Source organism: Passer domesticus, chromosome 4 (assembly GCF_036417665.1).
Source record: "Passer domesticus isolate bPasDom1 chromosome 4, bPasDom1.hap1, whole genome shotgun sequence".
NCBI classification, from domain to species: Eukaryota; Metazoa; Chordata; class Aves; order Passeriformes; family Passeridae; genus Passer; species Passer domesticus.
The window spans coordinates 71,624,344-72,046,756 of NC_087477.1; the positions used below are offsets into that span (position 1 = coordinate 71,624,344).

General features: G+C 39.0%; 5 protein-coding genes and 2 long non-coding RNA genes across 45 annotated transcripts; 3 read left to right on the forward strand and 4 right to left on the reverse strand.

The window, feature by feature from the left end:
• Positions 1–8,839: 8,839 nt before the first annotated feature.
• EVC2 (EvC ciliary complex subunit 2) lies at positions 8,840–75,280 on the reverse strand. 9 transcript variants are annotated; one of them, XM_064418677.1, is made up of 23 exons: positions 74,920–75,280; positions 71,581–71,635; positions 67,131–67,208; positions 64,226–64,386; positions 63,637–63,702; positions 59,707–59,893; positions 57,932–58,041; positions 56,769–56,831; positions 52,752–52,886; positions 51,129–51,280; positions 41,609–41,933; positions 38,818–39,057; positions 37,208–37,383; positions 30,974–31,133; positions 30,038–30,495; positions 26,898–27,102; positions 25,470–25,592; positions 22,415–22,642; positions 20,502–20,710; positions 19,166–19,253; positions 16,768–16,961; positions 15,768–15,869; positions 8,840–15,289 (listed from the first exon to the last, which is right to left on the reverse strand). In XM_064418677.1, the coding sequence occupies exons 1-23, from the start codon at positions 75,136–75,138 to the stop codon at positions 15,016–15,018; spliced, it is 4,008 nt and encodes a 1,335-aa protein (XP_064274747.1). In that variant the 5' UTR covers positions 75,139–75,280; the 3' UTR covers positions 8,840–15,015. The 9 variants fall into 9 exon arrangements, with proteins under 9 accessions (XP_064274747.1, XP_064274746.1, XP_064274751.1 ...); XM_064418676.1 differs by having other exon boundaries at positions 30,038–30,498; XM_064418681.1 differs by lacking the exon at positions 74,920–75,280 and adding an exon at positions 74,544–74,896 and having other exon boundaries at positions 30,038–30,498.
• Positions 75,145–124,162, forward strand: EVC (EvC ciliary complex subunit 1). Of its 2 annotated transcripts, none has more exons than XM_064418685.1 (21): positions 75,145–75,423; positions 78,378–78,482; positions 80,866–80,949; positions 81,453–81,685; positions 82,608–82,692; positions 84,895–84,993; positions 87,140–87,277; positions 89,175–89,333; positions 90,904–91,120; positions 94,343–94,491; positions 97,291–97,389; positions 105,411–105,623; positions 112,839–112,948; positions 113,547–113,757; positions 116,401–116,607; positions 117,373–117,517; positions 118,393–118,498; positions 120,462–120,588; positions 120,836–120,929; positions 122,113–122,224; positions 123,240–124,162. In XM_064418685.1, the coding sequence occupies exons 1-21, from the start codon at positions 75,253–75,255 to the stop codon at positions 123,319–123,321; spliced, it is 2,946 nt and encodes a 981-aa protein (XP_064274755.1). In that variant the 5' UTR covers positions 75,145–75,252; the 3' UTR covers positions 123,322–124,162. The 2 variants fall into 2 exon arrangements, with proteins under 2 accessions (XP_064274755.1, XP_064274756.1); XM_064418686.1 differs by having other exon boundaries at positions 118,396–118,498.
• A 5,264-nt stretch (positions 124,163–129,426) lies between these two features.
• CRMP1 (collapsin response mediator protein 1) lies at positions 129,427–178,703 on the reverse strand. Of its 2 annotated transcripts, none has more exons than XM_064418711.1 (14): positions 178,177–178,703; positions 161,881–161,969; positions 156,534–156,718; positions 154,915–155,079; positions 149,856–149,917; positions 148,167–148,247; positions 144,894–144,962; positions 142,892–143,012; positions 141,685–141,841; positions 137,338–137,479; positions 135,526–135,696; positions 134,127–134,306; positions 131,518–131,683; positions 129,427–130,473 (listed from the first exon to the last, which is right to left on the reverse strand). In XM_064418711.1, exons 1-14 carry the CDS (start codon positions 178,546–178,548, stop codon positions 130,382–130,384), a joined length of 2,052 nt encoding a protein of 683 aa, XP_064274781.1. In that variant the 5' UTR covers positions 178,549–178,703; the 3' UTR covers positions 129,427–130,381. The 2 variants fall into 2 exon arrangements, with proteins under 2 accessions (XP_064274781.1, XP_064274782.1); XM_064418712.1 differs by lacking the exon at positions 178,177–178,703 and adding an exon at positions 175,541–175,930.
• On the forward strand, positions 155,073–175,095 carry LOC135299529 (uncharacterized). The gene is made up of 3 exons (XR_010361508.1): positions 155,073–156,499; positions 158,753–158,923; positions 166,154–175,095. It is a non-coding gene; the product is annotated as an uncharacterized LOC135299529 (long non-coding RNA).
• A 3,777-nt stretch (positions 178,704–182,480) lies between the features above and the next one.
• Positions 182,481–407,138, reverse strand: JAKMIP1 (janus kinase and microtubule interacting protein 1). Of its 23 annotated transcripts, none has more exons than XM_064418701.1 (25): positions 406,977–407,138; positions 406,262–406,405; positions 357,524–357,713; positions 344,744–345,018; positions 336,928–337,422; positions 325,366–325,575; positions 324,606–324,725; positions 322,754–322,900; positions 322,003–322,143; positions 318,826–318,885; positions 311,115–311,243; positions 309,772–309,900; positions 307,842–307,925; positions 304,121–304,183; positions 302,872–302,970; positions 299,797–299,898; positions 296,877–296,930; positions 295,851–295,916; positions 293,432–293,500; positions 290,226–290,303; positions 288,439–288,642; positions 272,999–273,064; positions 270,249–270,293; positions 265,760–267,770; positions 262,946–263,092 (listed from the first exon to the last, which is right to left on the reverse strand). In XM_064418701.1, exons 4-24 carry the CDS (start codon positions 344,870–344,872, stop codon positions 267,738–267,740), a joined length of 2,523 nt encoding a protein of 840 aa, XP_064274771.1. In that variant the 5' UTR covers positions 344,873–345,018; positions 357,524–357,713; positions 406,262–406,405; positions 406,977–407,138; the 3' UTR covers positions 262,946–263,092; positions 265,760–267,737. The 23 variants fall into 23 exon arrangements, with proteins under 23 accessions (XP_064274760.1, XP_064274761.1, XP_064274759.1 ...); XM_064418707.1 differs by having other exon boundaries at positions 270,249–270,324; XM_064418703.1 differs by having other exon boundaries at positions 406,210–406,405.
• On the forward strand, positions 275,824–304,351 carry LOC135299528 (uncharacterized). 7 transcript variants are annotated; one of them, XR_010361503.1, is made up of 8 exons: positions 275,824–280,445; positions 283,572–283,679; positions 288,161–289,445; positions 290,301–290,573; positions 290,754–290,897; positions 292,772–292,871; positions 294,701–294,863; positions 295,473–304,351. It is a non-coding gene; the product is annotated as an uncharacterized LOC135299528 (long non-coding RNA). The 7 variants fall into 7 exon arrangements; XR_010361502.1 differs by having other exon boundaries at positions 290,754–290,872; positions 292,772–292,928; XR_010361501.1 differs by having other exon boundaries at positions 290,754–290,872.
• Positions 311,250–318,816, reverse strand: LOC135299527 (uncharacterized). Its single transcript, XM_064418713.1, has one exon. It carries the CDS (start codon positions 315,347–315,349, stop codon positions 315,170–315,172), a length of 180 nt encoding a protein of 59 aa, XP_064274783.1. The 5' UTR covers positions 315,350–318,816; the 3' UTR covers positions 311,250–315,169.
• Positions 407,139–422,413: the final 15,275 nt, after the last annotated feature.

Sequence of the window (422,413 nt, forward strand, 5' to 3'; positions counted from 1 at the left end):
TTCCCCATATTTTATGGGGATCTTGGAACAAAAAAACCCACAAAAACAAAAAACCCCCAAACTTTTAGTTAGAGATAAAATCAGAAAAAAACTTGATTGTTCAGCCCAGGAACTTAAGTCTATATGGGATAAACAGAAAAATGAGTGGTGCAAGACTTACACTGAGTAGTCTGTGTCAAAGCTAAATGAAGTTAGACAAGTTTGGAACTTGGGGAGACCTGGAACAAGTAGAGAATGACAGAAATAAAATATATGGAACTGGAGATTCAGTCCTCAGATCATGGTTTTAAAATAAGCCTAAACTAATTGAATTAAGTCACTTAATTAAATTAATTGAAGAACTGAAATTAATTTCCTACTGCAATAGATTTTGTAATAGCTTCAGCTGAACAATTTATTTGCCCTGTTTGAGTTTTTATGCAATTGATTGATTAGTGAACAATTTTTCCGTTTAACACTAAATATCTGTAGTGGCTTGCATGATTTAATAGCCAAAGTATTCAGCATTAATTTACTATGAGACCAAGAAAGACAGAAAAACATTGTGTTTCAGTTGCTGTCTGTTGCTGTGGCTGGGCTACATAAACACAGGGGCAGCATCTCTCCAGGAGCAGTGGCAGCAGTCAGAACACTCCTCTGTGCCAGGCCCTTCAGACTGGCTGACAAACTGTGCTTCCAAAAGACCAGAACCCAAATTCTCTGAACAAATGAAAAACCTCCCAATATCATTAGGAAATTTTGAATCAGGGTCTTTGTTCCACTATTACGTTTTAGGCAATCCATGTGTTGTCCATCACATTTCAGAAGGCAGCAATTCTTGGTAAACACTGATTTTGTTTCATTAGGAGTATTTTTGTTCAGGATTCACTCTGCCTAGATTTTAGCACAACAAACTGTCATAAATGTAGCTGGGGTTAAATTAGTTCTGTCCTGCTCTTGCAGTCATTTGAAAATACAGGGGCTGTGTCATCTAAACCCACAGTGCCATTTAACAGCAATAGCTGCTCTGCTGAGAGTTATGATCTCTCTGTCCATGATTGCTATTATTCCTAGCAAGTTCTGAGTATTTCCTATGACTGTTTCAGCAAATTTCACCCAGCAATCCATCATTCTTGCTCATATTGCATTGTCTGTGCTTCTCTGAAACTGCATCCAGCTTTTAAAAGGAATTCAGGAATATGTCTATGCTACTAAACTTTTTATCACTGAATATAAATACAGTAATGGATTGTTCAATTGAATCAGGAAGAAAAAAGGATCAAATAAGTAAATTCACAGTAACCTTGTGGGATATTTCAGGGGAGGTTCATGACACTTTAAAAATGACATCTCATTCAGTATCCCAGAAAAATAAATTTATTATCCTGCAAAGAAAATAAGCCACAATAAGAGCTTTGAAAATGTATCTTCCTCTGTTTGAAAAAACCAAAATCATAGAATCATGGAATAGTTCGGGTTGGAAGGGACCTTTTAAGATCATCTGCCCAAAACCCCTGCAATGAGCAAGGACTTCTTTGACTAGATCAAGAGGTTGCTAAAAGCCCCATCCAAAATAAGAATTAAAATAAGAACAAGAGGACAACTATTCTAATATGTTTCTTGGTCACATATAAACCTCAATTTTACTTGGGTTATTGTCACAGCAAACAAATGGTTAGAGGATTATTTATCAATGGAGAAAATCTGTAACAAACTTAGGATATATAAGCAGAGCAAAATACAGCAGCTTACCCTAACTGGTCTACTTCAAGAAAAGAAAATAATGGTCTGATATTACCAATGCTTTCTATTCCCACAGAAAATGAATCACTGCTCCTTCACCCACTGATCTCTCATTTTGGAAACTGCACTTTCTATCTGATTGCAAATATTAAGCAGAACATACATACCAAGTGCCAAAATATTTTAATAATACTTCATCTTAGAGAAGTAGGTGTATGAGTGAATTCTGACAAGTGAGAACACTCCAAAAAACTGCAAAGATATTGAAAAAGAGGGAGAGAAATGTTCCAGAGGTGAAAGTACTGAGCTGTTATTCTGTTCTCTGCCACAGACTCTTGTCTTGACCTTTAGCAAACAGGTTTGTCATCAGTTTTCTCGGCTGCTAAACCAGCCCTTGAATGTCTCAGCTCTCCCTCCACATAAGAAGAATGATCCTTCTCTGGAAAGGGGTTGTGCTGATGCATTGTGAGAGCTTTAGATACTGTGGTGATAAGCACTGTACAAAACCAAACTGCAGTGAGATAAAACTCGTACTGTCAGTCACCAAACCGTGAGGAGGTGTTTTTGAAAGAGACATTTTCATACTATTTACTCTAAAAATAAGAAATTTTTGCTTTTCTCTTCAACTGCACAACGGTTGCACAGTAAGCATAGTAAACACAGCCAGCTTAGAAAGCAGAGAGGCACGAGTAAACATGTAAACCCTGAGTGGTGTCACACGGTGCTCCCACTCATACTCAGAGCTTTCCTTTGGCACCCACGCATGATGAGGAGGAATGTGGCTCCAAGAGAACAGCTCTGGCCAGAGTAGAAGACAAAGATGGACAGACTGCAGAAAAAACTCATTTTGAAGCAACTTGGCACACTTATTTATATCCTATATAAACCACTGTTTGTATAAAACGAACAAATTTTGTTCTACTTAGGAAATACACCTGTGGATCTCATTGCCAAAGGGTGCTGTAAGTCCCAACATTACATGGGTACAAGGGTGGAGAAACAGATGAAACAGAAACTCACTGAAAACACAGAAAACGCATCACATTGTCAGAGACTTAAACTCTCTGCAAACTGGGAAAGGGTGAGACCTGCTGACCTGGTTCTTCGTTTTGTCTTATCACCAGCACTGGGGACAGAACACTGACTTCAAAAGACTTTCAGATGGATCACTTAATGCCTTTTTGAGGCATTTCAGAATAAACTTCCAAGGACACACACACACACACACTTTCTTATTGCCAAGATCTAAACCCCCCTGGCTCCAAGGAGAGCATTTGTGGTGATGAGCTTAGGCTGCCCCACCAAGGCCAAGAGACCTTCATTCCCACTGACTGTTCTGCTCTTTCTCCTCTAGCACAGAAGCCCCAATTTATGATGCTACCCTTTCCTTTGAAATAAAGATACATTTTAAAATAATCAATAAGATACAGCCTGTATTTTAAGTATGATTAGCCAGTGATGAAAATATCCATGTCACAGACAAAGATGCTGCCAGGTCACATCAGAACAAATGAACATATCACACAACCCCTCTTGAGTTGTATTTCTCCAGGTATCAGATTTACCTCAGGAGAGAGCATAACAAATACACAAGCTAAATCCACTGGTACTAACTAAACAAAAAACACTGCCATCAGCTCACAAATGGAGGAACAGTAAAGTACAAATAAAAAGATGTACAGCTATCAGAAACACAAGCTCTTGCAGTCAGTGGTACTCATTCACGTATCGGTGTAGCTCAACACATCCTATAGAAAACAGCAGCACCTTTTAATTCCACTGCAGTTCATTAATGCAAATTTGAGCCCTGGCCTGATGGTGTGTTTAGAAACATATCCATCTTACACTATGACTTCAATTTTAGTGTTTAAAAATGCTATTAAAATAAATTAATTATTAAAATAACCTAATATGTCCCCTGATGTGCAAACACTGTCAAGTACAGCATCTGTCATGTCGCTCTGCACATGCATATTCTGAGTTTACAAAAAACTTGAGAAGTGTTATAAAAAGGCCTGCAGACCTTTCACATTGCATTTATTCTGCATCTTCTCGAAGCAAAACCAAGCACACATTCTTTACCAGCTGAGGTGCACTGTGTTAATTTTGATAGAGCAAATAGATCCAGACAGACAAAGATGTAAACATGTACAAGACCTAACCAAGGTTCAGAGGAATGAATGCAGATACCTTGATATGAGCACCATAGCAACAGCCTCCAGTAAATCTTTTTAACTCTCTCTTGAAGATATAAAGGAGAAGAAAACTCTTAAAGTGTTTGAAAAGTGAAAGCCAAAGTGAAATTAAATTTAACAATGCCACTTACCACTTTCTCCTTACTTGTACAGAGGAGCTCTATTGAATGAAAAATACATTTATTTGTCACTCTTTTGAAGGGCATGAAAACATTTAGCTATCTCGCCTGCAAAAAGGAGAGAAATTAGAATTGTCACTGCTCTTTGAGGCTGCTTTTGTTTCCCAAAGGACAAAATGGGAGCGGACAAAAAACTAACAGAGCTGCTCAGTGATTGTCCAGACCTGATAAATCTCAGACTAGGGGAGCACTGCAGAGAGACCTGCTTTTGCTGCCTCTCTGGCTGTACAGCTGCTAAAGATACCTGGCCTTTTTATTTCCTTCCTTCCTTCCTTCCTTCCTTCCTTCCTTCCTTCCTTCCTTCCTTCCTTCCTTCCTTCCTTCCTTCCTTCCTTCCTTCCTTCCTTCCTTCCTTCCTTCCTTCCTTCCTTCCTTCCTTCCTTCCTTCCTTCCTTCCTTCCTTCCTTCCTTCCTTCCTTCCTTCCTTCCTTCCTTCCTTCCTTCCTTCCTTCCTTCCTTCCTTCCTTCCTTCCTTCCTTCCTTCCTTCCTTCCTTCCTTCCTTCCTTCCTTCCTTCCTTCCTTCTCTTCCTTCTCTTCCTTCCTTTCTTTCTTTTTCTTCTCTTTCTCTCTCTTTCTCTCTTTCTTTCTCTTTCTTTCCTTTTCTCTTTTTTCTCACCCTCTTTCCTAAAAGAAATCCAAAGGAGATGGATGCTGCAATCAGGGAACAGTGCAGGGAAGGGACAGGACATGAAAGAGGGATGATCCAGGTAAGCAGAATTCCAGGGCTGGGGCCAGGGTGCAGATGGTGGCACACACAGCCTCAAAACACACCCTGCCTGTTTCAGTCACCAGTGAGGAGCAAAATGATGGTGTGGAGATGCAGCACAGTGGTGATCACCAAATATGTCCCAGAGATGGGCTTGCTCTTGTCAGCCCATATGTCTTCTTCACCACCTGAAAGACTATGGACCAAGGGAAGGAACTGAGACAGGGAACAATATGTTCTCTCAATTTTTCTCTCAGTTGAGCTTGAATCAAAGCTTGATTTTTTTTTTCATGCTGTCTTCCAGGTAACTTTTGATCATAGCTTGAGCAGTAGCCTTTTGTTTTTTTCTGACAAGTTCAGAAGTTTATACTCCCACCAGAAACATTTATAGAAAAAGGACTCACATTTTGGCCAGATTGGATTTTAAGCCGCTCTAAGTCTTCTTTGCCCAGAAACCTCTTTTGTCTCACTTTGGTGATATGCACAGCCCAGCAGTGAAATAAATGCAATGCAAATGCTAAAGTGTGGAAATCCTTAAAATTAGAGGGTTTTGGGAAAGCTGCAAAGGCAGGCTTTAGAGATAGAGATTGCTTTCCCCTGTTGTCAAGTCAGGAGCCCTACACAGGGCACAGGACAATGACTACAGCCCTGAGCAACAGCCCCAGGGTTGCAAGCAGACCTATTTTTAATAAAAGCACTTGAAGTTTGAGCAAATGCTACTTTTGTGATCTTTCTGGAAACAAATCAAAACTTGATTCAAGAAAAGGCAACCAGAATAGCTATTTTCCCACTATCAACTCCAACCAACAATTATGTTCAGAGAAAACATGAAGTGTCTAATCCAAACCCATGTAAGCAGTAACTGAAGCCATCCCCAACTCCTGCCTCAGGATTACTTCTGCCAGGCCAGGACATTCATTGGTATTCAGGAGCTGCTGTGTGAAACACAGCTTCAGGAGGGCTGTATCCACACACATATTTTTCAAGCTGTTATACTCTCTGCATGCTGATTGAAACCCTTCCTGATGAGTCTATCCATGCTCCTGAATTTTAGATCTGACATTATATTTCATTAACTTCATGGCAATGTGAACAGGTTTCTACTCACTGAAAAGAAATGGGCATCTCATCCCTATCTCCTTCTCCACACATTTCACTGAAATAGTAGTGGTAGAAATGGTTGGATAGCCCTTAACTCCACACTAACTACTTTGCAATCATATTCTTTTTAAGAGATTACTTTCACAATAGAATTGAAAATAAAGCACTTTTGAAATGAAAATTATTCTCAAGAAATAACTGAAAGCCTCAGTAATAAAGGCATTCTTTTTAATGACAACTCTGCATTATCTGAAGGGAAAGACTTTCAGTCCCTCATTCAAATTGTTGCAAGCTCAAGAAATACATACTGATGCTTTTTCCCCTCAATTGTGCTCCCAGTCCTTCATGTTTAGGGCACTTGTGAAATAGCATCAGCTGTTCTGCACCCCATGCTGGAAACTGATGGCATCATCTACTCCTAACCAATGTTCATGGGATAAATGCCATGGAAAGACCACTCTCCCTTTCCTTAAATCTAATTATTCTGTACTTCATTTCCCCCTCCACGAAATTATAGTAGTGGTATTTCCTTACCATTTTTAATCAAAACAAATGCTGAAGGAATGGAAATATTGAGAAGTCCATATTGCTAAAACACAAACAGTTGTTTTATAAAAGAATAACTATCACTGAAAGTGAGTAAAAGGAAGAGATGGAAGTTATGCTTTGATGTACTTGCCCAGAGTGTGCAGCACAAGGCTGGTAGTTGTCATCTGGTAGCTGTCATTCCACCTGCACTTCTGTACACCCTGAAAGGCTGCTAAGTGCTACCAGACAGGCTGAACACAAAGCAGCTAGAATTGTGCATTTCAGCTGTGGTGGGGATCAAATGGAATGAAAATTCCCTAGTCACTGGAAGGGTATGCAAGGATGAATAGAGCAGACATGGGTTTCAGGTTTAAGGATTTGTTTCCAGTTAAAATGCAGAAAGTATGCACAGATGTATTTATTCCTTGTATTTATATGTTTAGGCTAAAGCAGAAAGAGAAATTTCTTAAAAACCAACAATGTAGCAGAAACGTATGAATCAACAAAAGAGCTTCAAGGGGTACCAACCAGGAGATATCTGTTAAAGTTGGTGGATCTGTGCTCAAGATCTGGCTCCAAGTGAAACTTTCACAAACATGTAATATAACACCAATGTTTCACCAAGCACATCCATGTTCTTAGCTTGCTGGTTTTTTTAATTCAAGCATCAGGAAGAACTAAGGAAAAAAACCTGCAAACCATAAAATTTCCTGTTGGGACTGATGGAAAGAAATGAATCAACACTTAGTTTCTGTAATACAATTGCATGGGACATGAGTAAGTATTTGCCTTTCAGCTCACAGCAGCAGCAGTTCCTGCACACAAAGGCATCATCCTCAACCAGAGGGAGCAGATTTCTTGTGTCTTTTCAGCAACAGAGCTATGCACTCACTCCCAGACAAATCTATTTCCAAGATAGCCTTACAGGCTCTGTAAATATTAACTGCCATGAGTCTAAAGATTTGTTGGTATTCATTTTGATTAACACAATCTCTAGCAACAAAATCTAGCAACTCTCTCCCAGCACAGTGAGTTACAGCTGAGCATGGCAGCATCCTGACCACATTGGCCTCACAATACCTTCAGTCTCCTGTAAAGTGTCTGTACCTGATTCCCGCAGGGCTCAGCCCCAGTCCTCACTCACAGAAGCTGGAAAAGGAGCAAGAGCTGTTGGTCATGACATCCAGCAGCAATAAATTAAATGCTTTCATAAAAAATGTATTTCTCAGTGTGACAATGCCAAAGTTCAACTGTTTGCCAGAAATCTTTCATTCACTCAAAAATCTCGTTATGATGGTTATAAAGTGATAGGCTAAAGTGTTGCTTAACATCAGCAGGTAAAGAGCACAGAGGTTACTCAGCTTCCCTTCAGAGTGACTGCTCCAAGGGTCCAGATCAAGTCCAATGCAAAGTCTAGATGACTGTGCTGCCTCACTTTCTCCTCTCACTGAAATCAAGGCACTTGAATGACTGGAATTTTGGACTTCAGAACAACTACACTAAGGATTTTGGAGAATTTAGACAGTTTAAAGGCTACCTCTCTGGCAATAACATAACAGCCTGGTGGGCAGGAATACCTCAGCTTTCAAGCTTACAGTGAGTGCTTCCATTCATACAGGCAGAGAGGGCTATGAAGTTGCATCTTCACATGATTTCTAGCACTGTTTTTTATGTATCTGACTGTTTCTAGAGGATGAAACACTAAAATAGTTTTATTATGTTTAAAAAAACTCACCTTGTAAAACCCTGATGACTCATTAGGAAGGCATTAGAAAGAAAAAACCCAACTCTTAACTAAGAAAGTACATGTGACTCTATGATTTCTCTAGCAAGTGTGCTCTGTGTCAGCCAGCCAGCCACCCCCCTGGCCAGCCAGCCCCTCCAGTGATCCCACACGAAATGCTGCTCTGGGAGCAGCACACAGCTGGAGAGCCTCCACTGAGCCACCCCCACCTAATTTCTAGATGACAAACACATTTAGGATCAATGAGACACTAAGCTATGTAGTTCCACTGAGACTGGACTACTTTAGGACCACTAGAACATAAATGATAATTGACATTTTGGTAACTGTGGAAAATAACAGTTAAAGGCTTCTGAAATGTAGTTGTCTTTAGAGAAGATCATTGAAGATCATATTTTGGATGTTGGATCCCTAAATATGTATCCTATTATTAGTACTAATACAAGGTCACATGATTGTGGATTTAGCCATAAAGAACTGGATTAAAATGAACACTTCTTTCATCCAAGAATTTTGTAATATGTTTTGCCTCTATTAAAAAAAAACCAAACAAAACAAAACAAGTCCTATTAAAATAAAATCAGGGAAAAAGGAAAAATATTTTCAGTTATTTAAAAGAATTGAGTAAAAGGGTAGGAAAGTGAAAACAAACCAGCCCAAATGTTTTTATTTAATTTTGTTTATTGTGTGCTAAACAAGTTTTGTTTTAAATGAAAGACATTCCTTCATTATAAACATTGACCAGTTCTAATACTATATTTGTTTGAAATTATTACCACAGCAACTGCCAAGAGCTGAAAAGTTCTGGTTTTATTTGAAAAACAACTTAATAGCAGTAAAGCTCCTCTGCTTTGCCCAAATGCATTTGTTAGTCTAATAAAACTTGTTGTTCTCTCTCCTAACCATGATGTCTGGAAGTTAGTATCTGTTCTGCAAAGAGTTTCTGAGATGCACAATGAAAATGCATCTCTGCCCTGCAGAAGCCATACACAGCAAAAAGGTCCAAGGGAAGGAGAAAGCATCCCAGGGTAGTGCCTGTACCTATCTCTCAGTTATGAGGAAAGCCATGACATTAGCTTTGATTAGACACATTGAGATGGTCAAAATATAGCCAAATAAACTGCAAGACATACCCTGTGCCCAGAGCGTGCTCTGACAGCCAGAACATGCTAGCAGGATTTTGTGCCACACTGAATTACTCTCTAGAGGTGTATGACACTGAATCACTGTCTGCAGGGGTTGTATTAACCAAACCCTGACAGCCTTATTTATGTAAATTGGATCACATTTAAGGAACTATTCATACACATAAAAACTGGAGGAGCCAGGAAGATGCCCAGTCATTTCTGCAGGGTTTTTTCCTCCGCAGAATTAATAGGGTTTTTCATATCATAATTTTCTTATCACATGTCCCTGCCAAATATTACTTCCAAATTAAGTGCTTTCTTCATCTTTCTTCAATTAGGAAGAAAACCTCAAACATAGACACAAAGGCAGCAATACAGTTACTCTCAGAACAAAGTAATTTCATAACCTCATTGTATTACTTCCACACTCTGGGCTTGATATAAGAAATTAACTTTACTCTTAACAGCAACATACAAGATGCATTCCAAGATCTTTTTCAGCACATGAACCATTAGCTACAGTTTGCTGCTTTGCATCAGAAACTCAGAGGAAATCTGCTGACTCCACAGCTTTGCTATGCCTGCTTTGGAGAAGACAGCTCATAAATCCCCTTTCCACCACTGTACTGCTGTTTGGGAGTGAATTTCCATGAAGGGCCATGTTGCATATTCAACAGCTGGCTGCAAACTGCCTTATTCCACTGCTGGTAGGATTTTCACTTGTTCTATTTACAAGTGAAATGAGGTGCATCAGGGCCTCGATTCCCAGATCTTTATTCATCCACCACTGGGATTCACATGGGCTTCTTGTTTAACTCTCTCATGACAGAAAACTAAAACTGAATGAAAGGACTTGACAAAAAAGCCCATAGCTTTTCTTAGGTTTTTGGATCCCGGTACATGTGACAAATTGTCACATCTCCAGTCAAAAAGTCTGAGACTCTGGAGAGCAAGGTAGGAGCTGATCTGTAGGGAATCACTTCATCCTGGATGTTTTCTGAGCAGAGATGACACAGAATGACTCTATGGGTTTGCAGACACCAAAGATAAAACCCTGCTGTATGAGCAACTTCTTGCAATGACAATGCTTGGTCTATTTTCAAAGATTGCAAAGTAAACCTACATTTATATATTGTCTCTTAGACCCTGTTAAAAAAAAAAACAAAACAAAACAAACACACAAAAAACCTCCAAAAACAACAACAAAAAACCCCCAAAAAAACCCAAAACAAAACAAAACAAAAAGCAAAACAAAAAACCAAAAAACCAAAAATAAAACCACCCAAAAAACAAAACCAAACACATCCCCAAGGATTACCTTCTTCAACTGGGAACACACAGAGTTTCTAGAAAGCTACAGACTTCACTAGCTGCTGCACAGAAACATTTTACTTCTCTTGGAACACTACATAGGGATATCTTTGTGCAGTTGAGTAACTATAAACCATTCACAAACGTAACCGGCCGTCATTCTCAATTACACAGTATCAAGAACTAAACTCCATCAGCAATGCCCAAATCTGCCAACTTCTGTCCTCAGATTCTGAGTGCTATTATGGCTTGGAATGATACGTGCCACTTCCAGGTTTTCATTTATTTTCTTATTTGGTCATCTTTTTTCAAACAAAAGTGGTTGAAAGTACACAGCCCCTTTTGTGAGACAACTTCTCTGGCATAATTGAAGAAGATGTTCCAACAATGTTGACTTCTTCAAAATTCAGTTCCCTGCAAATATCTGTCTTCTGCTTTCCAGAGGAATCTCTGAACCTTGGAGAAAACAAATTGCTTTTGTTCACTGTGACAGCTGAGGTGAGAAAAATAACTAGTGGTTTTAGATAACAAGACTGCTCAAATACAGAGATGGACATTACCAGTTCTCATGGAACATATTAATGAGATTAACATTAAATTTAGGTCACGGTTTGTCTGCAACACAAAGGCAGACAGTGAGCCCACTGTATGCTCTTTCACAAGGGTGGAGTCTGACTGACTTCTCTTGCCTTGCTTCCTGTGAATAACAAGAAAACAAGCAGGAAGACAGGACTAAAGACCTGAGCTGGTGGCCTTTGCCAGTCATTTTTACAAGAGATCTTGAGTGGAGAAACAGAATGTGGAAAAGGCTAAATCCTACCTGGAGCACTCAGCTAGAAGGACAATGTTCATCACTCACACAGTATTGCTATTCACAGGAACTCACACAGTTCTCAACAGCCTGTGACAGTACAGCTTTACAACTCAGCAAGGAAAATAAACTTTATCTGGTACACCTAAGGCTGCACCAGCTACATCAGCACAGCACGGGGCAACAGATGAGTGAACTTGGCATTTGATGCTTTGCAAATCCCACTGTCAGTCTCTTGGGAAGCAGGAGCTGTTGACGAAAGGCAGTGTAATTATTGGCACTGGGCTGTACAAAGGTAACAGCATAAAATCTTAACATTCCCCAGAAGAAATGAAGGTGTTAAAATAGCAGCTGGGTAAATACCAGATAATCAAAGAAAGCAGCATGAGTTTCCCAGGTTCAAATAAGGTAGACAAGTACTTTGCAGCACTGACCTTATTGAAGAGACATTATCAGTTTAAAATTCATTTAAACCTGAAACAGTTACAGTATCAGAGAAGATAAAAGTTACCTATTAAACATAACAATTATTTCCACCAAAGTGTCAATCCTTTTACTTTCATTTTTACATTTTTCTGTAATGAACTGCTAGGTCCACATAGGTATTCTTGCTTTTGTTTACAACAGATTCACTTTGACACTGATAGTCTCTTCCAGAACATCCAGTTATTCACTCTTGGTATGAATTATTCTTCATTAGGCCCAGCATGTGTATTCTACTCCATAATAAATTAATACACAATACCAAGGTTAAAGAAATTAAATATAAATTTATGATAAGAAATCTCAACCAACTTGTTTCCCAGAAGCTTTTTCACCTCAATCACTGCAGGACATTTTTAGTACATCTTTCCCAAAATATATTTCATCATGTAGGATCCTTTTTATTAAAAAATCACCAACCTTCAAAATGTATTCTTTTGAATAACAACTTGACAGAATGGGGAATATGTATTGCATGCTAATCCAGTATCCAGGTATCCCAAGCCAAGGTGAGCAGAAAGGTGGGTTGTTGACAATACTGAAGAGCCTGTGCATAACTAAGCCTCCTGAAAATCCTGAACCCTGGGCACGAAGGCTGTTAGCTGCAAGCTGACATTACTGAAGCACATGCTGAAAAAATCATAACAAAGCTACAGTTTATTAGTCTAGCATGGAGAATAATTTCTTCAATAAAATTTACTATTGCCAGTAAGTTGTTATTTACTGTATGGATTAAATCATTGTCCAAGGACAGTTACTTTTGCTTGTTCTTTGTATGTTTTGGCTCCTTGTCCAATGGCATCATGTTGAGGGAAGACAACAGTGCAATGGAGATGGGAGTACACAGGAAACTGTCAAGGGCAACAGGAAAAGCAAGGAACTTCCAGGGGAACACAATTGATTTGGACAGTTTCAAATACTGAAGAAGTTGCCCTTCTATTACTTCTTGTATTGATGACTGTGAAGTCAAATAGGATGAATTGGAATGGCTTGTCCAGCACACACCTTCTTTGGGACACTTCAGCTGTGAAATAAGGCTGGCAATACCTATGGCACACACACAAAACTGCACAGTTGACAGCTGGCCCTCTGTCCTCTTGAGTGGCTCAAAACTGAATGTAAGTTAACTCTTCACTGAAGTGGGCTATTTCCTAGTTAGTACTTCTTTCACAAGGCACAAGAGATGTTAAGATCTGGATGTTTCTTTGAATATGTATTGCATGATATGAGAGTGACTCATAGCAGGGAGTGACTTTCCCTGCTAGAAAGTTACAGTCACTGAACTGCTTCAAATTTTTGATGAGGTGTGAGAGAGTTACAAATTAGCTTTCTATTGCTAGACACAGAGATTATCTATTAAGGATAATAAATTGATATTGTCATCAATATTCAGATGTTGCATTTTATTATTGTAACCTATTAGAGCTATTGGCCTCCATGTCATATCTGTGATGAGTTGATGTCACTTCCCCCTTATATTGTAACAGTGAAGAGTCTGGGCTTGCAAAAACATCCTGGAAGGGACTGACATTCAAGAAGGTACTTCAGCTTTCAAGTGCTCCTTGTAGCCATGAGCTGTGCAAGTGTTCCAATTGCCTTCTTGCCTCTTTCTGAAACACCTGAGATTACTTCTGTGCAGCTCTGGCCCACTTCCAAGGCAGGACAGACCCTGCTCTTTACCCACTCGTGCCTTGGGGATAAAATACCAGACATGGTTAAAACAGCAACTCTGAACTCCCACAACCCTGAGAGACTCCTCTTCCTGTGACAGCAAATACTTCCATGAAAAGACTGAAGAATGCAATCAAATAATAATTAGGACTGTCAGTCTAATTACTACATACATTTTCTAATGCTAGTAGTGATAGGAAACACTAATTGTCTTCTGTGGAATGAATATTTAAACTTGTCAGAGAAGAAGGGGAAAAAATGCCAACTGCAGATACACATATATTGTAACATTTTAATTTTTAAATAATATGGCACCCTATTAATAAAAAGGTGTAGAAGATCTGTACATGAAAAAATACAAAATATATGATCACAGTGGCCTCAGAGCACAGCATTCAAATACAGTTACAACCCCCTCAAAACAGGCTTGAATAATATAAGATATTAACAAATACATATGGTTATTTTAATTAGCTTTTCCTGTTCCTCTTTTTTGGATTCATATTTACAGGACTCTTTGAGTCAACTAGACAGGTTTAAAAATTAACTCTTTCTGAAATATAAAATTATACTCTCATCAATTTAGAGAAATTCAGGAATAAAAACTTCAAAAATATCTAAAATTGTGAAAATTGGCAGCACTGCAATCAAAAGAGGTTCTGAAGGCATTATATGTCCACTTACATTTTTCACTTTTCTACTGAGCAAATGTGATGACACTGCTTCACCAATGAAAAGACTGCAACAGGTTGTAAATATGCAACAGTTTGGAACTGTAGCCACACTCACAGCTCAACTGAAGTAAGTTTAGAAACAGCAAAATGTTGCAGTTACTCCAGGATGTAAGGCTCAGTATACAAATACATGCTAAAGATCTAGACTACCAGCTGTCATTGCAGAACACAGACTGCAGAAGTAACATGCAAGTTCTATTAGGAACACAGTGTTAAACAGTAAATTAACTAGAATAACATAAAATCAGAGAACAAAGGACATGTGGTTCATCTACTATATCTCTCCATGTCATCTGCTATACTGCAGCTTACCACAAAAATATAAATACAAAAATAGTAAGTCAGTACCTACTATATGTAATAAATAACCTTTCTGTATAAATTATGAAAATAGAACCATGGTAAAATCAGTGTAAAAATTACCAAAATGTAGTGAAGGAACACAGAGTCCTGCCTGCCAGAATGTGCATCATAGAACACCCATATTTACCTAGTGCAACAAAGCACTGACAAGAATTAAAAAATTCAAGATGCACATCACTAACTGTGCCATTCTAAAATTACATTTATTTCCAATATCAGACAAATCAGATTAAAACAACATACATGTCATTTGAACTGTACACTTCATTCTTCCTCATCATTTAACTGAATTTTAAATAACTTCCTCTTTCCTAATTGATACTCTAAATGGAATTGCTCTTATGAGTCCATGTTTGCATGAGCAGCCTTTTTAGAATTAAGAAAGTTCTTTTTCTTTTTCCTTGGAAAATTATGCAAAGCAAGTTTTGGATCACTTGGCTCACGGAACAGAAATATCTTCTCCCCTGTGTCTGACAGCTCTATGGCTTCAGCAGTTGCAGAGTTCAGAGAAACTGGTGGATCAGGCTGTTCCACAGGAAGGTGTGCAGGTGAACATCCCAGATGAATGAATGCTGCTTTTTCCAAGACAGCAAGTTGCTTCTTCTTTGTCAAACTATATTAATGAGAAAAATTGAGTTGAAAAATGAGAACTGAGGCAAAAAATGCACAGATTCCTACACCATACCTTGCCACAGAAGTGGTGATTTGGAAGCTAAAGAAAATCATATTTCAACAAAGAGAATTTTAGTTTTCATTCTAATCCCAATAATTCACGTATCATTTTCTGAGATACAAAATTGCAAAAGGAAAGGCAACCTCATAATAAATAAATATAGGGAAGATGAGCAATGTATTTGAAAAATATGAGAATTTTGTGGATATATACTGAAAAATCTTTTTAGGTATTTACTATATTGCTCATTATGTGTAAACATGTTGTAGAATAAATAAGCACTAGAAAGAACAGTGTTAGAAAATACATACTTATGAACTAATTTTGTGATTTCTAAGAGCTGTCAGAAGTATTTTGGGACATTAAATAAACTATGAACAAAAAAACCCAGGTATGTTTGTTCTGGTTTTCTCCTTACCTGTCTTTTCTCTTGTTTAGAGAAGGGATCTTTTCTAAACTTCTGTTTATCAGATCTTGCCTTATTTTGTTCTCCAGTGTTTGCCACATCTCCTGGCTCTTCCTGAAGGAGCAGGAAAGAAAAATTCCCAGCAGCAAATCTCCAAATATACACATTTTTATTCCCTCTCTGACTTTAGCTACCAAACCCATGACAGCAACAACACAAATGCAGTCAGTAAGAGTATTCAAGCACTTTTGCTGCCCTGCCACAAATCATTTAAATTAGTTAAGATCACACCTCAGGGCATGGTACCAAGGACTCTTATCTGTTCCTTGAGAACCCACACCTGCCAAGGACTGGGCTCAGTGCCACAACATCTGCTCTTGTCTCTGCCCATGTCAAGGCAGGGAGTTGGGAGAGCAGGTCCTGGAGCATCCCTTGGTGGTACTGCACAGATTTCAGCTCAGGTTAATGGGGCTAAAGGGGAGTGACAAAGGCCCTGAGAGTCTACCAGTCTCTGTGAGAAAAGGGAAACTCAGTGCCCACTTGGAACCTCACTAATCAGCTACAAAGGGACAGACATCTGCAAGGTTGTAGCTTTCACTATTAGGAAGGAGGATCTCCTTTACATCTTTACAAGCTACAGACACCTAAAACCTGGTGTGTCATGAACATTATTAAAAAAAAGTAGAAGTAAAATATTTTAACAAACTCCAATTCAGGAAATAGAAAGAAAATTACCAGAACAGGATTTATAAATCTATGAAATAACCGTTTAATTCACAAACGTATAAAATTATTTTAACTTTTTATCAATAAATTTATTATAGTTCAAATGTTTCACAAAATAAGGAAGCAGTTCTAAAGTATTTTTACCCCAGAAAAATAGTTCAAAAGAAAACTTATGCACCTGTGATTTTTTGATATAGCTGTCAATCTCATTGTCCAGCAAACAGATATAAACATAAAACATAAAACAACAATCTTGCAGTGGTCTACCAGAAAACATCACACCTACCTTTTCTTACAGCTGCCAGACTCATCTGCATTACTGTCACTTTCAACAGCACCATCTGAATATTTACTGATGGAATCAAGGACAGAAAGAACCTCACTTTGTGAGCTGGAGGGCAGCAGCAAGTTCAGGGCCCTGTGCAGCACCCCCACTGGCACCCTCGTCAGTTTAGCTAAATAACCTGCCAGACGGAGCTCCTAGAGGGTCACATGAGCGGAAGACAGACAAATTCAGCATTGAAAATAAATGTTAACCAACCTTAGTTACTGTTATTAAATAAATAGTCATTATGGAAAAAAAAAATAGCACTGAAGATTATTTTAATCATGACAATTTTGGCATCAAGTTGTCAAACTTTCATGTTCACTGTTTCTACCCACAGTGGCCCATGTATGTCATGGTGGTCCATTTCATTTGGGATTTTGGAAATGTAAATGCTACATAACCAGTTGATCTTGGTATATTTGCTTAGGGCATGTACTTGATGCCCTTTGGTTTGAAAAATCACAAGACAATTACATTCTAACATAAAAGGCTTAATTAATTTATGGATTCTACTACTATAAGGAAATAATTTCAAGATAGCAAAGAAGCAATAGGACACTCCTGTAAAATTACAGAGAGAAAAATAGCCTTGAAAAACTTTACAAGTTGTCATGGTTGATCACTTCATTTTTCAGCTTCTCTTAACACCAAATTCTGTGATAAGCTCAGAGAACAGCTTATTAGGAGGTGAAGGAAAACATCTGCTTTTCTTTTGGTAGTATTTTGTTATTTCCAAACTTCCTGCCAATTTTTTTCCCCAAAGGTCAGTAGTAAAGCACATTCATATAATGTACAAATTGACTTGAGTTGAAATTTATTTGTTCCATAGACACTCAGCCAGCCCCATTTCCCGCCCTACTCCAAACACCAGAATTCCATTGCTATTTTCGGCTTTGTTGTCATAAATACAGTGTCCCCAGGGTGTTTCTGCAGATGTCTTGTGTGTATCAAACATGAAATGCATACAATATATTGTGGACTAAGTGGAAAGAAAAGAGAAAGGTAAATGAAAGCAAGTTAAATGTCTCAAAGAATGTCAGAAAAAAAAGCTGCTGTGGTATTCAAGCCATACATGTAACTCAGGTAGCTGAAGTTAGGTAAGACATGCCAAACACAATGACTCATGACAGCTGAGTTACCACCACTCTGCAGACCCTCCTGTAAGTGTTGATGGAGGGGTGACTAAAAAGCCCATATCACACAGAACCCCACAAGGTCCCCCCATGCAGGAAGACAGCCAGGCTCTCTGTCCACAGTAGTTTCAAAAAGTCACAGCAAATGTTTGCCTCCTTTTCTGTACGACAATTTTTCAGAGGAGTGAATTCACCTAGGAGATCCCTGGATTACCTGAATCCTCTTTGAAAGAAACAAAGCAGCACCAGCAAGGTACTCTTAAGCCAAATTTAGACAGCCATACAAAATAAAGAAATCAATTAACCTCCTTTCCCCATAATTGTCCTTCAAGCAGAGAATTCTCTCTGAAAGGTAAGAAAACTTTCCAAAATTTTCTGGCCTCTTCAGTGCTGGCATAGACTTTACAGGGAAACCACTGAGATCACCCAGAGTTAACAAGACAATATCCTAAGACTGAGGAGAGATTAGTAAATTCGTACAGTTCTTAAAGTATTTGCAGCATGATTAGGCACCAAAGTTGGACACCAAAGAGATGTTTGCTCAGGCTAATAATTTCTTAGTGAAAGAAATTATTTGATTTTTCTTTGGAGAGGAATGCAAACAAGGTCATAAACCTTAATACAGACACCTAAGTCTAATTTCTATAGTACTTCTGGTCTTTAAACTCTGTTCTTCTCCAAACTTACAAAATGCAACATTAAGTGAGAATAAATATGACAGATCTCTGAGACCTGTTCTGCTCTCTTTGGCTGAATGTTCTCAGGACCTTTAAATCAGTTTTGAAAACAAGTATGAGTAATGATACTAGAAAATATAATTAGCAGTCCTGCTATCATTTAATTCTGAAACATAATCAATGCAAATCATTCTTAATGCTCATCAAAATCTAAACAAGACCCTTTTTTCATTACATGAAGATTCAACTGTAAATCTGTTAATCAGAAAATCAGGCACTTCAGCTCTCCACAGAATGAAATGCAACAGGACAAACACTGAAAGGATTTGTAAACGAATAAACAGAAGTATAACTCAGAAAAATTCAAAAGGCCAAAAGTAGCTCAGAATTAGCTGAAGTGACTGACAGTATAGGCTGCAAACTGGTAGCAACTACTAGCAGAGAGTAACTCTAAATACATCTAATGGTTCCCAAAAAAGGAGAAAAGCTGATATCCAGATACAGCTGTAATTTAAACTTGGAAGCTTTGTTCAATTTCATGCTTACCTGACTATAAATTGCCAAAAATGCATTCGTTTCTATATTTTCCAGGAGATCTTCAAGCACCACGCAATTCCATTGCTCATCTCTCAAGCTGAAGTGAAAGACAGAATTAACATTGAAATCTTCCCAGGTGCAATGAGTGTATTATAGGGAACAAAATTGGAAGGTCACCCATTCGGGAAGCATATCTGTCTGTCAGCAAATCTGCTGCGAGCAGCCTAACTTCTAAAACATGCCAAATTCTCTTCCCTGCTTCCCTGAACTTCCAAGCCAACATCAGAGCAGAATCTAAGGCTATGCTCTTGCACACAATTCAAACCTGAAATCACTCCAAAGCAACGTCTACCTGTCCCCATCCTCTTCCCTCCTTTCTAAATTTTATCACCACATTTTAAGGCAAGTTGTGGATCGTTTTGTAGCTGAAATATGATATTAAACAGTTAACTTCCTCATTGCTGGTGATTATTTTTATTTTCTAGACCAAAACATGATGACATCATATACAAATCCTGCAATGTAAAAAAGTACAAAACTTTTTTCTTCCAGTAAAATTTTTAATGTATCAGTGGTTTATGGAAAAGCACATTCTAATGGAAAGCACACTTTGAGGACATTACATGAAGTTTGAAATGTGCTAGGCTTTTAATATTGGGCAATACACATGGAAATGTCATTTCTATCTCCTGTAACCCTAATAAAAGTAACACAATAGGCTGCAATTTTGCAAATTATCACCCATTTTTGCTAGGCAGCCATTATGACAAGACAGATAGTTCTATATACCTCCCAAGAGGCATTTTATTTGTCGCTGATATCTTTACTTAAAAACTGGCCGGGGAAAATTGAAATTGAAGAGCAGTTTATACATCTCATCAAAAATAATTGTGTGCCAGGGAATTCAGTCTACAGTACGGCAATGGAAATGGAAATTCAATTTAAATTGTCTCAGCTATTTCCTCTGACCCTAGCAGATCATGTTGCTCTGAACTCCCTCCCTATCTTCCTGGGAGACAAAGTAATAGGAATAAAATTATTTTCCTCCTTAATGCTAAGGAGTATCATTATTTTTCTGCTATCCCTGTCAAAAAAATGGTGACTACCATGCAACACACAAGCACCATTTATATGCTACTAAGTTATTATTATTTCATGTTTCTTATTTCAATATTCCCAACTCCTCAGTTATGCTCTGGGCCACAGCACAAGAAGGCAGAGTTCAAACACAGATGCATGGTCCCTCCCCAGTGCAGCAGTACTTTCCTCCTGCTGCTTCTCCAGAGTATCTTATGGTCCATAAGAATTGCAGTAACACAGTAAAACCTGAGACCAAAGAACTTACCTTTGTTGGTACAGGTTTATAAATTGTCTACATTTATTCATGGCCTGTCTTAACAGAACTGTCACATGTCTTTCTGCATTCGTGTCCACAGGTTCATTTGCGAGTCCCAAACCATCCAGAATCCACCTCTGCCTACTCATTAGATGCTGCTGTGCTGACTCCTTATGCAACATCTCATACTCCAGCTTCTTTTCAAGTTCTTCAATCTCCTAGAGGTTGAAAATGCATGAAGATAAGAAGTTAAATTATAACTTGAAAGAATGAATTTCATTTGGAGTGAGGAAAAAAGAAGATGGTATCAGATTTTCTGATATTACTTTATTCATTTCTTATTCTACCCAGCCACTTGCAGTCATTACACTTTTCAATTCATTGCACAGCTTCAGTAAACATGACTGGCACGTTATGAATATCAGAACAATGAGGAAAGCTATGACTCAATTTTCATTGTGTTAAAAGTCAATGCTCTCTAAAACCTTCCACTGTAGAGGACATCCAGCAACTGGACTGCCAGCATGACTGAGATCAAAACTAAGGAACCATTTCTAAGCTGCACAAATCTACTGAAACAGCTTGAGAAACTCAGACTGTTTTAATTTTAGTTATTCCAAATTAACAGCTAATATCAAAAGGATTTAAGTTAAAAGGCAGTAATTCATAACTAGTCTGATAAAGTTAGGGTTAAAATAAAATGCTCAGAAAATCAAAAGGTTAAAATCCAAAGTCTTCAGGGGACTGGATCCCCCATGCTAAAAATCTCACTTTTGTCAAAAAGTCAAACTGGACACCAGAAGGAAGGCTTCATACTCCCATTTCCAATGTCACTGCTGTCTCACCTCAACTTTTCCATTGCTTACTATCTCAAAGCCCCACTTCCTAACCTGTACCTTGGAGAAAATGCTGAATATTCCACTGCCTCATCAGTTGCATTTAACCCAGTATTAAGCTATTCTAGGTCTCGCTTCTGCCCCTTCTTCAATCCTTTTTCTTCACCTGTTCAAGAACAGAAAAGGTAAAAGCAATTTCTCTGAAAAGAGCCCCCACACTTATGGCATAAAAGGCAAAAATACTCTTCCTACATTCAACTTTCACTATTTCCTACAGCTCTAACACAAATTCAAGTAAAACTGGAGGCATATAAGCATTCTAACTGCCACTCCATGAGAAATTCTGTAGAGATGACCACATTAAAATTTAAAAAGGAATTTTCACAGCAGTAGCTGTCTAATGATGCCCTCTAGCAAAGAGGTTTTTCTCAAAAACCCATTTTGTTTGTTCTACTCCAGTGCTCTCCCCAAGCCTCACTTGGATGGTTTCAAATAGCAGATGCAGAAAAAAAAGTCCTTGTGAAAACAGAGCACTGAAGTATTAAAAAAGGATTAGAAAATTGGCACATATCAAATATGTAATAAATATGGTGAAGGGAAGAGGTTTTTCCAGATTTTTTGCTATTAAACTGCATGAGTGTGCCTGGAGTGAGATAGGTAGGAGGCTGTATAGATAATCTCTAAAAGCTTGACAATTGAAGCATATCATGTGGTTATGGATTTTGCATATGGACAGCATTATAACATGAGTAATTCTCTAAGACAGACACAACAATTTACTCTTCTGTCAGGAGTCCAAATCACTTCTCAACTGTCTTTCTTTTAATCAATAAAATATTAAGTAGCCACCAGAATACTACCCTTTCTGCCTGCATGCAACTGTAACAAAAATAAAAAATACTAATACACAATCTTCCTTGGCTGTCCTTCTCTTTATGTCTTTTACTGAATGCACTGAAGTGCACATACTCACAGAAATTGAAGTCTGGACCATCAGAAGCTGCAAACCAGTAGCTAAATCAAAGATACTCTAATAGTGGCTGTTTCCTAACAGGATTTTTTTCTTTTAATAACTATATTACTTACAGGATTATGTGCTTCTAAAATCTGAATACATTCCAGTTTTGACAGGGTTTTTGACGTATTCAGTTGTTCAAAGAGCAAAGCTTGCACATTTATGATAGCAGTATACAGCTCCAGCATTCTGGATTTTTTAACACTCTTTTGAAAGGCTAAAGAAGCACAATACTCTCCAAGTTTATTTTCCAGATTGCGCAGGTGACGCTCTTTTTCAAGCTGCAACTCATACTTAATCTGAAAAAAAAACCAAACCAACAAAAACCAAAACTCAAAAGATAGATTAACACAGACTTTTACATGGATACTTATGATTTTAGTACTCTGTAATTAACAAGCAGGATTATGACAGCAAAGAAATCAGTGCTGTTATCTTATAATGTAATACACTGTTTTAAGAAGTGCTTTTAACCTTTAATTCCAAGTTTTTACTGTAATAAAAAAAATACAGTACAGTCAAACACTTTAAAGCAATTTCTTTTTGAGTAGTTAGAAGTTCAATATTAAATGCTAACCCAAAACAGAGGGTCTATATAATTTTTATTATAATAAAATTAAAAGCTAGAAACACAAATAAATCTATGGTTACCTATGGTTAAATGGAAAGATAAAATATGCCCTTTTGCTTAGAAAAAACATGGAACTTATAGAAAGACTGCATTTAGTTTCAAATTGGCAAGTGTCAGTTAATGCTGACTGATGACATTCAACATACTGTTCTTTGAGCAAATAATGAAAAACCTTCTTATATAAAACAGAGTTAAACTGTAAATCAAAAGTCATTTGGCAATGGATTTCACATAAGATTAGAACTGGATTGGATCAACATCAAACAGCATAAAATCAAAGTGATTTAACTGAATAACTGTGTTACTGCCACACGTTTGATGGAACATCCACAGGAACGATTCAAGGGTGAAAGGCAAGTGCAGCCTCACGTGCAGGCACAGGATGCAATGCACGTGACTGATGAGCTCTCCATGCTGTGCCACTGCCACTGACAGCCAAGGACACTGCACTGTGACTATTCTTCTGGGGGACAATGTCTACAGCAGCCAGCTGCAATTCCCTTCTTTAGGTGCTTCCATCTGAGCTTGTCACTCTAAGCTCCCTTCACACTCAAAGAAAAGGAAAAGATACTTCTCAGTAGTTTTCATATCCTAAAATATGGATTTCCACTGACATGTAAGGTGGATGTCTAGGTTAGGCATCAATGGCTACACTGCATATCTAATATTTAAGTAGCTGAATCTTCAAAAGACTACAGTAAACAATTACCACTTTGTTTTTATTCTCTCTCCCTGTACTATTCATGTGGGCCCAAAGAATTGGATTGTAAGAGAGAAAGGACACAAACAGAGAAAGCAGATGCAGCCAGCACATGCAGCCCTGAGAGCTCCAACTCTACTACTTGGTGTTTTAGAACAGTTAGAAATATTTAATCTTTTAAACATATTTACTAATGCACACTTTAAATTAATATTAAATTAATATTAAATTAATATTAAATATTTTAAAATGGGAAGAAATATTTCACAGTATTTTACAATGAGGGTGGTGAAACACCTTCAACATTATACAGCAAATGAACTCCCCTTAAATAAACAAAATGCTACATCACTCAACTGGTATTACTGTCTACCCCTAGCCACATGAGTTTCTTTCTGACTCTTGCCAGCTTTGAAACCAGCTATACAATCAGAATGACAACAGCTGTGCCAGATGGTGCATATAAAACTGGAACAAAGAGGTTTAGAGAAGCTAAATTTCCGATTTTAAAACAAGATTCTAATAAAAATGTAAGACAGTGTTTACTGCCTTACACTTACCAAACAAGTATTCAGTACTTTTTTGCCTATAAAGCTTAGCCCATAATCTGATGGGAAGAGTAATCTTCAAGGAAGAGTACCAAAACCACCTAAATTTTCAGGACCAGGACTTTAGATATTGAAGTCAAAATTACAATGCCTCTATTAAAGGATTAGAACATTCTCAGACCACAGTTATTAAATTCATGAACAGTGCTGGAACACATTTGCCTTCTTGTTGCAGTCTTGCCCAAGCACCTGCTCTCACTTTCAAAGACTGGGTGCTAGACTAGATAAACATTTGCTTTTATCACCTGAACCAAATCAAACGATGTGTTGCTCTCACACAGAAGAGAAATTATTTCTGAATCAACATGTTGACCCATTATTTTTCAGTTTTCAGGATACAAGTATGAAAAGCATAAGAAAGAAGTATAAAAATAGCTTTTTGTCCAAATTGGTACTAAAATTTATATTGAAATCACTTTTGAATTTATTTTTTTATCAACCAATTTTAATTACTAATGACACATGCTTGTCATGCATAAATTCTACAGCTGTGCACCACCTGTGTTTAACAAACTTATCACTGCAACGTCCTCCTGACATGCAAAACTAATATGATCCATACTGTACACATGTGAAAGATCTCTTGGAACATCTACTAGCAGGGAAGTAAAAAGCTGTCAAAATCCCATATTAAGATTGGCCCCACTCATTTCTCAAGGATTAACTTTAGACTGGAGCTGGGTGTTTTTAAAAGGTACCCACCAGAATCAAGACTTCCTTTCAATCAGCTCTGTACAAAAAAACTCAGACCCTACCCAAAAAGCTTTTGGATCTAAGAATCCGTTTTTGGATTTTCAGCAGCATTAGCAGATGTCCAGGAACTAAATGCTGCTCAGCTGAAGCACACATTGAAGCACCTTCCATGTTTTGAAAGCCTTCCTAGAAAAGCACAGGACCTAGGGGAGCCTTGCAATCTTGCACACACCAGGCTCCAGAACCATTGGAAGAAAAAGGGGTGAGACATGAAACCAGTTCTGTAACTAAGACGCAAAAATTAAGACAAAGCAAAAACTATTAAGTATGAAATGCAACATCTTGATAAATGCAGGCTATATTAGGGAGATGTATCATGTCACAATACCTTACACCTTTTTTCTCTGGTTCTTATTCACATTGATAGAATACTGTCAATCTTTAATTACTAAAGATCTAAGTCTTGACTTCAGTCCAGAAAAGATTGTACTTACCCTATTCAAATTTTCACCTTTCACTGAGTCTTCATAAATTAAAATTTTGTCCTGTAAAGATTTCTTCAGAATATCTAACTTATTTCTATTCCTGGATCCTGTTTTTCCCATTTTAGAATGCAGCTGTAACAAGATGAGCAAAGATGATTTATATTTAAAAGGCGTATGAGGATGCTAATGTTAAAATTATTACTTGGTATTATTGGTACATCCACCAAATAATGAAAAACTTGGAAAATATGACTTTCACTTACAAAGTACATCTGAAATGAAGGTACTGCCTATTCATTCAGAACATTCACTTTGGACATTCAGGCAAAGTTACAATTTTTTAAAAAATTTCTTTCAAGTAGAATTATATATTCATCCTTTCCATGAAAATTCATAGCATATAAATTTGATTTTAAACAAGCTTTAGCAGTGATAATAAGAGAAGATTTTAACTGATACGTTGTCTCCTCAGCACGGTTAAAAATGAACAAAGAATATTAATTTAAGATCTACATTGTTTTCAACACACAGTCTGTGAATCACAAATGAACCATGATAATATTAAGAAGCACCGTTCCATGTAATCAAATTACTCTTGACCTTTCTATTTCTTTACAAGAATACCAACTAAGTATATGTACTCTTGGGGAAATGATAACATCTGTTCAACTGTAAGGTTTTGCAAAGTCATTTCCCTCCTTTAGTACTTTAGAAACTATTAAGGCTTTGAACCAGGCTAATTCCTAGCACAATTAACCCAGCACAGTTTACATGTTTAGAAAACATAACTGAACCAAAACAGAGCAAGGGCAAGTCCTCCTTTTTAAGATGGCAACAGACACAACTAATACAGGAAATATTTTTGGCTCCCATACTTTATAAGAACTGAAAAACATTTATAATTCCACAGCTTTTACACTTTACTGAAGGAATTAAACGCCCCTCACAGGGTTCTTTATGAAGGGCTAGATTTGATAGGCAGATTTTCCTTGTTGGAAATATTTCTCTAACTTTGAGTATGCCTCATCTTCTACATATTTAGATGTGGACAAATAACCCCAGTCTGCATACACTTAAATCTTTTGGGAACAAGAAACATAAATCATGCCAAATTTATTGCCAAGAAAGACTATCTAACTAAGGAACTTTACATTCCTAAACAGACAAAACAATGTAGAAGTGTCTTTTTCAGAAACTCCCAAAACTTTCAAAAAAGCAACAGAAATACACAGGTGTATGTGAAAAAAAATCCTATTTATCCAACTGCTGCCCAGACAGTTATCTTTAAGTGCGCTGGTCCATGCAGACAGGAAAATTGTACACTGCTGTTGCACCTATGAAGAAGCTACAGACCCAGACCTGCAGCCAATGCCTGCAGCCACAGGTACCCCCAGGAACCCCTTCCACATCCCCACACTGATCCCATGCTGTTCCCACCTGTTCATTGGTCATTGCTAAATTCTGCTCCACTTTCAGCACCTCAGCGTCCCTCTGCTCCATTTCAAAAGCCTGAAGCAGGGTTCTTGCTCTTATCTTGGGCCAAGCCAAGCTGCTGTCCACCTGGGAGAAGCAGCAGTGCAACTCCTGCCTCATTCTAAGCATCTCTTCTTCTGAGAGTGACAGAGGTAAACTTAGAAGTTGCCTGTTTAAAAAAAAAACACAAGAGCCTTTTGATGTTTAGTGATTTAGGCAATATTGCATAAAATATAAGAGACATGCACACAAACACTTTACTCAGGAGTGATCATCCTTTTTTGGTCTATTTCATATATCAGTTAGTGATACCACACACAGCAATGAACTGCTCAGCATGTACAAAATGCTCTTGAGGATACCTTAAATTTTGCATATAGAGCTTCCTGGACTGTAAACTTCATTTTCAAAGTCAAACAGCTTTTGAATATTTTAAAAATAAATTAATATTTTTAGCACATTTCCTATGCATAGAATCATTCCACTTCTTCAGACAATACAATCCCTGAACTTCAGCTGAAATCAAGATAAAAGTTTCCCATAAAGCCTCCCTGTGCTGTTTCCCAGCACTTAGCAGCCATAGCTACTGAGAAAGAAAAAATAAAATCTCTCTCTATTATAAATGCATATGCCATCTCTTCGATCAACAGATAACAATGGTTGCAGCTGTTAATTGTAAAAGGTACTTTGCAGTCTGAAAAACACAATGTATTTTAAGAGTAATTTGAATTACCCAAAGTTCCCATTTTGCAGAAATAAAGTTCTCAACACAGACCTCTAAGGAACTGATCATCGGGTCAAGACGAAGTTGACTTAAAAATAAAGCATGCTCAGTTCTGATTAACCACAGACTACATTCATCTTCTTACCTTGTGTATCTTATTTCCTTAAGAATATTTCACAAAAAAACTTATACTTTTATTTGTTTGGAAATTTCTTTTATTCCACAAAAAAATGTTTGTATTTAAAATATGAACAGCATGTTTTTTAAAGAGGACTTTTCATTGAAAAAAGTATTATGCTGCATGTTTCATTAGTACTGATACTTTTATTTAATGTATACCAGGCCTATACTGCCTCATCATTTCACTAAAATATTTGAGTTTAGAAATTCTTTTTTCTTTCTACTGAATCAGCAAAGAACAGTTAAAAACTTCTAAAGCATGAGTTTTTTCCTTCAAAAAGCTGTTTACTTTAACACAAGACTACTCCAAACTACTCCAGATCATTTATAGCATACTTAACCATTTGTCATCTTGTCTTAAACTCATCAAAGAAAATCCATGCCATAAATCCACATACATATATATATATATATATATATAGAAAGAGAGAGATGAAATAAAATACAGCAAATAGAGTTTTGCTATATTTAAATAGGACTGTAAGCATTAACAATCTTCACAAATATTTTGGGCTAACCCATGGTCTCTTTAATAAGCAACAAAAATGAAAAGCTATCATTCAAAATAATGCTTTTTGAAAACCAGACAGGAGATGAGAACATGAACACGAGAGCTGGCATCTGTCATCAAAATACCATAACTGACAGACAATGGACTGGAAAAAGACCGTGACTGATTTTAAGGGGCTATTGATAGGACAGCTGTTGCTACATTTTTTGTATATATTTTCCTGCATTTTACTTAAAAAAAAACCCCAAAAAACAAACAGCTTACTGCTGCTTCAAATACTGATAGCATCTAACAAACAGGCAGGTTGGAACAGAGTTATTATGGAATTCTAAGTTAGAAACAGTTAAGTCCTGCTGGGTCATACAATCTACCTCCAAATTCTTGCAGGTCAGCTCTTGGCAATGTAAGTAAGAGATAGTTAAGACAAGCTAGAAAATGCATAAATATCTCACAGAAAAGTATTTAAAATGCTGAATAAAATACAAAGACCTTGAAATCAGAACCAAAACAATGGGAAAAAATGGAATTTTCTTCTTTAGCAAAGCAAATGCAATGGGTAAAGTTTCTTTTTATATTCCTGTTATATTTTTTATATTCCTTTTACAATATGTGGCAGGAAAACTTACTTTGTCTGGATAAAACTGCTCATACAAATCTATTTTGCTTTAAAGAAGAGGTATGAAGGAGAAACTTTTACCAGTGTCTTTTATTTTTTTTCTTCTTTTTTCTCCCTCCTTGTTCAATCTCTTATGCCTGGTACATTTCCTTCAGAGCCACACAGCTTATTATAGGTTTGCCTGTTCCACTTGCTTCCCCTAAAGCTGCAATTTTATTTTCCCATGTTCCCATGTCTCTAACAATGTCTCTTATTAAATAGACATTGTATAGGAAATGTAGTACTGCAAATATTCAGACACTCCAACAACCAGAGATAAATGTACTTGAAAGCTAAGAAGAAATGTTCACCAACATTCCCTGATCTCTCAGGGACCTTGCTGCCCACTGTGAGAGGCACAACCACTCCTGGCCACAGCCAAGGGCTCTCCCTGTGCAAGGTCTGCCAACTGTAGCAAGGCCACCACCTGCTTTCCCACCTCCCCAGGGTCACAACACTTCCAGGGGCCAGAACTCCTCTCTGCAGCACTGCCTGTGCCAGTATCTGCCTGGCTGGCTCAGGGCTTGGTGCCAGGGACACTGTCCACAGGCCAGAGCAGCCCATTCTGACACGTGGAGCCATGAGCTGGACAGACAGCTCATGTGTACTTAGGGACTACTTGTGCCAAAGCTTAAACCAAACCTGGTGAGTAAGGCTTGACTTGTGGCAGAAGGAATATATTCAGCCTGGACTTGGGTCCAATTAGGTCTGACATACTGATTGGCATTTCCAAAGTGTGGGAGCTCAAAGAAGATACTAACAATGAAAGATGTGTAAGTGACACCCTCCATGGAATGAATGGAAGTATAAAACCTTTATTCCACATTTTTAGCTTCAAGACTGCTGCTTCCTAAAATTTCCACTGCAGTGTTCACCCACTGGTACTGCATGGGCTGAGTGCTTTGAAAAAAAAAAAAAATTTCCTAAGTGCCCAACAGAGAACTGATCATTAGGAATTACAACTAGGTGTGAAAGTTCCCAGTTATCTTTTATTTGCCATAGTAACTAAGAAAAGTGTGCAGAGAGATACTTGCATGAATATTGACTGTTCCCAGCTCCTTATTTTCTTTTGTTCTGAGATGCCTGTTTCCAGCTCCTGGCTTAACTTCTGCCTGGTGAGCTGAAGCAGCTCTTCAGCAGCCATGCTCTTGTCATGTTCTTCCCTTTCAAGCTGTGCGTGTTTAACCATCATCTCTTTTTTGTGCTCCTCCACAGCTTCTAGCAGGAACAGCTTTGGCACATTGAGCTTGACCAGCTCTTGCACAAACACTCCACACTGAACACGTTTAAGCTCTTCAACAGCTTTCTCTGCTAGGCTAAATAGAAGCTCCTTCAGCTCTTCACTGGCCTCATTGTCAAGCTTTTCAGTAAGTTCTTCAATTTCAATGGTGTGATCACTCAGAAGATTTTTCCAGTGTCTCAGGTAGTGAGAGATCTCATCAGTAGTTTTGAAGGGGTCTCCAAGTGACAGCTGCTCCTTCTGATGCTCTTTCTGCTGATTCATTTACCAAAAGGAGGAACAAAGTTAAGAAAAAAGAACATCTTGAATTCTAGCTCCTTAAGTATGAATTTCATAGCAATGCAAAATTTCATACATTTGCTTTTCCATGTTCTTGAAACTGCTTCTCAGAGTTCAGAGGCTTACCCAGCCCTCAACAGATTGGCTTTGTGAGCACCTGGGAGGTCTGTGATAACTCTGACTATTGTTAGATACAAGAGATGTGATAATACAGACTGTTGCTAGATAAAAGAGTTAACACCTAAAAATTGCATCATCATGTGGTTTGACAGCTATCAATTACTGCATGACTAATACAGAATATGGGGGTACACAGTTTAAATCAATTGGCATTTATTTTCAATCCTGTCAGTGTTGACCTCTGTTGTAAGAACTAAATTTTATTTTTCAATTAATTGAATTTCTAATTCACGATAAGCCCTATGAAAATAAAAACATTGAAAATAATTACCTTTTGCAGCATTTCCTGCCTTCGCTTGGTAATGAGTTTCTGGCAAAGCTTCTGCTTTTCTTGTTTTAAATCATGATCAAATTTCTGTTTAACAAAATTAATTTCAGCCTCAGCTCGGTCCAGCAGGATTCCCAAATGACTTTCAGGTAGATGACCTGCTCTGTAATAACAGTGTTTGAAGCCTGTTATCCCAAATTCTTAAGAGCAAAAGGATATATGAGGCAATTAGCACCATAAAAAGGCTCAGCAAAATAGACACAAAGAACAATCTTTGTTTCTTTAGCAGTGATACCTGGGAGAATCAAACAAGGAAGGGGATACTCAAAGGACAATCTCAGAGATGAGCACAGAATTGAGGCAATTTGTGAAGGTGTATAAAAAGAAATAAGAAGAAGGATGGATGGACAGGAAGGACAGGCAAGTGCAAAACCAATTATAGATTGGTTTGTAATGTAAGTGATATTCAAATGAGACATTTTAAACCTTATGTATTATGCATATTTAATTTTTTCCATTTAATGCCCCTGGAATGCCATTTTATATGTCTTTTACAACTCCTTCGCCTTATTAAAAAGAAATCTCTCTCTAAAGTATGTAATCAAGTAAAAAGAAAAATTCTTTTTAATAGACAAAGCAATCATAGCCACAAAATACTTATATGCATACATTCTACTAATTTTACATCAGAAGAATTATAAAAATTCAAAATAATAAAAAAATCCAATTATCAGAAATAGCAAATTGTCAGTCATAAGCCCACAGGGCTTTCAAGTGGAAGTTCAACACTATGGTCCACCTCCAGTTGCTACAGTATTTAATGTCAAAGAGAAAACAAGATCTCAACTGTGCAGCAACAGTTAAGAAAAATCTCCACCTCCACAAACTCAAATTGAATTTCAGGACTGCTATTACATTTACACTACAAGTTCCCCAAATCCTTCTTATTCAACAGAATAATAAAAGAATATCTTAATTCAGACCAGGCTGTTGGATATTTGTGAGTTATAATTTCTATTAAGCACAGTGGACTTACAAAATGTGGTGTTGAAAAAGTCAACACGAAACATTGAATTGAAAACACCAATTCTTGACCTGAACCTGGATGTTATACAGATACCTTTTAATTTACCTATCCAGTCACCATTTTGTCTAAGATTACAGAGTTAGGACTCAGATGAATCCAGGGCTTTCAAGGTTTCATTCCAGTGTGATACCTGGTCCAATTAAAGTTGTATTTAAATGTGGTAAGCAAGCCCTTCTCCAGAAAGGAGAGTCTTATTTTGGTTTATTAGAATTTATTGCTACTGTGACAGCTTAATTCCAACCAAAATCCTCAAAACAAGAGCTAAAATAAAGCAGAAGATTATCAAATTAGATTACTTGCACCACTGCACTGTAACCAGGGTGGCCAGAACCCACAACTCACAACTCCAGGTCTTCTGCTCAAGCATCCACAACTATCTGAGCAAGCCATGAAACATCACTCCTATATAATGTATGTGCTGGATAGAAACTCAGATGTGCTTTATCACAGTTATGTCAACGAAACAGATCCTCCTTTTGCAGAGCTTTTTCAAAGTCTATCTATTGCATTTCTTTAATCTGCAAAGATGATTAAAATACCTTTTAGTATTTTGAGAGTAATCCACCAAGCATCATTCTTGGCCACGTAATTTCTGCCTTAACACTAACCAATGTTAAAATTCAGTGTTATGTTAAAACCTCCCTAACAGCACTAAGTTTTTTTTTGGTAACTAAGTACTCCCCCTCCTTTTTGACTCAAGCCAAGGCAAAATATAGGTGAATAAAGGTAATTAATTATGGTGAGGAAGTGAGGAAAGATAATAACCAAGATATTATTTTTAACACCTTCATCCTTTCTTGTACTGAGGACATAAACCCAGGCTTGCTGCATCCAATTAAAATCCCTGTCCAGAGCACTGAAAAGAGTCTGCAATAGAAAAAGATAGATGTGCTGGAACCACACAGCAAATGAAAGTTTAAGAAAAGTCATGCAACACAGAACCATAGGAAGATGATATATAGCTACCTATTTTTAGGATTAAAGAAAGGTCTACAGTGTTTCAGCTGGTTTATTTAGAGATCCAGCATTTCCACAGCTAAAACTGTAGGTGATACTGCAGTATCACACCACAGAAGCCTAGGTCTGTTTATGTGCCAACTTACATTAATCGGTGTTATGGTAATTCCTAAAAGGCTCAATCCTGGCAAGATACCTTCATTTCTGGTTTCATATAAATACAATATAAAAACAACTACTAGGAATAAAAAATGTCCTAGTCTCAAAGAACTCCAGAAAGAAATGCAAAACAAAAGGAGTTGAGAAAGGTAATGAGACAGTATAGACTGTATGATAAAACTGCCTGCTCTCAGCATACCAGAAATTTAATCACTGAAGAAATATGCAGGTACATATCTTTGAACAAGGTGAATTTTAATGATGGAGAATACTGTGGTAATGCCAAGGATGCTTAAAGAGAGACCCTCCCAAAGTGAGCACCAAGGAAGGTACAGAGGTGAAGTGTGTGGACAACAGCAGCCGTATCACAGGTCAGTCAGAGAGAGACCTTGACTTCTCTGTACTGAATGAAAGCCAGCAAATTAAGGAGCAAATACAGAGTGAGAGCACTGAAGAGAAAAGTAGGACTTTGTATTTGATGTTACAGGGAACCAGTGTTCCGGAATGCCAGACCCCAGTAAAGGAAAATTATTTCATGAAAGCTAGAAAAGGAACAGGAGCATCACTAAAGCAAAAGGGAGATCGATTCAGCTGTACAGGCCTGAATGTACATGGAGGTTGACTCACATCACTACAGACAAACTACAGAGAGAGAACTTGCATGACTCTGCCCATGCTACTCCAGCTACATCAGGATTTCACCTGCAGAACTGGCACCTTGCTGTTTTCCAGATCACAATTCATGTAAATAATTCAGGGCAATAAATGCACCCCCAATATAGCAGAGTGCTATAAGCAGAGAAGGTTTTAAGAGATTATTAGAAAACTTCATACTGATTCACTACTGACAAATGTCCAGCCAAGACATTACTGGAAAACTACTTTCTATGGACAAAGTCCACGTAAATGGTGATTATTAAGAAGAACGAGACGAGCATAAGGTGCTTGCTTTAATCTTTTGAACACTTTAGGAACACAATACACAGAAAATCCTTGAGGTCTTAAAAAATTTAAGTTTTGGGAGAAATTTATAAAGGAGCTTGCAACTGTTTGTATCTAATGAGTCAGAAGAATTGAATTCAATTTTTAAGAGACTGAAGAAGAAAGATATTTCTTGTGAACAAGAAGATACTGGCAAAAGAATAACACAATGTTTTACCAATGTTATAGTTTATAACCATCAAGAACCTTGTGCCTCTGTTGATAGCAAGAACAACCCAAGATAAACACTGCCTCAAGTATTGCTCTTTTGCCCATTATTCTTCAAGAAAAAAACAAGAGCCTATGTACCCATCCCTCAAATCCATAATTACAGATTATATTTTAAATTCTCCTTTCTTGCTTTTTGGCACTGCAGTCCAGACTTGATTTTTCAAAAGACACAGAATATTCAAAAACTAATCCAGACAAATGGCACATTTTATTTAAATACAGCTTGAAAACTCTGGCTGCTCTATTTAATTTAAGATGTTCACAGCCCTCCATAGAACTGGTTTGGGTTTATTTTTCTTTTTATAACATTCATTTCTAGCCCCACAGAATCCTTTTCATGTTAATTTGAAATTGCCTTGCTATTTGATAAATTTTAAACATACTATTAAAGCTTCATCTCAAAAAGACTTCTCCCCTCAATATGTACCTGCTGGTTTACCTGCATCTATCTGTGGTATATCTAATCTATATCTTTTCTCTCTTCTCCATTTGAGTTTTGTATTTCAGAATTCCATTTATAACAGTAAGTTTAAGGTACTCTATTAAAAAGCTGGACAAAATAAATTAAGACAGACCTGTACCTATATTTAGCAAGCAGATTCAGTGGTAAAGTGAAAAATAAGAGGATACTACAGTTACAAATTTAAGTACCGTTCAGATTGGACTGCTGCTCAAATTTTAATGCTCCAATTTGTAAACACTTCCAAAATCACTTTCTAGTTAGAAACTGAAATACAAGCCTATGTTATGTAATTATTAATTTCTTATGAGTTATACTAGGCTATTTCAGTTTGCCATAGAAAATAAACTGAGATACTACATTCTGGAGTTTTACAATCACACCATCTAAAGAATGAATTATAAAAGTTTGGCCAACATTTGTCTGAGAGGAACTACTGAGGCAGCAGGTGGGGGAAGTTACAGGAAAATAACTAGTTCTAGGCCCAGAAAGCCAAATGGGATTGCTTCTATACAAATGCTATCTCTAATTATTGGCACGTGTCCTTTGTCCACAGACAACAAACCAATGCATACTCTGAAAGTTCAATATGATAATGCTAGAAAAATTTATTTTTCATCTTCGTAATAACACTTTCTGCTTTTGGAAGTTTGGGGGTTTTTGGAAGGTTTTTTAAAATGTTTAATACATTTTTGGGGATGAGATCCATGAGGTCTTCAATTAACTAACACTATGCCTTTCCTTTCTGTTTAATAGATGATTTGTTTTGTGACTGTTAGGTACAATAATAGGCATTAAACAATTGGTGAAACTAATTTTTCAAGCTCAAGAAGTTGCATTTGTTCACTGCAATGGTCACACAGTGAGATTCTCACTAAGGCTGTTCACGTAACCACATCATCTCTGAAAACATCTCAGACCTTACAATACAATTCCAAAGAGAGGCATGAACTGATGGAAAGGAACTCTCTGTGGAAGACATGTCTGAATTATATTCCCTATTCCAGGACCTCTTTGTCTTTGAGGCACACAGCTGCAGACCTTAGCAAAACAGTGCAAGACTACTGGAAGAAGCTCTCTCCAACCAATGGATCTGGGAGCTAAACTCAGGGTGATTCAAGCTAAACTTTGGGTATGATTCCAATGAGGCAGATCACAGGACAATCAAAAAGAAAAGCAAGGAAGATACCTAAACACTCTGATAAATTATTTTGTCACATCAACAGATGCAATCTTTGATGGCTTTTAATAGACTTCCTGCTTCCTAATATTAAATTATTTTTAAATTAAGTTAACATTATGGAATAAAAAACACACCATAAGGATGAGTGTTCATCTAGTTCTCTTAATGCACATTTCACATATTGTCAGTGACTGACATCAATACAGACATCTCAAATATACAAATAAAGCTGCATGCACAGGACCAACAGCAGCAGTGCTAGATTGTTTTCCTAAAACACTAACATGTTTTGCTGCCCTGGCAGACTCCTCACTAATCTCTCCAAAAGCCAAACTAACACAGTTCCCTGGGTGGCAGCACAATGTCTCCCTCAGTGCTCCTCACAGCCACACAATTCTAAATAACTACATCTCTGTGTGTCTGCAGAGTCACCATTTCTACCCCTCTACCTTGATTCTGAGCATTCTATCTCAGAGTACTCAGTCAGCCTGGGTCTGGTATGATATCCCAAATAAATTGTGTGTACTACAACAGTCTGTTTCCAAGTCTACTTTTTACTTCCCTGACGTCAACCTTATAATTCTCTGCAACAGGTGTATTCCTACTAGTCAAAATCCTCCAGTTAAATTATTTATAATTAATCTACTTTCTTTAGAAATATTCATGATTTCCAGCTCAAAAAGAGAAACTATATGTCCAGCTCCTCAAACACATTCAATCACAAATGAATCAAAATAGTTCTTTTCTGTTAAATCCAGATATCTGTGCACAAAGCATGTAGACAAATGGTCTTCACTAGTACATGTTGCAATGGACTCTGGCATGAGTTTTCACATGACTGATATTTACACAAATTATGGATGTATAAAGAAATTGAGAATCTTACATCAGTCTGGTTCCCACTGAACTCAGAATTACAACCAGGTACTACATATGTTTCCAGCAATTCATCCTGTGCTGTACGAAGTGGACACAGACAACAAAACCTCACCTTAGCACCTGCTGGGATTTAACTAACAAAGTCAATCAGTCACAAAATATTTTCTTAGAATCAACTAAAATATAACATTTTTATGCAACTCTCCTGCTAGATAACACAGAAAAAACACTTTTGAAGAGTCTGTTGTCTGCAAGATAACATAGGCAAATGGCTGACGAGGAAAGACTTGAGTGCTTTACCTTTCTGTCTTGTTAATGAGACTCGATATCTGGGCTGCTGTGGCATTTATAAGAGCAGAGACACGAGAATCCCTTGACTGTACTTTACTTATAAGATATTCTCTGTAAGAAAATCTTTTACTCAGGTGATATTTCTTGCAAGCTTGCAAAAAATCCATTAGCTCTTCAATGTCACCCTACAGGAAAGAATGCAAACAAATGTGAACATTTAATTAGAGGTAATGCTAATTTCAGCTAACACCTGTGAGTGTCAGAGCAGATTTGTTCATTAATAGGGTAAAGTTTAAAAATTCCTACAAGTGTGAAATAATAAGCTTGTATCAACTTAACTCTAATTATCATATCAAATTATTATGGTTATTTCAACAAAACAAAATAAATTATGTTCAGAATTCTTAGCCTGATACCCTCAATGCTGTGTGTAGTTTCCTGAGCAGTTAGTGCACATCCTGAGTGCCCTGAGTTAACAGGTCATTTGATCAGATATTGACAATTACATACACATACAACCCTACCAGTGCTAGCAGAACTGTTCTTTATGATGTACAGTATGATTACTTAAAGGGTCACATCTTCAAAGGTGTCTGTAAGTTGGCTTCAAAGCCAACTCTTCCATGTATGCTGAGTATAGCATAGGGAAAGCCAAGCCCACTGCACACAGGCTGGCTTAGAAGCTCCCCCTTCCAACAGTGGCAAACAGGAAGGGTTTAGATACCCACAGGTGGGTCTGGGCAGAGATCAGAGTTAGGCAGGCAGTGCTCTATAGCAGACATTCTGCTAGCATAAATAGCCAAGACAAGGTTTGCTGGTTACAGGACCCATATCTGAGCAGCCAAAACATAGTCAAACCTTTTTTCACTTGATCTACCTCTTTGACCAGGCTCCTTAACTATCTTCTGCACAAGGCGCTTGCTGCAGCTCCCTCTGACAGTGGCCCACGTGTAGCTTCTGTATACAAGGTTGTGCATCAGGTTTTAGGAGTGGGCCTTACATGCTCTAACACCTACTTTCCAGTGTTGCTTTTTAACCTCCCCTCCCCCAAACCTGCAGGAGCACAACAATCAAACTCTTCCTCAAGAAGCAGCCAGTAAGAAAAACTCCCAGAACTTTTGGAATTCAGAGCACTAACTTTCAACACAATGGAGGAAAAACCAAACAAAAAAAGCAAACCATCAGGAAACAACTCAAGCTATTCTGTTGCAAGAGGCTTAAAATGTAACTGAAAGCAAAACTTAAGTCCTGAACATACATGATATCAGCACCCCTCAATCATATAACCTGAAAATACTGAACCCCTCTAAGTACATAATCAAGTACTTCAGACACATCACAATTTCAGGAATCTTCATATTTGGATTGAGGAGCTCAGTACATCTTCTGAAGTATATAAGAGCACTTGATGCCTAGGGGGTTTTGAACATATGCATATATCTCAATATACAGTTGTGTAGATGTCTAGATGTGCATAATGAATGCATTATAATTTTTTAAAATACTTTCTACAAAAGCTCATTATGAAAGTGATAACATTAATCCTGAAACATTTCTTGAAAGTTACTGCAGGCTTGTATTCTGTCTTTAGGTTAGGAATAGATATGTCATTCTATTACCTGTACTTTAGAGTAACCTTCCACTAATGTTTTAGCTGCTTCCACCTTCAGTTCTCCCTTTGAAGTGGCACTTGTTATTTGTGTAAAAAAGATAGTATGGAGCTCCTTTCTTTGGGTAACAGCCAGCTCTCTATAAGCCTTTGCAAAATATTCCTCCTGCTTTACAAAAAGGAACCTCTTCAGGCAGTCCTGCTCCAGCCTGTGAAGTTTGTCCAGAAGACTTCTGTATTCTATAGCAGGCTGCAGAAAAGAAAGAAATAAATGCATCAGAAATGATTTTCAGAATTCAACATATTTTAAAGTATCATTGCTACTAGCTCCTATAAATTTTATAAATACTTTAGTTACTTTCATTTCAGGTTTATGTGAAGACTAATATTGAATCAATGTACACTTTGTATAGTTTTCACCTGTTTGGATGGCAGAGTTGTACAGTTGCCAGTTTCTAATCTAGATAACACTTCCAAGGCATAATAAAGTCCTTTTAAAATTCACAAGTCTTATATAACATAAATGATATAAAATGCCATGAAATTCAACACAAAGACTATATATTAATTGTTTAGGTTTCATCAATCCTGAAATCCTATTAAAATTAAACAGACTCAGACTCATATAATGCATACCAGTTAAATAATAATAACCATAATTTTAAAAACAACATACATTAGGAAAAAAACCCTATTCTACTAAAAATCTTGAGAAGTTTTTTGTTATTGGTGACCTACTTTAACCATCAATTTCTACAAATTAATCCAAGAGCATTGTTTTAGATTTACATCTACAACCATGGAGTAGAATTAAATGGCAATTACTTTAAAAGCTTCTTTGCCAGAAATATTTCCTCTTAGTTCTCCAGTAAGACTTACATATTCATAGTTTTAACCTCAGATGGCATAAAGTCATTATAGAATCAAAACATACATGTCCCACAGAGCAAAGAATGCTTCTTATGCCAGCAGAGCTACCTAACAGTCACAATGTCAGTCTTGTTCTAAATTTCATGCCAATTATCTTGAGGAGAGCTGCCCTCTGCACTTCACTTCTCTTTCCCAAGAGACACACTGCAGGCAACAAATAATTAATCAAAAAGGAATAGAAATTCAGTGTCTTGGCTGAGAAGGGGAGGAGGTTACTGCTCTAGTTGTTTTCCACTGCCATCCCTTGGGTGTCAGTACACCTGCTGCCCAGGAGAATGGCTGTGAGCCAGCCCTCACACTCCAGAATGCCCTTCTGCACCACGTACTGTGGCAAGTATAAAATCAGGTCCTTCTACAGACAGAAAAGTCAACAGCAACAGCAATGACAGGATATGGTAAATGGATCAGGACAGGTACTGGACTGGCCTTAATTGTTTGCTTGACTCCTACTATTCAGGATTTTCAGTACAAATCAGACTGACTCAACACCAATATATTACAAAGCAAAGCCACTTTGCTGAGAGTATATTTAGTGTGGGTTCACACACTGAGTTTAAGTCAGGCCCCTCTCTCTGCAAAGGCTGGACTTATCTCAGTGAGGTCTAGGCTCCTTCTATATCCAACGGGCGAAAGTCTCCAGCAGAGTACAGTTCACCTCATCCTTAAGAAGGTGTCCACAAGTATCTCTTCCTTCCCACCTCTTGTGTCTCTAGCACCTCTAGGTGCTAGTTCAGGATAGGCATATCCTACAGGTATGGAAAGCTACACAGAGTCACAATTTAAAATCCACCTGGAAGCATCAAAGAAATTCTAGTGGCTCACTAGCCTTGTGCCATTAATTTTCTCTATGCAACAGCCTGACAAAACAAAGTACTTCCTGAGAGCCTCAACATACTGGAGTACTTTTAATGGATCACATTCAGCAAAAAAAAAACTCGTGTCAAAAATTTAATCATGAATTGTCATAAAAGACCTAAAGAATTATGGGTATGTAATATGCAAATACCACTTGTGGTCCAGAAGCAAAGCCCCACCAGTAAGTAACAAACTGCACTATTTGCTCCCACCCTCTTAACAAACATGCAACATCAACTTGGGACATTTTGGCATTTTAAGCTTTCAGAGATGAAATATTCAAAACTTATCAGAATCCTTCCAAGCCACACTTTATTATTAAAAATAATAATAAAGAAAAAGGGTGGGGGGAAATCAGTTTTATTGTAAACATTCAATATACTCACAAAAATACATGGAAGACTGGAGCATTGTAAGGAATCATACTCTAACTTCAGTTATTTATTTATTATAAAGAGGCTATTTCCAAGAGAAGTCCACTCCTCACTCTGTCTAAAATACAGATTGTTCTGCTTGCCTTCACTCATTTCAGAGGGAAATCAGCCCTTGGTTGTGCTTATATTCTAATTTTCTTCAAAAATAGAACATAAATATTGGAAGCTTTTTACCTAGGCTGTAAGATTTATGATGAGGGAGTTTGTTCTGCTCTGAATATGCAAAATACTTCATACAGTGTCTGAAATCTCAAAAGTGCTGCAGTAAAACACAGTAAATAAAAATACACCACTTTGCAATAGTATAAGTGATTATTAAAAAAAACCCAAAACAAACAGGGTAATGACAACCTTTTGTCTTCAGATGCCACAGACTGTCTCCAGAAAAATTCCTTTTCTGGTGAATTAAACAAAATTTCTTCATATCAACTACCCTGATTATGACATCTGAATTTCTGAACACATTTTTTTGTAGATCTTTACTCTTTTAGGAGGATAACTAAGCTGTTCTAGTCTAAAAGAGAAACCATCTCCATAAATCTACATGGGATGCAAAATATCTTGGCTTAAAACCAGATGTACCTTTTCATTAATTTTCTTCATTAATTCCTCAGCCTCTTCATTTGCAGCTCGTGCTTTTTGGCATTGAGCCTCCATTGTCTTCCTAGTTTCTAGATTACATTCAGCTGTTAAAGCCACCATCTTCCTTTCATACTCCTCTTGAATCTCTTCCTCCATTGCAAGAAACTGCTTTTTGAAAACTGAACTTATCTTCTTCTCCACATGAGGAACGAGGCTGTGATTTAAGACCATGTTCTTCAACATCATAGCAATCACTTCTTTACAGATCTGAGTTCGACTGGCCTCCAGATCAGCATCTGCCCGTGTCAGGCTGGCAACCTCCAAACTGTGCAAAGGTAATCAGCATTGTTAGAAATATCAGATTATGGGAAATTTCTGTCAGAAAACAAGATCAGTGTATCTAGAGCATTCAATCTCTAGATTGCATCTAGATTCACTCAATACTGGGTAATGAAATGGCAGTCACAGATGTGCAGGAATATCACAGTATATGAGTTTATTAATCATGATAGTAATCATTCATTAAACAACAGGGTGAGTCAACTTCTACTACAGCAACTTTAATGAAGTAGATCCACACTTCCATTTCCATTTCAGAGAGAAAAAGAAAAATCTTTTCTTTCCTAATACTCAAAACACTCCCTCAGATAAAAGCCAATAAAAATATCTGACACATCCCTCCCCCCCAAAAAAACCTCAACCCGCTATCTCTGTTGGGAAGCAGATCAAATGGGCACCTAAATAGACTATACATTTTACTGACTTTGTAAAATAGTTCTACACTCACTGACCCATCTAGATTGACACATCACTGTTTCATATTCTTGGCTGGTGTACTCCCTTCTCGGCAAGGAAGAGGGGACAGTTTCAAGTTTATGCTAATACAAATAAAATAGCTGGTACCCGTCTCTCATGAACATTAATAGAGTTCTAGAAAAGAGATTAAAACCAGATGGAAATACAAGAGCTTTTAGAAAATGCAATATGTCATGTTGCATATAAATACATCCTCATTTATCTGTAGAGTTAAATTGGAATTATAAATTACATGAATACACAACACTGTATATTTCTGTGTGTGGCCCACGTATACATAAATTTCTTTATGACTTAAAAAACATACTTTTAGGAGCTTAAACCCATTCATTTTTTTTTGCTTATGCTAAATTATTGGTCTAATTTTTCTACAGAAAAATCTCAGAATAAATTTCAAATCCTTAGCAAAGATCTCGGTAAGAAAATATCTTGGTAATAAAAATTGCAAGAGTGGAATGATATTGCATTCAGAATTGTATAAATGAAGACATGCAGATCTAGAAACACTTTTCTTTATTGTCAAACTTTCCTTATCAAAGCAAGTAAAGTTTAATTAAAAGTAAACTACTGACATATCATCATTGCCTCCCTGACAGCACAAGAGATGTATTCTCTCCATCTTGAAATTGATGGGACGGAATTGTTTTCTTACAATGACTCAAATACCTGAAGTACTTGGGAGACTAGCTTTGGAATGTAATCATCTACCACACTCTGATTTTCTGTTGCAATTTCCCAATACCACAGAAACACAATGGTGATGGCTGTCCTCATCATGGCAATCTGCTGCAGGGCTGGCTGGTTGGCTGCAGCTGCTAAACCTCCTCCATTTTACCCCCTCTTCATTATATACACGAACCCCTCTTCCTTATATATAGAAATTCCTTCAATTGAAGTACCATGAGCCTGAAACATTTCTCACAGTAATCTGAAGATCCTGTAGGAGCTAATATTTGCTATAATATCCCCAAGGCACCATTAGCATCCAGCTTCTCTGTCCTATCTACAGATGAACACTGCAGCTGGAGGTACACAGCTTTCTTGGTAACATTTCACCTACATTCATACATTCAGGAGCCTTCCTTATTCCAGGACAGAGGGCAGGTGATGGCAGGATCAAGGTAACAGGATGCTGAAGCAACACAGCAGATACAGATGTCTGTTTTCTCTTAAGTCATTTTGCTTACAGTTTCAGGACTTTTGCTGACACACCCAGCTATTATCAAGCTGTTTTTGACAACTTGAAAAAAAGAGTTGTGTAAATGCACTTAAACAAAAACAAGGAATCAGAGAATGGGAGCTTTTTGCTATAATATTTTTCTAATGACTGTGAGGCAGTGGTAGGAGGCTTTCCTTCATAGATTCACTAATTCATTACTGGCCTGTAAAATCCAAGGCACCAAATTTATTTTCTGTTTTACTTCCTGCTTTAAGTTCAGCAGCTCTAATTTAATTGAAGCATATCTGTCTTCTCCGAGAAACATCCTGGCTTTCAAGCATCCCCCAACAAAGAACTAACATTTTAATCAATTGTTCCACTAGGTAATTTCTCCAAAGAATGCCTCATGCTCAGAATTTTATTAGTTACAACTTTCAACTCTCTTTGCTGGAACAACAAGTTCTTTAGTCATTACTTTTCTGTTCTTCAAGCATGCAATGATAGATGGTTGCCACAGCACCTACTAACCCTTTCTTACTGAGATGTGAAAGACTGAATTCCTCATCCCTCTCCTTGGAAAATAACACTTCACAGCTCTACCACATTGTTACTTACTTCATAACACATAATTTATTCCTTATCACAAATACAGGTTTTGTTTAAAGCATGCCCCAAAGATTAAAGCTATTCCTCACCCACCTCCCTGCTACTTTTCCACTCTTCTTCATCAGTGATCCCAAGAATGAAAACCAAAATGAAACACCATCAGAACATTTCCTGTTATCTTTCCCTCAGTCTTCCCACAGCACTTCTTCCTACTTGCTGCAAGTCATTACAGACTCAACCTGATTCCATTTCCAGCAAGATTCCCATGCTCCTTTTCACTCTCAAGGAGAACTACAGTACCCCAGTAAGTCCACATGATGCAAAATGCAGGAGGAGCAATGATAATAATCACCTGATGCCGCTGTGTCAGCAAGTGAATAATGAGGCTCCTGGGATCTCAGGTGTATTTAACCTGCAACTCACATTCTTATTTTCCTGACAGCACATTAGTGAAGAAAGCAATGGAAGAGAAGTTTATGAACTCTTCCACCAAACCAAGGGTAACAGCAGAGAGAAAATTACATAATTACAAGCCATAGCTCTCCCAGGTCACATCTTTGAAGACAGCACCCACATCACCTTTTGGCAGTGGCAGCTGAAGAAAGGTTGTGGCTGTAAAAACTTGAAAGCTCCCTTCCATTTGATGTGCTCTGCTTCTGGTCCGTGATCTCCATACAGCAGCCAGCAGAAGTTCATCACACACATCAGAAACCTTGCTTCAAGCTCTTTACTCAAAACAGAGGTTGAGGGCACCCCTAGCATGCTGCTTCACACTAACAGTCAATAAATCAGGAATCCCGTACATATAATAAACTGAATGCTTTCATTTGGTTTCATTTAAGTCCTTCAGAAGAACACTGTTTACAATCAACCAGATTAAATGTTTCATGACACACAGGAAAAAAAAATTCTAGCCTGACACTGCCTCCTCAAGCCATGGTGCATTTAATAATTTGCTTTAAATGCTCTGCACTCTGCTTGTTACAGTAACTGATGTTTAAAAGGTCTTGCTTCACTTCCTGAGCATATTCAGCCTCATAGAAACATGAAAGCTAATGAAGTACAGGTAGCTGATGGCAACCTTATGATAAAAAAGTTGAAAGCTTTTGTTGGACAAAGCACACAGAGAAAGGATGAGAAGAGTACAGAAGGCAGGTGGCACAAAAGGGTGGGGGAAGGAAAGCTGAACAGACACATGGAAAATGAAACTTCAAACAGCAAGTGTAAAGCTTTTTCACTCACTTGAAGAGAAAGAGGTTTTAAAAATCTGTTAGAGAGATCTGGAAGGGGAGAATCCCAGACGCCAAACACAGAGAAGCAGAAAGAGTGCCTGAGCAACTGATGTCCTCCACAGACCTAATGAAAGAATACAGGAAAGCAGCTGAGGTCAGGAAACCAAATACAGTTAATTCAAAAAAAGACAGACCAAAACACAACACACTACAAAAAATGGAAACCTCTTATTAATTATCAAGTAAGTGTGTCTTTAAGTGTTATTATTCAAATTACAGACCCACAGAGAGAATTTCTGAACAGGAGAACTTATAGCTGCTGAATTTAACACTCCTAAAAATAACTAATAGCTTTCAAACACATTTTTAAAACTTTTTTCTGAATTTATAAAGATTAGAAACTACTGTGACACAACTGTCTGAAGTCTAAAAGGGAGAGAAGCATTAAACAAATTTCCCTTCGATAACATTTTCTCATCAAAACAGAAAAGCCTGTCATTTCCAGAAGGCTCATCTCCCCTCTGCCAATGCAAGCTACTTAGTAGCACAAGTATGACAAAAGTATCCAAAGGAGACTGGAGCTCCGTGGTAACTGTTTCTGCAGAAGTATTGCTTCAAACACACAAGGCTCCTGAAAAGAATGTAATTCAGTAATTCAGAGCCATTTGTGGACACTTTGTCTCCACTGTTTCCACTTCAGCAGCAACTCAGAGCCCCAAGACACAGCAGCTGCACCAACTCCTGATGGAGAGGAGAATGGAAAGAGAGAAGGACAGACAGCCAGACAAGCACCCCAGCCCAGTGGCACCCACTGTTACAGCCAGAGCAGCACATGCCCTGTACCCACGGGCACAGTGACGATGGGACAGCTGCAGCAAGGAAAGAAATGGGAGGACAACATCCAGACATTATGGTCCATGTTGCCTTGTCACACTTCACAGGAGTGAAGATGGAGAAAGAGTCAGACAAGAATAATCAAAAAGAAACCAGTTCCTGCAGTGCTGGCTTTAGTCACAGGAAACAAAGCCAATTTGAGTGTAATGGGCATTAGAGGTCTTCAAAAGCTGTTGATGTGCTTTGTTTCACAAATTATCCATTTATTGAGGGATTAGTAATGCAGTATCAGTAAACTCAGCCATATTTTGGGGTTTTGTCTGTTTAGTTTGTTGTTGTGTTTTGTTGGTAGTTCTTTAAAGAATGTCAGTGTGACCCCTCTGTGCAGCTCCCTACCTTCCTCCCTTCAACACCTCCCTCCTTTTTCCTTCCTTTGCATTCCATGCTCTTCTACTGGGTCCAGTCTCAACAGAGGCTGTAAACACTTCAGGGCTGGGATTTACACAGCTGCAGCACAAGGCACAAACCTCTGCAGGAGATTCCAACTGTACTAAAGTAGAAGCAGAGGCAATGGCATGAGGTCTGAACACCCACCCACAGCTACTGACTGCCCAAGCCCAAATTCTTCTGGCACTCCAGAGTGGGATGTGTTGCATTTCCCTGGTCCCTGCCTGCTGCCAGGCTGTGTTAGCACAGGGCTGAAGATATTCTGTGATACACCAGTGGCTCCACTGGCCTGCAGCCAGCTCTGAACTGGGGGAGTTCATCCATCAGTCCTGTGGCACTTACACAGCCAAGTGTGAACTCAGCACAGCTCAGGCAGCAGCCCACAGAGAATACAAACATCAGTAAATGAAATTGCTAAGAAAGGTCCATGAGGACTATCTAAGGATGCTTTTACATGGGTGAGTCACAGGTTAGGTTTAGCTTTCCAGAAGTCAGAATGCTGACAAAATCAAAAGCAGGATTCCTGATATACAGCCAAGAAATAATATATAAATAAAAAAATGGAAAAAGATGAAAAATTGAGCTGAGAGACCAGAAGGTCTTCAGAAAACAAAGATTCATGAAAACTTGATAGAAAGTCTAAGCATTATATCTGGCAGCAGTTTCACCTACCAAATTCCTTTAATTCTCCACAGCAATATAAAGAGAGTATTTCAATTCTTACATATGTTTAGAAAACATTTTTAAAATGCAGCATTTAAGACACTGAGAACCTCTGCATTGCTTCCAGAAAATAAGAAATATGACAAATCAATGATCTTCAGAAAATCAACTTTAAAAATACATCTACCTGCAATACTGCTGTGGCAACACAGTACAGAAAATGGTTATTTCACTCTTTTGCTCAGAAAAGCAATGATGCAAAAAGAGTGTATGAAAGATTCCAATTCTGCTTCTGGTGAAGACATCACCACTGACTTCAAAAACACCAACTTCAGCCTGGATACTAACAAAATAATAAATAAGTATTATTGCTATATGCATTATGCATTAATGCCTGAGGAGCTTCCAACTCTGCTATGATCTCCTCAGATTCTTCTGATCTATCCATGCAGCGTGAGTATTCAGATGACAAAAATGGTAGGAGATATCAATCTTCATTAAAAATGATATGGAATAAAGCATCAGGCACAGCACAACTCTCAAAAGAAGACTCTCTTCTGGATGAGATAAATTGTTCCAGGTAAACAGCAGAAATGACCCTTACAATTCTAAACACTTCACAGTTAGCCAACATCAAAGAAAAGTGGCATTTTTAAGATGAAGATACGTATTTATCAATTTTAAATTACTTGTTTTCTTCAGCTCCCCAATCTTACAGGCTCCTATCAGATATTAAGCAGTTGATCTCTGATAAAAAAAGAGTATAGTTTACACACTTGTGAAGTTTCCAGCAGCATTCATACAGAACCACAAATGCAGGGTTTGGACTTCATACCATGAGCATTCACTGCATCTTATATCAACTTGATTACTATTTAGTTATACTCCTGCATTGTACACATTTCACAAAACGGAAGTACTGAATATGCTCTCCCTTCAAAAATTCTAAACTTTTAATTACATTCTTTCCAAGTTATGAAAAACAGAAATCTAGCCCCTCTTTTTTTTTTTTTTTTGTACTAACCATGTAACCATTTCTCACTATTTTCTGTGTAGGAATAGTCAAGTCTAGCTGCTATGACAACATGATCATCTATACCCCATCCCTGGTGGTATTCACAGCCAGACTGGATAAGGCCATGAGCAACATGGTCTGGTGGGAAGTGTCCTTGCTTATGGTGGGGGGGTTGGGACTAGAGGATCACTAAGGTCACTTCCAATCCCTTAAGATTCTATGATTCTGTAATTCTTACTTTCCATTTAAATTCAGGGTTTAAAAAAAATAGAACATTTGCTCCATAGCAAATCAAACTGGCAGGTACAGCAAGAAATTTAGATTTTAAAAGAAAAAGTGAACTTCTAAGATCATGGTAAATAATTTTTATTTTTCTATCAAGGCTTTCTGGAGACAGTTTGATCCTGTTCTCTAGTACATTGGCCTCAGTTTCCTCTACCACAGGAAAAAATCAGCTGCAATATACACATATTACTTACTCATTTACTAAAATAATTGGTATTGTGTACCAGCAATTGGGTTCAAATTCAGCTAGAGCTTTGATAAACTCAAGGAAGCACAGCTGTACAAAATGAAGGTTAAAAAGAAAAGGTGTAGTAGTGGAAAGCCATTTAAAGAAATTAAGTTCTCTTTAACATATCTGCATCTTTTGAGACTATGAGAATGGTTAACCTCCATCACACTGGACACAAACCCAAATTGCTCAGCTTTCTTTATATTCTCCTGTAGACATACAGAAAAAGAGACCCACAACATTTTGGAACATGATCTTCTAGTGTGCCAGTCAAATACCCAAATCATATAGCTTCCCCTCATTAGTGTTCACTGCCCAGAAGCCAATATTCAGTAATACACACAGGAAGGAACCCACTGAGAATAAAAGCCAAGCTATTTTGCTGCATAATGTACATCAAGGATACAACTTATTAAGACAAAATTCACAAAATGAGTAACCAAGAAGCTTCCCTATGAAACATTAAAAGTATGTTTTGTTCTCTAGCCAATCCTCCTGACACTGCAAACTGCCTACACTCCAAAGCTGTCCCTGTCCATAAATATTGAACACATGCTCCTGATGTACCTCCTGAACGATTTGGCACTGTCACTTCTTAAAAAAAAGATCAGCTTTACGTTGCAAAGAAGAAAATAACATGTGGCTCTTACTTTTCAGAGTATTTTTCTCATTTGTATCTGAAAGACCAAAATGATTCCAACTATGAGAGTGCAATGAAAAGGGTTATCAGTTATGCTGGCAAGCTTGTATGTGTATCACATAGACAAAAATGAAACATACCTGCACCAAAACACCCAGAAGGAATTACCAAGCTAGTATACAAGCAAGATGATGTTGGTTGAAAATACCTATCACCCTTTCAATCATCTTTCATAGCAGGAATCACTGTAACTCTGGATACCTTTGTGGTCTATCTACTATCCTCACCCTGGAAAAGCAAAAGATAGCTTAGAAGGTGAAGCAGTTTAGTGAGTGTTGACTAATGGGCATCTACTTTATTCACTGCAATGCTCTACCTATTTAGAGGTAAACAAAATAAAAACTGAGGAAGAAAAGGAAGCAAGAGACATATGCTCTAACTTCATATAAAACATTAAAAAACTTCAGCCCCTGGACACATACTCAAACAAGGATACGAATCCTGTTTTATAGATTTAGAAATAAACCTGTTATAAAAATAAACCTTTAGAAAGGTCTGCAGGAATATTTACCTTTCAAATCCATAATGTATCTGAAAATAGTCCAGCAATTTTTTTCAATCTAGCTAGATCCTAACTATCCCTGAAATAAATTAATGCTAAAGTGAGTTAAAAAAAATGTTTGATCCTGTTCTTCATAATATTCACGAAATTATTTTCAGGATAAGCCTTCTCAAAGCCTGAGTTGCTATACAGTTATAAAAGCAAGGACCAATGTGCAATTTATAGAGATAAGTTCCAAATTATCAGGGAAAGGCAGAAAATAATAATGCTGTTAGTCACCCTTAAAGAAAGAAAATTCCATCCATGGTCCTGTAACTTTTCAGCTTCTACAAATTTTATAGTTGCATAGCACTGCCTTTAACCTCACTTACCAGGAGATAATGGTAAGACTGCATAAACAACATCTGCTCATCCTCACATAAGACCTTTTTATAAAATTCAGCCAAAGAACAGATGACCTTTAACAGTGGCATGTTTCTGTCAAAAAGCCTTTCAACAGTACCAGGGGTGTTTCTCTGCTCTGGCCAGTGGTCCCAGAAATCACAGGTACACAGTATCTTTCTGGCAATACTACAAACTGTCACACCTTAGACTCTGATCCAGCTGCTGAACAGTAATACTGGTACTCAGCAGGAGCTCTCCTTTCTAGGGCAAAAGCCACCCTTCTGAAAGCAGAACGTGTTAAGCAATAATAGAAAACTGTTTCAGTATTTTCTTGCACACCAAAAAGTTTCCCTTCATGTAGTGAACCTTCATGTAGACACAAAGCAAGGTGTTTATTTGGATTGAAAGACATGCATGTCTAAGGCCTAGATGGTGTTGTGACTTCCACAAGTGAATCAGTATGAAATATGATGGCTTTCTGTTCCCATAGATGATTGTCTAAAACAGTTCAAAAACCTAAGGTAGTGCTGTAATACATGTAAACAAACACTATAAAAAACAAAAAAAAGAGGAGATACTCAAAACATATTCATAGGTCTGGCTGATGATAAAAATAAAAAATGTGATGTAATAGAAGTGAATTCTTACTCTTCTAAAGCCTGACGCATGTTCCCAGGTTCTTCAAAGGACAGAATATCAATGATTTGGTCATTCATAATCATATCTTCACTAAAGAGATCACCTGAATTAAATTGAGAATGCTCCACCTTGTGATTTTGGCTGAGATCAGGCTGTATGTCCTAAAAAGAAAAGGGAGAAAAAGTAGCAAACTTTAGATTATAAAAAAAAATGTATAGTGAGTGTCTGATCTAATTTTAATGCAGTTTAACTCTGGGTGAGAAAGTTTCTACTTATCATCAAACTGTAACACTGGAAAGAGTAGAAAGACGTTGTGCAATTCAGATATGTATCTGAAATCAAAGATACTACTTTTATTTCAGACTCATTTTTTTAGCATATAACTGATTTGGAATACAGATTAAGAAATGGAGAAGAGAGAACACTTGTGAAAGTCATCTAGGAAGTTGTCTTCCACTTCAAACTTCCTAGGTAATTTTAAAAAAAATTACCATGGCATACAAATTACATATGGCAACATTACAGTATTATTAGGTGAACAACATGGAAAAACAAATCCTATCCATGATGGAAGTGATTCAGTTTGCAGAGACTTCAGACTGAGGGCTAATAATATTGTGTAAAAATCCCACTATAAATATCTGATGCTAGACCAAGCTGGACCTTTTCTACTAATTCATTATCACTATTTCCTTTGTAAAAGGAACAAGTTGCATCCTTTTCATTTAAAGAGATTTATTTTTCAGACCTAAAATAAATAAAAGTTACTGATGGTGTAACTTTCAACAGCAGAAAGGCTATAAGTGATTTGTGAGCTACTCTGGTCAGTGCAGAGTGATGAGAGATCCACCACCCTTTCTGCAGACAAGGAGTTCAAAGCTCTCAGCATGCCTTTCTTAGGACTGCTCCAATCACTGTAATATTCTCACTAAGGTCTTGAGCTCCCTCCCAATGAAGTGGTTATAATTTACATAAATACAAAAAAATTTAACAGTCGGAATGGCTGAAATTGCACCAACTTGATTAATATCTATGAGATTCTGTATTTTCTTTCTCTGGGCAATATATACTGAAATACTTCAAACTGGGACAGAACAATGAAAATACTTCATCCTCAATCCTATCTGTTTTGCTTAATCACTGAAGATGTTATTGCACATTGAAGAAACTAAGACCAAAATTCAAATCCCTATTCCTGATAATCAGAAAAAAAATCTGAACCAAAGTTCCTGTGTTCAAAAAAAGTTGTTGACTCCCTTGGCTACTTCTTATAACCCAGAGACATCCTGCTTCTAATTCTGAGGGATGGAGGGGAGGAAGAGAGGAATATGAAAAGAAATGAACAGGCAAAGGGTAATCCCCCTCTAGAGGATTACCTAGATCTAGAGCCAACATCCAGGTACTAACAGCAGGTTTTTTTTGATCAGGGTATCATTCTTACACTCACCTGTAAACCTGACCACACTAAAGTTTAGAGGATGTAGAGATTACATTACCCGTGAGCCAAATCCACCACTTGGTGGCTTCTTATTCATCTTCAAAAACTCTTCAGACAATCTTGGCAAGTTATATCATCACACATGATCAGTGACAAAAATTAAATAACCTAGCGTGACAGAGAGTACAACTCACCTGGTTTTTACTACAGAAACTCCATTTTAATATTTGGGTTCGGTAAATGATGAAAAAGACAGCACATGTCAACACGAGGGAAACAAAAAAAGCAATGAAGAATGCTGAAGCACTGATGGCATGGCTGTATAAAATCTGAAATGAAAAGATCATTTAATTAAAATGTTATTTTTAATATATAAAAAGGTCAGATCATAACTGTAATTCAAAGACTGCAACTGTAAGCAAACTGTAAATTATTTTTAAATGGCTTCACACAACTTCAGTATTTCTCAGCTCTATGTTATTACTACATCTTGATGAATATTTTCAAACAAGTGTGTATTTTCATTAGGTTTCCAAGTCAGCACGGCTTGCTATGTTCACCTTTGTCCAAATTAAATTTGCTCTGTTCACCTTGTCCTGTGTAATTCAAGCAAGAGAACCCCACAGACTGTATTTTTTTGCTTTGACTTCTGGGTGCCCTGTACTCAATAGCCTATTTTCCATAGCTGTCACTCTCCTAAGAAGTCGCATTGAAATTTCTGGCATTAGATGTTGCTCATAGGCTCTGGAAAGTAATTCAGATGTTGGCTACTTTAATTAATGGCCATTTCTTGATTCAATGAAACTGAGTAAAAAACATAGGGAGAAAGCACCAATATGAGTTCAGAATAAACATGCAACTGACACCCACCCAATCTGTGTGCAGCCTTGCAGCTTCTGCATTAGCCTGAGTAAGAAAAGGCTGGCAGAACCATGAGCCACAAACAACTTTTCAGACCTTTCACTTTAGCTCTTAATCTTTAAATTGAATTGCATTAAAAATTAATTTTTACTTCATGCTCTCTGTAGCAAAAGTTAATTCTGTGTTTGTTTAGTTCTATGAGATCTTTCAATGAAAAACAGAGCACAGCTATTAGTGTAATGTTTCACCACTGATCATTCTGCTGGGGCTAGGAACTGTAAATAATTAACATGCTGCTTGCAAGCTGCGTTTGGCTCTTTCTTGGAACAGAAACCTGACAGCATTCCACAGAGTCAATGGTAATTCTGCATAGGAAATGATATTCAAACATGGCCCACAATTTGAAAATAGTTTATTGAAATTGGACACCTCTGTCACATCAGGACTCTGACTGAGATCCCTCCATTTTCAGGGAAAGGAGATGCTATAGATAATACTTAGGAAAAAAAAAGCTGCTTTGAAACCACTTCATCATTTTGTCTGAACCCACTTGCATTTGTCTAATTTCCATGCACTCTGTGAAATTTAAGGATCTTTCTGGGCTTCTGGGGAAAGCAAACATCTGGTGAGGTTAGGGATTCAGCAAAGCTGAAAAGAATCTGCTTAAGAAGCTTTTCTTTTGGTGAAGAAAAAGCACTGGCTATGGAATGACTCTGTGCTTTCTAAGTAAGAGGTGAGACCCATGGTGGGACAGTCAGTCTGCATGAGGGCAGGCAGTTTTGTCTGTGCTTTATACTTCAAGAAAATGGGCTCTGGAAGGACAGTCCATGTCTTTGGGGGAGCTGTCAGTCCAAGCAGAACACAGCAGGTGCTTAATGGCATCTGAAAGCACCACAGCAGATGGTGCAGGGGAGGTGCCAGAGCCCTGGCTCAAGTCAAGACCAGTGCTGGACCTGCAGAACGACCTTCAAACCATGACACATCAGCAGGCCTCAAAAGCCATTCCCTAAGCCAACCTCTACAGCCATCCCAGCAGTGGGAAGAGGCATTACAGGCCCAAGCTTCTTTCAAGAACTGATATGCTCCCACTGCTTTGCAGGATGCTGAGGGAAGCAAGCCTCATAGAAATCAGTGTAAAGGAATTATTATCATCTCTCCCATGCAACAGGCTCAGATGGGAGAACTTCCCTTTTCACTAGTGTCCCATGCAGCATCAAACTCGCCCAGCCAAGGGCACAGGCACAAAGTACTGACAGGCCCTGAAGCACTGTGGGATGACATCTGGCATGGATACTCACATGAGCAATACTCATATTTTTTTCATAACCCACAAAATTACCTTGTTCCAGGAAAACAAGCACTTTCTTCCAGTGGCACAGAAGAGAAAGGGTTTGTAAAACGTTAAAGAACAGCATAGTATCAAGTGTTCAAGCAAATCATGTGAAAGTTGATGGGACCAATGCAGCATGACACTGTCATTACTATGTAATTAATTCTTCCTTTGTCATTCCCAAATACTGCCCACTTAGTCATATATGTGCATTGGCTTTAACATATCCATGAACAGGCTTAAATAATTATTTTTAATAAATAAATCTGAAATGGAGAGCATTTATGATAGCTGACAATACGAGTGAAATAAAATATATCACACCTTCTCCAGCTAATCCTAATTTCCTTGCACAAACTGGTTTCATTCCAAAACACCTTATGCTTGGCCAGAGCCCAAAGTCAAATATTATGCATGTGAAACATGATGTGTTAAATAATTTCTAAGCTTTATTTTTCAAAAGATTTGTGGTATTTTCCACACATCTTTACCACACATTTTAGTTACAAAGCCCAATTTCAAATGCAGCTGAGCTAATTTTACCTATCTACAGAACAGTTCACAAGAACTTTTCGAGGTCTAACTATCAAGTTCAAATTGGAAAAAATAATAAGCACAGTAAAAAAGTTTTATGTATAATAACAGATGCAGAAATTTTCATGGTCAGTTGAGACCAATGCAGCTTGCAGTCTTGGCTTAAGACATCAATATCTGCTGCAAATCAATTCACACCAAATTTAAAAAAAAAACATTTATGAGGTTATTTTTCTAACCCAGTCAGCTACTTCATGGTTTACACCTCCAATAGTTTCCAAAAAATAGATTTAGCAAGTCCATTTGTAATTCTTAGCTATACAAATGTCCAATCATTTTAAATATTACTAGATCTTTATCCAGGGACTATGAGTTCTCTAGCTTATGTATAGTTTTAGCTCATGTCATGTTTAATCATGGCATTCATTTTAACAGAATGGGCACTTGATCTTCAATTACAAGAAAGCCACGTCTGGACATGTTATCTATTACAATAATAAAAGCTGAGAAGGAAGGCAGAGATCCCAGCAGAAGAGAATACTGGAACAAGAGGCCCCTGTGCCCAATCTCCAAACAGACTACTTATTCTAAAGGCAGAGAGAAACTCCTGGGACAGGTCCATAGAAGGAATGAGTGGTCTAGTGCTCAGGACCTATTCAGGCAAGCCCTATCCACATGCACAGCCATGGCAAAAATGTTCTGTGGTGAAACAAACTCTTTGCTTCTGCCTGAAGACAAATAATCCCAGTACTTTTGCCAACCAAGCCACAGCTTCTTTAAAAACAACCCCTTGCAGCAGCAGCCTGTCAAATTAATGAGAGGCTGGGAGAGAAACAAGTTTGGTGAAGGGATTACTCTAGCAATGAAACTGATGGATGAAGTAGAGAGTTTTTTAATAAAAAAACTATCTACAAGAATAATAGTGCTGCAATCAATGTAATTTTGAAGGTTTATTTGGCCTGTTAAAAACGACTTTTCAGCAAGAACAGAAAGTCATATTGGAAGAATGACTAGTTAAAAAATGAAAGGAAGCATAAACTATGCCACTCTTTCCACAGTTTTGTCAGGCTTGACTATCAGCATCATACAGAAACCTTTCCTCAGTGGGTGGAGGATACTTTTACCCTTTTGGAAAAACAAAAAGCTTTCTCATGGTAGTTAGGCACAGCAGCAGGTGAACATAATCCTCATCACCGTTTCCTATGCCTGGATGATTCTTCAAATGAAAGAACATGGCAAGGAGCATAATGGCATTTTTAGATTTTTCTATACTAAATATTGCTAGTTTAAGACAGAAAAGAGTTATGTTGAGTCCTGTTTTCTTTCTCTTAAAATCTGTGAAGGCAGAACCTGGGTATGATTACTAGCCAATAGCTGAGTGATGAGACACAGGTACACAAGTACATCCTTAGCTCCTAGGATTTACTTTAGATTGTCCAGAAGCATAAGCAGAAGAGTCAATGTAATACCAAATCACAGAATTTACCTTGGTCTTTTCTTCTTCTGTTATGGTAAGTGATGCTGTCAATGATATGAGATGTGTTCTATTCTGAGAGAGATACAAAAAATTACTTGTATTAAAAAAAAAGCAAAATCCACTGGCAAACAGCCTAGAGTCTCTAGAAAAGCCTAGAAAAGCCTCTCCTTGGAATATTAGCTACACTTCTTATTAAGCCTAAAGCTGAAATAAATCTGATAGGAAAATGCAGTGTACTTAGGGGTAACACTAAAATACATGGAAGCAGCTGCTCTGTGGGATACACTCCCCATATCCCAGTGCACAAAGTATTACATTTTTCTTTGCTGTAAAATCTGAGAATGCACAGAACAGGAGCCACAGTCAGTAAGTACATAAATCTCAACTTTTACCATGCCCTGTTTTTGTAAGTTTTCCTCTGCACCATTCTAGTACCACTCCCCATACACATGGAACACCTTTTCCTCCAAAAACAAGGAGAAAGGCAATTGAAAGCAAAATACATCTGCAAGTTGTAATTACATATAAATATGAAAACCACGGAAAAACCATCAAGTTGTATTTAAGAACTGAAAAATTTTACTTTGGCAGAAACCACTTGTCCTGTTTCCTACTCAAAGCCAGGCTAATTCCACATTAGACCAATTGTTTCAGAGCCTGATGTAACAGAGTTCTCAAAATCAGCACGGATGGAGATTTCTCAGCTTCTCTGAGAAATCTTTCAGACACAGAAAACTCCTATACCAAAAGGTGTCTTTCTTATGAGCAACGAGGCTTTTCCTTTGCTGCAACTTGTTTTTCAGTTAAAATAAATTATTTTATTATAAAAATATGGCAAAACTTCCAATCTTTCTGAGACTTCAGGAATATACATGTAAGTATGTGGGACACTTATTTCCAGGACAAAACAATAAACTGGCGAGAAATATGAAAAGTATAAAGAAAGTCTACAAGACAACACAGAAAAATACTTTACTTAAGGAGGTCTAGGACTTCTTTAGCTATGAAGAATAATTCATACATTTCAAAATTCATGGCAAACAATCAGAGAGGCTAAGAGTTTCATTTCATTACATGATGGCCTCATTGTTTAGGCAGGCAAGAACCACTTTGGAGACTATTTTTTTTTTACAAAACTTATGAAGAGCAGAATAAAATTGTGAATAAAATACCTGTGATGAACTCCTGAAAGTTAGCTTTGCAGGCAGTGTCAAGACCCTGCCATGCCACATTTCTTCTGCATCAAGAAGTGCAGTGTAGTTGATTGCAAAGTGTTCTCCACCTATTAAAACAAGGATATGGAGAGATTTGCTTTCTTCCATGAAAATGTCTCAAAGATCCCTGGGGAAGGCCTGGGACAGCACTGGTGCTCTTCTTTTCTGACACAGCAGATGCTACACATCCAGAGTAGACCCTTCATGGCCACCTGAGCTCAGCAACATCCTGCATATCTGCTGCCTCTAAGAATTCAAGCAAATTCAGCCCAGGATCTGGAAACTACATTAAATGATGCCCTGACCTACCCAAAAGCATTACTTTTTGATACCAAAAGTCACATGAGATTATTTTAAAATATTTTCATTACAAAATGGACTGCCTACTTTTTAACCACTAACTTGCTGATTCTCCCCTTGTTGAAACCAAAGAGAAATCTAACAGATTTCAGGTGAATTTTCATGCACAATGCACTGAAGCATGGAAAAATTACGATGGCCAACACTGAGCATAACAGTACACACTCCAGTGTAGATAGAGCCTTGCTGCCCAGCCCCAGTGGCAAGGTATGGGCTGACTCCAGAATTAATATAGTAATGACCAAACCTCAAACTATGCAGAAATCTGGTCTGTTGCATTTTCTTCTACTGCAGTATTTGTCACACTGATTTGTCTGGAATAGCTAGCTTCAACTCCACATTCAGTAATTATAAATAAATTATATAGCAGCTCCAACTTGGCTTACTAGATCAGATATGAAAGCCATTTTTCTATTCTTTTTCAAGGATAATTGTTTTCAGGAAATCTCTGTGGAAAGCCAGCAAGTCCTTGACATTTCCAAAAAGGCCAGCCCTGAAACCACTGCTCACAATCCTGTTAACCGAAATGGAGTTTGGCTGTCCAACTGCAATCAGACAGCAGCTCCAGGTCTACTTATTTCCCTTTTCTATGTGGAAATCTTTCACCATAAAACTATCATAACCAGAGCTACTTCCATCATAAACAGGAATCAGTGAACACTTCTGAATCTCCTGGAGAAATGTCGTGACTCCCAAAAGCAAGCTGCTAATTTTCAATGTGCTTGTAATTAGAAAAAAGGAGATGAAGAAATCAAGAAAGATAAAATTTAATGCATATGTACTGATTGAACTGCTACCAATTAGAAAAGGAACAAACTGACTTCACAACTAGAAGAGGTTTATTTCTCTACTACTTGCTTTGACTTTATAATTTGTTCAGTTTGGAGAAAACACATACTGAGAAGAGCTGCCTTATTTCTGGCGAATCATTTTTCCTGTTTGTACGGCCTTTTGGAACTCCAATGCACCTCAATACCTCAGCAAGCTGAGCTGCTACACTTGGCTAAAGAAGCCTCAAAACATGATTAAAATGCCTTTTGCATAAATTTTTAAAAAATACCCAAAATGAACCAATACAGTTGTGAAAGACTCTAATTTTTGATGGCAACTTTTACAAAGTAAAGGAGACTCAGTTCTGTGCCTGGAAGACTGGAAGCAGTTCAAAGGTGGGAGTGAAAACAGTTAAGAGTGAGCTGACAGAATTGGAAACTGAAGCCTAAAACCTTTCCCAGACTTTTTTACCTGTATTAACTGATAATCAAATAACTTACACCACTATAATTAAATAAATAAATAAATAAATAAATACTGTGATTTTAACACACGCACTCTGACATGTGTCATGAGGGGTATTTTACTGCAAATTTTGTTACCTTGCAAGAAACTTTTCCTGTAAATCTGTATGCCATTTGTGGTCTTATTCCCACTGTTTTTTTGAACTTGTAGACCAGTGATGTTGTCCATGAGGATAAGATCTGTGATGTTTGTTGAGAGCAATGTGTTGGTATTATTAATCACAAGTGTAATGTGTGCAGTTTGAGGGTCATGTTCAACATCCACCTGAAATCAGAAACATAAGCATTAATGGTGCACAATGCTGTATATGCATCTTAACAGCAAAATTCATAGCCTTGATTACAAATAAGACTTAATTGTATGTGCAAACTTATTTTTTTGAAGGTATTCTGAGTGATCTGCAAATGAAACTACACTCAGTTTGATCTCGCAGTCCCAGTGAGATTTTAATCTTTGGTATGTCAAGCTGTTGCTTGGAGACAGTGGCAGAAAGCCAGAAAGTGGAAACCCAGCTCATACAGGACCAGAAGCATAATCAAATTCTGAATATCCCCGTGATAACGCATACAACACAAAACTGGATCATAACTTCATAACCAGAGTTTGGAAAATTCATACATTTGTACCTTTGTGCTACAACGATGTTTCTTTTGCGAGCTTCCTCACTGCAAAGTAATTCTCTCCATGCAGTTCTGGTCTCTATTTTCCTTTCTTTCACAGCAACCCCATTCTCTGAAGGATGCCAGCTGTCTCAACTTGCCCTTCCCACGTGAGGGCAGATGGAGCCACCAGTGAACTTGGGAGTACATGGCTGTGCTTCCAGTTAGCAGTGATGGTCATACACTAATCACCAATCTCTAGCAACATGCACTCATGTGATTTTATTTATTTATTCCATTAAGCCCTTAAGTCTCATTGAGCAATTATACCCCCTAAATGAAATTATTCTGAACACAAGAGTTGCTTACTGACCTCTAACCTTCCAAATTGCCTTCCTCTACAACTCATATTAAAGCAGAATTGTCTAAATCTTTATAGCATCTATAATAATATGGTGATCTATATTCACAATGATTTATGAGGTTTAAATAATGACACTAAATTAATAGTCCTTTAACTGACAGAATTATGATTCAGGCTGAACCGTTCTCTTTTTAGGGAAATGTCCACACTATATCTGGACACCAGCCAATATAAAATAATAAAGGAGTCCTCATGAAAAGTGAGTTCTAAAAATATGAATTGTGATAGACTTCAGAAATCACACCAGAGTTCATGGTTTTCATAGGGTTCAATACATGTAGCTATGGTCTCATTGTGCACTGATCTCTGTATTTCTACCAATTCAGCATAGAACCAGATGACAGTTTTAGAAATTAAGGGACAAAATTCCCAACTACTTACTGTACTAGAAGCTGCAAGCAATGTATAAAAATGTACATATTAAAGCATGTATAAAAATAGGCTTAGTTATCTTTCTGAGGAAACCATTTTCAGTATCATATGCTTGTATATAATGAGTTATACCCCAACTTCTGGGAGTTAAAATCATCAAGTATTAAAAATGTGTTATATTTTGGTCAGATTTTCTTTCTCCTGGTTTCTGAACTGGCATGATGCAGTGAAAATGCCTTTCAACATTTCATGTGCAATCACAAAGGCTAGATACCTGCTTTAAAAAGCAAAATCAAAACGAAACAAGAAAAAAGTCTCAAAACCCCATTTCCCATTAATATTAAAGTCATGGTTTTTATTCCTTATTTTTGACTGGCAATCAGAATTTAGCTCAATTGCAAAAGGGTTGAAAGAATTTGGATTTCTTTCCCTTGGAATCAGCAGATGAGAATCAAGCAACAGATATGGTTTGGCTGCTCCTAGAAAGAACTCCTCTACAAAGTGCTATCCCTGTGATCAGTGACCACTGGTTACCTTCTTTAAATTGCTTCTCTAATTTGCCTGAAGATGTTTTTTCTTGCTTTTGGAGCAGATGCTTAGGCTGCCAGGCACCTACATGAGCCAAACCAAACGGAAGCCACTGATGATGCATAAGCACCTAGTCTATTTTCTCTCTGCTGCTGAAGTGCCCCATGTGTGTCATCAACCCCTGCAAGAGATCTCACTTCAGGTCCCCGGGAGAATGGCATGAAAGAATCACAGCAAGAGCATGGACACGACAGCAGAAAAGAGAGAAGGAAGGAATCGCCATAGAAATTGAAAGGAATGGAGGATCCTTGTTAGAAGTAAGTCAGAACAACTAGAAATAGAAAAGGAGAAGAAAAGATTATAGGATCATTGATAATCTCCAATGCATGAATGCTTAGGAGATTAAGAAACAAGACAGGCAAAAATGTTAGAAGACAAGCAATTAAATTTAAAGATTTATTTCAGCTCTGCTAAGGATTATTGTCACTGTGAAGTACTGTTATAGAAAAGTTCAAGTCATACTATGGAATGAAGCTCTTAAAGAAACACACTTCTGGAAAGAAGGAAGAAGTGTGTGCTGGAACACTGGTAAAATTTAAATACCTCAGCTTCAATAAGGCTATTTCTACGTTAAGATGTTGGAAAAATCCTGACTCCAAGAAGCAAACATGAAACACCTCTACACTCTGAGGAGCGACTCATTGCAGGAGGAGGAAAATGTGCAAAATTCACTTTATTTAAAACAGCTAAAGAGGACCATATGGCCAGTCTGCCTCTTAGCATGAAAGCATTTGTTCATTCGAAATAAGACTGAGGCAGAAGACAAGGTAAGCCAAGGAAAATTAAATGTGAACTGCATTTGCAGGTGGAAGACAATCACATATAATTGTACAGCTTTCAGTAATTTACAACTAACAGCGCTACAAAAGTATTTTGTGATAAAGACAGCACCTCCAACAGATTACCTTTAATCTCCTACAGCAGTTATTTTGCAGCTTTTAATGAGCCTGTGTGAGGCTGTGTTGCAAACAGCAGAAAATCAACATGGGACTGTTTCACAGACTGTTCCTGAGAGGCTCTGGTATAAAAATTGGGGATCCACAGATAGAAACGCAGAAGATTCTGTGTTATTACTTCTTATGTCTGAAATGCTTACTATTCAGCCTCATTATACATTATATGGTGCCATTTCAATAACAACTTCAGAGGTAATTAGCGCCATGAGATGTGATGCCTATTTATTCTTCTCTACACAGCTGATCTGGTTGAAGGTTATAATGTCACCTCTTCTGTACTGGTTACTGAATCCTCTACCCTCATAGGCACCACTTCAGTGCATGAATTCAGACTGGTCCTAAAGTTGGATGTGTTCTCTCTCCAGGAGACAGCTAAGATGAACTGACTGTAATTATAAAAATTCATACCTACTTCATCGGATGCAAAGAAAGGGAAAATACAAAAGGGAAAAAAAAAAGAAAGAAAAAATAACAGACCAGTAAAAATAAAACGGGAAGTTAGAAAACTCTCCTACAATAGGGAGGTCTTTGCTCCTCATAAGCATTTACACAAGTCAAATGAAATCTTTTTTCATTAAATACTGTGCTGTAGGTGAGTCCCACTGAATATGCAGACTATTTGGCACAATGGTTTTTCTATGATTGTGTGTTAGGATGCCCAAACACACAATGGGCAACACAAGGGTCAGTGCTTCACCCTTCAAAAGAGCCCACATTTGACCCAGGTAGGGCACCCATGGCTGGGCCAGGGGAATATCTCAGAAGACTTATCTCATCTATCTCTACCAAGTCTCTTGGCTGATTTTACTTGGGAGTTTATTGGGATTTGCCCATTTGCAGTTTTAGAAATTGATAGTCAGGTTTTTACTTCAACCACAATCCAAAATGCCCTGACTTCTGTTTTGAATCATCATTGTAAAACAGTGCCTCTCAGAGAGTGGGACCATTGTACCCAAAATGCACATGCTCCCAAAAATTCAATATGGGCACAATCAATGAGGTTCCCGCTCTTTAAAGGTCACTTGGGCACAAAATTCCTACCAACAAGAGAAATGTAAGAAAACTTACCATGCCACATTTCTGAAGGGTTATTCCAAATTCAGAAGACACTGACATATTGGACACATCTTCAGGCTATGGAGGAAGGGGAGAAATCTACATAGTGTATGAAAACACAGTTCACAAACTTCAGCAACAAGTTAAATTATATAAATAAATAGAAAACATTTAGAGGTACCAATCGCCTTCAAATTCAGGAGTTTTATTATCCCAACAGTTTAATCTTTTATCTAGTCCAAATGTGTAAAAACTACTTATTCCCACAAGTAAGTATTAGAATCTTATTGATATATTCAGCTTTTAACTATCATTATTCACAAAAAACAACCACACTATGCACAAAGTTCACTATAGTGTTTCTTCTCATTACTAAGTGTCCATCAGAATTTGCACAGCAATCACACAGCTGTACTTGTCACAGGAATTCTTGGGAAGTCCCAAAAATAGTTGGTGTTGCTGAAGTCATGTCAAATGAACACAATCATCTGAGACAGAACTAGAAATGTACTAACTGGATAGTAAACTCCCAACATTCAGTTTTTACAGAATTGCTACAGCCCTTACAAGCACTGAATCTGGCAAACCATCTTTTACTGACCGGGAGGTGGCTGGTGTCAGACTCCCGTTTGAACACCGCCTTCTTCGTCCAAGAGGGCATCAAGGCAAACAGCGAATGGCTCCACTGGCCGTCCGGGGCTGCAGAGGTCAGCAGCTGGGCAGGGGCTGTGCTTGCCTCAACGACCACAGGTAAGGGCACTGCTGAAAACCAAGGCAACATTCAGCATTACAGCTAAGGCTGGGGCCTGCATGGCAGCTGGACTGCAGAGTCCAGCCTGGGAGAGGACTCGGGGCACCAGTGCTCTGTGTGCAGGCAGAGACAGATTCTCTCTCTCAAGGCACTCAAAATCATGACAAGCAACAGAGACTGAGGCCAGCCAGGAAACAGAGATGGGATTTGTTCTACAAAACCCTGCAGGAGTCAGAACAAAACTGTTTCCTCCCTAAGGAACTCCCATATACCCCACAGAAAACTTCCTGCCATTTAAATGTAAAGCACTTAATGCATGAATTAAAAGGTTTAAGCCATAAGTCAACTGTTAATTTTTTCACCACAAAGGAACTTTCAGCAAAGCATAAAGAATTTAAATAATCCATGGTGCGAGGGACATCAGTGCTAAAGGTGTTCTGCTTCAAAAATGCAGTCTTCCAATTAAGCACTGACCTTGCCAGTACATATTCAGAACTGAAATACTTCTCAGTTCAAGAGGGGTCTCAGTTATATTTCGGTTAAGTGCCATCAAATCAAATGCTCATAAATTTAGCAATAAGCAACATAAATGCTATCTTATACTCTTAAATTTTTATGAAAGATTAGTCAGTGATATTAAACAAAGCAACAGGCATAGTTTTGAAATCCTATCACTTTGATCTATGAAAGTAAAAGCATTTATGGCATTAATGAAATAAGCTTATACTAAAAATAAATAATTTAAAATGTTAAATTACCAAAAGATAAAGCTGCTAAATTAAGAGAAATATGTTATGAAAATTTAAAATGATGGCTGGTTGTCTATGTTCAAAGAAGTTATTTTTTTCTTTTTTGCTTAATATTATTCTCATTTATTACTTATTTTTAAATCAATTTTCAGCGATCTACATTAAAATGAACAAAAACTCCCATTAAAAAGGCAAGTAATTTTTTTGAAATGACTTTTCTATGAAAAAGCCTATTACATATTAATAAAATATGAAAAGCTGAAGACACTAAAATCTCATAAGTATGAATAGCAGCAGTTTTTTTGAAAAGCCACTGCTCTGTAAGAAGAACAATACAGGGAGATACAATTAGTTGCAAATAGAAAAGCATGGACAGAGCAGTCAGAACTGGACCCTTAAAAGGAGCCTTAAAGCATTAATGCACATGAATCACTGAAAATAATTCTGTTAACAGAATGAATGAGATGCAATCCTGTTGCTTAGAAAATCCAGGTGGACACACACTTGGGGAGTTTCCCTGTCCTTCCAATGTTTATTTGGAAGGACGTAGCATATTCACTTGACAAAATCGTGAATATATAGGCCAGGGGAAGTTGGTGTCTATGTTTTATGACCAGTTTTAATTAAGTTCTCTAAGTTTTACTTAAGTATTTAAACCACTGTTAAACAATGTGACAGACTTGGACCAATTTGGGGACTGTAAAAACAACATGGCAAACCCAGTGAGAACAGGAACATGTAGAATTACAACAAATGTCCACATATATTTGAGGTTGGATTTTTTCAAGTCAGTCATGCATGGCTTATTTCAATTTCAAGACTAAGCAGTGGTGCAAATCACTCAGAATGAAACCACTGCTGAATTTTCAGTGCAGTACAAACCTGCTAAATATCAATTTGAGCTCACCTAGCCCAGCAGGTCCAAATATACTGTATCTCATCTCCAATGGCTTTAAATGTGTTTCTGGCTACTGAATCAAGCCTCTTTGCAGTTTTGCATAAATATATTCATACACTGAAAAAGATTAATTTTATATATGCTGCATCTGTCATACATTAATGCAACTGTCAACCCACTCCTGTGAAAGTGGGGCACCAATTCTCCTTTTTGTTTTCTTGACTACAGGAAATGCACTTTCCTTTACAGTAAACAGAAACCCTTTATGAGCTTCTTTGTAAGTCAGAATTCAAAATGACAGAATGTATGAACCCTTCCTGTTTAGCAGTTCATTTCCTTCTGAATTTGGGATGAGGGTGAACAAGAAGTGTGCAATTGCTTGGTAGGGTATCTTTTGATCTTATGTCCTGTGTAGTATCACATCTCCATGAACACACCCAACTGCACTCTACACGTGACAGCAAAGCCTGATGCCCTCCCTCTAAAGAGTATCAAGTCCACAGTAACCAGTTTAATTAACTGATCATGTTCCCTGACTCTGAATGAATCTCAGTATTACTAATTACACAGATGAGTCTGTTTTCAAGCCATGCTTTGTCATCACTTACAATCCCAAGACAATGTTCCCAACTCCCAGCAGATGTCTCCAGGCATGTCATTTGGCTGCTCCATCAGAGCAGCTGAAGTAGCTGAACTTTTTATGTTAAGTAGCCTCAACACTGATGATGATGACAAGGATGTTTCTGCAAATCCACTTGTATATTCCCAGTGGAAGGTTTTGCTCAAACAGACTCAACCAGTATGATTCATGTCCATACAGCAACTTACACGACTGCTTTTCTCCAGAATTTTTCTCATCTTTCCTTGTAATTTTTAACATGATAGTCTGTTCTATAATAACCTGGATCCACTGCCAGTAAAGCTGCACTTTTCTGTGGCATTCTTGTTTCTAATATTGACTGTCAACTAAATAAAATAACTTTTTTCTGATCCATACATATTTGACTGTCACTGGAACAGCTAATCTACAAGAACTTAACTGCTTTTCCATGTAACTTGCTGCATACTCAACATCAGCCAACATAACTGTATTTATCAATTCACCTACTGTCTCTTTTCAGGTAAGCTCCTCTTGTAGATGCAGGATTGTAGATATATGCTGGGTGCTTGAAAAGCTGAACTCTATCTGAAAAAGGATGATACAGGCATAATACATTCTGCCTTTTTCACATATATTCTAGACTTCTGAAACTTTTTTTTTTTAACAGACAGATTCAGACTTTGGAAAAAACTAACATTTGACTGCTGAAACCTTTCACTGAAAAGCACTGGGCTTTCTTTTGGATGCTGCTCAGAAATGCAATTTGTTTCCATGGTGTGTTCAACACTGCCCCTTCAGAGGGGCAGAGCATCCCAGTGCTGACAGCAACTCTGAGGTCTCCTTGTTCCTTCCACTCTTTTCTTCCTACAGCTTCAATCTTTGTCATTTTTCTGGATGTTTTCAGAAAAACCACTATTAGGCTGCAAGGCCATAATTTTCATTGGTTTCTGAACGGCAACAAATCCTACCCCTTTTTGGAAGAAAATCTCTGCAATGCAGGGGAACAGTTTCAGCTTTTCACACAGCCCAAGCAGCCCCCTGTCAGCTGGGCTTGCCAGGCTGCCACCAGGCACTCCCTGACTACAGCGCCTCGGGCCAAAACATTTCCCAGCAAGCAAACTACCAGAGCATGGGGCTTCATCTGGGGCTTTCCTGTAAACATCTCCAAAGATGCCAAATCAAACAGTTCATCAAAGAAAGACAGTAATGTCACTTTCTTTTGAGCTGTGAGACAAGATCACAATCTTTAAGAAAAAAAATTTTGTTTTGTTTTGTTTTTTTTTAAATTAAAAATTCCCCTGTTTTACAAGGCATTATCAAGCTGTTAAATATTTTATCTTACTTTTAATTAGCACATTAATAAAACGTTTTCCCCATGATTTAATTCTACATAAACCCAATGTAAAAGGATACGTCAGATTCCTGTCTTAAACTGCATACTCCTAGCTAACTACCAATGCTGGTCAGTAGACCTTGTATTGAATTTCAAAATGAAAACACAAAAAACATATCAATATAGCTGCAACAACTGGAATATTGGTGTAACATTTTACCTCTCACATTCCTGTAGTATTCATTCAGACCCCCACATGTGAATTCCACCACCATACTAAATGACCAATGCACAGTTGATCAGAGCAGTCTCTGCTACTAACTATTCCATTTTGTTTGCTGTTCTCCCTAAGTTGTTACTTGCAACTCCAGCTTTGTGCACCATTGCCTTGGGTGGTGACATATTGCTCTCCTGGGCTTCCAGCTGCCACACTCAAGACACAGGCAATATGCTTAGGAAGGAGAGCACCCACTGCCAGCCCTCACTGCATTCACTTGCTGCTCAGGGAGTGCAAATACTGAGGATGTGACCTGGTACAAAATGTACCTGCTGCATACAGAATGTGGTGGCAGTGGGTCTGTGTTCATGCAGACTGGGGGTGGAAGGAAGGGTATTCTAAGAAAAGAAATTTTCCCCGATTGCGGTCAGCACACTGTCCTTTGCTTTGAAGTTAGTTCTGTGTAAGGACATGGACCTGGCACAGCACAAGCCTTGACCACTGGACTCAGGGGGCTGAGTCCTGAATGTGTCATGGGCATCGACCACCCACCATCAGAACTGCACATAAAACATCACAATAGAAGTTAAGGTGAAGGTTACTCTTGGCTACAGCAATTAAATAGATTATAAGAAAATTAAAATAATCTTACATCAAAACTCCAGTATGTCCTTAAGGCTCCTATGCCTTTACAGCCCATTCTAAGTAGTAGAATGTCATATTACAGTAGGACACTGTAATTGTCAGCAAAGACACTGACAAGTTTGTGAAATTTCAAGTTCAGAATTAAAAATAAGAAAAAAAAACCAATTTAACTAAGACATTAATTCTAATTTATGGCTCTCAAGGGCTGAATATTTCAATTCAGATTCCAGAGTCTCACTTGCTTACCCACCACAAATTTATCAGCAAAGCTTTCAACAATTTTGCTTTATTTCAGTGGGTAAGACAGGAGTTAAATATACTCGCTTGCTATATTTTTGTTGTTATTGTTGTTCTAAATTACTCCCTGTCTTGAAAACCATCCAGGATACAAGATCCAATTTGAAGTCCTTTCAATTACACACAACAATGAACAGGCAAAGGTAGCAATTTACGGTATTCAGTTTTGAATGTTGCCATTAGCTTTTCTTGTTACAATGTCAAAGAAACTATGGGCATCAACAAGAAAAAACAAATCCACTCTCCAGGTCTGTTTTGAATAAATCAGAGCAGCCTCATATATAGCTCACAAAAATCCACTGTGTTCCTCAGTCACAGGAATATTCTGGGGTTGTCTTTTCTCATCTTATGCAGAAACAACTCGAAAAAGCTTCCAAAAGAAACTCTGAGATCAGTGTGCTGTCACAAACCATTTCACACTTCAGCACACTGCCAGGCTCAATGACAAAGGTTTTATGTATCTCTCTGCTTTCATCAAGAACTTCTCCAGTAAAAACTAAAGAATGTAGTACTCTGATTAGGCAAATCACTAAAACCTTACATTTTAAATATGTTAAAAATTGATATTTACTAGAATGGGACAGTTTTCAGTCATCAAATCAAGCATATAAGTCAGTGCTTGTAGCACTTGTTTAACACATATATTTACTTACTAACAAAATGCCAGCATTTCACAGAATCACAATAATTGAGTTTGGAAATGACCCTTAAGATTAAGTCCAGTTGCAAACCTAGCATCACCACTAAACCATGTAGTGAAGTACATATCTTTTAAATACCTGCAGGAATGGCACGGCGATTTAACCACTCCCTTGGGCAGCCTTTTCCAATGCCTGGTAACCCTTCCCATGAAGACATTTCTCCTAACATCCAAACTAAATCTCCTCTGGCACAACCTGAGACCATTTTGTCTCATCCTGTTACCTGAGAGAAGAGGCTGACCCCCACTTCACTACAACCTCCTTTTGGGTAGTACAGAAAGTGAGAAGGTTCCCCTGCTGAGGCTCCTCCCCAGGTTAATCAACCCCAGCTTCATCAGCTGCTCCTCTTAACACTCATTCTCCAGACCCTTCACCAGCTTTGTTGCCTTCCTCTGGACACACCCAGCATCTCAATGTCTGTCTTGTTGAGAGGGGTTGACTGAAGAGAAGATTTGAGGTGTAGCCTCCTCAGTATCCAGTTCAAAGGGATGCCACTTCCCTCATCCTGCTGGCCACACTATTTTAACCACTAAAAAACTGATACTGCAGATCAAAATCCTCAACTTTTTTTTTAAGGCCAGAAGTTTTTTCTGAAGTATAATACCACACTCATTTCCTCTCTTGGTGGATGGTAAACAAATAATTTGCAACCCATCACAAAGCAGGATGCACACAGCAAAGATGACATAGAATAAATACTGAAAAAAAAAAACAAGCTCAGCAAATCTGAATTACGTGCTTCCATATTTAAATTAATAAACTCATTTGTGAATTAGCCACGGCACAGGGCAAAGAAATTAGAGGTATCTCACTTGATAACTGCTTCAAAGCACGTAATTTCTAGGCAAACACATGTCATGAAATAATCTCTTGGGGAACCATAGTGATGGAGAGGTTTATTTAACACACTGTGTTGCCCTGTTAATGTGTTATATGACAACATCCTAACCTTTCAGGCTATATTCATCTCTACCACGCTCAGGTGAAGTAGAACACTATTTATAATACATACACAGAAATTAAAGACTCAGAAAAACAGAGTGATTTTCTCAAATTTACATAAAGAGCCTGTGGCAGTCAGCCCTCAGATGTAGCTACACCAAACTCAAAAGTGACTTCTCTAAGTTTCTACCACTGGAGACATCCACCGTTCCTGAGACCACTGACAAGAATACTTGATATCTGTTGTGAAGATTTACCAGCATCCCAGCAGTACCCCTAGATCCACTATATCTATCAGTCTTTAACCCACAACATCTAACAGTCTTTAACAATCAGTCTCTGGTCCAGGACACAGTGGTCCAGCCATTGTAGTTCCAGAGGTCTATAAAAACAGCTTCAAGAACAGGTATTGCAACACTGCTGGTAAATGCACAGGGGCTAAGCTAGCTTCTGAAAATGAACCACATCTTGATCATGCTTAAGTAGTCTGAGTTTTTCATAAACCTGGGAACTCTGGACATCAGAGGGTGCTCCCCTCCACATTTATGTTTACTACTAAAAAAGGGCTCCTCCTGAAAATGATGCACAGCAGGGTATGAACTGAAGCCTTCTCACAAGGGCTTCACTCTAGATGAGCCTTTTAGGGAACCTAAAGCACCTTTGTTCCTCATTTCTGTGCAAACACCCCCTCATAGCTCAAGACTGAGAGCCCCACTGATGCCACCAGGGTGCAGTCTCCAGGCCCCTGCTCACCTTCACTCACATGCCATGTGAGTCCTGGGACCCCACAATGCTGAAAAGAGAGAGGAAAGAGTTGCATACCTGCCATTCCTAGGCATCCCATCTCTTTCTGAAGCCACAGATCACCTTCAAAAACCTGGAAGAGAGCAATTATCAAAAAAACTCTTTTCATAAATACCTACTATTGAACTTTTACACTGAATTTATGCTTCAATTACACAGAACCCTATCCTACAAACCCTTGAGTTTCTCCAAAATTAACTACCAGAAGAGACACAATCTGACTCTAGAGGTCTCCCAGAGGCTGTTAAGCAGTATGAGGCTCTGCTGCCCAGCGTGGATATGCACACTTGGGGCTCAAATTGTGCTTACACTTCATATTATCAGGATGAGTCCCTGCACTATAGTGGAGCTGGGCTGGCTGTCAGTTTGCTTTCATTAAATATTCTTTCTTTGCCATTTTTGTAGGCATATTTGAGCATGCAGGAAAATCTGATCACTAGGAGGCAGCAGGAATGTGTCCATATTAGATGATCAAGTCCACTGACATTACACTCATTTTTCCTCCAGAAAACTACACAGAGCCTTTCAAAGGGGCAACATGCTAAAACTGCAGCATGCAAGGCAATGTGTGACAGCCTCCTGCCTGTGTCTGGACCACAGAGACTGCTACAGAAATCACAGCTCACAACATCAGTAGAAGAAACCAGTGTTTTTAAAGTTTTATTACCCACTGTTTCGATGAAGATGTAGTAGTCATACAAGCAGGTTCTCATTCATCAAAAATTCTTCCTTGCAGGAGCTAATAGAGAGGTAGGAATGTGGGCTAATTAACAGGGATCTAACTCTGCCTGATGACATCAGCCACATTTGCTGTTTATGTTTGCTACCAAGCACTGCATGTGAGTAATGTTAAGTACTGACTTATGTCAACACCACTGTTACAGTACAGCATGTCAGGGGCAATTTTCTTCTTTGTCTGCTCAGGGAAGCAAGCCATCACTGATTACTGCTAGAGCTGTAACCTTAGTTACCATTAAATGAAAATACTTCTCACTGCAGACAGGGCACTTTCCCTCAACATAACAGAAAATGCAAGATATCTCACAAATTCAGATGCACCAGAAGCCCTGGGGTTTAAGAAGCCTCTGAAAACATGTCCATACAGCACTGGAAGCAACTCTTTGAGAGAAAGAAGGGACTCAGAAACAAGCATTAGCACGTACATGCAACAAACTCTGAGCAGCTCTAAGAGACTCCAGGCACTGAGCTCTCCACTAGAGGCTATTTCCAAATACCTAGCTGTACAGCTCTTCCTAGTCTCCAGAATTCTTGTACATAAGCTGAGGTATGGTGAAGTTCTTTAATGCCATTATTAATTTATTGTCGCTGGTTAAACAATCTGTATGACCACAACTTTTGAGCAACCAAGCACCTCAAGAACACAGAAAGAGCAGGAAACTTCAGCAGCAAGCTGAAACAAAAAATTGTCCGGTGGCTAAATCAGATAGTATTATTATTATTATTATTATTATTATACACAGAAAGAATCCCTTTTGAGCTAGAGGGACCCTCGCAGATCATTGTGTCCCACTCTTGAATGAATGGCTCGTAAGGGGATCAAAACTGTGGTTTGTGTGCCCTTCCATCTATGCATATGGATATGCAGCAACAGAAATCACATTAAAAGGGTATTAATCCCTGCCAGGCATTGCTCGAGCAGTGTAGGGCCCTATCTGCACCAAAGAAATGTGTACCAGCCCCTAAATTAATGTAATAGCAATTTAGAACACAGATGAAAATACAGACCACCAATATAGTCTTTTATGTTAAATGCAGTCTTGTTAGTAAATATAAATCCCAAATATTATTGTTATGAATTAAATCAGCATATATATGAATTTCAGTGTTGGATGTCAACAGCTGCATCGTGAACCTGCAACAAAAGCTGACCATGGCTTAAGCATGTATAAAGACATGCTAAAAATGTGGCTTTTTAGCCAATAAGCTTTTTTCCCTACTTTCTAGGAAATCAGTACACAAGTGGCTCCTGATTTCCACACGCTCCAGGTTTTTATTGCTGTGTGGTTTTACAACAGCTGATGCACAACATCTATGGCATTTGTAGGTCCATGTGTGTCAGCTACAAGACATAATGGCACTCCTTGTTTTTCCTTCTGCCATATCTGACATTCATTTCTCAGTGGAAAATACATCCTGAGTATTCAGCAGAAGCCTTCCACTCTGCTGCAGAGTGCATCCACAATATCAGAGAACATCACAAGGGGCTCCAAATCAGCATGTAGTGCCAATTCCATGGACCTGCACTCACGTCATGCTTCAAAAGTAATTAATTTAATGCAATATTGTCAGGAAACTTTTCCCCAAGTTTTACATAAATTTATTCTTCTGGTAAAATAAATCAGTGTGCTGTTCGTTGGTTTTGGGGAGGGTTTTATTTGTTTTCCTGCAATACTACTTCCTGTTTATTAGTCTTTCTGTAATCCTGCCAACAAACTACTTTTGTGACTCACTCTAATCCCCAATGCACAGTAAGGTATGGGCAAAAGATAACTATGTCCACACATTTTGAGATGCCTTGACAGACACAACCCTAGATAAGGAGAAAGAATAAACATAAAAGCTCCATCCTAAAAGCTATTGCACTCCTAATTGGAGACTGACACCAGTGAGCAGAGGTGCTGTGACTGGATCAACACCAAGGGCCTCTGCAGCACAGCGAAGCACAGACACAGCATCACTGGGGCTGGAAGGGAACTCTGGAGATCATCCAGTCCAATCCCCCGCCAGGGCAGGGTCACCTAGAGCAGGCGACAGGAACACATCCAGGTGGGTCTGGAATGTCTCCAGAGAGGGAGACTCCAAGACCTCTCTGGGCAGCTGTGCCAGCACCCTGCCACCCTCAATGAAAATAAGTTATTCATGTTGAAGTGAAACTTCTTATGTTTTACTTTATGGCCATTGCTCCTGGTCTTGTCCCTGGCTACCACTGAAAAGTTTGGCGCTATCCTCTCGACACCCACCTTTGAGATATTCATACGCATTGATGAGATCCCGATTCAGTCTTCTCTTCTCTAGACTACACAGGCCCAGCTCCCGCAATCTCTCCTGGTAACAGAGATTCCCCACACCCCTCATCGCTTTCGTGGCCCTCTGCTGGACCCTCTCCAGTGTACCGAGGACCCTGTCCACAGCCTGTCGGCTGCCTCACCACGCCGGCTCCTGGCACTTTCCGGCCCGCTGCCCCAGCCGCAGTGCCGGGGAAGCGGCCGCTGCCCGGCCGGGCCCCGCTCCCGAGCACAGCCCGCCGCGGGGCCGCTGCACCGTCCCGCGGGCCCGCCCGGAGCCCGCCATCGACCGCCGCGCCGAGGGGCCGCTCACCGCGGGCACAGCGCTTACCGCAGCCGCCGTCCGACCGCAGGGCTCCCGGGGCGGGCCGCGCCCGGTGCCCGCTGCGAGGGGCTGGGCGGGCGCGGAGGGGCCGCCGGGCAGCAGCGCCAGCAGCAGCCCGGCCAGCGGCCACCGCATGGCAGCAGGCGGACCCTCCGCGGGTGCGGACGGCGCCGCGGAGGTTTTCCAGGAGTTGCCCCAAATCAGGCCCGGCCTCAGCCGCCGCATCCACCCGCCATCGGTCTCCTCCCACCGCGGCGAGGGCGGGGGGGAGAGGGCCCCGAGCAGCGGGACCTCCCCTCGTGCCCTGCCCTCTCCTCGCCGCGGGCCGGGCCCCGTGCGATGGCGGCGGTCGAGGGCTGCCTGCGGGCCGTGGGGCTGCAGTTCTGGGCGGACTCGCTGCAGGCCCTGCCCGCCCTGCTGGCTCCCGCCGCGCTGCTGGGGCTGCTGCTGGGCGCCGCCGCCGCCGCCCTGCTCTGCCGCTGCGCGCTGGGGCCGCGCCGGGGCGGAGAGGTACGCGGGGCCGGCGGGAGGGAGGCGAGCAGCTCGGGTAGCAGGAGCGGGGCGCGAAGGTTTGAGGGGCGGAGGGCCCGGGAGGGGTCGCCTGCCGGCTTTGCCCGCTGCCCGGGACAGCCGGGGGTGCCTCGGGCGAGCGGCGCGGCGGGGTGCGCGCTGCTGCGGGCGTAGGTGCGGAGCCCCGTAATTCCTGCCACGCCTCTGCTGGAAAGGATTTCGCTACTTCATTTTCGAAGTTGCGGAAAGAAGCTAGTTCTAAAACGAGGCCGGTGGAAGTGTTCAAGTGTTCTGATTGTTGCCCCCCTGGCCTATATCTCTAACACATGTGACCTGCAAGTTGCCACCGCTTCGTGTTCGAGGCAGTGTTGCTTTTGGGGATAGTGGAAGATGTAGGTGGTTTGCGGAAGCTTTTTGACATAATTGAAAATAAACTCTAACTTTCATCCTAAACCAGTGATTTTGTTTCCAAAGTATTTTACAGGCTTTTCCAAAGTTCGTGTTACAGCACAGCACAGAGTATTAGTTACCTACAGCAATAACTTTGTACTGAGGGTATGCAGATGGATACCTAAAGAAATAAAGGAGCCTGAGCAATGCTGATGGTTTGCTTGATGCCAAACTAACAGGCAAACACTTCCTAAAGTGTGTGATTTTGTTAATAACACTCTTGCTGTTCTGTTTTAATTACTGTGGTTCATATATCTTTATATTATAATGTTTGCTTGGACTCAAAAGATAGCAGACACAGCACATACCCACTGAACTAGGCAGGCATCCATCTACCAGGCAGGTGTATTTTCTGAGAATTCTTACTGATTTATGCTTTATTCTCCCATCCCACTTAGACCCAGGTTATGCTGGACTGACTGGATGTAGCAGTGGTTGGCACTGGCAGCAGGGGGATTTGGAGCCCTGCAGAGAGTTCTGCCAGCCTGCAAGTGCAGGGTCTGGTCCAGCTTGGTTTTTCACCACACCTTTTTTGACTTATAACAGCTCTGCTGCATGTGTGTATTTGCTAGTGTTGATCATCATTAAACATTACATAGGAGACAAATTCTCTAGTTCCCAACTGCTTTTAAGTGGAGGATTGAAGTTCTGTTTGAAGCCAGACATTAATCTAGTAATGGAGGCACTTCACATGCTGGATCAATGCATTCTGTGCAAGTACAAGCCCTTCTGATTCAATTCCTCATTTTCCATGCCTTAATGGGTGTATTTTTATTGTACTGCCACTACCAACTCAAATGTAGTCATGTGCAATTTTATCCTTTATGTCATATGTGTCAATAGGGAATAGAAGCTGTCAGTTCTCCCTGGTCTGGATCTTCAGATGCATTTAGATGTTTAAACGCTATTAAAATCAATGCTGCTGCCATAAAAGGGTTATTTATATTGAAATAAAAATAAACTGCATGCTGGTGCATACAGAGCACATTGCACAGTGGGAAGGTTGTATCCTGTGGGTCTGATTTCCCCAAAATGAACAGGGCAACCTTCCCTGTTCCTGCTTACCATTATCTGCCCCAGCAAAGCTAGGGAGCAAGCAGGTGCTTGCACCTATGGCAGCCTTCTGTATGCAAAGTCAAAGCAGGGATAGCTTCTTTGAGTATATGTTCCATCCCAAGCAGCTACATTATCCTTAGCATGGTAGCAGGGCAAGTACCTGGAGCCTGAAGCAGCCTTAAGCAACACAGTGACAACACATTTGTCACTCAGCCCCAGTTAATCACTATTTTACAGATCACAGCCCAAATCTGTGGGACTTAAATACATGGAGGATGAATAATAAGTTCCTTATTTGTTGGTTTGTACATAGGATACACTGGGATAGTTTCAAGAAGAAATCTTCACCATGATGACAAATAAATGACAAGATTGATGAGGGAGATTTGTAGCTGTTCTTTTCTCATAAGTAGATTTTTAGGAACCAGTATCTGCACTTCAGCATATCTAAAAGGCTAACTCAAAAATATAATCTGAATTATTGCACCATCTAAGATTCAGAGAGGTGTCAGAGGCCAGTCATACAGGCTTTAGTGTGTTCCAAAGCTGGGCTGTTCTCTGTGTTCTGGGAAAATGGACTGCTTCACATACCAAATGGCCAAATAATTTGGGTGAACCTTTCCATAAGAGAGGGACATGAGTAGTGGCTGCAGCTCTATCATTAGCCTACATCCAAAAGTAGTCAGTGGATGGAAAACGTGAAACATAATTTAAAAAGTAGTCCATGTAGTGTGGCTGCTGTATTTTCCTTCACTAAAAAAATAATCCTTCTAATGCTGTGTTTGGAGGGAGGCACATCAGTGTTGTTTCCTGATCTCTGTAGTGTGTAGGGAAGATCAGGTGTAGCAGAAGGTTTCATTGCCACACAGTATCTGTGTCCCTGCCAGTAGCTTTTTGTGTTTGTGAAGTGAGGCCAATAATATGGGCTGCTTTTGGGGATGGAAGGTGATGAACATTTTCTGGTAGTTACTTCTCCCTAACAGGAGCTTGCACACACATAAAGCTTCATTTAGGAAGTTTGTCTCATGGCCAGGGACAAAAAAAATACTTGTCATTCTCTTTATTGCTGGTAATTAGAGACAATTTTAGTTAATTTGCTGTAATTGAGATGTTTGAGCTCAGACCATGAGGTTGACTCCAAAGTCTGCAGTTAGACATTTTGAGAGCAGATGGATTGATTTGACAGGGTCACAGCCTCTTAAATTTTTTTAGATTAAAATTCTATTTCTGGAATGAAAAATTTAAAAGTTAATTAGTTTTAATGATTCCTTTCTGAATATGTAAAATTTTCATCCATTTTCAGATTGTATTTTTCCAAAATTTTCAGCTAATACTGGAATAATTTTCATGATGGAGACATGAATGTATCCAGGCTGCAGTGGAAGATGTTTCCAGTTAACCTGCATGATCTCAAGTGTTACATTTTGTGTTTTCTCTTGGAATTTCAGAAAGATGATTCTCAAAGACTTCTGGAAAGCTTCAGTGCTGATGAGTACACACTCATGAAAAGTAAAGCAGAACCCTATACATCAAAAGAGGAAATGGTGCTGGAGGTAAAGCTCTGCTCTTGTCCATTTTGCTGCATGTAGCAGTGAAGATGTTCAGGGCCTGCTCTAAATTGTCTTAATTTTAGTGGGTTTGGAGAGAGGCTTTAAAAAATGTTCAGAAAAAGTGTAAGATGGAGAGTGGGAGTTGATTGCTGCTTATGAATGCAACCATTTCAAGCACTTATTCCCTTATGAATTCCGTTTCTCCTGGGGCACTCTGGATATTTTAATCAAAATCCTGAGTTCTTTTTGGACAGAGACTTCTTTGCTTTCATCTCTATATCATCATTAGTTTCAAAAGGCTGATGGGATAGATTAATACTATTAACATAAGAAAAAATTTGTAAGTACTGAAAGACCTCTGTGGTGAGCTGAGATTCAAAGACAATTCAAGAATTTGTGAAAAAAAGTAGAAATATAAACATAACAACCCGCTCTCAATGAAAACATCAAGTAAGTTAAGTAACTTTTTTTTTATAATCCCAAAATAACTGGAGAGCCTGTCCTACTGTATAGTCATTAGATGACTTATCTTTAACCCAAAGCTGATTGGACTGGTCTTGCTGAAGCTAAAGGTTGTGATTTAAACTGCTCATTTAAAAACGTGCAGTTCAGCTGACTCATTCAGCCTATTATCCATAAATTAAATACAAGGATAAAATGACAGTCATAACCAGCCATTCTAGTGCTTAGCTTGTAATAAGAACTGATTTCAAGAAAATGTTATTGTTAACATTGAAACTGTTGGTTTAAATCCTGACAGGTAATGAATCTTCATTTCACCTTTGTGGTCAGGAGTGGTGACAAAAACATGCTTGGTCATTTTGCTTGAGTTAAAGTAGAATATAACAAGTGAGCATGGATTAAGTTATTTTTTGAACTGTAAATGTTGTGGGAGAGCTTACACAATTTTACATCTTTATGCTTATTACCAGTGTTTTTGAAATGGGATAACAGTCTTTTAAAGGTGATAATTCACAACTCTATCCATTTCCATAACATGGCTCATTTATAAGACATTAAGAGGTAACCTTGTTATTTGAGAGGACTTTCTCCCACCTATCTGTCTAACTACTGAAATTATATGTATTTTTTTATACTAACTCGTTCTGATTTCCAGAGGCTTTTGCTGTTACTAGCATCAAATTGACATTTTATGAAGAGGCATAGATGGAAAATGCTTTTAATTAGGTTAGAGCACTTCAGAAAAACAGGTATTTTGATTCTGAGACTTCACATTGCAATAATATCATAATTGCTGTATTAATAATAATTGTGTGTTACTTATGCCTGCTGAGAAGCAGGATGTGTTAGTTCTAGCACACTGCAATAGAGCTTTCCAGCTTTGCACTGGCTGCTCTGCCTCCAGTCACTGCAGAGCAGTGGCTCTGTCCACTCCTGTCCTGATGGCACACTGCAGTGCTGAGACTGCTCACTAGGGGCAACTTCATCAGTCAACTTTATCAATAAACACAAAAATGGAAATAAATGAAATGGAGATGAAAAAGTGCAATGGTAGAAGTCTAGTGCATTACATAGTTTACTCTTTTTCCATTTCTATTTTTTAGACTCTATTAGTGCTTTGATATTTCCTAGAAAAAGCTGTATGAAAACCATGTGTTTTGACAAATCAGAGTCTTTCATTTCATATCACAAAACCAAGAGAGATAAAATAGGAAATCCTAGTGCTTGAATTTACACATTTTATCTGCTATTGGTAGCCAACCTTTTATTAAGCCATACCTAGCCTCTCAAAATAAATGATGATCCCATTGTTCCAACATATAGAAAAAAGCAGTAGCAGAAAGTCAGATTATGTGATACAGAAGATTGTGTGAAAAGAATTCAGTATCTAATAAAAGTTCTTTGGAAAAACATTGTTATTTTCTCTATATTTTGCATAAGGGTTGTATTATATAAGTTTTTCCTGGGACTAAATGATGACTGTGTTTGCTTAATTTATTGTTTCTTTCAATTAAAATTGAAAGACAGAATTTATGGCCATGATGATATCTGTGGAGTTTATTATCTTTTAGTAGTTTTTATTATTAGTCTCATTTGTAAAATCTTTAGCTGTTGCTAAGGGTCTGGAGGAGGGTGACAAGACACAAAATGAAAATGTCTTGCAAATACCAGATACTACCTATTTTCTCCTGGAGAATTAAAAATATTTTGTAGCAGTGATAATGACAAGAGTTCCCTTTTCAAGTTTTCCTACTTGGAATGAGCCTTATGAGAAGACTTCTTGCACTGAAGCAGGGACAATCAATAAGCAGTTATCAATAGGAACATTTAAATTGTGTAACAAAAAGGAGCACATGATACTTAAAGTGAAAAATTGCCAGATCTGCTGCTGTTCTCAAATGGTTTTCTGTTCTTTTCCATACAGGAAAGTGAGTCTCCTCTGAACAGTAACATCACAGCATTTGCATTAAAGGCCAAAGTGATCTATCCCATCAACCAGAAATTTAGGGTAAGGTTGTAGATTCTACTTGTAAAAATTAATGACAATCATTCTGTGTCAAAGTAAATTGCAGAGTCAAGTAATGGAAGAAAATTTAATGCCTATCTGCTTAATAGGGATCTTTCTTTTTTTTATAGTCCATTGACTCAGGGCTTATTCTGTAAGGTATCAGCTGCTTTCAGCTGCCCCTGAAACCTGCAATGTTTTACATGGTGTCCAGTCAATTTTCACTGTATTTAAGAGAGCATGTCTGCCCCTTAACATTAATGGAAGTTGGATCTGTCTAAGGAGCCATAAGAAAAACACCACAAGGATCTAAAAGGAAGAGAGGAAGCATGCACTCTGCAACTAACTACGGCAGAAGAATGCTTTCCTGGGCAGTGCAAAACCTTTTTGTATATATGGAAACACTCTTGCTGTGTATACTGTTTTACAACACTGAAAATTGATGTGATGTTTGTCTCCTTATTGAGTTGTATTAATTGACCTTGTGACTCTCCTTTGACTTGTAGCCTTTGGCAGATGGCTCATCCAACCCATCTTTGCATGAGAATCCAAAGCAGGCAGTTCTGCCTAATCAAGTGGTGGAGACATCCATGTCAGGCAGCCTGGGATCCCTGAGCCAGGGAGACAAAGAGGACTGTAGCTCCTCCACAACAATACATTCCACAACAAGCGATGACAGGTTTCAGGCTCGAGCCTTTCTGAAGGTGGCCAGCTTCCCTGAAGTGCTGACATGTGAGAGGTAAGCAGAAAACCTGCCTTGTTTGGTCATTTCCTGTGTTTTTAGGACAGTCACTAAAGGTGAAAGGCTGGGCATGAATGCACACAGTCACCACATCAGGACAGGGTTATCTGCTTATAACCCTAAAAAAGTTGTTGGGAGATTAATACATTAAGCTGTTGGAAGTAATCCTGTTCTTTGTGAAATTTTGGGAATCAGAACTGGCCAAAAGCTGTCTGATAAAAGGTGTATCACTGTTAGGACAAGGAGATGTCTTTGTTACACCTTGTATGCTCAGTGTGCTGGGGATGGAGCTCTGCGCTGTGCATTGACATCTCACACTGCAGATGCCCTGAGAACACTCAGTGGTCTGTTCTCTCTGTTTTAATGGGAACTACTCATGTCTTACTCTGGGAAAACAGTTCCTCTGATGAGGAACACTGCTGATGAGCAGGTGGAGGTAATGGAAATGGGCTGCCACCTCTGATTTCCTTTCAGCTGCCCCACAGCAAGGTACCCCTACCTGAATACATGAATACATGTGTCTACACTCTCATTAGCAGGAATAAGAAAATCATATTTGTGTTCCAGAGACTGGGAAAGGTGCTAGCAATGAAGAGTGTTTACAAAATATCCACTCTTATTATGGCTGTTTCAGTTTAAAGCCGAGCTTTCCCTGGTTGTATCCACTCATGCCCATGTTCTCCTTGTCTTTTTCTAGAGGAAACTGCAGCACCAACTTAAAAGTTTTATGTTTTGTGTACTTTTACATACAGAAAACTTTTCTGAAAAAGGAGGCAATGTAGAAATAAAGTGACTTCACTTCTGTTTTGGGGCAGTGTTTTTAGGAGTATCTAGTGGTTAAATGAAACTTACATTGTGTTGTCTTTTGGTGGAACCATCATTTAGACTGCTATTAATGCATTTTTAATCTTTGTTTTAGTTTTGATGTTAAGCTCTGCCTTTGCAGTCTTACTTTACAAGATCTCATGCTTCTTGATACTGAACTCAGAAAAGAAAAATATGTGGTAGGTACTTATATCTCATTTATAGCTCATTGTTTTGAACATCTTAGTTGAATATTAGTTTAGGGAATAACGTAAACAGCTGGCTAGGTGAGGTATTGTGCAGGAGAGTTGCATTTCCACATTATTGCCTTTTTTTTTCCTCCTATACTGCATATATATGAGCTTCCTAAGGAAATAAAATATGATGAAGTATAGTGGTCTGTGAAATACCAATATAGCAAATACAAAAAATTGGTTTTAAACATTACTCCAGAGAATAACATACAGCACTTGAGGCTCATAAGAAGTAATAAATTATTTAATGGGTGAGTTTGTCTTAGGGACAAACTTGCTTGTTTGTGTTTTGCGACTCCAAAGACTTAAAGCTTTTGGAATAAATGGAAAATTCAGTTCATCTGCATCAGTACCATTGTGGTAAGTACAATAGTTCTGAATTTTTACAATTGTGGGATTAAGGTACCATTTAAACCATATTGCATCAATATGACCATGCATCAAGTCACAGCATCCAAAACTGACAAGGAAAAGAAAAGAAAAGAAAAAAAAAGTACAATTAAGGCCATGGGATATTCAGTAATGATTGTTTGTGGTGCCTAGCTATGATCAGCACCATTACTGTTGCTGAGGTTTAGCTCAGTAAATATGTACCTGGACATAAAGTCCTAACTTTTTCCTCCCCTCTTTTCTTGGGCTCAGTTTAAACAAATTGGTAATTTCTGTTACAATTTACTAAATCCACTGAGAATATTTCAAAGAGTGGGATTTTCTGAACAAATTTCTACACAACCCAAAGGAGGAAACAGGAAAGTAAACCTGGGAAGCAATTTCTTATCTTATTGTGGGTGGATTATCCATGTCTAGTTAGATGAGAAAGGGAAATTGTAATCAGATTCCAGAAGGAAGTTTAGCTTGATTATAGAAGGTTGAACTTGATGTCAAGGTTAATAATCAATTTCTAAAGGAAGATAAGTAGCAACATAGTGATGTAATCACAGAAACACAGAGAAAATGAGCATTTAACATGCTTTCTGGCCCACCAGGAATCACCACAAAAAACTTTGACCATTAGCTGAATATTTAAATAGCTTTATATTTTTTGCCAGAAGGAAAAAAAAGGGAAAAAATAAATCAGTCTGAGAATAATTTCTTCCTTTCCCACTCTGCTTTCTCTGATTTCAGTCTTTCTTGGCATCAAATCTAAGGAAATACATCCTTTTCTATCAGTTTTCTCCTGAACCCTTTTTTTTTTTTTTCTTTTTCTGTCTATGGTATCTTGGTAGTGTGTTCAAAACTTGACAAACTCCTCTCCAAAATATTTGCAAGTGAGATCCAAAACATGACTGCTATATGGCAGTCCATATGTTTTCCAGATTTTGCTCACCTGACGTATTGGCTTCAATAATTGTTTCTATATGTAAATGTGTACTTATATATGTTTTTATATGTTTCACTCTGGCAAGTTCTGCATCATCTTGTTTTCAAGATTATGAGAAACAGGCAGTGGCTGTTAAACTTCATGTTTTTTTGTTTCCACACTGGAAAATGCTGCAGCAGTTATTAATGAAGTGAATTAATCTTACTGAAACTCTAATTGAGGCAAGAGGGGAAAAGGTTAAGCAAAAGTTTTCCCAGTGTTAAAAAATTCAAAAACATATTTTTGAAGACACTAGTATTACAGTCTTAAAAAAAAAAGGCACACAAATGGAAAATAAGTATTTTTCTTGCAAGAGAAGCTAGCTAGAACTTGAGGTAGTTTCTTTTGGGTTGTATATAGAAATGTTTGATGTATTATGTGGCTGACTACAGTTGAAGTCAAAGTAATGAGTCTTTGGTATCTTTTGAATAGTTAATATCTTCCAGTTTAGGGGTTCATTAAACTTTAGAAAAATAGGCTTTGTACTTTCAAGTGATCTGCATTTTCTCCAGTCAAGAATAGTTTAAAATGTGTCTGTGTGGTTACAAGGATATATGAGATTAGGGATTATCTGGATTATCTTCCAGTATCTCACTGTAGCCAAAACCAGAGAATTTTTCACAGTGGAAGTACTGAGAGTCGCTGATGATTTACCTGTTAATTTATCTGCTGTTTCTCTTATGATTTTGCTCTCTGGGTGATTTATATCAGCCAAAGTTATCACAAAGATCTCCTCACAATGACAAACAGGCACTTAATCTGGGTGTTGTTTTCTTCCTTTTAAACAGATGTTTATTCAGATTTTCAAGATATACCTCACAGACTTCTGTCGTAAAAAGAAGATTACTGATGGTTTGTTGAAGAAGATCCTTTTAAATCAGGAAAATGTAAGTGGGTTTGTTGGTTAGTGTTTAAGACCACACAAAATAAGAGTTAATTTTATTCCCACAGCAGGCCATTTCACCTACTCCTTTTGAACAGCCATGTCATTTGTAATCTATTGCTGAAGAAAATGCAAAGAAACTCCTTTGTTAGTTGATTTCCTACATTACCTTGTATGCTTTTCCTCTTTGTTGCTGTATGAAGTGCTCTATGTAATCTGTTAAACTATTTTGTAGTTGAATCCATTTAAGCAGACAGAACATTTTGAACCTTATTCACTCAAATTTAATAGTTTCTAATTATCAGGAGCTTTGGTCCCAGATATCTTGCTGATAATAAAATAGCAGGAAATAAAGTAGCAGTATGATGCTCAAGGCTTTCATCATGGAAAAATATACTTATTTTCCTCATAATCCTTTTTTCTTTCATGTACTTGTATTGTAGTCCGTATGCCACTTGTGAACTGGAAGACATATATTGACAGTCAATGTGCATTTCAGGTAGAGTCACAGTACTATTGTTAAGGTTATGAGAAGGAACAAAAAGCTTTACAAAACTATAGAAAATGGGAGAGTTATTGTTTCCACTTTCCAGTTTAGAGTCACAGAAAAATCTGGATTGAGAAGCACATTTCAAGATTGTCTGGTCCAGCCTTCTGTAGGAAACTTTGTCTTGTGAAAGGTTATCCAGTGCCCTGCCAATCCAAGTCTTGAATGTTTGTACTGAGAGCAGCCTAATCACAGCAACAATTATGCTTTTCTTACGTGTAGATGGAATTTCACATCTGGACATTTGTCTATCAGCTCATGAGCTCTAGTGGTTGAATACTTTGTGCAGTCTCACAGTCTGTGAATTACTATAAGGAATCTCTGTAGTTGTACCCTATTATTTATATCAGAAGGTATTTTGCCTTAAAGCACTCTTCTGCCTTAAATCCTCAGGTTTTGTATTCAAGCTTATAGTATTTACTAGATGAAAAGTGAGATTAGATGTGCAAAATCCTTTTACTGGTGGTCTTCTGGTAATGACTTCAAACTATAAACAGAGCTAATCTAGAACAGGCATGTTTCCTAATAGAACCTAATCCTCAGTGAAGTCTGATGGCATCGGTGTCCTCATGCTCCTAAGATGCTGCAAGACAAGGACTAAATCCAAATAGTTAGATGCAATAATTGCCAGAGAGTCCAGTTGTTTAAGTGCCAGTATGGTGTCCTATGTGATGGAGAGAAAGATCTTGTAAACCTGATAGTCTTAGAGGTGAGATATCATACAAGGAACAAGGCTGGTTACGACCACCATGTAAAAGAGATGTTACATGTTTTATTGAAGACAATATTTTCTACTTTTACTTCTACTTATCATAAAAATGCATGGGATTTTGATGAAATTGTTAGTGAAGCTTGTCAAACTTTACTTACATTTCTTTAAGGGTATCATGTTAATGCATTGATAGTCAGAAGTGGATGGTATTAGAAGTCAGTGCTTGCTGTGTAAGGCATGTTGCAGCGAAGGAGGAGTCACCCTTTTTGGTATCAGCTTACTAAGCAATGGCAGCAGACTAGTATTTGTCAGCAACATCAACTTTCATGAAAAATCAGCCTGGTTTCTAAAGGACTGAAAAACTGTGAAACCTCATGTAATCATGCAGCCTATAATTTGTCCCTTGTGAGCATTACGGGTGTGTTCATCCATGTGTGTTCATCCAGCACTCTGCAGGAATCACTATCTAATTAACACCTGGATACTTATCTGAGCTTTTAAACACAGCATGTGCACTCATATCAGCCATTTGAGATGGGGCACATGCATTAAAAATAAAAAATATTTGTAGATAGATTCCAGGAGTTTTTAGTGTAAAAGCTCATGAAGCAGTGTTTACTAATGAATTCAGCAGAGATGGACTACAGTCTTGACTACTCACATCCTAGTGGAAATGAATGTATTTGTATTAAGTTTGCTTCAGAGCTGCCATATATCTGGAGATTTCCTTGCTTGCTACAGAAAGTACATTACCAAGAGACAGAACTTTCTGAACATTCCTGTTCAGCTTCCTTAGCCATGAGCCAGAACTGACATACAGATTCACTCCCAAATTTAGAAGTTATGTCTGTTTTTCTGTTTAAGAAATCACTTGATTTTTTTTCCCCCCAGGATTTTGAAGAATTACAGAAACAACTTGAATCTAGACTCCAGAATACTGAAATGTCAGCAGCCCGTAATTCAGAGTTCCAGACTCTAGAAGACCTAGAAAGGAGGGAAAGGGAATATTCCGAGCACGTAATAGATAATGTAAGTTTCTAATTTTTTCTAAAATTTTGTTTTAATGCTATTATTTTGATGGGGAGTTCTTTAGTGCAGTGGTTTTGTTGAGTATTCCACAGTTAGTATTTTTTATGTGTCCTGAAAATATTTTTCTTTGCCCCAGCAAAATATTTCCAACTCCCTTTGGGTGTGAATATGTTTTTATAGATAAAACATTTTTTATGCTTTTTGTAAAACACTACTGTTTTATCAGCTGAGTAGTGTCTGGTGCTTGTCTGATGATAAGATTTATTTCAAGCCTATGTATAGCCTGATTTTTAGGAATGTTATCCTCGCATCTTGCTTTTATCAAGGGAGTAAGGGAGTAATAAGAGCCTACAATTTTTTTCCAGCAGAAAGAAGTACTAAGACTATAGTTGCTGGGCAATGTTTTAGTATGTTTTTTTAATTTACTTCAGCAAAGCCTTTTTCTTTAGCAGCTTTCTGCTTGAGAATATATTTGCATTTTTTGATGTGAAAATACAGTTTGATAGCAGGCATTTGGGTTTTTTTTTTCCTCTAAAGTAGGTTCACTGTGTCAGTATGGCTTTCAGGCTAGAAAACTGGAGCTTAAGAATATTCTATGTCCTGTTCTCCAGTAAACTGAGTCCCAGCCCTGTTTTTGAAGTTTGAGCAAATTGACTGCTGATGAAAATGAGAGAGTGACAGCTCTGTGAGCTACCTGTGCTGATTGACCGTGGCACTTCAGCCCTGGACCAAACAGCCCATCATCTCAGCCTTAGGCCTTTTTCATACAGGAGTTAACATTTTTTAATGTCTGGTGCTTAAGTGCTTCCCTGGGAATTTTCTCTGCTTTCTCTGAGCCCTTCGCTTTATAGTGGAAATCCTGGTAACATTGGAACATCTGTGTCAAGTTTCTTTTGCACTTTAACTTTGCTCAGTGGAAAAAATGATTGTTTAGAGTTTTCCAGAGTTAGTCATGTAAAAATAATTGCTGGCAACCTTGCTGAGCAGCATGAGGCATTTATTCACCAGCAGCGACTATCCTTCAGTGGGTCTGTCACTCTTGTGCCTGCAGATGCTTTTCGTTGTACTGAAAATAATTTCCCTCTATGCAGATTTGTATAGCTCAGTACCTTGAACTAATCCTGTCTTCCTCTGGAATATAAAGGGTTTTTTGCCATGCTCACAGATGCCATAATCACTTTTTTTTCTCTGAAATTCATGGGTACTTAATAGAAATTGTGGCGATGGATGATTTTTTTACCTTCATGTGTACGAGTAATCCCACAGGGCACAGAATATTGACAGTGTGCACAGTCATGTTTGTGGAATCAGAACCTAAAACTAGGGATTGTCCATACAATAATCTATCAGAATTGGCACATGCACTGTGTTGGCATAAAGTATTTCATTCCAGCCAGCAAAATGCTTACGTAGCATCTATCTATGAAAAGCTTTGATGGTGTAAAACAGTAATAATTTTCAGTTTTTCTTTTTTTTGGTAACAATATTGTTTGACTAGAATACCTGCTCCTACAGCTAAATAAACTTCCCAGAATAAAAGGGATGCAGTTTATCTTCTGGGTTTTTACCATCAATACAAAAAAATATTATAGGCTCTTATAGATGCAATATGTAGAGAATTAACAAATTCTTAGCTAGTTAAAAAGAATTACTACAGTTATTTTAAAGGTCAGGTTTGACCTACTGGTTATGTGCCACCACCAATATATTATATATATATAATTTATATATATAAAATACATAATAGTCTCTTTAGCTTTGCAAATTGTTCAATATAACTAATACTGAGAGCTGTCTGACTTATATTTCAGTAGACTCCTATATATGCCTCTTTCTGTAATGAAATACCAGATGATTAATGAGGGAACATGGGTTGTTTTTGATTCATATTCCACAGATGGAAGCCTTCTGGAAGCAGACTGACAAAGCCCAGCAGGATTTTTTGGACCAATCAAAATGCTCAAGTGCCAAAGCAACGAAGATAATGATGGATCTGACTGAGAAGATGATTGCAGTAGAAAGCTTGTTAAGTGAATCTCAAGACTTGCAGGCAATGGTAAAGTAAAAAAGAAATAAAAGTTGAGACAGGTTTAGTCAATCTGAACAGAAAGAATTATGTCAGTGCAGAGTCTGTCAGTCCTGCCTCAGGAGTGACGTAGATTGCTTAATCCAGTTGGTCTCTTTGAGCTTTATTGTAAAGAGCTCAACTTCCATTGCACTTTGGGAAGATTGATAGGAGAATGATCTCTCTGCACTTGAGTTCTACTTCTCAGAATTCCATTTAGCTAGTCATATAAGGAAAAAGTGTTATTAATGCAGATGGTTAACCAGGAGCGAGAGTACAAGATCCAATCGATGGAGAATTGTTACTGTGGGCATTACAAAATTTTGTTTTATTTCAAAATATTTATTCCACTTTGACTGACAAATCCTAATTTAAATTTGAGGGTGATTCTATGTGTTCAGTGACTATAATTTGAATTGAAAATTGTTATCAGCTCTTAGGGATATGGTCTGAAGAGGGAAAACTGTGTTCCATCACCAGCACTGTGCTTTATGTTGTGTTAAATCTAACAGATCCTTCCTTGTTTTTTGCACAGGATATGCTGAAAGAGTTACATGTAATTTATAGATTAGCATACAGTTGGAATCATTGCAGTAATTTGGTGTATAAACAGATACAGTAATTACTAGCTTGTTAGTTTTGCACTGGAGCAGCTCAGTAGACTGAGCTGGCCAGGTATGAAAAAAGCCTTTGCTGCTTGTCACACTTGACCCAAACTGGGCTGCTGTACAGTAAGTTCCTTCAGATGGGCACACTGCAGATAAGATAATCTGGATACAGATACGGGAGATATTCCTGCCTGAAGTCACTGTGATGATGCTGCCATCTCATTGCAGAGTTCATTGTAGGTGCATCTCTATTGATTACAGTAGGTCAGAGAATCATAGAATCATTTGGTTTGGAAAGGAGCCTTGAGATCGAGTCCAGCTGTTAAGTTAGTACAGCATTGTCAAACTCTTTCTAACCTTGCAGCATTGTTTAAAGCAGCTGCACTTTCACCCAGGAAATCTTTCTCTACTGTGATCGTGAGCTGCTTCTTTAATAGTGCCATAAAAGCTGCTAGGCTGTAGGCAATTACACTAATTTTTAATATATGTATTGAACTCTGTCTGACCATGTGTTTGAAGGAATCACAGCATTATCAGAATCAGGTATATGTCCTCATTTCAAAATAAGTACTGGTGTGCCATATAGTAACTTGAAAAGAGGTCCAGGATTTCCATGTTGTCTTCTGTCCATCTATCCTTCTTGAGTATTTAAGTTTTTTCTGCAAGACTGTTAAAATATTTTCCAGACTTAATGTCTTCTTGACAGCTACAAATAATGAAAAACAGCAATAATTTTAGATTAGCAATTGCAACTGAACATGCAGTAAACCTACTGCTAGCCTGCACTGATCAAGGCTTCCAGAAGTATTTAAGTACATGAAGATGGTGATTCACATGGTTTTGAGAAGCCTCAGTGGTTTTCTTCGTGTTCTAGGAATCAGTAGTTCAAAGAAAGGAAAACACAACCAAAGATACATTCTTGGTTTCTAAACAGGACTTTATGTTTGGTTTAGGACATTCAGGAAAGGTTATTCAACTGGGAGCTTATGGTGAAAATGATTGATTCACTGAAGTCCTCTATACCAGAAGAGTGTAAGGGTAGATTAAATACTGTGTCAAATATTCTGGACCACTTAACTGTAAAGAACAATCTTTCAGTCCGACAAAAGGAAGAGCTTCTAACAGACCTGCACAAGGCCTTCTGGGAACAGCTGGCACATTACAGTAATGGTGAGTACTTAGACTGGAGCTCATGACTTACATGAATTCTCATTGCTTTAAAGAGTAAAAAAAAATTACAACTTCAGCTGTATATACCTCTCTGTTTTAAAAAGATACTAATGAATTGACCAGGATCAGTTTTATTCTGGAGGGTATATGTTTGGCATGGAAACTTTGACTTCAGGCCTTTTATGTCTTGTTCCAGGTGTTACTAGGTACTTACTCTATAGTTCATATAATCTAATTCCATTAATTTGAATTGTACTTGCTACAAGTATTTGTGATATTTGTCCATTTACTGTTCACATACTTGGCATTGCTGGTCATACTGGCTGACATAAGACACTGTCTTAGGATTTCCTGATAGCATGTAAAGCCAGAAGCAGTTGTGCTACATACAAAGCAGTTGTGCTATCACTCTTCTGAAAAGATAATGCTAAAGCTTAAGATCTTCCTATAAATCTCTCTTTTCTTATGTTGAACTAAAATACTTCTAAAATGAAGTATTTTCCTCTTCCTTTTGCACCTCTTCATATTGCCTATCTGAAAAATACAAAGTCATAATAAAGTCTAAGCTGACTGACCACTGATTTAAGGTTCTCCCTGTGTCATTTTGTATGTTACCTAATGCCCAGTGTTGAGAAATATAGCCCCATCTTCTCTGATAGGTGCTGTTTCAGGGCTCAGTGCCTCCCATCAGCACTCACAGCAAATAATGGTAAACATCTAGCCAGAAGGAAAATAATGCAAACCACTTCAACACAATTTCCAGAACCATTTCTGCTATTTTTGGACATATTTAAAGAAAATTGTCAGAGCAAAATGGCATTAGGTTTAGAGTTCAGTGAACTGAATAGTCAGAATGAATGCAGCCTTGTTGCAGTATATTCTTGCTGCAGTGCTGCTCACTCACTTTGGGCTTAGTGGTGATAATTTGTGCCTTATCTTACAATCATCAATTCACAGAATCACAAAATGGTTAAGGTTGAAAGAATTTCTGGAGGTTGTGTGGTCCACCCTGTCTGCTCAAGCAGGTTGAGCTACTGTTGGTTGCCCAAGATCAGGATCTCCATGTCTCTCTTTACTTGGCTGTGGAGCCCAGAACTGGGCACAGCACTCCAAATGTGGCCTAACCAGATCTGAATGGAGAGAAAGGATCCCCTCCCTCTACCTGCTGCCTTGTCCAGAACCCCAGGTCCTTTCCTGCCAAGCTGCTTTCCAGCTGGGCAGTCCCCAGCATGTGCTTGTGCCTGGGGTTGTTCCTCCCCAGGTGCAGCACTTTTTACTTCCCATTGTTAAACTTCAGGAGATTTGCATCAGCCCATTTCTTCAGCTTGTCAAGTTCCCTATGCATGGAAGTACAAGCATGTGTGGTGTATCAGCCACTCCTCCCATTTTTTGTGACCTCTGCAGACTTGTTAAATTAGCACTCTGCTCCATCATCCAAGTTTCTGAGCAGAATTGCCCTCTGTATTGACCCTTGGGGTACACCAGTAGGTGCTGGCTTCCAGGTGGACTTTGAGCAAGTTTTCATTCCATCTCACTGCTCATCCATCCTCTTCTCTGTGAGGATCTGTCAGGAGACTGCATTGAAAACCTGCCTGAAGTCAGGGTAGCCAATATCCACCACTCTCTGTCATCTACTGAGCCAATTATTTCATCACAGAAAGTGCTGCAGACTTGATCCTCTTTCAGAACATCTAGCTGTGTGAACAGTTTGCTGATATTCACACATACAGGCATATTGTGATGTAGTTTCTTTCATGGATGTTTGTTTCTAAAACTGTCTATGCCTAGTTCATAGTTTTTACACAGGTTCAGCCACTAACATTCTTTAAGCATAAATGGTTGTCTGTGGGTGATTTTTCCTTCTTTTTGTCAACTTTTACTTGTTCCAAAGCAAAAATACCTCTGTCAAGGCCTTTTTATGCAAAGTAGGTTTTTATAGTTATATATAACTATATATTATAGTTGGTACATCCTGTGCAGAAGAACATTATCAGCCTCCTGGTTTTAGATAGAAATGAAACATGCTTTAAAAAAATTATCTGGAGTGCAGCATTTATTCCAATAGAGCCTTATGTTGACCTTTCTTATGAGCTTCTAAATACAAAAGTTAAACTGTACCTATAATTCACAAACAGAGCACAAAGCCAGCAAGACTGTGCTCCTAGGGTATAAAATAAGGAAATAGTAAAGAATCAATAGTGTTTAAAAGTAAAACACTGCTACATTTATTTAAGTGATATTTTCATTACAGGCTTTCCTGTACTTTTGGTGCACCTTCAAATGTTCCATGAGTGCCTCATCAGCCTGTAGATAAGCACAACAAATTAGCATGGAGAATAAATAACATTCTTAATGCTGCAGTACTGTGCTCCTTTTGTTTCTCTACAAAATAATTTCTCTTAGTTAAAGCAGCTTGGTGTAGAGGCAGAACAGCAGCCACAGGTAACTGTTCTTTTTAGCTGCTTGTGTCAGGAGTGTAGTACTGCTCTGGGGCAGGGTAACTGGGGGAAATTAGTAAAATTCTTCTTAGGTGGACAGGCAATGAGACATGAAGTGGCAGAACATTTAAAGCAGTGATTGCACTCAGCAGCCCAGGATGCAAATAGACTCGTTAATTTATATATCACTTGGAGCTACAGGGGGAATGAAGTGGGGAGGAATTTAATCCCACATTAGCAGCACGAAATTGGAGGGACCTTGACAACTTTTACTGCAGGTTCTTGGATGATTCACTTTAGAAGTCTGGTATGTATGGGCTGCATGCCAGTTCAAGCTAATCTGAACTAGCACTGCTTTAGACCTTTTCTTCCCACCATATGTTACTGCCCCTGTCCTTGCAGCAGCATTTGCATATCTTCAGTTAGGTAATGAGACACTTACCGACCTTCCTGAAGCAGGAGGGGGAGGTTTGGGTGCTGCATGAGGCAATCTGTTTCTTGGACTAACACACTGCCTTTGCATAAAAAGCAGCACCAGTGAAAGGGAGGGTGCAGGATGGTAGCAGTCCAAAAACCTGATAGATTTAAGCGCCATGTAACAATTTAGAAGTTCACATCTAAAAAGGCCATCAGGGTAAGAAGCAAATTTCAAATCCTGCATGGTGATTACTTGCCTATTTCACTCACTAACAGATCTCCGTGAGCTTATGTTGTGTGACAGTAGCAGATGCTGCTTTCTCCCTGTGGAGTTGTGGTGCCTAATTGTTTGTGGTTTATGTTCCAGAGTGCATGCAACAAAGTAAAGACCTGATCTGGAAACGGCTGGAGTGCCGTGCGAAGAAGAAGGAAGAGTTCAAACGCAGACAGGAAGCTGAACGTCAGAGTCTCCTTAGCAAAACTTTTCCTACTGAAGATGTTCATCATTTTCTCAAGGTGGACAAGTAAAAGCTTATTTTCCCTGTTCTATTAGTTTTTAAAGCCAAATGTATTGCAGATTTCTCCCAGTTCTATAAAACTGGGAATTTAGGGTCCTTGTGAGAATCATGTGTGGTAGCACAGGTGGGCAGGGTCAGAACTTCTGCTGCCATGGCTTTTCCTGCAGCATTGGTGTTGGTGCATTGGAAGAGAATGCCAGTGGGGTTAATGCAAAATTGCATGTTTCATAGAAAACATCTTTTACTTAAGTACTGTGAGTTGCTTCAAGACAGGAAATACCTGGAGGAAAGTATCCAGCCTGAATTACAGAAGAAAACAGTCTGCACTGATCTAATTGCTTTTCTATGAGTGGGGTTACTGAGGCTCAAAAGACTTACCAAATTTCAGAGAAGTAGAGGAAAAACTAATTATGATCTCTGGCAGGATGCCTTAGAGAAGGTTTGCAATTGATAATTTAATATGGTATACAATGGCCAGTGTAACGTTTTTGTGCTCATATTTTCTATAGAGATTTGTTATTATTGTTCCAAATGAATATACAAAATTAGAGTTCTTGGCTGTAAATGCTGAGAGCTGCAAAATTTGAGTAACTGCTGACAACTGCAAACCCAAGTTATTAAGAATTTAAAAAAATCAATACTCAGTTTTTGTGAAAGTAAATAATTTAAGGTGAAACTGGTTACATCCAGCAGCATTAAACTTTTGATGAAATCTAATAACTTAGATAAAATTACTGTATGAGAAGACCCAGATTCCATCTGCAGCAAACTATCAGAATTTATTGGTCTTAACCCTGCAATTTTGCACCATGGGGCCATATTCTTTAATTATATTGTATGAATTGGATAAAGCAGTTACTGTTTCTGTATGCACACTTACCTGGCAACACCTCACTCCAAAACGACTAGAGCACTTTTTGTATCTTTGGCTTTTCATAACTTGAGACAAATAATTCTGTCACATTTTTGTAGCCAGTGTACACTTGTGAATGTATTTTCCTTTTAGACACCATTGGACACTCTTGGACACATCCCAGATTCATTGAACAAAGCTTAAAAATTTTGCTGTAAGACCCCTTCCCTACAAAGGTACAGCCACACAGCTTTGTGCAAGAGATGCTCTGTTCAGTGCACCTGATGAACAGACCATTAGTCTAGAGTTTAATTAAGCCTACTCAACACCTTTCTGTCAGGCTGAGCAGGGAGGGGCAATGTGCACTTCATGCTGCAGGACAGAACACAGCTGAGCTTTAGGATTATGAAATGCCTGTGTACAAATTATGAAAGTCAGAAACGTAAGCCTTTCTGCTGCACAGTGAGAAAGTCTTTTGTCCCAGAACAGATGGGGTCTTAAGTGTAGAAACTCTTCAAAGAATAAGAAAAAATTGTACCTGCAGCTCCCATGGTTTGACTTAAATAGTACAGTAATTATTTTGGGAGAACAATCCACTTGGCACTGAGGAGCTATTTTAAGTTTGTTTCATAATTTCACAGCCAGCCCAATAGTAAAAGAATTGATTACAAAGCCTCACCATGAGCCCAGAGCTGTACCCACCAAAAACACTTCTTTTCTCTGCCTTTCCCCCTTTATCTCATCAAGGGCTCACACCACCATGGTAGCAGCCTTGCCAGTAACTGACCTTACTGCTGAATTTTAGGTGGTTGCCAATTATGATTTGCAACAAACTTCATTCACATCAGATTGCTCTGAACACAAGTAGGGTGGTAACAATTGAGTTGATGCAGATCTGATTTTTTTTATAAGACAGAATGAGTTATATAGTAAAGGTTGGAGTCCCTATATCCTTCTTTCTCCTTCATCTATGTTTCTGTTGGAAAAGGAGCATTTTAATTTTGTCTTTTACTGGTAGGGAATGATCAATGAATGATCAAGGAATGATCAATGAAGAACACAAACCATAAAGTGTCAGTTACAGTAACCCAGTCTGGCTCTGCCTACCCACGGTGGAAATACAAGTTATAGCAGTTAATTTGTCAAGTTCTATCATAAAGTATGACTCCATGACATGTGTGAGCTTTCAATCTACCTCTACAAGAATGCTGAAGCATTTATGGGCACTTTGGTTTTCTTTAGCAGAGCTCTATTGACATTCCTAATGAAGAAAGCCATATTTACCATGGGAGTGAAAGCGAGCACTTGGCAGATTAAATCAAAATCTGTAATATTTATGTGTAATGCTACTCAGTAGTCTGTAAATTGAGGTAGTCTTTGTCTGTGAAATACAATTTTCCATGAGCCTGCCAACACATCCACAGTCACAGTCCTTGCATGAAGAAAAAAAATTCATCCCTCTTAAAACTGTGACCAAGGACCAAGTCAGGACCACATCATAGACAGCCTTTTAGGAATCACCATGGGTCCTGGTGACCCGACCTGGATGCAAAAGCCCTGTACAGTGGGATACAGCTGTAACTCAGGTGTCTCATGGTGATGGCAGATGGCTGTTCTGCACCTCATAGTAATGGCTGTGATGTAGTGATATTTATACAGTGGAAGGCAGGTTTCAAATCAGATCATTTCACATGTTTTCTAGTAGGATTTACATATTATTTAACCCCATGTGGCTGGGGCTAAGAAATTTTATACTCAAGGCTGGATAAGCTCAAATTAAAGTGGTAAGGCAAGTTCCATTTCCCTCTGAGTCATGGTTCCAAGTAAACAGTTACTGTTGTAGTGATACCTCAGAAGAGCATCAAGGAAAAAAAGAGAAGGATCACAAGAAACTATTAAGATCTTCTCTGCTATTTAAATATACCTACTATGTTTCTTTTTTAGGCTTACCATGACCTGATGGAGAAACACTGGCAAGCACAGTGGGATCTGGAGGAGGAGGATGACTGTGAGAGCACAGAGGCTGTCGCCAATCTCTACAAGGTGCCACTTCTAGTGATAAATGTCATTTGCTAAATTAATTTTGAAGATTGTCTAACCCCACTACAGTGTCAGGCCTTGGGGAAGATTGGGGAATTGCAGGAAGGATCACCTCCAGGAATTACAGCTCCAGTAAGCTGGGTTGACGATGCAGAAGTTGGAGGCAGGACAGTCTTCCATATTAGCTTGCCTTTTCCAGTATCTTTCCAAAACACTATGTTTCCTAACCTCATGTTAGTCAGAAAATGTCTGCATGGTCTGCCAAAACATGCTGCCCAGGTGGCTGCCAAGGTTGCAGTAATGTTGAGAGCATACAATGTTATTACTACCAGGAGGGAGATTTCATTAATGTGGCATAATTATCTCTTCTGCACTGTCACGGGATGATACTATTCTAAGTGAACTTCACTACATCTCCAAAGACAATCTTCTTATTCGTTTCTCACAGAGAAATTTTTTTATTCTAGTTAGTTCCATGAAATAGGTTCAGATCTTTGGTGTAAGTAATATTTTAACACTTCTTTTTTGTTACTGATTTGGAAAATTCCAGGAGCTTCATGCTTTTGCATCATCTTTAATTATTTTCTGCCTATGCAGAAAAAATATGATAACATGATCTGTCTGGTGAAGCCCAAAACCATAGTCAGTAGTGACCTTTAATTAGGCTGGAACGAATCACTTTCAGCTCAACAGGATCTTTGTCATGATTAATTATGACCAGCTCAGGATATTGTGGAAACTTGTGGTCCCTATCACATACGGCTAATATGCCCATACAATCTCAATTAGCAGTAGTCCACATGCACTTTTTCAAGTTCATTTGATAAAAAAATGAAGCCAGTGAATCAGAGTAGATTAAATGTACAAAGCTGTGTAATGTGGGAAAAATCAACTTGTTTGCTGATATTACTGTGCTCAGTTCATCATCCATAGTTACTAACTTCTCCATCCCCTTCCTCAATTCATGTGAAGTCTGGAGACGAAACAATTTATTTTTTAATCTACACAGTTCCTCCTCATTTATGAAATTTTATTGCTTTCCTTTATTGTGTACTCTACTTTAGTAACACTAAGACAAGACTGAAAATCCTATGTCTTTCAGTACTAAGCTAAGTTTTCTTTCCCACTAAAGAGAAATTGGTTTGGCTAAATTAGGTTTTTCTAGAATTGCCAGGTTGCCAGGAGAACTGCACAAACTTGAATTCTGCCAGTTCACCAAGCTCTAGGCCATTATATTCCATATTACAGCTACTCTCCTATGACTAGATCCAAACACTGCCAGACATGAAAAGCTGCAAGTAATGTGATTCAACTGGCATCTGTTAAATGTGGGTCCACAAATCTTTATTTCTACTTTCTTTTTTCTGCAATAAAACATTTTTACTGTGATATTTAATATAATGAGCAACTACACTTTCTCCCCTTAACTCCAAATAGAGATCCTATGAACTGTTTTAAAAGAGGAGGCTGCTTTTGAATATACCTTATGAGCTAGAAAGAAGAGATAATACGAATGAGCATAGCCCCACTGAAGGTAAATGGGGCTGTGCTGACTTCTGCAGCTGAGAACAGTGCAGTGGTTACATGTTTTCCATAGCCAGGGGCATAAAAGCAAAACTAGACTTGTTAAAGGAAGGAGGAGCATCTCACAAACACAATGCCTTTGCTTCTCTCTCTGCTCCACCACACACCCAGAGCAGAAGTGGAGCAGGTACAAGCACAGGTCTTTCCCTGGGCAGCAGGACTTCACCTCTTCACTTAGTTGCTCCAGTTTTGTCATAGGAAGAAAATGCAGGGTAGCAATGGGAAGATTTCAGAGATTTGAGATCCTCCACAGTGCAGTTGTGTGACTGCAGCTCAAGTAGAGTTAAACAAGCAGGCATTAACAAGCTGGGTACCAGCGAGCCTCACATGGCAGCATCAGCTCTGTGCTACAGATCTGTGTCCCCACTGGGTTTGCACTTTGTAGAAGCAGCTAGTTTGGGCACTTGTGTAAACACTGCAAAGCCTGATGTTGCCTTTCCAGAAGATCTGCACTCCCTGAAGCTTAACTGACAGTCATTTGCCTTGCAAATGGAGAAGCTGAAACATGATCTCAATGAAAAAGGTGATGTTAAAATATAAGGAAAAGGTCACCATGTGGCTGAACAGGGAACCAGTGAGTATTCTCAGGACAGAAGAAAAGGTGTTACTAACCTCTAAGAGCCACTCCCTTGTGGAAGATCCTTAGTTTGTTCCCACAGTGCTCTTCTAAGCCCTTCTCAAATTTCTATGCCTTTTCCATTTTTTCATTTTTCACCTTTTAAACAGATCAGGATAGATTTATATAACCCTCTAGCACTAGGGAAGTCTGTACTGCTACAGTACATGGAAGAATTATCCAAATTGGTGAATAAATATGTAAAAATTCAATGATCTGGAAGCTGACTGTGTTTGCATAGAATAATTGAGTAGGTTTGTTTTGTGTACGCATGAATAAATCAATTAAAATGATTTAACCAAGGTCAGTGGAGTCTGTTGATGCCTGAAGTGAATGAATGAGTTATATTTGGAGGATTTTCAGCCACACTACTGGATTAAAATAGTGTGCTGTAGGTGAATAGTCTTGTGTCTAGACACAGGCTCCATAACTAATTTTTGAAACGTGTGTGAAAAATGAGGGCAAATTATTTTGATTATCACAGTATATCATAACTGAAGGAAAAAATGTGCAAATATAATTGGATGGATCAAGCTAATATTTTCTTGAACACGGTCTGCAGAATGATCCTGTATACAAGGGATTCTGTGCTGGTTTTACCATTATTTTCTATTACGTGGCAGTAATAAAACACCACCCACCCCACTCCCTGCCCCCGTACATCCAGTTCTGTTTCCCTTGAACAGGTTAATGGCTAGGTCAAACCTGTCTCAAGTTTAACATATCAGATAGTCACCAACCTTTAATATTTTCCCTCTTTTTGTTGTTGTTGTTGTTGTGTGAGCTACCCGTGTATTTCAGTAGGGAAAGGAGAAGTGAAGAGGTTGGGGGGATAACACTGTTATTAAGAAAACAGACATGCAGATTGCACAGAGGAAATCAATTAACAGCTAGGAATTACATAGTACGTGGTAAGATAGGTCTTTTTCTTCTGCCTTTATTTCAAAACCATAAAAACACAATTTATTCTCATTTATAATTCCCCTTTGCTGATAGCCGTTCACCAGAATGTTATTTCATTTGGCTTGACATGGGAATAAAATGCACAAGAATTTAGACTAAAAGCTATTAAGTCATGAGTATTATCAATGGGCAAGGCAGTAGACATAATTGTGAGTTTGAGGAAAAGTATTTGATTTTTTCTATTGTTAGTAAAAGGGAAAAAAATATTTTTTATAAAAAGTAGAGATTCTCTGAGACTTGGTCTTTCATTACTTTTCATGTGTAATTTTGTTAACATGAGATATGGTTAGGGATGCTGCACTGCATTTTTGGGTACCAAGAGCTGGCATCTTTTTAGGGGGAATCAGTCAGTTTGTCTCAGGTGGAGATCTCTATCAAGAGACCTCCACCTCAAAGGCTCACTTTTGAAATTTTTGCCCTGTGACTTACCCCAAAAATACAGCATCATCTAATAGATTAAATCTGTGAACTCATACCATGAGAGCCCATTCTAATTCTGGGTTTGGGCACTATTAGGTTTGTTTTGGTTGCTTCAGTCAAAGCTGATACAAGATGTCTGATAGGGGTAGCCTTCATTCTGAAGTCATCCTCTTACCTTACTGTATAAGAAAATGGATTTTACCACTATACAGATTCACAATTGGCTAATAGTTAGATCTCATGAACGATGTAACCTTGTCTACAAAGGCATATTTCTAAAAAAGGAGTTCCAACAGAGAAGATTGGAACTGCCTTCTGGGTAAATCAAAAACCAGTGAGGGGGTGAGACTGAAATTTCAATAGACCTCCATTTTAAATGTGTGGAAAACAAGTAGTGGAGCTTTTTTATTAACTTGTGCTAAGAATGACTTCAATGTCACTGTGCTGTTTTGATGTTAGGATGCTTAAAATCCAGTAGACATTTCGTTTTCTAATTGACTTTCCAGAATTCTTCACATGGAAGAGAGAAGTACGTGCAATCAGCTTTTCCCTGTTTCCAGTGGTGTCTCTTCTGAGTGTATGTGGAGTATCTTCTGGTGGCCAGTGGTGTGTGTGTCCAGTGTCCCAGAATTTTGGATGTATTTATGGGATGTATGATCTGAGTATTGAATCTCTGTCCTTCCTAAGATACAATATGGTTTGGGAGATGAATCTCTTACCCCCTAACCAAGTGTCCTAGCCACTGAACTTCTGGGGGCACATGCAACAGTGTTCCACAGCTTTGATCAGATACTTAATTCCTTCAATAAAATGTTCTATCACAAGTTAACAAATAGTTGTACAGTTGCCTCCTTGAGGCATATATACTTTTCAGTGGCTGCTGGCATGTAAAATAAACTACAACCAGCCTTTCTAAATACATTTTCCTGCTTCACAATTTCATCTATATGTAGGAACCTTTTAATCTTTTAGGTTTAAGGGGGAGAATTAATATTGTTCTTTGAGTGAAATCTGATAAGCTTTGTATTTCCCCAGGTTTTTGACAAAATTATATATTTACTGCCTTGTTTAAAATTCAGATGCACTCAGCATTTTAATCTAAGCCCATTTTATTTCCGTGTATACCCCATGGTATTTCTTTATGTATTTCTCTGGGGATTTTTTGAAAAGCTTTGAGATTGACTGCCAGGTACTACAAACAGGTTCATTCAATACTGCAATCAGCTGTTCTATCAATAGAATCAATTTGAATAAATTTCATTAAGTCAAAGCTCTAAAAACAAGAGATGGCATATCAGGAAGCTTGTAAAAAATATTTGTAGAGGCTCTAGTCCAAAAATAAGATCCTGGAAGCAGTACTTTTCTTTCCTGTGAAAAATAACTTTTATAATACATGGTGTGCCATCCCTGCTCACAGACAGACTTTATTGCAGTTTGAAATCAAGTACATTCCTTAGAGTACAAATAGTTTTGAACTATTTTGTTAGTTTGAGTCACTGGGTAGAATTCAGCCACATCTGCAATCGTTCTTAAATGTAGACTTAGTATTTCCCCCTCCCAAATTTTTAAAGGCCATTTTGCCACATTTTTTAAGTGCTGCATTAAACAGCATGGCCACTGTGCTGTCCCTGTGGTGTGGCCTCTGGGTACAGCATGCTGTCCTCTTAGGTCTAGCATGCAAGGGCTGCCTGGGCTCTGATGTCCGTGTGATTGTCACTTTTATGAGGTGATGACTTATCTATAAGTCATTTTGTGGGAACCAGACCTAATCACATTTTTCTTCAGTAACTGTGGTAGTGCCAAAGGTAAGCATACAGTATAATTTGAAGGTGCAGGGGGTACAGGGAGAACAAAATGTCATTGACAGCCAGGAACAAAATACCATATTTTTGTTCTGTGCAAAATATTTCATGGCAAATAACAGAGCTGTGAGCTGTGCTGGGGAAATGCTATCAGTTCCAAAGCAAAATGTGTTCAAAAGGGATTTAGCTGCCATTGTTAAGGAATAGAATTCCTTAACACCCTGCCTGAGATCTTTTGATCTACTGCTGTAGAAATGCCACAGACTCCTCTAGACTCCTTCTGAACTATTTCAGACCCAATAGAGAAATTCTTGTATCACTAAACACCCAGTAAAGGCAAGAGAATTAATATGTCCTGAAAGGCTGGTAAAGCTCAGAGGAGAGATGGTTTACAGAGATAGAGCCATTATTCTGTAAAGTTGTATGGGATATGTAGATTAGAAGTGCAGTATCTTTGAGTTTATGTTAAATCTGAGAACTTGGAGTCTTGGATTTTAAAATAACAGCAGAAGAGAGAATTCAAGTTAACCATTTGGCATTGCTTTTGGCAAGCTAAGCCAGGCCCACAACTACACAGATTATTAGGATGATATAAATTGTGCCTCTTGTTGTAACAGGAACTTGTAACTATAATAATTAAGGAGTTAGGGCTATAATACTTCAGCACAGGATGCACCTGTGCAGCAAATGTTCCCCTAATGACACTGCCATGTCTAGATTGTGAGCAATCACTAGAAATGGGAAGAGTATTATCAGAAGTTGGATATTATGTTGGGTCTTTGGCTACTAATTCTCATACCCAGTACTCATTTTCAAAAAGCTGTAGTCCAATTTGCAAGAATTCAGAATACTTTGAAATTAAAGAAAGCCAGTGGGAGCTGGATTCTGAAAATCCTGCCTCATTTAAACAGGTAAGAAAGTGGAAAGAGCTGAGATGGCTCATCTCAAAGGTGTAGTGAACATGTTTTTTAGTGTTGTGCCTCAGTTTTATCCATAAGAAGAGGTTACTGCAGGGAGCTGTTAAGCTATTTATTGTTTGTGAAACAGCTAATTAATATGGTGATTAGCATCCTAGAGGGATCATAGGAGGAAAATAATAATTTAGTTCTCAGTGCACAGCTTGTATATTTTACAGTAAATGAGAAATATTAAAATGTTTTGCAGAAATCAATCACTTCAAAGGGTGTTTATAAACCTAAACATGGAACAGATAAAGGTGGTGTGAAAACATTACATGAATCCCAGATGTGGGCACAGAACTATATTTCTTATTCAACCTAAATTCTGGTCTTTATTTCTTGTTCTTGTCCTTGCACTTTTCTATTATTATTTTCTAGTATTTTGTATTTTATAATTCAATGTCTAGCAGTTAGAATGGAGTCTTACACATTAGTACATTATAGCAGTGTTTGCCCCTCCCAAAAAAAATTCCACTAGAACTTCTGTTGTCTATAAGCTGCAGACAAGCATATTTGACATCTAGATAAATATCCCTGTTTCTGTTGAGAGTTTCTATTTTTTGATCATCTAAGAAATGGTAATTCAATCTGTATTTAAAAGAAGGCAGCATCTAGAAGATCTGACTTGTTTTTTTAACAGGAATCCTTAAGAGAGTTTCAAAAGTATTATCAGTATTTTAAAGAAAATAAATATATGTGTTTTCAAGAGGGTTCACACTGGTTTGCAATGAAAGCAAGCCCAGCTAGACAGTAAAGCTTCTTGAACTGGTAGGATTATGCAGAACTCACAGAGAAATAGCTCATCATCCTGCAGGAATCCTGCAGTGTCCTTGTGACTTTCCAGTGTGGTTTTGTTCCCTTTTCAGCTGGGAAAGCTACCTGTCCCCACTCCTGCCCAGAAATTATCTCAAATGGCACCCAGTTTGCCAACACAGCTTCTATCACCACTGTGTATTTGACAGTGAAACTACAACTGAGTTTTTAGCTTGGATGTCATCTGACTAAATCACCACAGTGCTTCTTGTGAGTGAAACAGCCTCAGCAATTTAAAACTGTTCATATGGGACTAGTTTCATTAAAACCACTAGAAGATGTTTGTTTTCCTAGACTTGAAACTATTCTGCATCAGGAATGAATTTGAATAATTCTGTTCTTCAGGCATTAAAAAGTGTCATATTTTGAAGTACCAACTACTGACATGACTAATGTTACTTTTGTCTAGCTAAAAGCCATAGCATCCTTTTTAATCTTCCCTCTTTCTTCATTCGTTTCATATCAGCACCTGAGAAAATGTGCCTACAAGTTGTGCTACACTGGATTGTTTCCACAGCTACTTTCAAAATAGGTGTTTTTATAACACATCACCATAGCCAGTAAAACAAGATGTTCTTTTCTACTGCAGTCACATGTGAGCAACAGCCAGGGCACAGAGTCTCATGTGCTCTTGCCACTGTTGCATTTTAAATGCCTTGTGTAGCTTGAACCAAAACATTTTGTTGTTCCATCTACAAAACCTGGTCCTTTTAACTCAAGCCTTAGTGGCACTGGATTTTAGCTCTAGGATTTGGACACCAGCCCAGTTATATTCACATGGTTCCCACACTGGCATCAGTCAGGGAACAGCTCCAAGGGGCTGGGAGTTCACTTTGTCACCTGTTTCTCTCTGTCCCTCTCTGTTAGGAGCTGTACTCCAAGGCTTCCAATGCTTTAGCAGAGCTGGTGACGGAGCTGTTTCTTCAGACCCTGCCTGTGGTGACCAGCCTCTCTGTAAGAGAATGTGAGCTTCTGAAAGAGGAATGGCAGGAGAATTTGGTCCCTCAGCTGGAGAAATGGGAGAACCACCGCCAGAGACGCTGGAAGCTTTTCCAGGAACAGCTACTGCAAGAAAAAGAAGTAAGATCCATGTTATGCTTTGAGATCTCAGTGTCTTAAAAATGCAATACAGAAAAAAAAATCAAGATACTTATCTGTGGGGATGTTTAGTATATAAATATGTAGTCTGGTCCAGACACAACTCTAGGCTGAGGAGGAGCAGTTTTATCTGCAGCATGGAGTGGGTATGTATGCTGTGCATGTAGGCTTGCATAGAGGAGTCAGAGAGTAATTACTGAACATCTGTCCACAGTGTTTGACAGCTTTGTCAGCACATAAACACTCTCTGGCAAGGCTGCTCTCTGATGTCCTCGACTGTTGGCATCTACAGAAACACTTCAAAAAAAACCTTCACCAGGTCTGTTTGGAGAGGGTACACATAAATACAGTTTCCAGGCAAGGAAGCCTGGCAATGATAAATATTTCTTACTAATTTTTATATATTAATACTGTAATAACTGGAAACATATGATACATACTTTTATAAGCTTACTCTAGTCTGCAAAGGTGAAAAAACACACGTCCAGCTTTCCTGCTCTGTGTGTGCCCAGCATAGGGGGCATTTACTCCAGAGGAGAAAACAAGTAAATGCTGAGACAGGTGTCTTTAGCATCAGACTGGGGCTCAAATATACCTTTGGTTTATTCATGCAGTGCTGTGTCTCTGTTAACACTGCTTCTAACACAGCTTAGTCAAAGAAAGGCCTTCTCTATTCAAAGGTGTGTCCTTTCCTAAATGTTGTGTGCTGCAATGTATAGAGTAATTGGAGCTTCTTAAAAAAACGGTTGGCAGATTTCTTTAACACTGGCAGAATGGTACTTTCCCTTGCCCTCATTCTCCAAAGTGCCTAGAGAATCCAGAACATTGTTAATGAGGTACTGAGCAAGTCCCTAAGTGTTGCAAACTGCATTAAGGTGTTCAACTTTTTCACCTACTCACATTTAGGATTCTGCTGTAAAACACTGTGATTCAAGAAACTGTGCGCTCCCTACAAAATCTGGTAGAGTTGTTTGCTAACCAGTGGCTTTAGAACACCCTTGGCAATACAAAAGTAAAATTTTTCATTGAAAATTCTGAGACATTTCCTTTTTTTCTTCTATATTTTCCTTAATCTGGAGTTAAGCAACATGCACCTTGCTGATCTTTTTATACTTCCATTATTGTAACTGACCTACTTTGAAAAACAATTTTGTTCTTCTGGTGTCACAGGGCTATTTAGCAAACTAAACTAAACTGTGCTTAGGACCAACCACTGATGCCAATGGGTCTGCTCACATGCTTAGTTGCATTTGTATTTTCCAGGACTGTTGGCTGGCATTTAGTGTTTGATTTTGGATTGCTTGTACCTTTAGTGATTATTGAAACAATGTCTGACCTCAGTTTTTAAAAAAATTCTTTTGCCCCTTTTAATCAAGGATTAGGTTAGAATACCTAACTTGTCAAATTTAAACCTTGCTGTTGATTTTCACATTCATCAAGGGTGCACAAATTGCCTGTCCTCATATGTGCATGGCCTGAGCAGCCTGGTCTGGTAGGTGAACTACAAGCACATCTTGTAGCACACAGAGCCCTAAGGAGTGTGGTGGGATTCACTGTCACTAAAAAGCACAGAGAAGCAGGAGGTTCTGGTGTGCAACTTGTGAATAATGTCATGTCAGAGTGCACATTGGGGCACCTCTGCTGTGGCCCTTACACTGTCCCATTGAAGCTCAGCATTGTTCAGGGCTGCAGAGGATGTGTTTAACAAACAAGACTCATCACAGAGGGGAGACATCTCTGATGTTTTGGCCCAAAAATGCTGTTTGTACATTTCTCTATTGCTATCATTGGGCACACTTTTGAGTGCAAAAACCAAACCCTGGGAATTTTTCTCAAAGGATGGAAAGGATTAGTTCATCTCAGGTGCTCAGCTGCTATTAGCATTGGTCTTTGGGCAGCACTGTGTGATGGATTCATTGTATGTGAATTCAGTGTTCTGATCATGCCTAAGCATAGGTTATTTAAATTAGAAAATTGGCTTTCCATCACTTTGTGTACCCTGGCATGCATAATGTAAAGCAGATGACTTCCTAGCTGGAAAAAAAATAAAGGGTTTGCTGACATCATTAACAGTAATTACTGAGATACAGAGCTATAGAGGAATTAACTTAGCAGTGACAGAGCTCTCGCATTGGTCTCTGAGTCACCAGCACTGCAGCTGGGCTTTATTCAATACAAAAACTTCCTGAGTGGCAGACAGAGCTGTCCTAAGGACAAGTGATTCTGCAGGATAAATTCCAAGAAGAGATAAGAGTTTCTCTTAGTGAGAAATTCATCTTATGAGTTCCCAAAACAATATTTTGTGCAGGAGCCTAAGCACCTTTTTTAACTTAATGCTTGTGGCTTTTTGGAAAGGATTTGAACTGCTTTGTCTCCAAAGAGAGCATGCAGGGAGATAACTATTCCACCAAAGCTAGGCTGGTAATATAAAACAGCAGCATGAACATTTAAGCAATAAGCTGACACTTGCGTCCTACAAAAAGGAACACTTGGTTTCCACCTTAAGAAGAAGAGATATTGGACATTTGTGCCAGATGATTATGTTGTTTGGGAGAGCCCATAGATGTTAGAGTTCTGGGTTTGACAAAAGATCCATAAATCAACAGTCATATTGACAGGCCTTTTAAATTGTCAGGCATTTTGCAGCAGGAGATATGTCTTTCATTTGCCTCTTGATAAATGTGCTATGCTGGGAGTTACACAGTCACCTGCTTTACAGGCTTGGGAAGTCAACACCAGAAGACTTTTCACCAGGGTATTTATGTGTGCTTTTCAATGTGGCTCTAAAAGACATTTTTCCCTTTTACTTGAATCACCTTTTTTTTAAATGATCTTTCCTAGCACATTTCTGGGATATGATGTCCTTTGGGTGAAAAGAAACACTTTTACAACTAAAAAGAAAAAATCAGTTTCATATATAACTTTGCCTTGTAGGCTTGAGGATATGAGTGAGGCAAATGGGAATAACTGACAAATGAAAATAAATTTTGAGCATTTTCCCACATAGTCCCTAATTCATGATTTCTGTAGAGAGCAGTTCCAGGGAGCAGCCTCCTGCACCAGGCTGAGACTCGCTTGGCAGTCAGTGTGCATCGCACCCCATCTACAGGCCGAGACAGAGAAATCACTTTCCTTTCATTCCCTGAATAATCTGTGCTAAAGATGTCAAAACAGAAAGGAGAGGCATATTCCTCACCTTTATTGCCAGAGAGTAATACTTAACTTCAGCAGTGCTTCAGAAGATCTTGTAATGCACCTGTGACTGAGAAGCAAAACATTTGGAAGCCTACAGAATAAAAATGGGATGAGATTTCCATCCATTCCCACATCATTGCTTGTCACCCAGAAAGTTGGACTGGCACCTGCTTACCAGTTTTGACAGGGTGGGCATTTTATCACTTTCTCTGATTAATTTTTTCATAGCGATTGGAATAACACTCCAAGAAGCCAGACATTCCTTAGAGCTTTACTCCCTCATTTACCATACTTTTGTCACTGGTTTTACTGGTTGAATGCAGGGATCAGAGAGCCTGATCTCCATTCCAGCCCCTAGATTCGTGCAGGAGCATGAGTTTGTCCCCTCCATACAACATATCTCTGAGCAAAGTGAGGCTGTTCCCAAGAACTGGAAAGCTGAGAGATGTGCCTGGTGACTTGACCCAGGAGTGCAGTATTGTTGCAAGCACCAAGCCTGACCTTGCCACCTGGCCTGAAGAAGCAGTTGTTTCTGTTTTGCTGGTTTTCAACCACATGCCAGCAGCCTCAACATTCCCAGAGAATCTTTGCTGTCACATTTCTGCCTCTCTCTGTGAGGTTTTCAAGTAATTTGGAGGTAGAAAATACCCAGCTCTGCTACCCCATCCCAGTGAGCTATCTAGGTGTTGTTTCCAATTAAACATTCCATTAAAAATCCTGTTTATTCCAGCTGATCCTTTCTATCTTGAGCATCTTCCTAATGGCCTCTCTGAGATTAAACACTGGTTTAGTATTTGGTCTAATTCTCAATCTCCCTTATTCATCCTCTCATCATAAATGTGTAATGATTCCCCCTCCTTTCCTCTTGTTCTCTTACTACTTACATGACTGAGGTACTTTTAGTGTTCAGTTTAATAACTGTGTGCTGGAGGAATTTCTGCTGTATTGTCAGTTTCCCATTGGTCTCAGGGAGGTGCAGAGTCATTTTATAAATTGTGCGTACGGACTACCCCAAATGCACTCTTAATGGAAAAGGTGACTCATTCTTTATAAGGAACTCCTCACTACTACAGAACTAGGCTGTTTTCATAAACAGAAGTAAAGAACAACAGCAAGAAGCACTTTCACTGTTATCACTGAGTGATAGGATATACTTTTGGGTAGAATAGACTGAGAGCAAGCAAGGTGCTATATTTTGGGTTCTTGGCTGCAATATTATATCATTTACCATTCCAACTGCAATTCAGGTATAATCTCCTGAAGGTGTTCTGTCTTTTGGTGATTTATACCTTAATGCTGTTTGACTTGCCCTTCAAGAGCAACTTCTCAGTAAATGATCAGGTCTCCAAAAATGATGGAAACCCACAGCTGAACCACAGCCAATCTCTCAATGGAAATAAAATTACTTCTGGAAAGTAAAAGGTCGTTTTCAGACTTTCTTTGAACTGCTGAAAGAGACATTAAAGTACACAATGTGATGGATCTACAAGGCATGTGCAGAGAGGTGTAAAACACTAGGAGCTAAATCCACAGAGCTGCTAAAGGGAAATGCTGATAACAATTATTACTTCAAGCAAGTCTTTGCCATCTGTCATGATGATACCTGAAGACCTGATAGACCTTAATTTGATGCTTGCAGCATGCAGTCAGAGAAAACACTGTGCTCAGCTGTGCTCTGTGATTATCAGACTCACCTAGCCTCAGATCAGTTGAGTTCTGGATACACAGGTACATCTGAGGCTCTTGCCAAGAGCAGCCTGGTGGGTCTCCAGTGCCATGCAGTCTTTTGGGCTGTGCTTCACATGCTCAGCTGCACTCTTCCCATCTGTCACTTGTTGGTGACTGCCTGCCCTCCCTTCCTTGTCAGGCATCCTGCTCAGGAACATGTGTTTTGGTAAGGTTTTCTGCATGGAGAGAGGTCATTTAGATGTGTCACTGTGTATTCCACAGAGAAGGCACTAGCCATGAAAGAAATACATTTTTGTTTTGAAGCCAAAACAGTTTTTGATGTTCTCTGCACTTCCCAGGGGAGTTCATTCTGTGCTCACGGAGAAAGCCTCTCTCCTGCACAGACCACTGCTTCCCAATGAAAAAACTCATATCCAGCAGAGAGGCCCAGTATCACTCCTAATTTCTAACACTAACAATTGTGCAGTTATACATTTGTGCTGGCTTTAGCACCAGATAGAAACTAAACTGCAAATGAACCACTCCCCTTCCCCTGCCTGTTCCAGTAAGGCAGTGGCAAGAGCAGAGACTATGGATTGAGATTACAATTTACTGAAAGCACAAAGCCATGGAGTAAGAAATTCACAATAACAACAGCAATATTAATAGCAAAGGTGTACAAAAAGAGAAAGTGTTTTACCCAGCAAAAAGGAGTTCACCACTGGGAAAAAACAAATAGATGGCAGATGGTCCCTGTAGGTTGTGTCCACTTGGTTCCCCAGACAAAGGTGATAATGGAGACCACTTCCACTCACTACCTACGTGGCCAGCAGGAACAAAGGCAGGATGGCAAGGGAACTCCCATGGCTAACATTTCCCACACTCCCCATCCTGAAATAATTGAAGTGACAAATAAACCCCTTGTGCTGCTGCTCTGCTGGGCTCAGTGCTGCACAGGTGTCTGTTACTGTTTCTCCTGTGCTGGTCCTGCAGGTCACTGCCACTTTTCCAACCATTCTGCCACCTCCTTTCAGCTCAGCTCAGCTCAGCTGGCCCAGGCTCAGCTCAGCTGTTGTCAGTGGGGCTCCCCTCAGCTGTTCTGGGGTTCAATCCCACCAGTCCTTCCCCATGGCAGCCTCTGCTCCGGCTCTGTCCATTCAGCCCTGCTGGTAGGAGCGCTGTTGCCGCTGTCCTTTCAGCACCAAGTCCTGCAGCTGTGTTCCTGCAGTGAGAAAATGGGAGGGGGAGCAGGGGTGCAGTGGGGCCTGGATCTGCAGGGGCTGATGCTGACCCCTTCCTTCTGGAGAGAGAGGCAAAACAGTGCCCACTTCTGAGGTGTGCTCATTTTCACCCCAAAACGACTCCCACATGTATGATGTGGGTGGTATAGAATAACAAGTTGGATGTGCCCGTGCTGCACTAAGCTTCACTCCCTTCTGCACATCTAGGACAACATCTAATCCTCTGCTGGACATACTGATCTAGTGAAACCTACCTGTCTGCCATAACTGAAAATTTAGTCCCTCATATTCTGAGTGATGCTGAAACACAAAGTGAAACTGTCAGACACCCCAGGTATTATATTTAATTTAGGGTTCTGGATACATCAGCAGGTAACCTGCTTTTATTCATCTCTCAGTAGCCTAAAGTATACTCTTCGTCTTCCAGTAAGAGTTGGGGCCTTGCAAATATTTCAGCTTATGACTTTATTTTTCCTTAAATACTGGCAACAATACTAAACAAAATCTTAACTTCATATCACCAAAAGTTTACAGTCTAATGGCAAATCCATCAAAATTTATTTAAAGATTAAATTCTTCAGTCTAAATGAAGGAGCTGTAAACTTGCAGTCCATATATTTACCTAATCACTTAATCTCCATTTCCAACTATTAGCACTGTTTACTGTGACAGAAGTGTGATGGAAGATGATACCTGTATTTTGTTCAGTGAAAATATAATCTATATTCTCTACTAGTGAAAAGAAAAAAACAAATAAAAAGCCTACTGCAACTTGCTGATAAGAGTCAATGCAGTATTTTGTGCCATGTTGTTATTTTGTTTCTTGTTCCTCTGTTGCTGAAATCAAAAAATCTGTAGGAAACACAGTTCAGGGCTGATCCAAACCAGTGCAAAGTTCTTCTTTTCAGTGAGTTTTGTTTAAAATTTTGATAATTAAAAAAAATATTCCTAAGTAGAATAATTTTAATTCAGCATGAGTATGTTTTTGAAAGCAAGGCATGATTTTTCTACGAAAATAAACCATTGTTTCTTTATTCAGTGACTGGCTGAAATCAGAGTATCTTATATTTGTAATTCTTTTCCCTGCTTTTAGCTCTGGATAACAGAATATGCTCTGTCTGCTGTGATGCAAGAGCACCTGTCTGAGAAACAAGAGAAGATAATGCAAGGTGTCGTGAGCAGACTAGGATGCCTCAGTGATGAGTAAGCATGGTTTCATCCCTGAGCAGTGAGGTAAAACTTCACTGTTGCATGCCCAGATAAAAACTTGTGTACATCACATTGTGGAAAGCAGTCTTGAGGGATTATTAGCACCTTCAGACAGAGAGGCAATTGGTCTAGTTTTTTGTCAGGGTATCAAAAGCAAATTTAAAAAATAGACATATCATGACTCCTGGAAATTAGGAAAAAGAGTCTTATATGATTTGTCACTGGTGTGCTTTGTGAGCATCTGCTGTGTTTGTGAGTGGCTCCTAGTCTAGAGCCAGCCTCTCTCTGTGCTCCCTATGTCACAGTGGAGTTGCATATTCTGCAAGATAAAGTGTTCATTCCAGCAACATATAGATGGTTATTTAGCTACTTTATTTCTGTTTTCATTTTAATTTAACTCCAGTGTGACAGAATTAGAAGTGTAACACAGCAGTACCCATTCCTTACACAGAGCAGTTTTCCAAGGCATGCTTTGTACAAGAAGACGTTGCACAGAGTGAAGAATAACTCTTGTCACCTTTAAGCAATGACTCTGCTGAACACAGGTGTGCAAGCAGCTTCACTGATGGATTTTTAATGGTCCTTTTTACAGGTCTGTTAGCTATATATTGCAAAAGCAGCAGCTTCTGCTGTGCTCAGTGCTCAGAAGGTTAACCTTGCGAAGAGCGGGGGTGGCAGCCCTGGCACGCATGCGCCTGTCCAGAAAGAAGAGCTCGCTCCAGGAGCTGAGAGAGCAGCACACCCTGCAGAAGGGATCCTCCCTGTGCCAAGATGAGGACCAGTGGCAGTTACAGAAGGCAGTGGTAGGTATGGTGTCCAGGTGGGTTGTCTCCAGAGGTCTCATGTGCTGTGATATTTGGCATTAGAAGTGGCCATTGCAGACCTAAACTGCAAAAAAACCCCAAAAAAACCCCCAACAACAAAAAAAGTCTAAGCTCCAATGAGAAAGAAAAATATTCTCTGTCAAAAATATGTTTGTTTCTCCTGTTGCTGGCATAGGAGATCCCTGAGTGTGCCTGTTGTAGTTTGGGCAGACATTTTAAAATCCCTTACACTTACACTATAGTGAGTGTCCTAGCAAGCTTATTTGGCAATTTATTTATATGGAAATACTATGCAAGGATGCCAACATGTATAAAGGACTTCTGCAAAGCTACTGCTTCAGGGTAAGAGAACCTCCTTCTAATTCTGTTGAGGATCTTAATATGCACTTGAGAAGTTCTTACTGGACCATTAGGAGAAGTTCTTACTCCTACCACACCAGTCAAGTTCCTCTATACTGTCATAATTTTTCATTCTTTTTTCTCTCTCTCTGTCCATAAGAAGATCAGCATCCATGCCCAATCCTCCTAAATTACCTGGCTACTGTAAGTCAAGAACACAATAGAAAGTTTAAGGGATTTTTAGACATGATGTTCCCATAGGTCACTTTCACGTATGTTCATGACTGGTTTTTAGTGTTGATCTATTAAGTGTTGTTGGTTATTTAATTACCTGCACTGGATATTTATGTAGAGCAACACCACATTTCATATTTCAACTTCAGACAACCCTCCCAGCAGGTGTCAGTGATAGCTCTGCCCAACCCACTGCTGCTTGAACCCATCAAACACTTTGCAGCTCTGTGCTCCATGCTGTTGCTGTGTAATTAGCTGAGAGGTAAAATTCTTGTACCCCTCTAATTTTGATTTGCATCATACAAACCCTCAGTCTCCACATGGAAGAGGAATAAGGAAAATCTGTGTCCTGCTGTTTTCATATTTGCAAAATATCAATTGAAGCAGTTTCTTTTAAGTTTGAAAATCTGAAAAACTCATTAACCTTCAGAAGAATTAAAATATAAAATAATAAAATAAAAATGCATATCACTACATTCCTCTTGCTTTCCACTGCTCCCTCTCACTTAGCTCACATGGAGACGTTAATTGATGCAACAATCACTGCCTTCCCTAATGAAAATGAAATGTCCTCAGGTATCAGTGTTCCTATGGCCTCTCTCCATTACAGCCTCTTTGAAAGTCCAGCTAAAACACATCTCACAAGGAAGTGTCTAAAAATACCCTTGCTAGATTCTTACTGCAGAAAACATAGGGCATAGGCGTGGAATTGGGAAAAGTCAAGAGAGAAAAAACATGTTACAAACATCCTCCAAAACTAAAAATAATCTTGAAGGAGTTCAAGAAGAGGTTAATTTACAGACATTCAACCAGATTTTTAGATATATCGTGTTATTTTACCCAAACTTAATTTTTGCTTGGGCCAGTTTAATACTGGTGGACGATGTCATGTCTGTCTATTGATTTCATATAGAATGTGAAATGACTAGTGAATCCTAGCTTGGGCATAATCACATGACATTGGGTCTCTAAAAAAATGAGAAGCAGTTTACTGACATTCCAACTTTCTCAAAAACCTCAAAAACATAAGTCATAGCTATCAATATAACATGTGAGAACAAGTCAGCATTAATAAGGATATTTCTACAGATGAATGTTTTCTACTTGCATTTCTTATTTCCAAGAAGACATCAAATAGGTACTATCACATCTTCCAGAATATTTTGATGCTATTTAGCCTTAACTGAGTGTATAAATATAAGAAAGACAACAGAATAGAAGGCCATCTGTGGCAGACTGCTACACTTGAGGGTGACAGAACAGACCATGCTGGTAAGCAGATACTACTGTTCGCTAAAGAGAGCTTAGATGAAAAGTGTACACTTTTCTTGCACAAAAATGGAGGCAAGGATGGTCCAAAGACCTCAAAGGACTTAAACTCTTTAGCCTAAAAAATAGGTGCCTTCTGGAATATCATAGGTTTTAAAACTGACATCAAATACATGAATAGAGAACCATTTTTCACGTTTCTAATGAAAGAAGAGAGCATCTAGCAATGTTACCAGATGGCAGGTTCAAAATTAAGAGATATGTGGAAAAGCTTTAGAACTCATCAGCAGAGGATGTTGTGCAAATGGTTTTCAAGTGTATTACCCACCTTTGTGACCTGTCCCAAGGGCCATTGGTACTCCCAAGGGTATTGGTACTCCCAAGTACCAGCAAACCAAGTTTTTCTCAGGTAGACCACACAGACTGTGCAAGCATTCCTGGTGCATAACTGTACTTGCCTTGCTCCTGTGCAATTTATCAAGGCATCCACAATTGTCCCTTGCTGGACTCAGGATATTTCACTTATGTGGGAATGCATCACTTAGGAGAGACTAATAGGACAGGATGCAGATTTTGCTGTACATCTCATGACAGAGGCTATAGTAATGTTGGAAAAACAAATCTATTAAATGACTGTACAAACTTCCTGTGTAAATTATATTATTATAATTACAAAAACTGTAACATTCTGAATGTGTGCAGGACTTTCTTTCAAAATGAAACTGTCTACAATTGTTAACATATTTAAATGGCAGTGCTGTCTTATTTTCTGATTACTAGGAGTCCCACATTCGTGAAGAGGAGGAGAAGCTTGAGGAAGAAATGCAAGAAACCAATTTAGAATTTCACCAGCAGCTAGTCACAGAAATCCAAGAAGCCCTTCAGTTTCTTCAGCAGCACATGGAGCAGGTGATTGGGCAGACCCTGCTGCAGTATGCCCGAGGGGAAGCTGAAAAAAAGAGTTCAGATGATGACCAGGACTTCAAGGTATGGAAATGGTCAACAGCAGTTTTCCAAACAAAACAAGGGCTACCTTGCACAGATGGAAAGCAATTTAATGTATGCATTAACCTAAGCCTGGGAGTATCAGTAGAAAACCCTTAGGACCTGTGTTAAAACTGAGCATAATTTGCAGAGCATTTGCAAGCTAGCATTTATGTAGCAGTACAGTATTTGCTACAGCAGCCAAAACAGGTTTTAAGTCAAACACTGGAACAGGAAAAAAATTGTCACAACTCTTGATGACAGAGAATAACAAAAGAAGAAAAAATTGAGATGATTATCTATTGATTAAGGGTTTTTGACTAATTAATGATTTTCATTCTACCAGCTTACTATTAATTCAAAGATAAATAATTAAATAAAATTAAAATGTACATCATAGATGAATAATTTTTTTCCAAAGTAAATATTTGGATTTTCTGTGTAATGGAAAGTCAAAGCAGAGCTACACATAGATTAGCTTGCTTTGCTGGCAGTTAGCTCAACTGTTAAAATGGGCTGTAGAGATTGAAAGGATAGGGGAATGACCTCTTCCCAGATGGAGATGAGGCAAATTAGAAAGATTTTGCTGCAATTTTTCATGTTGAAATGTTACATGATTTTCAGTATCTTAGTCTACCCCATTTTTAAAGCCACATTTAAATTCATAACTGTGTGTGCACATACCAAATTAGGTATGGGGTTTTTTTAAACAGATCAAAACACTTTTGGGCATGGAAAATGAATTGTGACTTGTACTGTGTGATACAGGAGAGACTGGTGGAATCTGCTGTTGAAAGTGTATATGGGACCAGCAATAATATCAGTAGACTGGTGCAGAAATACTACCAGCAATTAGGAAAAATCACAGAAGAGTATGAAGGAAAAAAGCTTCAACGTCTGAAATCCTTACAAGGTTCGTATGGTACTGACAACTATGAGACAACTTTGTTTCCCAGTAAGTGTGCTTAGTGTAAGGTTAGAGGATTTTGCTTCTTGTGGCATCCCTTGGCCTAGTAAATCTGACTTTAGTGTGCCAGGCACAGCCACAGGAGGAAAGGTGGGGAGTACCTCCCCTCTCACAGCCAGCCCAGCCCAGCCCTGAGTACCTTCAGTAACAGCTCCCTGATGGTGCAGGTGGTAGGAAAGGTGCCTGTCAGCCTCTCTGAGTGTTCAGAAAAGGTTGCTTGCTCCCCAGATGAAGGTTACAAACCCATCCATCTCCCTCCTGTTTAATTAAAAAAGAGTGGTGTGAGGTCTTGTCTGTCAGATGTGCCCAGGCCCTGCTGCCAGGCAGGACTTCAGGAGCAGAGTCAGGAGCCTGGTCAGCAAATAAGCACTCAGTCACAGAGTGTGAGCATATGCAAAAGTAACCAGAACAGTTTCCTGTCAGGGGAGAGGACATCTTGTGAAGCTGGGCATACCCAGGAATAAGTCACATCTGAGTGGAGGGTTTTCTTTATAATGCATTTTTTGTTTAGGTAATACAGTTCTTGCTTAAGGCATCAAGGTCTTTTCAGAAAATTTCTGTTTTGAATTCCATGTTAATCAGTTAGCCTAGTGGGAGAAGTAGGTAAACAGGAATTCAGTGACATTCCTATCTCAGCTAAATGATGCACTAAGTATTCTCTTTGCAGCAGATCACAGTGGCAGAGTGTGTAAGAAATACTTGATATCCCTAAGGAGCAGTAAGTTTGGAAAGACTACCTAGAATCAGGATTAATTTGTAATGAAGGTTGTCACAACTCAGTTTAATTTTGAGCAGAAAATTTTTCAAAAACGTTATTTCAGCAGAAGGAAATGAAAGGACCAGACTGAAGAATAAAGAGAATGAACTGGCATTTAAAGAGAAGCACACCAAAGGCCTCCTGAATGTGTCATCCACGGTCCACCAAAGGTTAGACCAGGCAGCAGCACTGCTGTCTATTTAAACTTTGTGAGTTATTGCAGATCTACATGAATGTCTAGCTGAATAAATGTCTTGAGTTTGCATTTTATACTTCTCTTTGATGGAAAAGAAATACCTATTGCCAAATGATGCCCTTTGATCTCAGAGAATTACTTTCTTATTAAATAAACTTTTTGATGCTCATTAGTTACAGATTGAAGAACTATACTTAGGCAGTTTGAAAAGAGAGAATGAAATACAATGCCAAAACATCTGCCAAATTTTAAAAGAAATTCAACATAAATGTGGGATGGGAACCAATGCTGAATGTAATTCATTACATTCCATCCTTTATACTCTGAACATCAAAAGTGTTTGTTGGTTTGCTGGGGAGAAAACATATACCATAATGAAGAGAAAATCCTTGAAACCCAAAAAATACTCAAAGTGGAAAGAAAGCATCAGTGAATGCCTTGGAAAATCAAGATTATTTGCACTAAATTTAGAGTGGAATCCCTCAAATGTTAGTTAAATAAAAATCGTATTTAATTAATTACTGATTAAATGAAAATTAAGTCCAGACAAAAAGCACTGCAATTAAAAAGGCATAAGTTATCATAAAAAGTTCTATGGCTTGTCATGTACATTATACATTTTTGTAATCATTTGATCTCTTTAGTCTTGATTTATTATCCAGAAAAAGACAACAGCTTCAATTTTGGCATTGTAAAGAGGTTAAATCTTTCTTTAGACATTCTGTTTCTCCTAAATTGAAAGATATCATTCCCCACTTTTTTATCCCTGTTTGAGTTAGTAAAGAAATGGATTTGTGTAATAAAGGGTTTCATAGAAGATCTGTTAGTTTTTCATCATCAAATTTATCATTTATTGTGACATACAAATTCACTTTCCACCTGTTTTCTCATTTGTTTTTTTCTGCTGTAATCTACTATCTTTAAACAAAATACAATGAAATTTGCCTTCACACAAGCAGAAGTGTGGTATTGAAGAATGTAGCTGTGCAGCATCTAAGCTGATATCATAATAATCAGTAATCAAACCCATTTTCCTATTGCCATTATGATTTCTTTTATGGTCTAGTCCTTTGTAAATTAAAAACAAAGTTTACATTAATTTGTCTAACTCCTAAGAACTCAATATTGTTTTATTGTTTTATTTCTTTTTTCCCTTGATACAGGGTTAGGAGTGTGAGTTCAAAAAGCAAATGTTGAAAGGTAACCTCTGTAAGCAGTGAGCATTACAATAGCAACTTCATTAAATGTAAATGTCAGAAACAATTTGTATTACCTCCTTCCCTGAGGAATTTGATGGGTGATTGGCAGCATTGCTTTAAGATAGATCATGCAAAAAACCAGAAGAAATACAGATACAGCAAAGTTGCAGCCATTCAGGTTGTACTGTAATAATAATAATTTTTAACCAGAAAAGTAAAACAAGTGAAGAATACAGTTGCTAATGCTTTCAGTTCCCAAGTTTTGAATAACCACATTGATGGCTCAGTCTGGTTCTGATGATGGCTCAGTACAGAAGAGGCCTGGATGAAATGCCTAATTCTTAAAACCTTATTCTCACACCTGATCTTTGATCATCGTTTGCCTGGCCCCTTTGGCAAGCAGACAGTAAAAATGATCCTAGAAACATACAGTGGTTTTGAAAGCAGGTTTCAACTTTAGAGCTGAATTCCAGTTCCCAAAATCCAGGCATGGACACTGCAAACTCCTTTAATTCCTACCTCCAAAAGGACCTTGTATCCTGTGGACAGCCAAGGCAGGTTATTAAAATAAGTGAATCTAAAAATCTACCACAAAATTTTCTGTCCCAGTGGAATCTGTCTGGGCCAATACTGTTAATGAGCCTTTCTCTCTACAAAACCTTCTGAATAGACTTTGACAGGATTGTATTCCTCCCTTGCACTGAACAACATCTATACATTTCCATTTCTCTTGACCAGGATGGTGCTACAGCAGAACAAGATTTTGGCTCAGTTTGAACTGCGGCAACAAATTCGTCTGGAGTCTCTGAAACAGAAGCTGCTGGGATTGCAGCGCCTAGGAACTGAGCTGGAGACTCAGCTAAGGGTAAAATGGTTCATGGATCTGAAGCATTCAGTAGAGAAACATGGGACATATTGTAGGGGTCTCTTTGCTACCCTAATTGAAATCAGTGCTGAGATTCATCTCTGTCTTGTAGGAACACTTCCCTGATTGTTTCCCTTATTGTTTCCTGGGTTTCTGCAGTGATGTGCCTGTTTAGTTGTGCCACATGTAATAAAATAACACAGAACTGAGCTGTGTTGGTTGATTGCTGCTCTGTCCTTGCATGCAGGAAGCAGAGCAGGACTTTGTGAGTGAGTTGGCTGTGCTGACCCGAGTTCCACTGACTGTGAAGAAGAAGCCTTCCAAAAGGAGGAAGCCAGCAGGTTGGTACTATCCTGAATTGTTCTGAAAAAAACCCACAAAATTCCACAAATCACTGCAGATTTTGCAGAATAACACGATGGAGTTTCAGGAGGGATTTTTTATCAGTGGCATTTTCCTAACTGAGACGTAGAAGAGTAATGAAAGCTTTCAATGTCACCCAGTTCTCCAGCAGCACAGCCACAAACAAGTGTCACCTTTCCTCACTCCAGAGCAGCCTTTAACCTATAGATTGCATTGTGTCCACTGAGGTAAGGCTTTGCCCTGCTGAAACCAAAACATTTTTCCTGTCTTTGTCATGTCCTTTAGAAATTACTGTGTTCACCTCAATTGCTGAATCCATGGGAGAACAGAAGAGTTGAATCACCCAGCTTTCATTCTCATGGCAGAATGGAAGAATTCCCTCCCACTCATGTACTCAAAAAGACAACCCTACTGAATCAGGAAACTTGATCTATTTTTATAAATTTGCTGTAGTTTTGACAAATTATACTAATTCATTCTTCAAGAGATACCTGGGGACAAATTTTTAGAATAGCAGTCATGTTTCTAGTCTACATTTCAGACACAGTGTACAAGTGTCATCCTTTGAACCGTGCAATCTTTCTGTCATTATCAGAATGAAGCGTATGGTGCTACGTTTGAAAGATGCTGAAAGGCAGGACGGGTGCCTGAAAGGGAAAAGCAGGTCACTCCCTGCACAGTTTTGAAGTCTTTCTCCCCAGCTGTTCCTTCTCAGGTGTGCAGAATTGTTTGCCTTGGTAGGCACCGTGACCGCACAGTGAGGGCTCTCAAAGCGGTGAATTTTTAACATCATGTTCTGATTCATATCACTCAAAAATATGAACTGGCTTTTCTTCTGCTTGGTGGTAATAAAAAGCCATTTTCAGTTACTTGCTAAGAAAATGTATGATAGGACTTTCAACTGTTGCACCACATGGAAAGTTACTTCAGTGTTGAGCAAGTGTGGCAGTTCAGAGTCTGCTGTGTGAGAACTAACCAGTGGTAAAAAAGCAGTGTGCTGGGCTAATGCAAAGTGAAATGATTTCCTTGGAATAATGATAGGTATGTATGAAATGTTAGAGTGTAACTTTTTGCTTCAGGTTAATCAAAACCAAACAAGTTCTACTATTTGTGATTCTTTTTGTTTTGTTTTGTTTTAATCCACTGCATTTGGCAATTCAGGTGAAAAAGCAAAGTCCAAAAGACAGACCTTCCAGTCACCCAAACCAGCAGAAAAAGATGATTCCCATGAAAATATTCAAGAGCCCCATGGAATAACTTCTGGCTTATGCAGGTATGTTAGAGACTAAAAATATGGTATGTGACAAGCCGTTTATAAAAAAGTCCTTTTTTAATATAAAACCTGCAAAATCTACTTAAGGAGGTATGTCAGTCAAACTCAAAACATAATGCCTGCACTAGCTGAGCTTACTTAATATTTCCTTTCCACATGTACTTAACCTTTTTTACCCCACAATCTTTTTTAAACTTAGGAAATTCATCTGTATTTTGCTTGTCTGTGCTGCTATGTATTTTATAAATAGCTTTGATTAAAGGTAGGGAAATGAGAAATACTGTTTCCAAATTTCCTTTATTTAGTTTTATTTAAACCTTAGTCACAGACAGCATAAATCAGCAGAGACAAGTGAATTCAATGGAACTAGGCTGAAATGTAGCAACCAAAATATGGTCTGTGGTATTTAGGCTTTCAACTTGCACCTTTATTTCAGGAACAAAGGCGAGCGCCAGTCTTTGGCTGATGAGGGCAGCAGCTCTAACAATGATTTTCTTGATAGATGTTTCAGTTGGCTTATGCTGGGGTGCTACTAGAGGAGAAATGGCTACAAACCTGAAAGATGCCAGCTGATCACTACGGGCAGATCAAACCAGCCAGCTGGTTGCTGCGGCTTGATATATTGAGCAGAGAAAATCCTGCTGACAGGCAAAGCAAACAGTTGGTTCTCAGGAGCCACAGGCCTTTGGGGAAAAGTATTTATCCCCTGAGTGACCTCAGCCTGGGACTGACTTCAGGAGATGGCTGCTTTCCCTGATGGCATCAGCCCTTTTCACACACTCCTTTCCCACAGCCAACGAGGGATGCGTGTGTGGGGAACAGGGACCCAACAAAGGAAAGTTTATGGTTTTGCAACTTTGTTTTGGCAGCCCCAACAGAGGCAGTGAAACCAGTGAGTGCAGAGTTATATAGCGAGAGCCTTTCTTTTACCAAAATTAATTTCCTTCAAGAGAGAAGTAGAGCATTTTAAAGACTGTCTGCAATTTTGTTTTCTTTCTCTTACTTATTCTTTCAGAGAGATGTCACAGAGTTCACATGAAGGGGAGACTGAACCAAGGAAAAACTCAAAGATGTTAAAAAAGAAAGGCAGCAGGTAGTAAAAGCTTTTGTCTGAGCTGTCTGAACACAGTGTACCAAGGCATCCTTCTGGGGAATCTCAGCAGCTGTAGGTACTTACTGAGCTGCTTTGCTGAGGAGCAACCAAGAAAATCAATAATAACTCATAAATCTTTTTTTAGCTGCAGACCAAGAATCAATCCCAACTTCCTTTAGCTGTTAATAAAACATTCCCACTTGGTTTTGGTAAGGGGGAACAAGGAAGTCTTTAATACAAGATCTTTGAGACTGCTTGGGTAATACGCTGGGGAGACAGTTTTAGATTTGGAATAAACCTGAGGATAGTGCACCTGTAGGAGAACAGGTGCACACTGGGGCCAGGTCAGTAAGGTTTCATCCCAAGAGTGATGGACTGTTTACTTTTGAGCCTGAGATGTGGTACTTAGTAGCATTCTTTTTTGTGAATGCTACTTTGACCTAAGGAAAGGAGATGAAAATGTAGAGAATATGTAAACAGGCTTCAGATGGTACTGGTATATCAAAAGATGACTTTTGGTCTCTCTTTTGTTATATTTTTGTGCTTCCAGTCCTATGTAGGCTTTTTAAAATTTGTACAAAGATGTTTATATATCTATTTCTATGCCTTTGTCTTAGAATTCAAATTGTTACTTTTAGAGAAAATGAGAGAAAACTGGTTTACTCTTTCACTTTTTATGCTTCAGTTTCTGATCTTCTTCCTTAAGTGCACCGTTTTGTTTCCAATGTACTTTGTTATGCTCATTACATTTCCTATGGGAAATTCTTGTTATGAAAAGCAGTTAATTCTTACTGGCTGTACAGAGCACCTGTATTGTGTAATAAATTGCCCCATAAGCAATCCGACAGCTTTCATGAAGTGGGAGTATTCTGCCTTTTCAAAAATAAACATATATTTTGCTAAGAAAAGGCTGTCCTGTGGTGGAAGATGGAAGGTACCACATCAGTTACTCAGTTTGCCTCAGACAAAAGTGCTGCCTACAAACAAGTTCACCAGGCCTGTTACACATGTGTGTTAAATGGTTAGTTTTCATCTCAGCTGTAAAAAAAAATTTCTAAATTGTACCCTTTCAAGCATTTGATTCTGGTATTTCAGCACTTCAGCTCTGTGGTGTCTCTGCATTCCCAGTCTGGACATTTTAACATTTTAGGTGCTGCTTGTTCTTTTTTTTTGGGGTGGGATATTTTTTGGGGTGCGTTTTTTGTTTGTTTGTTTGTTTGGGGTTTTTTTGTGTGGTTTTTGGTTTGTTGGTTTGTTTGTTTTTTTTTTTTTTTGGGTGTTGGTTTGGTTGGTTTTGGGTTTTTTTTTTGGTAACAGAATCAATATATTTACATTAAATTGACCCCATTTCACTGCAGTGCTGTCTGTACACAGGGCACAGGGAGCTGTTGCCATTGGAGAAGATGATGCTCTAAACCCCTCAGGGCAGCAGTAGCTCCTGCCACACTCAGGGTGCAGCAGAATCACTCGAGAGTGTTTCTGGTTACCCAGGAGGAGTCTGCCCTGTGCTGTGCTTTGGCCAGACCGGCTCGAAATGGCTTTTTCTCTGAATCAGGAAAGGGAATTGTCGCAAAAGCAGGGCAGCAGTGCCCTCTCCCGGGCAGCTCGCGGTGCTCTCATCCCCTCGCAGGTGGAGGAGGCGGGCAGGGAGCTCCGGGAGGGAGCCAGGGAGGGTCCCTGTGCCCCGTGCGATCCCTGCCAGTCCCAGGGAGGGTCCCTGTGCCCCGTGCGATCCCTGCCAGTCCCCAAGGGGGTCCCTGTGCTCGGTGAGATCGCCGCCAGTCCCCCCAGGTCCGATTGTGGGCACCCCCCAATCTTCCATCTGCCTGACTTCCCTGGGATTTCTTTTCTCCCTGTCACAACACCCGCTGGCTTGTCCCCGTTAGGGACTCCCGTCCCCTTGAGTTTCCCCGTGGTACACCAAGTTCAGTGTCATGTGCAGGTGGGCAGTGTGACACTTGCCATCACTCTCTGTCAGTGAGGCAAATATTGAACAAGACAGGGTTTAACTGGACCAAGAAACAAGTGCAAAAAATGCCAGACAAAAGTCAACCAGTTAATATTTGACATTTCATGTTATGTTAGAGAATCATAGACTCAGACTAGGGGGAAATGGGATACCTAGGCACCAGTCACAGCTCAGTTTATAGTGTAAATCCAAAAACTCAGTTTATAGTGTAAATCTATAGAGCACCCTCTGTTTATTCTGGAAAGGATAACATGGAGGTTTGATCATGCTTTACAGGTACATATCAAAAATGCTGCAGAAATTCAGGGGAAATGTCATGCCTTTTTCCTCCCATTTTAAACATCAGGGGTAACATTATTCCATCTCACATATACCAACAGCCCTTACTGCCATCACTGAAATTTATCTGGAAAGTTTGTGGAAAGTTCATCACAACCATGATGAAAAACTCTCCTAAAGTCAGTTTTTTTAGATGAGTGAGATTTATTTTTATACCAAGAGTAGATGAACAAGGATTGGTAGCTTAGTAGTAAGTGCAGAGGGAAGGTAATAAGGAACAGAGCATGGTAATAAGAAACAGAGCATTCAGATATTCCTGATTTTTTAAGGGAGGTGAAAACTCAGATGCAAGCAGTGAATTCATGGACACTTCCTGACCCAAAATATAAAAAATGCAAAATCCAGTGTTCTGTTGAGTCTGTAATGAAAACACACTTTGTTTTTGTGCCTAGAGCTCCTTGACAATTACACAGGATTAAGATACAACTTGAATTAAATCACTGTTGTTCCAGACTGATGTTCTAATTATGCAGAAGTCTCTATCATGTAGATCTATTTTTAATATTAAATTGTTTTTAAATGTAACACCTAACAGTATTACTAGTATATTGTATATTTAGATACACTGATAGATTAATATCTCTGCAGATATTTTGTACCTTAAAGAGTTTTCCTTTGACAAATGTTTATGTCAAGAAGATGGAATCATGGCAAACTAGTGAATTCTGCTTGCCACTCCCTTGGGTCTGTAAGGCTGTTGCCATGTGAGGTCTTTGAGAACCATGATAGATCTAAATGGCAAGAAATAGCTGGTGCCAAGAGGACTAGATCAACACTTTGCCATTGTGCTTTAAGCTGTGCATTTCCTTGCTCCAGGAAGACATTAGTGGCAGGATTTCACATGGGTTTAAACACACTTTGGCAAATGCATGGCAGAGAAATTCACTGAGAGCTACAGGTACAAGGATGTTGCTACTTCTCAAGAAATTGTAAGGCACTGGAAATGGAGCAGACACTCAGAGAAGATTAGCATTATATGTTTGCTCTTCTGACCTCCTCCAAGCTTGTGTTGTTGGCTACTGGAACCCAGAGCAGATGGTCATCTGACCTGGTCTAGTCTGAGATGTTAGTTCTTGAGCACAAAGACCAGTATATTGCCAAAGGAAACATTTAAAGGCTGGGGCAGCTGTCAGTTTTGGTGCAGTCTTAGCATCATAATTAGCAGGCTTTGCTATAAACACTAGCATTTAAACATGTAACTGCATTGCTCTGGTAGCAAACTGTAGCACAAGAGAAACTGGTCCAAAATATGCTCAGAAATCAATTTGTGGATCCAGCCTTCCCTTCCACAATTAACAAAGATTGTTCCCAGGCTGGTCATAGGGACTAATTTTAAGCAGACCATTGCAAATAGCAGTAGGGAAGAGCAGCTTTACATCATTAGAGCTACATCAGGCATTGAAAGGCCACATAGCCTGCTGCAGATGTTTAGAAGTTTGGCTATTCAGAAAGCCTGCAAGCTCTGCACTGCTTCCAGCTGTAGTTGAGATAACAGCTGCTCCTCACCAAGCTTACATCTCCCAGCCTGGTGTTCCTGCAAGGAAGCAAACTCAAGTGCAGTTTCCTATTCTGCAGCATGCACTCAGGAGCACCAGCTAATCCACATTTTCTTTACCGTAGTGTTTTATTTTCTTAAGGACAGGTTAGTGATATAGGGACAGGGACATTGCTATGAAATAGACTCCAGGTAGTAAGAGAAGCACCCTTGGTTTGTTTTGCCATCCATGGGGAATGGCACATGCCATCTCTCTGGTGGAATGACAGTAACCATCCAGGTGAGGCATCCTTCTCCTCACCTGTGAGGTGCAGCTCAGGATCCACACCTTCCTCAGCAGTGCCATGGCAGGAGCAGCCAGGCTGCAGGGGATTAGGCTGCTGCTTCTTGGGGACATCACAGGAGACCCACATTGACCTGACAGGCACAGTCTTGTTCACAGAGGAGCACTGAACCATGAAATGCCTCTCAAAACACCCACACGTATTTATTCACAGACACTTCACGGTGAAAAAATAAATGCATGTTAACAGTGAATCTTTGACCAGCTTGTAGGCAAAGGGCTTTTGGTTTAAGATGCTGTTAAGTGTGTAGGAAAAGTGGAATCTCAACATGAGTTACACAATGATCATTTCTGCTACCTCAAGAGTGACAAGCCTCATACATTGAGTGGAAGCTTTATTTGAAGGTGAGCAACTATTGCTACTTGCACAAAAACATGCAAGAAGTGCAACAGGGAAATTGTAATCAGCCATTTGGAAATTTTCACGCTGTCAAATTTGCCACATAGCTTCACAAACCAGCTGTATTTCTGCTGTCAGGGTTACATCACCACAACTGCTGCTGGCTGTCAACACTCAGCAAATGGGTTGGAATAGGACAAGGCAGATGGAGACTTGACATTTCAGGATTGCCTTACCTGCTAGGCTGTAGGTTATTCCAGGGCACACTGTCCTCAGGCTTCTCTGCTAGTGTTATTTTACTTCCTATAAAAAACCTGAACCACAAAATGAGCAAGGAAGCCTGAGAATGAGGGCACTCTCCAGGCAATAGAAAATGTGAATTTGAATTCTTAGCAGAAGGAATTGTTGATGAAAAGCTTTTCCTTTTTTTTGGGAGGAAGCAATTCAGTTCACTGCAGACTGAATTGCAGAGTTTCTGCACTGGTTCAGCTCAAAGCCAAAGGAAAAGCTGGCTCTTCAGACCAGTTGTGCTGCCAGGTTTCAGACCAAGCTGACCAAAATGGATTTTTCCAGGGTAGCAGTTCCTTTCCCAGGCAAGCTGGAGGTGACAATGTACTAGTTTCAGAATGACAGGCTTCAGGTGGGCTACTTCCCAAAACTGTTATGGCTCACGTGCACTTGGCATGCCCCACACGAGCTGTGCCAACCCAAGTTGCTGTGGCGTGGGTGAGATGATGGGTGCTCAGTGGTCAAGCAGCACAGCTGATAAAACCTCTCCAGTGCTGCAAGACTTTTCCTGCTGCAGCTTTGTAGTGTGGATAAAGGCAAAGTAGCACAAGAGGAGGGGTTTGTTGACCTGCTAATCTCATAGCACCCCACCTCCACTGCAGCCTACACCTCCCACAGCATCTGTAACACTGCCAGACAAGCAAAAAGTGACAGGAAACAAGGTTTCTTTACATAGTTTGTGAGAGAGTCAGAAAGACAAGAAATAGTTTTTCACTCTCAGAGAACTGAAGTCCTCTTCCCTCACCTTACCTGCAGCATGTTCTTTTCCTGCCATGTCTGGACACAACTCAGTCAGTAGAGAAAATCATAAGGAAGTCAAATATGGCTTAGGTCAAAGTGCAGCACTGGGTACTGGTCTGTACTACAGATGAAGGTGACAGCAGTGAATTACCCCTTTTTAGGCAAATAAGATGTAGATCTAAGGTCTTTGGGAGAAAGTTACTTTGTGTCTCATTTGGGCAAAACTGAGGCAGCTGCAATGCCATAGAATCACTGACTTGTTACGTCTGTGAAAAGACTTGTTAAGTCTCGTTAAGTCTCCTTAAGTCTCTTGGAAAAGAACTCTTAAGATCGAATCCAACCATTAGTAAGTACATTTTAGTCAACAGAAAGTAAATTTTTTAGGAAATACATTTTTACTGTGAGCACTGTCTAATAAGACATACTATATCATGCTATAGTATGTATATGCAGACCTATACACTTCCCAACACTTGTCATCTAAGGAGGTTCCTTCTATTGCATGATGTCAACATGAAAGGCAATTTCTCTTGAGTTCCTCCATTCCAAATTTTCAGTCATTGAGTCACAGCACTGGAAAGCAGAGCAAGACGCTTACCCATCAATTAATTTCCTTTATTTCACAAGCTTTGAATTCAGAAATTGAACCACGACTAGTAGATCTTGATACGGTAGAGTAAGTAAAAATGCATGTGATTACAAAGGAAAAAATTTGTACAAAAACTTTAAAAATCTGACAGCAACTTGGATTATCTGTAAGTACCAAAAATCTCATGCAGAAGGAGAGCACTACTGCCCAGGTGGAGAAATCCCTGCAGGGGTGGCAATGGCATTGGTATGTAAAACATGGCTCTGTCTAAAATGGAACAAGAAGGACACAGACTTGGAATGTACCGAGTGGGAACAGACAGGTGCTACGGAGACCATTTGTCATTACGTGTCCCAATGAGTTTCTGTGTCTTGAGAGAAGTGCTTCTTGGGTTTATAATAAATTAAAGATTAAACAGAAGCTGCCTATACTACTCTACTGCTTACTTTCCAGATGGCCATTTTCTTCCTTCATTAGTGTTTTTGGTGGTGTTTCTCAAATACAGACATTAATCTTGGCATTGTGTCTAGTCAGTTGTTGGCAATGTGTTCTAAAGGGACTCACTCACAGAATGCAACTTGCATAAATAACTCAGTAACATGCATTAACTACTCTAATACAGCGAGAGGGTGCAAAGGAACCATCATTCAGTTACGAGACAAAGCTAAAACCTGTAGTCACTAAAGGGGCAATGGAAGCACCATGCTTTAAGGTGACTATGGCATGAAAGCACAATTGTGAGGCAAGTAGTTCCAAGCAAACACACCACACTATTATCACCTCTTTCTATACAAAAAAAAAAAAAAAAGAAAAACAAAAAAAAAAAGAAAAAAAAAGACATTTCGTTTTTTATTTCTGTTAGTACCAAATAAAACTGTGGGCTCGATAACACAGATACTGAAGGGAATGGACATTATTCCCATGATCCTTCATCCTTGTGTTTCTGTCCATCATCATTTCTCAGCCAAGACTGGTAATATTGGAGCGCCCACCAGGAGGTGCCACGATGCGGTGGCCAGTACGACGTGGGTTGTTGTCATCAATCTGAGCTCCTGCAACAACAGAAAATGAGGAAACAAAGCTGTGAAAAGGATTAAACCATCAGTAGTGAGGTTTTACCTGGCTATGCTTCCCTCACACCACCATCAGCTAGTTTCTCTTGAGCCTGACTGAAGTGCTGAACAGACCTTCAAGGCACATTTCTGTATGCTTAGGATCAGACTAATGCTCACCTTACACGGAGAATTGTTTTCCACTGACTTGAAGGGACTTTTCAAACCTGCCTCACTGATTTAAAACAAATATACTTCACCTCATTAGAAGGGCTTTTTAAATATTTGCTCTCCTAGGACTTTCTTAGACAAATTTCATTTAGTTTCTGGAGAGAGGATCTGTGAAGTAGGAAAACTCCACCATCAGCTCCCACAAGGGAAAAATCCAATGACTTTCACAACATCATATGAATGTACTATTCACCACTGGGGCTGTAGACTTTTGAAGAATAAGGATTTGACACACTTGTAATTGTCTTCAGAGGACAAGAATTATTTCCAGCACCCCAAAGGATGATTTTCCAGTCCGTTTCCTTTGTACCATGGAAAATGTTTTGTGCACCAAGAGCAGAGGATAAGAAATACTCCAGTCTGCTTATGAACAACTTCTGCACATAGTTTATGACCATGGACAAGGACAGTTGCAGTTTCCATGTCCAGTTGCTGGTGCTGCAGCCTGTGAGGGGTCTGAGACTCACAGGTTGCACCAGAGCCAAGTCCCGTTAGCTGTGCACACCACCAAGGGGCTTCAGTCACATCAACCAGACAACTCAGCTAATGGCAATGGGCCAGGTAAACAATAGTGAAAGATTGACACAGAGAAAATTTCAGATTGAAAACAGTTTGAATATTTGGCAATATGTAAAATATCACTAGGCAATGAATGAGTAAAAACATGTATATACTTATATATATGTAAGTATATGCATGTACATGACTATATACAGTCCTTTTATATTTGACTAAAGAATTATAATTGAAATTCATCACCAGTAATCCATACTCATGACTTTAAAAGGTTTCTCATTAGTCAGGCTGACTTACCTGATAAGCTGAAATTGGATTGATGGAGGTTTCTGATTGGTGGGGGCTGGTTTTTGGCAGGGGAAGATTTAGTTGAGGGTGCAGGAGTTGCATATTTTGGCGTAGCTGGGATTTCATACACAGGTCCATCATACATTCCTCTGGAGACTCCTTGCAGTCCTCCCACCTAAAACAAGAGGAGAGTAAAAATCCAGACACTGAATGCTCAGAAAATGCTGCCTAATTATCCTGTAGGAAGAGAGCAGTGAGCACAAAGCTATATTCTGCACTGGATGAATTAACAACACATCTATACTTTATATACAAAGCAAAGTGCAGTCTGGTTTATATATGAAGGAAATTTTAAAGCTTGCTCCCTCCATATATATATATATATATTACAAAAGAGTTTTTTATCAGGCTTCCTTCACAATCAAAGGGGAGAAGTAGGATTCAAAAGAAGAGGTGTGACCTGTTTATTTTACATAAGATCAGTCACAATGACCTCTTCTCTCTCCATTCAGCTGCCAAGTCCCACTTGGGTTGTAGCACAACTGATACCCACTGTACCAACTGCAGCAATTTCTGTCCTACCTGTATTTCCTCTGCTCCTCCCCTCTGCAGGTCTCATTCTGCAGGTCTCATATTAGAACTCACTGGAAAGCAGTGGCAATTTTTACATTAAATTTCCAAAGTTTCCACTTCCTGTCATCAACTACAAAAGCAATTGTATGCTGGACTGTGGCAGGGGATCTATCTTACAATATTTGCCAATAAAGTATCTGTCATTTGAGCTCTGATTTCAGTTTGAGATCTCTAGATTTTTCTCTGTATGCTTCTTACAAGGAATATTAGAAAAGACAATCAAAAAAACTTCCCTGACCTTAAAATTGTAGGAATCTAGGAAATAATATTTTAATAAGAACAGTTCCAGTTTTCAAAAGGAGCCTGAAGCCATTGAATTCAGAATGCAAAGCTCATCAAAGAGATCAGAAATCTGTGTCTTACAAGATTATAGTTTCAGAGAAATTTCCCCAACAGGTTAAAAGTGAAATTAAAATACTGAATAGAAAGACACTATTCACAGGGGTTTGATCCAGCTCTCAAAGCAATCAGTGCATTTTCCTTGCTTTTGATGACAGGGACATCAGGCTCAGAAGAACCACTGTCTTACAGGCTGAGCCAAAACTAATGCCCAGAAGAAAGGAGCTACCAATCACAGCAATGAATCCATCTTCCAGGGACCCACAAAGGCATGAATTTATACTGCTATCTCTGCTCCAGGGATAAGTTTATACTGCCAACCTGTGCCACTTCAGTTTTGCAGTCCCTTGCCTGAAGTTTTTATATATTCCTCTGTTGTGCACTGACATGTTCATACAGCAGCTGATAAAACCATCAATGAGTTTTTCTGAATACTTCCAGTGAATAAAATTTGATAGTGGGAAAAGAAGTTTGGGCATGAATCTGCTGTCCCTCTTGGCAGGCAGCAGAGGGAGCTGCAGGAGCAAAAATACCAGTCCCTTTGTCTGTTTGCAGACCTTGCCCAAGGATCAAAGGTCTCCCAAAATCTAGGCTCACTTGCATGACACAGGTTACTTAATCCAGGTAATTTTGTTCAAGCTCCTGCTACAAGACACCAATCTATGATAATTGTTTCTATCGTGCTGGTTTCACTATTTTGATGGCTTTGTCACTAATTTATGTTGCAGTCCCAGGCACTGAAGCCTTAGGCAGTGAGTGTGAAGAGAAGGCCTGTATCATCTACATGGACAATGTAAAAAAATGCAACACTGATTGGTACCCTGCAAAATTTTTGTGGCTGCATTTGCCTTTTACAATGCCTTTTCTTCTAAGAAGTGCAGGCCTTTCTTCTGCAGCTTGATAGAATTTGTATAATAAATGATGAAAGATAAAAGCTATCACAGACTATGGTAAATGCCTGGCTGAACAAAATATGAGGTTTAGTCATTTTTTCTCATTACCTGTGCTCACACAGTGACTTTCCTGCTCAGTGACAAGAAGCAATTTCCAAACAACTCCAAACTGGTGTCCAGCCAATTGGTTTTCAACAGACAAGCACTGATATAATTCAAAACCAGAGGTGACACAGAGGTGGAATCTTGGTCATTTCCCAAGCTTTTTATTAAACAGAAGAATTTTCTGAGCCATTAATGCTGCTAATACACAGCTCAGCAAATGCACTAACAATAGTTCAGAAATGCCCAATATAATGAGAATCTCTGGCTGACATGCTTTTCTTCTCTGCAGTGTAGCAGTTCAGTATGCAATTTAAAATTCTGTTTTTACTCTGCCTAACCCTCCCTCACAAAAATCTTTCTCTTTTCCTGAATTTTTAACTGAAAGTAAATTCTATCACTATTCCACCTCTCTTAAAAAGCCTTGACATAAGGCATTGCTGGACATAAGGCAATTATGTCAGCTGGCAATTATATGTTCTACCTGCTGAAGTGCTAATACTAAGTTAGAAGAGTTCACAATTTCAACCAGTTTTGAGCAAGTCATATACAGTCCACCTCATACGGACTTTTAACAATATTAAAAACAGATGCTACTGTGCTTCCAAGAGGGTTTGGCTGCAAAGAAGATTCAAGAGGATGTGACATTACCTTATTCCTGATTTTGATGCGCTGGTACAGATACTCAGGGAAAGGTTTGCGAGGGATGAAGCGGCCCATTCCCTTATTGACGTGCAGGTTTCCATCCTCAAACACAATCTTCCCTTGGCTTATGACCACAAGTGGGGCACCATGGCACTCCATTCCTTCAAAGATGTTGTACTCAATGGCCTGAGGATCAACCAACATACTCACTACCAAGACCTCTTTCCATTAGTAATTTACAATATGTACATTTGTAGTCATAGTTTTAGACAACTGCCATTAAGAAGTGTATAAAATTGTTTTGTGTGAAGGAAAAGCAATGCATTTTGATATGAAATTATTTTAAAGGATCTTTCTGATAAGACTCTCCTGGACGAGACATTTCCTTCCAGTTTTTCATTTTCCATCAAGGATTTCACTTGTTTTTGAAAATTTGCTGTACCTAACCAGAGCATTTAGAACACTGATAACCCTACTAAGAAGGAAAATTGTGACTCAGGTTCTGGATGACCACAGCACGTGGTCCCACCGTGCATCTGCTGTTATTGTGCAAGCAAATTTCAAAGAGGCCAGCACACATATTTCTGTCTGAAAAAGCCCAGAAAAGCCCAGGAAGGTCTTGATCTAAATGGGAATGACAGGGCAGTTATTACTTTCTTGAAAATACAGAGAGATCCCAAGACAGAGAAACGGAAACTGAATCACCCAAATTTATTTTTAAAGGTTTATAAATGTTTTGGTCTTTTAATATAAAAATGCAATACTGGATATCCAGTAAAACTTCTGGAAGAATTCCCCATACAAAGGGCCAAAGCACTAAACAGTAAAATAACAGCTTTGGGATAGACAACACAAAACCTATCAGAGTCAAAATGAAAGCAACTGTCAGTCATTGGTTCTCTGCACTGGGAGCAAAGAAATATGCAGCAAAGATCTGGCATTAAACAGAAAATTCCATCCATTAAGTTGATTAGAGCTGTATTATCAAAGTATTTAATCATCTGTCATAGTTTAGAATACTGTTAATTTAATTGTGCAATTTATAATTTCAGGTGCTTTTTAAGTAAGAAAAAAAAAGCTGGTTTTAAATTTATTCTCACAACCTTATGAACCTCAGCTGCAGAGCTGCTGATTCACACCTCTTTACAGGTCTGCCAAAAAGCATGCAAAAAACAAATAGTGCAAGGTATATGTAGAGAGAAAATAAATACTTCCTGATCACAATGCTTCCAACATAGGACTTCAATACTCTCATGTCCTGAAACATTTACCCATTTCAGAACAGGAGTAGGCAGTTACCCCCTCCTCAGCATCCTGTGCTATTGGTGTTCACATGATTTAGGTCAACAGCTGAAAAACAACAGTGACATTTCTTTTTTCTTGCTGGTTTTCATTTCCTCCTTACCGATTTATGGCTTTTGGCTGTTATAGTCTTCACCTTGTCAGGGTCCCAAATAACAACATCAGCATCGGATCCTACAGCAATCCGGCCTTTCCTTGGATACAGATTAAAGATTTTGGCAGCATTGGTGCTGGTGACAGCTACAAACTGGCTCTCATCCATCTTGCCTGTGGCCTAAAAGACAATGTGATTTGAGCAAAACATGCTTATGAAATCACGATTTACTATTCAGAGTACTGAAAGGTCAGGGAGATATTGGAAAGCATCCCTTATAGATATGGTGATCTTGCATGAGCCAGAGATTGTACCACGCAGGACTTTCTGTACAGCTCTTTAACTGGAAGTTTCAAATAAATGAGTGTATTACTGCAGGCATTGCAAAGGACAGCCAGTGAAACTTTAGTGCACATGATACCACCAAGGTGCTCAGCTATCTGGTGCTCAGCTATCAAGATGCTCAGCTACCCTTTCTCTACACACTGAGGCCTAACAGTTTTGTTGTTAGTCCTAGCAATTTCTATTTAAATATTTAAGCAGTTTTAAATCAGAGAAATGCATATGAGTGTTACGAGATGTAACAAAAGATCAAGATTACAACACTTTTGGGAACAGTTATTGCAATTAAGTCCATTCTATTAATTATCATTATTGTCAGATCTATACATCTAAGTAATACAACCAATTATAAAGTCCTTGCCTGGAGAAATGTCATCACCAATAGAACTTAGCATACAGTCAATGATAGTAATTGCAACTGTACAGAACAGCATTTTGATTTCTCAGTAGAGTATTTTGGGGTCTGCCTTGGCAATGAGCAAGAACAATGTTCTAAGGAAGAACAACAGTGCCAAGCCTTTTATTATTAGATAAAAACTTATTTCCTGCTTGGTAAAATACAAGGTTTGTAAAGTATAAGCTACTCAGTGGTGCAGGACTGAATGTTATCACTTGTAAATCTCATGTTGCAGCCTATCCTGCAGTTCTTTCCCATTGAAGGAACAACAAAAGAAAATATCAGCAGCTGGCTGTGCTTTGCTTGCTTCCCTACTTTGCTCCTACATGGCAGGTATCTGAAGCTGCTTCTGTGCTTGGAATCTCAATAGCTGTCCCTGAATAAAGTGGTTATGAAATAGAGTTTGGGAGACGTGCTTATCACAGCACTGTACATACTGCCACTTCCCAGTCTGCAATGTGCATTTGACACAATGCAGTGAGTGTGTGTGAGCGTGCAGGGTGTGCACGTGGAGACAGACAGTAAAGGGAGAGTATCATTATACATTAGAATCCATGGAACTGTCAAAAATTTCCTGACTTATACCGGCACTCCACTGCAAAGCATGCCAGTATGAATTACGTGCAACGCTCTCCTTCAAAGCATTTCATCACTTTGCCTCAGGCTCAGCTGCCATCCATTTGTAATTTTTCAAAAACGATGAGACACTTCCCAAATTCAAACAATTCATTCATCACGTTTATATGAGGTCCACTTCAAAACCATTAAATTGCTCCAGATACCACATCTCTCAGAAGCCTCTGCTCTGACACTAAGGGAAAATAGAGCAATGGAGTCTGGGAAGCCTCAGGTCTAATGAAAGACAATACTATTGCAGTATCAGAAATTAAACACAGCCCTGAGTTAAAAAAAACTGGAAGAGGTTTTTGAAATAAGCAATTCACCTCACAGTAGCATTCTCTCAGGGAATTCTCAGAAATATATCAGAAAGTCACTTAAGCAATGGCCAAGAGTCTCTTGGCTTACATTATTCAGCCAACACTCAATTTCCTTTTAGTCTATAAAAGGAAGTAATTACTTACTACAGCCTTGTCCCAGACAACAGTCATCCTTTCCTCAATTCCATTGACCCCTTCAGGAATCATAGTGAAGTTGTCCTTTCCAATGGCTTTCTGGGCAGTGCTATAGGGGCAATGTCCACTTCCCGTCACCTGCAGGTCCCCACTGTGGAGTTAACACACAGAAGGTTTAGACCAGGCATCACTTGGTCTCAGACAGGCTGTGAATGGACCTTTCAAGCCACCAGAGGCACAGGCAGTAAATCATGCCAGCAGCCTTTCTGTGCTGGCTACAGATCACTGGGAGTAACAATGGCACTGGACATCTCCACTTTCCCCCAGGAGCATCCTGGACTCCAGGATTACAGCCCCCTCCAGCTCCAGGCTGCTTATCACCAGAGATCAGGCAAAAGCACACTAACCAGGGCTAAGGATTACTCCAGGATTAAGGAAATGATCAGAAGCTTCTATGAAATGTCTGCCACTCTCAAGATAAATTAATTCACAACCACATTAAAAAATAATGGCAAATTTCACAGTGTAAAGTCATGAGTTTCAAACTCCTGCATTTCTCTCCTACACATGTATTTTTCATGCAAAACTTACATGAATACTTCTCATATGACCTTCCAAAACAGAAGCAATAAAATAAAAATATTTTTATCAGGTAGTTTTCTAATTAAACACCAAAACACATAGTGCAAGTCAAACACATGCTCTGGATTTATCTGACTTAAGAGTCTTACACAGAAAAAGGCATGGAGAAAAATGCTAAAAGAGCTACCATTTATCATGCTTTTATTTAAAAGGTTGGGTTTTTCAGCCTAGGGAATTTTTTTTTTTTTTTGGCAGAGAGCAGAACTGGATCACAGCTGCTCCTGAAAATAAGGAGGAACATAATCAATATGCAGAATCTTGCCAAAATAGAAAGTCAAAAAAGAAGATTCTCCAATATCCACAGGAAATGTGATATTTTTAGCTCTTGATTAAACTTACAAGAGGTAAGCACATTAGAACTCACTATGATTTCCCTTCCATCACTCCATAAGTCCTCAAGAGCCTGTCATCTTTTTCTTTAACTGGTAATATAAATTCCAGCTCTAAAACTGAATTATTCTGGTCCACAAATCTAGATCCAACAAGCTAACAAATAGACAAGTACAGAAGAAAAAAGTGTCACATGTGAGTAATTCTAATGCCATTTTCTAGGCTGCCAGCCCTAACGATTGCTGATAGAGAAGAGTCCTTGGTCTCTTTTCTGGTTCTTCACCATGCTCACAAGCCATCCATCCAGTTTTCAGCAGAAGCCAAACCATGAATTCAGTACAGAAAAGGCTGCTATGCTTTAGCTGGTCCTGATTGTTAATGACTGCCTGGTGTTACTACTAGGATTAAGCCAATTTCATCAGTTAAACATTCATTTAATTTAACACAATAAAGTCAGAAGGTTGCAATGCCATTTCTTCATTTTTGATGCTTTTATAATCAGCAAAGCTTCCTGTGGCATCTCTCCTTTCCACACACTGATATAACCATGAAAACCTGACTGTCACAGCCAGGCCCTGTATCACTGCCCACTTCTCTGAGGTTATGCTGTGCTTCTAACACCACACTACAAATTCCCAAACTTGAAAGATAACATGGGTTTGCTTTCTTAACTCCATATTCCCTCTTCTCTGACATTTAATGACATTATTGATATGAACTGCCCTCCCCAGTCAAATCAAAAGAAGACTTCTGAAACTGAAGTGTGTCACTTGAGAGCTTCCCATGCCTGGTTAACCCACAAGCACTCCTCCTGTGTGGGCACACTCTACTATCAAATGGGGGATAAGCATTACATCAACTAAAAAACTGAGAGACAGCAAGGGATCACCATGAAATAAATGCCAGATCAATACCTTGTCATCTTATTCTTCCCCTTAAACAAGATTTTCGTGGCAAGTTGCATCTTCTGTGTAGCACCAAGATCTCACATCTCTGTTTCACAAGAGGTGGCACATCACAGCTGCAGCAATGCAGCAGCACACCATGCAAGATCAAAGCTAACTCAAGTGCATGGCCCACAGATGACACAAGGACCTAATCTCATGAGGCAAATTCAATCTGCAAATCCCACGAGACATGATGGGGTTTTATATATTCAGCTCTTCAGTGGAAAATCAACAAATCAAATAATTCAGCTTTCTGTGGAGAAGAGCACAAGCAGTGTGCGGTATGCTTGCAAAGGAAGGATGTTGTAGGGATTTTTTAATGAATGTAAAATATTGGTATCCAAATCAACAGTGTAATAGAAACATGAAATACTGTCTTTACCATCATCCGTGCATAAAATTCCCCATGAATGCAGAGCAGACTGATACAATATACAGTTCTTTTTAGTTTCACAGTATGGATTTGAAGTATTAAAACTGAAAGCAGGCTAAGCTGCTGTCATTTAAGATCTAGGACTTTAAGCCACTAGAAAAAAAAAAAGCCATTTTTGCACGCTTGGAGAATAATGAAAACTTCTGTAAGTCCTCGGTTTGTCTTTCTGATGTTAGTTTTAGAAAGTCATTATTTGGATTCCAATTCTAAATATGTTCTTGCTAATCTGCTTTGACCCACATACTATTATTTTGGGACCCTCTTCTAGAAAGCATATATAGCCACTCTAAGAGAGTAAGGAATCAAACATTTTGATACACATTTACATGTGCTGGCTAACAGCCTTACCCTTACACAGTGAGCTTCACCCTTTACAGTGCTGATAGTGATGAATCAGACCAAGAAAGTAATTTTTTTCTCAGTCTTTATTTGGAACAGAAATCTCAGCTATGGAAAAAACATTTTTGCCATCTGACTTCCAGAAGAGAACTGCTGTGAATTCTTACCAGAGCCACACGTAACTCAGAACTCAACTGCAGCATCTTTAGAGCAGTTGAGTTAAAGCCTGGGTAGGCTCTGGGCTGCACAGCCTGACCCATCATGTGGCACTGACTGATGGCATCTTCCTGTCCCCTGTGTGTGCCCACCCAGCTCCCAGGCAGCTGCTCTGAAGATGGTCACTTTCAAGGTTCAAATTTCACTGTCCAGGGCATGGGAAACCCCAGAAAGGGGAGGCTGGAGCTGAGGGGGGTACCACCACATGAAGGTAAATAAGGATATGAATGGTAAATTGAGTTCCTCACTCCAGCCCTAGCAATCTGACCTGGTGGGGCTTCAGCTGTGAATTTCTATATCATTCCAGAGCAGATGGTCTTCTGCTTAAGCTAAAGACCCACAGTTGGCTACAGGCAGGAAATACTTTCAGAGATGGGTTTACAGTCTGGGTTTCTGGCAAAGCATTGCTGCTATCTTCTTTTCTATACGAGAAAGACCCTTCTTCCTCTGCTGTCCACATTCCTTTCACCTACCTAGTGATTAAATTGTCCCTGCCAACCTGAAGGTAGTCAGCTCACATCCCTGTCCTGTCAAGAGATGGCCTTCAGTCTCCAGCTGTCTCCATCCAAATCCCTCACTGTCTCCTTTGTAATTCACTCTGTTTCCTTTGTAATTCACTCTAGCCTCTTTCTCCTGACATACCTGCTCAACATGTACCACTTATCTTTGCCTTTTTCCAGCTGGAGGACCCCAGAGCCCATAAAGACACAAGGCAAGCTAAAATAAGAAGCCTGCAAAAACTGGATACGAGGAAACTTGTATGATTTTCGTCCCTCCTAGATGAAGGCAAACTACCAAGTCAGAATTTTTCAATATGCAGGAGATAAACCCACCAAATTCTGCTACTAACACAAGTTAGTTTAGAACAAACCAATTTTCAGAACTCACAGCTGAAAGCTCTGCACCAGCTTTGACAAAAATTGCCCCAAGAAATTTTTCTTGGTTCTAGGTATCTCTGCATTCAGGAACAGCCCTGAAGCTGTGCTTGTCAAATATGACTGGGGCTTAAAACTGAGTCTGTTCTCAAAGATGGGGATGTATCCACCAGGCTTTTGCTTATGCTGGACAGTGAGGATGCCATCCCCTCATATATCAACAATTCAGCTAAAGAAAACTGAAAACTAGGGAGCAGGCCAATTTGAAATCCTGACAATCTAGTTGTACAACTAGGAATCACTTGAAAAGCAGAAATAAAAAGAATTAATTCCTGAACAGCCAGCAACTGGCTCTTTATCAAGACAACCAGCAACTGGAGTGTCCATGACTGCTCACTTGACTGACAGCCTAAGCATAAGGATATAAATATCCCTGGTTTTCTATGTCCTTTCTCTGCTGTTTCATGTGTGAGTCTGGTCTAAAGGAAACCAGGATGATTCCCAGATGCTTCATGCCATATGGCTTTTGCACTTGCCTCACCATCATACTGTTAAAAAAAAAAGGAAGTCTTACCATGCTAAGAGCGAATTTAAGTGGTCTGGAGTGGTAGGGTCAGGGCTCAGAGGTGGTGAGGTCACAAAAGCTGCAGCCTTGGCCCAGTTTTTGCTCCAGTAATGTGTCCCATCTGTCCCCAGGCTGGCAGTGATCGGCTCTCCAAAAACAAGGGGACCTTGGAGAAAGCAAGGATATACAGGAACTAAGTACAGCCCACTCTCTCTTCAGCATGACACTGCCTGCTGCATGCAGCCATGTATAATTCACACATTGCTACATGGCTAGCACAGCTCCCAGGAAATTAAACAGCCCTGGCTTTGTCTGTATGATAAAAAATTAATCAGGAGTCTCTCTGAGCTCTACATGCTTTTGATCAGCCTATTTACAAATCTTTCTTTCTAATCCAGAAGGAGACAGTTCAGACCCACTTTTAATTTGTACTGTTTTAATCACAGCCACGCTGCTCCAATTTGGAGAGCACTGGATGGTGGATCACTTCAACAGGCAGATGCCTTTTTACTACTCCCAGGTTGGGCACAGCACCAACAGACAGCAGCATATGGTCCCCTGCACCACACTCCAAGTCTCCAAGAATACAAACATCAAGACAATAATTTGCTCTTTGGCTTCTCCATATTGCTCACAAGCTTTGTAGTCCCAGCCAGCAGAACAGTCCTGACTTGTAAAGGCAGCTTCAGAAGCAGCTGCCTTCAGGCTCACAAGGCCCTTTTGGGTGCTTTGTAACCTGGATCCCACCACAGCCCCAGCAAGCAGGGCTGACCTGCAGTACCCATCAGAGGGGCTCACTTCCAGCAGCAAGGCCAGGAGTGAGCTCCAAGCATCTCTGACAGCGGGGTCACCGCCCAAGCCACATCTCAGAACAGCTGAAATACTGACATGGAGGATGTGCCATTAGGAATAAAGTATCTCGTTCCCATGAACAGAGATATAGCAATCTAAGGGAAAAGTAAAAGGCAAAACAGGATAGAGAAGAGTTACAATTCAGTCTTCAAGAGGACAGTTTTTGGGAGAGTTTCTCAACTTAAAAATATAAAAGGATTTTCCGTCATCCTTCCCAGCCATAAATATTTAGTCTGCAATGGTGTTGCCATTGTTTGATAACCTCTCCCTATAGCCTGTCATTTGGGTCCAGACATACAGGTTTTTTCACTGAGTTTCTATTCAACAAAAAAAATGAGTTTGGGGAGCAAAGAAAGTCACTTACCTCTCTTCCTGGCCAGTGCAATGATATCAGCTGCACTCTTACTCATCACCTTAGTGATGTACACTGGGCAGTTGATTCGACTGGCAATCGTGATGGCACGGAAAACTGCTTCTGCTTCAAGCTGAGCAAAACAAGGAGGGAAAAGTTAACTGCAAATGCAGTCTGAAGAAAAAATCAGCTGGAGGACTGTGCCTTATTTCTAACTGTTCAGCAACAACTCTTCAGGGGTTGACTCTACTTTTTCCATACAGAGAAACACAGTGCTGGGAACTGGGGAGCTAACCCAACCCCAAACACTGGGCACCAGCAGTAACCACAGCCAGGCTGTACTCACTAGCAGGGTACAGCTGCCCCAGCACAAACACAGTTTCCTGGCTCCCTGCACCCCAGGAAAGCTCATGCCCAAGCAGCTGATGCACTTTCCTCCTTCTTACTTTCCTCCCACCTTCCTGTTTAAGACTCCTACCCTGCAGCTGAAAGGAGAACTAAGCAAGAAAACTTTGGCCCTGCTTGGAGACAACCTCTGAGCTCCCCCGGCAGCTTTCCCTAATCTTTACATAATGGTGACAGTGAATGTAAAGAATTCTCTAACAGCAACTTCAGCACTATGGACTGAATTTAGCCCATAATCCACAGAAGCCTTTGAAGCAGTGCCCAGCAAGTCCCCTCTGTCAGCAAGAGTAAAGGCAATCTCCTCCCAGGGAGCCATCTGGGACGTAGGCACACAAAGAAAGCATCTTCAGATGGAGGAGCAGTGTTTCCCAGCAGCTCTGGAGACTCCTTCTCCCAACCATCCTTCCCAGATGGACTCACAGTATTGGCATTTTAATACGAAAAACCCCGTTGCAACTGAAAATAGTGACTTAGTGGTACAGAAATTTCTGTGCCAGAATTTTTCTAGAAAAGTTGAGCTTCTTAGACCTTCCAGAACCACATGGCTTAATCTTTTACAGTTTTGTATAATATTTTTTCTTTAAATCAGACTGCTCCACTTTGTCCTAGGACTTGTATCAAAATATTTCCCCTGGAAACCCCAAATGCACCTTTAGAGAGCAGGGAATGAGGCACAGCCTCTGCACTGCAGCACTAAAGCTGAGCAAAATTCCCTTCTGAAAACTGCAAATGCAGATTTTCCTGAGGCCCTTGTTTTCATTAAAAGGAAACAACTCAATCCTTTTAGAATAATTTTAGTAGAAGTTAAACAGCAAAATGAAAAAGTACATAAACAGTCCAATAGAAGAATGTGACCAATTAAGCTGATTCCTTTTGCCTTGGGGAGAAGTTAAATAAAGATCTGCAAACCACAACAATCTCTTCAAGTTCAGCCTCAAACCTCCAGGACGTCGTCTCTTTAGTCTTCTAGGAAAGCAGCCACTTCCCACTACCGCCCTCCCCATCCCATTAACGGTCTGAGCTGTGTACTTTAGGGGGCATTCTCATGTCTCCACATTTTCCTTGGCATTAAATAAACCCTTTCCAGATGCCTGAGATGATCCACACCAGAGCTCAGATTTTATTATAAGGGAGTTGCTTAAAACAAGCTGCCTCACAGCAATTTTCCATTCTCACGTATTTGCATCTCTACAGCCTGCATTTCTGACACCATATATCTGCCAGCATGAAAGTAGATCTGCATGTGGGTGTATGCCTATGCACAGTATAGATGCTATAGTTTTCAGCCAAAGCATTTTAATAAATGCAGTTACTCAGGACTAACCCTCAAGCTGCACTGCTGATTTTGAGCCTGATAAGCCTATTTTTTTGTCATCACAAATCGAAACACAAAGGTCACACTTAAGTACATGGACATCCATGCCCAGGGCAGCAGGAGCTGAGACTCCTGAGTGCACAAGGACACGCTTATCCCTGGACTCAGGGAATGCACCTGGCTGCAGCATCCAAAGGGCTTTTCAGGCAAACAAACATGTTGAAAGGACCTGAACTTTTCAGACTTTAATTAATAATGGAAAAGGCAATGGGAGAAGCAGACATCTGGCCTTACCTCTTCTGGCCTGCTCAGGGCATGTCCCTCAGGTCCAGTGATTCCCATCTCCAGAATACGCTTTTGTTCCTGCAATGTAAGAGATAAATGCTGACCCAGCTCCAGGATGAGAACTGTGCACCCAGCATCCTCAGGGAGATGAACAGCCACATGGTCTGACTGCCCCTTTCAGTCAGTGTAAGTGCAGCTGCAAAGCCCACTGAACACTGAAAACACTGGCTCTAAACTGGTGCCATGCCACACCAGCACAGCCAGCAGTGCTCTCTGTTGTGTGACTGAGCATATTTGTGCCCCAAGCCATTGGTCTGCACCATCAGAAACCTCCTCTGCCCTCTGAAAAGTCCTACTTGACACCACAACACCAGCGCAGGGAATGGGCTGCAACCAATACACTAAAAGGTAATTATGGGTACTTCCAGCCTGCCATTCCCTATTTACTTGCTCAAGTTCCTCTCTGGTTGCAATCCACAAAGCACTTTCTTAAACCTTCAGCATTGCTGACACTTTCAGTTTTCTGTAACACTTTCTTCTTATACAGTGAATCACTAAAATTATGCTTTTATAAAACAGAACAGTGCCCTCCAGTTGCAAGGGCACTGTGTTCTCATCAAAGACCCCATCTCAGGACCAATGGGGACTTGTCAGAAAAATAATCTGCACTATCCAGCTTCATAGCAGTGAGATATTTTTTTAAATAGAACATTAAGGCCTAGCAGTGTTATTGGAATAAATTTCCCTTTTTGCAGAAACTGGTGGTTAACCCCTTTTTCATCTGAGACTGGTCCAGGCCTGACAGCAGTGCAGAAGTGGGACCAGAGCTGCTGCTGTACCTCTGACCCTAGCCTGGCCTGGCCTGCCCACAAGGCTCTAATGAGCCCAGCTCAACAATGTAATGGCTCTGTGACACAGAGAAATGTCCCCTAGAGACCAGGAGGAAGTTACTGAACATATTTGAATGGATCAACTGATATATATCTGATATCCCAGGTCCCTGAGTGTGAAAAGCTCACACATTACCAACATACTCTAGTAAAGCTGAAAAAGTTAACATTCATATATGCTTTAGCCTTCATTGCTATCAATCAAGGCTGAAGAGGCATTAACAGGAAACACATTAATCTGACTGTGTAAGAACATTTTGGTTAGACAAACATAAGGTTTCATAGGTGTTATTAAAAACAGCTGTTCTGGATCATTAACGCACCACTCTGAACAGTGCCAGTTAAAGACATCAGATAATTAAAATACCGCAATAAAATGAAGTTACAGCCATGTAAAAAAATAGCACATTGGCACAGAATAGATACACAAAGTAGGACAGATTTGCATCTTGAAGGAAGTAATAAAATCAGATCACATGATAAATTACCCTCTGTAAGAGGACTTGATAGTGCTAATTAACTAGAATATTTGTTTGACAAGATCAAATTTGTATTTTTACACAGGGCAGTCCTAAAAAGCCTATGTGCAGGCAGCTTTCTTTTCATTATCCAAATAATTCTTCTACGTAAAAGCATAGAAAAAGACTGATTTTATGAAACATGGCAATGGTGAACAAATAAGTTGATGTATAACATAACTTACATTTATTTACTGCTTTCCCTTTATCTAATAATTTTTCTGTCCTGTTTGTTCATATTCCATGGCTGTATATTAAGGCTGACCAGAGAAAAATGTAACTGAAATAGATTTCTATCAAATATGCAATTCCACAAGTGCGCCTTGATTTTAATGGGCAATGTATCAAAACACCACAGATGCCATTTGATTTGTTTTATTTTGCCATTCCTACAGTAATATTGACTTAATCATGCCTATTAATAGTAATTTTAATTCTACTAGATATTTTATGTTGTATTAAAATTATAAATCATGTATTTAGTAGTTTTTATTCATGCTAAACTTCATGAGAAATCAGATTTTTCCCCTCTTGAATCCAAATGGGGGTTGTCACCTAGTTTCAGTGGTGGAAGGACACAACCACACTGTATGTGCCTACTGACTCCTCACTAGTAACTTTTGATCCCAGTGGTTATTTTGGTCAAAGTTAAAGGCAGATCTCAAAGGGGGTAAATTCTAACCAGGCAGATGGAGATGTGTTTTTCTCCCAGAGGAAAAAACAAAATACACCCAAGGCAAGAGTTCTTATACACTGCCCAACAACTCAAACATCCCCTTGACGTTCTCCCTTAGACATGAGACAAGGTGGGTTGCCTTGTCCAGATCTCAAAGACAGCTTTAGCTGCTGTAATTTCCTTGTCAGCTCTGCAGCCCAGTCCTTAGCAGATAAGCCAGCAGATAAGCAGCTCAGCAGATAAATCAGATGGCTCACTCAGATCCTCACTGACCTAAGAGGGGCTCGATGCACGTACGAGAGATCAGGGGAGTGAGACGTCTCTGCAACAGCCTTCAAAGATTCATCTGTCATAAATGTAGCGTCAAAACAACACCCACCCAAACCTGCCCCTTCTGTTTCAGAGGGGGATCCTGGCCTCTGAAAGCCCACTGGGAGGTTTGCTATCAACTGCTGTCCTTGTGTTGCCTCTTTCCATGTTTTGGCACTGATCAGACCATGATCAGTCCAGAGGGAGAACAGCAGCTCCCAGGGCACTTGACCTGCAAGGACTGCACTGGAGGTGCAGGGCACTTTAATGGAACATTCTGAACTTGAGCCCAGCTTCCTGGTTCTGAGTATAATCCATGCATCTTCTAAGAGCATGGATTATACTTAAACACACATTTTTGAAATGTCAACAAGATCACAGTAGTTCTTATTCTCAAACTTCAGAGGTTTATAAGAATATTCTCAAAAATAAATAGGTCTGTGAGTTTTAATACCTGTTCCAAACTCACTGTGTTGCTTATGCTGATAGCTACAGCAAAAGACTTTAGTATAAAGCTTTCAGATCAGCTTTTTATACCCAAAATCTGTGAACAAGGCTTTACATTATTCTGCTTTACTCATGTCTGCTGGATTCAGAAGAAATCTTCTTGCTTCCTCCTGCCCTCCTTATCTAGTCCTCATTTGCTGCCAAGGCAAGGAGCTGCCTGGACCATTGCCCTGTCTCAAGGATGTTCTGCCAATTAATGCAAAAGGATCCCCATTCTCTCATCCTAGACTTTATACCAACGGTGTATTGAACCATCAGGTTCAATTAAGTCTCTTTCCAGGGAGTTCCCTTCTTCCTACCCATTCTCTGACTGGCCTATTTAGTTTCTCCTCTCTTGTATCTGTCATCTCACAAAGTGAAGCAAAAATGATGGTTCACTCACCTGAGCTATCAAGTCTCCATTTTCAGCATGGACCAGGATAACAGCCCCAAGACTCTTTAGAAAGGTAAAGGCTTCATAAAGCTGCAGGTAGTACAAAGAAGGAAACACTGCTGAATAAGGAAAACACATTACTTAACACTCAGACTTCTCTCTTCATCTCAGTTTTGTACTTTCTATGCTGGTAATTATATTGGTAAATAGTAAATGATCTCTTTTCTACACAGAACCTGAGCTTCACTGATTGGTGCTGACTTACCCACCCCTGTAAACACCAGCTGCACCAAGACAGGGTCAACAACCCCGAACAGGGATGAATTTCCCTGGGACACAGAGTGTGCCCCAGCCCCTGCAGGGCCACCTCCCCATGCCCTCCCACACAGGGCTAAGTTTAGAAGCCCTTTAGTTCTGTAGTTTTAGCAAATGTAAAATAGAATTATTGCCATGTACTATGGGCACTTTTAGTATGGTTAGAACATCTCTTTTCTGAAGTGCAGGCATTTTGCACCATGTTCTTAGAGCCATCACTGCTGAGCTTTCAGCAACATCTTTAATTCAGACATTAAAAGTTGAAATATTTTCTCTAGAGCATCCTTGTTTTTTTTAATTGCTTTCTAAGATTCAACACCCAACCCTAAAAAAGGGAAGTAGTTGATCCTTTTGCTTTTACTGACAGTTTCTGAGCACACATCTACTGAAACACAGTTCCCTTCCCAAAAGCTATTCAGCTTATATATCTCTTTTTTAAACCAGACTTCAGTAACATGGGAGCCCAGTTTTCAAACACAGATAAAATATGGAGACAAAGGTTCTTCAGTGTCTACTTTTGCACTAGGGCACTTCAGGCAGCATTGAATGGGCTGTGATATACATCTTGCAACATGGACATACAAACAAGGTAACAGCCATTACTCCAGCCACAAATTAAACATTTTGGCAACTCCAACAGGGATTTGAATTTAAGGCACTGCCTGTCAGAGAATATGTATAAATTTTTATGTCTAAAATTCCAATTAAAACCACATTTATTGGAGGTGTAACAACAGTTAAATAACAACAGTTATTTAAGAGATCAAGAGCTGTAGCTCTGGGAATAAGTAAGACAGGAACATTTTATCAACTGAATAAGCAAACATTATTATTACTAACAGATGCCATTGTCCATTTACAGTGGCCTGATATGAATGAATGGGAAAGCTGAAGAGTCTGGAATCTGTAATGAGCTCTGGACAAACAAGCTCATTGTTATCTCCAGCCCTAATGAGAAAAGGCCACCTCCCCCAAAGAGCAACTCCATTTAGCTGCTTACACAACCAAGAAACTCTTGAAGCCTCAGAACTGCCACTGCCTCGAGTGCTTCATCTTTTTCTCCCTCTCTGACCTAGAGTCCTTGAAAGGTTGCTGCAAAATAAAATGAGTGAAATCCTGAGCAGAGCTGAGTGGCAGCAATGTTGGGAGACACCAGAAGATCTCTACAGAAGATGAATGCCATACACTTGAAGAAACACATGCAGGTGTTCTGCACAGCTCAGAACTGACCCTCCAGAGAGTAAACCACCACTGCACATTTCTCCCAGTGCCAATCAGGCCAGTGAGAATGTTTCTCTGGGATTCAACCTTAGCAACTCCTCAGGAGCTGGGAGATGAGACAAGAGGACAGCTCACAGCAAAGAAAAGCATTCAGAGCAGTACCTGGCTGTCGGACATTTGGTAGAGATCTTTGTACGCCATGTAGACTTGAAAAGAGTTCACACCTGTTCCAAGACAAAATTCAAAGGTGTTGCCATGTAAATGTATTCTTAAATTATATTTGAACAAAAACGTCAGGAAAAGTAAGTAACAGAGTATGTCTGGACTAGGCTTTTCACTAGTGATTGCCAAAAATCAAGCATGGCTTCACAGCTGCATTACAGCTGCTAGGACTAGAAGCCTGGATACCCTCTATCCTGGGGGAATTTTTTGGCTGCTGTGGGTAGCCTGTGTTCATCCCTGGAGTAACCCAGCCACCACTGCAAAGAGCATTGCTTGTAACCAAATCACAGACAAGCAATGGTGGCTAAAGCTAGCATGTAAACTTTGTGAAGTTTAAAAAACCTTGTGTAAGGTTCTGTGTATCAGTGTTTTTCTTTTTAGGTTTCCTTAGCTATTCAGGAAAATGTTGCAGCTTGATCTAAACGGTGCTTTTTGGTAGATAAAACTTCTGGTTAGGTTGCCCCAAAGTGCTGAGAAGGTGTAACTTAAGCTTAGCTGATGGTAGACACTGGGAAGGAGTGGAGACAAAGCCTGAAACCAGTTTCATATGCAGCTCACCACACCTCTTCTTCTGCCTTCCAAAGGAAAGATTTATGCTGGCAGCCATAAAAACCAAGAAAGACAATAGTTTCAAATTTCAGAAATCCCTAAGAAATGCTAGTGTTGAGTGTCAGTTGTCAATAACCCCCTGTATTCAAATCCCCATGTGTTGCTATTTATTTCAAAGATTTGGTTATTTACATGGCTTTGTATTCTTACAGAATACAACTTACAAATGTTTTCTGTTCATAATCTCTGTACATATGAATTCATATTAGTATATATATTTGTCTTACCTTTTAGTCTACTGCCAAGACCCCCAGTTTGGTCCAAGGACCAGTATTGTACTTTTCTAGCTCAAAAAAAGAGTAAATTCTAAGCTACCTAAACTGTGTATGCTGCATTTCAAAATGGCTGTGATGAAAACTGTGTTTCCTGGGGCAAGAAGAAAATGTTCCTGTTGTTCATGTTGTCTACATGAATGAATAAAATGAATAAACCTCTCTGATGAAGATATAACTCCTTCATGAGTCTAGAATGAGCAAATACATCCTCAAGCAGAGGATATGACTGCTCACACACACACACACACACAGAGAATTCATTTGTTTACAATTACAGGACTAAAATACCCCAGGATACAAGATAAAACATTGAAATGATCCCTGGTATTATGTCTTCCTGCTAAGTCCAGGCAGCTCAGAGAGAAGCACAAAGCAGGAGCTGGCCCCTCCTTGCTGACTTCCACGCTGAACGGCGGAACCCTGTCAGCCTGTAAACCCATCCTTTCTTCCCATTGTCCTATTTATCATGTTCTCAGAAGACACATACAGCCTTTACTAACTGTAATCCCTACCTCTACTCCTCATCACAATTTCAAAGTACTCAGTACTTGCTTATTTTAAAACCTGAGCTTGGCTGGGCCTTCCCTGGGGCCGATGCTTGCAGCCTCGTGCCCTGAGCCCCTCTGAGTGCTCACAGCAGGGCCCAGCACACCCACCCCACCTGCCTTAGAGCAGAGCTCCATTTTCTCTGCACAAACCCACCCCACATGTCAGATGTCAGCTGCACCCAGGAGCCGCCTCTCTGCAGGGGTACCCATGCCCACACAAAGCAAGGAGGACGTGTCGGGCCTGCTCCAAGCCATGCCGACTGCCTCGGGATGGCGCGGGACTGACGCCTCACACGCTTTTCTCTGTGAGCCGAGGGCTGAGGTACCTACTGCTCTCCCTTATCCACCAGGCTCTACCAAAGGTGATTCATTGCATCACAGTCCTGCAGGAGGTAAGGCAGCTTTCCCTGACTGCTGTGGGGGGAAAAACACATACTCTGACCCAAGTAATATGTATTCTCATCCTCTCTCTTTTATTGCCTTGCTATCTTCTTAAGCCCTCTTCTGACGCTGGCAAAACGACTGAGTTTTGCTCTCACTCTGTTTAATGTTCTCCCTGAAATCAATGGGAGCAGAAGGGATCCCAGCAGGGAACCTGTCACAGGATCTTGAGCCTGTTCCTTATGACAGTGCAGAAGCAGAGTTCTCCCTTGTAAACACACACTCACACCCTCAGCTGCCACCAGACACACACAGAGTAGAAGAGCATTTCAGGGGCTGCCTTTACAGCTAACAGGAGAGAGGGTGTGAACAATCCTGCCTTGCAAAGAGAGCACCTATACCAGATACCAAGACAAATAACACAAATTTACATATACAGGTATCCAAGATTAGACTCCTTGCCCTGGCCTGGTTCCTTGACCTACTCATTGGAATTATGCAGCTTTTCAAAAGCCCTGGTCCGTGGCCTATTGACCTGAATGCTTAACATCTGTTACACACTACATTCTTGTTAATGTCCTACTACATTCTTGTTAATGTCCTACTTGCTCTCACACTAGGGATACTCTACAGAATCCTCTCCAAATTTTAGACAGGACTACAGTGTACTCCTGAACTTTCTGAACAGTGACAAAGTCAAAGGAACCAGTGAGGCCCCTGTCAGCAATTTCAGGCTCTTGCTCCTTTGCATATACTGAAGAAGCTCAATCCCAAAATAGCTGCTGAAATTATACAAGTCTGAGTGTTTATAATCAATATTTGGCTCTACAAAATCTTCAGGCACTTCCAAAGCCTGTGTCTCCTTAAATTAGCATTGTATTGATTTAAAACTGATTAATTGTTCAATTATACCTTATGACAAGGCACCTCAACAGCCACTCTGTGAGCTCCCCTGTTACTCATGCTGATTGCATTAGGCACATGGAGCTCTGAAACACAATGAGCTGAGCCCTGTCACTCAGCTCACTCACCCACAATCAGCCAAGAACCAATTCAATCCAGATTCCAGCTGATGAAAACCAGGGTCACTCCACTGACATCAAGTCTATTTGCACCAGCTGGCTTAAATGTTTCCAATTATCAGGAAATATTACCCATTAATTTGAAAGCCCTTGCCACGCTGAATTATTTCCTATTGTGTTTGTGCATTCATACCCCCTTACCTTGTGTCTCCAACATGTGAGACTAACTCACACTGCCTGCCTGAGATGTACATGAGAACAAAGGTGACCTCCTAATGCTCTCACCACTGAAGAGGCCACCAAGACTCCACCATAAATCTCAGTTTAGGAGCCAATGAACAGATTTGTGCTTCCCCTGATGACTCCAAGGCAGGTCAGATTTACATAGAAAACTCACATTTCAATAGTTAGAGAAAACTATTAACCTAACTGTCTGCACCAGGCTTTTAATGTAAACCCTTGGGCAAATTTAGGAGTGCTGAGCCATATGTGGTCAGGGAGCTCTGGAAAATAATATCCAACCTTTTAAACAAGGCACAGTATACTTGTCTTGAGAGAACAGTCAGCTAATGCACAGCAGCAGATTCATGTTAATGCTGATAGCAGGGAAACAGCACAGATTTAGCACAACTTGTGTTGACAGATGTCATCACCTTGTAAAAATCCCCTATACTAGAGACCTATGCAAGACCAGCTGCAGTTTCTCTAATTATGTGCAGTCTTGCTGATAGGAGTGTTTTCTTGCCTAAAATCTGGTTACACAGCACATGTACTATTAGCATCCTGTGACATGGAATAAACTCCCCCATGCCCATAACCTCCATGGCATCTCAGCAAACAACTGTTCACTCAAAAATAGCATTTTGCTTTTTTTTCTACTTTGATAGTACCTTTATAAAGAGAACCTTTCACATCTAAGTCAACACTAGCTCTATGCATTACAAAGGATGCTGCATATACTATATACATATACATATCACTTAGGTTTCCCAAGAGAAGAGTCATTCTGATTTGCCCATGGAAACCACACGCCATTTCAGAAAATATTCCCTAATTAATATCCATACATTTTCAAGGAAAGTAGAAGATGAAAAACATGTGAAAATATATGATTCTGCAAAGAAAATACAAGCTGTCAGGCACAATTTCAAGGACCAAGATCTAAGTTAGGATCTTCTGAAGGCTAGATCCCATTGCCCACACAGAGATATCTGGTGCCACAAAGATGCCCTCCATATATGAGACTGCCACATTGAGCCTGTGTGTGTGGAAATGCATTTAGGAGAGGTTTCATCTGTGCTATTCTGAATTGGTGGTTGGAGTCCAGGTAAGGTAACCTCTCATGATAGCATCTCACATGATAGTAGGTCTGATAATTGAACACCATAGAAGTGTCAAACCCATAGAAGTGTCTTAGATTCCTAAGTAAGTGACTTTTTTTTTTTTTTTCCCCAAGTGTTGAAACATGGCATCTTCTAGTAACTTCAGGGAAAGCCAGCAGAGAAGCACTTGAGAAAATCAGGGCATTTTTTCAATATTAGATACCTAACTTTAGCATCTTTTTTTCTAATAACTGGATTTTTTTTTCTAAAAATACAGGTATGTTTAATTTTAAAAATCAAGTCTCAGCAAGTAAATTATTCCAAGTCACAGCTGTGAAATGAGATCTAGCCTGTAGTGACATTTTCACAGTCCCATGTGCTCTTCATATTCAGATTTAATTTGAGGCAGCTGAATCAAATCTTTCAGTCTAGTTAAAACCTGAACCACTACTTTGAAATGTTTCATTTTCATTCATTCATTAAATAGAGGCTCTAAGGTGACTGGGCTGATTATCCTAAATACTGATGTTTGAGTTTTACCTTCAAAAAAACCTACCTATGCAATCTCTTATTTCCACATATACAAGCAAGGATAAAATAATACATTTTTTATGACAATGTAAGCATCTTAATCTTCCAAGTCTATACTGGAAAAAGTCATATATATCCACAAAGTTTTAGGTCCATTTTACACAGCAGCAAGTGAAAATACAAGTTCAAGGTAGTGAAGAACCTTAGCCATCATAGGCAGTGCCTAAGCATTCATTAAAATACTTGAAAATGTCACCTCCATATGATATTTCAATAAAACAAAAAAATATTACTACATTTCACTCACTAACCTTTGTCTTGCACGAGTACTTCCAGCTCTTCTCGAATCCCATCATACCAGCTGGTGATGTCCACGTGGAGAGCATAATCACAACAGGATTTGGTATCAGCTGCCTCATGCCACTTCTCAAAGGAGGTCAGTAAACTAGATCCAGGTTCTGGAAGCACATGATCAACTGAAAAAGAGATTGAGTGTCTGTTAGCAGGACAGTATGCACACTGTTCATATTTCTCCAGAGTGAGCAGTCCTGCAGCTCCTCAGCCAGAACAGCAGCCTTGGAGGCAGCCTGTGTGCTGACTGTAACACTGGGGTGTCAGCCAGGTCCTGCTGCAACTTTGTGAACAGTCTATACTAAAGATGAGTCTGGCAACCTGCTTGGTGCAGCATCAATAGACACACAAAGGGGGAGCCAAACACCTCACAGTTTAGCAAACATTGGTGTTTCCCCTTACTGGATTGTAAGAGACCATAGGTTCTGGCCCTCACTGTAGTTCTTGTCTGATGTGTCCATTTCTATGTATTTCACAGTAAACACAATAATTAACCAGTGCCTCACAGTCACTGAACTGGCCCACTCTGCCCTACCAACACATCAGTGCAGATGTTCAATGTTTTCTCAGCAGCCAAAACTGGGAATACAGCCAAAGGTTTGAACTGGAGTGGCATTGAGCACAAACACTATCACACTATACAGTCCATTGAATGCCCTGCCTCAAGGCTTTCTGCCTCTAAGGGTGCCACACCATCCACTGACACCAAGGCATGACTACTTATGCATAGGTACTCCTCTCTGCAGGGCTAGTTAGTATGAAAACAAATCAACATGGGCTTACCAGTGCCACCTGCAAGCCTAACTCTGCACAGGAATACTCAACTGAAGAGCACAGACTGAAAAAAATTATTAACAAAAGGAATGAACAGCAGTGCATTTTGTGCCTATGGCCAAAGAGTCTTTCAGCTGATGCCTGAATATGGGTAATAGGTAACAAAAAATCCAAAAAATCCACATCCCAATTCAATGGGAGTAAAACTCCACTGGGAAGCTCCTCTCCACAAGGAAGCCAAGACAATTTATGGCACCTGAACAATTGCCTCACAACATCTAACCAAAGTCAAGTCATGGCAGAAGGAAAGAGATAAATCTTGTCCCACCAGCTGTAGACAGAAGAAGAGTCTTTAACAACTAGAAACACTTCACCAACAAAGATGTTCCTCTGGGACCTCTATTAAGGTCTTCCTCAATTCCTGCTGCCAAATCCAAGTTCATAAAAAAGCATATCTTCTTATTTCTATGCCTCTTGAAATGGCAGTAGGTGGGAACAGCAGATCTTTGTCAGATTTTCTGTGCATATACTTACAGAACTACCTACACTGCTTCCCAAAAATCCCAAGATTACATACATTATCCCTCAGTGCTTGTTCTGTATTTCAGAGGAAAAGCCAAGAGACAATTCCACATGCTGGTATTTCTTTCTGAGGATAGGTTCATTTTCAGGCCAACCCTGGTTAACAATGATGAATGGATCTCAAACACAGTGCCCAGAAATTTGAAGATTCATTGCAGTAGAACTCAGAAAATCAGAATGAAGCCTCTGGTACCTATCCCCACATAGCTCTGCTGGTACTCACTGATCATGGTGGTGCCCCCTGCTAGTGCTGCTTTTGTGCCTTGATAGAAGTCATCAACAGCAGTCATCCCCTGGTAGGGCTTTTGTAGATAAGTGTTGACATCTATTCCCCCAGGAATAACCATGCGCCCATTAGCCTCTATGGTCTTGACTCCTCCAGGAACAATCAGATTCTCTCCTATTTGCCTGCACAGCAAGGAAAGCCAGTATTACTTTATTGGAAAAGCACAGAGGACAAAGCTATTTGAGGCATGTAGGGGAGAGGGAGCCTGGGCCCATACAGCAGGAGGTGGGCCCCAAAGGCAAGGTGAAGCTCAAGCACACGCTCCCTCTGTCCTGCCCAGCACAGCAGAACAAAGCAGAGGAGAGCTGACGTGCTGAGCCGTGAGCTCTGTTTGCTTTGCACGGCTCTAGTGGCCAATAAAGGAGCTGTAATGCACCAGCATTAAAAATTGATTATTTTTATATGATGTCTATCTTTAAACAATTCAAATTATGTACACTTAATGCTCTCTTGGGGGCTCCAGTTTTGTATATTAAGTTCTTAAAAGAAAATAGGAAAACATAGATCAAATATGGGAGCAAGCTGGAATTATAAAAATATATGGCAGAAGCAAAAGGCATATAGTAATTTTATAATTACTTTGTCATCATGCAATGCAAATTTATCCTTAAAAAGAAATTTAAAGATACAGAAATACACAGCTAAGAGACCTAAACATGTTTAATCTACCATATCCCATATTCTTCATCCTCGTCTTGAAGTTAAAAGTCAGTGAAACATTCTGCATAACTATGTGGAAAAATTATAATTAGCTGTTGCCATCTTTTTCCCTTCAGGTCTTCAAAGCAGAATATTTTTTTGTCACTATTAAAAATATTAATCTGTCCCCCATACCAACATCAAACTCAAGATATTTATGATCAAAATACTTGTATTCTTCATGGACTCAATTACAAATAAATTAAACTTTAACTTTTAAAGCCACACTAGAATTTATTGTCTACTTTGCATGGTGCCAGACAGGAAGAGGGGTCTGTGGGGAAGCCATGTCTCTGCACTGTTACACCACAATATATTTGGGCTTAGAGGTAACTGTAAGGTAGTTAAAGTTCACTCAGTTTATCTCATATTACAGACACTGAGTCCCTGGTCCTAATTTTCTTTTGTCTGGATAAAACAACTTTTATCCACAGCTAAATAAATACCTCAAACATCTGAGCTGCTGAATCTGCTTCCCCATATTAAAAGGCAACTCCCACCTACAGTTCAAAACACAGCAACTGATTAACAGCCAACTGTGATAAGGTAGAACCAGAAGTGAATATAACTGTTCATTGAAACCAGTGGGAAAATTTTTAAAAAGGGGATAATTATTCACATTGGAATCTGGCCAAACTGGCAGAGTTAATAAATAACCCCAGGAGGTCAAGAATTTGTTTCATATGCTATGCAAAAATTTCACCTCCAGCAACTCGTCTCCCCTGGTGCCCTGGGCGCTGGCTGGAGGGAAGCACAGCCATTCCATGGGCAAATTCCTCATGGGCATCCCAGGATGGGGTCACAGCACTGAACAAATCCAGGAGGGCTAACTGGAGAGAGCTGGCACCTGCATGTCTGGCACCTAACAGTCATCAACATGTGCAGCACTGTCAGAGCCTGTGTGCAGCTGCACGGTGTGAACAACTCCCTGACAAACAGGGAACCAACCTGGATGCAAAATACAGCAGCTGCCCAGCACATCCTAGTGCACAAAAAAGCTGCAAGCAGCTCCTCGGTTTTAAAATGTGCCTCGCAAAGGCATATCATAAGGCACTGCACCCCTGAACAGATTCAGTGCCTGCATAAAATTAGGTAGATCCATGTGTAGTAATGGTGTTGCACTAATTTTCGTTAGTCAAATCTATCCCCAAGATTTTAATCAGAACAACCCTTTACCTTTGTAAAGCATTTATGTGGCCAAGAAATGGAACTGGGAAAAAAATTAACTATGACCCATCTCCTTTGAGTATGTCCAAGAAGTAACTGAACTTCAAGTATTAACACACCTTCTGAGAATAATATTAATAAAAACCTTCACAAAAAAAGCATTTAATTTTTATTTTCTTCCACAATCAGTATCTACCAATTTCCTCTTCAAGAAGACACGTCCTAACAAAGTGAAAGTGTGCTAACTATATATTGAAATTTTTTGATGACTCAGTGCTCATTATTTTCAGTGTATGGTTGAGTAACAACTTACTCAGCTGAAATTATCCATGTTGAAGTGACACGGGACCAAAGGCCTTTGTGGATGATGCTGCACTACTATCTGTCAGAAACCTGCCTCATCTCTTGCCCTGGCATCAAGATTAAGGCTGGGTGAAGTCTGATCTTCGCTGCTGCTCAAGGTTATTTTTATTCTGTCCAAGTAGAACAGAGAGTAGGAGATAATGTGACAGGATTCCTGAATTGCTCACTCATTAATGCAAAGTGTATGGGAGCAAGAATGGAGTTCTATTTCTTGTGGGTGAAAAAATACAACAGTGCAGATAACTGCATTCTAGACTCTGGTCAAATGATTGAGCTGGTTTCCTCATATGTCAGCAACCAGAAAACTCAGACCCACAGAAAACTGATGCTGTCTGCCATTTTCAGTGGAACAAGTTGGTAAATTCTGTTGTACATGGGCTGATTAAAGCACAACAGAAACAGTAGGCTTCAGCTCTTCCTAAGCTTCATCCAAGGAAGCTGAAAACCTCTACCAGAACTCTGTGGTGGTGCTTCTGCAGTTATCAAGCTCAGACCTTTTTTAGGCATCTGAAGTTCCCCCTAACTTGACTCATCACTTGCCCAGCTCTGGAGATCATGCCCCCAGACCCCACCCTGCCACTTGTTTGTCCCTCCAGCCCAGAGGGACCCAACCCTTCCCCTTGGCAGGGATGGAACAGAGTACAGCAAGCACCAGACCATGACCTGTCACTTGGCACAGGGCTCACTTCCTCATGTGATAACAGAGGCAGGAGAGATGTAGGCAAAATACATTATTTATATGCCAATTTAAATTACCAAATATTTTAAATACTATTTAGATAATGGAGAAGTGCCTCTCAGCTGCCATCTGAGTGTGCAGGGCTTAAGTTTCAGGTAGGAAAAATCCACATGCACTGCTGCTCCTTGTACCTAGGGAGCCAGTTTGAGCATAGATTGGCAGGAAGAAACATCGACCATCCTCCAAACTATAGCTGATCTTCAAACACACTCAAGGTTACATCTGCTTTCCTCTCTGCAGAATGATCTGCATTAAAAGCATTAAAATACCCAAATATTTTCATTAGGCTGCAAGAGAAACCCAACCCTCTCTTTTCCAAACAGTTTTCATTTCAGAGTGAGAAAAATAACCCAGATCTTTTATAGCCCGGTAAAACCAGGACACTGCTGCCTATTCTGGGCTGAGTGGTTTGGTGTCTGTTCCATTCTGTGTTAGAATTCTGTATTATCAGCAGGATCTGCAGCTGGAAAGTTGTAGCATCAACTGAAATGAGGATGACTGAGTTTCAAGGTCCAGCTCCAAACAAGCTTGAGCCACATTTAACAATGATGTTAAATATTCAGACACAATGGGCAGTTCCACCTGAAGAAACAGAGATCAAACAAACCCAGGGCTTTCTTAGGTTGCAAAATTTATCATCTGAACACAGTAAGAACCCAACCCCATCTCCTAGCAGGCTGCCCTCACAATTTATTTCAGAGCAGGACTTCTTGCACATTTTTCAAAGAAAAATCTTGGGTCATCTAAATCTAGGGCATCAGGCATAACTCAGGGTGCTAAATAGAGAACTTGCCTCCTTGGGCGAAGATAAATGCTTCTTAAAAATTAAGATCTTGCCTGTCTGATCATTATTAACCCTAATTAGCTTGGGCAGCTGAGATACTTCCTGGAGGTATGGATCCACACACGGATTTCAGAGGGAGTCTATGTACTTAATAAGGGCAGGTGAAAGACTGGCATTGCTAACGTGCCTACTAACTACCACTGCATTTCTGGAATCAAAGCCAAAATGTCACAGCAGTTTCAGGCTCTCAGCATCTCATGCATTTAGTTGTTTAAATAGTTCTGATGCTCACAAGTGTTAATAGAATATTTGCACATGAACTAACAAAACCACAGAAAAACTCAAGAAAAAACACACATCAAAGAAACTACAACTTGGCAAACTATTGCTTTAAAAATAGATACATGTTCAAAATTTTGTGTCCTCACCACTTTTGCCACTTCAATTAACACTACAAATGGAAAGGCAGAGCAAAGTATTAAAAAGAAAACTGCACAGTCCATGGATGAAAGTATTCAGATTTTTTTCTGTTATAACAACCTGAATCATAATAACATATGCAGTCACAGATATATAAAGAATTGGACTTTTAATCTGATGTTAAAGAGCTCTGAAAGGAGTTTAAGGAGCTCTGAAAACAAGTAGGCAATTAATTATTTACCAGATAACCATAATTATATTTCTGTGCATCAAATTATAGCCGCTTTAGATGAAGCTTCTTAGGTCACTAGTGAAAGTGTTTAGCAACCATGAAAAAGGCTTTGATCCTTGTGTACATCACAGTGCTCATACACTACATAACTTTGCAAACCTTAGAGACCCTCATCTCCACTCAGCCAAGGCAGGACCAGCAGAGCACATGGACATCTCTGTTACAGTTTCCCAGGCTATCAGTAACACATATTTCAAATTTTTCACCTAACAAATACTTTCCCAGTTCCTGTATTTTATAGCCTGATAAATCAGGACTTTCTTTCTAATTGTGTAACAATGCATAACAACATTATAGGAACAGAACATGCTGTGGTTCAGAATTAACCAACAGGCAACTGTGACATGGCAGGTCCTCATTTGCACCATGCAACATGGGGCATATTTCAGATTTCTGTGCCTTACAAGCCTTAAGAGCATGGCTGCAATTGCACTGATTAGGTATAGGGAGAAAAGCTGTAGAGAGTTTTCTGCCATTCATAGACTCAAAAGGTTTCCATTGTCCTTACCATTACTTCTTTTCTTGAGAGTGCCTATTTGCCTTAACTATTTCGGAAGAAACTGTGATTGAACTGTTTGAAAAGCAAATATCTTCAATTTACAGCAAAGACATTTTCTACTTATCTAATCTTAGTGAAGATAAAATGGCAGAATTTAATAATTAAACACTCCTCAACTACAGTCTCACATTTAGAGGTCACTGAGATTCTGCCTACAAAAGATTTTAAGTCAGTATAAGATTTTGAGTCAGCACTATGAAGAAACCACAGTAGTCTATGTTAACACGCATGCAAAAAAAGCAATATTTAATAAAAACCAACTTTATAAGTCCATCTTCAAGGTACAGGTCTGCATAGAAGGAGTGGTCATCATTGATAATTCTTCCACCTTTAATGAGCAGTCGGTCACTCTGGAGGAAAAAAAAGGGAAAATATGGGTTTGTCAAAATAAATAAACGTAATAACGTATATGATAACCAATATGCTCATATTATAAAGAAAGCCATTAATATCAAACACTACTCTATATAAAGGTGGGTTCATGTGGGTACACAGATAGTGGACAGGGTAGTTTCATTGATTGTTTCAGTGGATATGATAGTGTCATCCTATTTCAGGAGAGTTTCAGTTTATTCCTGACTTTTGAAACATGAGACCTCATCGTCATCTCAGTTCATTTTGCTCAAAGCAGCAATCACTGCACATAGAAACATCTGAAATACCACTGCATTCCTCTTTTACCACCCCACAGTGCAAGGGCCAAAAGGGAAAGAGAAGCCTGCAGAAGCTGCCCAACACTGCAATGGCCAGGCTGAGCTCACTTGGCAGCCTTGGCACCTCTGGAAAAGTAACCAAGCTTTGAATGGGGAGGCACAAGGTCCTAAGAGGCTGCTTAGCCCTGCCACTTAGAAATTCCTCATCAGGGAAGCTCCTTCAACACCAGCTCAGCAGGAGCAACTCCTGTGCAGCAGCCAAGTGACACAGCCCACAGCTCCTGTCTCCTGTACTGTGGTACAGACCCACAGTTGAGCACAGTTTGTAGTGAGCATGAAGAATTCATTGTAATCAATTTGTGACTTCTGCAGGGCAAAGGCTGTTGGTGAATTGGGCACACTCTGTGCTGAGACTGCCCATGTCATATCTCACTCACTCCATGCATGAGAACAGAATGCAGGCTCCAAAGTTTGGTTCACCTGAAATATCACACAAACAGCACAAAGACCCACCCCCTCCTGGTATTTTCTAAAGTGCCAGGAAGAAAACTTTTTTTTTTCCAAGAAGGACTGTTCAAAATATCCAGTCTGCAAGAGTTACTGTTCACAACAGTTGTCTGCTTATATTCTTCTCTATTCAAATGGTTCTATTCTGCTCTCAAAAACTACATTTTATAGGAAACAGATTTTACCAGAGCATATTTCAGAAAACCAGTACTTAAACTCTCTTATTGAAGATGTCATACTGGAAATGCCAGCCTCCTACCACCTACCCAAAGATAGGACAAGTCCATAACTCTTCTGACTTCAGCGGGGGTAGTTAATCTTCCTCACAGCAACTATGGGGCTGGATTTGTGCTGGAAACAGTGCTGATAGCACAAGGATGTTTTAGCTGTTGCTGTGCAGAGCTTAGAGAGTGAATGTCCCTGCTCATCACCAGGAAAGAGGCTGGGTGAGCACAAGGAATTGGGAGTGGGGATAGCTGGGACAGCTGACCCAAACTGACCGAAGGGATATTCCATACCATATGGCATCATGCTCAGCAATAAAAACTCAGGGGGAGTTTGATGGGGGGAATACTGCTTGGGGACTGGCTGGGCATCAATAGGAAGGTGGTCACCAACTGTATTGTGCATCACTTGTCCTTCTTTGGTTTTTTAATCTCTCTTTTTTATTTTCCTACCAATTGCATTGTTATCATTACTATTATTATGATTATTCTATTTCAATTATCCAAGTGTTTTGATCTCAACCCAAGAGTTTTTTCACTTTTACCCTTCCAATTCTCTCCCCCATCCCACAGTGGGGTGGGCTCAGGGAGAACTGAGCAAGTGGGGCTGAATTGCCCGTTGGGGTTAAACCATGACAAGTACATAACACTTTTGGAAAGAATTTTACCAAGTGACTGTGAATGCTGGAAAACTCTTAAAGCAGTCAGAACCATTTTTTCCCATTCATACATAAAAATAGCCATTTATTATAAATTATTTCCTTGGCTCACCAGACAATAACTCAGAATCTCCAGTTTGTCCATGTTTTATACTACTTAGTCCAGATTCAATTCCTGCTTTAATTACAGCATGACTCAGGCATATAAACTATGAATGTCCTGAGTTCCCACTTTAGAAAACAAACAAGTTTATATATTCTTAATCTACAAAACCAGAACAACAAAACCAATAAATTTCTAAAAAAACTGTTCATGAAAAAGAGCTAAGGCAGAGCTAGGGGTGTTACAATGTAACCTCTGTTATACAATGCACATTTACTTTTTAGCTTGTTCTTGAACAATTTTGCAGGTTCAAAGCTTTTATTGCCCTCTGTATCATTCTAGAAAAAGGAAAAAGGGAGAAACAGACACTTTTAAGAGAGGAAGAAGGGGGGGAAAAGACATTTTAAATACAATGCACAACAAAAGAGTAAGCACACAGCAGGTCTGAAGCTCTTCTCCATGTGCTGCAGAGCCACATGACCTTGGGGGGGGGGAACCAAGGCACAGAACTGTGATGACATATGTCCCCAGGACCTGCCTCAGACATTGTCACCCTCTCATTAGAGAACAGAGATGAATGCAAGTCCTCCATCTGGAATTTGCCAGAGCAGGCTCCCTGTTTTCTCCCCAGCCCGTCTATTGTCACTTGTAATTGCAGCAGGACTTGTGAATCAGCAGCAGGAATAGGAATAAGTTACTTGGCCACGTGCTGGCAGTTGCACCTCCTCACTATGATGATTCACTACGATGCCTGCTGACCTGCAGGGACCACCATCTTGTGAGCTCTTTTTAAGCTCATTCAATTGCCTTCCTAAACATTAATATGGTCCAATTACAAGAGGCACAAGCTTACTAATAGAGGCAGGCAGTGTTCCCAGAGCACTGCATCTGTCACTGCTAAGGAGTGAAAAAATCTGCACCCTCATCAAGTTCTACATTTCATTTATTTTAAATAAGGAGAAGATGCATAATAAGTAGAAATAAATGTAACAGGCAAGGAAAATAAAACAGACTAAAAGCTGAAGAGCAGCTCCAGAAAAATAACTGTAGACATAAGGATTTTAAATGTTTTTACATATAGATATAAATATGTAAATAACAAAATTAGGTATTAGAATAAGCTAATCTAAAAAAGATACAAGTGCAGTCTTAAGAAAGAACTCAAGTTATGGAGCCAGCTATTAAACTAGGCCTCGGTCTATAAAGGATTACTGAACATTCAGCTACAAATTCTCACCTTGTTCAGAATTTTGGAGGGTGTGAGAAATTCTGATAGAGAATAAACACCTGCACTTCATAGAGCCTTTGAAAATTTTCATTTTTTACACCTCAGAAGAAAATACAAAAAATTCAGAATTGTTGCAAGAGCCATCCTGCACCTGAGGCTAAGGTTCCTTCCTGCTCCTGGGCACAGGAAGTCATGGAAGACTAGGCTGCCAAAAAACCACACAACCCCAGGTAGGCTGCCAAGCCACTGGGGACAGTGCTGTGGAGCCCTGCCCAGCTTTCATCAGAATCTGAGAGCTGTGGAAACAGCTCTAGCATGCTTCCATTCCAGCATATCAGCAAATCCAGAAGAAAAATAGTTGTGTTGGAACATCTCCCAGCCAGCTTGATCTGCCAAGTGTAGGACACATTACAGATTGCTGCAAAGTAGAATACCTTGAGACAGATGGTGCTGATGGGCCCCAGCAGCCCAGGTGGGGTTTGGGTGCCCTGTGGACACCTCAGCAGCACACTGTGCCCAAGCAAACCAGCACTGCCTCAAACACCCTGCTCCAGACCAGGGCTGGCTTGTCCTTAGCCAAAGCAGCAGTACCCAACGCCTGGATGCACAGACCACAGAGATGCACTTTCATGAATAGGCTGGAAAAATGACACAAAAATAAATTACTAGAAAGGAGGCACAGATTAATATTGACAAGCAATTTGTTGTATTCTTTGTGAAACAAGATTTCATACAAATGGTTGGCTCACATGCAGTATTCATTCCCTGCTACAGCCTAAGCACAGGCTTCAGGGACAGCCACAGGAGCCTGGGTGAGCCTGCACTGGTTTAGGTCACTGGTCCTTGCTGCAGTGAAATCCTGAACAGAAATCTGGGCACACACAGGCTCTGGGAAGTGTATTAACCTCCCTGGGCATGCAGAAGGCTGTGTGTGACATGGGGCCATTTATTTACCAGGGCATAATGTCAGGCAGACTGCTTGCAATTTTCTTACCAAGTGACAAATGTTCAGGTAAACTAGGGACCAGAGTCCTCTTCTCCCCATTTCAGAGGAGAGACACACTCTGCAGTGCCCTGGGGAAAGCAGTGAAGGAAGGGAGGAGTGGCCTGAAGTTCCTGAACTAATCCTGGCACTGCTGACCTGTATTTCTCCTTCCCAGCTGTAATCTCCATGAGGAAGAACACCCAGCTCCCAGAGGTACCCTCAGCCAGTCACTGACCCTCAGGTGCTCATCACTCAGCTCAGGAAGTGACAACACTGCCAGCCTTTCTAGAGTGGCTGCCACTCTTCCATTCAGCTGACAGGTGCCTCAGGCACTGGTTCCCTGCCTGCTGAGCTCCAAGGGCTCCATACCAAGCCTTCAGTGCACTGCCTGGCACAAGAAGCTGCCAGCCCACCTCTTCCCACTGCAAGCCAAAAGAAGCTGTCAGGACCCTCTCCTTGCTCCAGACTGCCAAAGACAGACAGCAGGAACATGGAAAAACAGAGAGGGAGAATTACATTGAACAGTTCATGGGATGCCAAGATGCAAGGGGTAAAAAGCCCTGCTCTCATTGACAAGGGAGATGCAGAAAGCACACTGTAAACCCATGCTCCGCAGCCACTGCAGGGTGTGGGAGCCAAGGTGTTTCTTCTCCGCCCATCACTATTGCAATGATGCAACTGCATTGCTGCAATGCTGTTTGCCTCGGAGTTCTGTGCCTGGCCATGACACAGCATCAGCTCAGCCACGATGCATATCTGCTGTGCCCCCTGCAGCTCTGGCACCTCTCGCCTCAGCCCACTGCCGAGTATGATACAGCCATTCCTGCTACTCCCAGCCCTTCACCTTCAAACCCTGCACACTGCTTCCCTGGGGATCTTTTCCTAATCACAGTCTAGCTTCTCCTGCTTAACCTGGCAGCAAAGCTGCAGAGCTTAGTCTGTGACATGACAGCAATTTCATGGCAGCAGAAGGAGATGCCACAAACGCGGCTCGTGTGCTGCAGGAGGAGGGGCGGGCTGCTCAGACTGGAGGCGGCGGCTGTCGCTCCCTCACAACTATTGTTTCCACTACAGCAAGAGCAACACGGAACATCTGTAAGCTGGAGACTGGCACACTTTGTACAAACTGACTGTTTTGCTGGGGTCTGAATCAGCTTGGCTCAGCTCTTGTGAAGCGTGTCCACATTTTCATGCACACCAATGGCAAAAGGCCAGCAGAGAGAAGCAGCATCTGACCGACCTTCAGGACCACGAGCCTGAGCCCTGCCGTGGTCCCCAGTCCTGCACAGGGCTCCATGCAGATACAAATGAAACCAAATTCCCTTGGGCGGAAAATCGCTTTGCTGTGGATTATTCGAAATTACAAACCAAATGTTAGAGCAAGAACAGTTGCAAAGAAATTTAAAATTAGCCTTTTCCCATTCACCCACTCCCCCCAGAGCTTGTGGTATCTAAAAATACACAACAAAATTCAAATAGCTTTTAGACATGCAGTTCTCAAATCTGCTTCTTGGGACTACTAAAACACAGTAACAGAAAAAATAAAACTGCCATAAGATTTACCAAACAGTATTTAAAATTGGTGCAGTGTGTCAAAATACAATGCAGCACAAGTTATAGAAACCACACACTTCTTCACAGCATCGATACCTATGCAGGAATCTTTCATACAAGATGGAGCTTAAAAAAAAAAAAAAAAAAGAAAGCCATTATGTATTCTAGGCATACAGAAAGATTCCAAGAGAGTCCAAGAAATGGAATAGTGTTTCCATCAAACAGCAGCATCTGTCCAGACTGCAATTCCAATATATGCTATTACATTTTTCCTTTTCTTCCACAAATGGAACATCTTCCTATTAGATCTTCATCTCTAAATCAAGTGAACCATATATTTTTAATTATTTACAGTTTGCTTTACCATTTATATACAACTCACTTCAGATAATTTATTCAGCACACAGGTCTAAGTGCTGTGCTGCTTAATTCTTGGTTTGGACCTTTAGAATTGCTGCATTGCAGCTTTTGCCAACCAAAAAAGTCTTTGCAACACTCAAACCCAGATTTTCCATGCTTAGAGGGTGAGGAAACACTCAGCAGTGATTTCACCCACTGTGTAATTGTAAGGACTTACTAGAATATAACATTGTCCATACATCTCTAGACAAACAATGGCTGTTTTCTCTAAAAGCCAGATTAGTCAAGAGCCCTGAAGATGACTAAGGATTTTATGCTAAATAGCCATTCGAAAACAGTTTAAATTCTCAATCCACCTGCACTTCAGTTCTCTGTCTATAAAGGCACGTGGTTTAAAAGGCATCAGACCAAATGCAATAGACATAAAAAGCCATTAAGCTATGTTATCACACTTGCAAGCAAGACATTAATTTTTTAGCATTTGAGAGGCAGAATTCTTTGTTACTAAGGTTTTAAAGAGTCCACCGAGAGTTACAAAAGACACAGAATTCAGTTCAGAGGGAAGGTAACAAACACAGGCTGATATTTCTGTTCTCCTTGATTATCTAAATCTCCACAAGAATCTTTGCAAGGAAGTCATTATTCAAAGGCTGAAGACCCACTGGCAAACAGTGGAAGAAGACACTCAGAGCCCCTCTGTGCTTCTATGTACTCATTCTTGCAGACTTATTTCCCACAATATACAATATACAAGATTTATTTTTTTGAGTGTGTGTGGGTATATTTGGTGGTCTTTTGTCAGAGCTGGTCAGATTCAGACCCAGCTGTGATACAAAACAGTTAAATTACCTCACTTTAAGCAAAGTACTTACAAATAAGGAACACTTTAAAACTTAATGGCAAAAGAAGAAAGATATCCTTCCCAAGAGGAATGTTTGCTTAAAAACCTTTCATAAGGATCAAAGAGCTGTAAATGGGATTTCATGAAGTACTGTCTGCTTATAAAAGATCTGCTTTTAATCAGCAATATCCCTCTTTTTGAATTTCACATCTAGATTACCCTCCATTGGAAGTGGCTTTTAGCGAGGGTGAACCCTGAATAAACTCTGGGAATTCCTTGTAAAACACTCCATCCTTGAGGCATCATTTCCGATAGGCCACTAATGGAGAATCCTGCTTTTAAGGCTCTTTTCTTAACAGATCCACTCTACTATATGGCAATTAATTTAGGAAGGATTATGCTGATTGTAGTAGTGCTGTATCTTGGTCCGTAGCCAATGTATTCATTCATCTTTATTCATTTAAGAGATCTGATGTTCTTTTGTTTCCCCTTTTGAGACCTGGCTTCCTATTCAGCAGGCAGTTTCATTGCTTAATCACCCACTCTAAAGGGGCTACTCCTACAGCTACCAACTCCATGGGGATTTCTTCACTGAAAATGTCATCTTTGCTTGGCTTTTAGAAGGGAAGGACAACAAACATCTTATTGATGACAATATTCATTGGCATCAGCAGGGGTTTCATTTAAGCAGGGGCTGGAGGGTTGAAACCATTGCATCGTATATTGCTATACCCATCCCTTGGGTTACACAGGTTATGTCAATTAAAGGGGATCTCAAAATCCCAGCAAGCCATTCATAGGAAAGCTTAAACTTGGGAAGAAAATAACAGTCATTTACAGCATGGCTGACTTCTCTAGGCCACTGAACTGAAAATGTGTTTTATCTAAGTTCTAATCAGAAACCTGCATCAGGTGACTGGGACATATCTGACTTGGCACCAATCACAGTCAAAATCCAACTAAGAGACCATATGGAATCCCTCCTCTGACAGAGCAGGTGGATGCACAGGAAACAGAATAGTAGAAAATGCCTTTAAGATGATGTTAGCAATGACAATTCATGATCAGCTAAATGCAGTGGATACCATGTGCATTGTTTGCACTCAGACACTTTGTGCTGTCATGTTGTGTCACATACCTACTTTTTCTGCCAGTGAGAGCAAGTTGTGATGCTTGCTGCCTCACTTCACATGGCATCAGCCCTGACTTCCCTTCCACAGCCTCTTCATTCTGAGCACTGCCTACTTCTCTAGCCAGCCACCGGGGTCCTCACTATTACACATAGGAGATTTTACAGAGTGTAGACTTCACTGAAGTCAGCAGGAACATTTATTATTCATAAACAATACCTTACATCTTAAAACTCATTAGGACATGAGCCACAGATGAAAACTTTTGTCTTGTGACAAACAAACAATCCCAAAGTATCTCTGCTTCAGGGGACAAGGCCACCATCTGGACATGTAGCAAGATTAGAAACCTGCAAATTATTTTGCTGCTCATCTCTATTCCTTCTTTCTCATACAAACAAAAGCATTTATCTCTCTCATATGTACAAACCCCAAGTTTATCTCGACTAACTCCCAAGTGCTTCACAAGCCAGTGGTCTCTGCTGGCTCCTCTAAATGAAAATGGGAGTTTCACGCTTTTACCACTCAACTAATTCTTGATTCTGAAAGAAATCAGACAACAGATCCTGGTCTCTCATCAGAAAAGTGGTTCATTGGCAGCAGTTCTCTCAGCACTTGCAAGAAGATTCAGACAAGCACCCCACTGCATCAGATGTCTTCACAGACAGCCACTGTCCCCTTTCCAAACCTGCCTGGCCTCCAGCAAACCACAGCTCAGTTCTGATGTGGTGGCACTTATGCCCTGCTGAGGGCACTGACTGATGAACTTGCTTTGGCAGTTAAAGGAATCACTGCCCCAAACCTTCCTTCTGTCCCTCTGCTAAAGGTTTCAGTCTCCATAGAAATGTCCCCAGAAGGACCTACTCTGAATGTAATTTAAGTCACCATATGGAACTGACAAAGGAAAAAGTAGCCACTTTTTCTCCTATAGAAAAAAGAAAGGGAAAGATGTGTCACAGAATCATGGAAATGGTGGCTGGAAGACCAAAAACTTATAGTGAAGCAGCTAAAGCATCCCCAGAGCTGCCAGGCTGAAGTCCAGTCCACTACACCATGTGAATTCACTTCACTGACAGATGAGTAAACTGAAAGGGGACAAGTCTGTTAAACAGACACACGTGGGAACGTGTAATTTTGAGGATTAAGCAAATGTTCAAGAGTAAGAAGGCATCCAGAAGTCCCAGGCCTTGGTGTTTTAAAACAGGACAAAAAGTGCTGTCTAAATCAGCCAAAATCTTGCACCAAGAGCAGAATAGTAACATGAGGCAGTGTTCCCATGCCCAGCCCTCAGGAGGCTTTTCAAACACCTCTGGCAAGTAACAGAGCAATCTGAGTGTAGCTTTTATGTAGCTGTGTTAAATAAAGGTGGGTGGTAAAAAAAACACAGGGGAGATGCAGAATAAATCCAAACCTAGACACAGACTTTGGTCCACCATTCCAGGTACTTACCACGTCCTGCATTAGTAGGATTTGTCCCCTCTGGTGTCCAAAATGAACAGGCTGGCAGCTCTCACACTGCTGTTGTCTCACACCAAAACACCACACATTATCCCAGCACCTTGTTCAGACCAAACAGAGTTTCCATCCTGAAGCAGTGTGTCACACAGCAGAAATCCAGATTAATGAATTTTTTCTCTCTCAAAGTATTCTGCCATCTTCAACTGAAGCCTACTTACTTCTCATCTTTCTTCATACCAATTCTAAATGTAACAAGCAAAATTATTCTCAGTGGCACTCCTCTGAATCTCTTCAGTCTCCCCATTTTTCTGCATCTGTTTTTTTTTTTTTCTCATGTAGTGCCAGATCTTCTATTCTCTTTTCTTGTTATGCTAGTAGTGAGATCCTTGGTCTGTAACATCACATTTTTATGCTCTCTGTCTCCCTGTGCTTTACAGTCTGTCAGCTCAGGACCAGCAGTGCCTTTCCCCACTCATATGCCAATCCTTGGACCATACCCAGAAAGATGATTCCCTTTTTTTTTCCAAGGGATTCAGGCACCATTTTCCTCTCCCAAATGCCTCCTTGCATTTGCTTTGGTGACTAGCTATTCTGCCTTTGCTCAGTAGAATTGTGTTCACACCTCCTCTTCACTGATCTCACAGAGATTATGTTTTAATGGGTGCAGTTGCTGCTGGAACAAATGTGTCCTGTCACAGGCATTGAACATGCCACATGCCTTTTTTAAACCATGGTACAATTCTAAGTTCATCTAAGCTCAGGCCTTGCTTGAAAATTGCCAACTGCTACCAAAACACAGAAGCCAAAATAATTTGCAACAGGTATTTCCGTGTCATCATCTCCATTGATTCCCTGTAATACGTGGCACAAGAGGAGTATAATAGTGATGTTAAAAGCAATGGGCTGGGGGGTATATCCTGAAAACTCTGGTCTGCATGAGAACATCCTGCACAACCAAAGCACAAAAGATTGCCACCTCTTGCACAAAAACACCTCGGCAATGGATGTGGTGGCTGTCCATACTACAAGGGCTGGGAAAAGTGCTAAGTGCTCCTGCATTCCTGACCACCCTTACACCATGCACACCCTGCTCCACCCCCAGCTAACACTCCTGAACCAGGGGTTTGAAACCCACCTGCCAAGGACTTCAATACAGTGCAGAAGACATCACTGAAGTGCTTACACTTACTGGTTCAATGCATTTCTATTATACATCCCCAGACTGCTCTGGTGCTTCAAATACAGAGGTCCTTCCCCTCCCACTGCAGTTACACACAAGGGCCCAGTTTCTCCAGTCTGGCTCACAACTGAATGGGACCTTACACTGGCACAGTGCTGGTGCTCCACTAACAGCAAACCTGGATGCTGCATGGGATGCATAACAGACAGCAGGACAAATGAGATAAAATGCAAGAAGAATGAATTTTCACACTGAAATGGAAAGAAAAAAAGAGGCAGATGAAATTACAACAAATGGTGCAGATTGGTAAATGAGAGCAGGGAGATGCCCAGGGCCAAAAAGGGATGTGCGCAACAGTGTCTTTACCATGAGCAGGGGGAGAAGGGAAAGCAGGAATAAAGCTGCTTTGGGTAAAAGAGGTGCAGGGGCTATCTATCAGTCAGACCCTGCTGTCTGAAGGACTCAGGGGGCAAGGCATAGTCAGACTAAGCACAAGGAGGAAGTTACGGCCACATGCACCAAAAGCAGTAACCCAGACAGAATATCACAGGGTTGTCATCCCTGGTATCTGCTTCCACACCGACCAGAGGTGAAACCAGCTGCTGCCTCTTCCTTCCTAGTTCCTGATGCTGCAGACCTGATTCCAGAAGGAAGTTTTGGCCAGGTACTGACTGCTGACTGCAGTGCCTGTGGCTGGATGCTGTTGCTGGGTGTTGCTGTTGTGTGCTCAGGACAGCTCCTGGCCCCATGCAAGTAACACAGACTTGGTACTGGAAAATCCACAGCAAAGTATCAGCACCCAGGACACCAACACAAATTAGTTTCTCACTTCTCCAATAGAACCCAGGAGCCGGTGTAGCTCCAAAACCCAGGAGTGTGAGTGGGGGAATGACAAATGACATTTTTATATTATTTCATCATCACTGTTGTTGCATACTTCTATAGAGCTATCAAATTTCTTAGAGCCCAGAAGACTTGAAGCTACAATGTATTTCCTTAGTGGCCGGATGAAACATCTAATTTACCACACTGGAATGGGGCTTCAGAAGATACACACGGATAGATGCTGTGGGTTCTTGTGGGACAGGCAGTGTGTACAAGGTCTGACACAAAGTGCCTGATTTGCTTCTGCTGGAGGAGAAGGGCCAGAAGTGTAAAAAAAACCAAAAACAGTCCAGCCCCTGATGCCTGCCAACTTCACTAATGTTAATTTATGCCTTTGATTTGGTCACAAAACTCAACAGTAAAGCTAATGCATATTTATTTATAGAAGCTTCAGCACATCCCATTTTGAAGAGAAAAGGCTGAGGTTTGGGCTTTCTTTTTCACAGCAATCCTCTCCACAGCACAGAGAAAAAAAAATTTTGTGAGAAGTGATGAAATTAAAAGGAACTGTTGATTCTAAGGCAGACTCCTAATTCTTCCAGTTTCTCATTCTACTCCGAACTGAGAGCAAAGAACTTGCTATGGGTGTGACCATGTTACACTCCAGGTTCAAATGAAGACTGAGCCATGCACAAAGCACCTGACACTCACCCAGAGGGTAACCAGGATCTCCCCCGACCCAGACATACCCTGAGTAACTGTAAGTCACACAACGCACTGAGGAACGAGGCAAGAGGAGCCATCACCCAAAAAGCCACTGCAGCACCCAGGTTCAGCCCTGGCCACCAGGCACTGCTGCCTGTTGATAGTGGAAACCTGCATAAATGCGGCACTTCGCTATCATTAAACTCAGCTTTTAGAAGGATGTCGTTTCCCTCCCGATCAGATATTTTGACTGAAGGATGCTTTTATTGTACAGGAGAAAGGCTCGAGGAGCTTACAGGCTTTGTAGCACTGGCAGCACTAACGCCGAAAAGCGCCGGGTTTGCTCGGGAAGGTGCCACACCCACCCGGCAGCCCGCTCCTCCAGACACCGAAACTCGCCCCGCGTCACACCGTGCCGGCTTTCCAGGGAAAAATCCACGAACCCAAGCAACACGGGAGCTCACCCCGCTTCCCCGCTCATCTCTACCCCAGGTGCCACAGCAACAGTGACCCCATCATCCACTGACCCAGTCCCCCAAGAGGAAAGCAACACCTGGAGACCAACACCGGTGCTGGGGAAAACCTCTGCCGTGCGGGCAAGCTCCGGCTGCGATTTCCCGCACCACACCCCTATCCGCCAGCTCTGCCTGTTCTTTATCTCAGCCCCTATATACCCAGATCGTGTGTATTAAGGGAAAGCATAAACTGTATGAAAGAACCCAAGTCCTTTCTTTCTGGCATGGAAAGCACGCCCTATTGTAGCTCTCTCTGCTCGGGTACAAAAGCATCTAGCGGGAGACAGGCGCCGATAGAAGAGGATGGTTATGATTAACTCTTTGACTTCTGATTCCCACCACGCCTGATGTATTAATAGCGCGCAGAGGTGTTGGTGCCGGCATCATGGCGCTCTTTGATTTTCCACGCTTCCCCCCACGCCCACGCTCGCCCACCTCCCATTTCTCCGCACCCTGTGCCTCCCCCCGGCCCACCGCCCCTGCCCCGCCGAGGCTGCGCTGCCCCTGCCCGCTGCGGGGGGCGGTGGCAGGGGCACGTTGTGCTGCGGTGGTCCCCTCCCTCTTTTGTTCTGCCTCGCCCGGCGGCCGAGCCTCCCCGGGCCCGGCTCCTCGGGAGGGCGGTACCCCCGGCCCCGGCCCCGACAGCGCCGGGACGAGCCCCCCGCCGGCCCTCCCTCCCTCCCCGCCCCGGGATGGAGCGAGCACGCAGCGCTGAGCCCCGCCTGGGCGGCGGGGGAGCAAGTGGAGACAGAACACAATAAAGAAATAAAATAAAAATATAATAATGAAATACTAAAATAAAACAAAATTAACTCAGCCCTCGCCCAGAGCTCCAGCGGGAGGAGGACGGGCGGCGGCGGCCGCACCGCGCCGCTCCGGGGAGCCCCGGCCCCGCAGCCTGGGGGCTGCCCGCGGCCCCGGGCACTCGCGGCCGCCGCTCGCCCTTCCCTGCCCCGCGAACAAAGGAGCGCGGGCAGCGCCCGGGGCCGCTTACCGTTATGTGCGGGATGCTCTTCTTGCCCTGGTAAGACATGTCGGCTCTCCCTAGCGCCGGGAGCACGCAACGAACCCGAGGAGCGAGCCGAGCCCGGCGGAACAACACCGGCGGTGCTGAGACGAATAATAATGCGAAGCCCGGTCGGGTGATGGGGCGGGGCGGGGGCGACCCGGCACAGCGGTAGAATGGGGGCGAAGTTCCGTCGCCCAGAGGAAGGGGAGCCCGGCAAACCCGGCACCTTTTTTTTTCCGGCTGCAATCAAACAGGGACGCGGCTCCCGGGGGGGTCGGCGAGCGCTGCCTCTGCCGGCGGCAGCAGCGCCCTCCCGGCTGCAGGTCGGAGCAGGATTCGCTCAGCGCAACCCAGGAAGCGTTTCCTTCCCTCCTGTCCCCCACCCCTCCGCCTGGCCCCCCTTCACAGCCCATCAATCCAGCCGGAGCCTCCCTCCCTCCCGCACCGGCGCTGGGAAACGCCGCCCCGCCGGCTCCGCCGCCGCCCCGCTCGCACGCTGAGGTCACCGGCAGGATCCCACGCGTGGGCTGCCGCAGGGTGGGGACGGGGGATAAACCCCCGGCGGTGGGTCCTGCTGTGCTGCACACGGCAATGGCACTGCCTGCCCCGTCCCCACGGCATGAAGCCTGGTGGCAGTCGGCACGGCACTGTCCCCATAGCACTGACCCTGATGGCACTGCCCTGCGCTGTCCCCATACCGCTGATCCTGATGGCATTGCCTTGCACTGCCCCTGATGGCCCTGCCTGCTCTGTCCCTGATGGCACTGACCCAGGTGGCACTGCCTGCTCTGTCCTCACCAACATCTCTGACCCCAACACCACTGTCACGCTCTGCCCTCCTTGTCACCACCCCACTGTCACACACCTGCTCTGTCCTGTGCCCATGGAGCTCATGGGGGATAACACAACCAGGCCAGGCCAGGCAGATGCTATATCAGCAGCTGCTGGAGAGGTAAAGTGGCTTCTGTCTTTTCTCTGTCTCACAGAATGCCTCCCTCCACCCATGGTGCTTGAGGGTAAAAGGCACTACAAAGCTGTGCCCAAATTAATCCCGCCCAGGACAGGCACTCTGGGGTTCCTACCACACCCACCCCTGTGATACACACATAGATAAAAGCCATTGAGCACCCAGGCCACATCCCTGACACATCTTCCCAGAAATCATTGTTTGAAACTCGTAAAAAACTCTGGATGTCACGGTACAGGGGTCACATGTATCTGCTGCTTACAGTCCACTTTCCTAAGCCGGTGGCCAAATCTTGCCTGCTTTACCCTTAACCTCATCCTCACCCAGCTTTGGTCAACTTTGCAAGCACAGTGGGATCCAGAGAAGTAGTGTGCAGTGTGTGCTCACTACCCTGAGTCCCAGGTTGAGCTAGAAAGCAGGGAAAATAGGGATGCAGCACCATGGATGTGCTAGAAGATGGGGTGTGCTGTGCCCTCCCACTGCCCCAGAGCCCTGATCAAAAAACACTCAGGAGTTCAGGTGAGCTAGAAAAGAGAAGACTGCACTGCAGCTGGCAGCCTCTGAAGGCAACCCTGGGGTTGTTGCAGGGAAAGCAGCAGCATCCCAGGCACAGTGTCCCACCAAGCCTTGCTTGGTCACTGCAGTGTCCCAGCACAGCAGACACACACTGCTCGGGAGGCCATGTGGCACCTGCACACAATCCCCAGGCCGGAGCAAACCAGCACCCCGTTCATGCTCAAATTGAAGAGGGGTGAAGAGAGTGGAAACTCTCAGTTCAGCCTGTGGAAAGAGCAGAGTGTAGACAAGCCACAGAGGCTCCAGGCTGGGTACTCAGGAACAGGGTGTATCCATGCAGAAGCATCACTGCAAGGCCGCATTTCTTTCTAAGGGGAAATCAATGACAGCCCGGGATCCCATGAGAGCCATCCCCCCGGGTCTGCCTGCAGCCTGCATGCCACCGACAGGGCTAAGATGGAGATGCACAGCCGTCAGGGGCCGGCCAGCCCACCGGCTCACTTCTTCCCTGAGCCACCAACACGAGTCCAGGCTGCAGACCCGGGGCAGAGGTTTCGGATCCTCCCGCCTTCCGCGCTCCCTGCCGGGGAGACAATGAAGGCGCAGAGGGAGCCGGGGGAGCAGGGGCAGAGCCAGGGCGGGGGTTCGGGGCAGATCCTGGAGCTGTGCCTGGGACAAGCTCCGCGGAGTTTCCCCGGCGAGTTCGGGAGTGCAGCGGGCCCGGCTTTGTTCCGGGGGGCGGCCGGGAGGTGCTGAGGGACCCGAGCTGCCCTCCAGCCCCCCGGCACGGGCAGGAAGGCAAACGGAGAAAACTCATCGCCATCACTTACAAAGGAAAAGGATTCTGGGGTCGCCCCCTCCCGCCCCCGCTAAGCTCTGCCAAGTGAGGTAGTTCAGGCGCCAGCCGGGCTCTTCCCAGAGCATCAGCGTGCCCGGGAGCAGGGGGCCGTGCCTCCCCGACCTGCCGTGCTGAAACTCCCCCGCCAAGGCGGCCCCCAGCCTGCTGCGCCGGCGAGCGGGGCTCTGCGGCACGGCACGGCACGGCTCGGCACGGCTCCGCTCGGTACAGCAGTCTCGGCTCGGCTCGCCCAGAGAGCGGGGGCGGCGGCTCCCACCTCCCAGCCCGGGCCCCGCTCACCTGTCCATTGTCCTGGCCCTGCAGCAGCTCCTTCCCCGTGGGGTATTTGATCTCCACGCCCGGGGTCTTGTCCTCCCGGTCTCCCGGGGAGCTGATGACGGAGCCGGAGATCTCGCTGATGTCGCTGGCGGTCTCGCTGTAGTTGTCCCCTCCGTCCAGCATGTCGTGCCGGCTGCCGCTCCGCGGGGTCCGGGACCCCTTCTTCCCCACGCTGTAGGCATCGAAGTCGATGGTTTTGTTCTCATAGGCCCCCTCCACGGAGGCGAACATTCCCCCGTATTTCTGTCGCGGTGTCTGGGCTGTTGTGCCCGGCCTAGCTAGATACACAGGCAGGTCATCTTCTTTATTCCAGTTCCTCTTTCTCTCGGCCATTCTCGCTGTCCGGATCTCTCTCTCTATCTCTCTCCCTGCCTCCCACTTCTCTGCACCTTCCACTACCGGGATAGGCTGTTAGTGACCATAAAAATGAATGGATGGATGCAGCAGTGGCGGAGCTGGGTTGGCTGGTGGGATCTTTCCGTTAGGGACCTGCAAACGTTTACCTCCCTCCCCCACCCACCCCCCCGAAAAAAAAAAAAAGAAAGAAAAAAAAAGAAAAAAAGAAAAAAGGAAAATAAGGGAGAAAGAAAGAAAGAGAGAGAAATAAATCCGAGCGGGATTTAAAAATAGCCGTGTTAGTAAAGAGCACGTGAAAATAAAGTACAAAGAGCGGAGCGGAGAGGGTGGCAGAGGCAGGTGATTGGAAAGCCCCTGACGAATGGGAAGAGCAGCAGCGATTCCCCGAGCAGGGACCGCAGTGCACAGCTCCCCCGGTATAGAATGATCCGGGGGGCGGGAGGCAGGGGGCGGAGGCAGGGAGGGAGCCCGCCGCATGCACACGCGGCCGGTGACAACGGGGTCCTGCCCTGCGGCCGGGCGGGCGCCGCTCACCCGCTGCTGCGTGGCTTCGGGGCTGGAATCAAAGGGAGGCGAAAAGAAAAAGAGAGAGAGAAAAAAAGAGAAAATCTCCGAACCTCCCCAGCCCCCCCGGGCGAGCCGGAGGGAGTTTCTCCCACTTTGCTCGCTCACAGTGCTCCCGCCCCCCTCCGCGGGAGAGGCTGCGGCGGTGCCCGGGCGGGGCGGGGGACGGGCCAGCGTCGCTCGGGATCGGTCTGCGGCCGTAGGGGGAGCGGTGGCGAGAAGAGCGAGGGGTGGCCGGCGTGTGGGGGGAAGCAGAACCAGCCTCAGGGCAGGGGGGCCGGCGCTGCCCCTGCCGCAGCAGCTGGTGCCCGCGGCGGTGGTGGCGGCTCTGCTCCGCCCCGCCGCCCCCGGCCGCTGCTCCCCCGCTGCGGCGGCATGGAGGGCGCCCGACCCCTTCGCACGCCGCGGGGGCAGGATGGGGCTGCAGGCCGGGGGCTGCAGGAGGGGGCTGCAGGATGGGGCTACAGGCTGGGGCTGCAGGCCGGGGGCGCCGGCCCTGACACGGAAGTGATGGCGCCGAGCGCTGCCTGAGCCGCCGGCCCCGCCAGCGGGCATGGGGCGCCGGCTCCTGAGTGTCCGTGGGCTCACGGCCCCTGAGTGTCCGCCGAGCCCCCAGGAAGGCGGGGAGCCGAGCGTGGCCCCGCGGATCCCCCTCGGAGCGGCTGGAGCGCGGCTCGCCCCCGGAGCTGTCCTTCAGCACCGCGGGAGGCTCCCGGGCCCGCGTGTGCTTGCCTGACTTGGCCTCGGCAGAAGGAGACAGACCAGGGAGGGCTCCGTTTCACCGTGAGGGATCCAAGCTGCCAAAAAGCAAGGGCAGGAGGAGTGGAGAGGAGCTCCCCTCAGCACAGCCCGCTTCAGAAGGTCCATCCTTACAACCCTGCCCTACAGTCATCCTGAGATGTGGCGCCTGAGATCATCCACCAAATTCACAAGTCCTTGGACACTGCTCTCCTGCACCTGCAGACGATCTCTGCCACGGGCTTTGACTGCACCAGTAGTTACATAAGGGACATTTTCTGTTGCTCTGAGATAATATATTGTAACAAACTGGTCTGAGATTGATCCGGTGACTAAGCAAGTTTGAAACAGTGGATCAATCACAAGGCCTGTTTGCTGCTCACATACAAAGCGATGTTTGAATACGAGCCCAACCACACTGCACTGTTGTATTTGGCCACAGGCATACCTGGTGGTCCCAACATGAGAAAAATTGCAAGTTACTAATTGGAAATCAGGAAAAGTGGGAGGTTAAAGAGAGAGGTCCCTGGGATTTCATCAGAAATGAGTCCAGATAACCATCTTTGTCATTAACAACTACCCATGGACCCAAACCATACCTGAGCAATGCCAAAATACATCCAAGGAAAACATTTTTCTTTTCTGCATTTATAATCCAGTGGGACCTGCTGTCTTAAATGCTGTGTGTGCATAAACACTATAGGTGTTGTTCACATGAGAGGAGTTCAGTAAGATAGTCAAAATTTCATTTATTATTGGTTATCAGCACACTGATTTTAGTTAGCTGCCTTTTCTGAGCATATATCACCCAGGATTCTACAGCTCACTTAATAAACTGGATTTCCACATTAACACATTAATATACAGAGGCTTCACTGGTGCATGTGAAAAAAAATAACTATAGCTTGTAGGACATTGCTTCATTGCTTCCTTAAAGTCTTCTCTTGTATGGACAAATATTGATTTTTTTTGTTCCTCATGGTAACACTGAGATTTATTGATCATATTGGGGGGGAAAAAAAGTCAATTTTTTCCTACACAGGGCACCAAGCCTTGTCAGTTAGTGATACATGCAGGTGGGACATAGAGTGTGATGTGTGACTTGCCTGTCTTTGCAAGTATTGGAAAAATATTCATTTTATGAGTTATTTCTTTGCAATCAAGAGATTAATTTGAATTTCCAGAATAAAAACGTCTGAAGGTCCCATAGTAGGTCTGATATGTTGCATAGTGCATACATCTGCTAAATGAAGAGCATTTTTATCATCTATAAAGCTAAGAAAGATGGACTCTGTTTATACTTGGGATCTAGTTAGATAACACCATTCAGGTTTCCAGAGCACTAAGGGTTAAAAAAACAAAAAAAACCTTAAAAATAGCATTATTCTTAAGTCAGGAGATTCATATTAATTCTATACATGAGGAGATCACAAGACTGAGAGAACATGTCAGATCAATGCCTTAGAAAACAGCATTAAACTTTCTAGTTAGAAATAAACATAAAATAATACCAGAGTCTGTCTTTGCTTTTAAATGTTTTGGGTTTTCTTCATACCATAGCCCTTAGTTTACTAAAAACTATTCTCAGTCACCAGATGCATACTGTTCCTTTGTTAAGTAAGAGATCAAATTGCATTTTTAGGGGCTGCAGAAGCAGACTCAGATGCATCCTGATGCCCTGGCATCCTGTCAGTTTGCCTAAAAGCAAGTATGCAGCTTTGGAGAAATATATTGCTTTGGTATATTCTCTTGCAGACAGTGCATCTCATCCTGTTTTGACATTGCTTGATGAAAAGAGGACTGAACTTGATTGAAAGTGCACCATCTTCCTATAGGACCTTTATTCCAAATAGACTAGATGAGTGATAGCAGCAAACCTAGAGACATGTTTCACACTACAAAACCTACAATGTCTTGCTGGATAAAAGCCCAACGAGAAAGGTGTCACATACCTTGGCTTCATTTGTAGCTGAGCTCTTCTTCCAACAGCATGAACATCATGAGTTAGAACAGGACTTCCCTGGTGCAGGGCCTTAGAGAATGTGCAATGTACATGTTGCACCTATTTTTTGTTATTGTGTGTTTTACAACAGAATCCTTGGACCAAAAAGGCATGAACAATCCAAAGGGAATGCATGTGAGAGACACGAGTTCCCCTTCTTCCAGAGGAGTGACTGGAGTTGCCAAGTCGCAGTCAGTCTCCCTGTCTGCTCTGTGGGACTGCTGTACCTCTGCCAGCAGTGTCCTCCTCCCCCCACAAACTCCATCCCATGGATTGGTGATTTGAACTGTCTCCTGACATATAGCAACTGTGAATCCAAAACACAGCTACGAGCTGGGAACGGCTCAGGTTACCCACTTCATGAGCAGTGATACAGCCCATAGCGTTCTGCCAACTCATATTCATTCCACTAACTCAGCAGAAGCTGAATGGTGGCATCTCCACCAAAAGGAGCAAGAGCTCGGGTGTAACAATTTCCTTACCCTGTTAGAAGATCAGGTGGCCCCTTCCTCAAAACTGAGACTTCCTGGGTTGCTATCCATGGATACAGTTGTATATAAAACTGTATTTCAGAAGCTCTGTCACCATTTTAAAGTTAAAATAATAAAATTATAATGTTTTTAATTTAAAATATGCATACATTTAATATACAAAATTATACAAATTATACATTTAGCTAACATAGAAAAATACATCTTGTTAACAAGATAAAATGTCAACATATCTTACATAATTTGTGAGAGTTACAAATCTGTGATCATCAAGTAGACTTTGTGACTTCATTACAATTCTGTATCCTCCTAGTTACACTGAATATTAATACATATGTACAGTTGATATCAATGGCAAATGTCTTAGAGTGGAAATCTTTGCTGAAGAGTTATCCAGAAGGTTTTAATGAAACAGTTAAAATATGAGTGGCCTCTTTTATACTATTGAAGCTTCTCACATAGCCAGAACTAATGTGACACCCAGTGGCAGGGTGGTCATGGGTCAGAGTTTAAACTTTTTGCATTTATTTACAAACACCCCTCCCTCCCCAGTCTAACTGCTACACCTGCTCAATAAGTATCACAACATAAATCCCAGCTTTTTTGTGCATTCTTTGGTACCTCTTCAAATGGATCCAAATTTGTGGCCCTAACAACTGCTCTTCATGACTTCTGGTTACCACTCCTCTGTTGGCTGTTCAAAAGTGTGAAACAGTTGCACAGCACTAGAGCTCACAAGGCAAGATCTCCATACATTATTCATCCCAGATTAGTCATAAATACCTCAGGAGGTGGGGAAATATTTTTGTTTCAGTCAACAAATATGTGCAGTAAGTCTTCACTCCTTATTTAATTTACATGGTTTCCTTTTCCAAGTTCCAAACAAAAGACAGAAGTGTAAAGTTATAAATGAGCTATAAAAATCTGTTTCATGCTGGGCCTTGTCTTACATACTGCGAGCCACGTAATGATTTTCTTTTAACTATTTACAAATTCTTTAAAACTTGCTTGTCATCACAGGGAGCAAAAGAGAAGACCACCAGCAGTCTGATTTTTCAGGCCTTCTTTTTTTTTTCTTTTTTTTTTTTTTAATTTAGCTCTGTACCAACAAATTGTTCTTAACTCCTAGAAGATAAAATTCACTCATGAGTTAAAAGCTTATTCAGCTTTTCCTAAGAGCTGCTTAGGACCATCAGTGAGTGATATATGAATTGCCTCATGCTGGCTTTTTTGGCACTGGAGTGGTTTTCATCTGTTAGTTACATTTTCCCTCTTTTTGAAAAATACCACAGTTCAGAGAGTAGAGAAATGTAGTTGTTTGGCATCGGTTCGTGCACACTGCACAGGAACCTCTCACATTGGAATTTACATTTGCATATTCATATTCCCAAAGCAAGAGTCCACATTACACAGAGAAACAATAGTGAACAGAGATTTATACCACAGATTTATACCCAGAAACTCCAAATCAAGGCAGGTGTCCAAAACTACTAATCTCTCTTTTCCTCTCCTACAACATTAAATAGAACATGATACCCACATATCTACCACATCTGAGAATTTCTTAAGCCAAGTAGAAGCAAGCATGAAATCTTGGTCCCAAGAAACCCCATGGAAATTTGCCAGTCACTTCAATGAAAAAGCATTTAGTCCAGTATATTTAAGCTTTCTCCATTTTTTGTGGGTTTTTTCTGCCTTTAACTGCAACTTGCAACTTTCCTAGTATGGATTCCAACTGTAGAATTTAAGTCAGCTATATTTTTAGATGATATCCTAGACAAGAAATAGTATGCTCTCTTTCCTAACATTTCTACAGGGGCAAAAATTCCTGTCCATAATCCCATGGCTACTGATTTCTAATGCAAATATATTTAGAGCCAAAGGCACAAGATATTTTAAAGGAATTCTTCTAAAGCAGGAAAGAGGTTTGAACAAGTTTCTGTAATCCTAGGGCCTGTTACCCCTCTGCCTCCTTAAGGCACTAAAGGATTTCCAAAGGATTAGTGGCAAAACCCAGCATGCACATGTCCCTCCCTCCACCCCATAACCACAGTAAATTCAAATATTAAAAACCTTCATCGGCAAATACAGGTAGATTTATGAAACACAAAAATCAGAGTTTCCACTTTTCAAAAGGCCACAAGGACAAACATCAGCCATGCTTTAGCAGGCAGCTTATCCTGGGAACTCTGCTGTGTATGTGACACATTTCCCAGCAACTCCATTATTCTGAATATAACGTGATTATCACGCCAGAGTCAATCATTGTACTTGCAGCATTTGCCAACCATAGTGGTGTGAAGAATAGAATTTGGGATTTAAAGGTCATTTAAGGAGCAACCTGTAAGCTGTATTTTCAATATCCTCCAATGGTCTATACAGTAAAGTATACATAAATAAGTGAACTGCCAAAGAAACCATATTTTCCATGTAACATTGCCCATCTTGTCTAATTAGGGTGACAGAAGGAGATTTCATTTACTCACAGAACTTAGCAGCATCTTAATTTTGACTAAAGAATTTGGCCAAAACAATGTTGTGCATATAAAGCAATCAGAACAAAGCGCCCAATTTTTCATTCTCTGAAGGTTTACCATGAAATGACAATACACATAAAGCTCTGGTAACTCTACCACAGACAGCACATTAAACAAGTTAACTTCTGCTTAGTGAAAGATACTCAGACTCTCTAACAAGTAGACAACACTTTTCACCGTAAGGCAACTAGAAAATAATAACTAGGCTCTCTGTCTTAGCTAGCAATCTCACGTGAAAAGTTTACTGCTTTCTTCCAGTGATTTGAGGTAAAGTTGGGGTTTTAGTTCCCAATTCTCAGCCACATGAAACACATCCACTGGTCTATCAATGTAATTAATAAGAAGACTTTTCCAATATTGGTTGGACAATTTTCATATGAGGAGGTGGTAGAATTTCAAGATATATGTGGCACAAACCACAAAGAAAGAAGAGTGTTCTACATTCCTTACACTAATTGTTCTAAAATGAAACCAAAAGGCAGAAAGCTTAAGATGTTACAAAATGGATGGCTTCATTATCAACATTTATAATTTATAGTGGGAGATTTTGCATAAATACTAGGAAAGAGGCCTGATATTTTAGTTCAACACTTAATTCAGAAGAAAGAAGTAGGGTTTAATTGCCTGAGTGTTGTAGAAATTATGTATGTTTTCATGTGGATAGTATGCAAATGGATAGAAACCTACACATATGTCATTGCTTTATTTTAGGAACTTGTAGTTAAGCTTCATGTTACCATGACAACATGTCATCCTGTTACTAATTGTAATCTAGAAATGCACATTACATTAATCTGATTTGGGATTCCACGGTTTATTCTTCTTCTGCTTCCTTTCAAAGGATATCTGTAATTACTGGGCAACTATGCATTGTAAAGACAGCACATCCTAGCAGTTAGCTCGTTAAAAAAGAAAAAGGGAAATACAAGTCATAAAACAGTTATCAAAGCTGAAAGTGCATCACAATGTAAGAGTTGGAGAGCAGCTGCTGCCATCCAGGTCAGCACGAGTATTGCCACTGACTCAACTGCCTGTGCCTCTAGTTACAGAACAGATCCACAGGACTCCTTAGGTCCAGGTCTGGTGCCTGCACTCCCATCTCCTGCCTTCCCAAAGGGTGCTCAGAGGTGAACAGTAGGGCTGTGGAGTGTAATCTGTATTGGGCAGCATGGTTGCAAAATGTGTTTGCGTCATACGTGCTGCTGCCAGCCAGAGTGCACAAACATTCCTGTTTCAGGAGAAGCATGTGTGCCTGCAAGTGCTTTATCTGAAAGTTAAATTCAGTGTGGCCTATTCATGTGGTTGAAATACTCAGAGTATCAGGACAGAGCACTTTGATGTTCCAAGTGCCTCTCAGCACACATGAAGTTCATTCCCAATTCCAACTTCCCCTTGTAAAAATGCCGTTCTGTCTCATTTGCTAAACATGTTTGTACCCTCAAGTATCACATCCTCAGATATACTAAACATCCCAACTCAGATCAAAGGCTCTTTCAGGAATGCTCAAAGCCACACAAGGCTGAAGATACTGCATATCCACATAAGCAGACCCATGAAGATGGAGATTGTGCTTAACTTGGTAATTGCTTTAAAATGCAAATACTGAGATCCCAAGAAAACAAAACAAAACTCAGACTCAAACCACACTTTGGATTGGTGTGCATGGCCAGCTTCCACTACAGCAGGTGGCTAAAATGGCAACGCAGATGGCAACTTAGGACAACTTCTCACTTTTTCCCATAATGGAGCAGCTGCAGTCACCTTCAGGCCAAACCACATTTCATCCATCCTTCAGAGCTCTACTGCTTCTTCTGTGTGACTGATACATTCTTCCCTGGACAAGAGGAAGGAGGAGAAAAAAAAAAAGGAAGGGAAAAAAAAAGACAAAAGCGTAAGGTAAGTATCTGTATTTTCACAATTTAAGGAATTGTGTGTTATTCATCCAAGGTCAAAATAAAGCATTTGGGAAACAGTGTGCCCAGGTGCTTCCATACAAACACAGCATAATGGCAGCACATTGTAGAAACTCAATATGTTGAGACATTCTCCTATCATTTACTGATTTAGGTGAAAAGCACATCCCATGCTTTTTTTCCCTTTTGCTACTCCTTCTTATACACAAGACAAACTTCCATTCATCAGTATGGAAATAAACATTCTCTGCCATCTTCCCAACACCATTCCATAACCCACTTGGCAGGGATCTACAGAAGTCTCATGGATAAAGTTCAACTCATGGGATGACAGCCATCACAATTCCAACTTTCCAAGCAAGTCCTGTTTCTATGACTCTTCTCAGAGAAATACTCAACATTTGCATCCTTCCTCAGATATTAAATTTCAAAGCCTGCAAAACATTTTTTCAGGCTTTAAAATTGCCAGTGTCATTATTACTGTTGAACCTCACCAGTGATCCACTGCCTGCATGCTTATCTCTGACTAAAACTTGATATCTACTGGAGAAATACACATCTTAGTACATCAGGAGTACAGGAAATCATAATAGCATAGAAGATTTTGTTAAAAATATTATATTGCAATTATTATTACAATAAATGGCTGGTAATTAACTGTCATTACTAAAATGCATCCCAGTCACCAACATGCCCCTCAAAAGAGAATAATTAAAAATCAAGAAAAAAGAGAGTCTTTATGGCTTATACTTCAGGATGGAAAGATTGTTCCAAGCATGAAGAACAGAAATGAAGAAAAATCCTGAGGAGCAAGGCAAAGTAATAAAGGGGAGGACATTATTTTTGGAGAAGCAGCTAGATTGATTATTGTAGGACATAAAACCAGTGAGATATGCAAGAGTCAGTCACTGATCCAGTGGAGTGTCAGCTGGGCAGGAGTACATCAAGGATTCCTAGGGATGAGAGGCATTTAGAGCCCTTGCATACTCTCTAGTTCAGCTCTCCATCCTGGATCAGAAACTGGTAAATGTTCAGTCTTGCTTTTCATTCAAAACAACACCAGAAGCTTTCTGCAGCCTTCATAAGACATCGTACATTAATTTTGCTTCCGTTGTAGGTGCATCCAAACAAAATTTGTTTTGGAATTCCTTCTCTTTGCATCATTTAGGAGAGTCCAGGCTGTACTGCAAACAAAGAAAATCCATTGCAGTTCATTCTTATCTCCCGGTAAAGAAAGGGAACACCACTAGAATCTCCATAGATCACCTTCTTTTTGATAAATGTCTTTGTAGCCTAAGTGCAATCAAAACAACACACAAGACACTTGCAGCTTTTGCTGTCCACACCTTCCAAGGATTTTTCAGGACATCAGGTACTTTTTAAATTCTAATTAACATCACAAAGAGAAGTATGGGTTAGTACCAGCAGAGCTGGCCCTGTCTCTTCCAGTCATACATAAGTCTTTTTCCTGTGATCCTATTGCTGTGCATAGGCTCTGGGGAGGATCAGGAGGGCGAGTCTCTAGGTTCTCCTAAAATTTACCTTCATTTTAGAAGACAAAGAGGTTGCAATTTTAGTTCCTCAACTGGTTGCAGAGGAGCTAGCCACTGTTACCAGCTGTCAGTTTATCAACTTCAAAAGCAAGAATGTCCCTAAAGTATGACGGATAGTTGCCATGGAAAACTATGCTTGAAAAATCTATCACTGAAAACTGGTGTGGCCAGAATAATGGAAATCTGATTCAAACGTCATTAATTCAATGAACTTACATTTTTTTGCACTTTAGTGATCATAACTTTTGTTATCCATCAATTTAAATCTAAACTAAGTTCTCTAATTTTCCAAAATTGGGGTTAAAGAATATTTGTCAAACATGCACTGCTAGACTAAGAAAATTTACAAATGTAAAATCATTATTTGCATAATATTTCCTTCAATTTTTATTACATTTTTCTTGAAACATTAACTGCCAATTATTCTGCCTCATTTTGTCAGACTCTTCACTTTCTCTTTCACATTCTTTTAATTCTCTTTTTCTATCCTTGCTCCTTATGTGAATTATTCACCTCTTTCTTTCATTGTCTACCCAAAGCCTTTATGAAACCTTGTGCTCCTTGCAGTTTTTATTTCTCTGACAAATTTATCCTCCACCATTCTCTTATTCTTTTTTTTTCATATCACTTATCTAACTGAGAAGTGTGGAACATAAACCGCTACTGAATTGTTTTGTAATTACTCTGGTCAGGGAGGAATTCTCTCTTGTGAAATGCTTGAGGAAAATAAGAAAGTTCTTCATGATGTTACTTTACCAAAGAAAAGTATTGATCAAGCATTTCCAGGCCTCAAGCACAAAGATGCAGTTTCCAACCATGCATCACAGAGATTAAAAACCAGCTGAGTCTTATCAATACAGCACCTAAGAGTTTCAGCATGGGTATTTCTGATGCTCAGACATTTGCTGGCCTCCCCTTCTTTGGTAGGACTGAAGCACATGGGTGATCAACGATGTGGAGGCTGGGCTTGTGCTCCTTCACATCACAAGCAAAATCAAATTTAGTCACCAACACAAAAAACTGCTAATGTAGAAGGTCACTAAACAAAACTGATTTCTCTGTGACTTTGGAACCTCAAAGGAAACCTTGAAACATAAAAGTGATGACTGTGCACTGCTCTCTAAGCCAGGACCAAATAATTTCCAGCGTAACAAAGATCAGTGATCCACATTCATGCACTCATTTGATGTTCCCCAATCTTTTACCACCTCTGGGAAGCACCAGCATGTCTTTGTTCTAGCTGCTGCCAGTCCATCACATCTGTACTTGTTCATCCTCTACCGAGTATCAGCAAATTGTAAAACCACAGGTAAAACCTCAGAAGGTCATTTAGATCAGCCTACTCAGAGCAGAGTCAGTTCCAAAGTCAGAGCAGTTTGTCCAGGGTTTACCTAATCAAAGTTTGAAAAACTCCTGGGATGGAGAATGCACAGCCTTCCTGGACATCCTGTCCCACTGCTGGGGTGTCCTCATGAGGGAAATGCTTTTCCTATATGCAGCCTGCACTTCTCTTGTTTCATCTTATGCCCACTGTGTCTCACTCTCTCACCACGCATCACTGTGAAGGGCCTGGCTCTCTCTGCTCCATGGTTCTGTTTCCCAGTTGCTTCCTCACAGTTTCAGGAAGGCTGTTGTGAGGTGTCCCCAAAGCTGGCTCCTCCCCAGGTGAACCAGCCTAGACTCCTTGACCTCTTCTCACAGGACAAGCGGTCTGCTCCCTCAAGTATCTAAAATACCATTTTTAAGGAAGCTCAGAGAGCTCATACTGGTGGAAAACAACTATTGCTGACCACCTCCTAAATATAGCTGTCCTGCTGGACTGCTCCACTCCAATCAGCTCCCTGGAGAGCAGAGCTCTGTGCCCACTGCCAGGGGCCATGGTCTCCATCCCCTGCAGACCACAAGGTGGATGGATGTCATCTTCCTAACATTAAGAAGTCACAGCAGTAAAAGCTGTGCTAAAACTTTCAGAGTGTGCACCAAAGTTGGAAAAGAATGAGCCAATATAGAGACTTTAAAGACAAACAGCATCTGGAAGGAAGAAAACTAACAGCTGCAGGACTGTACACACAATCCTAAAATCTCTGTGGCATCTTCAGAGAGCGCCTATGTTCATTTAGATTGGAAAAGACTTTTCAGATCATTGAGCCAACCTGTAATGAAGGCATACAAAGGATTTGAAGTTAAATAGTTCCTTCCATTTAGAAGACACAGATAGTAAAAGGAGTTTATTATTTTATTTTGGTCATCTGAAAGAAGACATGAGACATGGTGATAGCACTGTAAAAACACGCTTAAATGATGCCTGATATCTGAAGTTTGGGTTTGGGTGGTGGACTATCATGCACTTCCAACTGTCCAAGTGTGACTTCAGAATATCAGTCAATGCATATTTGGGACATTTCTCCAGTGTAACCCAGCATCAAAGATCTCAAATCAGCAGTGGCTGCTCAGTACCTCAGCCCTGATGTGCAGGGCCAGAAACACCACATTTCCACTGGTTTGTAGCACCAGAGATATTTAAAGTAAAGAAACAGCAAAATTCAAGGAATTAATAAAATTTCTTTATATTCAACAAATAAATGCATATTTTTGCTATTTGTGAAAAAATATTTGAAGAAGATCCTATGCAACACTTAAAAATAGTTTCTGCTGTAAATATAAAAGAAGTACTCTGCTGTGCCTCTGCCCTTATCAAGGGTCACGAATTATCCTTTCTTTAAAACCACTGAAGCACCACTGGTTTCTATCACTATGTAGGAGCTACAGTAGCACAAATGAGAGAAAATGCCAGGCAAGAGGGCTTGTGCTCTTCTTTAATATATTATAATGTAATAATGGATATTTTACTTGGTCTAACTTATATAATCATTAGCATCCAGTCATTTTATTTATTTTAGTAGAAATTAATTACAGAAAATCAATGTGTCTGTGGCAAGTACACACTTTAATACAACATTATCTACCATAAATTGTTTAATATGAGTTTTATAGTACCTTGTTTTAAAATATAAACATCTTCATTTAGAAAAATTTTGATTACTTGCAAATCGGAAAACTGGAAAAAAAGAAAGTGGTTACAAGAAAAGAAAGGTTGCAAAGCTGCATTTTGCAATAATACACATGGATCCCACAGCTGTTTGGTAAAGAAATTATATATAACTAAGAGCATGGTCTTTACAAAAACATTTGATTTCTGTGCTTGTTAAAAAAAAAAAGAAGATTAAATAGTATTCAGTGTCATCTTCTCATTCACAAATTGCTGCTTCTAAAATGCATTTCTACTTAATGGATTCACTTTGCAGCTCAAGAGGTGTGAATCTCATTAAAGTCTCAATGAAGACGTATCGATCCCAAGCATAACCAATGGCCAACAGAGCTTGCCTATATCTCAGAGGAAAGGAATTGCATCCCAGGGGAAAAAACCCAACGACCAACTAACCAACCATGAATGCTGAAAGCCACAAATAAATTATGTTGTCTTCTGTTAGAAAATAATATTATATATTTCTGCATTCTTGTGCTTAATAAAGGCATTAAATACTAGAAAAGGTTACATATATAGATCTCATTCAACATAATTTCTCTGGCTTTATGTCAGTTTCTTTCATGTTAAACTAATGGTGTAATTCTGGAAAAATGCATTCATGAATGATAAATGAGCCTTGTCTTACTCAACTCTATGGAAAATACATTATTTTCATTAACAGTAGGATATGGTTAATATACAACAATAGCAGTTCTGCTATTTAATGCTACAGAGCTGTTCATAAAAATGTCACACACACAGAGACTCATTTTCACATGTCTTGGAGAAGAACAACTTAGGAGTCTCAATTAAGGCTGGGTAGCCATAGTGAAGAGGACCTGTAAATGTGAATCTTAGAAATGTGCATGGACAGTTAACTCACTGTTGTGATGAATGTCACGCTGGGAGTTAATTTCTTCTGTTAATGGCCTATCTATCTATCGAAAATATATTTACTTTCAAAAATGTCTTCTAGAACAATATGCCTGCAATCCTTTGCAGCTCTGAGTTGCAAATGCTTACAGAAGATCCCTGATGTCTAGCCTCCAGCTCATCAAATATTCCACAACTTTGCAGGCAGGCAGCAGTAACATACATACACCCTTCTGAGATACCCAAAATCTCCAACATGCAGCCAAGGACAGCTAGCTTGCCAAGAGGCTTAGGGTGAAACGTGCTGATATGAGGCAGTTCAGCAATTTAAAATGACAGACTAGGAAACTTTGATCACAGATTGTTGGAACACACACATAAAAAAGGAAAAACCAGCTGGATTTTTTTTAAGATAGTCTTCACCCAGTGCTAGTCCTTACCAAAGAGTGGCCTTATTCCAATTTAAAATAAGAAACAATTAAAACATCTTTGTATCCAAAGGAACTTCCACAGGACTCCATTTACTTTGCTGATCTGATTTTCCTATAATGGCACTGCCTCATTTAGACAGCTTGAAGCCTTTATTAGCCTTGAAAGCATAACAGCATTTATTAAATGCAGGCATTTTTTTGTGGTAAATTATGCATATGAACTTAATGTTATTTACATTTCTCCCATTAAGACAATCATAACAGATTTAAAGGCTAATGTAAATGAGTTAACATCATACTACAGAGGCAGTAACAGTGTGACAGGTCCAAAAACAATGGCAGAGTGGTACCTTCTGTGTATCAGGCACATTGCTTTTGAGAACCATCTCCCAACAATAATGTAACCCAGAACAATGAAAAAGCAAATTCCAGAAGGATTATCTTATCAAGTCAAAAACGAAGAAAACCTCCATCATGTGCATGTTTTGCTGAGGTTAAAGAAGTGATTATTATCAAGAAATTACCTACAGTAACAGCCAGAAGGAACAGCCCACAACAAATACTTCATATCTGATATAATTCACTGTTTGCCTTAGTACTGTAATACATCCAGTTACAACACGGTGTTCCTTCCAGTGCTGAGAATGTAACAGACAGGTTGACCCAGAAGAGTCCCACAGCCTCCCTTCCTTGAAAAAAATACAATAAAAGTGTGTTCAATTTAGTTAATTTCACATCCTTCCCCATTCGGTTTCTCAGGGAGGCACCTTTAACCAAGAAATCATCATGATAAGATGTGTACAACACATCTTGTGTTCCAATTCCCCAAATATACAGACTGCAGCATCAGTCAGCAGACTGACCTTGCATCATATTAATTGCCTCCTCTCCTACCTGCTGGCAATGTGCAGTATCAAGCTCACAGAGCAGCTGTGGAACACCACTGGAACAGATATTTGCAATAGGTAGCAGCCATGAACCTTGTAAGTACAGCCATGATATCATGAAAAACCTGCTGGGATTGAAGAGCACAAATTGTGAGCAGGACAAAATAAGGCCCTTGGAAGTGGGTGCTGTTTGAACCCTTCAGTCTCTGGAACATTCTACCTCCTTCCTAGATGAGCCTGCCAGGCACTTCTCCTCACATCTGCATGGTAACAGCTGCACACAAGACTGAGGGCTGTACTCATCTAAGGCACGGCACCCTTTGGGCCAGAGGGGCTATCAGTGATGCTGCAACTGCAGACCTGCCCATTGTCCTTCAGGAATTTTAATTATCTGAAAAGCACTGCAAATATCCTACAGAAAACCATTAATTTAAATTATTTGATTTATGGGAAGTCACAGGCTTTTTTTTTTTTAAGTCAAGGTCATTAAGAATAGCTCTCTCAATATGAGACAAGACTTTATGACTCACAGGAGACTGGAAAAATCAGCAGCAACACTGCATATTTAAAGTATAATGTTTAGTCATCAAAGACACTTCTAGAGTTATTGCCTCCTCCTTAGACACATTTTTTTTAATTGCCACAACAGAGCTGCAGCAGTAACAAAGAAATATCTTTCCCTAAAATGCACAGTCATAGGAGTAACTGATCAGCAGGTCTGCCTTGCTGCTATCAGCCTAAGAAAAACAGGCAAGTGAATTCACATTTCAGCAATGCATTTTTCATCTCACAGCCTCTCCAACCATGCAGGGAATAATGATGTATATGCACCCAGAGCAAAGTAAGCAACATCCGAAGACGAGCATTTCTAGATGCTCTGCATGCCATAGCAAAACCTTAGGAAGACACAAATATTTGAACATTACTGCTTTGTTTTGTTTTCCTTGCCTGATCTTTATAAAGTCCTGACAAATGCCAGAATAACTGCTAGAGTAGGTCAGATTTTAATTTTTTAAAATAGTAATCAAAGCACTATCATTACATGTCTGTGAGCAAATCACAGGCTTTCTGTTCCCAGATGAACCCACTGCAGATCCGTGTGTCAGCCTGCACAGCCCTGTCAGACACACACAGAGGATGCACAGCCATGGCTCCAGGATCAGGAGAGTGATGGTGCTTTTGAACACCCCGTGGCAGAGCCACACACCCCCCTTGTCACTTCCAAAGCCTCCAGACCAACAGTGAATCTTGCTCAGCCACAGAACTCTAAACACTGCAGAGTTTAATAACTGCAACACATTGCAGTTAACTTGCACTTACTGCAACATATTTTAATGTACCACCAACAGTAAAAGCCTAGATGGTTTTATCACTAATTAAACTCCTTGGAAATTACTCAGTAAAAGAAAAACATCTGCTACTCCCATTGATATTTACAGATGCAAATCAAGTTTCCCTGGTCCAGCTTTAACCCTGTGATGGAGGATTCAGCATGCAGCATATGACCTACATAGCAGGAATTCGAACTTTGTTATAATGCTGTCCCCCTGAGCACTGAAAAATTTAGAAATCAGACAAGATGAACACAGTGGCCCAGATTCTCTCTATCATTTGGGCAATTTTGCATTGCATCATTAGTCCTAATTCACCCTGCAGGGGCCACAGTCATGACAGTGAGCCACAGGGCCCATCATCCTCTAGCTCTGTGTCTAGGAAAAGCAAGAGGATGCCCACCTTCCAGGGCTCCCCAGCTGCTAAGACATCACTCTGTAGCTGTAGATTAGAAATATAAATTACAGCAATCTTTAGGATGCTATAACTCACATCAGCATTATCTACTGAATTTTGAGTACACACTTGGGGCTAATGTGTGCCCAGAAAATTCTCCTGTGCACACTGTTTGAACCAGTATCTCTACTCAGACACAGACCTCAGGGTCAATCCTAAAACAAGCATGGGAAGAAGGGAAAAAACACAGGCTACCAACATGTATTTCATCTACTTTGCCAGCACCATCATTCTAGCCACTATGTCAGTCAAGAGCCTTCCTGGAATAATAACACCTTCCAATACCTTCAGGACAGCTGGGGTTTGTAGGCCATCTGACTACAGGCAGCCTAGTGCTGTGTGAAGAGCTGCAGGTGACCCACATCCCAACTTCAAAGATACTGGAATAGTGTAAATATTTCTTTGTCCTCTCCTCTGCCTCACTGAATTTTATACCCACGATATCAGCGACAAAGGGGTGCAGGACCTCCAGGAGCAGATGCTGACACATCAGGATTTCTGTGTGGGGTTACTAAAAGTGGTCAGAAACATTTTTAATGGCACATTTGACTTTGATGACACTGCAGAAATCACACCCAATTTCCTGCCAGGTTCTTTTCCCTGTACTTCAAGTGTATTCCTGACAAGTTGACAGAGAGTGGGAGTTAGAAAGAAGTTATTGCTCCAGGATTATCTCAGAGATTGCAGAGCTCCTAAGCTGCTGGCTCCTCTACAGATCTCATTAGGCAGGATGCCAAGAAACTCACAGCAGAGTATCTCTGCCCATCAACTCCAAGGCTGCCAGCTCTCTGTTAGCTCACCAGGCAGAAAGAAAAGAAGCAAGAGCCTGGATGCCCTGGAAATGTGTAATTCCTTGGCACCCTGGGCAGCCAGAGGATCCAGACAGAATTCCTCAAGCTGGGGACCACAGAGCCTGATGTCTCTAGTTCTAGATAGCATTACCTTTGGACTAGATGATTGTCGTAGGTCCCTTCCAACAGAAAATCTATTTTATTCACTAAGAATGAAAAAAATACTAATTTTCATTTCAAAACAGAATATAGCAAAATTAAACAAATACATCAAAATCCTCTGCAAATTGGCACGAACTTTTTTCATGCTGCACCACTTGAATAATAGGCTGTTATGGCTGGTGTACAACACCACTTGTGGTCCCATTCCCCAAATATACAGACTGTAGCATTAGTCAGCAGACTGACCTTGCATCATATTAACTGCCTCCTATCCTTTTTGTCCCAAGTATGTGAGCCCTCCTGATTTAAATTTAAAAAACAAGGCCCTAGGGAATAACATGTTTTGTGGAGTTTCCCATTGTAAACATACCTGGATTGTCTATCTTCATGTAAGCCAAATTGAATAGGATTTATTTTTCTGAAACTCCTATTACCACAAAGCCCCATATGCAGGTCAGCAGGCTTATGTAACAGTGATGCAGCTGGCTCTCTGTCCCACATAAGTAAGGCACAATATGCTGTGACTGCTACCTAGCCTTGTGCACTGCTCGTCAAAGGCTCATATCCATCTTTTTTTTTTTTTCCTGTTAAGGGAGACCCATGGAAACCACAGTCTTCCAAAGACCATAATCATTAACATGTTCCCCACAGGGTGCTTCCAAACAGACACACTGGATCATTTTCATGAGGCTTTTTTTTTCTTTTTTCTTTTTTTATTTTTTAAATTCACTAGTGCTCATCCATTCAAGTTAGTTTTGTTTCTGGAAATAAGGTATTTTGATTTAATTAATATTAGTTGTATTTTAATATAATCTTTTAAACTTGTTATCTTGTGAGTTCACTCCAGCACATATTCTTGCAGCTGCTTCTTGCTCTGCATTTTTCCTTTGACCTTTTCCATTTTGTCACACATCCACCAGTCACCCAGTGAAATGCTCATGGAAGTGGTCAGGGATTCATACATGTATGTCCAGAGGGCACAGCATGGAATAGTCTATCCAATCTCAAATGTTGTAAAAATCTTCTCTCTATTAAAACTAGGTCAAGGTATCTTGCAGGGGACAGAACACAAGGCCCAGCTCTCATGCTGAGAGGAAGCATGCCCAGATCCATGACACACTCATACATACTTGAGAACAGCAAATTTGGCCTACTGCAGCAGGCACAGTGATGTGCTTTATTCAGCTATCAAATACATGTAGACATCTATGCATATCCCAGGTCTAGATCAAGCACATTATTCTAACTTGTAGCTCTAGCCTCCAGCTAGTGTGGAAATGAAATCACTGACTTTCTATAAAGATGCAAATATGGTTACAATGCAAGGTGATCTACCAGGAACAAGGAGTGCAGCCCACACCTGCAGAATGGTGGATGTGTCCAGAACGGCCCTAAAGAAAGATCAGAGGCTGTTCTAACAGACAAGTCAGCACATCCAACAAGCACAAACCAGAAAGACCAGACAGGACTTGGCACATAAACCAGCAGACTGACTGACAGACAAGCTTTGTCACCTCTCAGGGGTACTGATGCTGAGGAGCATATGTGAAGGAGAATTTCCCTCCCATTACTCCCAAGTCTGAGACTTTTCAGAATAAATGGTCTATTCTGCAGATATGACTTTACACTCTTTTTTTCCCATTTAATTCCAGTTTTACAAATAAAATATTGACGCTAGGCCAGGATAATAATTTAATACCAAGTTCACCAAAACCAATGTTTTTTTCTGCAGAAGTGTAATACCAAAACTCCCTAAATCCACATCTGTAATAACATCCAGAGCATGGCCTGTTTAGTTCATGCACAGAGCACGCTCGTCCATGAGCAACTGGATGCTTAGTTAATATATGCAGTGCTATACTAAGCCCAGTTAATCAACACTGTCTATTCTAAAAGCAGAAAAAAAGATTCTGTGTGTCTATCACACTCCATCAACTTTCCCCACTCACTTTAAGCAATTAATTTCAAAGACTTCCTGACTAAATTTACATAAAATGCATCCTTCCCACCTACACTTTGTTAAAGCATTAGGCCATAATTTTATAAGAGGTTCTTGGAGATCAACAGTGGCAGACAAGTATCAGAGATTACACTATGCCTCAAGCACAGAAACAGGAATTTATGACAGCAGCAATTTCCTGGATCACCTCATCACCGTCAATTGATTTAAATACTTGCGGAGCAAGAATATTATTTATTGTCAGAGATTTTCTGGGTCTGTCTGCAGAGAGATGGCTGCAGTTGCAGATGGAATAGGCAGATGAGAACAGCTATCAATGGACATAAAGCTGCAGCTGAAAGGTCAGCAAGACTCATTGGAAAATCTCTGAAAGAACGAACTTCAGTCATTTGCAAGGGGAGGAGGTGAAATGACCTATCTGTGTTTGAGGTCTAGGCTTCTGACGGTCAAAATGTTTGGTTACCAGGGTTTTGGGTTTTTTTAGCCAGGACTCCAGCTGGCATAAATTCATGAGCTAGCTCAGTTTTAGACTGATGAATTAAGCAGGTGGTGATGTATTTGTGGCTTTCAGTTAATGACTTGGTCTTGCAAAACCTCCTCACATGGATCTGTTCAAAGTGTTGTAATGGGAACAGCATATTCAGGAGACTTACAAGATGAAGCCCAAAGTACTAGGACACAGCAGTTGTGTTGGCAACAAGCTACTGCAAACAGTTGCATAAGCTGAAGAGAAGCAAGAGCAATAGTTCCAGGCGTCTGCTTTTAGCATTATATTTACAGCTTCTCCCTGACTGTGCATATATTAAGCAGATTGCGAACTTGTAGTGAGTGGAGGGAACAATCTGGGTACTTTAGAAGGCAGTTAACCTTTGGCAATGGCCTTTGTATTAACATTAAACAGGTCTGCTTCACTTTCAGAGGATCAGAGTTTTCATCATTTGGAAAAATGAGAAAATATCTCATAGCTACCTGTGGAGCTAGCCAGAAAGACTTATCCTTGCACTGTGAAAGGTAAGGCTGATACAGACTAAGTGAAGTCTGCAAACCTGGGACAGCAATGAAGCACAGACTTTGGCAGAGAGCAGTGACTCCAGAACATGCCAGGCTGAAGGACACTTTTCACCATGTAATATTCCCCCTGACCTTCTTCTCATCAAGAGGAATATGCCACACCTATCTTTGTTCAGAAGCCACCTGCCAGCATCAACTGCCAGCTGGACTCCTCAGCCACACAGTTTATCCAGTATGATGACGGAACCAAAGAAATGGAAACAACAATGGCTGGCGTGACACTTATTTTTCTGACCTAACTTCAGTGTTTTCTTGTTTCTAGGGCAACTCACAAAACCCCTGTAAGAAAATCCCTGTAATGATGGGAAAATAAGATTTTATTTTTAGATTTAGTAAACCCATCCATTAAGAAAAGGAAACTAAATGAAATTGAGAGCTGCAGTAATGCTGCCACAGGATAAACACAATGTTGTCATTGACTACATCTGTGGAAACAATTAACTGAAAGTACAACACACTGCTGTTTACAGAGGTCCAGGGCTGATTTACTTGGGTTATTTCCAGCTTAGCAAGTAATTTCATAAAAATATTTCAAATATACTGTGCATACTCTACTCTCGCAATGCATACTTTAATTTTATTGGCCGATTCAAAGTTTTATTTCTGATAAAGGACCACAGAAGGCAGAACTTGCTTTTCACTCATCTTCAAATACACAAAATCAGCAAAGCAACTTTTGGTTTTCTCCAGAGAGAACTTATGATGGTCCCTAATTACATGTTAATACTGTGAATTATTCAAAATCACAGCAGGTAACAACAAACATTCTGTTAAGCGTAATGATACAGCTAAACATGAAAAACCATACAAGGACTATAATTAACAGCAAGAAAAGCAGAGTTCAATTAGATAGCAAATCCCACTGTTGCTTATTGCACTTCATTGGTGGATGGTTAATGCCCTAACTTCAGAAGTGCCAAGCTGCTGTAGCCCCAGGAGACACAAGGCTTCAAAGATTCCCTCTTGCTCCATGGGAAGACAGACCAGGAGGTTTACAAGGACAGCCACTACAACCAATCCCACTTCTCTTCAGCAAGAGAGAGAAGTCTCCACTTGCATTCAGTTTGCTGTTCTCATTGGGAATATTTGGAGGGGAATTTGAGGCAGGCCATACTCCTCTCCATCCAGCACACTTGTCCAGTAAATCTTGCCCCAGGTGATCAGAATTCACTACATTACTCACTGTTACCATCAGTAATACCAGCCCTGTTTTCTAAATGTTAAAAATTAGGCTCAGGTTTAAGAAACACATCCTCTGCCATTCAGCAAAGCAGAAGGGGTACTTCATGGGACCAGTTAGTACCCCTTCTACACTGTTGCCTGACTTAGTGTAATTTAAGGGAAGCTGTAATGACATATCTATAAGAAAAGAAAAAATCAATTCCAATCCAGGAACATAAATATGAGGCATAATATTTTCATGGTTTGAATTGTTCAGATACAAATTGTAGAAAGAGAGATTTTTCAGAAAAAGAAAGCAAAGGGAAGAATCCCACGTTTCCAGAAAAGAAGTGAAGATCAGTCATTTGGCAACCTGTCTGATAAACTACAACAAAAGAATGTAATTTAGGCAATCTAAGAAGCCGTGGCACATGCTTCCTCAGAAGAGTGTTGCAGTGGTTATGAGGAGAAAATTCAACTCAAAAAAAGGGAAAAGTTAAAATACAAGTACCTGCTGCAGTGCTCTTTAACTATTACAGATGACCTTCTCTTTTGACTGAAGGTCTCAGGTTGGAGATAATGCATCTAACATATTACCAGCTATACCTCATTCATTTTCAATTTGCATTGCCTATCTCCCCAAGCAATCATTATTTAGTGATACAGAAAAGACAATTCAAACCTTCCTTACACCCAGAAGTCATTTTATTCTAAGTGATATGAATTAAGGGATGTTGGCAAGCTCACAGGGAAAACCAGAACTTTGCTGAAAGCATGAACTAATTTTTAAATAAAATGGTTTGTTCACACTTTATTTCTTCCCACCCTTTCTCACTCCATTATAAATAGATTTTTATGTGATGTCTTTTGAAGATTCAGCAGCAGCCCTGGGATGAACTAGTCCAACTGGTATGTTCCTCTGATGGAAAGCAGCTCCCCAGACCACAGCTTCTTCCATTTCTCACATCTGTGCACAGGCTGCAGTGAGGAACACAATGACTGTGCTTTCTCTCCAGTCATCCCCAAGCCAGTATTTAACTTGCAGTATTGGACACCAGGTTCAAAGGTCAGCTCTCTGAGCCATTTTTAGCCAAAAAGCCAGAAGTAAATTGTCCCAGCTAATTATGCAGACATTCAGTATCCCACACCTTTGCTCAAACATACCAAGTCATTGGGATTATGTGGCTGATTATCCTGCAAATTCCACAGACCTGAAACTGAGAAAGGGCACCAAGCCCATAAAGAATGACACTGGGCAACTTCTAGGTACCCTAACTTCACTACATTTCTTATGGAGGCATCACAAATTCTATCTTCACTTCAAAATATGTAAACCACCCACTTTTGCAGAAGCAAAAGGAAATAAACAAATTCATTCTAGCTTCCTCTATCATTGCCCAAGGGATTTAACCACAGAGTCAGACATTAATTTACCCATCTGATTTAGTGTCCAAGTGCCTTGGATGTAGGGGCCATATCTATCCTCTTCTCTCTGGAGCCTAAACCCTGAAATGTGCTCAGCAGTGCTTGGTGCAAGGCTACATTTTCATAAGACTAATACACAAAAAACTCTCTAGTCTCTGACAGGAAGAAAAACAATGTGGATACTTCCCTAATCCTGCAAATCCCTGGTTACACAAGAAACAAGTAACAAGGATAAGATCTTTTCAGTGGCAGAACCTATTTTATCAGCAGAGATTGATACACTATACACTGTAAGAGTGTACACTGGAGTGTACACCAGTGGGAACTATTGTGGGAATGTTTATTTCCATGAGTCTAACATTATGCAGGCTACTGAAGTAATGCCCACCTTGAGAAGCCTAAGTGAGTGTCAGCTGAAAGGGAAGTGCTTTGCTTCTCTCCCACTTTTGGCAGCACTAAATACTCTGAATTGAAAAAAGTACCAATGTGAGCAAATTAAAAATACCCATATATTCCCTGTGTCCCACCAACAAGGGGAAAGCACTTTTTTGGTCAAGTTTTGTCCTATCTAACTACATCACAGAATAAGAAAAAATTATTCCAACTTATTAAATTACTTCTTCAAGGATTCAAACCAGCAACTGCTGTCTCTGCAGCTGTGTGAAGTAACACAACAACCAGCTAATGCAACAGCCATCTCTAGCCCATGACCTGGAGGAGGGAGTGGGCACAAGTCTGTGTCTGAGGCTGCATGCCACATGTTCCACCCCTTCCCCTTTCTCCAGAGGAGAGCTCATTTCACGGCCAAACTCTTTAGCTGGTTCTTGAGCACAAACAAAACCACCTTTGTTCTGGGAAGGAGGCAAGGAAAGCAACACAAGTGGAATTTCTGATGCAGGATCTTTCTTTGCCTTGTTCCCCCTGCAGAAAGCTGCCCGGCCAGCAGCAGCCTCTCGGCAGGAGCGGGCTGACAGCCTCACTAAAGCCAGCAGCAAAACTGATCTGCCTTTTCAGGGCCAGACAAAAAGGAAAAGAGTTGGGACCCTTCTAAAGCAGTGAGAGGTTTCCTTTGTAGGACTGAAGGCTGAACAAAGGCTCACAGGAGACCAGAATTTTAACTCTTCCCTTATTTCACTGGTTTAGGCTCAAGAGGCTTAGCCAGCAAATTCAATTGGTAGCACAGATGAGCTGTGGCTACAGGAGTATTTTTAGGCTTGGTTTCCAATGAAAATAGAGTAATCATCATTACTCCATGATGTCTACACTCACTACTGCCTCTATTTGTCTACATTCCTGCACTACTTTTGAACCCAGTGGCCATACTTAACTAAAAAAAAACCAAAAAAGCCTCAAACTTCCTACAAGAATTTCCTGCAAGAAAGAAGTGCTCTCTGAAAACTCAGAGGCAAGGTAAAAGCAAACAACTCTCACAGGAAGATTCCTCGCCGTACAAAAAAAGTACACAGGTTAGGATTTTCCTGCCTGTAGAGTTCACATGGGTTCTCTACATACCAAAATACTGCAAAGCTTCTTTGGAGGCTCAAGCCCACAGAGTAAGTATCAGAAATATTTAACTTACAGGCAAACCTGATTCAGAATTTTGTTGCTTCTCACTTGAAAATTCCCATTCCTTTGTCATCAAGACAGGTTCCCATGACAGACCAGCACTAGCATTTAATGATGCCTGTAACAAACCACTCTGTAATCAGGTTGTTTCTCCTGTAAGACAAAATGTCTGATCCCCACTAGCACTGGCCTGTGTCTTCAACAACTGCATTCAACAGCATGGGCTTACCTCAGCTTCACAGAAATCACCTTTTCTTGGTTTTCAGAATATCTAAACAATACCTGTATCCAGAGAGGAGGCTCCACACCCAGGATCCACAGCAGTCTGTCTTCTGACAATGTGACTGACAACTGGAACCAGTGAACATCAGCTGTGATACAAATCCTGGGCCTTCCCAGGGAAGAGCATCTCTCTAATTACTGACCTGTTTCACAGGAAATTGCCATCAGGTGCCAGCCTTTCTCATACTCCTCAAGGCAAGGCCCTAATCCATGCAGGACCAAGTGCTCATTCAATGGATCTAAGCATTACATTAAGCAGTGTGCTGTTGCAAGCACCCCTCAATTATTTTATTTATCTAGATAGCCAGATCCTTCACTGTCTTTGCATTGGTAATGCAAGGTTACTATAGCAACATCTGTGACCTGCATGATCAAGATAGCAGAGAAGAGCTGATGCCTGGATTAATGTATTTGTAGGCTTAAATAGGAAGTCTAAATATTAAAGATTAATAGTCTATGAAATTCATATGTACTCTACTCATGATGTTACATTTATCCCATTTCCTCTCCTTTTCCAAAAACACTTATCTCTAAATACTAGAGTATGTCATGCAATATATTATGACAACACTATTTAAACTTGCTGTTTATTTTCTGTTTTCAGTTTAGCACACAATTAAACTTCTTCATGAGGTCCTAAGACTAATGTATATTTTATACTATGGTTGGCCAATTTATTAGTATCTTGGAGAAACTAGAGTTCTTGATTTGCAGATTATTTAGATCTCCACAATATTTCAAAAAGAAGTACATTCAGAACAAGTAATCCAGCTAATGCAACATAAAATACATCTTCAATTTGCTTTTTATTTTCCTGTACTTGATAGGTTATTTTTAAGAGTCAATGACTTTCATTCAACTAGAGATTTGCTTGCCAGCAGTCTGCCACAAGTTCATAACAGATCAACACACATTTAGATGCTTCCTTGAGAGCTCTTCTGTAGACAAGAGAAGACATTGCTCCTGAATCCATGGGTGGATGAAACCTCCTCACACAACCAGGATGGTGACATGAAGGAGGTTAGGCATGGAGGGAGGTACTGGGGAACTGAGGTAATTTTTTTCTTTTCTTTTTCTGGTTTCTCATTAAAATAGAGGATTAGCTCCTGTAAGAATTCCAGTAAAAAATAGTTTTACTCTGTGTTTCCTCCATTAATGCTGCACAAACTGCCTGAGAGGGCACACACAATCACAGATCAAAAACATGAGTAGTTCTATCCAGTTTTAATTGCTTCAGGCGCAGGACAGGCAAAGAATTCTCATTCTAAGTAATCATTCAAGCAAAAGAAACAAAACAGTGGGCCCTCAAGGGAGACTTTAGCAGCATCTAAGTCATATGTCACTCTCCACAGAGTCACAAAATGTCTCCATGAGACGGCAAATGAGTGTTCATTGCTCTCTCTCAAGGAAGTTTTTTCTTTATTTTTATAGTTTCTAATATTTCATGCTAATATAATTCTTCTCTGAGCCAACTTCTTCTCCCAAAAGCAGCAGGATGACTATTCTGTTTTCAGGAAGGAGGGGAACTGAGCTTCAAAGTACAGTGCCTCTAAGCCATGCACTATAAAAACCTCCACCAGTATCAGTGGAAGAACGGATGGGGATGAACTAAATCCACTGTAAGAATATTTCATCACTGCAGTCTTGACACAGAATGCAGAACCTGTTTTGTCCTTGGAGTCTCACAGAGCAGAAAGCTTGAGGGATTCTTGGACTGGAAAGCTCTATCATCATATGGTCAGTTGCATTTGGGGTTTTTTTGTTTTGTTGGTTTTTTAGCTTTGATTTCTTACTGTTGGTGATTTAGCTAAAAAAGAGCTTTTGTATCTCCTGCATTTGGCCTTTTCTTTCTCATGGTTTCAATTGCAGTCTGTAGACAGAATAGGAAAGATAGGCCCTCACAAATCTAGTAAAAAATTTTGTTAGTCCACAGCCATTTTCCAACAGAAACACTTATTTCAAAGACATCCAGCTGAGGCTGCAGAGGGAAGAAGCTGGTTACATTGGGTCCATCCACCTGCTTTCCCAGTATTGTTAGAGTTCTATTTAATTCCAATCAACCTGCATAATTGACACCAACCCAAGAATCATTGCACCATATGTCAACTTCACACTTCTAACTTTTAGATTTACTTCCCTTTGATATTTTAAGGCTTTTGGCTAAGATTTTTAAAACTCACCTTCCCTAACCTCCCAGCTATAATTAAACGGCCTGGTTTTATGAAAGTGCTGAGTGTGTCACACCTTCACAGAGGCCTGAATGGTATTTAATGTTTCTTGGTTTCAGTCTCACACGTCACAAGTTAATCTTCAGAAAGTCTTAACTGCATTTTCTTGCAACACTGACATCAACCACTAAGGAAAATTCTTCCTATGCTCCTAGCATAACAGAGGAGAGGGGGTTTTTTTTGTCCCATCATCATTGCATTCCCTTGTGTCTTTGCAAATGAATATTACACCTCTCCAGCTAATATGACCATACATCATTTTTTCTCACCTCCTTGCACCCTCCTGTGTTCTAAACCTTTTATTTTAATTGACTTAAGAAAAGGTTTTATCAAAGAGGACAGCTCACTGGCTAGCAATTAAATTCTATCAGCATCATTTCTGCAACCTCCCTTAAAATCCTAGCCTGTCTTTCTCATCTTTTGCAGAAAAGGGTCAAATAGTCTCTAAAAACAACAAAAGACAAGGAAAAATATACATAGATGTATCAAAGGGATGACTGAAACTTTTATTTTTGTGTTAAAAGTTTCCCTCACTTTCATGGATAAAACTAGCCTAAAATATCTTATCCAAAACATCGATCTAAAAAGATGCTTAGTAAAAGCCCCTTGTGGTACAAAGACGGGATTTTTTCTCAATCTACCAGGATTTGTGCCAACAAATACCAATGTTGACATCATCTGCATTTTAGGGTGATTTTGTAGGTCACTCTTGAGTCTAATCTGGACTCTAAAGCACAAGAAAATTTGGTTCAGCTTCTTTCTTATCCCCAGACTTCTTGGAAACTGCTGGAGAAATCACTCAGGCTTTCTGTGTCTTGACCATCTTCTTCTAAAAACAATGATGTAACAACTACTCCAATGTTTAAACACCCGCCCAACCCCTCAGTTTATCTACACCTCTAGTGAGCTGTGTTCTGCTATTGAAGTTCATGAAATTGCCCTAAACATACACTGAAGCAGTTTTGCTGATATGGCACTGTAGTGTATAGAGCATTCCCATGTCTATGGTGATGTTAAAAATATCTGAAGCTATATAATAATGCATATTTTATACTCATGAACAAAGTCAATATTTTCTTTCTTAAATCCCAGGCAATCATTTTTCTGCCTTTGTTAAAGAATCCACGTGGCTCTGCGTGCCCAAATTGAAGCCATTAATCTGTTTGTCACCTCCAGATTAAAGGAGTTTTGCTACCAGAGAAAGTGTAGTGTTCTCCTGATGCTGGAACAAAGCTCTCTCTCAGGAGCCTCTACTTATGCACAAAGGGTGAAAATTGAATGTTTTATGAAGAGCATCACAAGTAAGAAGGAAATTGTGTATTCCTTCAGGCTTTGATCCTGCCTAACTGAGCTGAATTTCACTATTGACTTTAACAGGAGCTATTCTGTGCTACTAAAAGTACACAAGTAAGTATTTAATATACTGTTAGTATCAAAAAACTTATTTGCCTTATAAATAAGTTTTATGTAAACTTATTTAAGTTACAACAGTTTCAAGATTGTATTATTATCTCAAAGATAATCAAAGACTATATGTTTGCAACTGTCTAAAAAGTATCTGGTTATGAAATTCTGTTTTGTTTTGTGTTTTAACAAATGTCTGCTTTTAAAGGCATTTCCTATTTTGTGACAAATATTTGGGAGAAAGGAAATTTTTTTCTTTGGCAATTTTAAAATATTTTGGTAGAGAGCATGGGAAACAAGATTGTCATCATATAGCCTGACCTACTGAGGTGTTTGAAGTTACCTTTAGTGACTACAAAACCAGCTAAAGCACAGTAAAAATGTAAGATTGTCACTAGTATGTTGTGCTTTGTCTAACTTAGCAATTAATGAAATGCAATAGGAGCACAGAGAAGAGAAAGCTGGTATTAAGGACTCAGTAGACACACTGGACAAGTTTTGGGACTTGGTTTTGGAATAGCTTAGTCTGGTCTGATGAACTGAAAACCATCAGCATCTGGAAAGCATTTTTCAGTACAGAGTCACTTAGAAGAAATTAGTTTTGCCTAGTGCACTATTTTATCTATACTGCAGCAGAAGGAATGAGCAGGGGATTAATTTCAAAAGTGTAAACTAAACACTCAGGCCAACACATGTAATCTGAGTGCAATTTAGGGATTAGAATGTGAGTCAAATATTACTTATAAAAAAAAAAGAAGTAGTGTCCATCAGCACTTACAGAATTTTTGATTTTACCCAAGACAACTAGTTTTCTTCATCATTAGCTTTCTCTACTATTGACTATAGTATGGTATTTGCCAAGGCAGTTTTCCATTATACCTGAGGTAGATCAAAAGATATCTCTGTTAGAAAAGGTAGGTTGTTAAGCTATATTAAATGTTCTAAAAATATTAAATCTCCTTCTGTTGAATTACCTATGGACTAAATATTTTGTGTGAAAAATTTCAAATTAATCTTTACATGCATTAATTAAAAATAAACCAGCAAGCATAGAGAATCTACTGTATGGCAATAAACATGTAAGAATCACTTCTTTGTCATTTAGATGAGTAAAATTATTTTGCCTTGACTAACATACAGCATAAGCAAGGAAGACACTCATTTTTCTAGATCAAGATTATTTCCTTTTACTTTTTCTTATCTGTCATCAAGACTAATCCTTTCAGAAATCAAGATTTTCCAATTTTTTATTTCAAAGTTAAAAAAAAATAAGTTCCCAAATCAAACAAAGTTCTATCTCAAATGAGTAAATCTGTGTTGTCTTTGTCATCCAACAGGCTGAGTGACTGCATTTTTGTGGCACTGGACAGCACAGCCTCTGCCCTCCCTTGGACATGTACTGTGCAGGAACACATGATGTGGGAGGCATATCCTGGGGAAATAAAACTGACAGGTCTCCACCCTGGAGACACAACAGCAAAAAGGGAACATTACCAAGCATGTTCACACATGAAAATTTGTCACTCTGATCTGGGTTAAAAAGCCACCTTTAGACCTAAGAACTTATGTTACAATATCATGTTTATTATTTCAAGATGAGGGACCTGCCACAGCTCCTGTGCTGAAGGGCTGGCTTGGTGGTTTGTCAAAACCACTACAAACCATTTCCAAAACTGAACCGGTAACAGCATTTAAACAATTATAATTTCTTATTGAGGTCAGCCTGGGCATGCAGGGGCCCAAAAGAGCAGGAATTTATTATTTCCACTTGCATTTTAACATCTGTACAACACAGAACTGCTCATGTCAGGGAAACCTCTGGGTAGCCAGCACTGTGTAATGCCCCACCCAGCCAAACCTAAACCCAGCTGTCACACCTTGCAGAACAGGCATTCTTGGTGAAAAACTCTTTTCCTCCATGCAGGAACCTGCCTTTAAGGGCATGTAGATTAACATAGAAAACCTAATTAAAATCTTTTTATCAGAGACCCTCTCTAGCAGGCCAGCATTTTTCTTCATTCTTCATCAAGACAATGTCTGCCTCTTACTTTCTTCAGAAAGAGAAATTGTAACTTTTTAATCAAGCTTCAGAAGAGTTCCAAACTTTGAACTCCCTGTATTTCTAACCCATAAGTCTTTACATACTAGTTTTATTAAATCCTCAAAGCAAACTTTGCCATAGCTGAGTACTCTTTCACTGTGTCCTTACTAACATTTTTTCATGTTGCAGTGAATAAAATCAGGTCCTAAACAGGTGATCTGAAGTTGCTCTTTATCTCACAGCTACAGTAATCTCCTTATCAATCTGTATCAAATCCAAATATCTCAGAGTTAACTAGGGCAGGAAGTTTGATTCTTAAAACTGAAACAAAACACCCTCAGCTTCCACTTTACTTAACAATTAATCCCAGTTCCTACTCTATCTGCTGTCACTTGGAATTTCGTTTTAATGAGGCACTGAAACTCTGCTCTTCTCCAATACATGATATCTACTCACCAATCACAAACATATGCTTCAGTTAAAAAAAAAAAAGCACTAAACTACTTTGTACATTTCTGCTGAGTAACAATAAATGAATGTAGTACTGAACCTTTATGGGTTCTCTGGTGTAAAAGTGTCTCTGTATTAGAATGTACCTATATTTGAATTAAAGAGGCTTTTGCCACAAAGACAAGAGCATGGACTCAGCACAGAGATGCTGTGGGGATGAACATTGGCATTAACTTTCCCATGAAGAGCACAACTCCTGCCTTGCAAGAGCTGGTGACAGGCTGGTGCTCTTCAGAGCAAAACTGAACTTCAAACCATGGGGCTGCTCTCCTACCACTGCACTGGACATTTGTCTTCTCAGACAGCAAGCCAGAAACACCAGCAGTCTGAACACTGATTTGAAATGGACACAGAGAGACTGAGCTTTCTAAGACAGCCTGGAAAGAAAAGAAATATTAATGGCAAAACAAATGTGTTTTGTACAGCCTTTTTAGCAATACTTTTCAGTGCACAAATTTTCTGATACAATGCTAGACCAAGCTAGTAAATGAGCATTGATCCTTTGCCCTGGAAGGAATTTTACCTGATTGCAGCAGCAGAGATTGCAGTACTTTGTGTGCTATGTAGTATATATATGTAATATGTGGTTTATGAAATAGAGAAAGAAATAGCACTGAGTTTTCTTTTAATCTATAACAAAAGAGTGTCAGAGCACTTGTAAGTAATGCAGCTTTTCTTAAATCTTTACTATTTAAAGATTTCATTATCTTCTTTAGATATTTCTGAAATATATTTTTGGCAAAGCACTGCACAATGCTTTGGCATGTGGACTTCTGCTAAAGACCTCAGTGAAAGTCAATAAATTGTTTATAAATTACATTAGTTATTTTATGCTAAACATTATCATGGTTTCAAGTCTGTGATTTCAGTCTTTTAGGGAACTAAGTGTTAATAGCATTGAAAAAAGTTCTCTCTTTCCTATGGGAGAGAATACAATAATATCCTTGACATAAAAATGCTTGTATTTAACAGCCCCTGAGACAATCCTACTCCCTTCATAGCACCTGCAAGGGAGCAATTAGTATCTGTGAGAATTTCACATGACATAGAAATAAATGGTCTTGCCTGTTGTAATTTTTATTGGCAGCTCCCAGGTCACTGGTGTGGGGTGCTGGAAGAGACCCCTGCAGCAGAGATCAGATGGACTGGGGGCAAAGGGACAAGACAAACCCATCTGCCACACAGCTACACAGTTTTTCCTCTTTTTTTCTCATACTCGTATCACCCCCACATAGAGTTGACAGAGAAAGGAACCAGTATCTGCAGTGGAAGAAGGTATGATGCTGAATTTCCAAGGACAGATGCAGGGGGTTGACATGAGAAACAAAGGGACAAATGAGCATTTTTAGATCACAGACTGAATCAAATAATTCCATATGATTAAGACATCTGGGAAAAAGGACACACAGACAAAGCAGTACAGATAATGACTTCACAGAATTTGTTTCAAATAATATCCAGAGTTACATCTAGATCAGAGAAATGAACCTAATCTTGGTGTACTTAGAGTAATAACTGCAAATGATGTTCTTAAAGAGCTGCTGTAACAGACTCAGAAGCTGCCTCAGCATTCAAAGCCCACAAAAGATGGATAAGGCTGAGCAGGAGAAATACCACCAAGGGCAACCCCACCAAGCCTCATCCCACTGCTCAGGATGAGTAACTTGGTGCCTGCAGGGGCTCACTGGGGGGAGGACCCCAGGAATTTCAGAAAAACAGACAAGAAAATATATGTGTAATACCAAGTACTTTTGGTTTGTTTCACACCTTTTTTCCACAATTCAGCATTTGGTGTTTATTTGTTTACATTCCTTCTAAAAAATGAAGAAAGAATGAGAGCATTAGAGGTGTTCAGGGAGCAGCTTACCCATCTCTGTCAAATTATGCAGGTCAGTGGTTGCTCCAGATTAAACATTAATAGAATAAATAATGTCTTTCAGCAAAGACTTGGGTTACCTTAGTACTTGCTGAACTCATGGCATGGCAGACTTCACAGTTGCTTATCTGGGTATAACCATGGCAGAAAACAAAAATAGTTAAAAAGGTGATGTGAAAAGCACATGTTTATATGATTTAATATAGGATAGGTAGATACCTTTGGTAGTCATGAAGTTGTAGCTGGTTATTAAAGGGTGATCTATGTTTCATAGCATTTACTTTATTATTTATTATCAGATTTACTGATCTCCTGTCAGACTTGGAGACAAACATCACAGTCTCTCTGACCCTAGCACAGCTGTGGTATTCACATGGCCGACTAGAAATGGCCCTATTAAAGCTTTCTAATATCTGGTTTCAAGCTTATTCTCTGATTCCAATTCTCTGATCCACCAATTATTGCAGAAAGGCTATAAGGTAAGTAATATATATGTAAACAAAGACAGTAATATATATGTAAAAATTGAAAAACCCAGGCTAAGAATATTAGGCCAAATCCTATAGTCATTATTCTTCTTCCCTCCTCCCCACACACATATTTAGGTAACTGACTTGCTTAAGCATCTTTAAATAATTAAACCTCTTTAGCATTCAGGTAACTCTCAGGCTAATTCAAACAAAAGGTACATTTCCAGGCTTTCACAGGAAGCTTCTAGCTTGGTCTGCCTGTACCTGTGCTACAGAAAGCCAAAGGAGTCTCTCTGACTTGACCCAGTGTTCACTGCATAAATGAAGTGGCACATAATCATGCCAGCTCCCCCCTGCTTGGGGCTGTGCACATATATCCAAATTCTCTCTTAAGTTGGTGTGTATGTCTTCAGTCCATGCAGCTAAATTGGATCATTTGGATTTAGTTTCAGCTCTACATAGCAAAGTGCAACTTAATCATCAGGAAGCAGTGGATTTCAAAAGGATTGCTCAAAGAAACAGCTCTTAGTTGATACTGAGCAAGGGCTTCAGACATGAAACTGACATTTCTGTTGGCAAAAAATTCTCCTGAATGCCACAGTATAACCACTGAGCAAAAAACCTGGACACAAACACACAGCAACTGCAAGCAAAAAAATTCTTCAACTACTATCTTAGTCTGATGGAACACAAACCATTTAAACAGCCTAAAGATCTGTTCCTAAACGCACATGTCTATACTGACATCTTAACCCATGAATTATTGTATGAATGCCACATATTATTGTAAAATAATAAAGAAAATGGGACTACTATTATCATTAATGAGACAGGACCAAGGCCCTGATAAGAAGATGGAAACAACATCCCTTTGAAAGTCCATAAGTAATTTCAGATAACACTGGCATAAACCCAAATGACAGGATGACTAGAGTAGTGATGTTACCCTCATGGGGACTGTGTTTAGAGTAATGGCAAGGGCAGCAAAGACACATATTTAAAATTAATGTGTACAGAAAGATGCTGAAGAATTGCAAAGAGTACATAATTTTAAACTAGAGATAACAGTACCCTTAATATTGCATCTATACCAAAGTAGTATAAAGAAGAGAATGTATTAAATTTATATATTGATAATAGAATGCATTTTCAACAATAAATCAGAAAGTCATTTAAATTTTCATAACAAAAAGAGAGTCAAGTGATTCTGCCTAAGTCAGCACAGATGTGTTGGTTAAAATGAGCACATGCCTAGACCCAAGTGAGCTGCAGCAAGCATTGTCTCCTGTCCAGCCAGTTGCCAGGAGCTGTGGAAAATGATTAACAGCATTGCAGGTCTCCAGAGGGAGTGAAATGTGGAAGGGGCATAACGGGGCAGACAGAGGCAACAATGAAAGAGAGGAAACTCTGATTTGAGCAATGGGAAAATGGAGCAGCAGGTAAGTACTTGGAATCTCATAAGGAATCCAGTAACATGCTTCCTCCATGAATGCTTAGTGGTCTAAGCATTCAGGCAACCAAAGGATGAAAATACAGACTGTGAACTCTAATTTCTATAGAAAAGTATCTCTTTCAAGTCCATACAAGCTTTCAGTAGCTAGATCAGTGCAAGTTATTGTGTCTGTTAATGAATATAGGACTCCTGCATGTCCCAGGGAATCAGTATGCCACCTTTCACGAGCACTACATCTATTCCGAATCACAGAATCATTTAGGTTGGAAAAGACCTTCAAGATCATGAAGTTCAACTATTAACCCAGCACTGCCAAGTCCACCAGCAAACAAACCGTGCTCCTATGTGTCACATCTTTAAAATACCTTCATACTCCACCACTTCCCTGAGCACCATGTCCTTGACAACTCTTTCTGCATAGAAATTTTTCCTAATATCCAATCTAAACCTCCTCTGGTGCAATTTTGAGGCCATTCCTCTCCTTCTGTCACTTGTTACCTGGGAGAAGAGACAATCTCCCATCTGGCTACAACCTCCTTTCAGGTAGGTGTAGAGAGTGATAAGGTCCCCTCAAGTTGCCTTTCCCCAGACATAAATTCTTATGTATTTAGTTAATACATAAATCAACCTCCCATTAAAATGACATCTCACCTTTTAATACATTTATTTATATTGGCTAAAAATGTGTCAACTCTTCCTTCTTGATGTAAAAGGATCCAGTGCTTAGTGCAGTGCCCTTGGAATCAGACCGGATTTTGAGACCCTGTTTTGCTACAGACTGTGAATGACTTTGGAGTTAATCTCTCTGTGCCTCAGTAAAGGATAAAGCTGCTGTATTTCAAGGGCATGGTGAAGTGTGCTAGGTTAAGAGTGTGTGAATCTTGAATGCAATCAAAGCAAGCCTTACACAGCTCAGAGGCAGGTAAATGGTTTATACAAATTGGCTGACTCAGCAACATTGCACAACCCAAGTCCTGGCCAAGTCCAAGTGAGGGAGCAGAACCAATGATAGCAAGAAACTCAGCCTTCTGAAGTGAAAAGGAAATATAAATAAACATGGAATTTCGGCTAAACATATAATAATTACATTAAGACCAATTTTAAGTTGTTTATTTTAAAACTATTATGATATATATTTCTACTTAGTTTGTTGGCTGCATTTTTTTGGTAAGGCAACAAAATAGATTATATGTCAGTGACTATTGTGCAGAAAATGACAGATGTGCATTTGTCACCAGAAATGGTTCTATTGACTTTATTGTGTGTTTCAAGATCAATGTGCTTATTTGAAATTTAACACTCCTAAAAATTACCATAGAAGGTTTTCTCTAAGTGAAACTAAGAAAAAAAAAGCATGAAATTTAAATAAAACTTATTTCCTGTTGAGATAAAACTTTAAATGTTCATTTTTATTGAGCCTACCTTGCATTCTGCATTGTAAGTTATTGCAACATCCTAGTTCATCCTCATCTCTGAATTGAACATCAGGATGCCTCTCTCCACTGTTAAATAATACAGATTGAACCAAGGTAAACTCATCCCTGGAGAGAAAACAAAAATCATACAGCAAGAAGAGTGTTTTCATTAGCTCTCTCAATCACTGACACAGTGTAAAAGCAGGCACTGGAGCTTTTGTTTCAGTGAGGAAAGTCAATTTAACAGTGTCCCCAGTTCAGCACATTTCATCTGAGTTCATGCTATTAAGTCAATTGTTCCCCCCCTGGCCAATAGAGCATTCCAGTTACAATGCAGTTTCAGATAATGCTTTAAATGCTTTGGTTCAACAGGGACACAGCTTTCTAGTATCAACCACTCCTCATCAACACTGGGATTTTTCCCTATTCATTCTATATTTTGGAGATTAGCAAAACATTACTTATCTCAGTCACCATCTTCAGCATTATCTAGGCAGTCTGCATAAAATTTGCATTAAAATATGTGGTGGCACAATTACTTTAATAAAAGTGGACTTAACAGACAAAATAGTGAATGAAAAGAAGCAGGTGTAATAGAATAGGATGAAATAAAAAGACAATATCTGAAATAAATAGCTGCTAAATTCACAAGGCAGGAATATGAGAAACACAACACTTCAAGCAGAAAAGGCTGACTGTCTTAATATTCAACAGTAGCACAAGTGAGAATTTGGGGTAGAAATGTGACTTAATGACATTAAGACTTTGATTTTAAAAGTTCTATCAGAATGGGTAGCAAGTGAAAAGGCAAGAGGAAGCCTCGAGATGTTAATTGAGTGTACACAGCTGAAAAGGGCTGACAAGAAAAGATTCATTCTGATTTTCCTATTTACTTTGCCCTGGACTGTAGTAACCTAAGACAACATGTGATACTGAGGATTTCCAGAGTACAAAATATTTTGCAGTTGTACGGGACACAGAACATGAGAAATGTAAAGTATATCAAATGGAAGTACTTAACTGAAATACCAAAAAGAAAAAAAAGTGTTTATTTTGTAATTTAGTTCACTATCCCAATACTTATCCTATGTTCCTATGACAAGGAACACAGGTTACAGTATTAGTTATACCTCCAAAATTTTCCTGTGGTCTGGAATTGGCCCAGTGAGTACTCTCTCTTAAAAAAAAAAATAAAAAAAATTTAGTAAGTTCCATTTACAATAAAGATTGTAATTTTGGAGGAGAGAGGTTTTAGGACTTTTCAAAAATGTTTACCTTATATATGACATGAAATTACTTTGGAAATTTGATTCCAAAAGCTAAGAGCAAACTAAGATGTTTGTTGGATAGATTATTGTGCAAACTTTATAATGAAGATGGATTCTTGGGTAACATTATACCCAAGAGAAGAGGAAAACGAGGAACGTTTTCCTCTTCTCTGGATATAATCTTACCCAAGAATCCATCTTCAGATCTGGATGCACTGACTGGTAGCAAGTTCCTAACAAAGTGGTTCTTAACATGTAACTAAGTGGTGGGACTCCTTTCCAAGGAATACTGCTGAGGGAAAAAGTTTATACAGCTTCAAGAGAGCCTTGACAACTTAAAATCCATCGAAGTTCAGTGAACAAATAGAAACGGACTCTGCTTCAGGAAACTCTTGAGCAGAAAATGGTGAAAGCCCTGGAGAGAACCAGGCTGCCCCCATCTCCTCCCCAAGGTATCTGCTTTCAGCTGCTGGCTCATTTTTTATGGATCTTCCTTTTCTGACAATAAGCATATCCTATTCACAACAAGTTTCCTGTCTTTAAGCTTAAGAAACAGCACAACAATCTGGCTATTTGACTTCACTAGTTGTGCTCTACTGTATGCCTGCAAAACACATGAGGAGGTGATTTGCAAGTAAGAATGAAGTCAATTTTTAGGACACTATGCCTTAGAGTGATTTGAATGCTGTAATTTATTTGCTCACAGGATGTCCCTGCCACAGAGTCAGCATGTGTGGGGTACCACAGAGGCACAACGTGCACAAGCCCTGTCCTGCCACAACTCAGCAACAGCAAAACCATTTTTGGCAGCAGTAGCCACTGTTGTCTCATAACTAAAAGGTCTGGAAAAGGCCTAAAATAAATTTTTAATGATGCTGCTCACTTTAATAACTCATTAAGGACAGAGGTATTAACCAGATCCAACTGTCAGACATCACCAGGACCGAAAAAGCCATGATCTGTCTGGATAAAATCTTAAGAGTGCACAAAGAGAGCTCTAAGTGTTCTGGCAAAGGAAGAAAATTTCAGCTGGCTGTTTAACTTGTGTTAGCTAACCAGACACTTCTTCTGTCTCATTTAAAGATACTTTGAAAAAAAAAGAAAGGAAATCCACAGCAGCAACTAAAAATGACACAGAAGTAACCAACATCAGCTCTCACGATGGGAAACCAGGTGTTGCATTTGTCACAGCTGATCTTATGACAAGGCTCTCAGCTGCAAACACGTTGTCATAGGGTTTCTGCAGGTGACCAAACAAAATGAATGGGAATTCCAGCCCAGACAGCATCTGTTTCTTCATCCTGACCCTCCTCCAATAAGTCCTTCAGCACCTGGTCTCAGACAGGTCTGAGTCAACCCACCTGAAGCCAACACCATCTGAGCCAATCCACCTGAATATTCCCAATTCTGGCTGTTTGCTGTGGAGGGACAAACACCTCCAGCATGGTGAGACTGAGCCTCATATGAAAAATATTAACATTGACTGTTTCAGCCATGAATTCTTGGAACTCTGGGAAACAGAAAGAGGCTCCACTCTTCCTCCTTTTCTCCCCATTTTGAAGAATAGCCTCATGCATCACATTACATTTTCTTCTTCAAATGCCTTTCTAAGAAATCTAATAAAAACTTGATTTTCTCCCTTTTAATTATTACATGAGCAACATATACACAAGACAATCCAGAACTATGGTTCACCCTGTATATTATTTCACTTATTTTGTTGAAAATGCTTAATGCAAACACTAGTTTGGAGAAAGACAAGCAATTACAGTTCTTATAATTTTTTATTATATAGGTCATTTAGCAGTATATAAAGCTTTTCACTCCTGAATGAAGCTGTTCATATTCTCACCAGAAATCACAATATTTCTGGCTTTCACTATGCTTTATTGAAGAATTAAATGTGTGCTATGGAATTAAGTATATGTATGATTTATAAAACATAACCATCAGACTTGAGAAACAAGGATTCACATGTAAATTTTGTCCTTCCTAACACACATGTGCCTGCTTATCTCTCAACGCTTCTGCCTCAACACAACTTCATCTTTTTTTCCACCAGAATCTGCTTCTGTTCCTGGACAGATTCTTGTTTCCATTGTTCCTTCTCTTAAATCTTTTTCCTCTCCCTCCTCACCTCTTTTAAAATGAGTAGGAAAGAAACTTCTACCCAACTCAGCCCACTAGCCTTAAATCCTTCATAATTTCCCTGTGGCTAGAGGACTACATGAATAATGAGACTGCCTCAGAAACCTGACCAACACTCTTTCTCATCACCTCCTGTCACATGACAGCTATTGAGCACTCCAGGAGACAAACAGTCAAGCCAGCATGGAATCCTTTCTTTCCAGCTAAATCCTTTGTTTCCAACCACAAGAAATTTCCAAACTTCTCAGCAGAGAGAAGATCTGTATCACCTCAGTGGGAAAACCTTGTTTTTGGGGCACAGGAGGGTGAGGTCTGCCAGGGCCCCCCTCCCCACATCAGATGCAGACTGTGAAAGAGGCAAGAGCCTTCCCACCAGCTGCCTGGGACATGGCTCTGTTCACTGGTGCAGATTGCTAAAGGTCAGAACATGGAAAAAATCCTGCTTTCTGGAAGTCAGAAATTCTCTTTTGGATTGCATATCCCAAACATGAGTGTTATGGCCTGGACTCACTTCAAGTCCACCATATAAGCAGGCAGAGCTTGCTCTTTTTCAGGTCACCAACAAGCAGACAGAACAAGGGAAATTAAAAAAAAAAAAAAGCATTGAAATCCAAAAGCCATAAGTCACCAATTAAATATGTGATTGACAAAGCACTGAAATCCTCTGAGGACCAGACCCTAACTGAAACTGAATTTCAACTGAATCAGGGGAAGCCTCTGTTGAAATTGAAGTGTAATCATCCTCAAACTTCTTTAGATCACAAGTACCTGCAAGCTGGAGGTCTCAATTTACAGCTGTTTGATAAATATGAAAATTAGTAAAAATTCCAGGTGCAAAATGCTAAGAAGCAATTGCTGCTAAAATCACAGCTCTGGTACTGAATTAGTGCATTTGGAAGCCATCTGTGCTCTTACAGATCTGATTACAGGTGGCAATTTTGCTGATGGTGGCATATGATTATCAGTGGCAGCAAAAAGAAGGCGGTTTTAACTCTGAACTGTTCTGTGGATGAATTTGCAATCAAGCTGTTTGGGCACAGCCACAGCAGACCAAAAAAAGAGAGAATAAAAAAGAGAGAATGGTCTACTAGTAAGAAGAGGATGAAGGAGGTATGGGCCTAAACCACCAGGCACTGATTCACACCCTTTTCCTAAGTTTTGCACATTTCCTTGGCTCCAGGCAGACACAATATCCCATTTCTGCAGGATTCCATCACATGGGTTTGGCAAAGGAAAAAAAAAATTCCACATTTGCTTTTCATGAAGAAAATAGGACTGTCCTCTTAAACTACAAATGTTCCTTCCTGCTTTTTCTGCAGGGATGTTGGAAAGAGATTTGTACACTTTTCCAAAGGTTGAAAATATTTAATGTGTCCAAAACAAAATATGACGCAGAGAATCACTTTTCAAATAAAAGTATTCCAAGAAAAAAGCATCAATGTCTATGTGCTTACTGCACTTGGGCACCTCATGACATTTTGGGAGGGAGGGATTCCTGCTGGAATGACTGTGGGGCAGCAGGTACAGGGCAGCAGGGTACAGACCTGTCTGCTTGCCCAGGGTGATGGAGGGAAGCAGCTCTGAAGTTTTGCCTCTGATACGTGAGTTTTATCAAATCTAGTAAAAAATTATAGAAATACACAAGATCCAGCAGTCCCAGGGCAGTGACAAAACCACAGCATTAACCATTCTCACCTCATTGTGCTAAGAAAACAGCTTCTCTTTGGGTAGCCAAGATGACATTATGATTATAATGATCCTCTCAATGCTTAGAGTACTTCACTCTTCCAGAGGGAGAATCCTGAGGTGGAACTTGCTAAATTTATGACCAAGATTACAAGACTTGGATGACACAATAGCCTGGAGTCACGCTTGCAGACTTCCATTCCTCCAGCACGGTCAGGCCCAGAGGAACAATGACAATTCCAGTCTCATTACAGCTCACTTGCTTTCTGCTCCACCAAGCAAGGTTTCTTTTGGTTTAGTAAATTAACTAGTACCTATCTATACAGAATAATGGGAGTCTTTCCCCTTTCTTACTGATTTCTGGAGAAAAAAAAACAAACAAAAAACCCCAAGAATATTTGACCCACATCCCAGCCCACCTAGGAATTAAGGCTTCTTAGAGATCTAAAAAAAAAAAAAAGAAAGGTTAACAACATGTTTGTAAATGTAATAATATATGTCCATATGGAGGGAAAAGCTAAACTGTCCTTTTCTGTGAAAGAAACTCAACAGATTGCCTAGAAATAGGCAGCTCCCTTTCCCCTTACTAAGGGAGGAAAATGCCATCCAGATGGAAATTATCAAATGGATCAAACAGCTACATTTTATTCCCAAATGACCTTTGTTCTACTTATCACTCATTACACCAGGAAAATTATTTTTCCTGCAGCCCAAATATAGTAAAAAGAATATTATTTATCATATGCTCGTTCAAAATACTCTGTATTGAAGGTTTCCCTGATGGGACATTGATCTTGACACACAAGAAGGGTGAGAAGAAAAGTGTCCTTCCTAATGAGAACATTCCTTTAAGATCTGTGGAATCTTTTAATTCCCATTAAGCCCACACTGTCCTGGCTGCAGTTGGATCTGCAGCCACTTTCAGATGCCCAGGGTGATGAAATGCCCCTTCAGCAGCCCCGTCACTTGCCAGGTTTTAAAAAGGGGAAGACCAAGTGTTCCACCAAGTCCCAGTGAAACCACACTGAGGTTCTTCTGCTGCCTTCATTTATACTGTCCAAAGGGTAAATACTTCAACTGTGAATTTGCATTGAATAAAACCTAAATTTAAAAATCACAAAGAACCCTCATCTTTGACCCTAAATGATTACGTAGGGCATGTATAATCAAATTCAATATTTTAGGGGGCATTTTCAAGGACATAAGAGGAATCTGCTACCACCTAAAAAGAAAGGTAATAAAATCTGAACTCCTAATTTTTTCTTATGACTTTGAAAAATTTCTGTAGCATTTTATGTGGTAAAAATAATATTTATTTAAGCATGTCCTCCTATAAATTTATGATTATATATAGATAATTACCCTATTCTCTTATATAAGCTCTGGCTATTTAATTATAATATGATCTTCTTTTAGCCTGAAAAGTGACAGCAGCACAAGTACAGTTTTATATGAGGACATAAAATGTTTAACAGCTGTGGCTGCCTGACAGGACTAGATCAAGAGCATCTAATCTAACTGGGCCATGTAACACTAGCTTTTATTTCACATTAATCATTGAACATGAGTTCAACTGTGTCATAGATCGATCAAGTGGGCCTATAAATTAGGCAATAAATTAGAAGTTGATTTTTTTAATGGTGTGGTCACTAACAGATAACACTGGGTTCAGGTGCAGCAATCCAAAAATACAAAGGATCCCACAGCTCCATGACTACTGATAATCAAGGAGGAATTCAACAAGCAGTGTCAGATATTTTGTACAACTCAGTGACTTGGTAATTAGTCCCAAAACAATCATTCTGAAGTGGGAAAAAGCCCTCAGTATTAAGCTTCCAGAGTATGCAGCTGAGACATGCAAAACAATGCATTGTTACAACCTCTGCTCAACTGAGAGCTCAAAAGAAGTAATTCATAATAAGTGGTATATCATGACATTTCTAATAAAACTTACAGACAGGACAACCTCTTCTAAGAGAAAAGCTAGGCTGGAATAATAACATATGAATGTTTTTACATTTTAAAAGGGTCAGATTTATCCACAACAGAAGTTATTACTCCTAATAATACTGCTAAGGCAATTGTCTTACTCATAACCTATTTATCTATAAAATTTACAGGGTACCCCAGTACTGGAGAAGACAGTATGTTTATTTCAAAACAGACAAGGAGTATTTGCTTTCATGCTAGAGTGTAAAATTTTTTTCCCCCCAAGGACCACTCTTAAATCAAAGCAAAGCCTTATTTTCAAAATGGTTTATTAAAATGAAAGATGTGCCTTGACAATAGCATTATTCTTTTCCCAGTCAGTGCAGAGAGCAGCACTCATTCTTAGCTGACATGTCATCTTCCTTGGGCTTGCAGGACTCTGAGCAATTGCTTTTCATTTCGGAGCAGCAGAAACCGCTTCCCTCTTGTGCACTCTGCAAAGCTCCCAAGGAGGCACACCAACAAGGAATAGCTTTAATATCACCTTACTTAGGGCACAGAAATTAAGAAGAACAATACAAAAGAGGTCAGAAGCCCTCTAAAGGAAACACTTGTGCTTAGCTGATTTCCCAGGAGAATGGCAGTGCTGCAGCCACTAATCCACTGCAGAGAACTGCCCCCAGCTCAGGCTGAATCCATGCTTGAATACTGTTTTATAAGCTGCTGCATCTGTTCTGCATTGTCCTCTTTTAAACTACACAAGAGGAAGCATGCACAAGTGCAGAGGAGTGCACAGTTCACAAATAAAGAACAATGAATCTGGCTTATTACCATGCAAAAGCTCCTGAGTATTAGCACTACACCTGGCATATGCTCAATAACTCACTTGATGAATGCTGCTTCTGATCTCCTGGGGCCTTGACAGAATCTGCCAGGTCAACAAGGCTTCAGCTATACATGCTCATTTTATTTCCTGTTCATTTATAAACTGGGACCTAAATATTTTACAGTGGATCCAGAGTTTGTGACCATAAATTAAGACAAAACTATACAGTTAATCCAAGCTGTAAGTACAAAGTCCTCAGGAAGAACATTAAAAAAACCCAAAAAACCCCCCCAAAACCAAAAAACCTAGAGCAACACAAAAGAGAGGTTCCCAAGTATTAATGTTCCTTTTCTCTTCTATAAAGATTTCTCTTGTGTTCAGAGTAGCCACCTAGGACTCAGGAGGAAGACTGCAAGTCTTTGTCCTGCTAAGCACAACCAGGTCACCACCACGTGACCTTGGTCACTTCACTACTGAAGTACCCTGGGCAGAAATCACCTATCCCTTTTCCTGCAGTGTAGATTTGACATCTGAGGTAGTTCCATTCTACTCATCCTTATAGGCAGGGAGTTGAAAAGGCTCCTCTAGAGTGCAGATCATCTTGCCTATTTTAGACCTATATTAGGATGAGATTAAACCTATCCTGTAGATCAAGAGATGATTTCTCTTCATGATGGCAGGGATGCCAGGAGACTAACTCAGACTTATACATGTCCCAAGGAATCCCACTCCTTGGAGCATGACTTAAGCTTAGTTCTTAAACACATGGTAACCAACTCCCTTCCAGGGAGACAGACACCTGACAAGCTCTGTTTGAAGGTCTGCAGTATTGGCTGAGCTGTAAGCAATAAAAAGCTTAATTCTGTAGCCTAATAAAGACATCTCGTCACAGAGAAGACCCAGGAAATGTTGAATCAATTGTCCATCCACATGAAAAAGTCAGTGCAAATGGCAGTCTCAGAGTCATCTCCAAAGGGGACAACAGGAATTGCTGTTCTGGGAAAGATGCAGATGTCAGACAGAACAGAATCACAGAATTACACAACAATTTGAGTTGGAAGGGACCCAGCAGGATCACAGAAGTCCAGCTCCTGGCCCTGCACAGGACAGTTTCAAGAATCACACCACATGCCCAAGAACAATGTCCAAGTACTTCTTGAGCTCTGTCAGGCTGCTGCTGTGACCCCTGCCCTGGGGAGCTGTTCCAGTGCCCAAACACTGGATGAAAAACCCTTTCCTGACATGCAGTCCTAACCCTTGTCTGACACAGCTTCAGGCCATTCCCTGGGGTCCTGTCAGTGTCACCACAGAGCAGAGATCAGTGTCTGTCCTTCCTCTTCCCCTCACTGCAGTGGGGTCTCCCCTCAGTCTCCTCCAGGCTGAACAGACCAAGTGACCTCAGCTGCTTCTCATAAAGATTCCCTTCAAGGCCCTCGGTCATCTTTTAGCCCTCCTTTGGACACTCTAATTGCTGCATATCTTTCTGATATTGTGATGCTCAAAACTGCACACAGGATGTCACCAGATCTTGCTTCCACTGTTCATACATCCTCCTTTTTTTGCCTTATCTCCAAAGGAAAATCCCTGCTCAGCCAAGACAGCCTTCTGCCTCATCTGATAGACTTGAGACATTGAGGAATTGCCTGCTCCTATGCCCTTAGGAGGTGCTGCTTAAAAACTGACCAGCATAGATGGACCCCAGCATCTGAAAAAGCCTTTTCTCAGGGAACCTTACTCACTAGTTCCCTGAGAGCAGTCAGAAGTCTGCTCTCCTCATGTCCATGAAGTTTTGCTGGCACTTTTCCTCCTGTTTAAAACAAGTGATTTAAAACTCAATCACTCAATGGCTGCTGTGGCCAAGACAGCCACCAGTCTCCACCTCACCCAAGACCCTCTCTGTAAACAAACAGCAAATCAAGGAGGGCATGTTTCTTAGTTGCCTTTCTTATGATTTAGAGGAATCTATTTTTTCCTCAAAGAACAATTTATCAGTGTCATTGGCCTGGCTAGACAGTCTTTAGCAGAGTCCTACAATGATATCCACATTATTTGTTAGCAAGCAGTGCTTTTTTTCTGGCTCTCCTGAGCACCATCACACGTGGTACTTTCTGTATGAACCCGATTCAGTCCATGTAACAGACCATGATTCCTGTCCACACCAGCTGTAGCTTTGTTTCTTAGGTTTCAAAACCCTACAGAGGTCATGGCCTTCAACATGCTCTCCAACACTCACTCAGGGCGAGCCACCTGCTACCCATCACTAATTCTCCAGAATTACTGCACAGCTCCTTCTGTGGTCATCTGCTCTTCACAGGCTCATTGGGACAGAAATGGTTTCTGGTTATGCTCACCAGCCATAGGACAGGCAGTACACTTCTGCCTTGCAAAATGATGAGGCATCAGATCATCCAGGAGCTATAGAAAGTAGAGTTATTATTTATTTCTGCCAAGCTCAGGTACTTCAAATGAGCCTGTCTGCTCATTCATAAACAGTCATTTGCAAAAGATCTACCACCCACAAGAGGTCTCTAATTAACTGTTAATTCAGGAACCACATCATATTGGTGATTATAACCAGCACAGAAAAGGCACATAAAATTGTAAGGGTGGCAGGGATGAGTCCTTTGCTATCCACAGAGCACCTACATTAAGGTGTACACTTTCTCCTACAAATCAGCTCCTCTAAGAGACAAGAACTGCTTTGTGTCCTCAGGCAAAGCTCTCTGTGCAAACAGACAAAAATTATCAATACCTTTCAGCTAGACAATTTCACCACGAGCCCATCTACCAGGAGGGACTGTTTGCAGCCAGCTGGAAATGGAGATGTGGCTGCTGAGAGAGTCCCCAGCCCACAGAGGGAAAGCAGGGAGGCAACACTCAGCAGATGGTGGGGGCAAGGGACAGCCACATACTCCCTTTTTAGCTGCAGCTTTCAGTGAGGGTGAGAGAGAATCACTCTCAATTTTCAGCCTTGGAGCCACATTATACAAACCAGCAATGTGCTCCAGGTTCCTCCCCTTCAAGGAGGCTTTGCCAGCCAGCCATCCACTGACAAGCCACAGCACTTCAGATTCCAAATTGTGCAAATACAATTAATACAAGTCCAACCAAAACAAACTCCCACCATTTCTTAACTGAAATTCCCCTTTGCTCCATGTTCTCACACCATAATCAAAACAACAGTGACTAGGCAGAATAGTTAGCATCTTAATTTCTGAGTAATCACTGATTAAATACTCCCAGTAACCCATGAAAAAAAGAACTCTGTCTCCAGCCTTAGATATTTGACCTGGTTCACTAATGGCTTGAACACACAGCCTCAGTGCCTGGGAAGCCAGGCTCACAGCTGCTCTGGACCACCAGGCTGAAACTGAGCTGCTCTGGCACCCTGCTGAACCTCACCCACCATCTGTAACAGGATCCTCTAGCTCTTTTTCCTTTCTTTTTCTTTCTTCTCTCTTTTTTTAAAGACCTGCTTACTTCACAAGTCACAGCTTTTTCTCTCAAGAACTTTCCACACTACATTAAGATTTCCTAAGGCAGATAGTTTACTTTACATGAAATATGACAGTGGCCACAGTCCAAGAGCCCTCTAACAAGGGTGCAAGTCAGTCTGGCTCCCACCACAGCAGCTTGACACTTTCCCTAGGGGTATCTAACTCCCACTCAGAAAAGGCTCAATGGTTTATGCAGATAGAAGGAAAATTGTGCTACCAATATTTTATCTGATCTTTTTTCCCCCCTCTCTTTCAGCAGCAGAAGAGACAACAGGGATCTAAACTGGTACAGGACAAAGTGTCCCCCCCTGGCCTGGTCCCACTGTCATTTACATTTGGGCTGGCATGTGGGGCACACAAGTGAGTGTCCTTCCCATGGAATCTAGTTTATTTGGGAAGTAAAAGACAGATTGACACATACCTGAATTTTTAACCTGAAGTGCAGTCAAGGTGTGACCAGAACTTCCACTGCATAATCTTATTTACCCCTTAATTTAAGGTTTCAATTCAGTCTTTAAAATAAGAATTAAATAAATCAGTCTCTACTCTTGTCCTTACTTGTATTTGCAAATCCCGAGACAAAGGAAAAAACAAAGCACAAAAAAAAATTATCTGCAGAAAATCACTTCTCCCTATTATTTTAAACCATATTTATTTATGCCAAACTGCATGCAATTATACATATATATAGGTGTATATATATGCAAATAAATATTTCATGCACATTTATATGTAAATGAACATGTTATTCTATGGTTCACCATTATCCTGACTGATAGGATGATCACAGCCAGATAGACTGCTGACAGACTATATTCCTAGCTAAATGTAATAGGCTATTTTTTCTGAAATATCTGATTTTCTGTCCCAGCCTTTGTTGTTCTCCTCATTCCCAAGAATGAGGTATGGTGAGAAGGATGGACCTAAGTCAGTGCTGCCAGGTGCCTGACCTGATGAGAATACATTTGTGCAAACAGATATGTGAGGTCTTTTGGCTTAATCAGGTCTTAAGAGAAAGGTTTGCACTGCAGAAATCTTTCATTCATTATCTGGTTTTAATTAGGGGGTTTAATATCAATCAGCTTACAGGCTGTTACTAAGAAGGTACTAGGTAGTGCTTTTGCAAGTCAGAATTGCTACTGAAAAAACCTATAAAGAGGTATTCTTAGGGACTAGAGCAAATTCAATAATGGGCAACTTGGCTCTGTTCTCCTGCAAACACCAGTCCTGAGGATGAAGCTGAGTGACCACAGACTGAAGATAAGACCTGATTCCCAAATTTCCTATGGGAATGAAAGCTTCGCCTAGCACAAGGCAAGCAATACATGGGGAGTGGCAGTGGCAGCCTTCATGAGCAACCCTTCTGCATTTTCTACAAATGTTTAATACACAGGACAACCTAGGATCCTGGCATCTTTTACCTGAAAGAAATTGAGTTTTGTCATCTTCCCTACTTTCCTGTGCCTTCCCAGCCTTCTCCAGCATATCAGTTCTCAAAGAGGAATGCAGAACACATCCTTTCCACTGATTCTGATCAAACCATTTCTGTTGTACACATTAATAAGATGTAATAGGCAACTTTACCTTTTTAACTTGCCCGATGAATTCTTTCTAGTTAAGTGAGACTGCATGCACAGCTGAGCAGAGACAAAATACAGGGTAACTTACCATTTAAAAAAAATTACTATGAATGCTGTTTTCCTGAAAAATCAGAGAAGTAGTCTAACACAGGAATTGCACTGATTAAAGAGAACTCTTTTAAAATATGAATGATCTGTCATTCTAGGGGTTCTTTGCATTTCAACATAAAAACTGGCATTATGTTCCCTGTTTATGACTTCTTCTACCAGGGAAGAGCAAAACAGGTAAAGCACAACTGCAGGAGGATTATTAATTTTCTCTAATTTCAGGAAAATGCTCATTCAGTGTTGGAAGAAAGTGATGGATTTTTTTTTTCACCTCTTACAGGAGAAAGGCTATTCTTTCCAGTGGTTTTTGATCCTCAGATTCCAATTCCTCCCCCACAGTGGTTACAGACTACTCTACAGTGCATTTCCCATCTCAAATGCAGCATGAGTTTCCTTTTTATGTATCTCTCTCATAGCCTTTAGAAAGCACTATGCACTATTTTTACTACTTCTATGTAATTCTATTTCTAAGTAATACTTCTGTTGAAACTAGAGAAAAGATACAACTTTGCTGCTAAAAAGAGATATTTTGATTTTCATATTAGGTAGCTCAGATATAGAAAACAGGACAGGACACATTTTGGCTGTATATTTGAATAAACACTCATTTGATATTGATTCCAGAAAATAGTTTCCTGTGCTGTTTCAAACAATATCTTTGGGAGTGAAAGAGTCTGAATGGGGAGCAGGCCCAGGCAGCATCTGTCATCCAGCTTCTTTCCAAGCATCCTCATCATCCAGTCCAGCCCAGATAATGCCACTCGACTCATGCAGGTCCATGGGTGGCAAACAGCAGACCACAGGTGGCTCAAAACAGCCCAATTCTGATGTGCTCTGCAAGCACACTGCTACTGATCCCCCTTAGTATAGAAAAAACCCAGCAAACAATTCACAGAATAAGGGCCAAAATTAATTATGCTGTATAACTCACGGAGCAAGCTGAGACTCCCAGAGGACCTCAGGACACCAACAGAGGAACCATCTGGCCTGACACTGTACATTTTGGGTCAGGTTCCTATAAATGACCATGTTTAAATAATTTTCATTTCCTTGTTTGATGGTGCAATGTACCCTCTCATCTTCTTGCAAATCAACTAGGGCATAATTATTTGGTATGATCTTACTATCACTTCTTATTTGTCCACTCAATAGTGGGGAAAATGGAGTAAGACAGAGGTTTAAAAGAGGAAACCTTTAGCTGATTTAGCTTTTCCAGTGCTGCTGCATGCAGCTCTCCAAACTGATTGCTGCCAATTTATTGCCATTCCTCCACTGTAGTGTCCAAACTTCCACGTTTTTAATTAAGAGAAATGAAAAGCAGCTGAAACAGCTGGCCAAATGGTAACTGTGGTATCTGCACATCTTTAAACAATGCTTTGTAGTAGGAAGAATGGATGTCTTAAAAAATTAAAACCACAAGGGGCTACAGGATTTTAACTGAAATCTGTGGCTTGTGAAGCAAAGCAACGAAGTGTCAGCACAGAATCCATTTGCTGGATGAATTGCTTGAGTCCATTTTGAATTATTGTGCTTCAGTGCAGGTAATATCCTTGCAAATGTCTGTTCTTCCATCTACATCTCTGTGTCTGCAGCCCTTGTTCAGGAAATTATTAGTTCCAGCAGGAGGAAGAATGGGGCCAAATAACCTAATTAACTTAAAATGAAGCCTGAACACTTAAAATAAACCACACTTATCTGTGATAGAAAGGGACTGGACTGACAAAGGCTTAATTTCATGGGAAGTCACCATAGCCCCAAACATGAAGTAGATTTCTTCACTAGGGTAACAAAGACTTTTTATCATATTATCACAGAGTATTATTATAAATACCCTTATTATTAGCACACTTCATGCATTATGATCTGACCTCAGACTGAACTGGCAGGCCCTGTATTTTGCTGTCAGCAAGATAAAGCTGCAATAAGTTCTCACAATGGCTAATTCTTAAAGCATCATTTTATCAACATAACAGTTACCATGTTCAATATTTACAAGTGGTTTTGCATATCAAAATATCTTAATACTTGACAAGACAGCTGATGGCCAGAAGTTCTGGCCAGGCATCAGAAAGAAGTGAAAGACACATAAAAGCAAAGCCACATTTTGGAATCTCACTGGTACCTCCTGCTTAGGCAGCATTCAACATCACTTCCAGGGACTATTTCCTTTGGCATCTGGGGTGTGCTTCCTAAAGCTGTGCTGGATGAAGAGCAATTCAGTTCCTGCTGTACTACTACCTCACTGAGCAACTGGAGGCAGGTTTCCACAATAAAGTGTGAGTGTGTGCATTAATATTTCATCAAAACCAGACATTTTATTTCTGGCTTCCAAAAACAAGCAGTAACATACTATGGACCAGGTGGGGGAATCAATGGAGGCAGAGGAAAAGCAACTGTGACATGCACTACTGTGTGTGAATGCCCTTTTCTAATAAAAGTGATGAGAAACAGAATAATGATAAAGATGTAGGAATAATGGATGTTTTCCAAACATATTAATTCTGGTGAGACCACAATATAAATTGGTATTTTGTGGAATTTACTACCATGCTCAATTAAACTTCCCAGAGCCAACCAGCATCAGTGCACTCATGCACCTGCACAGAGACACTATTCCCTCCTCCTTTTCATAGCCAGGATGCACCCAAGGCTCTGCAGCCCACACCACAACTCTTTCTGAGCCAGGCTGTGAGGAAGTGCTGTCCTGGTGGTGCCAGCGCAGCTGGCCAGGCACAAACTGCAATTTGTTACTTAAAAGCAACAACTGAAGGATGCTACTTTACAGATACAAGCTCCTACAGCAATACACTGATTGTCCTGCTGTAGTTTGGCCTATTAAAAAAAGGGTATATTTTTAAAAAATATCCCAATAGTAAAGAAACGCAGCAAAATTACCCTGTAATTTTTGTAAAAATAATTTCTAGGAAGTCCATGACACTACATTTCCTGAAATTCCAAAAGAAACAGTCACACAAGGGAGATGTTGTTTCAGAACTTGCCACTGCACACTGAAGAAATAGGTTATACATAAAAGCAAGAGTGATTTAATAGATTTGTTTAACAGTTTAGTTAAAAGAAAATCAAACAACCAACAAAAGGTGAAAAGAAAATGGGGAGGTGCCTGGATAATGAAAAATCCATGTATTTCAGTGATCTCAAATGTTCTATGTAATTTTGATCATAAAAAATATCACAGCTCTTCTCCATATAAATTTTCCAGTCATCTCAAACTACTTGCTAGGCCGTGCTAACTTGTAAAATAACTGTGATTAAAAAAAAAAAAAATGGACTGTTGTATCAATGAGGAAAATCACATTGCTAAGATGTTTACCTTGTTTTATTTCTGCAGGTTTTATCCTTTCCCATGCAGCTGATTTCTCCCCACAGGACATCGACCTTTATTACTTGCTGACAACACGTCTGGCAAATAGCTTTCTGCTGTGGTAGCTGGGGTTGAGCCATCTGTTTTTTCTCCAGAGAGCCATGCCTCATTCACAATGGCATTTTTGTGTTTCACTCCCTGGGCAGTAGCACCTGCATGCTGATTTCCCCTCTGAGCCCAGAAGATGCCGTGGTGTTTCCACGGCCGATCCCTCCCCTCCGTGGCCCGGAGCAGGGAATGCTCCAGGGCACTGCAGCATCCTCCAGCCCTGGCAGCAGAGGCCAGGGGGCTTCCTTGTGGATCATGGGCAGGCTGGGACCAGCCCAAGGGCTTGAGCTGGAGGGGACAGCTGGAGGTGGGAAGGAGAACAGAACAGAAACCGTGACCTTGGAAGTCCCAGGGTGTTGCTGTATGTTTTCATGGAAACAGGATGCTCTATGCATTGTGGCTGATTTCAGCTGTGGCCTCCCATGTAATTGCACAAGAGGCCCATGTCTTCTTTCACTGGGATTTAATTAAAGCTTATATGATTTATATTAAAAAATAATCTCTGAATTCACAAAGATCAATCAAAGAGCTACTTCCATTCTGCTTTTCATAACAGTTTTCTTTTATGGCCATGTTTTCCTTGGTCTTTTTTATGTGTGAGTGTGAGAGAGAAAAGGACCAGAAAACTTGGTTTGAACTGTTACATATATCCCCTGGACTAAGTAACATGTTATCAGAATTCTGAGTCACCATTTCATTGCATAATAAATTACTTAACTAAAAGGAAATCTCAGTATCTTCCATGTTTATTAATGCCATGAGAAAAAACTATGCTTTTAATTTTTCATTGCATTTATTTTAATCCAAGATCGTAAGGGAAATTCACTAGAGTAACATTTTTAACTCCTCCACCTAACTGGCTCCAGTAATTGCATATTTGGCTTTTGTTTCAATACAAGTATTGAGAGGTTATGTTGTCTCAGAGAGCCTGAAATCTCTTGCGTGTTTAGTTTAGCAGCAGACTGTCACAAATGCAATTGCAATTGATCAGCTCTGTTCTTAACAGGATTCCTGCAGTTAATGGAAATTACTATAAAGAGCTTCAGGGCACAGGAATAATTGGATCACTAAAAAAAAAAAAAAAAGAATTGGAGGGGAAAAAAGGTAGGACAAGATCAACAAAACAACTTTTTTTAAAGCATCCAACAATTTGCAAAAATTATCTTACCACAGAGTAAGATACACCATGATAATGATAAAACCAAAATCTTTTAATTATTTTTATAAGCCCTAAGCCCCTCTTAAACAATGGCAAAGAAAATGCAAAATGAAAAACATTAAATAATTATTATTTTCAGCTTGTCTAAGCTAACAATCAACTGTGCATCTCTGGAAGGAATCATTCAAACATCTATATCTTCTACCAAGAATAAGAGATTTCACTGAACTAAAACCAGTGAGAAAACTTTTACTGACCTGGCAGTTTTTGGGATGGTTTTCTCTTAGTTCTCCATGCAAGGCTGTGATCCTCTCTGGGCTTGCTATTCCAACAGAAGAACCAGCACTCACATTTGGGGTGAGAGGAGAACTCTGGGGGCCATCCCTCCCTGGCTGAGAGTCTGCAGGTACTGACCCAATCCTCCTGCTCCCTCTGGCACCTGCCACACAATCCTCTGGCTGTCCATTAGCCTGGGAAACATCTGTGCAGGAAGGCCGCTTCTGCAAGAGAAAATAGCATTTTAACAAATTCAGGATAGATTAAGCTTTCCAATGCTGCTCATTTTGGATTAGTGGAAGCCATTTGGATGAGGTCACTAAAAGAAATATTCACAGAAATTAACTGTAAATAAACTACATTTAGCAAAATAAGGGAAAAGATAATAGAGCAATTATTTCAGATGTGGAGCATTCCTGCACCTCTCTAAATAAAGAATCCTGTATTCAACAAGTCATCCTCAGAACAAAACAAGAAATATCTCTAAGCTTTAACTACAGCTGAAAATTTGCCCTGGGCTATTAAGAAAACCTAGATTAAAACTAGGAAAAAAAATCCAAATTTTAAAAATTATCTCAGTTCTCTTGAAGAATCTAAAAATTTCTAACAGGATTCTTTTACAAATATATTTTCTCACTCCACACTGTACAACTAATTCAGGTTTGTCTAACTATGAATGCTTAAAAAAGTTAAGCTGAACAGACTCCAAAAGTGTGTTAGTTCAACTTTTTGAACTCTTGTCCGAGCCCTCCTATTCAAAACAAAAAATATATTAATTCAGTTGATCTTATTTTATGTCCAAACCAACTTTAACACCACAGCAAACTATCCTTTTAGAATATCTTCACTGAGCTGCAGACAAATTTAAGAGAGAAATGGCAGTTTAATTATGCACATTTTCATAACAGTTGCAAGCAGATCTCCTTGAATACCAATGACTACTACAAGGCAGTAGCATTTTATCATTCAAAGCCAAATTTATTATACCTACTAGATCATTGTTACATTTTTTCTTGAGATTGCAATCCTTGCCACTTCAGTTTTTGAAGAGTTACTTATTTATTTCTAAAATTAATACACTTCATTATGCATTAACATCTCATTGCCATTATTTCTATTGCACAAGTTCCAGAAATGCAGAGATTTTATATATATATATATATATATATGTATATGCCAGGTCAGGAAGAATTACTTTAAAGAAATACATTTTACTTAAAATAATATATTATTTTTGCTCTGTGCATCTTTATTGCATTTTAGCTACAACACTTGTGTCCATTAAAAAAAAAAAGAAAAATCAAAGGTCTCTGAAATGCAATAGCAGTGTAAGATTGCTCTGAAAATGACTCAACAGAAAAATGAGCATTTATTGACAAGCTCCTGCATCTAAATATAGTTCTGTTTTGACATGAAGAAGAACAGAATAATGTTTTTGTTGTTGCCATTTCACCTCCTGTTCTTGGCTCCCCACCATGAGCAGAGGGAAGCAGTTCTGATGACTTGTGGCCATTGGTCTCCTTAAAGTACCCACCACAAGCATTTGTGGCCAGCTGAGGCACTGCCCAGGAGCAGCTTCACCTGGATCCTTGATTTCAGGCTGAACAACAGGCCAGGGAACAAGGCAGGCACCTCCAGGAATGGAAGGACCACTCACAATGGTCACTTTGGGGCAGAATTTAGATTGCTGCTCTTCCCTAAAAGGTTTGGTTTCTCTATGTCGATTACAGAGGGGGCCTGTGATGACATCTGGATATTGCATTTATTTAGGCAAGGTGGCATGAACACCCAAACATATCCTAGCATTGCAGACATAGATCAGCTGGAAAGTGAAAGCTTTACATTTGGATGTTCCCCTCTAGACACAGGAGCCCAAGGCAGCTCCTGAAGTCCTTGGTTTCTAACCAAGGTTACAAGTGCAGTATCTCTCCCCATCACTCACAAAAAATGCCAGCTGGCTTAAAGCAATGAATGGTCAGCCCTGAAATGTTTTCAGGCATGAAGACATCAGATCTAAAAATATTTGATGAGAATTTCCTCACTACAGGAAGCACAGTTAGAGGCATTTGTGGTGATAGATGAGAGTGAGCAGGAGCAGAACAAGTTCTGGAGCTCAGTGACCCATGCAAAGGCAAATCACTGTCCTGCTCATAGGCAGAGGAGCTGGTAAAGCTGCCAGAAAAAAAGCACACCACCAAATCAAAGCTGTGACACTGGAACAAGTCATTTCTAGAAAAACAACCTCCTTGCAGGGTCATTCCTTTCCTTCAACACTTCACCCCACAAACCCTTTTGCCTCTTGGAATTAGCAAATTCTTCTGCAGCCAAAGTAGTGACACTCAGAAAGTAGGGTTAGTGCAAACCCCAGTGCATGAAGATGCCACTACTCTGACAAAGATTTCACAGTATAGTCTGCACTGTATTTGAAAGTTGGTATGATTTTCTCAAAAGACTCATCTCTGGTGTGTCATAAGACTAGCACTAAAGATTGTATTTTTTACAGCACTTTCCTACAGCTAAGCAAAAATTCTGTGCTTTGTCTCAATGCCCAAACAATAACTTGTTCTTTTTCAGGTTGGTTCTTTTTTATTATCTATATTTTTAATATTTATTCTATTTTCCTATTATTTTTGCTTTCCTCTCAATTTTCCACAAATTATTCCACCTAGGAAGAAATGAAAATATTGTGATATTTGACCAAACTGAGAAGAGTGTAAACTTGCATGATGCCAAGTTCTAAAAAGGATTACTATTGAAACCAAAAACCATCAGCTTCCCCCAAGGCTACAAAAAAATAAGATACTGGTGTCAGAGAGAAGATGAAAATGTTTTAATTTATCTTCATATTTTTAGTTGTACATTTTATGTTAATCTAAATTCTATCATTAATCAGAAAATAAAGGAAGGTTAGTTTTTAAGGTGTTTCTTTTTTTTAGGCATGGCTATTCCTATACTGGCATGTGCTGCTCTAGAGAAACACATACTGTTGCCTATGAACTACAGAAAAAAAACCACTGCTAAAATATCTGTATTATGCAGTCAGAAAATACATTTAAATCTTGTCAGCTAAACCAAATTTTGCCTTCAAAGGGCATTAACCTTGAGAAAGAACCTTCTCCACAGCAAAATTCTTGAGGTCCCCTCTATCCAAACAACCACTTACATAATTATTGAACAGCATTATCAGTTATTTCATTGGAAAGGCCAGGCTGTCACTAACTTTTTAAAATCTGTATTTCATGTCTCTCAGTATTTTTAATAATTTCTCTAAAGGTCAAAAATAATATCTCTCAGCAATGGACTTCACCCTTCTTTAAAAAAATTACTAAACAAATAATTCCACTCCTTCATCCACTTGCAATTCCAATGATTCAAGGCATGTTTTTTGTAATGTCAGGTTAAAAAAAAAAGCCTCTTCCTGCAAAGAAACCTTTCTCTTGAAAGGTTCCTTGATCAGCCTTGTCCCAAAAAGACTGAAAGCCCAAAGTTAAATTATTTCTCCCTTTGGAGGGTGGGACTCATCAAGCCAAAGTGTATCTCCCCCTGGCCCCCTTGACAACCACTGGAGTCCAACTTCTATGGCTCTTCCCACCTTACCCAGAATCCCAGGATGGGTCAGGCTGGAAGGGACCACACTGGGTCGTCTGCTCCACCCTCCCTGCTCCAGCAGGGCCACCCCAGAGCACATGGCACAGGGCTGTGTCCAGATGGTTCTTGAAGATCTCCAATGAGGGAGACTCCACTCCCTCTCTGGGCAGCCTGTCAGTGCTCAGTCATCTGCACTTACCTAAAGCAGTATATAAAATGGGCAAGATAATTCCTTGGAAGAATGTCTTTCTCTGCTTTAATGATGAAAATAAACAGACAAACTACCACAGATGACTGTCAGAAGTACAGACATCAGATATACAGGAAATGTATATCACCCTCAGTGCCAGAAAAGTCTCTGACCTTAACAGCCACACACAAACCATTTTGAGGACAGCATCAGAGAATTTTATTTCAGGCTTATTATCTTCAAATACAGTCCACTGGAAACTTGTGAAGTAATGAGTAGAAATACAAACCAATAAACAAACAAAAAGCATTGTTCTACCAAAACATATCTCAGAAGAAATCCCTTGACAGAAAGAAGAATTAAGCTATGCTGTTCTGAGCATTTAATTCCTATTCTGTAAAACAATTCACTGCACTGGACACATTCCTTGCCTGGAGCTTTCCATCCATAACGTTTAAGATGACTGCATGAAAAGCATTAAAAAGCACTACCATTTATCCCTACATTCCTTGCACAAATTCCCTTTCAGCCTCAAGAAATGAGGGCAAAGAGCCACAATGGAAAGAATATATAAAATATATCATCAGGTCAAAGTGTTCCAGCACAAGAGAAATTGGATGAGCAGCATTTTCCATTACAGACATCCAGACAGAGGCTGTTTGCTCAATCATTTGAAGGAAAGAATTAAACATACTCCATTTTCTCCACACCTAGCCCAAAAGAGAGAGAAAATGCCCAAAATATTGCACAACTGTTCTGGCTGGGCTGAGTCCATATGAAAGGGGAGCCAAGCTCACCTGCTCCTCTGCGTGGTTCTCTGATCCATCAAAAGCAGCATGGACACTGCCTCATGCTCAAGCCAGCCAGACCGGGTAAATCCTGGCCCTTAAACTGCCAGTAGACACCTAAACTCAGGAAAAAATCCAGCTTCCTCTTTCACACATCCTATTACTCATCTGGAACATCTCCTCTTACTTCCCACTTTTACCATCCCAAGTAAAGCAGCTGTTGCAAAGCCAAGTCCCAGTCCTTTTTTGCTAGATGTTTTGTGAACATGAATGTCCAAGATCAGCTGATGAATGCTGTCCTGTGTTCTTTTCACTGGGAAAAGCAGAAAAACAACAACTGCTAATAATGTCCACGAATTAATTCTGAAAAAGCAAGAAAAGAAAGATGAGGCCAAGGTCCTTCCAATTAAAAAAAAATAAATCAGCATTCAAAAGGAGGTGATTAAAATGGGACATGACAAAAGGCCAAACATGCACACACATTTTGTGTCTGACATTGGGCATGTGAATCCCAGCCATGGCACTGTGCCGAGTGCCACGTGTACCCGCTGGAGGCAGCCCTTGTCCCAGGAATGTGTCCTCTTCAGCCACATGCTTTTTATTTTCCAGACACAAAACAAGATAAGGTTTTAAAATATTTCTATTGCCAAAATTTATTATCATTCCACTCCAATGGGCTGCAATGGTTTCTCAAGTCTTTTAAAAAGAGAATATATCACAAAGCCTTAGAAATTAGCTTCTTTGTGCCTCCAAAAATTTCAAGTTTATATTAGACATAGATTGTTGTTTCAATGACTGCCCAAAAGATGACTTTTTTCAAAACTGAGAGGCAGCATTTATTCACCATCCTGTACAGAATTTTTGCTTTCACCAAAGTGAAATGGTAGTGGATGAAAAAGAATTGAAATAAAACCACTTCCATGTAATCGTATATGCTTATTATGATAAAAACCTACTAAAATTAAATTAAATTATACTAAATTGCTTAATTAAACCAAATTACAAATAAAGAGCTTCATGGTGTACAGTTTTATGACAAGGAAAAGTAATCCAAAACCTAGTCCTTTTTACAGGGACTTATTAAGGGAAGGAAAACTGGCTTTCTTTTATGAATATAATACTCTAGCATATATCTGACCTCACTGAAGATTCCACTGCTGGAACAAAATGAGATACTACATGATTAAAGCAAATTTTATTTTCACTCACAAATATTTGAATGTAACCCTGGGCTGTGAAAATAATCAAGAATGACAAGCCTCAAAATGTATGCTGCTCTGCTGAACCGAACTGATGGAAGTCTTGAGTTAGTCAGCAAAATAAAGCCATAGGAACAAAGGGATTTATCATGTCTGAGAAGAATGCTGAAAGTGAAGTCTGAAGAGAAGCCCCAAAGACAGTGGGTTTTACATAACACCATCTTTGTGGTTTAGTATTTTAATTGGGATGAAAATTAGGGAGAAAATACTTCTGTCAAACAGAAAGAAATGACCAACCATCCACTGTGTCCTGAATAAGCAAAGAACTGAAGTTTGCCTTGGTCTGTGAGCATGAGTAACTTGGTGGTGCCCATAAGTCCCCCACCCAGAACCCAGCTGAAGCAGCTCTATCCCCTCTACTTGTAATTTCATGTACAGATTAAAAAAAAAACAAAACCAAAAAAACCCAAAAAAGACCACCCCCAAACAAAACAAAACAAAACAACAAAAAACAAAGCCCCCAAAAAACCAAAACCAGTTCTTCAGTTTTTAATAGAACTATGAACCATTTTTTTCTCTGAGAACATGACTCAGAGTTTTTTACTGAACTACAAAAGGCCAGGCACTGAATTGAGTAGAGTCCCCTTTCCCTTCAAAAGGCTCTGGATCAGTTCTTCATGCATCACTGCAAACTTTGAGCTGAAATTCATCAGTAAGTCAAGGCACAGAGGTTTGCTGCCAATGTGTGACAGGCTTCCACTTGTTACTGGGTCCAGTAATGAATAAAGCCAATTGCAAATCTTTAATTTAAGAAGGAAAACAAAAGCAAAAAAAAAACCAAAAGACAAGAATCCACCAGGTTTTGTATAGTAGAATTCTAATGTTAGGAATGCTGTAGGAATGAAACACTGAGGGGAAGGAAGGAAGGAATGAGCTTTCAATGGAATTTTATGTAAGTGGATGTTGGGCTTAGCTCTGGAATCTTAGATGTGAAGTCCAGTGAGAATAACAGTTGAAAGCAAGAAATAAAACTTCCAAGATGAAACTTAAACATATGTCTACAGAATTCAGTACAAGATCTTTTAAACCAAAGGAACGTATCACATGAATATGAAACAGTCTCTCTTTTATTTTTTTATTGTAAACATTGTTAGGTTAGTAGTAGTGAAACTTGCAAATTTTTTCATTGAAGTGTCTTCCACTGGAAACCTGATGGATAGAAATAGGCATTTTTCATGAGAACATGCAACTCTTCTTTGATAGGAAGGTTTCCCCCTGTTATATGTGGAAGTTCTTGTCACAGACCAGAAGAGCCTTCAGCTCAGAGTGAAGACACCCAGCAAGAGCCAGTCTGTTCTTTGCATGATAAAAAACCCCAGACTTGAATCTTGTTTGTGCCTGAGCCTAAGTGAGACCTCTGGCCACTAGAGTGCTAGACACCATGGAAGGGCCTTGTGCTCCACTCAGTGTGAACAGCTAAATATCTGCCAAAGCAGGGATTTAATGTGGGGCTCTACGCTGCAGATAAGTTCACTGGCTATCAGACTATATATTTAATCTAATTTTCTCTTGTTGAACCTAAGTTCTGTGATAATTTAGCATTTAGGGAGACAGTGTGAGTGTGAACAGCATTTTGATATTTATTGTGTTGTCAGGCTTTATTAATGCTCATCTATCACAGCAGTGTCACAGAAGAGTCTGAAGGCAGTGGAGTACCACCTCCCTTCTGACAGATGATTTCCATAAAACACTCCTGTGCAGAGGGAGCTTGGGTGAGGCAGTGGTGGACCCACACCTGGGGTACTCAAGAAGACACAGCCAGACACAGAGTCTTGTCCCATCCTGCAGCCAGGAATCAATCCACCTGTTCCTTAACATGCAGTGAAATTGCTTTTTGCCACAAAAACAAGTATTACTAAGTGGTAGCTTGCAACACTTAGTTACACTGTAAGAATAAGGTATCAACATGATACAGAACACCACTCTGTGTGTAAAAATGCAAAATGATCAGAAAAATAAGCCAGTGGGTTTACTATACTATATGCCCATTTTGAGCATCTTTTGCTGCTGAAAATGTCAAGTGTCATTAAGATAAATTCTTTTTATGTATTCATTTTGCAGTGCATTGTGTCAGCTGAAGTACAATATATAGTATGAACCAACATTCTGTGTTCTGTTGTGACAAGCACATAATATTATACAAATCTGTAACACACAGTATTTCCTCCCCTACCCCACTTTTAACCAAAAAGATTCTACCTGAGCGTACTTGACACAAACATTACCAAATATTGTTTGGGTACTTTTAGAGGCGTAAAAAAAAAACAAACCCAAAACCAGAAAATCAAAAGAAAAAAGAAGTTGTTGACGGACACTGAAGCACTGCAAGGGAATTCCTATTTCTTCAGGTTGTCTAGTTGAGATTCCTGTCCTTAAGAAAGTCTTCAAGTAGGTGCTACTCCAAACTCAGGAAGTCTATTGCCAGCATCCAAGATATTAATGACAATATTGAATAGAACCAGACTGCTTCCCACTTTTGCCTTGCCAGAGAAATACAAGTGACTAACTCCCTTTTGAAGACAAATGTCCACTGAGTTGACTTAAGTCTTAAAATATTCACTGCTGACCCTTCTTTCCCTGACTTCTTCAGAAATCTGTAATAATGCATTTTGCAGGAAAGAAATGCAAAATTCATATTTTAAATGAAATTGGGTAATATGTGCTGTATTATCCATCAGATACTTAGTCAAAATACCAGGAGAGTGTTTCTTGCATGGAACATTGATGCACTTTGCTTTAAGCTCCTGAAATTTAGACCCCGCCTACAACAACAGTAAAATGGCCAGCTCCACTGATTTGTCTGAAGCAATACTTATATTAAGCAATGAAATATATTTTATAATTACACATTAAGTCTCACTAAACACTTTGAAAACCACCAGTTAATTCAATACTGTACACATGAGGATCCTACAAGGAAGTATGAGCACTTACCTCTTGATCACACATTGGTGTAAAAGCAGCCGTGTACTCTGCCAGGGTCATGTCATTCACCAGGTTCTGTATCTCTTCATCAAATGCAGAGTTAATAAATCCTTGCCTGTGGAATTCATCATGCATTCTCCTAATGAAGCTGTTCCTTTCCTGGCACTTTTGGGTGAGGCAAGCCAGCTTAGCCTGTGTGGCATGAACACATAAACATCCCATGGTTCTGTCATTTCACTCCCTTCTCAGACTGCAAGAATACATTTTGTGTCTGATCTGTAATTCCACATCCTGACCCGAAGCTACAGACTGTATTCCTGTGTCTCTACATTATTAGATGCCTCCACACCTTCAAGAGCAATATACATGCACAGACAAACTGGAAAGAGATGCTCCCTTTCCATGTGAAAGGTCCTCCTTTGGATAGGCAGAAAGTCACCTTGCAATGATGTCAATGAGCCCTTGCCTGAGGTGAAGGCCAGCAGCACCCAGCTAACCAGGGACAGCTGCACAAGGAAGGCACAGAAACCTGCAAGCAAAGGGATACCCTTGTGCAGGTCCTGAATCAGTGTTCAGGGAAACACAGTACCTTCAGAGGAGCTAATGTCAACTTGACTTCAGACTTCCTCTTCTGCAGTTCTTTCTCCTGAAAGGTTGAAAAATATCCTGCATCAATTGATTCAAGAATTACTTTGAAATACTCCAGGAGTTTTTTGGTATTTGTTTTAGACCTGACTCTGAGGTGTACACTTTGCATATCTGTGTGAGCCTGTATCACAAGCAGGATGAATCAGTGTAAGGCATTGGCTTCACACAGATAGGCTCTGGCATAAAAACACTGCCCTACTCACATCAGCATTAGTCTTAAAAATTAACAAAGGCTTTTGGATGTTCTTAGATGGAGCCTTAGATCAGTGAGGTTATTTAATCAAAGCAGCATCACAGTAAAGAGCTGGTATCTTTCATTATGCACTCATGTTCATATTTACTCTGTGAATCTTCCAAAACATTCATTAGGGGAAAATTTTCCCTTTCCTTATCAATATTATACTGTGAAATTTGAGAATAGAGGAGGGATTTTCTGCATGGATATTCTACTCTGGAAAGATCAACAACCTTTTACTCTGACACAGCTGATACATGTCCTCTCTTAGGAGGTGAAGCAGAGTGGGCCAGATTACTTAGTCTGTACCTTATGATTAAAATCTACTAATGGTAACCCTCCTTTCTGATTAAGCAGAAAAAAATACAGTATCTTGCCACATAAAATTCATTACTGTTACGAATAAATAAAGTGTTTTTGACAATAAAGTACAAGTTCTCTGCATTTATTTTGCCTGACAATTTATATCTCTATAAAGTTTACACTAAGTATATCATATTAATAATTAAAAAACTCTCCTTTATGAGAAATCAGTTATGCTGAAAAAGGTCACATTGTCCTCAGCTAATAAATTGTGGGCTTGGGAGGAATCAGAGCAGGCAGGACAGGGGAAACATGTCTTTACATTGCACTAGCACTGGGGGAACAAACTAAGAGCTGGCAGCAGGTCCCTGAACTGAAGTCATTCAACTCTTGATGATGCAGGGAGCAACACATCTTGCAATAGAACAATTAGGATTTGTCCATTTATATGGACTGCACATCTTACCCTTTACTCACCAGCCACCTGATGTGACACCAGACACTAGAAAACAATTTCATTTTACCAGCACTGTTCTTCCAAGAGGCATCCCCTAAGCCATGCCTGAGAGAAGCCACTAACCCTCTTTACAGGACTGGTTTAGAGCAAACCACAGCACAGGGTGAGGCTAGGAAAAACAAAACAGAACTACCACCACAAAACAAACAGTCAAACAATAATACAGAAACCAAAATTGTAGAAAGATGGATTTACTGTGGAGAAAGTAGAATGAAACCTGTTCCCACTAGGGAGAAGACAATAATCTCTTGTATTTCAGAGTAGAAGCATGTTCTGCTCTTTGTATCAGGCTGTGTAGAACAAAGAGCACTATTGAGAACGTGCCATTTAGTAGCTGTTTCAGAGCCTGATGGGCAATTCCAATTTGGCTCACATTGTAACTATTATCCTGTTCCAAAATATAGCTCCCAACAGGAAACAAAATCTAAGGGAAAGAAGTCCTAGCAGGAATTTGTTTCCACCCAAGAGTTCAGTCAGTAGCTGTAGTCACACTTAGAGCAGCATCTTTGCTGTCACACTGTAAGGCAGCAGCTTTGCAAATTTTAATGTACCTGCTCTGGTTTGCCAGGTGAAATATAATGCACAAGTGACTGACAAACTGCTTGTGTCGTGCATGTGTGCATACATGGGGGGGGGTCTCATCAGAATAACTATGACAAAAATCCAAACCACACACCTATCTGAAAACACTGAAACTCTTCATGTGTAACACCAGCAGATGAACCAAAAAAGTTAGGAAAACTCTATCAAAATTCTATTATTAGCTTGGAATTTCATAATCTGATATAGTGGAAAAAGAGGGTTGTGAATGTTAAAAAATCCTGACAATTTAAGCCAAGGACGTGGCTCTGTAAAGAATTTAAATGTAAAGCATCACTGTGCTTGCATTAAGCTATGGGGATTAATTAGAGCAGAGACTGAATTTTCATGATCATCTATCATTTTTCCATAACATGGATCACTCAGGCAGTTTACATCTTCTCCCTGTTTCTCTGAAGTCAGGAGTACTTTTATGTGCCTGAAAACCATTTAACTATCCTCAGATTCATTCCCAGGAAAGACGACTATTTTGCTTCTCCCCTTTGAAAAAAGACATGTAGAATCTGATGTCTAAGCTCACATTTAAGCACACAGAAAACAATTTTATACCTTTTCACATAGCCGAGCCTGAAGGAGTTCCACTTCATTCTGCAAGTCATGAAACTGATTTTGTAATGCAGCCTGGTCCCTGAGCTGGGCTTTCAAGGTCAACACTTGCTGCTCTAATCTCTTACTGGCTATTTTATTAATCTCTTTTTCCTGGGCATCCTTCAATGTGTACACAGGCTAGAGAGAAAATACACAGATTTTCAATTTAGGTGTATAAAACAACAAAAATATTGTTAATAATTTCTAATACCACAAGACTTCTCAATCAATATAACTACCTACTTGTACATCAAAAAGAAGCAAGCTGATATAAATGATCCCAAAACTTCATGAACATATTAGCACTAATATTTTGCACTAATCTTAAACTCTTTATATGCAAAGAGTACTTGACCTCTGTGAGAAGAGGCACAGAATTGGATTCTCACAACATTTCTTCAAGGTAAAGATATGTGTTGCAATGATTTAATAAATGGGGAAACTGGGCAAAGACAGATGAAGTGACCAATCTGTGGTCACTCAGTGAGTAAGGAAAAAACTCAGAGGTTCCCAGTCTCCTGCTTCAACAAGAAGTAATATGTCCCTTGTTTTTCTACATATATTTATCTCAGTGAGACAACTGCACTCTACCAAATATTTATTTGTTCTGGAATATTATTAATAAACTAATTAGATCTTAAGTAAAAATTTCTAAAAAATATTTTTACATGAAAATCTAGTAATAGTGATACAGAATAGTAATACAGAACAAGTGGAAAGAGAAGCTTCTGAATTTAACTCCTCCTCCCCCACTCTTCAATTTCTTTTCTCCCCAATTTCATGCTCTTAGATTGAAAGGATTAGTGAGAGCTTCAGATTGATGGTCAGCATCACAAGGTCAGCTCCTACAAGTGACACTGCCTGATTAAACATATAGATTTAGAATGAAGCAAATCTGAAAGAGAAGCAAGTATCCTGAAAAACACTTATGCTATTATATTAAAAAAAATGAGTTGATACATACAGCTGGTCAAGATTTCTGCTAATGTAAGTATCAGTATACAAGCAAGTCTAAAAGATTAATCTAAAAATTATAGTCTGACTCATGATATACTGTGGCAAAACCACATAACTTTCTGGCAAAACAGAATGATGGTTTACTTTTAATGGTTACAAACATTGATACAACTGAGAGAGAAGTTCATACTCAGCCCTGATGCACAACACCACAGTACATTTTTCCCAGCCTTTTGGGCTTTGACGCCCTTGACTACAACCCACTGAAGGCACCATTCCACAGGGAACAGCAAACTGAGCTGATAGATCACATTACTGCAACACAGATTAAACCAGAAATATGTCACTGTCACAGTGCTCCTCCTCGTGAAGCCAGTCCTCTGTGCACAGCATCGGATGCTTTGTACCAAACTTTCTGGCTCCCTCTTGTGTCAGGAGAACAATAGGAACAGCTGGACACATCACGATGGATGAGACCAGGGCTGCAGGGACAAAAGCCTGAGGATGAGTCCATGACATGGTATTTCACTTATCTTCTCTCCCACATGAAAAGTGTGTTAAAACCAAAAGGGAAACACTCCCTAACTGAAGATGCTTTATGGGAAAAAAAATGGGAAAGTTAAACAACTGTGTGAGGGTTAGAGACAGAGAAGTTCCCTCTTTCCTTTTGCATTTGGCTGACCCACCAGCAGTTTTCTGTAGCTCCAACACACAAATGAGGCATACAAGATTTTTGATGGGCACTCTGTCAGATGTCCCAGTTTGCAGCGACCATAGGTTATGTAGTCAAGCTCCAGAAGGATGAAGGACCCAGTAGCTGGGACTGGGAAATAACCAAAGGATAACTAAGCCTAAAACATAGCATTTTACACACTGCATTCTTGTAAAACCTGGCAAGACCACTACTTTTTGAAGTTGGTAGCTAAACATTAAAAAGAAAACCAGTATCTTCCTCTTCTTATGTGAATTGTGCTTGTCTGAAAACTCAGTGAGAAAATGAGAAGGAATATGACCTTTTTTGCTACAGGCCTTTTTTGCAGACAGTCATCAGGAGTTCACTGGGGAAGCCTGGTGCCTTATTTATTGTGTGCACTTCATGCAAAATTCTTCTATTAATTTTTAAAGCTGAAAACATTACTCTGCCCCCTTCCTGCTCACCCCCATATTTCTCTTAAATTCAACCACAGCACTACCTCAGAAAACTCACCCAAATAATTCTAGGCTGAAGCATATTTCACTTGTTAGCAACTTCACTGAAATAAAGTCCTAGCAGTAAGTTTCAAACATATTATCTTAGCTCTCTTTTACTTGAAATAAATAATATCATTATAATATTAGCCTTGTGGAATCTCAGGTGACAACTAGGATCCCTGGGCAGCAGGGCCTGGAGAACATAAGAAATGCAAAAAGTTCTAAAGCTTTTTTCTAAACACTCAACACATGGCATATTTCAAACACTTCGGGTTCTAGGCCCAGAATGCTCACATCTTCACTTCTTTCAAGCATTGCAGCAAGAAAAATGAAGTTTAGAACAGGAAAAAGCATAAATTACTCTGATCTACTGTATAAGGGTTTATTAGTAACTTTGAGTAATAAAAAGGGTTTTGGTCAAGGGTGGAAAGTAACTGAAAACAAAAACTGGAGCACCAGTCAACAAAACTGCCCTCAGGAGTAACATGATGCCAGAAAAGTAGATCAGGATCTTTCCTGTGACAAAAAGCCTTTTTAAAAATTTAATCTAAAAAAACTTATGTTTTAAGGCCTCACACAAACCTGCTACCAACAGCTTGGTGTATAATAAAAAGTCTATTTAAAAGTGAATTATTAAAATGAAGTTGACCTTTGTAAAGATATATCTACTCTATTTTCTATTCTACTACTCACTAAATTGCATCAACAAAATAAATATTATTTGGTTAAAGCATAATGGAGTTATGCAGATAATTAGTTCTGCCATCAAATAGTGCAACTGAAGGAGAAACCCAGTTCTGTGAAGTACATGGACTGCAACTTTGACCTGTATTCAAAAATTTGACACTAAGCCTACAAGAAGTCAGACATAAACCAAACAGCATCACAGTACTGCATAAATATTGCAATATCCTACTGATCAATAAACACTTATTTGAAAACATAAGTTGTTGGAGGGAATTAAAAGTGGCAGAGTTTATAGCAAAAGGCTGACCTGCACTTCTTCCAGTGTAAAAATATTCTGTCAAGGCTGATGAATTTTATTCCCATGTGAATCATAGGAATAATTACCATCTTACTTCACTGACCAACATAATAAACACTAATTGCCCCAGACAGTCCCTAAAAAAGGATTAAAGCTCCATTTCCCAAAAATGCACCCAAAATCTTATCTGCTGGCTTAAACAAAACACGTGACACTTTTCTTTTTATTTTCAAATAATTTGGGTGTTTCTTCTTGTTTGAAATAGATTCTGTTATATTAGGATGCTACATGCCAATACATCAGAATGACATGAAAATATTTTAATTTTTTCATTTCAATGTCTGAATTCAGCTGTCTAAACACCAGCCCATAGTGCCATGAAATAACTGCCCAGGACTTCCTGGCTACACACACCTTCAGCCAGGATGCCCTAAGGCCTTTAGCTAGGATAAACAGTGACATTCAGGCAACTGAACTGATCTCAGAACCCTTACATTTTCCAGAATTTGTTTCTATTTTCTTCTAAAGCCATATCTATACAACCTGTTCAAAATTAATCTGCAAATATTTGTAGATTGCTACAAATGTGCTTTTCCACCTAGCAGAAATTGCATATTACTTCTTTGTAGTTCACTACTTAAGGAGGGCAAAAATAATTACAGGGTTAGCTGAAAAGTCATTATAAAAGCTGCTTCCAGAAGATTATTCAGTAATTAAAAGTCTTTCCATAAAACACTTTATTTTGGTGGAAAAACATAAACCTGTATCAAGACAGAGAACCACCTGAAAATTAAAAAAAGTTTAATTTACAGCAAAACCAGAATTTCTGTGATATAAACACATTCCAGTGAGATAGAAAGATTTACTGGATTTTGGAGACACATATTTGGGCCACATGCCTCCATTTAAGACTTTGACTTTAATCCACACCATCTGTCCACAGTGTCATTTTGCCTGCCCAAATCCAGCAATCAGGGCTACAAGGCCTGAAATCAGGGCAAAAAGGCCAAATACTGCAAAACACTGCAGACTCCTCCAGAACCTTTCATTTAGGCCACCTGAAAATGACTTTGGCTAAAGAGAGCAGAACAAGAGCCCTCCTAAACAAAAAAAGTGAGGTGTTTACATTGCCCATGCAGAGCCCAGAACTGGACTATTCTGCAGACAGATGGTCTACCTTGCATAACATCTGCTCTCTTTCAAGTTTTCAGTGGCTGGAGAGGCTCTAAACTTGCTTCAAATCTATTCCCAATCCCAGTAATGGGTGTTTCTGCAGCCAGCAGCCTCCTCCCAAGGACCGTGCTTTTCTCCATGCCATGCACATACATACCATTAATTTGCAGCTCTGCTTTCCCTGCATTTTGTCCCCAACTTCTTGCTTGAGGTGGTCTAATTCTGATAGAGCCTGCATCAAACGAGTTTTGGTTTCTTCATACCTTGTTTCAGCAAAACCAAGCTCTCTGTACCACTTCTGAGCCTAACGGGAAGAACAAAAATTACTGAGTATAATTAGTCCAGCAGTGGTATCCTTTCTCAATACCAGCTTACATGCATGGATTTGAGGCTGCTCTCTACACCATAGCTTTTGAATTGTTATCAATTGATTAAAATAAATGAAGTTATACAATACACTACCATCTTATGATAAGACATTAATGCAACTCTAGAATTATGCCCTATAGAATATCTCACTAGAGTTATGTCAAAAATATTATTTAAATTTATTTCTAAATGTGAAGGTACCATGAATATTCTGAATAAAGTTTAAAAAAGCAGTGGTGTATGCACACATGATTTCAGAGATCACATCTTTGAAAGCCCTCAGAGCAAAGTGAAACCAAGTTTTTTATTAGCTGGCAGGGGGGAAAAGTCTTCTTGAGGAGTGTGCCATGGTTTTAACTGGGACAGAGTTAATTTTCTCCTTAGTAGCTGACACAATGCAGTGTTTAATTCAGTATAAGAATCAAAACAAACATGTCAAAAATAAAGAATGCAAAGAAGCGAGGGGAAAGCCCCCCATATGCTCACTTTTTAATTTTTTTCTAGGCTTCCTTCATTCCACTTACACACATTAACTGTAGTTTTGAAAAGAAAAGCAAACCTGAACCAAAAACCACAAAAAAGCCCTCAATAGCTCAGCTGGTTGCCTGAGAGCAAGCTCTTTCCTTTGTATGAGATATCATTTTTTCTCCTATCTGGAAGCAAAGGTTTCACATTATTTTAAGTAAACTGACGAAAGTATTTTAACACACAACTTCCTTATAACACACAAAACTATTAGAATGAGCCAAGTTAATCAGATTTTACAACAGAAATAAAACCAAAATGTTTCTTTATGTTCAAAATACAAGGTCAGAAGTCCTTGTCTAACCATCCAACAGTCATCTAAACCCACCCCTTCATTCCAGTTGCTTCACTTGAAAGCTGGGAAGTCTTATAAAGCTGCTTTCAAAGGAAAATAATTTCATACAAACACCATGAAAACCCTATTGCTGTTTTTCTTTTACATACTCAACACACCTGCTGCTGCCAATGGTTTGTCCACAGGGCATGTAAGGGATCCCTGTTACAACCCCAGAAATATACACCTGCCATTAAAACACTACATTCTGCTTAGATGTGCATGGAGTGGAGACTGATTAATAAATAGGAATGTGAATATCTAGTGCATTCAGAAAGGCACAGCACTAAAAGCTTCCTTGGATGGTGTCAAAAGTGCAGATTTACTTCACACAGACACAGAAGTCTCCAAGCAGGTGTTGCTGGACTTGGTGTTTGCTACACAGCGTGGAGAGGAGGGCAGCACGCCTGGCAATGCCTCTGGGTGCAGCAAACCCCTGACATGATCTGGCTTCTCACTCAAAAACTGCTTTCAGTTCAGCTTTGCAGTAACCCTCAGGGCTTCCACCACCCTCTCCTCATTCCCAGTGATGTGGAGGGAAGCAGCTGCCCAGAGGTGGCCAGAGTGGGCAGGTTGTTGTGTGTGCCTTTGCCAGGGCACTCAGCCTCTGGCACAGTGTGCTGCAGGAATGCAGCTGCACTTGATGCTCACCCAGCCAAGGGTGACTGTGCCATGCATCACTCAAAGATCAGAGGAACATTTTGGTTCTGCAGATCAGAGACTTCCCTGTTTTGTGAAAGTGTTAGAGCCTGGCAGAAAGAAGACAGCCATGTAAGAAAACAAAAGAAAAAACAAATTTGGTCCTCAGAAGTGCATCAGAGTAGAAGGTTACCTCTTTTTTTGATTTTTCTAATTCCTTTTGCTGTATTTTTAGTTTCTCTTCCACCTTTCCAACTTGCTCTTTCATTGTGCTGTAGCTTTCAAACATGCTGCCCTGGATAGCAAAAAAAGACAGGATGACTCACCAAATGGCACACAGTCGTTCATAGAACAATAGATGGCTTCCTCTTAAACTACTACAAAAACTTTGCATAAAATCAAGGTATGACATATAAGTATTTCTCTGCTGACTATTCTCAAGTGAAGTAGTAATTTTGCATTTATAAGTACATAGTAAACTCCACAGAAATGCACTGTGGTGTAAGATGTATCTTACACCACAGGAAGAACATGGATAAGAAATCCACCACAAGTAAGGATCCTGTCTTTAGAGATATATAATATAGATCATATACATCAAAACATTAAAACAAAAAAAAATTAGATCAAATCAAAATAAAATTAGTAAATTATCATGTGCACACTTTTCACCAAAACATGCTATTTTCACCATTCTAAAAAGTTTCCTTCTGTTAGGAGAATTTGTAGTAGAATTAAAGCTTGTAAAAGCTTTTACTCTTGCAATTACATAAATATTTTTTTTAAAGCCTGAACAGTGCAGTCTTTTAAGTATTATTTTTAACTTAGTAGCTTGCTGTATCACTTTAACATTCTCTAATACAACATTCCAAAAAAAACCCCTCTCTGGCATTTTGCCTTCTATTTAGAAGTTAACTTTAGCACCTCAGCTCATGTTAAGAGGTTAAAGTTTCCTCCATCACTCAGCTTTGCCCTCCAAATGACATTTGTAGCTCTCTTTCTTTAGCAGATCCTGCTTGATAACATTCCTTACTCTTATTATTTACCTTTTTCCCAGGGGAATAATCTGAAGGATCTACAGCCAGAGCTCCCTGTTCTTCAGTTTGTGTTACACTACATGCTGTTTCAACTTTCTTTGGCTTAAGACCAGGTTGTTGACTTTCTTCTTTCAGTTTTATATTTGTCTTTATTCCTATACTTTTCTCTTTTCTTAGTTCTTCATAGGTGAAACCCAGAGAAGACATTAATTCTTTTAAATTTTTATTTTCTAAAATAATGTTCACATTTGCTTTCTGAAATTGATCAAGCTGTTCTGAAGTTTCTTGCTTGATTCTGTCTATCTCTCTTTGCAGTACACATTTTTCTTCCTGTAAGTGAGAAATGGTTTGATAACAGCTAGTTTTGCAGTCTTGGAGTTCTGAAACTAAGGTCCTGTATTTGTCTTGCTCACACTTTATCTCTGCCAAATGTCTCAACAAAGTTTCTTTTTCGCCTTCTGAAAGAGCTATTCTTTGTAAATTTCTCTTTCTCTCTTGCATTAATTCATTATATTGTGCTACATAGTTCTCCTTGTCTTGTAATAATTTAGCCATTTCTTTGAAGCACCTGCTTCTTTCTTCTTTCAGGTCAGAAAGCAGCTGGAAGTACCTCATTTTCCATCTATTCAGGAATAGAACGCCCCCATGAAGTTTATTTGATGCACTTGTCCATGAATCCTTTTCAGAATTCCTGTTTTTCTCTTCAGTATATGAGAGATTCTTAGAAAAAGTTGCAACTAAAAATGTTGCTGGGGTCATGGTACTTTCTTCTGTAAAGTTGTTATAACATCCACCAGCAACTTCTTTCTCATTAAATAAGTTTTGGAATGAAAGAACATTAGCTTCATCTGCTGCTAAAACATTTTGAAAATATGCATCCATCTCCTCTTCCAGGGCACACATCATCTGAGCATATCTGTCATTCTCCTGTTGCAATATACAGACTTTTTTGGAGTAATTCTCATTCTCTTGCATCAGCAGAAATATCCCCTGAGAACACGCAGCCACTGCCTTTTCCAGTACAGATATTCTCACGTTACACTCATTTCCAGCTCCCCAGGTTGACGGATGACAGATACATTTATAAAAATTGTTCCCTGGCTGGAATAGTTTGCTTAAGCACACAGGCCCCTCTTGCAGAGGAAACAGCAAGTTTAGTGGATACCTCTCTTCATTTGATGAAAAAAAATTCTGAGAGTATTCATGTTGCACAATTTTAGCAGCTGCTTTTTGACATGAGAAATTCTTATTTGGTTCACGTAGTTTCAAGGTCTGGTCTTTCCTTTTTGTCAGGCCAATGTTGCTGGAGGGGCTTGTTTGGTGAGTTGGTTTCTGAGTCTGCTTTCCTTTCCCTTCAATTTCAATTATGTCTTCTCCATTACATCCACTGTTCACATCAGGGATGCAGATTTCTGAAATATTTTCTTCTTTCTCCATTCGTTCACGACTCCCTTTGACACATTTTTTAAAGTCTTTAAAATCAACAGATAAACTCTGGGCACCCTGCATGCTATGGAGATTCTCTTTGGCTTCCATTCCTTGCTTCCCAGGACTGAATAATTCAGTTTTGTAGGAAATTTTAGAACTTTCCTCAAGACCACAGGTCACCTGTTGTTGTAGGGCTTTGTCATTCTGTATTTCTTCTCTTTCAGCTCTCCCTGTAAAGATTTTTTGGTGATACTTTTCATTATCAACATCTTTATCTAGACATCTGTTCTCACTCACACTTCCTGGCAGAATTTGCTTGTTTCCCCAATGTTTTTCCATGTTGCATTCTTCTATAGATGTGAAAATTTCAGCCACAGTGGAAGGCAATGTTATATGGAGAAGTTCAGTAGCTCTGTCATAAAATCCTCCTTCTGCAACAATGCAAAGGCCATCTGACCAAAGATTTGTATTTGTCTCACAGAAACTGAAATTCCTCACTTTCTCCTCAGTGGTGAAAGCTGTTATGTGACATCTTCCAAGCTCAAACAAAGTCAGTTGGAGCTCCTTCCTCATTAAGATTTCAACCACAGAAGCACGGAATGTCTTCACTGGTAGAGTTATAGTGTGCTCCTTCAAGAGAAAAAGGGTTTCTTCATCTTCAGTTCCCTTACTTGTCTCACCATTGGGTAACTTCTCAGAACAAGGGGGAAGCAGTCCTGCTGCGTGATGACTTGGGGTACACCTGAGCAAAGTGGAAGTGTCCTCCAGAGTATTTGCCCTCTGTGGTCCAAGGGTGACCTGACAATAACAAATGTGAAACTCAAAAATACATGCAAAGCAACATACTAATCATATTTTGTTTTTTCCTTCATTGACAAAACACTTGATTACAGATAGATGAGAAAAAAATATTTCCATACAAAGTGTTTTCAAATAATTAAACACTTGCAAGAAGAGTAATGTTACAAATCAGGTATGAGTAAGTCAACCATTGTGTTAGTGCACACCTTTATGTATATACCTTGTAAAGCATCTGCAGTAGCTATGATTTAAAGCTAGTATTATATTCACCTTTAACTCTTCATTTTCTCTCCTATTTCACTTGCTCCCTGTGCACAAAGATAGCAAGAACAGCAGTAACTTTTCTTCTCACCTGCTCAGTCTCAGCTAGAGCAGCAACTTTCACAAAGGCTCTGGAACTGCATTCCAAAACTGGTACAAGGTCTTCTGGTACCTCCTCCATCTGTTTTGGTCCCTCACAACTACAGGCTGGTGTTTCTGTTATGATAAAGCACTGGTAAATGTAATGTCACTCCTAGGTAGCTACAAAAAAGCAAACACAAAACCATCCAAGCACATGTTCTGAATAGAAAAATATTTTAGTGAGAGTATACTCAAAATTCCCTTCTGTACCAGCAGCATACATCACCACTGATACAGATACAAGCATGATGGCAGACACGAAAATGAGCTTCATAAAAACCCCATAAATATCGAGGTCTAAACCAAGGCATATTTGGGGTTCATGGTTTCCAGTTCCCAAAGCATTTGGAAATGGAAAATACATTTCATTACAGTGGGCAGGTGGAAACTTAGGGATTAAACTTACAGGTTAAAATTACTCAGTGCAAGTCTGCATCTACATTCACTAAAATTTGCTATAAAATTCCCATTCATTTATATTGGAAGAATTTACCTAATATAATCTGTCAAGAAAAGAGTTTTGACATTGTTTGGTCTGAAGAGCAAATCTCTTTGCTGCATGGCATTCCCAAATACTATACTTCATCCAGGACATACAAAGTACCCTCTCACCTCTGAAGTTTCTTGAAAGTTCTAGGATGTCTTGTGAAAGCTCATATTTGAATAGCAGCAGTTATCATTTCACCTTCCCCAGATACAGTTTAGAGATTAGGAGGATTTTCAAACGGTTTACACCTTTTAAGTCATACACACCCCATGAACAAAATCATCTTCACTTTGATGGCATAGAAATGAAAGCAAAAAATCAGATTTCTTTGCATACCAGACTCTTTATCTTGTAGCAGCACAACTGGAGTTTGAGTAGCTCTGCTTCTGAGTGAATCCAAGACTGCCCTCCATTTCAGATTCTGAACTTCATCTTGAATTAGCTCTCCATTCTTAATGGGAAAAGGGGGAGGAAAAGGAAAAAACCCCACAGGTTATATGCATATATATGGTGTTTGTGATAAGAAAAACAGGCATATGAATTTTCTTTGCTATTTTACATTCAAAAGACCCATTATTTCATTAGGACTGCTATTGTTTCATACAATTTTCTTATTTCAACATTTTTCCAGTAAATGCTGTAATCGTAAACTTTCCTAAAGTTTTCCCTTCATACTTTACAAAGCATTAAGGAAGAAAATCTGAGTCATAAGCATGTAATATGTCAGATCACAGGTGGAACAGTGACTAAATTATATGGTCATCAACAAAGATAAAAGAAAGTCCAATCAAGCAGGGAATAAGATTAAAAGTTCAGTGCCCAGCTACAATTGTTCCTAAGTCGAAAGAACTCAAAGTGGAATAACCATTCCAAACAAAATTTTGTTTTTCCATTGATAATTTAATTGCATACTTCATATTCTGTTCTTGACATTTATCTTGAGTCCCTGATTGAATCTGAAAATTTTGACACTTCCTGATGCAAAGCAGATACCCCTATTGCTTGATAACAGCACATCATATTTCACATGCACTGTGCTCATTTTCAGTGAACAGAAGAATCAGATTTGATTGTCTCAACAAAACACATAATTGAGACAGTAACCAAAACAGCTACACCACAGAAACCAAGCCAACACAGGCACTTTTGTCTTCCTGCAGTGCTCTGCATCAAACACCAGCAGAAAATAAATCTGGTCGCTTTGCACTGAGCTGCAATTTTAAAATTACATATGGATGGAAAAGGCAATTACTCCCAAGTCTTCAGTTCCTAGTGAGTCAGGAAAAGGCTGCTGATTTTCCACAGGACCACCAGTGAGAGTAATTTTTATTTCAATCCAAGTCAGCTGCCTCATTGTTATGCTCTATTAAAAGATCTTGACTGGGAGGCACAACTTAAGTGGAAACCACAACACTTCCAAGATTTCTTCCCTTATTTTCTCCGTCATATCGACTAATAGAATGGTTTGGATTGAAAGGTATCTTAAAGGTCATCCAGTTTCAACCCCCTTGCCATGAGCAGGGACACCTTCCACCAGACCAGGCTGCTCAGGCCCCATCCAGCCTGGTCTTGAACACCCCCAGGGCTAGGGCATCCAAAACCTCTCTGGGCAACCTGTTTGTAACTAATCCCAATTCCCTGAAACTCAATCATTCCTTTCCTGCACCTTTTCGTTTATTTTGTTATAGATATCAACTCTTGATTTATATGTGGGTACTGTCAAAAGAAAGTTACACAAAATTATGAATAGGACAGAAAGCTCAGGTGGCAGAACACCACACCTAGAAATCAAGACCTCAGTTGTCACGTGGAAGCTGCAGAAAGATTCATTGCTTGGTTTTTTGATACTTTTCCCTCACCTTCAACAGACACCCCTAATGCTCACATGTAGAAACTGATAAGTCAACACACAGCTACAGGTAACAAGCTGCTTTTTTTGGTGTATGTTCATTTCTCATTCAGGCATATACTGCAGCTGGAATATTGCAGACAGGATGCTGATACTGAGTTTGGAAATTCAAATTTTCCACAAGATTTATTTGGAGACTACACTCCACCATGAGATGCAGTTCACCTCTTGGTGCTCAGTCTAATAGGATCTTGTATTGCACAGAGTTTCTCATTTTTATAGCTGTCAACGGAGTATGATGAGCTCAAATGAGTTTTCTTGCAACTATTTTGGCTTAAATACTACAAGATCGAGGTGATGAGACTGAGAAATTCTATTTTAATACATGCTGGTAAAACTCCAGGCAAGGGGGGAAAACCCTTTTCAGTTTTACAGAAAAAACACCAGATGTCTCCCTCCTCCTTTTATCATAGATAGTGCATTTTTTTCCCTGCTGTCTCAAGTCAATTTTCTACTAGAAAAATGCAAGTGTACTTGCAGTACCAAAATAGGAAGAAGAGACAACCAGAAATGCAGAAGGCACAGGATTTGATGCTGCAGATACTATTCACAGTATTTAGTGAACAATACCCACTCTGCATCAAAGTAAACACAAATTACGGCCTGTTCATTTATACCAAACACTGGGTAACTGAGACTCTGATCTCCTGTGACACCAGATATGTAAATTAATACTTCAAAAAGAAATATTTAGAAAACTTCATGTAGAGAAAAAAAATAGGCTTTTATTAGAGTACAAAATAGAAAGAATCCTGTTTCTTGAAGACTTTTGGATTGGTCTCAGGCAATTAGTCAGTTGCGTATCTTGCTTTCCCATCTTTAAATAACCCTTTTTTCTCCTTTTCTCAGTTTTATCAAACCAATAGTAATGCTTCACTACATCTTCTCTGGCTCTGAAATCCCTCACTCCTCTTGACTTTAGCTGTGCAGTACCCTCATAGTGCATCTGTTTGTTATACCTGTTTACAAACTCAGTGCAAGTCCATCAAGAAGTATCTTAAATATTTTCAAACCATATTCTTCATTCCCAAGAAGAAGTGAATACACCAGTTAAAGTGATTATAGCAATGGCTCATGGTAAGCAGTTGGTTTTTCTGCCACTTTGGGGCAGCTCCAGAGACCTGTGGGGTGAGGTGCAGCTTCTGAGCTCTCCTCAGAGTCACCCACATGCTGCTGGTTACTGCAGGATGGTCTTTCCACTCTCCCACAGACACAACTGTGTCTGGAGCTCACTGCCTTGGAACTCTAGAATCAATGATGGGATAAAATCACCAGGCCTGCAAGAGTGCATTCCACTACCAGGTTAAAAAAAAAAAAAAGTCTATATTTCCTCTAGCTTTATGGGTACAAGATCCTCTCTAGCTTCTCCCAGTTCTGGAAGTACTCGCAGTCTGACTGACCTCCAGTATGAAAGGGTTTTGTTCATGCCCTTTACCTCTTGGTTAGCTGCAGTTAAAACCAGGAGAGCTCTTGGCATATCAGGTCACAATCTGAATGAGTGTGAGGCATAGCTGATCTCACTTTAAATAAAGTCTCAATAAAAATACCCTGCACCTCAGTGCATAAAGAATAAAACTTTGTTTGAGTCCACTCTGTGAAAATAATTGTTCCTTGTCAGCAAAATGAATTGGCAGAAGCTGAATGCCATATTACAGCATGAGCAGAGCTTTCCCATGCAGTGCTGGAGTGAAGTGCTCGAGGCAAACGAGTCCTATTCAGTGTATTCAGGGCATATCACAATGCTACAGAGCCACAAACCACTGACTATCTCAGCTCATTTGTCATGAATGCTGCCTCCATCTTCCCTTGTTTACCATCACCCAGAAAATCTCAGAGACAATATTTATTGTCAGGAGTGATTTTTGCTCCAGCATTTGGGCATGCAAAATTCATCCAGCCATATGCGTCCTCCACTGAATGGTGTCCACAAGGCAGGTCTCAGAAGTTCTGGGCTCTACTTTTGGTGCCAGCCTCATTCAGATTGAGACCTTTTGCTGTGAGCACATCACTTCAAAGTTTAAGGAAAAAAGGTTTGTTGAGTGTCCTTGATGTGCAGCTAACAAATGCTCTGATGCAACAAAATTCCAACTACTGATTCTACTGGGTGTGAAAAAGACACTGGAAAGTAGTAATGAATAAACAATAATAAGAAAAAATCAGGCAGGATGAAGCCTCACACTTGCATCTTGATTGTCCCTCTAATGACAGGTGTAATCCAGGGTGAGACAAAGATAAAAATAATTACATTTTGCAGTATTTTTACTTGCCAGTTGACTTACCAGGTCAACACTGTTGTCCCCATCCACCAATCTTGTAAGTTCTGAGTATTTTTTATTCTTCTTTTTCAACTTCATAATACCTTGATCTTTTAAAGTTCTGTTTTCATCTAAAAGCTCTTCCACTTTTTCCTGTAGTTTGATTTCAGATAATTTTAAACTATAGACATGATGGTGAGATTCTTCCAATTTTGTTCTGAGGAAGTCTTCAGTGTTCTGAGAGCACTGCAGTTCAGTCAGCAGGTCTGCCTGTTCTCTTCTAGTGTTCTCTTCTTTTTCCCTCAAGAACTTCAGGTTTTGCTGAAATGCCTTGAAGTGGCTTTTCACATCATGCTCCACATTTTCAATATAACTCTTCCATTCCATTTCTTCCCTGCCAGGGTGTTTACAGCCCTGAGCCCCACTGCACACTGACTGCAGCTTCTGCTGGAGGTGCTGCACCATTCCCTCTTCTAACTTGGATGTCAAAAAAGCAGCATGGGCATTAAGATCTAGGACTTGCTTTTCCAGCCTAGATACCTCACCCTGAAGGTAACAGTCCCTTTTCCTCAGTACTTCTGTCTGTTGTCTCTGCCTTTGTTTGTAGTGCTCAAAATATTCTGACTGGCTTTTTATTTCATCTTCCTTTGTCTTCAGCTGCTCCTGAAGCCAACGCAATTTTTCCTTGTGCTTCTTCTCTGACTTCTTTTGGTTTTCAACCTATCATTTCAGTGAGATGTACAGTTAACAGCTTAATATCAAAGCTTCTGTTCCTTTATAATTTTTCTTAATTTAGTGATAATTCTACCCTTATTTTCTGAAAATTCAGGAATGACACAAGTAGAATTTTTTTAAAGCCAGTAAAATACTGCATTTAGAGCAAAAATAACCTGCTTTGTCATTTCAGCCATCACCAAAACATCTCAGTAGGAACCAAATAAAACAAACTCATCCACATCTGCTACTACGTGACATACAGGAACCTTTTAAACACATTTTTGAATGTTCTAAAGTACATATTAAACCAAAATAAACCTTAGAACTATAATTCATATATCCAGTTCTGATTTATACAGTAACAGATCCTTAACACTGACAGTACTGTAGCACTGGGGTGCTACAGGCAGGGGAGCTGTGGTTCTGTTACAGAAAACGGGACACACACTTTCCAGAGCCCAGGACTTTTCCCATTGCTCTTCACTATACCTGTCATCTGTCAGCTCCTCTTATGGGACTGCTGGAAAAGGAGACAGGAACAGATGCCTTTCGAAACACTGAGAAAGGCTTTGGTATTTTCCTCTGCACTACAGTGTTTGAACACAGAGACCTGGAGGTGAAAGATGCCAGGAGAAGGCAGAAGAGGCTTTCATGAGTCCTGCACTGCCCTTGCTTTGAGCAGAGCAAGAGCCACCAGCATCACAGGGACATTGCAGCAACTTTGAAGCAAGACTGAAGGCACAGAGACATGAAGGAATGACTTTGGTTTTTTCAAGGACTTCTTCAGATCAGTCATTTTGATCATCAGTACTTTCCTGTCTGAGGCATTCACTGGCAAGGACTGGCCAGAAGGAACACTAGGCTGAGAAGTCAGGTAGATGTGGGCTAATATTTTGTTTTGTTAACTCTTGATGGGAATATATGTCTAAGCTTCCTGAGTCTTGAAAAATACATTTCACTTTTAATTACAAAAGCAAAGACTATTCCTCATTCTTGGGAATCTTGCCACACAATACTGGTGTCCTGTTGAAGTATTCAATTTTGACCTAAAATGCTGATAAAATGAAAGGATATCTTATCATAAACAGAATTGAAAGACACTGTTTCACTGAAGCCTGTTCCTGAAAACCTTTCATTCCTTCTCCATTTTCATGAATCCATCAAATAAGCAAACTAGATAAAAATGCCTGTTCTGTGGGTCTAGAAAGATAAAGTCTGACCTAAGAAGGAGTGCACTGAGTATGTCCTAGGGAGAAAGTAAGAAGGGGGAGCTAAATTTAATCAAGGGCCTGAATGAGAGAAATAACAGCAGTGCTATCAAAACCAACAGAGAAATAGAAAGATGGGAGGCAAAAAAAAAAAAAAATCCAAAAATTATTCTTATTTCTTTGGTTGTAGCAAAAGAGAAAGGCTGAGACCATTTATTGCTTAAAAGCAGAGGTCACTGGAGATGAACTTGACTTATAAATTACTGTCAAAAAGAGGAAATAAACCAAATAAACCAACTGTCATTTGCAGCAATATCCCCTCACCAAGTGCATCAGGTCCTCCTGGATGCTTTGCAGTTTCCCTTTAATGCGCAGATTGGCATTTTCAACCTGGTCCAGCTTCACACAAAGCTGATCAATCATCACAAGAAGTGTTTTGTGGGACCGCTCCAGCTCTTTCATCCTGTGATAGTGAGAATGAACATTTTTGCTCAGTAGATACCACAGCACAGTTCCAGAAGGGTAAGTGGTCACAAGCAATGCATCAATTTATCTTTATTTTTGTATTTGGCCCCCAAAAATAAAATAGTAACAGAGTTTTGATCACTAATATAACAAACATTTAATTATTAAGAAGTCTACTGGGGTTTGCACATTACACTGGAGAGTGTCAAAATTGTTAAACATAACACCTTTCTGCTGACTTAATAATACCATAAGCAAAAACTTTTACAAGATTTTTGTTCAATGGAGTTTGGCATGCTAGATGATGTAGCAACTCACCATAAAGACAACCACAACACTTCAGTCTCTGCACGTACCTGATCATAGGATTGTGGCAGGTTCACAGTCAGTGAAACTCAATTTTTATGACAGTAAATGCTTCCCATCAAAATTAACATTAGGGGCAACCTACAAGTACCTATATTTTAGGGGCTGAAGTGAAAATATCTTACTTGTACCATGTCATCAGTGGGTACTAAACCTACAGTGAGTAATTGTATTGACTTTGTCCACAAAGATGGATTTTGACAAAATACAGGTTTGCTTTGCTTGTTACTATTCAAATGGTAGTATAAAATTACAAAGTATTACATGAAAATATTTTTTTAAAAGATTAATTATTATTGTGAAAAAGACCATTATTAAATATTTCCGAACAAAATTACTTGATTAATTAAAATAAATTAAAAATTATACAAATAAGTGTTTTAATTACATTTATATTTCCTATCCTTTTTAACTTTTACATTCTTTAGAACAGTGCTGTTGCTGACTATCAAAACCTTATTATTCTAGTCAAATGTATAATTAATGCTTAATGGCACCTTAATCTACTGTAATGGTTAGCACTGACACACTAACTTAGATGAAGCTTTCTGAAAAAAGGAAATTTTTTTACGACACAAAATTCCAAATTAACTCTTATTTTAAAAGGAAAGGAATATACTTGACAAACAGAATTTGCATCATATGAACATTTAAGAATGAAACATCCTGAGAAAGCTGCCTGATTATTTGCAACAGTATGTTAGACCATGCTGTAAATCTTACTTAAATAATAATTCTTAAAAAAATTATTATTGCATTTCTATTCTGACAGCTATCCAAAATACACATTAATCTTCTCCAATAACAAAAATTCTCTTCACTCTAAAAACACAGAAAGTCTTTATTTTTACTGGTTCTCCATGTATCATTTGACAACCAGTACACAGGGCAAAGTGAACAGTACATTTGTCACATAACAATAAATTTTAATGCAAAGCCCCCCTTCATTTACCTATTTCTTAGGATGGAATCTGACTCCACATACTCCTCTAGAACATTTTTCAGTTTTTCCTCAGACTTTTCCAGCTCTTTTATTCTGATATTCAAATTTTCTTCTCCAGCACTGTTAACCTTTTCATCAGGTGTGCCTGCATCTTCTAATTCCTGGAAAACCAAGGAAGTAGCAATTTTAACACTGAAATTCAGGAAAGCAAATCCTTCATTACTGGGCATTCTAATACAGTAACAAAATTCTTGTTCTCTTCCAGATGAAGGATCCATGATGGAAAAAGAGCCCAAATTAGATTCTCAATGTACTAGAGTCTAAGCATGCAATAACAGAATCAGCCTCTGGTGATCAAATGAACAGTCCTTCTTGATTCTGAACACATTTATTATTTATGAGAAAGTCTCATTTCATTAGCCCCATTAGCATATGTGAAGGGAGTTGCTGTTTACAACATGAGATCCCCATAAAAGATTCAGTTAGACTGATTAATAAAGGAATTAGTCATCAAAGTTCTGAAAAGAGAATAATTTCCTGTTAACCATGGGAGTTTAACACTGAGTGTGTTTACTTTGGATAAATATATTACATTATTATTGTTTCAAGACAGAAGACTAAAAAAGCATATTTACTATTCAAAAGGCATTCTATAACTATTTCAGAGAAAACATCCTGTTTATTTAATTGGTATTTTGTAATTCTGCATGCAGTATTTTACTTGTATCTACTTCACTTCTGACAGGTCATGAAACCATAGCTCAAAGATATTTTCAAATTTGGGCTTGAGAAGGCAAGCTAAGGCTGGTTCTCTTCTGCCTCTTTTAGTCGTAGGTCTAAAAATTCTTCAGAAACTCACTTCAGTAAGTATAGTCTTATAACTGTGTTCTGGTTTCTGCTGAGACAGAGATAATTTTCTCCTTAGAAGCTGGCATAGCGCTGTGTTTTGGATTTAGGATGAGAATAATGTTGATCACACTCTGATGTTTTGGCTGCTGCTCAGCAGTGCTTACCCTACATCAAGGACTCTTCAGTGGCTCATGGTCTGCCAGTGAGGAGCTGCACAAGGAGCTGGGAGGGAGCACAGCTGGGACAGCTCATCCAAACTGTCCAGAGGGATATTCCACACCACAGAGCTTCTTTCTCACTATATAAACTGAAGGGAATTACCCAGGAAGGGACTGATTTCTGTTCAGGAACTGGCTGGCCATTGGTCAGCAGGTGGTGGGAAACTGCAGTGCAAAGCACACTTGCTTATCTTGAGTCCTGTTAAATTCTCTCTCTCCCTCCTTATAATTACAATTATTAGCATCAGCATATTATTGTAGTATTATTTTGTCTCAATTATTAAACTGTTTGTTTCTCAACCCAAGAGATTTACTTTGTCTTTCTGATTCTCCTCCCCACTGGTGGAAGGAGGGTGTGGATGGAGCAAGGAAGTGGCTGCACAGTGCTGGCTGTCAGCTGGGTTAAACCTCAACCAGCTGGCACCTGTGAAATGCCTGTGAAATGATTTTGCTACACTTGTGTTGATTTGGAATTGGATCTGTTACTGGAATTCAGCCTGAGTTTGGATTGATTACCAAGGAAATAATGCAATTACTATTTTTTTTGGTAGACAAATGCTAAATCTACAGTGCAAAGAGGAAGATAAAAGTAACTTTTTTGATGTTGATGAGTAGAAAATGGCACAAAATTCAGTAAAAAGATTTAAAAAACCAGTTCTCTTATCACCTTATGTTTTGATGTTTTGTTATGTGCTATTCACAGGTTCAGTCAATTACATAAAGTAACTTTGGTCAATTGTATGAACTCACTGGTCTTGTGTCAGTTGCACAAGGACCTAGAGCTGAAACAATTCAGGCACTCCTCAGCCCCTTAAGAAGCCATGATACTTAAAAGCTTCAAGTATGGATAGACATCAAATAAATCCATGTGGACAACAAAGTTCACACCTCTTTGTGATACCAAGCCCAGTCTCTTCTCAGAGACCATGCCTCCCTGAGACATGTTAACATAATTATGGCTGTCCCCTGGATGGTATCATTTCTCAAATGGAACAGTATCTTCAATGCAAGCTCCTTGAGACAGCAGTATTTTGTTTTTGTTATTCATAAATAGAATAAACACCCTGTTCTCTGACAATGGTTATCCCTGAACAGCACTGCAAAAGGCACATATAATAACAGCGAACATTGTCATTTTTCTCATTAATAATTTACAGTGGAAGCCAAATTAACATCATTTGCAACTGTAGTATGAGCCCAGGAAAGCTGTTAAACTGACACAAGCAATGAGACACTTACAGTTTCCTTCTTCACTTATACAGCAAGGACAGACGGTTTGAAAGCTGTGTCACAAAAAGGGAAAATCAGGCCCAAATTCTGTGCTTCAGTCCATCTTGCATGGACTGAATCACAGAATAATAGAATCACTAAGGTTGCAAAAGATCTCTAACAGCACCAAGTCCAACCACTAACCCAGCAGTGCCAAGACCAGCATTAAACCATGTCCTCAAGTGCCACATCCACCTCTGAACATTTCCAGGGATGGTGATTCTACCAGCTCCCTGGACAGCCTGCTCTAAAGCCTGAACATGTCAACACACTGTACTCATTCCCAGCTTTACAGCAAATACCAATATACAACAGATAGTAAGACTGTAATGATCTGTTTGCCGAAAGTACAAAAGTGCAGAAAAAAGACCATCATAAATGCAATGGGAAATGTCAGCCCAATCAGCCAGTTTTCTTGAGACAGCTGTCACCTGTGCATTACAATGTAATGACAAAACACATAACCACATTAGGAAACAGAACTGTTCATACCTTCTCTGCTTGGTAAGACCCTCTCCTGTCCGTGCAGTGCGCTTATCGTGGCAGCCACATGCTCTGACCAAGTTTGTGCTTGTAGTTCCATATTCAAAACAGTGACGAGCAAATCTGTGTCTATGAGAAGTGTTTCTTTGCCAAGTGAATCCTTGTTCCTTCACTGGCGCCAGGTTTGATTATCTCAAGCTCTGTTTACCTTCTGTTGTGGTCCTTTGCTTTTGAGCGATGCCAGGACTCCATCTCGTAGTGAAGGCTTTATTTTCCCACATTCTGTCATCACACTGCTAAAACCCTTAACTAAAACATGAAAAATTTCTATTTGAAAACACATTCTAGAAATGCTTGTTCCTTTTGAACAATATATTGTGAGCAGCACATTCTTTTGGAGATTGAGATTCCAGACTTTGCATGATCCTCATTTCCAAGGTAAATTGTGCTTTCTACCAGGGTTACTCTGACCCTGACATCAGCCACAATTTGCTGCATGTGACTGAATTAATCTTGTGGAGTGTCTCAGCTCCTTCTGTAGGTAAAAGCTCTTGTCCAGTGATTTTTTGTGCAGAGTTCTTCTCTTCAGAGCCTGATAATTATCTCAGAAAACTTGCTGCTTCTGAGGCTGATTCCAGCACCTTCAACAGCTTCCTCTGTCCTTCCTTAGTTGCTCATTGCCTTAGGTTATTTTTGTCAATCATAATTTCCAATTCATGTGATGTCTTATTGTAACCAGCTACTTCATGTTGGAGTTCAGTGTGTCCATGGGAGTAGACTTATGTCACAAATATGATTTTCAAGAAAATGTGAGGGAGGAGAAAGTGATCTTCTAATATTGTGCTCTTAATGTTCGCATCTTGCCTCAACATTTCAGAAATAATTAAAATTATCTATTTCTTCATATTGCCTTTCCAGTTCTGAAGTATTGATTTGTTTTTCCCTCTTTGAAAGAGTAATATTTTTTCATTTTCTAACCATTCTCTTAAACAGGTCTTTGCAACTTCCATTTTTTCAGTGTGTGCTTCACCCCAAATTTTCCTTGCAGTTCAGGTGGTCAATGACTGTTTATCTACCTCTGCTGGTTGAGGTTGTGCCATTTTTGCTAATGATGATATTCTTTTATTTCACCTGAGAGGATGTAATGATTTCCAAATATTCATGTTCAACTATTTCTCTGCTTATCACATTTTTCCACATGCCCATTTCTCCAAGTCCTTCTTTCTTCTTGAAGACATAACTGAGCACAGCACATCATGCATTCTCTTTTCCTGACCTCTCAGGCCACCATGGAATCTGTCATTTTCCCAGTGCTGTCTTTACAAGACATTGCCTTACTTTTCAAAAACATTCAAAGAATCATATTTCCCACATAGTTCTCACCCACTTTAAAGTTTTCATACTTCAATCTACCATTTTGCCTTTCTCCAAAACCTTTCTTTCTGCACCTGTGGATTTCCATCTTAGGAATTTAATATGAATTTGACCACTGCAGGGTAGTAATTCTTTATTTGTTTCCAACTTTGAACATTTTGCTTCCTTGCAGCTATTTACTAGAGACAACTTAATGTCAAACACTTAGCTTTTTAAATATAGATATTAAAAAGGAGATCCTGTGTTTCTTGGGTGAAATGAAAACCACATTTGTTGAAAGCATGCAGTATGGAGTCAAAAATCTCAGTAGTGTAAGAAAACCATTTGGTAGGTAACAGTTCACATAGCAGCCAGTAATTGCACTTGTATTTTTTCTGCTGTTTGGTTGGTGGGAGAGTGTAAGTCCTGTTTGTAAATTTTTTCAGTGTTTATGATGTGCTGGTCCTTATTTGATTGTGAAATCATTCCAACTTGAAGCCATATCTTTAAAAAAAATCTCTAATTTTAAGTTCAAATATTTTGCAGCTTCAAGCATTATGCAAACTGCTTTATTAAAAAAATGCACCAATTTAAAGCTGTTTAATAAATATTTTCTGTATTTTTGCATGTGGACTCAGCTTTTCACTCCATAGCTTCTTTTAATAGCCTGTAAACAAAACAAAACCAAAACAGAAAACAAAAACAACAAAGAAAAGAAAAAGTCTGCTGAGCTTTAGATAAAAAACATTACTTTAGAAATATGCGTTGGTATTGAACCCTAAATTCACAGACACACAATACCTTTCTCAATGTTTTATATTACCTTTAGAATAACTAGAACCAAAGTTACCATCATTAAATCACCTGGTTTGCTTTGAAATAATTAACAGTGTTGAAAAGTCCAACTATAATTAAGTATCTTAAAATTGGCTTTTCTGTGTTAATCAGAGACAGATTCACCTCTGGCAAGATGAATTAAAGAACATTGCCCTTCACACCAGCACCACAATGTGATGTGCATTCCTAGAAATGTCAAAAGCTGAGTAGTTATGTGGCTACACAGTCACTACCCCTGTGTTATCTCCTCAAAAAGCTTGTCACCAAGCTTGAATTTAATTACCTAAGTACTTACTGTCAACAGGAAGAGTAGCACATTATATCAGCACAATGCATTTTTGGAAGACTATTAACATTTTCAATTTTTTTTTTTTTTTTTTTTTTTCTCTTTTAATATAAGGGGAACCCAGAACACTATCAGGTAATATCTGTGTGGAAAACTATAAATCCCTTGAATGCATAGTATGTCAAAATATTTTAAATAGAATTTTTAAAATACTGGTGATTTCACTGTTTATTGAATGCTTATAAAGTATCTCTAGACTTGGCCAGTGTATCTTTCAGCATATTAAAAGCATATATATTCATCCAGCTGTTAGCACCTCTAACTGGGACTGGTATAAAAAACCTGGAGGAAATTCCTAAGGCAATAGTTTGGTGACTCTTTTAACATTACTGTTTCAAACTTATCTTAACCAAAATAGCATCTGTCTTATCTGATCTCATCCAAAAATTCACTTTGAAATGTGGAAAGGTGAATAGTTTACTACAAGGCTTCATCTTTCTTCAAACACCATTCTGTAAGCATATGCTAATTTTTTTACAAAATAAACAAAATTTCAGAAGCAAATACTGAAAAATACTGTTCAATTTTGTTCAATACTGAAAAATTTTGTTCAATTTCAACTATTTTTCAACTTCTAACAATTAAAAGAAAGCTCCTACACTTTTAAGAAAACAATAATACCTGAGAATTACATTCTACCCATCTGGATCTGTTACCATTTTATTGCAAAATTTCTTGAAAAATAAAAAGCATATGCAGCAATGCTTGTAATGAAAGCCCAGAGCAAGTTCCAAAGAGCATCAACAGAAAGATGATAACTGAACATACTAGACCTGAATAAACCCTAGAAAGAGCCCATAATAATACAGGTCTGATTTTTCAAAAGTATTTGAGATCTGGGCAGTAGAAAATAATGTTTCATGCTAACAATATTGTTCCATGCTCATAATAGTGTCTCAGGGTAACAATTGTCATCATTCTTTTTATCAACAATTGTCATAATTCTTTTTCATCATACAGTACTGATTGCAGTTTCAAAGATGTTGATTAAACTCCCACCATAAGATTACTTGAAGATAATTCACAACAGATTACAAAGAAGAAAAAGCTTAGAAATCTTGTAAAGGTAAAAGCATTGTGTATTATTGAATTAAAAACAAAGCCAAAAAGCCAAGAGTAACAATACAAATACTGTATAATATTCAATAGCTTTAAAGCACAGTTTAATCCTCAGTTAGGCTGCTGAGTTACCATCCTTCCTGAAAGGCAGTGTGGAACTTGAACTGCTCCAGGGCAGAGGACTGGGACTGATTTTCTAAATTGCATTTCCCTCTTGTTCTCTGTGAAAGGTGAGCACTGGTGCTATGGCTCCTGCCATAGCTGCAGAAATTCACTGCCTTTTGCACTGAGCTGAAAGAATGAGCACACTGGGAAGGACAGTGAGAGTGATGGCAATGTCTCAAGGGAGAGGCACAGAGGATTTTTATCCTCACCTTTTTCATGTTGTGTCATTCACACTGCAACCTTCAAATTGCCTCATAAAAGGGAAAATTTGTTATTAATCCTAAGTTATATCATGGCCTCAAGGATCTGGAGGAAGTGAAACAAAATAGGAAACTTCCTATTTTGCATGGGTGGTTATGCTCACAGGGCTTCTTAGAAAGAAAAACTTAAGCCAAGTGGTTCTTTGCCACCTCTCCATCCAGCATGACACAAGGCAGGAACCTACAGCAATAACTGAACTTTTCCATTCTGCTCTGCGAGAATGGAAAGCACTCACTGCAGCTATGGCAATCAGTGTCTTTGAATACAAAATCATTTCTCAGTGAAAACCCAATCACTTTCTGCAGAAATCTAGGAAGGAAAGTATCCAAGTTGGACTTTATAGGTGGCTCTTCCTCTCTGTGCAGGTAAAACCAGTATGCCCTTCCTCACGGTTTCAGGGTCTTACAAACAATCTCCAAAACATGGCAAAATCTAGGAGTCAAAGACTGAGTACAAAGAAATGTAAAGAATACCAACCACACGTCTTGGCTCAGTTGTGTCATCAAGGCCACAGAATGAATGCTAGTGAAAAAAACAAAAAAAGGAACAAAAACTATAACATAAGATCAAAAGAAAATGAGGAAAAAAGAAAAGAAAGAAGATGTAAGATATGTAATATGAAATCCAGTGACATTACATCAGTTAGTCTTACATCATTAATTGAGTTGATCTGAAAGAAAGACACAATATACCAATCTTACTTTAAAAAGCAGTAAAAAAATCAGTATATGAGGGGAGTTTTGCAACAGCAAAATCTGTGGATTCATATATATTAGGCTTGGTTTTGTGATTCACTTAAAGAAGTACTTATAATTACACGTACTAAAGCTTTCCTGAATCAAGGCTTACCAAGCCAAGGGCACAACCTAAATGCAACTGAAATAGCAGAGAATCAGCTGCAAGAAGAGCACAGCATGTTTCAACAGCATTTGTTCCTAATATATGAACTCACAGATTAAAACTGAGATTTTATATCATTCTTCTGTATAGCCTCTAGAAACAGGACCGTTTGCTGAAGAATATATAGGGTAGAAATACTGCAATATTCATGTTCTGATTTGACAGAATTTTATACAAAACTTAAAAATTGAACCCACTCCTAAAGGAAAATGAAAAGTCATACTCAGATACAGTAACTGTAAGTGTTGTATTGCCCTTAGCTACCACCAGCTATAAATGCTATAAATTCTACTTTCCTTTGAAAGAATAAGACTTCTCTCCACAAGAAATTACTGTGCTCAGTATCAGCAGCATGTAGGTGTCAGTCTGCACCCTTTAACACATTAAACCTTTAGAAGAACAATGAGGTAAAATGATAATATTCATTGCTTCCCTGACAACACAACCTTCCTTTGGGCCACCAGAATGGGATTTAACCCTAGGGAAAAAATAATTCAAATGTAATAGAGATAGAAGGAAGCCCTCCACCCATCCAGAAGCTGAAGGTCAATACAAAGAGATGAAGCTTTTTTGAGGTCTCTTGCTAATGTAACATTAAAGCAAAGAGGATGTTAATCATTTTAACTCATTACCAGCTTTCTGCTAAGCTTGTGATTAAGCTCTTTCTTTTCCAGTCCTTTTCCACATCCATCCGGCTGATGAACCAGCAGAGATAATGCTATTTTCCATTTCCAAAATTATCAGCTGGCTAATCCCATACCTGCTCTGTAAACTGTAATGGCAGTGCCTTAAAGGCCTACGTTTTGGCAAGAGCAACATCTAGAGATGTTTATTTTTTAGAATAGGTGAATAAACAGTAATATTTGAAATAGTTAATATGTACAAATTTTGTCTATCCCTCAACATTTCTCTGCTTTGAGGAGTAAAGTGTAGCACTTTAGACATCACTGGCTGCTAGGCAGGAACAGCTTCAGGTATAGACATGGTCTGGGGCAGAAGAGGGTAAAGGCAGCAAAAGGGCCCTTTTAAGGGTGAAAAGAGGTGAATAGTGCCTGTGTTTCTCTGCCAGTGGCACTGCTCTCCCAAGGGATGCAGACAGACCAGCCCCAGCCACGTCACTGTGGGGTGACATAAAGCAGCAATTAGAAACATCAGCAGACACCCCAGCTTCTGCAGGCTCTCTCCTGCTCTTCCACAAACCCAGACAGGTATCACAGTCTGAAAAGTGCAGGACAAGGTACAGCAGAGGGGAGACAACTACTGTGGGAGCAGAAGGGGCCGAGGGAGATGCTGAGGGAAATGGAATGGTTGCTGGAAGTGCAGCTGGGAGGACTGCCACATCCTGAAAGCAGATGAAGGGATGCTGAGATCAGAGAAGGGTGAGGAAGAGACTCTTCCACACCCAGTGAGCTGCTCCCTGAATCCTCCCTCTGTTCTGCCAACCCCACTGACCTCTTTCAACTCCCTCCAGAGTCCTGCAAAAGCCGTCCTTTTGCCCTTTTACCCATTCTCATCCCAAGAGAAAAAAACAATGACTGAGAACTCCACTAAGGTCTCCATTCAGCCCAGCAGTAGGTTTATGTAGGATTACATGCCCATAACTGCTGAAGAAAAGGAAGCTGGGACTTCTTGTTGGCATCCAGGCACTGGTTCAGCAAAGGTAACATAACCAAAACATTCTGCTGGGGCTAGAGAAAGACCCATTGTCATTCATGCTCTGCAGAGCAGCCTGAACTCCACAGACCTGTGAAACACCTGAGCCCACACTCCACAAACCTTGTGCCATCCCTAGTTTGGGAGCCAAAGTGACACAAATTAAATTGCTGTCTGAAGCCCTGATCAGAGCTTCCTTTTTCTTAAAAAAATCAGATCCATTATATTAACTTTTTTCTATATTAAAACAAGAAATACTCCTTAATTGTAGTGTTTCACAGGCACTTCCCTAATTTTGTTTTATTTTTCAGTACTTGAAAGTTTTGCAAAGCAATGCTATCCAAAGAATAGGGCTGAGCTAACCAAGTTTTTCAGAGACAAATCTCTGTTCTTTTTTGATCTAAACCACAGCAAATCCTCCTTCTACTAGTATAGAGTCTCCTCAGACTCCTTGATTCCTTCCTGTAATTGACAGAAATCCTGGATAGGAAATAATTTTGAGCATATTAGAGACAGAGCTGCATTTCATGCAGTAATGACTCAAACACAAATTTTATCTTGTCTTAAAATAGATTTTGTGATATTAGGTTAAGTACTATTAACATCAGTGCAACAGAGAAAAACAATTTTCTATGGGGAAAAAAGTTCCGTTGGTACTGTCCAGACAAATTTACCTTTTCCTCAATTTCTTTGAGTTGCCTCTTTTGAAGTTCTATTTTATCTTCTAGATCTCGAATTCGCTGGAACAGAAAATAGCAAAATAGACATTATTATATCTAATTTGAAAAACATATGAATAAAAAAGATAAGAAATAAAGATAAAGAGAACAAATGTCCATTATTAATGTAACACTTCCTTTACAGTTATATTAGGCATTTCCATGGCAGAATTTTCCAAGTTTCCATGAAACCATGGCATTTCAAACAAGCTGCATGTTCAGAACGTCATGTTTATACCAGGAAGTCTGCTCATCACCACTCATTAATCATCATTTTAACATATACACACAGACAATTCCATTTTGCATCAAAATTCTTTTTCTGTGCAACTGCCAGTTTTTCTGCTTATCCAGACAGTTAGAAGATTACACTGTCACATTTTCTTTTAACTCTTAATTTTCATTTCCTATAAAACATAACCATACTTCTAGCATAGTCAGGCTATACCAGAGCAAAGAGAACACACAGATTTTCAGTTTATCACAAAGATGCCATCCAGAGATTCAGCTCTCTCCTGTTACCAGTCACCTCCCACCACAGCCAGATGGAATGTTTCCTTCACTGTAGCTCCCCATATTTTTAAGGATTTTTCTTGTTCAGTTTCACAAAGATTCTTCAAAAACATGACTTCTGCTGGGTCCACATATCTTATTCTTTTCTGTATCACATACCTCATTTTTTCCTTTCTGTAAGTCACATTTTTTTCTTATTGTTTATTTTTCTTTTGATGTTGAGGATCTTATACAATTTAGATGCATTTTATTACACTTTTGGTATATTGTACTTGTTACAGATAAAATAGGCTATAAATAATTTTTTCTATAGGCAGAAACCTGAAATCTTTTACTAACAGTCACTGTGATCAAGAAACAGCTTCATACAATGAGATCTTTTTTTGGGATTAACTACTCAATCTCAGCCTGGTCTACAACAGCTAGGGATGTTAGCAGTTGCTGAATTTGGAAAGACAAATTATCATCTCCTCTAACATGGATGCTACAGGTGAGTTAAATCAGTGCAGCTGCTGCTGCCTCACTCCCACATAATTTTATGACTCTCAAATTGATGTGAACAACAGTACCTGTTTCAAAACAACATCCAGTCATCACTCACAAACCTGTGTGTATCAGCTGCTGCTGGTAGTTGCCTACCTGCCTTCAGCTCTAAGACCTCAAACAGGGTAAATGCTCCACACCCATTATAGCCCAGGACAGCTGCAGCAGGGCAGCAGCTGATCCAGTGACCAGAATGCTTTGGAGAAACAAAGTTTGGCTTGAAAATCACAAATCTAACCCGGAACTATTCCAAAAATGAAGTACACACAACCCTGCAGTTCACTTTTCCTAGGGCATGCTCCTCTACACAGATATTGAAGACAGGCCATGAGCAAAAAAGCTTTGTTATCGTTGCTTCTGTTTCAAAATGGAAGATTTCACTTAAAGCCTGTTTTGAATATTGTAAGTTAGTCAAAATCTACACTATATCACACTGCAGTGCTCAAAGACCTCCCCAGATAATACACAAACCAGCATGAACCAGATTACCCTCATGTGACATAAGTGAATGCACCTTTGCTGAGAATCACAAATGCCTCAAGCACAGCTGTATTAATTTAACTTTTCCTCTATTCCATTTAAATTGATTTATAGCTCATCTATGCCCTGTTCAAGGCAAGCCTATCTCCCAAGTGATCATCTTCATATACTGCATGTAGCAGGAATGTTACAATCATTGTGAAAAACCATGGGATGAGAAGCAGGCAGTTGGAATCACCCCCAAGATCTCTAATCCATCATGTTAGACTCCTGTTTCTCTCCTACTCACTACAGTTATGCTGATTCCTGCTTCTAACCACATCCCAGACCTGACTGACAGATTTCAATTCTCTGGGGGTTGTGCTCTAATGCTCTGAAGTAAAATTTGACTGTAGCAAGATAAGTGGAGAGAAGCAAATTTTTAAAATATCATTTTCATCTTCAAGATTTATCATGTAAAGGTATTTTTCAATAACTCCTGAGACTTTGCCTTTAGGGAAAAAAAAAAAAAAGAATATAAAAAGGCCACACTGAACATCTGGTGGCTTTCCCACCTCAGGGTTTAGAGCAAGTGTTCCTCTCTAAAAGAACAAGTTAATTAGGATAAAATGGCATTTTTAGGATTTGGGAATTCTGTTAATCAAGTAAAAATCGAGATGTTATTACTCCCTCATGAATTTTTCATCTTTTCAAGATTATAGCTATCCAGCTATTTTCTCCAATTATTCAGAACAGTTCTAAAAAAAGGGCTGAGGCTTTTATTTTCCAACTCCCTCCCATAATAACTGTTAAATTTTGAGAGATGAAAGAGAATAGTTTCAAGGTGCAGAGACATATAATTTCTTAAAAATCACTTAAAATACAAAAACAACCTACCAGCTGAAGGGAATATATAAACGATTGAATTTCTTAGCAGTGAAAATCTGTAAAAAACCCCTCAAAACAACTAGATTGGTAACAGTAAGTCAGACTGTGCTGGTTTTGGCTGGGGTAGAGTTAACTTTTTTCACAATGGCAGGTGTGGAGCTGTGTTTTGGATTTGTGCTGAACACAGGGTTGATAATATGGAGATGTTTTTGTTATTGCTGAGCAGAGCTTACACAGAGCCAAGGTCTTCTCTGGTTTTCATACTCCACTCTGGCAGGGAAGTTGGAGGTCAGTGGGAGGCTGGGAGGAAACACAGCCAGGACAGGTGACCCAAACTGACAAATGGGATAATGCAGACCAAGTGACATCATGTTCCGTATATAAAGTGGGAGGAAGAAGGTGGAAAGAGGGGAACATTTGGAATGGTGGTGTTTTAAGTCCCTGTTATAGGTGATGGTCCCTGCTCTTCTGGAGATGGCTGAACACCTTCCTGGTCATGGGAAGTAGTGAATTAATGTCTTCTTTTGTTTGGCTTCTCTGTGCAGCTTTTGCTTTCCCTATCAAACTGTCTTTATCTCAACCCATGACTTTTCTAGTTTACTACTCCAATTCTTTCCTGATCCTGCTGGGGAGGGAGGGGGTGGCTGTGTGGGGCTTGGCTGCCAGAGGTGGTGAAACCACAGGAGCTCTGTTTGGTGCCCAGTGTGGGGCTGAAGGGTTTGGGATAACACCAGGTTCAATTGGGATGTACTAGACTGAATTTACAGCTCTTAGTGCTGTTCAGCCAGGCACCAGCAGGCTCCTGTTCCTGCCATGGGGCTTGATTACCTGATTGTGCATTAGAATCCACTGCTCAGTAGTGGCCACTTCTTGCATTTCCTGCCTGCTGTAGTGCTGTACTGCTTATCACCTCTCTGGGTTGTGCCACGGGGCACTGCTGCTGCCCTGCACAGGCTGGATGCAGCCAGCAGGGCAGACACTGGTGTGTACAAATGTGTGCTCAGAGCTGCTCCAGACCTGGTGCTGAAGGCAGGTGATTGTTCAAACAGCTTGTATTCCTCTCGTATGAGTGGAAATCACAGTGACAGAATACTTTTGCTGCCAATGAGTAAAATTTTGTAACTAACTTCTTTGCTGCAGAAATTAAAGAGTCCAAATCTCGACAGGTCAAAATTTGTTTTAAAAGACAACTTTGGGATGGAATTGTTCATCAGGTATCAAAGCTTGGGGTTGTTTGCTCCTAGCTGTTTACTTGCTTTCCCCTGGAGGATTATCCAGGAGGATGAAGTGGGTGTAGCTATCCCCATGAATATCCCTGCTCAGGGACAGCACTGGAAGATAACCAGCATAGCTCAGCTATTTATATACCCTGAAAAATATTATTTAGTCATGTATTTCCATTTAACTGTAGAGAAAGCCATAGCATTTAACACATAAAAAGAATAATTTTCTCTTATTGTCCCTATCTGCATTTACTGCATTATCTTGATCACAAAGACAACAATTTCCAAAATACAACTTTAAATGTAAAGTAAATAATCATAGCTGCAACAAAAACGTGTCTCCTAGAAGTAGCGAGACATGTTCATCTGTCAAAGGCTATATTTAATTACTGAGAAGGAAATTACATAAAAGTTAGAGATACCAATTAAGATGAAGACAGGACTGTTTGAGATTCAATATAAGCCTTTACATCTTTCTGTTCCTTTAATTTGCAAGAATTACCAATCAAGAAACTGTGGACTCACTCTCAGATTTCAACACTTGATTAAATGCTTTCAGTATATTCTGATTTGTTTATGTTCGCAAAAGTGTGACTGTGACAACAAATCATGCAGAACTATTTCATGGTTATCATGAAATTCTACATATTTTATGTTTCAGAATATAAATTGATGATCATTAAGTTGAGCTTTTCCTGCTATGTGGTATAGAGTGGTAACAATTGTGCTATAAAAGATGCATTCAGCTCTACATGGCTTGCAGTAACCTTGCAAATCCAGTATATTTTCAACAGCACCAAAAAAAAAACTGTGAGGAAGCAACAAAATCAACTCTATTTTGCTCTCAGAACTTTGATAAGTCTCAGCTGAAAAGAAAGCCACAGGCTGTTCTTCTCTTTATTTCCTTTTTTAAAAAGAGAGGGGTAGGAAATATTGATAGCAAACCTGAGTCCAGCAGAGTGTTTGTGTTTCCTTTGGAGTCCCTAGCTTGGTCACAGTCAGAGTGAGCATTAGGGACAATGCAGAGCAGTGCTCTCCTGGGTTCTAGCAATTCCTGTGTTCCTGCAGTTAATAGCTGCCCCTCAGCCACAGGAGTGCACCTTCTTTGGGACTGGCAGGATTCATGAGAATAACCCCGTGTAGTCAAATCACGGGGCCATACAATGGAGTTACTGTAGGCAAACAAAGAGCCACAGTCAGGCAAAAACAGGGAAATGGGAATGCAACCATGGAAGAGAGGAGAGTAAACATAAGGGATGGACTCCTAACACTGTCCACCTTGCCTGCATTCAAAACCAACATGCCAAAATAATGAAAATTTGTTTCTCATTGATTTTGTTACAATAGCAAATAAAAACTCATCACAAAAGTTCTGGATAATAGATGGTGCCTTTGCAAATGCTCCCTGCATGGAGCTTCCCTGAGTTTTGAAAGAGGGTTGGACCAGCCCCCATTTCAGCACGGCAGGCACCTGCTCAATAAATAAATCATTCTTCCACTAGCAGTGAGTTTGCTGCCCCTTCTGAGTAAGCGCTGCCAGGCAGGCACGGTGCAGCCAGGGCTGAGGAGTTCCCTGTGCAGAGCTATCAGCAGATGGCTCTGCTGGCCAGGCTATCTCAGCAGCAGCTGCAGCTCTGCCAGGAGCGGGGCTCAGCCCACAGATACACTCCACTGCCCGACAGCCACAGAAAAAAAGATGCTCATGGTGCCTTACTTATTACTTAATTGTCATTTGAACAGACTTTTGAGTTCCATTATAGAATTTTTCTTCGTAGTTGTTACACATGCAGCACATGTACAAAGGTAGGAGGCACAGATGTAACAGCCTAAAAATGCTAACAATTAGGTAAGGGAGAGCACATCCAGATGGGTCAGGCAGCTAAAGTACACATTTCCTTTGGAAGTCTGCAATGCCAAGACAGGCAAAGACTGCCCCTAATGTAGGCACTACACATGACATTGTTACTAACAGAGTCACAAAAGGGATGTTTACCGTCAGTCAACCACACCTATATAATTTATATGTTCACTGACTGCAAACCTCTCCAAGTTATTTCCTGGAGAGATCCCAAACACAAAGGGCTGTCCAACTGCCCCAAAATCAAGATATTTGACTTTTTTCAGTAGTAGAATTAACATGCAGAAGATTCCTCATAAATGCTCATAACCCTCCATTTCCTTTCACCTCATGATGGAAACTTCATTTTTCTCAGAAATAGGATCCACTTCTTGAAGTCCAGTGACTCACTTAAGCAATTGCCTTTGGTAAACTGGGATGACAAATGCCTTCCAGTACTATCAGGGAAATTAAGATAAATCAGCTCTCAACTAGCAGAGGACTGAGCCACCAAGATGGGACTACAGATTCCTACTCCCAGCAGGTCTGACCTTCCTGCAGAGTGGGAGTGTCTAAATTTAGTAGAAACATTGCTTTATAGTCAGTATGGTACCTCAGCTGGCCTTGGTGGGACCAATTCACATATCCCTGCACCTACATCTCAATTTTCCTGATAGCTGGAAGATTTCCAGCACCCTTGTTGCACCCTTGTACAAGGGAGTAACGACAATAATCATTCTGCATCCAAACTCAGCAAGAGGCTAGATAACCCTGGATGCAGATTGATTATCGTCATTACTCCCCTGTACAAGGATGCAATAAAAAGGATAAAACAGTATTTAAAACTGAATTGAAGACAAAGAGTCCAAAGAAATCATATTAGTACACTTCCAGTAAAGAACCAGCCAGGTACTGATTTCAAAAGGCAAATTTCTGTTATTTGTACCATGCTTATACTGCAACCCCAAGGTTGCAAGCCACATCTCTGGGAAGTCTGAGGAATCAAAGTTTAGGCAAAATGCAAGCAGCATGATGGTGGATTGTGTCTGGAAATATTACTCTACTTTCACTAATAGAGACATTTCAGTAACACAGGCTTAGAAGACTCAGCTTGTGCTTTAGCCAAAATGACAATATTGCTCCATTTGAAAAGAAGAAGGTTAATGGCATTCCCACACAGAACACATGAAGTATGAGTGCCCAGCACGTGCTTTAATAGCAATCCATCTACATTAAGTACCATTCCCATTAATACTGCTCCCCTTGTAAAGGAGCACTGAAATAAATGGAAATCCTTAGTCTGAGTTCAGTGAGCCCTAGATTGCAATCTCAGAGCTATCATTTTTATACTGGAGGCAACATTTCAGCCCTGTAATGACTCCTCATAAATTTAGACATGGGAGGAACCTCAGCAATACAAAGAAAGAAAATTGATCTGAGATGTACAGAAGTGCCCCACTGCACTTAAATGCCAGGTCCAGATTTCCTCCCCAAGCAGCCAAAATGTGTGCACTTCCTCATTTGATTAAAATTGTCTTTCAAGCTGCCTCAAGTTCTGATGAGAAATGGACTGTGTCACTCTACAATTACATGGTGCCTTTCACAGATTCCTTTTGTTTTTTACTTGATGTCCCAGCTGCCTTTTTAGTTACACACATAGACTGAGAATTTCTGCATTTTCTCTCTATTGGGCAGTGATACAGACTACATGAAGTGAATTTCTTCATCCAAGCCTTCTGTCCACAGAGCTGGTCAGACATTCACAGCCCTGAACTAACACCTTGGATGGCTTCAAATCCTCAAGAAGCTTTGTGAAATGGGGAAAAATCTACCAGGAAAAGAACTTTTGTGACAAATTTTGTCTTTCAGACAATGATCACCACATCATCCTTCATGTAGGTGTCAAACTGTAGAACTGATGTTCTTGTTCCCTAAATAGGTAAGTAAAGAGCCACCCATATGAATGTACTGTTTTGCTTACAGCAACACCAAGAAGATCAATTAATCTAGCTGCAAAATATGCTTCTTGCCATGCTACTGCACTTGTGAAAATACAGAAATGTACTGAGCAGGGAGGTTAGAAATCACCTTAACAGTTCCTGTGACACACTCTTATTGGATTTACATTCACCAGCAAATCCAAGAAAACAATTTGATAATTTTAGCACAAAGCAGTCAAAGAAGGATTTGCTAAGCTGCTTAGAGCCTGGCCCTGAAATGTTGGGAAGGTTCAGGTTAATGTCCTTTCACAGGACAGGCACCATGGACAGGCTACAGCTGACATGAACCATGTTTTGAATCTCTGAAGCCATCTTATGATCCAGAAGGTCTCTCATTCTACAGCAAAATTTAGCATGGGAAATATTTTATCAATCTGATAGAGGGAAGAATCAATATTGTTTCATTACATCATTATTTTAAGAAGAGTCTCCTCACTGTTAAGACACAGGTATGTAAGATCTTCAGTAGTATGAATGGCATAACTGTGTTATATGTACAAATTTAAACAAAGATGAATATAAACTGACTTGCCTTTAGCTATTATTCAAATCACTAAAGTGATGGATAAACACATTCTTTTCTTGGGTTTTTTTGAAATCCAATGCATTTTAACAGCTGTTTAAAAGCATGTAGTGTTTTAACAATACAATTTGCATAGGCAATTATCACATGCATTACTCAAGTTGTTGATCTGCTGCTGGAAGGGACGTGTATTCAGAAATCCAAATGTTTCCTTTAATCCCATATTCCTAGAATGTTATTTTGCATAATAGTCATAGGGAAACAAAAATGCCACTGCAACAGCATTAGTTTAAGCTGGTTTTGTTGACATCTTATTTTACTTCATGAATGAAAACTTAATGTAAATTTCAGCCAGTTGCATATGATAATAATAAGATCATTTTGGATGGATTGTACCTCTCTGATTCTCAACCATTATTTTGTTTGCATAGCAGGTAAAAATTTCATTCTTTTCTCTGTTCTGCAGTCTAATTATAATCAAGTTAATAGTTACTGATGTAGGAGATTTGTTCTTTTTAATCTTTATTATGCATCTGTAGTTTCCTTATTTGCCTTTCTGAGAAGAATGAACCTTTTAGCAGCTGCACTGATGCATTTCTCAGCATATATATTCAGTCACATTTGTAGTTGTAAACCAGTGAATTTTATAAATGCATTCAGCCCCAAATAACTATCTGTTATAATCTGGTACAAATTGCTATATTGATGTAGTATTTATTAGTGAATTTGATTAATCTTTTTTAACACTGATAATCTTTTAATTTATGCAACAACATACATTGATATCCAACAGAAGAATATCAACAGTTCTATTGCTTTTCATTAGGGAAAACCAATAATTTAAGTCATATTAGATTTATGTTTACACAGAATGGCTATGCTAAGTCTATGTGACCTCAGAAGAAAAAATACATTCCACATGTTAAAACTGACTCTGTGACAGCCTAGGCATTATTGGGCAGTGAAAAAAAAAACAACCTACAGAAGCATAATGTAGTATTTACCATTAAATTTATCATTAAAGATTATTTTACATTCAGATATTTAAATAACAAATGCCTATGTAGGTAATTTGGCATATGAAAATACACTTATCCTTAACTTCTGTAACAATCTTCCCATACTTTCTCTTTTAACCTTGCCTTTCCTCAGCTCCCACTGGCTTTTCCTAAGAATCAGGGTATTCAGGATTTCAGATGAGAGGATTTCAGCATTTAAATTTCAGATAAGAGTTTTCTTGATACTAATATTATTGCAAGGCATACAGTTGCTCTTACTTTGAGTAGAACCTTAATCAGACATTGTTTAGAACAGACCTTTCAGATGTATTTTTTTAGGTACAGCAGTCCTGCTATCACCACTTATTCAGACAAGTAGCCTCACTAAAGCAACAAGCAAAGCAGACACAGTTGAAGACTATATGAAGAAAACATACAGAGGGAAACACTGTAAGATGAACATACAGAAATGACTAAAATTAACCCTCATCTGCCAGGCATGTCAGCTGTGGGAAATTACAGAAGTTTATTGTGATATTGTCATTATAGCAGCAATAATGTGCTGAAAGACTCCATGCTCACTCCTGCATGACAAATCAATATCATAGGTCAACCATGATTAGCCTAGTCATGATGTGCTTGATGAATATTGATGACAGTTATACAGCTGTGGTATATCAGATGCTTTTAAGAGCGACTCATGAATATAAAAATCACATTATCAACAGCAATCTATTACATTTTAAACAACAAACTACAGACCATTAATACTAAAGGACAAAAAAATAAAAAAGAAAAATCAGTGGTTACTCTATGTATACCTCTGCATATTGTAAGCAAACAGCTAGCACCTTAATCTTTGAGATTCAAAATAAAAACATTAAACTATTAAATCTAGGTAGTTTTGGAGGAAAAATTATCAGAGCCTCCCCAGTTATTATTATACCAAGGTTTATAGCAATACTTCACCTAATTTGTAAATTGTGTGACACAGCTGTGAGTTTTTGACCAAGCCAGCGTCTCTGGCACAAGGCAACATGGCAGAGGAGGGGTTGTCTTTAACTTGTCCTCTCCCACAAAACATTGTGCCAGAAAAGACAGATTTAAGACAACACCTCCTTGTGCCTATCAATGAGGTACACTGAGCACAGAATCCTCTCTCTCCCTCTCTCCCACCCCAAAAGTGTTCCCATCACAAACCTTAATAATTCTCCTTATTGGTGAGAAATAAACACCAACCACCCCCCCTCTCCAAACAAATATCTATTATAAATAGCTGAGCCAATATGGTACTATAGATATGGTGGCATCCAACCCTTGGGATTTGTAAACAAACTGCTCTCCCAGCATGGAAAAGTTGTCCGTATAGAGGAGAGAAGGGAGAACTCATGGAGCAATGGCATTTGCCATAGCTTAGCTTGGCCTTTGAGCCAGAAGAGCTGTGCCCTCAGAAAAAAACTGCTGGTCAGAAAAAGAACTAAGGAATTTAGTGAAGAAAATTAGTTGTTTTTTTCTCAAGTTCAAGCAATATTTTGATATTTCAGGATGAAAAAGGACGTTGGTGCTTCTGACTTTTCCTCAGTGTCCATGAGAAGCAGCCCCCGAGGCACCACACCAGCAGTGAATCTTTCTCTATGGAGCGACACTTACAGGTCAGTACCTGCTCTGTCCTAAAGATTTGCCTCCTTCTAGTAAAACATGCAAATAAAGTGGTCATTTCTGCTCTTCTTACTGTTGAATAATCCAATCTGGTCACAAAAGTAAATGCCCTAGTTTAATGAAAACATAGTTAAAATTTTTACAGCTATATTCCAACTATTTAAAGCTGGACTTGGATGAGTTCAGCAGTTCACAGATGTCATATTCAGGTCTAGAACTAAAGTAATTATTTCTTTTATCTGTAAAATTATTCTGTAAAACTGAGCTTTACCCAAGAATACTCTAACTCAAGTTAAAAGAAAACGCACAGCTTAGTACAACTTAGGGGAAAAAAATGATGACACTATGAACTAACCTATCTTTTATCTTTCTTTTTTTTCTAACAATTTTATACAAAGATAAGACTGCTCTAGGAAATTATTGGACTACATTAATAAAATTTGTCTTTCATATACCTTCTGACTGGCAGCAGGCATTTTTGGAACTGTATGTCAATCTGATATCCTTCGAGGATTTTCTGTCTTCTCTTTGGATTTAAAATAACTTCAGATTAAATCAGAATGAATTACATTTCGATTATAAAATTTCTTCATGTTTGAATACTGCCAACAGTGCAATTTGAATATATCTATCCTAATTTAAAACCTGCTTCTGCTGACTTTCCCCAGTTTCATACTCCAAAAGCAGCTACAGTAAAACCAACAGAATATATTTTGTTTTTTTATTTGTTTGATTTATATAAAACATAATTTGACATTTAAAAAGTTATTAGTTTTAGAAGACAAGATGATTACAATATGTTTATAAGGTGAACTAACCATGATGTTGTATGGATTTTCTGTACTGGGACTTTTTGGGCTGCTGCTGTTTTTTTTTGTTTGGGGTGTTTTGTTTTATGGGGGTGTTTTTTTGGTTTTTTTTGTTTACTTTGTTTAATTAGGAAGTTGATATCACTACTTCAGAAACATGTTGTATTGCTCTGTTTAAAGTATTTTCTCAGAGATGGATTTTATAGCTACACAACACATTTTCTCTCCCTCTAGAAATGACTCAAAGTATATGCATAAAAAATTACCCTTCTTAACAGAACTTGCTAGTAATGACCTTCATATTTTCCAAAAAGCAGTAAAGTCATTCCACTACACTGACTATAGCAGAAATGTTACTTTTAAATTAAGCCCTGCTAAAAATAAACCAGACATTGATTTCCAAAAGGTTGTAATAGCAGTGTAGCACAATGAGACTTTTCTGATGGCAACATCCGCACATGCCCTATTGCTGGAAGCAAATATCACAAGCTGCTCATGACAGATTTTTAATTAACATGTTTTACCTCCTCCAGATAGAGAGGATGGTGTAAATCAGAGCACCCTCTCTGAGTTAGAGGGAGTACTGCCAACATTTTTCAGCTGAGGATCTGTCCCCCAGACCTGCATGTTGCACTCTGGGTTTAATAAAAGTGTTGTGTGCCTTAGCAAGCAGATCTAATCACACAGTCTGTCTAATTTGGCTCCACAGAGGTCTGGTTTCCTTAATGCACAATGGGTATACATGAATGGTTCCATTTATATACTAATGAACAGTAATAATGTGGTGCTATACATGCCCAAGAAAAACGGACCTACTAATGTAATCCAGAGCTTAACTTCCTAAGATATATTTATTTCACTGGAATAAAGTCAATACCTGGTGGTCAAGAACTCAAGTTTTACATCTGGACAAAGAAGAACACATAAAGCAGCCCAGGCTCACACCTGGGCAGTTATTTACCCATTTCCTTATGCCCATCCCTGTCCCTCTCAGACAGTCATTCCCCAGGAAGGACATTTACCAGCTCTGTGAAACCAGCACCTCATGCTGAATCCTCAAATTCCTGCATGAAGCAATTAATCCATAATGTAACCTTGCACACCAACCTGTAGCTTTCACTACATGCCCTCCCAATTCTGCACACTGCATATGTGGTCAAGGAGCATTTATAGGCAGAAGGAAGGAACTCTTTCTTCATCACCAGATCTCCTTGAACTCCCACTCTATGACACAGAAACTGACTCAGAGAAAACTGTTGCCAGCCTGCCAGATAAGCAGAGCTGTTCTTTTGAAGCCCTTGTATCAGGCAGACCAGAAGGTAATGAAAGCAAAGTAACAGACCTTCTGAAGTGATTGAATTTCCAAAGTTTCACAGAATTTGGAGTCCTTAGTAGATGGTTTCTCTTTCAGAGAAAAGTTTGACAGTGTTTGCAACAAGGAGACTCTGTATGAAGCCTTGTCATGTTGTCCTGTCATTCTCTGTAACCTCCTCTTCAGCAGAGGAAGAAGTTGCACATACTGTAGAGGCACTGCAGACTGTAAAATCTGACCAAGTCTAGACAACTGTTTTGCCAGAAAAAGTGCAGTGGGTGCTTGCTGATGTCACAATGTTAGCAAAATTTTTCCTGGACATGTAAATACACGAGGAAAGGAGGGTACTTGTCAGAGATGTATTTAACTTAGTGCAGCCTCATCCATTCATTAGGATTCTCTCAGCTCATATGGGGTTTCATTTGTGTAAATTCAGCTTCTGTCATTTGCTAGTGAGATGAAAGTAATCCTGTGAGAATTAGTCCTCCAATAGCCCAGGCAAATTAACTAGCATCTTTGCCTTTGTTTTTCCTGTTTAATAGGGAATGTGTGGGGAGGAGGGTATGTGTGTGGGTTAAAAATAGATGACTAAAATACTTAGATGCTTATTAAGGAGTGGAATTCAGTTTAACATGTCCTGCAGGGCTGTAACATTAGCATGTCTAATGAGATGGGCACAACACGAAACTCTAATGACATCCTGTAAAATGGATCTGGAGACAGGTACATAAACATCCATGGCTAATGAAGCTATGTTTATGCTGGCATTTTTGTTTTCCTATGCACTCATCATATTTAACCTTATGTTGTGAAGCAATCCGTGAATACATGAACTGGACTAACACAAGATGTGCTCCAGATGTGCATAGAAGGTGCTCTAATTGATAGCAAGCAGGCCATGGAACAAATTAGAACAAAATCTAAATTAAACCCTAGATATACATAAAATATGGATTTTGAGTCCTCTGGGACAACTGTTTCGCTTTACAAGTCTATTCCTATTTTTTTCTTTCTATTTGCCACTATTACATGAGCTCAGCTTAGAGGCTTTGCCCAGGTACTTCAAAAATACACTCTAACAAGGGACACAAAGTGTGTCAAACCTCATTCCTGGTGAAAGCAAAGGACCAAACTATACCCAGTCTGATGTTAAACTTTGAAATTGACAATTATTGAGGTGCAGAAGCATTACTCAACACACAATATCATTCATACCCATTAAATATTATTGACAAACAGTATTTACCCAACTGAAAAGCATTGTTATTGTTTTGAATGAAACACCAACAGTCTGGCTAGGAAACTGGATTACCTAAGAGACTAACTAAAACTCCATTCTCACTAATTTTCAGCTACACTAATAATATTAAACTAATATCTTCTGGCTCCATCCTTATTTACCCAATTGAATATATTTACCCTACTCTCTGATGCTTTTAGTGGGAGCTGGTACCTACCTTCTCCAGCTTTCTGTGCACCATTGCTGATGACTAAGACTAGCCGAAAACCCATTAAACAAGTTCATCTACTGCTCTCGATGTTACACATTCCAAACCAACACAACAGAGTCAAGGAGTAGAGAGAGGAAACTTCTTGGAACTCAGAGCTCAGGTCTAGCACTGTAAGGACTTGCCACCACTGCAGGATGACAGGAGATGATCACAACAGTGCTGGGTCACATTACATCAGTTTCATCTCTATTCATCTACGGAGCCAACTTGAGAGAGGCTTGGACTAAACTAAAGGCAGTTCTTGCCCCAGCACCTCAATCAGCACCTGAATCAGCACCTGAAATAACATTGTTCTGGACACATCTGCATAGCACATTTTGGCATTTACAATATGTGATTTCAGACTGGCACAGAAAGTAGCCAAGCAGTCCTCAAGATCTAGGACATCTGCCTACAATTTCCAGAGTCTACTATAAAGGAGAAACAACATCCTTGGAAACAATTATTTCTGCTATAGTAACACCCTGATACATGCAGCTCTCTTCTTTCACTGAATATTTGCATAAAAACACTAGCAATGCTACCAATACTAAATAATTACCACACTTCTATAGGCCAGGACCTTGCTATTTAAGTTGTCAATAATTGTGCTTCAGGAAGCAGTTTGGACAGACAAGGCTTTTCTGAATTAATTTAAAGGAGTGAAAACTTGTACATGGCCTCTTAAAAGATTTCCGGAGACTTCCTATTTTATTTTATTTAAAAGAGTTCATGAATAGCTAAAATAAATAAAAAGGGGGGAAAAATAAAAAAAATAGATTCCTGTAACTACTGTTTCTGCCTTTAATCCTTTCAGACTGCTACACTCTAACTACCTTCCTTTCTGACTTTTTCTACTTTAGGCCTTAAACTTGCACCAAGCTCCCACTGGAGTCCTGTGGAAGACTGTGTGGTTGCTCACACATGAAAGGTTGTGCAACAGCACCTTGTGGTGAGACAGTGACTTGTTCTGTGTGTGCACCATGCCCAGCACAACCAGGTCCTGACACGGGAGCTGTACAGAGACCAGACTGAACGGAACTCCACGAGGTGAGGGTGAAGCGATGCTGTCGTACGGGCAGTGGCGGCAACCACAGAGGTAACACCAACACCAAGGGGGTGCAGAGAGAACCGGGATTACCTGCTGGGCCTGCTGCAGCAGCTCCATCCTCTCGTGCAAGATCTGGCTGTCAAACTCGCGGCTCTGCCTCAGGATCTGCCGCCGCACCTTCTCCACCGCCGCCCGCAAATCCTCCCGCTGCGCTTCCGTCAGCGACTCGCTCGCCCGCCTGCCTGGGTCCTGCTGCAGGGCATTGTACAGCGTGGCCTCCAGCTCCTGGATTTTCTAATGCAACCCAAATCACACACAGACAGGCTGACGTTTGAATCCAGCAAGCAAACGACCCACCAAGAGCTAGAGGAGAAGGCTAGCAAGCGGAGGCTGAGGCGGGAGGGCAGGATGGACACAGACAGAGAGACAGAAAGCAGCAAGCGTGAGCAGTGAGGAGCATTCCACACAGAGTGCACGCAGCCTCCTGGCACGGATTGACACCTGGGAGATGGGTCCTGTTCTAGCAAATCATTGGTTCTTCCACTTAAGAAAGATTCAGAAGATAGGTCTACATTCAGTACCTGATAAAACTCCAAATCCTGATGTGAAACATTACAAATTTAACTTAAACTAACAAATTTCCTTCAACTGCAGCTGAATTGTTAAGCCATCCTATAAAATAAAAAGACCACAGAAAAAATTGTGAACAGAAATCTCACTCTACCTCTCTGTTGTCCTAGTGACCTGATAGCCTTGGTTCAGTCTATGTCACTGGCTTAGCTCCAAGTTGCCATAAGCAATGAAGGAAGGAACGCTTGTATACACTAATCCCTCATCCATCTCTTGCTGTCTGCAGATTCCTAACATGATTCTCATGCACTGACCAAAACTGCAGTACTTTGCAAAGCACACAACACAGGAGAACTTCAGATTCATGTGGAGAATTGTACTCCCAAGAGGAAAGGAAGGAATCCTGGCAGTGTTTCCTTGATTACTGGGGTTAGCATGATCCTATCAAAACCCAGCATCCAGACTAACAATACTTGGATCAAGAGCATCTGACCACATCCCTTTGGCCCTCATAACACCTTTGCGAGGTAGGTAATTCCATCCATACTAGTGATGAATAAACAGCTGCACAGAGAGGTTAAATGGCTTGCCCAAGGTCACAGTGCTAGAAATAGTGCCTGCTTGCTTTTATCTCTGTTATCTGCTCTGAGCATTAGACCTTGCTTCTTCTCTGAAAACATTTTCCACATAAGAAACATTTACAGTGTATAAATACTGCTTCAGGACATTATATTTTGATTTCCAAAGTCTCACTATTAGCAAAGTTGCATGTGTAGTTTTACCAATTCCTGGATAATTACTGATTGCTGTTTAGCCTGAGAAAAGGCAAGGTTGCAGCTTCCCTTTTGAAAATGAGGAAGGGTAAGGTTGGATAGGATCGCACAGGAAGGAATTGCATAGGAAGAACAGCCATTCCTGATTTAGGATAGGTTAGTAGCAATAATACTTACAAATGCTTCAGGAAAAGAAATACTGGAAAAGTTCTTAAGTAATTTCTGGTGTATTTTATCAGTCATGGGGTTTCTTTCATACATAAACCAGCTTCCAGATATACCAACAAGATGTTTGCATATCACGGAATAAAAAATGCAATGCAAAAATTTTACACTTGTAAGTACTATAATCCATTTCCTAAACTTTTGTTTAAGAAATAGTTGATTTCCAGTCTGGCAGGAAACAAAAAAAAAAAAGATATAAAGAAAAAAGAGTCCTTTTTATAATTAAAAGAAAAAAAAAAAGCAACAAACAAACCCTGCATTTTATCAGATCTGTTCAAACAAAAAATTTAATGACTCTTCTTTTCCTACCATGTATGCCTGGTCCAGAGCTTGCTTCCTGTAGTCGAGTTCTTCCTCTAAATAACCCTTCTGTTTACTGAACAGGTCCTGAGCAATAATAAAAACAAGGGAGTGTTTGTTCTTCATCCTAATTCATGAAGAATCATAAATGCCATAATTTTTATGCAAGCTTTCCACTTGAAAGCAAAAGAAAACCCATAGCAAATGACCACATTCATCCTAAGGATATCTGGAATATCAAATTTACTATATTAGCACCTCAAATCTATGTATCATATTAACAAGCTATACCTAGAGAGCATTGACCTCTACACCAGTGTACAAACCTGCCTGGACCTGAGAGAAGTGCAGCAAAAGGTGAGTGGGGAGGTACATGCATGTGGTCCAATAGCTGTACCTGACACAGGGCCAAGGGAGGGAAAAGAGAAACACAAGACTGGGCACTTTATGAAAATATCCCATGGAATTATTACCCTATTACCCTTAAGGAAGTCATGGGGCAAGCCCTAATTGCTGTTGTCTAATGTGTTCTTCTAGGGAGGAAACCCGAGCATGCAGGGCCACAGCTGGATTCTGCAGCACCGTCCCGTGACCTGCCACTGAAGCTGAAGTAACATCTCGGTCCTCAGCTTCTACAGGCAGGAGAATTGAAACAGGTGAAGGGATGCCCAGAGAGGTTGAGTGAGTAGCTGAAGAGCTGAAGAAGTTTTTAAAATAACTAAGATTTGCATGGATTGTTTACTTTTGTTCTTAAAAGTCAAACTCCTTAACTTTCACAGCTGTTATATATAAACCCCACAGACTGGGGTTTCAGTGGAACTCAGTATCAAAAACATGATGTTTCAAGCAAGTTGTGGACATTCAAATGGTTGCCTTTAGAGTGTTTTGAATCACAGAATCATAGAACGGTTTGGGTTGGAAGGGACCTCAAAGATCATCTTGATCCAACCCCCCTGCCATGGGCAGGGACACCTTCCCCAGCTTTGATGACAGTAAGTAGAACATCAAAGAGTTACTTAATTTTATTAGCTTTTCTTTCAAAGCAGGTTTTCACACTCAAAAGAATTAGTAGTAGAACAAAAAGCAGAAAAGCCCTTTGACTGAATTTAATATTTTATATAGTTCTGTTTTCTAAGCAACAAACTTTTGCATTTTCTTCACATATAGAATAAATGCTGAATTAAATGCTTAGGGTTCTCAAGATCACTAATTGCAGCTTTTATTACCAATATTAAAAATTTAAAATACTGTTGCTCTGATTAGTTTTACTGGATATGGGATTGCCTCAAAGTCACTTACTTGGCCAAATTTTGCTATCAGACATATATGTGGACTTCTGACAACTCTTATGTCAGTTGCCAGTGTAGAACTGGTAACATAAGACCAGTATTAGAGGATTCAGAGGAACAAGGTGCTATTTGTTCTCTGTATACTTTAATTTATTTATTTTGTAAACTTGGAGTTCTTTTAATTACCTATTAATTAATATTCAAGGCAAACCCAAAGTTTAACTCAGACCTTGGTCTTGGGGCTGGAATGGGGTTGGGAACAGATGGGCATCTATTGCCATGGTAGCCATTTTAGAATCTTCTGCTCCAGCATATTCTAAACATGCTCCTGGTTTTGAAGGGAAAGGGCCTCCAACAAGTCCTGTAGGACATATTTTTCAGCCCTTTGTGGGCATCTCCAGAACTCTGAGTTCAGAACTCTGGACAACGTGATACAGTATTAGATACCACGTTTATGCAACTGAATGCCACCACGGCTACCCAGGTGGCTCATTTTCTGACATGGATGAATTACAGCAACTGCAAGGCTGTTGTACAGGATGAAACACCACCATGCACTGGGAGTGCACAGCAAAGGACAGGCCTGGTCCTGACTTTCTTACAAGTGTCTGACACCACAGAGGTAGATTCATTTGTCTGAGACTATAAAATGGGTCAGAGCTTCCACCAGACCCCAGAATAGCAATGCAGCTGCTCTGATCATGTTACTTCTCAAAAGGGATAGCAAAGGCTGCCCACAGAAAGCAAGAGGGAAGGAAACAAGAATAGGACCTCAAACCTTTAACATGGGTTTCAAGGACAACTACACCACTGCTCAGTCCTTCTAAAAGTATTATGCTAGAATATAATTTCTCAACTCATTGATTCAATCATTAGGGATGCAGATTCTCAGATTGCTGAGCTAAACAAAGAGATGAAAGGGCTTTCCATGGTAAGGCTTGAAAACACCACAGATATTAAGGGGAAAGATAATATATCAAGTTATAAACCCCCTATTTTTTCCATGTTTCTTTACAAAAGACTCTAGAATTTGTGTCCACTTTCCCTTCCTCAAGCCTTTGTATTTTTCCATAACAAGACTTAAAAATAAAGAAATACCTAATGTGGAAAGTATCTTATCTGTGTTAAAGTACAGTCAGTATGACAGGTTACACTCAACAGAGAACACAGTCTCAGCACTTATATTTTTGTTTGTGGCTCAAACACACACTTCTTCAGTGGCCCTGGGCAAATCACTTAACCTCCCTGTCTCGTCCCATTCTTTAGGATGAATGCAATGCTGCTTACTTATCTACCTGTAAAAGGTGTGGTGAGGATTAATCAGTGTTTGGAACACCATTTGAGGATCTGAAGCACAGCATGCATGGTAAACCAATAAAGCCAAACACTCCTCCTAAAACTGTTTAACATAGGGAAAAATAAGGTCAGTTTGTTCTTCAAGACAGAACTGCTTTTTGAGAAAACATTCTGTCTTTAGGCATGAAGGCTGTGGGACAAGAAAGGTCATCTGGAGTAAGAGGTCTTGACAGCTTGTCCAGAAGCTGAGTACCAGAGAGCAAAGAAATACCCTTGCTAATTCTACTAGTGTGACCCCAACATTAAAATGATGATGCTGCTGCCTGACAAATTAATATACAAAGAAAGCACAGAGACAGTTTCACACTGTTTGGTTAATGTGCTCTCCAGTTATTCCTTTGTGCCCTAATTCATATACATCTTTGCTATTTTTGTTCTATAAAGATTTGAAAGTTCTGTCTCACCCCAAAGAATACAAGCAATAGATTGTTCTAGAAACCACTTGCCTATTTTACCATGAAGCCATCTCTGTCAAGCAGAGAAAGGCAGCAAACCTGCCTGGGATGAAATATATGCACAATCCCTTGACGTGAGTTTTAGTTAAATGTATTTTTAGCTTTTGTTTCTTACCTTTTCATTCTCCAGGTCTAACATCTTCTGTGTCAGTGCAGCTTCTGTCCCCTCTATTTGCTTCAACCACTACAGCAGTGTGAAGAGAAAAAATAGAAAATTAGCAGAGATTTTGAAAAAGGTTCTACCAAACATTTTTCAAGTTTGTTGCCAGCACTTCCAGGCATATACGCCTCCCATGCTATCTATTCACTCTGGAGACACACATAAATAAATAGTTTGTGAGAGCACAGGCAGAATGGAGGACTGCAGAGACACACTAAAGACTAACAAGTGGAGGTTGCTTTCCTACAGAAAATTAAATGGGGTTTTTCCCTGTAAAGTTCAAGAAACAAAATAGACTTGGGTCAAGAAGGCAAAATCAACCTGATTGTTTCTTACTCAAATGCTTGTTGGCCTGATTTGTGAAACCATCACCTCACTTCAGGCCTCCAGTCCATCATTTTTCCAGAGGGCAATTTAAACAAAAGACAAGGTGAAAAACTCAACACTTAATTCTGCATAGTTTGCTGCACTCTTTGTGGGAAAAGGCTCACTTGTAAAACATTGGTCATGTAGAGGGAAAAATAAAACAGACAGACAGACAGATGGAAGCTCTTGTAGTCGCTACTATGAATCCCTTACCATTATGGTGGTATTCAAAACAATCAGAATGAAGAACAGCAATTGCATTCCAAAGGTAAAAATTACACATTGTAATAGCTAAATGCATGGATACAAGGCTTTTGCTCAATTACTAACTGTCACCAGGATTATGTTAGTATTTCCATTTAAGTTTATTGGAATGCATGGGAATGGTCAGTTCTGAATTATTTAATTTCATTTCCCCACTGGTCTTCAATAAGGACCCATGACTAGCTTACAGAGAGCAGATTTGCCACTGATAATTATTGCTTTCCTCAACTGCCTTGTTTACTAACACTGGGCTACTTATATCTGCTTTAAGTCTTTTGGTAACCTTTGCACATCAACTCTTTAATTTAGTGTTTTGGTGAATTCATTAGGCCTCAGACTCAAAGGAATTAATTACATACTAGCTTTTTTCCCCAAGATTTACATAAGAAATTTCAAACATAAGTTTACAACTTATGAAATATGAATTCATTACTTCATTTTAAACCTCCCATTATTTAAGAGACTGATGAATAAAAATGGATATTTGTTTTATCTGCTTAGCAGGTTAGCTTTCTACAGAAAAAAAAAATTAACAGGAACACCATATTCCCCAGAGATTCTATTTTCACCATGTTTGTTTTCTTCATTTTGAAGGTGACAAGCTGAAAATATTCCTAAGGAAAGCCTCACCATGGATATTTGAGGATCCTGAACCTTTCAAACCAGTGGAAATGGAAAATTCTGAGCATCTGTCACAGCTACCCTCAATCAAGTGAAGGGCTATTTGCAAAAATTAGAGGCCTAATTTTTTTTTAAGGTATGCAAATGATACGTAAAACTAAAGGTTGATCCTGAACGTTCTATGTCTGTTAGCCTTTCACAAACCAAGGGGCAAAGGAGACACAAACAGTATTTTTGGGAGTCTATATCTTAGCCTTTTATAGTGGGGTTCTTCTCCTTTCATTTTTTGTTGTGAAGTGCTAAAATTCCTTCTCTTTTAATGCCACAGCACAGTGAAAAACCGTGGGGATTTTAGCCCTCTTCCCCATTTTTATTTTGCTTATAGCGATTATTCATTTAAATTAATGATTATTAAATTACATAATGTAGATTATTTACTTTATGGCATTTAGGTAAGGAGACTATCAAAATTATATCAATTAAGGCAATTATTAAAACTGCTCAATTTTTAATTTAAAATATCTGATTCTGAATTTCAACAATACATCAGGAAAGATTTAATGGAAACATATGAAAAGGATGCACAGAGCTTCTTCAGAGAAATATACAAGTCTTAGTTTTAGACGTCACCCCTTTCACATACAGATTATATTCTCTGGAAGTAAAGAATCAGCCATAGAGAAATGAGTGACCTGATTTCTTATCTTGTGCAAACTACTTTTTCTCTATGTCCACTAATTTACAGAGGAAAGGACCACTGACTACTGTGAGCTTTTTCAGTCATCCACAGAAAGAAATGAGCCCAAAAGGGACCGTGGGCACCTTACAACTGCTCCCAGAGGACACCAGCACTTCTGGGAATGGAGTATCTTGTGTTAAGTGGATTTTTAGTTCTTTATGCCAAGGGAGTATCTCCAAAACATGTTTTTATTTTTAAACTGGGTTTCTTTCTTAAGTTTGGCTTTACCTCAAGACATCACAATCCCAACATTCATGTAAGGAAGAATACATGCTCCAATCCAGATGACCTGAACAGAAAAGCCATGCTTCCCTGGCAATGTTATGAGGTATCTTAGAAGACACAGCCAATTTTTAGCAGAGAAAAATATTTACTGAATTCTACCTTTTCACAGAGGGAAAGCACAGTCACAGCTTGGATTATTGCAACCTGCTCTTCATTTCTCAAATTCTAAAATACAAAAAGATGCATTTTAAATTGGAGTAAAAATTTATCCTTTAACACGAGCAGTAAGTTTTAACCATACTTCAAAAAGTAAATCAATTATAACATTTAGGATTATAGACATGACCAAAAGGATCCCATGACTGAAAGCACTGAAAATTAAACCAAGGGTGCTTAGAAGCACCCAAGTTGCACTCTATTTCAGCACACCAGCCCCACAACATTTTTTTCAACAGATCATTCAACAAAAATTAAGTGGTTTCAGTCAGGGATTTTGCAATTTTTTGCCTGTTTTTGCCAGTTCACCAGACTAAGCCTTGCAGCAAGTGAATCTCACCTTCGTGCACTTCAGACTTCCAATTAAAGAAAACAATGCAAGGAGTAAGGGCCATAGAAACCTCCACAGGACTTGCAACATGCAAATCTAACATGCAAATCTAGAAGTTAAAACTAGTATTAAAAAGACCTAAATCTGTTAAATCTAGCTGTAAACTGGACTCAGCTCCCTGGATGCTTGTGCCCCAAACATGTGGCTAAGATTTATACTGTATTTAGCAATAAAGAGGAAAAAGGGGAGACAGTTTTCCTTGCCTTTCTCCCAGAAAATCCACTCCTGGCAGTGACAGCCTTCACAGCAGAAGGTGCTACTATTACTACTCAAGAGGGATAATTCACAACTTGGTCTGGCTTTGACTTGTTTTGCATCTTTTCACTTTGCCTGCTACAGTGCCTGTTTTCTGTATCATTTGGTCAAGACCAAATCCTACCTTAAAAAAATACTCTTTTCACTACCATCATTTTAACTAAAATTTTGTGTTGTAAAAGCCATTCCTTAGCATTTATGTTCTTCATACAAACACAGACATCACCCTGTGCACTGCCTTGGATGTTAGTATTTGCTGTGGAAAAAGAATGTTTTAAATTAACCATGAAACTGGAGATACATGTAATAGTAAAAAGTGTTACCCCATTATCTCCAAGAATATCTAGCTTCTTCATAAGTTCAGATATATTCACGTCCTGAAAAAGATGTTTGACACTTATTTTTTATGAAGTAGGTCAGAAACAGTTTTTATATGATATATTTTATGTACCCTTTACTCTTTTCTCTGTGTGAAAAGACTTCAAATATAAATAAGTTAAACATAGCTTTGCATCACAATTACAAAAGTAATTACTGGTACTTTAAGAAAAACCAAAAGTCACTTTGAATTACAACAAGCAACCTGGATGTCTGTGCATGAGGGCAGAATGTTCCTGTATGATTCACACTTATCCTGCCAATGTATGCATAGGAAAGATCAAAACTGATGAACAGGTTTAAAAGATGTAAAGAGAAAGGGGCTAAAAGACTTTTTTTTTTTGTTTGTATCAAGTGGAGCATCAACCACATCAAGCTACAGAAGTTACAAGGACAGAGAGTATGAACAAGTAATTGCTAAGAAAGTAATTGCTAAGTATGAACAAGTAATTGCTCAGAATTTGCTTGGTTGTTTGCTTTTTGTTTTCTTTGTTAAACAAAACCATGGAGTTCCAAATCAGCCTTACAATGGCAGAAGAGAATGTGCACAGTGGGCTGAACATCCTCCTCCAAACAGCTTATCAGCTCATAATCATCTTTCTGATTAGAAAGCCACATTTCTTTGCCACTCAGCTCCCAGATAATGAACTTAACAACCATCCTTATTAAGGCTCAGTCACTGAAATAAAGAAAACCACTTCTCTGATTCAAAAAAGAGAGCAATAAATTCATGGAATCACATAATCATAGAATATGCTGAGCTGGAAGAGATGCATCAGGATCACTCAGTCTAAATCCTGGCCCTACATTTCATCATCCCCAGGAGTCATACTATGTGCCTGAGAGCATTGTCCAAACACTTCAACTCTGTCAGGTTGGTGCTGTGACCCCTTCCCTGGGGAGCTGTTCCAGTGCCCAAACACCCCCTGGGTGAAGAACCTTTCCCTGATAAAATTCACATGATGTCTGTATTTAACACTGTACCAGGATCTATTCCTAGGCCCAAAACTCTATTTAAAGTTTAAAAAGTTGTTGGAAAGGGTCATGGAACTGTTTAACCAGACATAATCACATTCTCCTGAACCATCTCAAGTTTGGTCTGGAATTTAACGTGGCCCAGGGATCGTTTCCACTGACAGCCTGCGTGCAGCCATGCTGTTTGAAGGCAGGAAGCCTTGAGAGCATGGGAATAGCCCAGTCCATGGCAGTCCAAAATGCTTAATACACGAGCCTTGTTAAATGCTGCCACCCTCAACTTCTACTCAGCATGTAGAAAAGGCCAGCACATCACATGGCCATGTGTGGTTTTTGAGTTTTTCTGTCCTGAGAGGTCCCCTCCATCTCTTCCCAAAAACTTCAGAGGTGTTCCCAAATGCTACATGAGCTATTTAACTATATGTGCTCCAGAGCACATCACTAACTCTAGAATGGTGCAGATCCTAATACACTTGTGTTTGGGTGTATGTTAAAAACAAAACTATTGATTACAATCAGTATTGACAAGGCTGAACAGAAACTTCTTCAGTCAATGAGTTACACTAGTGAAGAATGGAAATTATTTGCCTCTATTGAGCCAGAAATAATCATTCTAATAATTTATTTCCATATGATGCATAAAGGAAGAATCAGAAACCAAATCAGATTTTGCATCATTCTGGAATCTACATTGCTACTGCTGGTTAATAATTCTTAAAAGCACTAAGGTAAAAAGGTCAACTATTTCAGTCTGCCCATTTTAGGTGACTGCCCCACCTTCCAGGTAAGCAAACTGAAAGGCTGAAAGGCAGATTGAACAGAATGCACCTGTTAAAGCATGTCATAGATGACAATGGAAAAAAGGGATTATGGACTGGTACACTGTACCTGCTACAGCCAACATGCAGATTAGAAAAACAGGTAAGCTAAAAGTGGGTCTGGCTCTATTTGTAGGTGGTATACTAACTGATGACTCTTGGTGGGCTTTGGGAGATGAGAATCCAACCAAATCTGTAGGTAAGAAGCAGGTTTTAATTCTTTTCTTTCAGACTACTCAACTTCCTAAAAATATGCAGGGGCAATTTCAGTTTATTTCCTCTAGAGATCATGCTGTGCTCATTAAAGCACTGAACAGCAACAAGCCTCTTATAAGAGGACTTGTAAACACAACTAAAAATTCAACCATAAATCATTAGTGAGTGACACTGAGATTATGCTGTAGTTTGTAGAAAAGTTACCCAGCTCTGTTGTGTAACATTATTGACAACACAAGTCTGAATTCAATCTTAAGTGAACCAGCATGCACATCAAGTTGCAGAAATAGCCTGTTCATGGGGGAACAGGAGTGAAAAGAGTAATTCTTGCTTCCTTATATCAGAAGGTAATCAAGGGAGATCCTGATGTTTATCTTGTTCTTGCTCTAAAAGAGTTCCACCTATCTGAATGAGTTCTGGGTCAGGCACCTCATGCTTCAAGGCCCTGGCCTTGGCAAATAAGCATATTCATTCAACAAATAAAAGCCTTCACTAAACTGGGTGTAAAATAAAGACTGAAAGTAGTATTTCTGAACTCAGATGAAGACATTTAATATCATGAACCATGAACTGTAGCAAGCCTGACAAGGAATCACATTAACATCAAGATTCTTCCCTAGACTAAATGTAAAATATCTTGATTGACCAGCCTTCACTTTCACTGAGGAACTCCTGACATAACCAGATCATATTCTTATGAAACTGTTTTCCCAGTTAAAAATATATTTTCTTACTGAATTTTTTCTTTCGCATTTTCTTCCCTGGTAAGTGTCAAGCCATTTGTTTGGATATTAGACTGGTCATTCAAGAAAGGTTCCTAGCCATCCAACTGTTTCTAGTGTTTCTCTGCATATACCTTTATTCCTTCCTGATGGCAGAACAGTTGAAGTGCACTTCCATTGTTTTCAGGGAAGGTGGTTATATGAAGATTAAATGCTGGTGACCTTCGCTCTCTCTCCTGAGGAAAGATTTGTTTAAAAACAACATTTGTGATTATACATTATCATTTATTCCCCACCTTTACAAACATACTTGTACATTAAAAAGGCAGATCCCTCTCTCATTCCAAATCTGTTCTATTTCCTCTTACTTTTACTATATTTGAAGAATTTTGGCTAAATAAAAACATGGTGTTAGCTGCCAACTGACTCCATGCACACAGTGTCTGCAAAGCTACCTGACACTCCCCAGCTGCAGAACCCTTGCAACACTGGCCCTAATTGACTGGAGCCCTGAAATACTCTGCAGGGTTTTAGGCTGATTATAACCTTATTTAATTACTGTTTTCCTTCATGGAACAATAAAAAAATTAGAAAGAAAAATCTGCAGAAAAAAAATTAAACTCCATCACGAAATAGTAATATTGAATATTTTCTCACTATAATTAAACCTGTGTGTCTGGTCCCTGTTTATTGTACAGTCTACCTTCCTATCAGGGCGTTTAAAATCCCCATTCATATTCACTCCAAAAGCCAAGATGTCAGAATATGTTGAAAGGCAGCACTATTCTACAGTTATGATCTTTGTGATAAAACAAAAAATTAAAAATTCTCATCTATCTAAAGCTAGACATTTAGTATATCTAAAACTTAACTGGTCCATGTACATGAATTCCATGCATTTCTTCAAAATACCAACCTATTATTTCTTCAGAAGGCAGATATAACATAACAAACAAGCAACTTTTAGCTAACATAAATTTTAATGTGCTTGTGAAAAATGACTGGACTGAAGGCTCTGGGCAACCAAGGCATTGGGTCTTACTCTGAATTCTCTGGCCATGAGAACATGAGCAAGAAACACCAGATTTCATCTCCATGTTACAAGGGGATACTTTGGCAACATGAGCTTCATTTTCGCAGAGAGACCACTACTACAAACACTTCAGTTCCTATGACCATGCACGTATTAGCCTATTTCCTAAATCAAAAACATGGTGCTTTAATTGATATGGCAGACAGGCTTCATCCATTCACTTAAACCCGTTACAAAGCATGGCAAATCTTGTTCATTAGTTAGGTTAAACCTAATTTGAAACTACAGTGTAGAGAGAAAAATCTCTGTAGTCTATGCGATTTTCCCCCTCTTGAGTTTTTTAAAAAATAATATTTACATCAACAGTCTAATTCTGAAATGGGCTTAAATAATGTCTTAGCTGTTGTAAACCAAAACCATAACTTTAATTCTTATCCAAATTCAGTTATGATTTTAGATATTGTTATAAGTTCATCAGTTGCTATTGCATTCATCTCACCTAAACTTGCTTTAATTGATAAATAAATGATTGTGTTTTATACTTTACCTAATTTTCATCTGAAATAACTGTGCTAAAAAGTACTGTCCTGATTACCAAAAGCATTCCATTGTCACACTGGTGTCTACATGCTTGTCTACTAAGGAAAAAATCTTTTCTTGCAATCACACAAAAATACTTCAATTGTTATTCTGTGAAAGAATTTTTCCAAGCTTTGGCACATGACAAAACCTTACATGACATACTGAGCTGTTTTTGATGTGATTTTTTAATGTGAAAAATACGTTCATGAAGGATCTATTGAAGAATTCCTTCCTTAAGAAATATTTTTTGGACAGTTTTACTTCTAAGAACACCCACACTTTAGGAAGCAATTTCTAGTGCAATGGCCAATTGAAGTGCTAAATTGTTCTCTATTTTTCTTTACAGTCCTTTCATAAAATATAAAGATATGTATTAGAAACCATATCTATTTTTCTGAACATCTACTGAAATTCTAGTAACCTAAATTCATAATTTTGAATATAATGGGCTATGACATCAAAACATATGGTTGATAAAGGATGAAAAAAAGATTAAGAAATGTCAGACAAAAAGAAGGTCCACATAACAGGAAGACATGACATTTTCATCTTTATCAGAGAAGTTACACATGCTGAGATTTTTGGTGAAACGTGCTGGGTGATAAAAATGAAGGAGTGACAATGACAGGTTTGTCAGAGAGTTTATTCTAGGCAGTGTTAAGAATGCTGGTGATCTTTGAAACTGAACAATGTGTCATCAGGCAATACAACCATGTGACAACTGTGCATCACACACAGACACTGCAGTGTTACTAAATTCTGCATGAGCCCAGTTTGTGAGGGATGAGAACCATTGCTTGCAGCTGTAATCACAGGCTACATGTTCAGTGCTAATACAAATAATTGTGCTTATTTCATTTATGCAAAGTATGGAGGTTTTTTTTGGTATAGGCAACATACTAGTTTAACACACAGAAGTTATATTTCTGGTTTACCATTTTTCTTTGGCATTGCCAGAGGTTTGGGGTTTTTTTCATTTTCATTGATTAAAGCCAATTATCTCCATGACCACTTTAAACCATGAGAAAATGGATTTAAGGTAAGAGGAATTCTTTGGAGTCTGCTATCAAGATGTGTTCTTTCTAAGATAAATTTACTTCATATGAATGTTGTCAACAGTAAATCCATGAAATTTAAAGCAATTCTACATTGATGTGATGGACATGTCAGATCTTTAGTCAGATCACTGCATGCAAGATGTGAGAAGGTGTGTTAATTTAATCAATGCCAGCCAAGGCTGTTGAATACATACCAAGTGATTTTACATGCAGGAAAGGAGGAGTTATGGAAATGAAACAAATAAAAAAGGCAAAATATTGCAAAACAAAATATTTTATTAGATGAAAACCAAACTATATGCAATTTATATTAGCTATATTACATCTTTATAAACATTAGTGAGCATTCTCTCCAAAACATATTAAGGCAGTGGCATCAATTTCATTATCCCAAGATACAACATTTAAAAAATAGATACCTAAGTGACTTCCCTTAAACATGCACCAGACATCAGTAATCTTTACAGGAATTTCAGCTTGGGTTCAAACATAATTTCTGCTCCATTTGAGAGTTTGCAACAGAGAGAATCTCTTACTTCAAGCTCTAGCACTCTGAATTCTAACAGCTCATTCTGGTCTTTTGCATCTTGCATCTCATTCTTCAGCTGATGTTCTTCTTGTTCCATTCTGTAAATCTGTGAGACAAACACAACATGGTAATGCCCTGTAAGCACTAGAAAAGATACTGCACAGAGTTACAAACCAGGGGTTTAGACAAAACTGTTAATTATTTCCATTTTTCATTACACATCAGGCTGTGTCATGTAGATAAAAAGTTTCATATCAGAAAGTATTTCTGAGAGCTGTCAGCAGAAAATGGTCAATGTTCTCTTAGAGTAATAATCCGGAAGTAGCATAAAAGTGATATGAATATTGTACCTAAATAAGCTAAGCAGTATAAGTTTTCTTTTAAAATACAGCAAATTAAAAACTGGTTTGCATTAACATTTGGGTAGACTGTTCTCATTGCCTTTGCCTAATTAGACTTCTAATTTTTTACAGTACATGAAAGACGATAATGGTGTAGTTTTAATGACTACTTTTTAATTTGCCAGAATTTTGCCTTGGGGTACTAACAATGACAAAACAGAAATTCAATACTGGCTATTAATTATGCCAATTAATAGCTTTGGTCTGCTGTCTAGTTTAACTGGGTGATCTTTTCTTTGTACAAAACTAAATAGAAGTGTAGCATCTGTCATAATGCACTTTAACATTTATAGTGCCCATTTAAGTGTCCAAGTAAATTAAACCTGTGTGTAGCTCCTTTTAATCATGGTATTTTATTTGGTTATCTTATTTGTATTATATTAATATTAAGCTAATAATTAACAAAATCAGTTCTTTGTCTTCCTGAGCTGACTAGCCAACTTTCCCACCACTATCAACAAAGAACAATGCAGATGCTCAGCTCTGAGTATCTCAGACAGTTAATATAATAACCCTTAAATCAATCAGCATTACTTATGTGTGGAAAAGCTATAAAAATGTTGAAGGGAGCAGGTAATTTTGTTAGTCAGGAAATAATAATCTTTGTGTAACTGTGTATTTTGTTGGACACCAGAAACCTCAGCCAGCTTGGGCTGTTCTGGTGGCTATCCATGCTACTCCCAATAAAATCAGCGATTCCTGAAGAATATAAAAGGATGTTGGTACTTTAATCAGAGACTTTAAGTTTCTGTTTCTGGTGAGAAATAAAGCAATTTAATGCTGATTTTATAGTACTTAGTGCTTTCAATTTCTTCTGCAATAAAGGGCAGCAATGGTGAAAATATTCCCACATACCTTCTCTAGCAACTCCTGATTTGTTCTAATTAACAGCTGCTTTTCTTCTACCCATTTTGAATCCTGTGAGGAAAACACATATGTTTTGTTAAAGAAGACAAATGAATGCCTACATTAATCAGATTTCAGACAAGTATAAAATGGTCACACAGTGAAAAATAAAGCCATCATAAATGTTTCAAGGCTGTACAGCATTTTATACTACAGTGAAAATAAAAGTTCCTTCCTGTAGCAGTCTTTTGTTTCCTAGTATGTTTCAGCTAGCATATACTTTAAATTCTTTACAAGTAGCAGTTGTGGGTTACCATAGTTATATGCTTTATGTCATTTTTAAAACATTTATTTACTCAGCTGAACTCAAAACTATTGCTTTCCATTGCAAAGGTTTGGAAACTTTTTTTGTAAAATTATCCCATTTTAAGTAGTACTATACAAATACAAAGGGAGAAAGGGATGAAAATGCTTTTACTACCCCAAATGACCAAAAAGAAGCTTCAGCAATATAATCACCCTCTGCTAAAAATCTGAGAATCTGGCTAAAACACAGTGTTTGTGACAAGAAATTCAAGGCTGTGGAGAAAGGGAAGTGATGCAAGACATTGTATACATTTGGAAACTGTATTTCCAATTAATCGCTTGTTCCAAAACACATCTTTCCTTTTAGGTTTTCCCATGGCCTCAAAAGGCCTCATCAAATATCCCTTTAAAGAGCCAAGCTACAAAAACTCATGGCCAGCCATAGCTGGACCTTCAGTTTTAATGGATTATAACAGCAAGATTTGCTCTTGTTTTTCCTACAGAGAAATCTATTTACATAACCTTGCTCATGCTGCTCTAAAAGGTTTATTAAAACAATATCCAACACTTAATATCCCATACTAACTCTAGATCAAATTATCTTCTAGCTTCAAGGGATGATTTATTTAAAATCTAAATGCCTTTACTAAAGTAAAGCATTTCAGGAAGATATTTGCACACTGAGGTTGCATAAGGAATCAATAAAATCTGGATATCACAGCCCCTCAAATATCCTTGAAATGTCAATCTAAAATATTATGATAATATATTGAGTCCAATTAGCATTTTTGAAAACATTTTCTTTTTTCTGCTTACTGTCTACTACAATCTCATGCTGTACTGTTCTACCTTTTTCCAGTCATGCACAAAAATGCATTTAATGTAATAAACAAGCTCTTAATGGCTGTGATGTTATAAGAGTAACATACTAAAATGAGTACTGAAAGGCATTACACTTGTCAAGAATTTTTGAGGCAAGTGAAAAAAACATTGAAAATACAATCTGGTATCTAGTTTAGTATTTAACTAGCATTTTACTAAGGTCAAGCAATGAAGAGTTGCATGCACAGACAGAGGGTGGACATCCCAGAGCATGGATATGGATATGGATATGGATATGGATATGGATATGGATATGGATATGGATATGGATATGGTAAACATACCCACATGGTCAGGTTCAACAGCTACATCAGACTGCAGCTTCATCTGCTTCAGTTCACACAAGTAGAAAAAACAGATCAATCTGCTCTACAGGTAATAAATTTCTGCCTCTTTCTTGATGGAGTCCAACTACACTTTCTGAGGAAACCTGAACTCCAGCAGAATTGTATTTACACACCAGATCACTGAGACAGTGGAGCATTCATCCATCTGGCACACTGCATACTCCAATACTTTTAGATTTAGTATTTGCCATTATTAATAATATTAATTTCTTTATTTAATATAAAATTTCTTATGCATGCACCTCAATGTATCATGAAGAAATGGATTATTAGTTTTGTGTTACTTCTGGGGGAATACTGAAAGGTCCAGCCAGAAGAGAGATTAACAAAAGCCATTGACAGTTACTTGGAAATTACACATAAATTGTTATAAACCTAGCTTCACATAATTGTTGAATAATAAGTTTCTAATCTCATGCTGTGAAATAGACTTCAGGAAATTTTCAGGAATAATATACTTTTGATTCATTATTTCCTTTACAAACACACTTTAGAGGCTGGCTCCCAGAATGAACATTCCACAATTATTATTAAATTATCATCACTACCATGACATCTAAATGACAAAGTAGTAATAAAATAATTAAAAAAAAAAAAAATCACATAGTGCACAAAGAATTCCATTTTTCATACAACCATTTATTTTGTTGACTGCAAATACTAACAGATCAGGAGAACCAAGCAGGTGCTAGAGCTCCCAGGAAGACACTGTGATCCCCTCTGAGGAAAGCTAACACTCAGTGTACAAACCAGCCCACTAGAAACAACATCTTAGTGCTCCTTGTCACATCCCTGTTCACCCTGTCAGGGTTACTAAGAGATACAAAGTGGAAAATGTGGTTCTGAATCTTAAAGTGATAATTTATTAAACTCCAATTTCCAGATACACCTTTTTGATGTAATGCTCTTGCAGAAAAACCACAGAAGTAACTCCTTACATGGGTATCCAAATTCATTTATCTTGTTTACATACACAGTACTTACATTATACACTCTACAGTCAACTATCTTGTTAATGTTTTCAACTACACAGCAGTTTGCCCACAAGATCTTTCTTATCAACAAACCAAAATAGCAGCAGTAGATGCTTGAGAGATCTTTGGTTTCGTTTATTCTTCCAGAGGTTCAGTGGGCCATCATTTTTAGATTGATAACATATTCTCAGTTTTTAGTGGTATTGTATTTACACGTAATTCACTAAACAAATTGCAATTTGTGTGGAAGGTAGCATGAATGACTTTTGTCCTTAATTTGAATATGGTCCCCAAACCTTTGCATTAATACAGAATCTTACACAAAATTTTAATTACAAAGAATAAACCATAGAAATAGTGTTATCATTTATTTGGCATTATATGTAAGTTGTGTCAACTGCTACAGGATCATCAGTCTTTGAAATGTATATCTACAGCTAGCTCTATCTTATTACTATAAGCTACATGCAAACTTAAATTCTTATTTCAAACAATAAAGCATAAAATAACATCTCCCCAATTTCTAGTGTGTGTTCTAGCAGTCACACAACTGAACATCTTGCAAATGCATACTCATAACTCTTAATCAGACTTCCTGAGGGCCCTAGACAATATTAAATATGCATCAGTAGACACATCTTTGATGAGTATTTACATATCTTATATATACTGAAGCACAAGGCCTGATTTTTCTTTGTGTGATGGTTTGGGAATTTGAAAGCAACTGGGCCCTCTGAGACTTCAAACCCAGGAGAGGAACACCTCAAGTGGCTTCCATTAACCTGACAGGCTCAGTGTCCAAGTGTTCATATCTCTAGTGTGTCTAGAAGTTGGGGTTTTAAAAAATTTTTCTTTGGTACACACCAAAAATATTCTCCAGTAGAAATATAGAATATTTATGTTATTAGAACTTATAACAAATAGTTACAAAATTGAAAAGAGGACAAAGCCCTTCACCAAATGACAATGGGAACAGAATGTGCATGTACATGTGGTTATTTTGATACTACCCTTTAGTGTATTATGTGTTAGAAAATGAGTCTGTAATGACATTTTCTTAGAATGCAAAATCCTTTCCTTTATTTGAGCGATGAAATGCTGCAGTAGCAATCAAGCTGCACCATTCACACCAACACACCAGTAAGCAACGAAGATGGCCAGGGCACCACTGCATGCAGCCGAGAACATGATGTGGTAGAGCATTTTAAGAGAGCCTTTTACCTGTCCCTTCTCCATTAGAGCTTTCTCCAGGTCCTCAATTTTTGCCTGACACCTGAGAAGATCAGCTTGCAGTTGTTCCCGAGTCTGGGAGAGGAGAAGGAGGGAGAGGGGAAAAGAGAAATCAAAAGTAAATATATTTTCTACTATTTTATGGGCTGTCCCGTCAGCTTTTAATGTTTTTCATTGAAATAGTTGTTTTTGTGTTTATGTTACACAATATTTGAAGCTGCCATTTTAACAGGATTTTTCCTTCCTAGCCTAAAAAGATGTTAGCATCCCATATTCAGTGACAAAGTTCTTACCAGTGGAAGAAAAAAAAATTAGAAACTGAAAGAGCTCTAAAAAGCTATTTAAAAGCTTTAGTAACTTAAGGCAATTGGGAAAAAGGAACAAGGGAGAAAGAGAATTACATTAAGCACTGAAAAAGGCACTTAGGAAATGAAATACATTGACCCAAAACAAATTACATGTCCCATAAACAGCATATGCTGGTCAGCTTTTCTCATTTACATGATCATTACACTCACCACTACACTACAGTGGGTATTACCCCCTAAATCCAGTGATGCCCTAAAAGGCACTGGATCATACAAAGTACTAAACAAAAAAAGGATATAAAACACATGTTTCTTAATACCCTCAGCCACTGAAGCTCCTTGACCTACCACAAGTATTTTTTTCCACCCTACTTCAGGTACTTTTTCTCCCAAGCATTTTAAATATTCCTGCAGGGATTTTTTTTTCCTACATCTGTGTATCTTTGAGTCCTTGCTTTCCTTAAGCCTCACCTAAAAGTTATAGGAAATGTTCATCCCACCAAAATAAACTATGCAAAAAGCTAATTTATGACTCATGCCAGAAATGGATTCGCAGGGATGTAGCAAAAACACCATTAAAAAGAAATAGCAACAATTTCCAAGACTACAAAAAGTATAGTCTGTAAATGCCTGCAAAATAAAATTTAAAAAAACCCATAAAGTCAAAGAAAATATATAATAGCCTCTCATAGGTGGCAAATACATGACTGTCCCTGAAATCCTTTTTTAATAGCAGATGGAATTATGCCCCCCATCCTAATAAGATCTTGAGAAGTGATCTTCAAGTCTTTATATCTTTCCTTGGCTAAGTATCCTACTTAAAAGGTGTCAAAACTGACTAGGCTTTTGTAACGTGCTAAGAACTCTAATAAAAAAAAGCCATAAAGCAGTAATTCTGCTATTATAAGAACTACATTTCACAGGAAAAAATAAAGAAGAAGTGTATGTTGGTTGAGTCCTTTCCCACCAGTAATTTTGGAACATATTAAAATAATTTTTTTCCTGCATCTTAGCAACACATTGCAGTGGTACACACAGCCACATGTAGCAAAGCACTAGCATGTAATAATCACAGTATTTAATATGTTTCTCCATTTTTGGGGTTTGGGGAAGTTGTAGAGGGAAGACAGTCAGGGGTTTTTTAACTGTCAGCTCACATACAACCTGGTGTCCATCAGGAGCCCCCACTTCCTGTTGTACAAAACTGCTTCCCAGCGAGCCAGAACCAAGTTCTGGGTCAGATTTTTGATTCAGATTTGGGAAATTTTTAATATAATTTTATGATGGAAGTACCTAAGTGGCTGTAAGAACCTATCCTGTGATTCCTTCAAAATCCATCATCTCACTATTCAAATTGCAGGTTCAAATGGGTTATCCCTCTCATAGCATAGAAATCTTTAATATATTATACATGCTAGAATAAAGTATAATGACATCTTTGTTCTGATTGCAGCAGATGAATCTAAATTATCACCTTACTTATGACATCCTCTAATCCTCAGAAGCATTGGGCTTTGCATTTCACTGACCTGCAAAGACACCTCCTGCTATTACAAATGGTTTCAGCTTTTTCTATTATTTCAGAGTTAAAAGAATTTCAGTTAAAAAATTACCCTTGCTTCTCTCTCTGCATCCAGGGTTCCACCAACTTGTTCTTGGAGCAATGCATATGCTCTTTGCAAAGCTTGATACTCTCTTGTTAGCTGGCAAAACCTGAGTTCAGCTTCTTCTTTAGGCGTGCTCTTAATGAAAAGGGGGGGAAAGTGGGTTAGTAAAATATATATTTAATAATGGGTTTGTCTGTACAGAAGACAGACTCACAAACCAGCAACACAACTCATACTAAGTCTCAAAGTTTAATAAAGGTGTGAAATCCTAAAACAAGTGCAAAGAAAAGGAAGGAAGGATGATGAGTAACTGTGTCTACCAGACCATTTAAGGACAGTGTAAGTTGCCATGTAAGACAGCAATGCACAGAAATGGGAAAACTGAGAGGAAAAATGAGAGGAAACAGTTTTGTGCAACATTGTCTTCAGCAACTCCAGAGCCAGAGGGGTCTCAGAAGGCATTTGTGCTATTTTTCATGCAGTCCACCCTTCCCTCTTTACACTTATTCTCTATCATGCCAGCGTCAAGCACACTGACACAGAAGTTACATTTGAAAATTATTTCAAAGATATTTTCTTAAATTTATTCTTTTAATACAAAGTATTTTCAAAGTCTTTCTTTTCCTTGAATTTTGAGCCATTAACTTTAACACTTATAAGGTCTTTCCTGTACTGCTGAGGACAAGAAGTCCTTTGCTTTAATTAATTTTTGCTCCAGGAACTTGAGTTCTAAGGAAAAGAGATTACAATATTATTAGACGCTAAAGCTAGAAAAAAGGAAGCTTCTTCTGAGGAGTATTAGGCAGAAGTTAGTGAACAAGAAAGAAAGATGAAAAAGAGCATCTAATTCGTGCTTTGTGCTCACGCACGCAATCTTCCAAAGTAGGCCAGCAGCAGTGTGTATCACAGAGCTGGGACAAAACATGTCACTGGGTATTTGCTACCTATGATCACTAAAGACTTCATGAATTGCAAAGGACTCTCTGAGTATTGTGAGCAAAGAAAGAAAATCCTGATTGTATCAAAACAGTCAAATAAATTATAAGGTTGAAAGGTAAATTATTGTCTAGTAAGTATTGACTTTTGGCAAAGCAATATGCCTATTCATTTTGTTTTGACTCATAAGAAAGAGTTTGAGGAAAAAAATTATTTCTCACACCAATATCTGCCAAATCTGTCAGGCAGAATATTATCTTATTAATTTTATTGCAAAGTGTATATGTTACCAGACTTCAAAAAACCCAAAGGAATTCTCTGCCAAATCATTAACAGTTCATGTGGTAAAATAGCTGAAAGCTTGTATTTATACTTCAAGAGGTAGAAAGAAGAAAGAATCAGTTACCACTTACATCTTCCAAATCTTCTTCTGGTGTTGCAGGAGTCCTGTCTGTTTTATCTGTGTTGTATGAAGTTACAGATGAAGTTTCTGAATCAAGAGATTCTTCATCAAATCCAAAAAATGTCTCCACAACATGCCTCTGAAAAATTATGGTTTTTTAGCTAGTAGCAAAACAGATTGAAAGCCCCAATGACGCAGTAAGCAGTAACCAAGGCCTTCTCTGATTATTATTATGCTATTTAGAAAGAAATAAAGGTTCCAATGCAAACTCTTCTCCGATTAAATAAGTTACTTTTCCAACATCATTTATGGAAGAACCTCCAAGAACAGAACTGGACATAGAACAGAGATGAGGTAAATACCAAAAGAAAAATGCTTTAGCAAAACTATAAAACCTAATTACCAAAATCACACAAGTCCTTACAAGATTCACAATAGAGAAATCCAATATCTATTCAGAAGAAAGTAAGGCAGTACAATGCAACATACAACATGTGCAACCAAAAGCAAAAAAAGTACTCTGGAGACCAAGGTGGAACAAATTTAATTGCTCATACTAATTGCAAAAATAAAGCAAAAATGAAAAAAATCCTATTTTGGAAAACCCTACTTAAAAGTAAAAATTCATGCTTACCATTTATTTTTTTTCAATATCATCATTCTCTTTTTTTTTTCAAAAAGTTTGCTCCAATACTATGTCTAACCAAAAAGACATGTCTAGGGAAAAGCAGCATTGCACTGCGGATTTAAAAAATTTTGCACAACATTATCAATGCCTAGAGAAAATTAGAAAAAATTAGTAGCTGGTGGAAATGAGTACAATATCAGTTGTGAAAATGTTGATTTTTTATATAAACATAGTCACAGAAAGCAGCATATTTCCTTGGAAATTCAACCATTTAAAAATGGTTTATAATTTTAACTAGAGAAAAAGGTTTTTAACTGTTATTGATCAATAGAAAGCATAACTTCTTAAACCACAGAAATCCAACACAATTTCAGAGAATCAAGAAAACTGAAAATATTTTTTTTAAAGGATGTTGCTGAAAAATGGATTCAGGTTATGAAGCAGTCTAGACAGAGAGGGTAGTGGAGAGAGGTGGCTGTAAGAAGATGAAGAAAGATCTCTACATGTTTTGCCACTGCTTGATACTGAAGCACAGATCCTGATGTCACAGTTTGCTGTTTGGGTCTTTTTCAAATACATAACAGAGGTTGTCTATGAGAAGATAATAGCTTGTTCATTAAAATAGCCATAAGGATTAAAAAAGTTATCAGTTATCATCAAACATCATGAATCCTACATTTCAGCAAAGAATTGTTATCAATCAATTTAAGACAGTTTTCAAAAAGTTTTAACTATAACGCCCTCTCTCATGATGATTTCCAAATATTGATCTTTCCTTGCAGTTTTCCAGACTTACCTAACCTTAGAGATTTTTTTCCAGTATATCTACACAAGTATGGTCTTCTCTTTCTCACAAAGCCCTAATGCCCACTGTATTCTTTTGGTTCAGCACAGCTCTCATCAGCAGTCAAAATACTCTGTCTTGATTTAAGGGGTACCAAAAAATCAAGCCTGTAGGTGTGACTTTTTGCCTGCATTCATGACACCAGGTGCTCCATTTACAGTCTGCAGCCCTGGTCACCACGGTCCATCAGGTCACAACCTCATCCCTTATAAGCTGGACAAGTCCATAATAGTTTCACAGTACAGCTAATTCCACTCCAACTGCCAAAGAGAGCTCCAAGGTCATGTCCTGGATCAGTTAACTGCTTCACTTAAGAAGACCCCTAAAAACAGTACTTAAAAATTTTCATTCAGAAACCCAAAAAGCCATTTCTTTTCTAAACAGACTACATTTATCCATATGCCTGCAGATAAATATGATGCGGCACAACAGGCAAAGAGCTTCGAAACAACCTTGAGAAACAAATTTCTTTTTGCAAGCTACTTAACTACTACTTTGTGAATTCATAGGATCACAGTTATAGTGCCACAGTGCTAGAAAGACATTAGTTTTACTGTGATCTTTTGCCAGGCAGCGCTATGTCCAAGGTGCTTAACACAAACAGTTCCCTGGGATAATCTAATCCTTTCCTCCAGCATTCACGAGCTCACCTTTCTGCCCTACTTAACAAAACAAAGGGCAGAAGGAATAGGTTTATCTCTATTCTAAAAATACAAAGACTTATCCAGAAAGCTAATGTATTTACTCACATTTAAATTAAAACCATTTCAGACTTCTCTTTTACAAGCACAAAGGTTTACCACAAAACACAAGGGGCCACTAGTCCTTGGGTTATGACCCATCCAGCTCTTCTCCCCCACTGAATACTGGCTGCACCTTACAACCATGAAACAGTAATATTACAAATATATATTGGAAGTTGAAAATATGGCTAAAGAAATGGTGCTACTTCAAGTTGTAAGGAAGACAAATTTACAATCTGAGCAGCTAGCTCAACTCACTTTCCTGACTCCAAAGTGATCTGCAGATACAGTTTCATAAAGGTACATTTTATAGAGGTAAAGAAGACGGCAGCTGGTAAACAAAGTAATTGTCAAGTCTTGACTTTGCAAAGGCTGGCAGAAGGGGCTTCTAAAAGATGGAGAACAAAACTCAAATTTATTATCATATGGCAGAGAGATCACAGTACCATGAGGGTCAGCAGCAGCTGAACTAGAAGTGGCAATAAAACCTACCTACCTATAGGATTTTTATGCTACATCTCTGTTGTACACTAACTTTTGGGTAACTCAGGTCAAACACGTCTTCCTTTAACCCTGCACGCACACACCCACCCATGCCATTTCAAGAAATGAAAATAAATTAGCCAAACAACAGTGATTTTGATTTTACATAAAGGTATATAGGCTGGAGAAAATATTTAAAGCAATGTCATTATTGTGAAAAATAAGTTGAACATTTCACTTATAGCAAAAGTCAGGTGAAAATATATACAAATCAATAAATAAACCACTTGATTATTAGATATGAGGGAATTCAGAAAAAAAACCAACACCTTAGTATTTCCCATCACACTAAAAAAGTGCAACACTTAAAGGAGAGTTGTAAGTCAAAAACTTTTAAATGCTATAAAGACTACCTGTAATATTTGAAGTCACAGGTGAACAATTTCTTTTTAAGACTTCTTAATTTTTAGAAAAGCTGTATATTTATAATTTTGTGGAGCAGATCTGTTCCATAAAAACAGGGATAAGTTATTTAATTATATTTATATATATACAGGTAATATTTAATTATATTACCTGTACAAGTATGAATTGCTTTATGACATAATCAAAAAATAGCCAGTTTTACTGTTGATCAGCTAGTATGTGAAATAACCAACTACAAGAACTGATTCACAGCAACACCAAAACAAATTAATTCACAAGGGAACAGCTGTAGAGAGAGAAAATAATTTTAAAAATACTCAAAAAAAGACATGTGAGTCATAAAGTTGTAGATAATAAATAATAAATCATCAATAAATATATCAACTCCAAGGGACATTCCACACATGCCTCAAAATCTGAACCACAAGAGTTTCTCAAAAGTATGCAGAAATGCACAATACTCACTGGATTTTTGCAACTATATAAACTATGTTTATTCAAGTTTCATTTAAACTTTTTTTTTAAAAATGGGAACATTCTGAATTAACACTCAGAGATTGCTTTATATTTGTTTGCAAATTTCTTATTTCTAAATCACAACTTCTTAACTGAGAAAATAGTCATGTAAATTATAGAAAAATTCTGATTTGAATTCTAATTTCCACTGACTCCTGCCATGCATTTAATGTCAAGTATTTTCCATGTGGATTTATAGTGATGTTTCCATATAATTTTAAAGTAAAATTATGCATTAGGTCTTTATAACTCAAGTATTAATACTTCTACTGAATGATGGTGCTCAGCAAACATCAAAGTTTAGACTACTATAAATCAATAGTGACACATAAACTACATTATATGTAAATTTCAATATCATCTGATTTCTCTGTTGCTAAAGGACTTTCATTTTACATTTAAATACCTCATTTTAAGGGATCTAATCAAACATGATGAAAAAGATCCAAGATATATTTCCTTGTAATGCAATCAGATGTGCCTTTCAGTAACTTCTTACCTTCATGCTTATATGTCATTTCTTGGCAGCCAGAAAAATACAGGCACACCAAAGCACAGAGGCAGAGAAAAAAAGAAAAGTATAAAACAAGAAATATGAACTCCATCACGCCAGGCTTTCCCACTACTGCAAATACAGTTCATTTATTAAAGTTTAAAAAAAGGCACAATCCATAGAGTCCTGCAGCTACCAAACAAGCTGGGTAAATATGTCTTACTTGTCAAATGCATGACTCCATCCATCACGGAATGAATGTAACTCCATTCCACATGTCAAAAATAAACCAAATATAAAAAATACTCCTTCTGAAGTTTCTTGGTTATTTCACAACAAAAATTGAAAAAAAATTTTAAAAACACCTTGGAAAAAATCAGGTACCTGACTACACAGTCACTACATCACTCCTCTGAAGACCCTGCAAGCACAGAGGTTATAAAGCCCATCCCACTTTGCTGCTCCTTTCCTTGGGGAGCCTGAAGCAGTTGCCAGCATTGTTCCATGACTCCTTGGGAATTAGAAGAGTGCTCAGTGAAAACTGCAGTAGCAACAGTAACCCAGTGCACCTACAGAGCTCCAGAAATAACACTGATAGCTGATAACAAAACCAAGAAATACAGAACTTTCAGAAGCTTCTCAGCTGAACTGACGTTCAGGGCTGTAAAGGCTACGGACACATCATTCACACAAGATGTCTCAAAGGTGGAGAAAGGCATTCCATGAATTCTGTTCCAGATAACACAAACAACTGTCAGGAAAATACTTATTAGGAAACAACCACAGACTCTCTGAAGACCATCTCAGGAATGAAGGAAGCTGGAATCTAAAACCACATTCAGGAAAATCTTCACCCTGTGCACCACTTTCCTGGTTATTAGAACAAAAAAAGAATCATTCTATACCTTCCAGAATGAGCTTATCTGACCACTTTCATGAAATCTCATTCTCAGGAGTTATTTCCTCCTTCCCTTTGTCACAAGGAATGGAATACATTTAGAAATAGATACAACTCCACCAGCCAAACTTGTTAGTTTACTGTGTTAATCCTAATTTTACATTTAACAAACCTTAGAAAAGCAGAGCCAAAGACTTAGATGAGAAATTTCTTTTTCCAAGGACAGGTTATATTCTATATATATTCTATCTATATTCTGTATACTATTCTATGCAGGTTATATAATCTGTATGAGATAAAAATCTTGCACAGATAATAGACAGAAATACACTTATGCTGTGCATGTCTACATATAAAACAACTCACTCATCTTAGACTGCCTTTATAGTTTATGGAGAAAACCAGGCACTTTCAGGCCAAAACTCCTATGTCTTATTTAGATACCTACTTCCAACCACTTAATGTTACCACTTTGTCCAGAGCGAGATGTCTGCATCTCGTGTCCATTACTGACATCTAACCAACATTTGCAACACTCAGACAAATACATTCTACATTTTTTCTTCTGGATTTTTGATATAGGCTGTAGAAACAGAGATGATGAAGATGGTAAAATCCCAACTCATCTGGGTGAGAAACCCATTCCACATAGATTGTTTAAATTAAAAATCGTTGGAAAACTGTGGGAAACACAGCTTCCTTTGAGGATTTTGATCCTCACAGGACCACACAGGTGGCCTGGAAGGAAAACAGCCAGGATTGGATTTTTAGAAGTTAACACGAACTGCAGTTAAATTGTGAGCCAACACTGCATATAAATGTAAATAGTCTACAGGTTTATTCACTGGCAGGTAATGGCACTGTAGTATTATTGATTACTTCTTTCATTCCTTAAGGAATTAGCTCATTTAGAAAGTTTAAATACAGCTATAAATTAACTATATTAACTAGTGTGTATATATATGGTGTAACAACTATAGTACACACAATCCCATTTGTTCTTCTCTCATAACCTTCCATTTTTTTACTTTTTTTTGTTTTATAGCCCTGCTTTTCCTGTTAGGAGATAGCATCACATAGAATTTCAAATGGTCACTACAGCCATTGAAGAGCTAATGGACATGGGATGGAATAATTTGTAGCAGAAATGCCTGCTACTGATTAATTTGTTCTTTCTGATGCATCTTCTATACCCTAAATAAGAATCACACCCCTACTAACTCTGCTGTCCATATGCATACAATACTTGCAGTAGATCAGCAGAATTCCCCATATTATAGCACTCTTAGCAAACAGAAAATAGCAAAATTTTTAATGTATTGTACCTATTCTCTCCAATCCTCGCTTTTTTGGAAAAGAAGAAGAGACCACAAAAGCATCAGGTTTCTCAAGACACATCAGGTTGCACCAGTGCCAGCTGAAGCTCTACTAACACAGAGCATTTTCAAGACAGAAATGCATATTTATTGAAGTTTTCAGCCTACAGAAATTCTCATCACCAGTTGCCAACACCTAAAAGTTGACTTAACTAGTTTTGTTTAGTGAGGAATTTTGCAATTTAGCAAATTATCTTACACATTTGACTTACAGTCAGAAAAAGGCCAATAATTAGAGAAAATTATAAAAAGTACAGTATAAATTACATCCATATATATATATTTACTTTTGCATTCTTTTTAAAAAATTGCTCTCAAAACACAAATTTCCAGTTACACTACATCAAGAAAGAATGGTTTACAGTTGCTACAAATATATTTGACAGGATCTATTGTTACTTTTGTTTTTCTTCTTTTTTCACTATGTAAAAGACACATCATTACTAGAAACAGAATTTGAAAAAACTACCAGTGAAATAGAGTCCCAAAGGATAAATTTTACAGAACATAGGAATTAGAGTGCAGAGCAATAAAAAAGCACCACCTGGAGGTTACCAGGAATAGACTATGCAGAACACACTGACACAAGGCACCCATTTATGACAGAATATATCTTAAGCTACTATATAGATGATAATGATAGCTCTACTCTTCATTTTCATTTTTCCCCTCTTACTCCATTTCCCACCTCCCACACACATGCTCCAGGCTGCTAATGTTCAACTTCACAAAAAACATTATTCAGCAAATTACTTTTAGCGCATTACAAGAAACTTGAAGGGCACTTTCTGAAGCAAAATTTCTGGTTTTATAATTGGAATTTTTGTCTTGAACCCTGTATTCTAGAGCAGATAAGTTATTAATGCACAACAGTTGGAATTGTCTTATATATCACATACAGAAATATTATTTCAGTAACATTCCCAGCATGAGTTATTCTTTAATTGTGATTTAGCTCTATGTTGGTACAAATAGTTTAAAGGGGGTATGTTCTTTAAAATAGACTGAATATTTGTCCTTTGAAACACCAGTTGCTTTAAGCCATTAAATTGTTATGCCTCAAGCCACTTGAATATTTAGGCTGCAGTGGCTAAAAGTGTAATTTTATTGTTTATTTAAAACAAACCCCAAAACAACATCACTTGTGTGAAGTACAAAACTCTTGAATTACCCTAAAAAATTAAGCACTCACCAGAGTAAGCAGAAGAATTATATGGATTTTTCTCATTAAGCAGAGCTTTAAATTCAGGCAGTATTTGAAAGAGGTGTTGTTCACAGCAACAGAAATGCACGAAAAACCGAAGGTTTGCTCACCTTTGGAGGCTTCAGACTTTTCCTCCTCTGTTTTTTAGACCGCAATAACCGTTCTCTTTCCTAGAAGGAAAGAGAACATTTTGGTATGGGTTTGTTTTAAAACTATACTTAGATATGTCTAACAGAGAGAAATATCATTAGCATTTTCTTTAAGCCTCTGGTAAAGCTAACATGATGTCTCTATCCTTTTGAATAACACCATGTTACACCACACAGTACTGCAGCTTTATGCTTTTAGCAAACCTTCAGCCACGTACTTCACGCATTTGATGGGAAGTTGGCAAGAAAAGGCTTTGGTAAATTCTGAGCACAGATTTCTGACAGTTCTTTTGACTCTTTTACCAAGAAGCTCACTATGGAAACAGAATTCAGAGTGTCATTTCAGTGTTCAACCACCCTGAAGCAGCAGGTCGGTAGCCAAAACTTAGTCCAGTCTTAGTAATTAAAAGTTATTATATCAGACATATTCTGATATACAAGCATGCATATGCAGATACAGTGGTACATCTGACTGTATCCTTGTAGGACAAATCCAAAGGCACTCAGTCTGTGTCAACTTAGTCGCTGTCTTTTTTCTACTCCGCTTTTGGTGCAAGATCACAACAAACTACACCATGACATGAGGAGGTCATGACTGCAAATGCATGATTTAAGTTCATCTAAATCCAAGAATACTGCCTGAAATTCCAAAGGAGAAGAGGAGGAGGAGAAGGTAAAAAAATGCGAAGGAGAAAGGCAAAAAACCCCAACAATACAGGAGGCAGGTGCTCTGTCTTCTTGCTTTTTCTGATTCTCTCCTTAGTTCTGCATCTTTGTTTGCAGCACCTCTATTTTTAAAAGACAGATTGCAGTTCCAAGTGCTTCTTTAGCAGTTATTGCTCACTGCGTGATATTATTCTATTCACTTATTTGCTTTACATTCAGTTCAGAAACTGGAAAAACAGGAAGCTCACAGTAGAAATCACAACAAAATTATTTATCAGTACATTGTTCCAGGAAATAAGTTTTGGAAAATGCAAAATAACTGAGAGAAGTACAACAACTTACACAGCACCTTGAATACATGTAGTTTGAAAAATAAGGAAAAGTAAGGACTGCAAAGGCAGAATGGTGCAGGTATTTCAAGCTGCACAATCATATAACATTTTAAGCTAAAAAAACCAGACAGTTGAATTTTATACTGTTAAAGAAGAGTGCTCTCTTCTCAGATGTCCATTTAAGGCACATTTCCTGCCTCAAGTGGGGTATTCTGCCTCCCAAGCAGGTGTCCAAACAAATGCAGTGCAGAATGAACAAACACTTCCAAAATCCCAGTCTTCCTGTTTCTAGTCTTGTATGTAAGAAGACTGCTTAATTGACTTCTTCAACATAAATCAAGCTACCAGAACAATAATAACGCCAATTAAAAGCCACTAGCATCTTTTGCAGTCATCTGAGTTTACCTTGACAGCTCTCCTTTTAAGAACTGACCAGAACACCCTGTTGTGAGAAAAGTCATGTTGACAAGGTTTTAACAGCATCAAAGATAGCCTACAGATGACACTGCTAATCAGTTCAGACAACCCTACTGCCTAAGACTACTGTTCTTATTTCCATGTATCATATTACTCTCAGCTGCAGTTAAGCTGATTATTTTTATATTAATCAGATATGGGACATTTGGGTCACTCGTGGTAACTATGATACATTTGTAGTCTGTAGAGGTGTGGTTTGGGCCAGAAAAGAGAGCTTAAAAGCAACAGTGTGCAGAATTCCACTGCATTCACATCCAAGGCAAAGGCTCAGTTAGTTTGTACTGGAACCAAAGAAGTTTCCTAGTTAAAAATTTAAATAATTTCTGCAAGTGGAATAGTATCTGTAAGCAGGAAACAAAGCAAAAATGAAACAATATTTTAAAATATTTTTTTATTTTACTTTCACACTAAATACAACTTCATATTATTGACCAAAGTCAGGATACAATATATTTCCTTGTATCACTAGCTGAAACAGTAAAAAGAGAGTCCTCTCATACCCACTTTGCACTGAAATATAAGTGAGGTTTTATCTGCCATATACTGCACATCTAATGTCATATCACCATCCCTGCCTATGCAGTTTTATTTGGAAGCTAAAGCAGCATCTCTCTGTGGACCAGACCCTACATCATAGCACCTGAGTAACATCCTACTGCTTGTAACACTGGGACACTGGAGAATGCACACAGACATTGAACTTTGGCACTGATTTCAGAGAAAAATCCTGGGTCAAAATCTCAAAGGAACTGCCAGGAACATGTTCCACATACAGCAATAACACACCTTCTTCTTTTTCCTTTTTGGACCTTCCATTTTTATTTTCAATTATGTATCCAATTCTTTAATTTTCTATTTAGACAGAAGGCTTTTAAATTCTTTTTATAATTTTGCAGCAGTCAGAAGTGCCATTTGAGATGTCTGAGTCTGCCTGAGTTGCAGATGCTGCTCCAGAATGGCAAGGTCTCTCAGAGATTATGTGTAAATTTCTGCCAGCACCAGAAGAGTTTGTCACAAATTGCACTAAATAGCACTAGACACCTCTAACACAACTTGAAAGATTCCTCATCAATCACAACTTGAAGGATTCCTGACCAAACACTGAACATCCATGAGCATCACCCTCAGAAGGCTTTGGAGTCAGAGGGCAGCAGCTGGGCAGTTCTAATCCTAAACCATGCTGCTACCTTTGCTTTGATGAACCACACAGAGCTCTCCCCATCTTTTTTAAATACAGCTTGTATGGCCAGCTCAGCTAGAGATGCTTGTCCAGGTGAAATTAATGGCACCATGTTTCCCTCTTTCAGGAGAACTTCTAGATCAGGGGAGTGCTTGAGTTTGCATCCAACACATTTTAGTAATTAAGTTTTAGAAAGTCTCCTTTACTCAAGTTCCTCATTTTTTGACAGCCAGTTTTGTAAGTAAGGCTGATCATGCACTTTTTTTCACAAGCAGTTCGTAATAGGTAAATATTTTTAATACAAAGATTCATACACATTCCAAAAAAATTCATTCACTACCTGAGAAAAAACAAAAACCCTTTGACACCAAAGAAGTATTTCTATATCACTACTACACCTGGACTTAAAACATTCCTCTCAAATCTTTAGCTTGCCTATAGATGTGTGTGCATGCACATGTGTATACCAGTCATAAACATTACCACTGTGAGATCATCAATAACATGCTGTTGTTCTTTGACTTGCAGTCTAAGGAATTCAATTTCTTGTTCCTCTCGTGTGCTGCTGAGATCATTCAAAGATGTGTGCCTCTTCAGTGCTGGTTGTGCAGATAACTTTTCTTTCTACAACAACAAAAAACATAAAGAATGTTTTAAAGTGTCTTGCTGCAACAGGAGAAAAACTCTCATGTACGATGTAGCAACCAAAAATTCTTTGAACCCATCAGTGCTTATTCCACTACAACACAAGGCCTCTTTCAGCAAAAAAAACCCCTCACATTCTACATGCCTCTGTTAATCTCTCACATAAGATATTTTAGAACAGAATCAAAGAACAGTCTGGGAAAAAATATTAGCAGACAAGTGAACCCAGTGATCTAGCATAGTGCATGCACTCAAATTCATTTCTGACTTCTAATCACAAAAGCAGTATTTATTAAAGCTGATTTTTAGTCACTGCTTTTTACAGCCTGCAAAAACATTTTATCTATCTGGGCTCTTTTCCCTTAATCAGTGTGAATTGATACAACACAAAGCACATGCCACTCTGAATTTAGAATATGAGTTTTCAGCTGTGTTGTTTGCATTTGACAGTTGCACCATCCCACTGTGGAGACTGATCTGTTTGTTGGAATAAAAGCCTCACAAGCACTTCCACCTCAATGTAACTGTGTGCAATGTGCTCTCATAACATGATGTTGGAGGTGATTACTTACCAGAGATAGTTACTTACCAGTTCTACGTTTTCCCTCGATAAATTTTTTATTTTTTCTTCCATTCTCTGGATACATTGTAACATATCATCATTTTTTTTGCTCATCCTTTTATTTTTTTCTACCAAAGGCTTCAGCTGACTTTCTGTCTCCCGAGAACGTTTCAGCTGCAAATGGCAAAGGAATGAAGTTAGCTCTGCTTTAGTTTGAAGGAAAGAAAAAATAGGTGTGCTTTCACTTGCCTTGCTTAATTCAGAAGGTTTAGCTCTTCTGCTAAATGGCATCTAACATACACCACTGCTGAACTAAGAACTACAGCAGTTCAAACAAGTAAGATGTAACATTTTTGTATTGTCTGCCAAAACACTCAACCTGGTCACTGGATTTTGCTCTTGGCAAACAGTTATGATGATCCATAGTGATTTCTTTATGAAATAATCTCAATTTATATAAGCTTCTTGTGGCCAACTAGGTCTCTAGACAAGTTGTTTTCACCAATTTAGCCATGCCTTAAGAGGAGGACACTCTTCCTCCTCTTAATGCATAATTAGAGCAATGAGAAAGTCAGCCAGAGGGCACAGATTCAATCTCAGCATTCTGCTGACATTTTCAAGCTGCTCAATTTTGCTCCTGTGGTTTTATAATGTTAGTCAATTACATGAAGCAAATTACTGCTCTTCCTTGCATTTGTGTGTATTTAATATTTCACTGTTTTTACTCCATGAGCTGTTTTGTTTGGGGGAAAATCTATTTTTCTCAGTCAAAAGATTTAAAAATTTGTTAAGTTTTATCTGGAAAGGAGAAAGAGATAAATTCACTGAGTATTTGGTTTTCTGTTTCACTCTTGAGAAAATTATTTTTCACAGTTCTTAATCACATGGCCTTCCTGATACTACTGATTTTATGTCTATTATTTCATAATATAAAACCTGCTCCACATCCCTTTCAAAATATATTCCTTATGCCACTGAATCTAGAATCAAGAAGAGCACTTGACTGAGTCTTACATGCCCTCCATCTAGAGGGACACTGAAGGATACATTGCAATACTTCAGCATTCTTCAGGGATGTTTTGCATTAATTAGCTCCACAGAAAGGATTAACAAGGAAGGAGGTGTCAATATCTCACAAAGATGTCAATGTTTCACTCATCTATAGGACTGACACATAGCACCACTTCAGCCCTCACCATAATTTTAGAATCAGATATACAGGTTCCAGCTTTTTAGAATGAAAAATCTTTTCTACTGCCACTAGAATTAGGGCATTAAGGGACATGTGTAAAAATTCCTGTTGTGAAACTCACCTCCCATTGCAGGCAATGGGAGTTTTACCATTAACCTCAGTGGAAGCAATTAAGTACTGATAAAGGCTGATAAAATTCATTCTTAAAATTCATGTCATATCCTTTTTGCCTAAGTTACTATCCCTCTTCTAGGATAATTTCACCTAGTTAAGAGACTTCCCTTGAGAAATGGCAGATTTTTCATCATTCAGCTTTAACTCCTAGCTAGCATAAGCATGTCACAAATTTCAAAAGGATGAATACAGCAATTTAAGTGCATGGATTATGCATGTTTTACACAACATCGTTACACAGTACTACAGGCAATATACCAGTTAATTTGATTACTGTGACCCCAAAACAAATCTGTAAATTTTAATTTTTGTGGAACAGAAATGGTTCCATCCATGTCTTCTATGGTCACAAGATTAATTTCTATAGAAATCTCTGTTACATTTAGATATAATTGACTGAGGCCAACCAGGACTAATTCATAAATTATTTATAACACTGACTTTCCAACATTAAATCTTTTGCCACAAAGATGCCCTCCCAGTCACCACCTCTGTTATTACTGATTAATTTACCAGTTCATTTCTTTCATCTGCTAGGAGAGTATTTCTGTCTTCCAGCTTTCTTATTACAGCATTCAGTTCAGCGATTTTTAACTGAAATCTCCTCACATCTCGTTCATCCAGATGCTGCTCCTTTACATCAAAAACATACAGATTTATAAAATTACTTAAAAAATAATATTTTACTGTCCATAGTTTAATATGATAGCTTAGCAACTGTAGTGTGTAAATTTGAAACAGACTCGTACATCAGTGTCTGGAAAACTATAATTAACTGAAACACTAAATAATAACATCCTGGGAAAATGCTTCATGACCAGCATATTGTGAAATGCATGTAAAGTTTAACAATAAAAAAAATTATCTAGGTAAATAATATTTCACATATAGCAGGTTACTTCTTACCAGATTTCTCACTCTCAGCTAAAACAATTCTAGTGTAAAGGACATAGATTAAAATCACATGGTTCAGTTTTTGAGAAGTATAGTACCTATTTTCTAATGGTTAAAATATCCCTAATGAAATAGTGAGAAAATACTGAGGTTCACAGCTCAAGATCACAGTGTAAATTCTAGAAGTTCTATGTCCACATATTTCTCAATATTCTTTGCAATTTAAGAGGTCCAAGGAGTTTTTAAATCATCAGTAAAACAGCACAGTGCAGCACCAGGCCATTTACCATTAACTGGTCCTAGCAGTAACCACAAAACCAAGGTGAACACCCAGGCAGTTCTCCAGAGCTGAACTTCAGAGAAAACACCATTTTCTTACCGGACTTCCCATCAGTTCGCTGATATCTGCCACTCCTGCAGGAAGCTCCCTCTTGGGACTACTGTGGTATCGCTCTGCCTCCTTCACTTGGACAAGCTGCTCATCCAAAGCTTCTTTCTGAAGGAGCAGTTTCTGTGTGTGGCCTGCCTGGACACCAAGGTCTTTCTCCAGAGCCAGAATCACCCTGTCTTTGCCTTTTATCTCGTCCATCTGGAAAGAAATAATTCATGAAGGAAGTCTCTGTAACATCCCCAAGTGCTCACTGCATCCAAACATACAAATTTGCAAAAACAAAGTTATGTTTCTCTCAGAATTACACCAGCATTGAAACTGTGGCTGCCAAAAAGAAAATATATCTTCTCTGTAGTCTTTTTCTCTGTCCTTAAAAAAGGTTCAGCCTTCACTTGATCAAGAGTTTCCTTGGTCCAGTCTCAACTCAAGAGACAAAAAAAATTAGATGCAAACATGCAGTGAAACAGAATACACAGCCACTGAAAACATCCACTTCACCTGAGGATACACACTTCTATACGGAGAAAAAAATCTGTTTTCACTATATTTCAGCAAAGAAACACAATTAGTACAAGACAAAAACACCCTTTAAAACTCACCTGGGCTTTGTTTCAAAGCTTGAGCCACAGACATTTTCCCCATGTTGACTCCCTCTTTATTAGTGAATATCATGTGTGGTGAATCTCTTCACAGACATTTAAATTAGTAGCATATACATGCACAATATTTAAACTTAAAATCTTAAGCATACCTATGTATTTTATGTGGCCTTGTTATAAGATTCAAATGAGGACTAGTCTTTGTGTAGAAGGAAAAAAGTAAGTGCACACAGACCATAAGAACAAAGGGTAGGAAGAAAGAGCTCTTAAACACCCTCTCTGGTTACTGAACTGTGTGTTCATACATCTCCATACCAAATAAAGCACACTGCTCACAGTGATCCACTGCAGCTCTCATAGGATTTGTCCCTTGCAGCATCAGTGTTAAATTCACTTTGGTACTATTCCAAATGCTAGAGGAAGTGACAATCTGCAGCAGTTACTATAGAAACAGATTTCTTAACAAGAACATTAACCATTAACAATGTATTTATTGGAACTGTGCTGTATCTCCTCCAGTTTACAAAACCATTTTCTTCACCAACATAAATGCATGGAATTTTGGAAGAGTATTATAACCTTATTTGAAAAAATAGAATCATGAACTAGTTAAATCATATGTTTGTTGTTTATTATAGTCCTACATCCATAGAAGTCCTTTATGTCAAGTTGCACCTAAAGAAAAAAGAAGGGAAAGAAAAAAATACATACTAGAAGTAATTTATAGTTCAAGGTGATTTACAGGATTAAACACAAAGAGATTACATGATCGGATGCAATTTGCTTCTTCAGGATTCTTGCCTTAATCCTTTCACAGTCTACAAAGCACATGAAATTAGTTTGTGTAAAGAACCTGAGTGGCAGGAGATGGCTTGGCTGAACCATGATCAAAGATAAAAAGGTCAGATTTGAAGTGAATAAGCTGGTCTAGACTGCTCTGAAGTTCTAACTGGAACTGATGAAGATTGGCTCAGATGCAGACTTCTTCCCTGATTTAGAAAAGTTGCTGTGTCCCAACTCCTTGTACAGTAAATAAAAACAATACTTCCCAGTATGTCAACTCACATTTGTGAGACTTCCAAGTATGCCAAAAAAAGATATGCGGGAAAGAATGCAGTTTTTATTAATGGAAGAATTTGCAACATGCAGGATTTCAGAGGGACTGTGCAGTGAACAACAATGACAAAAATTAAGCAGCTGCCTCATTTACTGAATGCTATCTGTCAGGCACACTGATCTATAAGGGCGCCCTTGGGAGGAAAAAATGTCGTGTAACTAAATACTGTGGACAGTTTCGCTTTCAGTTACACAGGTGTTCACACTGAACATCCATATAGCTGACACAGGAATCTGCCCAGGCAAGGCACACATTCAATAAGACCCAAGCTCACATATGCAGCCCTAATTCAAGGTACCTAATTAGTTGTGTATTTCATAATCTTCCTGTTCTCACAACTTATTGGTAAACGCCATGACATAGGTTTTAAGTTGGAAGAAAAAAGCAAAGCAACAATCTTGGTACTTGCTGAACTGACACAGAACTGATCCTTTGAAATAGATGTGACCAGTGCAGCCACACCCACGTCACCCTCCTCTCACACTTCCATTGATCAAAGCACACAAACTCACACAAATTAGAAAGAAATGCCACAAAAGAGCATGGCTTTGAGGTGAGGGTTAAGGGAAGGCATAATTCTCCTCTGCTTTTCCTACTACTCTTTTTCCAACCACAAAAACCTGCATGTGGTAAATCTTTCAGATAACAACAAATGCCTCATGTTTAAGTCAAACTAAAAGTCTTTGAAACACTGATATAATGAAATAGCAATGACTGCAGAGCCTTTTTTATTTTGGGTTTTTATTTTAAGTTACAGGTATGCACTAGAAAACCTGTTACTCATGTAAACCTGGGCACACACACACACAGATACACAGAACACTGCAAGAGCGCTTAGTTTTTAATAAGCACAAACCACAAGACCACAGAATTTCTAAGCAGCTAACTTACCACAAATTGATAAAGATTATTAGAACTGCATCAAAAATGCCTCCAAACTGTGCTTCAGAAGCATGGGGGTCAGTACAGTTGTGCTCTCTTCAAGGGAACGGTTACACCCTTTGTTCATCCAATGTAACTGCATCGACCTAGTTTATGTCTCAGTTTTCTTACATCTACAGCAATCTCACCCAAAGCCTTACTATCTTTTTCAGCCTTGCATGGTGCAGAGCAAATCTGTTCATCTTCCTTGTCTGTTTTCTTAACAGAGAGCACAAATTGGTCTAGAGTGGGGGGAAAAAAAATGAAGAGAAGTATTTTACAGCGATGCAACCTCCCTCAGTTGCACGTGGAAGAGATGGTATGTCAGGGGCCCAGGAGGGAATGAAAGAGGAGTCATGACTAAGAAAAAGGGAGAGATGGTTTAGGTTTAAACTGAGCATAAGCTGCCACAGAAGAAGACTTTAGTTTAGCCTAGTATTGTATATTCTGATAGTTATCAGAAGCTCAACCAAAGTCTCCATGTCACTTCTGTTCCACTGGAGAACCACTGGAGCCACAGTTTGTTACACAAAGGAAAAAAAGTTTGCAGCATAAAGGCCAACCAACTAATGTAATTAAGTATGCATTAGGTATGTATTTTAGACATATGTATTATGGCCTTTATTTTAGTGGGGAGAAGCATATCTTCCATTAGGCAAATGAAAATTAAAATGGATTAATCCCGTTTCCCTGCTGCCTCTATTTTAATCCATCACATGTTGTGGAAGCAACGCTCTCGTAGCCAAGATTCTCTAAGAATCTACATGGTCTTAAAGAGAAGGAGCATTTTTTTATTAGACTAAGTGACATAGTTGATAAGAAAGCTCTCAGGCACAGAAGCCCTAGCAGATCAGATTAAGAAGTGTTTTCATGTTTTCTACCATGGCACTATACTTGAAGGACCAACATGTGACAACTGGAACCTGCATGCATAACTCCCACCACTGCTTTCACAGATTCCTGCCTGTTCTGCAACTCATTTGAGACCTCTCAATAAGATACAGAGGATAGATACCATCTTTTTTTCCAACATATTTAGCACAATGACATCCCAATCATGCATTGCACTCATACATATTGTATAAATCAAGTACACAATCCCAGAAATTCCTTCCAAGTGTTGTTTATACATGAAGATTTCAAATTTGTCTCAGTTTAAAACAAATTTACCCACTTTCTGCAGCTACCAAGTACAACAGAGTCACATGAACTCTTTTATATTCTCTTTTGCATGGATTTTAAAGTACTTCAGAACAGTGATTATTTTTCTTTATACAGTTAAGGGTGGTACCAGTCAGTACAAAAAGTCTGTGGTAGGAAGACAGTGGAGCAAGATGATGTTAGAACATATTTTCAGTTATAGGCCTTGAGAAGAAAAGTAGCAGAAATACCCTCTGAAAGAGGATTTAAAGAAAATAAGATCATTCACAAGCAGCTGCAGAGGCAAATTACTGAGAAATCTCCTTGAGTAGCATAAGTAACTCTGGAGCTCTTGGTTCAAATTAGAGCTTTTAAAATATCATTTCTTCAGGGGTTTTGTGCTGTCAAATGTTAGCTGCTGAACACAAACACTACCTGCATTATGTCATTTACAGCCTGTGTCAAAATCACCCAGGTTCCTAAGAAAATGTATCTAACTGCCCTCTTACAGCTAAGAGAAATGAGCAGAAATGGGTCTTTTAATAATATTTATCAAACATGAAAGAGAACCAAGCCATTCATGAGAAAAAGCATCCCCTGCCAATTATGCCACACTTCAATGGCTACAGTGAAAGAAAATCAGAGACCTTTGGGGGAACTTTAGTCTCTCATGAAGTTGAAAGAGAAATTCCCAGGGAATTAAAAGCTACATCTATCAAGGCAATGACATATTTAGTTTCCAAAGTGGAAAAAGCCAGCTGCTGCATTGCCAAGTGTAAGACCTTCTTCTTTACCCATCCTTGTCAAAGTTATCTCCTAGCCAACTGCAGAACAAAATTCTACAGTGCACTTCTCCAGCAAAAATTTAATTAACCTTCATACTAAGTGCCTGACACTGAAAATAGGACTATCATGACAGAGGGATTGCTGGTTACTATAAAGAACTAAAAGAATATTTTTCTCAAAAAAACAGGTAAAGATTGAACTAAAAAGAATTAACATATTTTACGTTTATAAAGGGACACTAAGACCTAACAACAACACTACAAGCTGAAAGCCCATGTGGAGAAAAGAATTAAAACATTCCAGAGTTGGGTATAGTATTCCCTACAAATTCAAATAAATGTTTGCTGCTTATTTGGGACACTTAGGGGGAAAAAGGACAAGAGATGCCAACCATTCTGTGGAATAATAAGGATCACAGACAGAAGTGGATAGGATTTATTCTTTATTTCATGTGTAATTTTTCTAAACCAACAGTCAATAATTTCCTCCTTTTAGCAGCTTTTCCCACATATTTTTCTGAAGTGTGTAAATATCTTCAGAAGTTTTGATAAATTATACAAGAAGCATCACATCAGCAGAAAATTCCAGAACTTACTGATAAGGTTTCTCACATTTTTATCAAAGGCCAGTTACAACTTCTACTACTGGATTTTTCCTATTACCTATACCAAGCGTTCATTGACAGAACTGTAATGAAAAAGTAGTCAAAAAGATAAAAATATAGCAAAACTAATACAAATTTTAGGAGATTTTTTTTGGCCAGGTGCTACATCACATGTAGCTTTTGTGGGTTTTTAACACTGTAAGGAGACAGAGAAGTCAAATTTGTGACCTTCCTAACTTTTTAGAAAATATTAAGAACAAACAGAAATGCTGAGCCTGCACTATGAAAAAGGTTTCATTAGATCTGCTTGATTCAAGTAAAAACAGCATCTGGCTGGAATGCTGCCCTGTGAGCTCCTAAGAGAAGAAACATAAATCTTCAGAGGACAGAAAGCCAAGTATTATTTGCAGTCCTACAAAGCTGGAGGTGGTGGGTCTCTGCTGCAGATTAGCTCAGCCTTGGAATGCAGCTGAAACACGTGTCTCCAACAGATGGTAAAATCCAGGGAGCAGCCTAGCATTTGATATCAGCAGCTGTGTGTGAAATACATGCGGGTTAAGCGGCCGAGAAGCAGCGCGCTGCAGCTCCGCCCAGCCATGCACGACCGCCTCGGGTGATTCAAAGCTCAGCTTTCCAGTCTTAAAATTCGAGACTGCTTAGGAGTCAAAACTCACACACACGTGCCAGTGCACAAGTGAAGAGAGAAAAGCCAGGCTTCACCCTTCTCCTCAGGCCAGCAGGGAGTGTCCCTGCCAACAGCCAACTGTCCCTGTGCGCCACAATTTTCAGAGACAAATGTCTCTGCACTGCCCCCAGCGATGAAAGTAGCATAAAGATACAAATTCCACTGCCTTAAAATGGGAAAATCCTAGTAATGGTAATGCAGGAGCACATGAATGCTATTAGAAAACTGTTCCCATCAGTAGGTAATTTGGGGTTTGGTGGAGTGTTAAACTTTTGCTTTATTACTTTTCATGTCAATTGCTCATTTGAAGTAACGGAATGCACTTTTCCCCAAATTTGTAGATGATACCAAATTCAGTGGAGCTGTTACAACACTAGAGGATACGAGGACCATTCAGAGGAGCTTTTTGACATGTTGGAGAAATGAGCCAAGAAACCCTCATAAAGTTTGCCTAAGAAAGGTACAATGCCCTGCCCCTGGGAGAGCTCAAGTGCCTGCTGGATGCCAATTGAAGTTGGCAGTTTTGCAAGAAAGAAAAGAAGAAAAATAGAAAGACAAAAGGAAAGATCTTTGCATCGTGTAGAGCAAGTTGGACATGGGTCAGTGGTGAGAGCTTGCAATGATTGAAGTTAACTTGATACTGGGCCAAACCAGGAGGGGCGTACCAAAAAAGATTAAACTTTTAATTTAGCATATAGGAAACTACACCAGGAGCACCAGAGCCACTTCTGGGCTCCCCAGCACAAAAAAGAAGGTATTGACAAACTGGCCTAAGTGCCATATAACTGGAGGAAGGCCAGTAAGACCACTGTGGGCCAGCACTGCAGGAATGGTGAAAGTGCCAGGCTCGCTCAGCCAGCCAAAGGAAGAAGGCAGGATGAGTTAAAACAGCAAATATCCATTGAGCCATCCAAAGGGGAATACAGCCATGAACAAAGTACATGCTTCTCCAAGGCACACAGCAAAAGGACAATAGTGATAATCAAAATAAGAACAAGAAAGAAATCTTCCAGTGACTGGGCTTTAGGGCAGGCTGTCTCTGCTGAACTCCAATCTTGGGAGGTTTTCAAATGGGACTGGAGGAGGCCCAGAGCAACCTGACCCAACCTTCAAAGCAGAGCTGCTTCAAGCAGGACACTGGACCAGCTGACCTGGAGAGTCCTCACCATCTAAATTTCCCATGATTGTATTATACTCCCAATGCTAAATCACATTAAAGACATAGACACCTTAGTATGAGTATAATCCATACTAAGGACAGACAGACAGACAACCATATTAAGAGTCGTGTAAGGTTAGAGTATGAATTTGTGAAGGATGTGAGTTGAAGTTTTGGACTGTCCTAAACTGGAGAAACCTAATTCTTAATTCTAAAAAAAAAAAAAAACTGTCCAGAAGCCTTTGCTTAGAATGTGAGATGCTGTGTTACACACAGACAGAGAAACTGAAATACTAGTTTTAAAAAATCAATATAAATGATACATGAGCTCAATCCATAACATGTTTTTCCTCTTGAAGAGAAGTTTCAATGAAACTGCCTGGACTTCTACCTTTAAAAACTGCTTAATCTATTAGTTTGAATAATATTCTTTGATGTCCTGCATTATATTTATTTGGGAAACCCCAGACAGAAGCAGTGTTCCACACTGGAAAGAGTTTTTTATTTATGCAGCAATATAATTTGTACTAAGGAGATTAAGGACACTTAAGTAGTGCATCTGTCTCCATAAATCACTGCTGATCAGGAATTTCTAAAAATCACCCCTTGAAAACAATTTCTTTTACTTTGATGCTCTTAGCAGCAAAATGATTTTTCGCCCTGCAAGTATGAATCTGCAGTACTGCCAGATTGTTCTTTAGAAAATTTTTATAAGGCTACTTGAAAATACAATTAAAATATGCAAATTTAATTAATCTGGTGTACTCTGTGCCCTCTTAAACAGGAACCTTATTGTGCATCTAATACAATCAGTGGAATCTTAATGATTTTGTGGTTAAGAAAAAAATTTGGTCTGTTTTATATGGAAGTCTTTCAGTTAATTTCAATCCAAGCTGTTAAAGAATAAATATTCTTTAGGAAGACCATATGCGTAAAGATTTTAACAGGGTAGAATGGTATTTAGCTGTAAAATAAGTAAAAGGCTTGATGTTAAAGACATTTCCAATAATAGAAACAGTGTTTACTAAAACATACACCACAAAATGCAGGGTGCAAGTGTCATTTGTTCATTCCAAAGTTTAATTACTATATTAAGCATTCACAAAATAGTCAGGTTTTTTCTTATTCAACCAATACTAAAAATTAGTAGATCAGTGATGTCATAATTCAATATCCTTTTAATGACTGGGCTTTTTGCATATGTTTTCCAAGGCAAGGACTGCAAGGTGTCCATTAATCTTGCCACTGCAAAAACAGTACCTGGAGAAATGTGCCTTGCAATGTAAGGGCCTGCTTAAAAACGGTGTCCAAGTTGTCCCAGAATGAATGCAGCCTTGAGCTAACATGCTGCAGTCAACAGCCAAGGCCTCCTTCACACCTGTGCTGGCAACAGAATGAGGCTGGGCTGTCTCCAAGTATCACCAACTTTGTGAGCAGGCTATTTCAGGACTGTCAGGCAAAAGAGAGCAACTTTACTTACCTCTGAAAACGAACTTCAAACCTGATTTTCAGCCCAAGTCAGTTAAATGGCAAGCTTAATCAAGGACTAAGAAAAATTGGCTGCAATTGCTATTTGGCGTATTTTTGTACAATTTTCACTCCGTGGAACAATACAGCTGTTCAGACTCATCTACTCAGAAAATATGGGCTGAACAAAATAAATAATACCTGTTTTTTTTCCTTATTCTCCAAGGTGCCTCTTTACTTTCAAGACATCTGTTTCATTTGTCCCTCCAGTTTGTTACTAGCTATTTTTACTTCTGGTTTCATAGCTGCCAGCACATTGTGCTGATGCATATATACAACATGGATGTATTTTCTTAAAGGGTGGGGGAATAAAATCCACAGCAATTAGCATTCCTTCAATTAATGGAAAAATTTATATTACTGTTACATTTTCAATTACAGGAACCAAAAAATTCCAGTATAATTTCTTACCGCACATAGAAAAAGTGTGTTCTATGTTTTGCCATATAGATATTTTACTTTCTCTTATTAAGCACTAGGACCTTAGCCATCCAGTCTTGTTTCTGTCGAGGTTTGTTGGGTATTTTTCATGGCTCAATTCAAAACTACAAAAACACTCCCCAAATTGATCTATCGTATTTTTAAAAAATATAGTCAATATAATTGTATCTGTATATATATAGACAACAGATTTTTCTTTTTTCCTTTCTCATAACTTACTTTTTAATAGCAGCCAAGAATGGTAAGATTTTAGTCAGATTAGTCGTGGGTGTTAAAGTTAATAGCAAAATACAGATATTTTTCTAGCTGCACTATCTATAAGAAAAATATTCACAAAAGTAATCTGTGATCTGAAATGCAAAATAAATCAGCCAAGTCTGACAAGGCAATCAGACTGCATCCTGAATTACTCTATCTGAATCTGAATTACAGTATGGCCAGCCCATTTAGGTTGTTAATCCCAAAGATGCTGGTTTTTTAACAGTGCCACAAAACACTGCACACATACAAAAGAGCACATTAATTGAAACTCAGTTACAGAACGGTGCTAATATTAATAACACTTCCTTTCACATCCTGATCATTTAATCTCACAGAATGGTACAAAGCAATGAAGAACCCCAAATCCAGAGCTGATAGGGTTAATCTGAAATTGAAGGCGAGCATCCCTTGAACTAATTAAATGGAGGGGAGAGAGAGAGGGAAATATCCCAGTGATCAGACTCTATAATCCCACATGCTCTCTCAAAGGAAAAGAGAACCTATCTAGGAACCCTGCAGTATTTTTTACCTCATTCCAGATTTAAAGACTGCCCTGTGCAATAAAAACTACCTAAATTCCTGGAAGAATTCCTAGAAGAAACTCTTTCAAAAAACCCCACAAACCATAGCATTTAAGGAAAAAAATGAAATTCATTATATGAAAGGAAGGTAGGCACTAGAAGGCACCACAGGACTCTTGGAGGAAGACATAAACATTTCCTGAGAAAGCCCATGGGACCAGCAGCAGGCTTCCTCTGGTGCTGGGAAAAGGAAACAACATATATTCACCTTTTTAGATGCACTGAGTAAGACAGGCCCAGCAAGGCTACAATTAAAATTTTGAATGACACCACAGATTTTTTTTTGTGCCAGACAGAAAACAGAGTGCGCCTCTTCATCACCTTTGCACAACAGCAGGCTGAAAACCTCTACTCTTGACAGTGAAGAGCTAAGTATTTCCTTTGAAATCCTTCTTGGAGGAGGTGAAATTAATTTAGAAAATGTCCTCCAGAAAAACATATGATAGAATGTATCAACTTTTTCTCTTCTTTAATACTTTTTATAATTGTCTGTATTTCATAGCCATGATTTTAGAATTTTACATGTCTAATAGAAAACAGAATATGAAAGAAAGTGTGTTTGCAGAAACTCCGCATTGTTGGTCTTTGCAGTGGTCTTAATTAATGAACAAAATGATACCCCTGAGACTCGATCAACATCGAATTAATTTAAAGCATAAATATTTACTGCATTAAAAGCTTTCATTGTCTCAGACAGAAAACCAGCATCATTAAATAGATATTACAGTTTGTAGATTGTCCTCATCATAATTTTTCCTGAGGAATACAAGAAATAAGAGGTCATTTCTTCACAAATTCAAACCCACAAGATATTTTCCTAAGGAAACTGATGTTTCATTCTATTAGAAGTCTGTACTACTTGACATAACGTAAATATTATGCTTATTGTATTTTTTATTTTATTTGCATAGCTATCAAACTGCTAGTTTGTGCAGATAAACCATTAGGTATATACATACCTATAGAAAATATGTTATCAAACAGAAGTGTCACTTGATGAAGAGCTCTCTAAATGTATTACTGTGTACAGCCCATCTTAGATTCTTTACATTTTACAAAGCTGAATAATTTGGGGCACCCACTGTCAGGAAATACTGCCTGGATTTTGATTTTATACAAACAGCATAGTCTGCCATCTGTGCTGAACTCCTAGGGTTTATGAGGCGTGAAAAAAGCCTGTTGTCCTAGGCCCTAACTTTTCTGCTGCTATAGAAAAAACACAGAAATTCTGCAAGGGCAACAGTACTTCATATTGAATGACCTGGATAAAGATGCAGAAGAAGCAAAGAGACTGTCTTGTTTCAGCACAACTGGTTCCTCCAATTTAAATATAAAACCCTACGTGAATTTAATGTTGCCATCTCACAAGACATTCTTGCACTGTCCAGTGAACAATCCCTGACTTGTTTTGGTCACCAGGAGTATAGTTGTGCAACTATATAGGAAGGGGAAAGTCTATTTCTTTGATCTGTTGAGAAAATTCATTCTGGAAAGTCATGGTTGACTTGTATGCTATTTGGTGGGACATAAAGCTTCGGACTGTCTTGGATAGGCTATGGAGGAGCCTCCTTACCTTTGCTGTAAGGAGGAGAAATTGTGGCTCGTTGTAGCAAACAGCACTGATGGAAGATAGCACTGCCAAAGGCTGCTTTGACATTTATGGGCACATACAGCAATGTATCAATACCTGCTATAAACTGAAATAAGCAGCATTGCTTAGTGAACTCACCAGCCTGCGGATCTCCCTCTCACACTCCCGCTTTATTCTATTGATCTCATCCTGGTGGGACTGATAAGCCGTGCGCAGGTCCGCAGCCTTCATCTTATCTGCCTGCATAATGTTGTTCAGAGCTTCTTCAAGCTGCTTTTTGCCAGATTTCAGCTCCAAGATCTCTTGCTGCAGCTTCATTCGTTCCCCGTCGAACGCCTTGCGAGCCTCCTCCTTAGCCTCGCTCAGCAGCGCCGTCTTCACCTTGTCAGCCGCCCCGTCCCGCAGGACATTGACTGTGGACTGCAAACGCTGAATCTCACCATCTTTGATCTTCACCATTCTTGCCACCTCCTGCTCATGCTGCCGGATCAGTAGCTCTCTGACGCTCTGAAGTTCCTTCATTTTCTCCTCATGGAGCTTGGCTTTCAGTTCAGAAACATAGGCAGTGTGCTTATGCTGCTCCTGCTCCCTTTCTTGCTTAACCTCTTGGATTTTTTCTCTCAGTTTGCCCACCTGGAACAAAATATAAAATATTGACTGACAAGCACCACTCCACTTTTTAAAGTCACCGAGGAAACTGCCTCTAAACTGTTCTTCAAAACCTGTCCTATATATTCAAAAGCAAACACTGCACACCTCTCTCCAGTGAACAAACAGGGCTGGAAAAGGCCATGTGCATGTCAAGGAATCTGCTATGTGTAACTGGTAATGAGTTCTCACAGATCTAGGGAATAAAATAAAACTGACCAACATACAATCTAGTTATCTCCTTATTTCCTGTACCAACCACACCAGGCTACTCTCACCCATAACCCCTCCACTGCACTCTACAAGCAAATGGAAAATTACTCGAACAGGGAAAAGACTTTATGCTGGAAATACTTTTCTTTTGGATTTCTTAATTTCTTAGCTGTTTTAATGGGAAAGTCCTTATTATACAAACCAAAAGAATTGGCCTTTTGAAAAATCAAGTCTACTCAATGGACCTCAGATCTCACCCCAAAACTGAAACTATTCATGTCCCCAGACATTTCAGAAAATATAGGCCAGTGAGTCTAAGGGCTGGGGAGGGAGTAGTGGAAAAATGTTACAGACTATTATAATAATATCCACTGTGATGAAACCTCATTATAAAATGATGCTCAGCAGGCTGCATGGAAAGCAATGCTTTTTTCCATGTGGGATTAGATGTTAATTTAGAATAAAGGGGGAAAAAAGAGAAAGGCTCACTTGTCTATTAGAGTATGCCAGAAAGGATATAATGTATTTCATCATTCATAGTTTCAGTAACATCTTTCAACTATCCCCATTACTGAGACTGCCAAAACCTCTGTCAGAGGCAGAGGTTTCAAAACTTGTGTTTTAACCCTCAGTGACAATACAAACATACATAGCAAAATAGAAATTCATGTTAAAAGGAGGCTACCAAGCAGCAAAATGTTAGTCACTGCCACATCTGCTTCTGCCTGTGCAGCACAAAGCTGTGATTTGCAGTCATGTGACACATTTAATTTAGACTAAATTAAGCCAGAATTGCAACTTGATCAGAGAGGTGTCCAGTCAGGATCAACCCACCACAACTTGACCTGAAGTCTTCAGACAGCTGGGACAGCAGACTTTTCCCAGGCAGAAAATGTTACAGTCCTCTTACTTTGAACAGTAGCTATGAAAATTAACCAACTAAAACTTACCCTTGATTTAAAGAAAGGAAGAGATTGGAGCAAGAAAGGAAGGAAAGGTATCATACATTTTTATGAAAGTAACCTAGATGAAGTGTTGACTAAACACCACCTGGGAGAGCACTATAATTAGAGCTGTTCAAAAGGTAATAGCTATGAATAAGACACTGTCACACACAGATTTTATAGATATTGTCACTCTGTTCCAGGATGATTCTGAGAATGTATCTCTATTAAGAGAGACAGAGGTTAGGTTTCTTCCCCAAATGGCATATCTGGCTATTGGAAATTACCTGCAGAATATATCCATGTATTATGTATTTCAGTGGGATGACATTTAGTTCCAAGCCCAGAGTGCATATCAGTGATTTTCAGTGTTTGCATTAGGGTACCTAATTCCATAGGAGAGTCCATGGCAGGCAGGCTGGAATAGAGGATCTTTAAAGTTTCCTTCCAAGCCAAACCATTCCATGATGCTGCAAAAAACTAAGTCACCCACCTATCTAGCATCAGAAGTAAACAGACTGGTTTATAGATAATTTTTTAAATGAAACAACACTCATTATTTACTTATTGCATTCCTGATGAGCTAAAATTTGAAATTAAATTGAGCAATGAAACCTGCTAATGACAACACAGGGAAACAAACTGCATAATGGCACATACAAACATAGATAATATACCTCCAGAACCACGGTAATTTTAAATTAGTCATCTTGCACATAAAGCATAGAACTGAAAGGCAGATTTCAACACAACACATTCATGAGTTGAACTTCCTAAAAGAAATTTTAATAAATGAGAAATGATTTTGACATTTTGGAGGAGTGCTGAGTCACCAAATTAGCATACTTGCTCAGTTTTTTTCATCTTTCACTGAATTTGGGGAAAGCAAGGTAAAACCTATATGCACTGTTGCTGTCTGTGAGAACAGGTATTAACCACTCAGAGTAACTGAGTACTATCATATATCACTACTAATTTTACCTAAAAGCTCCAGTAAGAGGAATTTAAACAGGAAGAAATTGAATCCTTAAAAAAACCCTGGAAAATCTAAAAAATCCAGAAAAAAAAACCTTCAAAAAACACAGCATATTAAATGCTTATTACACCTCATGATCCAGAAAAAAAAATGCATCCCAATTCTCAAGGTCTTGAAAAAGTCTTTTCTTGTTACTGCTTTTGGTCAGAGAGGATGGAAAGTTAGATCTGTCTGTTAGATCTTCTCTGAAAGCCATAATCTGTCCTTCCCACACCCCTCAGTCCCTCTCTCCTGCACATTGTGCATTTCTCTACTTGTCTGGCTTCCAGAACAAGAATGAAGTTAAAATAGTAGTGTGGCAGTTTCACATATGCCTGAGTCTCACTTTTTGGGGGTTTTTTTCATTTTTTTATATGAAGAAAGCTATTCTATCTAAGAAATTAAGTCAATAGGAAAACAAAGTCAGGCATGCTCTCAGGGCACCAGTAAACCAATTATTGTCTACCTTTCTAAATTAAAAATGTAATAATTGGTGCACATTTGATACAATATTGTTGTCACAGCAGAACTTAGCTTCCTCAAATAATAATGCTAAGCATCATTGCTTCTTTCCTTTCCTATGTCTAAAAAGTGCCTGAAAGCAGAATTTTCTTTAAAACAATACAATTGTATTTTTCTTCAATATTTTCATCTTGTGTTGCTTTCTATGGCAAGTTGTTTTGCACACTTGAGACAAAAAAAAACAGTTCAGCCTTATGATCAGAGTAAATGGAATAATTTTAAAACAATGGTAATAACCTATTAAATAATATGTGTTTCCAAGTGCTACCAAACCACTGCCCCAATAAAAATGTTATTATAAGTACTTACTCAGGACTATCTCATTTTTTTTCTCTTGGATTTAACAGTGGGGGTTTTTAATTTGTAGCACAGTAGTCAATCACAGGAGGAATACGCTCCATACTGCTTTTTGCAAGAAACTTCAAATTTGAATGTCAGAGAAGAGAAGGTAATTAGGAATAGTCAGCATGGATTTACCAAGGGGAAATCACACTTGACCAGTCTGATAGTCCTCTACAATGGCCTGGCTAGATGGGTCAGTGAGGGGGAGAAGTGAACATTGTCTACCTTGACTTCAGCAAGGTTTTTGACACTGTCTTCTGGAAATGGGGGTTAGAGGAATGGAAAGTGAGTCAAGGTAGATGAAGAACTGTCTGAATGGCAGAGCTCAGAGCATTATGATCAGTGGAGCAGAATCCAGCTGGAGGCTGTGGAGCACCAGGGATCAGTAGTGGGTCCAGTTCTTTCCAACCTGGTTATCAATCACCTTGGCCCTGGTGAGGTGCATCTGGACTATTGTGTTCAGTTTTGGGCTCAAAAGTTCACGAAAAACAAGGAGCTACTGGAAGGGGTCCAGTGCGGGGGGCCACAAAGATAAGAAGGGGTCTGGAGCATCTCTTATGAGCACAGACTGTGGGAATTGGGCCTGTTTACAGAAGAGAGACCTTGCCAATCCATATAAATACCTTGGAGAGTGTCAAGAGGACAGTGCCAGGCTCTTTTTGGTGGTGCCCAATGACAGAATAAGGAGCAATAGCCATAAACTAAAACACACAAATTTTCACCAAGCCACTCTATCACTCTTCTTCCCAGCAGTGAGGTACGCAGTGGCAACTGAGACAAAGCATCTCATTTATCCAAACTCCTAGATGTTCTGATCTCAAGCCTATAAATGTACAGTCCCAAGTAGAATATGGATATTTAAAAGCTTATTTAATACCTGAATATTTAATAACTGGATATTTAATAACTGAACTTGGTGAAGATGGAGTGACAGCCAACATTGTAACACCTTGCTACCAAGAACAAAGTATTACTCAAAATATTGAAAGACTACCTTCTAACTTCTCCTAACTATCTCAGTGGGAATAGGCACTTTGGAATACTTGTTCCTAAATATTCATGGATCTCATCATAAGCATTTATAAACCACTGAGCTGACTGCCAAGACCATGCTTATTCACTGCAGCTCCTTGTGCTCATAGCACTGGAATTCATGGTTTAGTCAGAGTGAGTCCTGTCCCCATTCATGTTAAAATAAATAAAATTGTTGTGCTTTGGTCAGCTCCTTTCATTACTCATCACACAACATTAGGATGTTTTCCAACAAACCTGCCTCACTAGCAGAGTGAGGGCATGTGAGCCCCTGTTCAGTTCATGCATTTCCTCCCCCAGGCTCTCCATAGATGGCAGCACACCTACAGTCCAGAAGAACATCCTGAATCCAACAGGATCCCCAAAACTATCAAGCAGGAGTTCCCAAAACAAGACCCAGTACATGGGAAATAAGGCAGGGCCACAACTTTTGCCTTACCCCTTAGGCAGCATAAATGAACCCACCTACTCATGCGTGCAATGGTCAGAACACCACCAGCAATTATGCACATCCAAAAACATGCAAACATATGAGTTTTGGATCAGGTATTGCATAAACATGCAGTAAACAACTTTACAGAAAAAAAATTCTTTAAATGGATCAACAACCAATGAAACAAGATGTACTAGAAAAATACGTATAAAGTTTTGAATGTCTTTTGGGTAAAATTTTATTTCAGAGAAAGCAGTATTTTTCAGGCAAAAGTATGGTAAGGCTAATTTCCATTTGTGATGTCTCTCATCAATTAGAAGGTTCCTTCTCAGATAAATCATTAATACAGGAATATACGTGAGGGAAAAACAGTTTAGGAAAATTAAATTGAATAAATTGGCCCCACAAGAATTTGTTACCTTTCCTAATACAGTTTATCTCCCACAGGTCACAGAGCTGTCGGTTTAGCAGCTTCAATACTTCTCTCTTACCTATATTTACACCAGTAAATATATTTAATTTATTTAGAATTCACTAGGTACAGTTTTTTTTACTTTTCTGATACCAAGAAATAATTTTTCTTGGTTTTGTTACTATTTTTGAACTACAGTCTAAACAGGAAAAATCTCTATGGCTTTGATTTACTCATCTTGTCAGTCAAGGCTTCCTGTAAGTGCTGCACAGACCAAGAGTAGGCTGGGAAAAAAACTACACGTTCAGTTCCAGTTAAATGATTTACAGAAAGCATCACAGCAAAGATGAGGGAAAGAGGTTGAAGATCTCCTCACAGAAATGCACTCCAACACACTGCAGAATTTACTTCAGACTGCAATGCACACTTGGTAGGATTTTAGAGCACTCTGGCTGTAATCTCCTCTTTCCTCTTTCACAGATTTCATTTGTGAGCTCACCCATTTCTCTGCACACATGTGCACAGTACACATTCTGTCTCCAGTAACAACCTCAATAAACTAGAAAACATTAAATTTTTCAGCTGAAGAAAGGTGAACTAGAAACCAGGCTGAAGCAAATTCTATACTAAATATAGTGTAAGAAGACTAGTTATTGAAAATATTCCTGCAGCTGTCATGGTCATGTACTTACACCTCATTCTGAGTTGAATCAAGTGTTAAACTTGAAGCTCTTACAGGTAAAGACTTGAAGTGTATCAGGGCTAAACTCTTTCTAGTGTTCATGTCATTTTTTTTAATCAGAGTTATTTAATGGGTCAAATTTAATTCATTCTTCTGTCCAAGGTAAAATATAGCTTTCTGTGCTCTTTTTAATGCAATTTTAAAACCATATTTCTACACATAAAGTTATACAGAACAAAATGGGAAATAAGATAACTAAAAAGAAGAATTTACTAGTGTAAATGTAATCTACCATTAACTCAAGTCTCCAAGCAGAAACACTGAAACACTAAAAAACAGTGAAATAATGCAACTTACTGAACTGTAAATTATAAAGGGTATCAGCCACTACTAAATTTCATGGTGTGTGGTTTTAAAAAGCTTAAGTGGTTTGTGCAACTTGTTTTAAAATTTGTCGTCATTGTATCAATCAACAGCAAGAGAAAGGGATGAGAAAGTGAATAGCAAAGCCCCTGACTTATCTGTTAATTTATCAATACCCCTGACCCGTAAGAGATTTGACTTTTTGCTTTAGTCTGTGAAGAAAAATTTCCAAGGGAACACAAATTTAGTTGGCTGATATTTTCTGAACCTATTGCATCATTCAAACACAAATTAAGGCTTTATGATTTCTTTTTCCTCTGTAAAAAAAAAAAAAAAGTAAAAAATCTGAGGATTACATTTGTGATGGGTTTGGGGTTTACTTTGTAAATTAAAATGCAAAAAATAGGACCTTTCAAAGCTGAGTATCACAAAAGGATATTAACGAAACTAGAATGTACAGGACTGTTGTTATTCAGGTGTTCCACATTTTACACTGATAAATAGGAAAAAGGATAGAACAAAGATCCTTTATATAAAGAGAACACATTTTCAGTTCATACTTTCTCCACTTGGTAAGTCTTTGAGACTCTTGCAACTACAGTATCCCCAGTCAAATACAGATAAATCCACCTGCACATGGATTATTCTCCAGAACTGCCCTGTGCAAAGACAAATACACTAATTGCTTTTAATAAACAACAGACTAGAAATAACCTTACTGGCTTGTCCATATTTTAAACAACCTACAGAAATATGTAAAAGTAACTGCTAATATCTATAAATACAAATGTACTTGATGAATTAATATTAGATGATTCCTATGTGTCCTCTTGATCACCTAAATACCAGTTGAACATATGCTAGATATACAAATATTGAGGGATCTGTTTCATCAGCAATCGGATGCATCATTGAATAGCTCAGAATAATGCCACACATAAACTCAGCAAATCAAATTAGGACTCCTACACAGTTTCCATTAATTGATATTCTTCATAGGCATTTAAAGGGACATTCTTTGAATAAGGTGCTGATGTTTGATTTTGAAGACAATTCTTTTTACAACACACAATTTTCAGTAAGGTCAAATACAAAACTCCCTTGTCAGTAAGCTAATGCCATTGTATTGCTGTGATTGCAAATTTCAGTGACTGAAGGTTTGGGGATATTTAGTCCCTTTTGCACACGATTTAAAAGAATTGGCACCAATTTTAGTTTATCAGTTGTTCTTCTGATTTCACTTCTCTTTTATGTTTTTCTTTTACAACTAACACATTTTAGCATCAAACTCCACTGGTTTCTAACAGTGCTTCTGTTAAAAGAATGATCACAAAATAGCGACAAGTACCTTGGTTTTTTCTTGCTGAAATTCTATCTGGATGTTGGTTAGTTTAGTTCGCAGCTCCTCGTTAGCAGCTTGCAGGGCTTCAGTATCCATGTCGGACTTCTCTCCCTTGGCACGACTTTTCTTTGACATAATTGTTTTTGAAGTTTAAAATAAAATGTTTGCTCCACACTGAGCTACCAGCTACTGCTTTCTGCTTTTAGCATTTAGGAGTCATGCAGTGGTCAACAAACCCTTTCATACAAGTCTCTGCCATCATGGGAGCAGTCTCTCATGGCCTGGAAGAAGCAAAGTGGTAGGAACAGAATTAGGCTACAGCATTGAGCAGAATCCAACATCAGATTAACATCCATTTTTAAAGCACACTGGACTTCCTTGAATTATGCTATACTTCATAGTGTACCAGAGTTTGAAAGAAATAGATAAGAAGTTACATAATATTTCACCATCTCTAAACTCTATCCACTCTGTTTTGTTATTCACAGAAATAAAAGTATTAACAGTTCTGATGAATATAGCATATAAACAGAAATTATATCTTTTTCAAGATCTGACTGGAACCATGCTTAGAATTCCCAAGATGCAGAGAGAAAACCATAAATTAATTGAGGTAGTGTTTCGGTGGGAATAGTTTATTTTCTGTAGTAAGAAGAAAGTATTTCTCTCCCTAATGTATCAGTTATAATGCATAATTGTATTATTCGTAATTATCATTAAGTTTCGCATCATCGGCATCTATTAAAAAGGTATCAAAAAACTAAAAACATGTTTCTTAAAATACCCTATCTGTAACGTGCTTATGTTCAGGGGTAATACTGTTTGAAAAGCCACAATGGAAACAACAAATTATTTAACTTCATTTTCATTTCCCAGTATGCTCTAAGCTTAAAAAGTATTCAATTATTTAAATCAGCTTTATGTAATATTCAAGGAGAACATCAAAAGCAGACAAAGAACCCTAATTCCGATAATTAGGAAATCCCATGATTAGTTTTTTTCATGAGTAGTCAGTATAGAAGTTTAATCTGTAATTTTTTTTCCTCTCTGCTCTTCTGCTCTTCTCTAAGAATAACCCAGTGGAACTGTGGAACAAGTGCTATCAATGCCAAACTACTTTCCAAACCCATGTTATCTGCACATTTTTAAATAATCCTATAGTTTCATCATTAAATTTTCGACAAGCCAGAAAGGTTCCTACTTTAAAACTGAACGACATTACTGGAGTATTACATTTCCAAGAAAATTGTTATCAAATTGCCATCAAACAATAAGCTGCTCTTTCCCACCTACTACTGATGGGGAGTTATTTTGAAATTGTATTAGAATGAAAATCCCACGCATTCCTCAGCACATACTTTCTAAGGGTTAGTGACTAATACCTCAGGTGTGTAGAGACAAACTAAACATCTCAGCTTTATGCTCCTTTTCAAGCACTGGTAAGCAGGTGGTGAGTTAAATACCTTGCTTAGAACGACAAGCCAAATCAGATGAAAAGTGAGCAGAACTCAGGACACCAAGTCTCAGTCTCTTTGATGATATTCCCATTGAGTTCTTTCATTTGTAAAAAGTAATTGAAAAAAAATGAACTTTACTAATTATTTGCTGAAGTAACTTAAGACAAATAGTTGGTTTTTCTCTGTAGTATCAGATATTTTTCCTTTGAAATATAATAATCTATCAAGTTATCCTATTCAATAGCCCTTTGTTTCTTATATTCACTATATGAAGCATTTTAATATATAATCTGTGAAAAGACTAGGAACTTAAACACATTTTAATTTTATTATGTATCAGAGCTACCTTACCAAACAAATAAACACTGGGGCTATTGTGATTTTACACATAGCAGTTGATCCAAGAAAAACAAATCAGCAATATTCTTACAGAAAATTAAAAAAAGGAACTCTTTGGTGAGTAGAAGAAATGTGAGGAATCACTATTTTAATAAAGGCATTTCATGCTATTAATCTATGGAGTTTCTATGATGCTCAAATTACATTTAATACTCAAATTAGCCTTAAAACTAGAGAGTTCAGCATTATTCTTTGAAGTACTCTTCAGAATTTTAAAAAAAATCTCAAGGCGTTGCTCTCAATTTTTTTCTTTTAACTCTCAACATTTGAGAATTACACTTTTCAAGTTAAATAAAAGCTTTGACCCAGAACCTGAAGAAAATCACCCTCTTATCTTATAGGCATTGAGGGAAGGAGAGTGGGGAAGGGAAGCAAAAGCAACATCTCTCAACCAAACTAAACTAAACCTTCTCTAAAATCATAAAACATAACAAAAGAAATTACCAAAAAGCCAAAAAAACAAACCAACAACAAGAAACTAAACAAAACCCAAGGTAAACAAAAAAAAACCCCAAAAAACCAAAAATCATACACCAAGAAACAACTACCTATGAAGCTGCATTGGTGGGCATAAAAAAAAAAATTCCATTTTTACTCTTCCCTAGATACATCTTCCAGCCTACCTATTTCAAAAGCAGGAACTATGGCAACACAAAGCCTATCTATATACCCAGAGAGGCACATAGCCCAGACACACAGGGGCTGAAGCAGAGACTGCATCCTGATTCCCAAATGAAAGGCACAGAACCAGCAAGTGCCCAGATTCCCTCCTAGCTGACTTCCCACATTTGATATTTGGATAAAGGTCAGGACAAAAAAAAAAAAAAAAAAAAAAAAAAAAAAAAAAAAAAAAAAAACACCAAAGAACTTGTAAACACAGTGAGAAAAAATGAAGGAGAAAACACTCCACTCTAACTAACAAAATTTTACTGACGCAGATGCTTCAACCAACAACCTATTTATTAACTCCCCATATGTCTGCTGAGAGGCAAATTTATGATGTAACCAGGATACAATCCCACAACCACTCCATGACTAAAAATAGCCAATTCCTGCACTCTGAGTTCTACACACTTCTTGCAAACCTTGGAATAATTTGAATGTATTTTATATTTCACATCAGGAAAAAAAGATAGGAAAGAGTAATGGATTCTAAAGCACAAGTCACATTTTCAGCACGTTTTCTCTGGAACATACCAAGTTTCTGACTTTACTTGATAGGTATAGGGGCAATTGTCATCAAAGAAAAACAACAAAGTAAATAAACTTGATTGAATTGAATCAACTACACAATAGTTTGGGTGTTTGGTCTGTAAAAGATCAAAATATTTAATATGATTTCTCTTATAGATGTTTTGGGAAATCCATTAAATTCTTAACATACTAAAAAATCAATCAGCTGAATAATACCCTAGCTTCCACTTTCTCTTCTATTTGCTTAGCAGATTTAAAGGATGCTTTTTAAAACTACCTCAATCTCTGCCCTGATTTTATCAAATAAGACTTCAAACTATGTAATTAATTGCTATATGATGATTCTAGATGTTAAATATCAATAAAATGTAATAGAAAAAAAGAAAAATCAGGTACTGCAGAAATGTGAGAGTGTGGCATCAATAAATTTTGATTACATAAGGGCAAGGGAAAAAAGGAACCCAATACTTTCTATTGAAAAGTAAGTCAATTTAAAGAAACGCAAGACTTCAAACATGATCCTCTAGGAAGCACACAAAAATATGGGGAGGATTATATCCTTAGAGAGTGAGTCTTTCAGTAAACAAACAGTAATCAACAGGAAAAGTAAGTAAACCCATAAAATCAAGTAATAAATATGGATAACATTATATCATGAAAAAATTACTAAATTATATCAACCAAAATTCTGCATTCCAGACTTATTTCAGACTTCAACAACATTACTCAGCCACAGCACAATTTTTGGAAGGTGAAATTGTCAGTGAGTCATCTCAGCTGAAGCACCAAGCCATAACTCAGTTAAGGGAGGGAAATAATAAAGCTTTATCTCAAGACTGCACCTCCACATAAATAGTGCACCATTCTACTTCAACATTTTTTTAATTTCAACATTTATCTTTTAATTCTGCACAGCCTACTGCAGCTACCCACAGCCCTCACATGAGATGTAAGTACATTCGCAACATAGCACAATTCTGTACATTCATGAAGTTTAAAATAAATTTTATTACCATAGCATCTGACAATAGTAAATGCAGTGGACATGGGTACAATGAATGTTAACTTCAGAAGTAACTTGCAGTTCACCTATGTTATAGTTTAAAAAACCAGTGATAATCAGCCAGTGACTATGGGAAAGACAACATTCATAGCTGCCACTGCCCACAGCACATTTCTCACAAGGTTCAGATGACCTACATTTACTGCTTCAATTCTCAGTTCTGTGTAATAAAACATGACTGAATGGATAAAAGCAGAAGAACCTCTACAGGACTGTAAAATAATACTCATCCCACCAACAAATACAAATGTAAATTATCAATACAGGTTTCTATGTATATTGTAGACTGGTCACCTTTCTGATACCCCTTTGTAGCTACCTACAAAGACAGATTTATTTCTGTAACAATAGAACCTTTGAGGGTTACTGTAATTCATAGCCTGCTTAGGGAAATACAGAGTTTCCTTACAGTGTAACTCTTTATAAATGTCACTTGATTTTTTGATGGATAAAACCAGAAACATCTTTATTGTTAACTAACAGCCTACATTCATTTTTTCAAATTCACAGCCTAAAGTCCCGAGCCATTCTTGCTTTAATAACATACCTTATAGGCCACACTACACAGAAAGCAATCACCAAGAAACTATAAGCATTTTTTCATTGCTTTTTTGCCAGAAGACCTCAAAGTAACAATCCTGCAGAGCCATGTGGAACAGAGCTTTCCTTGGTAGAGATTACAGTGTAGCATGAGTCAGGCTTTTACCACACTCTCTCAGATTTCCACAATAGGTGACATCCCACGGATGAACACAGGATCTGCAAAGCACTCAGCTCTGCAGTCCAGGTTAGTAATTGCTTCCATATTTTTTTCAATGGCATCTCAGCAAAGGTTATCTGTGATTCTGTCACTCCATATCTTTCAGAAAATTCCCAATGCCCTCAGGAATCAGTACCACGTTTTAGCTTCCCACCACAAATCACTGCCTTCCAGGTTTTTATACAGCAGTTGATAGAATTAATTTGGTAATTTCCTAAATTATTTTAGCCAACGTATTCATTTTTTCTTCAGTGAAGTGGTTGCCTGTGATCTGTGCATCTGCTAAAACATATGCAACTAAAATATGTATCCAAGTCACTGGACACCAACATTAGCAATAAAAAAAAATAAAAAAAAAATTTAAAAAAACCCCATATCAAACTCATTTAGACAATATGCATACACACAAATGTGTAAGTGTTTGTGTATATGCTAGTTACAACCATGTGAAACTGAATTTTTTTTTTGCTTGGTACTACTCCATGCCACTGGACAGCATCCAGTATATTAATGGCTTCATTCTAGTGAAAGGACACAAACAGCCCACCAAAAACACCCCAAAAAACTAGCTCTTAGTTTAGAAGGAATTATCACAACTAAAAAGGAATGTCTGAGGCAAAGAGGACACAGAACAAGGAAGCGAAGGGATCCTGCCCCTTCCTTCTGCACTACACAACACTTTCATACACAGAGTTACTGAAAACTTAACCTGAATCCCTTCCCAGAAAGCTAAGAGCTTGATTCCAGGACTTTTTTAATTTTAAGTAAATAAAAAATATTCACTGTCTTCAATGAATGTACATTATTAATATTTACCCAATTTCACTTTTAGCACTGTTTCAAGCATTTACCAAATCATTAATCATTAATATCAGTCTATTAGTCCTATTAAAAGACAAAATGCTACAAAGAGGAGTCCTGTGACACACATAAAATAAAAGAGACACTAGCACAGAAAGGCAAAGTTCAAATGCAAGTAAAAAGGGTAAAACCCTCCCTCCACAACCTTCACAACTCAGCTCTGTTACACACCCACAGTGCTTTAGGGTGCTGGGCTCACTGCAGCTCCAGAGAGGCAGCTCTAGGCAGAGCTGTTCCCCTGATCTCTGGGGCAATTCCTTTCTCTCCAGCATGGACAGGAGACCTGACCCGATGCCTGCAGTCTGGCACAGTGCATCAGACCATCATGCCCTGGGTATGAGCAGGGAGATCCCTGTGCTCTCACTGAGGAGCAGCATTCCCACTAAAGCAGAACATTTAAGAGCAAAAACAGAAGGAGGAAGAAAGGGCAAGTTACAGCACTTCTAAGTTGGGGCTAGATAAATGGCAAATACAGAGACAGATTCTAATATCTTTATAGACTATCACTGACACCCCACAAATACATAATCAAGCTGTCAAATTTGGGCTTTTGGCTTATACTGGACCAGTTTTGTTTAGCTACTCAGGTGATTTTTGCAGGAAGCTTCCTTTGGGTATTTTTTTAAACCCATCATTATTATTATTTTTATTTTATTGTAAAGAGATGAATAACTAAAATCTGAAACTATAAAAATTTAAAATTCAGGGATGACAGCTGTGTAGAAAATGTACAAGGCAACTGAAAGGTTTAGGGGGAGAGGTTCAGATTCTCAATTTGATGGGTCAAGGGAGAGGAGGAACCTTAATGAGAGAAAACCTGGGGTTGTGTAACACTTAATTGCATCTTGAATATTTATTATTTTGTAAATCAATAGGATAGACTTGAGAGGTCAGGCACGTGTTAAGGAGGAGAAAAGGTGCTTCTGGCTGTGATATTAGTTACCAGCTGAACAGTGAAGCAGAAGGGACATGATTTCATTCCACTGTCTCTGATCTCAATAATTATTTTGTGCTGTTGACTACCTTTGCTAAGTCTGTAAGTTACCTCATGCTGTGCCACACAGCTCACACTCTCACCTTGCTGCTCCAGCACAGAAGAATCACACAGCTCTGTGCAGAGCAGCACGAGCCCATCAGGCAGCACAAAGAATCACAAAACTTCTTCACCTACCAAGGGATGGCTCAACTTTCACACAACTTCTCATTAAAATCAAGCCAAAATGAAGGTCCTAGTCTAGTCCAGTAATATAGGAAGACTGAAAAAAGAACATGCTCCATTTTTCCCAAAGTTCCCATGGGGGTCCATTTTTAAAGCCAAGTTCCTTAGTTCCTGATACCAAAGTAAGGATATACACTACAGAACTGGCAGTGGTGTTGCTTAAATTTTGAAGACTCATAGAATTCCCAAAAAGGTGCTCAAGAATTTAGGACCTCAACCTTGTGTTTGATTACTGCATCAAAGACTCCTGCTCAGCTTCAGTGTTCTTGAACCCCACATGCAAATCTGATTTCAAATCTAACTGGATAATTATTATTATTATTATTATTATTATCTTATTGGCAACACACAGGCTAAGGCTTGATGGATTTCCATCTACAGTTCTGTCAGAGGTGCCTTGTATTTTCTCTACCAAATCACTTAATCTCTTAGTAAAGTAGGCATTATACTTCCAGAAAGACTATCAGAAATGTATTCTGAGAACAATATTATGAAATAAGAGACTGGATACATGTAATGAGAAATGAAACACAGCAAGAGCCTGGAGACAAACTTCTGTTTCTCTCTCTGGTTAAACAGGACAGAGACAAACATGACAAAGCATAAGAAAAGCACAGAACAGGAACTGTGAACTGTGAACTCTGTGTAACCATCTTCCAATATCCACAAATAGATAACACTTCACCACCGTGAGAAGACTACAAATAAAATACCCTTCTGGTAACTGCCAGCAAATTTGATTCAAACCATTCCAGACTTGTTGGAAATGCTGTTGGCAAGTCGGCCACCAGAAATACAAATGTGCTCTCTGAAGATACTAAAAGTTGAATGTGGCAGCTACGAACAGTTGCAGAAAATATATTTATCCAGATACATGTACCAACATCATAATTTTAAGGATAGCATCCCTCAGAATGTTAAAAAGATGCATTCAGTCATGGTTCACCTTAAAAAGAGGGAAATAGGCAAGTATATATAAATATAAAACTCCAGAAATACTCTGTGACACACCACTATAGACTGTGACACTTTCTGTTATCCAGATTAGACTGCCCCAAAGTATTCTGAAGTTCAGAAATTAATCAATGCACAAAGACAAACACACACACACACACACACACATATATATACACATATGGAAATAAAGCTTCCTAAAAGCATCCTAAATTAGGGATAATGTTAGACAGAACCAGACTACTTGCACATACAACTTTAAGTGGTTTAGTATGCAAGTTGTGCACACAATTTATGGGGGTATTCAATTTATGGGAGCACAGCATTGCTAGCAGTGCACCCTAAACTGCTGAGTGCTGTCATAATCAAGCTGATTTGGACATTTAGGGGGACTAAAAAGTGATTTGTTATTCACTCCAAAGAAAACATCCTGTCTCTTTACCTATATAATGAATCTCCTTCACTGAGAATCCAGATTGCATTTCACTATACTGTTTCAGAAGATGGTACAGTGTTTTGCAGAAAGCTGAGTCCAAGACATGTCACCTAAAGCTTACAGAAGTCCCAATGGTTAAATTGAAAATGTTTATGCTTCGTTGCTTCAGAACACAACCTCCCTCTTACCATGGTGCCTGCAAAGAAGGGTATTCTCTGGAAGGTCTAAATGGCTGTAAATCATCTGTGACCATGGAAAAAAAATCTTTATTCAAGTTGTATTATTGTGTAAATTCGACACAGTTGCAATCCTATCTATGAATCCAGTAGTGCAGAAATACGTTCACATAGTTTCTATTATTAAGTGGTGTTCAGTTCTGTTCCTCTTCCAACCTCATCCCCTAGAAGAGGTGGCAGAGGGAATCCTCAGATTCAGGGTGCTGGCAGTGACTTTACAGACAAACTTAGTCTTAATGAAGTCTCGGTGGGAAAATATGGAAATAGGTATTGCCAAGAACTATTCTTTCTACACCATCTCCTTAAAGTTTAGCTGAAAGGGTGAATCAGATTTTCCTTTAAGGTTAAGGCTATCATAGCTATGTCAGTAACACTAATTTTTCACCTCCTACATAGCAAACCTGTACTAGCAAAACTAAAATCTTCATGTAAATCAAGACTTGGCTGTTACCTGTGCACATTGCCCTTGCACATGAAAGGGGAAATGCTGAAATGGTGCCTGTTTCAGTGAACAATGTGAAAACTGGGAGTTTTTAAGTGAAACCATGCTCATTCCCCTCCCAGGGCATATATATTCAAATGGCTACATTCCAAACACATACTATTTATTTTTTTTTTTTGCAGTAGAGACATCTGAAAACATCAGAAAGATCTTCACTAACACTTCCCAAATGTTGTAAGGGATTAAGAATAGAAAATTTCTAGATGCTTCCTTTGGGATATGCAAGTCTTCACCAGTAAATAAGAAGGTTATATGTTTCCTTTCATTGTCCCAGAGTATACATTTTTAATTCTTACACTGATTGTTGGAAGTTAATTGAAATGCCCAAATACTCTCTGCCTCCCTTCTACTACAAAATCTCATATTTTTGTCTTGTGTTGTAATAACATCCAGCACAACTGTATAAATATAGTATGTGCAGTTGTGCACAGTATAGGTTTCCTTCAGAATGGATAAGTTGTAGGTGTTGAGATTAAAATTAGTGTCCTTCAAGATCTTTCTCCTGGAAATCAATGTTTACACAATGCTATGCATAAAGCAGGATTTTGCCCACATGCATCATATATTGCCAAAATAAAATCCCATTATCAAAGCTACTTAATATTCAAAACATCATGTGGAGACATTGACATTACAAATTAATTGAACTGAAGAGCTGAGAAAAACACACAAAAAGCCAGAAAGACAATCATAACCAAGAGACAGCCTGATTGTCAAGAAAAAGTACCAGGTGCGGTAAAACTGATATATCCTAAGGAATTCTCAGAACTGCCAAGTTTATGGCCTCTCACTACTGTTTAGTGAATTCACAACACATAGGCTACAGGTTTCTCACACTTCATACCTTTTTTCCCATTCATACTCATTTATGAACATACAAGGAGCTCCAGAAAAGTCTGAAGATCTGCTGTGCTTTAATACTGGACAGCAAGCCTGATATATTTGAGAGCCCTTTCCACGATGTCAGAAAAGTCTGTTTAGTTTTCTTTTTAAGACCTCTTGCAAACACTCAGCACATAGATGATTACTTTTAGATGACTAAGTGCAACATCCCTTATCTTATCTCGACACAACCATAACCAACCAACCACAGACTTATCAAGTGGCAAAACATGTGTGGGAATTCTGCCAGCAGCTGCACAGCCACCAGCCACCCAAATGCACTACCTTGTTACATTTGCAAGTAAGAAAATCTCTCTAGACACAAGCATGTTATAGCACATGTTTTCTGTGTTTGGAAAGTAATGGATCTGTTATCTCATGGCAGTGAACACAAGTAATGTTTGTATACAGGATTAGTCAGCACAGGTTTTTCGTTAAAAGGATGTTAAGAAAAATGGAAACATGAGAGCAATACCAAAGTTTATGTCAGTTTAATTTTCAGTATTCAGAGAAAAAGGGAAAATATCAAATTATCAATCAGCAAAAGAAAGAAAAAGCCATCTAAAAAAATGTGCCTGGCCCTATTGCAGGGCCAGGCATGCTGCAGCAATCCTAAATTTTCAGAAGCAGCCAGCCATTCTCTGAAGCAAAGTGCCAGCTCACAGCTGCATGATACAGCAGCACCATTCCTGCATGAATGCTTGTGTTTGCACTTCCAGTCTGAGGAGACACTTGGAAGAGATCAGGAATAGTCTAGACACATAACAAGACATTGACATGCAAGAAATATAATCAAAAACAGGGACCAGATAGGCAAGATTTTTTTCCTGTAGCACTGGGAAAATGTGCATAAGCAACCCAGAAGATGAAAACCCACTCTGCAAATTTTCATAAGCTAGCTGCAACTGTTAGGATAGATACAGATAATTGGCACATGATGAAATCACTTTCCAAAATACATTGGCTGTTGAAGACTCATGTTTAGAACATTTCATCTTTATTATGCAGAATGAGCTAAACAAACTATTAAGTCTAAATCAATTTTTTAATCTGTGTTCCACTGTTTGGATGTACAGGAACACAGCAGTCTAAAGGACAATGGGGGATAATAATCTTTAAATAGCATCCTTTCAAAATTTAAAAATTAAAATACATTTACTTTTGCAGAAAGACAAGTGATAATAGTCATCAGCTGGGTTTAGAGTTCAGAATTTTAATTATTTCTAAAATCAGCATAATTTACTTTCTGTTATGATTAACTAGATATGTAGATAATCATTTTAGATAAATCTATGACTGAAGTTTCTAATGCATTTACCATGAAGTGTTAAATCCAGCCAGAAGAAAAAGATGAACTACCCTCCCAGGTACAGAAGAGTAGTCACATCAGTTTATCTGTTGCCCCCAAACAAATTTAGTTACAAGTTAGAAATTACAAATTAAAATAATTATTCCCTATAATGAAAGTTATTACATTAGCAAATATTAAATTATTTTAGACACTTTTTTTCACTCTTTATGTTTCTTTATAATGACTACACTATAATGAAATTCTGTGAAGTGTTAAAATTAAAGATACTACAATGAAGTAGTAGCTGTATTTAAGTGTCATAGGAAACAGATGGACCCTAAGACTGATTCTATACCCTACATTTTTTCACTTTATTTTTTCCTTCTTCATTACTTCTTTATTAAAAATCATGCATTCTACAGCTGTCAGTTCCCACAGCACTTACCTTATTTAGTGTCATACTTTTCTATTCAGAGGAGGAAGTGTTCACTATGCAGTACATTAAATATAACAAGATATATTTCAAATAAAGCAAAGTTTGTAAGTAGCAAAGATGCAACAATTTCAATTTGCAAACTAACAAAATAGCCATTGGGAAAGGACACTTCCTGGGTTACTGCTGCTTTTGTTTTCTTTCTGTACTACAGTTTTCTGACAAACCTCAACTATATTCTCAATATCTTTCTAGATAAAAATGTCCTTTCTAGGGATCAACAGCATTTAGCTGCAGAAATAACAGTTACACAGAGTGGGGGTTTATGATTTCCTAATATTGCTAAGCCTAATAACTCTGTCATCACTGCAGGACTGCCACAAGATGAAAATACCAAAAATTAGGCATGGAGTTAAACTGTCATTCATACTTCTGTAATGGGAGGAACAGGTAATTTCAAGAGGATCCTTGAAGCAAACAAAATATTATGTGGGGGTTTATGCATGGCATACATGCATACATAGCCTGCTGAATACCCAGACATGCACACATTATAAACACATAAAAGTCAGCAGAAGGTTGGGAAAGTCTGTCAAAGCAGCTTAGCTCTCTTGACTGAGACCAAAGCAACTAAAGCCCTCCTGCTTTACTAATGGTGACAGATATAGGTGAGGTAACACACTGCTCAAGTTAGCAAGCATATGATAAATACAAGACACTAAGCACCCTTCTGTACTGCACATCATAGATGCCATGGGTGGTGGTTGTGGTGGTGGTGGTGGGGAAACCATTAAAAAAATTAATTAAGAAAAGAAATCACAAGTAAGAAATGTTTATATCAAGAATCTATTCAGTGAATCCAGAAGACATCTCTATAAAGAGAACGAAAGCACCTCACAAAAAGACAAAAGCTTCATACAGATTTGGTTTATTTTATTGCCTGCGAAATCTGGTTGTGTTTAAAAGTCTTTCTCAGTGCAAAAAGAATTTCAGACTTGAGGCTTCAAGTGATACTGTCTCTAATAAAATGATAGCCTCATATCTGTATGGCAGATTTATTCTCTTCCTACCCAACCAACACGCTGGCAATGCACAGTACCTTTCTCTTGTCCACAGGTTTCTGAGGCAGTTGTGTTTGATTTTAATTTAAAGAGGTGAAGACTGAGCAGGAGCGGTAGCTAAGTCACAAGCTGTGTTTATTCTGGGACTTTCCACAGCTCCTAGTCCTGTTGGAACATTCTCCTTTTCATCAGCAAGGAGGTCTTCCAGAGCAATATTAGTGACATCATCTGTTAAACAAAAGAAAAGAGATTTAATACAAATCAGATTTCATTAAAGGCTTTGATGATAGCAATGGAATGGAAATTTATTTACATGGGGTAACAAAATGCAGCAGAATAAGGTATCATATAAAAATGCAAGTGCGGCATCTTCTCTTCATTAAGAACACATAAGGAAGGGTGGCCTTTCCTAGATGGTCCTCAGTGAAAGCAGGATGGAAGCTGCTAAGCTCCTTGGCAACTAGATGAGGTCAATCCAGAATCTTAACTCTGTCTAGCTAACACTAAATTTGTATTCCATTTCAACACAAGTTATTGGGTAGTCATGGTGGCCACCTATAAATTGTCATGTACAGATTGTCCACTGCCATGAATCTTTGTAAATACCAAAAGTATACCAACATAAAGAAGTTATCATGTGTCATATTGAAAGAAGGATAAGACTAAATTTTAGAAAACCTTAATTCTGTTATTGAAGGCAATTATCACAATTTCCTTTCTGAAAACAAACAATCAAAAGACAATGGACAGGGCCTTGATATAGTCTTACTTCATATTTCTTTATAATACTTCATTTTATTTTGATCACAAGGGGAAACAACAGAAGCATTTTATTTTTTGTTGATGTTCACTGCAGGTTAATTTGAATTGGCATTTCCCATGCACAGAAAAAAATACAGAAATAAAATTATCATTATGGTGATATCTTCAAGGAAAATATCAGTCTGAAAGCTTAATGACTTACACCTCTCACTGTAGAGTGAAAAAAGAAAGTAAAAAACTACTAAATCTTCTACCTAAAAGTCCTAAAAGTACTACATCTTCTCTTGGTATACCCCTTGTGTTAGAGCTTGAGGATGAGTGAATTGAACAAGCCCAACAGATTTCAGCAATGTCTTAAGCAGACATGGCCATATGGGGTCTCCAAAGCAGAGAGCTGGCAGACACAACACAGAACAGGTCAAACTCTTTGCCTTTCGGGCAAGAGAGCTGGAAGCCAGACAGAATTCCACATATGAACTGTGCTGAAACACGATAGATAAAACTGCTATCATGTACAATGTTCAAATCTTCACCAAAAAAAAAGTATTTCACATAAAATACATCAGGATTGCATCCAACGGTATCAGTCCCAAAACCATAATTTCCAAACCACTTCCCTTGCTGGAAAATCCTGCATTTCTCTCTAGGGGTTTGTTTAAGGCAACACCATGTATTCTGTTGTTAGTGTTTTAAAACCTTAATCCTTTATTTGTTCAATAAAGACAGGCATCAAGGTAGTATTTAATGGAGAAAGGAAATCTGCATACTGATTTCCTTAGGGCCAAATTCACTGCTGTGACAGAACACTTTTGAAAAGGATGAAAGTACGGCTAGGGCCAGATCATGGCAGAAGATCAAAGTGCTGAAACAGCTTAGTTGGCATATTTAAGTAGCACAAAACACTGGGAAAAGAGGAATTCAGTTTATTTATATAGTAACAAAGCTCCTCAGGCAAAGTACCTCTATTTTTTAGGACGTCAGATATGTTTCACTTCACCTAAACTTCATCATTCTTTTTGAGCTGCCCTATTCCTGCCCTATTCATAAACATTCCAAAATTGTTATTCTACATAAAACATTTTGCTGCCTTCTTCTGTCCTTCTGTTAGCAATCTGAATATGTTTGAATAAAAGAGGCTTCCCCATATTAATATGCAATATAGAAATGCCTAAGACAAAACAAGAACTTACTTATAAAAGGCAAGAAGACAGCAAGACAGCAATCAGGCCAATAAGATGATAACAAAACAGACCAATACCCACAACACTCAAAAGGGGGGGAAAAAAAATTGGCTACATTGAAAAATGTACTTCTCTTTTAGCATATCTACTAATTCTGTAATACCAATTCTTCTAAAAAGTAAGTTATTTGATCCTAAAATGCTTATTGTTAAGATTAAGTTCTTTTGAATGCTCTAGTAAACTGGGAAGTAAAAAATATATTTTATTTTTTGGCCGACTGGTCTCACTATATAACAAGAGTAGTGTTTACAAAAGCTTTGAGAGAAGAATGAAACAGAGATCTAGAACCTAAGTCACAGTAATAAGAGCAAATAAAAAGAAGCAGCATACTAATTTGACAATATCTGCTTCTGAAAGTGGATGTTTCAGTAGCATAGCATATGAGTGAGATTAAAAAAGAAGATTAATTGGCAATAAGTCTTGCAAAAACTGGGGCAAATTTGAAACATTTAATTATGCCAGTCAGTACAAGTTGTTAGAGTGCTATTCACAGTGAATTACCACTGGAAAACTACAACCTGATAATCCTTCAGTAATCTTCCTATAGCTTCTTAAAAGATATGGTAATACAAAAATAGCTTAAAATAATTGGATACCTAATTTCTCATTTCCAGTAACTGTTAAGTTAAATCTATTTCTGATGATGGACAGGAAGGATAAAGAGGGGAAGCTATTACTGTGGAAATATATCTGTTAATCTGCAAACAAACAGAGCATAAAGTACAGCTGTTCAAATTCATTCACAATTCAGAATATACCACACACACCAAAAGCACCTCAAAGAACCAAAACTACTACAGAAATCATTTGACAGATGAGCTATGTTTGATACATTACTAATTTCACTCAGTGCAGTGAAATCACCAACATGTTCACATCCTGTAGTTATGGCAGCAAATGCTTAATAAACAAAGTGGATTCCGTTATGTTCTTTATCATATAATGGCTCTCTAGACAAAATACAGTGTTATAAAAATGAAGGGTTTTCTCTGTTTACATGGAAATAACTAGCAACACTTGTCAACATTTCCCAAATAGTTAGGAAAGGATGGAAGGTATTTGAGATTGTTCACGTTTTTAATCACAAAATGCAATACATAGAATCTTTGGTCAAAGTTCTGTTTCTCACACTTTTACCTCCTTCATTTCAGGCAGCATTACATCTGGAAAGCAAGATAAGTTTAAAGGTAAGAGAGTAAACACTGATGCCAGCCTCCATCCTTTCCCTGAGATTCCCAAAATGGGCCAAGCACTTGAGTTCTCAGAGATTTTAGCCAGATCTGTTCACGTGGGACATCTTAGTCCATTTTAACTCTTAAACAGAGTGTATTACTTGCAGAAGTTTAAAAATTAACTGCTAAGGTGGACAGCTAGTTTAGATTTCTGCTTGGAAAGCAGAACAGCTGAGGACAATTCCTCTGACAAGTGGGGTAATGTTGTGTACAATCCACATATGCAGGGTCTGTGGGCTATGAGGGGTGGGGATCTCAAAAGAACACCTTCTTCTGCAGAAGTGTGGTACAAAACCTTCCTTCTGTCCAACACACCTCAAATAGAAGCAGGCAGGGTCCAACTGTAATCCCCAGAGCAGGAAAAAGAGCAATCATCCTTGGCATATGGTAAGAGAAAAACAGTTTCCCTGAATGTTTTGGAAGCCCTCCCTATGTCTTTGTACAGCAGATCCACATTTTGAACACTTTTTGAAAACAAGGCTTTTTTGCTTTAAAATGACTAAGCAGAAAAGAAGACTGACACAAACAAAAGGCAATTTCTTTGGGAAAACAGTGCTGAGCACATCTGTGAATTCTCTGCAATAGTTGCTAGAGATTTCAGCTGGCAAATGCCTTGTTATGAGAATGTGTACATTACCATTGGCTTTTTGTCAGAAGTTATCCTAATTGACAGCTAAAGGAGCAGGGGGAAGAGGTTCTTACATACATTTGGTTCATACAACCAAATGTTCAAGGATTAAAAAAGAAAATTTCTTTCAAAAAACTGATGACATTTTACTATGGTGCCTTGTATTCTACTCTAAAGCTTTCTATCTGTAATATTAATTTGATTTACAGCTTTTTAAGAGATTTATTTGTGAGGCATACAAAATATATGCAAGGAGACTGCATCTTCCCATTCCTGCCCCTGCTCTTGGATTTGTAGGACTGTGATACTTTGGTATCAGATTCCCTGGAATTTCCAACAGAGCAAAAAACTTTATTTACACATAAATAAGTGGCACAGATGCAGCCCTTCATAAACAACTTAACATTTTGACAGCCAGAACCTGCCAGCAACAAACACTTATACCCAACATACATCACTTGCTCTCTCCTTTACCCATTCAGTGTCTGCCTAGTACACAGGATTACAACCAGAAATGTGCTGCCTTCTGCTGTGGCTGCACAAAAAGCAGATTGGAGGAAAGAAAAAAAAAAGGAGACAAAAACAAACGGAAGAATAAGAAAAAAAGAGAGATATTTAAAATAATCCCTTGAAAGCAAAGGCAATCTAAAGGGAGGCTTCAGTGTGAATGCATCACGGCCCAAGGAAGAAATAGCACAGATCATGCCACAGAGTCACCCCCTTTCAACACAAAGACTTATCAGCAGGAAAATAATGTGGCATGACCTTTATAGACCACTCTACACATGAGCAACAAACACTGAAAAATGTGCAACCACAATCGCTATTATTTACACAGTGAACAAACTTAAAGAGCACAAAAAGACTTCAGAAAGTTTCTCTTCTTATTTTTAATACCAACTTTGAAATTGATATAGCTAAAAGCAGACATGATAAGCAGCAATTCTTGGCTACAAATATATCTTTCATTGCTACCAGGGAGTACTGATGAAAACTTTCCTGATCTGTTTTAAATTCTTCTTTTTATTGCAAAATACATCTTTGGTGAACAAAACACAGAACTTTTATTTGGATACTAGAAGCAATGACAGATATAAAAGTAGTCATTCACTTTCCTGCCTCCCTTGTGTTACATCTCTCTGTTTTGGCATCCCCATAACAAGGAACCCTTTGGGATCATTTTAACTTCTGTCAGCAATGATGGACTACCAAAATTAGGTCAACAATTCAAATTTGTTTCCATGTTATTCTTTTTGCCTTGCTGCAGATGACTATGCCACAATTCCCAGATGGAAAGCCTACCAATGACTGAAACAGTGCTTTCAGAGGAATTGGTATCATTCCTGACACCTTGCTGTTTTAATTGGATTGTCAATGCAAAGAAAAATCTTCCTATTCTTTTTTTTTTCTTTGAAGTAGGGGGTAATAGGGATTCTTGAGCATGTGTTTCAGAAGACTCTGAGTGTGACTTGCCTCTATGGTTGATTTAAACCATAAAACACATTTGGAATATAAGCTAATTACAGTGTTTACTAGATTTTATATTACAAATACCGTGTGCAAACCACAGGACAGGGTTGCTTTTGCATGCAGAATTAGGCAAATCTGTATTCTCTGTGTTACATAGTGCTTATGTGTAACAGTCATACACAAACTTTTTCAGTAATTAAGATGAATGGGATGAAGTAGCAATTGGAGGGAAAACTATCCATATGAAATTATGTCCTTTAAGCCTACCAAGAATTAACTAATAAAGTAATGAATGGCATTCTGTATTCATTAAATGTCAAATGCAGTGAGGCTTTTAAAAATCATATGCAGTGGGCTTTCAGTGGGCATGGCCAGAGACTCCACAGCCTCACCAACACTAAGAACCAGTTTTTTTATAACTTTAAAAAAAGAAAAAAAAATCAGTCAACAGAAAATGTTTTCCCCAACACAGATTTCTTTCCTGAAGCCTAAGACTGGTGACACCTCTCAGCCTGTGTACAAATATTTGTGGGCTCTTTTTGCTTCCACGTCTGTCAAAAGAGGCAACCTACTCCACAGAAGCTGTGCGATCCAAGCCCCTTTGTCTCACACAAAATAAGCTTATAGGTTCCATACAGAAAAGTGGTCTTAGGCTACTCAGACATTACAAAAGAGACTATTCTTTTAGGTTAACATTAAGTTTTATGTTACCATAGGATTTATACAAATGCAACAAAGATGAGAACACCGAAGTTTTATATAGTCATCCATAAAGCATCTTAAAAAGTATAAAACTGGGGGGTCTAATACTTCAGTATGAACATGTTGAGTGCATTAAGAAACTTGAAGGAATATTCTTTTCTATGTACAGTCTCAAACACCAGTAAGTTTTGAGAACAAAATAAATAATGCTCTTCAACACACTCTCTTTAGTCATTTCTGACTGATGAACAGATCCAGAGAGAATTTCCAGCCATGCATAGGCTGCAAAAACAGTTCTGTGTAACTCTCCTTCCCTGGCCTGACACCTCCTGCTCTGGCTGCCTGTGCCACACCAGCAGGCAGCCCAGCTCTGCAGGCTTCCCACTGCAATGGGACGAGAATTAAGGGAGATGTTGTGCCACTGCTCTGCTTGGCTTTGTGCTCACTGGCAATGCTTTGCTTCCAGCTCAGTTTCAAGTTGCTGAGTAACAATTTTTGTCCTCTGGACTGACGCAGCAACCAAAGTTATTTTGTCTTGCTGTTATCCAGCTTACTCACAGGCATAGGCTGGCACAGGGAAGGTTTTAAAGACCATTTTTCTTCCCTACTCCCACACACGGTGTCCAGTGTTGCTTTATCAAAGTGATGTAAGATCACCAACTCACTCTCTACTTCAATATTTTAGATACTAGAGGTTTTTCAGTTCTAAAGCCTGAACAAAGATTCCTCACACGTCTGTCACTGGTAAAACAACTTCATGTATTTGCATTTTCTTTACACAATGGAAAAGCAAAGGTTTCACCCTCCAAAATGAACTCCTATTTTTTCAATGGTGCTCCATAGGGCCTAGTATTTATAAAATGTGAGTCTAATGCAAGATTTATTAGGCTATTCAGGCCTTTTAGCTTCTCTCATATATGGCTCATTTGCTGTTTTGCCTCAGCAGTTCGTGCAGTATATAAATATGCGTGACATTCATTTTACATTTATATGAGTGCAAGCAAATATATACAATGGCATCATAAAGAAACAAATTAATCCCTAAATCTGAACAACCTGAAATCTCTTTCTTATATCTTAACTGAAAATCTTTTATGCAAATGCTATTCAATTATCAAACTTAATTTAACATGATTAATTTTAAAATAACAAATTTTCACATCAACATTTGCAATCAGTTTGAAAATTGCTAAATGTGACCATTGCTACAAGTAATAGTGTTCACTTTTAATTGCCTTGTGTACTTTAAGAAATCTGCAGTGATATAACAGTGATACTTCATGGTATGTGTACTATTTTTCAGAGTTTTTGACAAACTAGTTACTTCTAGCTCTTCTTTGTAGCTCTGTGGCAGTCCTTCCCTTTATAAGCCAGATCTTCAAAGCTACAAGAAATCTTAAAACATGTTTTTCAATAAGGGAAGATTTGAAATTAGTACATTTAAAATTTCAGCCCAAATGAAAGCCAAGTGCTGTGCCAAGGATCTTTGCCAGCTGGAATTTGGTATCACGTGAAAAACTGGAAAAGTATAAGCTTTTGCTTTACAGTGTTACAAAGATCTCACAGGATCACAGTCTTTCCTTTAATTTTTTTCATTCATTTTACACAAATTCCTGTCTTTAGGGGCTGGTCTGTATACAAACATTTGTGACTCAATAATTTTTGGGAAGTTAGTTCAAAAAAAGGCAGATCAGTATATAAACAGACTAAATAGTTGTAAATCTAAAATATATAGAACAGCATAAAACTATCTGTTAGAAGGGTGGAGATAGGATGTTAAAGACCCATTACAGACACATTCCACCATAATGCCACTATTTCTATATGCATATTCCTAAGGACAGACTTGTATGTATGCATACAAGAAGCCATATTAAAGGTTAAAAGTAACATTAGGCTGAAAGAAATTTAATTTTTACATTTCAATACCAGCTTTTCTTATCACTCTTTTTGCTTTTTAAACAGAGGCCTCTTAATTTTGAATCAGCGTTGCAGGGTCAACTGGAATATGCTCTAAAATCCAGAAAGGTCTTCAGACAAGTTATCCTCCATCCCAGCTCTCTTCTCTCTGTCCCTTAACACGTATATCCCCATCTCATTTTTTATTATCGACACACAGTGCCTATCATAAGATTAATAAAGCAAGAAACAAAGGAAATCATTTACATCGAATCTGCAGCTTCACTGAACTCCTCAGCCAAGAATAAGCGAGCAGGTCATTACTAGTGCTCCTCCTTTGCAGGCAGCGTGTGCCAAGGGAAGAGGTTTACACAAGGTTTGCACAAGGTCACCCCGTGACTCAGCAACAAACTGTGCAGAAGGACTCCAGGCAGCTCCTTGTGCTCTGTGTCAGCAGCAGCTCAGCCTCAGCAGCAAACCTGCGCTCCCAGACCCGACAGCATCCATCAGCTCTGCTCAGGCACAAACCCAGTGACCTCAGGTTTGTAGCCTATTAGTAGCAAATGCTTCAGTTCCAACAGCAAAGTTACAAATGCCTACGTTTCCCTGTAAAGCACACAGCTGCTGCGTGCACAATACAGATTTCAGAATGATCATAAAAATGACACGAGCTTGTACATCTACAAATTCTGTGCTTCTCAGTTCTCTCTTGCAGATTTTGACAAAGACTTACCATTTAATAAGTATCAGAATCCAGATAGCCTATTATTCCACCTACACAAAAATGGGATATTTTTCTGTTCAGAAACAGCATGTTAAAGTGATCTGCAGGAGATGGTAAAAGTTTCCTTCTCCCAGAAACCTCAGCAAGTTCAATTAAACAATGACAAGTGTAACAGCTTGAAACAGGCACTGTTTGATACAAAGACATCACTATCTTTCAGTAAAGGACCTCATGCTAGTTTTACATGAACAAAGAGCTGCTTCCAATTAAAATTATAGTAACGGGGGATGGGAGGAAAAAACTCAACCCAAATACTCTCCGTGTACTTGCCTTTATGGAACAATTATCCAGCAATGAAGTGACATCCTTCTCCAGCCATTTTGCCAAGAGCACCGTAAGAGTGCTTTTGTAATTTGTGAGCATGATGGCTGCTAAATTCTACTTCTCTGTTAATTCCAGTCCAGTTGTTTACCCAGCTGAATCCTCACTGTGAGGTCACTACCGTGAGGATTTCATGTCTGATAATGGCACATTTCACAACAACAAGATTTTACAGCTGTTACTGAAAATGCATCTTCCAGTCAAGAAGCATTTAGATATTCAGAGATGCAAAGAGATAGTGTGATTTCTTAAACTAGGCAACCAATATATGCTTATATGTGCAAATTATCTACCACAGATTTTTCAGTTCCTAAGACTGAACACTACCTGTCTCAGTTACTCCTATGCACAGAAAGAGCAAAGGCTTTTGGCATTCTCAGTTCAATACATTTAATTCTTCACTAGCAGGACCAAAGCCACACCTCACATGTATAAAGCCAAAGACTACTGATACCAAGACTGCAAACTCAATGTAAGTTTCTTTTAAGATACTAGATTATATTTTCCTCTGCTCCATCTTCCCATTCTACACAGAATGAACTCTTTACTATTGGAAACAATATCTCACCACTTCTTCCTATCCTTTTCATCTCATTAATATTTTTGTTTGCTGTAAGTACTAACTAAGTTTTCTTCTAGAGATGCTCTGGCTGACATATATCTAATAAAAGTCAGAACAGGTCTTCTTAGCACAGAATAAGCTGGTCTTTGAAGGTGGTCCCTTGTGTTTCGCAGCTGATTAAAAGGCTGTATGCCCAAGATCTCGTCTAACTCTTCCACTGACATGAGCTGGATTTAACAAAGGCTATGTGAGTGCCCCAGCCTGCAGACATTGTCTTGCCAGTATAAAGAGTCCACAATCTCTCTTGAGGAGTAAACACCTACAACTGGAATCAGGAAAAATATGTTGGAGCAATTTTGGTCATCAAGGAACAGAAAGACAGGAATCCACTGAGTGGATTTTTTTTGCCTTCACTATTGCATCATGAAGTTCTGCTTCTAGCCTCCCCAGCAAGAAATGAAAATACCAGCTTGAAAATCTGAGTGTCCTAAAAATATGGCTGCCTTGGCCTTCTCAAGACACATTAGAGAAACTAATCTAGTTCCACTAAGTAAATTAAAAGTAGAAACACACCTCCTAAAGCATGGCGTCTGAAATCCTTTTTCCTTCCTCTCCTCACACATTTTTCTCCCATATATATATATATAAATTCACATACACACAGCAACACATATGCTGCACACCAAAACAGAATGCTGTAATTAAATGACATAGCCAGAAATGGCCACAGATTTGGCAAGAAAAGTTCATTTCTGGGATGCATAACAGCCTGGTCTGACCTCAGATACAGCAACTCCGCCAAGCATTACACTGGTGCTCAATAAGATCAGGTTGAATTTGAGCTGGAATGTGCAATATCCCGGTAAAACATCACAGCAGTGACACAGGGAGGAGGCAGCCTGAGGGGCTTTGTGCACACAAGACATGCCCTGGTAGGGAGGGGTTTTCTGTGTTTGTTACCCTTCCTTCAGCACTTCAGAGATCTGCTCACACAAACCTGAAAAATGTCCCCCTTTAAAGAACACGAGTATGGAGACCAGAAACAGCCACAAACCTGCTTCTAGATTTCCCACAGGGGAGTTCTCATTATGGTGACATATGCTGAGCTTAAAATCCTTGCTGTGCTGACTGCACTAACACAGCTCAGCTTGTTTTACTTTGCCAGCTCATGAAGTTCAAACTCAGCATCCCTAACTGCAGCCCAGTGCTGTTCTGTCATTTCCACACCTGTGCAGAGTGAACTCCCCTTCTCAAGTAAGCTCCAAGAGCAATTTGCTTCAAACCTGTTTGCTCCATAACAAGCTAATTTTGATATTAATATTCTGTTAAGAAATATCAAGTGAAAATCTTTGCAATACCAAACATACTGTACCAAGTATTTTTTATTTACAATTCAGTTAAGATTATTTATGCCACATAAAATTATCTGCAATACTATTAGCTCATTTGTTTTTCTGACAGTTAAAAAAATAATCTATTTTTCACTTTTTGTATAATACCACCTTTAATGAAAAGCATAAAATAACCATAGAATCATAAAGCACTTTGGGTTGGAAGGGATCTGAGAGATCATCTTGGTCTAACCCTCCTGTCATGGGCAGGGACACCTCTCACTAGACCAAGTTGCTCAAAAATTGTGCACTTACTAAATCTAACTTAAATACCAAACAGAAATATTTAAAACAACTTCTTTGTCCAGTTTCAGGTTTGTTTTTTGGATTCTTCTTCCTTTGGTTTTCCCACAGTGGATAAATCATTTGGCTTTATACCACCATTTTTTTACTGTGTATTTAAATAAACACCTCCCAGTAAATAAAGTTTCAGATGAAAGACACTGCTGCTGGAGTCAGCAAAGATATGTTGAAAAAGAGAACTAACATATGCATGCTACTACATCAAAGTATCCATATTTATTAGGCACAATGGAACAGTAAAGGCAAGGAAAGTGCAACCATCAGCAGAAGTGCATGCTACTGATAAAATATATTGAAGAAGCCACGTAAAAGCTGGCTTATACTTAGCCCTTATCTACACAGCAATAATTTATATATCTTTATATATACAAAGATATATGTATTTAAATGTAGATGTACACACATCCTTTTTTTTCCTTTACCAACATGGCAGTTCTTACACATTTTCTCTCTAAAACATTATTAATAACACATCATTTAGAAGTCCTTTAAAGGGTTAAAATGGGAAGATGCATACTTTGAACTTTTATTTCTGGTGCAGATTTCCTTTGTTGCAAGGCAGGCCTACAGAGTCTGAATGCTGTGGACATCACCATTTATGTGGTGGTGTCCTAATTACCACTCTCTGGCTACCATCTAAAGGTCACGATGCTGGGTTTGCTCTTTTTGGTTCAGCACAGCCCAAAGGCTTCTAAGGAAGCTGTTCACTAGGCTGCATGTATCCATTATGATTTAAAATCCAACAGACATTACAGTTCTTCATTTCCACACATATTACTTTAGGCAAACCTGCACTAAATTTATTCTGTCACACAGCCAACATTCACCTTTTTATAAATCCTTGTAGATTCCTCACAATACTCCTTAACTAATGCAATTTGTTTGCTGAAAGCACAGCAGATGCTGTAAAAAAAACCAAAATTCAATTAAACTTGAATTAATAAATAAAATATTGCTAAGTATGAAATGTCACTGTCAATTTCAGATCTGGTGAGTTCAAAGCTAAATTATTGCAGACCACTGAATATCTAACACAAAGGAGAAATTGTCTTTAAAATTTAAAAAAGTAACTTGAATAAGCTCTATAGGACAGAATGTGTGATATAGCCATCAAATTAGAATCAATTTTTACATATCAACCCAAGCAGTAGCACTTGGGAAAAAATAAAATGAACCTATAAGATGATTGATGCTTAGTACTATTCTTGCTATTTCACCCAGAGGGTTACAGAAAGTAAATTATCACTTTATTCCACGAGATCCTCTGCCTGCTGTACTGCAATAGGATAAATTATCCCTTCCCATTTGGTTTTCATGTTTATAAAAGATGACTTGGTACAGATACAGGCAAGTCATCAGCATGTTTTCAGAGGGAGGAAAATGATTTACACAGACACAGCTAGATCCTCCAAAGCATACACTACTTGTTACTCTAAGCTCCCTGAAACTTTGTAATTGTACTTGGAAATTTTAGTGCAATCTGCTCTAACTCAACAGGCTAGAGGCATGAAATAAAATGGAAGTTCCCTAAAACTGCTCTTTAGGATTGCATTAAATCTGAAGAATATCTCCAATTATTTCTGCTAAGAAACAGATTTATTGAAAACTTTCTATGTACTATTTACATAATCCCAATAACAAATTATGGAAATTGAAAAAATGAGGATTGAACATTTAGAACTGAGGTCATTATTCACAAGCAGCACCCCAGATTTCTGAGATACAAAAAGACAACTGATGTATCAGTAATATGAATGTGTAAATCAAAAAAAAAGGTTAAAGTTGATACATAATATTCTAATATAGCAGAACACTTATCTTTACAAAACATACTATATTTATAGCCTTTTTAAATAATTAATGGTCTCCAAAATGAGGCAAGGATTAAAACATCAGCAAGTGATTTTTTTTAATAACAAACATGAGCAGATAGAAAAACTTTTATTCAAGACAGATCTTGTCTAAACTACAAAAGCAGGATAACAAGTTATAAAACAGCTGGCTCCTGCTAATTGCTAGTTCTAGATTTATTGGATTTTGGCCTAATTAAGAAATTTAATTAAAGCCCAATCTACAGCACAGATGATAACTGTGTTAAGCACAGCAGCTTGCTGGCTTTGTTGGATCATTAGCGCCTCTGGGTGAATGTCAGCTGCAGGGCACAGCTCTGGGCAAACACCCTGAGCCTCAGCCTGTGCCCAGGGCAGCTCAGGGAGCACCCCAATGCCCTGCCCAACGCAGGAACCACCACCACTGCTCACAGCACCACACACAACCAGCCATTTCATAGAGAATTCAGGTAACTGTAAACCCACAAACACACTGAGCAAAGGCATTAAATGTTTTTCATGAGTCCTAAAACCTCACATGTGAGGTGATTCCCTTCATTACCCTCAGTCTCAAGTACTGCATCCAATTTTGTGCAGAAATAGGCCAATTAAGGCATCTAGATAGAGGCCTAAGAAACAGCCTAAACGGCATGGCTGAAAATAATTGGAATTGTTAACCTTAAATAAAAGAAGAGAGTGAAGGGTTAAAGAGTCTTCATATCTGTAAAAGGTTGTAACCAAGAGAAAAACTAATAAAATCCTCACTGAGTTCACTGTGAAGCAGATGATGAAGGAGCAAGACGAGATTGATACTGTGAGGGAGACAGGGAAACCACTAAGACTGCCCTACCAGAAAGAGATAACCTAGAAAGAAGCAGCCTAAAAAGACCTATTATATCTTTCTGAGAAGCCATCTCCATCAGGCAGGCTATTAAGAACAAGTTGGACAAATATATAGTGGTGCTTTATCTATCCATCCTACCGCTAAGAACAATGAACCAAGTAATGTCTAAATCCATTTTTTATTCCTTTAAAGATTTTTTTTTTTTGTGGGGGGGGAGTGAAGCAGTATGGATATATAAATTTATTTCTGCATAGCATGTCAGTTCTATAGGAGTATTTCTCAAATGCCTCTCCAGTAATTTAAGGTCACTGAAATGCCAGGATAAGATAATTTGATTGTTTAAAGGACTCTCAAGGCATTCCAAAAGGACCACGATCTAATGCTCACTACACTGGCCTTATCAGCATATTTGCAATATTTTTTGTGGATGCTTTAAACACAGCACTGCAGAGTAGGGCTTCTCTCTTCTTAAGGGAAGAAATCAGTCAGAGTAACAGCTCCAATCTAAACTCCACACTGTCTCCTCAATGGTTTTAACAGATTACTTTTTGACCAGATATCTTCAATCACTGGGCTTGCATATCTCACACAAGAAATAAAATCTTGCTTTCCTAAAACAAGCAATCTAGAAGTATTCCTTGAATTCAAAATGTTAAGAATGTCTCAAAAACCTAAGAGCCCAAGCAAATAAAAATCCTTGTTTTTCCATTGAACTGTTTTTAACAATTTCTGATTAAGGTTCATCAAGAACTAAAAAGAAAATGTCATCATGTACCTCACAGCTACAAACCTAAACTCTAAATCAGACTTAAATTTATCCCCTGAAGTGACTGTTGAATGAGGCAGAAAATCCACCATGTTTTCCTATCCTTGCATATGCTTCTTTGAATTCTATTAATATATAAATGACAGAACTCCAGAACAATTGAGAACTACTTATTTATATTTTGATGAGCTGCCAATCAAGATGAAAACAGTAAGAGTAATGCAAGAATGCCAGACTTATTAACTCAATGCCTTCTGAAAACAGCTGTACATGATGCACAAAATATCTGCAAACAGATGTGCTCACATTTTTAAGGAACCACTGAGTAACCAGTTAGGTGGGTGGGATAACTGTCTTTCTTATTCCCTTCCTTTTCTTTTTCCCACATTTTTAATTCTAGTTCTTCTGGCAGTACACCTTGCTCTGATACCAGACACCAACAAGTGGTAGGACTATTGCATTTTTGCTTTCCAGGAAGTCTCTGGCAAGACTAAACGTCCCTAAAGTGACAGGTGACCACCTCAAAGTTCATAGCTGGTGTCAGGCAGGATGGTGTTGAATATCTGCAGTGGGAAGCTACTAAATGAAACCAAAATGTTGACAATACTGACTTTGTAACAAATGTACTTTTTATTCTTAAGCCATTGCTCTTCACAGAAATATGCACAAAAAATAGTTTTTACACTGCATTTAAGAATGCATGTCAGAGTTGTTAACCTCATTTTAGTATTTTGTTTTAGATACCACCAGTCCTGCCAGGCCAAAATAGCTCCAGTGGGCAGATTAAGAAGAATGCTCCTGGGGTAAGTGCTGGATTCTCTTACTTCTGCATAGGTTGCATCTTAATGAACCAGGTCTGGGTCAACTGATTATTTCAGTGTGAGAGTCTGGGTAGGAAGGAAAAGTCAAGTTTGCTACTATAGAACCAGCTTAATGGTTGAAAATCAATTTTTTTTTAATTCTTCTGGTAGTACCATTGTTTACATGCTTGGACAGCCATAAGGCTTATCAGTGTGCAGTGTTGCTGGACAGAATTCCTGGTTATCCAGCTGACAGGGTAGGGGGACAGCCTGGCTTGTCAGGACCTCAGGAGGTCTCTATTTCAACTTCCTGCTCAGGGGGGCAGCTCTGAGGTCTGACCATTTGGCTCAGGGCTTTATTCTGTCTTGAAAGCCTCCAAGGATGCATCCTGCAGACCTTCTACAATGTATCCTCCAGGACAACTTACACAGTCTACATTCCCTTCCTATATTCCTAATTAATCTACTGGACACTGGACCTGCAGTTACTACAATCAAGCCCAAGATAACACCCACAGACCAAACACTTTGTTTCACTGATCTTTCTTCATCCTTACACTTATTCATGTGTAAATCTTTCAATTTTAATTTGCTAATTTAGTCAAATGATAGGGGAGATGAGAGGAGAAATAAAACTATTTGGTAAACACACCAAAGGTGTGATAGGTGGTGAAAACTATCACTTTTCATGCACTTCTGAAATACACTATAAACATTTTAACAAAACCATTTTAACAAACGTTACAACATTTCTACAGCTTTATTGCTGAAAAAACCACCACTTTGTCATAGATCTTAGGGCAGATGGGTCAGTTGTCACATCCTTTATCTGAGTCAAAATATCAAATACAAATGAAGCAGAAAAAAACCCTGCCCTAGTGTAGCCACTTGAGAGATGTTATTCTAAGCCCCTGCAGATTAGCACAGACAACAGAGCTCATGAACATTTAACAGTTGGGCATACATGGGCACAGTGCAATGAGAGGAGATAATCACCCCACCAAAATGACTGTACAAATTTATTCCATCTCAATATGTAGTTCAACTCAAAAAGCATCTGCTTTATCACCTCAGATCTTGAATCATGGTGAGCCTATTGGCACAAGCATCAGCAGTGATTTTTCCTTATGTGTTCAAGGACAATACAGACAATCTTCTCTGTAAGTATCAGTTCATTATACAATAAATAATTGATCAGTATTCTACTGACTCCTCTATAATTATTCAAGCTGGTAGGCAGCATAACTTCTAAGAAAAAAAAAAAAAAAGATAAAAAGAAAGACACACACAAAGAGCTTTAATTTAACTGGCATTGCTCTGGAAATGGCAAACTTCCACTGGCTGAACGAAATACTTAAATGCTGTGTTTATTCAACTAACTGCAAGATTCTACAGTCCAACTACAGAAGCTTTGATACAGCAAAACACAGAACACAAACTCCTGTTCACTACAAAGGACTTGATAATACTCAAGACTTTCCAAAACCAAATCCTTCAGCACCCAGAACTGACTTGACATGTTGAGAAGCAGCACATTTGCTTGACAGATCTGCCTTTATAAAGTGTATTTTATAAGTGGATTAAGGACTTGAGAATTGTTGGTACTTTCACAGGTCATGTTAAAAAACTTAAAACAACATAAAGATGCCATTGAAAGATCTGATTTTGTACCTTACCTGCTTTGTTCATGATTGACAAAGAAAATTAACACCAGCTTTGTACTTTCTATGCTTCTTATATATCTGTATTATTTACTGTTATGAGAAGGAAACACTGAATTCCAAACAGTTTTTGTACATTTTATGACACAGCTTGACTACAGTGTATGTCAGGTCACCACACTGACTTCTTTTTGATCTTTTATTATATGTTCTTCTGTTTTACAAGAATAAGTTATGATCATGCTGCATTTCTGTCTGGATGAAATTATCTTCGTTAAGGAAACCCACACTGTAAAACTGTTAATCAAAGAACGTTTCTCTATTAATATAAATGAGAGAGGAGAAAGGGAGATTTTAAGACACACTTGGGAATCAGACACCCAACTGAAAAAAACAGGTAATTAATTCAGTCTTTAAAGCTATCTCTCCACTTACAAAAACATTACACAAGTTAAGCTCCTGATCTTGTGCTCAACAAGGATCTACCACATGCAAAAGAAAATATAGGACTTACTACTGACATTTATGCTTCCTCACTGCTCAGAGCTAAGATTTTGGTTAATGAAATGTCTGTATTTGGGTATTAAAATAACTTAGATATGGAGAAGCTGGACAAATACTGCAAATAATGTTGGCAGCACTTTGGTATTCCATAGTCTCTAAAATGCAGGGATAAAAAAAAATAAGCAAGCAATCAAGCTCTGCTTCTTTCTTATGTAGATAGAATGGTAGAAAACTGTACCACCCCTACAAAGACTGCAGCAGCCAAAACCATTTTGCCCTGATCTAAAAGGTTAATAACGTATAAGAACAGATACATGAGAAATAAAATGCCCACAGCCAGAACCTGTAAGATCATCACACAATGGTACCAAGTGGGCTATGTAGCAGCGTAGTGAAAACAATTGAAAGGACCTGTTGCTTTAGAAATGTGTATGGCTTGAGAGGGAGAATGGACAGATTTCTGCAGAAAAACAATCCAGTGATGGATTCTAATTACAAATAAAGCATATCCAGTACACAAAACCACTAAGCTGCAACAACCAGGGAGTGGAAGAGTCAGTGGGAAGTGTCTCATGTTCTTGTCCTGCCTTTAATTCTTTCTTACCCCAGATTCAGCTTAACAACGTTCAGGACACACCATATATCTTAACACCATATATTGTGTTAAGATAAAATTCATTATTACACAGCATCACTTCTCTTTAATTGTCACAAAAACATATAAAAATGGGTCAGGTCAAGATTACAATAGACTCTACTTAAGGTTTCTGCTTCATTCTCTGCAACATTACAGTTCATTATCTGAGAGCAGGTTATTAGACTAAGGATCTGTGCATTACAGCCAGTACTACAAGAGCAGGCTTCCAGAATTGCAGTGATTCAGCTGCAAACATTAACTGTTTTACTAAAGGAAAAAAAAAAGAAAAACAAACAAACCCCATCAACCTCACCTTAATTTATACCTTATTTTTTCATAAATCTAATCATTTTAGTAAGATACAAGTTATTGAATGACAGAGATTAGGAGAAGACCAATTATGAGTTTTGTTTTAGAACATCTCTTACAAATATGAGTTTTACCAAGGGAAGTTTTAATGATTTTCTTTTTAAAGTACCACTTAAAAAAACCTCTGCTGTCAATTTCTTTCTGTTTCCAAGCAAACTCTTTATGCAGTTTTTTCATTGGATAACCACAGAGAACAAGTCTATTTCTAGTTATAAAAAAATAATGGACATTAAAGCACACTTTAGGAAGAGGAGGGATGAAATAACTACCTAAAGACTGGTTACAATCTTTGCATTATCATGTCAAGTTGTCATGTTGAAACCCATAGAAAAAAAAACACAAAAGGGAAAAGCAAAAGCAGTCTGACAGTAATTTATACAGCAGATTTTTTAAAGCTGTAGGAATAACAAGTCCTGTTTGATACACCTTGTTTTTTGCACTCATACCTTGAGGCCTCTTTCTGAAGATCACTGAAACTACTTCTTAGTGAAGGCTTAAGAAGATTCTTAGCCAAGGTATGGCATGATTTTTCTTACTCCATGATATTTAACAGGACTGTACAATTTTCTGAAAAATTCAGAAAGGTTTAAAACTCATATTGCCAGAGCTGATGGGGGAAAAAATATGAAAACAAAAGGTGAGTAACAATTCACATAACTCAATAATTAGAATCAGTAAAATTATCATCACCTTTCACTCAAAAATACAAGTTTTTATATATATCAAACAGGTTCTCTCACCCTACTTCTATTGAAATCCTAAGCCCTGACATCTTGAAACTTCACTAGAAGAGAACTGAAGTGAGAAAAGCTGTGAGAAGTTGTTCGGTGTTTGATTTTTTACATATACATATATGTGTAAATATATATATACCTTTTCCTGAATGGTCGAACAGAACAAAACAAAACAAACAAATTAACAAACAAAATAAAGAAGACATTGTTTATATGTTCTATGAGAAATCCTCTGAATAGGGAACTGAGGCAAAGAAAGAATTTAAAACCTCTCCAAGATTACACAAGTAGTCTGTGAAAGAACAAACTAGGACAATCCCTTTAAATCTCATCACCAACAACTGTTACTAATCTTGTTATGAAATCCTTACTTCTGCTTGAGGTAAGGCACAAATTTCTTATTTTCCACAACTTTCCTTTCTTAATATCCCATTAGACTTTACAGTAAACACTGTAGGAGTGTAAAGGTACTTGGAATCTTTCTCAGAAGTTGGCATGTTGAGGTTTTTTTGTCTGAAGATATCAACATATTTTATTTCTAACCACTTTTTCACATTATGAATAAACTGACAGAATGGCTATAAATTCTGTCCTTGGGACCAAAGGAAAATCCTAAAGCATACATTGGGATGAAGAAGTATAACTCACTCAAAAATACAGAAGAACACTATTAGCACTCAAACCATTTTCATATAAAAAAATCCAAAATTCAGAGCACATCTGAGGTTTAGTTTACTCCGCTCTCTCTAATTTTGAACAATTACAAAGATTTCATTTTCTTTACAGAGCAGGATTATGGGCTACAAATGAAAAACAAATTACTTGTATTTTCAACTCCACACCTGCTGACATATCATTAAATCATATTACTTTTTCCTAACAGTCTAGCTGCTTCTCCAATACCATCTTTGCTAATACTTCTGCTTGCAGAATTGTTTTTTTTTAAAAAATAAAAGTTCCAGTCTTCATGCATAACTTGCATCAACATTAAAAAGACCAAAAAGCAATAGAGATACAGCTTCTTTGCTAGGTTGCCATTTAAGTTTTGGATACAATGATTTACAGGAGTTGTATCTCCTGCTATGTAAAAGACTCCTGAATCTGCAGTGGTGCTTAGAAGAAAATGTGGAGTTGGTCAAATAGCTAAAACCAAGGAGAACAACATGAGAGAGAGAGCAGGCAAGGGTGTGAAGGTATCTGTCATTTAAAAAGGAAAGAAAGGAGAAAGTCCTCCTGGACAATTCTGTGAGAGCCAGCAGGATCACTGCCAGCATTTGCAGCTACCAGGGGTACCCGGGAAACTTTAATGCACTGGCACACATTCCCTACAGTAAATTTAAGTTGCTGGCTTCATACAGATCCACAACACCATATTAAGCTTTCATCCTCATGTCCACCAGAATAAAAAAAAAAGCTAAAAAAACTAAGGCTGATCTCTCTTGAAGTTGCAAACTAATTCAGCTGGCTGTAGAAAGAGTTAGGAGACTGCAGTATTCCCTACAAGGCTATAGATGGGATATAAAAGAGTCATAACATTGCTAAGTAGCAAGGCATGGCATCAAAATCTTCCCTCTTCAAAGCAGTCTTAGGCAAATAAATAATCCCCTAAACAAAAGAAATATGCACCTCATTTTCAAGAGTTCAATTACTATCTGCAGTTGCTATGTAGGTGCTTCCTTGTGTAGGATGCTCAATTTAAAGCACCAGAATTGCATGACTGAAGGAGAATTAGGTCACAAGTACTCTAGAGAAAAACATAACTGATACTTTGATCACTTGCCCTTCATGCAGTGCAAACATAAATCACAAACCCAGCCTTTCACATAAAAAGCCTGAAATCTTTGAATTACACTGGAACACGTATGCACTTATCCTGACCCCAAATATTAAGTTCCTGTAGAACTTTTAAAGTGGTAGCATTTAAGAATACATAATAACACCTTTTCATTAGAGGCCAGTAACAAAACCTGAAATCTTTTTCCCCAAATAATTTTTTTCATCTATTTCCCCTTATACACATAATACACCTTTGTACCTCCTGCTCTCCCTAACTAGCTGCCAGCTCTGAAGAGAGAGAACAGAAGCAAAAAAAACACATCACAAAACAATTCTGTCTCTTTATTACAAGAAAAAAAAAAAGTGCATTTCTGTTTGCACACATGAAAAAAAATTCCCTTGGTGTAGGAAACATTATAAAGAGTGGACTTCTAAAGAAATAACAAAAAAGCAAAATGTTTCAAACTTACAAAAAGCTTAAGGACATTCACCCCTCACCTTGAGATATTAGTTATTGCCCAGGATCCTACCAAGTGAACAACCAGCATTTCTCCAACTCAAGATGGACTTGGTTTCTTGGATTTCCACAGTATTTCTAACTGGAATCCCTTTGATGAAGAAGAGGGTTTACGGGGGACATTTTTAGTTGATTTTCCTAGTGGGGAAGACAGACAGCTGTCATGAACATAAGGATTTTCCTAACTAGAAAGATGGGTAGCCCAAAGGCAGAGAAACCACAATAACCAACCAGTTAGGTCAATTCTTTGCTTTAAAAATTGCTCCAAAAGGGCCAGAACAGGTGCTGATGAATTTGGTTAATGAGATAATTTTCAGTCTGCTTTTTCACTGGCAGGCTGCCCCCTGACATGGTGAGTTCCTTTTATTTTATAATAGCACCATAAGAATCAAGTCACACATTTAAGACCTCCCGCAGTGCTTGGCATGCATTCATCTCACAACGCTTCAGAAGCTCCACTTTACAGCAGAAGCTAATTTTCAATTAAGTTTTTGCATTACTGATCCCAGTAGCGTATAATACACTTGTATTTGCAGCATTACCTATTTTTCACTTACTGCAAGATGTTAAAGGGAGTTCTATTAAATATATACTTTGGCTAATTAGCTAGACAGTACAGTTTTATTCCTATTTTTCTGTGACCATCCACACATAGAGTTGTTGGGTTAAGACTGCTGTTAATAAGAACTTAATTTATAATTGTTTTCTGTGTGTAAATTACCTCTTTTTGTAAAGATGGATAAATAAAAAAAAATCCTAAGTAACAAAATCTCTAAATAAGTTATGGGGTTTCTAGTGTCTTCTGACAATTTTACTTTGCTTGACTGACTGTAGTATTTCCTTAGTTACTATTTTCCAATGTCTTGAACATATTCTTTCTCATTATATTAGGTCTTGCTGAGAAAACTCCAGAAAACACATCTAAATGTTAGTGAGTAAAAAAGGTTCTCTAAATCTTTCTTAAACCTGTGAGGATCTGGAGAATATCATCAGCTCTGAAAACGACCCTGTTCTGGTACTGGACACTTACATTATAAGCTAACAAGAGACTAAGAAAAAACCCAAAGAGAAAAATCAAAGTTTCCAAATATTTGAAGATCAGTGAGCTTTCCTAACAACAGCAACAAAATCATACAATTCGTAAGATTACTTTTTATATTATAGATGATTTATGGTGGGGATAATTATTGCCAGTAGTATTCCAGCTTTGCTCTTGCCAAGTTTTCTTTCCACTCGTCTGCATAATTGAACAGCTCACATATGACAGCACAACCAGGAAGGCTCTCTAAGCTTCCCAGAAGTGTGAACTAATCTGATGAAATCCTGAGAAGCATCCTGGGCTATCATCAGACATCCTCTGTCCAAATAAATTAAGACCATTATGTATAGTGGAAACAGGAATTCCTTCAGGCAAGGTGAGGCATCAGCAGGTGCACTTCACTGGCCTTGGCATTACCAACGTCACATCCCTCCAGCCTTCCCTAACCCTCTCAAAAATCAACTGAGATGACTGGTGTAGAACTATCAATACCTGAGTACTACAAAAAGATCACACACTTTAATGGCAAGTCCCTCTTGAACAGCAGCATGCAGCTGAGATGCAGAATGCACTACTGCCACACCTTACAACCCCTCTCCCCAAAAAGCCTTTGTCAGTAGGACATAATCCATGCTAATGCTTTTTAAGTGCAGGAGAAATAAAAAGTTAAGTACTCCTGAGAAATATCTTGACTGTAAAAAAATGAAACACTTAAATGGTAATAGGTTATAAAAGCAAAATTACAACACAGCATTTTTGTAAAGTTATTTCCTTCTTATCAAATGTATACTTTAAAAAGAAAAATAAATGCTTCCTGAACTACAAAGTATCAGGGAGAAGTAAAAACCAGTCCTTTGCCATATAAAATCATACTGGTAATTAGAGTAAGTAACTGAATTCCTATAGTAAAGGATATTTTAAACCCAAATACTTGATTTACAGTGTTTCTTATTTTAATTTAAAATATTCTTACAGACACACATAATCCAGGTAGGAGGAATAAACTACTGAAGACCCTATTTTCTCTCCTGATTACGCTGCTGCCTTTGGAAAGTATACAAATCCTGCTTTGAATAATTTTATTAACTTCCTGACTCCATCAAAAACACTAAAAACTTTGCTATTGACTTCACTGATAGTTTATTGCACAAAGTATCATTGTAGAACATCACACAGGAAACTCAGAGCAGCTGGGTTTTGCTGTTTTTAAACAGTTACACTTCATTTCATCTGAAGCACTACTTAAGAGAGAGCACCATTCTGCCTTCCTAGAAAATATCAACTTTAGATCTGACTAATCACTTAGTCACTTAGTTCTAAGGTGACTAACTTAGAAATCTGTCAGCAAAACACTCTGATTATAGTCCAACCGATTGGGAAGTGATCGGAACTATAAGGATATGTATGTGTCGGGACAAAAAAATATTTGGGAATGGTGTTTTGCTTTGAATTATCTTTAAAACAAGAAAGGAGCACTTTCTGGCAAAAGAGGGAATTGCATTTCCTCCATTGTGGAATAGTGTGTTTCCTTCTTGGTGAGAACCATGAGCAGGAACTGAAACCCTGCTGCATCTCAGAACACTCAGTGACTGACAGGAACACTGGACCAGACTGGATTACTCCTTTCTGACGGAGTATGAGGTACACCAGAACCATATTGAAAAGCTGCTCTCTGCTTTTCAAGAGTAGCAAAGTTATTTTTCAAAAAGTAGTGGTTTGAAGAACACAAATCCAATCCAACCCTAAAAGAAGTAAATATGCCTGGAATCATCCACTATCTGGGACAAAGTTTCCTGTTACACAACTCGAGAGAAACGGAGCAGCTACTACAGGACCCAAGGGCATTATGCAAAAGCATCTACAACAGAGTCCACTTAAGAATTAAATGGAATATCTGACTCAAGTTTTATCTCAGGAGGCAGTTTATTTCTTCACAAACTGAAGAGGTGTGAAAAGATCTAAGAGATGTAAAGACACTGGGCAGTTAATTGGGAAACTTATAAATACTAGGTGGAGATAATGCAAGCAGATGAACAAAATGCTGTTTTCCTTCTTTCATTTTGGTTATTGGTAGCTGCTGTTAGGTACAGGATGGAATATATGTGAGGGACAAACACAGTGCATTGCACAGAACACTTTGGGTTAAATGGGCCTTTAAAGGTAACCCACTCCAAGCCTCTTGCAATGAGCAGGGCCATCTTTAACCAGGACAGGTTACTCAGAGCCTCCTCCAACTTGGCCTTGAATGTTTCCAGGGATGGGGTATCTACCACCGTGGGGCACCCTGTTCTGGTGTTTCACCACCCTAACTGAAAAAAAAAATAAAAATCCTTATATATAGTCTGAATGTACCCTTTTTTAGTTTAAAACAATTACTGATGAAATGTCTTAACAAATGTGTATTTATTTATTATCATGAAAAAAATGAAGAATATATTTTGTTTGCCTTACAAAACCAACTTCTAAAATCACTATGAAATTTTTGTGTTACGAAATAGAAGGCCTACACTACTTACCTAAAATGTTTCATTGTCACAAAATCACTGTATTTGCACAAACTGTCCTTCAAACTCCTCTAAACCACAAATGAAAAAGCAATCTCATTTTTCGTTTTCTTCATTATAAATTAGAGTATATATCAATGTTCCAACTAGTCACAAGAATAACCAAAGTTCTTCAGGAATTTTTTAAAAATGCTAATCTATGTATCTGTCTGTGAGATCTGAGAGCTTACTACTCTGCCAGAATGTCATCACAGCAGAAGAAACTCTCTCCTGCATTAATTCAGGTGTAGAAGGAGAGTAAAATCTACTATGGGACAAATATCTGTATATTCATGCCCCAGAGCCAACAACTTAACACTTTGGAAAATGCTTCAAACCAAAAGAGCAATGTCCCAAACAGATGAATAAGTATATTGTGCATAGAACTCTAGATGGTTACATGAATAACACAATATGATCTTTCCTGTCTAAATCAAATCCTGCTACATGACAATGTGATTTCATCTAACAAAATTTAAAAGGTTTTTTATAATTCCTTTAGCAACAGTATTAGTGCATCTGTGTCAAAAAGTATTAAAAACCTGTCATTCATCATCCTGCAGAAAGACTGCTGTGGTACACTGACAGAAACAGAACAGTTCTGCCCTCGTGACAACACAAAGTACCAGCAGAGCCTTGCATAACCAGATGTGCTGCTTTGCTGGGGATGTCCTGACTCTGCATGGTATTCCCATAATAAAATTTAATTTTGTATTACATCATAGATGGGTTAAACTATGTACTGATACAACATTATCATGAGACAGTATAAATCAAAATATTTTAGAATTCAAATTAAGAAGTAACAATTGTTATTCTACAAGAAACATTATTTAGGAGCCTGTTTGTAGTCTTCCTCTTAATGGCAAAAGATGAATTTTAATATCAGCAGCATCTTAAGCATACCTGGTAACTGTAAACCCTTACCATCCAGAGTTCTACACACAACTGATACTTCTTCTTAAATCTGCCTACTTTAGAAAAAGTTTAAAATCATAAAATCATAGAATCACAGAATGGCTTAGCTTGGAAGGGACTAAAAGATGATCTACTTTCAACCACCCTCTCATGTGCAGGGATCAGGCTGCACAGGACCCCCTTCAACCTGACCTTGAACACCTCCAGGGATGAAGTGTCCATAAGTTCTCAGTGCAACCAATGCCAGTGTCCCACCACCCTCACAGTGAAGAATTTCTTCCTAACATCTAATTTAAATCTTCTTTTAGTTTTAAACTGGGTTTTCTGCATTTTAGAAAGCTAACTTGAATCAGTTACTCAATTGGGTCCACTTGCTTTGCACGTAAAAATGTGAGATATTCCCAGACAGAGGGAAAAAACTCCTCTAAAATAATCCTAAAATAAATTATTTCATGCACACAGAGAAAGTATTTGATACTGATGAACACAGGTACCTCCATTAATTTGAAATTAGACAACAAAAAGAAAACAAATTAATTGTTCCATTGGGTTAGAAAGAAAACTTTACAATTTATCATAGAATCAATTCCTCTCTTAACAACAGTGTCACACTGCTTTGTTTTATTTTCTGAGGTTCTGCTACAGTTGACAACCATCACCATCTGCTGTCACTTAGCAGACTGTATTTTTAAATAAGGGTAATATGAAACACTTCAAATTAATGACTGAATGAATGAGGAGCACTTGATAAAGAAGCTGCCATTAAAATTTGCACCATCATGATGTTTTGTTTTAATTATGGCTCTGCTATTCCAGTGTTGTAAAACAGGGAATGTGTAAAAATTTTCTTAAGAAAGAGCATTCTTTGATGTTTGAACTTTGTATATGTCCCAGCCTAGTCAACAAGAAGGAAGATTTAATCTGTGAAAAAGAGAGCAGCTACCAAGCAAGCTCTAGGTGATGTCCAGGTGTTAGAAAGACAAATTACATGTGGGTAGAACTGCCTTGTTAAGGTCTGGGGCTTGCCATGTTTCAATGACCTCAGACCTAGTGGGAAGTTAACAAAGCCTGGGAAGACAGATGTACCACTGAGAGTGGACACAATGAATGCAGAATTTATGGGCTGCAGGGACATTTGTCTGAACTCCCAAGACAAGGAAGAAACTAATTAAAAAAACTCAGCAACTGTGCTGCATCAGCTCCAAGCAGGTAAAGGGTAACTCTGGCAGGGGCAGATCCTGAGCACCAACTCACAGACCACTGACCCAAGAAACTTCCCCAACCCAAAATAAGGGAAAGACTGAGCATGTGCACTAATTAGCATGAGAAGTGAGAGAAGATGGAATAGTAACTAATAACAGAACTATACAACTTGCAGCCAATGAAGATTAATGCCTTTGTTTGCTAAAATGTACAAATAGTAAAAGGTTTTTGATAGTTGTTGAGTTTGATTTGTGGAATACCAGTGAGCACCCAGGCTTGTGAAACTCTGAAATAAATAGCCACTGTCTCTCTCAAGTGTATAATTATTGGCTTGTTTCACATCAGGTAACAAATGCAATTTTTCTTGCCAACACCAACTGCCCAGTGAATTAAGATTAGTCAAAAGTAAACAAACATCTTTACTTAGGTTGTAAGTACTCCCAGTATTCAAGTTGCTGTCATTTAAGCAGATTTTGGAGATAAACAGTAATGGTTTTCAACACTGTCTAGAAGGTCTTACTGAGAAGGAAAAAAATAAACATGGCTACTAATTGAAAGAAAATTGTGAATGTTTGAGGTGGCAGGACACTGGACTGCTGGAAGGTGCACCATGTGATAATGTTGATTGTGTTAAATTTCAGTTAATGATTTCAGAGTAGATCTGCAGAGAGCTTGGCAATTTCAGCATCACAAAACATCCAGAATATGCAACCTCTGGCCTTTTCTCTGCCTTTACAGTAAGGGGAAAGTCCACTTTTTCTTCTCTATCCAGTCCTCAGCAGAAAACAGGCAGCAAGCTGTGTTTCTGTGACTAAGAATTCCTCCAGCAGGCATCTCCACTTAATACAGCTCTAAATCCACTTTTGTGGTTCAGGTCCCCTTTTCTTAAAAAATAAAGCAGGTGAAGATTTTTTTTTAGGTGCAATTGAAAGACCATGTTGTAACAGCCCTTCACACAATTGTAATGACTGCAATGCTTTCCCAGCAAATGACTGATTCATTTTTCTCCACTGAGAGGTGCAAACATTAGTCTGGAGATCTAGGACCTTCCCTAAGGACCAATAAATCTTTAATTATTTTATACAAAGTGACCTAGTTTCAATAGAAAACTGGCATCCTGCAATATTGTTAATGGTAGTTCAATGGTTAGCTCTGATTTGAATGAAAGACTTCTACAGACACAAAAGGTCTCTCCTGTCTTTCTCTGATGGTATTTGTGAGCAAAAATGGAGTAACTGCATTTCTTAAGGCAACCAATTTGCCAGCATACATTAGTAAGAAACACCTACTGATTTCATTCCCTTTGGTGACGCAGATGAAGTTAAAAGCAGGTGAACAGTGACTAGTTTAGCAATAAATAAAGTCTCTACAAACTTGGAAAAATTCAACACCTGAGCTGAGGACACACAAACTCAGACCCTCTCAGAGTGGAAGTTATCATGCAGACATTTTAAGAATTTCACCTTTAGGTCTGGGTAATTCAATGTGTCTGTGAATCCAGCCTTCCCTACCACCTCACTGTGTGAGAAATGAAACACTGGAGATGGGAGCTCTTTTTCAGAGTGGTAATTGCTAGTTAATGTTGATGAAGTTGACAGGGTCTTAATTTGAAGTGTTGGTCTGTTGTCGAATACTGGATGTTAGAGTTCTGAGACTTGCCTTTGGTTGCCACTGTAAAGTGTTGCTATCTTACCTTATCTGTATTTGTATTCCTTTCCATCGGGAACCACTTCCCCTGTTCCCAGAAGGACTTGCACCCCTGAACTTGTATCCCTTTCCATGGGGTCAGGAACCACTTCCCCTGCTCACAGAAAGACTTGCACCCAGATTGAATATATCCTAAATTTCTGGTTGGCAATACTCAGAGGTAATCCCTAGAAGGATACATAGTGACAGGTGCTCATTCCCATCCTTGCAATTTGCTGCAATTAAGGCTACAGTTTATGGACACTTTAAGCCCGTGTAAACCTTAACAAGAAATAATTCTGCCCCTACCTTGAGCCAGCACAGCTGTGGTAAATCAAAAGAGAGAACAAATTCAAGCTAAAAGTGAGGCACTTTCCCTCTTCTATATCCTTAACATTTATTGCTTTCTCTCTGAGCCAATTCTTCTCGTAATCTGTAAAATGCTGGAGCCAGCACAAGGGAGAGCTTGGCAGAGCAGAAGAAGCTGGGTATGGCAGGGGAGGAGGAAAACCTCTTTTCATCACAGTGTTGGTTTCCAAAACTTTTCTAAAATTAAGGCCTAAGCTGCATCAGCAGCCACTTACAGCTTTTTCATCCAGTTCTGCCTACTAAACATCTAATGACATTTTAATGTCCTACAGCCCATACAGCGTTGTGGGGGTTTTTTTAAATTTAAAAACTCATAGTCCAGTAGATGTGGTAATTTTTATATATTTACAAATACCACATTGATCTAGCTGAAGATATAAAATTAGACAAAAATTATAAGAAATACAATTAATTGTACTTTACAACTCTTGTAAACAGACCCAACGATCAATTTTGGCATTATTTGGATTTTACATACAGGTTCTACCTAACATGTGGCACTTTCTTTCAATCTTTCTTGTTTGATGGAAGAAATTAAGACCATTTAACTTACTCCCTGTTCTAAAACACTGCTAAGAACTGTGTCCTCAACCTTTTACATTTGCAATAAGAGGATGCATTTGGCAAATGGATTTTTAAATCATCTTAAGTGGACAGACCATTTCAAGAATTCCCACTGTTATCAGTTACTAGAAACACTACAGAGATTTCTAGAAAGAGAAGAGATCAAAGAAAGAGGAACAATGAAAAATTTGTGGGGGCATTAGATGATATTATCAGAGAATCACAGTCTAAGCTGAGTTGGGAGGGACCCATCAGGATCATTTAACTCCTGGCCCTACACAGGACAACCCAAGAGTCACACCGTGCGCCTGGATCATGTCCAAACACTTCCTGAGCTCTGTCAGGCTGCTGCTGTGACCCCTTCCCTGGGGAGCTGCTCCAGTGCCCAAACACTCTCTGGGTGAAGAACCTTTTCCTGAAATCCAACCTAAACCTCCCCTGACACAGCTTCAGGCCATTCCCTGGGGTCCTGCCAGTGGAAGAGAGAAGAGATCAGTGTCTGCCCCTGCTCTTCCCCTTATGAGGAAGCTGTAACTGCAGTGAGGACTCCCCTCAGTCTCCTCCAGGCTGAACAGACCAAGTGCCCCCAGCCTCACACGGCTGCCCCCAAGGCCATTCACCATCTCCACTGCCCTCCTCTGTCAGTGCTCTGCACACACTGCTGGAATTTCCAATACCAGCAAGACCTTCATAGAGTAATGCAAAAGAAAACTAACAGGATATTTGAAAAAGCAGTAGCATGACTTGCTAAGATATAATAAGGACAGAAATGGACGGATTCTAGGGCTAAGCAGGATAACCCAAATAAAGACAAGTTGCGTCTCAATAATTCACTTCCTTTTTTTATCCTTCCATGGCAGAGGAATGAAGGAATTCAGAATGATGATGATCAAACACACTGAGGGGTGCAAACCTTTCAGTCAGTAGTTCAGCAACAATGTGTTGAGAGCTACAGAATGATGACATCACGCTACAAAGGTAACACATAAAATGCTAAACCCCTTACATATTTTGGTTGCTGCTCTTTTTGGCATTCATATTTTTACATAAATCTGAATTCTATACAGAATTCTGTACAGAATTCCATGCTGTAACACTGCTGATCTTTTCCTGTTCTCTGGCCTAATAAAGTCACCACGATTTGGGAATTTTAACAAATACCCATTTTGATTTCAAGTGAAAGGAAGAGAAATTGATATTCAGGCCACAACCCAAGCATGCCCACTGACCCAGTATGTTTACAAATATTACATAACCTGAAGTTAACAAATAAGATGAAGTCACAGACACACTGAAATCTTTCCAACATCTATCTTAGCAATAAACTTAGATACAGATACACACACATTATTTAAATGTAGGTGATCTTGAGAGAGATAAATAAAATTTATTTCACACTTAAAAAATGTTGCAAGTAAGTGCTTCAGTTCAGTGGAATTCTAATTATACCACCAAGAGCAAGAGACACATGAAACAGTCAGCAAGAAGCATTAGAGAAGGTCTGTGTCACAGCAAGGACTATTTTGAACTAGAGATACAAAACACAAAGCAAGGCAGCTGTGACCTGGATTTTACCTGAATATTTTCACTTTTCCTGCCTAGAAAGAATTTGTATATTAGCCAATAATATAAAAAATTATACATAGTGAGCAAGCTAAGACTTTTAAGAAATAGAAATTACTGCCCATGAAGTAAATCTGATGCATTTTGCAACGACCTAGGGCATGCAATAGCAATTCAATGCAGCTCATCTGGACATTCTTCTGCCTGAGAAATTTGCAACCATATTACTAATCCATGCATCACATTTCAGGCAAATACTATACTCTAAATAATTTCAAATGTAAATTAGATATATTGACTGCTGATAGAAGGTATTTTTATAGTAACACCTGTAAAATATTTTGATAGTAAGACATTCCTCCCAGACTACAGAATGCAATTTGTGTTCATTCACCTACTCCAAAATAAAAATTGTTTGGCAATAATTTTGTTATTATGGTACTTATTTCTAGAGCATCAATCAAAGTATTAAACATACACCCAAATACACTAAGGGCATCAATTACTGTGTGAGTTGAAAAGAAATCAATTTCAGAGTTCATCAAGACAATACAGTTTACTTACACCATTAACAATCATTATAACTTGAAATTACAGAAATGCAAGGAGAACCTAGCTGAAAATATCACTGCTTGTCACATAAACACTGTGTCTTTATCTAGGGATCAAAATCACAGCTGTGAAAATACTGTAAGTCTTGTCCAGATGAAAAAAACCAACCTAAGCTGGCACACATAAAAAGCTCAAGGAGAGACACTCAAACAAGCAAAGCCACATCTTGTTAAAGCATATGTCACATGTCTACAATACTTTTAACACATGCTAGAACATACTGGATGCATTATCACATTTATTTCCTTGACAACAAAGCTAGAATTAATAGTACCGTGTAGTCCTTGTTCAAAATAACTAAAATTCAAGAGGAAGCAATGGAAGGATCAGCTGAATTTTCAGATGCAATCTGAGAAGTTTTTCTGGGAAGCTAAGAAAAAGCCAAAATTGTTTACATTTTACTGGTTAACTGGAGGTCCTTCCTAAATGCTGCTCTGTGCCTGGCAAAAAAATTCAAATAAAGCAAAAATTAGGAAATCTATTTAAAATAAAAAGTGGGTTTAAAAAATGTTATTTACAAATAAAACCTTTCTATTTTTCAGGTTGATTTTTTTTTCCTTATGGCAGAGGATTAAAAAAAAGAATTTTAAAGGCAATGGAAACAGAATGTATTGCAATAGGCAAGTATTTTTGTCTTCTATCAGTTTTTAAAAAACACCACATTTTCTCCAGTACTGATCTTGGATACTGGATTTAGGAGAGTTCTCCTGAAAACACTTTACATCAAGCTGTGCTTGGTCTCAAGTACTCAATTTCCATTGTGATTTGGCAGAAAGGCATATTTTCTTACTATTTTTCCATATCTAAGCTTCCTTCCACCAGAAAACCCCTGAGGTACACCAAAAATATTGCCCTTGCTCTTTACATTTCTAATGCATGCCATAAAACAACTTTATTTCTCTATTTAGAAGACTGTCATAAAAACAGTGAGATGCTTCTAAAGGAAACACTCCTGTGAGAATTTGGTTCATTCCACATACACCATGTATGATTTCCACAGCTCCTAGTCTTTCAAATAAAGACTTAAGGCCAATAAATAATTTCCTTTTCATTAGCAAATTAAGAGAATGAAATCAATTACTTTATGTCCTCACTAACTTATTAATGTAAACAATCTGTTTAGCATGCAATAATATATAAAACCCAGGGAATTTACTTGCAGCAGTGAATTGAAAGAAGGTCTGAGATTCCCAGCTACTCACAGATTTGGTTTCTCAGAAATAAATTTACTACTATGACTTGAACTCATAACTGGACTGTTCTTGGTGGACATGGCATAACCTTATCAGACTTGTCCACGTTTATCTGAGAAAAAAAATTCAGTTAATTGAAATGAATATGAATTATTCTCATCATGTCTTCAGCTAAGGCTGCCACTCATTTCAAACCACGCTCTGTTCTAGATGTGCACATGCACCCTCAGCAGACCTGGCACTGAGAACAGAACTTCAGCTCTGGTGTGCCCCCACACAGTCACAGATAAAATGCAAGGCTGCACTGAGAAATGCAGCTTATGGTGCAACAGAGAGCAGCTGAAGAGTTCAGCACTGTGAAATGCAGCCCTGCTCACAATCCGAGACTGGGCTGGATTGGAAGGGACCATAAAGATCATTCCTACCCCTTGCCATGGGCAGGGACACCTCCCACTGAACTGGGCTGCTCAGAGCCCCAGCAGAATGAACCTCACAGTGCCAACAAAAGGCTTTTTGAGATCAAAATGCTAAATCAAGGCACTGGCAAGAATCTTTTCAATTTATGTGACTGCTGTGTATGACCTATAACATATACATATACATATACAGGTCCATCTAAATGAACACACACAAATAAGCATCCTGACAACTATATGAAAAAATGTAATTTTTGACTGCAGGTCAAGGTAAGCCCCTACAAAGAAATTGATAAAGATGCTTAAAACCTACCTGAACTCTAATGTTAGGAAAATGGCATTTGTGGGTTTTTGTTTGGGTTTTTTTTTCAACCTTTTGAATGGAAAACAAAAATGAGAATAATGTCCCTAGAAAGTAGTGTTTAAAATAATTATAGAAGTATAGAACAGCAATATAAAATAAAAATAAAATTCCAAATTTCACTAAGGAACACTGCTTCTATAAACTATGTCATGACTTCTAATTTTAATGTAAATCTAGCAGTTCAAAAAAAGATGCCAAGGGAATGTATTTATTCCTATAGAATGAATAATTTGCTTTACTCTCTTTGTTATTGTGATATAATGCAAAATTATGTATTTCATTTTATAGATTTTTATAACTAACATCATCTCTACTTTTCCTGAAATACCCTTCAAGATTATATCCTAAATCAAGAAAAGTAGGCAACTATATTTATAACTTGATTAAGATACAATAGATTAGTGAAAATTGTGATGTACATATTTCAAGTTTATTCCAATCTGACTTGTTAATTAATATTTTCATTTTTAAAAAAAACACCCCACCCCAAATAACAGCAACAAAGTCACACTGAATTCCATTAAAGATGGAATTTTATGTTTTGGTTGTCTTGTTTTAAGCATAGCACTGAAAAGGTAGACAACTCACATGACTGCTGCCAGTCAACATAGATTTTATGGCAGCCACATATTAGATTAAACTCCAGAACTATATTTAACCTGAGAAGATAGGGTCCCATTTATGTAATCCTACTTTAGAGCTTCTAATGAGTTAGTGCAGCCTAACCCAGATATGCCTGCCAGCAAGTTCCCTGCTCTTTCATGTCAACTCAATGATGAGAGTACAATTTCATTGTAAAAATTGCTGCATAGCATGAAGAGTACTCTTGTTAAATATGGCAATCATCAATATAATCAGTAACCTAAAAATAAACTTCTGCCTAATTTATCCCATATTTGTAACGCAGACTCTTTATTTGTATTATATTTGCTATATAACTATAGTCAGTGTTATTAAAGAAGAGATTCCTAAGGCAGGAGAATATGCAGTCAATGGAATTAGGTAAGTAAGAAGGTTGGTGAGTTCTTTGACACTAGAGCGTTCACTAGAGAGAGCAGATGCCTGCATTTACAAGTCAATGAACACATGAAGAAATTACTGAAAGATGCTTTAGGACTCCAATTATACGTTAAGCGAGTTGTTATCACAGTGGCCCCTTTTTCCCTTGAAAATCTACTGACAAGGATGCTCATCCATCTCAGAAAGGTCTTCATCTTTCAGAGAGCATCCTCTGAGAGCCGTGCATCCCCAGCTGAGGGTCCTGCATCCCACCAGCTGCCCAGCAGGCACATATGGCACGTGGGGATCAGCGGGGCCGGGGCGAGCAACATCTGCCAGCTGATCAAAAGGGCATTAATGAAATGCTAAAAGCAGTTCAGTTCACTCCTGCAGCTGTAGTGACAAAAGGTGTATGGGGAGAGCACCACATTAAGATTACAGATGGGAAAAGGAGCAGGGAAAAGCATGAAGCTGTTCAGAACATGCTTTCTGGCCCAAGTCATCTACTGTAAACACCCTGCCAAATACAATCATACTGCTGCTTGAAATCAAGTACAGCATGAAATGCAAAACTGTGATGTCAGAAACAAGGACAGGAAAAATATTTAGTAATACTACATGTTACTAAAACCAGAAGAAATAGTTAAGAATTCATCATTACAACTAGTCATTGCATCACACAACTTCAGCTCCTGTCGTTTATAGATTTGGCTGTATTTAAAAGGTTCTTTGAAGTTCATCTCAACAAATGATCCCGACACAAAAAATGTGTATGTATAAAAGTAGTTTGAATTTCAGTGTCACTCGTTGCTTTCTCTACACTGTATCTGCTGATATTGCACACAGGAAAAGCACTAAAAACGCAGCTCAAAGAGATGTAATTTCTGAACATCACATTTTCTCTGGGGCACTCAGATGTCTTTCTCTGTTACTGTATCAGGTCCACAGATTTCAAGATTCAGAGCAGAGCAACTATACTAGGCATGGAAACACAGCATTCCCAAAACCAAACAAGGCCAATAGACCATAAACATGGTATCTTGGCTTCAAATGCTAATTATTTCCCTGCAAAGCTAAAGCTGAAGTCCAGTGGGAAGTGCTTTTACTAATTTAGCTCTTCACCAAGGAAACACAGAGGTGCCTCAAAGATAAAGAGTTTGCATTTATTTTACCTAAATATTTTATTTAAAAACACTTGATGAAAGGAAAGCAACAAATAATGGTCTCCCATCTAGCAGCAATTTTATCATTGCCTTGGCTGTTCACATGAAATACATTAATCCTAATGCAGCTCTCTCTGGCACAGAGGGAGATGTGAACCCTTCTGCAACAACCCAGTCATTCACATGAAGTGCAGAGAAGGGGCCAGGCACTGAACCATCTCACAAGCAGATACATCTTTGTGCACATCATATTCTGCACAATGAGGTGAAAGATTGGGAAGGGAAAGTCTAAAAGTTAATTTTCTATGAATATGGCTTCTGTAAACTGAAAGATTGATTTTTAGCATCCTTCTCAAGCTCAAGAAAGCTAATCTGTATGTCCAAGAAGAAAACAATACAATCAGTGGAAAACTTGGCATTAAACAATGACTCAGCATGCTGACTGAGCCTCAAGCTCTGTATAAAGTATTTATAACATATTCAAAATTTAGAAGGGTGGTTGCACTCACTCAAAGAGAAAAAGAAAAGCTATTAGTGAGCCAAGTAGTAAGCTAACTAAAAGCAAAAATCAGAAATTAGAAAATAAGTAGCTTCCTATTTAAAGAAAGACAAAAAGGTCACTTTTCTTAATGTAAGGGCAATTCAGAAAAAATCATTTAACAAAAACACTGTAAATACTCTGGAAATTTAAAGTCATCCAACACGACATACTCTTGAAGTAAAAAGCTGACATTGAATTCAGAAAGATAAATTCCATGCTTAGCACCAGTAAAATTTATTATAAAATATATCTCTTCAGCATTATAAAGGTAAATTTGAATCTGATTACTAACATTTATTATTACAAACACATAAGATAAAGACATATTATGAATATTCATGAAAGTATCTTACACAAATGCAAGATGATCTGTGCAGACTGAAATACATATTCTATCCTACAAAGAAAGAAAACCTCCACGGAAGAAAAGAAGCAATTATGTAAAAAGGAAATGCAGAATGAAACATACCAGAAAGAGCTGAAATTCAAGTTACACAGGAGGCTTAGGTGCTTCATGAATAAAGAAGGAAGAAAACCTCAATAAGTGAGAAATCATGCTATGAAGAAAAAAGAGGAAGTGTATCAAGTAGGTATACAATAACATGCAGATTATGGTACAGCCATATGAAACATCAGCATGTAAATTCTACTTATCAGAAATAGAATGACTTTTAGCCAAGTTAGAAAAAGCAAAGCTGAGCTCCAGCTTATAAATCAACACTATGAATGTGGCATCTTCCTACCGGCTCAGAATGCTGTCCAGAAGGATGACCAAGGAATTTATTGCTTTCCTGCCATGTGGACAGGCAGAACAATAACTAAACAACCATCAGTTTTGAGTACACTGCTTTCTGCCTTATCAGGAACAGGATAATAGTTTTGTCTCCTTGACATACTTCCATAGCCAGCAGTCCAAACACAGACACAGGAAATCAAATTCCCCTTGGCATTAAAAGATGAAATAAATCTCTGCACAGAGACTATTATTCCCCACACATCTACTCAGGAACAGAAGAAGAGTCAAATTCTTATCCAACTGCCAAATTGTCTCTTTGTTACTTGCAGTGATGTAGACATCAATTCTGAATTGTATTGCTCAGCATCACTACAGGAATACCCAAGGCAAAAAGCACTCAAAGATACAAGTCTGACCACATACTGACGGCCTCTGTGAAACCAAATGTTCTTAGAAATGCTTTCCTATTTTTTTTTGGTTTTTTTCTTGTAGTAAAAAAAAATTGATTGTTTACATCATTTTCAACATAAACACCACAGCAATCTACTTCAACATTACAAAACCAGAGAAAGAAACACAAAATTTAATGGAACTTCTTAAGTAATGAAGCTCTGATATTTAATTGATTTGCTTGAAACTATGAATTGCCAAAAGCAAAACACTGTTTTAACCTGACAATCCCATTGAGACCAATATTGCATACTACACTGCAACTTTAAGCAAAAATTAATTTATCAGCAAAAACACTACTAACAGCATGTAAAAAAGACATTGCCAACACAGAGCTGCCTTTGATCCTCTGCTTGCCATGGTTATAGGACAAAGCTTCATTTTCATATCTGCATAGGTACCACCCAGTCTAGTTTGAAGCCCAGATGACAGAACCAAGGGCTGACAGTCTTCCGTGCCACTCTACAGCTCTACAAGTCAGAATTTCCCACAACTCATTTCCAACATTCCTCTTGGACTCAGGTGTTTATTAGTTTATGCTTATTTAAACAGCATTCGAGTCTTCAGCCATCTTTTCTCCAACATCTTGCTCACCTAAGTCAAACAACCCTAGATACCACAATGCAGAATATTAGTTAACCAGAGGATCACAGAACATACTGCTCCAATGGGTTCTATAAGCTTCATACAGCACAGAAGATGGTGCTGGGACATGCTTTAAAATATCTGGAAAAATAACTACTCCTGAATCAATGGGATGAAGTCTCTGTAAAGGGCTGTCAGTCTAGAGCACATCTGGTCTTGTTTAACTGGCTGTAAATCAAAAGGACAGAAGTGGCCAAGGAAAGAAGATCAAGAACAAACCAGGGGTCTGCAGTCAGAATGTGGAGGACCGGGCTCCAAAGGGAATGATTTTTGCTCTCAATGAGTCATAACATCTCAGTGGAGGACACTAACAATACTTACCTGAAAAAAAAAAAATAGGGAAACAAAATCCAGAACTACTTCACAGTTTTCCATAGAGGAGAAATTATTAACAGTAATAGAAGCCTTGCTCTCAGGAATTTTAACACATGTTTGAAGCCATCTCTCTGCTCTTAATGTTTTGTTTGACCAGTCTAGTACAATTTTATGCGTTACCCCAGAAGTGTCACAAGGCAGAGCTCCAGTGTACCACAGTTCCCTAAGCTGATATCCACCTAAAGCACATGTGGAGGACAGGCACGCAGTTTACAACAGATTAAGAACACAATCAGGTTGACTCTGACCTCTCCCAAATTTATGCTAAGATTAAGTGTTTCTTGTCTCTGTAACAGTGGCTTTTATAAAGACAAAGAGTGAGGTCTTTTTTCCTCTGGAGCTGCATATGTGCTCTCTGCACAGCAAGGTACAACGAGGACAGCATGGCCATGATCCCATACCAATGGTGTTTGCATGCAGCACCTTCAGCCACCTAAATGAATGTGACATGCAGCATTTCCACCAAACACCTTGGAGCCACGCACAGTTTTAAAAGCCACAGCAAAAATTAATAACAAAGTTCTCAAAACATTAAGATAGACAATCTGATATGTTACTTAGAGAAAGTTAAACTCCATCTGGCAAAACCAGGTAAGACCTTTGCACCCAGTGCACAACATCTGAGGATTTCCACACTGATATAGGTCTGCTGAGAGCTACCAAAGCACGAGCATTATTTTCCCTGCTTATGTGCTCCATGCAACACGGAGGCTGTAGGGATACACATTGCTGACAGAATCACTCAGAAAGACCAGTCTCAAAACTGACTCTTCATTTTTTCAGTAGGCAGGAGCACCCACCACCTGCACAACTCACTGCAACCAAACACTCACTTCCAAATATCCAACTGGAGGCTCACTGACCTGTAGTGAAACGATAAACCAGCACTCTCAGGGCAACAGTCACTGTCTTCTTTATTGCTTTATCCTTCTCACTGGCACCAGTGAGGGAAACACTGCATGTACCCACTGCAAGAAAGCCCCTGCTTCAAAGGCACAGCCATTTCTTGTCATCCAAAACCTACTAGGGACTGGGATGCTGTAAGAATAAACTCCATGTCCTGCTGACCCCCTAGTGTCAGTCTGTCAAGAGTCTACAGCAATTATCAACACAGGCAAAACCACATAGCCAGGAACCATGGTCTGCCAGGTTAGCACACAGAACATCTCCTTCCTGACCAGTCAACAACTCCAAGGTCAGAAACAAACAGAATTATTGCTTGCACATCTCCAATGCCTTCTACCTGTTGTCTCCACCTTCTGGGAAACTTCATCCAGGTCTGAGATCTGCCACCAAACAGAACAAACTCAGAGAGCACATACAGTTGGAGGTCAAATACATCACTGGATGAAGAATAAAGCTCCTGAACACTGAAGCCTACTGAAAAATGCTAAGAAATAAGTTCTAGGACAGTTCAAATGAAATGGCTTGACACATGAACTGGAAACAAAACTAAGGACAACCAATGAAGTCCTAACAACACAGGTATGGATGATAAAAAGCTTTGCTACATGGACTTTCACAGGTAGATTTAATTAATGAGTCTCAGAACTACAATACAAACTGATTATATTTATTGACTTTGTAATTAAGAAATGTACTGTTAGTTTTATATTAACATAAAGAGTTAGTACCACAGAAGAAGGTCTGTAACTTCTTCAATCATTTAAGTTTTCTTCTGTGGCTCCAAAGTCACATTTATCTACTAAAATCCTTGGAATACATACAAGCACAAATTTACAGTCCCACTTTTCAGGGCAGGTTTCATCAGTCAGAAGCACCTGCAGCATGGGCCATGCTAAAAGCTGGGGAAAAAATCCAAACTTTAGACTTTACTTCAGATTATTTACTGCTGATCAAAGAATGATATATATGTAATCAAAGCCCCGAAACTGTAGCAGCTCTTCCCATGCACAGAGGTCAGGGTCACAATGAGTGTAACTCCTACTGTCAACCTCACTACCTACACTGGGTGATACTTACATCCGGTGCAAATTCAGAACTCATGCAATAAAGGTGATGAATGTATGGATGATGGATCTGTGTTATACAGACTGCAGCTGAGATCAAACTCAAATGAGTCAGTATCAAGAGGGTTCTTATTTTTCTACTTTAAAATCTGCAACCGTTGCAAGGGAGAAGCCATGACAACATTTCTATCACCCACAGGGTGGGGTGCATCTCAGGCAGTATGAAACAGGAAAAAGAAAAAATGTGTAATTCAAAACCCCCAAAAATAAGAGTTTCATATTGCACAGATTCATTGTTAAAGAATGTATCTCAGACTTAATGATTCCTTCCACATTAAAAAAAAATTATATCAGAAAACAGAATGGCATGGCTTAATCTGTGCAGAACATGTACTCCTCCATCACGCCAAAGCACAACAAAATAAGAACATGTAGCATTTTGACATCAACAAAGCTGCCTACATAGACACCCACTCTTTCTTATTTTCTCCGCAGCATATTTTTTAACTCACTCATTTCCTTCTGCATCTTTCTCACCATTCTTGACTTATCTACTCCCCATACAGCTTTTTCAGACTTGTTTTCACATGAAGACTGACCACGGAAATAGTTACTCCCTTACAGACAGTTCAGAATACAGCATCCATTTTAATTTTTCCTTCTCCTGCTTTATTTATATCCCAATAAAAATAATTTCCTTGAGAAACAGTGACATTATTCCAGAGTATCTGAAATAACTAGAGCAGGAGAGTTATTCTGCAGAGCTAAGCATCATGCTGTGATAGATTCACACATTTGGTCCCACCTCCCAGTAAGGAGCTGGCAATTACTGCATTCCAGTGCAGGACCATGGATATTTTCCAGCTCCCTTAGCCCACATGCTAGTTACAGCTGATTATGGCAGCTGAAGCAGCAATGCATTTTTGCATCAGATGTGCAAAGGCTAGACATACTGGACTGGCTATGAAACAGAAAACATGCTGTATGTATTGGGGGGTTTTCTGCAGATTAGAATTATCATTCTTGACAATCATGATATTTACAGCTATGTTTTACAGATTTTATACTTATAGATCTAAATCTCAAAAAATGCACTGTATTTATTATCTCAAGTGATAAAGGAAAACATCCCTCCAGAGGTTTTAGATTTTTCTCTGCTTTGTGTGAGGAAACAGCAAATAATTGGAATCCTGTGTTGTTTTTGTTCTATTTGAAGGACTAGCCTCTCTCAGTTCCCGGACAATGCATATATTAAGTACACTAAGTGCTGCAATTAGAGCTTAAACACTGTTTAAATAAGACACATCTCCAACACATCCCCTTGTAAAGCATAATTTATCATTATTATACAATTATGTTAAACTGCTAGTATGCAGGAATCTTCTATTTCACCCGGTTCATCAGATAGGCTGACAAAACAGATTTATCTGCTTATTAATTCTTGGAGTATTTTCTGAGTACACACAAAATTCTCAGCATTTACACTTGTCCTCTTAAAACACACAGCTTTTTACCCAATACCTACAGTCCAAATAGCTAACTAAATAGACAGACTAAATCTAGCTCAGATATACCTAACCATGGCTATGGTCACAGTTCCTTTTTTGATGCAGAAGTAGGCATCTACTTTTTAGACTACACATAACCTAGGAAAGATTAAGGTGAAAATATGGGGAAAAAAGTATAAAAAATCCTAAAAATATTTCAGGCTTTCTTACACAGTGGATAGTAGCCAAACAAAATCTGCAAGCAATAACACATACACAAAATATTTGTTATTAACATAAAGGCAGGATTGGTACAGTTAGCTGAATGCAGGAAAGTTTTGCATTTTTGCTGCAAGAGGCAGTAATAGCTCCAGCCTCCTGGCTGGTCAAAGAATCTAAGAAATTCTGAAAAATTTCAGCATATGATGGCAATCCAAACAAAAAAATCCATACAAAGCCAGACAACACCCAAAATAAACATGCAAACAAAAACCCCACCACCAAAACAAACTAGAAAACATTAATAAAGCGATATAATGAGCTTAAAGGGATATAATGAGTTGTCAGAAACACAATCGTTAAAAAAATTCATTTTTCAAGGTGATTCATTGCAAAGAATACAAGCTCATGCCATTCATCAGTGAATCTTGACCAAAAATACAAAAAAAAGGCTCATCTAACCTCTGCAATCAATGTCTAAAGTTCTGGAGCAGGAGATTTATCTTCAAGACTTCAACCATTTCACACATGTAGTTTGAAATTCTCCAACAAATGCAAAAATTAGTCATAGGGGACTCAGAGACAGCAGAAGCATTTAAGGCTCATTTCCGTAGGAAGCCAGGCTGCAGCAAATATAATTTAAGTTTTTAGTAAGAGCTTGCCATTTTACTAAAAAACTCAGAATTAGCAGAGCAGACAGAAAGTGCTGGGGCACAGCATCCCATCCTCCCTCCCATCCTACGTGGTAGAGGCCAAAGCCTCATGCAGAAGCTAATAGGATGATTATCTTGAGAAGGATTACTCTGCACAGAGAAGCTGAAGTCTGCCTTTGAGAGAGAATTAAGTCCATCATCCTTTCTGGTCAGCTGAATTGTTTTATTTTGCCATGGTGCCAATAAATTATCATTTGGTCTTCCTTAAAATGAGTGCATCTCCAAGAACCTCCATATAAGAAAGTGGGATAAAATGTATTTGTAGATTTTTTTTAAGAACTATGGAGTCCAGAAAAGGATTCAAGAGCAAAAAGGAATTAATTATTTTATAAGAAATAAAAGTCTGCCACACTAAATTAGCAGAATATAATTATAATATAGTCTATATCTAACAAGCTTAGCAATAAATGATTGAGCCATGATCAGTTCAGGAAATGCCAAGATGTGACTCAAGTAGATCAACATAAGGTAAAAACATTGTGAAAGTACTGCTTTATCCCTTGATATGGAAAAAAAAAAGTCTGTTCTTGGGGTTTCATTTATCATTTCTATGCAATTTAGAGAAGAAGCACCTCCCAACACACTCTCTCCATTCTCACAGGATCCAGATTGTGCAGAAAGTACTACAGGAAGCAGTTACTCCAAAATCAGAGAAGTATTTGCATCTTAGGGAGTCAAACAGAATGAGAATCACTGTCTCATGAAGTAAAACCTTCACCCTAGAAACATGTCCTGATTAGACTCAGGGTAGACATGCATCACATCACCACAAGTATTTATAAACATGGATAATAAGCTTGTTCAGAGAATTAGCAGTTCACAAGAAAACAAGGCTTGTATCTTTGGGTGGTAGTTCAAATGCAAGCTAGTGAGAAGAAATGCTAAATATTCTACACTTTTTTGCACAAACAGAAGCATTACAGAGCAGTAAATAAAAAGCTACCAGATAATGGATACTGCTCTGGATAGAAAACAGAAAAAGAAAATAAAATCTCAGCCTCATAATCACTGACATTTTGGAAAGTCTTACTAAAATAGTCTACTTTAGTTAGATAAGATGTTCCTTGTTCTGAGTGTTGAAGAAGAAGAAGAAGTTAATTTTGGAAGAATCCACAGAGGATTTTTCTGCAATGGCTCACTCTTACTCTCATCATACAAACAATAATAATAATAACAACAACAATAGTAGCACCTCAGTTTCAATTGCACCAACATACCACTCGGCTCACCTCATCTTAAAATAAATAATGTTAGGAATAAATTTTAGTGTGTTATACTCACAAGGGAAAACAAAAAAAAATCACCTCCTCACCTGCACAGCAAAGTCAAAGCAGTCAGATATGCAGACAGTGCCCATAATGAAGGCTGAAAACTACACTGGCCATGGCCAAAGGGACACCATTTATTGAGGTTACACCCAGGAAGCCAAGCATTTCATCTGCAGCACATGCTGAACATCTGCACTAAATCAAAAGTGAAACTGCAAAATGCAGCTGTGTGACTCTACTGACACTTCCTTCCTGCATGGAAAGGTAACACCATCACAAGGGCAACTCAAAGCTTTCAATCATAATGAAATAATTTGACAATAATCTTGTCAAATGCAAGTTAAATTTAAATGGCTCTAGGAAATATAAAAAACATACATTCTGAAACATCTCTCATTTCCCTTAATGTCAAGGTAGGGTGCTGGATAATGGGCAACTGGGGGTTAAGATGGGCTAAAAGTCAGAAGAAAACTGAACAGAAACTTCAAAGAGTTAGGAGAGACATCTTGATCCTCCTATAGTTGTGGCTACATTCAGCATTTAGTAAGGAACAAATAAGCAACACATGAACAAATACATTTAATATAAATAGCTCCTCTCTTAATTTTACACTGATTACAGAATGCCAGCTTGCAGATTAAATATATAGGTTTTTAAAAACATCTGCAAGAAACAAATTCACTAATATTTACATCAAAGTTCTCTTATTATCAGAACAAAGCAAAGATGTCCTTCAGCCACCTTCCACTAAAAACAAAGTAAAGTCAAAACAAAGCAAACCAATGTTGACTGTGCTTTTTGAGCATGGCATAACAACTACAAAAAAAGTCTATTCATTACTTCTAAACATTACACAATTTAAATTATTTTTCCTTCAATTTCACTTTTACCTCCAGAAGCTGGTTTCAGTATATTGGATTATTCAGCATGTTAACAGGAAAGCACCCAAACAACTTCATGTGTATGTATGTATTTTTATAAAATGTGCATTGGGTAACCCTCTCTTAAAACCAATGATGTGAAGATAAATTAGAAATTAATGCTCTATATCTTTGTCTTTATTGACATGTAATTTCTCATTGTGAACAAGATATAGACTGACTACAAGTTTCTGTGAATTAACAGAACAAAAATAAACTAATGAAATTCCCACTGTATTCCTCACTACATCAAGCACCTTATCAATTCCTGTCCAACTTAACAGCTCCAGGTGAGAGCATCCCAAATACATGTGGCTCTTCATGTGCATTTATGCATGTGTTTGAGAGCCTGTATGGTAAAGAAAGAATGCATCAAACCCAAAGGCAGCTGTGGAATTAAATGCCAGATTTATGAGGTTGGATTGTGTTGGGAGGAAAAGGGGAAGACCTCACCCACCACAGCACACGGCAGAAGCTTCTCTTCAGCTGCCATTCTTATTAGACAAAGTGATGAAATATTGCAAGTAAGGAAGTAACCAACCAAGTTTTAGTGATTTCTAAGAAAGGCCTACAAAAGCATTCCATCTGCCAAAGACAAAGTTCTATCATTTACAATAATGTGCAAAGAATGGAAGTATTGTGGAAAAAAAGAATGAATGAAAAGTTAGTTTAAACTAATACTGTGGTTATATTTTGTCTCACTGACAATGAATTTGCATCACTTCGATTGAACTACTACAGATTTTTCCCTATTACTGAAGTTAGGGCTGATAAAGTTTGCTACTTTGAAAAACCTTTGCAGAAACTAAACAGAAGAAACAAAATTTGCATATAGGAGTAAAGCTTCCCAAGATGGAAAAAACCACAATTTTTTAGATCATTAACTCAAGATATTTTATGTCATGTAAAGAAAACAATGACCATGAAATGGATTTTCCTTGCTAATGCTGAGTAACATTGCAATAAGTACTCTAAATTAACAATTGTTCTAAATATGGATTTTTTTTTTAAATGAGAAACAAGAGATGGAATGTGTTTGTGTATATCAGTACAAAGCTGCAATTAAGGAGGCTTTGTGTATATTCTGAATATTGTGCCTTCAAAATGAAGCAGAACAGAGTTAATGAAAGTTGAGAGAAAAAAAAATCAGGATTACAGACAAGGACATGAGGAAGGGTTTGATGTTTCCTTTCTTTGATGGCAGAGCAACTTTGGTTCAAAATTAATAAATGGAGACAATAATCACTTGTACCTGACCAAATATCTTCTTACACAGAGGCAGCATGCAACCAAATTTGTTTTTATACAAAGGGGCAATCCAATTTCACATTCTTCAGTATTTTCTGCTCCCTGACACGTATTTATGCCAGCTCCATCTGGGCTTGCACAATCCAGAAATACAGCCCAGGCCCATTTCCTTCTTCATATACTTGCTACTCCTACATCTCCCATCTTCTACCATAATCCAACCAAAATGTTTTACAAGAAAAAGAAATCTACACGTGGAAGTAACTATAAACATTTGCATACTGACAAATTATACTTAAAGGCAGAAAGTGACAGCAGAGCTGGGATGAACTGCAATGAAGATGGTGCTGTGGACATAAAGGTACTAACAATGGAAAACAAAACGTGAGCTTGAATGAGATGGACCTCTGAGAGAAGAATCTTAAGAAACCTCTGCTCCATCACCATGTCTTGGAATGAACATTTTAACAGAGCACATCTCTTCCAGTTCAAGCCTCATTTATACCTCAGGTTCAACACATGGCCTCTTTTGAGGATATTTCCAACTCTTGCATTCCCGTAACAACAATCTAAGACACTAAAGGAGCATCCATTTAAATGGAGAGCAAGCATTGCTCAGAGCAGAGCATTTCCAAAAAGCAAATGGAAATAAAAAGCCTTCATCTACATGCAGGAGAACTTAAATATGTTAGGCAAATCTCTACACACAAGCCCCAGTGCCTCAGTGAAGGAGTCCCAGCAGTGGCTTCCTTGAACTTGAGCACCTCTGCCAGCTGTGGTCTCTCCACCCATAAGATCCAAGATTCTTGGCCCTTCTGTTTAAATCTCCAATATATCTATTCAAAGATTAGATTCGTATTTAACGACCTAATTACATGCACCCATCCAGAAACAAAGAGCTCAAACCTCAAAAGACCCCACGCTACCTCAGGTGCAAGAAACAAAGTCATCCCAGTGAACCAAGAAGTAAAACAGAGCAGAGACAGAAAACAAATGTTTTAAGCCATACACAGTATCCCAGCTTTTGTATCACAGTAACTAATTTTAGCATTATTAACAAAAAGGCACGTGTTTTTTTCAATGCAGAACAAAAACACCATGCCAAAAGATAATTAAGGCAAAATTTTAAGGTCTTTAGAAGAACCTTCCTGCCTAAATGCACCATGAATTAGTGGGTCTTACAATCACAAAACACTTATTTTCAGCAGGTTTTGGAAAATCAACACAAAGATATTCACCCTTTCCATATAAAACCTGAAACTGAAGCTGGCATCTCAGAGAGATGAAACACAGCAGACCTTAATAAGCATTACAGAATCCAGAACTCCTGCATAAATATATAGGCACATCAACCTTACTGTCAGTGAGACCAACCGTGTGAGAAGAGACATTACTGTGTATACATGATGGGTTCTAAGCACAGGGCAGGGATCTCATTGAGCAGAAAGAATCTCTGAATGAAGTGGGTTTCAATTCCTTCCCCCTTATGAAATTTGCTAGGATTTCTTTTCTTTCTTCTTCTAATGATTCTATTAATTTTAAAATAAATGGATACAGTCAGTTATCATTAACATCACTTCTCATGATTGTTTTGATTAAGCAATGTGGTGCATGGAAGTCATTTGTAAGGCTAGCAAATATGTAAATACCTAACAAAAATAATTCTTGCTAGCTAGTTAAGCCTGTGTTCATCCTCCTCTAATTTAGAGATCCTGCAAATCTGCAGTGACTTGCAGGCCTAGCCACTGCTTTAAGGGCTGATGGAAAGAACTTTTTTTAAAATCTCACCCATCCACTAGAACAAACCAGTCTTGATGGGGAACCAAGAGAGAAAAATTACAGCGTGTGCAGGTACTCCTCAGATCCAGCCCACTGGAGTGATCTGTTCTGTAGTGTTGCCATAGAAAATGGAAAGGAAGCCTCCAATTAGGGACGAGGTCACATTTAAGCAGAGATATTATGTAAATATCAGCCAGCCAGCACCCTGAAAAAAAAAATAAAAAAAATAAAGGCCTCATCCTGCCAGCCCTCCAAGGACAGGCCTCGGGTTGGCTCCTGGAACATCCCTGCCAGCAGGACCCGGCTTGCAGGAGCAGTGCCAGCCCCGGAGGCTGCCCCGGCACCGCAGGTACAGCCCGGGATGCTCCGGCCCGTCACGGCCCCGAGCCGCGGGGACCGGCGGGGGTGGGAGCACACGGAGCCCCGGAGCGGAGCCGGCCCCTCCGCGGCCGCGCCCCGGCCCGCTGATGGCTGCGGGGAGCTGCGGGAGGGCCGGAGCCGCCTCGCCCCGCCTGGGGACACGCAGCCCTGCCCCGCCGGGGACCGGCGCCCTTCCCGAGGCTTCCTCGCCCGTCGGGTCACCGGCACGGACGGGCGAGCGGACAGGGGCACAGCCTCGCCCCGCCCCGGGATGCACTTTTATCCCCTTAGGCACCTCGCACGACCAAAGTCTCCGAGCGCGGCAGCATCCTCCCTCCCTCCATCCATCCCTCCATCCCCTTCCTCCGTCCCCTGCCGCGCCCCCGCATCACCCAGCCGTGCCCGCCGCCACTCACCCTCTCCGCGGCCGGCGACGGCGGCAGGGCCCGGCCGAGCCCCTGCCCGCTCCTTCCCGGGGGGCTCCGCTGCCGCGATGCGGACACAGAAGCGGCGAAGCACCGCCCGGCAGCCGCACCTCGCTGCCGGCGCCGGGTCCCTCCCCAGCTGTCACCGGCGGCCCGCCCTCGGGGGCGGCGGCGGCCGGGCCCTGCCGCGGCCCCGCCCCGCGCTCGGCAGCGCTGGAGCCGCGCTGGAGCCGCGGTGGATCCGCGCTGGAGCCGCGCTGGAGCCGCGGTGGATCCGCGCTGGAGCCGCGCTGGAGCCGCGGTGGATCCGCGCTGGAGCCGCGCTGGAGCCGCGGTGGATCCGCGCTGGAGCCGCGCTGGGGCTGCGGCTCCGGGAGAGCCGCCCCGCACGGGGCCGGTGCCGTGCGCGCCATGGGGACCGGGCCCCTCGCTCGGCCCCCGCTTCAGCAGGTGCGGCACAGAGTGCCGAGGGGATGGACCCGTTTAATTTTTTATGTCACACAAGAATTAGGCACGGAGTTGTCCGATCAGCTCAGCTGCCCGACGCCTGTGAATCCTGATGCCATTTAAAACCTCGTTCTTTTGTCAGAACGGAAGAGTTTGAGGCTCCCGGGCCCAGGCTTTGCTGGAGGTTTCAAATCAGACTGACTCCTCCGTGCCGATGTGCATCGGCTGTGAACGCACCTTTACTGAAATGCTGTTCGTGGTTATATTTCTGTTGATCCAGATTCAGTGATGACCCAGTGAATGCAGCAGAAATGTGTTTCTGTGAGCCAAGCACCAAGACCTCAGGGATTGGGAACGGTCATGACAACAGGCTCAGTGTTATATTGATGGTTTATGCAGTATTTGTGTAAACTGGCCCCAAATCAAGGAGAAAATAAACAAGTTTACCAGTCCATTTGTTTTGCTGTTGTTGCTGCTGCTGGAGTGCTAGGTTTGTACTTAGTTTGAAAAGACAAGATGGGAAAAGAAATTTGAACAGGCATCACAACATACAAGAAACATGCATCAGCTTCAGAACATGCTCAAAGAAGTAGATTGATGGAGTTCAGCAGACAGACAGCTCAGGGCAGCATCACAGGCACAGAAATTTGAGAAGGGAACACTTCAGTATTTCAGATAAAACTAACTCCATTGATGGCCACACTGAATGATTAAAATCCAAATTGGAATGCACATTTTAACAGTCAAGGCAATTAAACAGAAACACCTTATGAGACTAAAAGGGACTATGCATTGCTGGGTGGTGTGAAGCAACACTTAAATCTCTTCCCAAAAAGGAGGCATTTCAAACAAGACCTAAAGGAATTCTTGTAGCCAGAATAACCCCAGAAGTTCCTTCTCTGTAAGAGAAAATGCTGTTTTGATTTCAAAAGCAATACAAATTGAATGTCCCAGATGGTGTTAATTACTTCATATAGTTAATTTTTACCATTTTCTAAGAAAGTTTCAGGTATAAATGTTTGATACTTAGGCTTTTAAAAAATGCCAACACATTTATTAGTGGTTGTGTTCCAAATCTGGATTAATGAAACCAGAATAAGCAGCTTGTTATGCTTCAGCTGCTATCTAAGTGTTCTTCATAAGAGTAGGAATCTGGGGCCTTAGTTCTGGCCTTGGTCAGGGAGAGAGGAAATTGGAGCTCATAAATAATTTATCCATGGCGTTATATTAGTGTTATGTCTCGTGCAAGGATGCAGTGTTGTGTTCTGAAAAAAAGCAGGATGTTCTGTATAGGATTTGTTTGTAATGGTTTGGTGCATAGGGTTGTTGCATGCAAAATATTTTCTTATTAAATAATTTTCTCATGAAATTACTTGAAAATAAAGAAGAAACTATAGCACTTTATATTTTAGTTTGTATTTTAGATAGCACTTTGTTTCTCAGTATTTTTCATTAATATAAATGTTTCAGCTTTTTTTTTAATTAACATGAATTTGATTTAATTTAAAAGTAAGGTGATTATCTTGTCTGCACAGAGTCAAAAATATTATCTTCCTGTCAGACATGGCTCTAATACCTGCTGTTCCATTCAGCTGGAGAGCAACCATCACTCCATGAGCCCTAAAGCATTCTTTTGAGAGCTGGGACTTTGATATCCACTAATATCTGGAAGCTGAGGGACACCCTGCACTGTCTGTGCTGCACAGATTTACTGTAAAGATGGTCCCATCACCAAAGAACAAGTTCTGTTAGTGGTCATGGAATAGCCAAAAGGCTGGTAAATTTTGTGAAAGTAAAGATTTGTAATCTGTCCTGGCTTTTGTTTGCCTGTTTATTTACAGCAGTGTTGTATCTTACTGGAAGAAAACTACTGGGTCAAGCCCAAGTTCACACTGGAATGTGGTGGGTCAGCCAAGAATTAATTCTGATATGTCCTGGTGACTGTGGTGTCCCTGCTGATGTGGGAAGGTTCTGAACAACACAAACAGAGTGTGGAGCTGTGAAATACAGAAGATGTCAGCAAAGGAAGAGAAATATTTTGCCCAGCTATCCGCTGTATTACTGCTGTTGTTTGGCTAGTGTGTTACCAGCTTCCTACCTCTGCTATTAGTGACTGGTAAAGCAGAATGAAGTATTGGATCTGAAAAGTGGTATGTGAGACATCAGCAAGACAATACTCGGCTCTGTTCTGAATTCCTTAAAAATCAGTGTAAATTCTTCATTTATTTCAGAAGGAATAAAACTGACTCTTCAAAGCAACACTTTAAAAATGCCCTAAAAACCTTCTGGTAACTTTACACCTACGCAATTTAGAATTAGAAGCACTTTGACTTTATTGCACTCATGCTGCAGTAACTATATTAAGTAGAAAGCAAAACAAAATTTCAAGGACAGGCCATAATTGAAAAGTTAATTCATTTTTAATATTGATATTCTCATTTTAAAGAGCTTTAAGCTGGCAGACTAGCAGAAGAATATCAGACTCCTTGCTCTAATTTTGCCTTTTAATCCAAATAAAAATCTCTTATAAACACAAGTAGTGCTCCTATTCGGTTAAAACTCAAAGCATGAGAAGTTTTTAAATTTCAGTTCTTTTTGTAATGCCTTAAGCTTTTACATTATTTTATTTTAAAAAAAATCCTAGAGCACATTTGAAACTGTTTTACACAGAGGGGACCAGCCTATTTGCCCTGTAAATGTAAAAGGGGTGCATTGATTATTTTTTTATTATTGTTGTTGTTATTATTGTTAATATTATCAATACTATTATTTAGAAATTAGAAATACACACTCAAATAACAGGGTTTTTTTATACAGTGTGGTTTTTTTCCCATTGAAATGCAGCCATCTGCAGGCAGTTATATAATAGTGCATAGCAACAGTACAACAATTATGTACTATATGTGATTGTATTTAAAACTTCTTACAGCACTGATTATTGTGAATGTTAATACTGCTTGGGACAAGCAAGAAAAAATTTCTTTTAGGGGGAACCTTAAGTTGACTGACTATAATTGTACACTTAAAAGGATTTGGGTGTGATCTTCTATGGGAATGATTTTTCTAGAAAAGTTGGATTCAAGACATCTCCTTCAGAAAGCCTGGGAGATTCAGAGTCATTGAAATGGAATGAGGTTTATTCTTCTAAGTTATTGTGGCATTGTGAAACTTGCAGTGGATTTGCATTTAAAACAGTCATGTTTTAGCATTCATTTAAGTTTTTTTAAGCAACACTATATTCAGATTCAAGCCTGCTGGAAAGAGCTGGCCTGATTTTCTGTACTTGAGATGTGTTTTGCTCAGAGAGCTGGCTGCAAAGTGTCTGTGTATGGGATGCCTGGGCTCCCTCTCTGCATTGTGGGCGAATCTCTGGCAAGGCTACCTTGGCCCTGGAGCAGAGGTGCCTTTTACACACCCCAAGAGAATCTGTCTTGCTGTGCAGTTGTGTACAAAATTTATAGTGGCACCAACACATGCAAAAAAAAAAATCACCTAGCATGCTGCTGAATTTCAAAACACAGGATGTGTGTCTGCTGTACCAAAGGGGAAGTGGTGCTGGCGTGTACAGCTCACAAGGTGGGACCAGTAAAGGTTTGGCCAAGGTCAGAACCTGCCCACACCTGCCACGAGTTGTGTGTGCATTGTATAAATTCTTTCAACAACACATAGAATCTAATCTTTTACAAATGGTCAAAACACTGACATGACAAGTTGCAGTGTATCTTCTTGGAGATGTTCTCCCATCTTTCTCACCCTATTGATGGGTTCTGCCTTAGGTGGGTGATGGTATAATATACAGAAATAGCATGTGTTACAAATTTCAGTTTCTAATAAGGAATAATTAACTTGCACAGGTATAAATAGCGGCCTAAGGAAGAAGACTGCAATTAAGAGTTGAAATATGTAGTTTAACAATAAGTTGTGTTTCTGTATTGTACTGGATAGATTGTACAATATTCCTTTCTTTTGTGTGGCAGCACGTGTCTGAGCAGATATGTATGCACCTTCAATGTTTTCTTGCACCTGTTTTAGAGATGTCACTTACTCCTTAATAGAGAGGGTAGAGTCTTCTGGGAATATACACCCTGAAATTAGGATTTATTATGGGCTTTATGTACAGCTGACTTGGTTAAAAGCTGCCTTGCTGTGCAGTCACCTATCAAATTAAAAATGACAATATAAATAGATGAAGTTAATGACTATGCTGTAGAGTATGGGAATAAAGTGTTTGACTTATGTTAAAACAAAAGGGAAAATGGAAGATTCACAATATATTAACCCATGTGTGGCCAAAGATGCTGCTATAGAAGCAAGCACTAGTGCTTTGGATGGCAATTGATTTCTCATGCTACACTACCTGCAGAGCCCTCCTTAATGCATTTGCTGAGATGATTAGCTGTAATAAGGAGAGGCTGGGGATTAAAAGTGTAAAAATAACAGCCATTATACTTCTTAGAAGAATTCTCTGAGGATGTGTGCCCGTGGCTCACTCACGCTTGCTTTACTACATGATGTACTGAGCTAGTCAGAGCTTTGTTGAAAAAAGGCTGTTAAACATGGCTGTTAAAATCATGACACTTTGGTGGACCATTTTTCTCTTCATGATTCTTTTTTGTTTCTTTTTAAGAATGAGTTGCTAATGACTACCTTGACTTTCTGAAGACAAGTCTTATAATATTGCATATATCGATAATATTATGTAAGTTCATCAGTTCTTGGGTTGTAGCATCCCTCTTACAGAAACTTAACGTGCAAAGGGAAAAAGAAATGAAAGTACCCTTTACTGATCTTCTAACTAATGTCAGAATTTAATCATACTGAATATTTTAGTACTGGTACAGCAGTTTATATTTTTAGAGCATAGGTGAACTTTTCTTGCACCTATGGATTCAAAACTGCAGGTTCAGAACATGATACAAGGTTATGCATCATTTCAAAGGCTAGCAGCTAGTTGGAAATGCCCTTTAAGATCTACCACAGCTTTTGCTATGCACATTGATGTAAATCTTCAATCAGTATGCAAAATCAATAAATACTTTACTGCTGTCCTGCAAGATCTTTTTTTGAGGGGAATATTGAGGCATTCCCCTAGATGTGGTTTCTCAGAGAATGAAAAAAGGTTGCTCTCATAAAGATGACCTTTGAGAAGAAATAAAGGGTGATAGGGAAGTGAACAGATAGTCTGATAAATTCCTTCTCTTTTCCATATTAAAAGAAAAAATGAGCCAAAGATTTGTTTATCTTTGGAATGCAGTATGCAACTGAGCATAGATGTGTAAGATCTGCTGTTTCTCACCTGGGAGCAGCTCTCTTCAAAGACAGAGCAGGACTTTGAATACTGAATGTGGTCTTTTCTTTAGAGGTAGAAACTGGGTAAGACCAGTTGCTAACCAAAGGTACTGGAATTAAGGAGTTTACCTTGTGGAAGATGAAATGAGCCCTTTCATTACTCATCCTAGAGATGCATTGCCATAGTCAGTGAAGTACCAAAACTCCTTCTGTACTATCATATGCTTGTAAATGTTCAGAAGCAAAATAAATGAAATTGTTCCTTCCTCTTTGATTTCTGGTGGTGCAGAACTTGGATGCTTTTGTATGTAATAAAAGTATATTTAATCTCTGTTAAATAGATTTAATTTCTGTTAAGTGATAGCTTAATGCGAAACAGAGGAAAATTAAATTATTTCTCAAGTTTAAAAATTAATTGCATCAGATATAATTAATATTATGGTAAGAAAAAAAAATTGTATTAACTGCCCATATAGTTTTGGTCTCCTTATACCACTTTAAAGGCAATTTCACCTAAATTCGATAAAACAGGCTGCAATAAGCAGAAAGTTTAGACAGGATTAATGACATTACCTCTGTCTTTACAATGTTTGTCCTTAGGAAAAGTACCAAATTGATTATTGCCTTAAAGTACACTGCTCAGAGTTCAGTAACAACTTGAGTAATTAAGAGTGTGTAAACATAGACACTGTGGAGTGTCTCTGACTATGGAGTGCACTTACATTTTCTTATGGCCCCCTTTTTTCTTTAGAAAAATAATTGGGCCTAGAATAGAGCAGTTGAGTTGGAAGGCACCTACACCAACCCTCTAGGCCAACAGCAATACATGCTGGTGGAGATGCCAGTAACATTTTGTGATGGAGGGTGGAGTCACATGGCAAATAAAGACTAAGAAAAAACAGGGATGCCTGTCAAACAATATCTAATTAAACTGTGTAATTGCAGGCTCAGATAAACAATAACACTATGAAAGTGTTGTGAGTACTGCCATAAGATGGTATTATACATACAGCAGTTTGAAAAAGGCTCTCAGTTGTTGTCTAGCCACAGTAATGTCGTAGTGGGTTCAAACAGATCGAGTGGGAAGCTGGGAGCAGAAGGTATCAGTAAATTAGGCTGTGAGAAGATACAAGGGATGTACAGTGGAGGAAAGGGCAGCCAGCCATAGAGGTGACCAAACTGCTGAGGTCCCACAGCTCACACTGTGCAGGAGCTGGTTGTTCATGGCCCAGGGGCTCGTGGCTGTGCTGCTTCCAGAGGCAGCGTGGCCACTCTCCATGCAGGCTCTCGAAGGCTGCCTCCAGCCACAGGACTTTGTAACACGGACTTTATCCCCTGTGGCTCTTCCCTTGGTGATGATTCATGATTTATTTCAAAAAGAGAGGGCTGCCAGGATGACAAATTTAGGCTGCTGATCCTGCGTGCAAATTAATTCTCCCTCTCTGCAGTCTTTCCAGTTTCCCAAAGCTCATCTAAGGAGGCTGCAGGGCTAGAAGAAGCAAAGAGAACGCTATTCATACCCCAGAGCTCAGTGTATGAAATGTGTTTAATCTGCTAAGAAAGGTAAAGCTCATAAAGCAACCGGATGTGCTTGGAATTTCTGCATTATTTCCCAAGCTTATTTTTTTTATTTATTTAAGATGTCAGTACAACTGCATTTGGAATATAGCCTGCCTATCTCCTACAGAAGCCTCTCTTGCTCACATGGAATGAGTCAAGCACAGTATGTATAAAACACTTTGTGGTGCCAGACATGAGGCAGTGTAAGCCACTCTGCTTTAAAAAAGGAATGTTCTCTTGCCTAAAGTGAAAATGAAACGGAACCTCCAAAGGCGTTCTCTGTTCCTCATGTACCTATCAAAGGGTATAACAGTATTGAATTATTTAGGTAACTTTCCCTATTAGATTGTGTTCTTTTATGAATCATTTCAAGTAGCTTGGGCCCTAACCATAAAAAGTCTTAACATATTCCAAAGACTTTGAGAAATGCCCAAAGGAAAGATTTTAGGTGAGTTAAAAATTTATAGCCAAAAAAAAATTTGTGAACCTCAAATTTCATTTTCATGAAATAATTTTTTTAATCTTAAGGATGTGCTGGTTTTGGCTCGGGTAGAGACAACTTTCTTCACATTGGCAGGTGTGGGGCTGTGTTGTGGATTTGTGCTGAACACAGGGTTGATAACATAGAAATGTTTTCACTATTGCTGAGCAGAGCTTACACAGAGCCAAGGCCTTTTCTGCTTTTCACACTCCCCTCTGGCAGGGAAGTTGGAGGCTGGGAGGAGACACAGCCAGGCCAGGTGACCAAAACTGACCAAAGGAATGTTCCAAATGATGAGACATCATGCTTAGTATATGAAGTGGGGTGAGGAAGAAGTAGGTAAGGGGGGATATTTGGAGTGATGTGTTTGCCTTTGTCTTTCCAAATCACCATAAAACGTGATGGGTCCTGCTGTACTGGAGATGGCTGAGCATCTGCCTGCCCATGGGAAGCAGTGAATTAATTCCTCATTTTACTTTGCTTATGTGTGTGGCTGTTGTTTTCCCCATTACTCTGTCTTTATCTCAACTCATGTGTTTTCCAGCTTTTACTTTTTCAATTCACTTCCTGATCCTACTGACTGGGGGAGTGAGCAAGCAGCTGCCTGGGGTGAAACCACAACACATAACTTAAAAAAAAAACCCAACCCTCCCTGCTCTCTCTCACTCCACCAAAATGCCAGGTTAGACAGCTGAAGGGAGTCTGACTCAAGAATTAAATTGGTCCTTTTTTTTTTATCCTGTACCCCAAGAGCTTCTTGAAGATTTGTTTCTTATTCCCACTCTGCTATTGAAAGTTTTATATTAAGACCAGATGATGCCTTGACCATGTGTAAAGAGCAGATCTCTACTCATGGATCTTAATTAATGCAATGATTCACATAAGTATGTCAAAAAAACCCACAATAAATAAAAGGCAGATGTATTACTGACTTTCAAGTTGCTAACTGTGAATATTGTCAAACATTGTGTTAGCAAAGCATTATGCTGATTAGATATCTAAATTTGGCTCTTACTAAATAGGTCTCTGACCAGTAGTCTCAGCTGTGTCCAGCAGAAAATGCTTTTTAGGTTTTCTGAACAACATTAGTAAGATTAACAGAGGTAAGAAGTAATAAGGGAATATTCTAAATATCATACATTTAAAAAGTGATATATTGCAACATGCAAGTGGAATTGAGTACCTATCAGTGTTCTGAAGCTCCTCAAAAATTCTTTAAAAGAAGACTGACTCACAAAGTGTGAATCACTGAATTATCTGAATAATAAAGACATGTTGATAAAAATCTCAAAGTTGAACAAAATGTTGATACATTATCTGAACTATCTTGTTCTCTGAAGCATTATTCCTAATACCTGGATATCCCTTATAGCAGTTTGTATTGCCTCCTCTTAAAGAAAACCTCTGATGATGGTTGTACAGATGGCCTGCTACAGTGTTCTTGTAAAGTTTTAATATCTAATCTAAATCTCATATGCTGCAAGTTATTACTTCCTGTTCGAACCCCTTTGAGTACTAAAAACCATTCTGTTTGGAAAACATTTTGCATATTTTGAAGTATCTTCTTTGCCAAGGCTAAAAGACTGATTTTCCCACATTTTTTCCCTAAATTCCATCTAAGTTTCTGTCTCACTGAGACTTTATCCCTGTGATTTACCTCTTTCCAAAGTTTGAACCTGTATTTTGAAGTGTGGCAGCTGTGGCCTTCCAATCCTGGGTAGTGAAGGGATTACCTCCTGTATGCCTTGCATGCCACAATGGCACTTGCTTTTATCTGAAATAGAATGACATTTCTGATTTATCATTTTTTAATCTACTGTAATCCCTTGTGTACTAGTGCACAGCCAGTTATTCTTCATCCTTCTTTGGCTTCTTGATCCATTCTGTTATTGAGCTATCCTGGATCATAGATTAGCTCTATAAAATGTAACATACTGTGTAAAATTCTTGAGTGGTTTGGGGTTTTTTTCTCCCAATTTATTTAAGTCATTGTAATGATAAAAGAAGTGAAGAACTGTAACAGATTGTCTTTGAATATCAGGAATCATTTTATTTAATCTTTCCTGGATCAATTACAGTAAAGGGGATCCTGAAATAGCATAGAGATACAAGGAGTAGAGAAATGGTTTTGAATCTCCTCCAGTACTGTTTTTGTAATCATAAAGTGATTTTTTTCAATAGTTTCCTTTACTGTTAACAATGTCAGCAGGAGACTGACTGAAGACAATTGTCAGTAGTGAGGTGTGGGAAATGTCATAACTTGTTTGTTTTAAGCTGTTGATAAATTCTAATTCCATTCAGAAAACCAGGTTATCTCCTTCAGTGAAATGTACCTATGAATTCTGAATTCAATACAGAATATAATGGTATCTTGTGATTAATATGTTGGGGAAAACAGGGAAATGCAAACAGAGAACAGCAGATCTGTCCTATGATGAATACTATACTGGTATTCCTTTTTATGAAAGCCAGAATTACATTATTTATTTGTTCATCAGGAGCAGTAGTTGTAGGAAGAGAATCTCAGAAGTGCATCTCTTGCTGTACCTGTGACTGATGCAAATGCATTATAAATGCATTTATCACTGGAGAGGAACAAATGGTTCGTACCAAAAGCCAGATACTGTTCTGCATACCTGTTTTGTTTGGGGGGTTTTGGTGGCTTCTTTTGTAGGGGAAGGAGGAGATAAGAAAAAATATTACTGTATCCTTTAATGTAAAATTCTGTATTCTTAACTGTGAACAATCTAAATGGGGACAGATGTAAGTACGACTAAGCTTAACTAAGAACATGAGGTTAATTTTTAGATTGATTTTTTTGCTAATATTTCATATATGACAATTTTTTTTATTGTTTCATAAGACCTGAAGTGTTTGTGTGTCCACAAGCTTGGATGGCCTTTTCTTCATATCATTTTGCTTAAAGAGCAATAGTAACTTTTGCTAAATCTTTGCCTTATTTAACAATTTGTGAAATCCTTCAGAAGAGCATTTAAGTAGCTCTTGCAGATAAAGAAAGAGAACTATAGAAAAGGGCAAATGTGTGGCCTGAGTCAAGGCAGCAATTCATTCCTGATTGCAGGCACCCTATAGGAAGCACTCAAGTTGGAGAAGTTCATGGAGGACTGTCTCCTGCAGGAAGGATCCCACACTGGAGCAGGGGACCAGTGTGAGGAGCTCTCCTGAGGAGGAAGGAGCAGCAGAGATGACCTGAGATAATCTGACCGCAGTCCCCTGAGCCCCGTCCCCCTGTGCTGCTGTGGGGAGCAGGCAGAGAATATGTTAGTGAAGTTGAGCCCAAGAGGATTTTTTTTTAATTGTCCCTCTCTCATTTGATAGGTAATAAATTAAAATAATATTTCCCTGAGTTGAGTCTCTTCTCCCCATGAGAGTGACTGGTGAGTGATCCCTCCCTGCCCTTATCTGGACCCATGAGCCTTTCCTTTTTTCTCCCCTGCCCAGCTGAGTGCAGTGATGGAGTGACTGTAGCCAGCACCTGGCATTTAGCCAGGGTTAACTCACCACACTGAGTTTGTTAATCTCCATTATACATTAACTGTTCCAAAATTAAAAAGAAAACTTGCACCAGGAAGTGTGTAAAATTTTGGATCAAAGTTGCATCAGTCTGCTACACAATATACTAAGGCCTGCTTGGGTCCAGAAATTATGTAGAGACTTATTTCTATATGCACGTCTGTGCTAGAAGAAGGGCAGGAAAAATCAAGGGTGATGACATAAAGCAGAAAAATATCATTTATCGTTAAGAAACAAGAGGAAAAGAGATGTTTGCAAGGAATTAGGATAAACGGGGTAAGAAATGAATGCCAGAAACTATCAAAGTAGGGGGCAAATCAGTGCATCTTCATGCAGGTTTTGCTTCTGGCACTTCACCACTAGTGGCAGTCGACTGAGGCTCTGTGTGTGCAGGGCTTTTCTCCTTCAAAAACAGGATAGGAGTAGAAATACAGGATAGGAATATAGCAGCTGTACAGCACTTATAGAAAAGGGCTTTCACACAGCACATACACCGGGATTAAGTCTAAAAAGAGTATTTCTTTTGTAGCCGAAGATGTGAATTTAATCAGTCTAAATACGAACTATAATTATGAGACTTCTGTGAGATTTAAGCTCCCACTAGTAAATTAGCATTTCACACTGTCTGCTCTCTACAGTTTCACCAAAAGACAAAATTATTTCAGTTTCTCAGGAACCAAGTGGAATATATTACTTGTATTTACCTTGAAATAGCTGTTAAGAACACAACAGTGATTACTGCCCAGCATGCTGCTGTCTGTTCCCAGACTTTTTGTAAGCACTCGTAACTTGAGAGTTCAGAAAAATAATTTTCTATCATCTTATTAGAAATCGGATTTCCCCCGTCTAATGAGTACACAACAGACGTTTCTACCATCTACAATAATTGCAAATGCTTTAAAGAATAAAGAGGTTTTATTGCCACCTGGTGGGAGTCTTGTGTGTGACACGTACTAATTGCAGACAAGATTGGGAAGATGTTGAAATACCTCAAACTGACCAACATCATCCTGCAAGAATACAGTCTAATTACATTTGGCATCATGAGAATAATTAGATTATTAAATTTGCTAAGAAAAAAACATTATTAAAGAGCTGAAATCTGTCCCTACACTCATTTTAATGTCAGGTAAAGGCACTGTTAAATTACTAAAATCCAGTTCTTTTGATGTTAATCAAACACAACTGGAGTACTGGCATGTATAAATAAAATCTGAACAAGCTTTTAAATGTGAAATATAGTAGAAAAATATCATTTTCCTATTATATTGAAATATGGCAGAACATAGTATTTAAAAGTTTTGGGAAGATAGCCTAATGGACAAAGGACTGGGGTTTAAATATGCATTTTAAATTGACTGAACCCTTTCTATTTATTATTTTATGTAACTGACAATGAATAATGTGAAACTTTCAGGTAGAAATTCTCCATTTAAGAACTCCTTGACACAACAGAAGGAGGGGATGCCACCCAGAGGGACCTAGGCAAGCTTGAGAAGCTGCTCCAAGAGAATATCATAAATTCAACAACCCAAGTGCAAGGTGCTGCACTGGGGTCAGGGTAATCCCTGCCATGAGTCGAGACTGGGAGAAGAATTCATTGAAGGAAGCCTGTCAGAGAAGGACTTGGGGATTCTGGTGGACCAAAACCTGGACATGCCAGGTTTTGGTCCACCAGCAGTGCACATTTTCAACCCAGAAGGCCAAGCCCGGCCTGGGCAGCATCAAATGAAGCACAACCAGCCACTGAAGGTGGCGATTTCTCCCCTCTCCACTAGGCCCTTGAGAGATCCCACCTGGAGTGTCATGTCCAGCTCTGCAGCCCCCAAAACGAGAAGGGTGTGAACCTGTTAGAGCAGTCCAGAGCAAGCCACAGAGAAGGCACATGGAGAGAAACTTTTTTTACAGACCAGTAGTGATAGGACAAGGGGGAACAATTTTAAACTGGAAAAGGACAGGTAGATATTGGCAGAAATTCTTTACTCAGAGGTTGGTGAGGCACTAGAAGAGGTTGCCCGTCCAGCCTGGCCTTGAACACTTCCAGGGATGGGGCTCTGGGCAATCTGATCTAGTGGGTCGCATCCCTGCCCATTACAGGGGCATTGGAACAAGATGATCTGTAATGTCCTTCTGAGCCATTAAAGGCATTCTAGTGTGCAAATAGAATTCACCTTACCTGCAAGCTGAATGTTAAGAAATGGTTACCACAGCAAGTCCTGCTTTCTGACTAAACCCCCAAAGCCATAATATGATCTGATATGACTAATAGCATATATTTCCTGTCAGAAATTAAATTTTCAATGTGACAGTTTTGCACATTTTTGAAACCTTAATTACATTCTGCATAATGTCTAGTACAGAATTCTTTTATATTAAACATGCCTAAAACTGAAATGTAGCAAGGCAGTTTTCAGACAGCAATTCATATGTGATGCTTTGTGGTCGGAGAACAACATGTCCATGTTTGCTGCTATGTACCAGGTGTAATCCTAGGAGGGAAAGAAAGTAGTTTATGGGAAAAAAAACTTCCAGGGTCTTTTGCACAGTATTGACAGTTCATATTTCAAGCCATGTGAACTTCTCTGAAAAAGGAATGGTCATCTCTGTTTGTCCAAAGTAAGTCCAAGATTACTTCCTTCTGAAATGTGTGAATAAGCTTACAGCTTTAATTCTTAATAGTCAAGGAGTGAATTAGCTAACTCTAAATTCTCTCTAACTACCAAATTGCAATTTAACACTGCCAAACACTTCAATATGTAATATTTCCTACTAAATTGCTTCCTATAATTGTATCCTCCACTTTTTTCTCCTGCAATTTTGGAGAAACCAAACAAAAAAAAATCTTTGCTTTAGGGCTTTTTTTCTTCCCCTATTTTATGCAAATTGTTCTGCACAAGAGAGAAATGGTCTCTTCAATGTACTTGGCTGAAAAAAATATATGTAATATATTGATGTCAATGCTTAACTACTGAAGTTAATTCATAGCTATAGTGTGGACAGGGTTTGAAGAATATGTACATTTTACAGCAGTTCTTACAGAAATTATTGTATCACTGCCTTCTGATTTGTATCTTTCAGAAAAAGTCCAGTGCAAGGTTTCAGAAAGTAAAAGAAATCTCTTGCACATGGGAATGCTGAAAAATACCGGAACCTGTTACCAAATGTATCAAACCATTAATGGAGTTTTTGATAAAGAAAAATCTGATCAAAATGGCACAGGAATGAAGAAATCTTTAAATTCTTTATTTGGTATGGCTGAAGGAATGTATTTGGGTTCATGATTTCCTGTTCATGTTTTGCATGCTTAATGCAGTGTGTCCCACAGTCAAACAGATGGCACACACATGTCCCCTCATCCTGGTAACAGTATGAAAATGGGAGCCCAGTAAAATAGTTAAATTGACAAACTGGACCTTGGAGAACTGGGTTTAAATCTTTGCTTTACCACATTCCTTCACAGGTAAGCATCTGCAGACAGACAAGGAAGCTGTGGCTTCCCTTTCCTCACATGAAGTTCTTTGTGCGCTGCCTTGGATCCACTGCATTGTCTTATCCAGTCACACTAGAGGTCACTGTGAGCAAAGATTAAGCTTGAAAAGGCAAGAACACTGATGGATCAATTTACAGACCGAAATTTGTGGCATACCTTCCAATTTGAAAGGTAAACGCAAACCCATCCATATTAAATATGTTATTTGAGGGGGGCCATGGTACTTAATGTTACCTCATTTACTGACAAACTATTTACAAACTGTTGAACAAGTTATTCCTATGAAGAAATCCTTAGTGCTTGAATATGTCCAGTTCAATTTGAGACCAAATTTAACCTCTGGCAACACCAAACTGATTAATGATAAGAGTTCCAGACTTTGTTGATACTTGTTGCTGTTTTTTCACATGTAAATTTTAAGGTGCTATTCTTTCCCCACAGAAAACTGCCCTGCTTTCTCTAGACTGTAGCAGAACAGTGCAACTTTGATTCAGATGCTGCTTCCAGAGTTCAGCAAGCTAAGTCCCATTTGTATTGTGCATTAGGAATTAAATCAGTAGTTGTCTCAGAGTGAAGTTGTGAACAGAAATTCAAGGAACTGGAAGAGGAGTGGACTCCTCTTCACCT

Coding starts and splice junctions, on each gene's coding strand:
- EVC2 (XM_064418676.1), bottom strand. CDS start 75,138: ATGCGGCGGCTGAGGCCGGGCCTGATTTGGGGCAACTCCTGGAAAACC. Junction 56,832..57,931: donor CTTTCAGGAGTTCATCACAG/GTATTTTATTCA, acceptor TATCTCTCTCAG/AATAGAACACATCTCATATC. Junction 39,058..41,608: donor TGAAGAAAATTAATGAAAAG/GTACATCTGGTT, acceptor TCTTTTCTGCAG/CCTGCTATAGAATACAGAAG.
- EVC (XM_064418685.1), top strand. CDS start 75,253: ATGGCGGCGGTCGAGGGCTGCCTGCGGGCCGTGGGGCTGCAGTTCTGG. Junction 97,390..105,410: donor CTGTCGCCAATCTCTACAAG/GTGCCACTTCTA, acceptor CCTCTCTGTTAG/GAGCTGTACTCCAAGGCTTC. Junction 113,758..116,400: donor GGCAGTTACAGAAGGCAGTG/GTAGGTATGGTG, acceptor TCTGATTACTAG/GAGTCCCACATTCGTGAAGA.
- CRMP1 (XM_064418711.1), bottom strand. CDS start 178,548: ATGGCCGAGAGAAAGAGGAACTGGAATAAAGAAGATGACCTGCCTGTG. Junction 155,080..156,533: donor AGGGGGCACCACCATGATCA/GTGAGTACCAGC, acceptor TCTCTTTTTCAG/TTGATCATGTGCTTCCAGAA. Junction 148,248..149,855: donor ACCAAATGTCCGACAGCCAG/GTACTGCTCTGA, acceptor TACTACCTGCAG/CTTTATGAAGCCTTTACCTT.
- JAKMIP1 (XM_064418687.1), bottom strand. CDS start 261,619: ATGAAAGAGCTGGAGCGGTCCCACAAAACACTTCTTGTGATGATTGAT. Junction 254,657..255,404: donor GCTACAAGATAAAGAGTCTG/GTATGCAAAGAA, acceptor TTATCATAACAG/AAACACCAGCCTGTAGTTGT. Junction 233,324..241,858: donor CACCAATGTGTGATCAAGAG/GTAAGTGCTCAT, acceptor TTTCTCTTGCAG/AAGCGGCCTTCCTGCACAGA.
- LOC135299527 (XM_064418713.1), bottom strand. CDS start 315,349: ATGGAGTTCATATTTCTTGTTTTATACTTTTCTTTTTTTCTCTGCCTC.